The sequence below is a fragment of the Vitis vinifera genome, chromosome 16 (assembly GCF_030704535.1).
Source record: "Vitis vinifera cultivar Pinot Noir 40024 chromosome 16, ASM3070453v1".
NCBI lineage: Eukaryota > Viridiplantae > Streptophyta > Magnoliopsida > Vitales > Vitaceae > Vitis > Vitis vinifera.
Genome location: NC_081820.1, coordinates 2,084,672 through 2,661,387, shown reverse-complemented (window position 1 = coordinate 2,661,387; position 576,716 = coordinate 2,084,672). Strand labels below are relative to the sequence as shown.

At 34.1% G+C, this 576,716-nt stretch overlaps 28 protein-coding genes, 4 long non-coding RNA genes, 1 other non-coding gene and 1 pseudogene across 64 annotated transcripts in view; 18 read left to right on the top strand and 16 right to left on the bottom strand.

The window, feature by feature from the left end:
- Positions 1-37,693, top strand: part of LOC100249359 (DNA (cytosine-5)-methyltransferase CMT2) — a 42,413-nt gene extending 4,720 nt beyond the window's left edge. The window contains exons 4-21 of one of the 3 annotated variants that reach the window (XM_010663837.3): positions 1,128-1,235; positions 1,330-1,449; positions 1,600-1,693; positions 11,127-11,332; positions 11,439-11,504; positions 11,597-11,839; positions 20,867-20,925; positions 21,001-21,067; positions 26,619-26,948; positions 27,023-27,091; positions 27,170-27,256; positions 27,336-27,423; positions 34,087-34,208; positions 34,280-34,381; positions 35,963-36,006; positions 36,099-36,168; positions 36,247-36,350; positions 37,272-37,693. In XM_010663837.3, coding sequence (XP_010662139.1) covers positions 1,128-1,235; positions 1,330-1,449; positions 1,600-1,693; positions 11,127-11,332; positions 11,439-11,504; positions 11,597-11,839; positions 20,867-20,925; positions 21,001-21,067; positions 26,619-26,948; positions 27,023-27,091; positions 27,170-27,256; positions 27,336-27,423; positions 34,087-34,208; positions 34,280-34,381; positions 35,963-36,006; positions 36,099-36,168; positions 36,247-36,350; positions 37,272-37,443 — 2,151 coding nt within the window. In that variant the 3' untranslated portion in view covers positions 37,444-37,693. Of the gene's footprint in view, positions 1-1,127; positions 1,236-1,329; positions 1,450-1,599; positions 1,694-11,126; positions 11,333-11,438; positions 11,505-11,596; positions 11,840-20,866; positions 20,926-21,000; positions 21,068-26,618; positions 26,949-27,022; positions 27,092-27,169; positions 27,257-27,335; positions 27,424-34,086; positions 34,209-34,279; positions 34,382-34,840; positions 35,189-35,962; positions 36,007-36,098; positions 36,169-36,246; positions 36,351-37,271 lie in introns of those variants that run through there. The other 2 variants (XM_059733834.1, XM_059733833.1) reach the window with 2 other exon arrangements.
- A 1,036-nt stretch (positions 37,694-38,729) lies between these two features.
- On the bottom strand, positions 38,730-48,237 carry LOC100254467 (uncharacterized protein At1g51745). 2 transcript variants are annotated; one of them, XM_010663836.3, is made up of 4 exons: positions 47,578-48,189; positions 44,391-44,587; positions 43,563-43,823; positions 38,730-40,729 (listed from the first exon to the last, which is right to left on the bottom strand). In XM_010663836.3, exons 1-4 carry the CDS (start codon positions 47,757-47,759, stop codon positions 39,420-39,422), a joined length of 1,950 nt encoding a protein of 649 aa, XP_010662138.1. In that variant the 5' UTR covers positions 47,760-48,189; the 3' UTR covers positions 38,730-39,419. The 2 variants fall into 2 exon arrangements, with proteins under 2 accessions (XP_010662138.1, XP_002274927.1); XM_002274891.5 differs by having other exon boundaries at positions 43,563-44,587; positions 47,578-48,237.
- Positions 48,238-58,941: 10,704 nt separating this feature from the next.
- On the top strand, positions 58,942-63,166 carry LOC100259588 (uncharacterized). Of its 2 annotated transcripts, none has more exons than XM_010663834.3 (6): positions 58,942-59,222; positions 60,060-60,507; positions 60,806-61,006; positions 61,104-61,223; positions 61,328-62,508; positions 62,599-63,166. In XM_010663834.3, the coding sequence occupies exons 1-6, from the start codon at positions 59,109-59,111 to the stop codon at positions 62,674-62,676; spliced, it is 2,142 nt and encodes a 713-aa protein (XP_010662136.1). In that variant the 5' UTR covers positions 58,942-59,108; the 3' UTR covers positions 62,677-63,166. The 2 variants fall into 2 exon arrangements, with proteins under 2 accessions (XP_010662136.1, XP_010662137.1); XM_010663835.3 differs by having other exon boundaries at positions 58,998-59,222; positions 61,346-62,508.
- On the bottom strand, positions 61,171-81,114 carry LOC104881983 (uncharacterized). Of its 2 annotated transcripts, none has more exons than XR_002032163.2 (5): positions 80,959-81,114; positions 77,807-77,905; positions 77,561-77,700; positions 67,849-67,929; positions 61,171-64,892 (listed from the first exon to the last, which is right to left on the bottom strand). It is a non-coding gene; the product is annotated as an uncharacterized LOC104881983 (long non-coding RNA). The 2 variants fall into 2 exon arrangements; XR_009464506.1 differs by lacking the exon at positions 80,959-81,114 and adding an exon at positions 80,478-80,941.
- A 1,065-nt stretch (positions 81,115-82,179) lies between these two features.
- On the bottom strand, positions 82,180-95,074 carry LOC100251131 (protein TOPLESS-RELATED PROTEIN 2). Of its 4 annotated transcripts, none has more exons than XM_010663831.3 (25): positions 93,852-95,074; positions 93,329-93,508; positions 92,849-92,962; positions 92,514-92,672; positions 92,067-92,244; positions 91,849-91,987; positions 91,629-91,738; positions 91,241-91,379; positions 91,038-91,147; positions 90,648-90,717; positions 90,463-90,536; positions 90,287-90,382; positions 89,869-89,964; positions 88,835-88,962; positions 88,185-88,419; positions 87,906-88,073; positions 86,532-86,639; positions 86,309-86,455; positions 85,864-85,974; positions 85,593-85,775; positions 85,335-85,463; positions 84,731-84,826; positions 83,662-83,847; positions 82,797-82,969; positions 82,180-82,704 (listed from the first exon to the last, which is right to left on the bottom strand). In XM_010663831.3, the coding sequence occupies exons 1-25, from the start codon at positions 93,929-93,931 to the stop codon at positions 82,494-82,496; spliced, it is 3,420 nt and encodes a 1,139-aa protein (XP_010662133.1). In that variant the 5' UTR covers positions 93,932-95,074; the 3' UTR covers positions 82,180-82,493. The 4 variants fall into 4 exon arrangements, with proteins under 4 accessions (XP_010662133.1, XP_010662134.1, XP_002275116.1 ...); XM_010663832.3 differs by having other exon boundaries at positions 82,180-82,701; XM_002275080.5 differs by having other exon boundaries at positions 91,861-91,987.
- A 32,512-nt stretch (positions 95,075-127,586) lies between these two features.
- LOC100257868 (serine/threonine-protein kinase TIO) lies at positions 127,587-146,357 on the bottom strand. Its single transcript, XM_010663830.3, has 23 exons — positions 146,204-146,357; positions 145,012-145,110; positions 144,841-144,915; positions 142,976-143,068; positions 142,713-142,787; positions 142,465-142,557; positions 141,732-141,795; positions 141,514-141,598; positions 139,350-139,422; positions 139,186-139,254; positions 139,003-139,083; positions 138,711-138,816; positions 138,467-138,619; positions 137,269-137,407; positions 134,871-135,042; positions 134,255-134,353; positions 133,622-134,170; positions 131,604-132,764; positions 131,002-131,235; positions 129,708-129,851; positions 129,367-129,447; positions 129,003-129,191; positions 127,587-128,036 (listed from the first exon to the last, which is right to left on the bottom strand). Exons 1-23 carry the CDS (start codon positions 146,219-146,221, stop codon positions 127,791-127,793), a joined length of 4,098 nt encoding a protein of 1,365 aa, XP_010662132.1. The 5' UTR covers positions 146,222-146,357; the 3' UTR covers positions 127,587-127,790.
- A 9,563-nt stretch (positions 146,358-155,920) lies between these two features.
- LOC132252640 (uncharacterized) lies at positions 155,921-159,883 on the top strand. Its single transcript, XR_009464440.1, has 4 exons — positions 155,921-156,478; positions 158,445-158,510; positions 158,877-158,968; positions 159,320-159,883. It is a non-coding gene; the product is annotated as an uncharacterized LOC132252640 (long non-coding RNA).
- Positions 159,884-175,275: 15,392 nt separating this feature from the next.
- Positions 175,276-184,287, top strand: LOC100246060 (uncharacterized). 3 transcript variants are annotated; one of them, XM_010663828.3, is made up of 13 exons: positions 175,276-175,391; positions 178,480-178,552; positions 178,633-178,715; positions 178,956-179,146; positions 179,596-179,667; positions 179,787-179,837; positions 182,364-182,446; positions 182,687-182,733; positions 182,835-182,875; positions 183,325-183,410; positions 183,493-183,537; positions 183,618-183,784; positions 183,892-184,287. In XM_010663828.3, exons 4-12 carry the CDS (start codon positions 179,089-179,091, stop codon positions 183,633-183,635), a joined length of 501 nt encoding a protein of 166 aa, XP_010662130.1. In that variant the 5' UTR covers positions 175,276-175,391; positions 178,480-178,552; positions 178,633-178,715; positions 178,956-179,088; the 3' UTR covers positions 183,636-183,784; positions 183,892-184,287. The 3 variants fall into 3 exon arrangements, with proteins under 3 accessions (XP_010662130.1, XP_010662129.1, XP_010662131.1); XM_010663827.3 differs by lacking the exon at positions 175,276-175,391 and having other exon boundaries at positions 178,438-178,552; positions 183,493-183,543; XM_010663829.3 differs by lacking the exon at positions 175,276-175,391 and having other exon boundaries at positions 178,438-178,552; positions 179,596-179,681; positions 183,493-183,543.
- A 48,899-nt stretch (positions 184,288-233,186) lies between these two features.
- Positions 233,187-234,229, top strand: LOC132252684 (receptor-like protein EIX2). The gene is made up of 2 exons (XM_059733650.1): positions 233,187-233,481; positions 234,156-234,229. Exons 1-2 carry the CDS (start codon positions 233,220-233,222, stop codon positions 234,194-234,196), a joined length of 303 nt encoding a protein of 100 aa, XP_059589633.1. The 5' UTR covers positions 233,187-233,219; the 3' UTR covers positions 234,197-234,229.
- A 4,839-nt stretch (positions 234,230-239,068) lies between these two features.
- Positions 239,069-242,563, top strand: LOC100259687 (uncharacterized). The gene is made up of 5 exons (XR_009464439.1): positions 239,069-241,175; positions 241,256-241,319; positions 241,544-241,750; positions 241,820-241,930; positions 242,061-242,563. It is a non-coding gene; the product is annotated as an uncharacterized LOC100259687 (long non-coding RNA).
- Positions 242,564-251,063: 8,500 nt separating this feature from the next.
- Positions 251,064-251,819, top strand: LOC132252712 (receptor-like protein 49). The gene has a single exon (XM_059733783.1). The coding sequence runs from the start codon at positions 251,064-251,066 to the stop codon at positions 251,817-251,819; it is 756 nt and encodes a 251-aa protein (XP_059589766.1).
- Positions 251,820-252,068: 249 nt separating this feature from the next.
- On the top strand, positions 252,069-254,863 carry LOC132252566 (receptor-like protein EIX2). Its single transcript, XM_059733649.1, has 2 exons — positions 252,069-254,120; positions 254,604-254,863. The coding sequence occupies exon 1, from the start codon at positions 252,069-252,071 to the stop codon at positions 254,034-254,036; it is 1,968 nt and encodes a 655-aa protein (XP_059589632.1). The 3' UTR covers positions 254,037-254,120; positions 254,604-254,863.
- Positions 254,864-268,468: 13,605 nt separating this feature from the next.
- LOC100242589 (uncharacterized) lies at positions 268,469-281,076 on the top strand. Of its 5 annotated transcripts, none has more exons than XM_010663825.3 (9): positions 268,469-268,580; positions 270,045-270,156; positions 270,767-270,847; positions 276,796-276,844; positions 276,998-277,094; positions 278,515-278,567; positions 278,882-278,944; positions 280,336-280,630; positions 280,845-281,076. In XM_010663825.3, the coding sequence occupies exons 2-8, from the start codon at positions 270,059-270,061 to the stop codon at positions 280,621-280,623; spliced, it is 729 nt and encodes a 242-aa protein (XP_010662127.1). In that variant the 5' UTR covers positions 268,469-268,580; positions 270,045-270,058; the 3' UTR covers positions 280,624-280,630; positions 280,845-281,076. The 5 variants fall into 5 exon arrangements, with proteins under 5 accessions (XP_010662127.1, XP_010662126.1, XP_002277184.1 ...); XM_010663824.3 differs by having other exon boundaries at positions 280,839-281,076; XM_059743446.1 differs by having other exon boundaries at positions 268,578-268,812; positions 280,839-281,076.
- Positions 281,077-283,575: 2,499 nt separating this feature from the next.
- LOC100247726 (uncharacterized) lies at positions 283,576-311,233 on the bottom strand. 2 transcript variants are annotated; one of them, XM_010663821.3, is made up of 18 exons: positions 310,549-311,233; positions 309,657-309,715; positions 309,449-309,580; positions 307,877-308,017; positions 307,292-307,348; positions 306,585-306,679; positions 306,001-306,133; positions 304,435-304,614; positions 303,852-304,042; positions 303,655-303,721; positions 302,336-302,469; positions 291,866-291,932; positions 288,709-288,771; positions 288,291-288,535; positions 288,079-288,208; positions 286,842-286,934; positions 285,708-285,917; positions 283,576-284,035 (listed from the first exon to the last, which is right to left on the bottom strand). In XM_010663821.3, the coding sequence occupies exons 1-18, from the start codon at positions 310,880-310,882 to the stop codon at positions 283,736-283,738; spliced, it is 2,631 nt and encodes an 876-aa protein (XP_010662123.1). In that variant the 5' UTR covers positions 310,883-311,233; the 3' UTR covers positions 283,576-283,735. The 2 variants fall into 2 exon arrangements, with proteins under 2 accessions (XP_010662123.1, XP_010662124.1); XM_010663822.3 differs by having other exon boundaries at positions 309,449-309,584; positions 310,549-310,614.
- Positions 311,234-312,114: 881 nt separating this feature from the next.
- On the top strand, positions 312,115-323,840 carry LOC100242637 (cytochrome c oxidase assembly protein COX11, mitochondrial). Its single transcript, XM_002277442.4, has 7 exons — positions 312,115-312,382; positions 313,166-313,520; positions 313,627-313,679; positions 314,548-314,620; positions 314,745-314,849; positions 323,160-323,240; positions 323,316-323,840. Exons 1-7 carry the CDS (start codon positions 312,297-312,299, stop codon positions 323,418-323,420), a joined length of 858 nt encoding a protein of 285 aa, XP_002277478.1. The 5' UTR covers positions 312,115-312,296; the 3' UTR covers positions 323,421-323,840.
- Positions 323,841-326,184: 2,344 nt separating this feature from the next.
- Positions 326,185-347,662, bottom strand: LOC100254624 (ADP-ribosylation factor-like). Its single transcript, XM_002274890.5, has 7 exons — positions 346,841-347,662; positions 338,669-338,759; positions 329,558-329,673; positions 328,269-328,328; positions 328,117-328,182; positions 326,569-326,768; positions 326,185-326,489 (listed from the first exon to the last, which is right to left on the bottom strand). The coding sequence occupies exons 1-6, from the start codon at positions 346,895-346,897 to the stop codon at positions 326,577-326,579; spliced, it is 582 nt and encodes a 193-aa protein (XP_002274926.1). The 5' UTR covers positions 346,898-347,662; the 3' UTR covers positions 326,185-326,489; positions 326,569-326,576.
- A 7,917-nt stretch (positions 347,663-355,579) lies between these two features.
- Positions 355,580-357,133, top strand: UFGT (anthocyanidin 3-O-glucosyltransferase 2). Its single transcript, NM_001397857.1, has 2 exons — positions 355,580-356,090; positions 356,168-357,133. The coding sequence occupies exons 1-2, from the start codon at positions 355,601-355,603 to the stop codon at positions 357,046-357,048; spliced, it is 1,371 nt and encodes a 456-aa protein (NP_001384786.1). The 5' UTR covers positions 355,580-355,600; the 3' UTR covers positions 357,049-357,133.
- A 21-nt stretch (positions 357,134-357,154) lies between these two features.
- LOC100256288 (protein EXPORTIN 1A) lies at positions 357,155-375,942 on the bottom strand. Its single transcript, XM_002275594.5, has 32 exons — positions 375,338-375,942; positions 373,395-373,511; positions 371,945-372,037; positions 371,745-371,816; positions 371,319-371,426; positions 371,156-371,238; positions 370,089-370,227; positions 369,867-369,935; positions 369,695-369,772; positions 369,428-369,490; positions 369,296-369,340; positions 369,106-369,213; positions 368,917-369,015; positions 367,818-368,021; positions 367,111-367,170; positions 366,076-366,186; positions 364,860-364,957; positions 364,486-364,594; positions 364,031-364,096; positions 363,754-363,852; positions 363,588-363,668; positions 363,368-363,457; positions 362,015-362,100; positions 361,793-361,873; positions 360,942-361,124; positions 360,105-360,171; positions 359,352-359,462; positions 359,032-359,139; positions 358,814-358,951; positions 358,603-358,740; positions 358,426-358,530; positions 357,155-357,806 (listed from the first exon to the last, which is right to left on the bottom strand). The coding sequence occupies exons 1-32, from the start codon at positions 375,434-375,436 to the stop codon at positions 357,684-357,686; spliced, it is 3,231 nt and encodes a 1,076-aa protein (XP_002275630.1). The 5' UTR covers positions 375,437-375,942; the 3' UTR covers positions 357,155-357,683.
- Positions 375,943-386,764: 10,822 nt separating this feature from the next.
- Positions 386,765-396,665, top strand: LOC100259733 (ER lumen protein-retaining receptor B). Its single transcript, XM_002276954.4, has 6 exons — positions 386,765-387,120; positions 389,414-389,679; positions 395,063-395,178; positions 395,982-396,058; positions 396,167-396,230; positions 396,363-396,665. Exons 1-6 carry the CDS (start codon positions 387,030-387,032, stop codon positions 396,397-396,399), a joined length of 651 nt encoding a protein of 216 aa, XP_002276990.1. The 5' UTR covers positions 386,765-387,029; the 3' UTR covers positions 396,400-396,665.
- Positions 396,666-397,117: 452 nt separating this feature from the next.
- On the bottom strand, positions 397,118-406,685 carry LOC100252838 (ERAD-associated E3 ubiquitin-protein ligase HRD1B). Of its 3 annotated transcripts, none has more exons than XM_010663818.3 (9): positions 406,579-406,685; positions 403,828-404,373; positions 402,209-402,385; positions 400,844-400,993; positions 400,548-400,753; positions 399,599-399,740; positions 399,052-399,079; positions 398,759-398,863; positions 397,118-397,682 (listed from the first exon to the last, which is right to left on the bottom strand). In XM_010663818.3, the coding sequence occupies exons 2-9, from the start codon at positions 404,358-404,360 to the stop codon at positions 397,515-397,517; spliced, it is 1,509 nt and encodes a 502-aa protein (XP_010662120.1). In that variant the 5' UTR covers positions 404,361-404,373; positions 406,579-406,685; the 3' UTR covers positions 397,118-397,514. The 3 variants fall into 3 exon arrangements, with proteins under 3 accessions (XP_010662120.1, XP_010662121.1, XP_019081686.1); XM_010663819.3 differs by lacking the exon at positions 406,579-406,685 and adding an exon at positions 405,445-406,571; XM_019226141.2 differs by having other exon boundaries at positions 403,828-406,603.
- A 1,685-nt stretch (positions 406,686-408,370) lies between these two features.
- LOC100257981 (putative pentatricopeptide repeat-containing protein At4g17915) lies at positions 408,371-415,594 on the bottom strand. Of its 7 annotated transcripts, none has more exons than XM_019226167.2 (7): positions 415,444-415,594; positions 412,352-414,084; positions 411,751-411,848; positions 411,543-411,654; positions 410,381-410,605; positions 408,873-408,973; positions 408,371-408,806 (listed from the first exon to the last, which is right to left on the bottom strand). In XM_019226167.2, the coding sequence occupies exon 2, from the start codon at positions 413,828-413,830 to the stop codon at positions 412,457-412,459; it is 1,374 nt and encodes a 457-aa protein (XP_019081712.1). In that variant the 5' UTR covers positions 413,831-414,084; positions 415,444-415,594; the 3' UTR covers positions 408,371-408,806; positions 408,873-408,973; positions 410,381-410,605; positions 411,543-411,654; positions 411,751-411,848; positions 412,352-412,456. The 7 variants fall into 7 exon arrangements, with proteins under 7 accessions (XP_019081712.1, XP_019081713.1, XP_059589673.1 ...); XM_019226168.2 differs by having other exon boundaries at positions 410,381-410,566; XM_059733690.1 differs by lacking the exon at positions 410,381-410,605 and having other exon boundaries at positions 412,113-413,872; positions 413,966-414,084.
- A 7,877-nt stretch (positions 415,595-423,471) lies between these two features.
- LOC100266690 (probable NADH dehydrogenase [ubiquinone] 1 alpha subcomplex subunit 12) lies at positions 423,472-435,864 on the top strand. The gene is made up of 5 exons (XM_002276930.4): positions 423,472-423,659; positions 425,083-425,109; positions 433,649-433,740; positions 435,302-435,411; positions 435,501-435,864. The coding sequence occupies exons 1-5, from the start codon at positions 423,571-423,573 to the stop codon at positions 435,657-435,659; spliced, it is 477 nt and encodes a 158-aa protein (XP_002276966.1). The 5' UTR covers positions 423,472-423,570; the 3' UTR covers positions 435,660-435,864.
- Positions 435,865-444,579: 8,715 nt separating this feature from the next.
- LOC100258018 (D-xylose-proton symporter-like 2) lies at positions 444,580-469,604 on the top strand. Of its 2 annotated transcripts, none has more exons than XM_002277040.5 (15): positions 444,580-444,872; positions 446,210-446,307; positions 463,102-463,180; positions 464,283-464,342; positions 464,458-464,524; positions 464,612-464,736; positions 465,280-465,381; positions 465,592-465,960; positions 466,068-466,115; positions 466,210-466,272; positions 466,625-466,705; positions 466,930-467,028; positions 467,745-467,882; positions 468,832-468,964; positions 469,089-469,604. In XM_002277040.5, exons 1-14 carry the CDS (start codon positions 444,831-444,833, stop codon positions 468,961-468,963), a joined length of 1,503 nt encoding a protein of 500 aa, XP_002277076.1. In that variant the 5' UTR covers positions 444,580-444,830; the 3' UTR covers position 468,964; positions 469,089-469,604. The 2 variants fall into 2 exon arrangements, with proteins under 2 accessions (XP_002277076.1, XP_010662115.1); XM_010663813.3 differs by lacking the exon at positions 444,580-444,872 and adding an exon at positions 445,883-446,065.
- Positions 469,605-472,354: 2,750 nt separating this feature from the next.
- On the top strand, positions 472,355-475,826 carry LOC100854498 (uncharacterized). The gene is made up of 4 exons (XM_003633962.4): positions 472,355-472,663; positions 472,823-472,889; positions 475,345-475,434; positions 475,568-475,826. Exons 1-4 carry the CDS (start codon positions 472,502-472,504, stop codon positions 475,636-475,638), a joined length of 390 nt encoding a protein of 129 aa, XP_003634010.1. The 5' UTR covers positions 472,355-472,501; the 3' UTR covers positions 475,639-475,826.
- Positions 475,827-476,911: 1,085 nt separating this feature from the next.
- On the bottom strand, positions 476,912-489,886 carry LOC100245949 (uncharacterized). Of its 3 annotated transcripts, XR_009464418.1 has the most exons (10): positions 489,553-489,886; positions 488,849-488,957; positions 484,665-484,780; positions 482,668-482,787; positions 482,223-482,312; positions 480,305-480,456; positions 477,878-478,145; positions 477,641-477,789; positions 477,144-477,333; positions 476,912-477,015 (listed from the first exon to the last, which is right to left on the bottom strand). XR_009464418.1 is itself a non-coding variant. In XM_010663812.3 (9 exons), the coding sequence occupies exons 1-9, from the start codon at positions 489,802-489,804 to the stop codon at positions 477,294-477,296; spliced, it is 1,296 nt and encodes a 431-aa protein (XP_010662114.1). In that variant the 5' UTR covers positions 489,805-489,886; the 3' UTR covers positions 477,037-477,293. The 3 variants fall into 3 exon arrangements, 2 of the variants coding, with proteins under 2 accessions (XP_010662114.1, XP_002274201.1); XM_010663812.3 differs by lacking the exon at positions 476,912-477,015 and having other exon boundaries at positions 477,037-477,333; XM_002274165.5 differs by lacking the exon at positions 476,912-477,015 and having other exon boundaries at positions 477,037-477,789; positions 489,553-489,885.
- A 3,671-nt stretch (positions 489,887-493,557) lies between these two features.
- LOC100251088 (vesicle-associated membrane protein 722) lies at positions 493,558-494,121 on the bottom strand. Its single transcript, XM_002274129.4, has one exon. The coding sequence runs from the start codon at positions 494,083-494,085 to the stop codon at positions 493,747-493,749; it is 339 nt and encodes a 112-aa protein (XP_002274165.2). The 5' UTR covers positions 494,086-494,121; the 3' UTR covers positions 493,558-493,746.
- A 2,334-nt stretch (positions 494,122-496,455) lies between these two features.
- LOC100256246 (phosphoribulokinase, chloroplastic) lies at positions 496,456-499,590 on the bottom strand. Its single transcript, XM_002274097.4, has 5 exons — positions 498,595-499,590; positions 498,428-498,512; positions 498,239-498,323; positions 496,920-497,167; positions 496,456-496,839 (listed from the first exon to the last, which is right to left on the bottom strand). Exons 1-5 carry the CDS (start codon positions 499,134-499,136, stop codon positions 496,573-496,575), a joined length of 1,227 nt encoding a protein of 408 aa, XP_002274133.3. The 5' UTR covers positions 499,137-499,590; the 3' UTR covers positions 496,456-496,572.
- Positions 499,591-501,697: 2,107 nt separating this feature from the next.
- LOC100261338 (pentatricopeptide repeat-containing protein At5g27270) lies at positions 501,698-509,323 on the top strand. Its single transcript, XM_002274065.3, has 8 exons — positions 501,698-502,344; positions 503,676-505,083; positions 505,231-505,539; positions 506,203-506,307; positions 506,396-506,483; positions 506,618-506,745; positions 507,420-507,484; positions 507,924-509,323. Exons 1-8 carry the CDS (start codon positions 501,790-501,792, stop codon positions 508,479-508,481), a joined length of 3,216 nt encoding a protein of 1,071 aa, XP_002274101.1. The 5' UTR covers positions 501,698-501,789; the 3' UTR covers positions 508,482-509,323.
- A 1,771-nt stretch (positions 509,324-511,094) lies between these two features.
- Positions 511,095-515,401, top strand: LOC100244359 (NADH dehydrogenase [ubiquinone] iron-sulfur protein 6, mitochondrial). The gene is made up of 3 exons (XM_002276913.4): positions 511,095-511,331; positions 514,932-515,016; positions 515,134-515,401. Exons 1-3 carry the CDS (start codon positions 511,218-511,220, stop codon positions 515,241-515,243), a joined length of 309 nt encoding a protein of 102 aa, XP_002276949.1. The 5' UTR covers positions 511,095-511,217; the 3' UTR covers positions 515,244-515,401.
- A 750-nt stretch (positions 515,402-516,151) lies between these two features.
- LOC100266545 (uncharacterized) lies at positions 516,152-523,117 on the bottom strand. Its single transcript, XM_002274041.4, has 8 exons — positions 522,659-523,117; positions 520,558-520,653; positions 520,336-520,446; positions 519,929-520,238; positions 518,949-519,039; positions 518,198-518,531; positions 517,661-517,809; positions 516,152-516,874 (listed from the first exon to the last, which is right to left on the bottom strand). The coding sequence occupies exons 1-8, from the start codon at positions 522,947-522,949 to the stop codon at positions 516,361-516,363; spliced, it is 1,896 nt and encodes a 631-aa protein (XP_002274077.1). The 5' UTR covers positions 522,950-523,117; the 3' UTR covers positions 516,152-516,360.
- Positions 521,961-522,081, bottom strand: LOC132252748 (small nucleolar RNA snoR83). Its single transcript, XR_009464527.1, has one exon. It is a non-coding gene; the product is annotated as a small nucleolar RNA snoR83 (small nucleolar RNA).
- A 3,271-nt stretch (positions 523,118-526,388) lies between the features above and the next one.
- On the bottom strand, positions 526,389-532,325 carry LOC100249366 (F-box/kelch-repeat protein SKIP30-like; annotated as a pseudogene).
- Positions 532,326-546,636: 14,311 nt separating this feature from the next.
- LOC100264775 (uncharacterized) lies at positions 546,637-564,551 on the top strand. 6 transcript variants are annotated; one of them, XR_002032196.2, is made up of 9 exons: positions 546,637-546,753; positions 546,914-547,008; positions 547,382-547,508; positions 548,842-548,909; positions 555,297-555,694; positions 558,416-558,602; positions 558,713-558,803; positions 560,494-560,693; positions 562,500-564,551. It is a non-coding gene; the product is annotated as an uncharacterized LOC100264775 (long non-coding RNA). The 6 variants fall into 6 exon arrangements; XR_009464498.1 differs by lacking the exon at positions 555,297-555,694 and adding an exon at positions 554,615-554,686 and having other exon boundaries at positions 558,726-558,803; XR_002032191.2 differs by lacking the exon at positions 555,297-555,694 and adding an exon at positions 554,615-554,686.
- 4CL (4-coumarate:CoA ligase) lies at positions 561,675-566,848 on the bottom strand. Its single transcript, XM_002274958.5, has 6 exons — positions 565,565-566,848; positions 564,284-564,482; positions 564,032-564,177; positions 562,553-562,620; positions 562,358-562,460; positions 561,675-562,037 (listed from the first exon to the last, which is right to left on the bottom strand). Exons 1-6 carry the CDS (start codon positions 566,633-566,635, stop codon positions 561,912-561,914), a joined length of 1,713 nt encoding a protein of 570 aa, XP_002274994.1. The 5' UTR covers positions 566,636-566,848; the 3' UTR covers positions 561,675-561,911.
- Positions 566,849-576,716: the final 9,868 nt, after the last annotated feature.

Sequence of the window (576,716 nt, the reverse complement as noted above, 5' to 3'; positions counted from 1 at the left end):
CGTTATGGTTTGGTTGCCTACAAAGGATGGTGTTTTTTCTATTAGGCCTTTTTACTCCTCTTTGGAAAATAGGAGAGTGGAGCCACTCCCCCATGGCATAGTTTGGAATTCTTGGGTGTCCCCGAGAATTAGTTTTTTTGCTGGGAAGCAACTTAGGTTAGGATTTTGATTTTGGATTAGGTTGAAAGGAAGGGATGGAGGATTCCTAATAGATGCTACTTGTGTGAGGAAGAAGAAGAAACCAGTGATCATATCCTCATTTGTGGTAGTTGATCTTTGCGCTCTTTGGTATTCAATGGGTGATGTACTCTTTAGTTAGAGAGGTCCTTCTAAGCTGACACAAATCCTTTGTTGGTTAAAATAGGAAAAAGGCTTCAAAGTTTACTCTGTTGTGTTTGTTTTAGACTTTATGGTAGGAGAGGAATAGGAGGGCTTTGACAATTATGAAAACATGGAGCAAAAAATTAAAAATTCTTTCTTGTATCTTTTATGGGATAGGGTTAGATTGTATATTGAGGGTGGTTCTTTATTGTTGTTAGGCTTTATGGATTGGGTAGGCTCTTGGTAGGGCGCTGTAGTGGGTTTTTGTGTCTTCATGCCTTTTTTTTGTCTTTTGTCTATTTTGTATACAACGTGTATACTTTCTTTCTCTTAATACAAATCTTATTTACCTATAAAAAAAAGGTGAAAATTAAGACAACTAGAGATTCCCTCAATGATTCCATACCTAGCTAAAAGAATATTCCAAGATCGTTCATAATACCCCTTGTTTTTTTTTTTTTTTCCCTCTTTTTGCCTCCATCTAGTGAAACCATATAGGCTAAAACCGTGGGTACTTGATGAAATACACTGATGTTGAGTGAAAATGATCACATTTACTGAAATATGCCAAGCCTTGCTTGAATTGAGGTTGGTACCAACTAGTGAGGTTTATAGGATTGTTTTTTTTTTTTTTTTTGGATGGTATGCTTTAGGCTAATTTCAAATGAAAAATGAGGAGTTAATAACTTCAGCACTACCTTTTCCCCTTATTATTATTATTATTTTTTCTCCATTTTAATTATAACCAATCATTTGAATGTGTTATGGAGCATTATAAGCATGTTATGTTCATTTATGTCTTCTAGGGTAAGAAAGGAGGACGAAACTATATTGGCAGAATACTGGAGTTTTTCAAAACAATGGATGATGAAGATTATTTTAGGGTTCAATGGTTCTTTCGACCTGAAGATACAGTAAGATAGTAATACTATTCAAATTTATTAGACCATTTTTATGATTTCATCTTCGGTGCTTACTTTTTTATTTTTATTTTTTGTTTTCTCTTAGGTGATGGAAGAAGAAGGAGCATTTCATGAGAAGAAGCGTTTGTTCTATTCTAATTTAGTGAATGATAATTTATTAGATTGCATAGTTTCAAAAGTCAATATCATACAAATAACACCTAGTGTATGCTTCGATCTTAAGCTTTTAGTGTTGTAAATTCATTCATCTAGTTTTTATTTAGTCTGTTTTGAACAAGTCCAAGACTTATTCATTTTGGTTCATATTTCATTGTTTGTTTATGTTATTGTTCAGTTCCTCATTATTTTTTGGCAGGTCAACTTGAAGTCAAAATCTATTCTACCTTGCGACTTTTATTACGATATGAAATACTTAATCGACTATTCAACATTTTGTACAATGGAAGTTGGTAAGTTGTGATTGTGATTATTGATTAAGTGCTTTATCAATTTTTTTTTTCTTTTTATTATTAGAAACTAGAGATGTATTAATTATGAATAAAGAGTTCATGAGAAGGATGGGGAATCCTTCCCACAAATACAAAAAATTGATCAAGACATAATGAACTCCTCCACTATACAAGGACATCTATATAAAATGGGATACACCACAAAAGAATGTACAAGGATATCATCTCCTTAAACTCGAGCTAAGCTTCTTTTGTTACTGATTCAACCCTTTTGGTCCACACACTTAGTGTCGATTGAGCTGAATGACATTTAGAGGAATGTCTTTTAAAATCATCTATCCAAGAAGCTAAAAAAAGCAATAGAAGTGAAATAGATCCAACATCTTTTATGTCCTCCATTTATCATCAAAGATCCTAGTATTTCTCTATTGCCACACGATTCAAAGCAAAATGAGACAGACAATTTTCCAAAGGGTCTTACCTTTAATGGAGCTCCCTAAACCCATATACTAAATGATCATCATGTCGCATAAACTCTTAAGCTAGACCCAATCCATCTTGACTTGTTTGAATAGCATGTGCCATAAACCTGAAGCTATCGGACAATGTAGAAAGAGATAGTCAATTGTTTCTCCACTCCCCATGCATAAGATGCTCCAATAAAAAATAAGGGCTTTAAAAGGTCTTCTCAATTATAACATGTCATTGGTATTAGTCTTCTTGTGTGCCGCTAACCATGTTAAGGCCTTGACCTAGATAGGACCTGAGGTTTCCATAAAAGTCTGATTAAATGGAAAGGAATTGGATATGATATATTGGACAAAGCAAAGAAGAAAGATTTGACTGAGAATAGGCCTAAAGAGGATAGTGCCAAGGCTCACACGTATAGGCTTTATCAAGTCTCATGCAGATACATATAACTCTAGTTTATGTTTATAAATAGGTGGTTTTTGTTAATTGAATTGTTTAGCATGTTCACGAGTTTTCTAGTTCTTTATATGCATGTACCACCCCCTGTAGGTAGGCTGAGTGGACTCTCCTAGCCATGGGTAGCTTGAAACCCAATTTTAATGGATGTAACTTGCATAACTCAAGCCAAACGAGGATTCATTACCTCATTTGGAATCATTAAGATGGGATTATTTAAAGTTTTCAAAAGGTAGCTAGAAAGTGGTTAGAGAGTTAGGTACCTCCAATCTTATGGTGGATGAGGATTAAGTAATAGTTTTTCATAGATATCTCCCATCTAGAGAGATGGTCATGAAGATATTATGACTAGGTGTTGAAGATTGTGTTTTAGGTTGTGTGTGTGTGTGATTTTTTATTTTATTTTAAAAATTCAGTAATATGTGCTTTGGTGTATTGTTTCTTTGGCACTATCTATAGATTTATTTTGTTTGCCTATCAAATTTTCTTTTCCTCAAAATTTGAATAGTAGATTAAGAATTTTTTGAGGTAGCCAAGTGATCTCATGCCCTCTTGAGCTGGAGGTGGGTTTTTTAGGAGAGTATAGTCTCTTGTAAGAAAACAATAATGTTATTTTTGTAGAAAATAGGAACTTGAAGTAATGACCCTTTTTTTAGATTTTTTTTTTTTGATAAGTGATGACCCTTTTTTTAGAATTCATTTTCAATTTTTGCTTTCAAGAACAATTTTGGAATTTTTTTTTGAGAATCATGTTTTTTGTAATGTATTTGTTTAATTACCACTTGATTAAAAAACTTAAATTGTTAGGTAACAAACCAACAATAATATATAACCGATTAATAGCTGGGCTAATCAACTTCACTCTCTCACATGCAACTTACTCTTGCTCACATGAAACCTACTACTCACATGCAACCTATTCTTGCTAACATGTAAATTTAATAAATGGGGGAATAACAAGCAATAAGGTTAAAAGCCAAGACTTCTATAAGACCAAAGCTTTGATACTATGTTAAATTACCACATACCTAAGAGCTTAAGTTGTTAGGTAATGGGGCAACAATATATATCTCAGGCTAACACCATTATTTGATAGAAATTGTTGGCATATTATCTAACAACTTAAGCTTTTGAGTTTATTAGTAACTTAACAAAGTGTTAGAGTCTTGTTTTGTAGGGAGTCTTGTGTTCAAACTTATCCTTTGTTTATTCTCTCATTTATTTCTCTATATCTTTTTATAACTGTTTACCTTAGGAGCACATATACCTTAGGGTTCATTTTTTATATAATAAAAAATGAATTTAACATAGTTACTTTGGTAGAATACTTTCTACCATGGACTTAGGCTACTTGTGGATTGTGGGGAAGATAAGCATGGTTTTTTAGCATAATGCATTTTTTTGCCTATTATCTAGTTGAATAAGCCTTTAGGTTAAATGGTAGATTTAACATTTGTTATATTTAAAACTCAATTAAGTTTGTTATATTGTTGGCTTACTACCTAATAGCTTATGCTTTCAGGTCAATTGGTAGCTTAACATAGTACTAAGATATTGCTTTATGAAAGATAATGATTTGAACTTTATTAATTTTCATTTCCCCTAATTTATTGAGCCTATGTACAAGCTAAAAAAAAGTTGCCCTTGAGGTAGGGCGTTAGGTTTAAAATTCAAATAAGCTTGATATATATTGTTAGTTTACTACCTAATAGCTTAAGCTTTTAGGTGAATTGGTAGCTTAAAAGTATTGATACTAGTGGTAACATCATAGTTTTAAAAGGCACAAGATGCACCTAAGGCACAAGATGCACCTAAGGCGCAAGACGCATCTAAGGCCTAAAAGTCTCATACAACTTAGGTGCAAGGTGCAACACAAGACACACACTTGAGCAAAGTGAAATGCTACTTAAAATGCATATCAATTTGCCATCTTTAAACTTGAGATGAAACCTCCTTCTTCTGTGGCTCTGCCTTAACAAGAAACTAGCTTAGGGCCTTCATCACCATCACAAAAAGATAAGGTGAGAGGGGATCTTCTTAGCTCAAGCTTGTAGAACTCTAGAAGTAGTTAGGGGCCTATTCACTAACATAAAGGATCTCATTGTGCCAAACCTTATCCATCAAATCAATCTCTGACCAAAACCTATTATTTCTAATACAGACAAAAGAAACTTCCAATTTACATGACTATTGACTTTTTCAATATGCTCCACTTGTCTTTGATAAAAAAAAAAAAAAAAAGGCTCCACATGTCTATCATTACACATAGAACTATCATAACACATGACACATGACATACCTATAGAAGCCACTTTATTAGCGATCCTATTCCTTATAAAGTTGTTTATAGAGCATCATGTGACTTTTATATTCATGTGGCTGATGTTGTTATGAGCTTTTGTTTCAGTTCTTGTGCTTGGGCATGATGATAACTAAGTACAAATACTTTCTCATAGGTGGATGCTTGAACCTCTTAGATGCTTGCCTCTGGTAGACGTCAAGAGAAGTTTTCCTATGCGTTTTAGGATGGAAGCATTTATCTCTATAAAGTGAATAAGAGAAGGATGACTTTCAATATACTAAGATGATGAAAAGTCACATTCCTACCTTTATTGGTTGGCTTTACTAGTTTGTTATCATTCCATCTAAGAGGATTTCCGATAACTACCTTTATACCTCTCTATGAGGGGGGATCACCTAAATAAATTATTATTGCGCTAAAGAACGCTCCACTTGCTTTTGAGGTGCTCGGTAGCACATCTTGGCTCCTTATACTTGCTTCAATTGGGAACATCACTTGAGGAGCCTAAGAAGGGCTTGGTGCTTCTTGATGGTAGGCTCATCCTATCTAACCAATGAGTGTATGAGATAATTCAAGATTCTTAGTTTGAGGCTGAATGAGACAATCTTTTGTCTTTTTTGTAGAAGGGTCTTATTTTGTTTGATCTTGAGTATTAGATAGATGATTGATGTGATTGGTTTCAATTAAATTAGTAGTATTGAGTACTGTTAGCCTAATAATTCTTCATATCCGGCATGAAAGGGCTTTTCATGTACGTGAATTTTTTTTTGTTTCTTTGTTTGACAACCTTGTAGAGGGTTGGATTAGTTTTGATTCTCTGCCTGAAGATAGGAGATGGATTTACTGATGTATTGACTAAAGGAATAATAGTCATCCTACAAGATTCTACATAAGTTGGGCATGCGTCATTCTTCTTGGACATGGTGAGTGTTGCAAAGAATAATTTGATATTACAAGTTTCTAGATGAGGAAGACTTTGGCAAGCAAGTTGAGGAGCATTGGTTTTGGTCTAATGCACAATCATTTGAAGTTGCCTCTGGGGGATGTTTGCCAAAGGAGGGAGTGTGCAGCAGATTTTCCTCATAAAGGAACTTCTTTTGCAGATGCAGTTATCAAAGGCAAAGGGGAAATGGAAGAGGTTTTTTGGATTCAGTGTGGGCAGGAGGAATTAGAGGAAATCCTGAAGTGTTTCAATTGTTGTCTTGTGGGTAGGTGGGGAGACTTTGCAGGTAGGCACTAGTGTTGGATTCTTTGAAAGCTTGGGCTGGTAAAAGCTGGAATCTGGTTGGGAACTTTAGTCTTCTACTTTTGGGTGGTGCTTTGATTTTGTTTGAGTTCAAGAATATGATGGATGCCGAAAGGGTATGGCGTATGGGGTGTTGTTCTTTTGATGGAAAGAAGTTGCATCTGGATTGGTGGAGCCCTGAGGTGGATTGTTTCAAGGAAGGGGTTTTTGCTAATAAAATCTGGGTAAGAGTCATTGGGTTGCTTGTGCACTTGTGGGGAAAAGATTTCTTCAAAAGAGAGGGCGACGCTTGTGGGGGTTTTGTGGCTGTGGATGTGGACGCAAGAGAAATGTCATTTATAGTGAGCTAGAATTTTGGTCAGCTCTAATGGGAGGAAGGCGCTTGGGATTCTTCATGTGGTGGCAGGGTTAGTGACTTATGCTGGGTCACTCCACCATGGTTTTCGTTGGTCTTTGTGAAGGAAATTTGTAGGGGGTTGGAGGTCAGGGAAGAGAGCGAGGAGAGGCCATGCGTGACTAGATGCATGGGGGCAGAGATGGGGAAGCATATAAGTCAAACAACACACTCAGTACCTTTACATGTTAACCAAGTTGTGGTGAGCCCAAGGTCCTGTCCCTGCAGTAGTAAGTTGGTGGCGATGGGGTTAAAAGAGGCCTTTGAGCCTCTTGCTTTGGCCCATGATGGGTTCGTGGGTGAAGTCTCAAGCCCTCTTGGCTCTTTGCGCCTGGGTGGTAGTGGTCCTAGTAGTGCTATTAAGAGGCCGACTTCGTCGACTGATGAGGTTAGGGTTCCCCAAGGTCTCTTTCCAAACTTGTGTAGCTTGTCAAAGGCTCAAAGCCTTGAGGTAGGGTCACCTTCTACAGATACCACTCTTTTGGTGGAAGTGGATAGCTTTTCGGTTGGTTATGATGGTAAGTTTTCATCTCTTGAGTTGGGGGTGGGGAGAAAACCTTCCACTTAGGCTGTTTCTTCTTCTTTGATCAAAGAGGGGGGTGTTTTGCTGGATTTGGCTAATAGCCTTGGTCGACAGAGAGAGCAAATCAAAGGGTGTTCTGTTGAAGGTAAGGGTGATTGCGATGGGCTTGAGGGTTTGGTTCCTAACAAGGGTATAGGTTCAGTTTCCCTAAGGGCTCTTTCTCACGACGCCAAAGGAGCGGGCCATCCTTCATGCGGTGAAGGGGATTTTTCAAAGGAGGGCCGACCTAGTAAAGACTTGGAGGGTGTGAAGGTTGTTGGGTCTGACAATAGTCTCAACGATCTGTCATTCCAGAAGTTTGTCTCCTTCAGTGAGTTTTTGGGGTTGCTGGTGGAAGGTTTCGAGAAAGAAGTTGAGTCCCTTTTAAGAAAGCTAGAAGTTAGAAAGGGTCGCAAAGTGGTGGGATCGAGTGTCAAGAGAAAGCCTTCCTCTGCCTCTCATGCTAAAAGGGTACTTCAAAAGTTGGAGTGCTTCGCTAATTTTAATCAGTTAGGTGGAAAAGGGAGAAGATGTAGGAAGAATGGGTGGGAGTTAGCCTCAAGTGGCCTAGCTAGTGTTAAGACGAGGGGTTGAAAGGTGGAGAAGAAGAGTTTCTATCTATTGCTTGTAAGGTTTTTGTAGTTTGGTTTGTTTTGCAAGGGGCCTTGGTGAAGCAAGGTGTTGTGGATATTGGACTAGGTTATGTAGTTTGGGAGCCTTCTTCTTTGTCTCACAGGGCTTTGTCTTTGTCTAATGCCCCTTGTTGTGGGATGGTTGGATGTCTCTTGTCCTTCTTTTGCTTTTTGGTGTTCCTTGTATACTCCATATGTACCTAGTGCACCTTTTCTTACGCTTTTAATGTTTTTGCTTTTACCTATATAAAAAAAGATGTTCCTTGATGTAATTGAGAGTGTTCTATTCTACATGAGTTAGTATATAAGATGAGATCAAGGAGAACCTTGAGAACTATCCTTCCACCATAAGATGCTTTCTCCTCATTTCTTCTTTCTCTCATTTGGCCTATTGCTTTGTGGTTAGAGTTAAAAGAAACTTGGGATAAACAATGTTTTTTGGATGCATATGATGTACTTAAAGCCAAAGCAAAACCAAAGACATGTTAATTGAGTACCATACAAAGAAGGGATCTAGAAAGGCTGACATATCATAGAAAGGAGTTACCGAACCTAAAACTTACATTAGTGCAATAGTCCAATCAGTAACAGCACAAACATAATAAATAGAACCACCCTACTAGAAACCAAAGTGACTTGAACTGCTTTCAAATGAAGTCTTCCTATGTAGCATTGCCATCAAACATTAAACAAGTTCTTGTAGTGCTATTATTAGGACTTGATTGGGACTTATTTTCTTCAAGCCTAATTATGATATTTTGATTGTAATGCTTAGACACAGAGTTGGTTTTTGATTTAGAGACTTTGGGTGCAACTTGGCTTCCGTTTTGAGTCTAATTAGACTTTTGGAAATGAATAGAGAAGATTAGAGAGTTTGGTCATTATCTTCTTCAGACTTATTTACGGAAAAATCTTTCTTCTTAGCCTCGTCTAATCTATCAACTTTAGTTCATTTCTCTCCAACAAAATTCATATGGAAATCTAAAGCCCTATCAAAGGTCAAGGCCTTTGCTTAGCTAGTGGCTAATAAGGAGGTTAACACCTCTAATAATAATAAAAAAAAAAGGTTAACACCAATGATTTGGTACATATGAGAAGACTTTTCAAAGCCCTTAGTCTTGATCATTGCACTTTGTGCATGAGAGCAGAAAATCAATTGATCATTTGTTTGCACTATCCAGTGGCCTTAGGACTATGTCATTTGGGAAAATAACTGATATAATGACCTTTTCGTTTAGGTATTTGGGGAATACTATTAAAGACAAAGTTCTATGGCAAGTTACTTATCCTATACTGATTTGGATAGTATGGTGGAAAAGAAATATAAGGATTTTTAAAGACAAGTGTAGGACTTTAGAGACCTTATAGAACCCAATTTATTTCTCTTCCTCTTTTTGGGCCTTACAACTATATTTTTCAAGCATATTCCTCTCAATGTTATTCAACTCAATTGGAATTTGATATGTAGATCAAAAGGGCTAAAATAGCAAAGAGAGGAGCAATGGTTTGGTTTCTTTTTGTAGGAGATGTTTTAAACCCCATGGAGTGTTGAGTTCACTTTTCCTTGTACAGTTTCATGTTCTACTATATCAATGTATAGGTCCCCTTAATTTATTAGAGAAAGTTTATCCACCTTTTGTTTTGATTAGATTTTGTAAATTTAGGAAGTATTTGCCAATTTTTTTACCTATACTTAGAGTTTGACCATAGATACTCTTGATGACCTTATGTTTTGAAATAATTCTCTCCCCAAGAAGTCTCCATAGCCACTTCCCTAAAAAAGCTATATTCCTTAAGGAAATACTCCCTAATCATAAATTCCTTTCCCTATTTAACCTACATGCTTAGTCTGGTTTAATAAGGCGGTTTCTCTTGCCTTCCATCTATCACTAATAGAATCAATTTTGATCATAATCTAGAATACATACCAGAAAATAGGTAAGGATATGAGGCAAACAAGATTGCCTAAAGTTTATTTTAACACCTGGTGAGGGATCTAATTTTTTGAGATTCCTAATGTCTTTAGGATTTCCCACCCATACACCTTGTCCACATCTAACCCACCCACCTCCCCTCACACACACACGCACACAAGGGGAAGACCCAAATTCAAGAGGGGCTAATCCAATAATCTAAAGTGCTAGCCCTCCAAGAATTTTGCTCAACTTACATTGATGATTGGAAGTGTGCTTTTGTCTTGATTTATCATGAGAACTAATGTGTCCCCCAAAACAATCTGGATGAGCTAGAATGTCGTGGGAGCCACCCCTTTATGTCAAAATCTTGAGGAATGATAATGAGATACCCCTTGGGTCTTTTGTCAACACTAGAATTGGGAGACACCTCTATGCTTTATTCTTGCTTGTCTCTGCTCTGTAAAACCTATTGCAGACCCTCAGTTCTTCAAAGAAAGCCTCCTCCAATGTCCATTTCATTTCCAACATTCAGTCAACTTGCTGTTCCCTCTGTTCCAAATTTTAACCCACCTCATGTAGCTCCTTCCTCTGATGTAGGACAACCCTAGGATGGTTGCCTACACTCAAGGGTAGGTGGGCTAGGGTTTTATTTTTAGGGTGTAAGGAGAGGAACAAGGAATAAACTTTATGGTAGAGAAAATTATAAGATAAGAAATAGAGAGAAAGAAGAAACAATGAAGAAAAGATGGAAAACCTTAGAGTCTCACTAAGGCCTTCTAGGAGTCTCACCTAGAAGAAAATCAATGGAGTCTCACCATTGAGGGTTGCAACCTTACAATGAAAGAAAGTATAATATTATTCATCAAAATTCATTCCTTTGATTTACATTGATTAGCCTATTTATAGGCTTCTCTAAGAAATCCAAAGTCTACTAGGACTCTAATAACCTATCATGACTCAAATTCTAATTATATTATAACTCAACTAGCTAATCCTAATTAGACTCCAACAAATACCAATCCCTATTCAATTCTAATTAATATTAATCCTACTTAAAGTTTACTTAGGTCTTCCCTTTCTTCCTTGAATAAACTTTAAAAGGCTTTCCCCCATCATCCTCTTGTGACAATGTTGCTCTCAGCTTGGCCCTTCACCTTCTCCATGATTATGTCAAATATCTTAAGTTCACCTGGATAATGTGCAGCTTCATATCTTTAAACCCCACTGCTCTCGCTATCTTTTAAATGATTGATTTTGTTTATATAATGAATTCTTAGCAAAATTTTTATGTTTTTTTTCTTATTGTATAAATTCCTAAGCATCAGTTCCTTGTTTCATATAGATCACAATGTTTAGGGCCTTGGCTTTTCCTCGTTTGCATTGTCCAAAATATATACTGAAACCTCCTCTGGAAGCTGTTGATGTACTTAATCTAGTTCTCTTTGTTGTTTTAGATAATTCTGCAGATAGGACTAATTTATCCACATCTGCTTGCCTGAAGACTGTTCATATGAATGGTATTAAGCCTGAGTTCAACAGAATGTCTAGTCATAAACCATATAAACCAGAGCTAGCACTATTAGATATTTATTCTGGTTGTGGTGGGATGTCAACTGGACTGTGCCTTGGTGCTAAACTCTCTGGTGTAGATCTTGTGACGGTAAACCATCAAAAACAAAATGTTTAATTTTGTTGTGTTCTTTATGATTTTTACCTATGTCTTTTAAGTTGTGAATCTTGTGATGACATTTAACTTATTTTAATAGAGGTGGGCCCTTGACATTAATAAATCAGCATGCGAAAGCTTGAAGTTAAATCATCCGGAGACACAAGTTAGTATGCCTCCACATTTCTGGAATATTGACCAAGTTAATTGTAGCAATAACTTGTTGGAGAGACTATGCCTATTATTCTGTTTTTACAGATCAGAAATGAATCTGCTGAGGATTTCCTTGACCTATTAAAGGAATGGGACAAACTTTGCAAACGGTATGTGGTCAAGGATGTTCAAGAATCACTAAAAGTGAATTCTAGGGTCTTGAGAGCAGCTAAAGTAAATTCAAAGACTGGCAATAAGAGTCCATCGGGTGAATTTGAGGTTGCCAGCCTAATAGATATTTGCTATGGTGATCCTACCAATTCTGGCAAGCATGGGCTAAAGTTTCAAGTAAGTGTCCTAGACCATTGATCTAAGGATGATAACATATGACATAGGTGGCATTTGTTCTTTTATCTGAAGTTTGAATAAGCCTAAATCTGTCTGAAACCTGAAGAGAAATTGATGCAAAATTGTCAACTTCGTTAACTTTTCATATTATTCATGAACTTGGCCCTTGTGCATATTTACTTGGCTCATGATATGAATCTTAATTCAAGCCTCTTATTTTATCAGATGTGTCTCTATGGTAATAGATATCTTTAAAGGTTCCTAAACCTCCACCATTTTAGTAGACACATAGGAAGCAAATAGAAGATATGCCTGATGATGAGGTTATTGGATCTTTCCATGGTGGGTGTCAATGGATAGATGATCCAGTTTCAAATGCAACTTAGATTACAAATGTTGAGTTTTGGCGGCTTGATCCTGACCTTCTTAAGCAATATTTATTTATTTATTTTGATTGGAAACGACACAAAGATTTATTGATAGATAAAAATAAGTACAAAAGAAGGATGAGGAATCCTCCCGCCAAAGAAAGCTAAACTATAGAAAAATACACTGAAAAACAAGCAAACACTCTAAAAAGACCACTCCTTATGGAGTACACACTGCTATCCAATCAAGTTGTATCACATTAAGGGGAGTCCCCTTAAAAACCTTGGAACAATAAGCCCAAAGAGAAGCAAGGAAAACAATAGAGTCCCAAAGATACTCTGAATTCCTTGCTTTATCCTAAAAAATCCTCGCATTTCTTTCCCACCACACAATCCGAATAAGAGCGATGCTTGCAGCTTGCCACAAGGCAATCCCCCTCTTAGACGAACCAAATCCATTAAATTTGATGTACATCATGTCAAGGATGCTTCTCGGGGAGACCCAATCCATCTTAGCTAACTGAAATAATCTGTGCCACAACCCAATCGTCAAGGAGCAATGAAGAAAAATATGATCAGCTGATTCCCCATGCTTCATGCACAAAATACAAATATCAGGACTAAGGGCTTTGTAGGGTCTTCTCACTTGTAGCATGTCATTAGTATTCACCTTCTTGTGTGTCACTAACCAGACGAAGGACTGCACTTTGAAAGGAACTTGAGAATTCCAAACGAACTTAGAAGGAAAAACCTGAGGAGATCCAGAAAATTGGGATAAAGCTAGAAAGAAATATTTAACTGAAAAAAGCCCTGAAGAAGATAAGGGCCAAAATCTGGCATCTGGAACCGAAGGAGATAAATGCAATCCATCGAGAGATCGCATGAGGCCTTCTAAGTCCTCTATCTCATAATCTGACAGGTTACGACGGAAATTTAAATTCCAAGAGAAAGGACGAGTAGGACCGAGAACTGAAGAAATAGGTATGTTTTTATCCAAAACTTCTCTAAATAGTCTTGGATATTGGGTTCCCAAAGGTTGGTCCCCCCACCACAAATCTTCCCAGAACCGAATTCTTTCCCCATTTCCTACCACAAACCGAGTAAACAAGGAAAACTCTTGAAAGACTTGAGTAATAGCCTTCCAAGAACAGCGATGTGACCATCTGACTAATGTGTTAGCATCCCAACCATTGGAGTGTGAACCATAAATGCTTAGTATGACTTGATGTCATAGAGCTGAACCCTCTCTAGGGTACCTCCACAGCCATTTCCCTAAAAGAGCGAGATTCCTCAGAGAAATATTCCCAAAACCCAAACCCCCTATTTCCTTCGGTTTACACATGACATCCCACCTGACTAAATGATCTCTTTTGCCTTCCCCAATCCCTGACCATAAAAAATCTCTTTGCAACCTTTCGATTTTTGCAGCGACTGAAGCGGGTAACTTAAATAAAGAAAGAAAGTAACAGGGCATATGGGTAAGGCAAGATTGGATGAGAGTTATCCTCCCTCCGAAGGATAGGTATGCCTTTTGCCATCCATCTAATCTTCTTGAAATTCTCTCAATCACAGGATCCCAAAATCCACCTGCCCTGGGGTTCCCACCCAAAGGAAGACCCAGATAGAGTATAGGCCAGCCAGAAGCCTTGCATTCAAGCGTCTCAACCAATCTTGAAATATGAGCTTGATCCAAATTGATACCATAAATATTACTCTTGTCAAGACTGACCTTAAGCCCAGAAATATGCCCAAATGCTAACAAAAGACTCTTGAGAGTCTACAAGTCTTCCTCCTTAGTGTTAGAAAAGAAGATGGTGTCATCGGCAAATTGCAAATGAGATACTCTAGTTCTGTTTCTACCCACCCTGAAACCCTCCAACATATTTCTCTTCTCTGCTCTCAAAAGCATCCTACTCAATATATCTGCTACTAAAGTAAACAAAAAGGGGGATAAAGGGTCACCTTGTCTTAATCCTCTCGATGCCTTAACCCAACCTTTAGCTCTACCATTCACCAATACTGCATAAGATACCGAGGACAAACATCCACTCATCCATTTCCTCCATTTAGGACTGAACCCCTTTTTCTCCAACACTTGATCTAAAAAATCCCACCTTACGTGATCGTAAGCCTTTTCAAAGTCAATTTTGAAGACGACACCTTCCTCCCCTGATTGTCTTCTCTCATCCACTATCTCATTTGCTATGAGAACCGCATCCATTATTTGCCTCCCTTGAACAAAAGCGCCTTGAGTAGAGTGGATGGTTTCATGTAAAACCCCTCTTAGACGCCCTAAGAGCACTTTGGCTATTATCTCATAGAGACTAGTGATCAAACTAATGGGTCTAAAATCTGAGATTTTCTTTGTCGTACTCTTTTTGGGCAGAAGAACAATGAAAGAGGCATTAGTGCTTTGATTGATAACTCCGCTCCTATGAAATTCTGCGAACACTCTCACTATATCCTCCTTAATCACATCCCAACAGTCTTGGAATACTGCAATAGTAAACCCATCAGGCCCCGGAGCCTTGTCCCTATCCATCTGAAAAATGGCCTTAGAAATCTCTTCTTCAATGAAAGGGGCATCCAAACTTATCACACTCTCTTCCGAAATAGGGGACCGATCTAATCTTTCAATACTCCAAGACTCTCCTATAGGACTCGCGTAGAGTTTTTCAAAGTAAAGTAAGATCTCCTTTGTGATACTCTCGGCATTATTCAACACTAAGCCCCTTTCATTTTCCAATGCCTTGATATATTTCCTATTTCGCCTACCATTAGCCACTTTATAAAAAAACTTAGAGTTGCAATCCCCTTCCTTAACCCATTTCACCCTAGCTTTTTGTCTCCAATGGATTTCCTTCCTCAAAATTAATTCCTCTAGCTCCCCTTTTCTTAAGGCTCTTTGATCTAACAAGTCAGAGGTGAGACCCCCATCTTGCTCAATGGCGTCAAAGTTAGCTAATTCATTGAGGATACTTTTTTTCTTTTCATTAAGCTCTCCAAAAGAAAGCTTATTCCATTCCTTCAATTTGGCTTTAACAAATTGTAATCTCCTCATGAACTTGTGGCATTCCCATCCGTTTCCTTGAAAACCCCTCCACCAATTTCTAAAGTTCTCCTTGAAACTAGGATGTTGCAGCCACATGTTCTCAAATCTAAAAGGTGTTGGGCCCCACATGAACGGGTTGGTGTCCAAAGCAATTGGCCAATGATCCGAGGTCCTTCTGATAAGGGTTTCTTGAATGCCTTGGGGAAAGAGCTGCTCCCACTCATTTGAGTAAAGAAAACGGTCTAATCTCTTACACACGGGAGACTCTTGCATATTTGACCAAGTGAATGATGCGTTTCGAAGAGGTGGATCAAGCAATTCACATTCTCTAATAAAACTATCAAAGTCTCTCATGCTTGAAGTTAGCCTAGAGCCCCCCAATTTTTCTGAACTTCTCCTTATGACATTAAAATCACCGCCCACACACCACAACAGAAAAGTTAGACCATAAATGTCACAAAGTTCCACCCAAAAATCCTTCCTAAGTGAGGGACTATTTGGACCATAAATTGCAGAAATCCAAAGAGGTCCACAGCCCTCCAAGGCGAACTTGACCAATATCGAGAAAGAGCCTAATACCACCTCCTCCTTGCACAACTTTTTTGAGTCCCAAACGAACAAAATCCCTCCTGAAGCCCCACACGCCGGGAGAATAACCCAATCCTTATTTCTGACCGTCCAGACACTGCCCACTAACCTTCTATCACACTTCTCCTTTTTGTTTCCTAAATCATCACAACATCCGGATTCTCTAACCTAAGGAAATATTTAATCACCCTTCGCTTATTACTTGATCCCAAACCCCTGACATTCCAACTGATAATTTTCATGGAAAAACACTCAGGCCCTAACCCTCCAAACCAAATCCACCTGGATTCAATCGCCTATGGGCCTCTATTCTTCCTCTTAGAGTACACCTTAATGTCCAGAGAGCATAGAACCTCTCGCACTTTAGCCATTTTCCTAGGGGACAGGCCATCGATAAGAAAGTCTTCCGGTGGGGATGCCGCATTAACCCTCGGACTACCTGACATCAGGTTAGAAGACTTCCCAGGGGTAGATCTCTCGGACTCTTGGTTAGAAACAGCTCTCTGATTCTCCTCCTCAACATGGACAGGGATGCTAACAAAATTTAAGGGGCCAACATCGCTTATTTCAGGAAAAATTTTAAATTTACCTTGATTTACCGAAGGAGACTGGGAAAGAAATTTTGAATTTGGGAGATGAGGATCAGAGGGACTCGGCATATGCTTTTCCAGATTACAGAAAGGAGAAGAATAAGGCTCGGGTGGCTGAAAAGAAAAAGACTGACTTTCTTCCAAGTTTTCCACTCCCGGAATTTCACAATTTCCTTCCAAAATGATTTCTTTACCTCTAGTTCTTGGAATAGAAGGTGACTCCGTGACTGAAAAACCACAAGGATCGTACCCCGCTCGGCCCGTAAATCCTCTTTTGTCATCTTCGAGTTGGGATTTTCGCGAGTCCATCTCTCCTCTTGACGTCGAGGTCTCTTCCTTCGACTAGCTCTTGCATTTCCTTGGCAGAAGACAACAGAAGATGGGACTCTCTCTGATACCTCGTATTTGTTGAGATCCCATCCCGCCATTCACTTCGCTAAGTGGCGATGCGCTCCGTAGGGGAAGAGGCTAGCTGCTACTCCTTTGTCCATGACGGCGAGCCGCGCTTGGAAGGAAGAGGTTGGACCACTTCTTCCTTGAATCCATCGTCTTTTCCCCTTGCGTGAAGTCTTCCATTTGAACCATTGGAGCTTTCCCCTTTCTCGCTGCGCTTTCTTCCTCTCGAGACCTACCTTTCATGCCAGAGGACTTCGATCCTCCTAGAAATTGGCCCAACCCCGACGAGCCTTTTGACTTACAGCCCACAGTCCGACGCCCGCAACTAACATCTTCTATCTCTGAAGGTGGGCTAGGGTTGGATAAAGTCTGGGCTTGTAACTCATCGGCCCGACCATCCTCTCCATGTATAACCTTGATGTCGGCCCGACCATCTCCTGAATGAGGCTGCATGGTCGCTTTTGCAGAGGAACCCACTCGTTGGAGAGAAGAAGGGGATGCCGCTGCGTCATGGTCTTGAGGGGCGTCTGGGCCAGCGTGAAGCCCATGACTCCTTCTCCCTCTTTGGGCCCTTACTGGATGGGCTTTAGTAGAAGTCTCAGGCTCTATGAGCCCAAGAATGTTTTCTTCTACTAGGCCCAATCTACTCTCTTCCCATCCTTTCTCCCTTTTGGCCGCCATACTTGTACTTGAGCACCGATAACGTGCCCAGGGAAGAAGCTCCCTACTGTAGCACTCATTGCCCCTGATACTACCTCGTAGCCCCTCTGCAAATTTTGTCGTTTGAGAGACGCAACCCCCCTCTTTCAACCACTCGTACCTGCAGTGGGTTGTCTCGGACGTGACAGTGTCGTCTTCACCCTCTTCTCCGATGACTGAAACTACTACTGTATATTTCCAAGCCCCGTCTTCCACCTCAAGCAACGCTGGAAGCACGACATTAGGATGCATCTCCACCCACAGCTTCACGGCTTCCCTTGCTACCTCCGTCACCCTCCCCCACTTCTTCAAGATGAATTTCAGCTGGTCTTCCTCCCACAAGTGAAAAGGAAGGCCTTTCAACTCTAACCAACCCCTTCTGAATTTTCCGGGAATAATCATATTTTCTCTTGGCGACCATCTTCTTAGGAGAACAAGCCTTCCTTTCACTAAAAGTCTCTTCTGCTCTTGGAACCATTTTGCTCTTCCTGCTGAACTCACAAAGAAACACCCCTTGAAGGCGGAAATGGGATTTATAGACACCATACCTTTCACACCCATCATCCTCGCAATGGCCTTGCCTTCATGAGTCCAGTCTTGGACTTTTTCTTTGCATTCACATATTATGGCTCTGGCTCATTTTCCAGCTGATAATGGAACTCCACTCCTAAGTCCATCCTCTGCAACCATCTCTGCGTATGACCGACCACCTCTATATATGCTTTTACTCATCTGAGTATTGCCAAATGTCTTCTTCAACTCTTCTCCGACTTGATCAGAATAATCTTGCACTGAAAGAATCGCCCTCCTAAGGACTTCCCATCCATTACCTTTAACACCCTCGGGAATGACAAGAAGTAGAGGTTTCCTTCTTGTAGCAATCTCGGTGATTTTCATGAATCGCCCTCTATTGTTGAAGCAAATCTCCATCAAGTGAATCTTATTCTCGCCCCTGAACTTTCGTGTAAATCCCCTGGTATCCTCCAACTCCACAGCTTTCTTCAAATGCTCCGTTAACCAATCCAACTCCTCCTTTCCAAATCCTACTGATACAACAAAACCACGGCTCCTTTTTGTTACTGATACCCAAGTTCCACCATTCGATCCTTCAAACTTTACCTGAAAAGACTTTTTTTCCACTTCAAACTTTTCAACTTTGCACTTCATCATGCCTCAGTTCATCTTCAACAGTTTTCTTGAAGAACCTCTCGACATCATCCACATCATTATTCAGCCTAATTGGCATTCGATGTATAGATCAAAAGTGTTAGGACAACATTGAGAGGAGCTTAGTTAGGACTTGTGGAGATGATAATTTAATAATGAAAACAACTTCAACAAGGAAAATAAGTTCTGGTTACATCTGACCTTCTTAAGCAATATCACACTCACAACTCCTCATAGTTGAGACCTTTCGGCCTTAGGATACTTGATGGAGATCAAGACCACCAATTTCAAGTTTATTATAGGTGTAGAAGGTAAGAGGGATTTGTATTAATGTCAAATTAGGATTCATATTCTTATCAAAATAGGTGTTATATTATTATCAATTTAGTATATTTATTCTATTTATGATTCATTAATAGCTTATAAAAATAGGAGTGCATACATCAAAGGAAAGGCCATTATTATTGATATTTAGACTTGTTTAGAAAATTTGGAACTTTTTTTTTTCTTTCTTTCTTTACCTTTTTATATTCTTCATCTAATTTCTATTCCTTGCTTACTGATTTTATTTTATTTTTATTTTTATTTTTTTTTCTCATCTAAATTTTCTTCTTACTCATATTCATATCTTCCTAAAAATCTGCTTCCAATGTCCTAAATTAGTGCATCTTAGTAGTGGGCTCCACCTTCCTACCATTAGGTATTTGTCATTGGTTTAATGATATAGGTTTGATAAGACAAGAACACACAAAATCTCACCAATGTTTAAGGGCCACATGTTAATACTAGTGAATTAGTGCCTCATTAATAACAACTACTACACTTTGAGTCTTTATAAAATGAATTCCATTCTACATTTGGAAGGGCAGATCTAAGCATTTCTGCCCTGGAAGGTGTCACAAACATGAAATTCAGGCACCAAGTTTTTGCGTCTGTGGCACTTATATGCCTTCTAAGCCAACCCACCAAACTCACACGAGATTGCATGCAAGCACTAATCCCACGAAAGACAAGAGGTTTATAGGGCTCTCCCCAACTTGTATGTTACTGCTCCGACAAGGAACTCGTCTCGTAAGGACTCCCACATACAATGGGTAGTTCACTTGCCTTTCTGAAGGCATGCAGGCCCTCTATATATAGGGTGGATGCACCAGCTATCCAATCCTACTAGGGAACCAACACTTGAATCCTAGTCCAACTCTTAACTCTAGATTCAATTTGCCTCTATGTTACCACACCAAGTTGAACAGATCCTTCTTGGAGTAGGAGTCTGACTCCTACTTGAACTCGAAGTCTTGTGCATCAGCTAGCCATGGAGTGGGACTTTGACTCCTACTCTAACTCAAAGTCTTGCTCATATATATAATGCATCAACCAACCATGCTCCTGGTCCATGGAGCATCACATCTTGCTTGGGCTTGCCCCAATGCCAAGACATCTCTCTCATAGCCTACCTCAAGTCTGCCCATGCTTAACTTGAGTCAGTCCCACTTGTGCCATGCAGCCAACCTGCATATCTCAAGTCAGCCTGCACATGAGGAGTATGCTGCTGCTACATGTCTTTGGGTAAGTCTGTGCACGTGCTAGGCTAATGCTTCTCGCAAAGCCTTGTTGCCGAAGTTGTGGTTGTCCCATGCTGCAGCATGTTGCCTTTGGCCAAGGCACTCATCCTTGGTTCCCACATACTTTGTGTCATTGTGCCCACAGGTTACACCTCATGAAGGCATGATGCCTATGCATGTGCGCTGCTCATGCATGCTTGTGCGTTGTTGCTGTCTATACATGCCAACAGCTTGTGCATGCTTCTGAGGCATCCAACTCACTTATTGCACCTTGCTTTGTTCGTAGGCTGCACATGGGGTCAAGGTGCTGCCCCATGAGGCCTCTGGGCCGCATGCTTAGTTTGAGGGGCTGATAGAAGGGATCTCAAGGTTCTCCTGACCAAGGGGCTGACAGAAGGCCTCTGGGCTGCATGACCAAGGGGCCGCATGCTTACTATCCACAACTGATTTTATTTTAACAAAAAATCCTTCACCAATGCATTCATGATATGATCAATATATTAGATAGGCATGTGGGCAATTTTAGACAACTTCCAGATTTGGCATGAAATAAAACTTTGATAAGGATTTTGCAATTCTTATTCTATCATGTTCATTTTGTTTAGGCACGTTGGGCGGGTCATGGTCCAAGTGAGGATACATGGGAGCCAATTGAAGGGTTGAGGTATGCCATCTCCCATATGCTATGAATTTTTTGCTTTAAGTATGGCATATTACTTATTGTAAGTGTATTGATTAGTAAATGCCAGGATCTGATACAAGATTTTGTACTGAAGGGGTTTAAAGCAAAGATATTACCGCGTCCGGTAAGATTTATTTGTATGGATGTGTTGAAATATTCTACTGATATAATCTTGGGATTATGGTTGAGATTGTGTTTGAGAATATTTATTTTTCCTAAAATAGAATTGTATGGTTGTGTATTTGACTAAGAATTACTTTGTATCCCTAGGATTCTGCTGTAATTAGGATATGCTGTAAATAAGTAGTAGTGTTTCCTTTTTTTTCCTGGAAGGTTAACCTAGTTTGTAATATATTATGTACATTTCTCATAGGAATGAAAGAAGTGAAACCCATCTCAGTTTTCATGGTATCAGACATGGTTGAAGCCTGAAATTTTTATCCTTCATTTGTTCTTGGCATTCATCGTCATTTTTTCCTTTCCTAAATCTATGTTCATCATTACTATACTTGAAGATGTCAGAGACCTCTGGAAAAATCACTCCCAGGAAAGCCATTGTTGAACCAATTGTTCATCCCTCTAAGTTGAACCCCACTCTTCAAATCACCATGTTCCAATTGAATGGGAATTTCATGGAATGGTCCCAATTTGTCCGGATTGTCATGAAATCCAAAAGGAAAATGAAGTATATTTTAAGAACATCACCACCACCATCAATCAATGACCCTAAGTATGAACATTGGGAAGCTAAAAATTCAATGGTTATGTTTTGGCTTCTACACGTCATGTAGTTGGAGATTAGCTACACTTATCTTTTGTTGACAACTAGGAGATTTGGGAGGCCGTCATGTTGTCTTGCTCAAAGAGGGGAGTTGCTGATTAGTTATACGACTTGAAGAAGCAAATTGCTAACAACAAACAAGATAATTGATTTGACATAGATTATCTTAATCTTCTCAAAGGGTTTTAGCTTGAATTAGATTTGTATCATGATGTGGAAATGGAGTGTGCAAATGACACAAAAAATCTGGGAGATATGATTGAAAGAAAAAGGACTTTTTATTTCCTTGTTGGTCCTAATCTGGAGTTTGATGAAATAAGTGGTAGAGTCTTAGGCAAAAATCCTCTTCCTTCCATTAGTGATCTGTTTGCCTATGTTCAAGGGGAAGAAGAATGCAAAGGTATAATGCTTCAAAGGTATGATGCTTAGGAAGCCTGAAAACAAACTCCCAATCACAGAGAGCTCTGCAATTTCTACTTAAAAAACTATTGGGAAAAAGAATGTGGACAAGGATAAGATGTGGTGCAATTATTATAATAATTCTTTACACGAGAGAGATGTGTTGGATGCTTAATGGAAAGTCTTAGCTCGGGAACAAGGGGTTCAATTCTAGTGAAAACAAGGGAATCAAGCTGCACGATTTGCACAAGCCCATCAAACAACTATTGTGGAAGACTCATAGGAGAATTTTCTTAGTAAAGATGTGGAGAAGTTGAAATTTTTTTGCTAGAATTGGAAAATCTAACCATAAGTTCTTGTTTAGTGACTAGACATGTAATATTTTTGCCCTAAACTCCTAAAAAATAAATTGCTCTCACACCCAGATCATTGATTCATGTGCTTTAGACCATATGACCAATTTTTCAACACTATTTTCAACCTATTCTACATGTTCCAGAAAACAAAAAAAAATAAGGTTGTAGATGAATAATTTTCCCCCGTAGGTGGTAAAGGAAAAATAAAAACAACACTAAACCTAATCCTAAACTTTGTTCTCCATGTCCCCAACTTGACCTACAACCTCTTGTCTATGGTAAACTCACCCAAGATTTACACTATTTCATGATCTTTATGGCCACTGGCTGTGTCTTTCAGGACTCTGTGACAAGGAGGAGGATTAGACATGCTAAACTAAGAGACGAGTTGTATTACCTAGATAGTAGTTGGGAAGAGGATTATTCTACACCTCAAGGCTTAGTCATTACTTCACCTAAAATAAATAAAATTTGGCTTTGGCATAGACGCCTTGGCCACCCCTTTTTTCCTACTTTGAAAAAACTTTCCATCTTTATTTGAGAATATTTCTATTAATGGATTTCATTGTGAAAGTTGCACTCTTGCTGAACACCATCCATTTCAAATTTGTAGTTCTATGAATACTTCTCCATTTAGTTTGATTCACTCCGATGTGTGGGGTCCTTCCCATATTACAGAATAGTTCTAGTACCCGGTAGTTTGTTACATTTATGGATGATTGTACTCATTCTACATGGGTTTATCTTATGAAATCTAAATTAGAAGTCACATTTATATTTCCTATCATCCACAATCTTATTCAAAACTAATTTGGGACCAAAATGTATACTCTCCAAATTGATAATGGGAGTGAGTACTTCAATCAAAGTTTGATTATCTAAAAGATAAAGGGATAATCCATTGTTAAAGTGCATGATATACATTGTGGATCCGAATCTTATATACCTAAGCTATTAAGAAAATTATTTGTTCAACATGGTGTCATAACCTTGTTTTGTGGGAGGTCATTCAACCTCACTACAATATATTTATTTCTCTAATTTGTTAAGTAAGCCAAAAAGAGGTTGATTGTAGTTGTTTGCCTACACCTGTGTCTCTTTACATGCCTATATGGGGTTGCATGTGAGAGGGTATTAAATCGCATGATATACATTGTGGCCCTAAATCCTACAAGCTTAAGCTTTTGGGAAAATTGGTTTTTTCACATCCATCATTCCTCTTGTGTAGATATACGCTAACAAAATGAGGTTGTTGAAAGGAAAAACATGCACTTATTAGAATAGTTTGTGCATTTCTATTTGAAATGGATGTGCTAAAAACATTATACGAGGATGGCATTTGAGAACTACCTATTTAATAAATAGGATGCCTTCTAAGATTCTTGATTACAACACCCCAATAGAAAGACTTAATACTCTTTTTTCCAATTTTTCAAGTGATTGGGGAACTACCTCCAAAAAATTTCGAATTGTACCTTCTGTACATATCCACGGCTACTTGAGAGGGAAACTTGATCCTAGACCCTTTCACTGCTTTTTTCCAGGTATTCCTTTAAAAAAAAAAAGGGATACAAGTGTTATCATCCACCAACTTGAAAATAGTATGTTACAAGGGATGTGACCTTTGTGGAAGATCAACCATTCTATGGGAACACCCATCTTCAAGGAGACAAGAGTAATATGGAAGATAGATGGTGGGGTTCTTTAAATTATTCTGACCATTCTGGTTAGAATAACTCCTCAAGTTAGTGGCAAAACAATTCTGACCATGCTGAATTTAATACTCTTCCAAAAACAATCATCCTTGTTTCTATCCTTGCCCTTACTATTGTGTTGAATCATAATGGTGAAAAACTGTCTGGTATTTCTTTCAGCACTTTAATTCCTGTAGAAGCTGAGAGTTCTAAGCCACCTATTCTCAATGTGTATTCTAGAAAAAGACAGTCTGTTGTTACTTCAAATGAACCAATCCTTGACTCTGAAATAGGTATTGAAGGAGGTAATTAGTTTTCCAATAATACCAATGACTTGATTTGCCTATTGCACTCAACAAAGGGACTCAGTCCTGCACTATTCATTCTATTTCTTAGTTTATTTCTTTACAGAAACTCTCACAGCAATTCTGTGCCTTAACCACTAGATTAGCCAGCCATTAAATTCCAAAAAATGTTCAAGAGGCTATAAGTATGGAACCATGGAAGGAAGCTATGAAAGAAGAAATAAGGGCCTTGAAAAAAAGCAATACGTGGGAGATGGTGAGTCTATCAAAGGGGAAAAGAACAGTTGGGTGTCAAATATAGAGTTGATGGTACATTGGAAAGGTTCAAGGCAAGGTTTATAGCAAAGGGATACACTTAAATATACTAGGTTGACTGCTTAGATCGCTGAGCCCAATCTGGCCTTGCATTGCAGGGTGGACCCCTGTGGTTGCGAGTTGGAGCTGCCATAGCTTATGGCTATAGAAAATAGGAGGGGCCGCAGAAAAGTAAGGATAACGGTGGCTCTGCCAGCTTAATGAGCTGTTGGAGCAGCGGGTAAGTGTTTGGTAGGCTAAGCTCGACAAGGAACTGTCTTTCCATGTGCACTATTGTTTCCAGAAACCATTCAAAATATAGAAAAAACAAAAGATATAATACAAATAGAAATGATCCCATTTGCACCAATGGGAATTCTATAACTTGCAGCCAACTCAAACTGTCTCTATAACAATTTGATGTAAAAAATGCTTTCTTGCATGGAGACTTGGAAGAGGAGGTGTATATGGATGTTCCACCTGAGTTCGCACACAAGACAAGGGAAAATAAGGTGTGCCAACTCAAAAAGTTCCTATGCAGACTGAAACGATCTCTAGGGACATTGTTTGAAAGATTTGCCAAGTCAATAACCAAAAAGGGATATCGGTAAATCTAAGGAGACCACACTCTATCCATCAAACATTCTACTCAAGGCAAGATAACAACTCTAATTGTTTACATTGATGATATTGTTGTAATTGGAGATGATTTGAAAGAAATTGGTAAACTGAGCGCATATCTTGCAAACAAATTTGAAATTAAAGACCTTGGAAGTCTTTGATACTTTCTAGGAATTGAAGTTGCAAGGTCAAAACAGGGGATATTTATTTCTAACAAAAATATGTACTAGATCTACTTGAGGAGGCAAGTTTGTTGGGTTGTAAGCCTATTTGGACACCAATTAAAGTCAACCACAAGCTAGGGAAGAAAAAGGAAAGAGCAGTTGTAGATAGAGGGACATATCAAAGGATGGTAGAGAAACTAATTTATCTATCACACACTAGACCCAACGTTTCATACCTGGTTCGTGTTGTGAGTTAGTTCATGCACTCACCGTTATAGTTCCACTTGGAAGTTGTACATAGAATTCTCAAGTGCCTCAAAGCAGTTCCTGGCAAAGGAGTAATGTACCACAACCATGTTGATCTACAGCTAAAAGCCTACACAGATGCGGATTGGGCGCGTTCCCTCATTGATAAGAGGTCTACAATAGGATATTGTATGCTATTAGGGAAAAATTTAGTCACTTGGAGGAGCAAGAAGCAATTGGTAGTGGCACAGTCAAGTGTGGAAGCTGAATTGCTGGCCATGGCACACAAGGTTTGCGAGCTACTATGGTTAAAAGTAGTGCTTACAGATATGAAAGTCAAAGTTCAAGATCCTATGAGGCTTTACTATGATAATAAAGCAACCATAAGCATAGCTCAAAACCCCATTCACTACTATAAATCTAAACATGTGTAGATCAATGGACACTTTTTTAAGTAAAAATTAGACAATGGGAATTGTGTAACTGTGTATTTGACTAAGAATTACTTTGCATCCCTAGGATTCTGCTGTAATTAGGATATGTTGTAAAGAGGTAGCAGTGTTTCCTTTTTTTCCTAGAAGGTTAATTTAGATTGTAATATATTGTGTACATTTCTTAGAGGAATGGAAGAACTGAAATCCATCTCAGTTTTAGGATGTTTTAGCAAATATTAGCTTATCTTTTGCTAGGAAAAATGATTCCCGTATTACATATTATGTGTTGTCATTCATCACTGTCCATGTAATAAATTATTTCCTTTTGTGATGATGCTTGCTATGATAACTTATGTTTCTTAGTGAATCAATATATTGCAGGGAGATGCTGATGTTATTTGTGGGGGACCTCCATGCCAAGGCATTAGCGGCTATAACCGCCATAGAAATGCAGATTCCCCATTTGATGATGAAAGAAATCGTCAAATCATAGTCTTCATGGATATAGTGAATTTTTTAAAGCCCAAGTATGTTTTGATGGAAAATGTGGTTGACATTTTGCAATTTGCCAAGGGTTCTGTGGGGAGATATGCCTTAAGTCGTTTGGTTCGTATGAATTACCAAGCAAGACTTGGAATTATGGCTGCTGGTTGTTATGGTCTTCCACAATACCGGTTACGCGTTTTCTTTTGGGGGGCTCATCCAGATGAGGCAAGCTAGTACCCTTGTTTTATGTTTCAAAACGGTATGACAAACATCTTCATGATTGCTCCTTTGGTTTGCAGAGATTACCTCAGTTTGCACTTCCTACACATGATGTGATTTTAAAATATGGGGCTCCAACTGCATTTGAGGTGCTGATTTGTGTTCTTGTACATTGAAATTGAGACCAACTAAATAGCTGCCAAAGTTAATTCTTTTCCATATTGCAGCGTAACATTGTGGCTTATGATGAAGGTCAATCTCCAGATTTAGAAAAAGCTCTTGTTCTTGGTGATGCTATTGCTGATCTTCCCCCAGTAATCTCACTATCTCCTCCTTTTCTGGTGTCATGATCTTTTAAAAATTAAGTATTTCTAATAAAAGGTGTTACTTCAGGTCTCAAATAATGAAACTCGTGAACAAATGTCATATAGAAGGCCGCCTGAAACTGAGTTCCAAAAATATATCAGAGCAACTAAATGGGGTAAGCTGGTTTATCTTCCATACGATAAAACATGGAGCTAATTTTGAATTGTTATCAAACTTGAGTTTCATAGCTTCCTAAATATAGGAAATGTTCTTACATGGATCATTATTTCTCTTTCATGATGATTGCTTTGTTTTATTTTATTTTATTTTTTTCATTTGGACAATGTGCTGTTTATTAATTTATTTTATTTATCTTGGACAATAGGTACCAAGTGCAGGCACTTCAATTATCTTAGTTTCTGGCCACTTAAAGAAAAACTGAGAAGGCTATTTTTCTAGAATTAGGTATTCATTGTAGTGACTTGATAGTCTTGTAATATTGGAATATATACTTAGCAACTTGGATTGAGAAGTTAGAAGAAGGATAAATGACCTGCTCATATTGTAATACATGGCACATCTTGCTACACGGTAGTAAACATGCTCATTGATTGAGCAGATCTTGGTTTTGATGTCCAATTCTTGCAGATTACGGATGTCCCAATCTTTTTGCACCATGTGCCTAATTTATGAGTTGTGGATGTCATTGTGGCTTGGTCAATCACAGAATGTTGCTTGTCTAGGGATTTAGTGCCACATGGGATTTAGCCATTTCTTTACTAAGATGGCAGCTAGGTGCATCCTACCTCTAGGCTCCAATGCATAGCTATTTTAATGCCATCTTGCATGCTCACTATTTGCATTTTTCTCTCTATGCTACATCATCTCCAAGTAAATTCTAAGTACCTTCAAAGTCCATGAAATGTGGATATCAGCCGATGATATATGTTGAGCAGGGGGGCTTTCCTATTCTACCTCTTGGTGAAACTAAGCAGAAAAAGGAGAATGTTCATTGAAAATAGTTATGGCCTGATGATTTCCTATGCCCTCTAGAAGGTGTCACCTTTAACACGCAGGTTTGATGCTAATTCACCTGCCTGTGGCGACCATAAGCTTAGGGGTTCATACAGACTTTGGAAGAAGTAGATGCCTTTTTTGGGAGATTGCATGATCACTCCATCTCTTTGGGTACTGATGGTGTTAAGATTTGAATGGAGACAAAAAAAATGGTGTTTTTTCAGTTAAGTCCTTTTACTCCTCCTTGGGAAGTAGGAGAGCAGAGCCTTTCCCTCATAACATTGTTTGGATTTCTTTGGCTCCTATAAGAGCTAGCTTCTTTGCCTGGGAAGCAACTTGAGCTAAGATATTAACTCAAGATCAGCTCAGAAATAGGGGATGGAGGATGCCTAACAGATGCTATATGTGCGAAGTAGAAGAAGAGACTAGTGATCATATTGTCTTGCACTGTCCGAAAGCTCGCATGTTGTGGCAGCTGGTTTTTTATTTTTTTAATGTACAGTGGGTGATGCACTCTTTAGTGAGAGGGGTGCTCTTGAGCTGGGGCGACTCCTTAGTTGGCAAAAAAATAAAGGAAAAAGGCTTGGAAAGTTGTTCCTTTATGCCTTTTTTATTCCATTCGAAGGGAGAGGAATAGGAGAACCTTTGAGAATTGTGAAAGTTTGGACGAAGCAATTAAAAGTTTTGTTTTGTATTTATTTTGGGATTGCATTAGATTGTACATTGGGGATGGGTCCATATCATTGTTAGATTTTGTGGATTGACTAGGTTCCCTGTAGCGTGTGGTTGTTTTTGTGTATTCGCCCCTTATGGTTTTTGTTGCTTTATATACATTGTGTATACTTTTTTAATACAATTTCCATTTACCTATCAAAAAAAAAGGGGGTTCAACAGACTTTGGTACATCTCGATGATGACATTGGCTTTCCCACCACCAAGCACTTCTTATCACCTATGTTTCTGTTACTTGTATTTGTAGTCAACTTGTATGTCAATGACTTAGTAACTGTTGAAGATCTTGGGTTGATTCTTTCCTTATAGGAAAGTTGATAAATATCCTAGATCATGGGCTAATTCCCCATTGATGGGAAAGTTGATAAATATCTCATGAATTTGTATATTATTTAGTTTCCTATTCTTGTAAAGCTGACCCATAATTTAATGCATGATTTATTTATTTATTTTTTATAAGTTAAGCAATTGTATTAAAAGGGCCAAAGAGTGCCAAAAGTATATACAATGTATACAAGGCCAAAAAAAAGGAGGGATAGACAAAAAACCAACACCCTCGCTTTACTTACAGCCCAACCCTAGAATAGGTAATTTCCTGATTGTATGTTGTAGGAATAATTTTTTATTGTATTTTCTCTCTCTCTCTCTCTTTCTATACATACATACATACATATATATATATATAGATATTCACTGCATGGTATCAAAGCAGATTAGGTTAACCTAATCTTGTCTTGGTCCTCCATTGCAGCTCGCTTTCTGTGTTTGCATTCGTGGCAAACTTCTAGGGTTTTCAGCCTTCAATATCAATGCCTATCTTGGCCTATATAGTCTATCTTGGCCTAAATAGCCTGTCTTTAAATTGTTATCTACATTTTTTAACTAGTTTTACAAAGGATGTCTGAATCCTCCATTACTTCAACCACCCAAAACCCAAATCCCATCAACCAAGGTTCTATCTGTAGTGATAACCCCACTCTCCCAATTACTACCACAAAACTTAACAAAATGAATTTCATGGAGTGGTCCTAGTCTGCTAAACTGTTTTTGAAAAGCTAAGGAAAAATGAAATATGTGATAAGGACAGCAACAACACCAGCAGTTGCCTTACCACACCGACCACCTTAGTGCAGGAAGATCCTAAATATGAGACCTGAGAAGTAGAAAATTCAATGGTAATGTCATGTCTTCTTCACACAATGAAACCAGAAACAAGAAAAATCAATCTCCTTCTCACTATAACTAAGAAGGTCTATGAGGGAGTCACACAAACTTACTCCAAGGTAGGCATTGCTGCCTAACTTTATGAATTAAAGCCCTAAACTATTAATACTAAACAGGGGACTGCATCTGTGACTGAGTATTACAATAATCTCAAAGGTTTATGGCTTGAATTAGCTCTGTATGATGATATTGTAATAAAATCTGCAGCTGATACTAGAAAACTCAAAGATTGGCCAAAAAGAGAATGGATCTTTGAGTTTCTGATGTTATTCAATCAAGATTATGATCTGGCTTGTGGTCAAATCCTTGGGAAAGAGCCACTTCCATCTTTGAGTGATGTATTTGCCTTTGACTGTGGGGAAGAGATTCAGAAAAGTGTGATGCTTGGAAAGACAAGCAGCCTCCTGAAAATTCGGCAATTGCACCTTCAAAATCCTCTAGCAATGCTGGGAACTATAATCTAGATGACAGGAAGTAGACAAAGGCAAAGAGTGGTGTTATTATTGTCAAAAGTCGAGACACACTAGGGATACTTCTTCCTAGAAACTTTATAGGAAACCTTCCTTTGGACCACAAAGGGACAGGAAGACTTGGAGGAAAGGGTGGAAATTAGTCAACAAAACATGAAGGGACTCATCAAACCAACTCAGAGGATAACCAGGACTCATTTGAATTTAGCAAAGTTGATACCCAAAGGCTCAAGAAGTTGTTGAACCAACTTGAGGGCAAGCATGCAAACACATCTCCAATTTTCAGTTCTTGTTCCGTGGTTCACTTGGGTATAAAGGCCTTGTTGTCTTTCAAAATTATTCGACCATTTGGATCATAGATTGAGGTGCTTCAAACCATATTACAAGTCTTTGAACTTTTTTTCAAGATATTTACCATGTTCAAGAAGACAAACAAAAAAAGTGGTTGATGGGTCACTCTCCTCAATGGTTGGTTAAGGAATTGTGAAGATTACTCCTACTTTGTCCTTGAATTCTATTCTCCATGTCCCAAATTTGCCTTATGACCTATTGTCAATTGGAAAAATCCAAGAGATTTGAATTGTACTATTATGTTCACTTCTTCTGGTTGTTACTTTCAAGATGATATGACGAGGAGGATGATTGGGCATGTTTAGTTCAGAGATGGACTTTACTACTTAGGGGCTGATTGGAGGAATGGTATCTTAGGTCTTAAGGCTTGGTTTCAACTCTTAAAAAACAATTCTGATTATATTTTTCTTTGGCACAACCATTTGAGACAACCACCATTTTCTTTGTTGAAAGAGTTATTTCCTTCCTTGTTTGCAAACAATAATGCTTGTAAATTTCATTGAGTCATATGTTCTTACTAAAAAACGTTGTTTGAGTCTTACAATAAAAGACACATAAATTGTGTGTCCATTTAGTTTGATTCATTCATACATTTGGAGACTTTCTCGTATTACTAATATTTTGGGGACTCTAGTTTGTTACCTTCATAGATGATTATACTAGAACACTACTCATCATGTGTTGTTGACACCTCATAACAAAATGGGATGACTGAAAGGAAAAATCAGCCCCTACTACAGATAGCTTGCCCTCTCTTTTCTCAAATGAAAGTACTTAAAAGCTACAGGGGAGAAGCTATTCTAACTCAAGCTTATGTGATAAATAGAATGCCAACAAGAGTTCTTGAATTTCAGACACTAGTTAAGATTTTCACTCCCTGGTTCCCAAATTTCCCAAGAGTTGGCTCTTTACCACCAAAGGTTTTCAGGATGTGTCTCATATATGCATATCCAACAACATTTGCCAGGGAAGTTGGATCCTAGAGTTGTAAAGTGCAGCTTCTTGGGGTACTCTTCAACACAAAAAGGATACAAATGGAAGATTAGCCTTACTTAGAAAGCACCTCTCTTTAGGGGGGGATTAACTCAAAAATGGAAGATAGGTGGTGGGATTTTGGAGTTATTGATGTTGGAAGTTCAGATGGTCAGACTGTTGTTAAAAATAATCAAGTTGCTAAAGACATTCAAGTTGCAGCTGGTGAAATCACAATCAGATTGAAGACACTAATCCAAGTGCTGGTCCTGGTACCCTTCCCCCACATTGAACAAGTTGCTATTTCTTCAGATGCTCCTAAAAGTCCTAGTGAAATTCCTTCAGTCCTTTAAGAAATGAAGAAACTATAGATAAAAGGCGTAAGACTCCAACTTTCAACATGTAATGCAAGTGGAAAAAGTCCATCATCAGTTCATCTGTTCCAATTCGTGAACCTTGAAATGGGTAGTGAAATAATGATTAAAATTCTGGTTCCATTTCAGAAGATTACTCTAATAATGATATTGAATTGCCTATTGCTCTTAGAAAAGGGGTTCAAAGTTGCATTCAATACCCTATATCTGATTTTGTATCCATGCGGAATTTATCCCCTCAATATCAAACCTTTTTCTCTCAAGTATTTTCTCAGCAAGATCCCGCATCAGTTCAAGAAGCTTTGACCTCAGAAACTATGAATGAGGAGAGGAGATGAGGGTGTTGGAAAAAATTCACTTGGAAAATTTTAAATGTTCTGAAAGGAAAAGGAACAGCGGGCTGGCAAATGAATTTTTAGAATCCAGTACAAGGCTAATGATGGGGTTGACAATGGGTAGTGTCATGTTGAGGTAAGAAATAGTAAAAATTTACTTAACTTGAATACTTCCCGTTTAGAAATACGACCCATTTAATAAATGGGTTAAGTTGAACTATGTATAAATTAACATGGATAATCTGTTAACACGATTCTAACCTGATAAACTTATTGTCACAATTCTAACCTGTTTGACCTATTAAAATTTTTAAATTTATAGACGTATCATTTTAACATATTTTATAATTGCTTTAACTTTTAACTTTTATTTTTTAAAATCTTAATTAATTTAATTATTTAATTTTAATTATAATATGTTTATAATATAAAAAGTAAATTAAAAATTTAATTTTACGAGGAATGCCGGGCAAAGCTCTTTTATTTCAAAAAGATAATGGACTGAAATTTGTGTTTTATATAGATATTGATTGGACTATGTCCATTGTAAGAAGAAATTGGCAGTTGCTTGCTTTAGTGTAGAGGTGGAATTCAGGGCTATGACATGAGGGATACAAGAATTGCTTTGGCCGAAAATAATGTATGCAGATTTGAAAGTGGAAGTAAAGGAACCAATGATATTATAATATGGTAACAAAGCTACTATAAATATAATATATCATCCAGTTCCTTATGATCAAACCAAAGATGTGGAAGGTGATAGGCATTTCATCAAAGAGAAACTAGACTCAAGGCAAGCTTGCACTTGCTATGTATCATCTTCTAAGCAGCTTGCAGATGGACTCACAAAAGGATTACATAGCACAACTTTTCATCAGATTGTAGACAAGTTTGGGATGCAAAATATCTTTGCACCTGCTTGAGGGTGAGGGTTAGTGTTAAATATCTTGGCCTGGTTCTTTCTTAATAGGGAAGCTGAAAAATATCCTAGATCATGGGCTGATTCCCTCCTAAGGGGAAGGTTGACAAATATCCCATGAATTTGGCTGTATATCATTTAGTTTCCTATTCTTGTAAAGCTGACCCATGATTTACTGGCCTCGAACAGGCAAGTTCCTAATTGTTTGTTGTCAAGAGTATTTTTTATAGTGTTTTCTCTCTGTTGATACCTGGACACAGTTATTGAAAGGAATAAGGAGTTTTTTTGCTACCATAACTTTTGTTATCTTCTTGTTATCATGTGATTGTTAGTTTGTGACTTAAATAGTGGTGCTAGAGTTGGCTCCCAAACAGCAACATTGGGTCTTCTGTTTTTGTTCAAGGGGTGTGAATTTTGATACAATACTTTTATGTTTATCTGTAGAGATGATGGGTTCTGCTTGCAAAGGTACAAGAAAAGCAGAAAAATCTGTGTTATATGACCATCTGCCTCTTCCATTAAATGAGGATGATTATTTGCGAGTTTGTCGGATCCCAAAAAAAAAGGTTGGATAAATAATTAATCATGTTGATTAGTTCTCTTTGATCTTTACTCTGATACCAATTTCCTATTACAGGGAGCTAATTTTAGGGACCTCCCAGGTGTAGTTGTTGGAGCTAACAATGTTGCTCGGAGAGATCCAAAAACAGAGATGGAATTGCCATCTGGAAAGCAAATGGTAATAGTACTTTAATCTTATTTATATTTATAAATGCAAGTTAACATTTCTCAATGGAACTCACTCCCCACCCCGCCAATCCATGATTGCTATATTTTAATTGCTTGGCATATAATATTTTAAAAAGAGATATAAACAATATGTGATATACTTAGGAAGTTGAGAGGAGGTTGAGAAACTTTTACGATATATTTTCCATTGCTTTGAATTCTTCATCTCTAAATCCATTTCAAGTAGCCAAGCTACTATTCCACTCTTCTATTTGCTTTGCCTGTGTGTTGTGACATGATTGCCCATTGTTAGAGAATGAGGCTAGCTTCATAGCTTCACTTTTGTTTACTATCTTTTAACAACAAAAGCACACAGAGGTTGTAGTCCATGTATAGAATGAACTGTTTGTAAGTCCAATTACCGCATTCTTGTTTTAATCTTGTTTTTCCATTACTTTATTTCCTGCAGTGAGCTGAGAAACCGTGTGCAAAATTGTGTCAATGTGAGTTGTGGCTTTAGATTGAAGTACCAGTCATGGTATTGGTTGTGTTTGATGTTAATGAACTGAAGTGGAACTGAAAAAAGGGGTGAGGAAGGCAGCAAATCAAGTGAAGCTCTGAATCTCAATATACAAGATTGCTTTCCTTTGTTGAGATGTGCAGCATCAAGAGCTGCTTTTTACCAAATAATATCTAGGAGCATTGACAGTGAATAAAAGTATGCAACCTGATAGATGTTTTTCTCTTCAGGAACCAAGCCTGTGGCTTAATGAATAATACCATACATGGAGACCCCAGCCATACAGTATGCAGAATTTTGATTTTCAATGGGGACTATGGAAGAGAAGTAATTGTGGAAGGAGAGCATGTCACCTTTTTCCTTCAACAAATAGACCCACAGGTGCACATCCTTATATCAACATAGCCATAATCAATAAAAGACAGCCTGGTAGAGTCCCCCAAATATTAGGATGAATCAGAAGAAACTAATGCTTTTATTCTGACTAGGAGAGTAACTAATTCAACAGTGTTTAGCATCTTTGCACCCTTCACTATTCTCTGCTGGCTGACTATTTGATGGTGTCAGAGATTGAGATGATGAATAGCTTAATTGAGGAGCGTTGCCCATCTGTCACAAAGATGTAGTCATCCCACTCACTACGAGTACTATCATCTACTTCAGTACCAAATCCTAGGAGATGTATGGAACAGGGAAAAAAATTATACTGGAATTCAAGGCCTTGGTAATACCTGCTCAGAGATAAGAAATTTGTAAAAAAATTTGGACCATGTGAAACAAGATTAACCTGGAAACAAAGAAGTGAAACAACACTGTTGGGGCTCACCTTCCTAAATTCTGAATTGAAATAGAAACATGGTACACTATTTTCTGCTCATATTGTTCTTATTACTTTTAGAACTGTTTTAAGAAGAAAGTTTGTTAGTTTCCCTTTTATTTGCATGTCAGCTTGATTGATCCTTTTCAAAATTCATGGTTCTATCTGGGTATCTGGAGATTTTCATGTTCCTACCTAACATTCATACTCTTTGAAACTGGTTATCTTTGAACACTAAATTCTGGTTATGATAGGTACCTGATTATGCACTCAATTTCAGTGAGGGAAAGTCTACCAAGTGAGTGTACTTCCTAATGGCATTTTATCATCTTTATCCATTGATAATCTGTTACCTGATACTTTGTATTTAAACTTCAAAACAAAATGTAGACCATTTGCACGTCTATGGTGGGACGAGACAGTGCCAACTGTTTTAACTAAACCTGACCCTCACTGCCAGGTAAACATATGGTATACTTTCATCAATGATTGAATAATTTCATACTCTATTTGGTTCTGAGATGATCGATATATTTAGGCCTATTTACATCCTGAGCAAGATAGAGTTCTTACTGTTCGTGAAAGTGCAAGGTTGCAAGGGTTTCCTGATTACTATAAGTTCTGTGGGCAAGTTAAAGAAAGGTATCGATTCATACCGCTCCACATTGAATTGATATTCTGTTATCTATGCATGATCTCTTTTTCTCATGACTGAAATTTCTGGATTTTTTTTTGTCTTGTAGTTGTAACAAGTCATATAGAAAAAAAAAAAAAAAAAACATAGCCATTTCAATGTTTTAAGGCTGAAGTAATGGGTGGTTTAGTAACTTCAGGATAGGTGAAATGATGGAATGAATAGAGCAGGGTTGAGGGATGGAGTAATAACACAATCAAAAGATGAGTATAAACAGAAGTGAAGCTACTGATAGCAGATGATGGTTGAAGAGGATTAAGAGGAGGGGTGAAGAACATAAAAGAGATGGTGTCAAAAGAAAGTAACATAGCCAGAAATTATGTAGACATGCATAACAGGATCATAACTATTTCAACCCTCTGATCTCTAATCTATGCCTCAGGACAAACACATGGCTAAATGGACAGAACACCTGTCCGAGTATGGTTAGCAGAGGATGAATGCAACAATCAGAACATACGGGGTATCAGTAATAAAAAATGGCGTTTATAAGAGGCGGCTAAAGGAATTCTTATGGTTTCAGAAGGTTTATTCATATTTGCAGAAAAAATAGTTGCTTAGATGATCACTTTAGGATTTCATGCAGTAAAATCCATAGATGAATAATTTTTTGAAGGTCTTTGAAAAATCAAAGATAATCTCCATAAGCTGTTTGAAGTTCCTTATACTTTTTCATTTTAGACTAAAGTCAAATGAGTAAAGATTAAAGCTATTTTAGGGGATCTTCAGTTAAAATAAACCCTAGCATTTGTTGAATGATCCAAAGCTGTAGGGCAACTTAGAACATCTTGGAGTGGGTGGTATGCTGTAATTTTCTCTATAGTTCCCCATTCTTTCCTTTAGCCTCAAATTTGCTTGCATTCTTGCAGATACTGTCAAATTGGGAATGCTGTGGCTGTTCCTGTGGCAAGAGCTTTAGGGTACGCGATGGGTTTAGCGGTGCAGAAGCTAAGCAGAGCCGAACCTCTCCTAACTCTTCCCCCCAAGTTCTCCCATTCTACTACTGCCCAGTTGTTGCAGGCTTCGGTTTCTGATGCTTAGTGTCAATTCCATTCTCTTTCTGAGTACTACATGTACTACGCTAGGAACCTGGTCCATTGTGTGGGCATGCTTTTCCAGCCCAACCTCCCATAATCTCTGAAGAAGTTGGCATCAAACTGTAGAAGAATAAGTGAACTTCCTTTGAAATCTCCCTGTCATAATCCTTCACTTTGAATGCTACCACAATTTTTCATCCTGGTAAACAGATTTATAGGGCTTACCGATTTAATGCAGAGTTTCAGTTTCTTAAGGTCCCAGTACTGAACAACCCACTTGAATGTTCCTTTTGCCATGACTACCAATTCTCTTCAAACTAAACTTTCCCAGCCGGTCCTGATTTACACCTATTATAAGAGTGCTTGTTGGTGTGGAGGAATAAAAAGGGAAAAAAGGGATCGAAATCAAGGTGAATTACAATAACATGTATCAAAATCCTAATAAAAATGGGATTTGATTTTCATACTAATGGATTTTTTTATTTTTGTATTTTTACCTATACTCAGTTCTGAAAAATACTCCAAACACAAAGAATGGGAATGGAATTGATTTCCCATTCCAACATTCCAAGCATGACCTATATTCAGAATTTGCTTCAGCAGAATCTGAACTTCTGACTTAGAATTGCATTTCCAGATCTTTTTTCCTATTATTTTCTCATTGATATCATCTAAAAAACTAGAATATTAGATTATGTTGGAATCTTAAAAAGTATTAGGGAAAGAAAAAAAATTATTAAAAAAATGATTTTCTCATATTTAATTGTACTATTAAAAATGAGAAAGAAAAGCAAATACTTTCCTTCTATTTTTTCTCTCAATTTTCTTTCCCTTCATTTTCCCTCAAAATGTCCAGAATCAAACATAGCCTTCAAGTTTTGAAGAAAAGAACCTAAACCTACCTCATTTCAACTCTTACTATTGCTTTCAGAAATAGAACTACAAATTAGTAAACATAAACCACCAAACCTACCAAACAGAACACCACGACATACATACAAAACGAAAAGAAACACCATGACAGCTCTTGTGCACTCTTCACCTCACTAACCAGCAAGGGCAGATGAGACCAAATGCCATAGGGTAACTGGGGTCAAAATCCAAATGGTTCAACCTGGAGGCAGGGACCAGGTCAGACATTAAGGTCACACAGCCATCCCCTTCATGCCCAAACCGACACTGTCATTTTGGTTCTCATTTCTTTCATGTTCAAAGACCTGCCAAGCGGTAGCTAGCTTTGAGGACATACAAAAAGAATATAGAAATAGAGTACAAATATGAAACAGCAGAGAAAACAAAATATACAATACCTATATTTCCCATCCTCTCAACCTGTTGCATAAATGTTCTTAAGACTAGTATTTTGCTTCACATTTGGGTTACCGAGAACATTACAAGGTAAAGATTCGGAGTACCTACTTAACATGAGTAAAATAGTCAAGCAGCAGGCGATGTTTCAGCTCCAGGTTCATCTGATGATTATTGAAAACACCCCAAAATAGCATCTCTATAGCGATCCCTACTAACCCAGGTTCCTCTATATATTTAAATTAGAAAAGAGAGGAAACAGCTTGAAAATACATAAAGCTTATACGAAAATGAAACTGAATGTACAACCATCGATGTGAATTTCAAGGTACCTACTTTTCCATCGATGTAATCTGGCTAATGAACAACTTACTATCTTCATCTGCTCCACGTTCCTCAGAAACCCACTAACTGCAGCGTTATTGGGTCAGTGACTTGGCGAATCCTAAAGAGCTTCGTCTTGACCCAAGTTCGCTGCACAAATGGTTTCTCTTGTTACCTGCTAATCATCAGATTATTCAAGGCAGACAGAAATCTTCACCCTCAAGATGCTGGCTCGATTATAAGGGCTGGGGTGGGCATGCTTTAGTTGGGAAAAAAATAGCAACAATTGATGCATTGGCTGTATAACATTATTGATCCCATATAACACTTTACATGTAGTTTACTAGTCTATGATGGATTTTTCTCCGGATCACCATTCACCGAAACCACATTACTAGTTGCTCTTGATGGCGGTCTACAAACTGACTCATTTAACCTACTAAATACTAGTTTGATAGGTATGCAAGCAACTGCAGTGGGCCCAGACGACTCCTGTTTGATCAACCCATCCATTTTATAACTGTGGCTGTCATGTTTTGGCCTGTTACCATGTTTCTGTTCAATGGCAATTGAAGACAGAGTCCTTGTTTTTTGGCTAGAAGATAAACTTACCATCTTTGGCATCTTTCTAGGGAACTTTCGGTCTGTTGGAGGCCGGGGAATGTGAGGGAGGCTTTTCCTCATAATGCTTCCTTTGTGACCAGAATTCCCTGCATTTGATTTCTTATATGTTGACTTTCTTCCTTGATCCAAAAAAGGGAGATCTTCCACAGCTTCGTCACCATCCAGTGCTGATGATGGATGAGGGCGGGGAACACGGAAATTGGCTGTCCTTCGGGCAGTTCTCCAAACTGGTGGAATTGCTCTATTTCTGTCATTATCGAACACATCATTGCCGAAATCCTCATTTGAAGAAAGAAGCATTTCAGATGAACCATCTTCCAGTGCTTCGATTTGGATTGGATGCCCTACTATTGACTTATCATTTAACCGACTCATCAGCGAAATAATAGGGACATGCTCTCGTTGATAATTTGTTTGAACCCTCAAATCCACATCCACCAGTGTGGTTTTGATCCTACCAGCAGGGTTATGACGGCCAACAAATATGGGATCAAAGCACTCACCTGTGTCCTCCCAGTATCCTTTCAAAGCAGGCTGATCTTCCCAAGTCAATTCCTCCCAATCAATCATATTTCGAGCTCTAGGTGCAGTTTTTGATGTTAATGAGTATCCCCTGCCATCCAATCCAGCCATTTGGGTCCCAAAATCCTTCTCAATTAAATCAGCCTCATGAAGATCATTGTCAAAATCATTGCTGCTATGATGGAACATCATACTCTGCCCCAAAGTCCTTTGGCCCATCGTGTTTCCATTTTCCTCTAGATATGGTTTATGAATGGATCCATTTGAAACTTTTCCATCAACTACTTCTGCAGATCTTTTAGTGAGATTGCGCATGTTCCTTTTCCCTTTCAGTTGCCATTTGGAAACCCCCACACTAGCAGAAACAGGGTCATGAGGGTGCAGGTGAGACAAGTCACCAGTAAGTGCAGACTCATCAGGCTCCTCACTGCTCATGCTTCCATCTTCCCCAGGCACTACAGGTTTTCCAAGAGCTTTTGCTTCAGCTTCTGCTTCTGCTGGTGCAACAGTCTCTGAACAAAGAAGTAGAATTAAGCTGTTTAAACATAAATCAGAATGACAAGCCAAGACCAATGACAAAAGTTCAGAAGACTAGGAGACATTTTCAATAAAAAAGGCACAAAATCACTAAAATGTTGATTTCAGGACCTGCACATGTTAATCTTAACAAATATTTTCATAAAGCATTTAAGAAGATTTTCAATGAATTTATGTAAAATAACCCCATGTAGAACCACCATTTTTAGATGCAGAGAACTTGAACCCCCGAACAAGAAGCTGTCAGTCTCTGGAGTTGGGGTATCAAAGCATATGTAGAGACTGAATACAGAATATCAATCAACACCAACCATACCAGATGAATTCTTTGAAGACCTCAAGCACCATTTAGGATTGAAGCCCAAGGTGGCTCTGGTGCAACCATCCTTGTAGGACCAGACTATAAAGATCACGCCAATGTGTCCACAGCAAACTAATGAGTTTCACAGCATGTTGACACTAATCTTAATGCAAACACAGCGACTATGTAATACCCTTGTAGGACCAGAGACTATAAAGATCACACCAATGTGTCCACAGCAAACTAATGAGTTTCACTACATGCTAACACAATAATCTCAATGCAAACACAGCAACTATGTGATATCATATATATATAGATATAGATATAGATATAGATATAGATATAGATATAGATATATATATATATATATATATATATATATATATGTATGTATGTATATATATATATATATATGTATGTATGTATATGGATGCAATACACCAGAAGTAAAAGGGTGACGGCAGAATCTATCTTTTTGTGGACAAAACAAAAATTGATTTCTTACGCAATAATGGAAGGGTTGGTCATTTATAAAAATGTACAGGAATGAATTTTAAAAGTCACACAATCCAAGACGGATATTGTGGAATTCTTTACAAAAGAAGGCCATCCCATACCCAAAAAAGAAAAACTTTTAGAAAGCCAATCACAAATCTTTTTGGGCACAGCCTCTGTAAAGAAGAGATAAAAACAACATTGAGGCATGCTTCAATAAGAACTTAGGGAAAACAATGGTTTCAACTACTGATGTATGCATTTTCTTTTGGTGATGTGGGTGATACCAGCTGATGATAGTGCGCATAGCCAGTATCATACATAGTTTGAACCACACCGGTAGATACTTATATAATTATTGTATAGCATTGGATTGATCCAAATCAAGAGACACAGCCCATACTTCCAGCCATATTTGGAATGACAAGAAGGCCCCTATCTTTGTTGCATGACACCCATTGAAAGGAAAAGATACAACATGGTACAAGGCCACTGTAATAGCATCAAATTTATGAGCCATGCTATGAATTTCCAAAAAAAAAAATATTATGACAAGCAAACTAAAAAACAAAAAGAAAAAAGAAACATGATTACAAGGCAAAATCAGAAAACTAAGCCAAAAATAAAAAATAAAAAATCATAGCCCTAACACAATAAGACAAACTAAGTACCATATATTTGTCCTGCAAAACAAATAAAGCAAGTAACATATGTGCATCCTGTTACTCTAAAGTAAGAGCTTTCCTCTTAGTGATAATCAACTGCCACCATAATGCTATTGACTCTTACCCATATTCATCATAAGAATAACCTCAAGATGTTTCCAACTTTGATCTTCGGTCCTCAAAAAGAGAATGATATTATATTCATATACAAATTTAATATTAAAAATATGGGGTCTTTCCCTTCCACAAACTAGACCATGAATGACAATATTTTTCATGATGCAACAAAACTCTATAAAGGGCATTTTCTACCCTAAACAAGGGCACGGAAGATTCATCCTTTTGGTGAAACCCGTTAAAACATCTTCTCACAGCTCCATTGATTTACACTGGAAAATAAGATTAAGAAATTAGTGAAACTAGGACCATTATCCCCTTTCTCCATCTTGTTCCAAGGACATCCATTTACAGCAAGTAAGCAAGACAAATCCAATCAATATGGTAGCATGTTTTTTCTCAAAAACAATCATCATAATCACCTCTTTGGCATTAGATTTCATGCGTCCCTCTATGCTCTGTTTTGCAAGCAGAGTTGCACCTATTATTTGTCTACAAAAGGGGCCTGCAAATAAAGAGAAAAAACCTTCCTGCCTGCCCCACTGGTTTGGAACGCTTCAAACTAGGGATCTCTTTACATTGGGAATCAAGCTAACAGAGGCAGTGATAATACTTCTAATTATTATCCTCTATCATGGAAATCCTAGTTGTGATACAAATTCGTAACACTCCACAAAACCTTGGAGAAAATCGTCTCAACAATATCCCAAATTCCTAAAGACACCAAATGGTTTAATGGTAAAGACAACTGTATTTTCAACAATTTGAAGAGGTAAGATTCAACAAAAACTTGGAAAAAAAAAAAACACCACAAAAAGACACATAACCAAAGTTATCCTTAGTTCAATGTTCATATCTGAAGGCCAGTGGTCGGAAATTGTAGGGAGCTATATGAATTAAAGTTTGAAACTCTAATTGTCTTTTTCATCGCTGCTTATGGTAAAACATGTACCATCCACTTGCTAAAGATGCAAGCTGACATACAATTAATAGTATAGAAACATCATATATTATCTACTCTAATGATGTACCACCATATTACAAAATAATTCCTAGGAATAGGGCATGATAAGATAACTCAAGGGCAAGCCTTAAAAAAGAATATGTTCCAACAGAAGCCAAAGTTAAGTGATATGTGAATATAAAGATGAAACATACACACTAAGCACTAAAATTTGTAAAAGATATTGGTGGTATTGATAAGGAAAAGAATAGTCAAGTTTTAACCTGCAAGTTCGGTCATCTCTGCATCAGTATCTGCTTCAGTCTCAGAAGAATCTGATTCAGAACCTTCCATAAATTCAGAAGTGTTCTCTTCAGTCAAAGAACTAGGATGAGGATGATTATTACTGTCTCCAAACTGGGAAGGTGACAGCTCCATCTCACTTGGAGGAATTTCTTTATATTCCAAACGATCATCAGACTCAGATGGCAAGTACACACATCTGCTCCTCTTTGCCCGGAAAACACTTCCCATCTGCTCCGCTTCTGCAATAGAGGAAACAGTGCCACTTTCAGTTTGCAACAGGTGAGGGACTGGTAATTTTTCGGTATTCTGCAACACTTGAACAAGAGGACGGCGCCTATCACGCCTCTTGACAAGTGATTCCTCTGTCAATCCCTCATATAACCTTTTCCTTTTGTCTATAGAACTTTTGCTGCTTGCATGAGTTATACTTCCCATGCCAACACTGCTACTAGGAATAGCTTGAGCATTATCAACTGCCTGTTTTCGAGAACCATTTGAAACAGCAGAAGAAAGCTTTCTCTTTGAAGGGGCAGTCCTGAGTCCAAAGTCTTGCAAGCCTCTCATCCGAGGTATAACATCCAATGTATCATCTTCCCAGTTGATTTGACTTCCCTCTTTGGCTTTTTGTGAATACAAAGGATTTCCCATTATATCATCCTTATTAGTTGAATCTAGTCTCTTAGAAAGTTGTTGTGATTTGGAGATTCCAAGTTTTCCATTTTCATTACCCAAACTTTCTGAAGATGTAACTAACTCTTTTTTTACAGCATTACATGATTTACTACTTGTACAATCAGAAGCAATACCTAATTTCCCCTGTTTCTTTGCCAGCTGTTGCTTCTCAAGTTCAAGAGCGTGAAGAATAGCATCTTCTCGACGTGCATATTTCTCTCTTTTCTTTATCGGGATGCCCTGTGAGGATTCGGCCCTTTCGATACAATCATCAAATTCACCACATCGAAATGCCTTTACACGCTTAGATTTCTCCAAATTATACCAATCCCTGATAAAACACAACCAAAAAACCACTTTACCAAGGGAGCAGAGTGAAGAAAAATTACAAAAATGGCCACTTAAGCAGAAAAGGAAAACGTCATATTTAACAGAAAAACAGACAGACAGACTAAACAACTTACTTTATCCCTTCCCCAGCATGTTGCCTCACTTTTAAATTTGTCTATTTCACAAAAATTTTCAATGTAATGGAAACTTGCTTTCCTTGTACTACAATACCCAGCAGAAGTTTGGAAATTTAATGAGTCTCTGTTAAATACTTTTTCTACAGAAATATCAAATACTACATGGAAATACAATTTAAATAACTTTTCTGCAGAAATATCAAATAGTACATAGAAATAAATTAATACATGAAATGCATCTAGAATTCATGTAGAAACTTAACTAAGCTGTCTGATGGTGTAAGAGAGAAAAGGCCATATAATAAGTGAGTTACAAAAAGAAAGGTATTACAATATGACTACTCCACATCAATCTATAAACACAACCATCATCTGAGGCTAGTTGCATAATATATGCAAACATGTAAGTTAAACAAGTTTAATGCAGGTTTACACTTCACAGCTACATCTGAATCATTTTTATATTTTCTAAGCCTGAACAACTGGGTTTAGAAAGTTTCTAAGGAATGGGAAGGTTAAGAAACAGAGGCAAGTGCTGTTGTGTCTCTGCCAGATCTTATAAAAGTAGAGGCCTTGATAGGAAGACATGATTGCAAAGGTTCATTAAAGATACAATCTCTTCTTTCTTAAAAGAAAGGCATGAGTTTCTCCCGCCCAAATTGATCTCTATTGTTCCTAAAAATGCAGTCTACAATCATACTAAAACTGATTAATTTTTGAAGAGGGAGATTGATTTATTTCTAGAAAGCAGATGAAAATTGATTTCATGAAAACCAACACAATACATAGTCATTTACTTATCATATGGACTTCCCATAATTTACAACACATATGGATTAGGAGGCAGATCCAGGTGCAAGTACTAATCCCCAAATCTCTATCATCCTAAACGTAGAGTTTACAATAATAGGACACTTGATTAATTTTTGAAGGAGATCAATTTATTTCTAGAAAGTGGATGAAAATTGGTTTTGTAAAACTGGACATGTTACATGGGTCGATCATTTTCTTATCATATGCACTTTTCATAGCTTACAAAACCACATGGATTAGGAGGCAGAACCAGGAGCAAGTATCCATCTCCGAGTACAAATCAAACCTCAACCCTGTTACTCTAAGATTTCACTATGGAACGCTTGAGATACCTATGGAGTTTAAATCTAACCCAAATTTATTATTCTAGGACTTAGCTAGGAAGCATTTGAGACACCTACCAGGAATGGGCATACCAGGTACTTTGACATATAGTTCATTAACCTAGCACATAAAAGATATAAGGTGCCAAGAAGTCATATCCTTTCAGGGTCTAGAAGTTATAAAGCACTTGCTTAAGCAAAGCAATGCTCAGGCTCAAGTTTTTGTAAATAGCTAATACATATACAACTAAATGTCAGAGCATGTGAACAAAAAATATTTCAGGATAGCTCTTCTCCCTACTCAAACTGGAGAAAGAAAATATTCAACTGGTTCTTTTCCCCCCCTTGTTTGGGTGGTTTCAAACGTTAAACTCCCCATGACCAAAGCATCCAAAGAGAAAGGAAAACCCACAAAGAAAGAGGAGAGCATGAGGAGGTGCAGAAAAGACATTAGATTTTCAATTTCATTTCTTCTCACAACTTGCTTTGACACATTGGCAAATAAACATAACATGGAAATTACCCAAAATTAAACACCAAGGCATGGGTCTCTGTATAAAAGTAGACCCTTATGATGGACTTAGTCTCTCAAAAGAATAAGAGAGTGAAGACTATTTACTGCAAGATTCTATAACAAGAATATGATTCACCTGGTCTACCTCCAAATCCTTAAAGCACTTATGTCTAGACATTTTACAAGAGACAAGCGTCAAAAATAGGTAGATGAAGTTGTTGTGTTCGGATTAAACAACCAGCCAAGATGAAGTAGACTTTTGGGGACTTGTTACTTTTAGGTCTCTTTCTTCAGTTCTATGTAAGAGATCTCAATTCTCAAATGGATTTCTTTTTCTTTGTTTTCATAGTTGTCCTAGGAATCAATTAAGTTTCTAAAAGAATTTTAAAGGTTAAATGCAAGCACCACTCTCCCCCATTTCAAGCAGTTAATTAAATCCTAAACACACTTTTAATCGATCTGAAAAAGCATGATCATTCACCACAACCTAGTTTTCCAAGTAAAATTCAAATTTGATTAAAAATTAAACTAAAAAAAAAACCTTCATATCAGTGGGTCAAATCCTAAAACATCATGATCACTCAGCACAACCTAGTTTTCCAAGTAAAATTCATTTTCGAAAATAAATAAATCATGAACTTGTATTTGAATAAAAATTATATAGCACCAAATTTAACAAAAAATCAACTTCTATTGAGTAAGCAAAAGTTTTCTAAGTCAAGTTAAATAAGCAAAAAGAAAAAGAAACAGAAATCACCACTGCATGATCAAAGAAAAATTGAACCACACCAAGTTTAAGCAGAGAAAAACTTCTGAACACTAATCACTCCAAAAAAGCATGATCATTCACCACAACCTAGTTTTGAAAATAAAATTTCAATTAAAAATTAGAAAAACTGTAATCAAATAAAAATTAAACCGCATCAAGTCTAAGAAAAAAGCCAACTTCGACTCAGTTACTTCAATCGTAAACACACTTCTAATCGACCTGAAAAGCATGATCAGTCCCCCTATCCAAGTTTTCTAGGCAAAATTCAATTAGAAAATCACGAACCCATAACCAAATAATAGTTAGACTACACTAAATTTAAGCAAAAACGAAGAAATGATCGGCCTATAACCCAAACAGCGGATACGTACACCTAAATTAAATTTTTTTAAGAAAAAAACAGAAGGAAGATTAAGAAGGTTAGGAGAGACTTACACACTAGCATCCTCTCTTCCGAGAAGCTTGACCGGAGTGCCGGATCGCGGTGACATGAGATGAGAAGCCGAGAGCTCATCGGGTCCAAGTATTTTCCCGGGCCACCACGACCCGTTCCTCCTCCGCACCCACACGATTGTCCCCACGCTGGAATCGACCACACCCGATCCCGAACTCCCCATCTCCCTCTCTCTACACCCAACTTTCTCTGTGTAAAAAGAGCACGCTCCGTCTCTCTAAAAAACCAATTTTCCCTCTCTACAATAGCACAAAACCCTACCTAATCAACACAAAAACAATGCTAATCAACCAAGCGGCTCAGCCTCCGGCGAAGAAGATGGAAAACCAGAGGATCCCAAAGAAGCCATGCTGGGGCGATCCGGCTAGGTTTAGGGTTAGGGTTTCCATTCAGATTTGGAAGGGGAATTTATCCATGAATTTTCTAGGGTTAGGGTGTATTTCATGCGGATCCGAGTCCGAATTGCTCTCGATGTCGGTGCTGTTAGGGCTAGGATTAGGGTTTGCGCTTCTCTCTCTAGAAGTCTGTGTTTCTCTCTCTAGAAATCTCGCCCTTTCTCTCTCTAGGGCTCATTTTGTTGATTTGAGGGGGTTGGGCTTGAATCGACCGTACTCACTCACTGATTCGCACGCGCCATCGCACGACTCATTTCTAATTTCCATAAACTAAAAGAAATCTATTTGCAAAAAAATAAATAAATAAATTTCACACTAAAAAAATATGTTCAATTTTCAAGTAGTTTCCAAAAACAATTTTTATAAATATTAAAAATTTATCAATATTCAAATATTAATTTTTAATGTTTTTAAAATACAATCACTTTGAAATGTCTAAAATTTTTTTAAGAAAAATATTTTGATTTATAATATCAAACAACCCACTAATAAACTTTAAAAAAAGATCATCCATTATTTATAATAATCCTTGTTAAAACATCATTCAAAAGTTTCCGAATTAGAATTTTAATAACACTTTTTATTAGTTAGACATATTATTTTTTTTGTTTTCGTGATTTTACGGTCATATATAATCCATAGTGCATAGCTCTTTCAGGTTTGACAAAATTCAATAGGGTTGAAAAATAAATAAATAAATGTGTATTTAAAATTTTCTAAATTACAATTTTATTGACACTTTTTCATTAATTAAACAGATTATTTCTTCGTTTTCATGATTTTACGATCATATAACTTATAATACATAGCTCTTTAAGAGGTCGATTAAATTCAATTGGATTAAAAAATAGATAAAATATCGAATATCGCATATTCAAAAGTTTCCAAATTAAAATCTTACTAATATTTTTTTCATTAATTAAACAGACTGTTTCTTCATTTTCCTGATTTTACGATCATATAACTCAAAATATCTCTTTAAGAGTTCGATTAAATTCAATTGGATAGGAAAATTGATAAAACATCACCTGTTCAAATTAGAATTTTACTAATACTTTTTCATTAATTAAATGGTTTGTTTTTTCATTTTTGTGATTTCACCATCATAGGACTCATAATACCTCTTTAAGGGGAATAAATTCAATTGGATTAAAAAATAGATAAAATATCATGTATTCAAAAGTTTTCAAATTAGAATTTTACTAATATATTTTCATTAATTAAAACAGTTTATTTCTTCGTTTTCATGATTTTACAATCATATAACCCATAATACCTCTTTAAGTGTTCGATTAAATTCAATTGAATTGAAAAAATAGATAAAATATCACGTGTTCAAAAGTTTTTAAATTAGAATTTTAATAATATTTTCTCATTAATTAAACGTTTTGTTTCTTTGTTTTCGTGATTTTACAATCATATAACCCTAATACCTCTTTTCATGGTCGATTGAATTCAATTGGATTGAAAAATAGATAAAATATTGAATGTTCAAAAGTTTCCAAATTATAATTTTATTAATACTTTTTCACTAATTAAACAATTTGTTTGATTTTACGATCATATAACTTATAATACGTTTTTAATGGTTTGATTAAATTCAATTGGATTGAAAAATAAATAAAATATTACGTGTTCAAAAGCTTCCAAATTAGAATTTTACTAGTACCTTTTCATTAATTAAACAATTTGTTTCTTCGTATTTGTGATTTTACGATCATATAACCCATAATGGTTTTTTAAGGGTTCGAGAGAAAATATTACATTTTCAAAAGTTTCCAAATTATAATTTTACTAATACTTTTTCATAAATTAAACATGTTGTTTCTTTGTTTTCATGATTTTACTATCATATAACCCATAATTATGGTCCCGCGTCCATCTAGATAAAAACCCTTCTCCTATCTAGATATTAAACGGGAAAAGTGTTATCCAAGCATTGTCCATATTCATTACATAAGTGATAAATGTATCGAACCATTACGTTAGGAGTAATCATGAACATGAACGCCTAACTTTAAGTCCACAAACTATTATTTGTGAGACCAATATTTAAAATATCAAAGAGGCTCATGAAATGTTATAACTCTATCAAAATAAAAGACCACTAGACATTAAATTTAGGTATGAAAAAAAAAAAAAAAAAAAACTCCCTAAAAAAGCTATTGGGACATGCCTGAAAAAATCATCCGAACATACCTTGTTACAGTCACGCTCACCGCACACTTGGAGAAAGCTAGCTCGAAAGGACGTTGTTGGTCATGTACCAATAATAATACCTCTTTAAGGGTTAGCTTAAATTCAATTTGATTGAAAAATAGATAAAATATCATGTATTCAAATACTTCGTTTTAATCTTAATTTCATTCGACTTTGCATTTAGTTAGGGTTGATATTTGGATTACTTATAAAAGAAAAAAAAATGTGGCATTTTCGAGATGAATATACCATTTTAGTTTTAATTCCATAGGTAGAGTTGAGATTATTCCATACGTGTGAAGTTGAGATTATTCCACACGTGTGAATAGATAGTACATAATACATGTAAGCTAAGACATTGTTTGGATGGAGGATACAATAATCCTATCCTATAAATTGAATATTCCATTTGGTAATATCATCAATGACGGTGAACGTGCATCTTTCCCAAATCTTTTTGGCACGTGGGCATGATCTTAGCATATTTAAAACGTGTGAAAAAAAAAATAATTCTTTGCATATTTCTTGTTTTGTGAGTATGGCCAAATTAAATTGCTTCTAAAAATTTACTCAAAATAATTACCAAAGTTCAAACAACTCAAGGCACACCTAAATGTGATCTCATATTTTTATAAAAATTTATTATTCATATTATTTTTAAATAATATATATTTTTTATTTTTTATTTTTTGGAATTTTTAGGCCAGGTTTGGTTCTTGAAAAATTTGAGGGAACATGATAAGAAAAGAAAATAGCAAAAAAAGTAGAAGAAAAATAAAAAATATGTTTAAATTCAATAAATTATTTTTATATAATTCTTTAAACTCGTTTTACTTATTTTCTTCTATTATATAAAATATTAAATAAATTTAAAATATATAAATTTTGATAAATTTTAATTATATATATTTTTTTTATATTTTTTGAAAGCAAATATAAAAAACAATTTTCCTTAATATTTTTTTTTTCTTTAGTACTTTACAATAACCAAACATAACCTTAAGGAAAAATATCAAATTATAATTATATAAACATATTATTTCACTTTGCTAGAAATATAAATTTATTTATACATTTTTTATTGTCTTTAAATGTTATTTTATTTATCATTAAATATATAAAAAATAATTTTAAAAATGGAAATCATGTAAATATGATTTTCAAAACATCTTTACATAATTCCCTTTTAGAAACCGAAAATCATGTAAACATTTGTTTACAAAATATTCACGAATTCAAAACCCAAAAAAAGTCACTCATGAAAGTGGATTGAAAAATAAATCTTATTTGATGCACTAAAATAGTTATTTTATACATATTTCCAAGTTTACCCTCGAACCATAAAGGTGAGTTGCCACAAAAAAGTAAATCCATGTGTGGTCCCTCATTTCCTGTCTTTTTTTCCTTCTAGAAGTCAATCCTCCCTGTTCCACTTCTCTTCATGCAGTTTGGTGTAAAATGTTTTTTTTTTCTTTTTAATAATTCTAATATTTTTTCTCTATTTTTCAAAATCTATTTAATTAAAAATAAATTTATTTTTAAAAGTACAATTCATTTATTCATTATTTTTTTCATTTTCTTTATTAAAATTTTATTTTAACATCACATGTAATTAATGCATTAAAATAAATTAGCTTTTAACATAAAAATATATTCACCTATAATAATTAATAATCTAATAAATAAATACTAATTTTTTAAATAATATTAATTTCATATATATATATATATATATATATATATATATATATAATATTTTAAATTTTTTTTATAGAATATGAAACATAAATTAAAAAAAAAAACTATCAACATGTGTTTGAAACTATCAACATGTCTTTGAAAGAAGTGCATGTACTTTCCACTTGATTGAGGGCAAAACGGTTATTTCATTTCAAAATACCCAAAACCCAACCTAGCCCTCATCTTCCTCCCCAACTACTACTGTTGATCCCTAAATTGCAGCAAAAGCAAATTGTGGAGTGAAAATTGCAAGAAAATGGTAATGATATAACATTTTCTAAACTTTCATTTTCTTCTTCTTCTTTTCTATTTGCTCTTTCTCTCTCCTCCCATTTTCCATTGAAAATTCCACATTATAAAAGCATGGGTCAGTGTTTTTGGGTTTTTTCAAAAAGCTTGATTTTTTCCCCAAAATTCCCCCCAGTTTTCTAAAACATCAAAATGAAACCTTAATTCTAAAATGGAAGCATAATATAAAAATGAAACGCAACATGTGTCATGTGATCTAGATGTTGTATTAGATTTGTTTGATTGTTACTTTTTGTCGGTTTTTGCACTTTCTTTGGTAGGTGAGAAAATCAATTGATTTTTTTTCCTTTATAAATTCTGAATTTGAATTAGTTGTAGTGATTTTTTTAATAGTATTGTTATTTTTTTGTAGAATTTTTTGAGTTTGGTTCAAATCACCATAAGATTTGTAATCATGTTCGCCCAGAATTCTGGTTTCTCATGTTGAAATTCTAGAAAAATTCTAGTCATTTATTGAAAGAGGAAGAAGAGGGTTGGGTGTTTTTGAACTAAATGACCATTTTGCCCTTGATCACATGGAGAACACATACGCCTTCTGTCAAAAAATGTAACACCGTTACTCAAAAAATGTATATTGCATGTAATTATAAAACATAGAGGGTACATTGCTCGATTTTGAAGTCGAGAGAATAATGTGCAAAACATGATATAGGTTGGGGATAAAGGGTAATAAACCATAAATTTGTTTAATATAAATTCACAATTCTCATCATAATACATTGATATTTAAAAAGAACAAAAAAGAAAGACTAATGTTTTTATTAAATATGTTAAAAAGTATATTTTTGTCTAATTAAAAATTTAAATCATCAAAATGGTCTTTATTTTTAATGAATAATTTTTTTTAAAAAGTACATTATGTGTATTTTTTGGCATATTATTACTATTTTTTATTTTTTGCCAAAGTCATAGCAATGACAACAAAAAACTAAATAACTAATATATCCTTCTATTTATCATGGTATTTTTAGTTACTAATATTATTACTTTTAGATAAAAACAATATTATCGTCTTCAATGACATATTTAATGTAAAAATTAAAGTGGTGATGAGTGATAAATAAATTAGTACATCCTATTACCATGGTACTTTTGGTTACTGATATTGTTACTCCGAGGTAAAAACAATATTACCATCTCGAGTGACATATTTGATGTAGAGGTTGAAATGATGATGGCTGATGTGATATCTATGTACGTGGGGTCCAATCAAGTGTATCTATCAACTTGGCTTGGCTTGTATAGGTGGCAACCCATCTTCAACTAGTTGAAGGATAGTAATGATAGCATGCACAAATTATTATTCTAATGCATGATTTAGGAATTCTTTTCCCAAAATGTACTCTCCATGAAACTTACTTTTTCAAGTTCTCAATTCACCCATATTTTTCAAACACTACCCATGGTTCAACCCAACTCAACCTAATTTTAACAATGAAATTTGATCAACCAAATTACCGTGGGTTCAATCAAACTAATTTGAGTAAATTTAACATAAATTTTAAAATATAAGGTTAGTTAGGGTTTGGATTGAGTACTTTTAATTGAAGATCGGTTTAATTTAGGTTGCAATTGGAATGCCTACGAGCTCAAACCAACATGCGAAGTTGCAACCCTAATTTTACTTTCTAAAATTGGAAAAAATTATATTATGCATGCACTTTGAATCTATTATACATGCCATTTATATTAAAATTTGTTTTTATTTTATTTTTCAGGTTTTTGAGTTTGAATAAGTTAGGTTTCTTGTAGTCTTCCAACCAATTTTGATAAGTTTTCTTTTTGGGTATATTATTCATTATATGCACAATAGAGTTAAAAGATTAAAATTATTTGCATGATTGACATGAAATTCAATAAATTACAATGATGATAGAGATAGTAGCAATTGGAAAAATAAAAGAAAATAAATTTATTTAAATGATAATATTTCCCTTTTAATACAACAATGAAAGTTATCAATGGACAAAAAAATATTTTGCCCTCTAGAGTTAGGGATGGCATTGGGGCATGTCTAGGATAGATTGCCCCCATTCTAATTTGCCTCATTTATTCAAAATATTTCTCATTCTTATCCTATTAAAAAAATTAAATGGGGTGAGGCGAAGAGGTACCCATCATCGCCTGTCAATTTTAACTTTTTTTAAAAAAACTTTTTTAACTTTTTAAAAAAGATTATTTAAATTTTTGTAATTGCATTAAAATAAATATATTTTATAAATAATTAAAATAATATAATTTTTTATAACTTATTTTATTATATATATATATATATATATATATATATATATTAAAAATAAGAAAATAAAAATTAAATTAAATTAATTTTTGAAATTAAATTTTATATATAATTCGGAAGGGATGAGACATGACAAGACAATACTTGAACCTATATCGGTTTTTTTTTAAATTCCAAACCTGTCCCAAACTCGTTCCATTAAGGGCAAGGTGGATACAAAAAAAAAACTCGCCTTATTGTTATCCTTATTTAGAATTTTTTTTTTTTAATACAACTTTTTTAAAAAAAAAATCGGATTGGACTCACATTAAGTTTGAATAACTTCAGTTTAATATGAACTAAATTTTATAGTTTTATGATAATTATAATTTGTATTATTATTTTTATATATATAAATTATAAGATTTTTTTAATTATAATTATATTATATACTCTTTTCACTCTATCAATGAATATATATAATTTTTTGTAATTATGTTTAAATGTCATCTTATTTATTATTTTTATTTTTATTTTAAATCCTTAGAAAGAAGTTTTGCAAAATAGTGCTGATGAATTCAATTCAATCCCATATTGATTCATAGAACCTGATTGATCTAATTGACATGGGTCTAACTCAACCAACCTCAGCATAATGTGGATTTACTAGTAGTTTTGAAAATTCTAAACAAAAATCAAATTTTCAATTCAAAAGAATAAAATGCAAGTAATCATCCAACCAAATATCAAACATTAAGACTACAAGGAAAGTAATTTATTAAGGGATCGTGTGGGTTTTCTAATTTAGAAAACATGTTTGATAATTTTTTTTTTGATGTAAATCAATTTTTTTTGAGTTTTTGTTTAGAAATATTTTGTTTTTTTTAGAACAATTTTGAGATATTTTTTATTTTTTTTACAAAATGTTTTAATATTATAATTAAAAATATGATAATACTTCGAGAGAATAAATCGAAAAGTCAAATTTTGATATTTGGGATTTCAAGTAGAATTTTGTTCTTGTAAATGAGAATTGGTTTTAAAAATTGTTTTTAAAAACTGGTTTCGAAAACATTATGAGACAAACCTACTATCACATGAGCCCCTAGGATGTAAAAATAAAAATAAAAAACATAATAAAATCTAATACAACTAATTCTCGAATCCAACTACATGGCCTCAGAGTAATACAAATGTATGAAAGTAAGATGAGTATGATTTAATGTATTGAATAACAAGACATGAATAATTAGCCCCCTAAGTAAAGAAGTAAGGACATGTCCAAATTATGATGAGCATGTTGCACCAAAAACATGATATATCAAACACGATTAGTCTTAATTTACATTATTTTTAGCTAACACTTGTTCTTAAAAGAGACATCACAAGGAGGTCACATAAATGCTTTTGGACAATGCTTGTATGGATAGTCCATTTGTCAAAAATCACATTTAATGCGATAGGATGCACATTTAATATGGTTGAACTTTAGCTTTATAATTATGAATTGTTAACTACTTTTAACCCTAAATTGAGGAACTTATGGTTATTATTTGATGACACATAAATGAGGTATGGGCCAAAGTGGGTCATTTAACCATTTGCATGACCAATTCACCAAGTTGGCCAAGCCAAATTCCCTATAAAAATCAAGAATTTGAGCAAGAGATGTAAGTAACAATCCTTCAATCAATAATTTACTTTCGTGTGCTTTCATATTTGCTTATAAGTCAATTGGTTGTTGGAGAAAGGTAGAATTTATCTATATTTTATAGGAAAAGTGATTGTATAGGGCGGCCACTTCTTAAAGATCGACTAAGCATCATGATTCACATGCAACTCTTAAAGTCCATTGTCTATACTTTGAAGTCAATCTCTTCATAGAAAGGTTTTTTTTTTAAAAAAAATTATTATTATTATTAAATTATGTATAACAAGGTGAACAAAATTAAAATGAATAAAACCATGATGATGTGGTCTTAGGATGATCAAGTCCTAAAATTTATTTCCAAAACATAATACATTTTAACTGTATAAACATGACTTGTATCACAAAGACAACAAGATTTAAGCAAAGTCTCGTTACAAAATCTATCTTTTGCAATTTCTTTGAAAATAACGGTCTAGTTTTCAACATATTTGTATTGTTTAAGTAAAACTATGTAAAATTTAGTAGATTATGAAAGTGCATGTGACAATGGATAGTCTCGGGTGTTGAGGTAAGAAATAGTAAAAATTTACTTAACCTAAATATGACCCATTTAAAAATCGTGTTAAGATAACTTGACATGAATTCGACTTGTTGATTACATGAATAATACAACATGACCATCCAACTAGTTTAATAAATGAGTTAAGTTGAATGGTATATAAATTCATTCAAATAACCAATTAAACTCATCTCATTAAACATTTATTCGTGTTTTTCTAAAAGTTTATTTGAATTTAAAATGCTCTCCTAATGAACATAAATTTTTTTCAATAATTCAGACTTTCTTTTAATTTTCTTTATTTTCACATCAACTCTAGGGTTTGGAAATTTCATACCTAATAATTTATTTATTTTTTATTTGATAAAAATAGATATAAGAAGAGCTTACATGAATGTGTTTATTAATTCTGGTCGTTTTTTTTTCTTTTTCCTTTTTTTTTTATTATATTATGATTATTAAATAAATTTTAATTATATTAAACAAATATTTCAATATGGAACAAATTTGACATGACAAAACCTATTGTCACCCTATAATTCATCATGATTCTCACATGTTATCTTACATGTGACATGATATCTCATCTTCACGACCTATTTTCCTATTTATCATTTCCTCATTTTCTAAACATTTTTATTTTTTAATTTTTGTCATCTTTCTAGGCATTTTCTCTTGTCCTCATCTTCCCCACCATTACCAATCAAAACCTACATTTTAGTAATTATATAATTGAACCCTCATATATCAATTTTCCATGTTCTCTTGCCAACAATCCACCATACAAGAAGACCTAAAATTTACCAAAATTCCAAATGGCCTTAATGGGTCCACATCTTTCTTCACAAGGATGTGTCCTTTCGATGTGGGATCACATGTCTCCACATCTTTCCATGCACCAATATTTTAATTTCCTAGGCATGAATCATGGACTTTGTCTACCCATTTTCATATAGCAAATGACCCCATGCTTCATTACTTTAAATTAACATCATTTTCATATCATTTGTTGAAAACCACTCTCCATATATAAAAAGCAAACATTTGTCATACTATAAAATATTATAAGTCTCAATCATATGATCAATAGTGATAAGTACACTTGTACATAAAACTTGTTAAGTAATGAAATTTGGCCATTCATGTCCATGGATGTTTATTATGAGCTTCTTAGTAATGAATTACTTTTCTACCAAATCCTATTCAATGCGACATTCGATATTGCAAATAGATATTTTCATAATGGATTTCATCAATCGAGTGAGGCTACGAGAAAATGATGATGACAATGTTTTCTTAAAACTATTATCGAGAAATTGTTTTTTAAAACAATTTTTATAAATAATCTTCAAGTTTTTGAAAACAAAATTATGTGCAAAAATTTAAATATAAAAATTGTTTTTTCGACTTATTTTCTATAAATGTATAATGTAAAAATTTTGAAAATATTCCTCATATTATTAATTATTACTTAAAACACTATAAAAAATAACTGAAAATACCCCAAATCTATAATAAAAAACAATATGCTTTTATAGCAAATTGAAAACAAATATTTTTTGTCAAAAAATTTGTTAAAAAAGTTTCCTAAATTAAAAAATGGTTTTTTTTTTTAATTTTAAAGAATAAAAATTTATTTTATGAATAATTTTCAAACATACCCCTATGTTTTTTATTTTTTATTTTTAAGTTTTAGAATAGATGAATTTATTAAAGTGAAATTGGAGAGACGATTTTGTGTGAATCCCATATGGAAAAAATCCTATATTTTTAGAAATATTTTAGAAATTGTCCTTTTTTAAAAAAAATAATAAAATAATATATATATATATATATATATATATATATATATATATATATATATATATATATATATATATATATATATATATATATATATATAATAAATGTCATACATTTGTCAAAAATCCCATAAAAGATTATTAATGCCTAGGACTGAAGATTGAATTAGACTCTGGCAGGACTTTTTGTGGGCCAAGCCTCAAGCCCAGCCTAAAAGTTTTTAAGCCGAAATGGTATCAAGACTTGTTTGGTCTGGGCTTTTTGGCTATGGGCCTGGCCCATAGAAGAAGCCACCATAGGAAGAAGGAAATAGGCAAATAGAAACCACAAAAGCAGATTAAAGACATTACACGTGGCACCTTGCCATAGGTCCAAATACCCTCCTAGATAAGCAGTCGTATCACTTTATCACAGCCAATATATTATTTCATAAAAAAATAGGAAAAAAATTCAAATTTCAAATCACAGGCTCCCAACGGTCTGTTTTTTTCAAAAATCTTCAACGTCACCTTTCTCCCTATATATAAAGACCTCAATCTCCAAAGCCTCCGCAAAACCCTTCCGTCTTTCTCTCTCAGAAAGCTTTCCATAGAAACAAACAGCAAAAAGGCACCAACACCCATTTTCCTTCTACAGCCATGGATTTTCAGAGTCTCACAAGGAGAGAGCTCCAAACTCTGTGCAAGAAGAACAAGATCCCAGCCAACATGACCAATGTGGCCATGGCTGATGCTCTCAAGGCTCTGCAAAATGTAATCTTCTCTTTGAATCCCTCAAATCCCATATTTTATTTTTGGTGATTTTGTTTGGATGTTGATTTCTTTTGCCCCGCAATCTGTTTGGTTGCTTAGAGAAGAAAAGGGAAATTTTGGATTTTATGGTTTTTGTGGTGATATTTTCATTGAACCCTTCAAACCCCATTTTTTGATTTTTGGTTATCCTTCTGGAGCCTTGATTTTTTTTCCCTAGGACTGTTTGGCGGCTGGGAAAATGGAGCAAAGAGAAGAAAAAGAAATTTTCAGTTTTGTATTTTGCTGTTGTTTTTTCGGTGATTGCTTTGAATCCTTCAAAACCCCTTTTTCAATTATTGGCCACTATCGTTTGGATCTAGATATTGTTATCCTCTGGATTGTTTGGTTGCTGAGACAAGAGAGGAAAAGAATACAAAATTTTGAGTTTTGGATTTCTTCTTGTTTTTCTTTTTAGTGGTGGACTCAAATGGCTGCATCGGACCCAAATTTGATTTTCTCTAGAATCATAGAAAACCCAGTTTTTATTTCTCCCTGGTTGTGTCTTGAATCTTGATTTTACCCTTCCATACTGTTTGGCTGTTGAGAAAACGGAGGACAAGAAAAGAACAGTGTAACTTTGAGTTTTCATATTTTCTGCTGTTTCTGATTCTCAAACAATGAAGCCAAATAACTGTATTGGTGGATGCAATATTTTGCTTTCATGGTTTCTAAATCAAATCAAATTCATCATTTTCCTTTCTGTTCTTTTCCTGCAATTTCTCAGCAACCAAATGGGCATTCCCGTCTGCTTCCATTCTTAGGAATCTAATTTTCTCAAAAAACCATGTATTATTTCAGGTTGACGGACTTGAAGAGCTCCTCAACCCATCTGAATCCCAAAACCCCCAATCCCCAGAAAAGCCAGAAATTGGATCACCGGAGATTCCTCGAACAGTTTGCAGAACATCCACAAGAAGAAGGCCCATCAAGGCAGCAGAAGAGCCTGAAAGTTCACAGACTCTGACCCGGACTCACCGTGGAACCAGGAGGATCAAAGAAGAGGTAAATCAGGAGAAGAGTGAAGTACCCCAAACTCCAGCCTTGCCCAGCAGCCGGAAAAGGCCTCCAGCAGCCTCAGCTCGCCAGAAGACGGTGACCCGGGTGGAGCAAAGCTCGGTGCAGAGAGTGTATAGCACACGAAGGTCAGCCAGGTTATCAGAGAAGTTGGCCAGAACAGAGCCCATGGAGGTTGAATTCTCCAAGGTGATGACCAAAGATTTTGATGGAGATGAAGAGGAAAACAAGGGTATGTATGGCTTCCGTTCGTTTGATTGGTTAAGGCAACATTGCAGTCCTTTTTTTTTTCCAGGAAAATTGAAAAAAATGAGAGAATTTTGAGTGTTTTCAATTATGCTGTATGGTATTTGGGGATTCTAAGGAAAAGTGAGCTAAAACAGTTGAATTAGACCTCAGTTGAATGCAGTGTTTACATTTTCTTGCTTGCCAAACAATAAAATTCTAGCATTAACCACATTTTCTCAGGAGCTAAATAAACATGCTACGATTTAAGATTTCGTTGTCTTCTAACATTGATCACTATGCAGGAGCTGATTCGCAGACAATATCAGAAGATAATTCAAAGATAACCGATGATTCAGAGGTCATTTCAAAGTCTGTCCTGAGTGGAAATGATTCAAAAGCTGAAGTTGAAGAGAATACTGGGGAATCTGCCAAACCCGATAATTCAGATTTTCTTGAAGTTTCCGAGGAAAAAGATGAAGCTCATGATGAGCAGGAGAACACAGGCAAGTACTCAGTAATTTTTCTCAATTCAAAACCAATATTGAAAAGGTTTGATCTTAATTGATGATTAACAGTTGTGTTTCCATCTTCAATATGCAGAAGCTGAGCTGCAGAAAAATTCAGAAGTGGATTGTGAGAAAATGGATGAATCAAATAAACTTCTGAGTGAAATCCTGAAAACATCAGTGCATTTGAGTGATGAAAGCACAGTCAAAAAAGGTAAATAAACATTCAATCTTTTCCTTCTGGGCCTGTTGTACTTGGCTGTTTACAGTTTTGTGGTTTCTGATAATGAATAGTTTTGCTGGTGGATCACCCAACAGGAACTGATGTTTCTTCAGTTATAATGTCAAATACCAAAAATTTGAATGAGGGTTTGAAACTGGAGAATGAGCAGCAGCACGGGGAATCTGATCTGGAACTGGACCTTACTGCTCCACCACAAGCTTCTGTTGATGATCCAAGTTGTGATTCTGAGACACGAGAGTTGAATTTGTCAAACACCAAAAATCTGAATGAGGACTCAAAACTGGAAAATGAGCGCAGGGAATCTGATCTGGAACTGGATCTTACTGCTCCACTACAAGCTTCTGTTGATGATTCTGAGAAACCAGAGTTGAGTTTGAGTGCCTTTGCTGATGAAGTTGTATGCCAAAACCCAGTGAGCATGGACTCTGAAATGGATGTGGCCAGTGAAGGAGAGCCTGACTATGATGATGATGATGATGGCAAGGTAGCAAATCAAGGCCACTGTGAAGAATTTGATATGGATTTGAACCAGAAGGCTGGGGATGCATTTTCTGGTGAATCGGGTTCTGATTGCTCTGTTGTTGTTGATCAATCAGAAGCACAGGTTGAGCTTGAATTTGCCAAACTGGGAAGCATGGACTTTGAGGATGTTTCACCTCCCTCCAATGGTTATGATCCATTGTCGATGACTGGAGAGCCTCATTCTGAAGTTTGTGTTGATGTTGATGAGACCAACAACTCAGTTGAACCATTGCCCAAGGGAGACGAAATGTCGGTTGTTTTTCATGAACTGATCACTGCAGAAGAAAATGCCACAGCAGTCTACAAATTCTCTTCATTGTTGGACAATTTTCCAACTCCAGTAAAGATAACGAGTCCTCATTGTCCAGCATTCAACACTGCAGTTTCAGGCAGAACCCCATTGTCTCCTTTGGCAGCTTCCCCACTTCTAGGCCAGGCTCCTCTTCCAACCCTGTCAACTCCAACCAGGAAATCATCAAGCAAGAAGCCTTCAGCCACAAAAATGATGACACTCCTTTCTGACAACAAGGAGAACCTAGACAACAGTGGCAGGAAAATGGTGCTTAAAACTGAGACGGGAAAGAAGAAAAACAGCAGGGACACTGGTGAGGATATAATGCTGAAGAAGTTCAGTGACACCAGTTTAAGGCAGCTGAGGAAGATGTTCAAAGAGAAGCTGCAGATCAAGGAAAATACAAACAAAAACAATGAAGATATGAATGATGTTAAGGAGGTGAGGCCAACATTCAAATGTTGTCATGGTTGCTAGAGTAAATCAGAGTGTTCATACATACTAAAAATTTGTTGTTTCTTGACCTTGTAGGTGCCCAAGATGAGACCAGCCTTGCAGACACTGCCAGAGAACCGTATGGCTGAGGTTGAAACTGGAAAGGAAAACTGATAGAAGGGAAGCAATGAAACAACTTTTTCCATGCTAAATTGAATTTTCGCCCTGGGGTTTTTACAGACACTTGCATTGCCTCCTACTCGGGCAATATCAGAGTTTTGGTGATATTTTTCTGTGTTCTTTATTGGTTTTTCGAGCTTAAAAGATAGATACTGCTGCAATAATGGGTGGGGCTTCTCACCCATAACACCCAGAACTGTTTTTGCCTCCTACTCCGGCAATATCAGAGTTTTGATGATATTTTTCTGTGTTCTTTATTGGTTTTTCGAGCTTAAAAGATAGATACTGCAATAATGGGTAGCACCCATAACACCCAGAACTGTTTTTGGTCCTACTCGGGCAATATCAGAGTTCTGTCTCTTTTTCATTCATGTTTTTTTTTTTTTCAGTTTTTCAAGCTTAAAGATACTGTAATAACTGTGGTGGTGCTCACCCAGAATATTGATTTTCAATTAGTAAGAAAGAAATCCAACATTTAAGGCCATCCATATCCATCATGTTTCAAGAATGTGCAGGCCATCAAACTGCTATATGCTTTCATCCTTGAAGATTTTGATGATTGATAAGAATTATGGACATATATTAAAAAATTTGTTTTTGAATTCAATTAGTTAAGCATACACATATCATACATTTCAAACAAGTGGTCCTGTCCCCCATTTGAACTGTGGAAGGCATTATTAGACCCAAAAAAACTCTAGATATTTTGAATTTACAAGCAAAAACTTTCTCTGGCCATTGATGCTGCTCAAGTCTATGCCATAAACAGAAAACAATCAAATTACCATCTTGATACAGGTGTTTAGTTAGACATCAGTAAACTGATGATATCAGCCCTGTATCAGAATCGAAGGAACCTCACATTCCATGGAAAGTACAGAATGAAGGGCTCAAACAAATGAGATGGTGCAGGAAAGGCAATTGAGGTAGAGTTAGCCTATTCGTTATGGGGAGTCAACCATGCTGCTTGAAACCTAAATGGCCTTTGCAAAATCAAAATTGGAAGAGGAATGACAAAATCAATCAGTTAAAAAAGGGTCAATGCAATATCACTGGCAGGTTCTGTGATCTGGTTTTGGGTTGTCAAAAATAACTGATAGTTCAAGACAGTAGAAACACTTGTCCCTTGGTTTAGTTTCCTGGACCTTTCCTGACTTGCCTAATTAAAAACAGGGAAATACTATCTCAAGAATGGACTCCTGTCAATCAATCCACCCAAACTTCATCCCAACAGTTTAGCATCTAAGCTTTAACTGCATTCATGGAAGCCTCAACAAAGTTCCAAAAGACCTTTCACTGAATAATTTTAGTAATTTTGGACATACACTTGCCAGGTCACTTGCCAAATGTTCAATAAAATCAATCATCCAGCGAAGGAACCAAACTTACTAATCAACCTTATTCATTGAAAGTTCTCTTGCAGATATATCACACCAATGCTTCTATGAATGTCTTAGACACTAAAAACCATAGATTTGAGATAAAATTTGAGTGTTTGGACTGGCAGACAACCATAGCAAGACATTACATTTGTAAAATCACTAGTTATGCAATTTATGATAAGTATTTCCAATGGCTTTAATATACGAGTCGATTTCACACAAGTATCTAAAAAGAGCTCTTTCATATTTGGACCATTTACAGCAATTATTCACATATCATTTCCTAGCACATAATTATAGAGGTTTTTGGTGGCCTATTCTTCTTTACTTATATGCATTCCTCTACCCATGTTTGCACTAGAGTTTTACATACAAGGAAGAAAGAAGGTACACAAGAGTCATATGGTTGGAAAAAGATCCTAACCCAGGAAAATTATAACCAAAGATGCAACACAGAACAATATAAGAACTTTTTTTTTTATATTTTCTTTCAAAAGTGTGTTAAAAAAAACCATAAATATGGGAGCAAACAAAATATTATCCCATGTAAATCAGCAGGTTCAAGCCCAATTTGCAATAAAACTTTAGCTTAGGCCTCAACAAACTCACTAGAAATCTGCAGCAAAATGTCTTGCTATGATTACCTAAATTCCACAAAATTCTGGTAGGCATAATTGATCATTTACAAGTGTAAATACAGATTGGGGTAATCCAAGAGAACTAAGCATACAAGATATTGCATTTAGATGGTTTGCTCCTTCTGAAATTTTCTCTTTCATTTGCTCCACTTCCTTTTGAGTTGCCCCCCTTCCAAATGCCTTCTATTTCCTAAATGATAACAGTTTGGACTCCATGGTAGGAGCATGGAGATGAAACAAACACTCAGTAGTTGGGATAAGGCTTTATAGAATCATACATGATAATTGTCACTAGAAATGAAAATTAATGGCTATGAGTGCATTGAAATACCATGCACAAGGATTCTAAATGTGAAGGAGCTTGCATTGGCTACTTGCATCAAAAGGAACTGATATTTTTTGGAAGTCAATAGAAATAACTATTCTTTGTTTAGTTCCCTTAAGCCTTTTCTAACTTGCATAAATTAAAAATTAGGAAATACTATTTCCAGAATGGATTCCTGTCAATCAACCAACCCACCCAAACTTTAACCAAACAGTTTAACATCAAAGCTTTAAATGCATTCATGGGAACCTCTAGAGTTCTGAAAAGGGCTATTACTGAGTAGTTTTCATAATGCTGGACACAAACTTTCCTGGTCATTTTTACCAGCCTAACTAATTATTCATGGACTGTTCTTTTAAAGATACACCACCTTCAGGTTTCCTTGCCTGCAGCAGAAACAGGACACTAAAACCATATATTTGAGGTAATGCTTTAAGTGGTTGGACTAACAGGCAACCATTTTCAAGATATTGTACAGACACATTCATCAATTTATGCAAAGTATAGAAGTCAAAGTATAGAAGTTTACGGTACTAATAATGGCTTTTATACAAAGATAATGGTTGATTTCACACAATATCTGAAAAGAGCTCCTTCATATTTGGACCATTTGCAGTAGGTTCTTTCACAGATCAAGAACATACCACAAAATGTTCACAGGGATATTTATGCCTTTAGATGTGAGAAGGGAACAGAGGCTTAAATTTATAGACTGTTGCATGCAGAGACCCAAATGGGTGCATTAGTCTATTAATCAAAACGAATGTACAATATAAGGCCAAAACAGAACATGTTGAAAGAAGACATCCTAACTCAACTTTGAGAAAAGCTTTTTGACTAAAACAACATTTTAGAATCAACTTCAAAAAGTAATATCATACATATTTTAGGACACTCCAAAATAATCAAAACGAATTTTTTTCTGAAAGAGTTAGTCAACCTCAAATAAAAAGATTCACCAAGGCCAAGAACATTCTTATTAGTTTGGGGGCACAAGTTCAAACCTATGTGACAAAATTTTGGAAAACCAAAAAAGAGAATGCAACTTGGTTGAAATGAGTTGCATATTTTTAAAAGAAAGTGAGATCTTTGTCCTAAACCTTGAATGGATTTTTTTTCAAAGTCATTAGATGATTTAAATTCTTTTGAAAATGATTTTAGGGGAAGCAAAAGGAACCACGTGAATTAATAAATCCCAATTAATAAACACAAAAAGGATTTTTAAGTTTCTAACTTAAAAGGGATTAAAGAAAACATAAGAAATGCTAACTTGGATTCCCCTTTTGGAAGTCATATCTATGATGGAGAAAATTCATTTTTTGAAAAATAATAATAATAATAATAATAATTTTGACTCAACTCAAAATGTCTATTTCTAAAAAGATTTTTTTTCCCCTAAAAAAAGGTCTAGATTCAAGAATTAAATGAGGTCAATCAAAAGCAGAATTATCAACTTGAAAGCGTGACATGGATTTAATTAAAACTAAATGAAATCAATCAAACTAGAATTATCAACTAAGATATAGCATGGATTTAATTAAAATTAAAATTCTGAAAAAACTTAATAATTAACTAGAATCAATCAAACTAAAAGAAACATCAACTTGAAGACATGGCATGGATTTAACTAAAGCTAAAATTATAAAAACTAAATGAAACCAATCAAACTAAGATTATCATGTATATCATGGATTTAAATTGATTTGAATTACCGTGTATATCATGAATTATCCTTTCCTAAAATAGGAGAGGTTAGATATATATTCTAATGTTTCTCTTGACTTCTTGTGAAAGAGAATAAGTCAGAATTTCACAATCTTATTTAAATGAACATCATTCAAGCACACAAACTCGAGCAATATAACAACAAATCGTCAACCACAAAGAATGCACCAATATAGCTTCCTAATGGTGCTAAAATTCACTGTGTGCACAATATATATTTGATCATATAGCCCATCCTTCAATAATTTGCTCATCTTACCTACCATAGCTTTGGAAGTTCTATGTTATTTATCATATATTAGGCTAAATACACTCGTGTATGAGCTCGAATCACAATTTGTAATTTGGCTGTTAATATATTCTCAATTCTGTTACCAGCACACTCAGTGTCAACTTTTAGGATCATATATGAGACATTTTAATAAAAATAGATCATTGTAGGAAAGTAGATGTCATAATAGTCTTACTAGCTTTGAAAATGTTTAAATAGCATTTCAAAGTAATGCTAATCAATAGGAATGTTTCAAAATGTTTGTGACAATTTTTTCAGTGAAATCTTCACCATGTTCAAGTCCAAATATGAAAAAGCTCATTCTGGCTAATTGCGTCAAGACTAACTAATATTTCTAGAGAAGTCAATAGAAATACTTATTCCTAGTTTAAATTTCATAGACCTATCTTGAATTGCATAAATCAAAATTTTCATAAATACTACCTCAAGAACGGTTTCTTGTCAATCAACCTGTTCAAACGTCACCTTAAAGTTCAAGCATTTGGACTGATAGAAAACCTTTAGCAAGATATTGTATCAAGTTTATCAATGAATTTCTCAATTTATGCAATTAAAGAAAGTTGAATGGCTCTATATATGTAATAAGTATTTCCAATGGCAATCTTACAAATATATTAGTCAATTTCACATGAGTTTTCGAAAATGTATTGTTTCATATTTGGACCATTTGCAGTCAATATTTCACAAATCAAGAACTCATCACAAACATTTCTAATGCATGCTAATTGCATATACTTCAAAATATATAGTTAATCATAATTTTACAAGTAAAAATGAAAATGGGATTCATTCAGGAAACCTAACCTTACATGAGCTCACAAGTAGATGGTGGGTCCTTCTTGAATTTCCCCTTGGTTTGCTACCACTCATCTTTTTCTTTTTTATCTGCTCCACTTTCAAAGTAAGGGACATGAGGGTGAAATCAATGTGTATAAAAAAAAATTCAAGTATTGAGTGCAAGCACTTGATATAAACAAGTAGGAGTGAAACACTAAAACATTATAACGTGATAATATTGAGTCTATCTTATCTAAATAAGCATCCTTTAAGCACATAAAACTTCAAGCAATGCAACAGCCAGTCACTAACCATAAAGCACACATTAGTATAACTTCCTTGATGGTGCTGCTATTCAATCAATGTGGACAAAATACTTTTGGTCATATAGCTCGGCTTTTGATAGTTTGCTTACCCTTTTTTTAATCAAAAACAAACTTTTATTTATATGAATTAAAAGTACAATTGAAGGATGAGGGATTTTTCCCAAAATGTACAAACATGTATAAAAAGAAGAGGAGGAACTCTCCAACATATAGGAAGTGTATATCATTTAATTGCCACTCTGGAGTTCACCCAAACCCTAACAAAAATGGACCCAAAGCAATTTTTCGCCCTTTCTATCTTAACCCTTTGTACTAAATACCACTTCCTATCAAGTTGAATAAAATTGAGGGAAGTGTTTGTGGACCCACATTTTTAATGTGCATTCCCACTCAATGGAAAGACTCATTTTTATAGTGAAAATTTGAATTTTGAAAATTAGAGTTGTCACTTAGTTCCATTTATTTTTAAAGTAAAAAAAAAAAACCTAGTATGACTCCTTTTCGAAAGAAAGGCATATCTATGAAAAATCGAGTCTAAGAGTCAAGTTACTTATTGTGAATTACCATAAGATAACACCCTTCTAAGCCCTAAAGAGGTCTCTACTAAACAAGTGGAGCAAATGAAAACAATTAACTAGTTGATCATGGACACTAAGAAAAAAAGGAGCAAGTAAACATAGACAAGGCATAGTGACAAAAGAAAAGGAAGTGATAGTGAATATATAAGTTATGCACAATAGAAGATCAAGGTGTAACAAAGTAAGGAAAACAAAAGAGATAACAGTGATAAACAGGCTCAACAAAGTGGTTAACCCACAAAATATACAAGACTTACCTCAAGAGCGCTAAAGCGAGACAACAACTATGTGCAAGAAAACAATGAATTAATTGAGAAGGTTAGGAAAATATTTATCAACAAAACAAAGATTTTCTAATATGTATAAGATAACTACGTGTATTAAGACCCAAACATAGACTAAAACACACCAAATAATATAAACAAGAAGAAACATTTTATGACTCACAACCTAGTCAGCATACAAGCATATAAGAAATAAATTTATTCAATAAGGTTAGCAAGGGATCAATCACAAAGGGAATACTTATTCAACTTTTACAAGATGCATACAACATAGAACAAGAGTTGAGAGCAATCAAAAGCATACCAAATGAGACTGATTCAACTAGGCTCATAAGAGATACAAAGCGGGACAACATGAGCGTGTGAAAGATTGATTTATTTAACAAGGATGGAAGTGGAGTATACATCAAGACAAAAATTTTGTAGCATATTTAATATGTGTAGAAAACATTTCAAGAGTCAAAAATGCTCAAATATACACCAAATAGTCTAGATTTGAAAAAACATTTTATGGCACCAAAAATGGGACAACATGCAAAAGTTTAATTTATTCCAAAAGCTTAGAGATGAAGTTTTACAAAAGGCAAAAGTTCCCTAGAATATTTAAGACATATGGAACATAATCTTAGCCTAAAAAATAATTAAAATCAAATCATATGGGACCAATTCACAAAAACTTCTCATGATGCAAAAACAAGGCAGCAAACATGCACTTGGAAAAACAGAATTATTCAACAAGTTTAGAAGTGGATTTTTCAATAAGGAAAAAATTATCTACCATATTTAATATGTTTAGAACACATTACAAGCCTAAAAAATAATTAAAAACAAACCGAACAGTATAGATTTACAAAAACTTTACATGATACGAACAGGACAGCTAATGAACAAATGGAAGAACGAACCAATTTACAAGGTTACAAGGAGTTATACTATCAAAGCGTGAATTCTCTACATTATTTACATATATACAACCTAAAACAACATTTAAAAGTCTACCAAGAACCCCCCAGCAAATTAGATTAAATGGAACATTAGGAACATGCAAAACAAAGCATTATTTCAAGCATTCAAAGAGAAATTTTAAACATGCATAAGAAATTATTTAATCAATGACTAGAAACCCATATCATATATCAAATAATCTTCAAAGCAAGATATAGGATGTGATATAATTTACACAAATGAAGTTAATCAAACTAAGCATAAGGAGATAACATCAATCATAATAGGAGAAAACTTAGATAAGCATACATGTGAGCTAGTGTTAGTGAGTAAATTAGCAAACCAATATGCCAAGATCTTGGCCTAATTTTATTTGCAAGAAAATCCCAAGCCTCAAATGAGTATGGAAAAGAGCTCAAAAGGCTAAGCATGTGTCCCATGAAATACAGTTTTGAATAGAATTTCAAAGATTGTAAAATGAAGAGAAAAGAGTTAAATCAAAGGTTATGAGAAAAAGATGTAGGCTTAAACATTAGCCTAATTTAATTTTTTTTTTTTTTTTTTGATCAATAAGTATAAGGTTGTATTGCAAAGAGGCGCTAAAGAAGCGACCCACCAAATTACAGTATAAAGGGACTTACCCCCTTACATAAGGGCCCAAACATCAAAGGACAAGGCAAAACAAAAAAACCTCTCCCTTAACGCATACACACCCAGTCTATAAAATCTATTAAGGTCGAAGGACCATCTTTTATCCACAATTTGGATTCCGACCACAAAAAATACACAAAAGATGCTTTCAACTTTTGAGTGGACAGCTCACAATCCTCAAAAGCTATTGAATTTCTAGCCTTCCAAATAACCCAAAACAAGCATAACGGACCCAATTGCCATGCCACCTTCCTTTTCTTTCCCACAAAGGACCCCCTCCACCCTAAAAGGGTTTCCTTGACCGAACGGGGGAAAACCCACGAAACACCAAAAAAGGAAAGGAACACCATCCAAACTTCCCTCGTTTTTTCACAATGGATAAGAAGGTGATCAATTGTCTCCTCACTCTTATGGCAAAGAAAACATCTATTTGCCATAACCCAACCTCTCTTTTGCAAGCGATCCAAGGTTAGAACTCTCCCCCAAGAAGCCTCCCACGCAAAAAAGCTCAATTTGGGCTGCACACAAGAGTTCCATATAATTTTTGAAGGGAAAAAAGCAAGAGACCCCGGCTGCATAGTCCTATACAAAGATTTCACCGAGAAGTCCCCATCCTTTGAAGCCATCCACTTCACCTTATCCTCCTCATCCCCCCTAACCTTCTTCCCCTCCAAGCAAGAAAATAGCCTTTCCACTTCTTCCATCTCCCAATCGTTGAAAGGTCTATTGAAACAAGGGTTCCAACTTCCCCCCCATTCCCCCCCGGCTGTCCACACTTCATTTACCCAAGCCTCTTTGTTCGAAGCTAAAGCAAATAAAGTAGGAAAAACCTCGCTCAAAGGGATGGTTTCACACCATTTATCTTTCCAAAACTTCACTTTCTCACCATCACCCACCACAAAGCCAACCAAAGGGGTCACTTATTGTCCCATTTTACTTATTGCCTTCCACAACCCAAACCCGTAGGCCTCCCTAGGCTCACAAGATCTCCACCCTCCTCTTTCCTCCCCGTATTTCCTTCTGATCACTTGGTTCCACAGAGCCTTTCTTTCATTTGCAAAACGCCACACCCATTTGCCAAGGAGAGCCCTATTGAAGGCCCCAAGATTCTTAACCCCCAACCCTCCGTTTCTTTTGTCTGAACATACAATTGACCACTTAACTAAATGTGGTTTTTGCACTAGAGCCCCGCCACCCCACAAAAAGTCCCTTTGAATCTTCTCCAATCTGATTCTAACCACTCTAGGCATCTGGAAAATCGACATAAAATAAATCGGTAAATTTGCCAATGTACTACGCACTAGAGTAATCCTCCCCCCTTTTGAAATGTACTGACGCTTCCACATAGCCAATTTCTTTCTGAATCTTTCTTCTATTCCATCCCACGCTGCAACACTTTTAAACGGGGCACCTAACGGCATTCCTAAATAAGTGGAAGGCAGTTTTCCCACCCTGTAACCAAACTCATCAGCCAACTCATCCACATTCTCGACTCTACCAACCGGAATCAGCTCACTTTTCTCCAGATTTACTCTTAACCCTGAAATTGCCTCAAACCACATTAGCAACCAGCCCATATACAGTAACTGCTCCTCCTTTGTTTCACAAAATATCAGCGTATCATCAGCAAACAACAAGTGTGATATCTGGACCCCTTCGCCTCTTCTTCCCCGAATCAAACAAGGCGCCAAAAACCCCCCATCCACTGCCTTCTTTATCAAAACACTGAAAGCCTCCATCACTACTACAAAAAGATACGGCGACAAGGGGTCTCCTTGCCTTAACCCCCTTGAACTTTGGAAAAAACCCGTAGGACTTCCATTCACCATAACTGAGTACCTAACAGTGGATAGACACCACTTTATCCACCTGCACCATCTTTCCCCAAACCCCATCTTCTCCATCACTGCTAAAAGAAAATCCCAATCCACGTGATCATAGGCTTTCTCAATGTCTAATTTACAGAGAATCGCCCCTTTATTGCTTTTCACAATAGAGTCAATTGTCTCATTAGCGACCAGCACTGCGTCCATAATCTGCCGTTCCTCCACGAAAGCGTTTTGGGCCGTTGAGATGACCTTGGCTAAGACACCCTTCATTCTATTAGCCAACACCTTAGCTAGCCACTTATATAACCCTCCCACCAAGCTAATTGGCCTAAAATCCTTCAAGTCTTCTGCCCCCCATTTCTTAGGAATCAAGACTAGGAAAGTTGCATTCAAACTTCTTACAAAGCTCCCGGTCTCATGGAATTGCCTAAAGAAGTTCATGACCTCTTCTTTAACAAAATCCCACGAAAATTGCCAAAAAGCCATTGAAAAACCGTCAGGGCCTGGCGCTTTCTCACCACAACAGCCTGACAAAGCCCTAAAAACCTCCTCCTCCGTAAAAGGCTTCTCCAGCCCCTCCACATCCCCCTCTTCCAACCTATCAAACATCAAAGCATCTATCCTGGGCTTCCACCCCCCCGGGTCTGCTAGCAGCCCCTGGTACACCCTGCACACCACCTCTTTGATCTCCCTTTCCTCATTGTACCATCTTCCATTCACTTTGACTCTATTCATCTGATTCCTTCTTCTATGAGCATTAGTCATCTGATGAAAAAACCTTGTATTTCTATCCCCCTCTTTCAGCCAAATTTCCCTAGACTTCTGCCTCCATGACGTTTCTTCTAAAAGGACCCACTTCTTATACATCTCTCTTGCCTCCTTCCTAGTTTCTTCCTCTTCCGAGGACAATTCGCGGACCCTTTCTTCCTTGTCCCAGAAATCCAAAGAATTCCAAGCCTCTTGCTTCTTAACCTTAATCTGTCCGAAAACCTCTGTGTTCCATTTTTTCAGAATCGGCTTTAAAGCCTTTAATTTCTCGCTCAAAATGTAACTGGCTGTCCCACTAATCTGTAACCCCTCCCACCATTTCCTCAGCACCTCTTTGAAGACTTCCTCCTTCAGCCACATGTTCTCGAATCTGAAAGGTGTGAGCCCTCTCGTCATCCCCCCTCCATCAAGAATAATTGGAGAATGATCTGATACTGGTCTAGCCAAAACACCTTGAATACACTCCCGGAAATGAGCTTCCCAATCTTCAGAGATAAGAAACCGGTCAATTCTCGATTTTAAGAGATTATTAAGACCTCCACTCCACGTGAACATCCCCCCCTGAAGGGGTAAATCCCTTAACTCTAATTCCTCTATCACTTCTGTAAATCTCCTCATTAATGGGGATAGGCGACCTCCTCGGCTCCGCTCAGTAGGGAATCTTATCATGTTAAAGTCGCCAGCAACACACCACGGTTCGTTCCACCGCCCTTTGATGGCCCCCAACTCGCTCAGAAACTCCTCTTTCTCCACCTTCACGGAGGGCCCGTAAACTCCTGAAAAAACCCAGCAAAAACCATCCTCAACATTCTTGAACCGGCAGGAAACTGAATAACTGCCTACCTCCATTTCCTCCAACTGCAGCACCCTATTGTCCCAGAACACCACCCCCCCCCCCCCCCCCCCCCCCCCCCCCCCCCCCCCCCCCCCCGCCGCACCCCTTGAATTCAAAGCCCCCCATTCCAGACATCTTCCAACCCCTAAACTCCTCACAATTGCATTCGTCATCTCCTGCAATTTTGTTTCCTGGAGACACACTAAATCTGCTTTCTGGGTTTTAATCACATCTTTAATCAATTTCCTCTTCTCTCTGTCATTTGCTCCCCTTACGTTCCATGACACAATTCGAATCCTCATGTAACACACTCTTGATACCCCCTGTCCCCTCCTGACCCTCTATAATTCACCGACCATTCTAGTTTCTTCAATTCACGGTCAAATCTTGAGGTTCTCTGTCCTTTCCTCTTTTTTCCGCTTAGATTCTCACTTCTATCTCTTCTATCCCTCATTTTATGGAGAAGTTTCAGAATATCCCTCTCACAACCCTCTGTTGGCATTCCCAAACAATGGCAAAACTTTGCCAGACAACTGTAATTCCACGATTCCGTATCTTTATCCTCTTCCTCGCCTCATTCCTTCCTTCCATCTTTTAGCGGGAAAAACCTGCTCGTACTCTTATCTCCCATTCTCTCTTCTACCGGACGCATGCTTAGCGGGTTGATGCTTAACCCCTCTTCGGCTTCCTTCAGAATGACCTCACGGCCACATCTCTCCTCCATCTCAAGCAAAGAGCCCCCCAACCCAGAGAAAGGAGAAGAAGAAGAAGAGGCCCGACCCCCCCACACGCAAACAGTCGAAGGCTTTAAGAGGGAATACCTGGAAGCTTCCTCCAAGAAGCACTCGTCCGTTATTGAGCAACGCTCTGGTGTCCCTCTCGCCGCTGATGGCCCCATCCCTCCGACCAAACTGTCTTCAGCGAAAAATTCCTCAGCTGGCTCAAGGCATGACGAAGCCCTAGCATTTACGCCGGGCTCATCCCAGGGAGTCTTATAAGCAATCGGGGCCCAAACTGATGCTAGGATGGGCTGCCCCTCTCCTCCTGCCACTCTGGGTCTGTGTTCCAGCCGGCCCAGCCCTTCCTTTTGAAAAGAAGATGGGCCATCAACTTGCCCATCATTCTCTACCGCTTTGGGCCTATTGTCCAAAAGACCCAGCCCATCCTGTTGCAAGAAAGAGATATCCACCCTTGCAGCCCGCTTCTCACCTCTATTGTCCATCTGGCCCAAAAAATTTCTTTTAACACTTAAAGGGCATGGACATTCCGACATTTGAACCCTCAAGTGAGTATATTAAGAGGCTCATGAGGACCAAGAATAATCCCATTAGATTCAGATTTTTAGGACAATCCATGACTCCAAAAACAAGAAGAATTGAAAAGCAAAGATTTTGGAAAAATGAGTGATGTTGGCTAAGGGCACGGGTCACAGTTTAACTACAAGGCTCCCACACCCTCTTAACCCTCAAATGAGCATGAAATTAAACTCACAAAGGTTCAAACAATTTAATTTCCTTAACTCATAATTGTCATTACAATCTCCTTGAACCAACCCACAAGTAGTTGAGGTAAACTATGAAAAACTATGCACTACAATTGTCATTACAAATGAAATATCAAGATAAAAATGGAAATAATAGCAGGCTTCAATACCTGTATAAAAATGATGTGTCGTGACTATGAATGCAAGCACTTGCTCTAAACAAGTAGAAGTCAAACTCTAAAACATTAAGTTATCTTTTTTAAATGAGCATACTTCAAGCACTCATACTTCAAGCAAGAGAATAGCAAGTCATCTGCCATGAAAAATGCATCAACATAACTTCTTGATGTTTCCATGAACTCAAGCAGCGCAGGCAATACATACTACATCATATAGCTTGGCCTTTTACATAGCCTACCCTAGCTTTGGGACTTGCGTGTTATCTAACATAGATTAGGCTAAATGCATTCATTGCTACCAACAACACTTCATAGTTAGTACCAACTTTTGGGATCTTATATTTGCATAATCAAACAAAAATAGATGATTGCAGGAAAGTACATGCCAAAATGATCTCACCAGTATTGCTAACATTTCAAGGTAATGATAATCAGTTGGAATGTTTCAAAATGTTTATGATGATTTTTTTCTCTGAAATCCTTTACATGTACAAGGAGTACAAATATGAAAGAGCTTATTTTGGCTAATTATTGTCAAAAAATAATTGATATTTCTTGAGAAGTCAAAAGAAATACTTATTTTGAACTTTATGACTTGCACAAATTTAAAACCTGTAGAAATACTATCTCAACAATGATTTCCTGTCAATCAACCCGCCCAAACTTCATCCTAATAGGCTAGCATCAAAGCTTTAATTGTATTCATGTAAGCTACTATACAATATTGTTAGTAATGTTGGAAGTTCTCTACTTTGTCATTTGCAAAATATTTATGAAAAATGTAGGGCTTGGAAGTATCTAAGATCAAATATTCAACAAAATGGGCACTAGGACTGATTATGGACTGCTTTTTAATTTACATCATTGAAGGCCTATGCAACTGAGATAGAGATCTAAACCTTGAAACTTTGTTGAAGGTATGTGATAATACAGTGAAGATACATCAATCATATTTAGGCTTCCACAAATGCAGCAACAGTTTAAACACTAAGACCATAAATCCTAGGTAAAGTTTGAGTGGTTGGATTGACAAAGAGCCATTTATGGGATATCGTATTGAGTCTATTCATGAATTTCCAAATTTATGCAAATTAAAGAAAGTTTAGATATATAATATATATTTCCAATAGCTACCACACAAACATGCTTGTCAATTTCACACAATTTCCAATAAGAGTCTGTGCATATTTGGACCACTTGCAGTCATCATCTCACAAATCAAAACCATCAAAACAAACATTTTCAATGGCAGTAATCCAATTATAGCATCATGTTCTTGGGAATCATCTATAGACAAAATTCCTGACATAACTCCCAAAGAAATGGCTGTGGTTTGATGCTAATAGATGTGAGAAAGGAGCATTGTCCTGAAGTCTGTAGTCAACATATTCAACAAACAACACGAAACTCCCAAACATAGGTAACTGTAGGGTTTATAACTATTTGAAAACCGAGCTAAGGTGAACATGCTCATACTGCTACAAGGCAGGAAGAAGCTGCTCAATGGGCATATGTGATTGGACAAATGAAGCTAAACCATGGCAACCAAGGGTGCAAAACAGAACATTTAACAATTGATTTCACTTGGAAATTTTACAGAAACCTAATATTTATGGGAGCAGGCAAAACTTTACTACATGACAAGCAACATGATTAATATAAGCAACAGCTACAACTTTAACTTAGCACTTAACAAACTCATTCAAAGTCTAACAAGAAGCCTGCAAAGATTAACTAAATTCCATGAAATTTAGAGATAGTTGATCATAAATTTATGATCAAAAATGCATATGGGACTAGTGCAAGAAAACTGACCATACATGATCTTGCAAATAGGTGGTCAAACCAACTATCAGTTTACCTTAACTTTCACCTCAGCTTTCCCCTTCCACATGCCACTTGCGGGCATATATCAACAATTTGGATCCCAATGTAAGGGACAAGGAGGTGAAACCAATCCGAGTGATGAAGATAAGGCTTTTCAGAACTACACATGACAAACTGTTGTGACAAACAAAATATTGAGATAAAAATGGAGATTTGAACTAAACAAGTCCAAGTTGCACTTTACAGCATTATACATAAAAAAATATTGAGTTCATCTTACCTAGGTGATCACAACTTGAAGCACAAAACATCAGTAGCAAATCACCAAACATGTATCATGCATCAATATACTATCTTCTAATCCATAGAATCCACTTCCCTGAAAACAGCACAGTATATGCCAATATAGGATTTAATTCCTAACTGAAATATAATCCAATAACTTAGTACAATTGAAGCATCATTTAAGCTATGTAGCCTCATGAAACCTGAAGAAAAAAGAACCTAAAATGATAAATCATAGCTAAAAAGAGAGCAATTCCATCAAACAAAAGGAAAAAAAGGAATCTAACATGCATTGAAAAGTATAATTTAAGCAAACATATGCAGCCAAAAAAACCCAAACACAAGTAATAATTTTTTCATACTGGCCTCCTAGAACAGTTGGGTCCTTGTTTGGTTATTGAGAAAAAGGAAAATCAAATTTTTCAATGGTAAGTAGATACACTAATGCAAGATTTTATAAAGCATTAGAACTAATAAATCAATATAACATAATAAATATGATAAGAAGTACAAGAGGAGAAAGGATAGCATCCATCAAAATACATTTGGCATGACAACACATCCTTGCCCTTTTAAGACAAACTACTAGATCAAAACTAAAGTGGAGTCAAATGCTGCAATAATTTTATTAAATAATCTGAAAATTGGAACCAACTAAAAATGCAGAAGATTAATAGCAAGTATTTATATGCTAGTAAATAAATATGATAAATTCTATAAAAAGCAAAAGGGAACAAAGAACAAAATTTATCGATTGGAATTAGCATATGTTGAAATACATCTTAATGATGGATAATGTCTTTTAAGATAAAATAGAGGACAAAAATTGGAGACGAATTGAATGATTCACTATCCTCAAAGATATTAGAACTAAAACAATAATTTAATGTTATATAGTTTAAAAAGGCATATGATATGAGAGAACAAGGAATAAAATTTATTGATTACATGTAAAATGAAACATGTTCACCTTAATAACTGATGGCTCCCTTTCAAGATAAAACTAAAGAATGAAAATTGACAATGAATCAACAGGCATGCAAAATTCTAGAAAATATTAAAACCAATACAACAATCCAATATGAAATTATATAAAGAAGATAAAAAAAGGAGTATAATTTTTTTTTTTTGATAGATAAAAAGATGTATATAAAACGAAAAGAGGAAGCACTAAAAGCAGTGCCCTCAGAGTATACAGGGAGTATACAAAAGAAGCCCAAAGGCTCAAATCGAAGAGGAAGGGATAGAAACAAAAAACATCATTTGTCCTTACTTAGAGCCTAACCAATCAAAAAAAGTTACAAGAGAAGATGGGCTCAAAACTATAGACACCCTAACCCAGGACCAAAGATTACATACAAAAGAATTTTTCAAGAGTGAAAACTCCTCATTACCAAATGCTAACAAATTTCTTTCCTTCCAGACTAACCAAAATATACATAAGGGGACCATACATTCACCTCAATCACGCATCATACTCCATATTCAACTAGTTGATGAAAATTAGGGAGAAATTGAATGCTAATAAAATATTTTAGAAAATACATTTTATCACAAAGAATAAAATTATTAGTTGAAATGTACATAAAGATGCTTTCACCTTGGTAATAGATCGTGCTAAAAGCTCCCATGCCAAGCATATATCCATCAAAAACTAAATATCTCAACTCCTCTCAATTATTTCACAATCTAGAAAACAAAGAAAAATTTTTAAAATAAAATAAAAGAATTCTTCTAAGAATAAAAAGGAAAAACATTTATATATCACATTTTTCTTGTATGTTTCAACTAGTTAAGAGGGTATTTATAGGAGAAATGGGGTTGGCGGCATTTATTAATATATTGGCAAAAAATATAGGAAAATTATGTATTGCAGGATGGTTCTAATCTAAACATGATTGATATCTGCTAAAATAAATAGTCCAAATTTGAGAATTCAATGATTCAAAATTATTCTTAAATTTTTTTAGTTTTGATAAATAGATAATAAGATAAGTAATTCAAAACATGTTTTAGATTTTTTTTTCTTAATAAAGTATAATATAATGCATGTAAATATCATTAATATGGATGAATTTTTATTCAATCATTTAAGAAGTTAAATAATTCAAAATAATCCTTTAAAAATTTGTTCAATAATAGAATACAATGTAATATAGGTATATAGAGAATTGATTTGATCATTAAAACACCTCGATTTGATCATTAATAGATTGGATATTTCAAAATATTTCTATAAATTTTAGTGTCATTAGTAAAACTCAAACAATGCTTCCTTTTATCATCAACAACTCAAATTATACATCAAAAATCAATGGCTAATATTAAAACTCTGTCACAGTACCGATTCAGTACCAGAGCTTTTTCTTGTGCATAAACACGAGCAAACACAAACATGTGAACACCTGAATTTGTAAGGTACTCAATCATGACACATACTCGTTCAAATGTAGACGTTAATCCAAAGTTCATTCTACACTTGTCAACAAAGCGATCTTTCTAATCAGAACAGAGATTCATTAAGTTTGCAATAAGGAAAGAGTGACCCAACAAATTAGCAACTGAACTCCATTGGGAAAAATGTATAATGTGGAAAACATGAACTTACAGATGATAAATTTAATTCACATTTCATATTCTAAGCAGATGATAAAACATGAACTTACAGATCCACTTCATTGAATGTAGTCAAGAATTGTAAGAGTCCTTCAAATGTATTGCAACACGTTTCATTAATGTATGGAACCGGAAATTACAATGAGTTCCAAAATATTTCAGTACCATTGATAGCAACTAAAAGCTATAAATCTAGAAAACGACATACAGGAATTTAAAATTTTTAACCATATTGATAATGTCTCAACCCATCACAGCCCATTAATCAACATCAACTTCCAGCTTCCAACTTCTTTTTATATTTTCTCGGCAACCAAACAAAATTGAAAACAAATGAAAAATAATAATAAAAAAAAAAATCAATGATAATAAATTTTTAAAAAAATCCACTAAAACCCCAACAGAATCACAACAATAGAAGCAGCACCACAGCCAACTGATCAGAGGATTGAAAAATAATAAAGATTATATTCAAAAAATAAATAATAAAAATAAAAATAAAAATCAATAAATGAAAGCATAGACATGTACCCTTCAAATGCATTGCTCCACCGCCTGATAGACGAAAATCATCTTTCTTCCATAATCCCCCTCTCTAGGGTTTGTGAAATCAACTAAATTAGAGAAGGAAGAAAATGCCTATAAATTATTAGAAAATTTGTTCAAAATCAGAACAAAATAATTCCCGGGTAATATAAAATAATAAATTAAATATAATAGTATATAATATTATTTTATACAATATTATTTTTTAATTGCTTTTATTTGTTTTCTATAATAGTAAAAACATTTAAAAAAATAATTATACAAATATAAAAAATAATAGGTAAAAATTATTTTAATAAGTATTTAAAAACATGTTTAGGTTGAAAATATTTCAAATTTCAAATATATTTTCTAAAAACATCAAAAAAATTATAATTTTTTAAATTATTCTCAAAAATTATGTTTTTGAAAAGTGCTTTTAAAAACATCGTGAAATTAACTAATGACTTCAAATTTTTCACTAAGAATAAAATTTGTGAAGTTTGTAGAGTATTTATAATATTTAATCCAATACAATTCTAATAACGAAAATAATACAATCTTTAATCCTTTCCCAATATCAATCCTTTGTAGGGTCTTTGAAAAGTCAACCTCGAATGAATCTGTTTGTTTGTTTGATTTATAGGGAAAATATATATTGATTCATAGCCTTCAAAGAAGCATACTACACCCATCCTTTTCCTTTCTCAAATCTCTACCCACATCAGAGACATTTAACCCAGCTACCAACCCCATGAAGGGGTCGTTTCAATTCAGCTCTAACAATCCAACTGTGAAAAAGTCATAATCAATCCACTCCTACAAAGAGACATTTAGTCCCACTGCCAGTCTCTAAGGCCAACTGTCCATGAAGCAAGCTAGGCCATACCTCATTTTCTGAGGTCTCACCACTTCTCAGCCAAATAACCTGTCGCATACTCAGTTCAATCATTTTCCACTCTCCATGACCTCAACATCAGGGTATATTCACCAGTGCTTTCAAAACTACAATTTCAATCACCAATTCCAAATCAAACTGAACAATATTATGAAAGTTTTCGACTATAAAGCTCTAACCCCATCAATAGCCGTGTCCCAGAAGCTCATCTGCAGGATCACTGCATTCTTTCAGTTAAACATAAATTCTGGGCACATATCAGAAGGGATGGTGGTGGTGGTGGTGGTAGTAGTAGTAGTAGTAGTATTAGTTGTCAAACAATATCAATATACCCTCATAGAAAAGAGTACTTTCATATGTCTTTAAACATTTGCCGAAACTGCAGCAATATACAATTTTTCTTCCTTAAAAACTTTATACTTATATAGCAAAATGATTGAAGAAAAGGATGGTAAAAGGAAAAAAAAAACGATGTACAATGAATATAAATAACGGTAAAGGTAAGGGGCTGAGCTTTGAAGCAATGGATTAGTGCAAAAAACGAATTAAGGGTAATCGCTAAAACTCATAGAAGGAGGGTGCCACGGTTTCTCTCTATATATGCCTTAGTGCAGCGCCCTGTACCTCGCATCTAGTGCCACCATCACCTAGGTGGGAGTTCGGTTGGTTGACCACTGAGAGCTGGGTTTGATGAGTTAGAGGGGATGGACCCATTATCTTGAGGGGGTTGGCCACCCCATTTTGGTTCTGTATCAGTTGGCTCAACCACATGCACAGCTCCATCGCTCATGCCCAGGGCAATTTGGTTGGGCTCTGATGGATGAGCCGCTATAACTAGAGGATAGACCCCACTGCTGCAGAAGATCAGAACCATTAGTAGAGGTATCAAAACCAACCAATAAACGGGAGTTATGAAGTAGTTCTGGAAATAGTGAAGTTGGAGTACCTGAGTGCAGGAGAAGGTATGTAAGCAGAAGGTGCTATTCTGCAGCGAAGCCTTAAGCTGTCTGCATCAAAAACTCCAACAGCACCATCACCAAAACCAGCATAAACCAGCATACTGTCACAGGAGTATATTGCACTTGAAATGGGAGCTGGAAGTGAGTCTTTCGGAGACCACTGCAACATTGATTAGGAAATCAGTAAGATTGAAGTTCAAAAAAGGACTCCAATGAAAAGAGAAGAAACATTATCTATGTGTCATGTGTAGACCATATCTACCCATTGGCCAGTATCCAAAATTTGTTCAGAACTGCCACTTCACTTTGCACAACCTTTATCAGTAACCTGAACTTCTAATGTTGGCATACATTCTTTATTTCCCAGTAAATATCACACTCACAAGAGATGCAAGAAACTGAGTTTTGAAATTTGGATTTGATAATGTTATTTGTTGGAGACACATTGAACATAATACTCATTTAAAATTTCATGTTCCTAGTAGTATTTTTAGCTGGTTTACATCGTATCTTCATGTTATATACCTTCAATTACCAAATTAAACCTGTAATGCACTTTTTTTAATAGATCTTTCCCTCTTTTTGAAAATTGGACCCTCAGAATTATAATAATCATCTGATAACAATAAATCTAATAATGATTATCAATTAGCTATTTTGTAGACTTCTTAAAGTATATTTTAACTAGCTAGGGTTCCATTTTTACAAGGCTCTGTGGCCTATCCCTTTCATTCCACACGCTTTGTGGTTTCATTTATGTGGTGTGCAATTTATCTCACACACAAAAGTTGGTCATTAAACACACAAAAGTAAGTTAATGACATACCATGATTCTTGAGTTAAAAAGCTTACCGATCGCACGCATTCAAGCTTGCTATCATACACAGCAATCTGGCTTTCATGAACAACCAACAGATGAGCTTGATCATTATGAAACTGGACTTTAGTGTCTCCAACCAACGGGGACGAGCGACCTGCTGGAGCTTGTATAAACCTCGATTTCCTTTTTTCCCATCCATCAATGCTCCACACACACAACTGCAACCCAATTCATCAAATCAAAATAAGTATCATACAGCTAAAAATTAATTCCTGGAAATTGACTAATTGCTTAGGCAAATAATAAAAATGCCAGTGTCTCATCTCCACTATTTTTTATCAATGATCCAGATCCACTAACCACCACCATGTTTTAATTCAAGTGTGCAACACACTTCACCGATATCATACTAGGCCTTCAGCACCTTAACACACCTCTTGCTGCCAGTGTCATCACTTGTTTAGTTTTGTGAATGTCTACTCTCAATTACATTGTAAGCAAAAAACACAGGCACATTAGTATGAACCACTTTTTATGCCATAAAAGCATGTGTGACATGCAACCATGTTCAACAAGAGAAAACACGACAAAGTTAATCTTGAAACAAAGAGAAAACTAAACAGTGATCCATTTGATATCAGTGATCCATTTGATAGTTTAATTGAGCCTCCATGGCTCATCAATGATAGAATTAGATGGCTTTAAGGTTCAAATCAGGGCAAGGCTCAAGGCGGGGCACCTCAAGATACTGCAAGGGTTAGAACAAAATTCTTTAAATTTCCCAACCCTTGTTGATGCAGCACTTAAGGGTCCAGCCATAGGCTTGTGGGAAAAATAATCAGTCTTTCTCATAATTGTCCAGATACTACCTATGCATCTAGATTTCCATCTATAGACAAGCCAGGAGAGGTATAAATATGAAAGCAGTACATAAAATTTTTCAGATGCTTGATGCCCACACCAGGGGAAGGTATTCTCTCTAAGTAAACAGAGTCAGAGCATTAAGTTGTATATAATATTTACAGCACTTCCTTAAGGCTGATGGCAAGGGCGAGGACTTACAAAAATATAATCATATTCAAATATATATTAGCTACTGACCTGGGCATCAGCCCCAGAAGATACCAGGCAATTAAGAATTTGGGAAAACGCAAGTCCGGTTACTCGTTTCTGGTGACCCTTGAGTTTTGTTTTGACCTGCCAACATGATCCAAAGAAAGTTCAGTGCGTTTTCAGAACTGAGAAAATTATACAAAAACTTTAAAATCACTAACAGGTAGTGTAAAGTGCTTAAAGAACTTTAAGAGTTCTCATAGAGTGCCTGAAATGAGTGACAACCACCGGTGCAGCCCTATTCTTATTGACCGATATTTGTTCAAATGATCAAGATTTTCTCATATTCAAAAGAAAAAATAAATAAAAATAAAGATCAGATTGATCCAAATAGATAAATACTCTTGACATTCCAAAATAATTTATAGTCTGCAATGGCAATAGGAAAACACTATAATGTTAAACAATTCTAAATTAAAACTGATTATCTTCAAACTTCAGAAACTTCGCATAACCAATACATGATTATAAAGAATGAGCATGAGCTGATGCAAAAAGCATATGCAAGACATCATCATTCCACTTGAAGATAGAATTTGACTTTAACAATTAAAAACACAGGAAAAATTAATCAACAAAAACAATGCTTCACCTCATCAACTCTAACATTATATATTTGAATTGTAGAATCCTCCATTCCTATGGCAATGATATTATTATCTTGAGGATGGAAAGCCAAAAAAGTGGCTGCAGGAGGTGGTGACATGAATGTCGTCATGACCTGAGAAGCAGTGAGCATGCTAATTGAGTTATATGGAAAAGCTTAAATAATTATGCGCATACCAAATGGCTAGAGTGAACTCTGGTGAAGAAAAGAAATGAACTCCAGAGAAGCAGGAAGACAACAGACCTTAAATGTCATCATGTTGAACAAAGACACCTTCCCACCAGATGCAGACATGACATAGGAATCATTTTTTGATAAAGCAATGCATGCAGCTGACTCTTCAGGTGGGTTATTGTCGCCTGTGTCATTGGTCATGAGAGTTCCATTGGCAGGTTGCCACAATTGTGGCACAACATATGCAGTAGACTGAAAATTATGCAGTAGTAACCCGTTAAAAATAGAACAGCAAAAGTGAGAGGAGGAAGAGGAGCAAATGAAACAACAAAACGCAAACCTTTCCCAGCGGATTCCTTTCGGAACGCTGCCATTTCCAAAGTTTGTGAACAGCATTGGAGATAAGGGCTAATAGAGCTAGTCCTGAGTTAGTGTAGATCAGCCTCACAACCTGCAATTTATGATTCCCCCCCTCAATTTTAGGCAACAAGTTAAAGATGCATTCACATGCAAAGACACATGTCAAAACCATACTAGATATGAAAAGTCTCAAACTGATGTCATGAACTTCCTTTATCTTGGGAAATATCAGGGCAAGAATGGATTAAATTTTATTAAATCAAAATACATTCAAAAACAAAATTCATAGTATCTGTGATCTCAAAGGAAAAAATCTCTTTCAATATAAGAAAATTTTGTTCTTTTAAAATATATTACTTCTCTTTCCTGATCAAGCATTGTTGATAAGTTCAGAAACCCTTTGGATTACTTTGAGCACCACCTACCTTGCCTGTTGTCACTGGATCTGGTAACCGTAGAGCTTTCAATTGAGATTGATCCACAATATCAGGAATCTTCCAGCTCTTAATCTTTTCTAGATCATCTGAAATCTTCGGTTTAACATCAACAAGCCGACTGCTATCCATGGTAGCCTACAGAACATGCAACATAAACATCAGAACCTAGGTGGCAGTAACAACTACGTGCAACTTGAAAAACTGAACTTACAAGATTGTTAATTGACACGGCAGGTTGGATCCTATCAGAGCGTTCCAGACTAGGAGACATTGCAGCAGAAACATTGGCTGCTGGTCCCAGTGCATTAACAATCAGAGGCTACAAAGAAAAGTTGAAATAGTGCCAAACAAGATTGATGTTAAAAAAATCTATACATATATATATATATATATATAGCAAAATAAAAATAAAAAATGCATAAGATTAAGGGAAAAATCCGTCAACTCTAATTAATTGTAGGAGTCGCCAAATTTATCAACTAACAAAATTATTAATATTTTTGTTAAAGAAAAATAATTCCTTGGAAGCATAAAACTCCCTATGGCAAAAGATGACTCTGTCTTTATCAATGTACCTACTATTTCAATGTATATATTTCCAAGGGACACAGAAGCTTATGATGTCCATCACAACCAAAAGCTGAACTTGTTGAACTTTTAATGCTATAATTCTTCTCATAGTCTACATAAGGATAACTTAAGGTCAAAATCTGGGGCAACAATTTCTCCAAGTTAGTCTATCCTATTGGTTTTATGGCCCATTCTTGTATATCTTTAAGATAATTGGCTCACCCAATTGATTTGATTTGATTTTTTTATTTTTAACAAAAGCTCACCCAATTGATTCGACTGAACAAGTTTCATTGCTAGGATTGCTAAGTTTGAGAATTTTTTTTTTTTTTCACTACTAACTTTTCATGGTGAATAAATAAGCAAATATAAACACAGATATACATATACATACTTGTATCTCTATGCTAATAATTGATAAAAATAAAAAAATAAAAATAAAAAAATAAAAATAAAAATTCTTTTTTTGATAGGCCTCAATGCTTATAATTGATAATATAACAGGTTTGTTCAAAAGAAATCATTAACTATATAGTAATATTTGGGATGGATAACATAGTCTTGTTCCAATTTTTTTTTTTATCAGAAACAAAAAATAGTTTTATTCCAATAGTTGATAATTACTAATCATCTATCACAGAACCAAGTTAGTTTCTCAAATAATTACAAATCAACAGAGATAACAAATTTACAAAATAATAATAGTCAAAAGGGTCAACAGTAGATGCCCATCACAAATCTCTCAGCATATAATACATGTATTCTATTGATCATTTCACATACTTAAAATTTCTTTAGCTTACATTTTTTACCTTAAGTTCCTTTGAAAGTGTTATAAATTAGCACTATGAAATTTGAACTCACAATAGTTACAATCAGGTGTATGCAATGAGGATTTCCATAATTTTTCTTCAAGCAGGTTAAACTTAGATGTAAAAAGAGACTAAGTGATTTTCTTGTTATCATTACTTCTTGAGTCCCAACATATTACAAAAAAAAAACTATAAGATATTACCTTAGAATTGATGGGTTCAGAAGGACCCCGATGTCCCTCCATAGGCCTACTCTCTAACATCCTTGTCAAGCGCAGGCCATCATTGTTGGCCAAAATTTTAATTCCATTGTCATTTGTTGTGACTGCCAACAATGACCCTTCCTTATTGAATCGCAGTCTAGGGCTTGCCTGCAAGGAGTAAAATTGCATGAGAAGAAACCAATGGCTTCTCTAATCTTTGACAAGAAACCTACTTAAAATAGTAAAAAAATAAATAACTAGAGAGGAGCAAATACTAACAGGCAACCCGCCTTCTGCCTCCACAGCTGTCAATATGTTGGTATTATCCATATCCCAGAACTTAATCTGAAATTCATCACCAGCAGCTAAGAACCGGTTCCTAGTTGTGTCAAACTGGACCACACCTAAAGATCGTTTCCTAAAACCTAAATATGTCCGTTTAATAGCTCCTTCGCTCTCATTCCATTCAACTAGGTGAGATTCACCATCTTTACTTGTTCCACAAGAGAAAAGCCTGGAAGACAATACAAGATTCTAATAACTATATAAATTAAAACTAAAAAGAAGAAGAATACAAGACTAATAACAAAAAATTGCATGATAGACCATCTCATATGGCTAATGTCATATGCAAAAGCAATTAGGTAGATAACCCCCCAAAACACCATCAAATAAAATCATTAGTAACAAATAGTTTTCAGTGCCACATGATGCTTCAGGGCATTTCAGTATACAAAGAGTGAAACAGATAAAACCACAAATTATATACATCACTAGTAACAGAATAATTCTGATGCCACAACATGTAGGATATTTTCACATAATAAAGTACAAACATAGAAATACAATCAACTAATTCAAATGTCAAATTTCTTCATAAATCAATTCATTTAATATCCCTGGGGGCAGGAAGAGTTAAAAAGCTTCACCTTGTTCCATCCGCACTATAGGCCATCATGGTACACCAATGTCCAGGAGCATCATAGTCTACTCTAGATCCCAAGCAATCATATAGCCAAGCTTTAATCTTCCCATCTATGGCAGTAGAAAAAATAAACTGCAGACAAAGGAAAAGTGAGTTGGATAAATGAAATTGGGCATGATGAATACCATATAACCCTTGCAATATCCCATTTCCTAAGACCATATTATGCTACATTTTATGGCAGCCCATTTTCAACAGCTAAGATCAACATGATCAGATAGCCTCAGCCAAGAAACCAAAAAAACAAATGTTGTAATTCTAATAGGTGATATATCTTACAGGCCCCATAGTTCTTAAAACATATGAATCATTCAACCAACAGACTCAAAATAGTAAATTCCACACATCACAAGAAAGAGAAGGTAATATATATATATATACATATGAGCCCCGAGCAAAGGTTGTGCTAATCAAAACAATGTGACCAAAAGGAGTTGAGTTTATCAAGAAAGCCTCCCTTTGATCTGCAGCTTCTCTCTAAAAATAAAGAAGACACCCATCCTTTCCAATGCAATTAAGAAGATTAGATTTAAGCAGAAGATTAAGCGAAGATATCTATCAAACCAACCATGGACAGATATATTTGAGTCCACAGGTCATATTGCCTTTCTTTCATAATTTTGCAGTAATATGATGATGTTGACCTTTCACTTGGGCATGATGTAAAAAGCCCACCTCAGCAGCATTAATAAGATGATTTCCACCTCAAAATAAAATATTTCCCATTCACCTGTGACCTTTAATCAGAGAACTCTCACGTCAAAGGATGGGAACAATTACCAATTGGGTCCAACCCATTTGAAAATAGCACCATTTAAACTAGCAGAACACATTAACAAAATAACAGGGTATATGATGATATAAGTAGCTAATCAAACAGCTGAAAACTTGCACTATTAGCCCTTGTATCAAATGTTAACACATTGATGTGCTAAAAAACAAATATAAAGCTAATATTTACTTCTAAAGAGAAGTCACCTGAATATTTTCTTTATAATGAGGGCAGACTGAATATACAGGAGCTTCATGGCCTTCAAATGTATACAGCCTGCGTCCAGTTTGAGCATCCCATACCTAATGCACAAGGAAATACATTAAGAAAAACCAATTTTCCTTTTCACAAAATAATATCTAGTCCTCACAAGAATTAAAAAGCTTCAGCTGTTAAGGAATAGGCAAACAGTGCATATCAAACTAACAACCCCTAGAATGTGAGACCACCTCCCACATGTGGAGACAGTAAACTAACAACTGGCAAAGAAATGGATGTTTGCAAGGAGATTCAAACGGAACTTCTAGGCAAGCCTTCAATACCACATTGGACTGCCAATAGCCCCCAAAGCTTAACTATCAGAGAATGAGTCAACAGTGTACATCAAGATAAGAGAGTTTATACCTTTATTGTCTTGTCATCACCACATGTGACAATGCACAATTGCTTGTTGGGATGAGCAAAAGCAACATCATTAACACCACCAATATGAGCATCAATCTGAAGGATATAATCATGTCAGTAACTAAAACCGATCTCATTGCCAGGGAAGAAGACAAAATTCATGGCAAAGAACTCACTTCTAGATGCTGTCTTAGTTCTCCAGTTGGATTGTAAGTGTATATCTGAACAATATGTTTGGAAAATGCAACACCTAGAAGATGCAAAATGTAACTAAACAGTCAAAAAATATTGTCTAACAGAATAAGCATATAAGCTAATGAAATTAAGCTCAGTGATAATACAAGAAACTTTTCATAAGTACCAAGTATAAGTCCATCAGGCCCCCATACACATCGATTGACAGAGATTGTGGCATCTTTCAACAATGCTGTCTGATAATAAAATCAAGATCAGTTAAAGACAAGATCAGCTCACAGTAAGGTAGTAACCGATTTTCAATACTATTATCTATCCTTAATCTACATTCTTATATCAAGCAATGAGTCTCGGACAGAAGACCAAATGAATCAGGTGATGTAGCTAGAACCCACATAATTATAAGAGTTAACAGTGAGATGGGGGAGGATCATAAAGAGGGTGACCAGTAAGGACTAAGGGGACAATTAAAAAGAAATTTTAAATATTGAAGGCAAAATATGAGGTTTGTACAGTAGAATCTAATAGCATATCCAATGAATTTGTATGAAAATACCTGCAATGGCATCGAACAGGCTGAGATATCCCAGACCTTGAAAGGTTTATGTGCCAACCTTTCCCGGGATCCGACTTCCCAAAGGCTAATGTCACCAACATTTGTCCCAACTGCAGTTAAAGACCCACAAAATTTTTAACTATAAAAATTGAGGGAAAAAAAATCAAAAGCAATAATGAACAGAATATCATTCAAGCTTCAACCTAGAAGGACAGTTTGTTGTTGTGGATGAAAGTCCATGCTCATGACATTGGATCCCTGAGTAATGGTTCGCACAACAGATTTTGGAAGATCATCTTGCGAATAGACATTGGGTGCATGAGCCACACCAGAAAATGACACCTACAAAACCATAGTTATGTATTTTCTCAAGTTTTGTAAGTGCAATAAGAAAAAGATAAAGAAAATTAAATTTTTAGAGCTGCACTAGAGATGGGATACCAACAAAACAACAGAGTATCATTTAAATTTTGTCGAAAAAAGAAAAGAAGTGAGACAATAAAACAACCACCCAATATGAAAGCAAAACAATATTTATAACAGCTAGCCCATATAGATGTGCAGCTTGCAAAAAGAATCGGTCATTTCCACCTCATCAGATTGACCAGTGCGAATTCGCTTCATCAAGTGCTCAGAATCACCAGATTGATAATCCATCCCTGTAACACCTGTAGGGGTCCTTTGGTGTTTTAAGAATGCAGCTGTAAGAATCAAAAGTAATTAAAATTATAAAATCAATTAGTTTCACCAAGGTTCGTAACTCAGCAGAAATCTAAAGTATTACAAACCAGAGCCAGAAGTAGATAGTTACCAACATTCCCACCTGCAGTAGAAGGCTGCACAAGGCTTGGGGGACCTGCTGCCACTGCAGCATGAGGCAAGGACGGATTGGTGCTTGACATCCAACCAGCAATAGCACCAGGAGATGGGGAAACAACAGGCTGAAAGGGCTGCATAGCAAGGTGAGTTAAGTATTATTCCCAGGAACTGCAAGATCTGTTTGCAAATTTATAGATGTAAATTACTTACATTATGGGCACCAATAGGAGGAAATGCCCCAGCTTTGGGAATGGGTCCCACAAGGGGATTATTTGTGGGAGGAGGAGGACGAGCTCCATTAGTAGGAGTGCATGCATGATCAGTGAAGAGTGTTTTGATATCAGGGTTAGAACGAGGATTCTTGCAAAGCTGATGTTGCCAATTCAGACTGAAATATTGAAAGAGAGGGATCACATCGAAAGTAACAACTTTAATCAAAAAGGAACTAGTATTGGCTACACATGAAAATTCCATGGTATTAGTTGTATTTATAAGTTGACTACAAGAATCAGACTAAAGAGAGAATAAGAAAGAGGAAGTGAGCGAATGTGGGATGCAGAACTATATAACAAGTTACAATTGGCATCCAGAATTCTGTTAGATGGCAGTGTAACTGGTCTAAACAGACAAAATCTGAAGAATGTAAATAGGAATCACCTCTGGTTTATCAAGGTCCTAAGTCGTGAAGCTTTGAAAGCTGGAAAAGTAAGCTTGTCACGGAACAGTGGATTTGCCTCAATAAGCTTTTTAAGTTCTATAAGCATAATACCACGAGCTGATTTTGTGTCCCCATACTTTGAGAGCTGCTCGTTTTGCCTGATGGCACACACAATACAACCAAAGAAAAGGAAAACATTAAATGCAGATTATCACAATTCACAAAGGGCAATATGCAAATAGGTACCAAAAACTTTCAAGAGAAAGTGACTAAAGATATTAGGACCAATCATAATGCCACCCAAACGAATTCCTGGAGGACCAAGATTGCATACCTAAAGTTCTCAAGAGTAAGCAATTGGGTAATTTCCTTAAATAGCTCTTCATTGAAAGATGCAAAAACCTTAAGGTCTTTGACAAGAATCTCAACAGCCTTTGCTCGGTCCTGCCTGATAACAAGAATCAAAACAACAGATTATCAAATACCATACACATGAACAAATGCAAAAAAAAAATTAAATACTCAGATTTCTAAATCAAACAATGCATATACACCAATACACCAAAGCCTACAAGGCTATAACCAACCAACATGGCTCGACATCATTCCTTTCAATTCAAAGTACAATATCCAATGTAGTCCCATAGATTTCTCAAGTGCCTGAGCATTTAAGTTCAAACAAAATGGCCTCCATCCTCACCATAACAGTTGGAAGAGAGTTTTGGCACAAAGCAGGCAGCTAGAACACCACATTTGCTTATTACAACTGGAAGTTCATAAATGGAAAACCTATTGCGATGGAATAAAAACTCACCTATCAAGAGCTTCCAAATACTTCTGCTTTCTAATCTCAAAGAAAATCTTCATTGAATACCGATTGTCTTCGACCTTTGTGAATCCACATAAATACCGCTCTACTTCATCCCATTCACCTGCCTGAACTTGATCTTCAAAATGTTTCATATTGAAGAAAAACCCAGACTCCTGCTCTAACCTAAAAATTCAGAAATCATAAAATACAAACTTATCAAAAGCAGTTATTACTAATCCAAGCTCAATCTCTTAATTCTCCGTTTGGTCTCTGAGACAAGAGAGGAAAGGAAACATAATTGAAATTTCAAACCTTAGCCTTCAATTATTTAGGGGACTTCCACTCAACTGAACATAATGCAAATATTTGATTTGCAGAATTTTCCAAATCAAGCCCACCAAAATGCAGAAGATTATACACACACACACATATATATGCCTTTCTTTGTTATTTCTTTTCCTCAATTATCGCAGTAACCAATCGGACAATTAGATAAATCATCCAACCAACATCACAGCAAACTTACTTATGAACAGTTTCCTTGAACTTCTCCTCGTCCAAGAACTGTAATATTAAAAATACCAGTTCCCTACTCAGCGACGACATCGTCCCCGGTACCCCTAATCGCTCCAGCTCAAAGATCTGATATTAAACCCACAGCAATCTGGATTTGGCCCGAAAAACCTTTTCGGGTGGAACTACTTCACGAATGTGATGAAATGTAAAACACCCAAAACCTAGTTCTTCAGTTCTATATCGGAGGCATTAATACAGTGAAATTCTCAGGTGTATGCTCAAATCATTCGTCAAACACCGCATTCAATAAACCAACTTACACATAAATACGAATGGCCCTCAATAACTCGTTCAAATTTCAAATCAATACAAGGAAAGGTCTTCACTTCACCGAAATCATGCAAAACCCTAATTTGCCAAAATCAGGATAACAGAAAACCCTAACTAAAACCCTAAAAATTTTCAGCCTGGAGTACAACCATATAGCAAGTTCCAGGCTTCATTTCACAACATAAAATTTTACCATATAAATGTAGGTTTCATGTTCTTCCTCTTGAGCCAAACTAGATTATAACGTTGAGAGAACAAAAGCAGAAACACAAAACCTTACTGACGAAACTCCATTTCTAGGGTTAGGGTTTTTCAGCAGCCCCTCTTTCCCTTTCACCTCAGCAACCCTCTTTTTCTCTCCAAAGCCCCTGAATTTCAATCTGGGTCGCCTCCTTCTCTCTCCAAAAACCCTTTTTTTCTATCTGGGCCCCCTCCTCGTCGCTCACTAAAATCCCTCTTCTCAACCCGGGCTCCCTCCTCTTCCTAAAATCCCTTTTCCTGCCTGGTTCCCTCTCTCTAAAAACCCTTTTTCCCAACCGGGTTTTTGCTCTCTCCACCGCTTTCCTTTGCCCCTCTCTCTTTCTCTCTCTTTCACCTCTGCACCCAATCCTTCTCTCACTGTATCTTACGCATATATATATAAATGAATTCTCGCTTTTTCTCTCTTTATAGGACACCCTAGGACTAGGTTTTTGTGATGGTGGTTTTGGTAGCTTTCCCTTGCTTTTCTCCCCCTTTCTCTCTCTACAAATCCACCGCTTGGGTGCGCTGATGTTATTTGAAAACAAATGGGAAAAAACCCTACATCTCTGCACAGCGACTATTCTATATACTGTTGCTTTTTTACTATTGGCTCCGTCTCCCTCTCTCTCTTCTTTCTCTCTCTAGCTTTTGATGTGTCCATGAACAGTGGTTTCTTGGAATATGAGCCCATTAGGTCGGCAGTCAGTTCAGTGCTTCTGTTTTCATTCTTTTCCTTTTTTCCACTTTTACCCCTTCACTCTTTTCAACTACCCTATTCTCTCTCCCCTTTTCTTCCCATCTTGCCCTTTTTCCTTTTTTTTTTTTTCTTTTCTTAGAAAATGCTTAATTTTAAAAAATTATTTGGACCCGATTAGAAACTATACTTTAAAAAAACATAAAATAATTTTCTATTTTAAAAAACATGTGTGGGTGATTTTTAATCATAAAGTGTTTTTTAAAGAATTTATTTTGAAAACAATATTTTTTTAAAATATTTTACGTTGAAACAAAATTTTATTTTTGAAATCAATAATTTTTAAAATATGAATTGAAAATAATGATTTTAAAATCATTTACGATAAAACCTTGATTATTTTGGATGTTAAAAGATTATTAGGAGATAAAATTAGTCTCATTTATTTGTATCTTGATTTACATTTATTTTTTTGTATTTTTATTAACAAATTTAGTAATAATCTTAATAGATACAAGTCTCTTTCAAATTTGAATAAAAATAATATTTAGACTTTAAATTTTAAACAAAATATCTCAAATTTTAGTAGCCTTCGAAAAAATCAAACATTATCATCATGAAATTATATAAAATGTAAATTTATTTAGAATTAAGAAGGTTTTGCGGTATCTTTGAATGTGTTGTCTTCTTGTATAAAATTAAGAGCATTTTTTAATCGAATCTTTTTTAAAAAAAGAATAATAAGTAAATAGTGGGATACCTTTTTTTCTTCACTCTTTTTTATATTTGTTAAACTAATAGGGTCTTATTCTTATGTAAAATTAAGTACATTTTGTCATTATTTATTACCAATGAATACTATTTGTACCCATCTTTGTTCATTTACAATTTTACGTTTAATTGTAAATTATTTCCAAAACCGTTTTTAAGAATTATTATGGAATATAATATTTTTTTATAACATATTTTAACTATTTTAGTTGATTTTTATGACTTTATCTTAAAATATAATTGTGTAAACATGAAATATAATTGAAAATAATATTATATAGATAAAAGTTATTTATAAAAAAAATATTTAAAAATATGAAAAAATAAGTTAAAAACATTTAAGCTTTCAAAAAATTTCTATTTTAGACCGTTTAAAAAAAATTTTTAAGTTGATTTTTATGATTTTATCTTAAAAAATAATTAAAAATGATACTATATATATATATATATATATATATATATATATATATATATATATAATTTATTTATATAAAAATATCTTAAAATACAGAAAACAAGTTAAAAACATTTCAAATTTCAAAAGATTTCAGTTTTAAAAAATATCTTAAACTTCTTAAAAAAAATATTCTCAAACAAATCTTATATTTCTTATCGTCTTTTTTTACCTTCTTCTCATCTTCTTTCCATTTTAATAGGATTTAAATCACACAATCCCCATTTATTTGTTTTTCCAAATTTCTTTCTATAAATGATTACTAAAGAGACAATTGCCCTTGAAAAATAGAAAATCAAATTTAATTTTTTTTAAAATATTATTTTCCATTAATTAATTTTATGAGTCACTTCTTCATAAATTCAAATTTATAACATAATATCCAATCATGAAGATATTTTCTTTAATCAATTTCATAAGCTATAAAAATCATGGGTCTACATCAATTGAATCAATAATGACAAACTACATCAAAGAAAATATCATATGATTTAGACATAACCAAACTTTTTTAGACACATTTATTTTCTTGTTTTATGAAATAGTTAGCCACCACATATTCCAAACCCTAATGATTATGAAATAAAAATTAAAAAAATCATCCATATCAAACATCACATCATAGACAACCATGGTGTTGTTTTCACTCAATAAATAGCCAACTAACATTATATATATATATGGTTACTTTATATTTTTATTTCTAATTGATTGCTTACATATATGAAGGTTATTTGAGGCTTTCATTAAAAGAAAAAAAAAATAGGTTCATATTTTATTTATTCATTAGAAGTGATTTCAATAATCAATTCACCTCATTCGCCATTTTTCAAAAAATTAATATTATAGTCCATTTGATAACTATTTTAAACATAATTTTAAAAAATAGTTTTTAAGACCAGTTTTTAAAAATTGTTTTTTAATATTTTGTAAAACAAAAGTTAGTGATGGGTTGTTGTGGAGTGATCAACACTCTGAGGTTTCAATTTGTTGGGTCAACACATCTGAGGTTTGAGTTTGTTGCTCAACACCTATAGGTTGAGGTCCCCATGGAGAGTCCTATGACTTTAATCGAAAACATCATGTTTTCGACTTTTAACAATAGAAAAACAAAAAAATGTTTATTTTTTTTTATCAAATATATATTTTTTATTTTAGTTAATGGTTGAGGTCCCCATGGAGAGTCCTATGACTTTAATCGAAAACATCATGTTTTCGACTTTTAACAATAGAAAAACAAAAAAATGTTTATTTTTTTATCAAATAAATATTTTTTATTTTAGTTAATGGAAAGTTGTTTTTGGAAATTGTTGTCAAACAAACTGTAGACCCCCTCTTTTTGGCTTTGGTTTTTTATATATCTATATACATATATGTATTCATGGTTAGCCTGCCCGCCACTTGGGAAACACGTGGAGAAAGGCGTTTGAAGGAGAGATCGGGTTTCTTGGAGGAGCAGCTGCATGGAGCACGTGGCGAGGCAGGTGACTGGAGCCATGGTGGTGGTTGGGACTCCACAGATGCTGAGGTGGTGAATAGCACAACAGGTGCTGACTTTCCGGAGGGGTTTTTGGCCAGGCTGGTTGACTGGTGAGGGGAGAGAGCAAGTTGAGACTTGCTAAAGAAGACACGGGATCTTGCAGGGAAAGGGAGGAGGAAAGAGATGTTGGGCAGAGGATTTTTCCGGAGAGAGCGTGAAACAGAGCTTGAAGTCAGGAGAGCTTTCGCTTGAGAGGAAGCTTTCCAGGTACGACTTCTATAGTTTATTATCTTCTCATTGATTCTCATTTTTAGTAGTCTTTTTCGGGGCATTGATTTGTTGATTGGTGTGGACATCAAGGGCCACTCGTTTGTTTTGTTGGATCTACTCTTTATATGCATGCTCTGTTTTGGTTTTATTTTGGAGTTTTTGTCTTCTCTTGTGAACATCTGATGCTTTGCTCCTTCTCTTAACCTGATGTATCAAAAATCATTGCTCGTGTTCCCTTTTGATTCCACCTATATATAGCCCGTTAACCTTTATGAAATAGAGCTAGGTTTATTGGTATTATTTTTGCTTAAACATGCTCTGTTTTTTTTCTTCCCGTTCTCCTCTGTTTTGGGTATTTTTGGAGTGTTGGGTGTCACGTTTGAAGTTGGCCATCTTGGTTGAGGTGTTTCCGGGAGAGCACCATAAGATCCTTTTTTTTTTTTTCGTACTGTAAGAAATTTATGGATGTTTGAAAGCCATATGGGTTACATTGGAGTGCTCAGAGATGCTCTTGCTTAAGTTGAGAAAACCATGTAGATAACTCCTTATTCAAGTGGAGAAAACTCTGTTTTCTGGGGAGCCACCATGACGGCGCCTATTAGCAGATGAGGACGAAGAGGATGTGTGCCAAGACCGAGACTGATCGTTGAAGAAAGCAAAGCAGAAGGGTGCAGTGGGCAGCCCAGCTGTGTTGCTTCTTTTATATTTGGAATTCAGAGAAAGGTGACGCCCACATGCAACCATCCACCTGCACTTGAACCCCACCTGATCCTTTTGTCATCTCTCCTACCTCCATGCTTGCATGGCATGCAAGCCCGGCAGTCATGTGCCATCCACTTTAATTCATTTGTTTTTTTTAGTTAAAAATTTGATCTTTAAAAAAAAAAAAAAAACTCCGTTATCAAATAAATCCCCCAAAATACCAAAGTTATAAATTTACTTATCTATTCATTTACTTGTTTGTTTATTTATTTATTTATTTCAAATATATATATATATATATATATATATATATATATATATATATATATATATATGTATCATTTCCAGAATAATCTTCTCAAATTTAATTCTAAATTTAATCCACGCAACTCTAATTCTCGAAATTCAATTTCCCGAAATTCCATTCTTTTTTTTTATATAAATTTAATCATTGAAATATATATATATATTAAATTTAATTTTCCAATGTCGAAATATTTAAATTTAAATTTCCGAAAATCCCAACATTCCAAATTCAATTTTTTAAAACATGCCACCTTCAAATGAATTTTAGAAACTCCAATTTCTTTCAAATCTAATTTTTGAAAAATTACTTTTCCAAATAATTCTTCAAAATTCCTTTATTTATTTAATTTTCAAATTCCCATTCTCGAATATTTTTTCGAAATTCCGATCTTTAAATTTAATTTTTTTTTTTAAAAAGATTCAATCTTTAGATAATTTTTCGAAATTGTGAGTCCCGAATTTAATCTCCCTTAAAAAAATTCTAATATTCATGTTCTTTTCTTTAATTATTTATTTTCGTTATTATTATTCCATTCGTTTATTCATTTATTTATTTTAAAATTCCTTCCTTAAACAATTTTTCAAAATCCCAACTTCCAAATTTAATTTACCATTACAAAAAATTCTAATATTCACGTTATTTTCCTTAATTATTTATTTCGTTATTATTATTCTATTTATTCATTCACTTATTTATTTTAAAATTCTTATCTTTAAACAAATTTTCAAAATTCCGACCTCCGAATCTAATATTTACGTTCATTTCTTTAGTTATTTATTTTCGTTATTATTCTTCTATTTATTCATTTATTTATTTTAAAATTTCATCTTTGAACAATTTTTCAAAATCCCGACTTCCAAATTTAATTTTCAAATCTAAAAAATTCTACTATTCACTTTCGTTTGTTTAAATATTATTTTTGGTCATTATTATTGTAATTCCATTTATTTATTTATTCATTTCTTTTAAAAATTCCAATCATTAAAGTTCAACTCTTCAAAAATCTGACTTCCAAGTCTAATTTCCAATATAAAAAAATTCAACTGTTCGCATTTATTTGTTTAATGATTATTTTTGTTATTATTATTGTTTCATTCATTTATTCACTTGTTCATTTATTTAAAATTTCATTCCTAAATAAATCTTTAAATCTCCAATCCCTAAGTTCGGTTTTCGATTCCCAAGATCCTAACTTCTGCAATTAGTTACCCAATCATTATTACTTCATCATTATTATTATTTCATTCACTTATTCATTTACTTAAAATTCCGCCTTCAAATAATTCTTCAAAATTTCGATCTCCAAATTTAGTTCTCTTAAATTCCGATTCCTTTCAAATTTAATTTCTAAAATTCTCATTCTTATATTAATTTCTAAAAATCCAATTTTCAAATAATCTCTAAGACTCCAATTTTCAAATAAATTTCAAAAATTCAGTTTTCCCTCAAACAGTTTTTAATTTCTATTTGGTGACGCATGTGATATGTTTTGTGCTCTTTATTATACACTGATTCTATTTTTATGATAGCGCATTGCTCGTTCGTGGCCCAGGTACGCATCCCTCCCCATTCCGGTCATTCTCTATGCATGTTTTGATTCCCATGTGTGCATGGTCGATTTGAGTATCCGTTGATTTTCTTATTGATTGCTATGTCAACTTCATTTTATTAGTAGAGACCCGACTTTAGGGACTTAGAGGGGTGCTACGGTCTTTACCATACCTTCCCGATAAGTAACCTGACCCCCGAACCTGATCCGGTTTTTCGTAGACCGCCTTTTCCAAAATAAGGAGTCACACTTAGGGTTTTTCTTTCTTATTTTGTTTACCCTTTTAAAAATAAAACAAAAATAAGTGGCGACTCCAAGTCATTTTCTTAATCAAATAAAAATCAATTTTTCAAATTAAAATCGAGCTCGCCATTCGAGTGGGAAACGCATGAGCACGAAATGCGGGGTCCACAAAATGGCGACTCCACTGGGGATGTTTAGAGGGTCAAGCTTGAACTTAAGATGAAGCAAACATGACATTTGATGAGTCGATCAGTGAGTACCTGTCTCTTGATTGCACATTGGGAGTTTTTGATGCATGCTTGGATATTGCGTTATGACATTGATATGATTGATTATCTTGATTGGGGCTTCGGATGTCGCTTTTTCTATACTTCATTGCTAGATTAGTTTGGTACATTGACATGCCGATTATCATAGATTGCTCATCTTATTTGCTTGGTATAGTGATTCTGTCTCTTCCTGATTATTCTGCTCACTTCACATGCATAGACTCACTATTATACGTCGTTTGACTGGCTGTATTGTTTCCTCTGGCTTGCATATTGTCTTGATCGTCTTTTGAGCATGATGTTTGTATCGTTATTCGTCCTGATAGTCATAGCTTTTTTGCGCGGACATGAGTGATATATTCTGCTCTGCCTGACTGTATGATGCATGACTGCCCTCCCTCTACATGATTGCATGTCGCTTGTCTATGTGGGTCTCACTTCTATCCCCTTACTTCCAAATCTCTTGGTCTCGGTCATTCCTTTCATCTCGGTTCTCACTATTGCAAGTGTGAGACCTTCTGTGTGCTTGCTCTCTGACCGAGCCAGAGATTAGGAGTAGGGTCTAGCGACGGGCTATATCGATGCACGGGAGCATTCTGGAGGAGAGCGACACTTTGATGTCAATTGGAGTCCGATCATTGAAGACCTGTATAGCCCCGAGCTAGGTTTCATGGATAGTCGTGCGACCAGTGTGTTTCCTCTTTTGCTCTAGATTCTTAGGGTTTTCGGATGCACCCACACCATTCACTGTGCACTTTAGTTGACCATAAAGCGTTGAGAGTTTGAGAGGTTTCACCATAGGAAACCCCCTGGGATGTCGAGGTAGTGCATGTGTGGAGGTAATGACCACCTTGCATGGAAGCACCCCGTCTCTTTTTGAGGCGTGCAGATGGTTGCGTACCGCCGGAGGGTACGATCGCTTCTGCTAGGGATCTTTTAAAGTCCACCCATATCCATTTAGAGCCACCCTTCACCTTGTAGGTTGAGCCGTAGATCCTCCGATTAGGACTCCCTCCCTACACGTGGGTGCATCTGTGGGCCTTCAGAGCCGGTTCAGTAGTAACAGGTTTGGTTACCTTCGCAGTAGTCTCTTATATATCTGCTCAAGATTGGATATTAGTTTGTTTGCTTCCAGGCTACCTTTTGACGCATTTGATAGACATCCTTTGTGAAGTTTCCTTTACCCCGCACCTTATCTAGTATTTCCACTATTTCAGGAGTACCGATACGTTCAGTCTGGGTTCGACTTCTTGGATCAGAGTTGGGGGTAGATTGATCAAGGTATCGGACCAGTTAGACCAGAGATCAGATCAGAGGGATATGGATTCACAGATAGTTACCGTCGATCAGTTCGCTGAGGCCATGGCTTCAATTTAGGAGGCTATAGCTAGCCTTGGCCGGAGGATAGATGGGCAGCAGGCCCAGCAGGTCCCGCCCCTGGATGGTGCCCAGTATGACCATACAGTGCCACCACCCCCTCCACCCAGTCAATCAGCACCACAGGCCATGCCGTTCACCCTACATAGCCAGACCGAGGTTGCTCCGCCTCCCGTCACCGTGCCTACCCCGACCTCAGAGGACCCACATGCTCGTATGGATAGGCTTGAGCAGGGGTTGAGGCAGTTGAGGACTTCCGATAGAGCCATTACTTGGGAGGGTTTTGATGGAGTGCCGGTAGCCAGCTTGCCGGCTAAGTTCAGGATGCCTGACATTGAGAGGTATACTAGCATTGGTTGTCCACGCCTCCATCTCCGATTATACAGCACCGTGATGAGGGCTCATGGACTGGACGAGCCCCAGATGATTACTCTTTTCCCACTATCTTTGAGTGGGGCGGCCCAGCGTTGGTTTGCATCTCTGGAGGCCTCGAGGCGCCGCACATGGGACGACTTGGCCCAGGAGTTCCTACGACAGTTTTCGTTTAACACTGTCGTAGATGTATCGAGGAGGGAGCTCGAGGCTTTGAGACAGAGGGCGGAGGAGTCTGTTTCTTCTTTCATTTCCCGCTGGCGAGGGAAGATAGCTGAGATTATCGATAGACCATCAGAGAGGGACCAGATTCAGATGGTTTTGAGGAGCCTATAGCCGCGGATCGCCAGACATGTGGTAGGGGCCCCGTTCACAGATTTTGGGTCTCTGGTTATGGCTTTGTATGACGTCGAGGATGGCATCTCGAGAGGATTATGGACAGATTCTTCCCCTAGTGATATTAAGAGGAAGAAGCCCTTCGTAGGACCGAGGCCAGTAGATGTGAGCGCTATCGGTTTTTCCAGTCAGAGGCCTCCTAGGCGTCATCAGTCGGTCCCACAGGTCCTAGAGACTCATCCATCTTACACACCTCAGCAGTTCAGGCCACGGGCACCTTGCCCGGCTTTTGATCAGACATATCAGGCTCAGCCATTGGCTCTACCTTACTATGCCACTCAGGGCATTGAGAGGCCCTCCTGTTTCATACACGGCCACTGGACAGCCATGTTACGCTACACAGTTCACTCCGAGGCCCGCACCTTCATACCCTAGGCCTCGAGCTCAGCAGACCTCTGCACCTTTTGCTTTGAGGACGCAGAGACAGTTTTCACAGATAGGCATGCCGTTGAGCCAGGCTCTTCGGAAGCTTACAGAGGCTGGGTTATTGACTACTCTCACCCCTCGGCCACCGCCTCAGCCGATTCCACCTCAGTTCAGGATGGATCTACACTGTGCATACCATCAGGGGCCTGGACATGAGACCGATCGATGCACTGCTTTGAGGCACGCCATTCAGGATTTGATCGACCAAGGTTTGGTACACTTGGGTCAGCCGAGTGTGACCACGAACCCGTTACCTGCTCACACCACACATGCAGTCTCTTCACCAGCCGATGGCATTCATTTCTTAGAGTTTGATGTGATCGATGACCACATCCACATGCTGAGTGATGATGATTCAGACCCAGAGCCTATCATGCCAGATGTGATTTATGAGACGAGTGGAGTGACTCTGAGTCCTCGGATGCCTGCTCCATTCCGATTAGTTCCCGAGGCAGCGTCCGTGCAGGCTGCCACCGTTGAGCCATTGATTTTGCCGCATTACAGTGTCCGGACGCCTTTCATCTTGATCCCGGATGTTGCGGGGGTTCAGGCTCCGTACGTTGATGATTCTCAGATTCTGGACATTCAGTATGTTCTCCGAGGAGGTAGAGTGATGAGACAACCACCTTCAGCCGCTGCCGCTAGACCCTTAGGGGGTACGTCATCCCAGGAGGAGGTCAGAGCAGAGGATGACGAGATTTTGAGGCAGTTGCAGAGCACTCAGGCTCGTATTTCTATCTGGAGCCTTTTAGCGTCCTCCAGTACTCATCGGGATGCACTGACTCGAGCTCTGAGCCAGATCAGAGTTGATACCACGACCACTCCTGAGGGACTCATTCATATGATGACGGCTGGCAGAGCCACTTGTATCGTCTTTTCCGATGACGACTTGCCACCAGAGGGTTCTGGCCACACGCGTCCTCTCTATATATCTGTTGGCTGTTCAGGTCGCCGAGTTCCATCTGTCATTCTGGACAATGGCTCGGCCCTGAACGTATGTCCTCTGGCCACCGCCATCGCTCTTGGGTACGCACCATCCGACTTCGGTCCATCCACTCAGACCGTTCGAGCTTATGATAGCACTCGGAGGGAGGTCATGGGTACACTAGAGATTGAGCTACTGATTGGTCCAGCCACTTTTGTCGCCGTGTTTCAGGTTTTGAGGATTCCTACATCCTTTAACCTGCTTTTGGGCCGACCGTGGATTCACCGAGCTGGAGCCATTCCTTCTTCACTTCATCAGAAAGTGAAGTTCATCCATGATGGCCGGGTCGTCGTGGTACAGTCTGTAGGGGATATGTTCATTTCGGCCGAGCCCGTACTTGAGATCAGTCATGCTGATGATGATCTTTTTCTGACCGGATTCACCTTTGATGAGGTGCAGACTCTGGAGATGGAGGACTTCTGTCGAGACTTTGTAGCCCTGTCCTTCGACCAGCACAGCAGCACGGTGGTACTCGATATTATGAGGAGCATGTCTTATCTTCCTGGTATGGGTTTGGGACGGCATCAGCACGGGCCTAGTGAGTTCATGACCTTTCCGGACCGCGATGTACCATTCGGGCTCGGATTCATTCCCACTGAGGCCGACTATTGTCATATGGCGCGGCTGCGCAAGGAGAGGGTGAGGGCTCGCTTGACTCATATGCCCTTTTATTATCCTGTCCGCCCATACACCACGAGCCTAGTCGATTACTTTGTGAGGGCATCAGAGCCACATGCACCATCTGATGGGATCATCGGAGGACTCAGCACCACTCAGGAGGTCGAGCTTCAGCGCCTCGTCCAGCAGTTATAGTTGAGTGACGGAGCCCCTGGCCCTTCGGTTTCTGAGTTGATTGCTCCTCCCTCCCCAGATCGCACGAACCTTATGACGCTTTGCTTCCCGGATGAGATCGATGATCACGGGACTTTTGTCGAGATTGGAGACGTAGTGGATGGAGCCGTGCCGCATGACGAGTACGTTGATGAGATGCTCGCGATGAGCTTGAGCCAGACCGAGGAGATGGCCCCGCCAGAGCTCGCTTCACCTTTTGATCTCTTTGGGGTGTCCGTCCTCGAGATCGCCGAGGAGATCCAGGTTGCCCCCACTCCAGAGGTCGTCGAGGATGTTATAGTTGCTGTTGATTTGTTTGATGGCCCTGTTGGCCTAGTTGAGGGAGCGTCCGACCTTGTGGACCCACCTCTCACCTTTGATGTTTTATCGGGATTTGTCTCCCGTCATGACTATGTTTCTGACTTTTCATCTATGGATTTGAGCACCTTTGAGTATTTGTCTGTCTCTCATGTTATTGATTTATCTGCACCATCTTTACCCACATCACAGATTTTTGACATTGATGATGAGATTGCGCAGCACGACTCAGACGATGACTCGTCTTCTGCTTCCGATTCAGACCCCGTTGATCAGAGAGTTTCACCTGCTGTAGGGGACACCGAGATTATTGACTTTGGCACGGCAAATCAGCCTAGGGAGTTGAGGATCGGATCGGATTTGTCTACAGATGAGAGAGATAGCCTCATCCAGCTACTCAGATCCTACTTGGACGTTTTCGCATGGTCCTATGAGGACATGCCAGGCCTTGATCCATCTATCGTCCAGCATCGTTTGCCACTTCTGCCCCAGGCCAGACCGGTTAAGCAGAAGTTGAGACGATTGCACCCTCGTTGGAGTTTGCAGGTGAAAGAGGAGATCCAGAAGCAGCTCAGTGTAGGATTCTTATCAGTGGTTGAGTACCCGGAGTGGCTGGCCAATGTCGTCCCTGTTCCCAAGAAGGACGGCAAGGTGAGAGTCTGTGTTGATTTTCGAGATCTCAACAAGGCCAGTCCTAAGGATGATTTTCCTCTTCCACACATCGACATGCTGGTTGACAGTACGGCAGGTCATTCGATGTTGTCCTTTATGGACGAATTTTCCGGGTACAGTCAGATCTTGATGGCTCCAGAGGACATGGAGAAGACGTCCTTTATTACCGAGTGGGGCACTTATTGCTATAGAGTCATGTCATTCGGATTGAAGAACGCAGGAGCCACATATCAGAGAGCAGCGACCACACTCTTCCATGACATGATGCATCGGGATGTCGAGGTTTACGTAGACGACATGATAGTGAAATCCCGAGATAGATCAGATCATTTGGCAGCTCTTGAGAGGTTCTTTGAGAGGATCAGACAGTTCAGATTGAGACTGAATCCCAAGAAGTGCACTTTCGGAGTGACTTCTGGGAAACTCTTAGGATACATGGTCAGTGAGCGAGGCATAGAGGTAGATCCAGACAAGATTAGAGCCATTCTTGACATGCCTGTGCCGAGGACAGAGAGAGAGGTCAGAGGCTTCCTGGGCAGACTTCAGTACATCAGTAGATTCATAGCCAGATTGACAGACATCTGCGAGCCCATATTTCGACTCTTGAGGAAGAGTCAACCTACTGTTTGGGATGACCAGTGCCAGCGTGCCTTCGAGAGGATCAGAGAGTACTTGTTGTCACCTCCTGTTTTGGCGCCTCCTACACCAGGTCGTCCTCTACTCTTATACTTGTCCGTATCAGACGTGGCCTTGGGTTGCATGTTAGCTCAGCTCGATGATTCGGGCAAGGATCGGGCCATTTACTATTTGAGTAAGAGGATGTTAGACTACGAGACGAGGTATGTCATGATTGAGCGTTATTGTTTGGCATTGGTTTGGGCCACTCGTCGGTTGAGACATTACATGACCGAGTATTCCGTGCATTTGATATCTCGCTTGGATCCTCTGAGATATTTGTTTGATAGACCCGCTTTGGTTGGTCGCCTCATGAGATGGTTGGTGCTTCTGACTGAGTTTGACATCCATTATGTCACTCAGAAGTCCATCAGAGGGAGCATTGTAGCAGATCATCTAGCCTCATTACCAGTTTCTGATGCCAGAGCTATTGACGATGATTTTCCAGACGAGGATGTCGCTGCCGTGACTAGTCTGTCGGGTTGGCGCATGTACTTTGATGGTGCAGCTAACCATTCTGGATACGGGATAGGTGTTTTGTTGATATCCCCTCATGGTGATCACATTCCCAGATCTGCTCGTTTGGCATTCTCGGATCGACATCCTGCCACGAACAACATTGTTGAGTATGAGGCTTGTATTTTGGGATTAGAGACGGCCCTTGAGCTCGGGATTAGACAGATGGAGGTGTTTGGTGACTCCAATCTGGTATTGAGACAGATTCAGGGCGAGTGGAAGACTAGAGATGTGAAGCTTAAGCCTTATCATGCATATTTGGAGCTACTGGTTGGGAGATTTGATGATTTGAGATATACCCATTTGCCTAGAGCGCAGAACCAGTTTGCTGATGCTTTAGCTACTCTAGCTTCCATGATCGATATTCCCGTTGATGCCACTGTTCGACCTTTGTTGATCGAGTCGAGATCTGCTCCTGCTTACTGTTGCCTGATCGATGATGTAGAGCCAGATGATGGTTTGCCATGGTATCACGACATATATCACTTTTTGAGACTCGGCGTATATCCTGAGGCCGCCACGGCCAAGGATAAGAGAGCATTGAGACAGTTGGCCACTCGATTTGTGATTTGCGGCGAGACACTGTACAGACGATCACCTGACGGGATGCTATTATTGTGTTTGGACCGCGCCTCTGCCGATCGGGTGATGAGAGAGGTTCATGCGGGAGTCTGCGGACCACATATGGGAGGACATATGTTGGCTCATAAGATCATGAGGACCGGTTACTTCTGGTTGACCATGGAGACGGATTGCTGCCAGTTTGTTCAGAGATGTCCCGAGTGTCAGATACATGGGGACCTCATTCACGTGCCACCTTCAGAGTTGCACGCACTGACTTCACCTTGGCCGTTTTCAGTATGGGGTATCGACATCATTGGGAAGATTTCACCGAAATCTTCCAGTGGTCATGAGTTTATCCTGGTTGCCATCGATTACTTCACCAAGTGGGTGGAGGCCGCTTCGTATGCGAGATTGACATCGTCTGGAGTTGCTAGTTTCATCAGATCACACATTATATGTCGCTATGGAGTCCCTCATGAGTTGATTTCAGATAGAGGAGTACATTTCAGAGCAGAGGTTGACACCTTAGTACAGAGATACAGCATCCGGCATCATAGATCGTCTGCGTACAGGCCGCAGACGAATGGGGCAGTAGAGGCCGCGAATAAGAATATCAAGAGGATATTACGGAGAATGGTCGAGACTTCTCGGGATTGGTCAGAGAAGCTCCCATTTGCATTGTGGGCTTATCGGACTTCTTTTCGCACCTCTACAGGTGCCGCACCCTACTCTTTGGTATATGGCATGGAGGCGATGCTACCCGTTGAGATTGAGATGGGTTCGTTGAGAGTAGCACTAGAGCAGCAAATTCCCGAGGCAGATTGGGCTCAGGTTCGATTTGATCAGCTCAATCTCCTAGATGAGAGGAGATTGAGAGCAGCAGACCATGTTCGTGCATATCAGAGGAAGATGGCCCGCGCTTTCAAAAAGCGGGTCAAGCCTAGACCACTGCATGTAGGTGACTTAGTTTTGAAAGTCATAAGGGGATTGATCAGAGATCCTAGAGGGAAGTTCAGACCCAACTGGATCGGACCTTATTTCATCAGGGAGTTGACCCCAGAGGGCGCTGCATGGCTGATGGATTTAGACGGAAACCGATTCTCAGAGCCAACCAATGTGGATCAGCTAAAGAGGTACTATGTTTGAGACCATGGTCGTAGGATGGGTGGCCGTCATTTCGGTTAGCTATTACCTTGTTATTCCTTTGTGATACATAGTCCGTTGCTAGCCCATTGAGCCTCACATGCGTATTATAGCCTGTCTTTCTTATCGCCTTGCTCACATTTTCACACCGGGATAGGGGCCCTTTAATGTATGCATGCATTGTTTGGTAGTTTCATGAGCTTTGGACCTAGGGGCATGCTTTTCTCATTATCTTTTCCTATCACTACACCTCTGCATTTTCATCTCATCTTATTGGTTACGTTGTTCATCTCTTCTTCCTTATCCTATCTACTATTTGTTTGTCTCATATTCGCTCCACCCTGAGTGGTGAGCCTCCTCAGTTCATCACATGGAGGATAGTCACATCATTCCCATCATCTATCTCACGGACACTGGTTTAGAGATCCTTGGTTTGAGAAGGTCATCTCGTTAGAGAGAGTTTGTTTATTATCTTATCACTTGGGAGTGTGTCCATTTGTTATTCATATCATCTTTGGGGTTCATTCGTTCATGTTTAGGGTATGTGTATTTGTATATATGTAAAAAAAATAAAATAAATAAATAAATAAATAAAAAATCATCATCATTATTATTATTATTAGCGCATGTGTGTATGTGCATAGTGTTCTCGATCATTGAGTATGTATATTGATGTCTGGGGGTCATTTTTATCGAGTATGTTCGTTATTGGGAGTTCGTATGTGAGCTCTCTGAGATCCCATGTTGTTTGTATTGCTTCGTCATATCTATTTGTGAGAGGGATGAGTGACCTTCTCCTAAGGACTCCGAGTCATTGTCCTTTCCATCATTACGTTCATTATTGATGTGACTTCACTTCATGTTTGATCTAGGTCGATCACCACTTTTCTTCACGTATTCATTGTATCGCCATCGTTTTTATCGTTGCTTGTGATTCATCTCATTCCCTTCGCGTCTTATTCTTTCCTTACAGCGACCCATCTTAGGTTCGATGCCCATTTCGCATCATCATTACACATATCACTATCAATTCATCCTGTTTCATTTGTCTCCTTATCGATATCATATTCACATTAGGCATCCTCAGGTCCATGGCTCATGAGGTTCACTATACATGTTGCATTTCATATATGAGGGCACGAGTTTTGATCATTGGGTATTTGAGCCTAGTTTCCTTTCATTTCTATCACCCTATCACCTTGGCCTACGTTACGTCCCGTGTCTTAAGACCACCCTGAGGCCATGAGATCAGATGTCGTCTTCAGCAGCCTCTACTTGGGCAGGTGATTGAGATCTGGTTGATATTTAGATATTGTCATGCTTCTTCTTCTAGGAGTCGCCTCTTTGATGTGTAGGTCTGATTCTGTTGTGTTCGGATTACCAGGATCGTGAGTTTGATGATGATTGATTTGGTGTCACCTGATTTTTGACCTATCATACCTCTGGTGCCACATTGGGGCATACCCCATTTCATTTGGAGGTTTATGGATCCTCACAGATCTGCACGATCATTATCACTTATTGGATGCTCACTGAGACGAGGACATGGTCGTTACCTTACGGAGCCCCTGGGATCCATCTAGCTAGTTCCGCACTTCTCGACGCTTGGATGCCATCATGCCTCTCCATCTGGGAGGTACATCTTGGATATGTGTGCATGATTCAATTATGGATTCGGATGACCATGGTTACATGTTCGATGACAGATGATTTCGTATCGCTCGATTTCTGACCTGTCGTGCATCTGATGCCCATACTGGGGCATATTTTCCGTTTCGGATGAGATTTACGGACTTTCATGGAGGTCGCATGTGCGATGATGGATGATTTCATGACATTTGTTCTTCGGACCTGTCGCGCACCTGATGCCATACTGGGGCATATTTTCTGTTTCGGATGAGATTTACGGACTTTCATGGAGGTCGCATGTGCGATGATGGATGATTTCATGACATTTGTTCTTCGGACCTGTCGGGCACCTGATGCCATACTGGGGCATATTTCCGTTTTGGGTGAGATTTACGGATCTTCGCAGAGGTCACATGTTCGAGGATAGATGATCCCATGCTATCCGATCTCCGACTTATCATACATTTCGACGCCATACAGGGGCATATTTCGGTTCGAATGAGATTTACAGATCATGAGGGAGTCGCGTGCTTAGCCTTATTTGGCGAGATGTATGTAGAGATGATGATATATTTGCTATCCTCACGATGATTCCTTAGTGGAGCCTATCGAGAGCCGTCTAGCCAGGCATGGATGACCTGAGCTCCTCTGATTCTTCGACGTATTGCATTCTCGATGCCACATTGGGGCACATTCCCCATCTGGATCGAGATTTATAGATCCCCATTGGTTTACATGATCATCCACGGTTATGAGATACATGCCAGGTCGATGTTTGATCTCACTTTGTCCGGCTACTCCGAGGAGCCTCTCTTGAGTCATTCAGCCAGATTCATACCCTTTGATATAGTCGTATGGAGTTGTCTCTGGTGCCTGGATTTCCCGCGTCATCATTTCAGAGGGATACGATCTGTTACGCGTCCCATTGGTGTTATTCTCGGGTCATCAGGACAGATCGGGTACATCGGGTGTCATACTGGGGCATATTTCCGTTTCGGATGAGATTTACGGATCTTCGCGGAAATCACGTGCTCGACGATAGATGATTTCATGTCGCTTTTCTTCTGACCCGTCCCACGTTCGATGCCATACTGGGGCATATTTCCGTTTCGATTGAGATTTACAGATCTTCATGGAGTTGCATGCTCATCCCCACTTACGAGATACACGTTGGCACGATGTTTCCTCCGTGGAGCCTCTCAAGAGTTACCCAGTTAGGGCTGCATTTCGCGACGCCTCGATGTCATCATGCTTTCCTTCCGGGGGACGCCCTTTTGATCTATGGGTCTGATTCAGTTGTACACGTGGATGATTTGGATCGCGCATTCGATGACGGGTGATCTGAGTTCATTTGGTTCTTCTGACCTATCACACATCCGATGTCATATCGGGGCATCCCCCCCGCTGTCATTTACGTTTGGGGCATCCCCCACTGTCATTTTCGTTTGGGGCATCCCCCCACTGTCATTTTCGTTTGGGGCATCCCCCACTGTCATTTTCGTTTGGGGCATTCTCCCACTGTCATTTTCGTTTGGGGCATCCCCCACTGTCATTTTCGTTTAGGGCATCCCCCTACCGTCATCTTGTTTAGGGCGTTCCCCTGTTTTTAGTTTTTAGTTCGTTTAGAGCATCCCCCTTTGCTTCAGATTCATCACCATCATAGATTTTCATCTATGAGCATTTGTTTCAGTTTTCACCACCATGGATTTTCATCCTTGGGCTTCCCGAGCTATCCCTGTCTTCTCATTTAGGCTTCCAGAGCCATCACTATTGTCTCGTTCAGGCTTCCAGAGCCATCACTATCGTCTCATTCAGGCTTCCAGAGCCATCATTGTCGTCTCATTTAGGCTTCCAGAGCCATCACTATTGTCTCATTCAGGCTTCTAGAGCCATCACTGTCTTCTCATTTAGGCTTCCAGAGCCATCACTATTGTCTCGTTCAGGCTTCCAGAGCCATCACTATCGTCTCATTCAGGCTTCCAGAGCCATCATTGTCGTCTCATTTAGGCTTCCAGAGCCATCACTATTGTCTCGTTCAGGCTTCTAGAGCCATCATTGTCTTCTCATTTAGGCTTCCAGAGCCATCACTATTGTCTCGTTCAGGCTTCCAGAGCCATCACTGTCTTCTCATTTAGGCTTCCAGAGCCATCACTATTGTCTCATTCAGGCTTCCAGAACCATCACTGTCTTCTCATTTAGGCTTCCAGAGCCATCACTATTGTCTCGTTCAGGCTTCCAGGGCCATCACTATCGTCTCATTCAGGCTTCCCGAGCCATCACTGTCGTCTCGTTTAGGCTTTCAGAGCCATTACTGTCCTCTTGTTTAAGCTTCCAGAGCCATCACTGTCGTCTCGTTTAGGCTTCCAGAGCCATTACTATCCTATTGTTTAGGCTTCCAGAGCATCACCGTCATCTTGTTTAGGTTTCCAGAGCCATCACCGTCATCTTGTTTAGGCTTTCAGAGCCATCACTGTCGTCTCGTTTAGGCTTCCAGAGCCATCACCGTCATCTTATTTAGGCTTCCAGAGCCATCACCGTCATCTTGTTTAGGTTTCCAGAGCCATCACCGTCATCTTGTTTAGGTTTCCAGAGCCATCACCGTCATCTTGTTTAGGCTTCCAGAGCAATCATTGTCGTCTCGTTTAGGCTTCCAGAGCCGTCACTGTCGTCTTGTTTAGGCTTCCAGAGCCATCACTGTCGTCTCGTTTAGGCTTCCAGAGCCATTACTGTCCTCTTGTTTAGGCTTCCAGAGCCATCACTGTCCTCTTATTTAGGCTTCCAGAGTCATCACTGTCCTCTTGTTTAGGCTTCCAGAGCCATCACTGTCGTCTCGTTTAGGCTTCCAGAGCCATTACTATCCTATTGTTTAGGCTTCCAGAGCATCACCGTCATCTTGTTTAGGTTTCCAGAGCCATCACCGTCATCTTGTTTAGGCTTTCAGAGCCATCACTGTCGTCTCGTTTAGGCTTCCAGAGCCATCACCGTCATCTTATTTAGGCTTCCAGAGCCATCACCGTCATCTTGTTTAGGCTTCTAGAGCCATCACTGCCGTCTCGTTTAGGCTTCCAGAGCCATCACCGTCATCTTGTTTAGGCTTCCAGAGCAATCACTGTCGTCTCGTTTAGGCTTCCAGAGCCGTCACTGTCGTCTTGTTTAGGCTTCCAGAGTTGTTATTTTCTAGTTTAGCTTTTAGAGTTAGCTTTTTGGTTTGGCTGCTAGAGCTTTTATTTTCTTGGTTTCAGTGTTTAGAGTCGGCCTTGTCATCCAGAGTCACAACTCTTGGCGTTCATATCCGCTGGCTTTACGCATCTTGCCTTCATGGTTTTACATTCTCCCTCGGTTTTTCCTCACTTCGTTACCTTGTGCTTATTACATATTCATCTCGTAGTTCACATAGGGCAGTCTCCTTTAGACGCGTTCTTGTCTGTGCTCCAAGGTGGTTTGACCATTACTCACCTTTAGCATCGTTCTTCGAGTCACTTTTGGAGACGTTTTAGAGGGAGCCTAGGTCCTAGGCGTGGCTTCAGAGGCGTTTTGAGACGCCTTTCTCTTTTAGGATTAGAGCCTTTGTGTTCGTCTACTAGCCTGAGTAAGTTTGCATCTCGCTGGTGTCCCTATGGGGGTCTCCTTGGTTCTTCAATAGAGTCCACTTCATTCCACTCACTATTCACACTTCCTTTTCACTTCAGTGTTCATGTTCCTTGCACTCATGAACTCTACCGAAGAGGGGCATATTTGTAGACCCCCTCTTTTTGGCTTTGGTTTTTTATATATCTATATACATATATGTATTCATGGTTAGCCTGCCCGCCACTTGGGAAACACGTGGAGAAAGGCGTTTGAAGGAGGGATCGGGTTTCTTGGAGGAGCAGCTGCATGGAGCACGTGGCGAGGCAGGTGACTGGAGCCATGGTGGTGGTTGGGACTCCACAGATGCTGAGGTGGTGAATAGCACAACAGGTGCTGACTTTCCGGAGGGGTTTTGGCTAGGCTGGTTGACTGGTGAGGGGAGAGAGCAAGTTGAGACTTGCTAAAGAAGACACGGGATCTTGCAGGGAAAGGGAGGAGGAAAGAGATGTTGGGCAGAGGATTTTTCCGGAGAGAGCGTGAAACAGAGCTTGAAGTCAGGAGAGCTTTCGCTTGAGAGGAAGCTTTCCAGGTACGACTTCTATAGTTTATTATCTTCTCATTGATTCTCATTTTTAGTAGTCTTTTTCGGGGCATTGATTTGTTGATTGGTGTGGACATCAAGGGCCACTCGTTTGTTTTGTTGGATCTACTCTTTATATGCATGCTCTGTTTTGGTTTTATTTTGGAGTTTTTGTCTTCTCTTGTGAACATCTGATGCTTTGCTCCTTCTCTTAACCTGATGTATCAAAAATCATTGCTCGTGTTCCCTTTTGATTCCACCTATATATAGCCCGTTAACCTTTATGAAATAGAGCTAGGTTTATTGGTATTATTTTTGCTTAAACAGGCTCTGTTTTTTTTCTTCCCGTTCTCCTCTGTTTTGGGTATTTTTGGAGTGTTGGGTGTCACGTTTGAAGTTGGCCATCTTGGTTGAGGTGTTTCCGGGAGAGCACCATAAGATCCTTTTTTTTTTTTTCGTACTGTAAGAAATTTATGGATGTTTGAAAGCCATATGGGTTACATTGGAGTGCTCAAAGATGCTCTTGCTTAAGTTGAGAAAACCATGTAGATAACTCCTTATTCAAGTGGAGAAAACTCTGTTTTCTGGGGAGCCACCATGACGGCGCCTATTAGCAGATGAGGACGAAGAGGATGTGTGCCAAGACCGAGACTGATCGTTGAAGAAAGCAAAGCAGAAGGGTGCAGTGGGCAGCCCAGCTGTGTTGCTTCTTTTATATTTGGAATTCAGAGAAAGGTGACGCCCACATGCAACCATCCACCTGCACTTGAACCCCACCTGATCCTTTTGTCATCTCTCCTACCTCCATGCTTGCATGGCATGCAAGCCCGGCAGTCATGTGCCATCCACTTTAATTCATTTGTTTTTTTTAGTTAAAAATTTGATCTTTTTTAAAAAAAAAAAAAAAACTCCGTTATCAAATAAATCCCCCAAAATACCAAAGTTATAAATTTACTTATCTATTCATTTACTTGTTTGTTTATTTATTTATTTATTTCAAAAAAAAATATATATATATATATATATGTATCATTTCCAGAATAATCTTCTCAAATTTAATTCTAAATTTAATCCACGCAACTCTAATTCTCGAAATTCAATTTCCCGAAATTCCATTCTTTTTTTTTATATAAATTTAATCATTGAAATATATATATATATATATATATATATATATATATATTAAATTTAATTTTCCAAGGTCGAAATATTTAAATTTAAATTTCCGAAAATCCCAACATTCCAAATTCAATTTTTTAAAACATGCCACCTTCAAATGAATTTTAGAAACTCCAATTTCTTTCAAATCTAATTTTTGAAAAATTACTTTTCCAAATAATTCTTCAAAATTCCTTTATTTATTTAATTTTCAAATTCCCATTCTCGAATATTTTTTCGAAATTCCGATCTTTAAATTTAATTTTTTTTTTAAAAAGATTCAATCTTTAGATAATTTTTCAAAATTGTGAGTCCCGAATTTAATCTCCCTTAAAAAAATTCTAATATTCATGTTCTTTTCTTTAATTATTTATTTTCGTTATTATTATTCCATTCGTTTATTCATTTATTTATTTTAAAATTCCTTCCTTAAACAATTTTTCAAAATCCCAACTTCCAAATTTAATTTACCATTACAAAAAATTCTAATATTCACGTTATTTTCCTTAATTATTTATTTCGTTATTATTATTCTATTTATTCATTCACTTATTTATTTTAAAATTCTTATCTTTAAACAAATTTTCAAAATTCCGACCTCCGAATCTAATATTTACGTTCATTTCTTTAGTTATTTATTTTCGTTATTATTCTTCTATTTATTCATTTATTTATTTTAAAATTTCATCTTTGAACAATTTTTCAAAATCCCGACTTCCAAATTTAATTTTCAAATCTAAAAAATTCTACTATTCACTTTCGTTTGTTTAAATATTATTTTTGGTCATTATTATTGTAATTCCATTTATTTATTTATTCATTTCTTTTAAAAATTCCAATCATTAAAGTTCAACTCTTCAAAAATCTGACTTCCAAGTCTAATTTCCAATATAAAAAAATTCAACTGTTCGCATTTATTTGTTTAATGATTATTTTTGTTATTATTATTGTTTCATTCATTTATTCACTTGTTCATTTATTTAAAATTTCATTCCTAAATAAATCTTTAAATCTCCAATCCCTAAGTTCGGTTTTCGATTCCCGAGATCCTAACTTCTGCAATTAGTTACCCAATCATTATTACTTCATCATTATTATTATTTCATTCACTTATTCATTTACTTAAAATTCCGCCTTCAAATAATTCTTCAAAATTTCGATCTCCAAATTTAGTTCTCTTAAATTCCGATTCCTTTCAAATTTAATTTCTAAAATTCTCATTCTTATATTTAATTTCTAAAAATCCAATTTTCAAATAATCTCTAAGACTCCAATTTTCAAATAAATTTCAAAAATTCAGTTTTCCCTCAAACAGTTTTTAATTTCTATTTGGTGACGCATGTGATATGTTTTGTGCTCTTTATTATACACTGATTCTATTTTTATGATAGCGCATTGCTCATTCGTGGCCCAGGTACGCATCCCTCCCCATTCCGGTCATTCTCTATGCATGTTTTGATTCCCATGTGTGCATGGTCGATTTGAGTATCCGTTGATTTTCTTATTGATTGCTATGTCAACTTCATTTTATTAGTAGAGACCCGACTTTAGGGACTTAGAGGGGTGCTACGGTCTTTACCATACCTTCCCGATAAGTAACCTGACCCCTGAACCTGATCCGGTTTTTCGTAGACCGCCTTTTCCAAAATAAGGAGTCACACTTAGGGTTTTTCTTTCTTATTTTGTTTACCCTTTTAAAAATAAAACAAAAATAAGTGGTGACTCCAAGTCATTTTCTTAATCAAATAAAAATCAATTTTTCAAATTAAAATCGAGCTCGCCATTCGAGTGGGAAACGCATGAGCACGAAATGCGGGGTCCACACAAACACTTACATTTTTTAGATAATAAATACATGGATAATTATCTTTTAATGTTTCTAATAATGTGAGTCTAAAGAATATAAAAGATGTTAATTTTTAATAAATATTTTGTAAATTATTTTATATACCCACGTAGAGAAAAGAAAAAAAAAGAAACATATTTATATTTTGAGGGAATATTTATCATTTTTTAAGCATATTTACTTCAACTTTTTTTTTATAGCTACCTTATAATCATACAACATAATTATCCTTACATAAATTTAAAACATAATTATATAAATTTAAAATATAAAAAAAATTGGACATGGGATGCCAATTATGAAAAAAAAAATATTTTATTTATTTATTTTAATTTAAGAAATGTGTGGAAGATTGGTTCACATGTTGCTCTCAAGTCATTTTCACCAAACTGCAAATTTTGAAAAAAGAAACACAACAAATGGGTCCAAAAAGAAAATGTTTTGACACTCAATAAGAAAGGTGGAGTGGGACCATTTATCTATTCAGACTTGTCAATAAGTTATTGCAAGTTTACAAGGTCAAACAAATGACTTGTCCTCTACTTAAGAAAAAAATTAATAATTTAAAAAATATTTAGAAAAAAAAAAAAGAAGGAAAATTGGAAACACCCCATTCTTGAAATTTTGGATCCCCTTCCATGATTTGGTACTTTCAATGGGCATATGGTTGTGGAATGGCTCAAATGCCAATATCCATCAAATTCTTTAAGATTTTTTTTTTCTTTTTAATTTTCAAATGGAAAAAATAATAATAAAAGTGGGAATCAAATACATGAAAGTAGATAAATGATGAGGGGTTTTTTTTTTTTTTTTTTAGTTTTTAAAAATAATTTTAGGATTCTTAGTTTTCATCGACTTTATAAACTTTTTAGTGTCAAATGATGGGGTAAATTTAATCAAAAGTTCTTGTATGAATAAAAAATTTTTACAGATACTTTCAAGACAATTCTTCTTAAAAAATACATCATGAATAAATTGAGTATTTCTTAAAAGTAACATTTCTTTCGAGATTCATGAAGATATAGAAAAAAGAGAAATTCCTGAGAAAATAAATATTTATCTAAATACTATAGATTCATTACCGACATCATATAATCAATATGACAATATGATTTTGTTAATCAAAAGTAAGAGCAACCTTATCTTTTCCCCCATTATCTTTCAAGATAATTGGGTGTCAAATGATGGGACAAATTGAATCAAGAGTTTTAAAGTTTAGATATTCCTATGTTTGTTTGCCTAAGAGATGCTAAGGTGTCAGGTCAACTTGCTTATATATTTATGTGTTTGTTTGCCTAAGAGATATTAGGGTATCAGGGTCAACTTTTCCTTAAGAATTGAGTAATATTAACAAATTTTTTTTTTTGTTTTTAGTAAACTATTTTGAGAATTAAAAAAAAACTATTTTAAGAATATGTTTTACTATTTTTTTCATGTCATCTTATTATAAAATACAAAAAAAATGACCATCGAAAACCTAAATTTAAAAATCTAACTCTTCATCCTCTTTTCATCATATTTTAATTAAAATATCTTCATTTAAAAAAAAAATCATTTTTTTAAAATATAAATATAAATACTTGAAATAATTAAAGATATTTATGTAAAGTGATAAGATTATTCCATCATTTTAATCAATAAATTCAAAAAATAAGGTTGTTTTTTAAATTTATAGATATCTTATAACTAGAATGGCATATTACATAATTTTTTTTTATAAAATTAAATGTTTTTTTTATTATATATATATTTAAAGTAGTAAATAGGACATATACATAATGTGGTCCATGTTATACTTTTATGAGTGATGTGACATGACTTTATATAGGAATAATGATAGCCCCTTCACACCACTTTATTGAATGATTTTTTATTTTATTTTTCTTATATATAAAAAAGTAAAAGCCTTTTTAGTTTTTATTATATATTAATATAAAGCAAACCACTTTAATTTATCATAAGAAGATAAAATAAATAAAATTTATTTTATTTTTTTATCACTATTTTTTAATTATTTAGTAAAAATAAGGAAAAAATTCATTTAAAAAATATTCTTTACATAAAAAAGTATTTTAAAAGAAAAATCACATATTTAATAAAATTTTATAGTATTTTTTTTAATTCTTTTAAACATACTTTTATTGCATTCAAACTTATTATAAAAAAATCTCACGTTTAGGGTTTTACTACAAGGGCATTAATGTCTTTTCATCAACCCTAGGAAAGTGATAAAGGCATGTGTCGCCTAGAAGGGCAAAAGTGTCATAAAGAAAAAAAGTTTGATTCCCATTTAGCCACGTCACAGATCCTAGTACACATTTGCTTTATTTAAAATATACATATTTCTAAAAAGCACTAAAATAATTAAAAAAAAAAAAAGAGATCGTGATATTATCATATTATTATTATCATTATAATAATAATAGGAGTGCTTGGTAGCTGTCTGAGTCAGAGTGCTATGATAAGTAGAATGGCTTATCACTTCTCTTGGAATCTGTTTCCACTCCCTGACAATCTCTTTTCCTTTCCTTCTCTCCATTCCCTTGGCACTTCCATGGACTTTGTTCTCACTACATCTTAAAATGTTTGGATTCCCATTCCTATATTTTCTTTCTTAATATATGGAAAATTCTTAGAATAGACTCGTCCAACTTAGAAATATATAAACATTTTACATCACATACAAATAGAGCTGAAGAAGACTTAATATGAATAAATGAAGATATATACAATAAGATCGTATGTGGTATAAAATAATAGGACTTATGTTGATCCTACTTTTTCATTAGGTACTAATTTGATATTATGGTAAGACCCTTGATATATATATATATATATATATATAAGAAAGAAAAAAAAAACATGAGATTATTATGTATTTAATGAGAGTGCAAATACACGAGATTAAAAGTACAAATATATAAGATCAAGATCGAAAAAGAAAAAAAAGTTGAAATACAAAACAGGATAATATTGGTACAAAATAACCAATTATTTTCAAGGTATAAAAAGAAAAAAGATTGAGGTACAAAATAGGATAATATTGGTACAAAGTAACCAATCATTTTTAAGGTATAAAAATAAAAAAGATTTGAGGTAGCAAGATAATATTAGTACAAAGTAATGAATCATTTTCAAGGTACAAAATAACGAGATATTTTTGGAAACATGACACGATCGGTGACCACTTTTCAATATGAAATTGAGAAGTAATCTTTCGGAAAACTAGAAAACTCCTGTTTATTTTTTTTCTTTTTTTAATTATAAAGAATAAAAGAAACACTTACTTTCCATTTGTCAAGTATTAATTTAGTTTTTTTATTTTTTTTTAATGCAATATCAATTTTAGACATATTAAAAAAACACCTTTTTTATTACCATTTTTATAATGTTTTTTTTTGTTATTTATCCTTCTTTTTCTTTGTACATGAAAAAAATCGAGTAGGTTAATATTAAAATTACCTTCCCAAGAAAAAAGAATATATATATATATATATATATATATATATATATATATATATATATATATATATATATATATATATATATTGTAACGACCCGCTCCTAACAGTATAGATATTGTCCGTTTTGGGTCTAAGGGGGCCCTCACGGCTTTAAAATGTGTCTACATGGTTAAGAGGAGCCTAACATTCTCCCCTATCCGATGTGAGACATCATATATATATATATATATATAATGTTTGAAAAAATAGGAAAACTATTTAAAAAATAGAAACAAAAAATGAAAATTTTAAAATAATTTTCAAATAAAGTGAATTATTTTCTTTTTTTTTTCTTTAATATTTAGAAGGGCCTTATTTTTTCACACATTTCAAATTAAATGTCCCTTATTGGAAACTTTTTTAGAAATTACTTCAGTTGTAAGATTCCAAGATGATGATGATGATGATTGTGTATATCATTACATGCATGGGAATAGAATGGGAAATGCATAAACTTGACTTGTTCAACAAAGTGTAGGAGGGCATTAATTAAAAATCAAAGGTATGTTACGTTCTTTACTAGTGGAATCAGAATTGTTGGATGATGAATCTGACTATATCAATGAGGTAGATTTAAAGTCCAACCAACCAAAACTAAACATTTAAGTTAAAAGAATTAGTATTTAACCTAAGGGGAATGAGGCTTCTTAACGTCATAATGATGCTTTAATTGTAACTTTTGTTAGTGGCTAATTATGAGGTTCAATGATTGATTCTAGAAATTAAAATCATATACTATTCTTTCTACTTATTCATGAATTGACGTCTTGATAAGTTTGTTAATCATTAATAGTGGTTTATTAGTTGGTCGTAACCCTTCCAATCAGTGTTGGGCTAGTAAATCCAATGTTTATTTATTTATTTATTTATATTTTTTTTACGTGATAGATGTGATTTTCTTATAAAATGTTATATCAAGGGAGGACTTGGATTCATCACATGAAAGTTGTTCATTCCTTCAACTTATCACCAAAAGCTATTATTTCCCATATAACTCAAGGGCTATGGAGGTTATGGATGATCAAACTATATGCAAGAAGATGTTATTGTGATGCTTTAAAGGGCACTTTTAAGAGGCCTAACCTTGGCAAGGGTGAGTTATAATAATTACAATAGGCATCAAGGAAGTGGAGACTCTTTTTCGCTTATTGAGGAGTTAGAAATCGTAAACCTGATGGGATATCCGTTAATTAGAAATATTTGCAATGGCAAAATTTTTCCATAATTAGAGAAGTTGAAGGTTATCAAGTTGGTAAAAGAGTACTAAAACAATTAGGGAATGATCCATCTATTTCAATCCATCGATATAGTATTGATCTTTAATTTGATCTTATTCAATAAAAGATATGAAAGTTAGCATTAGAAAAAAGGAAGATAGTTAATCAAGAAGTCTCCTTGTTACTTGATTCCAAGTTTATAAAAGAAGTGCAATGCCCAACTTGACTTGCCAATACTATGGTTGTTCTAAAGAAGAACAAGAAGTGACATGTTTGTGTGGATTATACATACTTAAATAAGGATTGTCCTAAGTAATACTTCTTGTTCCGAATAATAGATTAGTTGGTGAATACAATAGTAGGTTGTTAGAAATTATTTGCTTTGGATGCAACTATTCTCCTAAAGACCAATTTAAACACCATTAGTGCATTACAAACTTTTATCAAATAAACACCCCCTTTTTCCATATAAAAAATGGATGGAAGTGCTTGCCGCTTTTTCCATATTACACCATACGTGGTATGATATATAATATATATTATAATGTTTATCTGTTATTTATTTATATGAGGTATGATGATATACATTATATGAATGGTTAGAACATTCGACTTTTTTATTATTTGAGTGATGAGTTGAACATTTAAGATGAAAATTTGAAATTTAATGGCTAGAGATAGGTTATGTAATGTCAATGCACTCACTTGGCTACAAATAAACTAAAGCTAATGATAGGTTAATTGAGAAGATGTAGCCAAGTACTAAAGCTAATGGTGGATTAGATAAGGGGTTGAAAGAAATGAGAAAGAAAGACAAGAATTTGAAAAGAAAGACTTAGAAATGGAAACAAAATCAAGAATTAGAAATGAAATTTGAATCAAGAATTTGATTGTTTTTTGCATAACTATAATAGAATGAGAATGAAAATGATTGATTTTGAGCCAAAAAGGACACATTTGCTAAGTTACGAAGAAAACTAGAGATGGGATAAATAAATAACATTAGGAGATAGGAAAATGAGATTGAATTTTGGGAAGGTTTCCATGATGAAGATATCTTGGTGAGGCAATTCCTTTTTATAGACACCATCCTTCTATAATGTTCTAAAACTATTTTAAGTCATCCCAACTTAAGATAGACTTTTTAAAAATTCATGATTGATTCTAAAGTAATTTTTAAGATAACTAAATTCGTAATAAAATTTAAATTTAACAAAAATTTTAAATTCTAAATGTGAATCAAAATGGATAATCTTATATGTTGCATCCTTTTCATGGTTTGTGTAAGTGGAAATAAGTGTTGAATGGACAAAGAAGTCAATTTGCATGAGATGAATAGGGATCGACTAAAATGGGATGGAGTCGAACAAAAAAGGTGCAACATATGTGAGATTGAAAGGGATAGATTAGCCTTTTATTTTTCTTCAGATTAGCCTTTTTTTTTCCTTCTACCTTTTTCGCTAATGCCTTTTAATAGGTATTTAAAGGAATGAAGATAGGTCAATTAGGAGAGATCACCATGTTGATGGCTAAACCGTCAAATAACGATTGTAAATTCTTTAATTAGTAGAAGAGAGATTGAAAGAGATAGATTAATCTTTTATTTCTTCTAACTTTTTTGCTAATGCCTTTTCGTAGGTATTTAAAAGGGCGAAGATAGGTCAATTAGGAGAGATCGCCATGTTGATGACTAAACCATCAAATAATGATTATAAATTCTTTGATTTGGAAATAAGCTCTTTGCACACATCATAATCACATTTAATGTCTATCACATTGCATTAAATGTTTTCGCGATCGACTTTGAGGCTTTTCTATTAAGATGACCCACAAAAAATTATCTTACCCATTCATTTATGGGATGTTCTTAATTGAACCCTTCTTAAGTACACTTATGTGTCACTCTTTTTTTCTTTTTTGTTGTCTCCACATTATATTTATTTTATATAATTCTCAAATGTAATTTAAAAATCCATACACACACACACACACACACGTGTGTGTGTGTGTGTGTGTGTGTGTGTGTGTGTGTGTGTGTGTGTGTGTGTGTGTGTGTGTGTGTGTGTGTGTGTGAGACATCACATTTTCATTTATTTTTAGGAAAGTATTTCTTCAAAATGAGTCATTCTTGGAAACAAAACATTATATTTATTTTGTGTTTGAAAAAAAATACAAAATAATTTTATTTTTAATGGGATTCTATTTGAATCTTAAGCTTATTCTTTCAATCATGAGCTTGAAATTAAGGGAGGAAAAACAATTTCATTTCTCTTCTACCTTCCACTCAAAACCCTAATCCATTTTTCCCCTTCCTCATTTTTTTTTTCCTTATGTTCATCCTTTGTTGAGATCCAAAAATAAAATCGACAAAAGAATATGAGTTAGGGTTAGAATTTAAGTGCAAGGAAAAAGATGATTTGTAAACAAAAATATTTTTTAAAATACAAAATTCTAATTAAATCACCCTAAAAGCACAACTTCATTAAAATTTAGGTGCTTGAAAATCAATCGCATTCTCACTCCGAATACAACTTTTCCATGGTCATTACTTTATTTTAATTGCCAAGTATAACTAATTACGTTGTTATGATGTTTAGTTGGAGGGAAGGTTCTTCTCCATTTTCTTGACAACCAAACATAAAAATAACAATGCACTTAAGGACTTAATATTGTTTTCATAATCAATAAAACTACTATAGATCACATTCATTTAAAGCTAAAAATGGCTTATGAATTTCTCTTTAAATTCCAAAGGAAAATTTCTTATTATCTTTTTTTTTTAGGTAATCACTCTACCTGATAATAATGAAAAACAAAAATTATGGGTAAATTTTTTGTATAAGCGATCATAATGTGAGACAATGGTAATGATTAAATATAAAGAATACACATGAAAAAAAAAAAAGATTTAATGAGAATGGATTCATTGTTATTGTTAGTTTATGCATATGGTATGACTTGTAGTGCTAATTAATTTTTTTTCCCTAAAGTCTTCCTCATAGTCTACATAGATTTAATAATAAAGAATTTGAAATTGTAGGATTTTGAAGTATTAAAACTTTCCTTCATAAAAAAAAGAAATTATGCTATATTTCTTTTATTTAGAAAAAATATTATGCTATATTTACTTTATTTATTCTTATATACCTTAACTTATTCATTTTCAATCATTGGGTTGGATATTATGAGGGCTTTTACCTTCAAATAATGATCATTTTATCTTTGCAAATCATGTGAAATGTCAGGATGTATTTCTTTTCTTCCCCTCTTCCAATAATGTCACACTTCTTATTTATATTTTCTTCTAAGAACTTGGCAATTCATCATATCTTCTTGTAGACATGATCATGTGTCTTACCTAATCAAGCCATCTTGTCCTAACTCTTTCTTTTTTAGATCATTAATTCTTGATTTAGTAAAGAAATTCTATAGTAGTGTATATTTAATCTTTGCATTAGTTTATATATTCAAAGTATTCCTTTCAAGATTTGAATGATCTTCTAAAAATAAAAGAAAAGGCCACATTTCCCATAATAGAAATCACCTCACAAGATTTTGAAGGCGCAACATCCTCTAAAGGTCACATACAATATTCCCTTGAAGCTTGATCTTCAACATCTTAAAATAGAGAAGTGATGACTTTCATTTGTAAAGTATTGCAATACAATATTATTTTCTTACCTTTGTAGAGATTTCTGAAGTCCTCTATTTGTTAGTTAAAAGGACAGCACATAGCATAAGATCTCTAGTGATTTCTCTCATTGGAAAAGTCAGAGATATGCTTATTCTTGATAGGAAACAATCAGTTCTAGAATTCAAAAGTCCATACATACATTAATCCTACAAATGCATTAACTTTCAAGATTCATTTATTCCTACTATAGGAATTAAATTCTTATTCCAAAGGCTATTAATAATTGAACAAATGGTATCAATTTACTTTTGACTATGCAATTGCAATCATGTCCATCACCAAACCACAAGTTTATCCAAAAAAGTAGAGAAATATTTAGTGAGTTCCCTTTCTATAGGCATATCACATATTAATTCTTCCATCAACTAAGATTCCATATAAGCTTACATGGTTGGACTACCCTTGGCATTGTCAATACCTTAAGATTATATGAAGGCCCCTTTGGAATAATAAAGCATTTTTCAAATTTGTACTGACTGCTTTCATGAGAGACATGAATCAAATATTCTCAACTACCACAAGAGTGAACAAACATACTTATGAGAGACATGAATCAAATATTCTCAAATATGTACCGATTGATCATACAGTATGTTGTCCAATTCATACTTATGGGTTGTGAACAAACACTCCAAGTAACAAGGAATTTGGACAATCATATCTCATTGTAAACAGATCACTACCATTTACATGATTTCTATATAATGTAACCTATGGACAAAAAATGTTATATTAACACATTATTAATAAATAATAATCATACTCATAAATTTGTATGAAAGAATAAAACATTTTTTAGAAATAATATGACTGATTGGCTTTGTAGGGTAATCATTTCTATTAGTTATTACTATCAATCTCAAAACCGGCTAAAAAAAAAAATCATTTATTACGAGCATAAGTATGAGGCTAAACAAAAGGTGATTATGCTATAGTTCAATAAAACAATAATGCGACCACATAAACAAATGGGCATGGAGAGTTGGATATGCTTCCTGATAAAAATTATATTCAACAACTAGAAATATTCGGTACTTTGAACTATGGATTGATATACATGAAAATTACATACAAAGAATTACTTACAGGACTCAACTGTGTTGCCATAGCTGATTAGAGGAAACCAAGCTAATAAGATCGAGGTTTGAGTATACATAGTTGGAATTCAAGCTTCTGAGACCTTGTTGATGATAAGAGATGCATAGTTAGCAATTGTTGATTCTGGGGATTGTCGAAGCCTTCCAATTACAGGGAACAGCTCAGATGATCGGATAAACTGCCTGCATGGCTGATGGGAGGACATCTTTGCCAAAGAAAAGAGAGCTATCTTTAGAGGCGACTCGTTAATGGCATCTTTTCTAGTTGGGTTCAGGGCCACTGCAGAACAGTCAGCTACCAGCTTAAGTAAAGCCTGCAATGGAAAAAAAAAGTCATTTAAATTGTAACCCATTGATTCTAGTAATGGCAAGTCCTTTAGATTCGCTGTATTGTACCTTTTTCTTTACTATCACAGAAAGTATAAAGCAAACTAGAAATGAAGACAAGGAAAACAAGGAAAGAAAAAACAAATGAAAATAATAATTAAGTTTATTTTTCTACCATGTTTCTCCAATGTTATTCCTCTTTTACATAAAAATAGAGATTTTAAAAAATGCATAATTTATTAATAATTGCCATCATATTTTATTTTTCTTCATATTTGCATGGCAAAGCAAATAAGAGAATTTGAGATTTCTTTTTATTTTTTATTAGTACTTCAAGATTAACTTGTTAAAGTGCCGTACATAAAGAGGCAAATCACAAACTACATATGAACAATAGTAAGAGAGCCTTGAGACTTCCAGTTAACCATAATAGCTTAAGCTGCTAACAATTGGATCCACAATGTATAACAGGCTAATGGTAACAAAGAAGTGGTGAGCTAATTATTCAGGATTGAGGGAATAGGTGCGTTTTGTGGAAATAAAAATGACAAATGAGGTACATTCAAAGAATATTAGCATCAAACACTCCTCTAGAAGAAACTATAAGATTATGATCATGGGGTGTGGGGCACCTAACAACTTTAAGTTCTTAGATTAATTTTGACAACTCAACAGTTACAAATATATATTAAAAAAAGCTTGAATTTAAGGGTATATACAACATTTTCAAGACATTAAGGATCTCATATTCTAATTTTGAAAAACACAACTTGCTTTGGGTTCTCACTTTACTATTTAAGTAGCCCTTGTACTCCTGGCATACCCTTCTTACCTCGGAAAGCAACTCGCATGCAAACCATAGCAGGACAAAACATTAAAATACACACACACAAGAAGAAGAAGAAGAAGAAACCAAAACAAAGCAAAATAAGTAATGCAGCATGTCCACAAACCTGCAAGGCTCCTTTGGACACGATATCTTCACAGAGCTTGTTAGAGTTGCGAATAAGATTACTTAATGCACCTGCTGCATTTGCTTTGGTCTTGTCTTCCTCAGCTGAAAGCAGAAGATTTGCTAGTTGAGGAATGGATCTCTTGAGCTCTTCATACAAATTGTCATTATGGTAGGCAGCATTGCCAATCTGGAAAGGGTGAAGAAGAGAGACAGTATAGGTAAGCAGCTATATTTTCACACATTTATTTTTTTCCCAGGGTCAATATAAAAATTTTTCTTATTGAAACACCAGGGAACAGATAGAAATATTCTAACAGATTAAGCATAAATGTAATATTATATGGAAAAGGAACATTTCTTACTGCAAAACAAGCGAATTTCCTTGTTCTTTTGTCTGGATCAGCACACCGATCAATTAGAAGACTGATGATATGATGCCTAGCCTGGAGAATCAGATAAAAATATAAGAAAACACACAATAAGTTCACCATTCCAAGGTATTTAATTAATAGAATAATTACATAATTATTAATCCTTGCCTATCAAAATAATAATAATTATTGATCCTCATTCAGGTTTTTAGCTCAAACTTCATCAAAATATTTTGGTCAGCCAGAAGCAGAATAATTTGCAGATGGTGATATTCTAAACAAACAGTTATAGGGTCCAGAATATAGTGAAGGAGCCTACTGTTATTACTTACCAGTGAACCATAGAAATAGGAACTGTGCCGACACATGTTGCCTATAGCACTACAAGCTTTTGCTCGTACATTGGGATCTTCATGAGTAAGAAACTCCCTCAAGAACTCTAATATGCAGGCCCCATTTATATATTCATAGAAAGCCTGCATCAGCAAATGATACAAAGTTAGACAACTTTTTAAGAGGGGCTTGAGCCCTTCCAAGAAATAACATTTTGTTCATTTCCCATAAGGATGAGAAGCCAGTTTCCCATTTCATAAGAAGCAAAGGAATTGAGTCAATTATTTTGCATTTGCAGTTAGGGTTTGTGCTGTACAATGTACAGCAGATCATACTTTGTATGATCATATGAGTCTCAGAGAAAAATTTAATAGAAAGTAAAAAACAAAAGAAGACGTAGGGAAAGATAATCTCTTGGAAGCATTTACAGAAAATGTCTTTTTGAGAGGCCTTAAATTTTGTAAATTTCCAGAAATGGTTATAGAAAAAGTTTGAAAGAAATTGAAAAAAAAGGGAAAGTGTTTTGGGAAAGGGCTATCTTTTTGGTTCTATGTCTAGTTTCTTTAGGATAAGGGGAAGTCTTTGGAGGCATTAAACGGTGTTCCCACCATCCCATGCCTCTATGGAGTCTGTTCTTAATGTCTTTCTGAGTATATTTTTAAGTCTGATTATGCTTGATTGTATACAGGTGTGGGAATTGATAGGAGCAAGCCTGGGCTTGTCACTAAGTGGACACTTTCCTCTGTATGTGTCTTAGACTCAATTTTGATGGCTGTTCATCAGGACGAACAGATAAGGATAGGTGGTGCTTCCAGAGATTATAGTGGTGGAACGGTCTGAGTTTCTTCAAGTCATGTGGCTTTGCTTTGGCTATTGAGGTGAGGATCCCAGCTTTATCAGAAGATCAAACTCAAGGGTTTTATTTAGGCACCCATATATAAGGGCATCCAGTAATCATCTCTGGGTGTTTCAGGGAAGAAAGGACCTTGGGAATTGGATGTTCTATTCCTAAGATTTTTAACATTTCAAAAACCTTGAGTTGTTCCTTCCCTTTGAGACTGTGTAGGCCAACCAAGTGTTAGATAATTTGGCCAAGCAAAGAGCCTCTAAAGCTGAAGGTTGTCTTGAGGATGCCTTTCTTCCCTGAGTTTTGTTTTTCTTTTATGGTCATAGTGCTTATTTTGGTTTCTTTTTGTTTATTGTTTCTTTAGTTTTCAAGAAAAAGGGGAACTTCAGTTGACCATTAGTATTTCCATATGCAGAAAGAAATATTTCAGGAATATAGAATCTGACCTTATCCATACGAGCTAGATCAGAAATTATCATCAGAACATCCAAAGTGACCTCTCTAGGGCATGAACAATCAAGCAAGCGTCTCATTCCTTTTGGGTCCAACAAGCCTTTGCCCACAAGTTGAACCGCAAGAAGACGATGGCTTGCCATTTTTGCAAGAAAAGCAACAGGCCTTCCCATATCTTTTAGCTCCATATACTCCAAGCACCGGAGAATAATTCCAGGCACTCCCACCTGTAAAATTCAGAAGAAACAGAGTGAAAAAGACAAATAGATTTCTCATTATTAAGATGCAGCATTTTAGCATGCTGAACTATGACACACTCTTACATATGCACTTTACATGACATTTTTTTTAGCCCAAAGTGCTAAAAGTGTTATTTCTTTTTTTTAAAAATATCTCTTTTAGAGGACAGAAATCACTTGAAGTGGTTTTTTTCTTAAGCCATAAGAACAGCATCTTGTCAACCCAAAACTTTTATAAGACACACCCTTTTGCACATATTTTAACAAAAGCACACCTTGCCTGATAACACCCAAAGAAGAAGCAGGCATCAAAATAACCCCCAATCCCCAGCCCAATGAAGAACAGAAGAACTAACCTCCATAAGAATTTTAATATACTTTCCCATGTCATCCTCAATTGCTTTCACCATGTCCTTGTCTTCCACGCACACTCTCCCACCAGGTGAACCCATGTTTAAAAGAAAACCACTGTTTACAGAAGCAGTGGCAGATGGCAAACCTGGAGCATTCTGTACTGCGACAAAAGGAAATGCTAAGAGATCAATCACTGCATTTATTACATCTCTGACCCCATCCTTCCCTCCACCAGGACCACCCCAGACCCTTACAAGCTTGAGATGTACATCAGATATCAAGCAAGAGATGAGCTTGATGTGTTCATTCCGAACCAAAGTCTGACGAAAAGTTAAAGCTCCACCTGAAAGGCAATGACATATTGAAGAAACTGTCCACACAACTCCTACAGATGAGAGCCCTACTCGATCTATTGTGCTGTCAATTCCTTGAGGACAAGCCTTTGAATGGTTGTTATACAACAAATTAATAAGAAGCTGAGGGATGCCACTTGCACAAAGCTGTTGAACAGCTAATGCTCCTCCCCACTTCAACCTCGATTCTAATAAACCAACACATCCATCCCTAAGGCCATGCCAATAAGATAGCATGCCATTTGGGATGGTGGAACCCAGTTCATTTTCATCCCCTGATATAATCTTGAGGTGGTTGCAAAGTGTGGCAGTACGAGGGATCAGTGGCACTGCAATTTCAGAGATGGAGGACTCAATAGAAACTCCAGTTTCAAGGGAAAGAATAGATGCAAGAGCCAGCATGGCTGATGCACAATGAGGTTGAAGTGAAGTTTTCATCCTCTCATCAGAAGAAAAATGGTGGGCAAGGAGTGAAAGTCTGGAACTCTGCTTTTTTGAATTAGTTGTGAGCATAAATAAAGCAGAATTTCTCCCGGATGACTTTAAACACTGGGCAACAGTCGCAATGATAAGGCATGAATGTAGAACCAGGCCACAAGGATTGGTTATCTTGCCCTTCAAGTTATTTGTTTCGCCAGTTTGTGCATCTTTGTTTGAACATGAAGCACAAAAAGATAATATGGAGAATATCTCTGAAAGAATAGTACCATCTCCTCCACCACTAACAATAGTAGTAACAGGTAGAGAACTTCGAAGGCCACAAAGAACACTTGGAACAATTCCACTATGCAGGCAGCATCTCAACATTAGCTGAAACAATAAAAAGAAATACATTATCCCCTAAAAATGGCAAAGTAGAAATATACCATCAAAGCATAATAAACAAAAAAGCCTAGAGAGCATTGCAAAAGTGCTAGTGAATGCTGACTTCTTTCCAAAATAATGAAATTAGTTTGTTTTTAACTGAGAAGAACAGCTTAACGCTTATAATAAACCTAGTTAATTGGAACTTCATCAAGTAAAATATTTGGGAGATGTAGAATAAGAATTTGGATTATTTAAAAAAAATTCAGTTTCTTTGGTCCTTTTCCCCAGGTTTTTCTCTAAGCAGAAAACTCTTAATATCATTATCTTCTATTTCTTTGGGATATCTACACCTATTTTATAACAAAAAAACACATTTATTAGGCTCCATTTTTTCATAGCAAAAATCATGGAATTGTTCCTATGCCAATGTGATTACAGGCAAGTTTGAATCACAAATTTACACAATTTCTGTCTAACTCCTTAAGAAAATGAACTTTAACTATAGTATGATTACCAATTTGAAGATATTATGAACAATGTTACCAACAAAAAAATTATTCTGCAAAAGCTTAACCCTCTAAAATAGAAATCCTAATCAAGAATTGATTTTCATAGCAATAAATACGGCCTAAGAGGTAAAAAACAAAATTAAATCAAAACCATTATGTTATGCCTCTAAACCTGCTCAACCAAACTGCAAAGGTTTTAAATTTTGAGACAAACAAATCAAGACTTGCATATAGAACAGGAACCCAATTAGCAAGTCACCTAGTTAAGTCAACCTAGATTCAGTTGGTAAAAGATGTTTCGCATGTATAAAATGTGTAAAAGATGCCAAGATAATGGGATGAGAGATGTACCTGGATACCAGCAGAAAGTGGGGCTTCAAGTCGTTGATGAAGACAATAGTAGATAGCAACCTGTATGTCTTTGGACCGGAGGAATGCTCTTGTCACCACATCAACAATTTTTGCTGATTCTATCCCAACCAATGAACCTCGGTCTTGTTCCCTATTGTCAATTTGGAGTGACGAGTGGCTCCACAAAGTGTTTAGTGGAAATGAATATACATTTTCTTTCACAAAGAGAATTTCCAATGCATCTATTAGAGACCAAATAGCCCTGCATGCTTCACAAGCAGCACGCAATAAATGTGAAGAACCAGATAAGAGACTTAAGCCTGCATTTTCCAAACATAGACACAAATGATCCACTAAACCAGAAGTTTTGGCATGGTCCAAAATCCGATTTAGGATTTCGTTCACCCTGGAAGGAGAAGAAGCTGCATCAGGAACCAACGTTGGAGCACATGCTTTAAGACCCTGAGCTACATGAGATAACATGGTTGCAATGCAAGCATTACACTCATACAGAATTCTTCCTGAAGCATCTTCATTGCAGCCAACAACCTACAGATTTTATACAATAAGAGAGCTGAAAGCAGGTGCACAAATTGTTGAAGACATCAACAATCAACATGGAAAGAGAATGACCTGGGAAAAGATTTCAACCGAGGAAACCCAGTGCCGGAAATATGAACTCCCAATGCCACTTCCACTATTATCTACCAACATTTTGATAATTGAGAAGCTCTGCAAAAATAAACTTAAACTTTAATAACCATTATTAATCATCAAATGGAAGAAGGATGGTAGCAAAGTAAAACAATTGGCAATTGCAGACCAACTCAACTCTGGAATAAGTTTTGGAGCAATTATTGCTAAGGTCAGGAAGCCAAAAGAAAAAATATAAAAAATAGGTTCAGCAATTATGCCAGCAGAGAAACAAAATGAAAAAACCTATCCAAGTGGTATGTTTATTAGGAAGGGGGAAGCAAAGTTGTGGGTGAAGCATGTTGCGAACATGAAATTTTTAGAAAGTCTGCAATGAGATTAGTACGTACAGAAGTATTCACAAACTTCCCCAAGTATTGCTTAATTAGTGACAAGATAACACTATAAAATCCTGAAATTTTGCTTAAAAGTTCAGGACTCCAAATCTGGAGAATTTCATCACAATTTGTGTCACACAACTCTATATACTGAAACTCCAATCCAAGAATCATGAGTGCAGCCAGAAATTCCTTCATGAAAATCAGCAGTATTATACCTTTGCTATTAAGTCATTAGCTTCAGCTGATTTCACATTAACTGCAGCAGCAGTAAATCCAAGAACTTCAAAGATTATTTCATCAAGTAGTCCACTAGAATGGATAGCACCTGCTGCAACTAGGTTTGAAAGAATTTTAAGTGACTGGCTTGAACTAAACATGTCTTGATCCCTGTACAAGTTTGACAAGCAATTAAAACTTGCAAATAGAACATCAATTGCTATCTATTTATGTCTGAGCTTATATAGTAATGATCCGAGGGAAAACATTCCTACAGCATTGCAATGAAGTGGAATATAATAGCATAAAGTAGTGGCAGGAGATAACCAAGGACAAAAAATTCCCCAGTACATACAACTTTTTTTGTAAAAATAATTTCTCTGGCAAAGGTAAAAGGATCAGCATTTAGAACATCCTCCAGTTAGCAAGTAAATAATAACTCATTGTTTTTCCCTTAAATATTAAGCAATTATAAATTCAATAATTATAAAATACCTCCAGTGAGCATCTGGATAAGACATGTAAAAAATCATTATATTGCCATGTATCATTGTATTCGAAGACACAACTCCACTCATTTTTTTCGGACTTATATCTTGTATTCAGTCTTTTACTGAGGGTTGGGCAGTATACTAACACCCTAGATTCAGCCATGGGATTAGAAACAGAAGTTTTCAAATGTGTTATTTGGATGAGACATGTAATTAATCATTCTTTTGCCATATATCATCACATTTAAAAACACCAGTCCACTCCACTCATTTTTCTCTGGCTTATCTCCTGTATTCAGTCTTTTACTGAGGGTTGAGCAGTAGACTTACACCCTAGCTTCAGCCTTGGGATTAGACACAGAAGCTTTCAAATGTGCCTGGGAATGTATTTTCAGTATTTCACATTGCTTTTTCTTTTATATCATATGATTGAGGCAATTTAGCCTCATGGGAAACTGATGAGGATAGGCATTAGTTTTAGTAGGAATTAGATCGGGATTAGTATTTATTGGAGTAAAATTAGGAGTAGTTAATTAAGTTATAGGGGAATTAGAATTAAAGTTATAATGGGTTATTAAAATCCTAATTGATTTTGGATTTCTTAGAGAAGCCTATAAATAAGGCTAATTAATGTAAACCAAAGTAATTGATTGATTGGTAATTAAATAATATTAGTTTTTTTGCATGCAATTCTCAATGGTGAGTCTCCTAGAAGGTTTCTATTTCTTCTTCTTCATCTTTGTATCTTCTTTTTCTATATTTTTTTATTTTATTTTTCTCTACCATAAACTTTATCCCTTGTTCCTCTCCTTAAACCTTAAAAAATAAAAACCTTAGCCCAACTATTTAATTGTAGGCAGCCATCCTAGGGTTATCCTACATCATAAACATTTTATTTTGAGTTTGAGTGTGAGGGCATGAGAAATTATTGGTATTCTCCATTACCTTGTTCCTATGATTTATGACAGAGGCCTTTAGTTGGTCAGCATCTTCAGGGTGACCCCTAAGAATACTGGTTCCATGAAAACTTCTTCATCTAAGGTGTCAAAAGGCGATAACAAGTAAAGTTTTTGGAAGGTGTGCTATGCTTGCAATTTGGGTATATGGTTAAAGTGCAAGGATTTTAAGTCCCTTTTCTAACTCTCTTGGGTGTTTGACACCGAGTTCTATAATCTCCTGGGATAAAAAAACTGCTTGCTTCAGTGATCAAAGAAAATAGGAAATTATTAGTCTTTGGTCTCCTCCCTTTGTTAGTTTGAAGTGGAATTTTGATGGCTACACCTCATTGGAGTCCAAGATAGTTGGGCATTAGGATGATTGTTGCTCTTTTCCAAACCAACTGGCATTGGGATGTTACTCTTTTCCTCGTTGTATCTCGTCTTCCCTCAGTCTAGTACCTTTATCAGCAAAATTTCACTTCTTAAGGAAAGAAATTATTTGAACTTTAATTTTCTAACAGTGTATACTCATATTTCACATTAAAAATTAGACATATAGTCAAACCATGTTCATTAGTTTCTTTTTAATTTGACTGTTCTTCATAGAATGTGATCTAGTTTTCAAGATAGAAAGGGACCATTAAAGAAAACAGGAACCATGATAAAAAAACCTGACCTCATTTAATGAAATCTAAAAAGGGATCCTGACTCAACTCAAAGACAAACTGATAAGATTTAAATTTGATGCTAACAACAACAACAACAACAACAAAATGATTTATTATCAATGCAACAAACAAATGAATAATTTAGATAGCTCGTCTAATTATGTGTGTATTATGGTCATGTGTGCTTGTGTGCGTGCATTTATCGCATTGAAAGTTCACCACGATTCCTAACCTGTGGTAGAATTTAATATCCACAATAAATAAGGACCCCTTAGACCATTATTTAGGATGCAACTTTACCTGCCAGAGTTTTGGGACTCCTTAGACCATTTTTTTAGTGGAAGCAATATAAATGCTAATGCTTCATTGTCTTGACCAATAATTTTTGCACCTTTGACCGTGCGAGAGTTATTTTCTAATTTGTCTAATGTCTGGCAACCTGAACAAAGGAAAACTTAGATAAGTTTACGAGCACTACAAAGTAATAAATGAAATTATCTATTAAATTTTTCAAAGAATTTAAAAAGAAAAAAATAACCTAAAGTAAACATGGAAATTGCTTATTAAATTTCCTTTTCATAAAACCCTCTCTTTTCTATTATTAGGTGATACTATTCACAAAATTTATTTTCTTTGCCTGGACAATTCATATAACATGCAACATGATAAAATCATCAAACATAACAATGAAGTCAAGATACAAAATGTAATGAAAAATATTTATACAAATCTAAAAACCAGATAAAAGGAAAAATGGAAAAAAAGAAAAAAATATATATCAATAAAACAAGAGGCAAGCAAGGCATAGGAGGGGAAACAAATCCATTTATTTATTTTCAAGATATCAAAAGGTTGTAAGATTGGAAATAACCTAGTCCTTCCATATGAAAAGAAAATTACAAACTTAAACAACATTTGAAGATTAAGCAAATAGATGTAGAGGCCATAAGCACTCCATTAGCGACTAAATGCATTAATCAGGGAGCCATGATTTCTAGGACCTTTAGGATTTAATTTTTTTCATAAATAATTTATAAGAAAATAAAAAAAGACATGAGCAAGTATTCAAGTACATATTGAAAAAAAGCCCATAATCATATTATTGAAGAAAGAGAACATCAAAAGAAACAAATCGGGGTTCCCTAGGAAGACAAAAACCCCATTTGTTTTAAAGTGGGAAGCTCTGTATGGTGAAAAGATCTCCTATCATGCCCCTTCCAAATACTGCACTAGTCTTCATAGAGCTTAAAACTGTTCAAGACTACTTCATGAATTTTAATAAAAAAGTGTAACAAATAGGAAGGGATCTATAGTAAAATCATCCATCAGCATTCCTTTTTGTGACATAAGAGGTTATTGAAAAAATTAATATGATTGCACAACTACTGACAATCCTATCCTCACACCTTCAACAATCAAGCCTCATGTATTCAGTTGCAAGTCTAACAAATACAAATTTGGTAACAAGAGGATTTGTTAAAGTTATAACATAATTGACCTGACTGATTAACATCATTAGGACTGCCAAATCCCGGGAACTCCTCATGTGGTGAAGAATTGACTGTAGCAGAGTTAGGACTACATGATTGAGCACCAGATTGAATTTTTGAAGCATTATTGCTCTCAAAAGCAGCAGGAGAATGGCTTCTATCTACAACAACATAATATATGATAGTCACATAATATATGATAGTCAAAGCCACTAGAATCTACATGTCTGAAGCATAAAGTGGAGGCCTTACTCTCAGGACTTGGAACAGTAGAACCAGTTGAAGCCTGGATGATGTTTCCTTCACCCCTCCATGCTGCATCACAGCCCCTGGCTGCAGCAGTTGCAGCACGCATTTCCTGGTAATTGTTTACCATGTGCAAAAACCTCAACAATTACTATTATTAAGAATTTAACAAACACATGTGAAAATATGTCCTTATGTGAAATATAGGAACCAAAATTGTGTATGCCAGATGGTAGAGCATGGATGGGCTCAATCTAACTTCTACAGGGAAACAATGTAAAACATAAAATAATATTACCCTGGCCTCCAGTTCATCTGACGTTTCTTGAACAAATGGGTGTTCCAAAAGTGCAGGCCAGGTTAATCTATTTTGAGGTACCTGATTCCCATGTACTTAAGAACCAAGTTAGCAATCAATCACAGAAAATGAAGGTTAAAAATAAGCATCAAAATGGAGTATTAAATATTTGCAAAAGACAACCTTATTGAGCAATCCTTTTAGAAAGCTTCTGAAATTTGCACTCATGTTGTCAGGATATTTAACTGGATCCTGGAAAATCAAATGTGACATCAACTTGTATTTTCTGCAGTATATTTTAATGCACAAACCTACAGAACTAAAATATGGAGTTTGAGAAAATGTACCTTAATGATGTGCCGGATGAGTGCATATACTGAATTTGTATAAAAGGGAGGCTGACCAACAAACAATTCATACCTGTTATGTACATGGTCAACTAGTTTCAGTTCAAGAAGATCAAGAAAAAAAAGCAATAAGATGCAAATGAAGGAGGAAAAGGGATAATACTCAGTAAGAATGAATTCTGAATTGAATAGATAATGGTCAGTGGTGATTAATATAATTTTCTTATTCTAATTTTGTTCTCTTGGGAAATGAAAAATGTCGCAGCAAAAAATGTTTCAAAAAATATTTAACCTGACTGTCCCAACTAATATCCACTAGATGCTCTCCTAATAATATAAAAACTTCCCCAAGTTCTGAGCACATCTCCAAGTGCCACCCATCTTATCTATGACCCAACTAAGCACCAAAGACTCATCCCCTTCAATTTGGAAACACCTTGAACCTAAAGCCTTTTCCTCATGCATATCTCAAGAAGAGCACAAATAAGAATATCAGTGGTAACAACAAGCCTACTGGCTTAGGGAAAGCAATATTAGTGTCTCCACTTTTCACAAGGTTGCTCCAATCCCATTTTTTTTCCAAATTTACTGGCAAACAACCATCAAAGTGTAATTGAAAAAAAAAAAAATACAAAAGAAGAAAGTTTACAGGTGACCTCAATGCCAGCATCCCTCTTACTATCATAAACTGCAAGTCGATCTATTAACATACTCCTGAGACACCTTTGAATGCTTTGGGGACAGAAGCAACAGGAGGCTAAGATGCATATCTATCCAGAATGCATCTAGTGAATCTATGAGAGGAAAATTCTTGCATTTCTTTTTGTTCAAATTGCCCAAACAACAAGTAAAATGGCAGTAATGGCACTATACCACAAAATCCTGCATCTCTCTTCTACCCAAATTTTCAAAGGAAATCTTCGTCATACTACAGATCTTAGAAAGATAAATAATCTGCAGAAGAACAAGAAGAGAGGGCATATAGAATTAACTAGTCAGCTGTCTCAGCATTATCCTTACTACTAATAATTTAAACGCCTGGTCTAAATGCTTTGTAAGACTATCTTGAAGACTTTCATTAGTATTCACCTTATGATCCACTAAGTTGGGACCTTAACTTTAGGGGAAACTTCCACTCTTAACCAATTTAGTTTAGAGCATTGTGCTCAAAACATGAAGAAAAAAATCTGAATAACAAAAATCAACTGGATTTCTTTATATGTTATGCAATTGACAGCATATTCAGCTGAATCAGGCAGCAATGGAAATTGAATAGTGAAAACAACTGAAGTTCAAACATATATTATGCCACCACATCATATATTCAGATTCAACCATTCAAATAAAGGTAGAAAATAGTAAAGAATTTGTTTTGTACATTGTCTATAAAAGAATAATCATATGTTGACAAAACACATGCTTCACAAAGTAATCCAAGAGATCTTTAACACTATAGTAGCTTGAAGCCATTGTGGAAAACTGGAAAGGAAGGCCTTTTCATCATCCTATGCCTTCATACAGTCACTTGCTTAAGCGCAAAAGATCATGCGTGGTTGTATGCCTCTAATCTTGGTCAATGGGACAGAGTATGGATCCAGAAGTTTTACCCTCCTAGGAACACTTCTTAGAGCTCTAACAGAAACTAAGCACTCTGAGATACCATTACATGTAGAAGCTAAGTACTCCCAGATACTGTTAAATGCTACAATTGGTTACTGAAAAATTAATTAAGCATTGAAATCATTACAGTATAGAATTTCAACTATTAGCCTGATGAACATTGTTGGCCTGTAACCTAACAATTTAAGCATTTAGGTCACTAGGAGCTTAACATGGCCTTGGAGCTCAGGTTTTCTAGAGGTCTCAAGTTCAAGACTCTCTGATTATTTATGGTCCTATTATTTTTCTGTGATTTGTGATCCCTTGTTTACTTCTCCATCTGCAGCTAATGGGCCATAAATGATGGAAGGTTTTAGCCTCAGAAACATCAAACAGAAAGAAATAAACCAGAAACTCAAAACTTTGAAATAATTGATTGGTTTAAAAACTTTTTGGACTTTAGTAATTCAACTGAAAAAGATTCAAATGCAAACACAACATGAGATGAAAATCTGTTTTTTAAGAAATAAATCAATCCAAATTCAAATCTGGGACATTTACATACAAGATAACTCCAAGAGACCACAAATCAGCAGTGTGGTTGTAGGGTTGCTCCCGTACCAGCTCTGGGGCCATATACAAAGGAGTACCTGAAAATATTGATCAAAGCATGATTGAGTGATAGGCAGAGTCAGAAATTTGTAACTAATTTTCTATGGCTCAGTGATAACGGTTTCAAACTAAAAAGGCAAACTATACTGATAGCATTGAGATGAGCCAAACCTTTTATGGATCGTAAAACAACCGTATTTGTGGACATTGCACGTGCAAATCCAAAGTCACAAAGCTGTGACAAATAGAAATGAACATGCATGTTACAGGTAGATATTGTGTTTCTTGACAAAAAAACAGAAATATAGATAATCTTCAGCAATAAATATAACAGGTTACAAATTTTCTTAACATGGAAATTTTCAATGTTCGGAACAAAATCATGCTATCAAACAACCCCTTAGCCAAGGATCACCTTAAACCTCAGAGAACCGAACTTCGTAAAGAAAACATTTTGTACAAGTTTTACATTGGGCCCTTTAGCGCAATGACCCCAGTGCAAACAGGGAGTTTAACCACTGAGTGCATTAAGGGTGCAATGTTAGGTGTATGTTCTTGTACTAAATTCTTAACAATATCAAAAAAGTAGATTCTGCAGAAGTTTAAAATGTTTCTTTCACAAAATTAACCTGTCACTAAACCTGCATAAAAGATCATTATGCTAAATATTTAAAGGATTAAAGTAGGTGTCAATAACTTCAATGAGGAAAAGAAAACTAAGCCTTGCTCATCAGTTCATCATATTCATACAAACTGTAAGTAGTCAGCATGAAGTGCATGGAATCAGGAGTGATAATCATAAACAGGAAAACCTTTTATCTAACAAGGGAAAAGTTAAGGAAATAAAGCTACTTGGATTGCATATACAACAATGAAACATGCGCATGTTATCTAACCATTCAACCTTAACAATAGAACCAGCACCAATGAGAATATTTTGTGGCTTCATATCTCGATGTATGATACGGTTGGAGTGCAAGTAGTGCAATGCTCTCACCTGAAATATTCAACATCAGGAAATTCTAATAAAACGATATAAGAACATAATGTATGAAATAGAAATTATAACCCTGCACATTGCAACATTAAACATTGAATATGATTAGTATTTGAAATGAGAGCAATATTCCAGGAGGAAACTTAGGAAAGTACCAACTGCTTTGCAATTGCTTGAACTTGTTCTTCAGGAAGGCACTTGTCATCCTCAAGAATCTCAAAGAGTTCTCCCTGCATATGGAAAATTTTCATTAACTACTCATGCATCTAAACTATGGTCAAAATAACCAAGCATATTTTGTGTTAGGGTGCATCTCTGAAACATTCTTTCTGCTGCATAGATGCGCATGGAATGAATTTGCATGTGTAAGTACAAAACAGAGAAGAGAGAGAGAGAGAGAGAGAGAAGAGCTAATTACTTGTGCAAATTCTGTGACAACGCAGAACTCTTGAGGGGTCTCAAAGGAGTCGAGCATTTCAATGATATTTTCATGTTTCAGCTTCCTCAAAATCTGCAACATTTAGATAAACCATTCATCAAATCATCTGAAAAACAATTAAAAAATTCATTAGAAGTGTTGGAATTTCAAATAAAACTGATTACACTTTATCATTCAGAAAGATGATATGTAAACATTAAAACTGTACATATCTTTACAATCTAGTGACAAGACAGGAGCGATGTTCATATTTAGTATGCACAGGCAATATCACCCCTTCCAAATACCCTTTGTATTAATTGTAGTAAAGTTCCAAAATTCAAGGGTAAAATAGGAATTTTATAAACAAATGAAACCATGTGTCTCACAAATCTTCCAAAAAGTTCGCTCAAACTTATTCCCCCCAACCTCTAATATTGCTAAGTTTAAAAAGCAGGACATAGAATGATGTTTCATAAAATTTTACTTAACCCCTCCATAAAAAACGAAATACAAAACAACCAAAGTTGAATTTATTTTCATTGTAGCAGGGTCTTTACATTTGGCAAGACATCTGCTAATAGATAAAAAGGCGATTCATGTCAGTAGCTTGGAACTAATACTGGTGAAGAACAAATAATGGAAGTATTAGAATATGTCATGACATGATCAGCTCATAACTCTTATTTAAAATTCAGCCATGTAAATCTAAACAAATAGGTTACAAGAACAGACAAAATCCAGAACAAGGAGCCACATACTCATTAATATACCAATGATGAGAACAAAGGAAAGTCAACATGACACAAAGATAAAAAACATTCCAAAATGCAGAGCAAAAAGTGTTCAATCATATTCAGATTCATTTTCAACTGCCTGAATTAAATGCCTAATAAATATCATCAAACAGTATCATTAAGATTGGGAATAGTTAAATGTTTTCGCAAGGTTCAACAGGCCTAATTTCCATAGCTTTCTTGAAAATATAAAATATGTACCAGCAAGCAAGCTATGCCTATAATGTTGTTAAGAAATCGAGGAATACAAAAGAAAACATAAACCAAGAGATTTAAACAACTTCAATTTGTTGTTAAACATTGTGGTTGAAACAACATTGTAATACTGGAAACACCCAGAAGAAGGCTAAATTGATACTTTGATGAATTAAGTAGCCAAGTTGAGCGGGCCAACAAGCTGCTGACGAGAAAAATCGGAGTATGATTTAGTAAATTGCTTTTCAATCCCAAAATAGCAAATACCAACTCCAATCTGAAGCAAATTTTATAAATCCTAGAAAATTCCAAATTCAAATATGATTGGACATTTCCCTGGCAGTGCCAAATAATCAATTAGACTGCAATCTGAATTGGATACCCAAGCAACCAATAGTGTAGCATAACTTTAAAAAACTATATTGAAAAAAATTATGGGCTTATTTGGAAACTGTTCTTGAAAACAGTTTTTTGTTTCTTAGAAACTTAAAAAAAAAAAAAAAAAAAGCCATGTTTAACAAACTTTTTACTGAGAACAGTTTTATTGAAAAATTGTTCTGAAAAAACTGTTGTTTTGGAGACAAATTTGAGATGTTTTGAAGTGTTTTTTCTAGAGTGTTCTAAAAAGGAACTGAAAATATGAAGAATATTTTAGGAGCTTTTATAAAGTAGATAAGTGCATAGTACCTCCATAAAGATGTAGGCCAAAAAACCTATGTTCCATATTTTTGTTCCCACACATAATTTTGTTCCTGAGAACAATTAAGAATTGTTCTCCAAAACATTGTCAAACAAGCCCTATGTTCCTTTTTGTAAAATAAATAAGAAAAATCTTTCAGTAGCCCATTATCCATATCAACTGCTGATAATTACCTCAATTTCCTGTCTTAGATTCTGAATGTCCTTCTCACTTTTCCCATGCTTGAGAATAAATTTCATTGCAACAGTCTGAGATCAATTAAAACAGCACTAAGATAAGGATGAAGCAAGTCAAACCACCTCCAATTCACTCAAAAGGCAAGAGAAGGGAATTGCAACAAGTACCTGCCCTGTAAACTTCCGCCTTCCTTTGTATACCTTCCCAAAAGAACCTTCACCTACCAGCTCAATTACATGATAATTTTCGACACCCATCTTTTCAATCTATAAAAAGTAATTTTCTGACACATACTTAGTGGTGAAAGATCAAGCAACTATGACATTCAAATAATGTCTACAACTACATTTAAAAAAATATGAAAAGAACAATGACTTATACGTAAAATATCAACATCTGATATGAACTAAGAGCAAATCACAGGGTAAACAGATGTTTTATATGACAAAATGCTTTGCTGCTGAGAACATGACAAAATAAATAAATAAATGGAACTCCATCTCTTTGGATTTTTTTATCATTTATGACCCGAGAAATAAGACCAATAAAAATGCAGTAGCCTTAATACATCTAGATAGAGCAGCTCAGTTAAATAAAAGGAAACTAGTGACCACACTCAAATTTAGCAGTTTATAAGACCAACAATCAGAGGATATAATCTACAACTTGAAGCTATCATTATCATTCTACCACTTCAGACATTAGCATTAAAGCAATTGTCCATGAAAATCAAACTCAATAATAATATCTTTCAGTCTATGTTGCCTGGGTTCCTCTCCTATAAACAATACCCAAATCAGTTTGAGATGATGAAATCACTACAATCAGAAATTCATCCAAATCGGCATATCATCAACTAAAATCCACATGCGAAAATCACCGTAGAATCACTTGTTTTCCGTTTGATGATAAGGAAATGGAAATAAAAATGCTAAACATAGCTCAAAGAAGGAACCCATTAAGCAGATTGTTAAACAAAACCCACCTAGAGAGAAATAACATAGAATTGTTAGGTGGGAAACAAAATGACAGGTAAATGCTGAAGATTCCTGGAAGAGCGAATCCATAGCTAAGCAATTGTAAACTTTTCCCGATTTGGTAGCAAAGAAAACAACGAGAGAAACATTAGAACCCATGTGGTGGCAAAGAAAAGAAAGAGGAAATTGCTTCAAACAGGTACGAAAAAGGCACCCATTCTTTAGCAACCATTTTCCTTCACTGTCCCCCGTTTTTTTCCCGAGATCCAAACAGATCTAAAACCCCACTTGCCAAAATTTCCCCCCAATTTCACGACAAACCCAGAAAAAACTTATAGCTCCGTGAGTACAAACAAGTGAAAAGATCAAGCCAATTCCTCACCTGAGAAAATCCGCACATAGATCAGCGTGGAAACCCTAAACCCTAATTCAGAGAACGAGATCTTTCCCCCTTGTTGAGAGAGAGAGATGAAGTATACAGCATGCAAATGCTATTGTGTTTTAAAAATTTTCCCGCTCACATGATTTCAAAGCTTATCATCAAACTCTTAATTCTATTTTCTTCGGGCCCCAAAATTTAAAATTATAAACAATCGGGGGGTCGGGTCGGGTCACACCAATTTTGTTTTAATGTGTTTGAAGTTGGGATTTTAAGGTTGGCAAATTATATTAAGGTCACCAAATTATTTTTCTCGTCTATTGATGTTTTTATTTTATTTTAATGACCCGCACCCAATTATGGCTCTAATGACTTTAAAAATCATTTATATGGTTAAGAAGAGTTTATACTTATATAACGTTATAAACTTTTTCTTATATCCAATGTAGGATATCATAATTACCCTTATGTATGTATAATGATTCGCATCAAACCATGTCGATATTATCTATTCTAAATTTAAATGGGTTCTTATGATTTTAAAACGCATTTACATAATTAAGAAGAGTTCATATTTATATAGTGATAAAAACTTTTTCCTCTATTCGATGTGAGATATCACATAATGTATTCAACCAATGTCGGTTCTAAGGTTAGGTTATGAATTCGCAATCCAATGCCAAGCCCATAGGAGGGTTTCCGTGAATTTTCAAACCAAAAACAAAATATTCCATTTAAATATTATAATTGTTTAAAATCCATAAAACAAAACAACATGTAAATAAAATCGCAAAATGTATAATTAGTTCTTATTCAACATAAATAACAATTGTAAATTCAAGTTTCAAATACTTTAATAATTCAAAATTTTATGACAATACTAAACTTATTAGATGAGATGAGGGCAATAGTTTTGTCATGTAACATTGATTCATTAGCATCAAGACTTCATAAACTTAAACATATGGAAGGATCTTTGAACAAGAGAAGATGATTTGTGTTTGTGTCTTAGTGATGGTTTGAAACTAGGCTTATAATGGAAGGCTAGGATTTGTCTTTAGATTTCGATGGAAAGAGCATAATGAATGAGTGAAAAAAAAATAGGTTTTTTTTTTCATTATTCCTTTTATATTTTTATATTTTTATATTTCAAACAAAAGGATAAATAATATAATTAAAAATAATCTTGTGTAAGTTCGGGTTTCAATGATAAATATAAATACAAATGTATTAATATATCAAATTTTATTAAATAGAATATATATAATATTTAAATATGAAAAAAAATATAATATTTAATTTTATCTATGTATCTATACATTTTATTATTTTTAAATTAAAAATTATTATATTAATTAATTCATATTATTTTTATATTTATTGTTAATAATTATTATAAAAATAAACATGAATATAAATATTTATATTTGTTTCATTGTATTATATTATAAAAATTTGGAAAGAGCATTAATATAATATGTAACAATGAATTTATCAAAGGAATGTGTAGCATGGTTGCCTCTTCATTTTGAGAACCTCATAACAATGAATCCTCTCCATGCGACATGCACTTATAGTGTTGGGCAGTGGGTTGGTAAGGAGGAGAGTTTGGGCCGGGCGAGGAAAAAAGCCCATGTTGGTTTTGGTTAAAATCACATGTTGACTGGTTTAGGAAAATTGAACGGCTCATCCGGTTCGACGGTTTGATTGTCGGGTCTGACCAATTGGACCGATCGTTCCGATCCGATTTTCAAAACCAAGAAATAAATAGATAAAAATTTTAAATGCATAGACATAATCTCTCTACATATCCATTTATTAATTTATTTTTTAAAAATAATTTTTATATGTGACACGACTAAAATGCCATCTCTTTTGGTTTCAAACTAAAAAAAGAAAAAAAAATGAACAGTTAAAATTATAATTTAGGTGGAAAAGGTGTGTGAAAACTGAATTCTTTTTAATACAAAAAAAAAAAAAATGTGGGTGATTTTTTTTTTTTTTTTTTTTTTTTGTGGACTTGAATTAATCACTCTTTAAAATCAAATCATTGATCAAAATACCCTTGATTTTTATGTAATGCATATCACAAATAAACTGAAATTTGACTATTGTTGATTATATTGAAAAAACTTGAGACATGGGTTACTAGGTAAAATCTTTTTAATTTTTCATATAGTTATACCAAAGGCTATGTTTGATTATCGAAAAGTAATAAGGAAAAAAAAAGATAAAGAAAATGGTTTTCTCATATTTAGTTTCATAATGAAAAAAAAAATCAAATATAATTAAAATTAGTTAGAATTTTATACATTTTAAAATTATTTAATCTTTATATAATGAAATAAAATAAGTGAAATAAATTTGAAGAAACATATAAAAATAATTTATTGATTTTCAATGTACATTTTTTTTTATTTTCCTTTATTTTTTATTTTCTTCAACTTTTCCTCTCTATTTTTTTCCTCAAATTTTACGAGAACCAAACATAGCCAAAATAATTTAATATTATGGTTTAATTTTTAAAAAATCATATAGAAAAACTGTTATTTATACTAGAAAAGCATAAGAAATGAGCACTTTGGCCAAAATGCTACTCATCTTATTTAAAATTGCAATCGATACTATTGAGTGTCATGCCCTAACATTTTGGCAAATCATTTTCACAATAATAAAGATTTGAGTATATACTCGAGTTAGATTTAATCATATTATCATTATTATTATTTTCAACTTACGAGGTATTAGATTAACCAAATTCATTAGCTAAATGGGTCAATCGGGTAAAATATAGAATGAGTTATGCCAATTATCATTTTTCAGATGTTTATAGTTCGAATTTCTTAAATATTATTGCATAATGTTTTAATAATAATTTAGCATAAAAATAAGTGAAATAATTCTATTATCGTGATTGTGATAAACGAGAATTTAACGAGCCGAAAGTAGAATCTCACTTTAAAATCAAGGGGAAGTAAATAGATCAAGATGAAGTGATTACAATGTGACCACAAATATCAAATAATTATGAGTGGAAATAGGAATGGATGTTAAGATTTGAGATTGAGAGAATAAGACTATAAGAAGGATTGGAGTTGAAGTGTGAAAATTGCATTTTGAGACAGGGAGAAAATGGCTTAGAAGAAGCGATGAGAGATGTTGCAAATCCATGCATGAAAAAAAATTTCAATACTACCAAGTTGTTATACCTTCGACAATTTACACCGTTGGATGGTTAAAATCAATCTCAATCATGGAGTATTAATTGAAAAACGAAGATATCACACCGTTGGATTGTTATAACTTTGTTACATATGTATGACAAATCACTAAATCCAAATGATTAGTATGAAATTTATGTGCATTAATACGAATGAAATGAAAATTTATATCATTTTTGACAACTTGCTCTAACAAAAGGAGTATGAAATTTGTGTCCTTTAATATGATGATCCTTTTTGTAATGTTGTATTCCCAATGAAACATTTAAAAATGAATTTTTAATGATAAAAAAATGAAATGAATTAATTTTTATTTTTTATATTGTTTTTATTGGAAATAATTAAAATGGAAGTATTTAGCTTTCCTTGTTAGTTTTTACCATTTTAAAATATGAAAATTGATTTTATTTATTTATTTTTTATAGCATACCCTCTTTATCCTCTTCGCATCAAAACACTCTATGAAAGAAAAGAAAAACATGAGATAAATTCTATCAATGTTACTATATATTTTCCAATATATTTTATCATATTTTACAAATGTAAAAAGGTTAGAATTAATGAACTTTTGGAGGCAAGTTTGATTGAATGTCACATATTGATTGAATTTACATTATTGATTATATTTCAATTGAAAATAACTAAACTTAGTGATGGTGAAATCGAACCAAATCGAGTTTATTGACATCAATTTCATTTTATTGATATTGATAAATTTAATCTAAATTAATTTCATGTCTTTTAAGTCAAATTGACTTTTAAAGGGTGTTTAAATTTATTTAGACTATGTTTTGATTCTTAGAAGTGTAAAAAAATACAAAAAAAAGTCAAGAAAAATGGGTTTTTCATGTTTTGTTTTACAATAGAAAATATATAAGAAAACCAAACATTTTAATAAGGTGCTTAGTTTTACTATGAAAAATATGAAAGAAAATCAAATATGTTAAGAAAAATAATTTTTTCATATTTGATTTTATTATGAAAAATATAAAAAAAATCAAATATAATTAAAATTACTTAAAAACTTGTGCATTTTTAAATTATTTAATCTTTGTATAGAAAAGTTGAAACATGTGGAATGAATTTGAAATAACATACAAAAATAATTTAGTGACTTTACATTTATTTTTATTTTATTTTATTTTATTTTCTCTCTCTCTATATTTATTTAAATAATTAAAATTGGCATGGTAGAATATTTTCAAAACATGGTTGCTGGAGGTTGTAGAATCTGCGTTTTTAATATAAAATTTAGAGCCAATTTTGACAGTGATTCTAAAAAGTGTTTTTAGCCTTTTTAACATTTGAAAGATTAAATTTTATAAGTGTTAGAAATGATAGAAACGCTTCCTATAATTACTATCAAACGTACTTTTAAAAGGTTCATTGCATAAGATATCAATTGAGTTCTTCCAATAAAAGGCTATTGGATCTTCTCATCCTTTGGATCCCAATTGTGTTGGTATATGGAAACACTTGGTATTTTGTAGACAAGGTGCCAATGAGTAGAACACCTTAAAGAGTGAGATTTAGTATTACCAAAATATTAAATCTTGTAAGAATAACTTCTATGTTATAGTAGACTTATAATTAGAGTTGTGCAACATGACTTTGGTTGTAATTGAGAGGTCGTACCATTTGTACCGCCCATTAATCTTGGAGGAGCACAAATATTTAGGGGAATTTGTGGGGATCTTTTATGGGTCGTAAGACATATAGACTATGATTACTACTACTAGATTGTGGTTAGTGGTTACTACAAAAATTAAGGTTTTAATGATGGTTATTGATCATTACTAAAATAATACAATTTATCACTGAAACCTTCAATGAAGGTTGATAATGGGCACCACTAGAGTGTTGTAAAAAATAACATCAATAAAGAGTGTTAGTAATGACAAAGATGATATTTACTAAAGAGTTTTAATGATAATCAATTTTCAATCCTAGGATGATTTGGAAGAAGTCGAAGAATAAAGTTTTTTTAGTGAAATCCTTTTATCATGCCCTAGAACTAGGGAGGTCAATCCCATTCCCATTGTGCATCATCTAGAATTCATGGGTTGAGTTCTTTCTAGGGTTGCCACTTATTCTAGGAGCTTCAGAATTTGTTCTTATAAGGCGAATGATACAAATACTTGGAAGCGCCTTATATATTTTGTTTTGGTACTTGAGATGTAACTCATTCCATTACATTAGGCATTGGGATGCTATGCATGATATATAGATAACTCATTCCTAATGGATTGGATTAATTATTGTTTTTTTGTCACTATCCTAAAAAGTTGATTGTTTGTCCTTTGTGTCCCAAAGTAATTTCAAAAGCGAAGCAATTTTTGTCATGAAAATATAGAAGCAATTGCTTAACAGTTGACCATTTCCATCGCCAATATCAAATAACAATCAAAGTGACATGATTGCATACAATGAAGAGCTAAATGTTGAATCTTTTAATTTTCCATGCTCACTTGATTGTTATGGAAGGCTTGGCCTAACCACACACTCCCCTTCTCTTTTTGTTGATGTTAACATTCTATATTTGTAGATAGACAAAGTGAAAGGAATTCCTAAGGACAACCTCAAGGGGTATTAGAAGGCAAAACAAAAAGTGATAAAGAAAAGTTTTGTAAATAATTAATTTCATTTTTATTTTATTTTTTAGGAAAGAAAAAACATTTAATTGAAGGTGGGCTTAAAAATAGAGAGTTTGGCCAAAAAATAAAAATAAAAATGATAAAGCGAGATGAAATAAAAGATCAGATATCATATCCTATTGCATGTTCAACCAACATGGGATAAGAAACATCATGGGATACATTAGACATCTTATTTTTATATCCCTCTACATGAGATATTATACTTCAAAGTTGAGATGTAAAATATACTTATCCCATAGATCATAAATTTATTATTCTTTATATTACTTATTCTATAGAAAAATTGATAAAAATATTAAAGTTGTAGTTAAAAAAAAGAATTAAAAAAAGTATAAATACAACATAATATATATATTATTCCTTACACAAACCAAGTATGAACATTGTATAACATATCTCATTAGATATAATATCCTAGATATTCAATGAAAATAAAATCCTAGACTTATAGGATATGTATGTCCAACTTGAGTTATCAACTAAACATGACCTTAAAAAATATTAAGATGAATTTAATTGTAAAGGGTACTATAACATGACCTATACAACAAGTTGGGCTTGAACCTTGTCCATTGAGTGGCCCAAAAGTTTTGGGCCTCAATGAATTCATGATATTGGAAACTTGTTTTATCATTTTTTTTCTTTCAATATCATAAAGAATATTTTTGTTTTATAAATTCTTTAGTATCACCACTGGTGCAATTATTGACCCCATGGACCAAGACTTGTAGGTGTTCTCTTTTTCTATTAATACATTTTGACCAATGCATTTACTTTCACATTGAACAACTTATTCAATAATTTAATGATTAATTTACCTACCACATTTGAATTGAGTTTCGACTTCCAAGCTTCACATTTTTTGAAAGTGGTTTTGGTTGGTATATATGGGACATGGGTTCAATGGACAAAAAATTCCACAACCACAAAGTCCTCATGGAATGAAAAATTCCGCATGGTGGGCACTTGAGTGGCCCAAAATTTTTGAACCTTGCCCATTGGGTGGCCCAAAAGTCCTAATAGGATGAAGAATTTGACATGGTGAGCCATCTGAGTAGCCCAAAAGTTTTGAACTTTGCCCATTAAGTGACCCAAAAGTCCTCATGGGATGAAGAATTCCACATGGTGGGCCCTTGAGTGGCCCAAAAGTTTTGAACCTTGCTCATTGCGTGGCCTAAAAGTTTTGAGGCTCAACAAATTCATCATATTGGAAGCTTGCTTTATCATTTTTTTTTCTTTCAATATTATAAAGAATATTTTTGTTTACTAGTAGGCTTAGATGGTGTACATCCCTATTAGGGAAATCACCTTACCAATAACAACAAGAGCAATCACTTGCCCAACTCTATTTTGGGTAATAGACAAACTGTCTCTTTACCATTATTGTGAGATGACCTTGAATCCATGATATATGGGTAACCCAATCTTTCTCCAATCATAACATAAAGCTATGTTTGGTTTTCGGAAAATGCTAAGGAAAGGAAAAAAAATCATGTGAAAAATGATTTTCTTTAGTTTGGGTGACATGAAAAATATGATGGAAAAAAAAATATAAAGGAAAATATTAATATTTTCCCTACTATTTTCCTTAAAAAATAATGAGGAAAATAAGAGAAAGAGAGGGGAAAAGTTGGGGGAAATTTTATCGGGCTCGTGGTGCCAGAAGTGAAGGCTTTGCGAACGAAGGGACTGAGATCTTCATTGTTGCAGATGGCGGAGTAGAGGAGAAGTTGATCTTCATTGAGTCACCGCCGGCGGTCGCATTTTCGACGGGGCAGCGCATTTTCGACGACTCCATCATTGTTTAACCATAGGAGATGGCGAAAGAGCAGTGGCTATATCGCTCTAGGTTTCATCAAGAAACTCATTTTCTCGCTCTTTCACTTTCTGGGTCTCTCCGATTTCTTAGAACTAACGTTTCGTGGTCCGAAACGTAGACGTAAGTGCTGGAATACCAGTCGGTATCGACAATTCTGATCCGTGAAATCCTGTCGGTGATGAAGTTCGGGGAGACGGTTTGCGGAGGCGACACGCCGTATGTCTGTACGACTTCGAGGTAGGAGAAGAGATCAAGCGGTTGACCAATTGTAAACACAATTTCCACCGGAGCTGTTTGGGTCGTTGGATGGATCACGATCAAAAGACCTATCTGCTTTGTAGGACCCCATTTGTGCCTGATGAGATGCAAGATGAGTTTAATCAACGACTCTGGGTTGTCTTTGGGATCACTGAATTTTACCGTGAATACGATACCGTTTTTGGGTTGTAGGTTGGAGATTTTTCATGGGTTTTATTTTATTTTTAAAATTTTGGTATGGTGAGGGTAGGGTTGAACTGTATATACATGAAGAAAAAAAAATAAAAATCTACCAGGTACCCATTAAAAAAGGGTAAGTTTTCAATAGTTATTGAACAATGGGCTCCCACAAAATGCGTTCTTCTATAATTATTTTCTAAAAAATAAGAGCATAAAATTTATTTTATTATTTAACAAATTGATAATCATTTAAGACAAATTATTGATTTTGTTTTCCTTCTATTTTTCCTTAACTTTTTTTCATGGTTAACCAAACAAAAGAAAATGATTTTTTTTTCTCTTGAATTTTTCATGGATAACCAAATAAGTGAAAAAATTTATATTTTTTCCTTTAGTTTTTTCTTTCTTTCCATTTTTCCTCCAAATTTTCTTTCTTTTGCATTTTTTGGAACCAAACATAACCTAAAAGTTCCTAACAAATTAAGGAACCTATGTGATATGAGGGACTAGGTAAATAAGGGAGAGCTTAAGCCCTCATTCATCTCCACAAAGGTGTATAAATGTTTGTAAAGCACATTCTAATTGCATGCGTTATTATTTATACAACTTGAGAAAAATTTCAAAATAGATGGAAAACATGGTAGAGTAAAGCTAGGAATATGATGCTTCTTATAAAAGCTCTTTTTTCACTTGTGCAAAAAATTCTTTTATGTTTAATAAAATTTTATAATACAAAAATATTAACTTCTAAAAATTGTAACTTTGACTTTAACTTCAACTTTTAGTTAAATCAAAAGACAGAAACCTACGCAAATGAAACCTTAATATAAATCCATTAATAATATCATTATAGTTACTATACTTTTGAAATAACTAATAATAAGTAATTTAGTCATAAAATTTTAAGCACTAGAAAGACTTAGGATATTAGTAAGATTTCCTTCGGCTACATGGATTTTAGAATCCAAGAAGCTTGGTTTTGTAAAACTAATAGAAGATAATTTAGAATCTTTCCAAATTTAGGGAATTAAGGTGAATCAAATCAAATTAATATATTATTAGTGTTTTACAAACACTAAGATTTCATTTGGTAGTGTTTCTATTCAAATTATATTAACCTGTTTGGTAATGATTATAGGAAGCGCTTTTAATATTTTTAATATTAGAAAATTTTCATCATTTAAGTGTTAGAAATGTTAAAAGCGTTTTCTAGAATCACTCCATAACGCACTTTTACTGGATGTGTTTTTGGAAGAATTAATAACTATCAAGTGTTTCTTTAGGAAGCCTTACAAGTGATTTTTCAACTTTTTAAAAGTATTTTTAGAAATTTTTTAATACTACAACAAAAAATTTCACATTTTGCTAACATAATTTTAAGCACAAATAAAATTTTATGAGAAAAAGAAGATTTTTGCAACAAATTTTATTTTTATGACAAAATGAATTTTTTTTAAAGATGAACTTATACTCATGAAAAAATATTATATATTTGTGGCAGCAAATAATTTTCCATAAGATTTTAATATGAATTTCATATTCAATTTAAGAAAAATGGTTTATGAGTTTGAGTTGAACTTAGAAAATTGAAGAAGGTAATGAAAAATAATTTTTTTTTCTCTCTCTATGTGTATATATAAATTGAATAAAAAAATACAAACAAAAAAAGGGAGAGAAATGTAGTGTTCGAGTTCTCTTAGTTGATTTTAGGGCTCAGTTAGCTTCTTAACTGTTCCATCAATTTTTCATTTTGATTTTTCAGCAATCAAATAGATTCTGTAGAAGAAAATCTCAGTTTCATGCATGTACTAGATTTTTTTTTTCTCTGTGCTTGTTCTTCTCTGGTATTATTAATTCGTCTACGGAGTAAAATTAGGGTTTTCGTGCTCTTTGTTTGGTTGCTGAGAAATTGTATGAAACAGAAATGAAAATTTTGAGATGCTTTGTCGGGGTTTGTGCCGCGAGAGCTGCAATTAAGGAGTGTTTGTGCCATGAGAGCTAGAGAAACAGGAATTGGAGGAGGTTAGGTTCATGATCGATGTGAATCTGATGAGCATATTTCATTTGATTAAGGCAAAGGATGAAGAATTAGAAGAACGGTAGACTGGCGTCGATCACCATTATATCATTGCTGATAGGTCAGGTATCGTGTACTTGAATAAGTGTGATGTGTTTACTTGAAAGTTCTATAACTGTTAGGAACTCTTGTGTTTTCAAAAATACTTTTTCCTACATTTTATGCTTCAAAAAAGCAAGAAAGTTCAACGTATTGCCTTTTGCTTTGATCTTTTGTTCTATCACTCTACACTAGTAAAGCAAGATGTTAAATTTAAGTGGTTATTAGGATTCCAAAACAACTCTCTGTTTATTGGTTTTTTATTTGGAGTCATGATTTTTCTGTAAGAGGTCATCACATACGACATTTATGTTTCACTTATATTTCCTCCAGAAACAGAAACTCTAGGGTTGGAGCAAGGTTTTTGAATCTTTACTTTCCTTGCTTTACAATGAATTTTCTCCTCTCCTAATGATAGAGGAGAAACTAGGGAGTTGTTGTGATAAAACATTGATATTATTGCCCTATTGCCTTTTATTTTGAAGTTTTTAATGTTCTGTGTTTATCTAAACAAAAATCTAATACTAGTGTCTGAAGAACTAATAAAATTTTATAGGAAAATATGTAATTTCTATGAATATGTGACACTGTAAGACCATGTTACTCTAACCATTTGTTTAGTTGGTAATAGGTCGATTATTGGTGTTACATGCTTCACCATTATTTAGAATTGGACAAAATTGCTTTCTTATTCCCCTAATTAGTTGCGAAATTGAGGAAAAGAAAAGGAAAAATATTATGGCTATGCAATATACTGTTGTGTTGGAGAGAAAAATTAAAAATCTCAAGTATGCTCCACCAAATGACCTTAGCAAAATGCAATAGATTTTTTTATTTCTTTGCTTGGGACCAAACTATGGACTTATAAAGTTTCAATTTTCCTGTTACCTTTTTATTGTTCCTTTGGTTTCCCTGCTACAAATCAATACGAATTCCAATTTTAAACTTTTAGTTTTAGTTAATTGTATAGAGTAGTTTGTTTGCTTTTAGTTTTAGTGAATTGTATAGAGTAGTTGTTTTAAGAAATTTAAATGTTATCGTTGCAAATTTGACTTTACAGGAAATGAAATTTGGCTGGCAAATGTTGTTGGTAGTATAATTGGATTCTTTGGAGCAGAATTTGGGAGTGTAGGTGGTGGTGCCATTTTTGTTACTATGTTTAGCCTAGTTATTGGGTTTGATCCAAAATCAGCAACAACTATATCGAAATGTAAGAAACAAACATATCCATGTGGTAGGAGTTCTGTAGAAGATCTATAATTCATTCTAACCAAATTCAGAAACCCCATTGGGATAGGGATAAGGGAGTGATAAAAGGAAAGGAAAATCTAGCCTGCTGTTTGAGTTGACTTAGTACTTGATTTTGCATATTTCAAGCAGTGGTTTGAGACCATTGTCAGAGATTTTCTAGTATTTACTAACCTTTTTAGAATAAAAAGAGAACTGGTTTACTACACTGACATGCCAACAACTTTCTGAGCTGAGTTCATGGCTTTTCAAGGACCTCAATTCTTTGAACCTTGAACTTGAAGCTTAGCAACCATTAGTGCTCTAATTAACAAATAGCTAGTGGAAGACAAGGGAAAACCCTTTGCAAATCTCATTTATGTGGTTACAGGAAACTGCTCTCTCATAATTGAGGAAGTCATAAATTCTATTTGTTGGTCAAGTATGAATATGGGTGCAGCAAGCTCAACTATTTACTGTAATCTTAAGCTAAAGCATCCTACACTTGATATGCCTATCATTGAGTATGATTTGGCACTGCTCTTCCAACCAATGCTCATGATGGGCATTAGCATCGAGGTTGCTTTTAATGTTGTATTTGTTGACTCGATGGTTACAATTCTGCTAATTGTTCTCTTCTTAGGTAACTAGTCGAATTTCAATTCTTCTATATATATATATATATATATATATATATCTTGGACCCCAAGAGTGCCATTGACTCATTATCCCAAGAGTGCCCTTGACTCATTATGACGATTTGCAGGCACATCAACAAAGACATTCTTAAAAGGGTGTTGAAACATGGAAGAAGGAAACCATAATGAAAAAGGTAATTATAAAATTCGCATGGTGTATGCATAGAATTGAGAGTTTGTTTGTGCACCACATGGAAATTAAATCATTCTTTTACTTTGGTTTTATTTGTATTTTTGAAATGAGTACCAAAAACCAGAATAAATAAACTCAATTTCATGTGCTTTCCAAGTGCTTCTCTACTATATTCTAGCGCAATTAATTTTAATAATTTCCATAACCTTACTTGTTTCTGGTTACTGGAGGTTGTTAAGCATTTGGGAATAAATGGTAAGTTGGCCTACATTCCTCCACATTGTTAAACATCAAAAGACCAAAGAAGATTATTTTTCCTTTATTTATTCTCTCTGAAAGCATTGCTAAATCTTTTTCATCCTACCAGGTAATGGTACAAAGGAAGTAGAGTACAAGCCTCTTCCTGGAGGCCCAAGTAATTATGGCACTCAAAATGCCACCAAGAAATCTGAACTAGAGGTAAGCATACTACGAAAATCTAGTTTTAATCTCATAGAGGGTCCAAGAACTGATTTATGTAACCATCCCAGGTCAGTATGATTGAAAATGTTTAAACTAGAAGGAACTTGGGCTTTTTTTTTTTGCTTGGGTTGCTTTCCTTACACTGCAGATTGCAAAGGTTTCCCCACTCATGACCTTATTTTGTTAATGAGTTAATACTTTAAAATCTCTACTCACATGAAGTTATTGATCCTGATTGGAAATCTTAAGATGTTTTTCATTATGTTTTTCATTGTAGAACTCATAGAGCATGAACATTTTAGAACTTGTATGTGTTGCTGATATCATGTCCTTTTCCTAATCTTGAAGATTGTACAAGAAGGATCTTAATCAACAAAACAACTATATTCTTATCATGAAGGACCTCATTTTCCAGACCAGCAAATGCAGCCAGAATCAATTAGTTTATAAGGAAGATTGAACTCACAAGCAAAAGAAAAAACTTCAATCTACTATCTCGGATTCTACAACACACAAGTACCTTAATAAACCAGGAACCACCCATCATTTTCGGAAGTCATTGACCATGCCATCTCCCTCAGCATCAACAATAATAGGGACGCAGAGAACAATGGACAGAAAATTGCCAAGAAGACAATGCAACTTCTTGACTTCATGGCACAGAAACTGTTCTAGAGGTTGGCACTTCTAGAAGTAGAGGAAAGAGGTTCACGTCAGAGTTGAAGTTTGCAATTACTAGAGATTTCAACCCTGAAATGGTGATAGGAGAAGGTGGGCGTAGTAAAGTGTACCTAAGATGATCATGCTTTTGCTTTTACCCGAGTTTCCAATAAGTTTTTCAATTCTCACCTTTTAGATTTTGTTTCAACAATGGTATATAATGAAGCACAAGAAGTTATAGTTTTCCTTTTACCTTCAAATTATTCATATGGATTAATTGGTCTATTAGTTTGAGTGAGTGATATAGTATTCCTTTAGGCTATGTTTGGTACTCAGAAAAATTGAGGGGAAATATAAGGGAAAGAAAACAGGAAGGATAAGCCTATTGAGTGTCATTTTGCAAAGGTTGTCTTTTGCAAAGGATAAGGCTGTTTGTCTTTTGGAGGGGGAGGGAATATGACTGTCTTCTGAAGTTTGTTTCGAATATTATTATTATATAGTAATCTCCTTGAATTTGAGGATTTAATTAATATTGTATAAACCCCAAAGATAGGGATGTTAACTGATGGGGTTTGGGATGGATTATGATTAAGTGCGTAAGCAAAATCGAAAAAATTAATAAATTATTTCAAATCAATCAAAACCGATCATATTGATTCAGTTTTCAATGATAAAAAAGGTTGTTTCAATTTCAAAATTTTGAAAATGACTTGGTAGGTTTGGTTTTCGATTTTTGATTTTCTTGTCTCATAATTGATCTAAATCAAACCAATATTCTAAAACTTGTATATACTTGTTTGATATTTAATTTATTTTTAACATCAAATTCAAGTTTCTTTGAATTGATTTTAAAAACAAATTCGACTTAAGGCCTAATATAAGTTCAAATTAATGAGTTTTGGGTTAAAAATAAAAAATAAAAATTTATAATTGAGTCAAAGACTAAAAAAGGTTGTTAAGTTGAATCAAAACTGGTTTACGAAAACTAAACCAAACCAACCTTAAAAGGTTTGATTTGGTTTGGTTTTTTATTTCAAATCTAGTCAATTTTTATTACATATAAGTTGATTATATCGATTCAGTTCACTTTTTAATTAAAAAATAATTGAATTGATCATATTTACACCCCTAATTATGATGTTTTGATTATTTGAACTCATTTTCATCTTAATCCAAAATAAATAAATGGGCATGGCGGAGAATTTCCAATATCGTTGGTAACAGTTTAATTTTTTTTATATGATTTCTAAATTTAAAATACATATAATATATGAATGTAAAAAATATTATGCAAAACTTTTTATTTTTTATATATGGTTAAAAAGGAGAAAATAAATAAATAAATAAATTATTTTATTCAATTATATATAAATAATTTTAAAACCATAGGAGAAGTGTGTTATGAGATGATTAAGGTGGTGCTTGTTTTTTTTACTTTTTACTGAAAGTAATTTGTTTTTAGAATTTAGGTAGTTTGTTTTTCTACTTTTTCATAACTTATTATAAACTTTTTACTAAATAAAAAAAGCTAAAATATGTAGTTTTTTCTAAATAGACAAAATAACATATTGATTTTTCTTTACTTTTTAATACTTAATAAAAATAAAATACTACAAAAACAAACAACCTAATATTTAACACTATTAAGCATTAGGGTTTTATTTAGAATTAAGTAAAAAAAACAAATACCACCTAAGCCTCCCTGTAAACTTAAGATTTATCAACATAATTTGAATTGGCTGATGCTTTGATCTTTTATCTGAGATTTACCCACATAATTTTAATTGACTTAGACCTCCTTTTCTCCTATATAAGCTCAAAGGAGTATCATTTGAACAGGTTGTGACACAAGGTTATATAGGAAAAGCCCAAACAGAACATGGCCCAAGCCCGCACTAAATTCACCAAATATGAATATGTCCGGCCCAAAACTAGGGTGAGAAGTCACTGCCAGATGACACGTGGCAACCAATCCCAATCATGAAGCAGATAAAAGGAGTGATGTATCCACTAACCAAAGAATTGAAGGCAACGAAGGAGTGATATATCCACTAAGAAGCTATATTTCCTGCCTGTGCATAATTGAGGCTTGGATTGGTCTCCGACTGGCCCCATGGGCTGGAGGCTTCATGCTTCGACTGGGCCTTAAGGTGCCAGCACCAATTGTGTTGTTAATTTCATGGGTTGTCCAACAAAATAATATAAAATAAAGTCTCTAACCCAATAAAACAATTATTTTAAAATCATAATAAGAAGTTAGGTTTGAACCTTAACTATTGAGTGGTATAGGATATTTATATCTAACCCAAATTATCAACCAAACATGACTTGAAAAAGTATAAAAATGAATTTAATCGTAAAGGGTACTACAATGTGACCTATACTACAAGTTGAGTTTGAACCTTGACTATTGAGTAAGCCCAAAAGCTTTATCATCTTCTTTCTTTCAAAACTATAATCAAGAAAAACAGCTAAGAAATTACTTTTGTTTCATAAATTCTTCTATTCCATGGTTGATGTAATTGTTAACCCCTATAGACTAAACACTTATTTTTTTAAATACATTTTGAGAAATGCATTTACTTCGACATACAACAACTCATTCAATAGACATCTATAAATACAACATAAAATATTTTTTAATATATATGTATTATTTAATATAATTTTATATATATATATATATATATATATATATATATATATATATATATATATATATATATATATATATATATATATATTAAAATATAATATAATATTTTGTATTTATACATTTTCAATATTTTATTTATTAATATTATTAACAAAGAATAAAAAATTACTTATTGAATGATAAATTGTACAAAAAACTCCAAGTACTATTTATGAGTGAGATTTCATACATTTCTAATAAAAAATATTGAGATATAATATAATTTTTATTTTAAACAAATATCAAACATTTAAGTATAATGTAGTTTTTATTACATTTGTTATTCTTTACACAAACCAAACTTTTGATCATAATATAATATATTTCATTAAATATAATATCCTAAATCTTATATCCTAATGAAAATAAAATCCTAAGCCTCTAGAATATGTATATCTTACTAGAATTATCAACCTAACATGGCCTTAAAAAAATATAAAGACAAATTTAATTCTAAAGGATACAACATGACCTACATTACAATTGTTGGGATTTGAAGCTTGCCTATTGAGTGGACCCAAAACATTACAAACACTACAAGTTGAGGTTTGAACCTTGCCTATTGAGTGGACCTAAAACGTTACCTATACTACAAGTTGAGATTTGAACCTTACCTATTGAGTGGACCCAAAAGTTTTAAGATTCATTATTTCCGAAGGTCGCTTTATAATTTTATTTCTTTCAAGACTATAAGAAAGAAAAATAGCCATAGAATTATTTTTGTTTCATAGATTCTTCTATCCCATAGACCCCATAGACAAAGACTTGGGGTATTCTCTCTTTTTATTAATAAATTTTGACCAATGCATTTACTTCGATATACAACAACTCATCCAATAATTTAATGATCTTACCTGTCATGTTTGAATTGAGCTTCTATTTCCAAGGTTCACATTTGAAAGTGGTTTTGATTGATATAGATGAGACATGGATGCATTGAACCAAAAATTCCACAAGCACAAAGTCTTCATGAGAAGAAAAATTCCACATGGTGGGACCTTTTAATAAAAAAAATTTCCATTAAATCTATTTTGAAGATTTTTGAAAGTAATTTTAGAAAGTAATTTTAAAGACATAATTTTGATAAGTGTTGAAAACATTTGTATATACAAAGTAGAGTGTTACTAAATCACTCTATAAAAAAGAATTGGGATGAAAAAGTTTAAATTTTAAGAAGAGTATGAAGGTAATATGAAAATTGTCATAAATAGGAATTAGAATTATTTTGTGTTTTTAAAAGAAGAAAAAAAAAAAGAGTACTCAAATGACCAAAAGCTTTATCATCTTCTTTCTTTCAAAACTATAATTAAGAAAAACAACCACAAAATTATTTTTGTTTCATAAATTCTTCTATTCCATGGTTGGTGCAATTGATAACACCCATAGACCAAAGACTTAGGGTCTTCTCTCTTTCCATTAATACATTTTGGGAAATGCTTTTACTTCGACATACAACAACCCATTCAATAATTTAAAAACATCTATAAATACAACATAAAATATTTTTTAATATATATATATATATATATTATTTATGCATTTTCAATATTTTTTATTAATCTTATTAACAAAGAATAAAAAATTACTTACTGAATGATAAATTGTACAAAAAACTCCAAGTAATACTATTTATGAGTGAGATTTCATACTTTTTTAATAAAAAATATTGAGATATAATATAATTTTTATTTTAAACAAATATCAAACATTTAAGTATAATATAGTTTTTATTACATTTGTTATTCTTTACACAAACCAAACTTTTGATCATAATATAAAATATCTCATTAGATATAATATCCTAAATCTTATATCCTAATGAAAATAAAATCCTAAGCCTCTAGAATATGTATATCTTACTAGAATTATCAACCTAACATGACCTTAAAAAAATATAAAGACAAATTTAATTCTAAAAGATACAACATGACTTGCATTACAATTGTTGGGATTTGAAGCTTGCCTATTGAGTGGACCCAAAACATTACCTACAATACAAGTTGAGGTTTAACCTTGCCTATTGAGTGGACCTAAAACGTTACCTATACTACAAGTTGGGATTTGAACCTTACCTATTGAGTGGACCCAAAAGTTTTAAGATTCATTATTTCCGAAGGTCGCTTTATAATTTTATTTCTTTCAAGACTATAAGAAAGAAAAATAGCCATAGAATTATTTTTGTTTCATAGATTCTTCTATCCCATAGACCCCATAGACAAAGACTTGGGGTATTCTCTCTTTTTATTAATAAATTTTGATCAATGCATTTACTTCGATATACAACAACTCATCCAATAATTTAATGATTTTACTTGTCATGTTTGAATTGAGCTTTTATTTCCAAGGTTCACATTTGAAAGTTGTTTTGATTGATATAGATGAGACATGGATGCATTGAACCAAAAATTCCACAAGCACAAAGTCTTCATGAGAAGAAGAATTCCACATGGTGAGACCTTTTAATAAAAAAAAATTCCATTAAATCTATTTTGAAGAATTTTGAAAGTAATTTTAAAGACATAATTTTGATAATTGTTGAAAACTTTTGTATATACAAAGTAGAGTGTTACTAAATCACTCTATAAAAAAGAATTGGGATGAAAAAGTTTAAATTTTAAGAAGAGTATGAAGGTAATATGAAAATTTTCATAAATAGGAATTATAATTATTTTGTGTTTTTAAAAGAAGAAAAAAAAAGAGTACTCAAATGACCAAAAGCTTTATCATCTTCTTTCTTTCAAAACTATAATTAAGAAAAACAACCACAAAATTATTTTTGTTTCATAAATTCTTCTATTCCATGGTTGGTGCAATTGTTAACCCCCATAGACCAAAGACTTAGGGTCTTCTCTATTTCCATTAATACATTTTGGGAAATGCATTTACTTCGACATACAACAACCCATTCAATAATTTAAAAATATCTATAAATACAACATAAAATATTTTTTAATATATATGTATTATTTAATATAATTTTAATATATATATATATATATATATATATATATATATTAAAATATAATATAATATTTTTTATTTATACATTTTAAATTATTTATTTATTAATATTATTAACAAAGAATAAAAAATTACTTACTGAATGATAAATTGTACAAAAAACTCCAAGTAATACTATTTATGAGTGAGGTTTCATACATTTCTAATAAAAAATATTGAGATATAATATAATTTTTATTTTAAACATATATCAAACATTTAAGTATAATATAGTTTTTATTACATTTGTTATTCTTTACACAAACCAAACTTTTGATCATAATATAATATATCTCATTAGATATAATATCCTAAATCTTATATCCTAATGAAAATAAAATCCTAAGCCTCTAGAATATGTATATCTTACTAGAATTATCAACCTAACATGGCCTTAAAAAAATATAAAGACAAATTTAATTCTAAAGGATACAACATGACCTACATTACAATTGTTGGGATTTGAAGCTTGCCTATTGAGTGGACCCAAAACATTACCTACACTACAAGTTGAGGTTTGAACTTTGCCTATTGAGTGGACCTGAAACATTACTCATACTACAAGTTGGGATTTGAACCTTACCTATTGAGTGGACCCAAAAGTTTTAAGATTCATTATTTCCGAAGGTCGCTTTATTATTTTATTTCTTTCAAGACTATAAGAAAGAAAAATAGTCATAGCATTATTTTGTTTCACAGATTCTTCTATCCCATAGACAAAGACTTGGGGTCTTCTCTCTTTTTATTAATAAATTTTGACTAATGCATTTACTTCGATATACAACAACTCATCCAATAATTTAATGATTTTACATGTCATGTTTGTATTGAGCTTCTATTTCCAAGGTTCACATTTGAAAGTGGTTTTGATTGATATAGATGAGACATGGATGCATTGAACCAAAAATTCCACAAGCACAAAGTCTTCATGAGAAGAAGAATTCCACATGGTGGGACCTTTTAATAAAAAAAAATTCCATTAAATCTTAAAGGGTACTACAATGTGACCAATACTACAAGTTATGTTTGAACCTTGACTATTGAGTGGTATAAGATATTGATATTCAACCCAAATTATCAACCCCATGACTTGAAAAAGTATAAAGATGAATTTAATTGTAAAAGTTACTACAACGTGACTTATACTACAAGTTGGGTTTGATCCTTAACTATTAAGTGGTATAAGATATTTATATCCAACCCAAATTATCAACTAAACATGATTTGAAAAAGTATAAAGATGAATTTAATTGCAAATGGTAGTACAACGTGACCTATACTACAAGTTGGGTTTGAACCTTGACCATTGAATAGCATAGATTATTTATATCCTAAACCAAATTATCAATCAAACATGACTTGAAAAAGTATAAAGATGAATTTAATCGTAAAAGGAATTACAACGTGACCTATACTACAAGTTGAGTTTGAACCTTAATTATTGAGTGGTATAGGATATTTATAACCAACCCAAATTATTAACCAAACATGACTTGAAAAAGTATAAAGATCAATTTAATCGTAAAGAGTACTACAAGTTGGGTTTGAAGCTTAATTATTAAGTAGACCCAAAAACTTTATCATCTTCTTTCTTTCAAAACTATAATTAAGAAAAACAACCACAAAATTATTTTTGTTTCATAAATTCTTCTATTCCATTGTTGGTGCAATTGTTGATCTCGATAGATCAAGACTCGTAATCTACAATTCATCCAATAATTTAATATGAATTCACTTTTTGTTTTTTTATTTTTAAATGTTAGAAAATAATAATAACTCCCACATAAATTTAATGTAAAAAAATTTTACTATCTTAAATTTTTATTTTTTTTAAATGTGATTTTTAAGATGGTAAGATAAATCTATACTTACCATTAGTTTCTATATTTTATATATAGGTTACTATTATTTTTTGTTTTTAAAAACAAAAACTAGGAAGCATATCTAAATAAGCTTTAAGTTTCTAATTTCTTTTAATTTTTAGATAATCTAATAGTTTTAAGAAAGAAATAAAAATCCTAATCAGTTACTACATTAGTTAGATTTACTTTTTCATAGTTTTATTCATGTTCTAGGATTTTCTAAAAACTCTAAATAGAGCTTATTGATATAAAACATGATTAACAAAGTATCGATGATCAATAATATCAAGTTTTTCTTTGCATACCTTGCAATTCTCAATAATAAGACTTCATTAATTTTCCAAACATAATGAAAATAAATAAATATAAATATGAGACAAATATTAATTTTAATTCACTTTGATTTTTTATTTTTGGTATTTTTAATAAAAATAACGAAAATAAAAAATAGCTAAAATTTTTTTTTCTCTTTAAAAATCCAAAAATATGTTGTGAATCTTCTTTTTTGTTTTCAAAATAAAACGAAATATTTATTTTCTTTTTAATTTTTTTTATTCATCAATTGATTTGTAGTGCTTTTTCTAAGGGAAAAACATTAAATATGGAAATATAAATTATTTGTTTTTTTAAATAACCAATATGAAAAGGAATTTTTTTCATTATTATTTCAAGATAAAATTTAAAACTAAGATAAAAATACATTTCTTTTTACGGCTTATTCAATTTATTATAAAAATAATATTTATTTCTACAATAAAATTCACCTTTTATTTCTTAACTAAGCAATAAATAATGAAACCATATTATTTTTAAAGGAAAAAAAATATGTGGTGTCATGTCAAACTATAGCTTTGAAAATTGGACACATGTGAAAGGGATAGAAGATGTTCTACCTTTTTTTTTAGAAGATTATCACAAATTTATTAAAATTATCTTAAGAAGTATTACAAGATGAATTGAATGAGTTTGGAATGTCACAAGGTAGTGTGCATATTTCTTAGAGGAAGTAAATTTTGATTATATGAGGTTGGATTGTGCATCATAGGCCTTGTGTCATGATCTTTGAATATAACTTCATTACTTTCCCTTTCAATAAATAAAGGTTATAAACACTACTTTTAATTTTCAACTGCTAATACTTGTGAGAAAGTGTAACATTTTAATTATTCTAGAGGGGCTTATTTTTTAAAAGTGTACATGATTCATATTTCCATCCATCAAATTTGTCCAAGACCTTGACCTAAAGGCTCTAAAGATAGCTACAAACGAAAAGCAAAGCATGTGGAAAAAGTTTTTTGATGAAGACAAGCACTTCCATGGGGCATTTCTTTTCCCCTTTATGAGACCCACCAAAGTCCACAGTCCACTTTTTAAGGAAGATAAAACCCTAGATATCCGAATAATCAAGCAAACATGGCCTTAAAAAAATAAAGATAAATTTATTCGTAAAGGGTACTATAACGTGACCTATACTACAAGTTGAGTTTGAACCTTGCCCATTGAGTGGGTCCAAAAGTTTTGAGGTTCATGGCATAGGAAGCTAGCTTTATCATCTTCTTTTTTTTTTTAAAACCATAATTAAAAAAAAAAAAAACAACCATGGAATTACTTTTTGTTTTATAAATTCTTTTATTTCATAGTTGGTGCAATTGTTGACCCCCATAGACCAAGACTTATAGTTTATAACTCATCCAATAATTTAATGATTTTTACCTACCATATGTTAATTGATCAACTTCACTTTCAACCTTCACATTTGAAAGCAATTTTGGCTAGTATAGATGGGACATGGTATAATGGGCAAAAAATTCCACAAACATAAAAAAAGAATTCCACATGGTAGGACCTTCTGATAAAAAAATTTCCATTGAATCTATTTCAAAGATTTTCGAAACATAATTTGAAGAATTGTTGAAAACAAGTATACATACAATGTAGAGTGTTATAAAAAAGAATTTTAATAATTAAATATAATTAAAATTCATTGTTCAAATATAATTAAAAATATATATAAAATAATTAATGAGAAGTGAGTGGACCTTCAATATATATGCTAATCTAAACAGTAAATTTCCATTTAGGGTATGATTGTCTTTCTTCTAATCATTGGTGCAAGATAGACCAAATGCGAATTAGTAACTGTACACAATAAAGTAATGGGCCCTGAAAACTTGTTATTGGAGATATCCAACCATGCCAAATAATTTAATCTCATATCTATGTAAAGAGGATAATCAAATTTTGATGATAAATCGGCTATGGTCCCTATAATCTGATTGTTGGAAATATTAAAGCTACTCATATAAGAAGTTAAATTCCAAATCCAACCTGGGAAGACATCTGAAATGTTAGAATTAGAGATTTCCAATGCCTTTGAGTATGTTTGAGCTTGAAGCCAAACATGAGATGGGATAGGTGATAGGATACATTATCCACCTTGTTTTTTATATCCCATTACATGAGATATAATAACTTGAAGTTGAGATGTAAAACATACATATCTCATGGATAATAAATTTAGTATTCTCATCCATTTTCTTTATTTTTTAAATTTTTTATATTATTTATACACTTTAGATCCTATATTCATGAATATTATTAACAAAGAAAAAAAATTACTTACTAAATAATAAATTGTTTAGAAAAACTTTCAGATAATACTAAATATGAGACATAATATTCTAAATATTATATCCCAATGAAAATAAAATCCTAGATTTATAGAATATGTATATCCAATCTAAATTATCAACCAAATATGAGCTTAAAAAATATAAAGATGAATTTAATTATAAATGGTATTTTAGCGTGACCTATATTACAAGTTGGGTTTGAACCTTGTCTATTGAGTGGACTCAAAAGTTTTGACGTTCATCATATAAAAAGTTGGCTTTATCATATAGGAATTATTTTTGTTTTATAAATTATATTATTCCATAATTGGTGCAATTGTTGACCCTCACAGACCAAAATTTATAGTCTACACTTCATTCAATAATTTAATAATTTTACTTGCCACTCATGAATTGAGCTTTCATTTTCAAGCTTATATTAAATAATTAAAAAACATCTATAAATACAACCTAAAATATTTTTTAATATATATGTATTATTTAATATAGTTTATATATATATATATATATATACATATATAATATTTGTTTATTTTTAATAAATATAATACAATATGTTTTTATTTATACATTTTAAATCTTTTATTCATTAATATTACTAAATGATAAATTATACAAAAAAATTCCAAGTACCATATATGAATGAGATTTCATAAATTTCTAATAAAAAATATTAAGATATAATATAATTTTCATTTTAAACAAATATCAAACATTAAAGTATAATATAATTTTTATTGCATTTTTTATTCTTTACACAAACCAAACTTGAACATAATATAATTATATCACATTAGAATGATAAAATAAATAAGAATATACATGTTAAAGTTATTTTGTAAGTATAATTGAGATAGATATGGTCAACAATAATATTTATAAAATATTTTTAGAAAAAATTATCTCCAATAAATATATTTATATTTATTTATTTTAAAAATTAAAAACTACTTTTATGAAAATATTTTTTATTATATTTTAAATAAATAATTAAATAATTTCTAAGATTTATATAAAATATTTTATTTGAGATTTAATTTCTAAAATTTAATACAAATATTGAGAAAACTCTAAAAAATGATTAAAAAAATAATAATAATACATATATTGAAGTTATTTTAATAAAAAAAAATTGATATATATTGAAGGATATAATGTATTAAATTTAGATATATTAAAGGATATAAAATAAATGTTTTCATATATATATAAGTATTTTTATTTAAAAATAGAAATCTATATTTTTCTTGTATTTAATTACTATAACTAAATTTAACTCACTTACAAAAATTTTATTTTAATTAATTTATAATATATATACTAATAAATTTTATTTTGTTAGTGATATGTATTCTATTAAACTAAAAGCAACGTAGGTCCCTTGGCAATCCTGACATTGGGAGTTTTCATATGTGTGTGAAAATGAATCCTACAAAATAAATTTTATTTTTTTAGTAATATTTGAATTCCTTACCTGTTACCACGCCAATTTTACCAATTTTGTTTTTTTTCATAGGCTGTCCAACAAAATAATCTAAAATAAAGTCTCTAAACCAATAAAACAATTATTTTTAAATCATAATAAGAAGTTAAATTAATCTTAAATAATCTAAAAATATATGTAAGATATATTATTAATTACTAATTTAAAATAAATATTATTCATGCCAAACTTAAATTTTAATATTTAAAAATATTTTAATAATTTAAAAATGATAGATTTATTAGTCAAATATAATTTAAAAAATTATAGTTAAAAATAATAAATAAACAATAAGATATGAGTGCAACTTCAATATATACTCTTTAGATTAGTATCCAACATATTTGGATAATATACTATGAATCTTCATTTTTTTTTTCAAAATAAAACAAAATGTTCATTTTCTATTTTAAAATTTAATTTTTTATTCACCAGTTAATTTGTAGCGCTTTTCTTAAGAGAAAGAATATTAAATATGGAAATATAAATTATTAATTTTCTTTTTTTTTAAAAATAATCAATATGGAAAGGAATTTTTAAAATTATCTAAATTTAAAACTGAGAGAAAAATATATTTCCTTTTCTTGGAAATTTGACATGTGAAGGGGATAGGTGACGTCCAATTTTTTTTTTTTAGTGGATTATCACAAATTTATTAATTTTATCTTAAGAAGTGTTACATTTGAATTTTGTTTATATAAGAATGGATTGTACGCCATAAGTCTTGTGTCATGATCTTTGAACACAACTTCATTACTTTCTCTTTCAATAAATCAAGAATTATTACAAATAATTCCAACCATAATTATCAACCAAACATGACCTTGAAAAATATAAAGATGAATTTAATTGTAAACGGTACTTTAGCGTGACCTATACTACAAGTTGGTTTGAACCTTACCTTTTGAGTGGGCCCAAAAGTTTTGATGTTCATCGTAAGGGAAGTTGGCTTTATCACATGAGAATCATTTTTATTTTATAAATTCTAATATTCAACGGTTGGTGCAATTGTTGACCCTCATAGACCAAAACTTATAGTCTATACTTCATTCAATAATTGAGCTTTCATTTTCATGCTTGTATTAAATAATTAAAAAACATCTATAAATACAACGTAAAGTAATTTTTTAATATATATGTATTATTTAATATAATTTTAATACATATATTTAAAAAATATAATACAATATTTTTATTTTTACATTTTAAATCTTTTATTCATTAATATTATTAACAAAGAATAAAAAATTGCTTACTAAATGATAAATTGTACAAAAAATTCCAAGTAGTACTATGAGTGAGATTTCATACATTTCTAATAAAAAATATTAAGATATAATATAATTTTTATTTTAAACAAATATCAAGCATTGAAGTATAATATAATTTTTATTCCATTTGTTATTCTTAACACAAACCAAACTTGATCATAATATAATATATTTCATTAGATATAATATCCTAAATCTTATATCCTAATGAAAATAAAAACCTAACCCTCTAGAATATGTATATCTGACTAGAATTATCAAATTAACATGACCTTAAAAAAAATATAAGAACAAATTTAATTCTAAAGGATACAACATGACCTACACTACAAGTTGGGATTTGAACCTTGCCTATTGAGTGGACCAAAAAGTTTTAAGATTCATCATATTTAAAAGTCGCTTTATTATTTTTTTTCTTTCAAGACTATAAGAAAAAGAATAACCATAGAATTATTTTTGTTTCATAAATTCTTCTATTCCATGTTGGTGCAATTGTTACACCCCATAGACCAAGACTTGAGGTCTTCTCTCTTTCCATTAATACATTTTGAGAAATGCATTTATTCGACATACAACAACTCATAATTTAATGATTTTGCCTATCGTATTTGAATTGAACTTTTGTTTTCAAGATTCACATTTGAAAGTGGTTTTGATAGGTATAGATGAGACATGGATGCAATGAATAAAAAATTCCACAAGCACAAAGTCTTCATAAGAAAAACAATTCCACATGGTGGGACCTTTTGATAAAAAAAAAATTTCCATTAAATCTATTTTGAAGATTGTCGAAAATAATTTTAAAAACATAATTTTGATAATTCTTGAAAACATAGAATGTAGAGTGTTACTAAAAACACTTTGTAAAAAAGAATTGAAATGAAAAAGTTTAAATATGATATTATTTAATTTAACTACAAAATGATTTAAATGACTTTCTTATAATTTAAGAAATCATGTTAATTCATTAAAATTTTAACATCATGGAGGAATTATTATTATTTTGTGTTTTTTAAAGCACAAAAAAAATAAGAGTATTCAAATATCATCCATTCATTTTTCCAAAAATATATTAGAAAACAATAAATTAAGGAGACCCTTTGTGCCTTAAGGAAAAATTGGTAACAACATGGAGGAAGCCACGGGAAAACAACTCCCAACAACTCTTTTCCGGGGATAAGAAGAATACAAATACCATACCATCAAAAATGAATACTTCAATTTTTTGAATATTCAATTTATAAATATATTTAAAAAAAATAATAATACCTCATGTTATTTTTAGATAATATAATTAGCAAAAAGGAAAAATAGAAACAAGGCAGATGGATAATATAATATCTATATATATATATACGAGTGCTTGGTGCTGTGTGAATCCACAAAAAAAACCCAGTGTTACTTGCAAACCATCATGGTTGTGTATGCCTTTGAATGCCTCCTTTTTAGCTTTCTTGTGCTTGTGGTGGCATGTGCCAAAGTTGGGCTTGGAACCACTGTGGGGTGCGTAGAGAGGGAGAGACAAGCTCTGCTTCGCTTCAAACATGGGCTTGTGGATGACTACGGCATTTTGTCTTCTTGGAACACAAGAGATTGTTGCCAATGGAGAGGAGTCCAGTGTAGCAACCAGTAAGGTCACATCGTCATGCTTCATCTTCCTGCACCGCCAATTGAATTTGAGGATGAGTACAAGTCTCTAAGAGGTGAGATAAGTCCTTCACTGCTTGAGTTGGAGCACTTGACTCATTTGGATCTCAACTGTAATGATTTTGAAAGGAGTCCCATACCTTCATTTGTTGCTTCTCTCTCCAAAATCCAATACCTCAATCTCTCTTATGCCAATTTCATTGGACGTCTTCCCAGCCAACTCGGAAATCTTTCCAACTTGCTTTCCCTTGATCTCAGTGGTAATGATTTTGAAGGGAGGCCCATACCTCCATTCCTTGCTTCTCTCACCAAAATCCAACACCTCAGTCTCTCTTATGCCAATTTCACTGGACATCTTCCCAGCCAACTCGGAAATCTTTCCAACTTGCTTTCCCTTGATCTCAGTGATAATGATTTTGAAGGGAGACCCATACCTCCATTCCTTGTTTCTCTCCCCAAAATCCAACACCTCATTCTCTCTGATGCCAATTTTACTAGACGTCCTCCCAGCCATTTCGGAAATCTTTCCAACTTGCTTTCCCTTGATCTCAGCTATAATTATGATTTGAATTGTGGAAATCTTGAGTGGCTTTCTCATCTTTCGTCTTTAAGACACCTTGACCTTGAGAGTCTTGATCTTAGTAAAGCCATCCACTGGTTACAAGCAATTAATAAACTCCTTTCTCTCATTCACTTAAATTTACGATACTGTAGCCTCCCACCCCTCACTACTCCGTCTCTTTCCCCTGTTTATTCATCTGCCCCTCTTGTTTTCCTTGATCTTTCTTACAATGATTTTGATTCTTCAATATACCCATGGTTGTTCAACTTTACCACCACCCTTGTTCATCTTGATCTCTCTTGGAATGCTCATTTAAATGGTTCGATTCCAGACGTAATTGGGACCATGGTTTCTCTTACATATCTGGATATGCATGAGAATCAACTACAGGGTTCAATTCCAGAGGCATTTGGGAACATGACTTCCCTTGAATATCTTGATATGTCTGGGAATAAGCTAAAAGGTTCAATTCCAGAGGCATTTGGGAACATGGTTTCTCTTACATATCTGGATATGTGTGAGAATCAACTACAGGGTTCAATTCCAGAGGCATTTGGGAACATGACTTCCCTTGAACAACTCTATCTCGATGCGAATAAACTTGAAGGTGAGATTCCAAAATCCTTGAGCAATTTATGTCGTTTACAAAAATTAGACTTGCAAAGCAACAATCTTAGTGGACAACTTCCACAAGTCTTAGACTTGCTGTCTTGCGCAAATGACACATTAGATACTTTGTCTTTATCTGATAACCAGTTGAGAGGATCGATTCCTGATCTCACTGGATTTTCATCCTTGGGAGTGTTATATCTTGGTTATAATCAGCTAAATGGAACATTGCCTACAAGTATTGGACACCGTACCAAACTTGAAGCGTTGGATATTAATTCAAATTCATTGCAAGGCAACATCTCTGAGGCTCATCTCCTTCATCTATCCCAGTTGTCCTATTTAGACTTATCTTCCAACTCTCTCACTTTCAACATGAGCTCTAAGTGGGTTCCTCCTTTTCAGTTGAGGTCTCTACTATTAGTCTCCTGCCAATTGGGACCTCGTTTTCCTAGTTGGCTTCGAACTCAAAACCAGTTGGGTTACCTTGATATCTCCAATTCTAACATTTCAAATGTCATCCCAGACTGGTTTTGGAATTTAACTTCCAGTATCTATGCCTTTAATATTTCCAACAATCAGATCACAGGGACCCTACCTAATATATCATCGGAATTTGATTATTCTCTTTACATAGATATGAGCTCAAATTATTTGGAGGGTTCAATACCACAACTTCCTTCTGACTTGGCATGGTTGGATCTCTCCAATAACAAGTTTTTAGGCTCCATTAATTTATTGTGTACAGTTGCTAATTCATATCTAGTCTATCTTGATCTCTCAAACAACTTATTATCGGAAGAGCTGCCCAATTGTTAGTCCCGGTGGAAAAGCTTAACAATTCTAAATTTGGAGAATAATCAATTTTTTGGGAAAATTCCAAAATCATTTGGCTCTTTACAATTGATTCAAACACTGCATTTACGCAACAACAATTTGATCGGAGAATTACCTTCATCTTTAAAGAAATGCAAAAGTTTGAGCTTTATTGATTTGGCAAAAAATAGGTTATCCGGGAAAATACCCCCATGGATAGAAGGAAACCTTCCAAATCTAACGGTTCTAAACCTACGATCTAATAAATTTAGTGGAAGTATAAGTCCAGAGATATGTCAATTGAAAAAAATTCAAATATTAGACCTCTCTGGTAACAATATGTCGGGTACTATACCAAGATGTCTTAGCAATCTCACTGCCATGACTAAGAAAAGGAGTTTGAGCATTACTTATAATTATTCACTTGATAATCCAATTGTTAGTTTGGGAGATTGGTCCTATGTTGATAGGGAATTGGTTAAATGGAAAGGAAGAGAATTTGAGTATAAGAATACTCTTGGACTAGTAAAGAGTATTGATTTTTCAAGCAACAAGCTAACGAGGGAGATTCCAAAAGAAGTAACTGATCTTCTAGAATTGGTTTCGTTGAACTTTTCAAGAAACAATTTGACTAGATTGATCCCTACAACAATTGGTCAACTGAAATCATTAGATGTTCTTGATTTGTCTCAAAATCAGCTTATTGGTGAAATTCCATCTAGCCTTTCAGAAATAGATCGTCTGAGTACCTTAGACCTCTCTAACAACAACTTATCTGGTAAGATTCCACAAGGTACTCAACTTCAAAGCTTCAATGCTTCTGCTTATGAGGGAAATCCTAGACTTTGTGGATTGCCTCTTTTGAAAAAGTGCCCAGAAGATAGAGCAACAGGAGCTCCCAATGCTTCTAGCTATGAAGACAAAATTCAACAAGATGGAAATGACATGTGGTTTTATGTTAGCATTGCTCTTGGATTCATTGTTGGATTCTGGGGAGTGTGTGGAGCTCTACTGCTCAACAATACATGGAGGCATTCTTATTTCCAGTTTTTGAATAAAATAAAAGATTGGCTCTATGTGACTACAACAATAAATATGGCTAGACTATGGAGGAGTCTTCAAAGTTAAATGGTATAACTTTCCCTCCCTCTCTCTCTCTCTCTCTCTCTCTCTCACACACACACACACACATACTCTTTCTACCTTGGTATTGTTTATAAGAAAACATTGTTAACTTATTCTTGAAGTAAAGGCAATGGTTGTAAAAGAAAAACAGCTCTTTACTATAAATTTTCAAATTACTTTATTTTGATAAGCTAAAATTTATGAATGGAAAAATCACCTAATGTTGGATTAGAGACGATCATCACTGAATGGAAAATCTAATAGATTTTAACATTCTAATTAGTTATAACATTAACCTTTTGTATTATTTTACATTTTCTCACAAAATTGTCCTTTTTATAATGTTGAGTGGAATTTCTTTAGTTTTTTATTTTTATTTATTTATTTATTATTATTATTATTTCCTAGCAGTTGCCTTATCGTTCATCGCTACAAAGAGAAAATCCTAATCAATTTCTTCGAATCAACTTTATCTTTTTTTCTATGGTTTCATTCTTCCTCTCTTCGAGTACTATTAAATTTTTGTATTGAATATTGATTTCTAGGGCTATTTTTGTTCAGATGAAAATTTTGCTATATTTTCTTTTGATGCACTTTCTGATTTCTAGGCTCTTGTATTTTTGCCTGCCATTCAATACGATAACTTCCTTTCATGCTCAAATATTCTAATCGAGATAGACTTGATATAACATTTCGTGGAATTAATTTGAGGTCGGTGCAATTCCGCAAATCCAACACCCTTGAATCACTCAACTGCATCATTTCTTTTGGCAACCGAATAATCCTGGAATTTGCCAAACTAAGAACTTGTAGTCTCTTCAAGTCTCCAATTACTGCAATGTCTTGGGCCATGAATCCATTTAGACACAATGTGCGAAGATTTGAAAGAAAGCAAAGTGATGAAGGAGATGGTGTAAGAGACGCTTCAGACAAATCTAAAACTCTGAGTTGTGTGGTCTCTTGGAAAAAGGCGTCTGGAATTTCCTAGTAATAACTTGACTTGAGTGAAAAGAATTCAAGTTGGGGACAAACTAATCCTTGAGGAAGCTCATCGATGTTTTTGCATTTCAAAGAGATGCGAGTGCAATTTCTGCACTCATCCATCCATTGCCAATCTTGTAATTCAACATGTTGTAATCCAACAGCTTCTTTCACCACAAATCGATGAGGATCTTTGGACGCAATTGCTCTTGATTGGATGTCTCTTCTCCATTAAAGGTATGGTAGTTATGCTTCTTCCCAATGCACCAAATAAACAAAATAAGACTTATACATCCCTTTTCTTGCCATATCTTCAGGGATTCAACAGAGCATTTCCTTTTGTTCAAGCAGTGAGGCTGATGATGTTGTTGAGGTCCAAACACCAATGCTCTTTCAATTGGTAAGTAGCAAAGCCTGATGTGAATTTTTTCTATATGATAAAAGGCTTGATGCAATATCAATGTGTTGATGCTTCTCCAAAATTCTAACACTTTTGAGCAACAGAGGACATTGAGTGATCAATTATTAACCTATTTGACTAAATAGCTTGTGTTAGATTGAAAATAATGATCCTATTATCATTTTGCAACATTAAGTTTCTTTTCATGCTAATAAGCTTATTTCCTTTTTTGAGTTGCAGGTGTTGCATCTCAAAAGCCCACTTACCCATCCTCTAAGACTAAGTTGGTAGATTAGGATAAGCTGGAAGCTCAAGTTCACTGTGCCATGAATTGTTGATGGTACATGTATGCTAATGATCAAACAATTACTCTATGGCATGTAAACAGTGTGTGAAGTACAGCTTGTTTGTGGATTTCTTCAAATGGATATGTAAGTTTCAATTCCTATAAATTTTCTTATATATATAATTTGGTAAATTTGGAGTTGATATGATCTTAGTGATTCAACTTTTTATATATAGATAAATTATAAAATTAATGTTTGATTAGAAGTGTCTTGAGATGATTAGTAAGTTTAAAAAAAAACTAGAATATCAGTTATAAGAGATTGGGACATTGATATCACCTTTACAGCATGATCCAATGTCATTTTGTTGAGTAAATAGCAATTTCGAAGGATCTTGAGGTGGCTCAATAGATAGTAAGTTAGATGTTCACCTTTCTTCAAATTTCACTAAGAAATGAATTGTTGGGTTTCAGATTACAAGGTTGTCAAAATAAGCTATATGTAGGTGTAATCATGTATAGATTGTCTATTATAATCTCAATTGAAATTTTTAGTTGTAAAGACTTATTTTGGCATGTTTGTTGGGCTTATAGTGTTAGTGCTCGGAGGGAAGGATCATGGAAAGATGAAGACGTGGTTTCCAGACTACACGGAAACAACACCAGGTATTCAATACAAGGTCACCTATTAAATAACATTTGTCAAACCTTTTTGTATGTCAACTTGCACAATATGCTTGTGTTTTAGTTAATTTATTTTAATTTCACATTTAAAAAAAATGTAGGACTTATGAGTGGGAAGCGGCCCTGCACCGAAGGTGGGAGAGCCGGTAGGGGTAAGCTCTTAAGTTTTGTTTACATGGATTTACAACTTTGCTCATTGGTCTTCTTCATTTTTTTTCTTTCAGTTGTGCTGGACCTTTTGATTGATATGATAGTTCTGAAATGCTCACATTTACATGTATGAGCATCCTAAAGTAGAGGGACACTACATTTGCTCTTCTCATAATGCCACCATTTACGATCTAGTTGATTTAACCAGGGGGAAATGCCTGAAGTACCATGTCCCTACTGAGTAAGAAATATCTTTTCCTTCCACTAAATTCATTTATGTATTAGAAATTATAAGGCTGATTTTGATTTACTTGGTCTTAGCTTCTAAAAGTATTTTATGGAATTCAAATGGGGGTATTCTTTTATTTACATTGTAAACTTAGAATAAATTGAGGTATAAATGAGGACATTTACTTAAATGTTTACAATATAAATAGAATGTTGAGTTGAGGTGCTAGAATTAAGGTAGCGGGATAAAGTGAGGTAGTTGAGTTGAGAGATGTGCAAGTTAAGATGAAAGTGTATTGTTTTGAGCTACCGAAGTTAGGATAGCTAAACTAAGGTCGTTGAGTTGAGAGGTGTGCCACTTAAGATTCACACCATTTGTATTAAAACGAATTCCGTGTGCCACTACTTAAGTTGTGCACCTTACCTTTTAAACAAATTAAACACACCACCGCCAAGTTGTGCACCTTTCCTTTAAGTAAATCCTATGCACCACCACTTAATTTGCACACCTAAACATTGAAACAAATACTATCCACCCCTATTTCTCCTTTAAATTATTTTCACACACCTCATAGCAATCCTTCTACGTACCTTTGGTTTAAAAAGTTTTGTGTGCCTTAACAAGGCACACCCAACACCTTTGCCAGTCCCTGAAATTTTCTTGTTTTTCATATTTCCTTTATTTTTTCACACCTAGAACTTTTGAAAATCACTTTTAAACTTTTTATTGAATAATTTTAAACCTTAAAAGTTTATTTATAACTAAAAACTTAGATTTCTATAATCAAAATCAAATTTGTACATCTCCAAAAAGATGAACCTTCATTAAGTTCCTATAAAACAATAGTTATTTTTACACAGTCATTAGTACAATCTTCTATTCCTTTCATTTACAATATCCTACTAGTATGTATATATATATATATATATCACTACAAAAAAATATAGATTATAGTTGTATAGTTTTAATAGGGGTTATCAAAATTTGTGACTAAAAATTACTTCATAGAGGGAGAATTTAGGGATGGCATTCCCGATAAATTCTAGTCTTGCGACCACTATATGAACTGCGTTTGTAGGGGGTTTGCATTCTACCTATAACAGGGGACTATTTCTCACCGCAACCAATATGCTCTTATGGTTGGGGACTTCTGTTCTCTGCAGATAAAAACAATATGACTTTACTGCTACCATAGCTGCCCATATATAAACCACACCCCTCAGTTTGAAACCATCTAAGAGAAAACCCTCAATGACCCTGCTCTGGCTTCGAACAATGTTTTTTTAAATGTATCTTCAGTTCTAAAATAAAAAAAATAATGCGTAGATGAATATGGCTCAGACCTTGTGAAAGCATCCATTTGTTTCCTCTATGATGAAGAGGGAAAATGGCTAAGAAATATCTTGCTGATTAATTCATTTAAATTCAAGCAATAGCATAATCTTTTTACTGTATTTGGATCTCTATTGCAAAGAACTCTGAATGATTGTCCTGATTAAACATGCAAAGATGCAAAGAAGTAGAAAGTGAAAGGAATCTCTTTTTAGAGCTACCTAGTTGGATATGGGTCTAAAGTAAAAAAAATCAACTCTTATACCCAATGGAAACCATATAGGTTGTTCAGATAAGACCCCTAGTAACAATGTTAATTATCCTAGGAGGTTGGAGGTAAACAGAAATTCGAAATATGAGATGATAGCCATGTTTCTTTGAAAATTTGGCCTTCCAAATTTTATTGGTTCTAAGATTAAGGTTTGGTGCCCAGACAACCTCTATCATTTAAATATTGTGATTTATGATAGAGGTTATTTGCCTCGTAATGGCAGAATTTATTTGGGATTTCCTAATATTGTCTTTCTCAATTATTGTTGTTTTTCCTTTGATTTCATTGTTTATCTCTATATTGGTTCTTTGTATACTCTTCTTACTCTTCTCAGTTGTTATGATAGAGAAGATGTCTAGTTTTAGGCTTCTAGATCTTTCTTCTCTATTTTTATTTATTTTTATTTTTTACCTTTTAATAGGCTAACAGAGGTTCAAACTTGGCTATTTTCACAAAAAAGACATTAAAGCTATAACCTTTTATCCACAATGAAGACTATCTATTAAGTCTTAACAATATACAATTAGTCATCCCTAGACAGGGCCTGGATTACTCCAGAATGAATATAATGAGGGTTTCCTTCAGCTTTTGATTGGATGTCTCTTCTCCATTAAAGGTTTGGTAGTTATGCTTCTTCCAAATGCACCAAATAAACAAAATAAGACTTATACATCCCTTTTCTTGCCATATCCTCAGGGAGTCAACAAAGCATTTCCTTTTGTTCAAGCAGTGAGGCTGATGACGTTGTTGAGGTCCAAACACCAACGCTCTTTCAACTGGTAAGTAGCAAAGCCTGATGTGAATTTTTTTTATACGATAAAAGGCTTGATGCAATATCAATGTGTTGATGCTTCTCCAAAATTCTAACAATTTAGAAGAACAGAGGACATTGAGTGATCGATTATTAACCTGTTTGACTAAATAGCTTGTGTTTGATTGAAAATAATGATCCTATTATCATTTTGCAACAAAAAGTTTCTTTTCATGCTAACAAGCTTATTTCCTTTTTTGAGTTGCAGGTGCTCCATCTCAAAGGCCCACTTACCCATCCTTTGAGACTAAGTTGGTAGGTTACGATAAGCTGGAAGCTCAAGTTCACTATGCCATGAATTGTTGATGGTACATGTATGCTAATGATCAAACTGTTACCCTATGGCATGTAAACAGTGTGAAGTACAGCTTGTTTGTGGATTTCTTCAAATGGATATGTAAGTTTCAATTCCTATGAATTTTCTTATATATATAATTTGGTAAACTTGGAGTTGATATGATCTTAGTGATTCAACTTTGATATATAGATAAATTATAAAATTAATGTTTGATTAAAAGTGTCTTGGGATGATTAGTAAGTTCTAAAAACAAACTAGAATATCGGTTATATGAGATTGGGACATTGATATCACCTTTACAGCATGATCCAATGTCATTTTGTTGAGTAAATAGCAATTTCAAAGGATCTTGAGGTGGCTCAATAGATAGTAAGTTAGATGTTCACCTTTCTTCCAATTTCACTAAGAAATGAATTGTTGGGTTTCAGATTACAGGGTTGTCAAAATAAGCTATATGCAGGTGTAATCGTGTATAGATTGTCTATTATAATCTCAATTGCAATTTTTAGTTGTAAAGACTTATTTTGGCATGTTTGTTGGGCTTATAGTGTCAGTGCTCAGAGGGAAGAATTATGGAAAGATGAAGACGTGGCTTCCAGACTACACGGAAACAACACCGGGTCTTCAGTACAAGGTCGTCTTTTTGTATGTCAACTTGCACAATATGCTTGTGTTTTAGTTAATTTATTTTAATTTCACATTTAAAACAAATGTAGGACTTACGAGTGGGAAGCGGCCCTGTAGTGGAAATGAGAGAGCTGGTAATGGTAAGCTCTTGAGTTTTGTTTACATGGATTTACAACTTTGGTCATTGGTCTTCTTCATTTTTTTTTTCTTTCAGTTTTGCTGGACCTTTTGATTGATATGATAGTTCTGCAATGCTCACATTTACCTGTATGAGCATCCTAAAGTAGAGGAACGCTACATTTGCTCTTCTCATGATGCCACCATTTACGATCTAGCTGATTTAACCAGGGGGAAATACCTGAATTACCATGTCCCTACTGAGTAAGAAATATCTTTTCCTTCCAATAAATTCATTTATGTATTAGAAATTATAAGGCTGTAAAATGTGTATTTAGATTGAGTAATGGTATGCTCAACACAATGAACAGGTTCAACGACATTGGTAGGAACCTGAAGGTTGTCTCTTTCTCATCAAAGAAGTTGACAGACTTGGGGTTCCAATTCAAGTATGGAGACATGCAAAAAGGAGCCATTGAGACTTGCCGTGAGAAAGAATTGATTCCTCTTTTTAGTGAGAAGGAGAAACATGCATGCCAGTGGAGAGAACTAGAGGAAGAAATAAATGGATTGTCTATCTTAATTTCTATTTATTTTTGGAAATAGTTGTATGGTGTGAAAGTTGCAATGGGTCACCTGCAGGATGAAAGTATGCAACTATAAGAGTATATTTTGTTTCAAACCTGTAGTCCTGACTTTGTTTATAGCTAGTGAAACTATACAACCAACAAGTCTTCAATTTCTATAAAATTTTCTAGTGTTCCTCATTTCCTGTATGCCTCCAGCTTAGCCTAGAAAATCATTTTTAGAAAAATAAAGTATGAGCTAAAGCTCAGTGGAGAAGAGTGCAACAACTAAAAAAAACTTGTAAAATAGTCTTTCAATATTCTTCAATAGCAAATGGCTCCTACAACAACCATGTAAGATAGAAAAGCTTAACTGAATTTTCAACCACACAAAATTAAACAAATAGGTGACTAAGCCACAAAGACAATGTTATAGAGAAAGTTCACTATTGTTAACTATGTTTAAACTACTTTTCCGTTAGTTCAACATGTTAATTACCCTATTGATTACTACTCAAAAAGTGCTATTTGATAGCCTATAATTAATCCTTTTAAACACTTTTGAGTAGTAGTTTTGGCCTTTTAACTCAATTGGCATGTTAATGACCCTTGAAAGCAATTTTGATCACTTTGTGTAAGTTTTGGTGTTTTTGTTAGTATTTTGATCACCAAAGCAAGTCAAGTCTGAGGAGACCTATGAGGAATCTTGGGCAAAGCTTAGAAGTCATTTTCCAAGAGTAAATCCGGATTGCAAGGAGAAAAAGCAAAGAGAATCTGCCATAAAGCATATTCTTGATGACAGTCATAGCAGCCACTTTTGGAGAACTTTCTGAAGTCCAAATGATGCATGCTATATACCATTTCAAAGCTCAGGAAGTCAACAATCCAATGCTTTAAACGGTGTGCAATTCGGAGTTGAAACGAACAAGTTGCAGCCATTACAAGCCAATCACTCCGAGCTGAAGGCAGCATTTTGCAAAGTGCTGCGAAATCACCCTTTTGTTGCGAAGTGATTCCGCAACCTTTTTGTATAGTAGGGTGTGTTTCCTTCTGAAGTTGCCCGACATATACCGCGAGAAGGAAGCTTGGAACCTCAAGGTGGAAGCAAACTTCGCAGCCCTGTGAAAATAGCTTGGTGTTGCGAAATTATTTCGTAGCCCTCTTGAGTGTCTGCGAAATCTCGCAGACACCATTTTTCTCCTGCGAAATGGTTCCTGAAGCCTCCCGATATTTGCTACCGACATTGGGAGATATTTTCCATTAGATTTTTGTTGTCTAAATCCCAAAATATTCCTTGTAAACCACCAATTACATGATTCCTTAGTTTTTAAGTTAGTAAAAAGACTAAATATCTATGTAATAATTAGTTTTATATTATGTTCATATATATACCTCTCGGGAGCCTGTTCTCAGAGAGGAGTTCTTTCTGTAAAAGTTTGGGTAAGCAAGTAAAGTCTATTTTCTTTCTACTGCCTTACCTTCTCACTTTGTATTTTTATTTTATTTCTAAGTTATGAATTCTCTGAGGAGTTTTCCCCAGAGAATGAGTAACTAAACCTCTAATTCCTTGGAGCTAAGGTTGCCGGGGAAGGTTCCAAGTGCAAGAATGAAGAGCTTTGTGGTTTTAGCTAGTAATGAAGAGGAAGTGAAATCCTTTAGTGATTTCTATGTTTTTAGTTAACTTAAAACACCTTAGAGTCACCTGGGCCAACACTTGGTAAGGTAAGTGATTTCCAACCATGGAAAGGCACTAGTTTACCCCTTGCGAGCCTCTGGGAGGTGACTTCAAGGTAGGATTTTCTAGAATAGCCAACACTTGGTAAGCTTTTGGACTCCTAGGAGACATCCATTAGTTATCTCTTGCGAGCTTTTGACGGGTAATCCAAGGTTAAAGATCACCTTGAATGGTTAAGGCTTAGTGAGAGGCTTAAACCATTGCAAGTTGCATCAGTGAGAGAATTAAAGTGAAATCTAATTGAAGGAGTCTCTGTACAACACCGGTTAGAGAATTAACTATATGTTGAATCTCTAACGCGAGGAAATGAACCATCTGACCAGAGCTGTGTCTTTTGCATGAGGAACCACCCCAGTGAACCTAAATCTCCAAGGAATGCTTTTCTTCCTAAATTATTCCAAACTTCTGTTGTGTTAGTTAGTTTAAGTCTAAACCTTTACCAATCAAAGTTTGTGTTTTACTTCTTAAGCTAACCATGAAATGAAACAAAACCAATTCACTTGGAATTGGTATCATTGAGAGCTTGTTAATCTTTCCCAGTGGACGATCCTAGAGCCACTATACTATAGTAGCTTTTTCTTTGCTACCCTAGTATATGGTGTTATAGGTTATAAATTTTGTTGATTACTCCCTCAATCAAGGAGCACCAGCTGGACACAAATCAGCTGAGACACCAATTGGGCACGAATCAAATGGCGCCGCTGCCGGGGATTGAGTGTCAAGTTTATAGTGATACCATTTTTTGAGCACTTGTGATTTTCATCACAAGTTGGTAAAGTTTCTTTCACTTTACTAATTTTCATTCTTTCTTTGTTTATTCATAATCTAAGTTTATCTTTTTAAATTTAGCCTAGTTTAATTTTATTGTTGTAGCCCTGTTTCTTTTGTTGTCTTTTGTTTTCATTTTTAGTTGCAGATAGATACTAGTTGTGTATGCCAAAGTGGATACGAGACAGTGGAGGAAGGCTTGTTAAGTGTGATACACCTCAGAGAAAAGAATTCGAAGTGATCTTGAATATCATGGAAGCTACACCTGAAGATCAGCATAGTCACCAAGGTCGTCAAGATAATCTCAATGAATTCAAATCAATGAGGGACCGTATGCATCCACCTCGTATGAGTGCACCATCATGTATAGTGCCCCCTACAGAGCAGCTAGTGATCAGACCGTATCTTGTTCCACTCCTACCAACTTTCCATGGGATGGAGAGTGAGAATCCGTATGCACACATCAAGGAATTTGAAGATGTTTGTAATACATTCCAAGAGGGAGGAGCTTCAATTGATTTGATGAGGCTTAAGTTATTTCCTTTTACTTTAAAGGATAAGGCCAAAATTTGGCTTAATTCTTTAAGGCCAAGGAGTATCCGCTCTTGGACTGATTTACAAGCTGAATTCCTCAAGAAATTTTTTCCTACTCATAGAACAAATGGCTTGAAAAGGCAAATTTCAAACTTCTCAGCTAAAGAGAATGAGAAATTCTATGAGTGTTGGGAGAGATACATGGAAGCTATAAATGCTTGCCCTCACCATGGCTTTGATACATGGCTATTGGTGAGTTATTTTTATGATGGTATGTCCTTCTCAATGAAGCAACTCCTCGAGACAATGTGTGGAGGAGATTTCATGAGCAAAAATCCAGAGGAAGCTATGGATTTCTTGAGCTATGTAGCTGATGTTTCAAGGGGATGGGATGAACCAACTAAAGGAGAAGTGGGAAAGATGAAGTCTCAGTTGAATGCTTACAATGCAAAGGCTGGGATGTATACCTTGAAAGAAGATGATGACATGAAGGCAAAGTTGGCAGCTATGACAAGAAGATTGGAGGAGTTGGAGCTGAAAAGAATACATGAAGTGCAAGTTGTTGCTGAAGCACCAGTGCAAGTGAAGCTGTGTCCCAATTGTCAATCATATGAACATTTGGTGGAGGAATGCCCTGCAATTTCAGCTGAAAGGGAAATGTATAGAGATCAAGCAAATGTTGTTGGACAATTCAGGCCCAATAACAATGCTCCTTATGGAAATACCTACAACTCAAGTTGGAGGAATCATCCAAATTTCTCATGGAAGGCCAGAGCAACTCAGTACCAACAACCGGATCCACCATCTCAGCAATCTTCAAGTATTGAACAAGCAATGGCTAATCTCAACAAGGTAATGGGAGATTTTATTGAAAAGCAAGAAGCCACCAATGCTCGAGTCGATCAAAGAATTGATAGAGTGGAGAGTATGTTGAATAAAAGGATGGATGGAATGCAAAATGATATGAACCAAAAATTTGATAACATCCAATATTCAATTTCAAGGCTTACAAATTTGAATACACTGCAAGAAAAGGGAAGATTTCCTTCTCAACCTCACCAAAATCCCAAAGGTGTCCATGAAGTGGAAAGCCAGGAGGGAGAATCATCACAGGTGAAAGATGTCAAAGCCTTGATCACTCTAAGGAGTGGTAAAAAAATTGAGCAGCCAACACCCAAGCCACATGTTGAGAAAGAAGAAGAGATAAAGAAAGGGAAGGAAATGGAAGATAAAGAGAGTGAGATCAGTGAAGAAAAGAAGGACTCTGATTCAACAATGAAAGTAATTCCAGAGAACGAGCTTCTGAAGGAAGAAATGCTGAAGAAATCAACTTCTCCACCTTTTCCTCAAGCATTACATGGGAAAAAGGGGGTTAGAAATGCAGCTGAAATTCTTGAAGTCTTGAGGCAAGTGAAAGTTAATATTCCACTGTTGGATATGATTAAACAAGTTCTAACGTATGCAAAATTCCTAAAGGACTTATGTACTATCAAAAGAGGGTTGACTGTAAACAAGAAAGCCTTCTTGGCTGAGCAAGTAAGTGCAATCTTACAATGTAAGTCTCCTTTGAAGTACAAAGACCCTGGAAGTCCTACCATTTCAGTCATGATTGGAGGAAAGGTAGTGGAGAAAGCCTTGCTAGATTTGGGAGCAAGTGTGAATTTGCTTCCTTATTCTGTCTACAAGCAATTAGGCCTTAGAGAGTTGAAGCCAACAGCAATCACTTTATCTCTGGCAGATAGATCAGTGAAAATTCCAAGAGGGGTAATTGAGGATGTATTGGTTCAAGTAGATAATTTCTACTATCCAGTAGATTTTATTGTTCTTGATACAGATCCTACTGTAAAGGAAGCTAATTTAGTTCCTATCATCCTTGGAAGGCCATTTCTTGCTACTTCAAATGCAATCATCAACTGCAGGAATGGGCTTATGCAACTCACTTTTGGTAACATGACACTGGATCTCAATATTTTCTATATGTCTAAAAAGCAAATCACTCCAGAAGAAGAAGAAGGACCAGAAGAGCTATGCATTATTGATACTTTGGTGGAGGAGCACTGTAATCAAAATATGCAAGACAAGTTGAATGAAAGTCTTGTGGATTTTGAGGAAGTTTTGTCTGAATCTCCAACTGTGCTAGCTACTCTACAAAGTTGGAGAAAGATAGAAGAAATTCTACCTTTGTTCAATAAAGAAGAGGAGACAGCTGTTGAAAAAGAAATTCCAAAACTCAATCTGAAGCCTTTACCTATGGAGCTGAAATATACATATCTTGAAGAAAATAATCAATGTCCTGTTGTGATATCTTCATCTCTGACCAATCATCAAGAGAATTGTTTAATAGAAGTTCTCAAGAGGTGTAAGAAAGCAATAGGATGGCAAATATCTGATTTGAAAGGCATTAGTCCTTTAGTTTGTACTCATCATATATATATATGGAGGAGGAAGCAAAGCCAATTCGTCAATTTCAAAGAAGGTTGAATCCTCATCTACAAGAGGTGGTGCGAGCTGAAGTGCTGAAGCTACTTCAAGCAGGAATCATTTACCCTATATCTGATAGCCCTTGGGTGAGTCCTACTCAAGTGGTACCAAAGAAGTCAGGGATCACAGTGGTTTAGAATGAAAAAGGAGAAGAAATTACTACACGTCTCACTTCAGGTTGGAGAGTCTGTATTGATTATAGAAAGCTGAATGCTGTAACCAGGAAATATCATTTTCCATTGCCATTTATTGACCAAGTGCTGGAGAGAGTCTCTGGACATCCATTCTATTGTTTCTTGGATGGGTATTCAGGGTATTTTCATATTGAAATTGACTTGGCAGATCAGGAAAAGACCACTTTTACATGTCCATTTGGAACATATGCTTACAGGAGAATGCCTTTTGGTTTATGCAATGCACCTGCTACATTTCAAAGATGTATGTTGAGTATTTTCAGTGATATGGTGGAGCGAATTATGGAGGTTTTCATGGATGACATCACCGTATATGGAGGTACATTTGAGGAATGCTTGGTTAATTTGGAAGCAGTTCTTCATAGATGCATTGAAAAAGACCTGGTCCTTAATTGGGAAAAATGTCATTTTATGGTACATCAAGGAATTGTCCTTGGCCATATCATCTCTGAAAAAGGCATTGAAGTTGATAAAGCAAAGGTGGAGCTTATTGTCAAATTACCATCTCCAACAACTGTAAAAGGAGTAAGGCAGTTCCTTGGCCATGCAGGGTTCTATAGGAGGTTTATAAAAGGTTTTTCAAGTCTTTCAAAACCTCTTTATGAGCTGTTAGCTAAGGATGCTAAGTTTATATGGGATGAAAGGTGTCAAAATAGCTTTGATCAACTGAAGAAATTTTTAACAACAACTCCAATAGTAAGAGCCCCTAACTGGCAATTACCTTTTGAACTGATGTGTGATGCCAGTGACTTTGCTATAGGAGCTGTGCTTGGCCAAAGAGAAGATGGGAAGCCCTATGTGATTTACTATGCAAGTAAAACACTGAATGAAGCTCAAAGGAACTACACAACTACAGAGAAAGAATTGTTAGCTGTGGTATTTGCTTTGGACAAATTTCGAGCTTATTTAGTGGGGTCTTTCATCATAGTCTTTACTGACCATTCAGCCTTGAAGTATTTATTGACAAAGCAAGATGCAAAAGCAAGGTTGATTAGATGGATTCTTTTGTTACAAGAATTCGATCTTCAAATCAAAGATAAGAAAGGAGTGGAGAATGTAGTAGTTGACCACTTGTCAAGGTTAGTTATAGCACATAACTCCCATCCCTTGCCTATTAATGATAATTTTCCTGAAGAATCACTCATGTTTCTAGTGAAAACTCCTTGGTTTGCTCATATTGCCAATTATTTAGTAACTGGTGAAATTCCAAGTTAGTGGAATGCACAGGACAAGAAGCACTTCTTTGCCAAAATTCATTCTTATTATTGGGAAGAGCCCTTTCTCTTTAAGTATTGTGCAGATCAGATCATAAGGAAGTGTGTCCCTGAAGATGAGCAGCAAGGGATTCTATCTCATTGTCATGAGAATGCATGTGGAGGCCACTTTGCCTCTCAGAAAACAGCCATGAAGGTATTGCAATCAGGGTTTACTTGGCCATCTCTTTTTAAGGATGCCCACATCATGTGTAGGAGTTGTGATAGATGCCAAAGGCTTGGAAAGCTAACAAAAAGAAATCAAATGCCTATGAACCCCATTCTGATAGTTGAGTTATTTGATGTATGGGGCATTGACTTCATAGGACCTTTCCCAATGTCTTTTGGTAATTCTTACATCTTGGTGGGGGTGGATTATGTTTCTAAGTGGGTTGAGGCAATCCCCTGTAAACAAAATGATCACAGGGTGGTTCTCAAGTTTCTTAAAGAGAACATTTTCTCAAGATTTGGGGTGCCCAAAGCCATAATCAGTGATGGAGGTGCTCATTTTTGTAACAAACCTTTTGAAGCTCTGTTATCCAAGTATGGAGTGAAGCATAAGGTGGCTACACCTTATCATCCTCAGACTTCCGGGCAAGTTGAGCTAGCTAACAGGGAAATAAAGAACATCTTGATGAAAGTGGTGAATTCCAACAGAAAAGATTGGTCTATTAGGCTTCATGATTCATTGTGGGCATATAGAACAGCTTATAAGACTATTCTTGGGATGTCTCCCTATCGTCTTGTCTATGGCAAAGCATGCCATCTCCCTGTGGAAGTTGAATACAAAGCTTGGTGGCAATAAAGAAGCTGAACATGGACTTGATCAAGGCAGGAGAAAAGAGATTTCTAGACCTTAATGAGATGAAGGAATTAAGAAATAATGCTTATATCAATTCCAAAGTTGCAAAACAGAGGATGAAGAAGTGGCATGACCAACTCATCTCTAACAAGGAATTTCAAGAAGGGCAAAGAGTTTTGCTGTACGACACAAGACTCCATATCTTTCCTGGGAAGCTCAAGTCAAGGTGGATAGGCCCGTTCATTATTCACCGAGTATATTCCAATGGAGTGGTGGAATTATTGAATTCCAATGGCAAGGACAGCTTTAAAGTCAATGGATATCGTCTCAAGCCATTTATGGAGCCATTCAAACCAGAAAAGGAGGAGATCAACCTCCTTGAGCCTCAAAAAGCCTAAGGAAAAAAGGGTTTGCTGGACGTGGTTTTACCACAGTCCAAAATTTTTGTAAATTTTGTAAATTTCCAAGTTGTTTCCATACTTTTGATCTTAGTTTTTGATCTTAAATCATGTTTTTAGGTGTGTTTTAATCGTTTTAAATGATCCCAGGTGGAAGAAATTTCAAGGAGATTGAAAGAAAAAAATCGGGTCGAAATCGGAGCCAAAACAGAGCAAAAATAGGGGAAAAAACAGAGTTCTGCGAAATTTCGCAGAGTGAAGGAAACTTCTGCGAAATCAGCATTATGCTGCAAAACCATTCCGCAACACTGTAGAAGTCTCTGCGAGGGTATTTCGCAGCTGCGAAAGCAAATTTGGCACACGAGTGCCACTTCGCAGTACAGTAGCATCCATTTGGCAGCTGCGAAACGCATTGCGAAGTGAAAAAGCGTGATTTCGCACCAAAAGTTCCATTCCGCAGGGTATTTCGCAATTGCGAAAGTGGTTTTGGCACACGAGTGCCACTTCGCAGCACAGGAACTCTCATTTCGCAGCTGCGAAACGCACTGCGAAGTTGCTGCGAAAATGGCATTTTGCTGCGAAATTGGCGTTTTGTTGCGAAACTTAAACTGACCCTTAGGCTTCCGTTTTTCCTATTTATACCGGTCATTTGAGCTGCGAAAAGGGTTTCAAAAATCAGAGCGCCATTTTCACAGACCTTTCATTTTCTTCCTTGAGCCTCGCCATCCAAGCCTCCGGTCATCTTCTCCGTTCAGCAACGTCGGCCAAATTTCGGTATCCCTAAATGGCACGAACACGAGGGGCTAAATCTTCATCTCCTTCGAATCGCAAGAAGAGTCTGCGAAAGGAGCCAGTTCCAGATTCTGCTCCAGAGCCTTCGCAGCCGAAAGTAATTCCTCCCCCGATGAAGCCCGCACCGCCAAAGCCTCCGGCAAGACGATACCTTACCAGGTCAGGGGGTCGGCCATTGCAGAAGAAACCCAGGGTGGAGAGCTCAGAACCCATCGATTTGACTGAGCAATCTCCAGAGCCTTCACCAATTCCAACTCCAATGCCGTCTCCAGTTCCGTCGCCGAGTCCCGTGCCAGTTCCGTCGCCGGTACCATCTCCGACGTTGTAAGAAAAATCTCAGGAGCCTCCAACGCCACTTCCTGAGCCTCAAATTCCATCCGAAACAGCTCTGGAAGAAGTAATCTGGAGGCCAATGCTACCTCAGCCCCCAATTGAGGGAAACTTGGATTGTAGAGCTCGGCCATTCCATTCCGAGCTATGCTTCAACTTACCGGCATTCAGAGTGAGGCCGGAGCTTGCCCAATCATTCCAGCTGCTGAGAAGGTACCATATGGAGCATCTTCTAGCTCCAAGAGATTTTTTCTACCCCCGGATAGCCACGGATTTCTATCAATCCATGACAACCAAAAAGGTTAGGAATCCAACTCTAATTCATTTCACTATCGATGGGAGACATGGCATATTGGGAGCACGACATATTGCTGAAGCCCTGCAAATTCCCTTTGAGCCAACCCAATTCGATAATTTTAGAGCTTGGGCAAATCCTACTGAGCTGGAGATGGTGCGCACCCTTTCTAGAGGAGCTGTAAATCAATCACATCTGCTGAGGGGGGAGCTTCCTCCAGTTATGTTTTTGATTGATGCCTTTTTGCGTCATAATATATATCCATTGCAGCATTGGACCCAAAGAAGGGGAGTCCTCCTGGAAGCTCTTTACAAGATGTCAGAAGGATTTTTCTTTGGGCCTCATCATCTGATCCTAGCAGCCCTTCTCTATTTTGAAGAGAAAGTTCACAAAAAGAAGCTTTAAAGAGCTGATTGCATTCCCCTCCTCTTTCCAAGGCTGCTATGCCAAATTTTGGAGCATTTGGGATATCCTTCTGAGCCTCAGCTGGAGAGAAAGCGAATTTGCCGTGAGCCATTTACTCTTGATAAATGGAACAACATGACGGCCTACAAAGTTGATCAGCCTGAGCAGCCTCAACCAGCTGCAAGGAGAGCTTCCCCAAGACATATAACTGAAGGTATAACAGTTGCAGCTCCTGCCATTCCTAGAGCTCCACCAGCTGCATCAGCTTCATCTCAGCCATCCACATCAGCTGAGCCGAGGATGGCCATTCCTATATCTGAATATAGAGAGTTGTGCCGTGCATTGGAGACTCTTACAGCTTCTTAGAGCAGTCTTGCTCAAGAGATGGCAGCCATCAGAGCATGCCAAGAGCAGATGTTGGCCACTCAGGCTCAACAAGCTGCCATCTTAAGGCAGCTCCAAGTTCATTTCGATCTGCCATAAGCTGTAGAGCCCTCCACTTCTACTCCAGCAGAGCCACACTCTCATCCCTCAGAGTCTCATCCTCCAGAGCCCCAAGCCCCAGCTGATGCACCTACTGAAGAGGCAGACCCATCTGCCTAGCCCCACCACCCCACTCATCAGACTATTATATATATCTAATATTTTTATGTATTTGTTTTTTTTAGTTGAAAAGAAGTCCCAGTATTTTGGTACTATATTTGGGATTCCTTGTGTTACTTGTCTTTTGCATTGTACTCGAATGAATTGAAAGTAATACAAGTTGAATATTTCTTGTTAACAGTTAGCATTAAGTTATTCTTATTTCCTTTTCTCACATATTCTATTCTTTTTGAAACATGTGGTTTTCCCCAATCAATATTCGAATTTGATATCAGCCAGGAGGTACCACTTCCTCCCTTTAATTACAATCACTCATATCACATTGAGGACAATGCTCAATTCGGTTGGGGGGAATGAGGAAGGAAGTATGTTAAATCTTTTTGGTAATGCAATTATATTGGTTAATTAGTTGTAGTTTTTACTTTTTACTCTTTTTACTCTATTCTCCATGAATTTTGAGGAAAAATTTTCAAATTAAACCAAGAGAAATTGAACTGTTGTTTTTTCACTTGACTTAGAGTATGGATTATGCTTACTAAAGTGGTTCAATTGTTGAAATTTCTATTGAAATTGAATTTAGTTCTTCCACTTTAAGCTATCCACACACTGTGCACATTAGATTCCGATTATAAGATGAAAAGCTATTTCCCTCTTGACTTAATATAATTTTGGGACTTGGTATATTTGACCTCATTTGATAAAAATTGAAACACCCTGCAAAAGGCCAATGAGCCTTTGAAATAAAGAAAGTTGTTTGCTTGCCTTGAAACCTGAGCAAGGTCTGAGGGGTATATGGTGAAAATCTTTTAAGCCTGGTGCCCTAAGCCTTAATTGGTTGGGAGTCACCGACCTCAATGCTCGTTACAAGGGTGAATAGGTAGAGTTAGCATATGATAGATGCTTGGGTATTAGAAACTCATTCTTAAAAGTCCGGGGAAAAATCCGAGAAGTTAGTGGTTGAAAGATCCTTAAAGCTTGGTGCCCTAACCTTAATTGGTTGGGAGTCATCGATGGACCCCCATTACATGGACAATTCAGAAAGAGTACCCCATAAAAAAAAAAAAAAAAAAAAAAAAAAATAAAAAAGGTGTGTTCTTTTCTTATTGATTTTGGTCAAATTGCTAAGTGTTGAAAAGAGATAGGTTGGGGGGTGAGACTAGTTTAGCATATTTGATTACTACCAAAAAGTGCTATTTTGTAGACCTAATTATAATGATTTTAAGCACCTTTGAGTAGTAATCATATTCATTTAACCCAATTAATTCATTAAGGTCCTTAGTAATTGGTTTTAACCATTTTGTGGCAAGTTTACATGTTTTTATCAGCTTATGAATCAATTCAAGCATGCCAAATGATGGAGGAGCTACTTGGACAAGTTATGGCAAAGCTTTTGGAAGCTCAAATTCATGAAGAACCAAGCTTTGGAGCTTCATAGCCCTTTTCCAAAGTCGTTCAAAGTATGCAAGGAAAGAACAATGGAGAAGAGGAAAACAGAGGACAGCAGCTGCAGTCTTCTTTCGCACTTTTGGAGAACTTCCCAAAGTCCATTTTTTACATACTATATACCATTTCAAAGCTCTGGAAGTCAAGAATCCAACGCTTCAAACCGTTCACGATTTGGAGTTGAAATGAGGAAGATATGGCCTTTGGAAGCCAACTGCTCCAGGTTATGCGAAATTCGCATAACACCTTCAAAATTCGCATAACCCATGCGTGTTGCGAATTTTCCTCTGCTTTTGCCGACTCCACTTTAGATATTTTCCTTTGTATTTTGTGATGTAATTTCCTTTCTTATCCTTGTAACTAACCAATCACAAGCTTTTGCTTTTGTAAAGACTATATAAGGGGTGGAAATCACCTCTTGGATGATATATAGAATATAGAATAGATATTACGTTTAACACTTAGAGAATAGATACAGAGCTCTCTCGTTTCTCTTTTCTCTTTACTATTTCTATTTTCTTAGTAGCCAAACAGCCTCTGAGGGCTTTTCCTTAGAGGATGATTGGCTAAAACTTTTAGTTTCTCAAAGTATGGATGTTATGTGATGGCTTGGATGAAATCCCATGGAAATTTCTTGCACCCGGAAGGTAAGGTAGACGTTTTTCATTAAAGGTTCATTAATGCAAAGTTTGGTTTTTTATTTCCTTTGGACAACTTCCAACGGCCAATACTTGATAAGCTTTTGGATTTCTATCCATTAGTTATCTCCTACGAGCTATTGGAAGGTGAGGTTTTCAATTCCAAGTTTTGCATTAATCCGTTAGAACCAATTTCAATGGCCATTGAAAGGTGAGTTTATCACCTGGAATGACTTTGAGTTGCCAATATTTGGTAAGCTTTTGGCTTTAGACCATTAGTTATCTCTTACGAGCCATTCAAAGGAAGTCTAAGGTGAATAACCATTGATGAAATTCACTACCATCTGTTTTGTCATTTTAAAGGATTAAAACTTGATTTGCTAAATCCATACCGGTTCGGGAAGCAAGCATCACCATAGTTGCAACCCCAACGCAAGGAGCCTATCCTGAGATTTCCAATTTGCATAAGAGCCAGAGCATAACTATCCTATCTTTGAGAAACTTGTTTTTACACCCTTTCATTTTAGTCTTTAATGTTAGCTTAGATTAGTTTAAATCTTTCTAAAACATTTACATATTCTTTTTAAGTTAACATCCATAAGAAAATCACCTATTTTCCTAATTTGAATATCACTTGTGTTTGCGAAAACCCTTCCCAGTGAACGATCCTAGAACCACTATGCTATAGTAGCTTGGCTACTTTAGTAATAGTATTCAAGGTATAAATTTTGTTGATACGCCTTTAAAGCTAAGCTACCATGAGTCGCATCAATATTATTCTCGGAACCTAAGGAACCAATACACATAGATTTTTGTGGAAGATTAAAGTTTGGTTCTTAGATAGTGGAAATGATTTTAAAACTTCAGTTTGCATAATGCATTCCCTTGATTGACAGTGTTTAGCATAGTTGTTATGACTCTTGTTGAGATTTGGGTTTGTATTTCTTTAATGCTTCATGTGAGAATTAGATCATCATGCCACTTGAGAATTATTTTCTTTCAGCATGATGTTGTAAATTTTAGTATAATTTGCTATTTATTTTCATTTTTCTCTCCTATATTGCTAAGGGACTAGCAATATGTCGGTTGAGGGGAGTGATTACTACTCAAAAAGTGCTATTTGATAGCCTATAATTAATCCTTTTAAACACTTTTGAGTAGTAATTTTGGCCTTTTAACTCAATTGACATGTTAATGACCCTTGAAAGCAATTTTGATCACTTTTGTGTAAGTTTTGGTGTTTTTGTTAGTATTTTGATCACCAAAGCAAGTCAAGTCTGAGGAGACCTATGAGGAATCTTGGGCAAAGCTTAGAAGTCATTTTCTAAGAGTAAATCCGGATTGCAAGGAGAAAAAGCAAAGAGAATCTGCCATAAAGCATATTCTTGATGACAGTCGTAGCAGCCACTTTTGGAGCACTTTCTGAAGTCCAAATGATGCATGCTATATACCATTTCAAAGCTTAGGAAGTCAACAATCCAATGCTTCAAACGGTGTGCAATTCGGAGTTGAAACGAACAAGTTGCAGCCATTACAAGCCAATCACTCCGAGCTGAAGGCAGCATTTTGCAAAGTGCTGCGAAATCACCCTTTTGTTGCGAAGTGATTCCGCAACCTTTTTGTATAGTAGGGTGTGTTTCCTTCTGAAGTTGCCCGACATATACCTCGAGAAGGAAGCTTGGAACCTCAAGGTGGAAGCAAACTTCGCAGCCCTGTGAAGATAGCTTGGTGTTGCGAAATTATTTCGCAGCCCTCTTGAGTGTCTGCGAAATCTCGCAGACACCATTTTTCTCCTGCGAAATGGTTCCTGAAGCCTCCCGATATTTGCTACCGACATTGGGAGATATTTTCCATTAGATTTTTGTTGTCTAAATCCCAAAATACTCCTTGTAAACCACCAATTACATGATTCCTTAGTTTTTAAGTTAGTAAAAAGACTAAATATCTATGTAATAATTAGTTTTATATTATGTTCATATATATACCTCTCGGGAGCCTGTTCTCAGAGAGGAGTTCCTTCTGTAAAAGTTTGGGTAAGCAAGTAAAGTCTATTTTCTTTCTACTGCCTTACCTTCTCACTTTGTATTTTTATTTTATTTCTAAGTTATGAATTCTCTGAGGAGTTTTCCCCAGAGAATGAGTAACTAAACCTCTAATTCCTTGGAGCTAAGGTTGCCGGGGAAGGTTCCAAGTGCAAGAATGAAGAGCTTTGTGGTTTTAGCTAGTAATGAAGAGGAAGTGAAATCCTTTAGTGATTTCTATGTTTTTAGTTAACTTAAAACACCTTAAAGTCACCTGGGCCAACACTTGGTAAGGCAAGTGATTTCCAACCATGGAAAGGCACTAGTTTACCCCTTGCGAGCCTCTGAGAGGTGACTTCAAGGTAGGATTTTCTAGAATAGCCAACACTTGGTAAGCTTTTGGACTCCTAGGAGACATCCATTAGTTATCTCTTGCGAGCTTTTGACGGGTAATCCAAGGTTAAAGATCACCTTGAATGGTTAAGGCTTAGTGAGAGGCTTAAACCATTGCAAGTTGCATCAGTGAGAGAATTAAAGTGAAATCTAATTGAAGGAGTCTCTGTACAACACCGGTTAGAGAATTAACTATATGTTGAATCTCTAACACGAGGAAATGAACCATCTGACCAGAGCCGTGTCTTTTGCATGAGGAACCACCCCAGTGAACCTAAATCTCCAAGGAATGCTTTTCTTCCTAAATTATTCCAAACTTCTGTTGTGTTAGTTAGTTTAAGTCTAAACCTTTACCAATCAAAGTTTGTGTTTTACTTCTTAAGCTAACCATGAAATGAAACAAAACCAATTCACTTGGAATTGGTATCATTGAGAGCTTGTTAATCTTTCCCAGTGGACGATCCTAGAGCCACTATACTATAGTAGCTTTTTCTTTGCTACCCTAGTATATGGTGTTATAGGTTATAAATTTTGTTGATTACTCCCTCAATCAAGGAGCACCAACTGGACACAAATCAGCTGAGACACCAATTGGGCACGAATCACCTATTAACCATCTCCCATCTTTTTAGTAATTAAAAAATTTATTAATTAATTCATTAATCTTTATTAGTAGACTAAACACATCGATATTAACTTTTTTTTAATATTTGGGACATTACAATGTATACCATAATTAGGCTCCACACAACTCAACATGCTAGTTAAGTGATAACTGTTATGATTTTTTTTATTATTTAAAATTTTATTCTAATAGTACCAACTAATATCCATTAACATCGGAAGATTACTATTTTGATATTCTTACCTTATTTTTTATATATTGGTATAAATAAAGCTAGTGACCTCCATGGATGTAGAAGATGCATACCTTTCGAGGTATGTGGTATTATAGACCTAAATCTGCGTGTGGGTTAACTAAACCCAAAAAATTACAAAAAAAAATGTCTAATAAGCTTATGGAAATCTTTTTTTCTTTTTATTTATTTATTTGTGTTTTCTAAGTTATTCACAATAATCATCAGTCCTTGATAAGGAAAAATTTATTTTCAAATCGTTTTTTTATAGTATTTGTGTTTAAAATAAACAAACAAACATATTCTTTTAAAATCATTTTTTTTTTGTTAAAGTTCATGCATTTCTAAAAGAAAAATAATAATATCTTAATATTTTGTAAATAAATTACCCAATTTTAGAACATATTTGAAAATAATTTCAAAAAAATGTAATCATAAACATGTTTTTTGTCATGAACTTTTGCGTTTCTCTTTTCCCTTCTTTTTGAGAAAAATCAAAAGCTTTATTTTTACTATTAATGCCAAAAAAAAAAAATGACAGAGCTTACATAGCCAAAAAAATTTTAAAGACATAATGAAAACGAAAGAATAATATTCTCTTATTAGAAGCCTAGACAACTCAAATTAGGAAATTTCTTTCTTAGTTAATAGTTTTCCAGAAAATAATTAAAAATATTGGTACAAAAATCTCCCAAAACATTAGTCTTGTGATTACCTCATTTGAATTTTTAGTGTGAAAAAGATAATTTAGTCATAAAATGCCAATTCTTAATTTTATATTAGATTAGATAAAATTAAATTTAAAATTATGTTTACAAATGGATTTTATCTAGTTTTTTTTATTGAATATTAAATCATAAAAAATTTACATAAATACATGAATATATTTCTTTTTTCTTTTTTTTTTTTTTTGAAAAAATATACTTTGTGAGATTGATATGAGTCATATGTCAAGTAATTTCATTTCAAACTAAATTCATTTTATATCAATACTTTGGAAAACGGGTTATAGGAGATGAATTATTTTGTAGATTTTGGAAGATGGTTTACAAGAGAAGAGTAGATTATAAATTTGTGGAGGACAGCAAAATTGCCCCTATTACTTTTTAGTTTAATTTGCTATATGGTTTAGGTTTACACAAATTATTTGGCCAAAGCTACCTAAATATTCTTATCAATTTGGAAAATTGGATATGAATTTAAACTATTTTTTTATTTTCATTAGTTGTTTTTTCTCTTACTTTTCTCTACCACACAATTTGTGTGTTGCTTCATCATTGCATAACAATACACTTATTACTAACAAAACAACTTGACCATTATAACACAACAATTTGTGTCTTTTTTTAATTTGTTAATCCTTCACCCGTGGTTGACTTGATCATTGGAGGGCGGTTGGCCTGACCGGCCTCTCTACTTTGAATTTATATCTATGCTTGTAGAAGAAGGTTTATTAGAGGAACATTTCAAAAGTTGAATCATCATAAATTCAAATGGCAAAACAGACCACTACCTTCTATGGAAAGGCAAAAAAAAACATCCAATAGCTATGGTGTGAACACGCACTAATAGCATGCAATTGTAGGAAGATCTTCCACACACTTCATGAGTCTAAGAACAACTAGAATCTATGCAAAGGAGACTCAATCTTAAAAGAGAAAGACAATTTGAAGGCCGGAAAAGTGAATTGTCGATAAAGGGTAAACTCTTGGACTAGTAAAGAGTGTTGATCTTTAAAACAACAAGGTAACTAAGGAGATTCCAAAAGAAGTAACTGGTCTTGTAAAATTGGTTTATTGAACTTTTCAAGAAACAATTTAACCGGATTGATCCTTACAACTATTGGTCAATTGAAATCATTAGACGCTCTTGATTTGTTTCAAAATTAGCTCATTGGTAAAATTGCAGCTAGCCTTTATGAAATAGATCGTTTGAGTACCTTAGACGTCTCTAACAACTTATCTGGTAAGATTCCATGAGTTACTCAACTTTAAAGCTTCAATGCTTCTACTTATAAGGGAAATCCTACACTTTGTGGACCACATTTTTTGAAAAAAATGCCCAAGAGATAGATTAGAAAGAGCTCCCAACGCTTATAGCTATGAAGACAACATTCAACAAGATGGAAATGACATGTGGTTTTATGTTAGCATTGCTCTTGGATTTATTGTTGAATTTAGGGGAGTGTGTGGAACTCTACTCCTCAACAATTCATGGAGATATGCTTATTTGCCATTTTTGAATAAAATAAAAGATTGGTTCTATATGACTAGATTATGGAGGAGTCTTCAAAGTTAAATGGTACAACTCTTTCTCTCTCTCTCTCTCTCTACTTTTCTCTCATTTGTAAGAAAACAATCTTAACTTATTCTTAAAGAGCAATGGTTGTAAAAGAAAAGTAGGTCTTAACTAGAAATTTTCATATTACTTCTTTTATTTAATTAATTGTTAACCTTCTATAATATATTCCGATAAGCTAAGATTTATGAATGGAAAAATCTAGGAGATTTTAATATACTAATTAGTTGTAAAATTGACCTTTTGTATTATTTTACATTTTCTCACAAATTTGTCCCTTTTGTAATGTTGAATGCAATTTTTTTAATTCTCTTCAAATACACAACAATATTTAAGGTATCATTCTAAGTAACAAACCAAAGAGTACTTGTCTAGTTTTTAAAACAAGAATACTAATGTAAATTTTCTTTTCATACAACTAATTAAAGATATTATTTCAAATTGATTAATATTATCTTTTACTCTGTGTTTTAGGAATTCGACACCCTTTCATCTCATATTTTAGCATGTTGTGGAGTATTATCAAACGTAGAACAAATGGAAGCTTAAATCCCAATAACTTCGTCCTCTCAACTTGTCATCCTATGATTGACATGTGAGTGTAATATGTTTCTTACTTTATTTTGATGATTATATGCTTAATATACTTCTTTTATCTCTTATTTAGAGATTGTGGGCATATCAACTTATTCTTCCATATATATAATGTTTTTTTTTATGTTTTAGGACTCATTCATTATCTTGATTTTCTTTCATAGAATAATATTATAGAAAGATATAAAGGAATATTGGTTTAAAGTATTTCTCTCCAAAACCAATTGATTTTATTCATGAAAATTAAAACAAAAATTAAAGACAACACTATTTTGTGTGTGTTTATATATATATATATATATATATATATATTCTCTTTCTCTCTAAAAAGATAAAGAACTCTTATAAATATGAAACTCATTCTTCTTGGTTTCCAAAGCTTTCTCATAAGAAATTGTCTCTTATATACTCAAATGAATCTATTATTCTCATCAATTTTGTTGATTCTAGGTTAGCTCATACTTCTTCTTGCCCATTGGTTATATAGGATTATATATATATATATATATATATATATATATATCAAACAAATCTTACACACCACCTCAACTTAATTTGCACGCCTTGCCCTTTAAACAAATCCTACAAACCTCACTCTCATTTAAATTATTTCCACCCACCTCACAATAAGCCTTTTATGCACCTTTGGTTTAAACATTCTTACACACCTCAACTTGGCGCACCTACCACTTGTTTAGTAGAGACCTCTTTAGGGCTTAGAGGGGTGTTACCCTGTAGTACCTGTAGACCCACACTTTTCATGTGCATCCCCACTTATTAACCAGACTCGCTCTTTATTTATATAAAAAAAATGATTTTAGAAAAGGTTTTGGAGTCGTCACTTATTTTTGTTTTATTTTTTAAAAGAAAAAAAAACAAGAAAAAAAACTCTAAATGTGACTCCTAAAAAAGGGAAAGACAAATCTGTGAAAACCAAGTTTGGGTCCTCCAATGGTTAGTTTACCTATCAGAAAGGTATGATAATAAGTCATAACACCCCTTTTAAGCCCCTAAATTTGGTCTTTACTAATCAAGTTAAGGTAGATATGATAATTGATAGGGAAATCCTATGGATGATAAGCAATAAGCATAATCTACATTGATCAAGATATTGATAGACATATAATCAAACAAATGAGAAAGGATAAAAGGTACACCAGAGCAACTAATTGAGCATTTCCTGGAAAATATGGTTAGTACACAGGTATAGAAATAATCATATGTATGTCACAGTATAAAAAAAATATCAATCATTAGACAATCAAGCATAGCAATCAATAATCGAGAGAGAAAAAGGCCCACCAATGCCCAGTTTATTTAGCATAAATTAATTCTCTCAATTCCATTTTTCTAATGATTATGGACAAAGGATCATAGGAATTTAGATAAAATTCCATTATTTTGGAATTATAGAATTTAATCACATTATTATTAAAATTGAGAAGATCAAGCAATTTAGTAAAAAAAGAGGAAAAAAATATTAAAGTTGCTTGCCGAAGGAAAAATGGCAGCAAAAGTTTACTAAGATTGAAATTTATTATAATTACTAAAGAGAAGTCTAAAGAAATCTTGGAACAATTTTAAAGACATGCAAAAAAAATCATTGGATTATTTTCTGTTAAAGTAAAATGGTCAAAACATGGAATGAATAAATGAATTCAAAACAAACAGAGGATTGTGCCACCAAAATGAAAACTCTACACTGGGGTCAATAAGGATGGCCATGCATGGTCAAAAATTGCATGCACGTGGGAAGATGGAAGAGAAGCTGGTAAAAAATGAGTGATGGAGTCCAATTATCCTGTCATTGGTGAGGCAAAGCCAACAGATCAGAAGCTGGCAGGACCCTTTTTGGCTTGCTAGAATTTCTGAATCTTGATTTGTTTCAACACTTCCACATATCTCCCATGCAGTGGCCCATCTGCGTTGATGTGTTGTAAATTATGCTGCCCAGGAGAATGAACTGATGAATACCTACATCTTCAGCAGGAATGTCCAGTCCAAATTGCCCCATGAAGTGCGGTTTCCACCAGTATCGTCTCGGACTCCATCCAGCGTGTCGAGCATTGTCTGGTAAGTTGGAAATGCTTCCTCCATGGGGGCGTAAACTGAGATCACTGAGGTCCAAGAAATTGCATCCCTGACTTCAAACTTGTTATTCTGACCAACACGTCCAGAATCCATGCCATATTACCTACTTACATCTACAAACCCCTTATCTGTTGTTCTCCTTTTGCATAGTTTTCCTTTGCTTCAGGGACCCTACACCTAAAATGATCAACATATCTCACATGGATAGGCCCTGTTGTTCTCTCTCCTCTCACGACCAATCCCATCGAGAGCTGCGTGGGCTACAACAACTGCTTCAGTATGGGTTGGACGGAGAGTCTTGATCATGGATTCAAGCGTCTGGGTACACCTTGAGCTACTCAGACCACATGTGAAAGAGCCTGATTTGCAAAAACTACCATAATGCAGTTCTGACTGCTCGTTGGCTGGCATTGCATTGACTTCCCAATCTGAATTGTCAACCCAATGGAGTTTATGCATGGGTCCGGTTGAGTCCATGAGGTGGCAGATGATGTTCATGCTGCTTTTGTAGGAGTATGGGTGTGAGAGGTGCTGACTCCATAAAAAATGTCGTGTAAGAGCATCCAGCAAAAGAATACCGCATGGTTCACCACAATAGTTTTCAGTAGCTCCATAAAATATGTACTCTTGATTTTTTTTTCAGGGCTTGAGCTCTCATCCACAGAAAAATTCAGTATTTTCTTTGGTCGGTCCGGAGTGACAGGTGGACATGGGAAGGAATTTGTAATGTTGGAGGTGACATAGGCTTCTACATCTGATTGGTCAGCAGGCGGCTTCTCCATATTCTAATTCTAAATCCATAGAACTTTCAGAAAACGCTCCGAAATGGCATTTGTGAGTGCATGACAGCACGAAGAAGCATCACACGTACGTGTCACCTTTCGCCCTACTTGTTCATCAACAGTTTGCTCCATGACCTGAGTATGTCTTCTTTTCCTCAAGTATTCCATCATCTTTCAATATGGTTGGCTCATGATCAAGAAAATCTGGATTGCTTATTCTTTAGGATGATTCAAAACATCGTCATTGGCCATGACATTGGGAATAAGTTCCTTTGGAAGTGAGTTTACAACAAGGGAATGATGTCCAACCACCTTAAATGTGTTTGGTTTTTTTTCTCATGTGGAAGACCCAAATTAAGAGCCCAAAATTTAAGGTCTTTTAGGCCTTTATATAAAAGGGTTAGAAGAAGAATCCTTCTTCTTCTTCTTCTTCTTCCAATTTTATTTTTTTTGCAGCCACCGGAGGTAGAAAAAAAAGAGAGTAGAAGGAGAAAAGAGAGATAAGGGGAGAACCACCATTTTTGAAGTTAGAGAAAAAAACTCAGTTTTTCTTCACTATCCAAATTTCATCAAAGGTCCAATCCTATTTCGTTGTGGACCGATTGACCTGAAATTTGAAGAAGAGGTTCATGACTCATTGATCTTCAATCTGAATGGTGGAGATCGGATTTAGAGTTCCGGACGATCTTCTTTCAGTCCAAGAACAGAGCCTCTGTTTTGGTGAGTTTTCTATCTGGACAGTTTTGATCATAAGCTCCGATCAAGGTTAATCTGTGGTTCGATTGAGCTGATTTTTGGTGAGCACATTCAGAACTCATTGAACTTCATTTTGAATGTTGGAGATCGGATTTGGAGTTCGGAATAGTTATATTTCAGTCCGAGAACAATGGTTGTGTTTAGTAAGATTTTTCCATTGTCTTTATGCAAAGTTGTTGAAATTGCCAAGATTAATTTTTCTTGAGATATGGTTGATGTATGCCTCTAGTTTTATCAAAAGAAAATTGTGAAACCCATTGATTATATTAGTGGAGTTTTTAAGTGGCCTAAGGGTCTCGTTGTTTTTACTTCTCACATTGAAAAATGTTTTTTACGTTAAAAATTGTTGGTGTTCATATACTTGTTGATTTGGTGAATTCTTATTACTTTATTTAATTGATTCATATTAGATTCTCACAAAAGGGAATAAAACCTGATTGTGCATTGTTTATGTTTATCCCAGTAGAATGTTCATGCCCCTTGGAGTTAAAAACAATAATTTCCTTCCTCATTCGATCTACGATACCAGGAAACATGGTTGATCCACCAGTGACCATAACACTGCCATAGTGGTTCTTATCCCAAAACGGTTGTCGTGGTCATGATCGCAAATTTAATTACAAATGGAGACTGTGATGGATGTACGGCTTTGAATGATTGTGCCATGATTCGAGATTACAGGGATATTACTAAAACACTCTGAAGATGGACCATTCTTCACCTACTCATTGCACGTAGCAACGGTCTGATTGGATGCACGAGCAATAAAGGCAGATTATCTATATCCCAACTTTAAACTATCAACATCCCAACTTTCCATATTGCAAAACCAAGATTATCTATATCCCGCCACCTTGTGAAGAGAGAAACCCGGGTCCACAAACTTGAAGGAGAAAGAGGGCTTAAAAGTCACTTTCCACTGAAACTCCTTCTAACAGTATTGTTGATTTCTGAATCTCTTCTCTTAAGTATGATCTACCACTACACTTTTGCTGATAAATGCCAATAATAACTGAGATCCAATTATCTGAGCTTTTACATCACGAGCATCCTTCAGAAACCAAATCAGTGGTGCAACAAAATTCTTAGATGACAGTGAATGCCAAGCTTGATCATCGCCCTTCATGTCTTTTTCTATATCTTCGACCACCTGGTGTTGAGACTTCCATGGACGTGTAGCAAGTTCAGATAAAAACTTCAAATTTGTCTCAGGTTTATCCGCATAACCATGACATCTGTGAGATTTGTTACTAGTCTTCACAGAAATCAAATTTAAGCCATCTCTGATATTATTATGTGAGGAGCCTGAACTGCAACTGTTATCTAAAGATCCAAGTGATGTACTGCTGATATCCATTGGCAGGTGTAGATCATTCATAGAAATGCAGCCCCTTTCAAATAAGTCTGGATGGTGCGGCTCATGTGGAGATTCCTTCCCAAATCTGTGCTTAATATGCCGCCGTGAGGCTCGTCTTTCTTTTGGAAAAGTGCTGGCCCTAATCTCTAGAAATTCTCCAATGATATACAGCTCGGTCTTCTACCTTTTTTTTTATGGTAAGTCGTAATTCCACCTTGGTTTTCCATATTCTGTAAATTATCTTCCATGGGAAAAGAAAGTCATGAATGATCTCCTGGCGGCTCGGATACCTCATGCAGAAATAGAATAAATATACGTTAGAAACCATGTAATTGAAAAATAAAAATAAAAATAAAATAAATAAAATAAACAAACTATGTAATTATAAAATTAGTAAATCACTAACATGCATCTATAAGGGAATTTGAATATCAATTCATATAATTTTAGGAAAAATTTAATTCAACCTCATATAATTTTCTAATAAATAAATAAATAATAAGAAAATAAAACAAAGAAATATATATATAACACATGCTATTAAAATTCAAATATTAATCTAATCTAATGCAATTGTTAATAAGTAAAATTGAAATGTCGTATCCACACAACTAAATATAAAAAATTCACCCCATGCAATCAAAATCAAACCAAACACTCACTTAAAACTAAATTTAGGCAATCAAACTCAAAACCTAACCTAAATGAACCAAGCCCAAAAACCTCTAAGTGAACCTATCATAAAAAAAATGATGCCTAAGTGACCTAAGTTTACTCCCTAGGTGAACTAAGTGGAATCTAATTTAAGGTGCACCTAAGTGACCTAAGTGAAAATAGGACTAAGTGAAACCTAACCTATGCTTGAAAGACAACTAAGGTCACAATGAGGGTCCAACTAAGCTTCTCAACGAAGAGTCTCCAAATGGCTCAAAAAAGTTAAGTTGTATCGAGTAGCAATGAGTCACCAAGGAATTGTTGTAGGGTACTAAAAGAAGACCTAATAGGGCATGTGCCAATGGGCCAAAATGGAGGGTCTATAGTACCATCCCAATAAGTAACCCAATCTCCAAAATTAGACTCGATTTTTCTAAGACATGATTTTCCTTCAAAAGGAAGTCAATTTAGGGTTTTATTTTTTATTTTGTTTTCCCTTAAAAAAAAAAAAAGTGGTGACTATAGCTTTTCAAAAATTATTTTTTTCATAATAAAAAGTGAGTTTTGTTATTGAGTGGGAAAGCATATGAAAAATGAGGGTCCATAGAGAAAGATTGATCTCTCATCTTGAAATTATTCAATAAAGTTTTTAGTATTATTTCATTTTCTATTATTTTCCATTCTATTTTTATTGAAAACCAAACATGGGTGGTAAGGAGAAATTCTCCACCATGTTTGGTTAATCTTATGAGTTCCATATATGCTAACATGAAAGTGAAAAATCCAAAGGAGTGGCAAGAAACATTCTATTTTTATTGAAAACCAAACATGGGTGGTAAGGAGAAATTCTCCACCATGTTTGGTTAATTTTATGAGTTCCAAATATGCTAACATGAAAGTGAAAAATCCAAAGGAGTGGCAAGAAACAACAATGTATTGAATGGTTTGATTATTCTTTCAAGTTTGAATTGGTAGCAATAAATATTCTGTGTTAGTTCACTCTAAATAAGGTATAGAGGATTCTTATCAAGATATTAGTGATTCTTGAAAAGACCTTGATCGCTAGTTACTATACTTTGTTCATACAATTAACAATCTAAGGATTGAATCTACAAGATGGATATAAGCTTTTGATTGAACAAAATTGAAACCAAAATTAACCATCATATTTAATTAGTTTAAGAGATATGTGTTTTAAAAATAAAAATCTAAATTTCAAATGCAATATTGGTTGTAGGATTTAATTAGATTACATATTGACTTTGATCCTAAACCATAAGTTTTATAATAGTCTTTCTCTAAGGATTCAACACTGGATTGTGGAACTCTCAAGGGCATTTTACTTTATTTGATTTATTTCTTTGAATATGTTAAGAAATTTTTATCCTTATTCATTTAAATTAGGGTTTCATTAACTATGAAAAATAATTAATCTTTCTAACATAAAAACAATTGAACACATTAGAGGAAATGCTAGAAGATGATAACTCAGAATACCACACAATCATGGTAACACTATCTCTAGTTTTTATTGGCTAGAGTTACCATGTATTTAGACGTTAGTATTTTACTTATAAAAAAGATTTACGATTAGAAAGCCTCCCTTAACCTACTTACATACCACTAAAGATGTCTTACTTATGCATTGATTTCTACCTGTCAATATTGTTAGCTCAAGGTTTAGTTAATCTAATATTTTAATATTAACAAAAATTGGTTTCGATTGAATATTATTAAGTTTAATAGCTAAGAATATTTCCTTGGAGCAATCAAGAAAAACCTATATGGAGCTAAGGAGGAAATCAAGGAGAAGGTTTATCAAGAATATCTTAAGGTTATTTTTATGTGGGGCATACTAAGGAATGCATATCATTTTGTTTAAAGTACCAAAACTCATCCAATTAAATTTAAGCTTGTCTTAAATCTTTTCAAAATTGGGTGAAGAATCATTTCAAATGAAAATCACCCTTTGATTAGCTATTCTTGATTAGAAAGTTTTCTTAAATCTAAAGATAAATATGTCTTAGTATTGATTTTTCAAAACCAAGCCTTTTTAAACTCAAAATAATATTCTTATCTTTATAATGCTTTTTTGAAGAACTCATTTATTTTATAAAAAAAAATGATATTGATTTTTTCAAGGATAAAAACTAATGGTTTGACATATATTTTATGATATTAAAAATTGTTTTTTAATCCTAAGTTTTCAAATCTAAATAGTTTGAGCAGTTAAAGGTCACTTATGCATTAATTTCTTATATTTTCATATGGTTGACTAACCAATTCAGAAGGATTTTCATAAAAAGATTTGTAAAAGGTATCAATTGAGCCAATAATAAACTAGTCAATCAGTATCTTTACTAGTTGAGGTGAATAGCCTCAATGGTTGTTACACTTGCCCACCACTAATGGCTAGTGCAACAATTGATTGCCTAGGTCAATTGATAGATGTAAATTATGCCTAATCACTAGTTTAGTTATGCAATTCTTATATAAAGGATTACAACTTCATTTATTGTAGAGAGAATAGTCCAAACCTTTGTTGAAAAATCCTTTGAGCCTTTGAAAGTAGTTTTGAGTGCAATTTGTTCTTAAACATGATTTTTTTATTTATTTCACCTTTAATCCTATTTTAACGTATATTCTTAGAGCTAAATATTATAACTAGAAGGTTTATCTTTGAAAGTTCGATATCTTGTGATGGTTTTTTCAAGTACGAGGTATTACTTAGAGATTATCAAATATAGAATATCATTTGAGGGTGGAATTCAAGCATAAGGAATCATGAATTGGCTAAGTATGAGGTATCACTTGGGTAATTGTTTCAAGTGTGAGGATCACTTGAGCAACATTATAAGGACCTATTGGAGTTAGTTAATCCAAGTATTGTAAGGATTAAAGGATTCCTTGGTTTAAAGGATCCTTGGTATAATGGAACCTCGAGCTTGGGATTGAAGCAAGAGGAGAGTAGATAAAGATTAAGTTGTATCAAACCACTATAAACCATTATTTACATTTCTCTCATTTATTTACTTGTAATTGTACTTTTAATATATGTAAACGATTAATGTTCTAGATTATTTTTTATAATGATTTTATTTTCCTTCCACTTTATCTCTAAGAACTAAACAAGGTAAAATAAATTCTATAATAAAGCATTGATTTTTTTTTTCCCTTAACTTTTCCATGCATAATCAAACATGAGAAAAAATTTATGTTTCTCAACTTAGTTTTTTTTTTTTTTTTTTTTTTTCTGCTTTTCCTCCTTGTTTTCTTTTCTTAGCATTTTCCATGAACCAAACATGGTCAAAGCAAAATAAACAAATATAATGAAGAGAATGAGCATAATTTCCATTCGTTTCATTAATTGGTAACCATGTAAACGCGTCCAAAAAAAAAAAAGAGTAAAATAGTAGCATGTAAAAAGTGATGAAACATGAACTTATAACTTTTATTCATAATAAAGAAAGATAATGGTGGTTTGGTAAATTTTATATTATCAAAATTTGTTGAACTATAGTTTGTTATCCTATTTAGAATTTTTTTTAAATTACTGTTTTGGTAGGATTGATAAATTGTTTTGTTAACTTTTTATTTATTTTAATTTTTAGATTAAATTCTTTTCTACTTTTATTTCCATAATAACAATAATAGCACAAAAACATACATCAGTGTCAATACCAAACCAAATCTAACAACTAGCAAGCTTAAATATTCTAAATTAGTATGACCCTCATTTAATATTTTTAGCTTTAAATCAAAAGGGTCCACCTTAATATTCACTCCTATGCATGCATAGATTTACATGTAACATATAAATTATTCTTTCATTAGTGATTTGCAATAAAAAAACACAAATAATAGGATATTGAACCAAATTGGTAATGAAAAAAATTTATGTATCAAACTATGAATATTTTCAAACATCATACATACAATTTTTCCACCATGAAAACTTGTCACTTTTTGGTATATCAACCCACTTCTACATGTCAAACAATGCATAATTTCTAACAATAGTTCATATCTCTTATTCATTCTACTACTATTAATATTAGTTAGAGAATTAATTTTTTGTTTGATATCAACCCCATCACATGGCTGTCTTTCATTTGCTTGAATAAGTTAATTTGTCCCAACACCTCAACTATCACCTTGAGCTTTCCTACATGCTATGCATTGACAATTAACAATAAGTAATTCACAAAAATGTTGTCAAACAAATTGTTTTATCATGTTCTCCATAAGATGATCCAACTTATATAGAAATACATACAAGGAGATCACAGTTACAAATGTTGGTGGTCATGAGATATGTTTTTCTATGGGGAAGTTTTTTAAAAGTAGATTATGAAGGGGAAGTATGGGAAGGAAGGTGTGAGTTGGCACCCTTGTGAAGTTAGAGGTAGTTATGGGGTTGGTATTTGGAAAGCTATTGGGAAGGGTTGAGATCATTTCTTTAATAGAACCTCCATTCAAGTGAGTAATGGCAAAAGGGTTAAGTTTTGGACAAATAGATTGTGTGTAGAGGATCCCTTGTATAACTACTTTCCCTATTTGTATGCATTGGCTATGTCAAAGAGGCTTAGGTGACGGATTTGTGGGAAGACTTAAAGAGGGGCGGCACCTTGGATTTCATGCTTTAATAGGCACTTTCGAATCGGGAGTTAGTCATTGTTGAGACCTTTTCCTCCATGATACAAGGAAAGGTGATTAAAAGGGAAGATATCAACAAGAGGATTTGGAAATAAGTAAAAAAAGGATTGTTTTAAGTCAAACCTTTCTATGTGGCCTTGGAAGTGGGAACAATGGTCCATTTTCCAATAAACATTGCCTGTAACTGATGGTTCCCATCCAAAGTGAGGTTTTTACATGGGCAGCCAATTGGGGAAAAGTTATGACTTTAAATCCTCTCTAGAAAATAGGATAGCCACTAGTGAATAAATGTTATCCTTACAAATTAACTAAAAGGGAATCTATTGATCACTTACTTTTTCATTGCTTCAAAGCAAGGATTCTATGAGAACTTTTGCTTTTCTTATTTAGTGTATATTGGGTGTTCCCTTCTTCGATAAAGATATCCTTTTAAGTTGGCATAGCTCCTTGTAGGGAAGAACAGGAAAAAATTCTACCCCCTTTACAATTTTTAGACAATTTGATGGAAACATAAGAAAAAAAAAATTCGAAAATAAGGAGTAGAATAATCAAAAGTTAAAACAATCATTCCTTTTTAATCATTCGGCTTGAGTTAGCATATACATAAGTGAAGATCAATGCCTTTGTTCGATTTTTAAGACTAAGTGGAGTCTTATTGAGTGTCAAGGTATTTTTTGGGTGCTACCTTTAGAGACCTTCCTTTAGGTGTTTGTTGTATAAGTTCTGTGTACTATAGTGTATTTTTTTATATTACTAATTATGATATCTATCAAAAAATTAAATATTTTAAATTCATAATATATGTTACTTTCTTAAGACTTGATCTACTAGTCCCTTCTAATTTCTTAGCAACATAACATGGTTTAGAAGAAAATTTGTATTTCCATACATGTTTTAATCTTCATTACATTGTTTTTGGTATGGAATTTTTAATTCTTCTACAAAGTAAATTAAGGTTTACCATGCTCCATTTGGTTGTTGAAAAGACATAAGGTACTTAGTGGTCTTTGCAGTTGATTCTTCTTTTATCTTTTGCCCTTTTCTCCACTCATACTGTGGTCCTAATGCTGGAGTACCATAAAATACCATATTCATGGGTATTTGGGTGATTTCTTTGTCTTTTTGTATGTACAAAGTTGTGTTGTACATGATATATTAAAGGCATGGAATCTGAACAGGACATCCCTGAAGAAGAAGGGGCGGGTGTTGTTGGGATGGTGCACCAATGTCGCTCCCATAAAGTTTCTTTGTCATAGAAAATAAAGAATATAATTAACAAAAATCCACTGACTCAAGGAGGAATGATATATCATTAGCCAAAGAGGGGATAAGGGATCTATCTCCCTTCATCGCCAAAGAAACTAGATTTTGGTCCGTGGATATACGTCTCCACCAAAAATCCTTCTTAGTTATCATCGGGCTACCACATTTGTTGTAGAAAACTTGAAAAATAACCACCCACTGAATTCCTTTCCCCTACTACAAGTTGGGTTTGAAACTTGACTATTAAGTACACCCAAAAGCTTTATCTTATTTCTTTCAAAACTATAATTAAGAAAAACAACCATGAAATTATTTTTGTTTCATAAATTCTTCCATTCCATGGTTGGTGTAATTGTTGATCCCTATAGATCAATACTCATAATCTACAACTCATCCAATAATTTAATATGGATACACTTTTTGTTTTTTATTTTTAAAAGTTAGAAAATAATAATAACTCCCACATAAATTTAATGGAAAAAAGATCATGGGGACATATTAAAAAGAAAATGGTTTTAAAAATAGTTCAAAAAACTTAAGGTATTAAAAAATTTTACTATCTTAAATTTTGATTTTTTTAAACTGTGGTTTTTAAGATCATAAGATAAATCTATACTTTCTATTTAAGAGTTGCTATATTTTATATATAGGTTACTATTATTTTTTGTTTTTAAAAACAAAAACTAGGAAGCATATCTAAATAAGCTTTAAGCTTCTAATTTCTTTTAATTATTAGATAATCTAATAGTTTTAAGAAAGAAATAAAAATCCTAATTAGTTACTACATTAGTGAGATTTACTTTTTCATAATTTTATTCATGTTCTAGGATTTCCTAAAGCCTCTAGATAGGGCTTATTGATATAAAACGTGATTAACAAAGTATCGATGATCAATAATATCAAGTTTTTCTTTACATACCTTGAAAGACTCCATTGATTTTCCAAACATAATGAAAATAAATAAATATAAATAAGAGACAAATATTAATTTTAATGTACTTTGATTTTTGATTTTTGATTTTTGGTATGTTTAATAAAAATGAAAATAAAAAATAGGTAAATGTTTTTTTTTAATTTCTTTAAAAATCCAAAAATATGTTGTCAATCTTCTTTTTTTGTTTTCAAAATAAAACAAAATATTTATTTTCTTTTTTAAATTTTATTTCTTTATTCATCAATTGTTTTGTAGTGCTTTTTCTAAGGGAAAAAACGTTAAATATGGAAATATAATTTATTATTATTATTTTTTAAATAATCAATATGGAAAAGAATTTGTTTTTAGTTATTATTTCAAGATAAAATTTAAGACTAAGATAAAAATATATTTCTTTTTACGGCTTATTCAATTTATTATAAAAATAATATTTATTTCTACAATAAAATTCACCTTTTATTTCTTAACTAAGCAATAATTAAATAATGAAACCATGTTATTTTTTAAGGGAAAAAAATATGTGGTGTCATGTGAAACTATAGATTTGGAAATTTGACACATGTGAAAGGGATAGAAGATGTTTACTTTTTTTTATAAGATTATCACAAATTTATTAATATTATCTTAAGAAGTGTTACAAGATGAACTAAATGAGTTTGGAATGTCACAAGGTAGTGTGTATAAACACTACTTCTAATTTTCAAAGGCTAATACTTATGTGAAAGTGTAACATTTTAATTATTCTAGAGGGGCTTCTTTTTTAAAAGTGTACATGATTCATATTTCTACCCATCAAATTTGTCCAAGACCTTGACCTAAAGTCTCTAAAGATAGCTACAAATGGAAAAGCAAAGCATGTGGAAAAAGTTTTTTGACGAAGACAAGAACTTCCATGGGGCATTTCTTTTCTCCTTTATGAGACCCACCAAAGTCCACAATCCACTTTTTGAGGAAGATAAAATCCTAGATATCCCAATAATCAAGCAAACATGGCCTTAAAAAAAAAAAAAAAGAAGATAAATTTATTCGTAAAGGGTACTATAATGTGACCTATACTACAAGTTGAGTTTGAACCTTGCCTATTGAGTGGGCTCAAAAGTTTTGAGGTTCATTGCATAGGAAGCTAGCTTTATCATCTTCCTTTTTTCAAAACCATACCTAAAAAAAATAAAAATCATGGAATTACTTTTTGTTTTATAAATTCTTACATTTCATGGTTGGTACAATTGTTGACCCCCATAGACCAAGACTCAGTTTACAACTCATCCAATAATTTAATGGATTTTACCTACCACATGTTAATTGATCAGCTTCTACTTTCAACCTTCACATTTGAAAACAGTTTTGGTTGGTATAGATGGGACGTGGTATAATGGATAAAAAATTTCACAAGCATAAAGTTCCTATGGGAAAAAGAATTCCATATAGTAGGACCTTTTGATAAAAAAATTTCCATTGAATCTATTTGGAAGATTTTCGAAAATAATTTTCAAAACATAATTCGAAGAATTATTGAAAACAAGTATACATATGATGTAGAGTGGACCTTCAATATTCAAATATAATTAAAAAATACAAAATAGTTAAATATTGTAAATAAAAAATGAGAAGTGAGTGGACCTTCAATATATATGCTAATCTAAATAGTAAATTTCCATTTAGGGATTAATAAAAAAAATTAAAATTCATTATTCAAATATAATTAAAAAAATATAAAATAGTTAAATATTGTAAATAAATAATGAGAAGTGAGTGGACCTTCAATATATATGCTAATCTAAATAGTAAATTTCCATTTAGGGTGTGATTGTCTTTCTTCTAATCATTGGTGCAAGATAAACCAAATGCGAATTAGGAACTATACACAATAGAGTAATGGGCCCTAATAACTTGTTATTAGAGAGATCCAACCATACTAGGTTAGAATGAACCTGTGGTATTGAACCCTCCAAATAATTTAAGCTCATATACATGTAAAGAGGATAATCAAATCTTAGATGATTAATTGGGTATGGTCCCTACGATCTAATTGTTGGAAATATTAAAGCTACTCATATAAGAAGTTAAATTCCAAAACCACTCCGGGATGACATTTGAAATGTTAGAATTAGAGATTTTTTAGCGCCTTCGAGTACGTTTGAGCTCAAAGCCAAACATGGGATAGGATACATTTTCCACCTTATATTTTTTATATCCTTTTACATGAGATATAATGACTTGAAGTTGAGATGTGAAATATACGTATCTCATGGATAATAAATTTGGCCTTCTCATCTATTTTCTTTTTCTTTTTTCTTTTTTTTAATTTTTTATATTATTTATAAAATAAAATGATAAAAAAATTAAAATTGTAGTTCAATAAAAGAAGAAAATAATTAAAAAAAAGCTGCAAATACAACGTAAAATAAATTTTAAATATAAATGTATTATTTAATATAATTTTAATATATATAAAATATTTCTTATTTATACACTTTAGATCCTATATTCATGAATATTCTTAACAAAGAAAAAAATTACTTACTAAATAATATTAAATTGTTTGAATTTTTTTTTTTCAAATAATACTAAATATGAGACATAAATCCTAATGATAATAAAATCCTAGACTTATAGAATGTGTATATCCAACCTAAATTACCAATCAAATATGATCTTAAAAAAATATAAAGATAAATTTAATTGTAAAGGGTACTTTAGGATTTATTGAGTGGACTCAAAAGTTTTGAAGTTCATCATATGAGAAGTTGGCTTTATCATATAGGAATTATTTTTTATTTATAAATCCTGTTATTCCATAGTTGGTGCAATTGTTGACCCTCACAGACCAAAATTTATAGTCTACACTTCATTTAATAATTTGATGATTTTACTTACCACTCTTGAATTGAGCTTCCATTTTCAAGCTTATATTAAATAATTAAAAAACATCTATAAATACAACCTAAAATATTTTTTAATATATATGTATTTGTGGACCCCGCATTTCAGCTCATGTGTTTTCCACTCGATGACGAGCTCGATTTTTATTTGAAAAATGATTTATTGATTATTTGAAAATGACTTGGAGTCGCCACTTATTTTTGTTTTATTTTTAAAGGGTAAACAAAATAAGAAAGAAAAACCCTAAGTGTGACTTCTTATTTTAGAAAAGGTGGTCTGCGAAAAATCAGATCGGGTTCGGGGGTCAGGTTACTTATCGGGAAGGTACGGTAGAGACCGTAGCACCCCTCTAAGTCCCTAAAGTCGGGTCTCTACTAATAAAATGAAGTTAATATGACAATCAATGAGAAATTCGATGAATACTCAAATCGATCATGCATATATGAGTATCAAAATATGCATAGAGAATAACCAAAGTGGAAGTGGATGCGTACCTGATCAGCAAACGGCAATGCACTATCACAAAATGGGGTTTATGCATAGTAATGAACATAAAGTATATCACGCATATCATCCAACCAGATAAAGAAGCACCAATATCATGCATGATATTATTTCAAATTCACTTTTATTTTGATGAAAATTTATTTGATGTGGGGCCCCCACCAAAGCCCGTTTATTTTTGTATAAATTAATCCCATGAATTTCCATCATTCGGAATTACGGGAATAAATTCATACTTATTTTAAAACATTTTTAAAAAGTTAAAGAAAATTCGAAAGTGGCTTGCCGGAAAGAAAATGGCGCTAAATTTGATTGAAAATGGGATTTTGATACCTAAAACTCTAAGAATGAAAATTTTGGAGTTGGGATTATTTCTAAAAAATGAGGATCTGGAAAATTATTTAAAAAAATGAGGTCTGAAAAATTATTGTCAAAGTCGAAGAGGATAAAAAGGGAGATGTCACGTGACCCAAAAGTGGTCATGCAACTAGATACGTGCATGCATGGGACCGGGGTGGAATAAGGGGATTGGATTCTTCAAGATTGGAGACTGCTTGGAAGCAGTCTGTAGCATCAGCTATTCGTCCATCATCTTTGTGAGCCATTCCCAGGTAGTACCAAGCCATTTGGTTGGTAGGCTCCATCCTCAATGCATCTGAAAGTAGGTTTCTCGCAGCAGGAAATGCCTTCGAGCCCATCTTCAACAACAGAGCACCAATCAAGATCTTGCAAGGCACATAACCCGGATCTAGTAAAAGGGCATTGATATAAGCAGCCAAAGCTTCTTGGATTTGCCCATGACCTTCAAATTTAACACCTTCTGCATGCAGTAAGTCCACTGAGTATTCTTTCAACTCTCCAGCTTTTCCACTGAGTATTCTTTCGACTCCCCAACTTTTCCACTGACCACCAGCATAGTTACTACCCGTGAAAAGAGCATAAGCAAGGGAATAGTCCTTTGCCTTGTAATGCTCAAAGCCATGTACAGGCAAGGCATCTGTCGCAAGCTCATCATTATTCCATATGACTATGTGTACTTCAGGTCTTTGCGCATTTCCCTGGCGTGATGGAATGGTGCTGCTAAATTCTTTCTCTCCATCTTCTTCTCCAAGAATATAGGCTAGAACAACCAAAGAATCACCAAAAGGAGCAACTTCTGAAGTGAAATAGTTGGTTTGAAATGATGCCACAATATCCACCTGGTTCATGCTGGACTTGGAAACATTCCTGTGAGTCCCACTGGTTCCATTGGACTGGTTTGCTCTTCTTGAAGCAATCTTCACAGGTGTTCCCCAACCAATGACCAAGAGAGTATCATCCTGCCACACTAAGTGGGGAACCAAAATCTCAGGACGTGGGCTTCTCGGTCTCTGAAACTTCCTCTTTCTGCAATTCAGCCATGGCTAAATCTTCGGTTTCTGCTTCTGTTGAGTGCTCTTCTAATTGGTTCAAATCTGGAGCTTCATCATCTCATAACGTGATGTCAATTGCCTCATCAAATTCAGCTTGACTACCCTCTGAAATTTTAGCTTCTTCTGCTTCTATCTTTTCATTATTCTTGGACTCAGAAGCAGCACGTATGGAGGGCTCCCCTTCTGTTGCATGTTGAAGTAGTGCTAGCTTACCAGTAGCCTTTGTATTGCAAAGACTACAAAACCATGGAGGACGTCCAGATAACCCAACAGTTATATCATTTTCAAGCCTTTGCTTTGAATCACTTTTGACCTTTTCTGAGGTACCATTTGGAGTGCCCTCTCATTTTGATGAATATACTCCACTGCTTGTTCAAAAATCTGGTCATGGCAAGTGGTGATATCTTGAATAAATTCATTAACTGCTTCTATAACGTCATGCTTCAGATTCCGACTCCTTAAACTTCTATCAGCAGGTTTACTTTTTCCTTTAGAATCACCACCAGAAGAAGAACTTTGAGGACGCAGAATGCTTCGGGCAGCAGTAGCAGCAGCGACAGCTGATAAAACGGGGTGGTCCTCTCGCTCGCCACTTTGTTTCAAGCGAATTAGTACAATTGGCAAAGCAAGAGTTGCATTCCAACAGCTCATCAACTGCATCTGTGCATAGCCCGAAGGTGAGTCTTCTTCAAAGCCATATGTATCGAAAACTTCATGATGGTTACTAGCATTCTCCACATCTTTTGTACTCCAACTGTTACAGAAATAGTGATGAGAAAGCCACTAACAGCGCAGTGTAGATCGCCATTGACAGCACTCTACAGAATTATCTCCAAGACAAGCAGTCCCCGCAGCACCAATAATTCCTTCCTCTTCTCCTTCAAGATCGCTAGCATGCTTTCCTCTGAATTAAGATGGTGGAGCTCATTGAAGAGGGTGATGGGGTACCATTGCCATCTCAAACTATAGCTAATATTGGGAATGATAATTGGTGGCAAGAGGGAGTAAAGAAGTGGATCTCCTGATTTCCCTTCAACATTAACAGGTAAATTTGCCAAAGATCCAGAAACTTTCTTCTCTGACAATATATCTGCCGATGCTGAAGAAGAATGCGGCACCTTACCAGGTCCTTCGTTTCTTGGTATGACATAACCAAAAGGTTGGTGGTCTGCCTCCAATGTATCAAACGGAGAGCCAAAAAGAAACGACAATAGGCGAAGCCAAACCATTTGTACTGTAGGATGAAGAGAAAGCAACCATGTCATCAACAAACCTATTCATGTCTGGAACAATGTATTTATATCCCATGGAGTTACTTAAAATCATTCGGCATTTTCAAGTTGACTATTATCATTGACAGAAAAAGTTGGCGTATGCTGGATGTCTTCATTTTCTGATCACTTGAGGGGGTGGAGAAACTGAGAGGAACAACTTGCAGAGGTAATGGCAACCGAAATGTCGTACCTGATACCACCAATTTATTTACAGTATATAAAAAAGAGGTTGGGATCACTGGCAACCAAAAGGAGGCAGGATGACCTATCCCACTTGAAGGTCTTGAAGGTTTCAAGGCCAAACTAGAAGGGGAGCCTAGGAAGCTCATGAATATCACCATCCGGGACTGATGGAGGCACCAGGTCAGCGGATGGAAGACTTCAGGATGGACTCGAATTAGATGGAAACCCCTTAAACGCATCCTCAGGGCCAACTGTGTCTCTTGAGATGGAATTGCTTTGGCTGTCACTAAGCAAGTCATGTGACGACTTCCCAGGTCTGGAATACATCGGTGGCGGTGGATAAGGCTTCCATGCACCCAAACTGGAGGTGTAGTTCTCAAGCCTTATCACTGCTTCTGGTGCCTCCCCACACACTTACTGAATAGCATCCTGGACACCTAACCAGTCCCTTCCCTTGACAGTATCATGCGTGTACTATCCACAGTCATCTTCAGTCATGCATCCCAATGCAGCCTTCATACCATCCTGAGCTTTAACCATGTGTGACCGAGTTAGGAAAATCCTTATAATACAAACAGAGTTGAAACCATGCCCAGATAGTCCTATGGCGGCTTTAATCTCTGCCTCGCCAGTGCCTGAGGACCCTTCATTAGTCGATGCAGTAGAGAAGAATGGCCACACCTCTATTGTCTGCGTATCTCTCTCTCTCGCTGGTCATGGCTTAGACCCGAGGAACAGAGACTCTGAGTGAGAGGATGAGAGGTTACAGAAGAGCTTTTGAGTTCCGTAAACCATTAATACCTCTCATGGCATCTCTAACTCTTGAATTCTGGTTCTTTGGATTATTCCATGGTCAAATCTCCTTCATTATGATCTCTTTCACTTGCTATTATGACAAGGAATAAAACAGGCTTAAAGCAACACCTGGAAATTGTGAGGAGCATAATATAAACTTGTGAGAACATCCACACATGGCATGTCCTAATGGAGCCCCACCCCTTTTTACTCTCGCTGCCACCAAAGGAGAATATAGCTTTCTGTATCAATGGCAAACCCAACAGCTAGAGTAGCGGCTGATGTAAACCAGGCATATGTCTTGTCCACTAAGGTCACAGATTTGGGGTAGTAAGCTAACGCGCAGCCCTCTCATTCTCAAGCACAGGTCAGAACAGGCAAACGATCATCCAGAGCAGATCCAAAAATATGAACCAGAGAGCAGAGATATGGGTTGAGGTACCGGAAATAGAGGTGAGAGAGCAAGACAAAACACAACTTACTTAAAACCCAATAGATAAGGTGAGCAGAGCCATAGTGGGATCCCCTTTCATGTTGAAATCAAGGGTTGCCCAACCAGTGGTGCAACAAGACAAGTCATAACAAATATCAAGTTGAAAGCATCAACAAAATTCCATCATAGGAGTGAGCCATATTCAGATAAACAATGTAAGAGAAAAGTAATACGTCATCACATGCTCGAACAATCACCCAATGCCCAGAAAATCAGAGATAACCATAGAAAAAAGATAGAAGATCAAAGAAAACAGAGTCATGAGTGGAAATGATAAAAAAAACTACATCAAACGTACCTGGAACTGCCCTCTCAGATTTCCTTTTCTTCCTTGTTACCCTAGACTCGTCTTCCAAATGCCTGAGTTCCTTCTTCTCTCAAGCTAAACTCTCCTCCCTTAAAGCTCTAATGTCTCCCTCCATTCCTACCAGCCAGCCCTCCTGAAAATGATACCATCCTCCAAAAAAATATCTCCCCCCTCCTCAGCAGAATCGCCCCCTCTGAAAAAGCACCCCCCTCCTGCAGATACGCTCCTCCTGCAACAGAAAAAAGGCACTCCTCTCTCCTGCAGCTCTCATGAAAAAAACCCCTTCAAAAATATATCCCTCAGCCCAGCATGGAAAGCCCCCCTATAACAGAAACGCTCCCCTCCTCAACCGTCTGCAGCTTTCTCAAATTCCCTTTACAGGTGTCGAATTCTGATAGCTCCTCAAAGCACTAACCTGATTCTCCATCAGCCTCCCCAAAGATGCCACGTGGTCTCCCGGGATTGTGCCACCTGGCCAAATAACCTGCATGAAAGGTGAGAAAGAAAGTGCCCCAAAATGGGGGTCTACAATATTATTTAATATAGTTCATATATATATATATATATATATATATATATAATTTGTATATATTTAAAAAAATATAATACAATATTTTTTATTTATATATTTTAAATCTTTTAATCATGAATATTACTAAATGATAAATTATACAAAAAAATTCCAAGTAATACTATATATGAATGAAATTTCATAAATTTCTAATAAAAAATATTAAGATATAACACAATTTTCATTTTAAACAAATATCAAACATTACAGTATAATATAATTTTTATTCCATTTTTTATTCTTTACACAAACCAAACTTGAACATAATATAATATATCCCATTAGATATAATATCCTAAATTTTATATCCCAATGAAAATAAAATCCTAAATATCTAGAATATGTAGAATTTTATATCTCAATGAAAATAAAATCCTAAATATCTAGAATATGTATGTCTGACTAGAATTATCAACCTAACATGGCCTTAAAAAAATATAAAGATAAATTTAATTCTAAAGGATACAACATGACCTACACTACTAGTTGGGGTTTGAACCTTGCCGAGTGGACCCAAAACATTATCTACACTATAAGTTGGGGTTTGAACCTTATCTATTGAGTGAACCCAATACATTTCCTACACTACAAATTGGGATTTGAACCATGCCTATTGAGCGGACCCAAAAATTTTAAGATTCATCATATCTGAAAGTCGCTTTATTATTTTCTTTCTTTCAAGACTATAAGAAAAAAACAACCATAGAATTATTTTTGTTTTATAGATTTTTCTATCCCACAAACAAAGACTTGAGGTCTTTTCTCTTTCCATTAATACATTTTGACCAATGCATTTACTTTGATGTACAAAAACTCATCCAATAATTTAATGATTTTACCTACCATATTCGAATTGAGTTTTTATTTTCAAGTTTCACATTTGAAAGTGAATTTGATTGGTAAAGATGAGACATAAATACAATGAACAAAAAATTCCCCAAGCACAAAGTCTTCATGAGAAGAAGAATTCCACATGGTGGGACATTTTTATATATATACATATAAAAAAAATCCATTGAATCTATTTTGAAGATTTTCAAAAATAATTTTAAAAACATAATTTTGATAATTGTTGAAAACATTTGTATATACAATGTAGAATGTTACTAAAAACGCTCTACAAAAAAAAATGAAAAAGTTTAAATATGATATTATTTAATTTAACTACAAAATGATTGAAAATTTTAAATGACTTTCTTATAATTTAATTAAAAAATGATAGAAAAAAAATCATTGTATATCTTCATTAACACTTAACAAGGTTTAGTATAGTTTAATAAGAAAATATAGTACCTTAAAGTTATAGGTAATTTTCTGTCTACAAGGATATTAACCTAAATTATTTTTTTCTCCAATAATCTAACTTTTGGATTAAATTTATTTTTATATTTGAAATTACTTATTGATTTTGAATAATAAGTATTTGATTTAAGAACATCATTATTTTGGTCACTAATATAAAGGTAAAACGAAATTTTTCATAAATGGGAATTATTATTATTTTATGTTTTTAAAAGCATAAAAAAGAAAGAGTATTTGACCCACAATTTTATGAAAGAAAGACTTCATGCTCCGAGAATCTGACGTGTCCTTAAAACCCGGGAATTACAACATGAGTGCACCTTCAATATATGCTATTTAGATTAGTATTCAATATATTTCAACAATATATTATGAATCTTCATTTTTTTTTTCAAAATAAAACAAAATGTTCATTTTCTATTTTAAAATTTGATTTTTATTCATCAATTAATTTCTAATGCTTTTCTTAAGAGAAAAAAAAACATTAAAAATGGAAATATAAATGATTAATTTTTTTTTTTAAATTATCAATATGAAAAGGATTTTTTTAAATGATCTAAATTTAAAATTGAGAGAAAATACATTCTTTTTATGATATATTCAACTTATTATAAAAGTAATATTTAGTTGTGTAATAAAATTTAACTTTTATTTCTTAATTAACTAATAAATAATGAAAACATGTTTTTCAAGGAAAGAAAAATGATGCAGTGTCATGATCTTTGAATATAATGTCATTACTTTTCCTTTCAATGAATGAAACATATCAGGAGAAAAAAATGTACATGATTCATATTTCCACCCATCAAATTTGACCAAGACCGAAAAGCAAAGCATGTTGAAACTAATGATCGAAAGATTAAAAGTGGTAAAAGGATTAATTTGATGAAGACAAGCACACCAGGCTGTGTTCAAAGTCCTTCCATGGAGCGTTTCTTTTTTACTTTCGTGAGGCCCACCATAGTCCACTTTTTAAGGAAAATAAAATCCTACACTTGATATGTATATCCAACTTGAATTATCAATCAAATATGGTTTGAAAAAAATATAAAAATGAATTTAATTGTAAAGAGTACTCAACGATATCCATATTACCAGTTAGGTTTGAACCTTGCCTATTGAGTGGATAAAAAATTTTAAGGTTCAATGAATACATCATATTAGAAGCTCACTTTACAATCTTCTTTCTTTCAAGACTAAGAAAAAACAATGTGGAGTTATTCTTGTTTTATAATTTCTTCCATTTTCTCATTGGTACAATTGTTGACCCCTGTAGACCAAGACTTGTAGTCTTCTCTCTTTCCATTATTACATCTTCACTTTTGTTTACTTTGACATCCTATAATTTAATGATTTTGCCTACCACATTTGAATTGGGCTTCTATTTCCAATCTCCACACATTTGAAGGTGGCTTCAGTATAGATGGGATATGAATGCAATGGACAAAAATTTCCACAAGCACAAAGTCCTCATATGAAGAAGAATTCCTTATGGTGGGGCCTTTTCATTAAAAAAAAAAAAAATCAATGAATCCATTTATTTTTGTCAAAATCTCTATCTACCAATATATCCTAAAATTTAACTACTGATACATCCATTCAAATTGAAATTTTCCTCCTTCCAACCAAAGCAATCACACAAGCAATTAAAAAAAATGGAATTAGAAAGTTATCCTTAAAAGATTCACTTCTTATAAAACAATCCATTTCTATCATTGGATTTTATTTTCTTTTTTAATCTCAAAATCCTAGACTTATATATATATCCAACTCCAATTATCAACCAAACACAGCCTTAAAAAAATATAAATATGAATTTAATTGTAATGGGTACTAGAACATGACCTATACTACAAATTGGATTTGAACCTTACCGATTAAGTGGACCCAAAAGTTTTGAGGTTCATTGTATGAGAAGTTGGTTTTATTATCTTCTTTATTTAAAAAAAAAACAACCATGTAATTATTTTTGTTTTATAAATTCTTCTATTTCATAGTTGATGCAATTGTTGACCCCCCATGACCAAGACTCCTAGTCTACAAATCATTCAATAATTTAATGATTTTAACTTATCATTTGTGAATTGATAAACTTCTACTTTCAAGTTTCATATTTGAAAGTGGTTTTGGTTGATATGGATGAAACATGAGTGCAATGAACAAAATATTCCACGAGCACAAAGTCCTAATGAGAAGAAGAATTCCATATGGTGTGACATTTTGATAAAAAAAAAAAAATCCATTGAATCTATTTGAAAGATTTTCAAAAATATTTTTCACAACATAATTTTGAGAATTGTTGAAAACAATTATACATATAATGTAGAATGTTACTAAAAACACTATAAAAATGAATTGGGATGAAAAAATTTAAATATTATATTATTTAATTTAACTACAAAATGATTTAAATGAAACTTTCCTCTTTAGAATGAAAAATTTAAAGATGCCTTTCATATAATTTAACACTTGACAAGGTTTAGTATAGTTTAACAAGAAAATATAGTACTTTAAAATTACAGGTAATTTTCCCTCTAGAAGAATATTAACATAAATTATTTTTTTGCTCCAATAATCTAACTTTTGAATTAAATTAATTTTTTTATATTTGAAATTACTTGTTGATTTTCAATAATAAACAATCGATTTAAGAAATGATGTTAATTCATTAGAATTTTAAGATTATTATTTTGGTCACTAATACAAAGGTAAAATAGAAATTTTCATAAATAGGAATTATTATTACTCTGTGTTTTTTAAAAAAGAAAAGAAAAAGAGTATTCAAATGACACCTACACTTTTAATCCAAAAACTAAACCTCATATGTTAAATATAATTTTAACATATTTTAAATCATTTCCTGTGCCAAAAGAATCAAAGTACTTTCAAATCTCAGTTATAAATAAAATTATTTTTTATTTTTACTTGAGAGTTGGCCACCAATCATTTCTGTATCCTCAGCATATGGAATCCATGTCATAGCAATCCACCAAATCATATGCATATTTAATAAGCAACTCTAATGATATTTTTGTTCAAATGCTACTCAAGATATGCAGGTAAAAAAGGACAGTCCCCAATGCATGTATAAAACAAAATGAGAAATCTTTACAGTAAAGCAGCAAGTTGAAGGAAGGAATCTGCCAGTGTAAAGAAGTCTAAATAAATGAGTGCTTGGTGTCAATTCTGCTGTCTGTTGGTGCTGCTACATTGTCTTCTAATTAATTCATCTGTACCTCAAATATATATATATATATATATATATATGAGTGCTTAGTGCTGTGTGAATCCATAGAAAAACTAGCAAAGCTGGTCTTGAGTTACTTGTAGACCATCGTAGTTGTATGGTCATTCAACGAGTACTTAAATATATTCATCATTCATAAAGTGCTTATCTTAAGTGAAAAAACGTTAAATATGGAAATATAAAGGATTAATTTTTTTAAAAAAATAATCAATATGAAAAGGAATTTTTTAAATGATCTAAATTTAAAATTGAGAGAATAATACATTCTTTATGACATATTCAATTTATTATAAAAGTAATATTTAATTGTACAATAAAATCTAACTTTTATTTCTTAATTAACTAATAAATAATGAAAACATGTTATTTTTTAAGGAAAAAAAAATGATCCAGTATCATGATCTTTGAATATAACGTCATTATTTTCCCTTTCAATGAATGAATCATATCAAGAGAAAAAATGTACGTGATTCATATTTCCACCCATCAAATTCAACTGAGACTGAAAAAGCAAAGCATGTGGAAACTAATGACCCAATGGAAGATTAAAAGTGGAAAAAGGGTTAATTTGATGAAGACAAACACACTAGGTTGTGTTCAAAGTCCTTCCATGGGGCGTTTTCTTTTTTTACTTTTGTGAGACTCACGACACTCTACCAATCCACTTTTTAAGGAAAATAAAATCCTACACTTGCAAGATTTGTATATCCAACCCGAATTATCAACCAAACACAACTAAGAAAAGATAAAGATGAATTTAATTGTATAGGGTACTACAACGAGACTTATATTATTGGTTGGGTTTGAACCTTGCCTATTGAGTGGGTAAAAAATTTCAAGGTTCAATGAATTCATCATATTAAAAGCTTGTTTTACAATCTTCTTTCTTTTCAGACTAAACAATCGTGGAGTTATTTTTGTTTTATAATTTCTTTCATTTTTCAATTGGTACAATTGTTGACCCTAGTAGATCAAGACTTGTAGTCTTCTCTCTTTGCACTAAAACATCTTCACTTTCGTTTACTTTGACATATCGTAATTTATGATTTTGCCTACCACATATGAAGTGGGCTTCTATTTTCCACACATTTGAAAGTGGTTTTAGTATAGAGGGGACATAAGTGCAATGGACATAAATTTCCACAAGCACAAAGTCCTCATGTGAAGAAAAATTCCTTGTGGTGGGGCCTTTTGATTATAAAAAAAAAATCCAATGAATCTATTTGAGATGTGTTTTAAAATAGTCCTCAAAACGTAATTTCAAGAATTGTTAAAAACTACATACAATGTAAAAAAGAATTCAAAATTATTCTTTATCTTTTCAAGTGCTACTCAGAACACCCTACAAAAATTTTCATAAGTAGGAATTATTATCAAGTTTCGTTTTAAAATAGGAATGCAAGCTATAAATGTAAGGTTAAAATTATTATTTGTTTCTATTTCAATGTTTGAAAACAATGAGAATTAGGATAGAAAAAGAAATAAATTGACAATACTAACCTTACATATGGTTTAAAATAATGTTTTATTTCATTTCCATGAATATCTTTTGAGAGTTTTTTTTTTCACTAAATAATAAAACTAAGAAAAATAATATTTACTTGATAAATATAAAACTTATTCATAAAAAATCATATAAACCTTATGGAAATGAATGATCAAAATACTTTCTATTAGAGATCAATTGAAATCTCACTTATGAATGAGATTTCATTCCTACTAGAATAATTTTTTATTCAATTCTCATTGTCATTGAGTTATCCGCAACATGTGAATTATTGAGAAAATGAATGAGATGTTCATTTCCTTCTCATTCCTTGATACTAAACATAGCCTTAGTGTATTTGATTTCTCAAGCTAAATTTTTCTTTATGCTAAATCATTTACTTTGAAGGCTCTAACAATCATGGGATTTGATTTCTTTATACCAATCATAACCTTTATTTACTCTAAATGCTCTAACAATCATGGACTATGATTTCGTTATAATAAACATAGTCTTAGCGTACACCTTTCATTGTAACATTGAAAAGCCAAGAAATGGGCAACCAATTGGATACCATGTTTTCTACATTACACTTTGACGTCACTGCTTACAACATAGATATCATTCTACCCTTGTTAATATCTAACTTTAATTCTCTCAATTACCTTAGGGACAAGAATAAATAAAAAGGAGAAAGTACAAGTAAAATAATAATCCCCAAGTTACAAAGTTGGTCTTGTGTTGCTTGTGGACCATGGCTTGATGGTCCTTTGAACACCTCCGCTTCCTTGTTAGTTTTCTTGTAGTTTTGGTGACATGTGCCAAAGTTAGGCTTGGAACCACCGTGGGAAAGTTGGTCATTATGGGGAAAGTTAGTGGGTGCATAGAGAGAGACACACACTTTCCTTCTCTTGAAACATGGCCTTGTCAATGATTATACATAAAAAGAATTTTTGTTTTATAAATTCTTTTTCCCACCGTTGGTGCAATTGTCAACCTTATGAACCAAGACTTGCAATCTCTTTCCACTAATACATTTTCACCGTGTATTTTACTTTGACATATAACAACTCATCTCATAATTTAATGATTTTGTCTACCACATTTGAATTTAGCTTCTACTTTTAATCTTTATATTTGAAAGTGGTTTTGGTTAATATAGATGGGACATGGGTGCAAGGGACAAAAATTTCAACAAACACAAAGTTTTCATGGGAAGAAAAATTCCACATGGTAGGATCTTTTGACCTTAAAAAAAAAACAAGTTGTTGTATATCTTTATTAATCACTTAACAAGGTGCAATATAGTCTAATAACAAAATACATTAGTTTAACATTACAGCTAATTTTCCCCTAGAATAATATAATTACCTTAAATTATATTTTTTTCTCCTATGAATAAATTTTTGGATTAAATTAACTTTTTATATTTGTAAGTAATCAATTTAAGAAATAATGTTAATTCCTTAAAATTTTAACATTGGTATTTTGGTCAATATATATGCACAACAATCTAACAGTTTAGTTTACCAAATACTTAGATTTCATTTGGTCACTATATATTAATTTTGAAATCATTATTTACGAAACATATTACAATTTTTATTTTTATTTTTTATTGTAAAGTTACTATAATATGAAGGTAAAACAAAACTTTTCGTAAATAGGAATTATTATCATGTTCGTTTTTAAATATAGAAAATAGGAAGGGTATTCCTTAAGATTAAAAGACTATACTAATATGGCCTTAAAATAATATAAAGACAAATTTAATTCTAAAGGATACAACATGACCTGCACTACAAGTTGGAATTTGAACCTTACCTATTGAGTGGACCCAAAAGTTTTAAGATTCATTATATTTGAAAGTCACTTTATTATTTTCTTTCTTTCAAGACTATAAGAAAAAAAAATAGCCATAGAATTATTTTTGTTTCGTAGATTCTTCTATCCCACGACAAAGACTTGGGGTCTTCTTTCTTTCCATTAATACATTTGGACCAATGTATTTACTTTGACATACAATAACTCATCCAATAATTTAATGATTTTACCTGTCGTATTTGAATTGAGCTTCTATTTTCAATATTCACATTTAAAAGTGGGTTTGATTGGCATAGATGAAACATGAATGCAATGAACAAAAAATTCCACAAGCACAAAGTCTTTATAAGAAGAACAATTCCATATGGTGGGACCTTTTGATAAAAAAAATTTCCATTGAATCTATTTTGAAAATTTTCGAAAATAATTTTAAAAACATAATTTTGATAATTCTTGAAACATTTGTATGTACAATGTAGAGTGTTACTAAAAACACTTTACAAAAAAGAATTGGGATGAAAAAGTTTAAATATGAAATTATTTAATTTAACTACAAAATGGTTTAAATGAAAATTTAAATGACTTTCTTATAATTTAATTAAAAAAATGTCATTGTATATCTTCATTAACACTTAACAAGGTTTAGTATAGTTTAATAAGAAAAATAAATTACCTTAAAATTATAGGTAATTTTCCCTCTAGAAGAATATTAGTCCAAATTAATTTTTTTCTCCAATAATCTAACTTTTGGATTAAATTTATTTTTATATTTGAAATTACTTATTGATTTCCACTAATAAGTATTCGATTTAAGAAATCATGTTAATTCATTAAAATTTCAACATCATTATTTTGGTCACTAATATGCAGGTAAAATGAAAATTTTCATAAATAGGAATTATTATTATTTTGTGTTTTTAAAAGTAGGGAAAAAAAAAAGAGTACTCAAATGGCACCTACACTTTTAATCAAAAACTATACTTCATATTTTTTAAAATTTTATCTATTGGAAAATTTGCTTTCTAATATGCAGGTAAAATGAAAATTTTCATAAATAGGAATTATTATTATTTTGTGTTTTTAAAAGTAGGAAAAAAAAAAGAGTATTCAAATGGCACCTACACTTTTAATCAAAAACTATACTTCATATTTTTAAAAATTTTATCTATTGGAAAATTTGCTTTATGTGTTGACTTAATGTTAAAACTCCGTCATCCATTCATTTTTTCCAAAAATATATTGGAAAACAATAAATTAATGGGACCCTTACCCTAAGGAAAAGTCGGTAACAGCGTGGAGGAAGCCACATGGGAAAACAATCCCAGCAACTGTTTCCCAAAGATAAGAAGAATAAAAATACCACAACTTCAAAAATGAATACTTCAATTTTTGGAATATTCAATTTATAAATATTTTTTTGAAAAATAATACCACATGTTATTTTTGGATAATATATATATATATATACAAGTGCTTGGTGCTGTGTGAATCCACAAAAAAAACCCAGTGTTACTTGCAGACCATCATGGCTGTATGCTTCTTTGAACGCCTCCTTTTTAGCTGTCTTGTGCTTGTGGTGGTATGTGCCAAAGCTGAGCTTGGAAACACTGTGGGGTGCATAGAAAGGGAGAGAGAAGCTCTGCTTCGCTTCAAACACGGCCTTGTGGATGACTATGGCATTTTGTCTTCTTGGGACACAAGAGATTGTTGCCAATGGAAAGGAGTCCAGTGTAGCAACCATACTGGTCAGGTGGTTGGGCTTTATCTTCAGGAAGGTAGTCTGAGAGGTGAGATAAGTCCTTCACTGCTTGAATTGGAGCTCTTGACCCATTTGGATCTCAGCTTTAATGATTTTGAAGGGAGTTCCATACCTCCATTCCTTGCTTCTCTCCCCAAAATCCAATACCTCATTCTCTCTGATGCCAATTTCACTGGACGTCTTCCCAGCCAATTCGGAAATCTTTCCAACTTGCTTTCCCTTGATCTCAGTGGTAATTATCATTTGCATTCTGGAAATCTTGAGTGGCTTTCTCATCTTTCGTCTTTAAGACACCTTGACCTGAATTCTGTTAACCTTAGTAAAGCCATCCACTGGTCACAAGCAATTAATAAACTCCCTTCTCTTATTCACTTAAACTTACGACACTGTAGCCTCCCTCCCCTCACCACTCCGTCTCTTTCCCCTGTTAATTTCTCTGCCCCTCTTGCTTTCCTTGATCTCTCTTGGAATGATCTCACTTCTTCAATATACTCATGGCTATTCAACTTTCCTACCACCCTTATTCATTTTGATCTCTCTTTGAATGCTGATTTAAATGGTTCTATTCCAGAGGCATTTGGGAACATGAGTTCCCTTGAATATCTTGATATTTCTCAGAATCAGCTGCAGGGTTCAATTCCAGACGCATTTGGAAACATGAGTTCACTTACATATTTTGATCTCTCCTCCAATCAACTTCAGGGTTCAATTCCAGATACAGTTGGGAACATGGCTTCTCTTGAAGAACTCTATCTCCATGACAATAAACTTGAAGGTGAGATTCCAAAATCCTTGAGCAATTTATGCCATTTACAAAAGTTAGCTTTGCAAAGCAACAATCTCAGTGGACAGCTTCCACAAGACTTGCTGGCTTGTGCAAATGACACATTAGAGATTTTGTATTTATCATATAACCAATTCACAGGATCAGTTCCTGATCTCATTGGATTTTCATCCTTGAGAGTGTTATATCTTGGTTATAATCAGCTAAATGGAACATTGCCTACAAGTATTGGACACCTTACCAAACTTCAATGGTTGGATATTGGTTCAAATTCATTGCAAGGTGTCATCTCTGAGGCTCATCTCTTTCATCTATCTGACTTGCACACTTTAGACTTATCCTCCAACTCTCTCACTTTCAACATGAGCTTGGAGTGGGTTCCTCCTTTTCAGCTATTTTCTCTAGCATTAACCTCCTGCCAATTGGGACCTCATTTTCCTAGTTGGCTTCGAACTCAAAAGCAGTTGAAAGACCTTGATATCTCCAATTCTAACATTTCAGATGTCATCCCAAACTGGTTTTGGAATTTAACTTCCCCTATTTATACCTTTAATATTTCCAACAATCAGATCATAGGGAACTTACCCAATTTAACATCAAAATTTGATCAGCCCCTTTACATAGATATGAGCTCAAATTATTTGGAGGGTTCAATACCACAACTTCCTTCTGACCTGGCATTGTTGGATCTCTCCAATAACAAGTTTTCGGGGTCCATTTCCTTATTGTGTACAGTTTCTAAGTCATATCTGGTGTATCTTGACCTCTCAAACAACTTGTTATCAGGAGTGCTGCCTCATTGTCAGAAACAATGGAAAAGCTTGACAGTTCTAAATTTGGAAAATAATCAATTTTATGGGAAAATTCCAAAATCATTTGGCTCCATGCAATCGATTCAAACACTACATTTACGCAACAACAATTTGATAGGAGAATTGCCTTCATCTTTAAAGAAATGCAAATGTTTGAGCTTTATTGATTTGGCAAAAAATGGGTTATCCGGAAAAATACCCCCATGGATAGGAGGAAACCTTCCAAATTTGATGGTTCTAAACCTACGATCTAATAATTTTAGTGGAAGTATAAGTTTAGAGCTATGTCAATTGAAAAAAATTCAAATATTGGACCTCTCTAGTAACAATATCTTGGGTAGTATACCAAGATGTCTTAGCAATTTCACTGCCATGACTAAGAAAGGGAATTTGACCATTGCATATAATTATGATTCACTTCATAATTCATTTCTGAGTGATGCACCTTGGTCCTATGTTGATAGCGAATTGGTTAAATGGAAAGGGAGAGAATTTGAGTATAAGAATACTCTTGGATTAGTAAAGAGTATTGATCTTTCAAGCAACAAAATAACTGGGGAGATTCCAAAAGAAGTAACAGATCTTCTAGAATTGGTTTCATTGAACTTTTCAAGAAACAATTTGACTGGATTGATCCCTACAACAATTGGTCAATTGAAATCATTAGACGTTCTTGATTTGTCTCAAAATCAACTTATTGGTGAAATTCCAAGTGGCCTTTCAGAAATAGATCGTTTGAGTACCTTAGACCTCTCTTACAACAACTTGTCTGGTAAGATTCCATGAGGTACTCAACTTCAAAGTTTCAATACTTCTTCTTATGAGGGAAATCCTACACTTTGTGGACCGCCTCTTTTGAAAAAGTGCCCAGGAGATAAAGTAGAAGGAACTCCCAATGCTTATAGCTATGAAGACGACATTCAACAAGATGGAAATGACATGTGGTTTTATGTTAGCATTGCTCTTGGATTCATAGTTGGATTTTGGGGAGTGTGTGGAACTCTACTACTCAACAATTCATGGCGATATGCCTATTTCCAATTTTTGAACAAAATAAAAGATTGGCTCTATGTGACTACAACAATAAATATGGCTCGACTATGGAGGAGTCTTCAAAGTTAAATGGTACAACTCTTTCTCTCTCTCTCTCTCTCTCTCCACCTTTTTCTTGTTTATAAAAAACATTACTAGCTTATTCTTGAATGGTAATGATTATAAAAGAAAAGTAGGTTTTTACTAGAATTTTTCATATTACTTCTTTTAGTTAATTAATTATTAACCTTCTATATTATTTTGATAAGCTAAAATTTATGAATGAAAAAATCACCTAATGTTAGATCCGAGGTGATTGTCTTTATTCCTAAGTGGAAAATCTTGGATATTTTAATATACTAATTAGCCATAACATTGACCTTTTGTATTATTTTACATTTTCTTACAAAACCGTCCCTCTTATAATGTTGAATGCAATTTCTTTAATTTTATTCAAATACATAACAATATTTAAGGTACCATTTTAAGCATAAACCAAAGAGTACTTGTCTAGTTCTTAAAACAAGAATGCTAATGAAAATTTCCTTTCGTGCAACTATTTAAAAAGATTTTTTTTCAAATTGGTAAATATTATCGTTTACTTTGTGTTTTAGGAATTCAACACCGCTTCATCTCATATTTTAGCATGTTGTGGAGTATTATCAAACGTGGAAGAAATGGATGCTTGGATATCAGTAACTCTATCCTCTCAACTCCTCATTCTATGATTATCGTTGGAGTGTAATAAGTTTCTTACTTTATTTTGATGATTATATATATTCTTCATATACTTATTTTATCTTTTGTTTAGATATTTGTGGGCATATCAACTTATTCTTCCTTATATATAATGCATTTTCATGTTTTAGGACTCATTCATTATCTTGATTTTATTCCCCATAACAATATTCTAAAAAGATATCAAAGAATATTAGTGTAAAATATTTTTACTTAAAATATTTCTCTCAAAAACCAATTGGTTTTCTTCATGAAGGTTAAAACAAAATAAAAGACAACACTATATTTATCATTAACTTGTTGATAATCTAATTATAATTCTCCCTATTTTTTCTCTCTAAAAAGACAAAGAACTCTTATAAATGTGAAACTCATTCTTCATGGTCTCCAAATCTTTCTCATAGGAAGTTGTTTCACTGATGCTTGGATAAATATCTCATTCTCATCAATTTTGTTGATTCCTAATTAGCTCACATTTCTTCTTGCTATGCCCTCCCTTTTGTCCACTAGTAGGCTTAGATGGTGTACGTCCCTATTAGGAAAATCACCTTACCAATAACAACAAGACCAACCACTTGCCTAACTCTATTTTGGGTAATAGACAAACTATCCCTTTACAATTATTATAGGATGGCCTTGGATCCATGATATAGGGGTGACCCCATCTTTATCCCATCAGAACATGAAGTTCCTAACAAATTCAGGAACCTATGTGATATGAGGGACTAGGTAAAGATGGGAGCATATTGTGACAGCTACCAGAGGAACAAGAGAAAGAAAAAGGTGAAGGTGGGAGAGCTTAAGCCCCATTCATCTCCACAAAGGTCTATAAATGTTTGTAAAGCACATTTTAATCACACATAGCCATAGGGTCTCTCCCATAGCAATGCTATTATTTATACATCTTGAGAACAATTTCAGAATAGATGGAAAACATGGTAGAGTAAAACTAGGAATATGATGCTTCTTATAAAAGCTCTATTTTCACTTGTGCAAAAAATTCTTTTATGTTTAATAAAATTTTACAATACAAATATTACCTTTTAAAAATTGTAACTTTGACTTTAAAATCAAAAGGCAGAAACCTACGCAAATGAAACCTTAATATAAATCCATTAATAATATCATTATAGTTATTATACTTTTGAAATAACTAATAATAAGTAATTTAGATATAAAATTTTAAGCACTAGAAAGACTTAGGATATTAGTAAGATTTCCTTCGGCTACATGGATTTTAGAATCCAAGAAGCCTGGTTTTGTAAAACTAAATTACTACATTTTTAGTGTTCTACAAACACTAAGAGTGCTTTTGATGGTGCTTCTATTCAAATTGTATTTAGTGGATGTGTTTTTTTTAAAAAGGTTTTTGGAAAAATCACCTATTAAGTGTTTCTCTAGGAAGCATTACAAGTTATTTTTCAACATTTTAAAAGTTTTTTTAGAATTTTTCCAACACCATAACAAATTTCACATTTTGCTACCATAATTTTCGTTGGCACAAATAAATTTTTATGGAAAAAAAGAAGATTTTTGCAACGAAATTTATTTTTATTGCAAAAAGGATTTTTTTTTTCTATTTTGTATTCTTCTCTCTCTCTATATATATATTTTCCATAAGAAATACATTATATTTTCCATAAGAATTTAATATGAATTTTGTATTCATTTAATCATAATGGTTTTTTTCTATTTTGTTTTCTTCTCTCTCTCTATATATATACGCATAAAAGAGGGAGAGATATGAAGTGCTCACGTTCTCTTAGCTTATTCTGGGGCTTAGCTACCTTCTTAATTGTTCCATCGATCGATTTTCCGTTTTGATTTTTCAATAACCAAATAGATTTTGTAGAAGAAAATTTCAACTGTATACATGTACTAGTTTTCTTTCATTTATGTGTTTGTTCTTGTCTGGTATTATTAATTCATCTACGGGATAAAATTTGGGTTTCGTGCTCTTTGTTTGGTTGTTAAGAAATTGTAAGAAACATGAATGAAAATTTTGAGATGCTTTGCTGGGGTTTGTGCCGCGAGAGCTGCAATCAAGGAGTGTTTATGTTGCAAGAGTTGGAAAAACAGGAATTGAAGGAGGTTAGGTTCACGATTGATGTGAATCTAATGGGGACATTTCATTTTATTAAGGCTCCTTTGTCGAGGATGAGGCATTGGAAAGAAGCGTGGACCAACGTCGATCGACATTATATCATCGTAGGCCAGTCAGGTACCATGTACTTGAATAAGTGTGATGTGTTTTCAGAAATACTTTTTCAAAAGTTCAACGTATTGCCTTCTGCTCTGAACTTTCGTTTTGTCATTCTGTGAATTTTTTCAGCACTAGAAATGAATATTACCTCCTAAATTTAAAATGGAATGCCTCAAAATTGACTTATTTGACATTCAAAGCACATTAATTTTTTGCTCTTAGATGTTAAATTTCAATGGTTATTAGGATTCCAAAACAACTCTCTATCTATTGGTTTTTCATTTGGAGTCATGATTTTTTTGTGGGTGGGCATTTATGGTTACACAGCTTACACGACTAGCAAGTTTAGCCTCATAGGATTGACAAAAGCTTTGCAATAGGAGGCCATTGTAGACAACATTTATATCTCACTTATATTTCCTCTAGCAACAGAAACCCCAGGGGTTAAAGCAAGGTTTTTGAATCTTTACTTTCTCTGCTTTGCTATGAATTTTATAATCTCAATTTTCGAGTCTGCTATTGACCTCTCCTAATGATAGCGGAGAAACTAGGGAGTTATTGTGCTAAAACACTGATATTATTGGCCCTTTTGCCTTTTATTTTGAAGATTTTAATGTTGTCTGTTTATCTAAACAAAAGTCTAATAACAGTGATCGAAGAATTAATAAAATTTAGCATGAAAATATGTAATTTCTATGAATGTGTGACATGGTAAGACCATGTTATTTTGAAGATTTGAATGTTCTTTGTTTATCTAAACAAAACTCTTATAACAATGATTGAAGAATTAATAAAATTTGGCATGAAAATATGTAATTTATATGAATGTGTGACATGGTAAGACCATGTTATCTAAATATTTGTTTTGCTGATATTAGGTGGATTATTGGTGTTACACACTTCGCCATTATTTAGAATGGGACAATATTGTTTTCTTATTCCCCTGATTGGTTGCTAAATTGAGGAAAAGAAAAGGAAAAATATTAGAGCTATGCAGTATACTGTTGTGTTGGAGAGAAAAATTAAAAATCTCAAGTATGCTTAACCTGATGACCTTAGCAATACTCAATAGATTTTATTATTTCTTTGCTTGGGACCAAACCTATGGACATATAAAGTTTCAATTTTCCTATTACCTTTTTATTGTTTCTCTTGTTTTCCTGCCATAGATTAATATGAATTCTAGTTTTAAACTTTTAGTTTTTGTTAATTGTATAGAATAGTTTGTTGGCTTTTGTGATTGACTTTCATAAATAATTGTGTTCTAAACTCAAAAGCTATTTTGGAAAATTTAAATGTTGTCATTGCAAATTTGACTTTAAGGGAAATGAAATTTGGCTGGCAAATTGATGATTGTAGCATAATTGGATTCTTTGGAGCAACATTTGGTGTTGGTGGTGGTGGCAGTTTTGTTACATGTGGTGGCAGTTTTGTTACATGTGGTAGGAGTTCTGTTAAAGATCTATAATTCATTCTAACCAAATTCAGAAACCTCATTGGGACAGGGGTTAGGAAGTGGTAAAAATAAAGGAAATGATAAAAAGAAATATTTTTAAAATACCACCAATCTAGCCTGCTGTTTTAGTTGACTCAGTACTTGATTTTGCATATTTCAAGCACTGGGTTTGAGATCATTGTCATAGATTTTCTAGTATCAACCGATTTTTTTAGAATAAAAAGAGAATTGATTTACTACACTGACATGCCAGCAGCTTTGTGAGTTGAGTTCATGACTTTTAAGGGACCTCAATTCTTTGAACCTTGAACATGAAGCTTAGCAACCATTGCTTCTCTGAGACAATTGTCCTTGATTTAGCTTTAAGAACTGTTTTATCTAATTAATAAATAGCTAGCTGAAGACAAGGGATATCTCTTTGCAAATCTCATTTACATGGTTATATGAAACTGCTCTCTTATAATTGAGGAAGTCATAAATTCTATTTGTTGGTCATGCATGGTTATGGGTGCAGTAGGCTCAACTGTTTACTATAATCTTAAGCTAAGGCATCCTACACTTGATATGCCTATCATTTGCTATGATTTGGCGCTGCTCTTCCAACCAATGCTCATGATGGGCATTAGCATCGGGGTTGTTTTTAATGTTGCAGTTGCTGACTGGATGGTTACAATTTTGCTAATTGTTCTCTTCTTAGGTAATTAGCTGAATTTCAATTCTTCTATATATATATCTGAGACTCCAAGAGTGCCCTTGACTCATTATGATAGTTTGCAGGCACACCAACAAAGGCATTCATAAAGGGTGTCGAAACATGGAAGAAAGAAACCATAATGAAAAGGTAATTATAAAATTCGCATGTTGTATGCATAGAATTGAGAGTTTGTTTGTGCACCTCATGGAAATTAAATCATTCTTTTGCTTTGGGTTTATTGTATTTTTAAAATGAGTACCAAAAACCAGAATAAATAAGCTCAATTTCATGTGCTTTCCAAGTGTTTCTCTAATATATTCTAACACAATTGATTTAATAATTTCCATAATCTTACTTGTTTCTGGTTACAGGAGGTTGCTAAGCGTTTAGGAACAAATGGTGAGTTGGCCTATCAGGCAAAAGAGGATTCTTTTTCCATTATTTATTCTCCCCAAAATCATTGCTAAATCTTTTTCATCCTGTCAAGCAATGGTACGAAGGAAGTAGAGTACAAGCCTCTTCCTAGTGGCCTAAGTAATGGCACTCAAAATGCCACCAGGAAATTTGAAGAACTAGAGGTGAGTATACTATGAAAATCTGGTTTTCATTTCAAAGTTTTCAAGAACTGATTTATGTAACCATCTTAGGTCAGTATTAAAATGTTTAAACTGGATGGAACTTGGGCTTCTTGTTCTCGATTGGGTTGCTTTCCTTACATTGCAGATTGCAAAGGTTTCCTCATTCCTGACCTTATTTGGGTAAGAAGCTAATACTTTAAAATTTCTACTCACTCAAAGTTATTGATCCTGATTGGAAATCTTAACATGTTGTTCATTATGTTTGTGCTGCTGATATCATGTCCTTTTCCTGATCTTGAAGATTGTACAGGAAGGATCTCAATCAACAAAATAACTACATTCTTATCCTAAAGGACATCATTTTCCAAAACAACAAATGCAGCCAGAATCCATTAGTTTCTAAGGAAGATTGAACTCACAAGCAAAAGAAAAAGCTTCAATCTACTGTCTCGTCTTCTACAACACACAAGTACCTTAATAAACCAGGAACCACCCATCATTTTCAGAAGTCATTGACCATGTCATCTTCCTCAACATCAACAACAACAGGGAAGCAGAGAACAATGGACGGGAAATTGCAAAGACAATGTAGCTTCTCAACTTCATGGCATAGAAACTATTCTAGAGGTTGATACTTCTAAAAGCAAAAGGTTCACATCATCAGAGTTGAAGTTTGCAATTACTAGAGATTTCAGCCTTGAAATGGTGATAGGAGAAGGTGGGCATAGTAAAGTGTACCTTAGATGATCCTGCTTGTGGTTTTACACAAGTTTCCAATATAATGGAGCACAAGAAGTTATAGTTTTCCTTTTACCTTCAAATTTTTCGTATAGATTAATTGGTCTACTAGTTTGAGTGAGTGATATAGTATTCCTTTAGGCTATGTTTGATTTTTAGAAAATTTGAGGGAAAATATGAGGGAAAGAAAACAGGGAGGATAAACATAAGAAAAAAAAAAGTAGAGGAAAAAAAAAAGATTAAAAATCAATGAATTATTTTTATTTGTTCATTCAAACTCATTTTACTTATTTTAACTCACTAATATAAAGATTAAATTATTTGAAAATGTATAAGTTTCTAAGTTATTTTAACTATATTTGATTTTTTTCACAGGATAACCAAACATAAGAAAATCATTTTTCATAATTTTAATTTTTTTCTTTCTTTAATATTTTCCAAGAACCAAAAGTAACCTTAAATTTATGAGTTAAAAGATTATACAATACGGTTAAATTTCTCTTAAAGCTTGTTATATTTAATCTCATTTTGAATTTGAAAGCTTATAAAACACATTTCACGAGAAATTTTATTTCATGGTGGAAGGGTGATTTTTCACCATAATTTTTGTATGGCAAAAAAGTGACTTTGTACCATGATTATTTTCATAGAAAAAATGACATGGTGCTATAAACTTGTTTTATGGCGAAAAATGATATGTTACAACAAATTTTATTTTGTGGTGAAAAGTGACATGTTGACACAAACTTTATTTTGTGGAAAAATTATTTGGTTTTTCTATAAAATTAAATTTTATGGTTAAAAATAACTACTCACGAACTTGTAGCAATAAACTCACCACAAATAAATTTTTTTTGGAAAAAAAATCTTTTACCACAAAATACTATTTTTTAATCACAAATTAATTTATCATAAAACATTATATTTATTGTAGTGCAAATACCTAAATACTTTTTATAATAATAGAAGTGTTTTAAAAAATCAGGCTAAGCATGCTCTAAGTGTTATACCCTCAAATGATCAAGGAGATTTATCAAACACTATACATGGATGGTTGATAGGGTAAGTCCGAAAATTAAGAAAACAATTTCATAAGGTTACTCTATGTGGAAACATTAACAAAACTGGATATGAATATATGAAATTTTTATTTATATAAATTGCTTTTAGAATCCACACAAAAGTAATTGAAGAAGTAAAAAAAAAAATTATATTTATCTAACTAAATAATACGGACCTATACATATATGTCCAACGATGCATGCTATTCTATCAAGTAGAATCTATGTAGCTGATCATAGCAGTCCACTAGTTAGAAGTTGTACATATATGGATGCATGTTAGCAAGACATTGCTCGGTGTCGATGGCTTAGGATTGTTGACATCCTTATAGACCCAACTCAATATTTTGATTCCTAAGCCAAAATAAACAAATGTAATGAAGAAAATGAGCATTGAGGGTGAATATCAATGATGGATTACATTTAGAGGGGGGAGTGGAGGAGACTTTATATTGCTCTATTCAAAATCTTTTCAATAATGAATAAAAATCACATGAAAGCATGAATACAACAACACTCTCCCAACAATTTGTAAATGCAAGTTACATGAAAATACTTTAACACTCCCCAACACAAATTCATAACATCCTTAACACATTTCCAATTACTACTAGATATCTTTATCAAATTGAACAAAATTATTCAAGAGATTCAAAGATAATTACATAAATTTCAACTTATTTTTTGTTTTTCATCCATCTAACATATATGCTCAAGTAACAAATGATATCAATAACTGCAAATAAATCAAAAAGTAGATGAGAGAAAGAGACAATGACACCCAATTTGAATGTGAAAAATATTCAAAGAAATAAAAAAAAAAAACCGTAAAACTACAACCAATTGAAGACATCCATTATAAAGAATAAAAACTTAATACACGGTTTTACCTAACTCAAGTCTACCAATCCTTCCCGAACCACTTAACTAGCATATTTCTACTTTTAGCTTCACACATAGCACACTTGGAGTCCATACCAAGCTCGATCTTAGTCTCTTCTTGAATCCACATAAGAAGAAAATAGGTTTTCATCCAAACCAAAATAAATTAAAAAAAAATGAGAGATGAAAGAATGATATGGAATTAACCCATTTTTAAGAAAATCCAATTGAAAATGTTTTTGATATCAAGGTGAATGAGGATTTTCTTAGCAACCAAACACTCTCTAAATGGATTAAGAGAGAGAGCTTAAGAGAGTGAAAATGGTTGCTAGTCTCCTTAACCCTAAATTGAAGGCATTTTGGTTTTAAAAGGAAAGAAGCCCTTGATCCAATGGCTAAGAAAAGATCAAGCAAAACCTAGATCGATCCTAGAACAAGGCACATGAACACTTAGTTGAAAAAACTTGTTGTCTTTGCCTCCTTGACACTTTAAAAATATATTTCAAGAAAAATAGCAATTTGAAAAACTTGGTTGATTCAATTTCATCAATCTACAACCTCAACTACATACCTTGGCCTTTAAGAAATTTCTACACTTGATCTTCATTGGGCAAGTAGTTCAAGGAAGGATTCAGAAAATCGAGTTATGAGACACTTAGAAATTTTGTCTGAAATTGTCAACCTAGCTAAACACTCACAAGCATAATTCTCATTCATTTCATTATTTGGGAAACATGCAAACATGTCCGGAAAGAAAAGAGTAAAATAGTAGCATATAACATTTATAAGCCAAAGTGATGAAACATGAACTCATAACATTTGTTGATGATAAAGAAAGGCAATGGTAGTTTGGTAATATTTAGATTGATGAAATTGGTTTAAATAGAAGTTTGTTGTCCTATTTAGAGTTTTTTTAATTATTTTTTTGGTATGATTAATGAGTAGTTTAGTTAAGTTTTTATTTTGTTTTAATTTTAAATTAAATTCTTTTCTATTTCTATAATATTAATAATAGTATAAAAGCATACACCAGTATCAATACCAAACCAAATCTAACAACTAGCAATCTCAAACATTCTAAATTAGTATGACACTCATTTAACATTTCGAGCCTTAATAAAAAAATGACAACCTTAAATCAAAAGGGTCCCCCTTAATTTTCATTCCTATACATGCATAGATTTACATATAACATATAAATGATGTTTTCAATAGTGATTTGCAATTCGCCACACTAATAACATGATATTGAACCTAATTGGTAATGGAAAAAAAAACTATGCCTTAAACTATGAATATTTTCAAACATCGTACTAGCTTGCAATTTTTCCATCATGAAAACTTTATATCTTATATCTCTCGATTATATATGTAAATTTTATCAGAGGGACTAACATATGACGTGTAGATGCACAACATCTTAGAGGTAGAGGGAATATGATGAGAATTGAAATGATGAAACATCAATGAAGCAATTGTTGTTGATGAGATCCTTATCCTTCTTCGATCCTTTTTGCCAAATCTAAGAGCGGACAACTAATATGTTTCACTTACGAAACATGGTTCTATGATCGTGAATAACTTATATATATATATTTTCAGCATCAAAGGAAAGGGGTCTACCAGTACTTATTTATTTTAATAAGGTTATGCAGGAAAAGCCCAAACAGAACATGGCCCAGGCCCGCACTAAATTCACCATATATGAATATGTCCGACCCAAAACTGGGATGAAAAGCACTGCCAGATGACACGTGGCAACCAATCTCAATCATGAAGCATATAAAAGGAGTGATATATCCACTAAGAAGCTATATTTCCTGCCTGTGCATAATTGAGGCTTGGATTGGGCTCCGACTGGGCCCATGGGCTAGAGGCTTCATGCTTCGACTGGGCCTTAAGGCGCCTGCACCAAATTTTTAAATCAAAGCGAGTGCTGACGTGTAAAACAACTAGTTCCAAATTTCCAAATTTTTATTATTTTAAAATCATAATAAAAAGTTAAATTAATCTTAAATAATAAAAAAATATGAAATATATATTATTAATTAATAATTTAAAATAAATATTAACCATGCCAAACTTAAATTTTCATATTTAAAAATATTTTAATAATTTAAAAGGGAATAATTTATTATTCAAATATAATTAAAAATATAAAAAAAAATATTATAGTTAAAAATAATAAATAAACAATAAGACATGAGTGAACCTTCAATATATACTATTTAGATTACTATTCAATATATTTCAACAATATACTATGAATCTTCATTTTTTTTTTCAAAATAAAACAAACTGTTTATTTTCTATTTTAAATTTAGCTTTTTATTCATCAATTAATTTATAGTGATTTTCCTAAGAGAAAGAGCGTTAAATATGGAAATATAAATGATTAATTCTTTTTTTTTTTAAATAATCAACATGAAAAAGAATTTTTTATATTATCTAAATTCAAAATTGAGAGAAAAATACATTTATTTTTTGGTTTACTCAATTTAGTGTGTGTTTGGTAGTGATTCTAAGAAATATTTTTGACATTTCTAATACTTGAAAAATAAAAAATTTCAAATGTTAAAAAGGCTAAAAACACTTCATAGATTCACTGTCTTATTGTAAAAGTAATATTTATTTCTATAATAAAATTCACCTTTTATTTCTTAACTAAGTAATAAATAATGAAAACATGTTTTTTAAGCAAAAAAAAATGACGCTCTCTCATGTCAAATCATAGATTTGGAAATTTGACATATGTGAAAAAGGATAGAAGATGAACAATCCTTGTTTGAGTAAATTATTATAAATTTGTTAATATTATATTAAGAAGTAGAAGTATTATAAGATGGATTAAATTAGTTTAGAGTGTCACAGGGTAGTGTGTATATTTCTTAGAGGAAGTAAATTTTGATTATATGAGATTGGATTGTACATCATAAGGGTTGTATTTTGGAATGATAATTTGGGGCCCCATGTCATGATCTTTGAATGGAACTTCATTACTTTCCCTTTCAATGAATGAAGAAAAAATGGTATGAACACTACCTTTCATTTTCAAAGGCTAATACTAATGTGAAAGTGTGACATTTTAATTATTCTACAAGGGCTTCTTTTTTAAAAGTGCACATGATTCATATTTCCACCCATCAAATTTGACCGAGACCTTACCCTAAAGTCTCTAAAGATAGCAAGAAACGGAAAAGCAAAGCATGTGGAGAAAGTGTTTTGATGAAGAGGGCATTTTCTTTTTCCTTAATGTGACCCACCAAAGTCAACAATCCACTTTTTAAGTAAGATAAAATCCTAAACTCATAGGATATCTATATCCAATCGAAATAATCAAGCAGACATAGACTTAAAAAATATAAAGATAAATTTAGTCGTAAAAGATACTATAATGTGACTTATACTACAAGTTAGGTTTGAACCTTGCCCATTGAGTGGACCCAAAAGTTTTGAAATTCATCATATGGGAAGTTGGCTTTATCATATTCTTTCTTTCAAGACCATACTTAAAATAAAAAAAAAAAAAAAAAAAGACAATCATGGAATTACTTTTTGTTTTATTAATTCTTCTATTTCATAGTTGGTGCAATTGTTGACCCCAATAGACCAAGACTCATAGTCAATAACTTATTCAATAATTTAACGATTTTTACCTACCACATGTTAATTGATCAACTTCTACTTTCAACCTTCACATTAGAAAGCAGTTTTAGTTGGTATAGATGGAACGTAGATACAATTGACAAAAAATTCCACAAGCATAATTATCATAATTAGTATTTGAATGTTTGTTCATAGCATTCTCTTGCTTTACTCATAAATAATAATAATTATAATTATAATATTTGATTTTTATTTGAAATTTAGGAAGTTTTAGAATTATCCTTAAAAGATGTTATAAAGTCTCTATATTCTAAAATAGTTCTTTTGTCCTTGAAATCCAAAAGACTTCTTTATTAGAAATTTAATTATAATTCATTTTTATAAATTAAGTTTTTAATTATTAAAAGTAAGATGTCATATCAACACACTTCTTGTTTTTAATTTTTAAAAGTAAAATAATAATAACTCCCACATAAATTTAATGCCAAAAAAAAAAATCTTGGAGAAGGTATTAAAAATATTTTACTATCTTAAATTTTTAAATTTTTAGATGTGATTTCTAAGACTATAAGATAAATCCATACTTTTATTTAAGAGCTTCTACATTTTATATATAGGTTACCATTATTTTTTGTTTTCGAACTCTAAGTTTCTAATTTCTTTTCATTTTTAGGTAATCTAATAGTTTTAAGAAAGAAATAAAAATCCTAATTAGTTACCATATTAGTTAGGTTTACCTTTTCATAATTTTATTCATGTTTTAGGGTTTTCTAGAGCCTCTAAATAGGGCTTATTGATATAAAGCGTGATTAGCAAAGTGTTGATAATTAATAATATTAAGTTTTTTGTTGCATGCAATTCACAATAATAAGACACCATCGATTTTCCAAACATAATGAAAATAAATAAATATAAATATAAGACAAATATTAATTTTAATTTACTCTAATTTTTTTTAGTATTTTTAATGAAAATAATGGAAATAAAAATAGCTAAATGTTATTTTTTTTTTCTTTAAAAATCCAAAAATATGTTTTGAATCTTTTTTTTTCGAATTAAAACAAAATGTTTATTTTCATTTAAAAATTTTTAATTTTTTATTTATCAATTAATTTGTAGTGCTTTTCCTAAAAGAAAAAAACGTTAAATATGGAAACATAAATGATTATTTCTTTTTTTAAAAATAAATAAATAATCAATATGAAAATGAATTTTTTAAATTATTGTTTCAAGAAAAAATTTAAAACTAAGAGAAAAGTACATTTCTTTTTATAACATATTCAATTTATAATAAAAGCAATATTTATTTCTACATTAAAATTCACTTTTTATTTCTTAACTAAGTAATAAATAAGAAAACATGTTATTTTTTAAGGAAAAAAATATGTCGTATCATGTCAAAGCATCGATTTGGAAATTTGGTACATGTGAAAAGGATAGAAGATATCCCAACTTTTTTTGAGTAGATTATCATAAATTTGTTAACTTTATATTAAGAAGTGTTATAAGATGAATGGAATTAATTTAGAGTGTAGTGAAAGTAAATTTTGATTATATGAGATTGGATTGTACATCATAAGGTTCTATTTTGGAATGATAATTTGGGGCCTCATGTCATGATCTTTGAATATAACCTCATTACTTTCCCTTTCAATGAATGAAGAAAAAATGGTATGAACACTACCTTTAATTTTCAAAGGCTAATACTTGTGTGAAAGTGTGACATTTTAATTATTCTACAAGGGTTTCTTTTTTAAAAGTGCACATGATTCATATTCCCACCCATCAAATTTGACTGAGCCCTTAGCCTATGAAGTCTATAAAGATGACTAGAAACTGAAAAGCAATACATGTGGAAAAAGTGTCAAGACAGGTACTTTCATATGCCATTTCTTTTTTCATTTGTGAGACCCACCATAGTCCACTATCCACTCTTTAAGGAAAATAAAACCCTAAACTTATAGGATATTTATATCCAACCCGAATAATCATCTAATAATTTAATGATTTTACCTATCGTATTTGAATTAAGCTTCACATTTGAAAGTGGTTTTGATTAGTATAGATGAGACATGGATGCAATGAAAAAAATTCCACAACCACAAAGTCTTCATAAGAAGAACAATTCCACATGGTGGGACCTTTTGATAGAAAAAATTTCCATTGAATCTATTTTGAAGATTTTTGAAAATAATTTTAAAAACATAATTTTGATAATTGTTGAAACATTTGTATATACAATGTAGAGTGAACACTAAACAAAAAAGAATTGGGATGAAAAAGTTTAAATATGATATTATTTAATTTAACTACAAAATGATTTAAATGAAAGTTTCCTTTTTTTGGATGGAAAATTTAAATGAATTTCTTATAATTTAATTAAAAAATAATAGAAAAAAATGTCATTGTATATCTTATTAACACTTAACAAGGTTTAGTATAGTCTAATAAGAAAAAAAATTGTAGGTAATTTTCCCTCTAGAAGAATATTAGCCTAAATTATTTTTTTACTCCAATAATCTAACTTTTGGATTAAATTTATTTATATATTTCAAATTACTTATTGATTTTCAATAATAAGAATTCAATTTAAGAAATCATGTTAATTCATTAAAATTTTAACATCATTATTTTGGTCACTAATATGAAGGTAAAATGAAAATTTTCATAAATAGGAATTATTATTATTCTGTGTTTTTTAAAGCACAAAAAAAGAAGAGTATTCAAATGACACCTACACTTGTGTTGAATTAATATTAAAATTAGATCATCCATTCATTTTTCCAAAAATATATTAGAAGTGCCCTATGGAAAAATTGGTAACAACATGGAGGAAGCCATGTGTGAAAATTCTGTACCATACCATAAAAAATGAATACTTCAATTTATTTTTGGATAATATAATTAGCAAAAAGGAAAAATAAAAACAAGGCAGATGGATAATATTATATATATGAGTGCTTGGTGTTGTGTGAATCCACAAAAAAGCCCAGTGTTACTTGCAGGACTGCCTCCTTTGAATGACTATGGCTATGCGTTCCTTTGAATGCCTCCTTTTTAGCTTTCTTGTGCTTGTTGTGGTATGTGCCAAAGCTGGGCTTGGAACCACTGTGGGGTGCGTAGAGAGGGAGAGACAAGCTCTGCTTCGCTTCAAACATGGCCTTGTGGATGACTATGGCATTTTGTCTTCTTGGGACACAAGAGATTGTTGCCAATGGAGAGGAGTCCGGTGTAGCAACCAGTCAGGTCACATCGTCATGCTTCATCTTCCTGCACCGCCAACTGAATTTGAGGATGAATATGTGCATAAGTTCCAGTCTCTAAGAGGTGAGATAAGCCCTTCACTGCTTGAGTTGGAGCACTTGACTCATTTGGATCTCAGCTGTAATGATTTTGAAAGGAGTCACATACCTCCATTCGTTGCTTCTCTCTCCAAAATCCAATACCTCAATCTTTCTTATGCCAATTTCACTGGACGTCTTCCCAGCCAACTCGGAAATCTTTCCAACTTGCTTTCCCTTGATCTGAGCTCTAATGATTTTGAAGGGAGACCCATACCTCCATTCCTTGCTTCTCTCACCAAAATCCAACACCTCAGTCTCTCTTATGCCAATTTCACTGGACGTCTTCCCAGCCATTTCGGAAATCTTTCCAACTTGCTTTCCCTTGATCTCAGCTATAATTATGATTTGAATTGTGGAAATCTTGAGTGGCTTTCTCATCTTTCGTCTTTAAGACACCTTGACTTGAAGTATGTTAACCTTAGTAAAGCCATCCACTAGTCACAAGCAATTAATAAACTCCCTTCTCTCATTCACTTAAACTTACCATGTTGTAGCCTCCCACCCCTCACTACTCCGTCTTTTTCCCCTGTTAATTCCTCTGCCCCTCTTGCTTTCCTTGATCTCTCTGACAACGATTATGATTCTTCAATATACCCATGGCTGTTCAACTTTACTACCACCCTCGTTCATCTTGATCTCTCTTGGAATGATCATTTAAATGGTTCCATTCCCGATGCTTTTGGGAACATGATTTCTCTAGCATACCTTGATATCTCTCATAGTCAACTACACGGTTCAATTCCAGACATATTTGGGAATATGGCTTCTCTTGAACGGCTCGATCTCAGTGCTAATAAACTTGAAGGTGAGATTCCAAAATCCTTGAGCAATTTGTGTCGTTTACAAGGATTATCCTTGGGATACAACAATCTCAGTGGGCAGCTTCCACAAGTCTTAGACTTGCTGGCTTGCGCAAATGACACATTAGATACTTTGTTTTTAACTGATAACCAGTTTGCAGGATCATTTCCTGATTTCATTGGATTTTCATCATTGAAAGAGTTGGAACTTGATCATAATCAGATAAATGGAACTTTGCCTAAAAGTATTGGACAGCTTACCAAACTTGAAGCGTTGATTATTGGTTCAAATTCATTGCAAGGGGTCATCTCTGAAGCTCATCTCCTTCATCTATCCCGGTTGTCCTATTTAGACTTATCTTCCAACTCTTTCAATTTCAACATGAGCTCTGAGTGGGTTCCTCCTTTTCAGCTGATTTTTCTACAATTAACCTCCTGCCAATTGGGACCTCGTTTTCCTAGTTGGCTTCGAACTCAAAAGCAGTTGCAAAGCCTTGATATCTCCACTTCTGACATTTCAGATGTCATCCCACACTGGTTTTGGAATCTAACTTCCCTTATTTATTTCTTTAATATTTCCAACAATCAGATCACAGGGACCTTACCCAATTTATCATCCAAATTTGATCAGCCTCTTTACATAGATATGAGCTCAAATCATTTGGAGGGTTCAATACCACAACTTCCTTCTGGCTTGTCATGGTTGGATCTCTCCAATAACAAGTTTTCAGGCTCCATTACTTTATTGTGTACAGTTGCTAATTCATATCTGGCCTATCTTGACCTCTCAAACAACTTATTATCGGGAGAGCTGCCCAATTGTTGGCCACAATGGAAGAGCTTGACAGTTCTGAATTTGGAAAATAATCAATTTTCTAGGAAAATTCCAGAATCATTTGGCTCCTTGCAATTGATTCAAACACTGCATTTACGCAACAAAAATTTGATCGGAGAATTGCCTTCATCTTTAAAAAAGTGCAAAAGTTTGAGCTTTATTGATTTGGCAAAAAATAGGTTATCTGGAGAAATACCCCCATGGATAGGAGGAAACCTTCCAAATCTGATGGTTCTAAACCTACAATCTAATAAATTCAGTGGAAGTATAAGTCCAGAGGTATGTCAATTGAAAAAAATTCAAATATTGGACCTCTCTGATAACAATATGTCGGGTACTATACCAAGATGTCTTAGCAATTTCACTGCCATGACTAAGAAAGAGAGTTTGACCATTACTTATAATTTTTCAATGAGTTATCAACATTGGTCCTATGTTGATAAGGAATTCGTTAAATGGAAAGGAAGAGAATTTGAGTTTAAGAATACTCTTGGACTAGTAAAGAGTATTGATCTTTCAAGCAACAAGCTAACGGGGGAGATTCCAAAAGAAGTAACTGATCTTCTAGAATTGGTTTCATTGAACTTTTCAAGAAACAATTTGACTGGATTAATCCCTATAACAATAGGTCAATTGAAATCATTAGACATTCTTGATTTGTCTCAAAATCAGCTTATTGGTGAAATTCCATCTAGCCTTTCAGAAATAGATCGTTTGAGTACCTTAGACCTCTCTAACAACAACTTGTCTGGTATGATTCCACAAGGTACTCAACTTCAAAGCTTCAATACTTTTTCTTATGAGGGAAATCCTACACTTTGTGGACCGCCTCTTTTGAAAAAGTGCCCAAGAGATAAAGCAGAAGGAGCTCCCAATGTTTATAGCGATGAAGACGACATTCAACAAGATGGAAATGACATGTGGTTTTATGTTAGCATTGCTCTTGGATTCATTGTTGGATTTTGGGGAGTGTGTGGAACTCTACTACTCAACAATTCATGGAGACATGCATATTTCTGATTTTTGAATAAAATAAAAGATTGGCTCTATGTGACTACAACAATAAATATGGCTAGATTACGGAGGAGTCTTCAAAGTTAAATGGTACAACTCTCTCTCTCTCTCTCTCTCCCTCCTTACCTACCTACATTTCTCTCATTTGTAGGAAAACAATGTTAACTTATTCTTAAAGGGCAATGGTTGTAAAAGAATAATAGGTCTTTACTAGAATTTTTCGTATTACTTCTTTTATTTAATTAATTATTAACCTTTTATAATATATTTCGATAAGCTAGGATTTTTTAATGAAAAAATCTATGAGATTTTAATATACTAATTAGTTCTGAAATTGACCTTTTGTATTGTTTTAAATTTTCTCACAAAAATTGTCCATTTGTAATGTTGAATGTAATTTCTTTAATTCTCTTCAAAGACATAGCAATATTTAAGGTACCATTCTAAGCAACAAACCAAAGAGTACTTGTCTAGTTTTTAAAACAAGAATACTAATGTAAATTTTCTTTTCATGCAACTAATTAAAGAGATTATTTCAAATTGATGAATATTGTCTTTTACTTTGTGTTTTAGGGATTCGACAGCCTTTCATCTCATATTTTAGCATGTTGTGGAGTATTATCAAACGTGGAATAAATGGATGCTTGAATCCCAGTAACTATGTCCTCTTAACTTGTCATCCTATGATTGACATTGGAGTGTAATAAGTTTCTTACTTTATTTTGATGATTGCATATATGCTTAATATGCTTCTTTTATCTTTTGTTTAGAGATTGTGAGAATATCAACTTATTCTTCCTTACATATAATGTTTTTTTATGTTTTAGAACTCATTCACTATCTTGATTTTCTTCCATAGAACAATATTATAGAAAGATCTTAAGGAATATTGGTTTAAAATATTTTAATTTAAAACATTTCTCTCCAAAACTATTTGATTTTATTCATGAAAATTAAAACAAAATAAAAGACAACACTATTTTGTGTGTGTGTATATATATAATCATAATTCTCTCTATTTCTCTTTCTTTCTTTAAAAAGATAATGAACTCTTATAAATGTGAAACTCATTCTTCTTGCTCTCCAAAGTTTTCTCATAGGAAGCTATTTCTCATATATATGATCGAATATGAATCTCTTGTTCTTATCAATTTTGTTGATTCTAGGTTAGCTCACACTTCTTCTTGCTCATTGGTTTTATAGGATCTCAATATATATAATATAAAGTAGGTGAAGAATATATTATATTTATAATTTATAAATAATATCAAATGTTTAATTTACATATTAGATAATACACTAAACATTTAAAATAGTGTGATTCCCCATCAATCAAATATTACTTTCCTAATTCACTTGTTTTATTTTTTAAAAATTCTTATCTATCAAGGTATGTATTAAATACATTCTATACAAGAAACTAAAATAAATAGAGAACACCCAGGATTTATAGTGGTTCACTTTCAATATGAGAGCTATGTCTAATAAACAAAGAAACTTTGCCACGAAATATTTTTCCACAATAAAAGAAAAATTACAAGGTGTATCCCCCTCATAATCCTTTATAGAATGTGAAAAATAACCAAAGCATATTGATTTGTGAATGCGGGGAAGAGTGTATGTCACACCTTAAGCTCTAAAATTATGATTTAATATAAAAATCTAAGTTCAATCCACAATTTCAGCACCGAAGGTGTGAATTATAAGGCAAATAATATGATAAGTGTATTATTGTTATCCTAATAATTTATTTCAAATTCAAGAATTTTGGTCCTGAGGTATAGGTACTAATCAATTTTTTTTTAATATGTCATTATTTGTTTGTATCCAAATAGTTATCATATTAATCTTTATTTTACAAGTTTCCAAATAAAATTTTCTTTCATTTAAGTGTTTAGATTGCATGGTCTAGTGAAGTGTTTTCATATATTGCATATATGTTGCCTTAACTACACAAAAGAAATAGAAGTTTAAGATAAAAAGTGGTGAATTTTGTTGATTTCATGTTGATGGTACTCAAAATATTTTTTCAAGATTTTTATCCTTGATAATTTAACTTCAATGAACTTTCCATCAAAGAAAATTTAGAAAAATTGTCAATTTATAACTAAAATTGAAAAATTAGATTTAGATTGGGGGGGAGAGGGGAGAGGGGAGAAAGATGTATTCTTTTATTTACGCAGTAAACTTAGAATAAATGAAGATATAAATGAGGACATTTACTTAAATGTTTATAATATAAATAAAATGTTGAGTTGTGCTAGAGTTAGGGTAGCTAGCTAAATTGAGGTAGATAAGCCGAGAGGTGCACAAGTTGGGATAAAGGTGTTAAGGGTACAATTATACTGAGGTTTCGAAGTTAAAGCAGCTAAATTGATATAGCAAAGTTGAGTAGCACGCCACTTAAGTTGTGCACCATTTAAGTTGTACACCTATGGTTTTAAAACAAATTTTCATACCACTACTTAAGTTGTGCACTTTACCTTTTAAACAAATGTTACATACCACTACTTAAGTTGCACATCTTACCTTTTAACTTAATCCTATGCACCTTCACTTAATTTGCACACCTCGCCCTTTAAACAAATCCTACACACCTTTCTCCTTTAAAGTATTTCCACACATCTCATAGCAAGCTTTTTACGCACCTTTGGTTTAAAAATTCTTGCACACCTCAATTTGGTGCACCTACTACTTGTTTAGTAAAGACCTCTTTAGGGCTTAGAGAGGTGTTAAAGTACCTTTCCAATAAATAACCTAACCCTCATACTTGACTCCATTTTTCTCAAAAATGTTTTCCTTTGAAATGAGTCACTTTAGGGTTTTATTTTTTATTTTCTTTTCCATTAAAAAAATGGTGACTCTTGCTTTTCTAAAATCAATTTTTTACAATAAAAAGTGAGTCTCGTCGTTGAATAGGGATGTATATGAAAAATGAGGGTCCACAAAGAAAGATTGATCCCTCATCTTGAAATTCTTCAATAAAGTTTTAGTGTTCTTTCATTTACTATTATTTTCCATTCTATTTTCTTGGAAACCAAACATGGGTTGCAAGGAGAAATCCTCCACTACATTTGGTTGATTTTATGAGTTCATATGTTAACATGAAAGTGAAAAATCCGAAGGAGTGGCAAGAAAAAACAATGCATTGAATGGTTTGATTATTCTTTCAAGTTTGAATTGGTAACAATAAATCTTCTATGTTAGTCCAATTTAGATAAGGTATAGAGGATTCATATCAAGATATTAGTGATTCTTGAGAAGACCTTGATTACTAATTATTATACTTTGTTCATACTGTTAACAAATCTAAGAATTGAATCCACAAGATGGATATAGGCTTTCTATTGAATAAAATTGAAACCAACATTAACCATCATATTTAATTGACTTAAGAGATATGTGTTTCAAAAATAAAAATCTAAATTTTAGATGTAATATTGGTTGTAGGATTTAATTTGATAACAGATTGACTTTGATCCTAAACTGTAGGTTTTATAATGCTATTTCTCTAAGGATTCAACACTGGATTGTGAAACTTTCAAGGACATTTTACTTTATTTGATTTATTTCTTCGAATATATTAAGAAATTTTTATCCATATTTTATCCTTATTCATTTAAATTAGGGTTTCATTAACTATGGAAAATAATTAATCCTTTTAACATAAAAACAATTGAACACATTAGAGTCTACCCTAGAGGATGACAACTCAAAATACTACACAATCATAATAACACTATCTCTGGTTTTTCTTGGCTAGAGTTACCACATATTTAGACTTTAGTATTTTAATTATAAAAGAAATTTATGGTTAGAAAGCTACCCTTAACCTACTTACACACCACTAAAGAAGTCTTACTTATGCATTGGTTTCTACCAACCAATACTATTAGCTCAAGGTTTAGTTAATCTAATATTTCAATATTAACTAAAATAGGTTTCGATTTAACATTATTAAGTGTAATAGCTAAGAATATTTCCTTGGAGCAATCAAGAAAAACCTATATGGAGCTAAGGAGGAAATCATGGAGAAGGTTTATCAAGAATATCTTAAGGTTATTTTTATGTGGGGTATACTAAGGAATGCATATTATTTTGTTTAAAGTACCAAAACTCATCCAATTAAATTTAAACTTATCTTAAATTTTTTCAAAATTGGGTGAAGAATCCTTCTAAATAAAAATCACCCTTTGATTAGCTATTCTTGATTAGAAAGTTTTCTTACATTAAAAGATAAATATGTCTTACTATTGATTTTTAAAAACCAAGCCTTTTTTAACTTAAAATAATATTCTCTTTACAATGTTTTTTCAAAGAACTCATTATTTTATAATAAAAAATTGAGATTGATTTTTTCAAGGATAAAAACTAATGTTTTGACATACATTTCATGATTAAAAATTATTTTTTAATCCTAAGTCTTCAAATCTAACTAGTTTTAGCCATTAAAGGTCACTTGTGCCTTAATTTCTTATATTTTTATATGGATGACTAACCAATTTAGAAGGATTTCCATAAAATAATTTGCAGAAGGCACCATTGAACCTATAGCTCAACTAGTCAATCAATGCCTTTGCTGGTTGAGGTGAATAGCCTCAACGGTCACCTGTTACACTTGCCCACCACTAATGGCAACAGTCAACCACCTAGGTCAATTGATAGATGTAAATTGGACCTACTCGCTAGTTTACCTGTGCAACTCCTATATAAAGGCTTACAACTTCATTTATTGTAGAGAGAATAGTCCAAACATTTGTTGAAAAATCCTTTGGGCCTCTAAAAGTAGTTTTGAGTGCAATTTGTTCTTGAACCAACTTTTTCATTTACTTCACCTCTAATCCTAATTTAACTTATATTCTTTGAGCTAAAAATTATAACTAGGACGTTTATCTTTAAAAAATTGATATCTTGTGATCGTTTTCTCAAATGTGAGGTATTACTTAAGGATTATCAAGTATAGAACATCATTTGAGGGAAGAATTCAAGCATAAGCAATCACGAATTGGCCAAGTATGAGATATCACTTGGGTAGTTATTTCAAGTGTGAGGATCACTTGAGCAACATTGTAGGGACCTATTGGAGCTAGTTAGTCCAAGTATTGTAAAGATTAAAGGATTATTTGGTTTAAAGGATCCTTGGTATATTGGAACTTCAACCTTGGGATTAAAGTAAGAGGAGAGTAGACAAAGATTAAGTCATGTCAAACCACTTTAAACCATTATTTACATTTCTCTATCATTTTCTTTCCATTATTTACTTGCAATTGTACTTTGAATATATGTAAAGTGTCAATGTTCTAGATTATTTTTTATATTGATTTTATTTTCCTTCCATTTTATCTCTAAGAATTAAATAAGGGAAAATAAATTCTTTGATAAAACATTGTTTTTTTTCCCACAACTTTTCCATGCACAGTCAAACATGAGAAAAAATTTATGTTTCTCAACTTAGTTTTTTCTTTCCTTCTATTTTTCCTCCTTGTTTTCTTTTCTTAGTATTTTCCACGAACCAAACATAGTCAAAGCAAAATAAACAAATGTAATGAAGAGAATGAGCATAATTTCCATTTGTTTCATCAATTGGTAATCATGTAAACGCGTCCACAAAGGAAATAGTAAAACAGTAGCATATAAAAGTGATGAAACATGAGCTTATAATGTTTATTCATATTAAATAAAGACAATGGTAGTTTGATAATTTTTATTTTGTTGAAATTTGTTGAATTGTAAGTTTGTTATCCTATTTAGAGTTTTGTTAAGTTTTCATTTCTTTTAATTTTTAAATTAAATTCTTTTCTACTTTATTTATATAGCAACAATAATAGCACAAAAGCGTATATCAGTATCAATACCAAACCAAATCTAACAACTAGCAAGCTCACAAATTCTAAATTAGTATGACCCTCTTTTAACATTTCTAGCCTTAAATCAAAAGGGTCCACCTTAATTTTTACTCACATGCATGCATAAATTTACATGTAAGATAAAAATTATGCTTTCATTAGTGATTTGCAATAAGAAACACAAACAATAGGATATATAACCTAATTAGAAATGAAAACAAAAAAAATTATGCATTAAACTATGAATATTTTCAAACATCATACCTATACTTTTTTCCATCATGAAAACTTGTCACTTTTTGGTATATCAAGCCACTTCTACATGTCAAACGATGCACAATTTCTAACAAGAGTTCATATCTCTTATTCAATCTACTACTATAAACATTAGTTAGAGAATTAATTTTTTGTCTAATGTCAACCCCACCACATGGTTGTCTTCAATTTGCTTGAATAAGTTTATCTGTCCCAACAACTCAACTATCACCTTGAGTTTTCCTACATGCTTTGCATTGACAATTAATAATGATTGATTCATATAAATGTTGTCAAACAAATTGTTTTATCATGTTCTCCATAAGATAATCCAACATATATAGAAATACATATAAGGAGTTTACAATTGTAATTGTTCTTTCTCATGAGATATGTTTCTAATGGGGAAGTATGGGAAGGAAGGTGCTAGTTGGCACCCTTGTGAAGTTAGAGGTAGTTATGGGGTTGGTGTTTGGAAAGCTATTAAGAAGTGTTGAGATCGTTCTTTAATAGAACCTCCATTGAAGTGAGTAATGACAAAAGGGTTAAGTTTTGGACAAATAGATGGTGTGCAAATGAACCCTTGTGTAACTGCTTTCCCTATTTATATGCATTGGCTATGTTAAAGAGGCTTAGGTGATAGATTTTTGGGAAACTTAAAAAATGGTGGGACATTGGATTTCATGTTTCACTAGGCACTTTCTGATTAAGAGTTAGTCGTTGTTGAGACATTTTCCTCCACATTGCAAGGAAAGGCAATTGTAAGGGAAGATATCGACAAGGAGATTTGGAAAGAAGCCAAAAAAGGACTATTTTAAGTCAAACTTTCTATACGGCCTTGGAAGTAAGAACGATGGTCCATTTTCCAACAAACATTGTTTGCAATTGGTGGGTCCTATCCAAAGTGAGCTTTTTTGCATGGGAAGCCAATTGGGGAAAAGTTATGACTTTAGATCCTCTCTAGAAAAAAAGACAACCACTAGTGAATAGATGTTACCCTTACAAACTAAAAGAGGAATCTATTGATCACTTACTTCTTCATTGCTCCAAAAAAGGATTCTATGGGAACTTTTGCTTTCTTTATTCAATGTATATTGGGCGATCCATTCTTCAATGAAAGATACCCTTTTAAGTTGGTATAACTCCTTGTAGGGAAGAATTGGGAAAAAATTCTACCCACTTTTACAATTTTTGGACAATTTGGCGGAAACATAATAAAAAAAACTTTCGAAAATAAAGAGTAGAATAATCAAAACCTAAAACTATCATTCCTTTGTAATCCTTCGGCTTGACTTAGCATGTACGTAAGTGAAGATCAATGCCTTTGATTTCTAAGACTAGGTGAAATCTTAGTAAGTGCCAAGGTATTTTTTCTATACTATCTTTCAAGACCTTCCTTTAGGTGTTTGTTATATATGTCATGTGTACTATGGTGTGCCTTTTTATATTACTAATTATGTATACCTATCGTTATTGTTAGAAAAAACAGGCTAATCCAACCTATGGTAATCACCCTAGAGGGGGTGTGAATAGGGTGATGGTCTCTTTTTGAAAATTTAAACTATGTGAATGTAAGAGACAATTATATGCAAATATATAATAAACAATATAAAGACAATTGCATATAAATTAAAAGAATAGGGAAGAGAGAATACAAACACAAGATTTTATAGTGGTTCGGCGCAACCCGACCTACATCCACTCTCCTTTAGCTTCAATCCCAAGCTTGAGGTTCCACTAATTTAAGGCTTCCAAACCAAGCCTTCAAGCAATACAATTGGATTATGGTTCCAATCCACCCTCTTGGACTTTTGGCTCCAAGCACCCTTTAAAATTCTCAAGAGATATCCCACTCTTAAACAACCCCTCAAGTGATGCCCCACACTTGAGAAACTTCCTCTCAAAGATTTACAAATAAATGATCTCACAAAATCCTAGTACAAAAACTTTAAGCTCAAATGATACAAGAAAACTAAGATTGAATGGTGTACTAAAGATATGCAAGTTTTAGAACAATGGTGCACTCAAAAACACACTTTCAAGGCTTAAATATATTCAAGAAAGGTTTTGTAAGGTTAAGCTTATGAAACAATGAAGATTGGAGCCTTTTTATAGAAGAAAAAAGCCAAACTAGCTGTTGAGGGTTCGATCGGTCGAGCTAGGGGTAGACCGGTTGACTAACCGTTAGCATTTAATGCTTGGCAGGTGACCGTTGGATCTCGACCGAACCTCAACCGGACCTCAACCAGTTGAGGTTCAACCTTGACCGGTTGAACAATCATTTTGGAAGAAAGAGAAAGTTTTTTGCACCCTCGACAAGTTGAGTTGGGGGTCGACCTAGACCTAGACCGATTGAGCTGACAGTCGATCGGTTCCTCATCCAGTTCAACCAGTTGAGTCATTTTTGGCTCAACAACCAACTTTTTCAACTTAAAACCTTTTAAAACAAGTTTAAAAAACATTTAACACAAAGTTTTAGTTGAAAACATGAAATCATCCAAAACAAAATAACTCTTGGATGATTTTGGTGCATAAGTAAAGAATGTAATGCATGAAAATCCTAGTGCACCAACAACCTTACAAAGAGATCTTAAAAGCTTAGGTCTTGAAAAACACTTCTCTTTGAGGTGGTCTTCTTCTTCATGATTTCTCTTCAGCTTGATTTGTCTTTGTGATTGCCACTTTGGAAATCGTCTTGCCTAATCACACTTGAAATATAATCATTAGTTCTAAACCTTGTTTTGTTATCACCAAAATCAATATTAACCAAACCTTGTTTTCACGGTTATCTATCAAAAAATATTAATAATATATGTTACTTTCTAAGACTTCTAAGTTTTAACTTCTTATTTGATAATATGATCTATTATAAGTAAGAGTGAAACATTTGTTGATAACTAGTTCTACATGTAGCATCTAAATATTCAATTATCTTTTCTTTTTTTTTCTCATTTTCTTCTAAAATTTATCCTTGTTGTGCTTAAGAAGTTAACCAACTATAAACATGTACCAAATCCACTTATTAATATATCACATCCGGGTTAAACCCAACTTGAGATAGGGTCAAGAATTCCTAACCCACATCAATTTTGTTGTTAACTTGCAACCTACATTTTTTTCCATGGATTATCAAGCAAAATAATTGAAAATAAAGTCTCCAAACCAATAAAACAATTATTTTAAAATCATAAAAAAAATCAAATTATCAAATAAGAAGTTAAATGTTAAATAATCTAACAATATGTAAGATATCTTATTAATTGTTGATTTAAATTAAATATTAGCAATGTCAAATAAGCACTAAGTTTATAATTTTATTTTATTTTTAGAAAATTTAATAGTTTTAAGAAAGAAATAAAAATCCTAATTAGTTACTACATTAGTTAGGTTTACTTTTTCATAGTTTTATTCATATTCTAGGGTTTTCTAAAGCTTATAAATAGGGCTTATTGATATAAAACATGATTAACAAAGTATCAATGATCAATAGTATTAAGTTTTTCATTGCATATCTTGCAATTCTCAATGGTAAGACTTCATTAATTTTCTCCTATGTGAAATTCCTAGAAGACCTTAGTAAGATTTTAAGGTTCTATCTCTTCTTTTTTATGTTTGACTTATTATATTTTATTTTACTTTTCTCCATTGTCATAATTTTTTATTCTTCGTTCCTTTCCTTAAACCCTAACCCACATATTTGATTATATAGGTTCATTCTAGGCATGCCTTAGTCCACATAAGTCGAAGAGAAAGAAACCATAATGTTGCTTAGCTTTGTTTCTCTTCAGACTTATTTTTCAAACTTATTGCTACAAATAAGAGAAGATGTATGGAACCTATGATTATCAAATGCATAATTTAAGAATCAATACATGATAACCATCACAATCAAATTGAGTTAATAGTCACAACTATGTATTGAAAATAAGTTATAAATCACATTTGACAACTATAAAACCCTTTTGAGATGTCATCTTATATAGCATCACATTAAAAATTAAAATGTAAACAATATAAGCACAATTTCAGCATAGTTTCATTATGATGATACACAACAAATTTTTTAATTTTTTTTTTCAATTTTACATTATGTAGGGATATTGAAAGTTAATGATAAAATAATATAATAAATTTTAAAAAATAGATAGTTGTACAATAAAACATTTTTCAATAATAAGCCTTAGTTTCTCACGAATAGGTTAAAATAAACGAGCATTTTGAACATAATACAATTTTAGTTTTGTAAAAAATATGATAATTTAAAATATTATTTAATTTTATAAAATCCATAAATATTTCTGCTATGTTTGGTTCCCATAAAATTTGAAGGAAAATGCAAGGGAAAGAAAATACAAAGGAAAAGCAGAGGGAAAGAAAAAGTGAAAGAAAATAAAAAAATAGATTAAAAGTTGATAAATTATTTTTTTTGTTACTTCAAACTCATTTTATTTATTTTAACTCATCAATATAAAGATTAAATAATTTAAAAATACATAAGTTTTTAATTAGTTTTAATCATATTTGATTTTCTTTGATATTTTTCATATGACAACCAAACATAAAAAAATCATTTTCTTTTGCATTTTTTTTCTTTCCTTAGTATTTTCCGGGAACCAAACATAACCTTCATTTTTGTAAACATGTCAACAAGTTTGATTCATGAACTATATATATATATATATATATATTCCATAGCCAAGCCGTTAGAACTCTCCATAGAAACTCAAAATTTCAGGTGTTGACCATGCTTGGAACAACCTACATTGGGTTAATCAAAATATTTAACCAACGATAGGATTCAACAAAGAAGTGACTAAAACCAATACATAATATATAATTTATCGAAAAAGGAAATTAGTAAATTAACCTAATCAAATTTTATAATTCTCTTATGGGAAGACATTATTCCAATTACTAGTTAATTCTATCTAGATTAAAGACACACTTGCATGCTCAGATTATCCAACAAATTAAAAAATCCTATGTCTTGAATATCTCATCAACAAAATAAAATATTACAATTTTATGAATAAATTACAAGTATTCTTTCTTCTTCATTCCGCATCTTCCATCCAACCTAGTTGAACTTATATAACTGAGCTACATCAAAATAAATAAATCAATCAATTGTTTAAACTTACTGATTATCATTAAAACCCAAATTGCATTACTTTTAAACCTCTTGACCAAATGTCTTGCCTTGTGTTTGGTTTAATTTTGAGCCTCGACTTTAAATTTTAAATTTTTAAAAACAATTTTTAAAATTTTATTGAACACTTAATATTCAGTTGCATAAATTTACTGTTTATTTTTTTCAAAAATAAAAAATAATAGAGCCTATTTAGTTACTATTTTTAAAAATAATTTTGAAAATTAGTTTTTTAGAATAGTTTTTAAAAACTATTATATGATTTTTGTAGAACAAAAATCTATTTGAAAGCCTAAAATATTTTTAACCTATTTTTTTTATATTTTTAAACATATTTTAAAAATAATTTTTATATCTAATGTTTTATTTTTAATCATTCTACATGTTTGTGAAATTATTTCTTAAAACATCCCTCATAAAACAAGTGAAAATAATATAAAACAACTAAAAGATGTTCTCTAAAAATAACATATTTTATGTATTTTTTGTTCTACAAAACCAAAAACTATTTTTAAAAACAATTTCCAAACAGACCCATAGAACCCTTTATATAAGACATACATGGGAATATAATGTTACAACCGGGCTAAAAAAATTGTGGTATAATTTTTTTTTTTTATTACCTCAAATTTTAAAATTTTTTAAAGTAATTTTTAAAAACATAATATAAATCTATAGTCTTTGAATAAGAATTTCTACCTTTTATATAAAAGTTTACATATATCCAAACGAAACCTTAATATTTTTCTTAGTAGAAAACACCTTCAAGTATTAAAAAGCATTTCTAAGCGGATTTTAAGACCTTACATTGGCCTTGAAGAAGCCAAAACCTTTTTCCAAGTTTAATAAGATATTTTAAATGCCTTTGGATGCTTTTAATAAAACAAAATTTTGGTTTCAAAAAGATAATAAGTTAAAAGTTGTTTTATGAAAGCTATATGTCCTTGTATGCCTTAGAAAATTTAATTATCATCACATAAGATTATCAACACACAATTTTCAAAAAAGTTAAAGAATTATGATTATTAATTTTCACCTTAAAATAACAAATAGTTAGAGCCCGTTTGACAATAATTTTAGGAAATGCTTTTAATATTTTTAACACTTGAAAATTTTTATCATTCAAGTGTTAGAAAGATTATAAATGTTTTCTAAAATTACTATCAAACGCACTATTAAAATCATTGTTGTTACATCAAAATATCAAGTGAAGAAAATAAAGAAAAAAGACGAAGAAACAACTTAATTGTGTTTTTCAAAAACATAAAAAACAAAAGCAAAACACCACAACAATACTTCTCTTATTCCTCCAAAAAGGGATGATGTTGATGAACTAATTCATTCAAATCCATTTCACAATGACTATTTTCTGAAAATAAGACCAAACGAACATGCCCAAAATTTCTCCATTCCAATTCAACTTAAAAGGAAGAAATAAGCATAAACTTTAGAATATCCAAATTTGTTTAAGAGAAAAACCAATTTGGAGACCACAATAGCCATTGAAGTGTTGTTTCTTCATGCTACATTTGGTTCCTAAAAAGTATTAAGGAAAAAATATGTTAAGGAAAATGATTTTCTCATATTTGGTTATAACTTGAAAAATATGAAAGAAAGTTAATTATAATTAAAATTAGTAAGAAAATTATATATTTGTAAATTATATATTTGTAAATTATTTAATCTTATATCAAATGGTAAAATAGGTCAAATGAATTTGAAGTGATATATAAAAATAATTTATTGATTTTAAATATATTTTTTATTTTTCTTCATTTTTTTCTTTCCCTCAACTTTTCTTCTCTATTTTTTTTTTCCCTTCTATTTTTTTTAAAACTCTCTGAGAACCAAAACATAGCCTTAGAGTCTTCTATCAGACATACACAACGTGGGAGATCCAGAGCTTTAGGATTGGATATCATTTATGCCTTTTTTTTTTTCCTTTCTTTTTTTTCTTTTCTTGCTTGCTAATTACTCCTTGAATGATGGTGTTTAGATCAACTTACCCTCCTAACCACCCAATTTATAACTACCCTACCTTGTCCTTCTTTGACCCTTTTTGCCAAATCTAAGAGGGGACAACTAATATGTTCCATTTATGGAAGAAGGTTCTATGAACTTATATAACTTGTATATTTTTTTTGTTCAATTAATCAAAATTTTAAAGTTGTTTTTGCCGTCATTCATAATTTTAAGAGTATTTTTGTAATAGCTCATAATTTCATGAAAATGGTAATTTATGACAATAGGGGTAATCGTGTAATTACTCATACTAGAGCACCAACTTATTTTCTCACGAAACTTGTATTTGCAACCCTCTAATATAATACTAGGATTGCAACTTCGATGAATTGGTTCGATCCAACCTGAACCCAACCCGAAGTTTGGGCAGGTTTGGGCAATTATTTTCAAAATTCATGTTGGACTTGGGTTAGGTTTTTGCAACCTGAACTTAATTTGGGTTGGGCTCAAGCTAAGGTTTGAATAACCCAAGCTTAACCCCAACCTAATTTAATGTTTTTATAATATTTATGATAAGATATATAATAATATTCATTTTCTTTTTCTATTTCTAAGAAAAAAATATTAAATAATAATATATCATATGTTTTTCATTATTTTTAGAAAATATATAAATTTATATTTATTCTTTCATTGTTATATTGAAATTTTGTCCTATTTGTTATTTAAAATTTCATACAAATACATTAAAATAATATCATAAATAAATTTTGAATTATGCAACCTAACAAACCCAAGTCTAACTTGAACAACCTGAACTCGATCCGAATTTAGAAAAATGAGGTTGAGTTGGGCTTAGGTTGAGTACATTAGGTTAGAGTTCCGGTTGTATTGCGTTTGGATTAATTATTTCTTAATTTAGGTTGGGATTAAATTAGTCATCAATCCGACCAAGTTGCACACCTATATATTACACATGTCTTAAATTTGAGGCTTCTATTTCTTATACTATGTTTAATTTTTATAAAGTTTAAGAAAAAAATGCAAGAGAAATAAAATAAATGGTAAAAATAAAAGGAAAGAATATTGGAAGGAAAATAAAAAATAAATTTGAAATTAATAAATTAATTTTATTTTTTTCTATCTATATGTGTATATATAGTTAAATCATTATGGCTGAATGTTGACATGGCAGCATAATTTCACTAGTGGGTCCCGTAACGCTGACGTGGATGGCACGTGGACATGGTTAAATCAGGAACCACATATGGATCGGGAGCTTGACTATTTCGTTCTGTTTCCCTCAACAATCGATCTCGCCTTTGCTTTCACTCTCTGGTAACTCTTGCTCTCTCTCTAGGGTTTCGAGTTAAACCTCTGTTTGTTTGCTGAGAAAATCGAAACCTAACAAAAAAAAAAAAAAGACCAATAAGGGGAGAAAAATGAAGTATTCTAGTTCTCTTAGCCGTTGCTAGGGCTCAGCTAGCTTCCTAACTGTTCCATCAATTTTCCGTTTTGATTTTTCAGCAACCAAACAGATTCTGCACAAGAAAATCTCAATTGCATACATGTGCTGGTTTTTTCTTCTGCGTTTGTTCTTATCTGTTATTATTAATTCGTCTACAGAGTAAAACTAGGGTTTCGTGCTCTTTGTTTGGTTTCTGAGAAATTGTAAGAAACGGAAATGAAAATTTTGAGAGTCGGATTTTTGGTCCGGGACTTGAGAAATGGCCAGCTTAATTTTTCTTCGACCTTCTTCAGTTTTTTTCAGCATCAAAGGAAAGGGGTCTACCAGTATTTATTTATTTTAATAGAGATAGATTAAGGCGGTTGCATTTGGTTGCTGAGAAAATTCAAAGTTAATAAAAATGGATTATTGGAGTTCTTATAGCTGAGATAAGGTTTGAGTTAGCTTCTGAAAAACTGAGCTTAGGGCTGACTTAGCTTCCAAGATTTAATCTACTGGCCCCTTTTGATTTCTCAGCAACATAAAGTAGGTTTAGAAGAAAATTTGAATTTCTATACATGTGTTGATCTTCATTACATGTTTGTTTGGTAAGGAATTGTTAATTCTTCTACAAAGTAAATTAAGGTTTACCATGCTCCTTTTGGTTGCTGAAAAGATAGAAGGAATGAGAGTGAAAAACCAAGGCCTGAGGTTTTCTGCATTTGGGACAAAGAGAAAATGCTGGCTAGATCTTTCCTTGAGCTTCTTCAATTTTCTCCAGTTCAAAAGAAGTGGTTTGGTTGCATTTTTTTTGTTGTTAAATTTAGGTTATATTGACCATGCTTCTAGCCAATTTGGTGCTGGTTAATGGTCTGTTTCGTTGCAGAGAAAATTGAAAGCTGATAGAAATAAAGTATTGGAGTTCTATAACTAATGTCAGGGCTGAGTCATTTGTTTTTCCCTTTTGCTTTCTCAGCATGCAAAAGACTATGTAGAAGAAAATCTCAATCCTATGGTTACACATGTAGTGATCGATATTGTGTGCTTGTTTTGACTGGTATTACTAATTCATCTAAAAGTAGATTTGGGTCTCTTAAAACTCTCTTTGATTGTTGAGAAAATAAAAGAAAAGAAAGTACAATTTTGGCTTGAAGGACTTCTCATTTTTCATACTTACCTTTTGCAATTCTTTTTTGTTTTACCAATCTTAATATGGTTTGCTTTTTGTCATCAAATTATTTAACCTTATTAATCATCTCATGTTTTGTGGTGGGATTTTTTATTAAATGTTATTCTTTGTTAAACAAAGTAGTGATATCTCTTATCTCTAATGTGTTTTCTAACATCCGATGCAGTTGGAGGCCTTCTGATGGAGATATCAAGTGAAAATCCACAGGATTCAACCATTTCTTCCAGTGATGCTGATCAAAACCATGATAGTGTGGTTCCTGTTCTCTTAAATCATGGGTACATACTACTTTTACTAGATTGTTGATCACTTCATTCTGTAAATGGAAAACAGGAAGGTGAAACAAATTTACTTGGGTATTTTATACATCCCATAAAATTTATTATCATTCGTTTGTTGCAATTTCTTTGTGTAGAAGCGATTTGAATGGTCCCTATTAAATTACCCTTTCATCATATTGAGTAAATGGTCTCTATGTAGTGTAGGCAATTAATTAAGATTGAGGGGTGGTGAGGGGTGGAGTTTTGGGTTTTTTGTTTGGTTCAAAAATAAACTTTCCTTTTCTTTTTATTCTTTTTTCATTCCTTTATTTATTTTTTATTTTTAAATAAGATTAATTGAAAATGCAAGTTAATATTGCTTACCTCTTTTGGCATTGCAGTTGTATGTGACTATACATAGAACTATAAAATGTTATGTTTTGTGACTTCTGATGGTCTTAATGGTCATTACAGTTGATTCTTCTTTTACATTTTGCCTTTTTCTCCTCTCATGTTGTGGTCCTAATGCTTGACTACTATCCATAAAAAAAATACCATATTCACGAGTCTTTAGGGAATTTCTTCATCTTTTTTAATGCATAAAGCTGTGTTGTACTTGATATTTCAGAAGCACAGAATCTGACCAGGACATCCCTGAAGAAGAAGGTAGAGGCATATTGGAAGTCATGGCATCCACCGGAAAGTTTTGGTATGCTTTTATCTTAACATCAAAGTTCCATTAGTTGAGTTGTTTTATAACTTTTTCTTATAAGAAACTGGAGTTTTGTTATAATTAGATGTATTGTTGAGTGGCCATGGCTTAAAAAATGGAAGCAGCACCCATTTCGTCTCTGGATTTTGGTCTATGAATTTACAAAATGTATGGATGTGATGGTAGCACATACACATATCTATCTTCTTTGTTGGTGTTTCTAACCATTTTTATAATCACCATCACCCCAAGAGGAGGAGGAAGGGGATGGTGTTAGGGCCTCTTGTGATGGGGTGGGTGTTGTTGGGATGGCGCACAAATGTTGCTCCCAAAATGTTTCTTTGTAATAGAAAATAAAGAATATAATTAATAAAAATCAACTCACTCAAGGAGGGATGATATATCATTAGCCAAAGAATCCCTTTCAAAAAGGGGATAAGGGATCTAGCTCCCCTCTTCCCCAAAGAATCTAGATTTTGGTCAGTGGATATAGGTCTCCGCCAAAAATCATTCTTAGTTATCATCAGGCAACTACATTTGTTGTAGAAAACTTGGAAAACAACCACTCACTGAATTCCTTTCCCCTACCATGTTCTGAGTTCCTAAACAATGGGCCTCTTTGACCCTTTCAACAAGGTCGAGGATATTGGCTTCAACAACCATCCCAATCCCAATTGATTTGGAGTTTAAATAATTCTCCCCTATGATCTTTGATAAGACCAATAATGCCCATCTAGCTTGGGACGCCTAATGAGTAATATCCTTGAGCTGTTATAAATGTTTTGCTCTTCTTTTTAGGTTGTTCTTTCTTCTTTTTCTTTTTGAAGAAATTTTTTATATTTTGGGACAAAAATTCTCATCCTTTATTGGCACTTAAAACTTCATCAGTAAAATAGTTGGATTTTTAAGTTATATATGTATATATATATTTATATATATATGTATGTATGTATATATATAGATATATCGATGCATGTATGTGCAGTTGGTGCAAGCCTATGAATTGCCCAACAAACAGCTAATCAATCATGCAAAGAACATCCATGGAATGTCTTGATGATCCTTGGTCTCCACAAGTTTAAAAAGAAACAAAAATGCCCTCATAAGATTATGGGAATCCATTTGTACTTATATTTATTATGCATTTTATAAAAGTGTGTGACTTTTTACTTGATCATACCCAAAGGTCAGAGTCCGTCAGACAGTAGAACTCTCATAAAAAACCAGTTTCATGAAACATAGTTTGACCTGTTTATTTTTATAGTTTGTTTGGATATTTTCAAAGTATTCTATGCTCATACTTTACTTGATTGAATTGAGCACATAAATGGTACTGATTTGTTATAAATATATTTCAAAATAGAGGAACCAAAATTCTTTTAAAAGAAATATAAGAGTTACTTGTTACTATTTTTATTTAGTTAGAGTATCACTTGTTGAATATAATGTATGTTTCAACCATATTTTCAAATGATAATTCTTTGCTTCACAAACCTTGTATTATTGTGAAAATATATCTTTATGATTTATATGATTCAGTCATTAAAAGAAACTTACTGCAAAAGCTCTTTAAGCTGCAAGTGCAAAAATAACAATATAAAAGAATGTTTAATGCAATCAGAAGTGAAAATTTAGTATCATTCCATCCATAAATGTACAAGAATGACATGCACACACACACACTCATATATATGTGTGTGTGTGTGTGTGTGTGTGTGTGCACGTGTGTGCATACGTACGTATGCATGAATTATGCATATTTATGGAGTGAAACCATATTAAAAGATGTAGAGTCTAAGGAGGACTAAGTATCCTTTGAGAGAAAAGCAAAAGAAAAAAAGAAAAGAAGAAAAGATGAGTAAGAAGCCACAAAAATCAATATGCAACCTCCGTAGGAGGGCTAAAACTAGCCACGGAATAACTGATCGAAGGATCTATCCATGCTTTGTACTTGAAAAAGTGGTTCAATATTTCATGAAATGATCATAATGTTAAGATCTGCCACTAGTGGGAGAGCTGAGAGAAGTTAGTCGTGTCCTCATCCACAGCCACCAGCCCTCCACAGCTGTCCCCCAATTTTCTGAACACTTCCTGATTCCAGAAATTGAGAGGGAGCCCCACCGCCCTCACCCAACAAAGGTTTTTATGAACTCCATGACGAAAACAACCTGCTTCTGGACCCCATCTTTCTAACTGAAAATGTTTGTCATGAACACGTCGGTTTCCTCTTCGCAACACTCTTTCTGCTTCTTCTGCTAACTCAAATTCTGCAAGAAAATAAGTGCCTCCCAAATATGAAAACCTCACTCCCCCTTTCAAGTTCCATAAGCTCCTTCCCCATAACTTTAAACAATCTAGATTGGGACATTGCTTATCCTCTGTTTCCCATCTTCCCACAAGACAACGCCCTAATTGCTCGTCTCTACCTTTTAATGCTCTGCCCCCTAGCTGAATCCACACTGCATCCCCTATTCTTCCCGCCTTTGCCTTTGCTACTTCAACAAATGAACGCGTATTCTCCTCCCCCTTCTTCTTTTCTTCGACTCTCCTTCCTTCCTTTGCTCCTACCAGACCAACACCCGCCTTATTTTCAGCTAGCAGATGAATACCTAAAGAACGAAGCTTTTCAGCTATCAAAACCCATCCCCCAATAAGCCCTCTGCCTTCTGGAAACACCAAACTGAATCTTTTCGCTTCCAGATCACGAACAGAACAGAGGATGAACCTTCCCGCCCCATTAGCACGCAATTCTAATCTGAATTTCCTCCCCTCCTCTTCCCAAGTTTTGATAACTTTCCCGAACTTATCCTCCCTGCAGCAAGCCTCCACTCCCCCAAGTAAACACCTTAACCCAAACTCTCCGAACCTAATCCAATTGGAGAAACCTTTACTTCTCTCCATTATGATCCCACGAAGCTTCCCCCCTGAAGGATTAATCAAAATCTCAAAGGATTTTGATTCCACCACAAAACAGCATCTACCTCCTCCAACACCTCCAACACCTCCATCACCTACTCTCTCCATTTTTTCTAATATTCGATAGATCAAGGAAGGATGAGATGTCCTCTAACCTACACAATACAAATAGGCACACCCAATGGTCATTAACACTGAATTACCTATCAAAAAAAAAAAAAAAAATGGTCACTAACACTGAATAAAAGCCTTAAAGACCGTTTCAATCCTATGGACAAGAAAGTAGGATGGAATTCTAAGCAAACAATGCCAACATAGTGGCTTATTGCTTTACCAAACTATTCTCCATCTAGTTAGCCAACTTGGTTTCCAAGTAAAGGAATAACCAAGACCTTTGTAGAGATCCAAAATCATATCTTCATGGTCCTCTTCTACCTCAGGAGATCCAACAGTACATAGTAGCTGAGCCCTCCTCCCCAAAAAGGCAATTAACGCCTAATAATGTTTCTTTCTTTTTGCCTAGCTTCTTGGGCATTGTTTGTATGCTTCGTGTGTACTTTTTTCGTCGCTTCTAAGCATTTCTGATACAAGCTCTTATTTACCTATTAAAAAAAAAAAAAAACACACCCAATAAAGTTTCTTCTTCGATCTCTCCAATAAAGCAAGGAGCTCAAGCCTACCGCAATTGGCTTAAAGTCGGCTTTAACCAGACAACTTTTATGGTCTTTGAGTGGTACACCAATCCCCATTTGCCTTTGATTATCTAAGGAACATCCATCAAAATTAAGCTCAAGTTCCTAATAGAAAGGGCACCTAAGCAGTTTTGATCACCTCAATCCTATAATACTGCTAGTCCCTTTCCAATATAGTAAGATCATACTAACAAGGACACTTGAGAACTTTTTTGTTATTGCTACCCAAATTGATGTGTGATAAGGCATCCTATGAAATTTCTGGTCTTAGACTAAGCTGTTTATAGATGATGGGTCATTATCTTTAATCAATTTCTTTGATTGATCGGGCTCTGGGTGAAGGCTATATATCAATTAACCTCATGCTTAGTCCTAAGATGGCTTCAAACCATATGAGCAACCAACATAAGTTGCTCATTTGATCTTGAAGCAGTTTGGGGTGGAGTGGAAGAGCAGTTTCGAAAAAAGCTTTCAATGTGGAAAATAGAATTTATCTCAAAAGGGGGGAAGTTAACTTTGACACGAAGCACATTATCCAATTTGCCTATCTATTTTATGTCCTTTTTCAGCATCTCGAATAAAGTTAGATTGAGGCTGAAGAAGATTCAAAGAGATTTCCTATGGGGAGGTAAGGCTTTAAAGAAAAAACCACATCTAGTGAAGAGCTTGATTGTTTGCATAGATGAGAGGAAAAGGGTGGGTTTTGGGTGTTAGATGCCTCACTTTGCTTAGTAAACCCCTACTTTGCAAGTGGAGGTCGCGTTATGCTTCTTAAAGGGAAGCGCTCTAGGAAGTTTTAAGTGGTAAATATAGAGAGCTAGAAAGGGGTTGGACCTTTTGTGAAGTGAGAGATACATAAGGAGGTTGCGTTACAAAAAGAATAGAGCTTTTGTGGGTAATGGGAGGAGGGTGAAGTTTTTGGAAGGACAAGTAGTGTGGTGAGGCGAGGAGCCTTTGTGTGTTTCATTCCTATCATCATATGCCTTAGACGTTTAGAAAGAGGCATGGATGGTAGACTTATGGGACCAAACTTGTGAAGGGGGCCATTGGAATCCCTGTTTGTCCAACCATTTGAATGATTATTAAGGGAAGTCAGCAAATAAGAAAAGTGAGGATAGGATGGTTTAGATGGATTCCTGTAATGGAGGATTCTTCCTCAAAGCCTTTTATGTTGTCTTAGAGCCAAGTTGTTCAATTCCTTTTACATTGGGAATAATTTGGAGTTCCTAGTTCCATCTTACGCTCTTTTTTGCTTAGGAGGCTAGTTAGTTAAGGTGTTGACCTTAGATCAGGTTTAAAGAAGAGGATAGTGGATGGTTTGCAGATGCTTTCTTTGCATATGCAAGGAAGAATCCATGATCACATCCTCTTTCATTGTGTCAAGCCAAGGGTTTTATGGTAGTTGTTCTCTTTGTTGGGTGTTTCCTAGGTTAATTCTTGTATGGTCAAAGAGAAGACCCTCTTAGGTTGGCATGACTAGTGGAGATTGTCCCCTTATGTAGGTTTTGGACAACATGGGAAAAAAAAGAAAAAGAAAAAAGGGAATTGAAGGTCATTTAAAAATGAGAAGTGATCAAAGCCTCAGAGGCACTTTTCTTGGCAATATCTTCTTGTGGATTAAATTTTTTTTTTTTTTGATAAGTCAATATCTTCTTGTGGATTAAACTGTGTATAGTAAAAAAGTTGTCTTTAATTGATTTTGTTGATTGATTGAGTTTTTTGCTAGGGGAGTAATTTTTTGTGTTCCCTATTTTTTGGCCACATCTTTGACATCCATTGCATACATCCTTGGCACTTTCTATATAATATTCTTACTTTGTTTGCCTATCAAAAAAAAAAAAAAAGAAAAAAAAAAGAAAAAAGAAAAAAAAGAGGGACTCGTAATAAAGAAAAGAAAGGATCTAACAAACTACAAGGGTACTCTTTTGATGCTAAACTTCTTAATTCTCATGAGCCTCACTGCTCTAGTTTAGGTTTCCAAAGAAATAATTTTTCCTCTGACCAATTAGGAACTATGCCTTTTCTTCTATTTTGATAATAACAAATATATGACATAGAAGTGTTAAAGCTTTGTTAGTTCTGTTACATTTATCTCAAGCTGATAACTGGTTATAATACCAGTTTATATTCATACATAGCCCAGTGGATGACTGCATGATATATGTAGGTTATCCCTGACCCTCTGTGTGTGTGTGTGTGTGTGTGTGTGGGTATGGTGGTGGTGTTCAACTTTTGTGTACTGATGTGAAAATGTGAAAGTCAATTTACTAATACTAGTCAGAGATGTAATTACTTGCTGTGCATCAAGGTTGTCATGTTGCATCTGTTGTATTTCAGGCATGATTGGGACAAACTGAAGAATTTGCTATCCTTCCAGTTGAAGCAGGTATGGGGAGGTATGCCAATGTGCAGGTCTTTGATTACTTAATAATAGTCATTTCTGCTTTTCTCCTTTTCTGAAAGTGGTGCATGGTTGCATCTCATGTCTATATGTCCTACTTATTATCCTTACATTGCTCTCCTAAATTTTATCTTGAAGGTCCTGTCAGAGTATCCAGAGGCAAAAATGACTACTGATGAACAAAATTCATCATTAGGAGAGACCTACCTGGATTTGGTGAAAAGGTTGGATGAAGGTATCCCCAGATCATGTTCTTTGCTTGATTCTTTTAGCTTTGTCTAACACAATATCCATTATTGCTGGATGAAAGACTATATATATGAACTTAAAAATTTAATGCAAGCCATTAGTCAAAACTGAGAATCTCAAAGTAGATAAGCAGAATTTCATCCGAGTAATCCATCTTTGACCAAAACCCATATTTTCCAATTGATTCCTTTGCCTCAAACATATAGAACACTAGGAGAAACAAGAAATTGTGCCATTAATCAAAACTGAGAATCTCAAATTAGATGTGCAGAATTTGCTCCAGGTAATCCAATTAAAACCCATGTTTTCCAACAAAGAAACAATAAGTGTCAATAAACATGCCCATAGGCGTTTTATAGCCAATTTGAGAGGCAATCCCCGCCTGGAACATTTTTAATCTAGAATCAATAGCCCCATTTGCGATTAAGAGCTGCATCAAGAATTTGCCCATCCTTAACGAGTATAGTATGGAAATTTGAAACAAGTTCTGAGGTTTAGCCCCTCAATGCCAGGTCTTCCCCCTCAATGCCAGTCTTCAAACCCTTTGGTATTCATTGGAAAAAGAAGTCATCCCCTTCTTTATGTTCTTGGCCTCAGAAAACCAAATACCTTAGATCATGATCCTGCTGAGATGATCTGTTTTCCTATGGGCAGTTGCAACTTTATGAAAAAAATTTGTTGTTCCTATTGCCAGCCTTAAGGCCTTGTGGCCTTAGATTTCTGCCTCTAATGAAGACCCTTGAAGTCTGCAACTTTTTGATGTTCCTATAAAGCTAACTCTTAAAACCTGCCTCTATATCAGAGAGTGTCCCATCTTATTTCTTCAAATCACCACTTCATCAGCTCTATGTTTCATGCTCAACAGACCACCACATTACTAGCCACATCTGCATTCCGTTTTTTCAGGTTTATCTCCAAGACCTTCAAGTTATCAGCTAAAAATGAAACTTGGCCCCTTTAAAATGATAGTTATTCCACCAGCATCTGATCAAAGCGCTGAAACCTTCCTCCTTGAGGCACATGTTTTCAAACCTAAAGGAAGATATTCCAAATCTCAACCCATCATTAACCTCAACCCATCATTAACAATAAAAATATGAAAATGATCTGGCATTGGTCTAGAGGTGCCCAAGTTGGTGATATGAAGGCCACGTGGCCAAGTATTTCCAGTAGTTCTAGCTGATTGGTTACAAAGAGTTGCATTTGATGGAGCCCAAATAATTCCTTTAGTTAGAATGGTGGTCATTATGGGAGTGTCACACAGGTCTAATATGAAGGTTTGTGGTGTGAACCCAAGTAATTCACCAGTTGTAGAGTTTTGCTGATTTTGAGAACTTATGAAGATGTCTCCTTTCATCCAGTTCTTTTTTGTGAAAGTCCTCACATTAAATTATTCTGCTTTGCAGTTCTTCTTAGCTTTATTGAAGGACCTCCATTTACCTTGCAGAGGCTTTGTGAGGTGACTACAAACTTTGTTCTCTTTTTTTGGGGCCACTACGCCTTGGGTTGTCCTAGCATTACTCTTCAGGACAATGGCATTTATCTCACAGTTGATTCTTAGCACTTCTGAATTTTCTCTAATTTGGATTTCTTCTTTTGAATCCCTTTCCCGAATGTTCTCCTCTTGGAAGAGGGCATAATGGGTCACTCAATTTATGCATCTCTTGTAACTTCAGATTTACATAGCATGATAGCATCATCCCATACAATATATACATTGAATGCATGCATGTAAAATTGCTGCCTGTCTTATTTAAAATTTATATCATGCAGATCATATTGGATGCACAAAGCATTTATCCGTATCTTTCAAAGCTTGCTCTAGCACTAGAAAAGGTATGCCGGCGACCATCTACAGTGGCATAGTATTTATATATTTCCTTTTGAATTGTTGGATCATTGTCCTTGTAGAATTTGAGCTTTAAATTATCTGAGGCAGAGATTAGATGAGTCTCTCAAAAATAATTCCATCATCTTCAATGCTGAGGAATCAAATAAACTGTTTTGTGCCATTGCTCTTGCACTGGCTCTTATTTCATCATCTTTAAATTATCCGAGCAATCTTCTTATTCCAAAAAATTTAATATTTGCTCAAGCCCCAAACCAGACTACAGAGAGTCAAAATAGTACACTTCTTGGTTCACGGGAACCAATGTTTCTAAATTATTAACTCTCTTAATTAACTGACCCCCCATCTTTTGCTGCCTATTTCTTGATAGGAAAAGTATGTTATACAACAAGATTTCTGCTCTTTGAAATCCCTCCCATTAAAAATCATAAATTATTAACTCTCTTATGTAACTGACCCCCATCTTTTGCTGCCCATTTCTTTGATAGGAAAGGTATATTCTACAATGGGATTTATGCTCTTTGAAATCCCTGCCATAAAAAATCAACGATCATAACATAAACCAACCCATACATGCCATACTCATGAACCTTTAGCATTCAGAGGAAAAGATGGCTCTATAGCAAAATTTTCTTCATTCTTGAGCTTGGTGGTTAACTTGGAAGTTTCATGTCTTGGATCCAGGAGAGCTCTTTATTAAGAATGATTCTGTAGGTTGTTGAATATTATATTTTGGTTTTTCTAAACCTTTTTATGGATTCTTCAATTAAAAAGAATAATTTATTTGTGAAAAAGCTCAATAAATTTTTATTTACTATGGTTTCATGGATATGTTGGTCCATCATCATGTTTGGGATTTGGTTTTCAGCTTGCTTTTTTACTCCAAATGGTATCCACTCTGAGGCCACCTTCTCAGTGATGGGAATTGTTCCTATTTCCTATTGACTTTTCACATGGGCATCTAGGATTATTAATTTCCATTTTTTTACATGTTACAAGATATCCATCAAAGTTTCTTGATGAGTTTCTCTTCGTTTTGAAAAACTTTGATATTTATTTCTTGTCTGAATCAAACCTTATTATATTAGAAGGAACAATCATATAGGAGGAATTGGGTTCATCCTGAGGATAAAACTGAATGGCAAAGGCAGGGAGGAGGATTCCATGTTAATGAATTCCAAAACATCAAACACATTGGAGAAATTTGAAAATGGTGGAATTATGAGTGGCTCCACATTTTACTACTACTAGGTTTAATGACTTAAAAATCGTCTACTTACGAAGTGCAACTCCTAATGAAAGTTTATTTGCTCTTTTATTTTAAATTCAGTTATGACACTCGACTCTGACATAAGTTTTACTTTTTTACTTTTTCTAGAATTTGTTGGTGACATCGACTTTGGCCATCTGCACCGACCCATATCCAACAACACTGGTGCAAAAACCAGATGAACCACCAGAGAAAGGAAGCGAAGAACCAGTGCAGCACCATGATTCGGTTCAAAATGGGGTTGAAGCTGAACCAACGCAAGGAGACAAAGATGAAATAATGACTGAGGTGGAGGAGGCAGACATTGAAGAAGACATGACCATCGACATGGAAGCCCTTGAAGAAATAGTTGTTGGATCATCAGAAACAAATTCCACACCCCCCACCAATTCTTAACCTTCCGGTGAGTCCTTTCTCCATCACTTCACTTCTACAACACACTTAAAGCCCATACAATTTCCTCTTATAGTGAGAAATACACAGCCTCCTTATGTTGTCAGTTTCTGATCATGGAAACCACAGATCGTTTCCATAGATAAGTCCTATTTATATTGCTTGGATACTCTTATCTATAACACTGCCAATGGTGAGGTATCTTAAGTTGAAATCAGTGTTAGGTCTTGACGACTCGACTTCGTCTGCTGAGAAGATGGGGAAGAAGAAGATGAAGAAGAAGAAGAAGGAAGAGGAAATTCTGAATAAGGTAAGGGAATTTAAAATCCAGTGGATGATGGGATTGTTGTTCTTGTATTGTATTTTAATACCAGTACATGGGTGCATGTTTCCTTACATACCGTGAAGAACTTGTTGGCTTCTGGTTTGAGAATATAGTTTGTGGAGGGGTTCTTAGATTGTTTCCAAATTATATATATATATATATATATATATATATATATATATATAATATTTTAATCTAAAAATAGTTTGCTATAATTAAGTGGTGTTTTGGATATATTTCTTATTTTTCATTTTTACAAATAAAGATAATAGTAACTTCTATAGTATATTTTATACAAAAAAAGTATGGATTTATTTTATATTTTTTAAATTTGAGATAGTAATATTTTTAATATCATAATTTTTTACCAGGTTTTCAAAGTTATTATTTTTTTTAAAGGTAAATTTTAAAGAGCTTTGGTATTTTATATAGAAATTATTTTTATTTTCTATTTTTTATTATGATAATAAATTATGATATTTTAGGATATTTGAAGAAATGTAAATTATTTTTTTTCAAATTAAAATTAAAAGAAATATAATAATTAATTTTATAATTATTTTTAATATTTAGAAGTAAATATATTTAACACTTTTAAGTATTCAGATATTAAAAAAAAAATCAAATTTAATACTTAGGAATATTCTAATATGAATAAGAAATAAATGTCCTATACACAAGTGACATTTGACTCTAGTAATATTATAGCCAATTTCAGATTTATTCAAGTTTCAAGCAAAAAAAAAAAAAAAAAGGCTCTTTGGGTTTGGAAAATGAAATATAAAGAAAATTACTTAAGTATTATTCGGTTACGCTTCGAGTTTTTAAATTCTTATATAAGAAGTATGACACAGATTGTTTTAGACGGTTTCTTGGTTCCATTTTCAAAGAAAATAGAAATCATAGACGAAATTCTTGAGTTCAAAAAATATTCAAAATATTAATTTAATATTTTCAAAATTTTTTGAAGAAATGAAAAAAGGAATAAAATACTATGTTATAGAAAAGCCCTCGTGGAACCATGATACAATAGGAATGCGGAAATTATAAATAAGAAAGGAATATTAATATGAATAAAATATTATTTTAAAAGTATGATATAAATATTATTTTCGTTTATTAGACTATGAATTATTATAATTATACATATTTTTGTATTATAATAACTTGTTTGATTAATTATATGAATATATATATATATATATATATGGGGAAATCATATAACAATACATTAACTAACAAAAATATGAGATTTTAAAACTTTACTTTTTGTTTTTTAATTTTAGTGTAAAATGGGAAAAAATATTGTCTATTCATGCACTCTAATACTTTTGAGGGTAATTGTGAATGAATTTAAAAACACTATAAGAGTGCATGAATAGATATTTTTTTATTTTTTTATTTTGCACTAAAATTAAAAAACAAAAAACAAAGTTCTAAAATCTCTTTCTACTTTTCTAGTTGATGTATGATTACATGATTTTTCCAAAAAAAAAAAGTGGGGAATGTGGCAAATGGTAAGTGAGATATATTAATGTGAGAGAAATAATAAAAATAAATTACACATGTATTTGTTAATAAGTGGTATTAAATTGGTATATATTTTGTCTTTTACTTTTAAGGGTAATTGTGGAACGAATTTGAAAGCACTATTAGAGTGTATGAATAGATAATATTTTTTTTCTCATTTTACACTAAAATTAAAAAATCAAAATCAAAATTTTAAAATCTCATATATTTTTTTTAATTAATGTATGATTGCATGATTTTCCCAATATATATACTCTTTTTATTTTAGTGAAAACTCAAAACTAAATAAGATTCTACAAATTTAATTTTTAAAAAAATAGATTTTAAGAAAAAAAAAATGAAACCTGTTAGAAAATAAAAATTATATTTTATTTGTACGTTGTGCTTACAAACTACTTTCAAAATTTATCAAAATCATACTTTTTTCTATTGCTTTGTGCTTTTCCAAATGGATACCTAGATTATGATTTTAAAATTTTTATTTTTCATACAAAAGGTACAGTGGAAATATATGATAAAAAGGTATATTGAACTTTAGGGTATGCTTGACGACGTTTTCTATAACAGTTTTTTGTTTCTCAAAACAAAAAATAAGGAAATCATATTTAATAACCAAAACTTGTTTTTTGTTTTCTATTCTTAGAAACAAAAAACAAGTTGTTTTCAAAAAATATCTTTTAATTATTTTCAATTGTTTTCACTTATTTTCAAAAAATTGTTTTAAAAAATAATTATAGAAACATATAAAATAACTAAAAATAAAACAATACGTATAAAAATCATTTATAAAACATATTTAAAAATATTAAAAATATTTCAAGAAAATTTAACGGATTTTAAAAACTATTCTTAAATAATGTTTTTCTGCTTTCCAAATCAGTTACCAAATAAGCCTAGTTTTTTTTTATTCTCTTTCTTTTCTTTTCTTTATTAATTAAGTGAAATGTATATTTTTTAAAAAATTTAATTCATTTCCTTACTAATTTGAAAATGTTTGAATATTGAAGTTACATTCAGTTTCCCAGAAGAATCAACCAAGATCCTTTTCAATTGTGTGCCAATGGTTTTCAGGATCCAAATACTTGGATAGAATTCAGGAATTGGAAGAGCAAAAATTTTCTTCCATTAAAATCAGAGTCTTATATACACAATCCATATACATAAATTGAATGCTGTCATACTCAAACCCAGATCATCAGTTCCTATCTCCCCACAACTATTTACCACTTCTGTTGAATAATAAAAACATCTTATCCGTATTCACATCCTGACTTCAACTACATCTCCATCTTTGAGCTGGGTATTGGGTAACACATATTGGCCGTTTACCAGAACCAACTTCCCGTCCAGTCCTACCCTCTGAGCAGCATCTGCAGCTGTGCTCCCTGTCCTCAGCCTCATTATCTCGCCGTGAGGCCAGCACACTATCACCACTTCCCCAAGAACCACAGACTTAGGGGTGCTGTAAGGATCTGCTCCAACCTTGGTTTTGGTTTGCCTCATACCTGCTTCAGACCGAAGCTGCTCCTCCCACTGGAGCATTGTCCTCAGTAGGTGCACCTATGATTTCACGAGTAAATTTTTTAGTTTCTTGGAGCATTTTGTTGAACTATTAAATTGAACTACATTACAAAATGTTAAAGAATATGATATATATATATATATATATATATATATACCTAATCCTACAAGCTTAAGTTATTAGGAAAATTGGTAGTTCAACATGATATCAAAGTCCAACATAGTATCAAAGTCTCGTTTGGCAGGAGGTCATATGTTTGAGCCTCACCACATATTTATTTTCCTAATTTATTGTATTATGAACCTAAATCATATAAGCTTTAAGTTTTAGGAAAATTAGTAGTTCAACATAGTATTAGAGTCTCATTTGGCAGGAGGTCATGTGTTCAAGCCTCACCACAAAAGAGACTAATTGTGTAAACCTAAAAGAGACTAATTGTGGTTATTAGCCTATAGGCCTACATATCACCCCACCTGCAGTGCATGTGAGAGAGGGTGGTATTTGTTAAAAAGCACAATATATATATCGTGAACCCACATCCTACAAGCTTAATAGTCTAGGAAAATTGACAGTTCAAAACAAAATCAGGTAACCACAAAAGAGCAGCACATATTAAGGTTTGGAAATTTAATGATATTAAAAACTCCATTTGGATCATGGAAAGAATAAGCTTAAGTGGAAACACAAAATAAATAAGAAAAAGCGAACGGAAGACAAATTTAGACATAATAACTCTTCTCTTCCATATTTTCAATGTTATTCTTCTTTATATAAGAATAAAGAATTTGAACAGTAGATTACAAAAATCACTTGCATCACAATTTTAACCAATAAAGGGTAATTTTTAAAAAATATCTTTTATACATTAATATTACCTTTTAACTATATTCATAGTCATTTTATTGAGACTTTCCATCAAAAAATGGATGCAGAAACTATGTGACATGCATATCGATATTGTCATAAGTTCTTATATAATATGTTTGAATATATCTAATTGTCCATGTGATTGTCATAGAGGTTTCTGGATCTATGTTTGACAGAAAATCTTAATTGAATGGGTATAGTTTAAGATTGACATTGCTAAAAGGAAAAATAAATAAAAAATTAGAAACTAAATTGAGACAAAAGTGAAAACATAAGGGTGGTTTTTATAATTAATCCAAATTTAAAAAGTACACAAATTTTTAAATAATCCTCGTTACATTTCATTTTCCTCTATATTTTTCATTATAAACCAAATAAGTGAATTCAAATTTGAGATTTTTTCCCAAGTACTTTCATGATCCAAATGGAAATGAAAAGATGCTGATCTTAGTAATAAAATACAGTTCTACTGTCAGTATTCTTTTTTGTTGCCATGCATTACAGACTGTTTTGGCATCAAGACACCATCTAGGTACTAAACTTGCGCTAAAAGATTAGTGACATCAAATATGTCAATGATTTCAGCTTATTGGATATTGTTGACTTTGTTCTGAACCCCCCAAGCTAGTTAGATGCATTGAATGGTGATTCCCATCCATGCATAACGACGTCCCCACCAAACCATTAGAGCTCAGTTCCTACTTGCATTATAAGGTTATAAGGTTGTTAAACAGGCAACACAAGGGAACAAGCATGGAGCAAATGTGATCAAGAAATAAAGAATCTAGACATTGCTCACTGCTATTAAGTAAATGCAAAATGAATTTGGGATTGTCCACAAACCTTATTATTGATGTTGGCTTCCAGGGAAGTTGAACTGATAGGGTTAGAGCTTGGTCTCTTGTAGAAGCTAGAGTTAGAGTGGGATTCAATAGAAGCAATTTGTTTACCCTCAAAAATGGCAGACACAACAGCCCAGTATTCAGATTCCTCCTGTTCTGTCAGATCAATCACCTGGATGAACGTGGGCAGCAGCCGCTGAAATTGGTCTTCCTGTGTATATATGAGATTCATGAGAATGATAATTTCTTAATGTGAAGCCGATGTAACAAACAGATGCTTAACTAGTTGATACAATATAATTCAATTATGTATTGATGATTTTAAGATTTTGTATCATATGCTAAATACTATTAAAAGAAAAAGCAGGCTGACACTCCTGAAGATTTTTTAAAGTTGGCATGCTAAGTTACTGCTGAAAAGTTTACAAACTCATTCTTTATCACAAAAGGAGAAAAAAAAAAAAAAACAAGCATAATGTCATTTTTGGGTCTCTAACCATTTACTTCTGGATTTGGTATCGCATTTATTTTGTAACCAAATACACAGTGGATGCATGATATAGTGTAGGGTAAATTTATTGAACTTAAAATTATACTTGAGGTAAATGAGGGCATAAAAAAGAATAAACTTTTAAGTAAAAAAGCCAAAAACACAGGGACATGCATATACAGACGCATACAAATTATGGCTTCCTCTTCCGGACTGTTTGGGTTCAGAGCAGTCACTCCTGCTCCACCATTCTGACCATTCAAAAAGATGTTCATATACACAACCTTTTGACCTGAGTGCATACCTTCACTTTTTCACCAGTAAAGTTTTTTCTCACCCTCAAATACTTTTCACCAATGAAGTTGTTTCTTGCAATCAAGTAATAACTTGATTGGTAGTGGTGGCAGTGGTGATAATGGTAGCAACAGTTTCTGGGTTTAGGCTACAAATTAGTTTTTAAATTTTCATAAAAAAATTAATTGATGATGTCTGTACAGTTCAGTGACAGTCAAAAATGACCCTTAGACTGTTTCTTGGATGGGTTGGGCCAACTGTTTGAATTTGAGAACTTGCCAGTATGTTCTTTTCAAAGTCTGAACAGCGAAACCATGTCTTCTCATAGAAAGATGTGAATGCATGACGTACCTTGTGATACATTCCATCACGACAAAGAGTATACTTTTCTAGGCAAGTACACCAATCCCCATGTCCTGGTTCAAACCACCACTCATCAGACACCTGCAAAGCCAAATTAATAGTCAATAAAAGAACATCTTCAACCCTAAGTTAAAACTATACACGCTTTATTCAGCTACCATTCAAACACAAGTTAGAGAATCCATCCCACATTTCTATTCAAATATAATTAAATTGTCAAATAGTAATGTGATTTTGTTGCTTTGTTTAGTTAAGATTTAGCTTAGAAATCTTTTCTCGAATGATCATCATTAACCATTTCATTGGCACAGAGAACTGATGTTAGATAATGGAGTATGCCCACTTAAATTAACTCCTGGACATCAATTTTAACTGCCAATTCAGCCTTATGCATCTTTGCAAATATGCTCTTAACTCCACAAAACTTGTTAATCCCAACTAACAGTGTCAGCCACAAGTCCTTTCTGACCGTCCATAGACAACTCTCTCTTATCATTCTTAATAGGTGTTAAACATTTATGTTGAATAATCATCCTTAACCATATCATCGGCATAGAGAATTGATGTGAGATAATGGAATATGCCCACTTAAATTAATTCCTGGACATCATTTATAACTGCCAATTCAACCTTATACATCTTTGCAAATATGCTCTGAACTCTACAAAACTTGTTAATCCTAGATAACAGTGCCAGCCACAAGTCCTTTCTGACCATCCATAGACAACTCTCTCTTATCATTCTCAATAGGTGTTAAACCTGTATACCCTATTTTATTCCTCAAGAACATTTGGGTCTTAAAATACCCCTTGAACTTTGTGGTCTTAAAGCGTTCTACTGCAGTATTAAGTTTGTGTTCATTTCCACTCTAACTTTGTCATTCAACCACACAATCTGCATATAGCTATGCCATATTCTAAGTTCTTACATGAATGAATTAGCATTGAAAAAAATTAAAGCAAACCCTATAAATGGAAAACAATGTTTACAAAAAATACACTAATAATGAAGAATTCATCCCCAAAATCATTTCAATTTATTGTCCATGAAGAAATTTCTTTTATAGTTTACTAATTACTGGGGAAAAACATTAATTACCCAGCATATATTAAGGATATGAATATTTAAAAACTCCAAATTTCTTTCACTGACAAAGCTTCATCTGACAAGACCAAGCAACTAGGATCACAGTATAAAAATAGGGAAGAGAAAAAAAAAAGTCAACCTTTTTGTATAATCTTGCATAAGCTTCCCATCGTTTAATTTGGAAAGAAGATCTTCTATCAGCTACTGCTTCAGAAGCAACTAGTCCAAAGCTTACAGCGACAAGCAGTTCTCTTCCATCCTTATCTACTCTGAAAATAGAAGTTTTATGCAATAATTAGTGAAAAAGGCTTCCAACTGATTGTGACAATTGGAAGTGAAGAAATAAAATACCTGACAACAACAGCAGCAAGCAAGTGACTGCCTTCCACTCTAAGCACTGGATGTCCTGCTTTCAGGGAACCATACTTCTGAAACACATCATCTCCAACAGAATTTTGATTCTCCATATCTTCGGAGAAATAGGAGGATGCTTTTATTTCAGAGTCATCTAAGATGCTCGTGGAAGGCAATTTGTTTTCGGTCTCTTTATAAAGCCAATGTGCAGCAAGTCCATGTTCCGCATACTCATGCATCCTCTGAAAAAATAAAGCAACTATTATTGTTAGCTAAATCAAAAGCATTTACAAATAAGCTTGACACGCGATTATTCTTTCCCTCTGAAAAGATAAAGCAACTATTATTGTTAGCTGAATCAAAACCATTTAGAAATAAGCTTGACATGAGATTATGGAATCTGTAGGTGTGGTACCTGTGTCCTTATTTGAACCTCCAAAGGTGAGTTGTCAGGGCCCTGTACTGCAGTGTGGAGAGACTGCAAAAGAACAGGAAAGTTTGGCTGTGAAGAAAATGGAGGTAGGAAAAGTGCATCATCTACTAGACATTCTAGGGAAATTTTCCTAGGAGACTTGTCCCTGCTTCGTAGGCAGATCTTTTACTTTTATTCTTTTGATTGATGTTCATCACATCAGTGCAGTTGCTCTTTCTGGAGAAGGATTTTATCCTCCCCCTCTGTAAACACAATGATTCCAGAAGAATTTTGCATGTAGATTATCCAGCATTTTTGAGGTGCTTACTTTCCTCAAATTGAATAATCTCCTACTCCTTGGAAGGAATTCATCATTTATCAAGTTTATTGAAAAATCCTTACATTTAACATTGATACTAGAAACACAGGAGAGGATTTTAGGACTGAAAAAATAACTACATTTAGACTTGAGGCAAAAAATGAGCTGTTCTGACTTTGATTGTCTGACCATCGATCTGGTCTATGACAAAGAAATGTTTTTAAAATAAAAATATCATCTAAAGCAAATGCTAAAAACTAAGCACTAAAGAATATCTTTGTGGGACTTCAAAATTATGAACTATAGAGCCCTGTTTATATCAATATTGGAGGCATACAGCATGTTCAGCCAGTTAAGATAAAATGCAGATTAAAGTAAGGTTCATTTTAATATTGGGGGAGTATTGTTTAAGAATGATTTTGATATCAATATTGGAGGGATATGGCACATTGGAAGTAGTGTTTAAGATCGATTGTGAAAAGGCCTAGGAGCATGTGGAGTGGAACTTTATGGATCAAGCACCAAGAAGGAAGGGTTTTAGTATTAGATGGAGGTTGTGGATGAGAGGCTATTTATCTTCAACAAATTTTGCAGTCTTAGAGAAAGGTAGTGCCAAAGGATAGATTAAAGCAATCAGGGGTATTAGGAAAGGAGTCCTCTTTCTCTTTTCCTTTTCACAATAGTAGTTGATGTCTTAAGTAGGATGATGTTGAGGGTGGAGGAGAGCGGTCTCTTGAAAGGTTTCCTAGTTGGGCAGAGTAGAATTAGGGTGACCCTTTTATAGTTTGTAGATGATACCATCTTTTTCTCAAGAGCTAGCATGGAAGATTTACAAAACCTTGAGTTGATCTTGTTGGTATTTGGGCACATTTCAGGACTTAAGATTTAGACAAGAGCACTTTATCTATTATCAGCATGAGTTAAGATCAAATTGCTATGTTAGCTTCAATGATCAATGTAAAGTTTTTGAGTGACCTGTAACATATTTGGGTCTCCCTTTTTTTTTGTATAAAGAAGATTTCTTTGAGAAACAGAGCTCTCCTAGGAAGATGGATGCAAAGGTATCCTAGGGAGAGTGATGCTCTTTGGTATAAGATAATACTAAGCATCCACAAGACTCATCCCAATGGCTGGGATGCCTAAATTATAGTCAAATGGTCACATTGATGTCCTTGAAAGGCCATTGCACGAGCTCTCTAGGATTTCTTATGTCATACATGTTTTGTAGTGAGGGATGGGGTATGAATTCGCTTTTAGGAATACTTGTGATAGGGAAATTAACCTCTTTACTCTCAATTTTTAAATCTTTTTGGAATTATGACAATTAGAAATGACTCGATTTCACCCATTCTTGGCCCCTACCTTGGAATTTCGCAGTATCCTTACTGGCATGGAGATAAAAGACTTGGGAAGACACATGTCCTCTCTCTCTGACCTGTGTACTTCTAATACCATCTATCCTTGATATAAGAGTTTGGTTTTTGACTTCTTCAGCTAAATTTACTGTAAAATCTTTTCTTTTCTCAAGTAAAACTCATTTGGCTATCTATAGCCTCATCAAAGGTCAAGGTTTTTGCATGACTAGTGGCCAACAGGAAGTTCAACACCAATGACATGCTACAAGTGAAAAGACATCACAAAGCTCATAGTCTTGACTTTTGAGTTATGTGTATGAGGAACGGTAAATCAATTGATCATCTCTTTCCACATTGTCCGACTACTTTAGTACTTTTTCACTTTGGCCTAAATTATTCAGCCTAGGGGGGCAAGATTGGGTCCCTCTAAGGGGCATTTATGACATGATGACTATAGAGGCAAAACTCTTTGGCAAGTTGCATGCCTCACATTGATTTGGATAATATGGTGGGAAAGAAATAGAAGGATTTTTTCAGACAAGTGAAGAAGTTTAGAGACAATAAGAGACTTAATTTAACGTGTGGTTTCCTATCAAAAATTAAAAAAAAATAAAAAATAAGAGACTTAATTTATTCCTCTTTTCAGGATTCAACAAATTCAGCTTCCGAGGATACTCCTTTCATTGTTATTCAACTCAATTGGAATTTGGTATGTAATTAAAGGGTTAAAAGAGAAAATCTTTGAGCAAATTTTCTGCCTTTTTAGTAGATGTATTGTTCCCTAAAGTAGTAGAAAAAAATTTCTTTTGTATAGTTTTGGTTGGTACATAGGAGGTATCTTATTTATCATTCTTTTGATTAGAGTATGTATATCTAGGAAGGATTTCTGATCTTTCAAATGTACTTCAAATCCCTAATCAATAAACTTCTTGTTCTGATAAAAATTAAAATTAAAAATTAAAAATTAAAAATAAAAGATAAAATGAAGATTGGTTCAAAAAAATTTATACAGTAATATTCTACAAACTCTACCTCCAAAACTTATTGACAAATCAAACTCAAAAGACAATTGCACAGTTTAAGTAGTAGTCATTTGTTGGCCCTAGTTTCTGTTTTAAAGTTTGAGGAATTCCTACCCTCCTATTTGTTTTTCGGTTTTTTTTTTCTTGAGATAAGTTTGAGTGATTGAAATTTTATTTTATCTCACTTGCTATCCAATCATTTATTGGAAAAGCAGGTCACGTGCCAATCCCCCACCTTTCCTGGGTGAACCATCCACCACTAGAAGAGAACAAGGATTGAAAATTAGACATCATAGTATTTTCTTTAACTTCTCAAGATTTACTTGGGAAGATACTTTAAGAAAATAGTTTATATTATATACATGTGCTATATATGTATGTATGCTCCAATGCATGCATGCACCTGTTCATATGGTTAAATGGAATTCATTAAATATCTAGAGATTGAAAGCAGAATTTTTAACCTGATAGCCACTAGGCTTTGGATTGACAATGTAATCATCAAATTCACCATCAATGGGGGTCCAAAGCCTGCATCAAGAGAAAGGAGACATGAGCCATTATTTTCACAGAAGTGCAGCAGGTACGGATGCAATGCATTTGGACTGATTATAGTAATCATATCATGCCATTTCAAACTAATCTCAGACCTAATGAGCCTATGAACAATGCAATATCCACAGAGCTGAAATTGGAATAAACTGTCATGTTGCCTTTTATAAGAAACAAATTTTTTAATGACAAAGACCAGGTGGACAAGGAAGGGGGAGAATTCCTTCTCAAATGGAAAAGCAACAAACAAAACCACACCAAGCAACATCAAACCATACCTTTTGATAAGCAGATATCTACAACATTACTCCTCTGATTCTCAAAACAAACAGCTCCACAAATAAAAGCTATAAGAGAGAAGATGTAGAAAAACTCCTTCGAAGACTGACACTCACAGGAACATCAAGAACTGCAATCCTCCATAGAATTCAATTTTCTTTCCTTTCCTCCAAAGGTCCTCAAATTTTTCTCTCCAAAATCTCCAACTAATGCAGGCTTATGGAGGCAAAGAACACTGCAGAACCAATTTTTCTCCCTCCTATCAAAGTAAAGTCATCCTTAGACCATCCCTCTTCAGATGAGATTAGACCTCATGTTTGCATTCATATTTTGATGCATATGTATATAGGTTGGCCTTCACCTTTTCTAGAGTTTCAGAGGAAGAATTCCTCGAAAATTGCATGTAGTCAACTCAATTTGTTGGAACAGCTTCCATTGAGTTTCTGCACCTATCACATTTTTGTTCTACCTTGTTTGTTTATCCTTGAAAGACATGTCCTCAACACCACAATCACCCTGTCCTCGATACCACAATCATATCCTGTCCTCAAGACCTACAGGCACTACCAGAGGAATACCAGCTACAAAACAAAGCTAGTTTAAAACGGACCATGGAGGGATAAGTGATCGATAAATTTTCAACTAGTCATGCCACATGCCTCATCTATCTAGGTTGATACTTCAGAAGGCCTCCTATTTAGAAACAACTGCTCAGAATTGACCATCTTTTGGGCAAATAAAAGTCAAAAGTGTTAACTATGGGGGGATTTTTTTAATTCCAAAGTAATTTGGCCAGAGGGAACTAGAACAGACACGTGGGAGTGAAAGAAAAAAAAAATAATGATTTAGGTGTGAAAAGTCCACTTGTATCAGAGGGGCAACATAATTTTTAGGATCAGATCCAATAAATTAGTGTTTAATGAGGCCACAACAAAAGAAGAAAAATCATAGATTTCTCAATCAAAAAGGCTTCTGAAAAGATCAAAGATCCAATATGGGTAGTCAATAACTTGAACAAAGTGGCAGTAAAGGGAAGTCTTCAAGACCTGAAAAATCTGTAGAGGTGAGCAAAGGATAAGCAAGGGAGTCAGTCTCCACTAAACATTTTCCTAGAATAGTTCGCTGTATCCATCTCCAACAATCAGTGTTGTCAAACACAAAAGGCAATGTTAAGGCAATAAGACTCCTTTTAGCCTAAGGCGAAAGGCGAAAAACAAGGTGATAGCATGACTATAGTAAGGTGATAAAAAATATACATATATTTACCTATTCGATACTTCAATGCTATTAATTTTTCATCCCTCATGATGTCTTACAAAATTGACAAAATAGTAATAACTATTCAAAGTGTTAAATATTATACCCCACACCATAAGAAACACCATATTGTTTAAAGATATTTGTCCTATGTAAATGCATATTCTAATTTTTCATACATTTAAAAATCATAATAAAAGACAAAATAAGATAATGAACATCCTAAAGAAGCTTTGGGCATCATCATCATAGTCATCATTGAAATTAAAATTGTCATCACTTCCATTAAGACTATATTGATAGCCCTCCATCTCATTATCTCTGTGATTAATAATATAATATTCCATCTTATACTTTGTTTAATCCAATGTTAAATTGAATGAAATTATAATGTAAGTATGTTTAATCTTAATTCATGGTCAAAGGCAATGATCGCCTCTATGCCTTGTGCCTTATCCCAAGGCAATTGCCTAGGTGTTGCCTCTTTGAAGCCACCTTGACTAGGTCTTCAAGAGGCGACTTTTATCTGCCTCACCTAGCTTGATGGCCTAGGCAACCCAAGCGATCGCCTTTGATAACACTGCCAACGATGAATCCCTTTCTTTTCCTAGGATAGAGGGTTTAGTTTTGTCGTACCTTAAGAAATCTCCACAGCCATTTACCAATAACCAACTTTACAACAAAACCAAACCCAACCCCCCACCCAAAACACACGTACATTCAAGGAAAACACACCTAACAAAGTGTTCCCTGCCAACCTCCTCATGGTCAGATGAGGGGAAAAAAACAATAATTATGCAAGTACTTCAAAATTACGGATGTAGAAGTAGCTAATATTTTGAAAATGGCTAAAGCTTTGTCTACATGTAGGATGTGATCGAAGCCAAGATGAATCCGCCCTTAACAACTACCTGTGGGTGTTTTTTCTTTTTTGAGCTCATCAAAGCATTTGGAGAATTTTTATTCAATAGGTCCCAAAATCATAGGGTCCTAAAATTGCCTCAAACCAGGAGGCTATGGTATTTCAAAGGCCACTCACAATCTCACATCCTTTGTAAATGCTAATCTAGTGAACTAATCTTTATGGACACTAACCCTAATCAAAACACACTAGCAACAATTGTTGTTGTTTTTTAAAAAAAATAAAAATAAGAATTTACAAAAATCACTTTTCAGGCAAAACATCATCCCAAATTTTTTGTTTCTGCAATGGAGGGAAAGAAGAAGGAAACAATGTCATCCGTGAATTAAAGGTGGAAAACAGAAATCTGCTTTTTCAAACTTATAATTCTTCCACAAGGCCAAGATCTTCAGCCTTATTAATCATCCAGCCCAGAACATAGGAGAAAAGAAAGAGTGTTCCCTTACCTAAGTCTCCAGTATGCTAAAATCCAACCTCTAGCCTCCTTATTGATAAAAGTCACATAGCTAATGGAACAGTGACAAGCCTTCATCCACCCAAGCCATCTACCCATGAGAGCTTCTCGATCCACTGTATGATCAAGAAATTCTAAACTCATGTAACAAGCTTTCTTAAAATCCACTCATGCACTATAGATTTTTCCCTGCTTTAATCCTCTCTAGAAATATTAATTTGGTAAACAAAACTGTATATAGGATTAACAATAGCTCTACAAGAGGGGAAAAGGGCATCTTGAAGAACCTTTGTGCCTCAAGTAAACCTTAGTGAGGATCTTACATAAGCTAGTCACCAATCTAATCTTTCTAACATTATTTTAGGGATTCCCTCTTTCTTTGGGATCTGGTCAATAGAAGTAAAACAAGTGCCTCAATAAGTCACCCAACTGGCCTGCAATACTTCAAGATTGATAGTCACCCCAAGGTATCTCTTCATAGTTCTAGTCAAAAACCGTGGCAAAAGCACTCAGACCCATCGGCCTTTTCTCTATCCACAACAACAATAGCCTCTCTTTTTTTCACTCTTCATACTAACTTATCGTCCACCTGGACCCAATGGCCTTTTCCCTATCCACAACAACAATAGCCTCTCTATTTTCACTCTTCATATTAACTTATGGTGACATAATTAGGGTTGCAACTTGACCATCCAACCCAAGCCCAACCTAACCTATCCTGACCTCTAACCAAAAGTATTCAACCTAAAACCAACCCAACCTTATTTTTCCAAGCTCAGGTAGAACTCAAGTTGTATGGTTTAGAATTGGGTTGGGTAAGGTTAGGTTAGGTTAGGTTGAACTCACCCACAATATTCTTTTAAAAAAATTTTCTGTATATTTATATCAAAATCTAAATAGTAAATGGGATAATATTTTAAGATGAAAATAAAGTCTATGCATTAAAAACAAAAAATGGGAGAGAGTGAGAGAGAGGGCGAGAGAGAGAGAGAGGGCGTGAGGGAGAGTGAGAGCGCGTGCGACGGCGACGACGACGAGACCGGCGAGGCGAGTCGAAAGCGAAGCTTCACGGTGGAATCCAAGACTTTCGAGCTTGCCCTAGATGAAAGGAAAGGGAAACGTCAGTTTCTCATTGTGGAGAAGAAGCGTGGGGTCTCGACATGGGTTCAATTAGGGCTGGAAAGCTTAGGGCTTTTCAAGGAGGGGCTAATCCATTGTATACGAGACGAAAAAGAAGGGAAATGGGAAAAGGAGTGGAAAGACAGAGGCAAGTTGTATTCATTGGCTCGGGGTTTCAACAGAGCGGGAGGTTTTTTAAGGCTGGGGGTTATGGATCTGGAACGAAAACGGTTCTGTATTTTCTTACCGAGAGGTAGAAGGGACAAAAGTGGATGGACGGCTATGGCGGAGATGATACATCAAATGGAAGAGTTGGTTGGTAGAAGAACAGATTTGCAGGAAGTAAGGGCCGCCGAAAAAGCTACACCAGCGAAATCATATGCAGAAGCAGTCATGAGAACAAGTCAGAAAGGTTCAAATGCAATCAAGATGAAGGTCACAAGGGAGGAGACTGTTGGAAATTTACAGAAGCTGGAGCACTACCTCGTCGCGAGCTGGAAGCCCAACACAAAGGAAGAAGAAGACTTGGAGAGGCTGGGAAGTCTTTGGGCGAATTCTTGGGGCCTAAAAGGCAAGTTAGGGCTGGCCAAATTGGAGAGAGGTAGGGTATTGTTGGAGTTTGAAGATCTAAGAGAGGCACATCATGTGGTTTCCTCGGGGAGCAGAGTGATGGGAGGAGTCCACTTAGGGCTGGAAGTCTAGAATCCTAAGACGGGTTGTTGGGTAGAGGAGGAGATAGAAAAGGAAGTTTGGGTTAAAATTTTAGGCCTTCCAATTTCGCTATGGAGCCCGATGATTCTGAAGAAAATAGGGGAGGAATGCGGGGGTTTTGTTGAAATTGACGAGCGGACAAGGTCGATGGGGGAGATTCAATGGGCTAGGATACTGGTCAAAATAAGAGGTGATTTTAGACCGAGTGTGTTAGAAATTGAGGTAGAGGAGGAGGTATACACTCTGGCGCTGTAGTGGGAGATTAGGCCGGTGGTGAGACGGATTTTCTCTGAGGTGGAAAACAGAAGGAGAAACGAGGTTAGGGGTGACATGTATTCACGTGCGGAGAAGCGCGTTGGGAAGGAACTGGTAGGCGCGGGAACCGAGGAACTGCACCTGCCAAACGATGAGAGGTTTCTGCAGGAGAATGGGCCGGGTCTAGAGCCCAGGAACCAGATCCATGGCCCGGTGCCCCGGGATTGGGTTTACTCAGATGGAAGAGTGGCTGGGTCGTCCTCACTTGGCCCAAACATGGGTCCTAAAGAGTTGGAGAAGGATGTTGGACTGGCTAAGATCAATGGGCCTTTGGGCCGAAATTTAAAAGACAAGGCAAAGGTGGCCGGTGATTCAGAGGCAAGCCCATCGTCTAGAAGTTGGGCTGCTGAACTGGGCTGCCAGCCTTCAGTTGAGGTGGAAGGCTTGGAAAGGGCTGGCCCAACTGCTCCCCAAGAGAAGGCTGGATTTTTGGGCCGTTTCATCTCCAGAAAAGGATCCAGTTCAGAGGATCCTTTGATGAGCTGGGTACCAAAGGAGCTTAGAAGGGAACAGAGGGATGCTGGCTTCTCAATGACGGACCGAGCGCTTGAAGAGGAAGCTCAGAGGTATGATTTGATTTCCCATCCTAAAGGAAAAAGGGTTATGGGGATACCTCTTCTTCTATCTTCTAATTCTGATCGGGCTCCGGAGGGGGAGTCTTTCGATCGTCCAGGGGAAATAGAGGAGGAATTATGGGGGGACAAGTCAACATGGTTAACATTTTATGAGGGGAATGTTGAGAATGAGAATGGATCCTGGAAGTTGGGAGAGGCCAACAAAAACAGAGACAAGGTTAGGGGCAAGGAGGGGAATACTGGTGCCTCTAGATCTCAAGATACCGAAAATGAGAAAGAGGAACTATGGGAGGATTGTAGTTTAGCAAAATTTAGCCAATTTCTGGGATTTTCCACGGAGGGGCTGGAAAAGGAGAGATTGAATTTTCTGATTAAAATCAGAAAGAGGCGGGAAAAGATTCACAACAAAGAACTCTTGGAGAAGTCCAAGTTTGAAAGGGAATTAAAGAGGCTGGAATGTTCTGTCAATTATGAGGGGGGGAACAAGCAGAAAGGTCCTTCACAGGGCAAAGGGAATCAGTTGATAGTTGCCCAATGAAGCTGAAGATTATAAGTTGGAATGTGAGGGGAGCAAATGACAGCTCTAAGAGGAAAATTATTAAGAACTATATAAGGAATCAGAGGGTGGACCTAATGTGTATTCAGGAAACCAAGATTCAGGAGATGTCGGAGGGTATTGTGAAAAGCCTAGGCACGGGGAGATTTATAGATTGGAGAGCCTTAAATGCGGAGGGGGCTGCGAGTGGTATTTTGATCTGCTGGGACAAGAGGGTCTTGGATATTTTGGACTGGGAGGAGGGTCATTTCACATTGTCTTGTAGATTCAAGACTATAGAAAATGGGGTTATTTGGGTGTTTACAGGAGTGTATGGTCCATTTACCAAAGTGGAAAGGGAGGGTATGTGGGAAGAATTTGGGGCGATAAGAGGCCTTTGGGATGACCCCTGGTGTCTTGGTGGGGATTTCAATATCACTCTGTTTCAACCAGAAAGGAGCAGCCAGAGAAGAATCAGCTCAGCCATGAGGAGATTTGCAGAGACTGTGGATGACCTAGAGCTGGTGGACCTGCCTTTTCAAGGGGGAGAGTTCACCTGGAATGGGGGCCTTAATAATCAGGTGTGGGCGAGACTAGACAGATTTTTAGTTTCCCCTAGCTGGTTAGATCAGTTTAGTGGAGTCTCTCAGAGTCGGTTGTCTCGGCCAATTTCTGATCATTTCCCAATCGTGTTAGAGGGGGGTGGAATAAGAAGAGGCCCAACTCCGTTTAGATTCGAAAACATGTGGCTTAAGGTTGAGGGGTTTAAAGACATTGTTAGAACCTGGTGGCAGGGAATTGAAGTCAGGGGCAGCGCCAGCTATAGATTGGCTGTTAAAATGAAGGAAATTAAAAAAAAACTGAAAGTTTGGAACAAAGAGGTTTTTGGGAGGCTAGAAATTAATAAAGCTTCAGCCTTACAACAAGTAGACTTTTGGGATCGGGTGGAAAGTGAGAGAAACTTGACTGTGGAGGAAGCTGAATTAAAAAAAGATGCAAAAGTTTCCTTTAAAAAATGGGTCCTGTTGGAGGAAGCCCATTGGAGACAGCACTCAAGGGAGATTTGGTTAAGGGAGGGGGATAGAAACACAGGGTTCTTTCATAGAATGGCAAGTGCTCATAAAAGAAACAACGCTTTGGACAGAATTAAGGTTAATGGGGAGTGGATAGTAGAGGAGCAGGAGGTGAGGGAAGAAGTTGTGAATTCGTTTCAGCAAATGCTTTCTGAAGATATGGATTGGAAAGCGGATATTGGTAGAATTTAGATGGGTTGCATCAGCCGGCAAGAAGCAGAGAGTCTGGAAATCCCATTTGCAGAGATTGAGATTTATTCGGCGTTGATGGAGATGAGTGGGGATAAAGCCCCTGGTCCGGATGGTTTTACTGTAGCCTTCTGGCAAAACGCATGGGATTTTACCAAAGAGGAGATCATGGAGATGTTTAAAGAATTTCATGAGCATAATTCCTTTGTTAGGAGCTTCAATAATACTTTTCTGGTGTTGATACCTAAGAAAAGCGGGGCTGAGGACCTTGGAGACTTTAGACCTATCAGCCTGTTGGGGGGGCTCTATAAACTTTTGGCTAAAGTCTTAGCTAATAGGCTCAAAAAAGTGATTGGTAAGGTGGTCTCTATTGCTCAGAATGCCTTTGTAATGGGAAGACAAATTCTGAATGCGTCCTTAATTGCTAATGAGGTGATAGATTCGTGGCAGAAGAGAAAAGAAAAGGGTCTTATTTGCAAATTGGATATAGAAAAAGCTTATGATAGCATCAATTAGAATTTTTTAATGAAGGTCCTTCAAAAAATGGGCTTTGGGACAAAGTGGGTGGGATGGATGTGGAGCTGCGTGTCTTCTGCTAAATTCTCAATTCTTGTTAATGGAGTGTCAGCTGGGTTTTTCCCTAGCACTAGAGGGCTTCGTCAAGGGGATCCTCTATCCCCTAACCTCTTTGTTATGGGAATGGAAGTTCTGGACGTCCTCATCAGGAGAGCGATGGAGGGGGGATATCTATCAGGATGCACCATTCGGGGTGGTAGTAGAACTTCCTTGAATATATCCCACCTATTTTTTGCTGATGACACAATCATGTTCTGTGAGGCAAGTAAAGAGCAAGTTTCTCATCTAAGCTGGATTCTCTTTTGGTTTGAAGCGACTTCAGGTCTTCGAATTAATCTAGCCAAAAGCGAAATCATTCCAGTTGGAGAAGTGGAGGAGATCCTTGAGCTGGCAGCTGAGCTAGGGTGCAGGGTGGGGTCCTTGCCCTCTCACTATTTGGGACTCCCCTTAGGGGTCCCCAATAGGGCTACTTCTATGTGGGATGGAGTGGAAGAGAGGGTCAGGAGGAGACTTGCGCTTTGGAAAAGACAGTACATCTCCAAAGGGGGGAGGATCACGCTTATAAAAGGCACCTTGGCTAGCATGCCAATATACCAAATGTCTATTTTCCGAATGCCCAAGTCCGTTGCTAGAAGAGTGGAGAAAACCCAAAGAGATTTCCTATGGGGGGGAGGAAACTTGGAGGGGAAAGTTCATCTAGTTAAATGGGATGTGGTCTGTACAGAAAAACACAAGGGAGGGCTAGGCTTAAGGAAAATAGCCACTCTGAATAGAGCCTTGCTGGGCAAGTGGATTTGGACTTGTGAAAAGGATAACCTTTGGAAACAAGTGATCACTACGAAATATGGGCAAGAGGATCATGGATGGAGGTCAAAGAAGGCTAGTGGGGCGGCTGGAGTAGGGGTCTGGAAGGAGATTATGAAAGAAGCTGAATGGTGCTGGGAAAATTTGGCTTTTCTAGTTGGGAAGGGTTCCAAAATCAAATTTTGGAAAGATAGTTGGTGCACTGACACTCCGTTGTCCCATTGCTTCAATCACCTTTTTGTCCTCGCTGCGCATAGGGACGCTACGATTGAGGAGATGTGGGACCAAGATTCGGGCCAAGGAGATTGGAATCTTGTTTTTGTGAGGGACTTCAATGATTAGGAGCTGGATATGGTTGGGGATTTGCTCCATACCTTGAGGGGTCATAGGCCTTCCTTGGAGGATGATTCAGTTATGTGGAGGCAGGGAAGAAATGGTATTTTCAAGGTCAAGGAAGCTTACAGGCTGTTGGATAAGCCTAATGCCACAGTGTTTCCCTCAAGGAGCATATGGGTGGATAGGGTGCCAACTAAAGTTTGTTTTTTTGCTTGGGAGGCTACGTGGGGGAAGGTGCTCACTCTGGACAGACTCCAGATAAGAGAGGTGCATCTCCCAAATTGTTGCTTTTTGTGTGGTTGTGAAGAAGAGAATGTAAATCATATTCTTTTACACTGTATAGTGACTAGAGCTCTATGGGATATTATTTTTGGGTTAATAGATGTTAAATGGGTCCTCCCAGAAACTGTAAAGGAGGCTTTAATCTCCTGGAGGGGTTCATTTGTAGGGAAGAAAAGGAAAAAGATTTGGAAATCCATTCCGTTGTGTATTTTTTGGACGGTTTGGAAGGAGAGGAATAGGTTAGCTTTTAGGAGGGGTGCGTTGAATATTCAAAAATTAAAGAATTCATTTGTCTGTAACTTATGGAATTGGGCCAAAGTGTATTTAGGTGAGGAGTCTTTCTCCCTTATAGGATTTTTGGAGTGGATAGCTTCCACTTAAGGGGAGGTAGTTCTTTTTGGTCCTTTTCTTCTTTTTGAGGTTGTAGTCGTCTTGTATACTCTCTGTATGCTTTGTGGCGTTTAGCCTTTTCTAATGCATATCTTGTTTACTTATCAAAAAAAATATATATATATATTTTAAGATGATAACAAAAAAGTAAAAACAAATTTATATATTGTTATAATAAGATGAAAATACAATCAAAATTTGACATTTTCTCTAAAATTAAAAAAATAAAATGAATATTATTATATAGGATAATATAAATTATGAATATTATAAAAATATCAAATTGGGTTTGGGTTAAGCTCAAGTTATCCAAACCTTGGTTCAAGGCCAAATTAAATTGACTTTAGGTTGAAAAACTTAACCCAAGCCCCAGCTAGATTATTCAAAATGATTGTCTAAACTCATCCAAAGGTTGGGTTGGGTTGGGCTAAACTGTCCAAGTTGCATCCCTAAAAATAATTCAATAAAAGATAATGATACAGAGCAGTTTCATACCACCAGTATTATGTTAATTCCACGGCATATTTAAGAAGGATAAAGTATCAGGAGTTTCAGATCCATTCACCTGTGTATTATGCTAAGAAGATTGTAGCAACACTGAACTGCAGGTCCACATAGAGTTCCATTTTTGTCTCCAACAACTACTCTCAGTGCACGTGCATCATAAATTTTATTGATGCCTACATCTTTCCGTTTCATCTATAAGTAAAGATAGAAACAGATATTTCACACAACATTAGGATGTCCTTCAACATTTGATGATATGGATATAAGATGACTCATGCAAATATATGTTGAACAGCACAAGCATGAAACTTGAGCAAGATTCAAATTAACAATTGAAGATCAACATAAGTCTACTAATGCATAAATCACAGTAATACAGATGTTTGTATCCCATAGGACAAGCCAATCATTCAAATTTTGAACTTTTACTAGATTGTTGTTTTTATTTTAATTTATATGATACATAATGAAGAACTCAATTGAATAAACAGAAGTCTAAAATGGGTTGCATGAAGGTGGCTGAAGATAATTGAATAGTTGATACATTTGGTGAATCGCATCATTTCTAGAAATGGAGAGATTCCTCATAGATGTGTGCTTTGTAAATCATTGTTGGAACCATTCAATAATTTCTTTATTCATTATGTAATTCTATTATTATTATTATTATTATTATTATTATTATTTGTCGATTTTCTTGGATTTTTGGCATTTCTAAGGGTCATGTCTATTTCCACATGCCCTAATGGGGGCTGGTTAGCAAGGATTGAGTCACAATGGTCAAAGTTTAGTCTTACAATATTACATTTTAATCATGATAAAGGCAAAATATTTAAATATTAATAGCTTTTCACTTGAAAGTACATTGAGCAAATGACGGATTGATTCTAGGCCACTTAGAATCACCGTCATTATAATTTTTATAACCGATCTATTTGGTCAAGGGGGGGAAAAAGTGATTATTAGAGTCACACCTTTTTGACAATTATTTTGAGAAATGCATAAGAAGTAACTTCTTTAATAGTATTTCACAATTGCCCAATAAGCCCTCAAAAAATTGATGGAATACCAGCTTTTATCCTTTTATTTGAGTTAATTTGTTTTCATGTTCTTCTTCAGATGTCTTTCCTCTACCATCCTCTAGTACTCCGATGCCCTCCTTCACATGATTCTTTTCTCTACCTCAATATTTACACATTCTGTAAGTATGTCTCGTTGGACCTATTTTTCTTTTAGCATAGCTAAAAGTAGTTTTCCTAAAAACTACAGTAAAAAACTAAGGTAATACTTTTTTTGATAGGAAAAAAACTAAGGTAATACTAGGCTAGCCCTTACTGTTTTTGCTCAAATGAACCAAATTGGGAACTATATTAATACCTTGCTATAGATACTATACAAGCTTTTTAAGCGGCTAGATAGAGTTACTTCCATTCCTGGAACATAACTGCAAGCAGAAAACAGAAAACAAAGTCAACAGCAAGATAGATCAGAGTTGCTCCTGTACACACTGCAAGAGATAAAAAGGTAAACATTCACTTTCAGAAACCACAAGCAACAATGATAACACAACATACGAAGTTGATATTAATAACTCCCGTTCAAGTGCTTCCTCACAAAGTACCAGCGAGGCTAATGCAAGTCCAGCATCCCTCACGACCTGTGGTTTTTTCTGAGTCTTTGAGCATTTTCCTAGATTATTAAGAAAGTTAATCCGCTTTCTCCGATCTAACAAGATATCAAAAGGTAGTACAGCTTCCAAAAGATCCTGAAGATAAAGAACAATGGCAAAAATAAAAAGAAAAAAATGAGTTCCCCATCCAGTTGTGTATAGGACTTTGATGATGCAAAAGCATCACTGATAATAAAGCATATAAAATGGGGTGTTTAATAAATCCATCGTATCAGCACTTCAATATCTGTAAGAAGGTGAGCAATAGCTAGAATATAGAAGGAATACTAAAATAATAAGGTTTTTCTTTTCTTTTCTGTTTTTGACAGTAAATGTTATAACTTCCTCTATACAACATCATTAGGCTCTTAGTTATCAGTAGATATTTCTAAGAATGTATGTCAATATTTCAAATCAGGCTTGCACTCATTCCCAAAGAAAGGCCCAAGCACAGAACTAAGAAAAAAAAAATTGACCAATGTCCTGACCTTCATGCTTGTGACATCTGCATCAACTGCAAGAGATCCTTCATAGTCAAAAGCAATTTCTTTTTCATTTAAGGGTACAGGAGAACTATCTTTTGCAGCTGTTCTTCTAGGATTTCCACTCCGGTTGCTGGGACTCCACATGGAAGCAAGGTCAGCTCGCATCTGGAGAAATGTTTGAGGCTGCATATAGTGTAGTTGAAACATAGAATATTAATTAATTACTCATTGCATAGGCCCAAAAACAAAGGTTAAAGATAAAAAGGGACAAATCTCATACTATATAAGGAAATACAGTTTCATGCCAGAAATATGACGCAAAAATTTTCCAGACAGATGTTGTTTCATTGTTCTGCTCTATCTAGGTTCTCTGATTGCATCCTTCACAACATGCCAATCCTAAAGGGGATTTAGTTTTTGTGATATATATATTCCGTATTCTTTCTTTTATCATTTTAACATTGAATACTGATTTTATCATTCCTATTTCCTGTAGACCTTGCAATCTTTGATATTGACACGTCTCCTTTCTCATTAGAGGAAAAAGATTACCATAGTCCCATATGATTAACTACTAGTGATCACTAAACATTCACATGTGTTTGCTATTGACTTGCAGGTTCAAAATCCAACCAACAGATTATAGTTTCATTAATTAAATTCAGGAATTTGACACATGGATCCAAAATTCAAACTGTGCAGACAAAACTCTCATTAAGTTGATTTTTCTTTCTTTTGAGTAAACAAGTTTAGGGAATATAGAAAACTTAAAATGAAAAAAACATTAAGAATTCACATATGAAACTAATGAAGACTGAAAATAACTAATAGTTCTGAACATCCGACTGTAAATCTAGGCACTCAGGTTTTTTTTCTAATAAATATTTTTAAATCCAATTTAGATGTGTAATTTGCAAGCTTATGTTCCTCAGAACCTTTCTTTAATATGCAAAAAAATAGTGTATATATAAAGACCCCTGAAAAGAGGTGTACCACAGTACACACGATGTATACAATAGCTGCCTAGGCTTAAACAAGGAGAGAAAAAGCAAAAAAGAATCCCTCTCTTACTTGACACTAAACCACTCTACAAAATCAAGCATAGCCAAAGAATGGTCCTGATCCTCTATATACATCTTAACCCAACCCAAAAATACGGACATAAAATCAGAATACAATTCGATAAAAATCATTCAATAAATAATAAATTCAAATTCATCAGTGTCTCTATAGATTATTTTTGTGGCATTGCTACTACTTAGTGACTAAATAACTATAGTGAGAAAGAGACCTATGTTCCAAAAACCAAGTAAAAGCGAGCAAGCAGAATAATGAACACAAAAGATTTAAAAAATATGGAAAACAGAAACTTTATTTGCCATCTAAGATTTTCAACAAGTTTAATCAGAAAATTAAGAATAAAAAAATACATGCTTTACTGCTTTCTTCTCATTGTGTTAGAAACCATTATTTAAAGAAGTACATGTTATACATCAATCTTCAAAATGCATTTAGCTTCTACATGGACAAACATTTACTCAAAGACACCAAATGAACTTATGAGCAGACCTGAAGAACAGCAAAGCACAGATCTTCCAGTTCAGCTTTTAAAGCCCACAGACCCAATCTGGAAGCAAGCGAGCACCAAATCAATAAGGTCTCCTGTGCAACAGCTTGAGCCTTGGGTAATGGCAGAGCATAGCTGTAAGAGAAGATCATCAGCTAGGAGTGTGACCCATATGATACTCTTATAAGAAATTATACCATACTTTTATAACTTCCTCAGAAGATTTGTTTCGATTTCTATTCAAAGGAGCTGTGTTAATACTCATGGAGGGATCAGAGGTTTTATGTTGTATATTCTCACGGTTCTATATGGATGTATAGGTCATTTTAGTTTCTTTGGAGAGGGTTTAATCTTCCATTTTTTTATCAGTTTTTGGTAAATTTGGGAAGGATTCCTCATCCTTCTCATGTAGTTGCTTTACCCAATTTTAATACGCTTTGTTTCTGATAAAAAAGAATTATAACTTCACCAGGGACCTCTTATGAAAAACAGAAAATTGGAGAAAACAAAGAGTCAAACATGAAGAAAGCATTCTATAACAGGCATAAAACTGATAAAAATAAAAAAAGATTCAGAAGGTCATTACATTGTTCTCATGTTATGAAGACGATCTGCAAGCTTGATGAGTACAACACGCGGATCATCAACCATGCCCAAAAGCATGACTCGCAAATTGTTTGCCTGAAATATCACATTGAAATTGTGACATAATAAAACTAATGCAGCTGAAAACTGGTTCTCATATGCTTGTCTTCAGAGGCAAAAACTCATGAAATCATACTTCTTCATATGCTTAAGAACAAAAACTTGGGAAATCATACTTCTTTTATTGCCTTATCATAGTCAATAGAATCGGATACAGCTAGAACTTGCTTGCATTTTTTCTTTTTTTGCCCTCGATGAATTAAATCATTTGCAAATAATTGAACATAGCAAGTAACAAATCGATTGTACAAATATTTGAATCAAATATCAAAAACTAAGAAGAAACACTAAGTTCGTTCAATATCTGAAGAAAAGAATTCCAATCAGTGCAGAAAACTAGACAAGCTATATATATTACATGCATTATCAGATGAATTCTTTGTTTAATACATATTTAATATAATGCATATGCAATGCAATACCGAATAACTAATGAAATTATATTTGGCTGCGAATTTAACTCTGTGATCTTTACCACAAGAATTATATTTATGGCCATTTGGCATTCAAGTTTATTAATACAATCTGTAAATCTACTGTCCACTATATTGCTGATTTTTACAGCCATGTGGTAGTGAACTCACATACCTCTTCATGACCAAGGATACCCTGATTCACATTTATCCTGCGGTGTCTCCGTAACAACTGCATAAAAAAATATTAAATAGATATATAAAATGAACAGAGAAAAGAAAGAAGGGGAAAATATTATATTCTCACAGGACCAGAAATTTGGGCATGGAACTCTAAGAATTACAAGCATGTGATTTAACTACATATGAGGATTAAACATCAGATAACATAAACATCATTTCAATACTACCTTAGGAAATGTCACTAAACAATGACCTTGAGGCAGCCGGGCAACTGAAAGAGCAGAAGGAATCATAATTCACAACTATACAACATTCTACTTCAAATGTGATCTATATTTTTCCTAGCTATGCCAATATACAGGTAAAATTTTATTCAACATCATAACTAATGAGTTCAAACTTCTGAAACTTATCCAAATTCATAGACAGAAAGATATACTTCTCTATATTTGATTATTATTGCAATTAAAAGTCAGAAGGTAAATTTTTAACCATCTGAAACAGTTATTTTAATTTTTTTAATTTCAAACCAAAAGATCGAGAGTTTGAACTATCTATTATTACTGGTTCACCATACCTGATTGATGTAACTTAACCTGGAAACACCAGCTACCAATTTTGCAACATCATCCCCAAACTCTTCTTCTACGCTGTGCAAACTTTCACATGTATCATCAACCACATCATGTAGAATCCCAGCAACAACTGTATCAATAGCCTGTGATAGACTTTCTAACCTCAGTGAAGGAACTGTTGGAAAGGGATGTAACTTCGTGCAATGCAAGTGTTCATCAAATATCGAAATTGAGTGATCAAATTCAATGTACACATACAAAAATCAGAAAGAAATACTTTTTTTTTTTTTGATAGATAAATAGCAATAGTATTAAAAAGTGCCAAAAGGGGGCGCACCAATGTGCACATGATGAAAAATCAGAAAGAAAGCCTTCCTTGCAATATGCTGTCATTCAAATCCAGGAACCATTTACTAAATGTTGAAATGAAAAATATCATCAAACTTTTGAAACATTGTGTCTAATTGATATAATTTTGTTCTTGATTTCTTTTTCTTTTTCTTTTTTTTTTAAAGAAAAACTTGAAGATCTTTTTCCTTTTCCACTATAGCCATGTTCTGAAGACTATCATACTATCCAGATAGCAGAGACAAACTTTTAAATGCAAAAAGATAATATTAATAGGTATGACTTTTGGTACTACTAAGCATACTTTTAAAATAAATTCATAACCAAAGTTCCAATGGAGGTGGATAAAGATATAGCTTATACAAGCTAGAAGACAATAATTGACATCCCTTCACTACTGCTCATCCAACACAAAAAATAAAGGGAAAAGGAAGTGGTTGTGAGTCCATACATTTTTAAATGCCACATATTAAATTTGTCGTTTATTTTCTTAGAAGAATTCCTTATTAAATTTATTATCATTCAATTATACAGATTGATATCCTTGAAAAAGTCTTTGAAGAAGGCGTAGAAACCAAGACTATTTTGAACTCAACCAAAGTATATAGGTTGAAAATTATAGCAATTAAACCAACAACCAAATGAAGAAAAGGGACCCATCCAATGTGGTGCATTTTAAGTAAACTTGCTAAATGGAGTTCAAAGCAAAATGATATTTTACCATTGAAACTTTTACTTGGGAATTGTAATCCGAGCATTGTAGGAAATACATTTTTTTTATATACTTGGGCATCGTAGGAAATATAAACTGCTGGTTTAGGATAATAACAGTCAATAATTAACTCATCTTGATGTCTATGGATGTGCAACTACACTGCATGTCTTGTCCACTTAACAATTAATTTGGAAATTATTTGGATAAACAATTTGGGTTGCTAGTTGCTACCACAAAACTAGCAATTAAAATGAAGGCAGAAGCAAAATTTCAACATGTAGAGAATACTTGCCTAAAATCCATTGCATTGTATTCAATGAGTGTACATAGGGAAATCAGAATAACTAAAAGAATAAAATGTCCATCACAATATATATATATATATATATATATATTGTGTATGTGTATGCATGTATATGTATATACATCATCCTGATCAATTACAAAAATGAACTGAACAAGCTCAATGCCACAAACTCTGACAAAAATAATTATAAAGATGATTGCATACTCGTTTTCCACTTGATGGGACTAAGACCGCCAAGATTCTTCCTGTGTGTATACAGTGTGTCAAATAAGGGTCTCCTGTCTTCCTTAACTGTCCATGGTGAGCTTTCCTAGCAAATGCAATGGCCTTCTGCACCTGCCTTCACGGATTCAGTATCTTAGTCACAGCAAATGACTACATGCAATTTATAATGTGAGCAGAGATGATAAACCTTTGCATCATTAAATATATGATATCCAGTCACATCTACTCCATCCAGTATGAGAGAACCTGCACGCATTTATGAAGGCCATCAATTTGTAAGTACAAGGTATATGAGTCTAAAGAAAAAAAATAAAATCATTACGACCCATTTAATCCACTTATGTTGCCTCCTAGAATGATGGGTAGCTACATCTGTTCACAGGATGGCATTTAAATCTACAAGATTTGTAATCATGCCATGTAGAATGGGCTTCAAACTCGTGGCATTCCTAGAATTAACTCATGTGTTGTTTTCATTTCAAGCTTCTATTATGTTTGGTTCGAAGAATGCATTAAGTTAAAGGGAAAAAAAAATTAAGAAAAATGATTTTACTATGGAAAATTCAAAAGAAAATCAAATATATTCAAAATTAGTTACAAACTTAAGTATTTTCAAATTATTTAATCTTGATATATAATAGTTCAAATAAGCCAAATCAGTTTGATATAACATATAAAGATATTTTATTAAATTTAAATTTATTTTTTATTGTACTTCATTTTTTTCTTTCCTTCGATTTTCGGTTTTATTTAGTTTCCCTCCTATTTCCCTCCAATTTTCCAGAACCAGAATTTTTTTTTTTTTTTTTTTGATGAGTTCCGGGAACCAAACATAGTCATCTAGTTCTAATCATTTTGTGGCTTTGTGCCAATTTGGAACACCCTTCCATTGTTCACATCACTTTAACCGTTCCAAAAATTAAACTGCACCTCAGCCCTAATTTTGGGTTTTAAACCATTTATCCGAAATTCCCGAGAAACAAACAATATTTATGTGCTGACGTGAGAATACCATGAATAAAGAATGGGAATGAACCTAAAAAATCCGAAAACAATTCAAGAACTGCACCACCACATACCAGGCAGCTCCTCCGCCTTAGGCCACAAAAAATCCACCTTCGTCGACAAACACGCCCCGGACGCAATCGCCACAGCCGTCACCGCCACCTGCGTGATGGCGGACGCCACCGCTGCATGCGACCCAGACCCCGCCGCCGCTGCCGCAGCCGCAATCACGTTCCCGGAGCCGAAAATCGCGCCCAACGACGACACTACCTTCAATTTCGATACAGTTGGGCCGAAAACACACCGAAACTTGGCCGAATTTCGAACGCTTCTCCGGAATGGGTGGGATGAGAGGAAAATTGAAGGGGTTTTGTAGGCAAACATTGGTGGGGTCTGAGTTGGGGACATAGTGGTATACGATTAGGGTTAGGGTTAGAGTTATGGATTTTTTTTCTTCTCCTTTCCCAGATTTTCGGGGAATCAGATGATGTTTGGGGGTGAATTAGTGTGCATATGGGTGGGAGAAAAGATGGGAAAATCATGGGTTGTGGTGGGAAGAGGAGGATCTCTGGTTTCCATGGCTAGGAATTGTTGAGTGGAGTGTTGGTTGAGAGAGATTGGAGAGTGACAGTTGAAGTTTTGGAGTGTTTGGCAACTGGGATGTCGTACCATTATGACAAATCTCCACGCCCTGTTCTAAGTTTCCAACATAAAACATTTTTCATACTCTCAAATACAACATAATTCATGATAATTTGTTATAAAAACGATCATTTGAGATGTGTTTTTTTCTTAATATGTAGAATATTTCCATTAATAATTGAAAATATGGAAATATTATAAAAAATTGTATTATGATGATATTACCGATAATAAAATTCAAACAAAATTACTTTTTATAGTTGAGTTTTAAAATCGAGTCAATTTCCTCATGTCTTACGAGATTTATAAAGTTCAAAATTGATAATATTTACATATTTAGGAGAAGTTGTTACAGAAGGTATTAAAGTTAACTTCCATATAATATAAGAATTTATTTAATACGATAAGGGATGTAAGAATTTGCTTGGTAATATAAAGAGACACGGGAGTTTGTTTGGAACATAAATGAATGTTTTGTTCTTTTAATCCAACATGGAACACAATGAGGACTCAGTATCCACACGAAAAACTTTTATCTGTTTGGTAATGATTTTAAAAAAAGTTTTTAATCTTTTTTACACTTTATAAAACTTTTTACTTTCAAGTATAAAAAAAACTATACACGTTTTTAAAAATCATCGATAAACACGCTCTTAAATTTTTTGTATTATTTATTTACGAGTTTTTTTTAACTAAATAAATGTGTTTTAAAGTTATAAGTGATGTTTTAATTTAAAGTAGATAATATTTATACAATTGAGCAAACTATTATTATATTAGACAATTTATTTTGTATCTTAATATTTGTTCATATTACTCGAATGTTCTAATATGCCTTACCAAGAAAAAGAAGTAAATTATTGTTATTATTATTTTGAATATTTAAATACACCATTTTTTTTCTTTAAAAAAGAAAGGTTTTTTAATAAAATATATAAATTTATTAATAACTTAATAATAATAATAATTATTTTTATTATTCTTATTTAAATTTTTTTATTTTAATAAAATTTGACGGGGCTGGGCCTGGATTGTGATTTTTCCTGAGGTTTCTCGCAAACCAAACAGCAGGGGAAATGAGAATGCCAAGTTTAAATAGAAACCCGTCTTGACAATTTCGGTGGGTTCGCTTTTCTCTGCAAATTCGCTTGATCTTTGGTGATTTTCTGGGAATTCAAACATGTCATGGTTCAGGGTTTCTAGAAAAACCCTTCTCCTGCCTTGCCTGAAGAATTCACAGAGTCCCCATTTTGGTTCTGTTTCAAGGTAATAATTGTACTTCTACATTTAGTTTAGTTGTCGTACAGTATATAATTTTTATTGGGAAACAAGCACAATTGTCATTCTTGGACTAGCTTGTTTGTTGGGTGCTCAGCCCATGTAGATGAAAACTTTTGATCTTGATGATAAATTAATTGGAGCTAATGCTGATTATTGGAAAAAGTTGTGCAATGGTAACGGGGTTTTGATGTCCAAGTGGGAATCCCTCTTGGGACTGTTTCATAAGGGTAGACGGTTTTCTAAAATCTGTTTTTTCTTGGGAAACAAGCAGAGTTGTCGTTGTTACACTAACCTGTTTGGTTGGTTCTTAGTCCATATGAATGAGAATTGTTGACCCCAATGATAAATTGATTGGAGCTACTGGCTGACTAGGGGCAAAAATTATGTAACTGGGTTTTGATGCCAAAGTGTGAAGCGTAGGGAGTCTTTTAGAATCTATTTTTCTTGTGAAACAAACAGATTTGTGGCTGGTGATGATTATGGTTGAAAATTGCATATGATAAGTGGGTTTGATGCCAAAGGGTGAATTTCATTTGGAATTATGTGATAAAAACACATGGTTTTCTTGAACCTATATTTCTCAAGAAATAGACAGAATTGCTATTGTCGCAGCTTATTTGATTGGTGTTCAATCCATCTAAGTGATTTATTTATTTATTTTTTGTAGCTGATGCTAATCATAGGAGACAAACAAAATTATAATTGTTAAGACTTGCTTGCTTGTTTGGTTCTTAGTCCGTGTAGATGAAAATTTTGATATTGATCCAGGCATATACCTGATAAATCAATTGGAGCTAACGCTAATTATGGGCAAAACTTGGGTTGTACTAACCGGCTTCTGATGCAAAAGTGTGAATTCCATTCGGGATTGTTCGATAAGAGGAGACAATTTTCGCCTGTTGATTTGCGGTACTCTGGGAGACCCTCTTATTGTTCTGTGCTGGATTTTCGACGCCATTATGTTGTAGATGCTTCAGCAGAACAAGCCCGGAAATCAAAGAAAATGCTTATGTACCTTACAGCAGTAGTTTTTGCAATGGTGGCAGGTAGTTATGCTGCGGTGCCATTGTACCAAAGGTTCTGCCAAGCTACTGGGTATGGGGGGACAGTTCACCGCCGGGAGGTGAGGCTGAAAGTCTCCAGTTTTTAGTACTTTTAGATCTGTCATATTTAATTTCCTTTCAGTATGTTGTTTGTTAATCATCAAAAGACTTGTTTTTGTGATTTAGACTGTTGAAGAAAAGATTGCACGGCATGATGAAGATGGAACAGCCAGCTTAAGGTTTGATTTCCACCTTTGAAGCGATGGAGCTTCTTTTCACTTTCTAGGCTAATAGTACTTTTCACTTTGCCTTGATATTAGTAAATGTTTATCAGCTAGAACTATTCACCTTCTTTTGTCATATTTTTAATGTTCTAGTTTAGATATCATTTTCATTATATTCCTTTAATGCTGGGTGCATGTTGTGCAAGCAAATAATAGTGCAATAAAGAATGGAGATTGGAGAAGAAAAAGAACTATTATTATTTTCCTGCCAAGGCTCCATTCTGTGCTTGGTAGATCCTGGAGATTTTCTTGGAAAACCCCCTATTGCTGATGTTTCAACACAACTGTATAGATAATTTATTGATAAAGATTAAAAATGAGTGCACATATCAGCTTCATTTGGTCCATGTTTCTTCAGTTCTGTGTTTTTCTTTTCCTTTTGGATGAAAGAATTCCAGAAAGAAAAACAAGGAAAAAGAGAAATATGGTTTACACAACAGAGCTAAATAATTTTACAATCTCAGTCATGGGCAGCTCCATCTTTCATTACAAACAAATTTCCTTTCTTAGTTTTATTTTTCATTGAAGCAAACAATGGGCTATATGAAATTCTATTGAAATGAGTGTTGTAACTTATTGACACCAGTCCCCAGAGCCCACGTCTGACCTGTCTCGCTAAGCACGCATCTCTTCTTACTAATATGTGAAACTTCCTGCATCCAAACAACCGGTGCATTCACTAATCGCTCATTGATCTTCTTAGACATCTCTTCCAACCCAACAAATGGGAGATGGATTAATTATATTTTGTACTATGTATTTTTTTTTCTGTTTGTTTTAGTTTGTACATTTAGGGTTGCTGGCTGAAATGTTGTTTTTGCAGAGAGATTGTGGTGCAGTTCAATGCTGATGTGGCTGATGGGATGCAATGGAAGTTTATTCCCACACAAAGAGAGGTTTGTTTTTATCTATAAAAAACAAGAGAGGCTATCTCTATCATAATAGACATATTTTTCTATCTACTCAAGTGCCTTCCATGCACTACAGGTGCTGTACAGTAATGTCCTTTGTTTTCTGTAGATTAGGGTCAAGCCAGGAGAAAGTGCCCTTGCATTTTACACAGCTGAAAACCAAAGTTCAACTCCTATAACTGGTGTATCTACATACAATGTCACTCCCATGAGGGTACTTTCCACATTCCCCAAATTTTACTAAATTCTCTGTCTCTGCATTTTACAAATTTTCCCCAATTTTCAATTTCTTTATTGAAGTGTTTAGAGATGCAGGTGAGACATAGATTTTCTGATCCATTATGGCATTACTTTTTAAAGATCTATTGGAAATCACCAATGACTCCTTCACAAAGCTATGTGTGCCTTGTGAATTTTTGTTATAGTCACCTCAATCATCATTAGAAACAAATTCTCATAAAAGATTCTAATCTGTCCCTAAGTTCATCGGAACATTCAAGCCTCCAATATGGTTTACACCAAAGGAGTGTTTTGCAATAAATGATAGAGGAAGAAATTTCATCTTGTGAAATTGTCAAATGCCTGGTTAATTGTGCTCCTGATTCCTGCGAGGTTGCCTTGCTTGATAGTAATGTTTATTCGTTCGAATCAGGAAGGAAAGCCATAGCCCGTTGTTTGTCCAAGCAACGCCCATTTTTTGGATTCGTAATTGTCTAACATTATATATTGTAAAGCAGAGTTGCCTTTGTAATCATCTAGGAAAATCATCCCTTTTATTTGATGATGGGGTATCCCTTTAACTCTGTGCCTCTAGCTTTCTTTATTTCTTCAATTAGTTCTTAAAGGGCGAGAGAGATGGGAGAGAGCGAGAGAGAGGGCGAGGGAGAGAGTGAGAGAGCGTGCGATGGAGAAGACGGAGAGAATAGTGAGGCGACTCGAAAAAGGAGGAAGGAGAGTAGCTTCACGGTGGAGTCCAAGACGTTCGAGATCGTCCTTGATGAAAGAAGAGGAAAGCCCCAGTTTCTCGTCGTGGAGAAGAAGACAGGGGTCTCGCCATGGGTCTGATTAGGATCGGAAAGTTTAGGGCTTTTCAAGGAGGGCCTAATCCACTGCATAAAAGACCAAAAAGAAGGGAAATGGGAAAAGGAGTGGAAAGACAAGGGGAAATCGTATTTCCTAACTCGTGGGTTTAACAGAGCGGGAGGGTTTCTACGGTTGGGGGTTGTTGATTTGGAAAGAAAGAGATTCTGTATATTCATACCGAGAGGCAGAGGGGACAAAAGAGGATGGACGACTATGGCGGAGAAAATTCATCAAATGGAAGGATCGATTGGTAGAAGAGCAAACATGCAGGAAGCAAGGGTCGCGGGAAAATCTGCACCGGAGAATTCGTATGCGGCAGCAGTCAAAAGAACAAGTTGGAATGATTCAAACTCAATCAATGTGAAGGTTAAAAGGGAGGAAACTATAGGAAATTTGCAGAAGTTGGAGCATTGCATTGTTGCGAGCTGGAAATCCAGAATAGAGGGAGAAGAGGACCTGGAGAGATTGGGAAGATTATGGGCAAATTCTTGGGGCCTAAAAGGCAATTTAGGGCTGGCTAAATTGGAGAAGGGCAGGCCTTGCTGGAATTTGAAGACCTGAAAAAAGCAAGACGCGTCGTTTCCTCAGGGAGCAGAGTGTTGGGAGGGCTTCAATTAGGGCTAGAACATTGGAACCCTAGGACGGGTTGTTGGGCAGAGGAGGAGACAAAAAACGAAGTCTGGGTCAAAATCTTAGGGCTTCCAATCTCGCTGTGGAGTCTGATGATTTTAAAAAGAATAAGGGAAGAATGCGGGGGTTTTGTAGCAGTCGATGATCAGACAAAGACGATGAGGGAGATTCAATGGGCTAGGCTTCTGGTCAAAATGAGAGGAGACTTTAGGCCGAGTGTGCTGGAAATTGAAGTAGAGGAGGATGTCTATGTCCTGTCGCTATGGTGGGAGATCAAACCCGTGGTGAGGATGAAATACAGTGAAGCGTCTGATCGAAGGAGTGACGAGGTTAGGGGTGATGTGAGTTCACGCGCGGAGAAGCGCGTGGGGAATGAGCTGGTAAGCGCGAGGCTCGAGACGCTGAACCTGCTAGATGATGTGAGGTATACGTAGGAGAATGGGTCGGGTCGAGAACTGGGAAACCGGATTCATGGCCCGGTGATCCGGGAATGGGCCCTCACAGATGGGCGAGCGTCTGGGTTGTCCCCATTAGGCCCAATCATGGGTCTTAAAGAGGTGAAGAGGGCTAATGGGCCTGCTGTGGTTAATGGATTTTTGGGCTCAAAATCAAAAGAAGCGGCAAAAGAGGATGATGGATTAGAAGCAAGCCCATCGTCAAGGAGATGGGCTATAGAATTGGGCTGCCACAAGATGAGTGATTTTAAAGGTATGGAAAGGGCCGACCCAATCACGCTAGTTCCCAAGCCCCAACTAAGGGCCCTCAAGAGAAGGCCAGCCTCTTGGACTGCTTCATCTCCAGAAGTGGGCCCAATTCAAAGGAGCCTCTTGTGGTCTGGGAATCAGAGGAGCTCAGAAGGAAGCAAATGAGTGCTTGCTTCTCAGTGACGGACTGGGCGCTTGAAGAGGAAACTTTGAGGTATGAGTCGATTTTCCATTCTAGGAGAAAAAGGGTTTTGGGGATATCTCATCTTCTTTCTCTTCATTCTGATCGGGCTCCGGAGGGGGAGTCTTTCGATCGCTTAGGGGGTATAGAGGAGGAATCATGGGGTGATAAAACAACATGGTTAACAGTGTATGAGGGGCCTACTAAGAATGATAATGGGTGCTGGGAATTGGGAGAGGCCAATAGAAACAAAAATATAGTCAAGGGTACGGAGGGGGATTTTGGCACGCCTGAAAACCAAGCTGCGGGAAAGGAGAAAGAGGAAAAATGGGAGGAAAGCAGTTTGGCAAAATTCAGCCAATTTTTGGGATTTTCAACGGAGGGGTTGGAAAAGGAAATCCTGAGCTTCCTGATTAAAATCAGAAAGAGAAGGGAGAAGATTCATAGCAAAGAGCTTGGAGAAGTCAAAGTTCGAAAGGGAATTAAAGAGGTTGGAATGCTCTGTCAATTATGAGGGGGGGAATAAGCAGAAAGGTCCTTCACAGGGCAAAGGGAATTAGATTGTAGTTGTCCAATGAAGCTAAAGGTTCTAAGTTGGAATGTGAGGGGAGCAAACGAAAGCTCTAAAAGGAAAATTATTAAGTCTTTTATAAGGAATCAGAGGGTGGATTTAATTTGTATTCAGGAGACAAAAATCCAGGCTATGTCGGAGGGTCTTGTGAGAAGTTTAGGCTCTGGAAGATTTTTAGATTGGAGAGCTTTGAATGCGGAGGGGGCTGCGGGCGGTATTCTGATTTGCTAGGACAAGAGGGCTCTGGATATTCTGGATTGGGAGGAGGGCCAATTCACGCTGTCTTGCAGATTCAAGATTGTAGAAAATGGGGCTTTTTGGGTGTTCACGGGAGTTTATGGTCCGTTTACCAAAGTGGAAAGGGATGGCATGTGGGAGGAATTTGGGGCGATTAGAGGCCTTTGGGAAGATCCCTGGTGCCTAGGGGGGGATTTCAACATCACCCTGTTCCAAAGGAAAAGGAGCAATCAAAGGAGAATTAATTCAGCAATGAGGAGATTTGCTGAGATTGCAGATGATCTAGGGCTGGTGGACCTTCCTCTTCAAGGGGGAGAATTCACCTGGAATGGGGGCCTTAATAACCAGGCATGGGCGAGATTGGACAAGTTTCTAGTGTCCCCTAGTTGGTTAGATCAATTTAGTGGGGTTACTCAGAGCAGACTATCTCGGCCAATTTCTGATCATTTCCCAATTGTTCTAGAGGGGGGTGGAATAAGAAGAGGCCCTACTCCGTTTAGGTTCGAAAACATGTGGCTTAAGGTTGAGGGATTCAAAGACCTTGTTCGAACTTGGTGGCAGGGGATCGAAGTCAAGGGCAGTGCTAGTTATAGATTGGCTACTAAAATGAAGGAAATAAAAAAGAAGTTGAAAGTATGGAACAAAGAGGTTTTTGGGAGACTAGAATGCAACAAATCTTTAGCCCTGCAACAAGTAGATTTCTGGGATCGGGTGGAAAGCGAGAGAAGCTTGACTGTGGAGGAAACATAATTAAAAAAAAAAGCAAAAGAAAGCTATAAAAAGTGGGTGCTTTTGGAGGAAGTCCATTGGAGACAACTTTCAAAGGAGATTTGGCTAAGGGAGGGGGACAGAAACACGGGTTTCTTCCATCGAATGGCAAGTGCTCATCATAGAAACAACGCTTTGGACAGAGTTAAGGTTAATGGGGAGTGGCTGTCAGAGGAGCAGGAGGTGAGGGAAGGAATTGTTAACACGTTTCAGCAGATGCTCCCTGAAGATATGGAATGGAAGGCGGATATTGGAAGACTTCAGATTGATCACATCAGCCAACAAGAAGCGGAGATTTTGGAGGTCCCCTTCACAGAGACTGAGATTCATACAGCATTGATGGAGATGAATGGGGATAAAGCCTCTAGTCCGGATGGCTTTACTGTAGTTTTTTGGCAAAACGCTTAAGATTTTACTAAAGAGGAGATTTTGGATATGTTTAAAGAGTTTCATGAGCATAACTCTTTTGTTAAAAGTCTCAATAATACATTTCTGGTCTTGATTCCTAAGAAAAGTGGGGCTGAGGATCTTGGAGATTTTAGACCTATCAGCCTCTTGGGGGGGCTTTATAAACTTCTTGCTAAAGTTCTAGCTAACAGACTTAAAAAAGTGATTGGTAAGGTGGTCTCCACTACCCAGAATGCCTTTGTAACGGGAAGACAAATTCTTGATGCGTCCTTAATTGCTAATGAGGTGATAGATTCGTGGCAGAAAAGAAAAGAGAAGGGCCTTATATGCAAATTGGATATAGAAAAAGCTTATGACAGCATCAATTGGAAATTTTTAATGGAGGTCTTACAAAAAACGGGCTTTGGGGCTAAGTAGTTGGGGTGGATGTGGAGTTGCTTGTCCTCAGCCAAATTCTCAGTTCTGGTTAATGGAGTGCCAACTGGTTTTTCCCTAGTACTAAGGGGCTTAGACAAGGAGATCCTCTATCTCCCTATCTCTTTGTTATGGGAATGGAAGTGTTGGATGTCCTCATTAGGAGAGCTGTGGAGGGGGGATACTTATCAGGATGCATCATTCGGGTTGGTAGTAGACCCACTTTGAACATCTCCCACTTATTTTTTGCTGATGACACAATAGTGTTCTGTGAGGCAAGCAAGGAGCAATTAACTCATTTAAGTTAGATTCTTCTTTGGTTTGAAGCGGCTTCAGGCCTAAGGATTAATCTAGCCAAAAGCAAAATCATCCCAGTTGGAGAAGTGGAGGAGATTCAAGAGCTGGCAGTTGAGTTAGGTTGCAGGGTGGGATCCTTGCCCTCTCAATATTTGGGACTCCCTCTAAGGGCTCCTAATAGGGCTACTTCTATGTGGGATGGAGTGGAAAAGAGAGTTAGGAGGAGACTTGCGCTTTGGAAAAGGCAGTACATTTCCAAAGGGGGGAGGATCACTCTCATAAAAAGCACCTTGGCTAGCATGCCAATATACCAAATGTCTATTTTCCGAATGCCCAAGACTGCTAAAAGAATAGAGAAAGTTCAAAGAGACTTTCTATGGGGGGGAGGAAACTTGGAGGGGAAAATTCATCTAGTTAAATGGGATGTGGTTTGCACAGACAAGAACAAGGGTGGGCTAAGCTTAAGGAAAATAGCCATGCTGAACAGAGCCTTGCTTGGTAAGTGGATTTGGAGGTTTGCTTGCGAAAAAGATAATCTTTGGAAGCAAGTGATCGCAACGAAGTATGGGCAAGAGGATCATGGTTGGAGGTCAAAGAAGGCTAATGGGGCGGTTGGAGTAGGGGTTTGGAAGGAGATTTTGAAAGAATCTGATTGGTGCTGGGATAATCTAGTGTTTCTAGTTGGGAAGGGCACCAAAATCAGATTTTGGAAAGATATTTGGTGCACTGATACACCGTTGGCCCATTGCTTCACTCACCTCTTTGTTATGGCTACGCATAGGGATGCAACGATTGAGGAGATGTGGGATCAAAATTCTGGTCAAGGAGGCTAGAATGTAAACTTTTTTAGAGACTTTAATGATTGGGAGTTGGATATGGTTGGGGATTTGCTTTATATCTTGAGGGGTCATAGGCCTTCTTTGGAGGAAGATTCAGTTATGTGGAGGCGAGAAAGAAATGGTCACTTCAGGGTCAAGGACGCTTATAGGTTGTTGGCCAATCCTAATGACACAGTTTTTCCTTCAAGGTGCATCTGGATGGATAGGGTGCCAACTAAAGTTGCTTTTTTCGCTTGGGAGGCGACGTGGGGGAAGGTGCTCACTCTGGACAGGCTTTAAATAAAAGGGGTGCAACTTTCTAATCGTTGTTTTTTGTGTGGTTGTGAAGAAGAAAATATAAATCATATTCTTATACACTGTATAGTGGCTAGAGCTTTGTGAGATATTATTCATGGATTAGTAGATGTTAAATGGGTTTTTCCAGAAACTGTAAAGGAGGTCTTAACTACCTGGAGGGGCCCATTTGTGGGGAAGAAAAGGAAAAAGGTGTGGAAATCCATACCGTTGTGTATTTTTTGGACGGTTTGGAAGGAGAGGAATAGACTAGCTTTTAGGGGGGGTGTGTTGAATATAGGCGAGGAGTCTCTCTCCCTTATAGGCTTTTTGGAGTGGGTAGCATCCACTTAAGGGGAGGTGATTCTTTTCTGGTCTTGTTGCTCCTTTTTGAGGCCTTAGCCGCTTTGTATACTCCTTGTATGCTTTGTGGCTTTTAGCCTCTTTTTAATGCATATCTTGTTTACTTATCAAAAAAATAAAATAAAATAATTTACACAAGCACTTGTCAACTTTATCTACTGTTATTTATTTGGCTAATTTCATCTTCACTCTTCCATTTCTCATGGATGATGATCTAAGATGACAAAATGGTCTCTTGGCGTTTCTAGATTGTTGATTTGCACCATTTTTATTATCTGGCTCCTCAGTTTTACTCCAATTAACTCTACATATTCTGGCTTTATTATCTTATCATAAAATATTTTTGGCCTCTGATATTTCAATCCATAGTTTAGCTTAAAGATAATGTATACTCCAGCTTCAGTTACCTCTAAACTGTTAAGCTACCAGTTACACCCCAAAGCTTCTTGTAGTGAATGGGTGACGGGTTACCAATGTGCATTGAACTAACATCCTTCCTCATGCTGCATAACATGTAAATGAAGGGACATATAACCAATCAGAAACAGATAAAGTGGTAAGGGAACGGATAGACATAGATGTTTGCATCGAAGGCCTCTAGAAATCTTGTCTCTGATGCCATGTTAAACTATCACCTAGCCAAAAGCTCAAAGCTTGTTGGAAATGGGCCATCAATGTATCTCAACCTAATTTGCACTAAATACATTTTTTTTGGAGGATAGATTTTTTTGTTTTTAATTTTGTTTTGTTTTGTTTTTATTTTTGTTTTTTCTTTCCTTTGCCATTTGTAGACTGTATTATTATAGACCAGGGTGCACCATGAAAAGTCTTCTCAAATATGTTTAACGAGTTAATCTCTAAGCAAATGTCAAACAGTAGCGTAAGGATGTAAGGTACTGAAAATGAAGGTTCTGATGGAACAAACCCAATGTAATCTAATGATAAGTTTTGATTGAACTTCAGCCCCACAATTTCCAAGTCCTAGAGGGAGGCCTTCAGTAGGAGAGTGAGTGTTTAGAAGCCTGCCTCACTTTAATTCATAAATCTCTCGGAGAGAAGCAGGGAAAATGGAGAGAAGAGTTCAGGTTGGAGTGCGAGAGAAGTGTTGCAGACTGGTGGTGGAATTGAGAATCAAAATGTGGTTGTAAAGTTCATTTCACCATCTGAGTACCACAATAGAGAACTTATCTTCCTCGATATTGGTCCCAAAAGACCAGGATGCATAGGGTGGAATACAAAGGATAAAGATATGGCTAGATGAGGTGGAGACATAGGGGTGGGGGCTGGAATAATAGTTTCCAATGGAGAGGTTGCCAATATGTAGAGTTTCATTTCCAACATAGAGTTGCAAACTCAGAAACCCCATTTGGATATTATTAGACCAGAGCTTTGGTAACCTTCTACTGGATATCCTTGGGGAGGAAAGCTTGGCCATTGATTTCAAATGCTGGTTTAAGCTCAGTTCACGTGAATATGGTTGATTACCGTCATCAATTATCCACAGTATGTGGAATCTGTTGAATAGTGGATGCTAAGAATCTTGTGTGTGTGGGAGTTTGGTTTATCCTTGAATTAAAACAGATTATAATTATTATTTTTCTTTTATTGATTGCATCATTGATATTTAATCTATAGCCTGTTTTTTGTTCTTTTTCGTAGTTATTTAATGGTACATTATAAGGGTTATGATGCCCAAGATTGTCGATATTCTTAGTTTTAAACCATGGAAGATGAAGTAGTGAAGTTGTCATTGCAGGCTGCCCTTTACTTCAATAAAATACAGTGCTTTTGTTTTGAGGAGCAGAGACTTCTTCCCGGGGAGCAGATTGACATGCCTGTAAGTAGTGTTTCTATTTGAAGTATCTAAAATCAAGATCATTCCTGACTAGTGTTACACTACTCATATTGGCAGGTGTTCTTTTACATTGATCCGGAGATTGAAAATGACCCTAAAATGGATAATGTCTACAACCTTGTCTTGTCTTATACATTTTTCAAGTCTTCTGAGGAAAAATAAAGATGGCCCTCCCTCTTATAGAAATCTAGAGGGCTCAGCTCAGTCAGCATACACAACTTCACAGTACTCTCTTATTAAAGCTGTAGAATTTGGCTGCTGTAAAATTTTTTCATTGGAACTATTTTGTTATAGACCTCTTGGGATTATTGAAGGTGGACTAATGGAGCCTTTCTGAGACACTCGTGTTTTTCAGACAACAGAGGAGATGAGGATGCAAATAGCTGCAATTTTCAAGCAGACGGACAACATAACTTAGGCCTTGCTCTGAAATTATGTATTTTCAGGCAAGCTCGGCAAAGTCAATCTTGAATTATCGAGTAAGTTACAAGCAAATGACTATTTTTTGAAACTATGGATATCAATTACTGGAGATGTTTGGCTTCCTATCAAAAATAAAACTCCTCCCCCTTTTCTGAATTATATTTTTAGTTATTGGAATTCATGTATGTTGTGAGATAATGCCCATGCAGGGGCACACCAAAGGTGTAAGTAACCCTAGAAAGGTTTTCTATGGAAGTAGTGTATTTTTTAAAAACCTGTATCATAAAAAGTAATTCTAAAATTACGAAAATTTTGAATTTCGAGTAGAACTTGTCGTTTGAAAAGACAAGTTCAGTATAAAAAGTTTTAAAAGGGAACTTGTCTTTTCAAAAGACGAATACAGTATAAAAAATAGTCATATTGGGACACACCAAGGGCGATACCGGGTTTATAACCCTAGAACCACCCTGTCTTGATTGAAGCCCTGATTTGATCTCAAGTCTCTAATATGAATCCTACATTCTTGCAGCTTCATTTTTTCTGGTTTTGTCTGTAAATGAGGTATCTTATGGTTGAATAAAGCATGAAATCAGAGTTTTAGGCCCTTTGTCCCCTTGGAACTGGGCACTTTATGAGGTCCCATGCTTTGCATGCAAAGCATGGCCTTCATTATCCAGGTTTTCTTTTGCTTTTTCTTTTTCATTTTTATGCAACTTCTGTGAAAAGTTTTCCATCTTCCTAGGACTAGGGATGGAATCGGGATGGGGCAGGGTCGAGGAGGGCTTCCCATCTTCGTCGCTGCTTGAAAATTTACTTAAGCTCTATTCCATCTTGGACTAGCCGAGGATGGGAAATCCTGTTAATATTTATAATTATATTATTTTTATTATGTACAAAATTATTTTGAATAATGTATAAGTTTTCAAATAATTTTGATTATATTTAATTTTTTTATATTTTTTATATAACAATCAAACATAAAAAAATTATTTTTCATATTATTTTTGTTCTAATATTTTCCGAAAACCAAACATAACTTCAAAAAATAAAAATAATACAAGAGCTATATATTTACCTGTAGATATAGATTTGAAAAGTAGATATAGGTTTGAAAAGTGCATGACATGGGGACTTTTGAGACTTAGGTGGTGTTTGTTTTTTTTACTTTTTGCTGAAAACAATTTGTTTTTAGAATTTAAGTTGTTTGTTTTTCTACTTTTTCATAACTTATTATAAACTTTTTAATAATTAGAAAAATTCAAAATATATAACTTTTTATAAATAAAAAAAATAACATATTGATTTTTCTTTACTTTTTAATACTTAATAGAAATAAAATACTACAAAAACAAACAACCTAATATTTAACACTATTAAGTATTAAAGTTTTATTTAGAATTAAATAAAATAACAAATATCACCTTAATCTTTTTAGACATCTGAATGAGATTATTTTAGGTTTTGAGTTTATGGACAGGAGTGCTTAAAATTAGAGGTTCCAAATTTTTATTTTTATTGTTTTCAAAATTGAGACTATGTACAAAAATTTCCCATTTATTTCTAGTCGATTCTTCGTAAAATTTGAAGGAAAATGCTTCAAAAAAAAAAAAAGACAAAAAATTGAAAAGTTTTTATATGATTCCTCGAGCTCATTTGATTTATTTTTCTTCTATATAAAAATTAAATAAATTTATAACTAATTTTAATTTTATTTATTTATTTTATATTTTTAATTATAAAATCAAATATGAGAAAATTATTTTCTTTAAACATTTTCTTTTGCCATTTCTAGAAACCAAACATAGTATGGGGAACTGATCACTTTCCTGTTTAGCTAAGTACCGGGTACTCTGACCATCTTCAAACATGCGGGCAAATGGAATTAGCAAATGAGAAAATTAAGGAAACTTTGATGAAAGTTGTGAATGTAAATCAAGGGAACTATTTTACTGTCTCATCACCAAATCGCTTGATTTGAGTTCTTTGGGTTCATGAAAGCAAACCCAAGAAAACCCATATGATTCTGGAACTGATCTTTGTAGGGGTAAATGGAAGCTCCATGAATGGCCAAATTCCACTCAGTAGAGATGGTAAAATCCAGCAAGATGTAGGGTCTGTTCTGAGGGAATTTGTTATGATCCATGATGGCTTCTGAGAAAGCAGACAGCATAACAAGTTCTTTTGAACACAAATTCAGGGAGAGGATTGCTGCTAATAAACCTGAAAAATGGAAGAAGACCAAAACCGTAACAATCAAAACACCAACCTTAGGTGGTGTCTGGGTGGTGACTCACTGATATTAAGCAACTTGCCCAGCTCACCTACTGGCCATAACAGAATAAAGTGAATGAAAACTACTGGGATAAGATCATCCTACTCAACATAGAGCAAAGCCGATGGATCGGTAAAAGCTACACAAACAGCAACATCAATACCAAGCAAAGCTGTTTCAATGGGCAAATATCAGCAAGAGACTGGTCCAGATGAGTGTGTGAGAGGGAGAGAGTCCAAACTAACCACTCGAGGACCTTCATATGATATATATGTAAAGAGTATTATTCTAGGGGAAACCAAAATCATAGAGAGCTCCCTGTTGTTGTCTGGTTAAACCCCAGAGAGGCAAGGCCTGTATCTAAATATACATTGAAGAAAATCACAGAGGTAAGTGCCAAGTATTGGCCAGGAGTAAGTAGACTTCATCAGCTTTTAAACAGAACCTGAAAATAATCAATTAATATTCATGACTTTGATGTCTAAGTGCCCAATTCTGCAGCTTCATCCATCAGCCAACTTAAAGCCTCGAAAGTCCTGCAGGAGGAAAATCATTAAGAACAGAAGAAACTGAAAAAATGGTTGCTTTCCCAACTGAAGTTGGAGGAGTTTTGACCTGGTTGGTTAGAAGGATGAAGTGCCCACTGAGGAGTATCCAGCGGCTCTTAATTCCTTGAGAGTTCCGGCTAACCAGTCCAAGCCCTCATAAAGGCCATCTCCCTTCAGAGCGCAAGTTCCTTGTATATGCCATTTTCGGTTCTTGAGATCATAGAGACCTAATCCTTCACATACTTCCATTGGCGTCATTGCACCTTTCTGAACAGGAGAAAGACAAAGGATTAACTATCAAATTGTATCAAGGACATACTAATCAAATCAAAGCAAATCAACAATTATCACAATGTCATGGCTGTGTGGTCAAATCTAGCAATAGTCGGCGCAAACCAACTGCCCAAAGGATATTCATAGTAGTTGTCACAATATAGTCATATAATTATATGCAAAAGCTATAACCCATCTTCAGTAACCTCCCAATAGGGAAAAAAATAAATGAAACAACTAGTCAACAGTGTATGTTATAAACTGAGGGAAAAAAGAAAGAATATGTTGTTTGAGTCACCAAAAAGTTTAACAACTCACTTAAGTTAACCTAATTAATTGTATGCTTGTATTTGGACCAATGCGTGAAGGTTTTTGCTTTCTTGGGTGCCAAATAAAGAAAGGCTGAAGATTCAGATTTCATTTTCTTTCTTGATGTTATCGACTAAGAGTGCTTGTCAGCCCATAGAAACAATGAAGATCAACTAATCCCAGTGGTTTCAGTACCACAAAATTGGACTCGTGTTCGCTACAGCAAGAGTAAAATATGTAATGGCCCAGAAATCACATGGGTACACTCAACAAAATTCTTCCAGACCTGCATATGGATTTTTTAATACCATTGTTTTGAGCCAATGCATCTTGGTTTGACTATTTTAAAGGAAACTCTATACATTTATTTCCACGCTCTAAAAATGGAATTGCTCCAATTACGCAACATGACTCTGTCAAAATATGTGAATTGCTCAGATATGTTACTAATAAGAATGGGTACAGGAATTGCACATACAATCAGACCCAAATCCAACAAAGCAGGGGAAGGAGTTCCTAATTCACCACAAGTTGTCTGAATTAGTTTCTTAATCTGTTGTTTGAAAATCCTTTTGCCCTGAAACACTTCAGACATCATCCAAGAATAGGATTCCCATAGCAGAGCTTCCTTAAGACATTTTCTTTTTTACTTTTTAATTGATTTTAAAATTTGTTTACCAGCAATTTGCTTGTAATGGTTGATGAATTTGCCATGTTTGTTAATTCATTTCAAGGCTCCATTTCACACTGAGGTTTTTTCTTGTAAAGTGGTTTGGAGGCACTGATATTGTAGTTTTTTTTAGTTCTAGGCCACCTGTCATGATACTTCTTTAGTTTTAAAGGAATCCTCCTAATTTATATAAATTTTTTGCTACAAAAATACTGACACACTGGTTTAGTAGCATTACAGGCTGTAACGTCAGACACTCCATTTCTGTGTTAGACCAGAATCCGTGTTTTCCTTCATGTGCTTTTATATCTTTCATGAGCAAGATTAAAAAAAAACAATCAAGAATCCACTAATGCAACATACCATGTCCTGTTTGTTTGCAAAAATCAAGATGACGCTGTTCAGCATAAATGGATCTCGAATGATGGCCTGAAAGAAGAAATAAGTAAACTAACTGAGAAACTAATCAACCAATTAAGACGTTTGACATAAATGCATTATCTAGGACACCCAACCTGAAACTCTGCCTTTGCTTTTCCAATCCTCTCTCGATCCAAGGAATCAACAACATAGATCTGCATATATAGACCATTTTCAACATAGGTTGAGGGCTTCATTGTTACAAAAACCAAATAGAAGAAAAAAATGAACAAGATACTTCTAAGAAAGTATGTTTGGTGATGTGATTCACCCTTGAATGTCTCCTTCCCTTCTTTCGTTTTCCATTGCTACTTCTAAGGAAGCTTGGGTTGTGGATGTGTGGGTGGTATCTAGGTGGGGTAAGGCATTGGAAACCTTGTTTCTCAAGATAACTCCGGATTGGGAGTTTGAAGTAGTGTCTTTTCTTAAAAGGATTCAAGAAAGACAATTGAGGAATGGTGAGGACAAGCTTGTATGGAGGGAATCCAAGGATGGAAAATTTACAGTCGAAGCTTTCTATTCTTTAGATGGAACCAGGAGGATAGGTCTTTTAGGTGCAGGTGGTTTAATATTCTTAGTTTCCAGTACTTGGGAAGCGGAGTGTGGGAAGATTTTGACACTGGATCGATTAAAAAGAGGAGGATCACAGGATGAACCTTAGTGAATTGGTGCTATCTTTGCAAAAGTGCCAAAATCAATATCCTGTGAATTGGTGGTTTAACATTCTCTAAATTGTGATAAAACACGGATCCTGTGGCATCTTTATTCTCTTTATTTAGAGTTGAATGGATGATGCCTCTTCTGTAAGAGAGATATTACTGGACTGGCATGGGGATTTTGTGGGGAAGACGTACAAAAGAGCTTGGAGTATAACTACAGTATGCTTATCTAGGACAATATGGAAGGAGCGAAACCATGGATCGTTTGAAAATGAGCAAATCAAGTGCTGAAAAATTCTTTCCTTTGTGCTCATTGTCTTTGATCTAAGAGGCATAGTGATGTGGCTTCTATCTTGTTGTTGACTCCATGATTGGCTGGGCTAGGGGAGGGTGGGTTTTTTTCCCTCCCCTTTATCCTTTTTTATGTTATGTGGCACCCTTTATATACTTCCTTTATACTTTGGTTGCGCCTTTTTCTTTTCCGGTGCTTTTAGCAAAATTATCTTTGCCTACATTTAAAAAGAAAAAAAAAAACCCTTAGATACTCGTGAAATGCTATGGTGATTTAACAAATTATGGGCCACTAAGACATACCAGATGGCAACCAGCACAGAACCAGTAAAAAACATTTAGAATTATACAAAGAGAACGGTAACTTAAAATAAAATGAAACTGACCCTAATAACAATTACCGAACAAATATGGCTATAAAAAGTAATGATTACCAGTCCATCAGTATTATTAAAGTAATGCCTCCAGAGTGGCCTGAGTTTCTCTTGTCCACCTACATCCCACACTGTGAACATCACGTTCTTATACTGAACTTTCTCCACATTGAAACCTATATATTACCAGAAAATGATCAATTAAAATCAATCTGAAGCTCCATTCGACACATCAACATCCATAGTATAATACATGTACAATATGATCAACTGTTAACAATGCACAAAATAATGAAAGATTTGGAAGTTAATGAAACAAATGAAATATAATATATCAACTGAGCAACCCATTGATGAAGATAACACTCCCAAGAACTCACGGAATGAATGTTGGTTCCACCAACATGCAATATAAGATGACTGTTTTGGTAATTTTACTTGACCAGCATTTTTTTTTTCTTTTTGGTAGGAAACAATGATTTTATTGCATTGAAATATTAAGTACAGTGAAGGATGAACAATCCTCCCAAGAAACACCCAATCCTCCATACAAAGAAGGATAAAAAAGATAGATGAGTGCATACTAGTCCAAAAAGTCAAATTTAACTCAATTCACCAAGGTATAAAACCTTCTACAAAAGAAACCTCTAGCTGCATGTTTTGCAAATGCATCTGCATCATTGCCCAAGTGAGGAGTCCAATGGTCAAAATCTTCTACTTGACCAGCATTCTAGTTATTTAATGAGACATGAAGATGTTTTTTGCTACTTTGATTTCATATTTCTATAATGTCTAGTAAGCATAGTTTTTAAGTACTTCATCACTCAGTAACATCCTTTGTCAAATTAACCTTTCAAGTGAATTCCTTAGTAAAGCTATATATAGCCTTGTAACTTTTCATTCCAAGACATTGAATAGAAGAAGATTATATCCTCAAGTGCTTTGCATGGTGAGATACCATGCCATTATGAGATTCCACAAGCCCAAGATTGAGTGTAATTTTCTAGTTATAATGAAGTGATGCCAATTGAGGTGAACTTCCACAGTTTGTGATATTGTGTGGTGAGAGATACCACACGCCCCGGTTTGGTGAGATTAAGAAAGGGTGCTGCTCTTGTTCCAGTAAGTTGAGATGCTTCCACCTTCCCACAGCCTATCTCTCTTCCTTGATTCTTTATCTTTCTATCCTTTCTTACAAACTTAATATCATAGGAGATCCTACATGGCTAAATTGATGGATGTGTGATATTGTATCTATTTGATGGATATATAATGGATTGAATTGTTTATCCAGATTAGGCATCAACCAAATGACCTAACTAGTAACTCTGTTAAGGATGAACAAGCCAAAATTAAATCTCAGCAGCCAAGTGTTCATCTAGCTAATTCTTTGACAAGTCTATCATAGCAACCACATCAAGTTTACAGTGAGATTTTTGTGATAGCCAACTATAAATAAATATATCTGAAAAGAGCACTAACAAAAGGAGGTGCAATCTAAGTTACACAGGATGCATAAAAAGCATCCCAAGGCCAAAAGAAGAAAAATACAAATGAGATTGACTGGCAGAAGCCGATCACAAGCAATCCAATAAAGTAAAAAAAGAAAGATTAACATCCCCCAATATACACTTGGTCCATGAGAACAGAGATTTAAGAAACTGCTTTTCCACTACAAATCCTGACCATTCTCTCCTTCAAAGATTCCTCTACTGTGCTTTTTCTAGTTAGCCCAAAACAAACAAAAATGAGTCAAACTACAAATTGAACTTAATTTTTTTCCCCACAAAGCTATCATGCCATTCATAGAGCACCTTCTTAACTAGATGAGGGGGGAACTAAAACACCCCAAGAGGCAGAACACCTAACTCCGCAAACTGTAAGTCAGAGGTTTTTCAGTATAGTGGATTTTCAGAAGGTTGCTCCAGAGACCATTTCTGCTATAATGGTTTTATCTCCTACACAGTTTTCATGGACAAGTGCACAGTGGCATGATGTGGCTTTGCATTCCTACCAATTGTTCGAATGAGGGATGGAACAAAACATCAGAAACTTTCATAATTGAAAATGTTGCTCTATAGTTTTAGGTTGGTAATTTTGTTCCATTTCCTACAAGCTTGAATGCACTTATCTCCTTGGGTCTTAAAGAGTGACACCTTCAGACTTCATAAAAAATTGAGTTTGGAAATGTTCAGAATTGTCAAGGTTTAGATAAGTGTGCATCATTTTTTTTTTGAAAGGAAGGTAAGTGTGCATCATTGGACTGGTAAAAAGCTTAGAATTGCAATTACACGTTTTGAATTGAATATAGAATTAAAAAGGGGCTCGGAAAAAAACAGAATTGGGAGAGGAGTGAAGTGGACATTCAAACACCCACCCTTAGGCATTCAAGCAGCCATTAATTTATTTTGGTTTCTAAATAGTTTTTAATTAGAAAAATATGTTTTTGGGATTTTAAAAATGTTAAAAACCCTCCTAATTTGTTGCTAGGGTTTTTAGAATATATGGACTTATTTTTTATAGAAAAAACCAAATCTTTGAAAAATTAAAGTTTCACCAATCTATAGGGTCTCAACTCATCCCTCTCAAAGCATCCTTGGTTGGAAGAGGCCTGAACTCACATTGTGAAATCTTCAAAAAGGGTGTCGAGAGATCCACTAAGGAGCACAAGAGGTGTGTTGAGTCGAGGGCATGGAAGATAAGTAGAGGTGTTATCGATGTAAGACCCTTGGGACAAGTACATTTGATCAGGTCAATTTGCGTACGATTTTCTCATAATTAGTGGATTTGTAAGTGTCGAAAGACCTGTGGTTTTTCTTATAACTTAATGGTTGCTAGGTGGTTTTTCCACATAAATATGGTGTCACTTGGATTGTTGATTTTATTTCTTACACTGGATTTTTGATCTCTTGATTAATCAATTGAAATCTACAATTGAAGTTGATAATTATAATAAACTAGGGATTAAATCAAAGACTATCAATTCACTCTCCTTTAGGTAGTTCCATGCTTATAAGGGGAAAAAATTTCTTTCAAGTGGTATTGGAGAAGGAAGATCTTCAAAAATCAAATCTTTTTTATTCTTGCAAATATACGGAACCACAAAGAGTAGAGACTTCTATTAACTATCCCCCATTTTTTTATGGGAATAATTATACCCACTAAAAATTTAGGATGAAGTTCTTCCTGAAGATGCAAGCAGAATGTATACAAAATATAGTGGAATTTGGGTGCTTACCTCTAATGAAAATTGGTAGTCCTTAAGGTGAATTGAAATCCAAATAAGAATGGGATAGGACTGATAATGGAGTGAGGCAAATTCTAAAATCCTGTATTGCATATTTAAGGGAGTTAGTCCTAATGAATTTCATAGGTTGCGACCTGCAAGAATGCAAAGAAGCTCAAGATATTCTTGTTGTGACCCATGAAGGCACTTCAACTATGAAGTTGTCTCAACTTTAAATGCTTAGTACTAAATTGGAAAATATTAAAACGAAAGAGGATGAGACCTTCACTAAGTTCTACACTAAACTCAATGATAGTGAATCCTTTCTTGAATTTGGGAAAAAGAATTCCTGGGTCTAAGGTGGTCAGGAAAATCCTAAGATCTCTCCCACGGAGATTTAGACCAAAAGTGACTGCAATTGAAGAAGGTAAAAACGTGGACTTAGTGAGTAGTGGAACTTGTAAGCTCACTCCAAAACCTACAAGATGACTCTACCTTCACCTAGGAGACCTAACAGTGCATCCCTGAAGGCCTCAAAGGAAATTGAAGACTCAAAAGATGAGAGTAAACAATTTCTCACTCCTAAACTATTCATGTTTGCCAAAAAGTTTAAAACCTTCATGAAACTACGAGAGAAGGCAAATTCCAAGGATGACTCAAAAAAAGGGAAGAAAATTGTCTCTAAGAAAAATAGAGACGAACGTCCATCCAAAGCATCTCAAGTTAAGTGCTTTAATTGTGGAGAGAAAGGGCATTTTGCTACTGATTGTCCTACTTCTAAAAGGAACAAGAAAGTCATGCAAGTGACTTGGAATGACTCCAAGTCTAATGACAATAGCTCCACAAGATCAATTGACAGTGAAAATGACAATATTCTTATTGCCTTCTCAGCCTCAATTCTTTATTTCCAAAAAATTGAGAATATTGTTGAATTAGATGAAGAGGAAGAAGAACATGAATTTGAGGATTTATAGGAAGCACACAATGCCTTATATCAAGAAAGCTCTAAGATAAAATGTGAGAATGTAAAATTAAAGAGAACATTGAATAAAAAGAATTTTCACATAGAATCCCTAGAATATGAGAAACATGAATTTAATGAAAAATTAAGTTCCTGTGAATCTCAAAAAACTTGTTTGGATTAAAAGATTAAGGGACTAAGAGACAAACATCAAAACTTGATTGGAAGAATTAAGTTCCTTGAATCTGAATTCTAAAATGTGAATAAGAAAAACTAATCTTTGAACTCTAAACTTTTAATAGAGGTAATCTCTAAAGGCAAAACCACTAGTGACAAAAGAGGCATAGGCTTCCTAAGTCAAAAACTCCTATGGGTGGAAAGACTGTCTTTTTAAAGCCTAAATCATCCTCTAAGCAAACCCCTAAATGCACTAATTGTAATAGATTAGAACATGAAGCTAGTAAGTGCTATAGTAGGCTCTTTAAAAAAAATTAGATTTGTGTTAATAACTAGTTAGTGAGTCCAACCACCTTGGAAGTCATATTTTGAATCTTAGGAAGGGTGTAGATCACACACTAAGTCTTAGAAAGGTAAGAGTCTTGTATTAGGTGTAGTGTAGCCTTCACTATCTTTAGGGCTAGAGCACCATCTAATTAGTATTTTGATAATGGGTGCTTTAGACATATGACTAGAGAAAGTCATTTTTCACTACTTCTGAGGAGTTCAATAGTGGTTTAGTGGTTTTTGGGGATGGTATAGAGGATAGCCCATGTTAGGGGTAGAGGTTATGTTAGTCTATCAGGTTGTCCTAGACTTAATCAAGTCCTTTATGTAGAAGGATTGAAAGTCGCCTTAATTAGTATTAATCAAATTTGTAATTCAAAGGGAGTGACTAACAATAAGAGGAATTGAGTCTGGTCTTGAGGAGATTTGTGTATAGCTCTCCTTGTATAGTGCAGGTGCATAGTCTTATTTTGATTAGTATTTTGTATTTTGTGGGGAGGAATTTTCATCCTTCTCTTGTACTTTCTATCATAATTAATATATCTTTTGTTTTTTATAAAAAACATATTAACCAAATTTGTGACAAAAAGTTTGGTGTTAAGCTTTCTTAGGATCAAATTGAAGTCATTGATGACATGAGAAAATGTATCTTTACAAAATATAGGGCGTAAGATAACTGCTATGCAATGCATTCGAGTCTTAGTCCAGTGCTTATCTATGGTATTGCTAAGTTTAACATTGTTGAACTTTGGCACAGAAGGTTAGGACACATGAATCATACAGAGTTAAGCGTAGTTAATGGTGACCTGGTTAGAGGTGTTCCTAAGTTTAAATAACCTAAAAAGGCCTTATTTGTAGGGATTGTCAAAAAGGAAAACAAATTAAAGGATCCCACAAGAAACTAAACAAAAACTAGACTAATAGGTCTCTAGGCTTACTTCACATGGATCTCATGGGTCCTATGAGAACTGAAAGTATTGGTGGCAAGAGATATGCCCTTGTCATGGTTGATGACTTCTCTAGGTTTGCCTTTGTTGCATTTCTTATGCTTGTCATGGTTAATTTTTTGGGTCCTTAATGTGTTCAACTTGTTTAACCCATCTGCTGTGCATAAAAGAAAAATCTTAAAATATTCCAAAAGTGAAAAAGGCTACCTGGAGAAAATAGAAATCAATATCTTTAATCCAAGAATGAATGCATCACTTGTAGAAGTGGAAAACCCATTAATGGAATGTGCAACTTAGATAAAAGTAAAGTATCAATCTATGAAATGTTGCCCCACTACATGAATAACAGAAATAAAATAAAAATAAATCTAGGGGAATCATAAAGTCACATAATACTAATGAATATCTATATGAACTAAGTTTAGTCATGTTATACGGAAATGCAACTGAATAAAGGTTAAATCGACTACGTTTTGTGCTAGGACCTTGAATTAATTAGTTGAAATAGCTAGTAGAGATTAAATAAGAATCTCAAGGAGTGATAGTTCCATGTCTTTAGAATTTAAAAGTCTCATTTATGTCACTTAAGCTTTATTATTTTAAATCTTGATATTTCGGTAAGCTCTTGTAGTAATATTATTTTGATTCTCCTCTTGGGTTGTGAATAATTTTTTCAAGCCTATCAAACACTATTTAACAGTCTCTAGTTAATTTTATGCAAATTATAAGCTTGTAAGTACTAGGACTTTCATGGGATGACAATATTTAATCCTGTTCAAGTTAGAATTTTCTAGCTTTCTATTTGAACTTCTATGTGAGTACAAGAACTAGTTTTAGGAATGTTCTTAAAGGTCTTTGGAGCTATTGGGCAGATAAAATCAACTTTTTTCCTTCCTCGGTGCACGTGCAGCAATAGGAGCATTTAAACAATTGTTTTTAGGGAGACGTGCTTAAGGCTCTTTAAAAGCCCCATTTGACTCCTCATTTTCCCATTTCCTCCCTTCAAACACTCCCTATTTGTCCTTAAGGTACTGCCATCACATTTTGGACGGTTAATCTCAAGATCTAAGTTTGTAGGGCTTTTCAAAGCAGAGTTCAGGACTTTTTTGTTGAATCATTTTTTCAAGGTAGTTCTTATTTCTCTAGTGTCTCTTCATTTTCCTCTATGGCTAAAGGTAAGGGTGGTTCTCATAGACCTCATAGATCTCTTACACCCCCATCACATTCTCCTACTCTTGTTCATGGGAGATGCAATGCAGAAGATTTTCCTAAGGAGTTTTCTTGCTCATTGGACTCGGAGTTACTCTAAGTCACTCGCATGACTTTCTTCTTCCTTTTAGGCGTAGGGACAATCAGCAGCAAACGACCCCCTCCCTCTATAGTTAAAGCACTCAACTTGAGATACTTTAGATGGACCTTTGTCTCTATTTTTCTTAGAGACAACTTTCTTTCCCTTTTTAGTCATCCTTTGAATTTACCTTCTATTGAAGTTTCATGAAGGGTTTAAATTTTTTAGCAAACATGAGTATTTCCGAAGGAGTGAGAACTGATTCACTCTCATCTTCAAACTCTTTATTTTCCTTTAAGGAGGCCTTTAGGGTTGGCCTTTTAGTTCTCCTAGGTCAAGGTAGAGTTATTTCATAGGTTTAGAACTTTAGAGTGAACCTACAAGTTCCACTAATCTCATTGAGTCCACATTCTGACTTTCTACAATTACGGCTACTTTAGGTCTAAATCTCTTTGGGAGCGATCTCAGAATAATTTTCTTGATCACCATGGACTCTAGAATTCTTTCTCCCAAATTGTAACAAGAATTCACTATGTTACTGAGTTTGGTGTAGAACTCAGTGAAGGCCTCATCCTCTTTCTTTTTAATATTTTTGAATTTAGTAGTAAGCATTTGAAGCTTAGAGAACTTCACAGTTGAAGGGTCATAACAAGAATATCCCAAGCTTCTTTTGCATACTTGCAGGTAACAATCCTGAGAAATTCATTAGGACTGACTCCAGTAAATATCCAATATAAAGTTACTAATTAAAATAAATAAATATAGAATATAGAGCTTTGGCATTTGCCTCGGTTCCTTTATTATCAATCTTATTCCATTTTTGTTTGGTTTTCAATTCACCTGATGGACTATCAATTTTCATTAGGAGTAACCACCTAAATTCCATTGGCTTCCAACATGTTCTCCTTGCATCTTCATGAAGAACTCCATCTTAACTTTCCAGTGAAATGGTGGACAGTTAATAGATATCCTTACACTTAGTGGTTGCATAGATTATGGCTTGCAGGAATCTAAAAAATTTGATTTTTGAAAATCTTCCTGCTTTTAACACCACTTGAAAGAAAATTTTCAGGCCCCTACATGTATGGAACTACCTAGATGGGGGGATAGGTAGTCTTTAATTTAATCTCTAGTTTTTATAATTAACAACTTCAATTACATATTCCAATTGACTAATCAAGATATCAAAAACTCAGTGCAAGAAATAACATTTAACAATCCAAGTAACACCAGATTTACAATGAAAAACCATCCAGCAACCACCAGGTAATAAAAAACCATGAGTCTCTCTGCCACTGACAAATTCATTATTTATGAGAAAATAGTATAAGATGTACTTCACCTAAGTTATCGCACTCTTCAAGACCTAAGGAAAGAAGTACATTCAAGTCTGTAAGAAATGGAACAAAATTACCAACCTAAAACTATACAGTAACAAAAGTTGTTCATTATAAAAACTAAGAATTAAATCAAAGACTTATCTATTTGCCCCCTCTCTGGGTATTTTCATACATATGAGGGCTTCAAAAATTTTCTTTCAGAAAGCATGGGAAAGAATTTGATTCATGGTCCCTCTTAAGCCTTGGTCACTACAAAGTTCAAAAAAAATCTTCCCAATTAAATCACCAGGGAACTCTCTCTCTCTTTCCCCCCTAGGCTCAAAACTCAATCTAAATAGATGCTCTTTAGGTAACCCCAGTCACATGGGTATAATTGGAGGGGTCACTAGACTGCAGAGGCAGTGGGCTGACTGGTCACAGGCTGGAGATAAAAGTACAGATTCTGGCAAACTGAAAGGCACTTGTGACGTAGGGAGTTTGTTTCCAAGCAATGCACATGCAAAGGGAGATTCTATTTTTATCTATATTCATAAATATTTCAGTTTTCTATCCCAAGGATGAATACTAGAATCAAGTTCAGCACTGAACTTCTGTCCTCCTGTAATAAACTTCTATCTTTTCCTAACAGTCCCTGGTTACCAGTGACCATGAAAAAGTAATTGTTTTTATGGCAATAGTCCAAAATTTTAATTCCTTGAAATTAACATGGTTTTTTTGGAGAGGAAAACAAAGAAAGAGGTAAAATAACATGCACTTTCAATATCAAATACGAGACATGACAAGAGAGTAACATTCAAAACCAGCAGAAGATATGGCTAGTTATATTGGCCACTAGATGGAGGAAAAGCATAAATTTATTAGCTGAAACACAAAAATCACAGGGAAAAAACAACAGCCTAACGTACCAATTGTGGGAACAGTGGACAAAACTTCTCCAATGTGCAATTTGTACAGTATGGTTGTTTTACCAGCTGCATCCAGGCCAAGCATCACAACCTAATCCAACTCAATTAATAATTTAAATAAGAAAATAAGCTCGAAGGACATAGAGAAATCATGAATAAATATTAAGAATACAGGCATAAACTCAAGAATATCATAAAGAAAGATGCATTAATATTTTTATGTTAATAAGAAATGATACCCATGTAGCAAAACATGAGAACTAAAAAGTAACCAAAGAGAACAAACTGTTGATTCTTTTTATAGGAAATATTTTTTTCATTGAAAATGAATGCCATGAATTGCTAAAATTAAGAGAAACGTATTCTCAATATGAAAGGATAATGGCACATTCTCTTCCTTTTTTTCCTTGACACCTTTTTACCCATTTAGAATCCAGGTATCACAGAAGAAACCAAAAACATTGCATTAGGCACATATTAATTGGATGTCCGGATAACAGATGGCTAGTTGCTATTACAACTATGATTTTCCCAACATGATAAATTGACATGATTACACAATGCATTATTGGAATACATTTTGAAGTGCATAATAAATGAGAAATTGGTGTTTCACATCTGCATTATGGGCTTATGCCAAATGATTTTATCAAGTTTTCCACTGCTTCTTTAGAAGAGAGTCATTTTCACTGCTCAATCACAAAATGATAGCTGTAAACAATGAATTTTACATAGAACTTAATTTTGACATATCATGTTCTTCACTCGTATTCTACACAGCATCCAAATTATGCAGATGGTTCTCAGAAAATTCTCTCATTTTTATCAGCAATTAATCATGTAGATGGTACCTTTTTAAAAAAATAAAAAATAAATCTTGTATCAATTGTGTGAAACCGAGGTTTGGTTAATCTTGATTTTGATGATAACAAAACAAGGTTTAGAACTAATGATCATATTTCAAAGTGTGATTAGGCAAGACGATTTCCAAAGTGGCAATCACAAAAACAAATCAAGCAAAGGAGAAATCATGAAGAAGAAGACCACCTCAAAGAGAAGAGTTTTTCAAGACCAAAGCTTCATAAGATCTCTTTGAAAGGTTGTTGGTGCACTAGGACTTTCATGCATTTCATTCTTTATTTATGCACCAAAATCATCCAAGAGTAATATTGTTTTAAATATCTTAAGAATTGGATGATTTCATGTTTTCAACTAAAACCTTGTGTTAAATGATTTTCAAACTTGTGTTAGAAGGTTTTTAAGTTGAAAAAGGTTGGGTGTTGAGCCAAAAAATGGCTCAACCGGTTCAACCAGTCGACCGATTATGCTCGTCCGGTTGAGGGAGGCCAAAAAGTTTCTCTCTCTCCCAGTGGCCTTCTCTTCCCGGTCAAGGTTGAACCTCAACCGGTTAAGGTCTGGTCGAGGTCCGGTTGAAACCCAACGGTCACCTGCCAAACATTAAATGCTAACAGCTAGTCAATCGGTCGACCCCTAGCTCGACCGATCGAACCCCTAGCTCGACCGGTCGAACCCCCAACGGCTAGTTTGACATTTTTCTTCTATAAAAAGGTTCCAATCTTCATTGTTTCAAAAGTTTAACCTTCCTAAATCTTACTTGATTATATTTGAGCCTTGGAAGAGTATTCTTGAGTGCACCATTATTTCAAAACTTGCATATCTTTAGTGCACCATTCAATCCTAATTTTTCTTGTATCATTTGAGCTTAAAGTTCTTGTGCTAGGATTTTTGAGAGATCATTCATTTGTAAATCTTTGAGAGGAAGTTTCTCAAGTGTGAGGTATCACTTGATAGGTTGTTCAAGAGTGGGATATCTCTTGAGAAGTGTAAAGGGTGCTTGGAACCATAATCCAATTGTATTGCTTGAAGGCTTGGTTTGGAAGCCTTGGATTAATGGAACCTCAAGCTCGGGATTGAAGCTAGAGGAGAGTGGATGTAGGCCGGGTTGCGCCGAACCACTATAAACTCTTGTGTTTGCATTCTCTCTTCCCTACTCTTTAATTTATATGCAATTGTCTATATATTGATTATTATATACTTGCATATAATTGTCTCTTGCATTCACTTGTTTAAATTTGCGAAAAGAGACCATCACCTTATTTACCCCCCCTCTAGGGTGATTACCATAGGTTGGATTAGCCTCAAATTCCTAACAAATTGTAGTAACTCCTATATAAAAAAAATATAGACTTACTTTATGTCCTGAAAAATTATTTAAAATTTTTAAAATTTGAGGTATTAAAATTTTTTTAATATCTCAATTTTTTAAAGTAGTTTTTATAAGTCGTTATCTTCTTAAGATAAGTCTCAAATATTTCTTAAATTTTATACAAAAGTTACTATCATTTTTTATTTTTAAAAATAGAAAACAAGAAGTGTATCCAAATGACACCTTAGTTATCATGCTGATATACATTCAAACTACTCATTTGAAGCAAACAAACGTAGTTCATCCTTCAAAACTTCTCTTTGAGATTGAATGCATTTGGAAAAATGGGATTGCATGTTCTAGAATTCTGGTATTTGAGTTTCCAAAAAATAGAGGGTTAAGTTATGACTGATAAGGCTTAATGCATGTTAGGACATGAAAAGAAAATCAAAGTATAAAAGCAAAATGGGATTTTATCCTCTATCTATGATACTCCTTTTACCATATATATAGATAGATAGATAGATAAATAGGGGGAGAGAGAGAGAGAGAGAGAGAGAGAGAGAGATGGTTTGGAAAACTAGAAATATGGCTAGTGAAGTGGTGAAAAAAATGTAAGAGAATAAAGTTAAAGAGTGAGATTAACATAACATAAAACTTTTGCATAACATCTTCAACCTTGAAACTTATGGGCATTGTTTCGGTTAGAGGCTTTGTATAGGGTGGTCTTGTTGTTATCTCTAGTCTTACAATGTTGGCACTTATCTTCTTTTCTCTTCTTATATAGCCTTAGTTTTAACATAGAAGGATGTGAGTTACCAAAGGACTGAGGAACGATCTACTACAATAAAGCCTATGATGAGGCTTTAGGCCAAACCACTCATGTGAATTGAAATTGACTACTATAGTTTTGCAACCAAAGTTGGGGAGAAATGTCAACTCCACCAACCTATCATGATTCCTTTTTTAGTGTTCTATTGCCCTACTTCACGAACAAAAACTAATGAAATATCCACCCTTAGATTCCTAATGATTTTTTATCAGAAACAATGATTTCATTGCATTGAAATATCAAGTACAAAGAAGGATGAGAAATCCTTTGCAAAAGTACACAATCCTCTATACGAAGTCTGATAAAAAAGGTAGATAGGTGTATGCTAGCTCAAAAAGTTAAATCTAACTATAATTCACAAAGGTATAAAATCTTATACAAAAGAAACCATATGTCTAGTTCCACGTTTTGCCAATGCATTTATTGCATGATTACCTAAGGGAGGAGCCTAAGAGGAAGAAATATTAAATATTTGGTGCAACCACCCATCAAACTTCCAGGATCTTAGTTGCCCATGATATGACAATAGCATTATCACCTTCTATTAGAAAAGTAGACCCCTAAAGGTTTTGCTTGTAACAACCTTTCCAAAAGGGTTAGAATTTTTGCCTCAATGGTTAAACTTTGACCTGAAGGTTTAGAAAATACTCTTAGCACTATGCCAAAGTGATCCCAAAGCAACCCTCCAGTCCCCAACTACCCCAGGTTGCCCAAAGAACATCCATCAAAATTTAGCTTAAAAAATCCCCTCTGAGGTATCAGCCATTCAAAAGGTGTCTTCTTAGTCAACCTCATGGTTCTACAATTTAGGTTTCATTCTAGAAAAATGAGGCTCAAAGGGATACTTGCAAAAGCTTCATTGATAGAAGCCCACAAGGAACAAGAGAAGTAAAGCAAGTCCTAAATTGCTTCTAGAGACTTTCACCTGTCTTAAAAGTTTTTTGCATTCCTTTCCCACCAAATAACCAAATCAAAGTGAGACTAGCAATAAACCAAAGAGTTCTACATCAAGGAAGTTCCCCAAGAGCTCAGAGGATATAATCAACATAAGGATGGAATCCAATCAATTTCTGCAAGTTGAAACAATCTGCACTATAAAGGAAGGTCCCAAAAACCTCCAAAGTAAATAATCAATATCTCCTTCACCCTTATGTGTGGAACCTAATCAATCCTTGCAAGTTGAAACAATATACACTATAATGTCAATGGTGTGAGACAATGTAAAAAACACGATTTACAGATTGCCCACTTCCCTTGCACATAACATAACGTTCCAGACTAAGCGTTTTGTATGGTCTTCTCTATTGGAGCAAGTCATTAGTATCGGCCTTTTTATTTGTTGGAAGTCATGCAAAGGCCTTCACTTTTGGTGGGGCTTTGGATTTCCAAATTAAATTACAAGAATAAAAGGAATCGAATTGGAAAAAGCAAAGATAGCATTAAAGGAGTTAATTGAGAACAAGCCTAAGGATTTCAAGGACCAAACTCTCACGTAAGGAAAAAACCGGTGACAAGTACACATGAGCTAAAGCAAACTCCTCAATATCCTATAGTAAGAGGTTATGACAAAAACTATAGTTCCAAGATCTAGACAAGGAGGAAACTGGCAATGAGGAAATAACAGAGTTTCTCAACCTGACTACTCTTTTTTTTTTTTTTAAATAAAAAACCAAAGATGTATTAATTATGAATGAAAAATACATGAGAGGGATGAAGAATCCTATGAAGAATCCCACAATTACAAAACCTTTATAAAGAAAAGACTAAACTCCATCACTATACAAGGAGACCTATACAACATGGTTTAGTCCATATAAGAAAACCAAAATTTACATCTCCTCAAACCCAGAGAAAGCTCCTCTCATTGTTGTTCAAACCCTTTTAAATTACAAAACCAAATGTCAACCAAGTCGAATAACATCGAGAGGAATGCCTTTGAAAGCAACAAGACAAGAGGCCTAAAACGAAGAATAGAAGTGAAGTAGATCCCACAACACATCTACCATCCTCCGCTCATCCTCAAAGATTCTAGCATTTCCCTCTCATCACGCAATCCAAAGCAAAGTGAGACAAGCAATATGCCAAAGGGTCTTGCCTCTAATGGAGCTCCTCAAATCCTTATATAAAATGATCATCATATCGCATATGCTCCTAAGTGAGACCCAAACCATCTTGGCCTGTCTAAATAGCATGTGCCAAAGCCTCAAAGTAAGTGCACAATGTAGAAGGAAATGGTCAATCATATCTCCACACCCCACATATAAGATGCACTAATCTAGACTAGGGGATTTAAAAGGCTTTCTCAATAGTAGCATGTTGTTGGTATTAGTCTTCTTATGCTCCACTAGTCAAGCAAAGGTCTTGATCTTAGATGGGACTTTAGATTTCCATAAAAATTTAGGTAGACAGAAAGAAACTAGATCCAATGTATTAGATAAAGCCATAAAGAATTATTTAATTGAGAATAAGTGTACAGAAGATAAAGACCAAGTTACTGCATCTAAGACGGGTGGAGACAAGTGCACACAAGTGAGTGAAGACATGAATCTTTCATGGTCCTCAATCTCCAAGTTAGTAAGGTTAGGACAGAAATTAAATTCTCAAAACAAAAAGAAGAGGAGTTATTTAAGTATAGTTAATATGGTGAAATTTTTAATTATGACAACTTGGTAAAAACTTGAAAATTGTAAACACAAAAATTGATGCTCCAACCACAAGTCTTCCCAATTGAATTCTCCCCCTATCACCCATCGTGAAATGAATACGTGTGGATAAATCCTGAAATTTTTTAGGATCATCTGACTAGAATGTTTGCTTCCTATTCATTAGGATGTGTCCCATAAATACTCAAAATAACCTTATACCAAAGAACAAAACTTTCCTTAGGAAAGCTCCACAATCACTTTCCTAGGAGAGCATGATTCATCAAAGAAATCTTCGCATACCCCAGTCCTCTAGGTACCTTAGGCCTACACACTAGGTCTCAATTGATAAGATTTTTTTTTTGCGCACACCCCTCCCTAACCAAGGAAAATCTCTTTGCAATTTCTTAATCTTTAGAGCTATTGATTTTGGAGTCTTGAAAAGAGTTAAGAAATAACTTAGGTTAGTTGTTTAAGCTCATAAAGAGATTTATCACCCAACAAAAGATCTTCTCTAAAACGAATTTTTGTACCATCACGCATAGAATAACAAGTGAAACGAAAAAAGCCTTAAGGAAATTTGTGCAATAGCCTTTCAAGGGCAATATGTGACCACCTAACAATGTAGTTGGCATCTCATCCTTTAGATTTAACCTGTAAATGCCCAAGATGACCTTATGCCATAAAACATCACTTTCCTTATGGAACTTCACAACCATTTCCCAAGAAGGGCTTAATTCCTCAAGGATATCCTCCTAATGCCTAACCCCCCTTCCCTCTTGGGCTTACATACCTAGTTCCAAACCACAAGGTGATCTTTCTTCCCTTTCCTAATCGAATCTCTCAATCATAAAGGTTATTTTAACCGAAGCTTTGAACAAAAAAAAATGCAGGGGGATAATGGATAAACATGATCACATAAGAGTGATGCCTTGGTTGTGGCTAACTGCTTCTTGGCTTCTTAACAAGGGCCCTTTCCATGCCACAATAGCCACTCTTCCTTTTTGAACTGTAGCCAATGCATTATTATGTAGCAGCCATTCTTTTGGAGTGTGGTAGCCCCATTAGTATGTATTTGCAGTCTGCTTTGCATGCATGTATTATAGGCCACCAAGCACCAAACAGAAGCCAAAATCCTTCTTATTTTCTCTTTTATTGCCACAGACACCACTTACTCCCTCTCTTTTTCCCCCATTCTTTTATCTAGAACAACTACACTAAAGCATCCACACCAGACAGCCCCACCCGTAACTGTAAAGTGCTGACCTAGTCCCTTCATGGTTATACACTCTGGCATCTATTATCTATGAAGCTGCAGGACCTAACATGCCTTTGATGACATAATATATGGTATGATCTATGCCTGACCTTTGTACCAAATTTTTCTTCCCTTTAGTTTTTCATGACATATGATTCTAATTCAATACAATCCCACCAAGAGAGACGCTATATATCAAATGTACTAGTACTACTGTAATTCAAAAAATTAAAATTGACAAAATGGATCATCAAGTTTAGAGTTTCCTGATAAAGTGAGTTTGAGGAGTACCGGACCCATTAGACTTGCAAAAAAAATCCTATCATGCAGCATTTATTTGCCAAGGAAGCAAGGGAAAAGAAATTAACAGAAAATTTGAAACTGATTTTTTTTTTTTCACCATTAAAATTTGTTTTCACAAGATTAAAACGAATTCCTATTTTCCTAAAAACCAAACAGTGCAAAATGCAGCACCTTAAATTTCTTTTTCCATCATCTTTCCTCACTTCCTCAGCTACCAAACAGAAGGCAACCCACTACTACCCTCAAAATCACTTACAATCATTATCAGAACAATAACATCAGCGCAACCCACAATCTGAAAAACCCCAAAGTCTCATTCAAATAGCCAACCAACTAAGGTTATTAAAACCCAAAATTGGCAGGAAAAAAAAAAAACAAAGAAAAGAAAGAAAGAAAGAAGCTCATGGAAAGAAATAATTAATTACAAAAAAAAAACCCCCACAAACAAGAAAACATAATACATACGAACCAAAATTTTTCAGTCTCAAAAAGAAGGAAAAAAAAACTCATTCAAAGGAATAATTAAACAAAAATAACAACAAATAAACCCATTATGTGAAACCCCAAACCAGCTAAGATTACCAAACCAAAAATTCCCACAAAAAAATCAATTTTCAATCTCAGTAGAAAACAGAAAAACTAATGTGCAAAAAATAAAATAAAAATAATAAATAAATAAATAACCTGAAAAAAAATTAAAACCTATGCAAGGAAACAATCAAAAGAAATTAAAAAGAAAAAAAAAACATACATACACACAAATAGAAAATCTCAAATTGCAATAAAAAAAAAAACAAAAAAACAAAATTCAATCTCTACAAACAAAACCCATACAAAGAAAAAGCGCCCCCCACCCACCAAAAAATAAAAATAAAAAGAAATGAATTGAAACGAAACAAAAAGAAACCCATATACAGAAACACATAATACAAATGGGTATGTAAAGAAAAAGATAGAGAAAAAAGGGTACCCTCATCTCAGAGTTGCCGAAGAAGGTATCGAAGAGCTTGCGAAAGGCTTGACCCATGCCTGCTTTTTTCCTCTGTTCTTTTCTCTCTCAATATTTGTGTATTTGTGTCAGCCAAGGAAGCTATAACAAGTGAAGAGAGGGGTTCTAGCCACCAGAATTGTCAATTTCCTGAATTTGATTGAGGATTTCTAACCCTCTGCTGATTGATTCCGGAGGGGTTGCTTTGCCTTTTCCTTCTTTCTATAAAGTTCTTTCTCTTTCAGTAATGTGGATCTAAAATAAATAGATCATTTAAAGTATATATTTTAATACATTTGTTTTTTTTTTTTGGTTGATGAGAAATAGAAAGGAAAAGTAAAACTAATGAGGATGTTGTCTTTCTATGCTGATTATTAAAAACATAGCTTTAAGAATTGAAAAAAAAAAATCGAGTTTTTATTTATTTTGGGATAATGATTTTAGATTTTTTTTACAACTTGAAAAATAGTTGAAAAAACATGTAGAATATTTTCAGAGTTTTTAAAAAACTTGTATGGAAAACTTTAAAACATTAATTTAAAAAATGTGTTTTCTTTTTCAAGTTTTGTTCGTATCCTATTTTGTAAACTCCATGTGGATCAATCATAGCTTAATATACATCTAATATAAAAATATAAAAAAATACAAATTTTATCATAATACAAAGATGTCGAATGTCACATGTTTTGGTGTATAGTAGTACATACTTAAGACTATTCTTTATTAACATGACACGCAACACATTTCACCCTTAATCTTTAATGCATAAGCAAATGTATGTGCTCCCTATATAACTCCTACATCATACTTCAAACAAATTCCCGAGCCATCCAAATGCTCATGACACATGGACGTCTGCCTATAATGGATGCCAAGGGGAAAATGAATGTCCACTTTTGACATAGATGTTAATAGGGTTTCTCCTACTATTACCTTTGGTGAGGGTGGTACCATGTGCACCAAAGCAAGTTGATTTCACTCCCATTAGAAGAAGATGTTTCCTTTATAGTACTTGCGGCTAGATTATATCTTAGAGTGTTGTCAAAGGTGTTACCCTTAACATTATATTTTGATGCTAATACGTCTACCAAAGTGGAGAGGAGGGATCGGGGGATCCAAAATGGATATGGATGTATTTTGATGGTGAAATTGGTCTTCCCATCATCAAACATTTTGATATTGGTTTAAAGATCTTGGTTTGGTGGCTAGAGTTGAAAGTTTGTCTAAGGTGAAATTAAATGTATTGAATTTGTCCTTCTCAGAATGAAAAGGAGGGTAAGGGGAGGGATCACCGTATTTTTATGACACGTGTCATCTCCAAGAACTTCCACATCATCATTGCTTTATGTGGAGAGTTACAATTTTAAAGCAATAAAGAGACTCTATTTCCCATCAAATTAAAAATAATTGATATTAACTCTCCTTGGTGCTCTTAATAATTCCATTGTCACACTCTAAATGGTTCCATTGTCACTAATAAATATGTGAGAGAAGGGTGAAGTAAATGAAGAGAGTGATAGAGAGAATGAGAGAGAGATGAGAGTATGAGTTTTTTTTTTTTTTTTTTAACAACCGAAAAGTAAAATCCTTTACCTCAACCTCGACTCCATCGTTAAGTCCTGAGCTCAAACATGAGTGATAGGAGGATGTTGTGCCAATTATCAGACTTAACTAACTTGAAAGTGCAATTGTCCCATAATTTATTCCTATCAATTTGAACTCAAAAACATATAGAAACTCATTCAAAATTTTAACATGTTCTTACAACTCTTCCATTAGATTCTTCACCTTTATGTTAGAAAATTTGAAGCACACCAAGTTAGCTAAACATGTTGAAGGATTTTTTCTTACAACATATGTTTGGTTGCCAAGAAAATAAAAATAATAATAATAATGGAAAAGAAAAGGAAAGAAAAGCTAAGGATGTATTTATTATATGTTCTGAAAAACAATTTTTTTGTTTATGAGAACAAAAAAAAAAAACAACAACCAAAAAACATGTTTGATAATCAAAAAATAGAAAAAAAATTTATATAATTAAAAATATAAAACAAAGGGCTTTTCTAAGAGCATATTTTAGTTGTTCTCAGTTGTTTACACTTGCTTCTTGAGGATTGTTTTAGAAAATAATTAGACAAATATGAAGAATAATTGAAAATAAAGCACTATATATAAAATTTGTTTTCAAATATTTGGAAACATAAAAACAAGTTGAAATGTTCCAAGTTCCCAAATGATAGCCCAACCCTAAAAAAACATGTGGCACCTTCTAACTAGTCACTTGTTCCAATATTACATCATTAATGCCTAAGAAAAGGTGAAAAATTAGGAGTTCTAAATGTTTAGGATCTATTTGAAACTCATTTTGAAGTGATTTAAAAGCCAAAACAAAAAGTCTAGACTTGAGTTCAAAATTTGAGTTAGTTCAAAATCCATTACAAACTCATAAGTGGCTGAAAATGCTAGAAAGTTGACGAGTTCAAAATTTTCATGTTGAGTTCAAAATTGATTGGGAATTTTGAACTTAGCTTCTATCCATTTTACACAACTACCTTTAAATGACCATATCTCTCTCACTTCAACTTTGATTGTTAACTATTTGTGTGAAATTTAGATAAGAAAGTAGAATAATAAATTAAAAGCATAGAAGAGAAAGAAGAAAACAATACAAAGATATAATATGGTCAACAATTGCCTACATCCACGGAGAGGAGAAGAGAGAATCTTTCACTATTGTAGAGCTTTGTAAAAGAATGGCTCCAAAATAAAAATGTAAGATATTATTACTCTTTTGGGTAAGTTAATAATCAACATAAATTTTGAATAGAAATAATTTGAGCAAATTAAGGTAAATCCCTCTAAATCAACCATTAAATGAGAAACTAATATTCAACTCTAGATTCTACTCATTTGGAAACATGATTTTGTTATTCTCTTTACCTCAATTTTACTCCCCGTCAAGTTGGAGCATGGATATCCAGAATGCCCAATTTGCAATGACAAAAATGAAATAGAGTTTTCTCCAAAGGTTTGGTGAATATATTTGCAACTTGAAGATTAGAAGGGATGAAGATGGCTTGCACGGCTTCGAATTGAATTTTATCTTTGACCAAATGACAATTTAACTCAATGAGTTTTGTTTACTCATGAAAGACTAGATTTGTCTATGTGCATGGCTGCCTGATTGTCACAATACATCTTTACAACTCCCAAGTCAGTAACTTGTAAATCTTGACCAAGCGAACTCGTAAGTAATGGGAACCATGACTGTATACTCTACTTCTGTCAAGGAACGAGACATATTGGTTTACTTCTTGGTTTTCTAAGAAATGAGTGACTTTCCAAGAAAAACAAGATATCTTGTGACATATTTTCTTGTGGAAGGACAACTAGCCCAATCTGTGTCATAAAATCTAATAAGTTTCAAATCATTTTAGGTTAGGACAATAAGCCTTGGCTAGGTGTTCCTTTCAAGTATCGCAAAATGCGAAGAGCAACATCAAGATGTGGATTTCATGGCTCTTTCATAAACTAGCTAAGAACTTGAATAGAGTAACAAATTTAATAATATATACATACAAATTATATATATATATATGATATAATGACCATTAATACTATTTGGATAAAGTCCTTAAAAGTATGACATGATGTAACAGATTTAAAATTTATTATTTATTTAATGATATTTCAGTATTACTTTTATCCATTCTTATCCCATACATTATACTTATGAGCATTCTCACCTAGTATATCTTACATTGTAAATTATTTGAGCATTTAGGAGTTGCATGGAAGATCCAAGTCATAAGTTTTTTACAAGTAAATAATTTGTTCACTACCAATCTGGTGTACTTAGGCAATCCATTTGAGGTTGTAGTGTACTACTTCTTAATTAGAGGGATGACTAATCTTAACTATCGAGATAGAGTTCTCATAATGAGTGTACTAGTGTATATGGTTACACTTTAGACAAGATCTATGATGAGTCATGATATAAGATTATCATGTAGTTATGACTTCACCAAAGTGCTAAACTATAATGTTTGTCAACCTTGAGAGAATATTGATCTTGTGTCCTAAGTTTGTAATGGTTTTGACCTACAAGTGAGATACTAAAGTGATCAGATATTTCCTATGAATTGATTCACTATTGATGAAAGCCTATAAAAACATATATTTTTAATAGAGACACTATAATATCTTATGAACTTTGAGATAGTGTATCCTTTTGAATGAGCCTAACAACGTGTGATCATGAAATTTGTATTATCATAGTAATTTCTTTAATGAAATTTGACATATACTTTTCCTAAGTTAGGGTATGTCATTTAATCATGCAAAATGAGGATCTATGATTGAAGAATGGTAGAGATAACTTTGAGAGATTGATAGTTTTCACATTTTTAGATTATGGACATTAATTCATGAGGAGACTGTATACAATATATAGCAGGTCATGGATCTAATCACTTAATGTCTCATTATAATATACATAGAGCACTAGGGTGTAGTTAACTTTTTGTAATAGGATGTTGAATCAACTTCAAAATTGGATTAAAAGGCAACCAATACTATTATACAGGTTTCAATGGTCCCCACTCAAACTCATATACCTTGATAGCAAAATTTATGAGAGTTAGATTGGTTCTTGATTCACTTATGTGCATAAGTACATTTTAGTAAATATACAATGTTGCACAAAAGTTAATGAACAGTGTCTCTAAACTAAGCTAATTGATTAATTGAAACATTGCTAAGTTAATTAATTAATTAATTAAGACCTTTTTTTGGACTATATTAAATGACATAAACCCAAGATGTGTTCAAGTCACTTAAGCCTAGTAATAATCCTATAAATACCCCCTTAAGGGTTAAGGTTTTAGACTTTTGTCATTCTCTCCCTTAAGTTCAAAGAGAGAACCCTAACCTCCACCTTAGAGATTTCTACCATCTAAATGCCTAGACCTAAGGAGGAGTTATCAAGTGAAAGATCAATGGTTTATGAGATCTCCAATAACTAATGGGACATTCGATTATACTCTTCACCTTAAACAATCAATTTGAGAGCATTCAGATCTAAGATATGTAACTTTAACCTCTAAATCTAGAACATGTTATGGTTTTTATTGTCACATTATTTCATTATGCTAGATCTAAAGAGCTTAGGATGAGATTATATGCATTCTAAAAAATTTAGAGTTAGGGAATGGAATAATTTAGTGTGCCTCTAAAGTAATACCAATGAACCATGACCCAATTACTTTTTCATCTCAATAGTTTGCCTTTGAAGACATTATTATTTTCAATTGGCTTAACTTTTATGTTTCAATTTTTCTTATTCATGCAATGAATTTACTATGACTACTTGGAATTTAGCAGGGAATTTAGGGTAGGTTTTATTTTCTCTACCAATGACCTTTTACATTTATTATTATTATTTTCTTAACTACTAATTTAATTGACCTTTTTACACATGTACAAATGCTACTCATCAGGTGAGGTGTTCTATTTATTTTTTTAAATAACTATTGATATTTTTTTTCTTTTTATTTCCCTTTGAGTTTTTCTCAAAGTCCATTGGGGATTTTTCAAATTTACTATGAGTACGTTTGACAATAATTTTATGAAGTGCTTTTGGTCTTTTTAATATTTAAATTTTTTATCTTTCAAGTATAAAAAAGACTAGAAACGCTTCCTAAAATCACTACCAAACGCACTCTAAATAACATCATGTTTCTATTTTCATTTCATTTTATAATTTACATTTATTTTCTTAATTAATTCTTAAAATTCTATTCACTATCTTTCCTCAAATGATTTTTAGATTTATTTCACTAAAAAAATTATCTTTTAATAATTATGCTTAGATATTTTATTGACATACCTTTTTACCAAAAACACCCGATCATTAATAGCTATTCATCTACACCACAGAGATTCGTTCACAGCCTCGTTCAGCTAGCCGGATGGATGTTCTCACCAGACTTGAACGATCCTGTATTAAGAGCTAAATTAGCTAAAGGGATGGGTCATAATGCAACATTTCTAATACTTGAAAAATAAAAATTTTCAATTGTTAGAAAGACTAAAAACGCTTATCACAATCACTATCAAACACACTCTTAATATGTTAATTTCATTAATATCAAAGATAAATTTCTTGGATCTTTACTCTTACACATACTTGTTCTTGTTTCATAACTCAAATGAAGCTCACTATTCCTTTAAAAAGTTGGAATTTTAAAACAATTCTATACTCATTATTCCAATAAACAAACAAAATACAAATAACATTCTCTACACTTACAAATTGAGAAAAATGAATATACGATAAGGTTTGAATACAATGTCTCATCTACTATGTTGGAGGATAAATTTACTTAAATATTTAAGCTCATAAGATTAGGGATGACAATAAGACAAGTTTTTTCGGGTATTTATCTTGTCACATCCCTAATAGGATAAGTTTGAAATGTAAATAAACGTGTAGATTTGGGATTTTTTATTTTTTATTTTTTTAACCTAGGACAGATTCGTGGTGGGTTCGAGTATTGTCTTGTCACACCCAACCCTACCCCGATTATATATAAAATTAATTTAATTTAATTTTTATTTCTCTATTTTTAATATAATAATAATAAAAAATATTTTTTAATAAAATAAGTTATAAAAAATTATAATATTTTAATTATTTATAAAGTATAATTATAATTTTTTTTTAAAAAATCAAAATAAAAGTTAAACAAGGTGAGACGAGATGGCTATAGGAAATTCTCATACTTGGTTTACTTCGTCCCACCACATCTTGTTTAATTTTTTTAATGGGACGAGATAAAAATTATTTTGAACAAAAAAGGATGGGATTGGGACAGAAGCCACCCATCCCAAACCCGCTCTGTTACCATCCCTACATAATATCTAGGCATATAATATAAATCATGCACTCCAACACTATATATTGTATTTTTTTTAAAATCTAAACAACATAAAGCAAGAGCTCATGGAAGACATCATTAAAATATATTATTAAATTTAGGGTTAAATTATGGCATCCAAAATCAACTTTTCGGTATCATGCGTCCACCTATTATCAAATAGGATATTGACATGTGTAAAAAAATAAATAAATAAATAAAAATCAAGATCTCATCTTGCACATCCAATGGTTGGTATGAATTCAACAATACCTACTAGCACAGTACTATAGAATTCTCCCTAAATTTATGAAAAAATTACATTTTTGTAAGATCTATCTAACCTCTGATTCAGCACACTCTAGGGCAACATTGAGACAACTGCAGGCTGCAGCTTTTCAACATTCTCATTCTGCCCAAATATACAAAGCATGGAAACCAGAAAATATTGTGACTTGTTAAGGGCTTTTTCGTCATTTCATCTTGGTTTTGTTTGACATCATTTTTTTTTAAATTGTCTTTAAGAACAAAATTTATCTAGGAACATAAATATGAAAAACGATATTTTGGTCTTATTCCACATGAGGGTGTTGTATAATTATACGCAATAAAAAAATTGTTGAAATATTTTTCATATTTCAATTGTTATCTAAAATACTTTACAAAAACACGATTGAGAGCATATTAGACTTGATCTTAAAAATAACTTGTTTTTAGAACACATTCTCAAAAAAATATTTTCTGTAAAAAATTTAAGGTCTGTTTGATAACTGTTTTATAAAACAGTTATAAAAAATAGTTTTTTAAAACCATTATCTAATGTTTTGTAAAACAAAAATTTGTTTATAAATTTAAAATCTTTTAACATATTTTTAATATTTTTTAGTTTATTTTAAAAATAAGTTTGATATCTAGTATTTTATTTTTAATCATTCTACATATTTGTATAATTATTTTTCAAAACATTCATAAAAAATAATTAAAATATATTTTCTGAAAATACTTTGTTTTCTATTATAAATAATTTTTTATTGTTAAATGTATTATCTTAATTTTTTGTTTTAAAGAATAGAAAACCGTTCTAAAAAATAATTATCAAATAGACCCTTACCTTTTAAGTTAAAATACAGTTTTTGGATCTTTTCAAAAAAGTTTTCAAACAACTCCTTTAATTTCTTTAATTAATTGCTTTTTCAAAATCAATTCTTAAAAAGTATTTTTTGAAAATAATTCTTTAAAATATTTTTCAATTGTTTTTGGTAACAAAATTCTATCTAATAACCAAAATATAAAAAATAATTTTTTTAGTTCTCTTCATAAAAATAATATATATCATGTGGAATACAAAAACTTTTAAAACGTTCTCCACCTTTTCAACATTCCTAAAAAAAAAAATTTTAAATTATTCTTAAAAACAATGGGGTTTTAATCAAATTAATTTTGAAAACATTAATTTATTTCAAAAAATTTATTGAATCATATTTTTCAAATTAGAAAACAATTTTATTTTCTTTAGAATGGAAAATAATTTTTTAAGTAAAATTAAAAAACATGCTCTTGCTACTACTCACCACGTATATCCCACCAATGGCAAAGTAAAAGCTCACACAGAGCTTTCACTTGCCCCTGGTTTTGTTTTGTTTTTTTTCCCATTTTTTCTTTCTTTGGCCGCCATGCAGACTGGTGGTTTGGTTTTGGGTTGGTTTGTTAGGAGGGTGGGATGACAACCCCCATGCAGTTGCCACTCTCACAACCCCCATGCACTTGCTCTCATTTATAATCTTCAACAGCCAAAACCCAAATTGTAACATCCCCCATTCCAACCATGTCTCAAACCACCACCAACCCCCATGTGGCCGTCCTGGCCTTCCCCTTCTCCACCCATGCAGCCCCCCTCCTTGCCGTCGTTCGCCGCCTTGCTGCCGCTGCCCCTCATGCAGTCTTCTCCTTCTTCAGCACCAGCCAATCCAACGCCTCCATCTTCCACGACTCCATGCATACCATGCAATGTAATATCAAGTCCTATGATGTGTCCGACGGTGTGGCTGAGGGGTATGTGTTCGCCGGGCGGCCCCAGGAGGATATTGAGCTGTTCATGAGGGCTGCGCCGGAGAGCTTTAGGCAGGGGATGGTGATGGCTGTGGCCGAGACAGGGCGGCCAGTGAGCTGCCTGGTGGCTGACGCATTCATTTGGTTTGCTGCAGATATGGCAGCAGAGATGGGGGTGGCTTGGCTGCCGTTTTGGACTGCAGGGCCTAACTCACTCTCCACCCATGTTTACACTGATGAAATCAGAGAAAAGATTGGAGTTTCAGGTGGTTTTACCTGCTAATTTGTTTTCTAAGATTATTGATGCTTTAAAAGATTGATTGTTCAATACCTTACGTTACAGGCATTCAAGGCCGTGAAGACGAGCTGCTCAATTTCATTCCCGGAATGTCTAAAGTACGTTTTCGCGACCTGCAGGAAGGCATCGTGTTCGGAAACCTAAACTCGCTCTTCTCACGCATGCTCCATCGGATGGGCCAAGTGCTACCTAAGGCGACTGCAGTTTTCATAAACTCCTTCGAGGAGCTCGACGATTCCCTAACCAATGATCTCAAATCCAAGCTCAAGACGTACCTCAATATCGGTCCATTTAACCTAATAACCCCACCGCCGGTTATACCCAACACAACCGGCTGCCTCCAATGGCTCAAAGAAAGAAAACCCACCTCGGTCGTGTACATTAGCTTTGGCACCGTCACGACACCACCCCCAGCCGAGCTTGTAGCCCTAGCTGAGGCACTGGAGGCAAGCCGGGTACCGTTTATATGGTCCCTAAGGGACAAGGCAAGGGTGCATTTGCCAGAAGGTTTCTTGGAGAAGACCAGAGGGTACGGAATGGTGGTTCCATGGGCTCCTCAGGCGGAGGTCCTAGCACATGAGGCAGTTGGGGCTTTTGTAACACATTGTGGATGGAACTCATTGTGGGAAAGCGTGGCCGGTGGGGTACCCTTGATTTGCAGGCCCTTTTATGGGGACCAAAGGCTCAATGGGAGGATGGTGGAGGATGCTTTGGAGATTGGAGTGAGAATTGAAGGTGGGGTTTTCACAGAGAGTGGGCTAATGAGTTGCTTTGATCAAATTCTCTCACAAGAAAAAGGGAAGAAACTGAGGGAAAATCTGGGAGCCCTAAGAGAGACTGCAGACAGGGCAGTTGGTCCTAAAGGGAGTTCTACTGAGAATTTCAAAACCCTGGTGGATTTAGTGTCAAAACCAAAGGATGTCTAGAACTGTTGCTTGTACCACCTGTTTGGATGCAATGAAAATAAAGGTTTCCCGGAAAAAATACAAATGAATTATCAAGTTTCAAGAACAATCACACTTGCATTATCACTGAAAGCAAAAGAACACAAAAGTAGAAAGCTCTTACCAGACAGCAAAATACATTATATGTATCCTACAAACCAATAACAAAAAATTAAATTTCTGCACAAACCGCCAAAGTTAGTATACATTACACCTAAAAGGATGAAACATCAAATCCTGAAGAAAGAGTGATTTCAACATTTTTGCATTCCATCCTTAATGAAATACATTATCTATCAAGGTCCATTCAAGAAACCGGATAATGACTCGCTATATCCCTACATTAGCACCTAAAATACTCTACACCATGCCAATAGAGGTAGGAGGTATTTTTCGAGCAGCCAAAGCCTACGAACGAGGGCGCCTTCATGGATTCACTGGTTCAAACTAAAAGAAAATCTTTCAAAGGTAACGGGAGAAAAAAATAAGGGGGAAAAAATTGATCTGTCTGGTGTCATGTGCATAGAATGTGATAACTGAGATTCAACGCGCCCAAATTGTAACTCCAGAGTCAAAAACCAGGAAATTAGATTTGACAGCAACGACAGACCGACAACCTATGAGTCCAACATCTCGTCTTGAATCTCATTTGGGGCGATGAGCCCTGGGATACTAAGCATCCGCTGTCGCTCTCTTTCTCTCTGAGCAGCAGCTTCTTCTGCATAGAGATCTTTGTTATCCTGCACCAAATGGGCGAGTATTAAAATAAGACCCTACTTGCCTTATTTGTACAGCAATAGCATAACTGTTGTTGCTCAACACAAATGTTCTTGGTGCTGACGCAATGTCGGTGAACATAACATCCATGACACCCAGATGATACCACATTTTCTCATTGAAGGTTTGCAAGCCAAATGATGCAGGGACAGCAAGTAGATCGTTTCATGCTTTGTCCTAAGTAGACCGACAAAAAGGCCCACTAATAGCTGAACAATGTCGAGACAAATAAGTGGACAATAAGCACACTATTGACCTTACTGCAAACAGCATAAAAGTTTTGCTGCCAGTAGAAGCTAGATTCATCAAAAAGGAGATGAAATGTGGGATTTTCCTGTGTGTTCAAAGCCTAGAACAGATAAACTTGACCATTCGCTTTTAAGCATCAATTTTCCTAAAATCAGCCTGCCTAGTTGCAGCTTTAAAGTGAGGTACGTTTAACCCTAAATGCAACGTAAAGTTAACTAGAATGAAAATGCTTGTGCTGACAAGATATGACAGTTCCAGGCTTTTATAAGTTATATCTATCTTGGGTACTCCAACCTAATGAAGTAGTCAATATTTACTAATTTGCAGCGTTACCTGAGCAGAGAATTCTTTTGATTGAACGAGGAAGTCTCGTATGTGATTTTTAAATGTTGAGAGGTCATTTCTCGACTCAAATAGTCCAGTCACAAATTGGGTCACCTGAAAATTTTCTTCCAGTTAGAGATCTCCAAAGAAGACAGAAGGTGTTGAACAAATGCTTATCTTCCATACCTCAGATGTCGTCATGTTGGGGAACGAGGTACTCAAGAGTTTTATGGTATACTCACGAACAAACATTGTGTTATTAGGATATGGATAAGCAACTGTAGATACATCCCATAAAGGCTCTGTTAATGCACCAGACTCAACCTGAAATCACATTACTAGCTGTAATTTAACTGTCTCCTGGCTACAGCTGAGAAGTCATATAGAGATATATTACCAGGCAAAATAGGTGCTGCAGTACTAAGACATGCAACTTGAATCCAGGTTTGTGAAAGGTATCTGTCAGAACAGCAAAAATTTCTTGCTCGATTGTCAAGAAGTACGTTCGGTAGAACTGGTTACAGAACTCAGAAGCCTGTCAAGTGACCCAAAACCCAGTAAGCATCCAGCATGTCACATGGAATAGACGATGCAAGAATACATACAAAACCACACCTGAAAGTTCTTCAACATCTCCAATAAAAGGTTTAAACCTGTTTCTGCAATATTCCTCTCAGTGTGCCGGAAAGCCCATATGATTGAGTCCATTACAAGCTTCAATTGCTAATGCAGACCAAAAACAAGACAAACAAGAATAAGCTCATTGCAATCAGAAAGGGGAAAATAAGATGAACAATAATAATGATGCACATAAGAAAACCCAATTGTTTACATCCACATTCAAACAGATGAACTAACACAACTATAAACAGAATTTAGACACAAATCAAGCTAAAATGAGACTTAATGAAGGGGAATAAAATTTCAACACCAACCTGGCTTGACAACCGAATCAAAGCAGGAAAGCAATGTGTAGCAATTGCACGAAGTAAGGAGAAGAATTTTAGGCGATGCTCTGGATAATCTTCAAAATTTTTAGTAATCATCTGCAGTACACAGCAGCAGAAAATTAAGGAAAGATCAATATTGCTCAGGCAAAACATATGCATCCACTGCTAAATAACCTGTGTGGAAGGTGACCAACTATACACAATGATGTCATGACTTATCGTATCTAGCAGCATATAATTATATTGCCTCCAAACAATAAAGAAAAAAAATCGACAACGGAAATTGCTGAAAAAAATACAGTTACATTTCAAAATAATCCGCATCATCTTGCAACATTATGGAAGTTCATTGAATCCATAATTGAGACAAGGGAGTGTTCCTGGTGCAGGATATGATGGTGCTTAGATTTTATATCACATTTTTAATATGGAACTGCATGTTATAAAACAAAACATGTCTAGTATGATAGACCAGGGCAGTAGCACATTCAGCAGAACTTCTTTTCCACCCTACTATGCATGTACAAACCATATGTCGTACCTGCTTCATTCTCCTCGAACATGCGTTTAATTCTTTATGCTTTTTCAGGATCTTCTATTTTTCATAAATTATTTTCTATGAATTAAAAGCAATCTTGAGTAACATTGGAAATTCCGAGACAGATATCAAGTATAGGCACATAAAACCATACACACATAGATTAACAACACAAATCAAGTAGCAGCCCACATCCTCACCTCCAGCGTGCATTGAAAACTGGCTTCAAATATGCGAGGCACATCCTCTATCATTGCACCCTTGTACCTACATTATTGAAACCGATTAAAAAAAGGTGAAACATTAGAAAAGAAAATTGAAGTAAAAGGATTAACAAATTCTTCAAGAGAGAAGTCTGCTGATTGTGGTAGAAACATCAGTCTCCAGCAGCACAGAATGAGCAAATTAAACTTTGCAAAAAAAAGCAGCTCAGCAAAGATAGAAGAAAACCCAGCATCAGAACTTGCAAGCTCACAAGGAAAACTAATGAAAGAAAAATAGAGGACCGCCTAAGAAATACACGCAAGAAAATAGTAATATATGGCAAAGTAGCATCAGAATTGGATTGTTCTCCAGTATGCTAAGCACTAAATCATTAAAATATTTATTTTACAGTAGGAATATGGACCGCAAATATAATATTTAAATCTTGTGAACATGGATAAATAGCTGAATTCAAGCCAATCTTAATATTTTAGATAATATTGGTCGGACTGCTGAGGATGACATGACAGGAGTTGCTGCTTCCAGATGCACTATCTAGCACTTCTATATACAAATGTTTCTATACAAAAAAGGGGAATGTGTGTAACCGATAAGTGTTATAGAAAACCTACACCATATTGGAACTGCTACCCAGGTAAGCCTACAAGAGGGACTTTCACAAAGTTAAAAAGAAAGAAACACTAAAAAAAAAAACTAGGGACTGTATAATATCTAGTTTTCTCATAGTTGGTCATTTGTAATTGGAGCCATCTCCCACTAACTAATTCACAGAAATACATTATAATGAACACAATGAGAAAAAGATATAGTACTTGTTTATTATTGTTGCAAAAAGTGACAAAACTTCTGATTCCCTAGCATCAGGTACATTCCTTGCGTAGTCACCAAGAACAGGATCCATCATTGGAGGAACAAATTGCTTTCCAATTTGTGGCTGATCTTCAGCCTTGTCCAAAAATGTCTCAATGAGCTTGAGAGTCTCCCTCTTAACTGACCTGTTCCAAGCAGCACAGAGGGGGGAAAAAAGAAACTTGTAGGTTATACAAACAGTTATCAATAACTCATAAACATGCTATCATGATTGACATGTGTCTCCCACATATACAAAGAATTTCTTTCAGTTTTTTTTTAAAAAAATATTAGTCCTAAACCTATATTTCTTGAAATAAATTCTTACACTTATCTTAAAGATATTGTAATGGTAAAAGAAAGTAAACAAACCTTTTATGCCCACTACATCAAATGGGGCCTAAGTATTAAACTTTTTCTTCAATATTTAAAAAACACAAGGATAAACATTAAAACTAGGAGCCTAAATTATCTGCTATGGGCATCACACATAATACAATTTATAATAAAAGAAGACAAGTGCATAATTTGACTTTTGCATGTTCCATTGAATTTAAATTTTTATCTAAATATGAAACCTCACACTCGGTTGTTTCTTTGATAGGCAAGAAAAATCTATTAGATGGTACCACCTAGCAAGAAAAAGGGTGCTGCACAAGAACTCATAATGCTTATAACAGTATACAGATTAATCTTCACTATATTAATCAATGCATTGTCCAGAAAGCGTATAAACTGATACTGAATATGATATGCTATGTCACATCTATATTATATGGCAAAATTGAGACAATATCTTGATAATTGGTCTTACCGCAAAAGCTTTACATAGGACGTTTTAGAGGCAAAGGGCCCTCCTTCAGCAATGCTATTCGATATAAGCTCACTGTACATTCTGTTGCAAGCATTGGGAAGTCATGAAAACGAAACATTAGTTCACGTGCCAGTGGCCCTTCTTAAGGCTGGTATGCTCAATATATCAAAGTTGATATAGCTGACAATCTTTTAAGTTTAAATTTTACTTGAAAATATATACCTGTACACGTTAAGCATGTCCAAAAATATCAGCGTAATTTGTGATAAGAAATATGTTCCAAGTGATGTGGCAACACTTGTATTTGTCTGCAAAAGAATTGTCTCAAAGGTTACACTTTAATCTTCATGAGGCAGTGAATCGAAAAATAAAAAATACAAATCACCAACCCAGAACAAAGAATTCATCATTAAAGATACCATAATGGTCTGATCTACAAGCTAACAAACCATAAACAATGCACTGGGAGGACTATATAAAGGAACAATCTATCAAGAAAGGGCCATCATCAGGATGATAAAAAAGATTATTTGTGAAAAACTATGTTCTTTTTTCCTTTTCTGCAACAAATTCAGGGAATTTTAAGTCCAGAAAACTGTGTGTGACTATAAACAAGCACTATATGGAGGAGGAGACCCTTATCATTCTGACATAATTTCATTTATCTTCCACATGTGAGATTCTGGATAAATGCACCACAACCAAGCACTCCTCACTGTAACACAATTTAAAAATAACATCATAGTCTATAGTTCCAGCAAATCTGCAAATAATCACAAAATGGTTTTCTACTCCTTGCTAGGAGATGAAGCCAAAGAACCAAAAATGTCAAATCAATGATACAGATCAAGTTCGCTTTGTGGAAATACACAGTGCATTAATACATTATAAAACTGCATGTACACTAGACAAGAAATTATCCACTAAGTTCACCCAAAATTCCTAACTTTTTAATTCATTTGATAAGAAAATAAACTGAAAAGACAGCATGAAATTTGAGAGAAAAAAGAGCAAGGCCAATTATTAATATGTGTATATGTGGGGGGGAGGGGGGTTTTGTATTGGAAATTTCAATAAGGGCATTTGGATGTCAAACAGGGATGGAATAATTTGTATCACATACAATCTGAAATGAAGCATACTGTTCTTCTCCCTCATAGCACTTGCAAATGAGTACCATACTATAACCATACTAATAATTTTCAGGATTTCAACAAATGACCTATATATATATATATATATATATATATATAAATGGTTTTATTGTCACCATTTTGGATGCCTACCACAATACTTAGCAATAACTGAAATTTATTTATTTTCATCTCTTCATTTCATTGTCAAACATATTTATGTCTTCAGATCTATATAAAACTTCTTATTAGACAGGATCTATGTAAAACAAAATGGACTGTTTACTAAGAAAACAAATAGTCCAGAGGCACCAATGCACCCCTTCCCCATGTTATCAATAAAATAAAATAAAAAATAAAAAAACATATAGCTGTACTCATTCTATCAAATAATCAGGTTGCAAATCCTGCTTCCACTTCTCATGTGTCACAGATATTATACCTGCAATATATTAAGCACAGTCCGGATCACATCTTGATCCTTCAGGAAATCAACACTTTGGCGTGCCTGTCCAATAATTTCAGCCCATTTCTGCATAATAAAACAAGTCCCTAAGCACAAGACTAAAGCCACAAAGTTCCAGCATCACTTCACACATGTGCGCTCTTGAGAGACACAGAAATGGTGAGATCAAACTCTAATAATGCAATTTAAAACATACCTGATTTGGGAGTTCCATCAACCTCTGCAGATACTCATCCCTCTTCTGGGGATCAGATTCTGCTTGGATCATATGACCAACCTACAAATAAAATAAATAAAAAATAAGGGAATAATCTTACAACAAAGCAACTTTGCAAATAAAATCAAGATTATGATCTACATACAGATTCATAAAAGGTATGGATTTGGTGAGGCTCAAGATCTGCAATAGTTGATGGAAGGCCTGATAGTAATTCAGATACAAATGGTTCATTTTCACCAACCTGAAAATAACATAAGTTTCTCATCAAATTAATAATAAGAGAAGCAAATCACCATTGGGCTAAAACAATTCCCCTAGTGATGTGTTACCTCAAATAATTAAGACAAGGACTATTTTTAACCAGAGAAACATAATATCAGCCACACAATCTAAAAGAGGAGAAATAAAAGTAAATTCACCTGTATAATAACAAATTTACGTTTGCACTTCTGGACAATTTTCAAGAATGTATCGCAGGCCATGTCCTGAAAGAGATGCATGGAAGTTATAATTAAGCATCATATGCAAATACTAATTCAGGCAACAGCCTCAGATGCTTTCGTAAACATTTCTGCAACTAGATAAAAGTTTTTAATATAAGTAGCCATTCCAAGCAATATAAATCAGAAAGTCCTATTTCAGGAAAGGAGGGCAAACTGACAAGGGAAGAAAGGATGGAACTCAAAGCATTCCGAAAAGAAAGATCTCTGTGATCCAGAGCCATGGGATTTTTTCTATCAGATATAAAGGTCTATTACATGAAAAATACTACTAATATATAGAGCATGAAAGTAAAGTTCTAACAACATGAAACCTGCAAATGACTATCAGATGTGCAATATCTTGGAGGAAAATAATGGGATAGTAATAATACCTGAACTCCAGGATGTGTCTCATGCATGAACTCAAATAACTTATTCACAACAGTTTTCAAGAACTTCCAATGGGCCCTCAGAAATTTTGGGTATTGTCCAACAACATACCTGCCAATCCAACCAAAAAGAATTAAAATATAAACTGGAAATTTTGAGCAGACCTATAATTTAGTTTTACAGGAGAGATACCAAAGATCTGATTATTTATAGTTGTCCAATTGCCAACAAGAGGCATAACTGAGACAATCACTTGTACTAATTTTTCAACTACATAAAGGTCCAGAGCACCTATACCCTGATCAAGAATTGAAAAGGACCACATAGAACCCTAATGGAGATTGTCATGACCAACTTTAACATCATAAATTCTTACATGATGTTGCTTGCAATGACGGCCTTGTTATCTTTTCCTTTTGTGATTTCACATAAATTCAGTAAATCACGGATGACCATCACCAGAAATCTGTTTTCCTGCCAAAATTCAAGATAGTGAAAAATGGTCCATATAAATCCCAGAATCAAAGTAAATGCTTAAACAGAAGGATAAAAAAAGAAAAAAAAAATACCACCTATTTGTTTGGAATGGATGAAGATTCCATCTCAAACAGTTAAGCAAATTTGCAGAAACCACGTAATATTAAGAATCTTTTTCTTTCAAACACAAGAAATTTTCTTAAGATAGAGAAAAGAAATACAAAGAAAGATGAGATAGCCATCAAATAAAGCAAAAGTATGATTAATCCTACAGATGTAAAGACCACAATGAGGAAAAGCCAAAGCTAGAGAAAGGACCAGAGAAAAAAAAGTTTAGGGTATGCCAAAAGTTCTTCCAAATTTTTTATTCTTTTTATTAGAAACAAGAGGTGTATATTAAGGTTAAAGAGAACATGAGAAGGAAAAAATGTTTTTATAAATTAGCCATCTCAGTATGGACAATTCTGGCATTGCATCAAATAAAAAATATTTTACATGTCTATCAGCTTCTATAAAAATTCCATTTCATTACATCTAGACGCACAATACCAGGACATTGAATCCTATAATAAAGCACAAGTAATCCTCAGAGTTTAGTTAAAAATACAGGTAGAAAATGTGTCTACCTTCAATCCAATTCTTAGAGAATAGTCTCAATAAGGTGCTTCATTTCTCTACACGTAGAACATGTGAATAATCTCTAAAAGGTGCTTCATTTCTAAACATCCATATGACATTGGATCCATGAAGAGTCAACTACAGACCTGAACCTGCTGTTTAAAAGGTGATATTGGACCCTATCAAACTTTGCTCACTGGAAAGTTCTCCAGTTTGGTAAAATTTGTGAGGATATTCTAAAATGAAGCATGAAGCCAGAATAAAATCAGAACAATTATCTAAAGGCACAAATATTATTTACCAAAAATGAACTAGTAGACATTGTTAAAAGTATAATTCAATTGACATCACAAGACAATCCTCACTTATCTAAAAATGAAACAAGGAGCGAATCACAGTAACAGCACAGAAAAGAATAAAATGGTGTGAACTAAGCAAAGGTAGTCTCATCATCTTGTTTATACAGGATCTCAAGCTAAACATGGAAAGAATTATACCTGTTCTTCCATCATGGAACCGGATATGGATCCTATTGCCCAGCATAATGTATTTAAGTTATTCCATGTCCAATCCTCACCTTTCAGCTGCTTACTTAATTTTTTCAGCATCTATATACACCAAAGAGAAAGAAAAAAAATATATTCATGTTCAGAAATTATATGAAGACCAAGGCAATTAATTGTTAGTGGTACATATACAGGATACCACTTACACATGTTGAGCAAGATCAAAGGGATTTAGAGAAAATGCAAAGGGAACCTGTATCTGTTCCTGTTGATTATAGTTATGGAGGTCATTATTATAGTTATGGAGGTCATTAGCAGGCTTGTGAACAGGCCTGTGAATGAGGCTTGTGACAAATGAGAAAGTTAAGAAATCTCCCAGCTGCTTTATGCAGTTGAGACGATCGTATTTTACAGAGCAGAAATTGTTTGATATAAAAAACCATATTCATATTAGATAGAACTAACAATTTGTACAAAACAATAAAGAACAAGAAAACCTACCAAAAAAGGAAAACGTACAGGAGCATACAAAAGAGCAAATAAAAATCCACCAAGTAGAACATCTTTAGCTTCCTAGCCCCAAGGAAATCATGCCTTAAAGTCAAGGGAACATGAAATCCCCAACAAAATCAACTAGGGAAGAGGCTTCCCTCATTGACCAGTTTGCCGGCTTCCTAATAAGCAGATCTAGGCTTCCATTAGGTTTGTGGTATAGATAGAGAGGCTGTGGCGACCAGAAAACATAAGAGATGGATTACAGGTGGCACTTGGGGGAAGTGAGTGGTAATCATGGCAGAGAATCGTGGAAACATATTAGGAGGATTAGATCGGGTTCACAAAATTGCATCTATTTCAAATTTGTGGAAGGTCATCAATTGAAAAAAAAAAAAACAGATTCTTATATAATTGGAATCATAGTAGATAGATAGGAGTGAAAGTATATCTAAGGAAGAGAAATAAAAGCACATAATGTGTTAGTTTTCCTTACAAGCAAATATAAAAACAAATTAGATCATAACTCCATACCTGCTTTTCAGTATCCTCATGATCAAGGTGTGACAAATAGATCAGAGTTTCTCTCATAATCTGCAGGAAGAAAGGTAAATAAGGTAAAATATAAATAAGGTAAAAATTTAGAAATAGATACACAAGATGAAGTAAAATGTAAAACAATTCCCATATATAACATCTTATGTATTACAAGAACAATCCAAATTCTAAAAGATGATTCAGGATGCTGTCCACCTACTCATCCACCTTAGCTTACTCACACAGCAACCATTATTCTGTTAATTTCTATAACAATAGCCAAGTCATTTAATTTGAACTTTTCCTGTAGGAACTTCTAAAACCCTGACAGACAAACAAACAAGAACCAATTCAAAGAAACATAACTGAATTCACACGTCTTGTGAAAAAATCATTGAGCTCCATCTAAAGAACAAAAATAACAATGTTCTTGACAACATTCCCATTCTCCTTTTCTTTTTTTTCCAAAAATCAGTCTTGTGTTCATAAAAATAACTGCTAAATTCTTTTTTCTTTTTTTTTTTTGATAAGCAACCAGAAAAGTAACTGCTAAATTGAGTAATTTTGTTTTTTAAGGACCACAATGCCCTAACCAACTGATGAACAATGGGTAAATCGATATGGAAGAATTATACTATCCCCACACTCTAACAAATATATATGTATAGATTTGATGCTTTATTTTTCAGATATAAATTGAATACCTTATACTGAACAAGGACATCATTGTCTTTCATAGTTTCACGAACAATATTCCCATTTTCATCTTCAACAATCAGAACTTCTTCAGGCTTAGCCATACGACAGATCATAAGCAATCTCAACTTTGACATAGGACCAGAATAAAGCTGCCGCCGCTGCAGAAGTTGAGAACCAAGGCCATCAACCATACCAGGGATCAATGGTATCTGTCGATTCAGCACACAAACGGAAGTTGGCATGAGTATAAATTTTTCCATAGAAAAAAGACAAGTACAAACATTCCACAGACCATATGAAGACTCAGACAAGCAGCAGGAGCCAATGTAATATTTATTGACAAATATACCAACATGCATGAAACCAGGCAATGGGTATTATAATGCAGAAATAAGAAGGCCTACAGAAAATGTTATGACAAATTATCATAAGAAGGTAAAATAATCCTTGTCACCTAATTAGTAAACATGGTGATGAAATGGTACCTGAACCCAAAAATGAGAAATTGAACAAAAATTCTCTTCCTAACACAAAGAATCCATTCCAAAAGGTTTAAGCTTACATTGTTAGACATGCCTCAAGGTGGGAGATACCTCTCTGGTTTGATGACAAGATCCTAATGAGGCCATAACTGATAAGTGGCATCGGATTAAGCAGGCCCAAAGAGTAGTACCTTGTCCAAGTCATTGAGGAATACTCCATGGATTCCCACACTTTCAGGTAACTCGGTTCCCAAGTCTAGCTAGCTAACTTCCTCCTATTGAGGAGATGATGGCATTGGCTTTGAACTCAGTTTCAAGTGCAGAGAAGTCACTGAAGGACCTTTCTATTAAATTTTTCTTTGTGATAGGAATTTTCCTAACAAAATTCATTAGACATTCTCTCTTTTACCAGCTGTGGGAAACAACAGTTGTGCAGGTGAAAACAAAATAAAGGGACAAGGGTGCGCTATGTCTCCATATATGTAATCTCAAATCCAAAATACAGGAGCAAAGAACTACAACACAAGTTCAAGAAAGAAATCCTTGAAATCTTAAAGCAAATCTACCTTGTCCTAAAATATTACAGGATCATGATCTACCAATAAAAAAAAAATTACTTTACCTGCAGTCCCATCATATTTGCAGCCACTGCAGGATTATCTAAATTATGGTGTGCCTCGAACAGCTCCAAAACTAAGGAGTTCCAATAGTCCAGACAAACCTGTTCAATGATGCCAGGTCCAACTATAAACTTGAGAGCTTAATTACAAAGAGAAAAAGGTGAACAGATATATAACAACAACAATCATACCTTGAAAACTTCAGTGTCATCCACATATGAGATGCCAATGAGATACTCAAGACCCAGTAGGAGTGCAGATATGTTCTCTTGACTAGATTCCAGCACTCGAATATGAGACTGAATAGGAAAAGAGGGGTATCAGCATGTTTTTTCCTATTGCCTGGCTAACAAACCCCTAAAAGCAAGAAATGAAACCAACCTTATAAAATGAGGTGAAAAATAGAGCAAGGTTCTGAATAAATGCCTGAAGAAACAAAGAAAATATACAAATTGGTTAGAGACATACGAAAAAACAAAAACAAAACAAATACCCACATATTGGAAACATTACCTGCTCCTCACTAGAGCCATGTGCATAAGCCTCAGGTATGTTTGTAGTAGTTGGAAGAATAGACTGAAGAAAATCAAAGGTGCACGCAAAAGGCAACAAAGATAAAACAATAAATTCAAATAAATAAAATGCAGATAAAATGAATGACAAACAAGAGAAAAAATAAGGAACAAACTCCAATAAATCTAAGCAACCCAGGAAATAAACTTAGAAAGTTCAAATGTAGCTCTAAACCACATTTAGGTGAAATCCTTGTTTTTGGCTTACCTGTAACTGGACCATGAATATGTTATACATTTTCACATACTGAAGGTTATAGAAGTCCCCAAAATTAAGGGCTGCAACCTGTGAACATCAAGAACAAAAAATGTTATATACCCTGAAGATAACAAGCAAAGGCATTGTACAGATTTATCTGAAAAATGGAATGTTAATATACCTCTGTCAAACACTGGAGGGTGAGATTCCGATATGATGGGACAGGAAAAAATTTTAGGAGCGTTTCCAGCTGACACATACAACGAAGTACATATTCAGGCAGTTATTTAACTCTTAACTGAAAGATTCCAAAATTTTAACACCAAATACAAGTACTGCAAGGTTACAGATAAATTGATTCTCATCAAATTCAACATGAACCATGGAAGAGCATTGCACAAACCAGCGGTGATTCAAAAATATAGCCCAAAGGAATCCATGAGAGAAAAGCATGCAATGTAGCCAGCGTTGCCCGTATAAGTTCAGTTCTTTGAGATGCTGATAGTACATATAAGCATAACTCATGAATGAGCTGAAACTCACTGCAAATAAATCCAAAAATATCCTTAGTAAGATAAATGATAAAAATAAATAGCAAATTGAATATTAAAGGATCTTACCAAAAAATTGAATACTAAAAGGTGACAAGCTGATAGCTAAGGCTGTCCACAAAACTACAATCTTATACAGAAGCTAAAACTGCTATACATGCAAAAAAAAAGTAGCCACAACAGCTCATGATAATCAGACTAGTCCAAGAACTTCAGGAAAATTTGTATTAAAAGGTATTAGAGCATCCAAAACAACTTTTGACTTTAAATTGGATTACAAACAAAGAACAGACAGTAAACTGTTCCTGCTATTGCTTAGCCAATTCACAACATAGTATTTAGGGATCCTAAAAATCTCAAGAGTCCTCACTGCCAAAGAATATTTTTGCTTCCTTATTTATCCAGCAAGAGTATTTTCTCAGTTAAATTTCTGATAGAGTGTTTTCCAATGTAAAGAGTTAAATTGAACATCAAGTTCTCAAGCCAGTGAAGCTGGGAGGAAATAACATTAAGAAATTGCTAGGAGTAATAGCAAAGGTTGGTTACTTGCCTGAATCACTATAAATGGTTTAAAAATAATAAAAATAAAATAAAAAAAGAGTTGCCATCACACAATAAATACTACAGATCTCATAAGCACGAGCCCAAATCAAATAAATAAGTTGAGTAGGCACAATTAAACAAACTCTATTTCTTGAACAAATTCAATGGTTTAAGCGTATCTTACAACATTGCCAAATATGTAAAACATTACAAATTGCATGTCTTGGCTTGCTCATTACATACAAACAGTTGCAAGCCTACAAGTCAAAAATCTTAAAGCAGTAAACAAGGCACAGACAAAACTCATGGATGCAACAGCCAGGAGCACTTCACCCGACATAATCCTGAGGGGTTCCAAGGGCCCTAGACAAATTACCTGTTTAGAGATTGTTTAAGCTCTTTGATCTTCTGTTGAGTCATTTCTCCCCTTGAGAAATCAAAAACCTCCTCACTTAGAAGCTGAAAAGCAAGAATTTATGTCATCCATATATGCCCAGCCAAATTTTATCAGGAAGAGATGAAAATCTCCATGGACTTACTTTCAAAATAGCCATGCAATTTTCACAAATTGTTTCACTAGTTTTTGCTGCCGAAACAAGATCAGGAATGAAGCTTCGCCATCTTGCTGGCCACTCATGCTTCAAAACCTGTATTTTCATAGGCCACATGATAATTGGGTTATAGAATAAACTCAACTAATTAGATCCAAAATATCTCAAAGAAAACCACAAGCACCAAGCTTTCAAAGGGCAGAAATACATCTACAAACTAGAAAGGCAAAAAGAACAACCATAAAAACCAGAAGCTTAACTGCCTAATCATCACTAGGCAACATTGGCTTGCTTAAACAATGATTATAAAAAATTTATACCAAAATTAAAAGAGAAATCCAAGTTGTTGTGTTCTCAATAACCAAAATCACTCTTCTAAGAAACCATTATTTTATGAAAGAGAGACAGGCTTACCTGAACCAAGATGATATTGAGCTTGTTGACATACAGCCTCTCTCGCCGAAATGAGGCCTCATTGCTTGAAAGCTATGCAAGTGCGATCAAAGGCAAAAACAAATAAGGAAATGAAGCAAATGCCACAAGAGGGGAGAAAAAAGAAGAAGAAAAGCATGTCAAAACCTTTATAGGAAAGAAGCATGCTATGTGAATTATACCTGGACAATGACTTCAGAAATGTAATTCTTCATCCCATCCCGTTGTTCAACAGGCAATGCGTTCCACCTATACTTAATAACACCCTCAAGGACCTGATGTAAAAGCACATAAATGCCCCCTCAGATCACCACAACAAATATGGGAAACAACAGAAGAAAATGGTATTTTCAAGTTTTACATCCATAGCTAGAATATTCTGATTTTCCCAGAGGCAGCGAGCATCAGCCTCTGAAATGCACTTGCAACAAGTCAAAGCCATATACCTGATTGTACATAGCTATCAAATGATAACCTTTATTTAAAACACAGAATATTCTCTCAAAATTAACACCTCAGATATGGGAGGGAATGACTCGGGTGTATCACATCCTGTTCAGTGGCTACAATGCCTTAGTTTCACTGATGACCATTGTTGCCACATATGCAGCGGAAGAAAATAAGCAAAAAAAAAAATGAAATGATTAACACCCAGTTCGTCAGCTAGAATCTACTCATTTCCTCTCATGGCACTACACTTGGCAAGTAAAATCCATATGCAACAGATCAAAGCTATCTATCTCCGATGGAAGCCCAAGAGGGCAAATGTGAACTCTTGTCATCCAAAATAAAACTAAAGGCAAGCCCTTCTCAAACTGCAAGACCATTTTGAGCCAAAGTTGGATAGCATTGTTTTTATAGGCAATATAAAAAGTGTTAACAGAAACCCCAAATCAAAATTTATGTATAATTACAGGAAATGTAAATTAATAAAAATGGTGACCATAAGGTCCATGACCCAATCTTTCCCTAAGAATTCTATGCATGTTTATACCTCCTCTGCCAACTTTTAAATTGTTAACTGAAACCTTGAATTCGAAACTCGTGAGCTCATATTTAAGTTACAGGGACTGAAAGGAAACACAATACTCACCAAATATGCACAAAAAAAAAAAGGTCCCATTTTCAAAGCCAGATAAAACTGTACAGAAAACCATAAGATAAAAAATTTGACTGAGTCACTGTGGTTTTCAACCGTAAAAGCTAATGTTTTCATGCTTTTGGGTGTAAAGCACTGAAAGAACCATACAGTGCATATAGGCATAAGTTAACCATTCACAAACCCAGTGACAAATGTAGTTTGCTGATTCTGAAGTGCATCTAATCATTCTGCTCAAAGAACTTCATATGTCAAGCTAAAAAATATTCCATTACTCTGATACAACCTATTGACCGACCATATGACTCACTCAGAAGCACCCAGAAGTAAACCTAAAATAAGGACTTCTGAGCTATGCAAGTTAACCCAAACCAGTACCTGATTACAAAATTTCTGTTTGTTGAGGGGTCAATGATAAATTTAAGACTCATCCCCCCCTAACCTCCAAATGCATTTTAGCACCACGCTAGAATGGTTTTGACCTATCTAGAAATGGAATAATTAGGTACTTATGCAGAAGGACACAAACTGACCTGCAAGGCAAAGAACTTGGTGTTTAGATTCTGAGTGCTTTGTAGAATATGAACTACTTGAAGCCACATATCTGGATTGTTTTGCAGCTCCCTCAAAATCTGGTCTGCAGCTGTCCTCTGCATCACCATTATCCAGCATGAAAAAGGGATATCAAGAAAAAAATTAGTTATTTTTTATTGACAACTCCAAATGAATCAACTATTAATTGACAACTAAGCAAATAGCAAATGATTTCAAACCCTCTTTTTTATTGAGACAATCCAATTATTACAATCATATATACCCCATTTCTATTCTATGCAAATCCTAGTTTTAGAAAAGGAGCATTCCAAATCATAGGCTAAAAACAGAAGTCCTCCGACCAGATTCAGTTAAAAATTATCCACTTATTCTTGATAATTACAGTTCAAAAGGAAACTTTTACTTAGTACTAAAGAAACACACATTCCACGTGCATGGAAAATAAGGCGTGAATTATAAGGAAATAAAGAGTTAAGAATAAAGAGTAAGGGGGGAGAGAAGATTTTAAAAAGCCGGTATATACAAGAGAAGTTAAAAGAGTAAATCCGGTTATCATGGGGCCCACTCGCATAAAATTTCCGTTTTATTTTTTATCTTTACGCTAAAAGTAATTAGATGGGTTATGTCATATGTTTTACCCCTTGAAAAATGGGTGGATGCTACTTGACATAGATTCAAAAGAACTTGATGGCATGAATAAAAATACAACTGCAACCATTGATATTTCTAGGAGAATTGAGACAAAACCGTGAATTTTCTGAGTAATTTCACTATGATATAAAACAAAGTATGAATACATAAAACCAAAAAAAAAATGATTTCTAAAATACAATTTCAGGACCATATACAGTTTACTCCATTGGAAAAAAGAGATTGAACTTCAAATTTTCTACTGTGTGGTTCCCATGGAAGCCAAATGATTGTTAATACATAATTCAGCTTGCTTTCACAGATATCAAAATCATTGTGTTTCATTTCCATTTATTCCTTCCAAGCAAAGCATCATTGAATTCAATCAAGTTTAAGCACCAGAATAGAGAAAAAAATTTGGGAAAAAAATGGCATAGAAATAGCATGCACCCAAAAAAGGAGCGACTACCAAACAGTGGATAAGAAAATTTTAAGTGCTAGAAACACATCAGAATTAATAAGAGAACTCATATAAAAAAACAAAGTTAACCCAAAAAAGTGCTTTTCCCGCCTAAAGCAAAATTAATGCACAATACTAATGGTATGTTTGGTTACTGAGAAACCAATGAAAATAACTAAAAGAAAGTAAAACAAAACGAATCATAAGCTCTTTATTTTCAGTTTCCATACAAACAGAGTCAACTCGATTAAGTTGAGTTCCCCATTTTATCAACAACCAGCAAGGAAAAATCTCAAATTTGCACCTTCCCCCCTCCACAACTTTCTCAGCAGCCAATCAGATGGTTTAAGGACAAACCTGAGCAACAATAACACTCCGCTGCTTACCGATAAAGTGAAATCAAAGTAACAATAATGATAAACTCTGATTTTTCAGTTCCTACAAAAACAAGTAGTCGACTCAACTATCTTCAATCCCCCATTTTACAAACAACCCAACGACCGCAAATGCAAACCTCAAATTTCCCACCTTTTCCCTTGCCCGCGACTTTCTTGGCAACCAAACAGAGGGTTTTGGAGCAAAGGCAAAACAGCGAGAAAATCAAGACAAATCCAACAAAATACAGATCGCAAAATTCACCAAACACTAAACCCCCCGTTTGGCTCGCAAGAAAATCAACACCAAACCCACTCCCAAAGCGGCATGATTTAATCAAGTTCGGAAAAACTACAATTCCCTCTCCCCTCCCACATTTCCATGGGAACTAAACACACTCCAAAGAGAGACGAAAACAAACCAAAACCAAAACCAAAAACCCAAAAGCAACCCCACCTCCTCCTTAGATCCAGTGCCGTAGAAGGCCGCGACGGTAGCGTCGAGCAGCGCCACATCAATCGGCTGGCTCAAATCCCTAAGCTTCTCGGCCGCCATGATTAAAAAAAAAACAGAAATCGGATAAACCCTAGAGCAGGGCTGAGTGTACGGACACGAGCGTTTTGAAAACCCTAGCTTTTAGAAGGTTCGAGAGAAACAAAGCGAACCCAGAAGTGGATTCTAGAGAGAGACGATGGGTCTAGAGAGAGAAACTCAAGACAGCTTCAAAATGAAGCAGACTGATGAGAGAGAAAGAGAGAGGGAGGCTTTGAATATGGATTTTCCCTTCCTCCTTTTTTTTTCTCTCTCCTCTTTTCCCTCTCCTTTTATAGTGATTGAGAAGAGTATTGTTGTTGTGCGTATGTACTCCTAGTCTCTCTATGTGACCTACAATCACCCCCAGCGAATTCAATCAATTTCTAGAGAGAGAAATTAGCAGAAAAAAAAAATTTCTTAGACAGACAAAACAGATTCCGGGGGCCTAGAGAATGTGGATGGCTGGTGAATGGAAAATTTGGGAAAATGGGGTTTTGTGGGTGCTATTTTGTGTCCACCTCCTCGCAAAATCTTTGTCATTGTCAATAAACCAAGTCTTTATATTATCACTATGAATCATCAATTTTTTTTGTCGAAAGAATCAAATCAATATCGATATTTATGTATTGTATTTTATCATGGTCTTATTCATTTCATTGAAGTAGTTTATGAAAGCATTTTCTTCAAAGATGTAGTTTTATGCAATATTACGGAACGTAAATTTTTTTTTAAAGTTAAACGGTATTTATGCAATATGTTTTGTCAAACATTATATTAAAAACTTCTAAATAAAAGTAAAAATTTATAAATTTAGTTATTTTGATATATAACTTTTCAAAACCTAAATGAGATGAATATTTTTATAAACTTGATTATTGATGATATTTATACATTGTATTTAATTGGATGGCTTGTTGTGGAACTTTGTGGAAAGACAAATCCCTAGACGAGGAAGGAGAAGTGAGAGTTCAAGTTTTATTTTAAAATTTTGATTAAAAAAGAAAAAAAATCACATTAAGGTGAGGAATGACTTTTTTAATTTTGTCTATATGGATTTAATGTTTTGTAAGATCGATGAGATGTTTTACATGATCAATCGTGCGAATATTTCTATAGGTGAGAGTTATTTAATATCTGCATGATAACTCTCTCTATAAAATGTAAAACAAAAGAGAGTTTTTAATTTTTTTCAAATAAAAATAAAATGTAACAGTGCAAAAATGTCCTCATCCTCATCCCATCTACTTGAAACCCTAGTCGGACATTGCTACTAGTCACCCCAAACTATCACGACCACCACCATTATTATTTTTTTGTTCTTGAGTTTCGAAGAAAACTCGAGGAAGAAAATGAAAGAAAAAAAAAAAAGAGGTATATAGGCAACGCGGGTTTAAGGTTTTGGGTTGACAGATAAAAAGTGATGTTTAAGTTTTTCTTTTATATTTTTTAATGAAAAAAAAAACAATCATGTTAAAGAGATTACATGATCAATCTTCCAAATATTTTATATTTTTATCAATAAAAGTTATTCAATGCCCTCGTAATAACTCTTTATAAAATTTAAAACAAAAAAAAAGTTTTAAATTTGTTATAAATAGAAACTAAATGTAAAAGCGCAAAAATGCCCTCGTCCTCATCTCATTCACTTGAAACCCTAGCTAAGCATTGACACTAGTCACAACTAACTGTCATGACTATCGTGGTTGTTATTTTTTTGTTATTGAGTTTAGGGGAAAACATTGAGGAAGGTGATGAAAGGAAAGAAAGAAAAAAAGAAAGTTAGATTAAAGTTTCAAGTTAATGAGGTAAGGATGATAAAAATGAAGGCATTTTTTGCCCAATCACATTTAATTTTTATGTTTATAAAAGAAAAGATAGGATTAAAAACATTTTTATTCAAACATTCAATAGCTCTCTTTATTAGTAAAACATGTATAAAGGAATATTATTATCTAACTAGTATATATATATATATATAGATAGAGGGAGGGAGAGAAATACTTTTTATTAAAGATATAAATGATTGTAACATTTCAAAATTTTTAATTAATAAAAATCTACATCCACATAACATTTTAAGAAACATAGGCCTTACTTATTGCTTCTCCAAAACACGTATAAATGAGTAAATTATATTGAGAAGTGTTTAATTATGGGTGTCAAAATGACATGCTCGAGACGTGTCATCACCATCTAAAGACGAATGTCAAAAGGGTAAATTTGAGAGGAGTCACAACTGTCTCAATTATTTAAATTCATCCTTACCTTCTTTCCCAAAAAAAATTTACTAGGATGGGTTGGATGGGATGAGTAAAGAAATGGTGATGTGAAACAAAACAATACCTAAACATGACCCATGCTTATAAAAAAAATTTACAAACTTATCACCAATCCAATTATATTTCTCTGATACTCATCCTACTACGAGTATCCAAGTAAACTTACTCTATTGTGATCCTTATGCGAGGGTCATGTTAAATTTAGACTTTTTTATCAAAATAATTGTCAAAATAGTTATTTCTCAACATGTCAATATTTGTTTTTTCTTTTTTTTTTTTTTTTGCGCCAAAATTATAATAAATGATGGTGGTTTTTAGAAAATAGGTATTAACTATTTGCTTAAAATCATAGTTATCAACTATAGTTCTGACATTTTTATATATACGGTTCTAGCTTTTTGCTTAACATTGTATAGTAGTTGTGGTTGTAAGTAGCAATAACTCATTAATTTTTTATTTATTTTTTCATGTTGTTATATATAAAGCAAAAGAGAAAATACCTTTTTTCATAAATTTGTATCTAATATTTGGTACAAATTTTCTTTTAAATATACTAGCAACTAAAAATTTTTATATTTCAATATTAAATTTCACTTGTTACAATTGTTAATTATCAATAATCATGGTTTCAAATTGATAGAAAAATGATTGTAAAATTGAGCAATTAGTTGTATGATAAATGAAAAAAAATAAAAAATAAAGATGACCTAAACATAAAATGGCGTAAACAAAATATTCTTATTTTATTTACATATAATTAGATCTGCAAAATAAATAAACATTTTATTTAACATCATCAATGTACAAAATCCCCGATTAATGTGAACCCTATTACATAAACCTCTGAACGATAAAAATAATTCTTAAATCTAAACCTAAATTATCAAAGATATTATTATGAACATTTAAAATTATCAAATGTATTGTTATTAGTATTTAAAATCATAAGTGTATCATATCATATAGGATAATATTTTTATTTCTTACCTATTGTACATAATTTTTATACTCAATCTATTGTTATTGATTGTCCAATGTATTATTATTTCATGTCATGCTAACAAATAGGATTGTCAAATAGTAATTATATGCATCAACCAAATGTTTAACAAACTATTTTTGGATGATTGTTTTTGTCACCAAGAAATTATAATACCTTTCCATCATTTTAAATATTATTAGCTACTATACTTTCATTATCACATTCTCTTTTTTCATTTACTTATTTTAATAACTTAAAAAGTATGCTTAAGGTGCACCTAAGTACGAGATAGTCGGGCTGGAGACTTGTATTTTTTATTTGCATTTCCATTGGAGAGCAAAACTTGCTTTTTATATGAAAAATGGTTTTTAAAAAAGTTGAAGTGGTCGTTTTTTTTTTTATATTTAAAAGGGAAAACAAAATAATAAATAAACTCTAACCTTTTTTTTAATAAAAAAAAAAAACAAAAATCAGTTATGGGTCAAGTTAATTATTAGTAAGGAACCATAAGGGTAACACCCCTATAATCCAAATATATAATAAGACGAGAGGGAAAATAAATCATAATAATGTATAACAATGGTAAAGGAATTCCGCAAGTTAATCTATAAGATTAATTAGGAAAAAAAGTTTTTATTAATTCAAATGTTACAACGCAATATTAAGAAATTTCAGAAGAATTTATTGCATTAAAAACAATTTTGAATTAATGAATTCAATTTACTCATTTACAAAAAAAGTTTGGATTGAATTTTTTTTAGATAAATCTGTAAGAAATTTTCTTTTATTGTAAAATCCCCTTTTTAAAAACAAATTTGGATTGAAATATTTTTGGTAAATGGATATATATTAAAAAAAAAGAAAAAGATTTCGATGTTTTATCCAAAAACGAATTTTGTGTAACTTTATTAAAAAAAAGACTTTTACATTTTATTTACAAAAAAAATTATTTTAATCCTTATTTTATTTAACGAAAATGATCTTTAAAATTTTATTTATAAAAAAAATAAATCTTTACAAATGTTATGAAAAAAGGATTTTTACAAATTTATTCTAAGAAAAATCCCAAATCAATTTTCATCTCACCCGAACTTGATTTTATTTTATTTTATTTTATTTTATTTATAGAAAAATATCTTACTTTTACTTTATTTTTATTAGGAAAGATTTGTTTAAAAGGATTTATTTTTATTTTGTTTAAGAGAAATAAAGTTTTTTCAATTTTATTTGTAAAGATCTTTGCAATTTTATTTATTTTAAAAAAAAAGTGATTTCAATTTTATTAAAAAAATAAAATCTTGTTATCAAGTTTATTTAAGAAAACATTAGAAATATTTTATCCTTATTTTATTTAAATTTTCTCAAGTTTATTTTAAAGATGATTTCCCTATTTTATTTGGAAAAATATTTTCAATTTTATTTTGAAGAAAGGAGAGAAAAGAAGGAAGAGTTTTGTTTATAAAAAATATTTCAAGTAATTAAAGAAATAAAAATCTCAATTTTATACACCAAAAACAAAATTCCAATTTTATTCATTTTTTTTTCATTTTTTTAAAGAAATTTTTACCATTCTAAAAAAAAGAGATTTACAATTTTATTTTTTAAAATACTTTTTTACTATTTTTTAAAAATTAACAATTTTATATTTTATAAAAAATTTACAATTTTATTTTTTAAAATATTTTTTACCATTTTATATTTTTTAATTAGCAATTTTATTATTTATTTATTTTAAATCAACTTCTTTAAAAAAGATTCAGATTCCATTTTATTTAAATAAAAAATAAAAAGAATAAATGAAATAAAACTATGCAATATATACCTACTTAAACAAAAATATACACAACGAATAAATATTACTAAACAACAAATAATTACAATGAATAGATATGAAAGAATAAAATTAACTAAAGCTAAGCAAAATATACACAACCAAACATAATATACAACCAAACTATGCAAATTCATCGAGTTTTCATAGAAATTTGGAACTCAAAATCTAATAGCAACATGTATTTTGATTTTAAGGCGAAATGTGGAGCACTTTCCAAAATCCATTTTGGGCAAGCTATATATTTTTTTGAAGTTCTGGAAGTCAAGAATCCAATGTTTCAAATGGTGTACAAATTGAACCTAAAACGACGAAGTTGTGTGTGTTTGAAGCAAGCTGGTCAAAAAAGAATGTTGAGTTCGAAATTCATTCTACATTTCGAACTCAACCCCCTTGATTTCAAATTGGATCTCCTTATTCCACTAATGAGTTCGAAATTGATTTGGAATTCACCCAAATCTCGAACTTAGCCACTGATGATCAAGTTTGAGCTCTGAAACACGTCAAAACGAGTTTCAAATGCCTCAATCCAATTTGAAATGCATTGTAGTTATTTATAACTCGTAATTTTTGAAGTTTTTTCGGTTGTTTATGACTTTTCATTGTAATGAGTGGCCAATGAGAGTGTGCCACATCAAATTTTTTTTATCTCATTTTTTAAATTTTGAAACAAAAGACTTGTGATTTATTTTTATTTTATTTATTATTACAATCCATTTATTGTGATAATTACACAATGATACTAGCATAGTTTACTTAAAACTACTCTTTTTTTTTTAATCATAAACAATCGAGGTCAAGTTCAATTAGATGCAAATGAAAGTAAAATGAAAGATCCTAAATGAAAATATGTTCATTTACAAAACGAGGAATGAGTTCACACTCTTATATGCATATTTTGTAATAAAATAGCAAAATGAGACATATATAGACACAAACAACATCTTAATGGTGAATATAAAAATGCTAAAAAATCCTTGAGATATTTAGAACATGTTCAAGAATCATGGATCCTTAGTTTATATGTTTGGAGTGTTTTTATTTACTTTTTGTTGATTAGATTGAGATTTTCCATAATATTTGAAGACACATGTGCTTAGGACAAATGTTTGCATATTAAAATTTCTTGTATTATATAAAATTATACATGTGACTTTTGGTGCAACTCACTTCACTAAAGCCTATGCCTTGTGCTATGCCTTGCGTTTCATACTTCGATTCTTTCCTTAGGAAGCATGGATTGCATCCTAGTTAAATACACCCAATAGTCCATAGTAAAATGGAGTTGTATAAATAAAAAAATAAATTGTGATGGACATAGTAAGATCAACGATGAGTTGCTCAACTTTATCCACACCCTTTTTAGGATGTGCCTTAAGAACTACAATGTATTTTCTTAACTTAGTTCTTTCTAAGTTGATACCTATATCACCTATGAAAATGTAGACATGTTGTAAACCTAATTTACAACATATTCACATATGGGGAATCGAGGCCAAAGGTTTGTTTGTTTGTTGGATATCCAAAATGAACTAGGAGATATCACTTTTATACTAAAGTTAACTGGAAAGGTATTTAATAGCACAAATGTCATGTTTTTAACAAAAATACCATATAATAAGTAACAGGGAGATGAATGATATTGATTAAAGAATTTGTATGATAGTGTCATATTAGCACAAGATACTATGGTTCTAGTGGTACATACACACTATTTATGATATTTCTAGTACACAAGTTTCTGGTTGCATAGGAGAATAGTTAGTCAATTGGATCAGTTCATGTATCTAAGAAAGTCTTTTGAGGACATGATATTGATCACACAAATTATGATGAAGCAATGAGCAATGTAGATGCTCATTTACGATAAGAGGTTATAAATCATAGTTAGAAACCATATATTTTAAAATGAGTGGTTCATGGTTATTACTTAGGCTATTTAATAAATTGAGATCTCTCTAAAGGGTTAATTAACAAAATAAGACCTAATGTATTGGAGTAAGAGACTTAAGCCCATATGATGAGTTCTAGTCACTTATGCCTACTAGTATTTTATATATACCTTCTTAAGGTTTAAGGTATTAATATAACGCTCTTAAAAGTAGTGACATTACGTGACATTTGATTTCATTATATATGACACAAGCTTTCATGTTCTATCACAATTTGCATTATTATGGTATTTTGGGCAGTCATGAGTTTCTAACAAATTAAAAAGTTAGTGCGTTTGGGAGGTGTCTTCTAAATTTTGTCAAATATCTAATGTTTTTTTAAAAACACTTCTTAGGCTAAAAACACATCCAATAAGCACTACCAAATGGACTTTTAATTCATGACTAGATCATAGACTTATGCAATCTACTAAAAGTTGTAGTGCATTACTTCCTAAACAATGAGATAACATGTCATGGTCATTAGGATGGTGATGCGAACCTCAATCGACACGATTTGAGACCCAACAAACAGTATTTGAATAATTGCCCAAGAAAGCTAAAATACAGATTTTTGATAGAACTCTGACCCAACGTTTTTAAGTGAAATGCGAACCAAAAATATAAGTAACAGACCTTGACCCAATGATTATAATGAAATCACGAACCAAAGATATAAGGTTTGAACGCCACAAGGAAGAATCCTTGATAAGTTCACAGTTTTTGAAGAACCAAAAGAATAGCAAAACCTCACATTTTCAGATTTTTTATTCAATCAAAATTCCCCCCTGTTACAATGAGTGTGTGCTATTTATATGTCATTAAAAAATCTTACTAAATATTAAAACCCTAAACTAAAAAAGGTACTAAATATTAAAACCCTAATAAAGGTTGATTTGGTTTGAAATTAGCATATCCAAAATAGGAAAATAACTAAAAAACGTTCTAAATAATAAAAGCCTAAAATTAAAGTAGATTTGGCCTGAATTTAGAAGCTTTAGAATAGGAAATAACTGATATGAAGCTGGAAAGTCAATCAGTCATTAATCCATGCCATAAATCACGCCCAATCAAGCCAAATTAGCCATCAATAGTTTGGATTAAATTTATTACACCTTCATCTTCCTTTGGGCCAAACTTGGAATGTCCTGTGTTAGAATCAGCCCAAATCTCTTGAATTAGCCCATTAAGTGCTTCTTTGATCTTCTTAGATCTTGTTTTAGTAATGGGCCTAACTGGAACATGCAATGGATCCTTGAATGCTTGTTGATTTTCATAAGATGGTTTTCTTATGATAAGTGTGTCAGTTTGTATTAGGTTAGCATGAATACTCTAGGCTACCATATTGCATGAGTTTTCAAATTTGAGAAAATATTGCACTAATGTTAATATCATACATGACTTTGACCTATGTATGAGATCCTATAATGATCATATATTCCTTATGAATTGAGCGACTGGTAGTTTAGGTAGACGACAACAATTTTTCTTAATAAAGGTACCATGATATTTCATGAGTTCGAAACAAAATGTCTCATTGGGTGGACCTAAACATTTGTAGTTAGAAAACCTATGGCTATAGTAATTTTTTAAGTAAGATTTGACATATGTCATTTGTTGACAAGAGTATGTTAGTTAAACATGATAGTGGTGAATCTAAGACTTAATGATTGGAAAAGTAAACCTTAATGGTTGATAACTACTACCATGTTGGATTATGAAAATCATTCATGGACCAAAGAAATCTACATACAATGAATAGTATGTTATAAACCCAAAAAAATAGTTAAATGATAATTAATTAATTAATTTATATATTGATTTTAATGTCATAAGATACTATGTTGCAATCGACTATGTTAAGTGGAGTGTTAAGTCAACTTTAAAATTTAATTACGAGGGAACCCATATTTTTCTGATCTTAGTAGTTCTCACTTGAGCTCACATTCTTTGGTTGTACATGGTTTAAAGGAAATTTGTTTTTAATTATAAATATGTATAAGGGTGCATAAGTATAAACACTTGATTGCTTTTACATAAGTTTCACAAATGCTTATATTCAAGCAGTCTATGGTTTTTATTTGGGCTATTTAATTAATTAGAACTCATCAATTGGGTCAATTAATTAAATAGGAATAAGTGGACTAGATTATGTGACTTAAACCCATATGTTGGACCATAATCACTTAAACCCACTTGGTGGTCCGTATAAACCCTCTTTGGCTTAGGGTTAAACAGTCTTGTGATCTTCCATCTTTGAGAAAGAAATCATAACCTTAATTCCCTCAAGGAAGAGAACCTTGTACTTATGCCTATATACGGAGATAGAACCATTAAGTGGAAGGCGACTCTAGAATATCGAGGTCACTTTACATCAACTTGAAAAATATTTGAGAACATCCAAATTCATGTGTGTTCACTATTGTCATTCTATAAAGTCTATTTTTGAAAAATAGTCATATTTTGTTGTGCCTATCTTAGATTTGTAGTCCTTTTTGAATCACGATTCCCAATATAGGTTAAGTAATTTTTCATCTTTCATTTTTCGAAAAGAAAACCCTAGTCATCATACTTCAAAGGTGAAAGAGAAACCCACATATCTCTTTGTGCCAGGACCAATGACCCAATTTTGTTTCTTATATAAGAGTTTATATTTTTAAAAATGAAAAATAAAGTGTATTAAAACAGCGCACATTTGTAAGTGTCCTCTTTACATACATTTCCTATTTCTTATTTTTAAAATTATTAAATTATAGTCACTTTTATATAAGATATAAGAACTCTTAAGATTATGTTTGATTCTCATAAAGTACTACAAAAAGAAAAAAATAGTAAAGAAAATGATTTTATCATATTTAATTATATTATGGAAAATAGTAAAGAAAATAAAAGTTGAAAATTTATGTATTTTAAAATTATTTAATTTTTATAAAAATAATTTATTAATTTTATTTTTTTTTCTTTCACTTTTTTTTCCCTCATGCTTTCCCTTATATTTATTGACAACCAAACATAATCTAAAGATTTGCACTGAAAAATAATGGTTTTAGAAAATTGTTTAAAAAAATAAGGAATTTTTTTTTTCATTTTTAAATTTAAAATTTCTAAAAATGATTTTTAAGTACATACTATCTATACTTTTTTACAAGATGTTGTGATTTTATATTAATTTAAAAAAACAAAAAAATAATAAATGTATTTAAAAAAATAAAATATATATAATATAAGAACCCTCATATTTTAATAGTATCAATAAATTATTTTTCTCTATAATTTACAATTGAAACAAATTATACCTTTTCAATGTTTCAACAATTGTTTGAGAATCATGATTTAAAATAATACTTTAATTATTTTTTATTTATTTTAGAAGCAAAAATTAGCATTAAATTTTATCAACTTTCCTTGATTCTTAAAAATTACTTCTAAAAAATTTAAAATATCAAAAAATAAATTTTTTTAATAACTCAAAAAATTTAAATATTTTTTGATAGGCCGTTATACTTTCCACGATTGCATTTGGACTTTAAATTATTTAATATTTGAAAATCAAATTTTATATAAAAAAATAAAATTAATGCTATCATTGCATTAGCACAATGAGAAGAAAAGAGAGGAAAAAAAAATAGCATAACTGATATATCTCTTTTTATTAATTCATAAATCATTATTTATAGGTCTAGTGATAATACCACATAGTAAAAGTACAAACATGGTAAGAGAGATATTCACAAACTACCATAAAAATTAAATCCCATTTACCATGAAATGATTAATTTTTTAAATATTTATAAAATAAAATTCAATGGAAAAGTTTGAGATAAATAAATGAGTTTTAACTTTTAAGTGAGTTTAAGATGTTTTTAAAAACTCATATATGACTTGTCCTATCTTGTCTTGCCACACTTGCATATAATTTTAAATAAAAATTTATTTTAGTTAATTTTATTTATTTGTAAACTTTTTATACATAAATAAAATATCAATTTTCATAAAAACAAATTATAAATATTTATAATATTTTTTATTTATAAATTATATTTATTTTTAATAAAATTTTAAATTTTAAAAATAAAAAATAAAAAAATGTTGAAAAAATATAAATGACCTAGATGGGAATATAAATAAATAAATGAGATAGGGTTAAGTTAAGAGTAACGTCTTCATCGTTATTGTCATTTTTATATAAAATAATAATAACTTTTATAAAACTTGCATTAAAAAAAATTGATTTATGGAGAAATTTTTACTATCTAAAATTTTTAAAATTTCAAAATAATTTTAAAAAAACTAAGTTTATATATTCTATATAAAATACATTTTTTTGAAAACAAGGTCGTAGAAAACGAAGGCAAATTATGGAAAGCAAGGAAAGAAGCAAGAAGAGACGAGGGTGGGAGTCTTAGACGGGTCATGGAGTCAACTCTCACGCGCCAACAAGGAGAGTGAAGAACCCTCGGTCCCAAACCCAAATCTCAGTGTGTATATAATGCGTATACGAAGAGAAAGCAAAACTGCAGTGATTCTTCCCTACAAAAGAAGGGGGTGTTGTAATAGAAAGAAGAGAATCTAATCCAAGGTTGAAGCAATCATGAATATCTTCAGATTGGCTGGGGACATGACCCACCTCCTCAGCATAGTTGTGCTCCTCCTCAAGATTCGCACCATGAAATCTTGTGCTGGTATATTCAATTTCAATTTTTATATCATCATTTTCTGTCTCTGCTTTCCCTATTTGTTTAGTTCCATTTGTAGCTTTCATTTTTGTGTTTTGGTTTTTGGGTATTTAATGTTTTTGTATTTTGGTTGGGTGGGTATTTAAGAATTGGTGTTTGGTTGAGGAATAGAAGTGATTGTTGGTACTTTTGGGGGTTTGGTTGAAAAACCATATCTCAAAATCTGTAAATGCCCTTTTAAAAAGGGGGAGTGATTGCTGTTTGTTTGTTTCTTTTGTGGGTGTTTAAGAGTTGGTGCTTGTTTGAAGAATGTAAGTGGTTGAAATCCCATTTCTTTGAATCTGTAAACACCCTTTTGACAAATGGTTCTTTCTTTTTTTCCTTTTGCAATTTCCTCTTTGGTTGTAGTTGTGGATTTTGCTGTTTTGCTATTTTTGTTGTTTTATTGTTATTGCAATTTGCTTTTTTCTATTGGGTGTTTAAGAATTAATGCTTCTTTGAAGAATGAAAGTTCTTTCAAAAAATTGTTCCTCTTCTTTTACAATTATTGCTTAGATTTTGTCCTTTTGTTTTGGTTACTTTTTTTTTTTTTTTGCTTGTATTTGTAGAGCCTTACTTTTGTTGTTTGGTGTTGGTTAATTAATTCTTGGTTGAAGAATTGAAGTAATTCTTAGTCTGGTTGGAAATCCGAAACCATATCTCAAAATCTGCAAATACCCTTTGAAAACATGAACATTTTCTTTCCCTAGATCGTTGTTGATTTGATTTTGTTTTCCTTCTGGTTCTTTTGGGTGTGTAACCTTTGCTGTTGTTGTTTGCCTCTTTTTGCATGTATCTAAGAATTGGTGCTTCATTGAAGAATGGAAGGGATTTCATGTTCTTCTGGAACTTTGAAAAGAGAGCCTATTTTCTCAAAATCTGTAACAACATTCTCAAGAAATGGCCACTTCTCTTTGTTTATATTATTGCTGCTTTAATTTCATTTCATTTTTCTTCTGAGTGTTCAGTTTTAGTTATTTCAATCCCCACCTCTTTTTGTGGGCAAAATTTTGTTGTTTTTCTGTTTGTTGTTTTCCTTTTTTATTGCTATCAGGTATTGAAGAATTAGCGCATAGGGAAATAATCTTTACTAGTTTGGGTCTTTGGTTGAAAACCCATTATCTCAAAATCAGACACCCTTTTAAAAGTGGCTGTTTCTCTTTCATTTTCCATTTCTTCTCTAATATTTTTTGGGTATTAGTGTTCCTTTCTGTTTTTCTTTCTTCTTCTTTTTGGTATTTTTTGTAGATTTTATGGTTAATTCTATTGTTGTTGTTTTTTCCTTTTTGGATTTTGCCTTAAAAGAATGGAATTGGTCATCAGTTAGGAAGATGAGTACTTTTGGAACTTTCATTGAAAACCTATTTTCAAAAATCCTAATTACCCTTATGAAAAAAGTGGCCAATGCTCTTTTGTTAGGTCATTTCTTTTGTTGTTTTACCTTTGTTGTTTGCTCTTTCTTGTGGGTATTGAAGAATTAGTGAGTGCTTGCTAGAAGAATGAAATAATTGCTAGTACTTTTGGAACTTCGCAAACTCATTTTTTCCCAAAATTTGTTTGTTTGGAAGATTTAAATTTGGAAAATTTTATTGAAAACCCATGTTGCAAAGATCTTTTAATAGCCACTATTTCATTGGGCTAACTGCCCAAGAAGTTGTGGTTGAAACCGGAACAATATATGGAAGATTCATAATTGGAAAGTTTGATTGGAAGCCCATTTCCCTGAAATGTTTAAACAATCATCATCCTTAGAAAGTTTTGGTGATTTAGCCATCTCTTTTCATTCCAATAGTAAATATTTCTTGCTCATGAACCAAGAAAAATTGGTGTTCTGCGAATCTTTGATTCCATTGTTTGGTAGTGCTTGGGAAGTGAATAACCTGGTTCAGTTGTGCCCAAAAATGGTCAGATTCCTAATAGGCCTCCCAACATAGATTTTCTGCAAATGTGAAATCAGAGCGAGATATGTTTTACAAACAAGTCTTGGAACTTCCTTTTCCTGCAAAATGTGACTTGGAATTTTCCTTGTACTCACAACTTGAATATTTCAAAATAGCTCACAATCAGGGGATTCACATAAAAAATATTAATTATGTTCCATAAGACCTAGGATTTCTATCAGAACCTTGTTGAGAATAATTATTTTTCCTTTTTCTTTTTTGGATTAATTTTCAGTTATGATAGGGTGCAACATCTCCACCCTATTTTTGTGACTATTCTTCCTTTTCTTAGGTTTTAAATTTCCCTTTACTTGCCCCAGGAATCTCACTCAAAACCCAAGAACTGTATGTTATAGTGTTTGTTACTCGATACCTTGATCTATTCACAAGGTACATCTCCCTCTACAACTCTGTAATGAAGCTGGTGTTTCTTGGAACTTCAATTGCTATAGTATGGTACATGAGATACCATAAAGTAGTGAAGCAAACTTACAGTAAACAGGAAGATACTTTCCGCCATTACTTTTTGGTTCTCCCCTGCTTTGTGTTGGCTCTCCTGATTCACCGCAGTTCCAGTGTAACTGAGGTATGGAGTATTCCTTCCCTTCTTTTATCATTTTAACAGCATTTTTCATGTTCAAGATAATCCTAACCTATCTATGTTTGATGGGTTTCAGAATTCTTTAGTCCTGTAATGGTATCAGTTAATATCTTTCTGTTCAGTTTTCCTTCTGTGTAAACTTTGCTATTTGCAGTTAAAGTGTGTTACTTGTTTGGAGATAAAACAAATTTAGAACCACTTGTATTCATGAGAAGAATTGGGCATATAGTAACAACAAAAATAAAAAATTGTTCTCCTAAAATGTTTTTGATTTAAAAAAACCAAGACAACATACATGCTTGTTTTGAGATTTCTTTCTATTTTTAAAGTGCTTGTATTTTTGGGAATGCAAAAAACAGTAACATCACATGAAGAAATGCTCAAAGAAACACATGAACTGAAGTAGGAATGTAGAGAGAAAACTTCCCGTGAAAAGATAATACTTCTGAGTCTGCAAGAGTGTTACTTTATAACTTTTATTCAGTATTTGTAGAATTATAAAGTTGACCACATTTTACAATGATTATACAGTTAAAAAGTTGGACAGAAAGCAACCAATTTGGTCAAAGATCAAAATTGTGTCATGCGTGACAACATGTTCCAGTAATCACTGAGATTCCATATTCACTGAAAATATGGCTGAAGAAGGTGTCTGCTGATTTATTTCTGAACAATGAATATATTTTTCCATGTTTAACATGAATCATCAAGTAAAAAATTGCCTACTCACTTGTTACCTCCTTAAACCTCTTCAATATTTTACTGCTGCAACTTCAATATTAATGATTTTCATTACTAAATTATGATTTTTCTTGGACCTGCTGGTTAAAAATGTCTTTCAAGAAGAAAATTTTATCCCAGTATGTTGTGTGGAGTAGTGTCTTGCTGACTGAAAATTGAGGCCCTTAATGAATTTTGTTTGAGTGCTGACCAACTGTGTGTTAATACATATTGGTGGATCAGCAGAAGTTTCATATTTTCAACACTTGATGTGTTTGTTGACCTTGTTCCAAGTAAAATATAATTTGCTTTTTCATGTCACTGACCCACACTTGAAGCAGAAAAGATTACATATACATTGAAATTTGCAGGTGCTCTCAAAATTCTACAAAACTATAAATACTAGAAGTACCTTGACACTTAGATTGTTTGTTAGTAGTTTGGACATGTTGCTTCAGTTGGGCATCTCTTGGAGGCATATGGCTGATCTGCATCAGGACCTACCCAAATTGTTTATGCTTTATAGTGTAATAAACTGAAAAGATAACTGGCTTATGATTTTTTAATGGACTATTTTCTTGAAAGAGTCCCAACCAGTAAAAGAATTAAAAGGTTGCTATCACTTAACAAAGTTCAATCTGGTTCTTCCTTTTTCAAGAAAATCCAATCTAGATAACATTTAGTGTGGAAACTTGTAGATCACATAATTAGATGCATTCTTAGTGTTTTCTTGAGGAGATTTATGTGATGGTCTGTCAGAGTGGCATTGGGAATTTTGCACTCAACAATGCATCCTTGCTAAGTATGAGAGTTTTGGTGCTGGAGTGTTAATGAGGTACTCCATTCTTATGGCCAGAGACTTGGAGGGGGATCCTCTTTGTGCTGTGAGTTCGCTTTGTGGAGAGACTTTAAGAATTTGATAGCTGTTATCTGTGCTGTTGGATTGGTTGGTGATCTGGCTCCTAGTAACCATTCATTTCTATTGCATACAACATGGAGGTGACTTCTATACCTTAGTCCCACAGATTCAAAAGAGATCTCAGAATTTAGAAATTGTGAATGTTTCTGATCTTCTGGATTGGCTCTCTTTTTTCTACCTTCTGGAGAGGGAGGTGGGTAGAGATTGGTGGTTTTTGGACTCCATTAGGTTGATAATTTTGTTTTCTTTTGATAACCAAAACATATCAGAAGCACCAACTGAGGGGAAACCTAATACAACAGAAGCATACAAGGAAACCCGAAGGGTAGTAAAAGAAAAGAAAACCAAGGAAAGGAATGAGTAGCCGCTGAAGATCAGGGAGAAGACAGAAAAAAAACTAGCCTAATCTGTCTCTTCATAGCACAAGCCAACAATAAAATCCATAAAGGCATGTTTGGACTCCCAATGAGGTTAAGGTCAGAGGAGCCAGGATTTAATCAGGACATTGTTCATTTCAAAACCCTCCTCAAAGACTCTTTTATTGTGGTTCTTCCACAGGCACCAAAAGAAGTGCAAGGGCTGCTCCCCACTCTTTCCTCTTGTTATTTTTCACAAACTTCTATGCCAACTAGCAACAGCTTCCTTGATCAACATGGATAGGACCACACCACTCATAGAGTACAAAAATTAAAGACCAAAGCTTTCTAGCTGTTGGACAATGGACAAGGATCTGATTGTTCCTTACTTCTCTTTACACAAGTTACACAAAATTAACCAAGTGCAAACTACTCATGTGGATCTTATCCCAAACTGCCTTTCACCCAAAACTACTTTGGAGGTGACAACCGCCACTTGATTGGATGTGTTCTATTAAATAGTTCCTCTCTTTCATCATTCTGCAGATATTCCTCCCAGGTGGATATCGTTCCCTCAGGCACCCTTCAAAATTGTTTGGGTTGTTTGGACAGCCACGTTGGATATGATTCTTCCACTGGATTAGCTTAATAGAAGAGATTTCAGTCTCCCTGATCCATTTTGTCTTTGCTTAGAAGAAATAATTTTCTAACTTCTAATCTTCTGTCAGTTAACAGCTTCGTCCTGGTCCCATTCACTTGCAGTTTGGAGTCTGTTAAGCATTCTGAGGTATGTTGGGTGATATTTTTCGGGGTTTGCACCTTTTGGCCTTAAAAGACTAAAGAGTCCTTATAACTTGACAGCTCACTCCTTTTGCTCTGGTTTGGGGAATATGGAAGGGGAGAAATGAAAACTGTTACTAGGAAGAAGCATTTGATTTGTGTCTTACTAATTGAGGTCTTGGTTTGATTCTTTTTTGGAATGTTCTAGATCCTGCCTTTTATGCTGTCATGGTTGGGGGGATTGGTTGCCCCTTTTTATTGTTGTTTCTTGTTTTCTGAATAAAATCTTGTATATATAAAGAATATGAACTGTGATATATGTGCAGAGATCCTTGATTTCATAATCCATGCACTCATTGTGTGGCAGTTCTTGTGGAGAACTGCTGAAAAGATCATTTTTTTTAGTTTTGTTCCTTTTCATAATTAAGAATACTGTGGGCTTTCCGAGATTAAATTTGTATTGAATTTTTCCAATCTGCGTTGGACTTTGGAAGCTAGAGACTATAATCAGTATAAATGAAGGTAGAATCATAATGGAATTAAGCCTTGTGGAAGGAATCCTTGAGGCCTAACTCAAGTGGTAGGGGATTAGGGTGGAGTCATGGGAGGTTTTTATCTAAAAAAGTTTATCACTCTCTCTCTCTCTCTCACACACACAGAAAAGAAAAGAAAAGAAAAGAAAAGGGAAAAAGGTCTTGTGTAAGGAAGATTTCGAAGCAAGGGAAGCTCGTTCAAATTTGTCACACCATTTTTCTTATGACAAAATAATTTACTCTACTGAAGAAAATAAGGTGTTCAATATTAAGCTTATTTTTCAGGCATTCAGAATGGTTTCAGGCCACAAAATTAACACCTGTAATAGTTCCTTGATAAGGATCAATGTGCAATATGAAGAACCTTCTAGGTAGCCGTGGGAGTAGGTTATGAACTAATGAGTTGCCACTCTAATATCTTGGTCTTCTTCTTGGGGGTTATCATTGAGCTCTAAACTTTTGGAATCCAGTTGTTGTGAAGGTGGCCAAGTGGCTTGATGGTCAAGAAAGCTTTCTGTTACCAGGCAGTTGGAATTACTTGGATCTAGTCTTGTCTTACCAATATTCCCACCTACTTCATGTCCCTTTCTGAAATCCAGTCAATGCAGCTGCTTTTTGTGAAAATCTAAATATATTTTCTTTTCTATGGGTATGGAGAATCTGTCAGAAACCATTTAATTAGATGGATGTAGTTTGTTGGTCTGGGGAGTTGAGTTTGGGTCGTATGAGCCTTGATGAATAGAACCCTTATTGATAAATGGTTATGGAGATTCTTGAGGGAGCAGAACCTATTCTGTTATTATGTGATAAAAATAAGCACAAGTTGTGAGATGTGGATGAAATACTAATATAGTTACTCCATTACATTAGAAAGCTATTTTTCATGTTGGTCAACTTCCTTTGTCTGCATTAATCTTGACTTCAATATCCGCCCACTGAACATCCTGGGTCTGATGGGTCAAAGATGAACTACTGGCAACTGCAAACCCATAGAAGTGAATCCAGTCCTTTTAAGATCAGTTGAAGTGGAGATTTTATTGTACTGGGAGGCTTTAGGAAAGCCCATGTTGAGGCATTTTACCAGTCTCTTTGATCATGACTTGGTCATTTTAAATTGAGCAGCTTTGAGCAGACACCCTTGGCCTTGCTTATCATTGGAGGAGAGAGATTTGGGATATTTGGTAGCATGGATGCATCTTTGAGTTGGAGACCAGAATCAGCTAATCAGGAAGTTGATGGGCTTGCATAGAGGCATTTTCTTTTCTACAAGTTCTTATAGGGAATTATTATGGGTCTGCTTGGTGTCTCATCCTTTTTTTTTTCTTTTGATGCAGTTTCTTTCTCTCCTTTTTTCCTTTTTTTTTCTTTGAAGGATCTTTGATCCTCTCTTTGCATGGCTCTTTTTTCCTCTCATTTACATAATGGAATTGAGAATTTTGAATACATATAGTAAAATTAAGCACACAACAAATATTCTTTGACCACGGGGTTAATTCCTGTATGGATAGATAAGAAAAGAGGTGAGACCTTGTGGGGCTGAATTTATCAAAAAGAAGCACTTCCTCTTTTATTTCTCTTGCTCTTTATTTTCCTTGCAAAAAGCAAAAGCATGACTATGATCATGAAAACAGAGAAGGTATTTTGTCAGTTGATGAAATTGGATTAAAATCCCTGATACCATCATGAATTTGGGTAGTCAATTACATTGAGAGGGCCTAGGGCCATTAAGCTCCATGAACTAGGGACACTTTTGGGGTATAGACCTTTGGATATGACCTTGTAAGGAAAGAAACTCTAGACCTTTCTAGAAGATGGTTTTAATGTCTCAAAGGAAAGTTCCTTTATGCTAAGAAATATGCAAGTCAATTTGATTGGCAGTCAACCCAAGCAAAATCTTCTCAAGCACTTTCCACATCCTCACCAATTGCTAACAATATTTCCTTTGTTTGCTTGTGCTTCCATTTATTGATGTCTGACAATAGAATTATATTTGAAGTGTACATTTCCTTTCTCTCAATAATTTGATCTGATTCTACTGGAAACTTTACCTCTTGTGTTAGATTCTGTGGACATTTTCGATATATCTTGAAGCTGTAGCTATCGTCCCTCAATTGGTGTTACTGCAAAGGTCAAGAATTATTGACAACTTAACCGGGAACTATGTTTTTCTCCTTGGGTATGTCATGCTTAACCTGGTTGGTTTTATTGCTTTTAGGTATACCAAGTTACTTTTCCCTCTGGAATATCTTCTATTTGATGTATTTGCATATAATGTTCTCTCTTGATCTTTAGTGTGCATTTTCTTCTCACATTATATAAGCCATTGGCAGTTTGTATCGGGCTTTACTTGACCCCAAATAAGAAATTAACTGCGAGGCAGTCCTTTAGATAGTAGATATTGTTTGCAACGGCCTCCCACTTTACCACATCTAGAAAGGGGAGAGTGATCAGCATGACGGTCTTTCAGGTTGACAGTTCTTGTTCTATTTGGTATCAAAAATGAAAATGGTTTTGTCAAAATATTTGAAACTGCAAGAACTGAATATCTGAAGTTAAAGCATATTGCTATATTCTTGTGAGAGGGTTTCTGCACAGGATTCTATTGGTCAAAAGGATTAATGCTGACTCACTGAATCTTCCCCTCGAATACAAAAGGCATTTGGGTCAACTTGTGATAAGATTTCTCTTTTTGATATTGGTTGGAAATATAAGTTACATTCTGTAGCATTACTGGATGGGGGAGATAAGGACTCAACATCTGAATCTTTTAACTCTTACCTCTGATGAGAGCCACTTGTGTTTCTTCTAGTCCTAGATCCTTCCGAATTCTTATGAACCTAACATGTCAAGCAAGATGGTCTTTACCGATTTAATTTTCACAGATGTATACTTGCCTCTTGAACAATTCTTTTTTATGTGGTTAGTTATATTCTATTCAATTGTTTGTGCTGTAACATCTTTTCATGGTTTCCCATATAGGGCATACCGTGCTTTATATATCCTCAACTGGGCTTATCGTTTCCTTGTGGAGGATAATCACCATTATCATTGGATACGTAAGTTCTGGGTCTTGCTTCACATTGATTCATCTTATTCTCAATTTTTAAATTTTATATCTTGCATGAAAACATCATTAACATGTTACTATCAAATGCCAAACACAGCCTGGATTTCGGGCCTGGTTCAGACTGCTCTATATGCTGATTTTTTCTACTACTACTTCAAGAGGTACATTTTCCATGTTATATATCAACGGTTAGATTGTTTAGAGGCAACCAATTGTTCCATGGATCTCTTTTCTGGGAGCCAACATTCTGAATATTTGCATATTCGCTAACATTACTTTTGATTTTGTCTCAGCTGGAAGAATCGGGAGAAGCTTCAGCTCCCTGCTTGAAACTGGACATTCTTCATTTAAATTTTCACTAACGAAAGGACAGAGGTTACTGCACCCACATGTCATTGGATTTCATAGATACCAAATTTTCTTTTTGTTACCAGAATGTGTGAGGGATGGCCATTGTTTTCTACTGTTCATCTCTCCAACAGTTATATTTGCTGTAGTTGAAATCCTTACATACCCTTATGGCATTACGATTAGACAATGCTATCTTGGATAAAAATGGTGAAATGATAATACTGATCTTCAGGGTTTGGGGCGGCTATGCGTGTTCTTGCTGTTTTAACATGTGAAGAACCCAGATATTTGAAAAGTTGTGCTTGGATGCCTATCAAGGTTGTAATCTTTGCTCAAACTGATAATGGGTTTGGACCTAGGATCAAACTGATGCCAAATGTATCGGGCTTGCTTTGGGTTGATCTTTGCCAAATCCAGCATTATCAATTGGAATTCTACCAAAATCGTACATAGTTTTTTGTTGACAAGACCTGGATACAAAATCTAGTCAGGATTTGGATGCATTGACTGCACCGTTACGTGCCCTAGGGCTAAGCAAATAAGCTCTCAACTGCTACCGTATGCTCAAAAGCTTTGGTCATGGCAAACCAGGCAAAGTGAGCAACAAGGCACAAGTTTCAAGAGCCCTAAAGCCATTCATAGAGTGGCATTGCCATGCCAAAGGGAAACCCCACTTTCTCACAATCCAACCAGAATATAAACTGGAGAAGCAATGCACAAATTTGGCAAAATTCGATCCTGTCAACTAACAAAACTAAAGAACCTTAAGTAAGGTTGGGGAAAGTGAAAGGAAAGAAAAGATCAAAGAAAAACATAATGTATGGCCCAGCGCTGCATATGAACATCTTACACTGAGCCCTGTCTGCTAGAAAATTTGACACAAGCTGGTATTGTAATTGGGGCAATGTTCTTTGCAAGACTCAATAAGGGAAAGTTGATTCATACAATGCCTCTTGAGAGATATTACCAGACCTCAAGTATAAGGGTGACTAACACAGCTTTCAGAGAAAAACACTATGCCTGTTTCGGTGTTTCTTCTATATCCACCGCCTCTAGTCTCCTTGCGATACACATCTCTAAATGAGAGTTGAGGCCTATGTATCAGTTTCTTCAATTTCTCCATGATGACCCGAGTCTGGAACAGAAGAAGATGAAGAAGCAACGTCCTTTCCCTTGCCAGCTGATGATGCAGTGGGGGCCATGCCCATGCCTTCCTCTGGTTTCGATAGTTTCTGTAGAAGTTGGAGCTGGTTTTGCAAGACCTGTTGAATAAATTTAACGGAAAATAATAACCTAGAACCAAAGAAGGAAATCCTCTTCTCTAAAGCATCAATGTTTGGACTTTTTTTATTTTTTATTTTTGAAAATGGTGGTTCACATTGTTAGAAAAACATAAATAACCAAATACGTATCATGGTAAGCATATTCAATCATGTTTCAAATCCAAGGCAGTGCGATGGTTGCTTGAATGCAGATATTTCAACATTTTCATTTCCAATGGAAATAAATATCAGCCCAAGAATCTAACCCAGAATCCACATTTAATACCAAGACTAACCAGTAGACTGAGTCTTCAACAAAGCCGCAAGCAAACACGACATACACAATGAAAAATCATTCATCTTATCTAAAAACGTATCAAAAACTCACACACACCTAAAGAAAGAGCATTTGAACAATACCCAACACTGTCCTCAGAGCAATGACTAAATTGGCCTTGATCAACCATAACCACCTACTCTCCCGCAAAAATAGAAAGAGCAAATAAAAATTGGAAAACAAAATTCCAAGTAATCTCCTTACAGTAGAGTGCTTTGTGACTTGACAGTTGATTTTTTTTATTTTTTTTTCAGTTTCTTCCTTTCAACTAACTGACCTAGAAGCTTTTCCACAGCAATTCACATAACTTAACTACCAGAAATTATAGATCATTTCTCACATCCATACATATTTCTGAACCTGGTTTCCAAAACTCAAGACATGGGAGCAACATGAGGGAATTGTATCTAAGACAGGAGAAATAGTGTGTGCAAAGAATATAGTAAAGAATGCAGAGCTAAAAAAGTATCCAATCTACGATATATGTAGCAGTACAGAGTAATACACATCTGCACATGTGAGTGAGTACATAATAACTACATATTGACCTAATAAATATTAATAATGGTGGGATCATGCAGGTACATTCATAATGTTCTACGATGCAGAGTGATGATGATAGTAATAAAAGTAATGGTACTTTTATTTATTTATTTATTTGTTTATCAGAAAAGTAATGGTACTTATGGTTTGAAAATAAATCAATAATACCAGATGGTGGCACATGAAATCCTTATACCTCAATATGGTATTCAAGAAATTTCTTCTGAGCTTCCATCTGAGAGCCCGGTATGTTTAGATCACCACTGAGTCTATCTCCATAGTTCATGGTGGCACCAGATGCCTGAAAAGGGACAAAAGCACAGTTCTGAAGCTGAAGAAAAAGGCAAAGCAAGCTCACAAGGAAATGAAAATTATTCTTTTTTTTGATAGATAACAAGGAAATGAAAGTTATAGATATTGTGGTAGTCCACTAGAAGCTCGTTCCCCCTAGAATTTGTATTATAAATACAGCAAAAGGTACATATATACCTGGGGGAGTGATACATATCCAGGGGACCTGCAAATAAGAGGAATACTTTGTTAAACTCTTGCTTTATTGCAATCTTATACAATGACTCACAGTATTGACAGTTCAACACTATTGCATGTCAGAGACACTGTCAAAGTCGTATTTACATGGCATTTCAAATTTCTTTCAATTGCCACTTTGCTCAGTTCATCTCTCTAAACCACCAGCATTCCTGCCGGCATTTATCCAAGAGGTTATCTAAATATGGGTAGATGATTTAGCATAAGAAGGCAATCGAACTAACAATGTGCCAGTGGGACACAAAGATATTCTTTTCTATGAGTAGGCAATTCAACTAACAACGTGAAAATGGGGCACCCCCAAGTGGCAAACAAAGATATTTGCAAGTCACCACCCTTGCCAAAAAGGCAAATATCTACACACTCAGAACTAGGCCTGCACTGATCAAATCTCACCTTTAACTAAAGTTATAATAATTGAATAGACAACATGACCATGCTATTAACAGAGAAATATATATTTTAACTGCCAAAAAAAAGTGCATACCACACTAGTGTATTTGGAGAAGGGTACACAAAAGATTTTTCATATATTGCGGCAGCTGAAGCAGCAGCTTGGAGTCTGGCCCGATGCCAATTCAAATTATCATCTGCTACATCACCAGTCAAACCCTGTGTGGATGTACTTGCTGTGCAAGTCCATGTGGCCAATCAAAATGGTTAGCCAATATTATTAAGTGTGTCAAGTCAACCTAGAAATGCAAATTCTCACCTTTTGTTTAATTGCATTTTAAAAAAAGGAAATTCTGTTAGAAACAAGTTGAATATACATCCTCATTCATGTCAAATTAGGAATCTCTTCATATTAGCGTAAGAAAAATGGGAAACTCATTTCCTAAAACTAATTTCCCAAGTCCTAAACTCAGCATAACTTCACACGATCTTCTGTTATTAAATTCAGATGGAAGCAAAGAAAAAGATTTCTATCAACTCAATTTCCAAAAACACATGCACATATGATTCAAAGGTAAATAACTGATATTATGTCTAATGCAGGTGTCCTACTAACAGGTTAACATTTTGGCACTCCACAACTGGTAGAAAAAATGAATAACCATGAGTTTGAATGCTCACCAAAATGATATATAAGGTGCATCAATATTTTAGTGAAAGTTACTACTTCAGGGAACAAAGCCAATCCCTCTTGGGGCCTTTTGTGGTTTCCTTTGTCTTTTAAAAGGGGAGTATGAAACTGCCCTGGCATGTTACAATTTTATTGCTTCTGAACTTCACACTTACAAGTAATTCACAATAGATAATATGCAGAAGAGACTGATGTTTAAATTTCAAATTGGAGGAAGTAAATATATTTGAAATATAATCTCAAGGCTAAATACCAAAGCCCACAGTTTTCAACAATGATCTGAAATCCAATACAAATAACAAACACCAAGAACAGCTAGCTATCATAATGGAAAATAAAGGATCACCATTACCTTGATGAAAATCAGACCGTGGCCCATGTTGCCCTCCAGCAGTAGTTGTCCCATTTTCAGGGGGTACAACTAGGGCTCTGCAAGTAGGACAAGTATGCTGTCGCTCTAACCATGAACGGAGACAATGCATATGAAAAAGATGTCCACAAATTAGTTTCTTGGCTGTAACCATCTCCTCACGACAAATGATGCAGGTTGCATCACTTCTGCACACCAAACAGAAACAATTAAACATGACATTACAACCAAATATTTAGAAATAAAACAACATAGCAACAGATGGATCAAGTACTCACGCATCAAGTTCTTCAGGCGTTGCATCTGGAAAACGATCATTCATATTTGAAGTCATCTTCCTATAACGAATGTAATCAGCAATACGGACCCTGAAGTTACGGAATGTTTCATAGAGCTCCCGAATCAAGTGCAAAGGCACACCATAATTCCTAAGGATACCAAACAAAAGTTGATATAAGATAATAATGTTAAACCAAAAAAATTGGCAAATGAAATGATATAAGACAACAAGAATCAGTAGAAGTGACTAATGATAGAAAACAGGACAACAATTCATTCTCAGAACAGATAAAAATCACCAATCAACTCCAAGACAATGAAAAGCACAAGAATGGAAAGCAATAAGCTTTCCCTGCCACATAGAATCTGTTTTAACCTTTTCCATATAGACACATACAGCATGAACACTAAATCAGCACTAAGAGTTAAAACACACTATATATTTTAAGAACACCTTTTAGTCATGATCAAGAGTGGCAATCATGTCAAAATCCTCACTATATAGAAGAAAGTGATCCTTTTTTAAATAAACAAGAGGGTGGTATTTAGCTACCAGGAACAACACAAAAGGTTACCAACCCAGACTCATCTTCCATCCTCATTGTGATAAATAGTATCATTTTATGGAATGCAAAATGACTATGGTATGGACCATCAGCCAGCAGATAATTGGTAGGCACCATGAAAGAAATAAAAATCAAATTTCATCCAATCAAAACTTCATATAAACACCACATTTTGTACTTTTACTTTTGTGCTTCCCATCAACCTCTCAGTTGCTCATGAAAGAGCCATACAAGCATCCACTAACTCCAAATTAGATTGGGATATTCTAGTTTGGCTCCAGGGTGTAGTTTGTTTGAATATTAAGGATTATACATGCTTAAGCAATCAGGAAACATTATTGGATCTGAATACTGAGTAGATGTATACGTTAGCAGTTCAGCGTATTTAGTTGCTGAAGTACCTGTTTAAACTTATTTTCAGACCTTAGAAGACCCATACCATATAACTAGTACCTGTTTAAACTTATTCTCAGACCTCAGAAGATCCAGATCCAGACCATATAACTGGAAATAGATAATACATTAGTTCATTATAAATATACACATGTGTATGTGTTAGAGAGCACGTTAGACATACATACATATATACATAAATACATCCATACATACATACACACACACACACACACACACACATATATATATATAGACATAGACACTTACATGCATATAGACACAGAAACATATCTGCAAATATAACAAAGCACATGCCATGTGCATTTCTTAACATCCATATCTATGCATGTGAATGTGCATGACACATCTCCAGTAGAAAACTGAGGTGAATAAATTACTCACATGAAAATCACAAGAAAGAAGCACAGATACAAAGACAAGTGAAGCAAGTCTCGTATAAGTTCCAAGTAAAAGGTGTAGACAGCCTTTTTCTCCCATTGTCCTTCCATAAGCATGTCACTGACATAGAAAACATATTTTACGAATGTTGACACAGTTGTTGTTGCGAGTATCATGTACCTGAGATACAAAATTGTAAAAATTATTGCAAAATGAAACACCCTGCATGACTAGAGAAACTACATCAAGCTATACCTTTGGTGTAACATAAAAATAGGAGAGAAATATGTAACTTTGCTAATGCATACATCAAAATAAAGACATTTTTGTCTTTTTCACTGAACAGTAAAACATCCATGGTCAAACTGCAGTAGTATCACAATGCTATAGGCATTTGAGAAGTGAGAATCAAGGGGGTGATTATCTACAACTTTCAGTACTTAATACTATTTAGAAAATGAAGCATTAAGTTATCATTAAAATTAAAGTCTTTGTACTCTTTGTGGCTCATAAGAGGGTTAAAATCAATAATTTTCTCCAAAGCAGGAGATTTCACAATGTCCTTAGCCATGCTGTGCAGGGAAAGTGGATAGATGGAAGATCACTTGTTACTTCATCCCCCTCGTCTATCATTTGCAGCAGAAACTACTAAAAAATTAGGCAGCATGGGTTTGCTCCAAAGTAGATTTTTGATATGCTGGTAATTTCCTTTGATGAATTTGATAGAACAACCAGGGGGCAGGGGCTCCTATCACATGTGGGGCAGAGACCGCTTTTTGACTCCTCTACGGCTTTGATTACTGACATTCTGTTTTGGACTGTCATAATAGTTGAGAACCCAATTTTCCAGGCAGTTGGAGAAAAGTGAAGCTTATTCTTTGGCACAACCCTCCTCTAAAGCCTCAGTATAAATTTTGATAAACATCCCCTAGGTAACCTAGGTTAGATGAGCATTGAGTGGAGGCAGACAGGAGGTGGGGGGAGGGGTGGCTATTAATAACCGTAGGGGCATCCTTTTCAAGCCTATTCTAACCTGGATTTTTCTGCTACATACACATGGTTTAGCCCTTTAGATGGCTTATAGAGGCATATTCAATGGGGAATTAAAACTAATTGTCATCACATTGAGGCACTGGAGACTAATTTTCCTGCAAGAACAAATCCTTAATAATTCTTTTGTCTATCAGATCTCCAAATTATACCAAACCTATAAGGTTTCTCTCCTCACTCTAAACTTTTGTTCTTCTGCTTTTTCTACTCCATTTATTATTTTCTTTCTTTTGATTCAACCCAACATGTTATCCTCACAACCACTTTATGATACAAGAAATAAGTATTATTACTATAATTTCTTGAGTCATAACCATAAAAAGGAAGGAACTTTTCTCTCTCCATACCTATCATAAGAAAATAAAAATGTTCAGTTCACAATTCAGATGAATCCTCTATGCCATTCCATTCTACTGAAAATGTTATACCAATTTGCATATATAAGCACCCCAAAGATAAGAACCACACACAATGAGGTAATAATATAAATACAGTTGTGAGCAGTAATGTAGCATATCATCAACCCAACTGAAAAGATTCAATTAGAAAAGGGATAAGCATAAATAACTTACTCAAAAGAAAAGAGGAGGGAAACTGAAGCCTGCCGTGTTTGTATCAAATACTTTAAAGAACTGTACAGAAAGAGACTATCCAGGATAAGAAGGAAGCCCATAAATGATACAATACGGATATGAGACAACATAGGAACCGAAGGGGTTGTCTCAATGTACTCAACTCTCTTCTGGGCCAACCAATGTAAAGCTTTGATTAACAGAAGAGCAGTAACCATAGCAAGAAAAGTAACTGAAAAGTCCTGTCGGAAAATAGTTATTGCAAAAAGTATTTCCATGACTTCCCGCCATGATTGCTCATTCAGTCTCTCAACCTCAGCTTCTCGTAGGGACCCAAGAAAAACACGCTTAGTTAGTTGCCACAGAATGCACATGATGACTAGACCCATGTTGAGGAGGAGCACCAAACTGATTTTGGACGTTGATAGATAAACTGTAGCTGGGTAGAACTGGCCTCTACTGTTAAACGCATGATAGATAACAGCCAGAGTAGCAACTAAACTAAGCCCCGCATATGTTTGCAGCTTAATCATTTTCCTCAGCTTGCTATTATGCACCAGAAAACACCAAATCCTAATCAGCTTGAGTTCTCAAATTTGTTAATCTTCTTTGTTTTCTTTTTGTGATTTCATAAACAGGAACCAAAAAATACAAATAATAGTTTGATTATTGAGGAAAAAAAGTAGGAAAATAGTGAAGAAAGTAGAGTTGTGAACTATATTTATTGTTTTCTTCATTTATTTGAGACATCAAAAAACAAAAGCCTCCCCTGACTTAAAATTATCACAAGTTTACAACTACTTGGCTTACTTCAGGTGAGAATTTCACTGCTTAAAAACCAATAGAGTGCACACACAGAATATTGAATTCATACTCTTTACTCTTCCCCAGTTTTCTCAGAATACGATACAAAGTAGCAAAATTCCAGCTTTCAAAATGAGAGAACAATGAAAAAAAAAGTAATTAATGCTCCTATATAATTCCAATATTTTAAGTCTAGTTTGATCATGTTATTACACAATTCTAAATCCTAATTTCAAACTGAAAGAAACAAATTCTGCTTACTCCACTTCATTTTTTTCCCAAAACCCAAAATTGTCTTTTCTTTCCTTTCCTTTCCCTCTATTTCTGAACAACCATCCAAAGGTATTACATTCAGAAAAACAGGTCACACAAACCAACTGCTCCAAAACCCTAAACAATAGCCCAAAGTTTATGATACCATAAATCACAAATTCACAGGTCAAGTTTAATTATAACATATTTCGTTGCTGAGAAAAATGAAAGAAGGTAATAGAAAAAATACACAATGCCAAAACATAATTAAGCAATAAATAAAACAAAAGACCCTTTCATTTTTTCCTCTTAAGTCTTAACAGATTTTAGATGTTTCAGTAATTTCTATTTCTTAAGTTATATACATTTTTTTTAGATATTTTGGTTGAATACAGAAAGTAATAATTTTTTTAACTTTTATCCAGAATCTTAAGTCCAAATAACACTTTATGGAGTTCTATTCAGAATTTAGATAAATTCAGACCCATTTAGACTTTTGATAGAAATACAGAGAAACAAACATCTTTCAGTCAATTGAGCTAACAAGGCCAATTGGATTACTTGAGTTCAATTTTTCCTCAAATCCAAAATTGTCTCTCCTTTCCTTTGAGCTCCCTCCATTTCTCAGAAAAAAACACAAAGGTTCAGCATTCATAAAAACGGGTCACACAAATCAACCATTCCAAAACCCTGAAAAAATAGCCTATGTTAGGTACACTGTAAAATACAAATTCTGGAGTCCAGTTTGATTAAACTACATTTAGTCACTGAGAAAACTGAAGAGAAATTCCAAACCATAATTAAACAACCAAGGAACCAAAAAAGTGCACTCAATTAAGCACAAACTAATTGGTTCACCGAGTTTAATTGTTCCCTGAAACCCAAAATTTTTCTCTTCTTTCCTTTCTTTTCCCTTCTTTTCGCAGCAGCCAAATTAAGGCATAACATTCATGAAAATAGATTATACAAATCAGCCCTCCAAGACCCTAAAAAATGCTCTAATTCTGTGTACCATAAAATTCAAATTTTCCCATTCAAGTTTCATTGCACTTCTTATGGTTTGCTAGAAAATCCAGGAAAATATATAAAATATAATACCATTTCAAACCATAATTCAAACCCCAAAAAAACAAATTCGGCCTCGTTCGCTACTACATTTTTTCTCCAAAACCCAAAAGTGCTTCGCCTTACCTTCCTTTTCCCTCGGGTTTTCACCAAACAAGCCATAACATTCACAAACTCGATTAGATTTTGTTTAGTTGCTGAGAAATTCAAAGAAAATATAAAATATCATACAATTTCAAACCATAATTCAAGCCCAAGAAAACAAAATTCTGCCAAGTTTTTTGCTTAATTTTTCTCCAAGACCTAAAACTGTCTTTCCTCTCATTTCCTTCACTTTCCTTCCGTTTCTCAGCAACACAACAAAGGCATAACATTCATAAAAACAAGTCACATAAATTAAATCCCTCCAAAACCCTAACAAAGCCCGAATTTCCGACAAAACACACTGCAAATCTAGACCCACATGATCGCAACAACACCCACCACCCACCAAATTCGACTTCAAACAACTCCAAAATGGATCAACCAAAAAAAAAAAACAAGAAAAACCCAGAACCCTTGAACCCTTTTCCTGTTGGGAACCTAAGAACCCATTTTCTTTTTCCGGAAAATTTGAGAGAAAATTCATACCTTTTTTCCGCGTTCTGTTGCAGAGATTTTGAGTTCCAAAGGCTTCTCCTTTTGTTCCAATATTTCTATGGTGCGTCATTTGGGCCAATCATAAATTGCCACGTGGCATCTAAAATACATCTCTGCTAACTTATTTATAAAAAATATTTCACATATATTTATCATAAAATAAAAATAAAAACAAAGAGGGATCAAGTTTATATTTTAAATTTATTAAGAGTTGTTTGGCCCTTTTTTGTTTTAAAAACAAAAAATTATTTTAAAATTTTTTTAACATTGTTTGGTCATTATTATCTTAAAATAATTTTTTAAAATAAAGTGAAATATAAAATAAATTTTAGAGAACAATTAAGAATTATTTTCATGATTTTTAAAAACAAAAGAAAAATATAAGTCCGTTTAATCATATTTTTTAAAAGGTTTTTTAAAAATCTATTTTTAACTTAAAAAATAAAAAATAAATTTTAAAAACAAGTTTCAAAAAATATTTAGATCAATGAACCTTAAATTTCTTTAATTTGTTTGATATAAAGAAATTTAATAAACTAAAAAAGTAATTTTTGGTATAAAATTGATGTACTTGTTTTATAAAACAATTTTATTTAATCCATATTTTATATGTAAATGAGGTGGTATTGTTTTTATTTTTCTTGAATATTTAAGATTTTGATTTATTTTTATACTTTCCCTCATTTTCTTTTCTTAGTAAACAATTACCACCCCTCCCTTTAAAAAAAAAATTTTTATTTATTTAAAAAACCAAGGAAAATGAAAAAAAAAAAAATAGGATATGTTTAGTTATATTTTTTTAAACTTGTTTTTAAAAACTTTTTTAAAAAAATTAAAAAACAAATAATAATTTTTTAGTATTTAATAAAAATAAAAGTGTTTGATAAGTTGTTTTTAAAAACAGTTTAAAAAAAAACAAAAAACTTGTTTAGATAAATTATTTTTAAAAATAATTTTTTTATTTTAGTTTTGTAAAATCATTGAAAATTCAATTTGTATAATATAAATTAAATTAAATTCAAATCTTATTAAAAATGAAAATAGATTTATAATTACAAATAAATTAAAAAAATAAATAGTTTTTAGTAAAACATGAATGATAATATTATAACAAAATCATAAATTTATATACAAAAAGGATATCAACATTTCTTCTTTTTTATTTTGTTAAAAATAAATAATAATAATTTTTAACATATAAATGAGTCAAGTTTTTCATTTTATATACACATTTTAGTACTAAATTACCAACATAGTATTTTAGAATGTTTTGATTTAATATGCAATTAATTAGATAGATTTTTTGAATTCAAAATTATTCTTAAAAATTTTTAAATTTATTAAAGAATTTAAACAATTAATTATGTCTTATTTAATTTATAATTTATTTACTTAAATTCAAAAAATATATTTGTGTATTAGAAGAAACATTAATGTCATGACTCATGATATATCTATTTTGATGGATTATCTTTTTTTTTTAATGATTAAATCTATTTTTTTGAATTCTAAATTATTTTTAAAAATTATTAAACCCATTAATAGACTCAATAAAAAGTATCACTTGATATATACTATTTCTAATTTAACGTTTATACATGTTCATTCTTCTAGAGAAATCCTTCAATTTTATTTTATTTTTAAAGAAATTATATGATTATTTTTAAAATTTACTATTAAATTTTAAAAACAAATTATGAAACATTATTTTCAAATTCTTAATGGTAAAACAAAAATTAAAAACAAAAATACAACCAAATATAGATCAAGTTATTTGGATGAATTTATGGAAAATTGCTCCCAAAAAGGAGTTGAATAAGAGAATAAGCTGAAAATCCATACATGTTCCAAGTCTATCAGATATAAGCAGCCACATTCTGTTTGGCTGCTGGGAAAATTTGTTGATGAGCAAAAGCTCACCTTCGTTTTTCTCTACAATAAACAGTCATCTTCCCTAGATTCAATACATGCAAAGATTACTTCAACAACTCACAGAGACATGTTCCAAATATGCGTCTGTTTGGTTGCTGGAAAAATTAGTTGATGAGCAAAAGCTCACTTTCTTCTGTTAATATTTCAGCTTTCTAAAATAAACAGTCACCTTCCCTGGGTTCAATACATGCAAAGCTTTAATTCTGAGAGGAACTCACTACTGCTCATAAACCTCCAACTGTATAATAATCTGCAATGCTTATTCTCCTTCTGCGGCAAACCTAAACCTGAAATTAATAGACAAGGTAAGAAAGAATGAGATTGATGGGAAATACAAGTCGAGTTGTTGTTACCTATGGCGAACAGACAACTGATATCAGCATGCTCCATGATCCATCTTCGTTTAGTCCATCCAGAAGGGAGCGTATTTTCAAAAATTCATGGTCAAATAATCCTAAAACAGTTGAAAAATTCATGGTCAAAATAAGTGAAATGAGTTTGAAGTAGTACATCAAAATAATTTATGAACATCAAATCCATTTTTTATTTTCTTCTCATTTTTTTCCTTCTACTTCTCTACTATATTTTATTTCCCTCAAATTTTACAAGAACCAAATATAGCCTCATGCATTTTCAAATTATTTTATCTTTATATAGAAGAAGAAAATAAGTAAAATAAGTTTGAAGAAGTATGAACAAATAATTTATTAAATTTAATTATATTTTTCATTTACCTTCTATTTTCTTTTTATCACATTTTCCCTCAAAATTTCCAAGAACCAAACATAGCATTAAAGCATACCATTTCTAACCCAAAAAATATAACTCTCCCATTTAGACAGCAATTTTGCCTCAGATGCAGCCTCCTGTGAGCAAAGCAACCGAGCCTTTTCTAAGGAACGATGTTGTCAGCATCATCCTTTATTTTTCATCCAATTGCTTCAACACCCTAATTGAAGTAATTGAATTTTGTCTAGAAAACGAACTGGTGACAACAACATTCTAACAACAGAAGATTGAACCTAGAGGTTGAGCATGGCCCTAAGGAAAAGGAGGGAGGAGACTTTGAGGCCCTCCAGGTCTTCCATGACCTATAGCCCAAGCTAAGAAAAATTGAGACGAAAGCAACAGCAGGTCCCCCCCCACAAAAAGGGAACCTTGAATAGAAGCAAGGACTGACCACAATGGCTGAATTAACTCAAATTCCTCAGAGGAAAACCCCAGCCCAATCACCCCACTGCAAGTCAAACCTAATAAAAGAAGCTATGGTGTAATATTGCCTTAGGACAAAGTCCCTTTTGGAGGGAAAGAGGGACAGCAGTAATCAGATGAATGCCTAATTTATCTAAAATTCCATAAATTGATCATATTTTTTAATGTTAATTTCAAAATTTTAATAATAATTTCCTTTGCATTTTTTGCTTCTTTTTTTTTTTTTTCCAATTCAAAATATAGGGCTAGGTCTGGATTATATGATAAATTTTATCAATTTATAGTTTGATATACTAAATATTCTCATATTTATTTGCATTTCATAACACTAACAATCACATCTATAACAGAACACTTTTTCTTTCTTTATCAGAAACAACATAAATTCAAATTAAGCAAATCGGAACTATACTGTTATACACATCTAGTTAGATCTATTTGTTTCCCATAATCATATCACGACCTAATGGCAAGTAACCAAGTATGAGATCTTCTCATTTGTTTTGATGTTTCTTCTTGGCATGCCTCAACTAATTAGCCAAAGAGAAGATACTTCCAGGATAGTACCCTGGGTGGTACTTTATGACTTCAATGAGCTGAAATAGAAAAGATGTCAACCCACCATGTTCTGTTATGAGGAGAAGCTCACCTGGTGCAAAAGTTGCAGTCGATCTTATGTTCTGCTTTGAGTCCAAACTTGGAAGAATTAAAAAGGAATTAGAGAAGCTGAACCTCAATGCTTTCTCTGATTTCAGAAAGAGAATGGATAAGGCCAAGAAGAATCTGGAGAACATTCAGAAACTCCTGATGGTAGATCCTTAGAATCTGGTCTTGGCTAGAAAGGAGAATGAACATATTTACCAGCCTGGTAGATCTTTTCAGGGCAAAGAAAGGTTACTTAATCAGAAAAAGTGGGATTATTTTGTATTGTGCAATAAAAGCAAGATGAGCTAGAAACAAAGCCCTTGGTTTATGTCTAGAGAAAAGATTTCAAAGAACAAGGATCAAAAGAGAGAATTATTTTCAAAGAATGCTAGGATTTAGCCACAGGTAAAAGGATTTCACTATTTTTTTTAACTTGGCTAATAGGAAGAAAATAAACCTGGAATGTAAAGATGGTTTCTCATGGAGAAACCAAATCAGCAACGCTTTCAATGAAAGATGATAAATCCCCAGGTCCTGATGGTTATACCTCTTTAGAATTCAAAAGGGATTGGGAGATTGTGGGAAATTATGTTGTAGAAGCAATTTTTGAATTCTTTAGAACGTCTAAGATCCTAATAAAGATGAAATCTATGGCCATACCTTGTCCAAAAGGGCCTTCACTCATCTTCATTATATAATTATTTATCAATCTAATGTTTAATATGCTTTAAAGATGCATTTCCAAGATCTTAGCCAAAAGATTGAAATACTGATTTATGAGTTTGCGGCCAAAGCAAATCCACTCCTTTTCAGGAGGAAGATATTACATTATATCCTACCAGCACAAAAGCTCATGAGGAACTACCACAAGAGAACTAACCATAGATGTCTTACAAAGACGAACCCCAAAGGGTAATGACTCGATAAGTTGAGGATTTCTAAGAAAAATGATGCTCTGCTCGGGGTTTCTAGTAAACTTGTAAGATGTGTATGCTTTGTGTGTCAACTACAAAGTAATCAAAGTTGTCAATGGGAGTTGGAGGCTGATTTTTTCTTCTGGCTGTTAAGGGCTGTTAAGAAATGCATGTGAAGGTTCCTCAACAAAGTTGGCTACAGTTTTATTTATAAACACTACCCAAAATATTATATAACTTGACATCACTCACCTTAGCTCTATTTATGGATTCTTGCTGCCTAGAAGTGGATGTTTGGATTCTGTGAGATCCTTGATGATGTATCTTGAATCTTTCTTCCAAGCCTCTGGGTTTTCAGTTAATACTGCTATCAGCAATGAATGCAAATTCTGATCAGTTTTTTCTAAGTAAGATAATATTGTTCACTAACTTAAAATTTATCATTCAAAGCAGTACTCACATGAAGATATGTTCTTATTTAGAAAATTTCCATCTGAGAAGCAGAGAGGAACCCCAAGATGACATCTGAGCTGGTTTCAAGAATATCAACCAAGTGACCTGCCAAATGTGGAAACAAAGGCTTCAAGTATCAAATTGAATAATCATAGAAAAAGATACATCTGTTCAACAATGAGATAAATACATGCAAACAAACAGTGGTCAGGTGAAGACACATGTGCCATCATGTGAGTTTTACAAGAGATCTATTCATATGACAATTCATAAGAACTAAATAGACTATGATTTGATAAGGGCAAAGACCCACTTGTTAGTCAATCAAGCTTAAAGTAAGTGGCATCATGGAAGGTTGCAACATCTAACCTCCATAAAAGCTTATCAAATCCGTTGAATTTTCCATAAATATGCCCAAAAGTTTGTCCAATATGTGCAGAGTCTTCCAAGAATATGCACCAGGGCACTCAATTATTTAAATCACCCATCAATATAAAGTAGCAGTTCCTTTCCACTAACCCATATCCAAGATTTCTAAATTTTTATCATTGTACAAAGAGGGATATTAGCACATAACAACCGATGTTTACAACAATTGTGAAACTTACAAGTGTTCAACAAGACTGAATCCAAAGAATGCCCATAAAAGATGAGTTGATTTCAACATTTAGCTATTTCCGCTTCCAGCACCTAGTGAAAGCACAAAAAGCGTATCAATAATGTAATATCCTAGCCAATCGGATTTTTGACTTGAGCCTCCTCGCTTCGCTTGTATATCCTGAATAACACAGACCATCAATAACAGATCGTTGGTTAGCCCTTAGTATTTTCATGCCACCTCTTAAACAAGCGAGTAGGAGCCTGGATGCATGGCGGTATCTTCTTGCCTTGCAAAGATTATGCACCATGGAGGAGTAGGTAAAAGAATCCTTTACCTCCATTGATGCAAACATCTTGATTGCGTGATCAAGCTGACCAACTTTACACAATCCATCAATCACACAGTTCTGAGCAACCAAGGTTGAATCAAAGCCCATTTTGGTCATATTCTTCAGATGACGCAGAGCCCCTTCGACATTACCTGCCTTGCACAACCCGTCAATCAGAATTGTGTGTGTATACTCATCACATTCCAACCCATGTTCCTCTATCTCATCCAGTAATTTATAAGTGGCTTCCAACTTACCATTCCTACAATACAGGTTCATAACAGTGTTGTATGACACTATATCAAGATCAATGTCACTCCTTGCCATCTGCTCCATGATGTCATTTGCCTCTTCTAACCTACCCGTCTTAGTTAATGCTGCAATGACTGCACAGTATGAAAAGGCATCAAAAGCATACCCTTTACTCTTCATCTCTGAGAAGATCTCAAACCCTTGTTCAAACTGCCTAGATCTAAAGCAGCATTTCATAACTGTAGTGTAGGTAATGGCATCTGGCACATTCCCTGATTCCCCAAGCTCCCTGAGTATCCTTCTTGCTGCATTCAACTTACGAGACTTGCAAAGCCCATTAATAAGAATGTTATATGTTACTAATTCAGGAACAAATCCCTGACGCTGTAAATATCTGTATAAACTAAGGGCATAACCAGTGTAGCCATTGTTGCATAGGCCATTAATCATGATGTTAAATGTGCTTGAAGAAGGTAAAAGGTTGGTCAAGATAATGTCTTGAAAAACTCTATTGGCTTCATCTGGTTTTCCTAATTTAAAGAAACAATGCATCAAAGAATTGTAACTCCACACATCTGGCCGGATACCCGTTCGAAGCATTTCTTCAAACAGATCCAGGGATCGTGATAGTAGGCAACGCTTGGTGGCAGCAGCTATCAAAGAATTATAAGTAATCACGTCCGGACTTATTCCAGCTTCTTTCATTCTATGAATAACAGAATAAGCGGCATCAATGCCAACAAACCGACTATATGCAGAAAGCAATGTATTATAAGTCACCACATCTGGTAGCAATCCTAACCTTATACCATCAATTACAACTGCTTCTGCTTTCTCCAATTGCCCAACTTTACAAAGAGAAGCTATGCATATATTTAACAACTTAGTTGAAAATCTACAAACCATTCTTTATATTAATCAAGTGAATTACAAAGAAAAGTCCTGATCCTGCAAAATGAATAACAAAACCAAAAATATCAGAAATAGGTAAATAAACTACATAAACCATCAAAAACACAGAGAAGGAAGCTGCAAGAGCACCTCAAATTCTTAGCTTTTTTCCTCTTAAAACTTGCATCATTGAAGCTAAAACCAAATACCAAGCACACCATTCCCAAAAATGAATGAAAAGAACGTCGGTCTCCTCTTTCATTTCAAACCTGAATAATCACGAATTTTCTCATTTTTACAATACCGCATCAAATTGCAAATTCAATGATTTTTTTGTGAATAAAGCATATTTTCCATTCATAGATTTCTTACTGAACTTTAGATGTGGAATAGACCACCACTAAAATTGGAGCACAAACAAAATCATTCAAACTAAATACCCAGAATCTATGCAACATTCTAGGCACAAATTATGATATACAGAACAAACCCAATTAGATAAGTGGTACGGAACAAGGGTTTACTTGCTCATACTAGGGGAAAAAATGTAGTATTCGAGAAAAACCCATCTGGGGTTTTTCCCTCATATTCTACATCTCTATTATTTAACTGTAACAATCATAATAAATTTACCTTAAAGATCATAATGAATTCGCTTTTTTTATTTATTATTTATTGGTTATAATTGATAAAATTAAATCCATTTACTTATTTTGCACTTCAAAGTTCTTCCTTTTGCTTTCATTGGCAACATTGCAGGTACCAGTTATGTTTCCATGGTCAAATTAATTCAAGCCAAATCTTTTTAATATATAACTGAACAAGATGATGTTCTCAGATAGTTAATTTTATAAAAATTATAGCTTCGGTTGTGGTCTAAAGTAAAATCCTACAATTCAAAATTTTCAGCTATAGCATTGACAAGTTAAGAGAAATCCTAGCCCATTTCCAAGAAAATAAAGTAATAAAAGAAAACAACATTTTCATTCCTATGTCATCTCTCATCTTTAGCTTTCCCTAAAAAGTTCGAAAAACCTCAGGTCAACTAAGCCTAACAGTCGGAGTGATTTCTAAGTGAAATGGCGTTTTTCCATATTCCCTGGAAATTTTACAATTCAAAATTTTAAAATCCTGTCTCATATCTTCTCTGCATCTGACAAAATTTTCATTGTGAGCAATAATCCAAACCGGGCAATAATTCCATTTCAAACAGAAACCTGGAATTCAAAACTTCTAGCAATAGCATTCCCAAGTTACAAAGCGTTCTAGGTGAAATCCGACCCTCTGTTTGGTCACCAAGAAAATGAAGAAAAATAAATAAATAAATAACCACATTTTAATTCCAATCTTATCTCAGTCACTCTCCTTTCTGCCAAAAATCCAAATCAAACAAATAAAAATTTTAAAAAATTAAAAGAACAAATCCGATCAACTAAGCCAAAGAGTCATATGAGGTTTAGTTAAAGTACAAATTTCCCTATTCTCAAGCCCTGGATGGAAAAATACAATTCAAAATTTTCTTTTAGTTTTCCACTATTTTCTCAGCATCCAAACAATTGTGTCTAACCGATAAGTCGATTGATTGATTGATTGATTGAATTGGGAATGAATGGAGATTAGAGCAGTACCTTGAACTCAAATATAGATCGAAATGCAGCGTTAGGAGAAGAAAGGATTGAATGCTATTTATTAATCAGATTTGTGCTGCAGCCTGCAAGCAAAACCCTAAACCAGTGTACAGCCAATGTTCAGTAAAGTGATGAACGATGATAAGCTGGGCCCGGGCCCGGCCTAGCCTCCGGTTTAAACCGGTTTCGGATTTCACAAATTTGATAAATCATTTTTTTTTTTCCAAAATTTAATCGGGTTTAATTCGGTTTCGATTTTACAAATTTGATACATAATTAAGAAAAGTATTACGTCATTTTGAAGGGCGTTTAATAGTATTTTTATTATATATATATATATATATATATATATATATATATATATATATTCGTTAGAAGCATTTTTAGGAGTATCACCAAGGGAAAACTATCTTAATAAAAAAAAATTTAATAAAAAAATCCAAAAAATTATTTTAATAGAAGTCTAGAGAATATTTTTTTTTTTAAATTGTCCAAATAATTAATTTTTTATAAAACAAGGTAGAACTTTTTTTTTTTAAATAAAATTGTTAGAAAAAATTATTTTCAAATAAATTAACTGGAAATATGATTTTTAAATAATTCACCCAAATTATTGTTGTTTAATAAACTAACCAAAATGCCCTTTTAATAATAAAAATTATCAATTTTTTTTAAATAAAATATTTGGGTTATTATGGGATACTTATCATTGTCTAGTGTGATTCCTATTTTGTGCATTCGCAACGTACTATTATTCATCTACCCTAGAGTACGAACAGATACAAACTATCGGGGCATTATGCATTCATGCGGATCAAGTATTAAATATGATAGATATTAAGTATATTGAATGTCACAATCGTTACTAAGCATAAAACGTTAAACTTCAAGCTTCATCAAAGCTCAAAAGGCATTACAAGTCGACAATCATTAATGTTAAAAATTTTAAAAATGTAATAAACAACACAATAAAAGTATTGAGAACATGTTATTTTTTAGCAGGGATAAATAATCATTATTGACCAAAAGGAAGGTACATTATCGTTTTTTTCATGATCTCTTACTAAAGTCTTTATCTCCTAACTTAAGCTTAGAGGGGTGTGCCTGGAAAATCTATCTAGACATTCCTTTGTGCAGGTGCGATCGTCCTCTACGTCGAATGGAGGCTAGTCGGATATTTCATTGTTGCTCGTGCACCAACAATTATGCTTATTTATTGAAAAGTATTAAGAAAAATAAAAAAAAATGTTTATAAAATTTATTTTTTAATATGTTAAAGGAAATTATAAGAAACTTATATATTTTAAAATTATTTAATCTTGGTATAGAAAAGTTAAATAAGTCGAATGATTTTCATGTAAAATATGAAAATAATTTATTGATTTTAAATGTATTTTTTATTTTCCTTTAATTCTTATTTTGTTATACTTTTCCTTCTTATTTTATTTCCTCTACGTTTTTTCTCTAACTTTCGGAGAACTAAACATAGTCTACATGATTTTTTAATTTTTTAAAAGTGTTTTCTAAATTTTATCGAAGCATATTTTTTTTTAAAATAGTTTTTTAGGTCATAAGCGTTTTTTAGTTTTTAGGTTAGAACTTAGAAGTACTTTAAAAAATGTTTTTTTTTTAATTATGCATTTGATAAAATTTAAATTTTTAAAAAGTTAAAAAATTACTTGTAGTTTATTTGATGATGTTTTTAGAAAATACTTTTAGCCTTTTCTTTTTTTAAAAAAAAATTATATTTTGATAAAATTTATAAAATACTTTTAAAAAGTTGAAAAAAAAAAGTCACAGTATTTCTTGAAAAGACACCTGAAAGATGATTCTCCAAAAAATAGTTTTAAAAGAAAAAATTCACTAAAAGCACTTCGAAAAGAAATACTATTAAACACATTGATGAAATAAAATTTAACTAGTCAATTATTAATTTAATTGGGATTTCATTTTGATAAATTAAATTTATATAACTTATATTCATTAATATATTAATTTTATAATTAATTGATACAATATCCATCTTTTTAGTTTTAACTCAAGTTCCAATTAATCTCACTTTGAAGATTTTCAATTCACAATCAATTTAATTAGGTTTTAATTAATTTTAGGTTTCACATATTTAAATAAATAATTTAATTTTTATTTACTTTTATAAGGACAGCTTTTTTCATCTTTATTTTTGTTTTCTATATAAATTTCTAAAATGCATTGTTATCATGTGTAGGAGGGAACAAAGCATATGCACAAAAAGATGGTTAATTTTGAAGGAGAAAAAAAAACATATTTGAATCATCTTTGATAAAAATCACATTAAGATTATTCATCTAAATTATGTCTTTTAAGAAAAAAAAAATGATTTAGTCAATTTAAAGTTTTAATTTAATTATAAAGACGAGTTATAAAACAATTGTTATAGATGTTACAACCTGTGTGGGGATTGTTTTTTAGATCAACTTTTTGTTATCCAAAATAAAAAATACAAAAAATATGTTTGAAAACCAAAAATTGTTTTTTATTTTTTGTTTTTAAAAAACATAAAACAAGATATTTTAAGATAACAACTTTTAGTTGTTTTATATTATTTTCACCTGTTTTTTATCACCGTTTTAATAAATAATTATAAAAATATATAAAGTGATTAAAAATAAAGTACTAGACATAAAAATGATTTTTAAAACATATTTAAAAAAATAAAAAATAGACTAAAAACTATTTTTCATAATTGTTTTTTAAAACAGTTACCAAACAAGTTTGATAAATCATCTAAGAATTATTCACTCTATATTACTTATAATTCTTATGGTCAATTAATTTTTTTGGTCATCAACTCCATCTACATCAATATCTAAATTAATAGGTGAACCTCTTTTTATCCCTATAAATGCCACTAAAAAATAAAAGTACAACTTTCAACAACAACATAGATGATGTTACAAGAAATATAACTTAAATTAGATAAACTTAGGTGGTGTTTATTTTTTTGACTTTTTGCTGAGAACCATTTAGTTTTAGAATTTAGGTTGTTTGTTTTTTTACTTTTTCATGACTTATTATAAACATTTTACTAAATAGAAAAAACTAAAATATGTGGTTTTTTCTAAATAGAAAAAATAACACAATGGTTTTTTTTACTTTTTAATATTTAATAGAAATAAAATACTATAAAAACAAACAACCTAATATTTAATACTATTAAGTATTAAGATTCTATTTAGAATTAAGTAAAAAAACAAACACCACCTTAGTCTAAATGACCATAACAAAAGATGATACAGAAATAGACGAATTGGAAAACCAATTCAAAATGACTCCTACCACGATAATTAATAGCAGGACTAATAATTATCCAAATAATAAGGAAAAGTAGTGATCAAAGAAGGAAATGACTACTCAAACTTTCGAATAAGATGTTGTCAATACTTTACTACTTATAGTAACCAAATATTTTTATAGGATATTTGGTATATTTTTAGGAAAGAACTTCAAAAATATTAAGATCCTATTTGGTAACTATTTTTTTTTTTAATTTAAAAATAGTTTTTGAAAATTATGTTTTTTATGTTTTATAGAACAAAAGTTTGTTTGAAAACTTGAAATGTTTTTAACATATTTTAAAATGTGTTTTAATTTTTTATTTATTTATAGTACTTTATTTTTAATCACTCTACATGTTTGTATAATTAATTTTTAAAAGTAACCCTTAAAAAAAGTGAAAACAACTTAAAACAATTAAAATTATCATATGAAAACACCTTATTTAAAAAATAAAAAAATAAAAAATAGACAATGCGTTTTAATATTTTTTTTATTTTGAATAACAGAAAACTGTTCTCTTGAAAACAATTGCTAAATATGACCTAAATAACCTTAGTGTCCAAATCCTCAAGATTATAAAGGTAGGATTTTAGTCAAAGTAGTGAGAAGATCAAATTATGGAGATTCCTAGCATTACTTTTAGAAAAATGTTGAACAAAGAATTAGAAATCTACATAGTCTAAGGGTTCTTATAATTTATTAACATACCGAGAATTAGTTACTTTTACCTTTATCAATAATAAGAATTAGCCTTATGCATAGATTTTAAACTTAGAAGTCAACTGAAAACGGATGGCAATATTGTAAAAAAAAATTAGAAAAATGTTGTTCATATTAAGGATATGATCCACTAGTAGCCCTCCCAAAAAGAAAAGAAAAACTATAAACAAATTTAATAAAAAGAAAATTATAAACCAATAAATGAAACAAAAAATCCAAAAAAAAATGCACAAAATAAAAAACCAAACTTTCATGTAAACCAAATCCACGGACGAAAATAACAATGTATTATAAATGCGGAAAAGTAGGGCATTATTACAAAATTATTAATTAAAAATAAAAATAAAATTATTTAGAAATAAGTGACAAAGTAAAAGAAAAAATGAATGGTTTAATGATTAATAGCAAATAAAAAAAAATGCAACAAAATATTTTGAATAAGAAGATGATGAACAAATATTAATAACTCAAGAAACATCATGTTGATATTCTAATCAAGAAGACCCTAATAATAAAAAATTTATGTGCATGTGTTTGTTTGTTTATTTTATTTTATTTTTATAAAATAAAAATATTTTGTAATTATTAAAACTTGATTAAGAGAACTTTCAGGCCAACAAATACTAACCAAGGGTGTGTTTGGCAATCGTTTTTTAAAATAGTTTTTTTTTTTCAAAATAAAAAATTTGGAAAACATGTTTGACAATCATAATTTTTTTTTTTAGGACAAAAAATAAAGTGTTTTTAGATAATATCTTTTAATCGTTTTCACTTATTTTTTTTAAAAATACTTAAAAAAAAATAATTGTGCAACCATGTACAATGATTAAAAATAAAACTTTAAACATAAAATTTATTCTTAAAACATATTTAAAAATATTAAAAATATTTAAAGTTTTGAAGTAGATTTTTGTTTTATAAAATATTATAAAACAATTTTAAAAAACTGTTTTTAAAAATTATTTTTTGGAATTGTTTTAAAAAACAATTACTAAACATAGTGTAAGACTTTGTTTAAAAAGTATTTGTGGACCCCGCATTTTCGATCGCTCGAATGCATTTCCCACTCAAATGGCGAGCTCAATTTTTATTTGAAAAATTGATTTTATCAGTTAAAAATGACTTGGAGTCGCCACTTATTTTTGTTTTATTTTTAAAGGGTAAACAAAATAAGAAAGAAAAACCCTAAGTGTGACTCCTTAATTTGGAAAAGACAGTCTGCGAAAAACCGGATCGGGTTCGGGGGTCAGATTACTTGTCGGGAAGGTACGGTAAAGACCGTAGCACCCCTCTAAGCCCCTAAAATGAGTCTCTACTAATAAAATGAAGCTGACGTGGCAATTAATTAGGAAATCAATGGATACCCGGAACTATCATGCACACATGAGAATCAGAATATGCATAGAGGATAACCAAAGTGGAAGTGGATGCGTACCTATCCGGCAAACAGCAATGCGTTATCATGGAATGGGGTTAGCGAATAAACACAGATATATATATATATATATATATATATATATATATATATATATATCATGGAATATAGCAAAACAATCATACATGGCAAATAAATAAATCAATCAATCAATTAGTCATGAATTCACATATGTGGGGCCCCCACCAAAGCCCATTTTATCTTGCCTGAATCAATTCCGATAACTCCATTGTTTAGAATTATGGAAATGGATTCCTTGCTTGTTTCAAAACATTTTAAAAACAGAGGAAGTATGAAGATTGCTTGTTAGAAATGAAAGTGGCAGCAAAGCTTTGTTAAAACGTGATTACAGAACTTAACGAAACTCTAAGGATGAGGTATGAGACAATCGGGGCCATTTGAATACCAAGATTTAAAAGAAGTTGCAAAATGGGATTCCGAGTGCGAGATACCCGGGGAAGATGGAATGTCAACTAGGTGGAATTCCGGATGCGATGGGCATTCGGATGCACTGGCGGCGAAAAGGAATTCAAGGAGCGAGGCACCCAGATGAAAATGGCGGCGCAGAAGGATTCTAGGAGCGAAGCACCCGGATGAAAATGGCGGCGGGGAGGGGTTCCGAGAGCGAGGCACTCGGGGAAGATGGAACGTCAACTGGGTGGAATTCCGGATGCGATGGGCATCCGGATGACTTGGCGGCGAAAAGGAGTTCCGGGAGCGAGGCGCCCGGATGAAAATGGCGGCTGGGAGGGGTTCCGGGAGCGAGGCACCCGGGGAAGATGGAACGTCAACTGGGTGGAATTTCGGATGCGATGGGCATCTGGATGACCTGACGGCGAAAAGGAGTTCCGGGAATGAGGCGCCTGGATGAAAATGGCGCGGAAGGAAGGCTCCGGAACGTGGGCGTCCGGGTGCAAATGGTGGCGGAAGGAAGGCTCCGGAACGTGAGCGTCCGGGTGCAATGGGCGTAACCTTAAGGGCGAGAACGCGAGGGAAACTGAAGGAAAACAGAGGAGCAAGGAAGTAGAAATAGGAACAGAGCCAGGAGCATTTTTAACGAATATGCTAAACCCATTTCATTGTTTTATCCATGAGTTTAACAATCCATGGGTTAAGATGGAAGATGTTGGATGGAGTAACATATTAAACGCAGCAAGTTGTGCAGATACCAAACTAACAAACATCAAAATGCAGCATCCCAACAAGTAAACAAGTGGCCTTTAACATCCACCCTAAACGGATCACTGAGCATTCAAATGTCAATAAAAGATATAGAGGATTGATAACCGTACCTGGAAATCCCTTTCTCTGCTGAATATTTGAAGCTTCCGACTCACTGTTTCATATTTCGTGGGTGCTCTACTCAAAAATCCTTCTCAAACGACCATGGAAAAACCTCTCACTCTCTCTACAACTTCTCCAATATCTCTCATTTTCTAGAATCACCTTCCTTACCAAGACACCCTCTCTAACCCTCAAAACTATCAGAGAAAACTCCTAGCTAAACCTCAAAACCCTCAGAGAAACTCCTCTCTAACCCTTAAAACTATCAGCGAAAACTCTTCTCTAACAACCAAAAACTCCTCTTTAGTTTTCTCCCTGAAAAACTTCCCCTCCGTTCCTCTTTTTCTTCTTCTCCCCCTCTCAAGTTTTTCTTTTCTTTCTTTTCTCTTTTTTCCTCCTGACAAAAAAAGCTCCTCCCTAACGACCCCAAAAAAAATCCTCTCTCCCTCCCGTCCTCTCTCTCTGAAAAAAACTCCTCCTTAAAATATCTCGGCTTTGCCTTTTTTAGCAAGTCACCACTAGACTCCTGCAGCACTACAATGCTGTCCTCTCAAACAATCTCTGCAGCAGTCACTTTTTCCTGCAACACTCCTTTTGTAGCCACCTTTTCTCTCCAATCTGTCCCCTCTTAACGGCCTGCGGGACCTCCTTCCAGAAAGCTCCTCCAAGCGTCAAAGCCTTACTATAGCTTCAAAAAGTGAGGTTGATTCTTTATGGCCATTAAGGATGCGACACGTGGCCCGTTGGGATAGTGACACATAGCTAAAGATGTGATCTGCAAAAACAAATAGAGAAAAAAAACGACCCACGCCCAAATGGGGGTCTACAGTATTATTAAAAATAATTTTTTTTTTTAGAATAGAAAATAAATTGCTACCTTAAAAATATATATTTGGTAAATTTTTAACTAAAAATAAATTTTCAAAAATTTGGTTCAAAAATAGTTGTTTCTAAGAACAAATTTGAAAAATTTTAATTTTTTTTGTCAAATATTTTAAGAAATAATTAAAAATATGGAATTTTAACCTTCCATATAAATATACATTTCCTCCTTTGAAAATATGTGAAAAAACTTCTTTATTTATTTATTTATTTGAGTTCCCAATAGAATTTCTTGTGAAATATTTTTAACTACTGTTCTTAAAAACTATTGTGTAAGATATTTCTAAATAATTTATTTATTTATTTATTTTACCTTAGAAAATGCAAAATATAATAAAAATAAAACAACAAAAAAAATGGTTATCGTATTTATCCAGAAAAAACGGCGTCGTTCTAGTTTCGACACATCTCAAGAAACGACACCGTTTCAAACGTGAGTTTAAAGGAGAAGGTCCAGAAACCCCTGAGACCGAGAAGAAGAGCGAGGAATGGCGTCGGTGCTGAAGAGCGCGTTGCAGGTGATCAGAGAGAGAGGCCTCGGAGGCTTCCGAAGAATGCTCCAGGAGGAAGGCTACTTGTAATTCCTCGAAGCCCTGTGCTTGCTTAACAAGAACATCACGGAAAAGCTGAGAAAATTACTTTAATTTTTGGATGTTTTGCTTTCTATGGTTTAGGGGTTCTTATGAATGAGATATTTAAATAAAAACTGTTATATGTTCGGTTTACATTCAGAAAATTTTGTTATTTTCTCCCATTTTCTTGGTAACCAAACAAGGCAGAACGTGGAAGTAGTGTTCATTTTCGGAGAAGACCATGGGAAATTCAACAAATGAAATCTGAAAAATTTGGATCTCATGTTTATTTTCGTAGGTTCTCTCGTTTTTTTCTGTTGCTCTCCGTTTGGTTCCTGGGAAAACCGAGGAAATCTGAAACATCACCCTATTTATTTTTTTATCAGGTTTTGGATCTTAGGTTTAATAAAGTTTTGGTTTATTAAAAATGGAGAACTCTAGTAAGATTATTATTCGCGGATGACATTCTGATTTTGAATAAGGGAAAACACAAAAAGGAATGAAATAGATTTTGAATATCATGTTTTATTTTCATATTTTCTCTCAATTTTTGTATTAGTTTCCGTTTGATTGCTAAGGAAAATGAATTGTTTTTTGAATCTCTAGTTTTATGATAATTTGGTTTCTTGAAAATGGCGAACTCAGTCAAGTTTTTTTGTGGCGCAGTTGAGATTCCAATTTTAGTTTTTTTGTAGTTTTTGTTATATAGTGTTTGTTAGTTCAGAAAAGCATGGAAAATGCACAAGGATGAATGAAGAATTTGGATCTTGTATTTTGTCTCAGCAGGTTCTCTCATTTTTTTCCTATTGCTCTCTGCTTGGTTGCTGAGGAAACTCAGAATAGGAGAAAATTTATTATTATTATTTTTCCTGTTTGGATCTTCTGTTTCACATGGTTTCTGGTTCTTGAATGCAACGCTCCGCAAATTTGTTATATGCGCTTGACATTAAAAAATTATGTTTCCCACTTTTTCTTAGCGTCCAATGTAGCTCATGAAATGTCAGCATGGTTATTGTATCTGAGTCTGACTATGCTAGGATGAACTGTAACCTCTTTTGATTTTTGTGTTATGGGTAGCTATCATGTTTTTCTGTCTGTTTTTGGTCTTCCTTCTCTTTGGCTACTGAAAAGACTGGGGGAAAAATGGAAAAAGAGAATATTTGCCTCATATGAGCTAAACTAGAGGTTGTATTAGATTAGGTTGGATGGAGGCCTCCTTTTTTAAATAATAATAATAATAATAATAATAATTATTATTATTATTATTTAAAATCCCAAATCATGTAAAATCTGAGGTGCAAAATTTTGTTTTCCCACGTTTCCTCAGATCCCAGAGAGTTTGCATTTGAATTGTAGTTTTTTGTCATCATTTCTAACATTTGGATTGTACATATTGTTTATTTGATTGTTTTGCTTTTAATGTTACAGGAGGTGCCTTGCAGATGGAAACCTTCTGTAAGTAAATTCTTTACTCATACTCAGAAATGGTTTTTGTTAATTAATCTTTAAGCCAAGATACATGCTCATATGTAAAGAAACTACTGATTTGGTGTGTTTTTGTTAATAAAATGGTGGTTTGGTGTGCTTTTTGAAAGAAATTAAAGAAGATAGACTTGTAGTCAATTAGAAAAACCCTCTTAGTGAATGAGAAACATGGTATCATGCATCCTTGAGTATGGTCACAATGGGACTTTTTCACCATATGGGCTGGGAGTATTTGGGAATTATATTACACAAAAGGTTAGGTCTCTCTTGCCATGCAACTTGTATGAGATAACCTTAATCTTGTGTTTGTGAGATACGATTATGTATGATAATGCTGTTTCTTGTCACCAGTATTTTTTACAATTATTATCTGTCGTTATAAATTATCTTCCATTGGGTGGGAAGGGAGAAACTCCATTGGTGTTCATCTTTGCTTTGAGGCAATACCAGGAACAAAAGTTAAATATGGCCAATGCTGATGATTTTGGTTGAAGGTTGACAGTTCATTTTTTTTTTTTGGATAGATAAAGAAGATGTATTAATGATAAAAGAAGGTATGTATGATGTATGCAGAGCAACCAAAAGGCCCAAAAAGGTAGCCGGAGACACAAAAACGAGCATATGTGCCCTATATGGGGCATAAAAATGTATTAATGATAATAGAAAGTATATACAATGTATACAAAGCAATCAAAAGACCCAAAAAAAGTAGCGTGGAGACATAAAAACCAGCATACGCGTCCTATATAGAGTCTAACCAATTCACAAAATCTAACATTGACAAAAAACTGTCCCCGATATACAATTTAACCCAATCCCAATTCCCAAGAAAGGTTCAAAAAAGAATTTTTAATTGTTTGATCTAAGCTTTCACAATTATCGAAGATTCCTATTTCTCTCCCTCCATATGGTCCAAAACACACATAATGGAACAACATTCCAAGCCTTTTTTTTTTCCTAACAGAAGAACCACCCCAGCTTAAGAGATATCCCCTAACTGAAGAATGCATCACCCATTGTACACCAAACAAAGAAAAACCAACTGCCACAAATTGCATGCTTTCGTGCAGTGAAGGAGAAAATGATCACTTGTTTATTCATCTTCTTTACACATGCAACATCTATTAGAAATCCTCCAATCCTTCCTTTTGAGCTGCTTCAGAGTTAAAATCCTAGCTTGTGTAGCTTCCCAAGCAAAAAACTCTAACTGGGACCAAAGAATTTCAAAACTATATCATGAGGGAAAGACTCCACTCTCATACTAGCCAAAGAGGAGTAGAAAGACTTAATTGAGAAATTACCATTCTTTGACCCCAACCACACCATAGTATACTTAGAGCCCGCCTTAATGCAGTGGTCATACAATCTCTCAAGAAATACATCCTTCTCCTCAAGCTCCCAGTCATGTAACTGTGTAACAAACATAGGGCCTTAGCTACCACCATCCTAGACTTCAATCACCCATGCATCTTTTAAAGATGATATAGAATAGAAATCCGAAAATGATTCCCTCAAAGGTGTGTCCTTGCACCACTTATTACCCTATTGTAGGATCCAACCTTGAACCCTATTCTATCCTTGAGCGCCTCCCATCCACCTTTGATTATTTTCCATACATGCACACCATACCCCTCTGTCACTTCTTTAGTGCACCACACCTTTTTCGCCTGCCTGTACTTTCCTACAATTACCTGTTTCTAAAGGGGGTTCCTTTCACTCACAAATCCAGGACCATTTTCCCAAATAGAGTCTTATTAAGGATGGATAAGTTTTTGATGCCCAAACCCTTTTTTTTGTTTTTCCATGCAACAAACAGACCAGTTCAGCAAATGAAGCTTGTAAGTCAAAGCCTTCCCTCCCCAAAGAAAATCCCTTTGAGTCTTTTTTGGTCTCACAACTACCCTCTTTGGGATTGGAAAGGAGGAACATAAAATAAATTGGTAAACTAGATAAAATGTTCTTTATCAAAGTCTGTCTTCCATTTTTTGAAAGATTTTGTCTCTTCCACAAAGCAAGCCTTTTCTGAAAATGTTCTTCCACTCCTTCCCAAACCCTATAGGACTTGTGAGGGGCTCCCAAAAGTAGGCCTAAATAGGTGGTAGGAAGAGAACCCACCTCACAACCTAAAATCTCAGCAAGCTCCTCTAAGTTAGAGACATCTTCAACAAGGATCAACTCACTTTTCTCTAGGTTGATCTTTAGCCCTGATATCGCTTCAAACCACGTAAAGATCCAGCTCATGTACTCTAAATCCTCCTTGCTAGCATCGCAAAGAATGAGTGTGTCATCTGCAAATAACAAGTGGGAGACCTCTACCCCCAAACCATTTCTACCCCTTTCTAAAAAGCCATTAATAAAACTCCCTTCTTTTGCCTTGAGCATAATGCGAGAGAGAGTCTCTTTGTCCTAACCCCTTGGAGCTTTGGAAGAAACCTAATGGGGATCCATTTACCAAGACTGAGAAGCGTGTTGTAGAGATACACCATTTAATCCAATTAATATACTTGGATCCATATCCCATTTTCTCCAACTGAGAAGGACAAAACTCCAATCAACATGGTTTCTAACTTTGTGATGTAAAATTGGTATCCTGGATTGCTGCTGGTTTCTTCTTTAAGGTGAGGATGGATTGGGATTCAGGACTCTGAAAGATAGAGAGGATGTTAAGTGACTTGAAAAGGTTGACATTGATTTGAAGTACCCTGGATAATTTTCCAACTTCTTCTTCTTCTTCTTTTTCTTAACTTTTTTTTTTTTGACATTTGTTTTACAATACCAGCTTTAGTTGCTTTAGAGTTTGAACCTACAACTGCTGTTTCTCTAGGCAGGGACTAGGAAGCTGAAAAGCATCATTTTTATTATTACGAGTTTAGGAGCTATATTTGTTCTCACAAAGAAGTTGAGTGTCTCTGGACCTTGCTCTTATGATTTACCAATCAGGCCATTGTGAGTAAATGGTGTTGAAGCTTTTCAACAAATGGAGATGGTTTGCTGAAAGAGTTGGTGGCTGAGGAGTATATTGGTGGTTCAATGAGGTTTGGGGTAGTTATGGTGTTGTACTATGGATGGCTATTATTTAAGAGCCAAGCTTTCAAAAAGGATTGGTTTTTTAGTGTGGGATGCTAGGCTGATTTTTGGTAGGATGCTTCGTTCAGGAGCATCCCTCTTACAGTAGAATATCTAGAGTTGTTTGATATTATGGTAATCAAGGGGCTGGGATCTGGGTTTATATAGTTGGTTAGAGAGGTCATGTTCTGAAATCCCACATTTATTTTGACTTCTAATGACTGGGAGTTGACAATAATGACGGGGATGCAATAATGTTGAAGAAAGGCCAACTGGTTTATTTTTCTAGGTGAGCCCTTCTTTCAGCTTTATGTCATCTAAAGTTGAATACAATTTATGCTGAAGAATGTTGTGTTGTTTTGATCCTTCAAAGGTACTAATTTTGTTTGGAAGCTGTGGGGGAAAGTTTTTGTGAGGCTGTTTCTAAAAGCTGTGGGGGTTCGGGACTGTTATTTATTTATTTATGTTTCCCTTACGGTTTTGGAATGCTTTTTCTGTCTCCATTCATGAAGGATGCCTTATTCTTTGGCTTTATTCATATTTTAATTCTGTTAGGGCCTATGATACAAAAAAGACATATTTTTGTTATTAGATTTTCTGTTTCTGGAGAGAAGGAAAACGGTTATGACAATAAATAAGAATTGGGTGATATCAGTTCCATGTGGCACCAGTACTTTCGTTGTTGGAGTTTTAACTTTTCCCTTTCTGGGTTTGTTTGATTATGCTGAGATTAGTGAAGGCGCTTTGTCAATGGTGGATTTATGTGGTCCTCCCTCCTCTTTTGATCTCATTAGATTCATTTCAAGTGATACCTGATGCCCAATGGAATACACAATTTCCTTGCGGCACAAAAGGACTCTAATCTAATAGAGTAAGTATATTGGCAATAAAGTGCAAATCTGTATATCACAGAAAAATGGAAAAATGCAAAAAGTTGCTACCAGAATCATAGAGACTGCAGAAACCTCTACTATCACTGGATTGTTGGAGTCGATGGTTTTATTGATTTGTTGATTCAGATGTGACAATTTTTAGGTATAATTTGTATTTGGACCTTTTTGGTTTGGTTTTGATTTGGGTTGAAGAGCCTATGGGCAGTTAGGCTTTTGTAGATGAGGGATCGGGCTTGGCTTAATAAGATAAGCTTTAAGTTTACCATTTAGGCTGTGCTACGCCAACTGAGATGAGAACCTGAATTAAAGGGCTAGGAGATGGTGAAGTGCATTTGACTCTAAATTTGGATTTCCATAAATGCCACTAATTAGGTTTAATTACTTTAATAAAATCCTGAACTCACTAAATTACCCATTAAAGAAATATGAAAAGAATGTTTATATTTCCTTCATTCAGAAATTGGAGAAAGCAAACATTCTTCTAGAAATTATATCTCTATTAACAAGAAAGTTGTAACATGATTTCAAGCAAGCAATTTATCAAATAACCAGGAAAAGGACGTATGACTATATATGCTACTGAATGTCCTGGGACATACTAGAGACTCTCCAAATAGTTGGTTGTCTCCTAAAGTGGAAACCCACAGTTATAGTTTCCAATTTGTATTTAATGAACTAAAAGGGACAATCCCCGTTTAGGTTCGAAAATATGTGGCTCAAAGTTGATGGGTTTAAGGAGCTTCTTCGGGGTTGGTGGCAGGAGGCGGGGGGGAGAGGGAGGGTCAGCTTTAGATTGGCTACAAAGATGAAGGTCTTGAAGGATAAAATCAAAGGATGGAACAGGGACGTGTTTGGAAGGTTGGAAGTCAATAAAAATTTAGCACTTCAACAAGTAGAATTTTGGGATGGGGTGGAGAGTGAAAGGAGCCTAACTGAAGGAGAGACGGAGCTGAAAAAAGAAGCTAAGGATGTCTTTAAAAAATGGGTGCTTTTGGAAGAAACGCATTGGAGACAATTGTCTAGGGAGCTGTGGCTTAAGGAAGGGGATAAGAACATTGGGTTCTTTCACCGGATGGCTAATGCCCATAGAAGAAATAATTCCAGGGAAAAGATTAAAATCAATGGGAGGTGGCTGGAGGAGGAGCAGGAGGTGAGAGAGGGGGTTGTGAATGCTTTTCAGCAACTGTTGTCAGAGGAGCCAGCTTGGAAAGCTGATATTGAGGGGCTGAATCTTCAAAGGTTAAACCATTTTGAAACTGAAGGCTTGGAACAACCATTCACTGAGGAAGAGATTCATGTAGCTCTGATGGGAATGAATGGAGATAAGGCTCCAGGCCCGGAAGGATTCACAGTGGCCTTTTGGCAATCTTGTTGGGACTTCGTGAAGGAGGAGATTGTGGATATGTTCAAGGAGTTTTTTGATGAGAAGTCCTTTGCTAAGAGTCTCAATTCTACTTTCCTAGTCCTCATCCCTAAGAAAGGGGGGGCTGATGACTTTGGGGATTTTAGGCCCATTAGTCTGCTAGGGTGATTGTATAAGCTCTTGGCTAAAGTGTTAGCCAATAGGCTTAAGAAGGTTTTAGATAAGGTGGTTTCTGTGGACCAAAATGCTTTTGTGAAGGGAAGACAGATTTTGGATGCCTCGCTCATAGCCAATGAGGTGATTGACTTTTGGCATAAACGTAAAGAGAAAGGGCTGATTTGTAAATTGGATATTGAAAAAGCCTATGATAGCATTAATAGAAATTCCTCATGAAGGTCATGCACAAGATGGGTTTTGGGGCTCGGTGGATGGAGTGGATATGGTGGTGTATTTCAATTGCAAATTTTTCTATTCTGGTTAATGGGGTGCCAGCAGGTTATTTTTCCAATTCCAGGGGGTTACGCCAAGGAGATCCACTCTCTCCCTACCTCTTTGTGTTGGGTATGGAAGTGCTAAGTGCGCTTTTAAGAAGGGCTGTTGATGGGGGATTCATTTCCGGCTGTAGTCTTCGAGGGAGGGAGGGAATGGAGATGAATGTATCCCACTTATTATTTGCTGATGACACTATTATCTTTTGTGAAGCAAGGCAAGATCACCTTACCTATCTAAGCTGGATTTTGGCGTGGTTTGAGGCAGCCTCTGGTCTTTAAATAAACCTAGCTAAGAGTGAAGTAATTCCGGTTGGGGAGGTTGAAGACATTGACGATTTGACTGTGGAGATAGGGTGTAAAGTGGGTGCCCTTCCTTCTGTTTATTTGGGGCTGCCCTTGGGAGCCAATCACAAGACCACGACTATGTGGGACGGGGTGGAAGTAAGAATGAGAAGAAGGCTAGCCCTTTGGAAAAGACAATATTTGTCAAAGGGCGGGAGAATTACCCTCATTAAGAGCACTTTGGCCAGTATACCTATTTACCAATTGTCTCTCTTTCGTATACCCAAGCTAGTTGCAAAAAGGCTCGAAAAATTACAAAGGGATTTTCTTTGGGGAGGGGGAAGTTTGGAAAGAAAAATCCATTTAATCAATTGGGAGGTGGTGTGCACCCAAAAAGAGAGAGGGGGGTGATAGGGGTGAAGTATAGCTATGAGGGTTTTGGTTGGAGAACTAATGAGGCTCGCGGAACGTTTGGGGTGGGGGTTTGGAAGGATATCTTGAAGGAGTTGTATTGGTGTTGGGATAATATAGAGTTCAAAGTGGGAAAGGGGACCAAGGTTAATTTCTGGACTGATCAGTGGTGCGGCAATGAGGCGCTGTCCCAAACTTTTCCCCAGTTGTTTGTCTTGGCGACCCAAAGGAACGCCTCGATAAATGAGATGTGGGATTCTAGCCTTGGCCAAGGAGGTTGGAACATAAGACTCTCTAGAAACTCTAATGATTGGGAGCTGGACCCCTTAGGAGAGCTGTTTCATATGCTGAGGGATTTGAGGATTTCTCCTAAAGAGGACTCAGTGATATGGAAAGGAGGGGAACACGGTCTTTTTCGGATTAGAGATGCTTACAAGTTGTTGACAGGCCCTAATGTCATTACCTTCCCGAAAAAAGAGCATTTGGGTGGACAAGGTCCCAACCAAAGTTGCTTTTTTTGCTTGGGAGGCTACTTGGGAGAAGGTCCTAACTTTGGATAGGCTTCAAAGATGGGGCTGACATCTTCCAAATCGGTGTTTTTTGTGTGGTTGTGAAGAGGAAAATGTAAATCATATTCTTTTACACTGTATAGTTGTAAGGGTTCTTTGGGAGATTGTCTTGGCCTTGTTTGGGGCTAATTGGGTGTTCCCAGAGACAGTCAAAGAGATGTTATTTAGTTGGAGGGGCCCTTTTGTGGGGAAAAAGAGGAAAAAGATTTGGACTTCCATTCCGTTGTGTATTTTTTAGACGGTCTGGAAGGAGAGAAATAGATTAGCTTTCAGGGGGGGCTTTCTAGCTATTCAGAAGTTGAAAAATTCTTTTGTTTGTAACTTGTGGAGTTGGGCTAGGGTGTATATGGGAGAGGAGTCCTCTTCACTTTTAGGTTTTTTGGAATGGCTTGCCGTTCCTTAAGGGGTGGTGAGTGTGTTGTTCTTTTGTTTTTGCTTAGGCTGCTATGTATACTCCCTGTATGCTTTGTGGCTTTTTGCCACTTAATATATTTGCGCTCACTTATCTAAAAAAAAATACTACAGAGCCGTGTTCTTTCCAGCCCTAAGAGGGACCAGAAGAACTCTCATTTGGCATTTCTGGCTTGTCATGGTGCCTGCTTTCTTCAACACATAATAGTAGGCTGTCTGAGCTTTTCATAATCCCTGAATTTGTTGATGCATTTGATATCTTCTTTGTTTTCTTTGCATTGTTTGAGAAGAAGCTTTCATTTGTTTTCTTATTCTCATTCTTCTTTTTCACATGCTCCACAAAGTTAGGCTGGTTAGAATGAAAATCCAGAATGCTCCACATAAAGGTGGAGCTCAGGTAATGATGGAGGATACCGTTTAAGGGTATTACTTAATAAACTGTGTAGTCATCTACATTACCAAGCTCTTCCCATCAGTACATAGGGATAAAAGTAATTTGAGACACCTGTAATTAAATATATGGCTAAATACAATCACTTAAACTTAGATAAACTAGCAAAGGAAAGCAAGCTGGTGCCTGCAAGTTAAGCATGCCCAACAGAGGAAATTGATGCATCAGTTCTGGGTTGAATGTTCCATCTTCATATGTATGCAGGGCTGGCTCTGCTCTCTTCTCACTATTTGTATGAAAAAGAAGACATACATACACCATATGATTGCTGTCTGAGCTGGAAAGTAGGGGTCTTATTATTCATACAATGCATTAAACGTGACAAATGTTTTAGTGTCCAAATTGGTGTTTTGATGCATATGTCACCATGTTTTGCATGTCCTCTCTCTCTCTTTTCATATGAAGAATGAGCCTCGATATGAAGAATGTGAAGGGAATTTATAAGTCTCTCTTTGTTTCTTTACATGGTTGTATTTTTCTTCCTTTTTGTGCTCCATTTCAAAGCATTTTTTATTATTATTATTTGACATGAATGGTTATCTTTGCATCTCTGAGTATCTTTCATGGTTCAGGCAAACCAAAATCCATAATATAGGAGCTACATTGGTGGGTGTAGATAAATTTGGTAACAAATATTATCAGAAACTCGGAGACACTCAAAATGGTTAGTTTTTATCTCTCTTTTCATCTTATGTACTTTCATATAATTGAATATCAATATCAAATGGAAATGGCAAAAACTAGGATGTTCCTCTATTGACTTGCAATTTCCTCTCTTTTCTTCATCCAGCCATGTGGAACTGCTTTATTGGATGCTAATCTTTTTGATGGCCAACCATATCTATTGGGTTGTTGCTTCGTATGTGAAATATTTTCATTTTCTTGCCTCCAAATCTTTATTGAGGAACTTATGTTTCCAGTCACCCTTGCTTGAATATTTTAATGAATTTAAGAAGAAAATCTCTTTTTATGATCTGACAATTTATTATGGTGCATTTGGTTGTGTTATGAATATGGAATTCTTCCATCCTATTTTTCTGTAGTATATGAAAACACTAATTCATACTCTTGAATAATGCATGACGTGATATGACAGTATCCTGGAATTGACTTTTGATGCATGTGACCAAATAGACAGAGTTTAACTGAGTTTAATTGCTACGAGGAACACAGTGGATTATTTCATTTTTATTGGCTGTCTAAATGCCCTAACTCAATATCTTTGTCTGAAGAAATGAAGTGCATGCTTAATTTTTGTGGAAGCCACTATCACTTCTCTGGTGTGAAGGGAGGGGCATGTGGGGCGGTATTCTTTTCTAGGAAGAGCATTTAGATTCTGAAAATGCAAGTTAACCTAACTTGGTGGGCTTGTTATTTCAATAAAATAGGCAAAAGATACCGATCTAGGGAATTCTGTTGCTCTGATTTTAGGATCACAAGCAAATTGAAGTAATTGATGCTTCTGAATTAAATTGATTCAAGAAAATCACTAATTTCTCGCATTAGGGAATGAGTCATACATTAATCTTTTGTCTTGACGGGTAGGGGTTTCATACTATTCATCACTTAATTATATTTTCTTTCCATAACAACCTTATGATAATTTGCACCTTACCAAGCTACCATACTGTTCAGGTACACTTCTTTTGTTCATTTTTGTGTGTGTGAGACAAAGCAAATGAAAACCATTGCTTCAGTTAGTTGAAACAATACAACCATCCATCATATCCTTACCCATTCAATTTCCAACTCTAACATTGGTTTTCTGCCATATCTGCTTATGCTCGCACTTCTAGGAAGAGTTGTTGCAATCTTTAAGACCTAAAAAGTAAATAGAATCAATGGTAAGGAAATTCTAGCTGCTTAGATTAATTGCGAGGATTGTGAATGGCTTGTTTACAATACTCAGCAGCTTGATTGAGTCAAGTTTCCACAATTTCAGAATCTCCCTGGTGAATGGCCTGTTCTCCCCAGTCAGAATAGGTGGGTCAATTCCTTCCCTTAGATCTGTACTTGAGAGCCCTAGCTCATTCGGCTCAGCAGTCAATTATTTTGGTGTCCCCTTTTAATCTACCATATCTAATTGAACGAGATTTCTCATAGACATATCCATTTACTTTCTTGGGTTAACCAAAAGAGGTTAATTACATGAGTTTCAAACTTGAATTTTGATTCTATTGCATCACGTAGTTACACAGGTAATGTCTTGTTGTTGGATTTTGTAGGAAGACATAGGTGGGTTGAATATGCACAAAAGAGTCGCTACAACGCTTCCCAGGTGCCAGCAGAATGGCATGGTTGGCTCCATTTCATAACCGATCACACAGGAGATGAGGTGAGAATCCATTTTCCCCAATTTATGCAAAAGCTATAATTTGATGAGAAATGTTGATCTGAAAAAGTGGAAAATGTATCTATTGCCAGCTTCTGATGCTGAAGCCGAAGAGATATGGTGTCGAACACCGGGAAAATTTCTCTGGTGAAGGTGAAGATTTAATCTATCATTCCAAGGGACACGCTCTCAATCGCGGGCAGAGAGACTGGACCAGGTACCAGCCCTGGCAACCCACCACCAAGACCTAATTTTTTTCCTTAAAACACAAACTCGCCAAAAAAACTTGCATGTCTTTTGGATATTGTTGTCCTTTTGCTTGAATAAATTGTCTTGCATTCAGCTTGAACCTTGTCTGATCTTTGCATATGTTCACTCTGGAAAACAATGAACCATCAACCTTGTATCCTGATCAATGGAACCTTTTTTGGGAAACTCAGAAATATTTGTGCTTCATGTTTTTTGTTCTCTTTCATTTGTCTTGTTTGAGTTCAAGCCTCTCTACATATTTAAGGGCTTCTTTGGCAACATTTTTTAAAAACAGTTATCAAAAAGGAGTTTCTGATAATAGTGTTTGAAAACAATTGTAATTCGTTCTTAGAAACAAAATTATGTCGGGGAAATCCAAATGTAAAAAATGGTCTTTTGACTTATTATTCATGAAGATAATGTAAGTGGTTCTCAATTCATTTAGGCTACATTCGAAAAATTTGAGGAAAAATGTAAGAGAAAGAAAATAAAGAGAAAAATTAAAAGGAAAAAAAAAGTGAAGAAAAATAAAAAAACAGAATTAAATTCGATAAATTATTTTTATTTACTATTAGAAACTCATTTTATTTATTTTAGCTCATCAGTCTAAAGATTAAATAATTTAAAAATATTTTAACTAATTTTAATTATATTTAATTTTATTTGGGATTTTTTATAGGACAATCAAACACTATAAAATTATATTTTTTAATACTTTTTTTCCTTTCCTTATTACAAGAATCAAATATAATTTTAAGGAAATAATTATTTTTAAAATATATAGTTTTATATAGAAAAAGTGTTTCCATACACTCATGGAGATAAAATAGGAATCAAAGTTTATAAAATATAAAATTTTAAACAATTATTTAAAAATAATTAGTATTTCATGCATTTTTAAGTCAAGTATTATATTTGATAATTCAAGTACTATGTTTCAATAGTAATACTATCTTTGACCATCTTAAGTATTATATTTGATTGATGAATACATGAAATTTGAATTGTTTTTAGAGTTTTTATCCTTTTGTAATTATTTTTACGGGAATGCATGCAAACACACTTTTTCCATTATATATTATAAACGCTACAATGCAAAACCTAGGCCTAAAGAATATACTTTTATCGATACAATGATAATATAAATTTTATATTATGGTTGTGTTTGATTGATCCCTAGAAAGTACTAGAGAAATAAAAAAAAAATGTTAAGGAAAATGATTTTCTTATATTTAGTTTTGTTATGAAAAATAAGAAAGAAAATTAAATATAATTAAAATAATTAAAAGAAATTTATATTTTAAAATTAGTTAATCTTTATATAAAAAAGGTAAATAAATTTGAAGTTATATAATTTAAATAATTTATGGAATTAAAATTTATTTTTTTATTTCTTTCTATTTTCTTTTCCTTAGATTTTCCTTTAAACTTTTTGAGAATCAAATATAGCTTGTATAAAATAATACTTTACAATTTGGATTTAATATGTTGGTATTTATCATACTTGCTCATGGACCTCAATAAAGGATATGACATTTTTTAACCCAATTTCTTTGTGAGGTATGTTCCCACCCGAAGAGAATTGTTGTAGTACACGAATCTTTGACTGGGACCTATCAATATCACATAGCAATAATTGAGGACAATGTTGAATCTTTCCTTATGAGAAGACTTACCATATAGTACAACACCTAACCATCCCTAAATTTCTAGTTGTAAGCTATACTTCAAAGCAATTTTCTAAGAATTTTGTTGTATTTTTTTTTTCTTAAAAGTTTATTTTCCAGTTAATTTTCATGTTTATAATATAATTCTTAAATAATTTTTATAAAAAAAAAACATGATAAAATAAATGGGTGGTTTCTTTATAGAGCAAAAAATTTAATAATTGTGTATATTTCATGCTCTTTTATCACGTCTCTAAATTTATTTAAAAGCCAAGTAACATAAAATCACTTAGGGTATATTTTCTTTAATATTTTTATTACATTCATACTTAAAAAAAACAAACAAAATGTAACAAAAAAAAAAAAACAAAAATAGTCATTAAAAGAAGACATAACAAAACAACCTTTTGCTATCACACCCAGAAAGCATAGACTATGTAGGTTTTATTTTTCACCTTTTATATCGGTTTGAATACACTTCGAATAGTATATGAAAATAATTTTTTGACTTTAAATTTATTTTTTATTTCTTTTATTTTTTATTTTTATTTATTTTTATTTTTATAATTTTCCTTAAATTTTTTAGGAACCAAACATGGCTTAAGTAATCTTTTCAAAAATATCTTTAATGAAAGTGTTATTGACAAAAATAGTAATACTAAATACAATTCTATCAAAACCACTCAAATAGGCTTTAAATTAAAAAGGTGCTTTGAATGTATTTTTATAATAAGATACATAGTTTTTTAAAAAAAGAAGTGATGTTTAGAAAAAATCATTTATGGACTACTAGTTCAACTAATTTTTTGAAAACTTTTCTTATACATAAATCCATATTTGGAAACTGTTTTAAAAAATAGTTTTATGCTCTCCAGAAAAAAGAAAAAAGAAAAAGAAAAAAAACACATTGGACAACCAAACAACTGTTTTTCATTTTTTATTTTAAAAAATAGAAAACATTATATATTTTTTTTAATAGGCAAATAAGAGATTGTATTAGAAAAGGCTAGCATAGACGAAAAGAGTACACATGAAGTATACATGCAACACCCAAGAAACTAGGCTAAACGAAAGAAAAACCTTTCTCCTATCTAGATAAAAGCCACTCTATAAAATCAAACAAGGACAAAGAAGGATCCTCTAAATACACCATACCCCAATTCACAAAAGTGTACAAAAAAGAAAGTTTTAAAACTTGGTCTGATCGTTCAGTGTCATTGAACACTCTTTCATTTCTTTCCTTCTATAAGGTCCACATTAAACAAAAGGGCAACCCTCCAATCCTTTTCCTTTCTCTTACTCACAAAAGCACCATACCAAGCTATCGAATTTCTTTTGATTGAGGAATGCAGGACCCACTGCACATCAAAGAGGGAGAAAAACAAGCTCCATGGTTTTTAAAATAGTTTTTTATTCTCCAAAAAAAAAAAAAGAATATGTTTGACTATTTTCTCTTTTCTATTATTGAGAATAAAAAATAAAGTGTTTTTACTTATTTTTCTTAGGATGGTTTTAAAAAATAATTATACAAACATATAAAATGATTAAAAATAAAGCATAGATATAAAAATTATTTACAATATATTTTTAAAAAAGGAGTAAAATTAGGTTAGAAAACATTTTAGATTCCCAATTAGAATTTTGTTCTATAAAACATTATATTTCAAAATTGTTTTCGAAAACAGTTACTAAATAGGACATGATTTTCTCGTCTTTTAATTATTTTCAATTGTTTTCTAAAAGATATTTAAAAAAATAATTATATAAACATGAAGAATAATTAAAAATAAAACATCACATATAAAAAATATTGTTAAAACATATTTCAAACTATTAAAAATGGGTTAAAAATGTTAACTAAACCATATACACATAAGTAGAAAATAAAGAAAAACACAAAAAATTTAATATGGTTTGACTATCAATATGATCCCTACGTCCATAGAACACATTAATACTTAATAATACAATAATCAAAAGAAAAGAATGATTATAATGATAAGCTTTAAAAAAAAAAAACATTTTCTTAATTACGACCACAAAATTGATTTAGGTTTTATAATCTGATAAAAAATATTTCATATTTTTAAACAAATTTATGTTCTACAAAATATTAGAGAATGAATTTTAAAAAATTATTTTCGAAAACAGTTAACAAATTTACCCTTCTAAGTTTTTCCCTTTTTTTTTATTTATAAGAAAAGCGCTTCTAATAGGTGCTGTTTTCAAAAGTGTGATTTTGAGCAGGAAAGGGTGATCCATAAACCAATAATTTTTTACAAGTTGAGAAATACGTAAATTGAATGGTTAAAACTTAAAACTTAAAAAAACTAATGGCAGGAAATGGGACCACTTAATCGATAAGCCAAAAGCTAACAGCAGTGCTTCCCACTTTTGGAAAGCACTTTTCTGTCATTCAATTATCCAATTTTGTTTGGTTCTATGGCCTACCGACAGGTCACAGGATCAGCAAAGGATGAAACAAAGTGAAGTCAAAAGGTGAAATCATAAATAAAATCACATACTTTCATAATTTTTCAAATCACAATGTCTCCACCCATACATTTTTGTTATTTTTTTTTCATTAAAAAATAAATTATCTTCTCAAAATAACCCCAATCTATCATATATTTGTCTTTTTTATTTTTATTTTGAAAAAATAAATAAATTTGAAATCACATATGGATAAATCGATTTTATCTTTATCCATTTAAAAATATTTTAACATAAGCAAATTTTTTCATAAGTCAAATAATTATTTTGTGAAATACCATTTTCACTTGATTATATTAAATAAAATTATAATAATAATGATTTATTACTTTAATTTGATAAAAATATATTACAAATAAATATATTATAAATTTTTTATTATATAATATGAGATACAAATTATTTTAGAAAACTTCTTTGAGATCCACAAGTAATAAATAAAATCTTTCTAATTCCCCAATTAATAATGATTTTATATCATGTCTTCTCATATATATAGTATAAAATTGGATAAAAATTTTGATAGTTGACATTAACAATAAAATAAGAAATTTTAAACATTAAAAATACAATTAAAAATACAATTAAAAATAAAATACTTAAAAATTAAATAAAATTAAAACCAAAAAACTTAAAAATTTAGAAAAATAAAATATTGGCTCCCATTATATTTCCAACTCTTTCCTAATATCTATATTTTCTACTAAAGTGCTTTAACGAAGTGAAAGTTAATATTTTATTTTTATATTTTTAGCCTTCAAGTTTTCTTAGTTTTAATTGTATTTTTAATTTTTAAATATTTATTATTTTATTGATCTCAAATTAATTCTCACCCTAAAAAAAAAATGTCAATTGATGTTATTAACCTGACAAGTAAGGGTTATTTAAGGAAATAATTGTTTTGACTTATAATTTATGAAAAAATACATATATTTTAAAATATTTTAAATAGATGATATAAAAATATTTTCTTTACTTGAAAAATGAATATCCAAATAGGATATTTATTCATTTATTTTTATCCATGTTATAAAAGAAGATGATTCAACCACTTTAGCAATTACCTGAAGTTTTTGGCTCAACAAACCCTAATTAGGTAAAGTTTTAATTTTAAGATTGCTTTTAACTTTTAGGTCAACAAATTTATCTTAATTAAATTCAACATAAGGGCCCACTAATCTAAAATCTAAGACATATTAAAGAATCCTAGTTGGGTCAAATTTTGTAGGTTGGTGTGTTTTTTTTTTTCTCTTTCTTCTTTTGTGATTTTCATGGGAACCAAACAACATGATGGAGATTGGGTATTGGTAGAATGGCAGGTAACAAATGACAACCCCCATGTGGTGCCACTATTTCACATGAGTTAGATACAACATACAAGTCATTGAAGGATTCTTATTCAACAATTATTATAGAATAGACCTTTAGTATTGTGTACATCCACATGTGAAGTGGACATTGGTTGAATTGCAACCATACCTACATTGGGAATGATTGAATTTTATTTTTATTTTTTTAACATATACACACATCCGCTATATTTGATTTTTGAAAAATTTAAGGAAAAATATAACAAAAAGAAAAAAGAAAAAAAGAAAGAAAAAAAAAATTTTAAAGTCAATAAATTATTTTTATATATCATTTCATACTTTTTTTCACATATTTAAATATTTTACATAAAAATTAAATAATTTTAATTAGATGTGACTTTATTTTTATATTTTTTTTATATTATGATCGTACTTTTATATATATATATATATATATATATATATATATATATATATATATATATATATATATATATATATATATATACACGTCAGAATATCATTATCACATTACAATATTTTTTATTTATTTTCTATGTTTTTGTTTATTTTTTCAAAAACACCATATTAGTTTTCAAAGTTCACTCTTTTTTTACGCTACCATTACAACTTGCTTGCCTCCAATGTCTTCTCTTCTCATGGTACAAGTACACTCCATCCTTTGTAGAACGTCATTTCTAATAATCACTTATCTAATAGTCATAAAGTTTCATGTATCTATTGACTCTAAAGGAGCCCGAAATTTTCTATCAAGCTATTAAAATTCTATAATAAAAAGAAGCAATAACCATAGAAATGGAGGCTCTTGAGAACCCAAGATTTCTAATTACCAAATTTTTGTTCGAAGTAGTAGAATAAAAATTTTAAAATATTCAAATTTCAACGTTTAAACCAACATATCAATTGAAGTATTATTGGCCAAACGATTTTAAACTTAAACAATAACTAATAATAATCAAATTCTAATATTTAAACAAATGTCCTAATAAAGCCAAATTTTCATTCTAATCGTCACTTATCGCCTGAATTGAGGGTATGTAAAAAATTATCAATAAAGGGATGAACTCAAAGTGTAATAAGGAACATTAATACGATTTTGTGGATCAATAGTCTTAATCATGCTTGTAATATGAGATATATTGTATAATCATTTTCATAAAAAACGTTTGAGTTCAAATATGTTAATACATTTTAGTCAGTTCAACCAAATATTTTTATATATATATCAAAATCATTTCACATCAAATTCAAATCGAATACATTTCAAATATTTTCACTATATTGATCAAACAACAGATGATACCCCGTTAAGTTAAGTGGGACTTTACAAATGGGTAGTTAACCTTAAATTTATTCTTTTTAAGGTGGACAAAACAAAAAATTATTAATATTAGTAAGTAGTAACCTCTAACCAAACCCTTAGAGGTTGGGATCCAAATCAATTACATTTCCTACCACAAAAATATTAAGGTTAACTATTATATCCTGGTAATAAGAACTAAAAGATCAACTATTATATCCCGCTGACAATAGCCAAATAAATCAAAGTCAAATTTTTTATTTTATTTATTCAAACTTACAAAAGTATAATATTCCTATATGTTCTGTTCTAAACAAAATAAAAGTTCTAATTTATTTTTTATGCAAAAATATATTTGATTCATATGTAAAAACAAAAATAACATTTACACTTTTCAAATAATATATATAAAAAAATTATTTTATTTTATAAAGTTAATATTAATTTTCCTTTATCTCAAAAGAGGTTTTTGAAAACCTTAGATAAAAATAATAATGAAGAATCAACTTTTCACCTAATATAACATTAAAAAAAATATCTCTAATTATCTTAACTAATTTAATTAGTCAGTTCCTTATTTAAATAAAATTAATAAATTTCTTATGTATATAAAAACTCTTTTTTTTTTCGATTTGTTTATATATATATATATATATATATTATTAACTTAACATCTGTCACTGACTCACTATCATTATGGAATCCCAACAACTACTTCATATTATATATCCGGAGGCACTCTAGAATTTTCCATTATATATATATTATCCTTTTTCTCATTCCAACAAACCAAGATTCCCTCAATTATTTTTTTTATAACTTATTAATTATAAAATGACCTTTCTACCCTTATCCAAAGAAATTTAATTTTTTTTACTACTTTACCTCCAAAATTAATTTGAGTGTTATACCGTGTTTCTTAAAAAAAAAAAAAATTACAAGTGGTTTTCCTTTTTAAAAACACTTTATAGGTTAAAAGTATTTTCTAAAAATCATCGTAAAACGAACTCATAATTATTTCATCTAAAATTATCATAATAACGAAAACAAAAATCGATATAAGGTTGGACATATCCGTTTTCATTTTAATTAAATTGGAAACTTTCATTCAATTGATTGATTTGATTTATGACAAAGTTAGGCTTGTAACTATGCATTTCTCTACAAAAATCCAAATGTTTAATTTTATAACTATTCATTACTTCTTAAATATGTACATAATCCATAAATTGAATTGAAATTGATGTGATATTTTTGGGTTTGTAGGTTTGCTTGTCTTTTTGCAGGGTTTTGATTAAAATAAAATAAAAAATATGAAACTTCCGAAAAATATTTTTAAACTATTTCTAAACCTATCTCATATTAATAGAAATTTATCTTTTGAAAAGATAACTTTAATTTAATAATTGAATTTTGAAATTGTGTTTGGAGAAAACAATTTTAAATTTACTTTAAAGTCATTTTTTTTTGTAAACAATTTCAATATTTAAAATTTAAGTGTTATTTATTTTTTGATTAAATAAAAAAAATTAAAATATCTATTGATATTAACCTGATATAAATAAATTAAACTTATTGATAATAAATTTATTTTAGTTATAATGATTGATATAATAAGTTATTTTTAACTAAACCAAAAAAGTCAAATAAATTATTTACTTTTAACTAAATAACTATATTAACTTTTTCTATTCACCCTAAAAAACAAATAAAGATTTAAAAATATTTTTTAAACCATCATATCGTCAAAAGTAGGATCCAGTACCATCCAAATGTATTTTTTTTCCATAAAATTTGAAAAAGGTAATACCAATCAGATGGTGGCACAGGTTCATACTTTGGTCTAAATTTCATGAAGGACTTTAGAAATCATTCTGATTCCTCAATTGTCAATTCTAACTACTGAACCAATTCAGAAACCGTTTTGATATCCCAATCCCAATCCGGATCCATTTCCTCATTTGGTAGAGCAATTTTCTGACATATAGCTGCAAATGATCAACCTCCATCAGTACAACAAACCCCCAAAAGGGAAAAGGCTAGGAAAAAAAAAAAGAAAATTCAAAAAATGAAGAGATGATAATATGACGGTCAAAATCACTGCAATTTATAGGTCCCAAGTTTCTGTCTTATCTTTTTTACTCACCTCTCCTGTATGAAAAAATCAGAGCCTGAGACAATTTTTCCAGATAGATTTTCCGGGTCCCCAATCCTCATCACTATACATACACGCAATCGCCATTCAAAATCCTCACCCTCCCTTCAACCTTTTTCTACTTAAAATATTGAATGTGAACTGACACTTATCTCAAACTTCACTACAATCACATGTACGCTTCGACGGCTTTTATTCTTTTGCTTCTCTCTGCTTGAGGCGTGAACATGGCAGATCTTGAGCAGCCCAGCCTCACCTCTCTTGGAAAGGTTTTCTTGTGATTTCTTTGATGATTAAATATGAACTGGAGTGCTGGGTGTTTTCCTGTCCGGTTTCTCGGGAACCGAATAGGTTTGAGGAAAATTTGAAGTTGTGTATTTTGTTGATTTTGCTATTGGGGTTTACTGCCTAGTTTGATTTTAGAGTGGAAACTTTTTAAGTAAATGATCATGGGGTTGGAATTGAAGTACTGGGTGTTTGGGAAAGGTTCGGGGTTGTGTGTTTTGTTGATTTTCTTCCGTGGTTTCTCGGGAACCAAACGGGGGATGAGCTGGGGTTGTGGAGAGGAATGAGTGATTGAGGATAATGCAACTGTTGGGGTTTTCTGCGTGTTGTTTTGGGTGCTTGAAAAAACTTCAAAGTTATGTGCTTGGTTGATTTTCCTGTCCGATTTATTGGGAACCAAATAGGGGTGTAGGTTAGGTTCTGGGTATGGGTGTTTTTTTGTTTTTTTTCATTTAAAAAGAAAAGAATAGAAAAAAAGATGTTTGACAAAGATTCGAAGTTGCGTGTTTTGTTGATTTTCCTGTCTAGTCTCTTGCGAACCAAACAGAGCGTATGGGTTGGGTTGGTGGGGAAGAGAGAATAGTTGAGGATCCTACAAGTATTTTGGGTTCTGGGGTGGTTATATTGTGGTCTTATTTTGTAATTTTTGCTTATTTTCTCGAGAATCAAACACAGAATTGTTTCTTGTTGGTGATGGGAAAAAAATCACTTGAGAATAATAAAACCATGTGACTTCTGGAGTGGGTTTGGTTTTCTATTTCCTTTCATCTCCCTCCTTTTTCTGGGCATCAACTGATAAACGACTGTTTGGCTTCTGTATGGATGTGACTTTCTATTTTCTATTACCTCTGTTTCTCAGCAATCAGACAGAGCTATTTTTTTTTGGTTTTGCTCAGCGAAAGAACAATAATGGATACAAGACAACTGTTTGGCTTTTGGGATGGACTGAAATTTCTAATTTCTACCATTTTCCATTGGTCTTCTTGGAAACCAAACAGAGGTCATTGTTTGTTTTGTGGGTGAAAGAAAAAGAACTGAGAATAATAAAGTTGTTTGGCCTCTGGGGTGGGGTGGATATTCTATCTTCTACCATTTTGTTTGTTTTCTGAGCAACCAAACAGGGATCCAGTGTCTAGTTTTACTGAGGAAAGGTCTGATGATTTTCATTATCTCTGAGGTGAGAAAACAAGAGTTGCCACTCAAATGAGCCTAAGCAGAGCAAGAAATTCTCTTGGCTGCCAAACATAGTATTAACGTTTGTGGTTAGTGCTTTGAGTTTCCTTGTGGAAATACTAATTTATTTTTTATTTTTATTGAACAGGTGGGAAAATCATCTGGGGAAATAGATGGAATGCAGGAGCCTCTCATCGATGGGGTTGGCTCATCGGAGAACTATTCTGTTGCTGCTGCTATCCTTCCGTTAGTTTCTCTATTGAGATTGCTTCTGTTTCACCATTTTTTTGGTGCTTCTTAATGTTTCTTTGTGCTGGATATTGGGATAAAATCCTTGGATAAATGTGCTGTTTGGGTGCTGAGAAAATGTGGGAAAAGAAAAGAAAAATGATCAAATCTTAAAATTATACAAAAGCTGTCACTGAGCCCCTACTCTAGTACAACTAACTATATGGCTTAGTTGAGTTCAATTTTTCCCATTCTTGGAAATGAAAACAAAGTAAAACATGAGACTGGAGTTATGCTTTCTTTTGTCCTTTTCCATTGTTTTCTCAGCAAACAAATGGAGAATTAAGTGAATGATACTTTCATTTATCCTGTGGAATTCTACAATTACCATATTTTCACAAGTATCTTAAACATGGGTTTTAATTCATTTTTTAATGCATTTTTTGATGGGTTAACTCATTTTTTATGCATAAAACATTGGCATGACAAAAAGGATGCTATGAGTAATGAAATGGACTATAATTATTCAGTGTAATAGACAGTTCAAGTAGCTGCCACCGAGCTCGATTTACTAGAAAGGGAATGGGGTAAAAGGTCCTCCAACTTCTTACATATGAAGTCAAAACCATATGGATAGGGGTTCCTGAGTCTGGTAATTGGTATGAAGTGCTGGATCATAGGTGTTCAACGTGATGAGGACTCACAGTTAGTTTGAAATAGTCAAATAAAGCTTAAGGGTGCATTTAAATTATAGAAAGGCTGGATTAGATACTTTACGCTTTATTAATTCCATCTATATTATTGAGGAAACACTTAACTATGCTTAATGTGCATTTGGTAATTTAGTCATGGTCTTGGTGTAATTGGCAATGTAGTTTGGTTCTTGTGATAACTCTTAATTAGTTGATGTGCTGATAATGAGAAGTATCTGTAGACATTCCATTCCATTCGTACCAGAGTGCTGGAGTCTGATGCATGTCTAACCGGAACAAGGAAAAAAATTGACCCCGTCCCCCTTACTGCATGTATTTCCTAAATTTGTTGACAGAATTTGAATCGGCAACATATTAATTGTGGTTGAGGAAAGAAGAGGAAGTATGCATGTGCCAATTCCCATGTGGAGTAAAGAGTTTCATTTAAGAAGTGTTAAAGTCCCACTGTTTATTGTATACATGTTTCTTTAAGATATCTTGTTACTGATGTCAATTTGGCTTTTGAGGTAATCTCCAAATCCATTTCACGGTAGGAGCTTTGTTCTTCAAAATCAAATGCCCATTCTTGAGGTGTTTTTTTTTTTTTTTTTTTTCCTTCTTTTCTTTATTTGCTTCTTGAAACATTCAACTACACAACCAGGTGATTATTCCTCTCATCCCCAACACAATTGTTGATAGTCCCTTTGAAGTTGCTTGATCTTGTTTGCAACCTTGACTAGAATTTCAAACCTTCGAAGTAACAATGTTTTAAAAGGCTAAAGGTGGTCTTTAGGCATTTTGCCTAAATGAAGTGAGGCATAAGCTTGAAGGCAAAATGAGGCGTAAGCCTCAACTTAAACAAGTAAATAATAATAAGTTACCAAAAAATAAGAAAAATACTCATAGAGTTACAAGAAAATTAAATTATAAAAAAGACATAAACTTAACAGAGTGATGCTCTTTGACCAGGTGTTTATCATAGGTTCATGAACTGCAATGAGAGGGGGAAAGTGTTGGTTTGTGATTGAGTCGAAGTCGTTTGAAGTTTCGGTAGAGGAAGTCTGAGGGAAGTTAAAAGGTACTATTGTGGAGAGGAGTAGAGGTCTCTCCTCTTGGATTTGGTTTGGAGATTTGAGTTTAAGAAACCTATTGGAAGGATTTGAAGAATGTTGTAGGGAGGAGAAGGAAGGAAGGTTGGTAAAAGTCTGGGAGGAAGAGAGGAGAAAGTTCAGGTTGGATAGGCATGTAAACGGGGTGGGGAGATTCGTCTTATTTTTTGTCGTCGATTTGGAGACGAAAAGATTTTGCTTAGTTTACCCTGAAGGAAAGGGAATGCTAGGGGGTTTGGCCATTCTCGTTGAGAAACTACGGGCTATGGGGGTGGTTACTCGAGTTGAAGCAAAGACTTAAGCGGTGGCTACCTAATTTGAAACAAAGATGAAAATGGTGACAAAAGTCGGCAAGGTCGAGAAGAGCCTTGGAAATTCGGTGGAGGGTGAGAAGAAGGAGTTCGTGGATGTTGCTAGGGAGCCGACTGGAAGGATAGGAGATGCGTCGTGGTTACAGTTTAGAGGTAGAGAGTTGAGGGGTAGGGAGGACATGCTGGGTCGTTGCTTAGTTGGTAGGTGGGGTAATGGGTTGGTGGTGGAGTCGGAGCTGGCCTCGTTTAGGAAATGGGGGGAGCGCTTTTGGAATCTTAAGAAAGGCGTGAAAGTTATGAAGCTGGGAGGGGCTTTCCTTCTGTTGGAGTTTGAAGATGAAGAGGAGGCAGAGAGAGTGTTAAAGAAGGGGGTGCGTTGCTACAAGGATAAATTGTTGCATTTGGAGAGATGGAGTGAGGAGGTGGGATGCTTGCACTTAGGAAGTTCAACAAAAGAAGTGTGGGTGAGGGTGGTGGGTCTCCTGCCTCATTGTTGGAGTGGGGAGGTGTTCAAAAAATTTGGTGACTGCTGTGGAGGTTTCATTGAGGTGGATGAAGAAACAAAAAGGTTTTCTTAGCTCCAATAGGCTAGAATTTTGGTGAAGCTGGGGGTCGGGGGTGGGGGGGAAGATTTTCCGGGGACGATGCATTTGGTGGTGAATTCTTATTGTTATGCAGTCTAGTTGTGATGGGAGGTACCGCCATGGGTTTCTGCAGTGGTGTCGATGAATAAATTGAAAGGGAGTGAGGGGGAAAAGGTTAGGGAAGATAGGGAAGTGGGTTCACACGCGGGGAGTAGTGGGGTATGGGGAAGGATATTTGGTGTGCAGCAGGGGATGATGGGGCATGTTCAGTCAGAAAGGCCAGGGGTGAAGAGAAAGGTGATGGAGATGGGACTGCAAAAATCGTCGATGGCTTTTCAGGCTTTGGGAAGGGGAATGGAGAGAAGGGGGGTGTAGGGGTGGGCTTAAGAGAAGACGGGGGGTCAGCAATGTTTAATGGATGTAGGCTTGTTTGTTCGGATGCTCGGGCCCAAGGGAATGCAGGCTTGTTATTTGAAGGCCCCGCAAACCTTTTAAGTTTTGGGCTGGGCTGTGCTTTAAGGGAAGATGAGAGGTGCGGGCCCAAGTCGTTTTGGGAGGCGGGGTAGTCCAGTAAGGTAGCGGAGCAGGATTCGGATCCAGATCGGGTTTTCTTGGGCGAGCTTTTAAAAAGGGGTAGGGCACTAGGATTTCAAATGCTCTCTAAGGGGTGGATTGCAGAAGAAGATTTGGTCGGCGGAAAGGGTTCTGAAGAGGTAGAAGGGGCTCCAGGTAGGGTTTCTCTAGCTGACTGCCTTATGGAGGAAGCTTCTAAGTACTCCATCTTTTGGCCTTCTTTTGTTTGTAGTTGGGGTGGGGGGGAGGGGGAAGGGGGAACGAGACTTTTCTTATTTTCCTTTCTCTGGGGTGGAGGGCTTTGATCGAGGTAGAAAAGGGCCATGATGCAGTTGTCAATTTGAAGGAAAACGAAAGGGAGCTATCTGTAAATCCTCTGAAGGTGCTGTTGGCGGAAGAAAGGGATTTTGAGAAGGGCGATGGTGGGTCTTCCCCAATAAGGGATGGGAGGATTGAGGAAGAGGGAGGGGATGTGGAGTCGTGGAGATACAATTGCTTAGCAAAATTTTGTCATTGTTTGGGAATGCCCACTGAGGGATTTGAAGGAGAGATTCTGAAGGTTCTTAATAGAATGAAGGAAAGAAGAGAACGATTTGAGAGGGTAAGCGGAAAAAAGAGGAAAGGATAGAGATCCTCTAGATTTGACCGAGAGCTAAAGAAACTTGAATGTTCGATAAATTACGGTGGGTCAATAGGGGATCGAGGTCAATCGGAGTGTGTTAGATGAAGCTTCGAATCCTTTCGTGGAATGTAAGGGAGGCAAATGATAGAGACGAGAAAATTGATAAAGGATGTTATTAAAACTCAGAAGGTGGATTTAGTGTGCCTCCAAGAAACAAAAATTTAGGAGAAGACTAGTGGGATTGTGAGAAGTATAGGGGTAGGAAGATGTTTAGAGTGGGGGGCTATGAATTCAAGGGAGGGGGGGTGTTACAGTTGGTGGAGATGGAGGTGGGCAAATTTTCAGTCTCTTGTCGTTTCAAAAATTGTGGGGATGGTTTTTGCTGGATTTTCACAGGAGTGTATGGACCCACTCTTAAGTTGGCTAGAGAAGATTTTTTGAGTGAGTTGGGGGCCATTAGAGGATTATGGAGTGAGCCTTGGTGCGTAGCAGGAGATTTTAACATGATAAAATTCCCCTCTGAGCATAGTAGAGGAGGCCGTCTGTCCTCGGCAATGAGGAGATTCTCAGAGGTGATTGAGGACTTAGAGTTAAGGGACTTGCCTCTTCAGGGGGGGCTGTTCACTTGGAGTGGAGGCTCTAATGATCAGTTAAGGTAAAAAATTGATCAGTTTCTCATTTCTGAAGATTGGGAAGTTCATTTTTAGGGGGCCATTCAAGTTGTTTTGGCTAGGCTGGTTTCTGATCACTCTTTGATTCTTCTTGATGGGGGAGGGATGAGGAGAGGGCCCACGCCATTTAGATTTGAAAACACGTGGCTTTAAGGAGGTGTTGAGAAAGTGGTGGGAGGGGATTCGGGTTAGCAAGTCAGCCAACTTCATTATGGCTGAAAAGATGAAGGCCTTGAAACTGATTTTGAGAAGTTGGAATAAAGAGGTATTTGGTAAGGTTGAAACTAAGAAGCAGAGTGCTTGGAATTTGGTGGATTTTTGGGACAAGGAAGAAAATGCTCATTCACTGACTATGGAAGAAGAGGAAGCTAGGAAGGAGGCAAGAGAGACTTATAAAAAGTGGGTCCTTTTAGAAGAAGCGTCATGGAGACAAAAGTCTAGAGAAATTTGGCTGAAAGAGGAGGATAAAAATACAAGGTTCTTTCATCAGATGGCTAATGCTCATAGAATGAGGAATTAGTTGACCAAAGTAAAAGTCAATGGGAGGTGGTTTACTGAGGAAATTGAAATTAAAGAGGAAGTGAGCCGAGCTTTCCAGGGTTTGTTGTCAGATCCTGATGGTTGGAAGCCCAATATAGATGGTTTGAATTTTGAGAGGCTGGATGTGGAAGGGTTGGAGAAGCCTTTCTCTAAGGAAGAGGTCTTTGGTGTGTTGTCAAGTTTTTGCGGGGAGAAAGCGCCAGACCCTGACAGTTTCTCAATGGCTTTCTAGTAGTATTCTTGGGACTTTGTAAAGGTGGAGGTGATGAACTTCTTCAGACAGTTCCATGAGTCTGGGAGCTTTGTAAGGAGTTTGAATGCAACCTTTCTAGTGTCGATTCCTAAGAAAGGGGAGGCTGAGGACTTGAAGGATTTTAGGCTAATTAGCTTGGTGGGAGGGCTGTACAAGTGGTTAACCAAGGTGTTGGCTAATAGGCTGAAGGTGGTGTTAGCTAAGCTCATCTCAACGTCTCAAAATGCGTTTGTGGAGGGGTGGCAAATTATGGATGCAGTGTTGATTGCTAATGAAGCAATAGACTCGATTTTGAAAAGCAATAAAGGGGCGATTCTCTGCAAAGTGGACATTGAGAAAGCCTATGATCATGTGGACTGGTCTTTTCTTTTAGTGGTGTTGGAGAAGATGGGGTTTGGGGAAAAGCGGCGTAGATGGATAAAGTGGGGTTTATCCACTACTAGATTCTTTGTTTTGGTGAATGGAACCCCTACGGGATATTTTCAGAGCTCAAGGGGTTTAAGGCAAAGAGACCCCTTTCGCCCTACTTGTTCATAATTGTGATGGAGGCATTCAGTTGTCTGCTGAAAAGAGCAATTTATGGAGGCTTTTTATTGTCTTGCTCGGTTCGGGGAAGAAGGGGTGAAGGGGTCTAGGTCTTTCACTTGCTGTTTGCTGACGATACTTTAATTTTTTGTGAGGCGAAAGAGGAGCAATTGACGTGTTTGTGTTGGATGTTAATGTGGTTTGAGGCAATTTTAGGGTTAAGAGTGAATTTGGAAAAAAGTGAGTTGATTCCGTTTGGCAGAGTTGAGAATGTGGAAGAGCTAGTTGAAGAGTTCGATAATAAGGTGGGAAGATTGCCTTCCACTTACTTAGGAATGCCGTTGGGTGCTCCTTTTAAATCTGCTGCTGCTTGGGATGGAATAGAAGAAAGATTCCTCAAAAGATTGGCTATATGGAAATGTCAATACTTTTCTAAGGGGAGGAGGATTACCTTAATTCGAAGTACTTTGTCTAATCTGCCGATCTATTTCATGTTTATTTTCCAGCTACCTAGGATGGTTAGAATGAGACTGGAGCAAATTCAAAGGGATTTTTTGTGGGGTGGTGGGGCTCTTGAGCAAAACCCTCACTTAGTAAGGTGGCCAATTGTTTATTTAGAAAAAAAAAAAGGAGGGCTGGAGGTTAAGAGTCTTGGGACTTGGTGCTTTGCAATTGAAAGAAAGGCCCTTTGGAACCAAGTGATTAGAAGGAAATATGGGGAGGAAAGAGGAGGGTGGAGCTCTTGTGAGGCTAGGGAGGCCTATGGAGTTGGGTTGTGGAAAACAATAAGAAAGTTGGGACACCTAGTGACCCATTCTATTGACTTTGTGGTGGGTGATTGAAAGAAGGTGAGGTTTTGGAAAGACAAGTGGTGTGGAACCACCCCTTTGTGCGAGTCTTTCCCTTGTTTATTTGCGCTAGCAACTTCCAAAGAGGCTTGCGTAAATGGAGTTTGGACAACTGCGGGGGAAAGGGGGGGAAGTTGGAGCCCTTGTTTCACTTGACCTTTCAATGATTGGGAGATGAAAGAGGTGGAAAGGTTGTTTTGTTGCTTGGATAGAAAGAAGGTTAATGTGGGTGAGGTGGATGGATTCGAAGGATGGCGTGTTGTCGGTGAAGTCTTTGTATAAAGCCTTGTAGCCGGTTTCTCTTGTTTCTTTCCCTTCGAAGATTATATGGAACTCTTGTGTGCAACCTAAATTAAGTTTCTTTGTGTGGGAGGCTTCATGGAGAAGAGTTCTAACCTTGGACCGTTTGCAAAAGAGGGGATGGGCTTTGGCTAATAGATGCTTTCTGTGCCAAATGGTTGAGGAGTCGATTGATCACCTCCTTCTTCATTGTGAAAAAACAAGGGAAGTGTGGATGTTGTTCCTTTCTCTATTTGGAGTGTCTTGGGTGTTTCTTTATTCGGTAAAGGAAACCCTTTTAGGGTGGAGGGGTTCTTTTGTGGGTAAAAAGAGGAAGGCGGTGTGGCAAGTGGGATCGTCATGCGTGTTTTGGGTCATTTGGAAGGCAAGGAATAAAATTGCCTTTGAAGATAGTGTATTGTCCATCCAAAGGCTGAAAGCTTCTTTTGTGTATTTACTTTGGTCGGAGACCAAATTGTGGATAAAAGGTGGTTCTTTGACCTTAATAGATTTTATAGATTGGGTGGGTTTGCGATGAGGGAGAAGGTTTTTTGTTTTTCCTTGTTTTGGGTCCAACTGTAAGGGGGTGAGTGTCTCTATACTGTACTTCTCTGGGTCGCTATTTTAGCGCCTCTTTGTAATACAATTCTTTTGTTTATTGATAAAAAAAAAAAAAAAAAAAAAAACAAACTTCACAATGAAAAAATTAATTATTTTTCATTGTTAACGATTATAATTTAGTTTTTTTTTTCCTCATAATATTTAACTCTCATGTTTTTATCTAGTAGTTTTCAACCTTACTATTACCATCACAAATTAGATCCTTAAAGGTATAATCATATCCAATTGCTATATTATCCTCCCCATTGGTGTTAATATCCACCCCTTCTTCTTTGTTCAAAAATTGTAGTGGGATCATTTTCCATCGATCAATAATTAGATTATAGATGAGATCAACCACTAGGAGAATCATCAATACCCTTATTCACTTAATCTCTCTTTTTCCTCTCCATTTGAACGGTTATTTGGAAGTCAACTAAGCCCTTATTTTGTAAAAGGTTTAACAAAGTAGGGACCCAATACAAAACTCATGAAATCTAATATCAAAAGCCCACTAAAGCATAGATGATAGAACCCATTAAACCTAATTTAAAATTGAGACTTAAAGCCTCTTATAAAATATATACCAAAAGCCTATAAAGGCCAAAAACCCTTTGAGTATTTGAGGCTTAGGCCTCAACAGCCTTGAGGCTGTAGTGTCAAAGCTATAAACCTCGATAAGGTGAGGCTTAAGCCTCCATTACCTTAAGGCTATAACCACAAGGCTAATTTGTAGAGTCTCACCTTAAGGTGAGCCTCGAGGTGTAAGCCTTAATAGCCTTTTAAAACACTGCACACAAGGAAGGTGGATTTCTCTTTGAAGGGGATGGAGGTTAGGGTTCCTCTTTCTGGAAGACTGAATAACAAAACTATCAAGCTCTAAAACCCTTAGGGGTTTTATGCAGGCTTCCTTGTGGGTTTAAGTGACTTGAACCTATCTTGGGCTTGAGTCACTTAATTAGCCTCCTAGGTCTTAATTAATTAATTAGCTCAGTCTAAAAAAATTGTTCATAAACTCTTATGTAACTTTGCATATTTATTTATTTTTGATAGGAAACCACGCATGAATATATTGATAGAAAAAAATAGTACATAAGGAGGATGAGAAATCCTCCCGCCAAAGGTAAAACTAAACAACACAAAAAAATAACATGACATTATACCGTACCATTGGAACTACACACTGCTAGCCAATCTAGTTGTAAAACGTTAAGGGGAATGCCCTTAAAACCCGTTGAGCAAAAAGCCTAAAACGAAGTGAGGAAATGAATGGAGTCCCAAAGATTTTCTGAATTCCTAGCTTTATCCTCAAATATCTTAGCATTTCTTTCCCGCCACACAACCCAAATTAAAGCTATGCACGCGTTTTGCCACAAAACCAACCCTCTCTTGGACTTGCCAAAACCTTTATAATTAATGAACATCATGTCTAAAATGCTTTTCGGAGGAACCCAATCCATCTTGGCTAACTGAAATAGTCTGTGCCACAACCCCAACGTCACAGAACAATGAAGGAAGAGATGATCTGTTGATTCTCCTTGCTCCATACACAATTTACAAATGTCAGGGCTAAGAGCTTTGTGGGGTCTCCTCAATTGTAGCAAGTCATTGGTATTTACCTTCTTGTGTGCCACAAGCCAGACAAAGGCCTTAACTTTGAAGGGGACTTAGATTTCCATACAAACTTAGTGGGGAAAAAAAGAGATGAATTAGGCATTTGGGACAAGGCTGTAAAGAAAGACTTGACTGTAAACAATCCTGAAGACAATAAGGACCAAGATCTCGCATCTGAAGTGGAAGTGGATAGATTCATACAATCAAGAGAGCGCATGAGGCGTTCTAGATCTTCTATCTCAGAATCAGTTAGATTACGACGGAAATTAAAATTCCATGAGAAAGGGCGAGCTGAACCAAGAATTGAAGATATATGAATATTTTTATCCGTTACTACTCTAAATAGTTTTGGATATTGGTCTTTGAAGATTTGGTCCCCCCGCCACAAATCTTCCCAAAAGCGAATTCTTTTCCCATCTCCTACGACAAACCGAGTATACTTGGAAAAATCCTGAAAGACTTATGCAATGGCCTTCCAAGGATAATGATGTGACCACCTGACTAGAGTGTTGGCATCCCAACCATTTGAGTGTGTCCCGTAGATGTTAATAATGACCTGATGCCATAGAGCTGTACTCTCCCTAGGAAACCTCTACAACCATTTCCCTAAAAGAGCGCGATTCCTTAAAGGAATCTTCCCAATCCCCAAACCCTCTTTTACGCTCGGCTTACACACTGCATCCCAACTAACAAGATGGTCTCTTTTACCTTCCCCAACCCTTGACCAAAGAAAGTCCCTTTGCATCCTCTCAATTTTTGCAGCCACTGAAGCAGGAATCTTAAACAGAGAAAGAAAGTAGCTAGGGATATGGGATAGGCATGAGTGTAGGAGAGTTATCCTACCACCGAAAGATAAGTAAGCTTTTTGCCACCCATCTAATCTCCTAGAGATTCTCTCAATCACTGGATCCCAGAATCCATAAGCAATTGGATTCCCTCACAAAGGAAGACCTAGATAAAGTATAAGCCAATCTGAAGTCTTGCAGTCAAGCAACAAGGCTAACCTAGAGAGATGATTCTGATCAAGGTTGATGCCAAAAAGATTACTCTTGTCAAGATTGACCTTAAGCCCTAAAACTTGACCAAACACTAATAATAAACTCTTAAGAGTTTGTAGTTCTTCCTCACTAGAGCTAACAAAGAGGATGGTATCGTTTGCGAATTGCAGATGGGACACCCTACACCTATTTCTACCTACCCTGAAGCCCTCTAGCAAACTTCTTTCCTCGGCTTTCAACAACATTCTACTCAACACATCTGCAACAATAGTGAACAGGAAAGGGGATATAGGGTCACCTTGCCTTAAACCTCTAGATGCCTTGACCCACCCTTTAGCATTACCATTCACTAGAATAGCATAAGAGACCGACAATAGACAACCTCTCATCCATTTCCTCCATTTAGAACTAAATCCCTTCTTCTCCAACACATGATCCAAAAAATCCCATTTAACATGGTCATAAGCCTTTTCAAAGTCTATCTTGAATACAACTCCTTCCTCCCCTGATCGCCTTTGCTCCTCCACAATCTCATTGGCTATAAGAATTGCATCTAGAATTTGTCTCCTTTTAACAAAAGCACCTTGAGTGGAATGGATGGTCTCCTGTAGTACTCCTCTTAGTCGCCCTGATAAGACTTTTGCTATTACCTTATAGAGACAAGTAATAAGGCTGATAGGTCTAAAATCCGAAATCTTCTTTCACTGACTCTTTTTGGGCAACAGAACTATGAAGGAGGCATTGGTGTTTTGATTAATAATCCCGCTATTGTGAAACTCTGCAAACACCCTCACTAAGTGATCCTTGATCACATCCCAACAATCTTGAAACACTGCTATTGTGAAACCATTAGGCCCCGGCGCCTTATATCCCTATTTAACTGAAAGATGGCATTATAGACTCTAATTCGAAGAAAGGGGAATCCAGCCTAGAAGCACTCTCTTCTGATATAGGGGACCAATCAATACCTTCTACTCTCCAAGACTCACCAGGAGGACTCGAGTAGAGTTTTTTGAAATAAAGTAATATCTCCTCTGTGATGCTCTCGGAATTGTCCAACACCAAACCACTTTCATTCTCCAAGAATTTGATGAAATTCCTGTTTCGTCTCCCGTTAGCCACTTTGTGAAACAGTTTTGAGTTGCAATCCCCGTCTTTAACCCATTTTACCTTAGCTTTTTGTCTTCAATGAATTTCTTCCCTCATAATTATTTCCTCTAGCTCCCCTTTTCTTACAGCTCTTTGAACAGCGAGATCAAAAGAGAGAGCCCCTTCTTGTTCATTGGCATCAATGTTAGCTATTTCATCCAAGAACCTTTTTTTCCTTTCCTTAAGCATTCCAAAAGTATTCTTATTCCAATCTTTTAATTTTGCCTTAACAAATTGTAACTTCCTCATGAACTTGTGACCTTCCCAACCATTTCCTTCAAATTCTCTCCACCAATTGCTAAAGCACTCTTTGAAACTATGATGTTGCAACCACATATTCTCAAACCTAAAAGGTGTTGGACCCCACTTGAAAGGATTGGTATCCAATACAATCGGCCAATGATCCGATGTCCATCTAGGAAGAACTTCTTGAAGGCTTTGAGGGAAGGAAAGCTCCCACTCATTTGAATAGAGAAACCAATCCAATCTCTTACACACCGGTGACTCTTGCATATTTGACCAAGTAAAAGAGGCATTTCGTAATGGGGGATCATGTAACTCACATTCTTTTATAAAGCCATCAAAATCCCTAGTGAATCTAGAGCCACCCAGTTTTTCTGATCTTCTCCTTATAACATTGAAGTCACCTCCCACACACCATGAAGGAAAAGTAAGGCCAAAAAAATCTAACAGTTCCACCCATAAATCCTTCCTAGTTAAGGGGTTGTTTGGACCATAAACTGCGGACAACCACAAAGGTCCACATCCATCCAACAAGAACTTGACTGAGACAGAAAAAAATCCAATTACCACGTCCTCGTTGCTCATTTTCTGTGAGTCCCAAGTGATTAAAATCCCTCCTGAAGCCCTACAAGCCGGGAAAGCAGCCCACTCCTTATTCTTAACCGACCAGACACTTCCTACAAACCTTCTGTCGCACACCTCTCTTTTTGTTTCTTGAAACATCACTACATCCGGATTCTGAAGTCGCAAAAAATCCTTAACCACCCTTCTTTTTTTCCTAGATCCCAACCCCCTGATATTCCAACTTATGATCTTCATAAAACACCTCACTGACCCTACACCTCCTAACCAACGCCAACAGAACTCAAATGTCTGTGGCGATTCTGTTCTTTCGCCTTGAATACACCTTAATATCCAAGGAGCTGAAGACCTCACAAACTTTAGCCATTTTGCTAGGGGAAAGACCTTCAATTTGGAACCCACCCATCTGGGAGAACTGAGTGTCTCCTTGGCTAACTGTACCCAAAATAGGGGCCCCATGAGGCAAGTTGGGTTTGGTCTTATCATAATTAAAGCTTTCAGACAAAAGATTCAATCTAGCCAGCTGGGGCACTGCATCATCACGGTTAGGAATGCCAACAAACCCTAGACGATCAGCCCCAACGTCATCTTTTTTTGAAAAAAATTCAGATAACACTCAATTTTTCGTAGGAAACTGGGATTGAAAGGCTGGAATGGAGAGATTGATAGCAGAAGAACTCGGGTGTGGAGAAGCCACTCCAGAGAAAGGAGAATGAAAAGGCAGAGAAGGCTGAGAAAAATGATGAGAAGATACCTCGAAAATTTCCACTTCCGTCATTCCACATTACCCCTCAAAGTTGAGCCCTTTTTCTCTGGTTGCGGGATAAGAAAGATGATCCGTGACTGAAGATCCACTATGAGAACAACCCACAAAACCCTTAAAACCTGCTCCGTCTCCTCCTTTAGCAGTATTGCACATTTTCTCCTTACCTTTTGATTGAAAAGGAGCCCTAAGAAGATTCCTTTGCTCCGCATTTTCCTTCGTCGACGTCGTTCCTTCCTCGGAACACCCTTGAACCAACTATGTTCCCGCTTCGGCGACGTCTTCTGATGGAAGATTATCACTAACTGGCATTGATCTCTCAATCGTGATTGGCTCGCTTTGGCTTCGATCCCCTTGTCGGCATACAGAGCTTGATGGAAACAAAGCATTCCACAGCTTCCTTGAACCGCACTTCATCAAGGAGCCCATCTGTTGATTTTCAGGATCCTCGTGGCCTATCTTCGCCTTCCCCTTTGCAGAAAGAATAGCTCTGTGTAAAGGGCCCTTCGAATATCTGTCTTGATTGTCTCCCATCTCTTGGCCCAACAACTGAATCGGGCCTTTCCCATGGACTTCCCTCTTCCAGCCCACGACAATTTCAGACCGTGGGCTGGGCTTACTAAAAGGATGGGCTCTTGTCATATATTTGGAGGCCCGAAACCCATCCTGGAGAGTTTACTAGGCTTTGACCCCTCCAGCCTGTTTTGGCCCAGCAGATCCAACTCTTTGCCTTTTTGAATTCGAATTCAGTGGAGGTTGGGACCAGCTGTTTCCCACTGACGTCCTGTTCTTTCACGTGTCCTCCCAGGAGCGTTCTCCGCCTTTTGACCACCTCTCCACTCCATTGTTCTGCTAACTGCCCCAACCGAAGACCCCTTTCCAGCCGTTGATCTATCTTCCTCTTTCCTCTTTCTGCCAAATGTCCCCGTGTGAGCCTCAGCCAATTGCCGAGTTGACTCACCCATCTCTCTAACCCACCTACCATCTTCCTTCCCGGCCACTGCGACTGAAACTGTGAAGTCCCAACCCCCATCTAACACCTCAATCAAAGCCGGGAGAACCAATCGTTCTTTCATTACCACTTTCACCCTCGCTTTGCTTAGATAAAAAAGTTTCAATGTTCACCAATTGATCTCTGTCACCGTCCCCCACTGCTCCATAATTTTCTTCAAGTGAACCTCAGACCATAAATGAAATGGCAAACCCCTTAAATCTATCCAACCTTCCTTGAATTTTCCCTCCTTTTGAATTTTCCTTTGGCGACCATCTTCTCAACAAGACTGTAATTCCGCCTTTAATCCTGATGAATCTTGAATCGTGTAGTGATAAAGCTTCCTCTAAGGTTTCTACGAAAAACAATCCTTTTCCTTCGGCGAATGGGACGATTGTCACCACGCCTTTGTGCCCTAGCCTTCTCGCCATGGCCCGACCGACCTCAGCCTAGTTAACAGCACCATCTTGACATTCGCTAGCACAACCCTCGCCCATCTCCCAACTGGAACAAGGCCGGCTTTCCTCGGACCTTCGTTTCTGACTACATTCGCAAAGGACTATTGCAGGGGACCCGCATTTTTGTGCAAAATCCTTCATTCCCTGCTCTGCCTTCCCTTTTCATAAAAACTCGAGGAGGGGACCACCAACATTGAATACAATGCAAACTTTAAAAGTTCCCATCCCTTGCCATTCTCTCCCTCAGGTATTACCAGAAAAGTCGACTTCCTATTGGAGCCGAACTTTGATAATCTTATAAACTTGCCATGAACATTGAAGCAAACCTCTAGTAGATGTACTCTGGTCTTTCCTCTAAATTTTCTGTTGAAACCCATAAAAATCTTCATCTCAATGGCCTTTGTCAACTGTTTTATCAACCAACTAACATCCTCCTTCTCAAAGCCTAAGACGAAAACAGAGCCTTTACTGTGCTCTGTTATCGAACACCATTTTCCTCCGACCTCACCCTCGAACCTAACCCAGAAGGTCTTCCTCTCCACAGAGACCTTCAAGGTCCTTACCATTCTCTCTTGCCTTTAAATGTATTCCTGTCCTTTCTACAACTTTGCATATTTATCAAAACACCCTTATACATACATATGAATAAAGAATCTAAATATCCTTCAAATAATGTGTTACCAAGGAATATGAGCTTGAGTAAGGACCACTAGGATCCATAGGAAAATATTGGCTTTCTTACAATCCAATTATGAAGTTGACTCAACATCTTATTATAGAGAGTCACTTGCATTTTAATATCTTATGATATTAAAATGATATACCAAATTCGAGTTCATGACCTACTTCATGGTATGCAAGCTTCCCATAAATTGGTGTCCATAGTTTAACGAGATGAATGCTATCAATTTCTTAAGATTATCTTTATAATCCCTTTTTTTTTATAGGTAAATAAGGATTTTATTTATAAGAAACAAGGCATACATGACATATATAAAGTAAATAACTAACAAAAAAAAAGGATTATCTTTATAATCCTTGAGTCTCAAATCTGCTATTTTGTGATCAATTAACATACTCTAACTCTCTAAGAGCATATGTCATTCCACTTAAGGAATTACTACAATCATAGATTTCTTGATCATAAGTCTTTAGGATCATCCAAGGGGACACACTGTCTCAAACCTATGAGATATCATGATCCCTATCTTGAAAATACCTATCGTTGCTTACCTTAATCAATAGTAACCTGATCTATAGGAAATATATGACAACTTCAAGGTTTCACTTGTAGGTCAAAGTCCCTGAAGACCTTAGCACTAGTTGAGTATTCTCTCAAGCTCAATACTCCATACAACATAATAGTTTGGTGAAATCATGACTATCCAATAACAATATCATAACTTATTATTGGTTTTATCTAATGTGTAACCATACACACTTGTGCGCTTACCAAGTGAACCTCATCTAGATGAAAAAGGCAAGTTATCCTTCCAATTTGGAGGTAGTATACTACAACCTCAAATGAATTTCCTAAGTCCATTAGCTAGTTGTGAACAACTCATTCACTTGTAAGTAACTCATGACTTGAATCTTCTATGCAACTCTAATGCATCTAAGTTATGTAAATGCAAGTAATGTTAGGCCTGAATGCTCGGAAAATATAATGCATGAATAAAATAGATAAGTGATAAACTGAACTTATATTATAAATATAAAAAACCATTTCTTGTTACATCATGTTAGCTTTTAAGGACTATATTCTAACAATTAGTTATCTTGATTGGACCATAAGAGGTGATCTTTGTAATTGAGTGCTTATCAAATTACTCATTGGACTTATTAAATTGAACGGCCCCCAAAAAAGGAAAAAAAAAAAGTCGTGTTATTTGCAACATGGTGATCTTTCAATATAAGCATTTCATCATAATTGCAATGCCTCTTTAAAGAACTTTTATAGCTATGTGTTACTACACTTTCTAGTTTATATTAACATAAGGGAGATGCTGATAATTTGGTTTTCAAGCATTTAACATTGAAGATCCTAGTTTATCTATCAAAAAAAAAAAAAAAAAAACATTGAAGAACCTAGTGCCCCTGCCTAAAGCCTGCTTGGATTGTCTTTTAAGATGTAGATAGTAGACAGTTTGATTGGATTCTAAGTTTTTTGCTGTCTTGTGAACTAAAATTCTGTCTTATGGGTCTCTTTGTTATCCTTTTGTCATTTCGATTTTTCATTTGATTCCCACATACTAAAAATGGTTGAAATCATCTATATTATAAGCTGCTTGTGGGTTTTTTGTGATGAAATGATCAGAGATTCATAATAGCTGTTATTAAAATAGAAACATTTTCCCACAGTTTTGCATTTGTACCGATAGAGTAAAGTGTTATTGGGTGGTTTCAGATTTCTATTCCCAGCCCTTGGAGGACTACTATACGGCTATGACATTGGTGCCACATCTTGTGCTCTAATTTCTATAGAGGTATCTTTTTACTGGAAGTCTGAACTATAGTAGGCTAATTCTATTTTCTATTGTATAGCTCCATGCTCATCCTTTGTATTTTCTATTTCACTGTTGATTTTTAGATCTGTTTCGTCACTATGAAGATGACAATTGATAATCAACTATGATCAATTGGATTTCTTATGATCCATCAATAGGCTATATGCAACATTTTAAACCTCCTAAAAGAGTTTTAAGGTTTCCATCTACATCTCTCTTAACGACAGGTCTCATTTTGTCGTTCTGTCGATGGATATTGCAATGATAATTTTGATCATAGGGATTCCATGATATACTATTCTGATTGTATTAAACTTGTACTATGTAATTAGGTTGGATTTGAACATGATATCATACTTAGAAGATTATATTTGGTAGTGTAACAAAAACACATGCTGAATGGCATCTACTTCTTTGCACTTGACATACAATTTATTTATCCTGCATGCATTTAATTCATAATGTTTTCAATTTAATTGAAAATTCCTGTCTATATTAACCTCTCCCAGATTGTGCTACTAATTTCAGTTATTTTTCCAAGTCAATATTTATCAAAATTGTTGGACAACCAATTTTCTTAAAAGCTTAACCTTGTAGGAGTTGGGGCCCATAATGTATATCATACACTCTAACAACCTCCCTCACATGTAGCATCCATTTTTGGGCTTACATGAACTTAATAAAGTAGGTAAATAAAACATATGGTGTTGAGATTCGAACTCTTGACCTCCCAACAATTAAGGCTATGATACCATGTTGAACAACTAATTTTCCTAAAAGCTTACGCTTGTAGGATTTGGGCCCGCAATGTATGTCATGCACTCTAACAAAAATGTTGTTGATATCTTCAAGTTTCTTGAGCATCTGTTTGTAAATTGATAACGAGATTCAAGAACTTGTTTATTTACTGAAACAACCCTCTTCCCAATTTATTTTTCAAATTCACCAATGGTCTTATTAGCAAATCAACAAAATAAAACATATCTTGCTTCGCAGTATGATCTAACTTTAACTCTTGTCTCATGGGTGTTCATTTGGTCTTTGGCTCTACTAACTTTAACTGTCGTGTTTCTTTCTACAGTCATCTTCATTAAGTGGAATCTCATGGTACGACTTGTCTTCTGTGCAAATTGGTCTCACAGTAAGTATTATAAATTGCTTGTTGTGATTGCTTAATCATGTTTTTAGATTTGTTTCTTTTATATTTTATATACTTGCTTTTTTTCCCCTCATTTAGTGGATATTGCTTTTTGCAGACTAGTGGCTCATTATATGGTGCCTTGATTGGCTCTGTCTTGGCTTTTAATATTGCCGACTTCTTTGGTCAGTTCTTCTAAATGTGGCATTGAAGTTGAAATAATAATATTATGATTTTCTCTATGAAGTCTAAATCATGTATTTGAATTAAAGGAAGAAGGAGGGAGTTGATTCTTGCTGCTTTACTGTATCTTGTTGGAGCTCTAGTAACAGCAGTGGCACCTAGCTTCATTGTTATGGTGATTGGGCGTTTTGTATTTGGTATAGGAATTGGACTGGTAACTAATTATGCTATTTTCACTTTTATATGACATTTGAGCTCTTCCTGAATTTTCTTATGTATTTTTATGTCCATGTAAACATGTGTTCACCCATGTGATATTGGCATGCATATCTTTGTATAAAATTCAGACACCAAGTACATACATTGGTAGACATCCAAACCCACATGTGCGGAATCACATATAGAAGTCCATTTGAACAAATGAAATGTCCATTATAGGATTTTTTTTTTCATGATGTACTTGATTTTGAAAGGATTCATGTTTCATGTCTGTTTTGTTTTTTTATCTGTTATCCTTTTCTCATTTCCAAATGCATTTTTGTTTTTCTTATTCAGGAAGCAACCAAAATAGTATGTAGAGTTCAAGTAAAAGATGCTAAATTCAAATTCACTTAACCATCCTGATATTTTTAAATTTTCTTGGATGAACGTTTAGTTGTCCATCCATGGTTTTTTGTTTGCCTGCAAAATTTGACATTTAAAAAAAGGTGCCTTATTTACATGAAAGACATATAATTTTCAGTTCTTTGCTTTATAGTCAATGCATGCGGCCCCGATGTACATTGCTGAGACTGCTCCAACTCAAATACGAGGTCGACTAATCTCTCTCAAAGAGTTTTTTATAGTTTTGGGGATGGTTGTAAGTGCTTCAATCTTGCTCTGAGGACTTTGATTTTGTTTTACTGTGTTTAGTATATAATTTGGACCAACAAGAACTGAATACACACACACACACACACTCTGTGGTCACAGATACCTGCTCATCGGTGGTTATTTTTTGTTCATATCTATAGTGCTCCATAATCCATTATCGTGGCTCGCCTATAGTGATTACTTTGCTCTCTTGCAGGTAGGCTATACAGTTGGTAGCCTTTTAGTTGACATGGTTTCCGGTTGGCGCTATATGTATGGAGTTAGTAGTCCTTTATCAGTGATTATGGGAATCGGAATGTGGTGGCTTCCAGCATCGCCTAGATGGTTACTTTTACGTGCTATACAGGGAAAAGGCAATATGCAGGATTTAAAAGAGAATGCCATATTTTGCTTGTGTCGGTTGAGGGGTCCAGCTATTGGGGATTCAGCTCCTGCTCAAGTAGATGGGATTCTAGATGAGCTTTCATCCAGCGAGGAAACAAAAGAAGCTTCACTTGGGGAAATGTTCCATGGAAAATGCTTGAAAGCCCTTACCATTGGTGGAGGATTAGTCTTATTTCAGCAGGTTTGTTTTCATGTGTAGAGGTTATATAACATGAAAAAAAAAAAAAAGAAGATGATATAAGTTCCCAACAATTTGACTTATATATGTACCATCAATTTGTATGGCAGATCACAGGGCAACCAAGTGTGCTATATTATGCGGCATCAATCCTTGAGGTACATGAAGATTTAGATCCAGATTTCTAGTTATCATCAATGAATATATCAAGACAAAAGTTTGCTTCCATTTAAACCCTACACAATCTGATAGAGTGCAGGATTCTCAGGAGCATCTGATGCAACACGTGTATCGATATTAGTTGGTTTATTGAAGGTAGATTTTTTCCCTGCTGCTCAAATTCAACACTTGGGTGCTTTTAAAAGAAAATCTTATAAAGTTACTTTTTATACCTTAATATTTGGTCTCTATAAATGATTAGAAATTAGTGGAAGTTGTTTCTTACATCCATTTGTTGTCACACTCGTGTCACTATCTACAATGTGCTATAACTGGAACATGACACAAGTTCTAGCAGTGAAGGGAATGTGTGAGCTGATTTTCCCCACAAATATAACAGAAGCTGCACTTCAAGACTCCTTTTTTCCAAAATGTCTGACGACTCTGACCTTTGCCTTTTCTTTTATTTTTCCCTTTTTTCATTTTTTTTTCTTTTTTTGGTTTTTAGTTGATTATGACTGCAGTGGCCGTCCTTGTTGTTGATAAAGTTGGAAGAAGACCTTTACTACTTGGAGGTGTTTCTGGCATCGTAAGTCTCCATCCTCTTTCAAGGGCATCTGCTTTCTGTTTTAACACTGAAATCTTGAGACTTAAAAATATCGAAATTGTCAGGCCATCTTTAAAATTAATTCTTGATTTAGTTTTCTTGCTAAAACTTGTGATTACTCAAAGAATAAGGGATTTAAGTTCCAAGTATATGAATCAAAGGACTTCAACTGTTTCTAAGCATTGTATATTTTATTTGTTTGACAGGTAATCTCATTATTCCTTCTGGGATCATATTACATTTACTTAGGTGATGCGCCTGCTGTGGCGGTGATTGCTCTGCTGTTGTATGTTGGGTGCTATCAGGTATTTGGATTTTGTTTTATTGTTATATAGATTCTCATCTTGGAATTTTATGCTTTGAAATGATGATTTTTATATGAACCATTGCTTACATTATGAGTTTGAGTTCTATAGCAGGATAAGGGTCAGAAATATTATTGATTATTAGGGACTGCATATGCTACCCTGTAGAAAGTAGTGGAAAGCCCCTAAAGTCGCTGCATTTGCTGCATGAGAATAATATAGAAAATCTTATAATATTTTTCACTTCCATTGAATTTGATAATGTGCAGATTTATTTTTATTTTTCATCTCAATTTTGCAAGTTGACAAAAGTAGAGTGCAAAGATAAGCAGCTTTGAATTTTTTTTTTTTTCCTGATTTTGTCTTAGATTCAAATAGACGAATCTGTATTGGTGGACTCTAAAAATTCAAGTATGCTAAAAATACATGGAAACTTATCAACACCTAAATCAATACTTGAGCAATAGCAGCTAAAAATAAAAGGAAGCTTAGAAATTTTGAAAAATTCAATTGGCAATTTTCTTTTAATAAAATCTTAGCCAAAAGGTCAAGAAAGGCATATGGTTGGGATGATTATAACTAGTTTAAAGAATTTTGAAAAATTAGACTTAAGAAATTTTTTCAGGGTATATGAACTTCATTGGCCCAAACGTCGTGCTTCATGCATGTCTTATTTTTGTATTACATGGCAATAAAATTCATGAATGGTTTTACAGTTATCCTTCGGTCCTATTGGTTGGTTGATGATTTCCGAAATTTTCCCCTTACGTGTGAGAGGGCGAGGACTAAGCATTGCAGTGCTCGTGAACTTTGGTGCAAATGCAATAGTAACATTTTCGTTTTCCCCTCTGAAGGTGCCTAACTTCAACCATTTTTTTTCTGCAATCAACTTTTCTTTATAACTGTGGAGCTATTATCATCTGTTATGTACATGTTATGTTCACTAAGACAGTAACTTAACTTTCCCAGAACAGGTAATCATCACTCTGTTTGTGGCATTGTTGTTGAGATTATATTTAGGTTGGAGATTTTTTTGGCTAATCGGCATACGATAACAAATATGATTTTGTTTCTAGTCCACATACTTTCCATGTTTTATTAGGGATATCATGTAATTGTAGCAACTGGATGTTCTCACATATCAAGAGAGGAATACCCATATTACATTGAGACTGACATGAGAGACAATGCCTATGATAATTTTTGTAGTATCCTTATTCCAGAGTACTTAGAATCATATGCTTCCCATTGAAAGAAAACTGTGTTTCAATGTGCCCATGATGTATCATCTATTAGTTGGCCCATTTGGAACTAATTCCAACCATTCATGATTGGCTCCATGAATGACCACATGCCTTCAGCTCTGTCTATGGCTATGTCCTTTGTTTACGGAAGACTATCTTGTGTTTCTCACTACATCAATCAGGTTCTTTTTGTTCCTTTTGTCATCCTTTAAACACCTTCAACTCAAATCAAATCACTTCTTTGTGGAGTATCTACTTCACCATCTTCAATAATCAGATAGAGAAAAATAGAAAAAAACGATGTCATAGTGTAGCCAACATGAGGTAGCGAGTGAAGGCTTTGATTAGTTGAATTGTACTGTTAGTTTACTTCTTTATAATTACATCCAACTATGATATTTTTCTCCGGAATATGTTGATTCAACATCTGGTTTTCTTTTGTATCAATTACTTAACTGTCATGACTCATGACCCGTATATTACACTTCAATTACAATGATAAATCCCCGTGGTAGTTACCAAATAGATTCAGTTACCATGTTTTCACTTTTGGTTGCAGGCACTGCTGGGAGCTGGAGTTTTGTTTTATGGATTTGGAGTCATAGCTGTGTTGTCTCTTCTTTTCATATTCTTCTTTATACCTGAAACAAAGGGACTCAGTCTTGAAGAAATCGAAGCCAAACTCCTCTAAGGTATCATCCCTCCAACAATTTCCCATACCAACACAACAATATTCACCTACTTCTCCTTTTCCAATTAGCAGGACAGCGAACTTGGTATCGTGTATTTAGCTTTGTATTTATCTATATCTTTCAGGTAGTAGGCTACCAAATGGAGAAAAATAAGCATGAGTTGAACTGGTAGTTTTGGTTATATTCACAACATGGTAGAAACACACATGCCTCCATAGATATCATTGTTTCCCTTCTGGGTAATCGATGTATATGCTTCTTCTCCAACTGGAAAAATCTTTTTCTTTTTCTGGGGTTTTTGGGATGTTGAGTTGAGGAGAGAAATTTGGGGTAATCAATGTACGACGATGGTTTGAAGCAGTGGTAGATGCAGCTCCTGTGGAGTCAGAGCTGTGGCATGGCATCTTCAGATGGAGAGGTATGATAAGAGTCCTTAGGATGAATAATGAGTTGATGTCCAGATTACCATTACCATTCTGGGATTCTCTTCTTCTTCTTCTTCTTCTTCTTCTTCTTGTTTTTATTTTATAGCTGCAGATGAGATGAATGGCAGCTTAAGAATAATTTGTACGGACACTCTTGAATTCTTCATTTGGGTTAATCTCATTGTTCTAAGGTGGACTTCAGAATTGTGGTAGAATAGTGTGTTTTGACTTTTACCAATCTCCTCTTTCTTTCTTTCTTTTTTTAATAATAAAAATCATTGTTAGATCTTTTACTCATGTCTCAATTTACTCTCTAATATATAATAATTTTTTGATATTTTAGGAATTTTTTTTTTTTTGGTCAAAAAATAGATTAAAAAAAATGTACTAAACTATTTCTTCATGTATATTGATATTGTCTGTTTTTATAAATTATCTACACAGTTAAAAGAAGTCCACTAATTGATATAATGTTGGGTTATATGATCACCTTCTTTCATACAAGCATGTCCTTAGCACGACTCTTATGAGGACACAAATACTCTCACATCAGGTTTGAGGATCAATTTTGATACTATTTATAATGACTCGTTTCATCTCATGTATATGTTGTTTGCTCTAAATTAAAAGTTCACATAACTTTAAAAAAATGTATCTACACAATTAAAAAAATTCACTATATTAGGAACTTTTTCGAAAATGAGTGATCTCATAGTAATTGTGATATCCCACCTCTAATTAAGGGGAGAAGATTTTAGCATTGTATCTTTTGAGTAGGGAAGATGGTATTAAAATGGAGAGAATAGTTTTAATAGAGTGGTTTTTTCTGTTCACCCAAATATCCCTTTGCCTATTGTTTTCAACCTACTTCCAAATGACTATCTATTTCTTCTCCCAAATCCTATATGATTTGACATGAACTTTACATTTTTATGGAATGTAGTGGATATGTTGATCCAAGAATTCAAGACATCCAAGTTTTTTTTTTTTTTTTCCTTTTTTTGGTCCATTTTTAGGGGTATAGGAGCAGGGAATGTTGGATCTCCTATCATGAATGCTTTAAAGGGTGATATTATTATTGTGAAAATTTTTATTAAATACAAATAAAATAAAGTTTTTTTACAAACAAAATTTTCTAACTTTCAAATTAAGTTCTTTTAAGGTGTTCGATAAATCGATTTAATGACTTTGATATAACTTAATTGAAGAAGGGGTTTGAAATGAAAATTTTTGGTGAAATAAAATTTTGTCCCTTTACTCTCTCAATTTGGAGATAAAATAATTTTTAAATGGAATATTAGTTCACCAATCCACATATATAAAGAAAGTCTTAAAATGCTTTCATATGAACATTTTCTATAGTTGCACATTTACTTGAAGTGACAAAAAGACTTGTATCTGTTTAAATGAGATTATTATAAATTAGTTTGCATAGAAGGACCATATCTTAGTATAATTAGTGCTTTAATATAGCTTGCAAATTGTATATGACCGAATACAACTATTCTTGTCAATCTGCTAAGCAAGATATGGTTTTATATTAACACAAAAACATTATAGTGGAATCGAACACGCATTATGGTATCTTTACGAGATAACTAATGTGGATTTGTTTTATTTAAAAAGATCAATATCATTGTTGTTTGAATATAGAAAGGTTGGTTATCTTTCATATCCTCATTATGCTCATTCTCAAACAAGATGTGTTCACATGCTATTGTACTATAGTAGCATGACAATTAACAAAGCAAAAAAGGATTGTCGAAAATGCATATAGTCGAGGCCAATGATTCCATATATCCAAGAATCATGTGGGTTAAACCCTAACAAAGACAAATGAACAATATTACAAACCAAACGAGAATATCTTAAAGGTAATAGAGTTAAGTATATTTCTCTTAAGTTTTTTAAAGAGTGGTGAAATCAATGTTAGTAGATACGATTAAGTGATATCAATGTACAATATTGGAATGTTTCATATCAAAGATCTCTCATGCAACAAAAGTGAAGAAAACGTAATCATGCCATCATAATGGGGAGATGTGAAGAAACGTCATTCTATTGTACTCCATTTTCCCATGCCTAGATTTTATTCCATTGGATTTTACTAGTTAGGTTTTTATAAAGACGATTTAGCAATCTAAGATTATTTCGTAAAATATTGAACTTTTTTTGTTATTTTTTTAAAAAAAAATTCTTGTTAGGTTTTATTTGGAATGTTTTAATTATGCATATTTTTTTAACTAATATAATCATCCAAGGGGAAATCTTGTAAGTTCGTGGCTTGAATGATTGTATTTTCGCGAATTTGATGCTCATTTCTTGAAGTTCATAAATAAAACATATAAGGTAATGAAAATGACAATCATTAAAAAAGTAATTTATAATTAAAAAAAAAACAAAAAAAAAAATGGTCAAAGGGGAATGGGTTGATTTGGCTCATAAAATGTTCCACCATTTTCAGCACAAAATTCTCTCATTCATAATTATATTTTTGTCAAATAATATACAAAAATATCTAAAATAGAATTATTTTGATTCTATTAATAATCCAAATTAATTTTTAAAATATTAATAAATATCAATTAGTTATAATATATTTTATAAAAATAAAAATAAAAATAGTTTGGTTTTCGTTAATTTTGAGTTGATTTGGCAAATAAAATACCAATTTAATGTTTATAAATTTAATAGGTGATTTATTATTTTAAGTTACATTAAAAATATTATTTATTTATCATTTTTTAATATAAAATTATATTTCAATCCCTTTCATTTATTTTCATTAAAATGAATTTTTTTATATAAATAATAATAATAATAATTATTATTATTATTATTATTATTTATTTTTAAATATTTTATAATATTGTTGTTGTTGTTATTATTATTATTATTATTATTATTATTATTATTATTATTTATAGAGTCTTTTCCACATTAATAAATATATAAATTTTTAAAAAAAATATTCAAATTAAAACCCGCAAAATAAATGATAGTTGATTTTTTTAATCAAAATTTTATTAAGTTAATAAATAAATAAAATGAGAGAGCTAGGGTTTTGAACAAAAGCTAGGGTTAGGGTTTTGAGGTAGACAGTGAGAGAGAGATGGCGAAGTTCAACGTGGTACAGAAGAGGAGGAGAGCCGAGAAGGCACAGAGAAAGAGAGCGATTCACGGCGATCCGGTCAGTGCCAAGCTCAAGAACAAGCCGCAGCCGCTCTCCCTCTCCGGCAAGCGCAAGCGCAAGCTCTTCAAGAGATGGCGCCGAGTCTGTACTCGCTTTAATTCAGTTTTTTTTTGTTATGTTTTGTTTTGGTTTTTTTTTTTTTTCAATATATATGAAATTGAGCTCGGATTGAAGAAGATTTTCGATATCGTAGGATCTTTAGTGTTTGAAATGGCTCTTTTTGGTTGGTGATGATTGCAGGAGCAGAAGGAGGCTTTGGAGAAGGGTATTGTGAGTATGGAGGATGTGGAGATGGCTGTTTCCCAAGGTTCCTCTCTCTCCTTTTTTTTTTGTTAATTGATCTATGTTGATTTCTTTGTGAGTAATGTTAGGGGTTTTTTTTTTTTCCTGAAAAGAAAAAGAAGTTAGGAACCGTTGATAAAAAAAAGTTCTCTAATTTTAAAAACATGCTGAAACGGTGTTTGGAGAATCTGTTCTGAAAGCAGGTTCTTTGGAACAAATTTGAGGTGTTTTCAGGTGGTTTTTCTTAGAGAATTCTATGAAACAATTGAAAATATAAAAGGAAAAAGGAGGGGTTGAATTAGTGTGATTGTTATGGAGGAAGAAAGAATTGCAAGAGATGATACCTTTGGGATGCCCTTTCATCCAACTTAGAGAGAAATAAATTTAGGGTCTGATTGGGAGTGATTATAGCAAAAGCACTTTTAGCATGTAGCGCATTTGTTAGTAGCACTTCTAATAGAAATTCTTTTATGGAGAAAGTTGGTGTTTGGATATAAACCAAAAAAATGCTCTTGATAGTGTTTTTAATAACATGTTATATATCCAAAAAGTAATTTTTGGAAAAAGCATCTACCTAATGATAGTCCAAGAACATTGATTCTCTAAATTTTGAAAAATGATTTTTAAAATTCTGTCAAACCCTCAATTTTTATAAGTGCTTTTAAGCATTAGAAATGCTTCTAACTTCTTAGAATCTCTTCCAAATAGGTTCTTAGTGAGTCAAGATTCTTGAGATTGCACCTCAAATTAAAACCCAAAGCTCAATTGGTAAGGAAATTAGAAGGTGGAAGTTAGAAGAGAACTCCTGCCTTTGCTGGGTACCTTTGCTGGGTAGGTTGAGGAAGATGATGAAATCCTAGGAATAGGGGAAATAACACGATTCCCAAACAAAATCCTCATTTTAAGTGGTGGGATTTAATTTTGACAATGAAATCCAAGCTAATGGCTCACTCTAGATATACATGAGGAAAAGAAAATTAGATGACAAACTCACATAGGCAGTTGTTGTTCTCTCCTGATCATGTTGAGTTCTACCCATTAAGATGCCTATTTTATTTTCTCCAATAATTCATGCCACTGGAAACTCAGATCTCTGGTGGTCTCCAGGGCCACTTTGCAACAATCATATTGCCAATCCCAAGATAACAGACATAATGTTCTTTCTTCTTCTATCAGAAGCCAGAGAAGGAGGAAATCTCTCTGATACATCTCAATACAATTAGAAATCTTAAGGAAACAGGATTATTCCCTGTGAAGAAACATTAAAAAGTTAACTGTTCATTTAGATGGACAAGTTGTGAACCTAACAGCTTCCCTAATTCAGAAGATTACCTTATTGCTTGAATTTCTGTGAGAATTTGTTTGTACTTTCTTGGAACCTAACATAGCATAAATATGCCATAAAGGAAATGGCTTCCATTAAATTTTTTAGCACACAAGTTAACTATGTAGCCTATTTCAATTAATTAAACTTGGGTCAAGGTTACTCTTTGGGAGGTTTCAGAGTTTGGTGATGGGGGTGGCAAATTCATGACATTCTCTCAGTGATTGGATTGGGCTTTCGGTAGAATCAGATGGTGGCCTCATTTGGTGGCAAAATTCAGTAAAACGCAATGTAGCATTCTTACATGGCCAATAATTTCAAAGGGCTGTATGATTCATGTTATTGAAATCTAATATGATCACAGCTATTAGATCGAAGGCGGCCAGCCCTGCTGCTCATTTTGGTATTAGGTCTGTTGTCCTTTTTTTCCCCCTGTTTATAGTTAAGCTCAATACTTCTTGATATTTATCAGTCCCCAGTACCATGATTGTTTTGCTTATTTTTAATAGGTAAAAGCAGCTATATTAAAAGCACCTAACAAATGGCGCACAAAAGTATACATGATGTATACAACGCACCTAAAGCCTTAAAAGAAAAGAGATACACAAAAAACACCACCTTCATCTCACTTAGAACCCAATCAAACTATACAATCAAATAATAATGAGGTAATTCCTAAATGCACACTAACCTTTTCCAAGAACATGTACATAAAGGACTGTATAATTGCTTGGTCCACCATTTTGGAATTTTTAAAGGCTTTCCGCTTTCTCTACTTGTCTTCTTCCTTTTCTTTCCTACAAAAGCTCCATGCCAACTAAGAAGGACATCATTGACTGAAGGTAGCATCACCCACTGGACCACGAACATAACAAAAATTAGCTGCCAAACCATGGTTCCTTGGGGCAGTAACGGTGGGTATGATTTGTGAACTCTTCGTCGCCTTTACACAAATAATACTTGCTCAGTAAATGCAAACCCCTTCTTTTGAATTGATTCAGGATTAGAATTCTTCCCCACAAATAAGCTACCATGATTGTTTTGTTGGTTGAATGATTTTGATTTTATCAGTGAAATTGAGAATTTAGTTTATTTCATGCCCACCCACACCTGAGGAAACTTGAGTAAACATGAAGAACGAACTTTGTTTTTGTAGGAACATCTGAAGAAACCAACAAAAACTCAACAAAATTTAACTTGAAGAAGAGTGTGAAGCTCAAACATTTGAAACGCAAAGGCAGCAGAGGCAAGTTCTTCCTTCTCATATGATGCTGCAACCTTCCCACCCATGTCAAGCTCTTCCTTTTCTTATTATCTTCACCTTCTTTTCTGCAATTTCCGGGTCAGATTAATGTGTATACATGCTTCTCAATTTACAGGTAAGAACAAAATCAAACCTTCCAAACAAGCTGCAGCTGAAGTTCCAGTGGAGGACGCCATGGTAGAGTAAATGGTTGGAAGATGGACAGTGTTTTGTTCTGTAAAATTTGATCTAGGTAAGTAGGAAATCACTTGAAAGATACTCCTTTCTCATTTTGCTTGTCCAATGTAATGTTTTTCTTTTGTCTCTCTTCTCAATGATGATGCACCCTTCAATCTATGGGAAAGTTAATGAATTCCACTGGTCGAGTCCAGCTATATCTTTGCATATTTTTAATAGACTAACCAAAAAACCAATTTATGTTCTTGAATATAAAAAAAAATACCCTTAAATTTTTCATGTCTTTAGAAATCATTGTAAAAAATTTTAAATTTGAGTAAGAAATTTTTTTAAGCAGTTTTTAAAATTATTATCTTTTTAATGTAAGTTTTCGAGAGGGAGGTTATTACTATTTTTAAGGCCTATTAGTATTTTTGTCATGTGCCATATTATAAAAAATAAAAAATAAAAATCATCATTTTTTTTTTTAAGTTCAAAGATGAATTATTATTTATTTATTTATTTATTTATTTTGTGTGTGAGAAGCTATTAGCTTTGAGATTTTGATGAGTTGAAGATGGGTTTGAGAGTTAACAAATCTTTACAAAAATTTTATCGTTGAAAAAGAAAATTTGTACAAGTCTGCGTAGACTTGCAGTTTAAGATATTCCTTCAAATGTGAAAAATGTACCAAAAAAATAAAGAATATGACCAAAAAACAAAAAAGACTTGTAGTTTAAGATTGCCTTCAAATGGGAAAAATATGCACTAAATAATGTGACAAAAAAAATATTGTTTATTGTATATTTATAGATTTGTATGTACACAACTCTCAATTCAACTTAATTTATCATCAATTTTTTTAATAGGAAATCATGGGCCCAACCAATCTAAATCAGTTTTACATTTAAAAAGTAAAAATTGTTAAAAATTAAAAAATAATAATAATTAATTAATAAATAAATAAAACTCCAAAAACTGACAATTTGACTATGGCTAGATCAATTTTGTTGATTCAATCAGTTTTTTGCACACTTCTATCTTAGTCTTATATAAAATCTTGATCGATTCCTCTTGACAATTTCGGGCTAAAGCCCAACCTAAGCCCAATCTAATTTTTAAATTTGAACCATTGAAGCTTATAAAAAAAAATTAAAAAAAAAATCCCTCAGCCCAAACCCGGCCCGTTGACTAGCCTAAGTCCTTCCTTCCATTTAAGGCCAAAAAAAAAAAAAACATCCTTGAAAAGTAGAATAAAAAATAAAATTATTCTGGAAGACAGAATCATGTTTAGAAACTCGAATTTGAAAAATAGTTGTGTCGATTTATTCTCCAGGAAACTACAGTTAGTAGGACTCAGAATCCAGATAGAGAGAGAGAGAGAGAAGAAGAAGAAGAAGCAGCAGCCTGCACATACAAACCAAAGAATGAAAAAACACAGCCATGCAGGCACATGTATGCAAGAAGACATTACTATCATCATTCACCTACACTGGGAAAAAACTAAATCCGAAAAAAATACAAGAAATATTTACCAGCCGATCAGCCTTGAAATCTGAAGTTCTAGCAGTGAATGATATGCCAAAAGAAACAAAGATGACGAACAAGTAATTCAAATGAACCTCTTCTTTACCCTTTTTTTCCTCCCAACCCGAAAAACGAAAAAAAGAGGATCTTTTAAACATTCATGCCTTCCTTGCATTCCTTCCTAGTTCTCTCTTGTTTCTGGAAAAAGAAGGGCAGCACATTTGAGATTATTACAAAAACCATCTCTCTTAATGAGGTGTCATTCCAACAACAAAATAGAAATAGAGAATAGTTAATTATCCATCATATATTACAACAATCATTTTCTTCAATAAGAAAAAGGGATTAGCCCGATAAAAAAGACTAAAAGGAAAGAAATGATACATGACACTAATGTGAATAATTTACAGAATCGAGCTAACTTATCATAGATAGAACAGTCGTCGAGATCATCTTTTGTTTCCTTTTGGCATAAGCAAATGGGGAAAGAAGCAAGGGTTTTTACCTTCTGAACATACCAGAACTCTGAAGTGTTTTGCAGTACTCAGCAATGATCGGAGAGTTCTTCACTAGTTCCCATATCTTGGCAGAGTTCCTCAGCCAGTCACGTTCTGATATGGTCCTTGCAAAGGATGGGCAGTTCATGGACAGAACCTGATGAGGTAACACGAATAAGAGTAACAGAAGATTGAAAAAAGGTGTGTATTATGCATTTATGTATGTATGGATATTAGAGAGAGACCTGATCCCGTAATTTCCACAACATAGAGGTATAGCTTTCATACTGAGCTCTTGGGGAATCGACTTTACTCTTACATGGGACTAAAAATAAATTTGGCAGTGTTGAATCCAAATCAGTACTCGGCATATTAGGGGGTACAGAAGAAACGAGATGCTCCTTGGTTGTGTTTCCACATTTTTCTTTCACAAATGTAGAGGAGCTGAAAAATTGTGCGAGTGCCTTCCTCAGATGAACAAAATTACGCGGAGTGATATCTTGATCTCGCAGTCTACAAACAGTAACAATGTGTAGATGAGTTGCCTTTGTTCAGCTATGATGCATAACAAAATAGAAGTGAAGAGGCTACAAACTTTTATACTAACAAATCAATCTAGACAACAAAATAACCATCCTTCAACTGGTTATGAATCAAGCCTTGGGCAAGCCAATCAATGAACTGTTGAATTTAAAATATTACAAGAGAACCATTTGCCACAGGCCATTTGTTACCTAGTGGTAACTTCCCCCTCCCTATCAGAGGACTTCAAGGAAACACTAAGCTCCTAATATTACTATGTAGACAGTAATAGTAACTAGAATTGCAAATGAAAATTATGCAAGTTGATAAGAGTACATTAATTAAGATAATGATGTGAAAATGACTATTGTGTCCCATCGGTAAGCAAACTTAGAAACATACTTTATCCACTACTTTTAGAAAGAAGCAGTGACAGTAACTACGTACAATTTAAGGAAACTATCAATGCAAAAGACTATCTCTTACAAAATAAGGACAGAAAATTAGCCAGGCATATCAAATTATGAATTTGAGGTTATAAACCATATAATATCTTTAACACCTAAACCCCCAAGAGGTCAGTTGGTAAATCAGACAGAATACAGATCTTTAGTGCGCATGTATATACACAGTTTTATAACAAGGAGAAAAACATTAATTTTTTTTTTTGATAGATAACAAGGAGAAAAACATTAATGAGACTAGGGCTGTTGCCTTCATTGATGCTATAGATCCACGAGTGTTTCATGCCTCCCAAAAGGAAAGTGGCTTGGAGAGAAAAGGATAGGGGGTCAGAAAGCTTACTATCTTAAATCAGGTTCTTCTAGGCATAAGGTAGAGAGTGTTAAAGAGGGTGATAGTTTGTTTAGGAGGGTGGTTGAAGACAAATATAGGACTGAAAGAGGCAATGGGGTTCTGAGTTAGAGAAGGGCACCAATACGGAAGGCTTGAGGAAGTATAACAGGAGGGGATGAGTTTTTGAGTTCATTTCCTTCTCTTGGGTAATGTGTAAAAAAATGAGGTTTTAGCATGATGTGAAGTGTGGGTGAGGTTTGGACATGCTGTAGAGTCATTGCTACATTTGGGATTCCCAAAGCTAATTTCTTATGGGTTAAGGGCAGAGTTGCTATCACTCATTACCAGGGTTTTCAGGGGGTTGTGCATTTTGGAGGTGAGAGATGTCAAGAAGTGGGACTAGATTTGGTGAAGTTCTTAGAAGCGATTAACAGAGTGCATTCCAGATGGCAAGACTAAAGAGGGAGATGCCTTATTATGGGAGGCTGCAATAAAAGGGGAGTTCCCAATGGAATCATACTACCACATTTCAATACATCAAGCAAGAACAGCTTTCCCAGCTAGAGGATTATGGATGTCAGCAATGCCACCAAGATGACTTTCCTTTTGTAGGCGGCAGTGTGGCAAAGAAAACTGACTCTGGACCATCTCAAGGTGAGAGAGTGGATCAAGGTTAGCCAGTACTGTCTATGTAGGAGGGACAAGGAAATAGATAATCATCGCTTGATCCACTGCCTAGTTGCTTGTAAGTTGTAGTCTTTGGTATTTTCTTTTACAGGTGCTTCCTTGGACTTCAAAAAAGGTGCTCATGAGCATGGTTGACCTAACATGAACAATACGATAATAGTATGCAGGACTATAGCTTTTTGTGTGGTCTAGTGCATTTGGAAGGAGGACCTTTGAGGGGAGTGGGCCTATTCTTGTAAAAGCTCAAAGAAGTTTTGCTGCACTTATTGCATGGGTACCCCAAGGGAAGGAGGCTCCCTCTTCAATAGTAGTTTGGGTTGCCCACCCCAAATAAAGGAGTGGAATCTTTTGTTGTCTTTTTTCTGTATCCTGCATACTCCAATTATATTGAACATGGATTGCCCCCTTTTGGTACTTTTTAATTTAGTTTCTTTACTTATGAAATAACTTTGAAAATGTTACAATGAGTAAATTGATGATAGATATAGAAATAATATAAGTTCTATGATATATGCACAAATCACCGATTGATCATTTTGTTTCCTCTTGGTCTTTCATGTTGTTGTTAATACTTCATTTCCTGAAGTTATCAATGATTATTTTTAGTTTTTTCCATTTATACAGCAATGGTTTTTTTTCTAATGGAATATTGATATCAGATTACTCACTTTGTATGGACAAAAATGGGAGCTGCCAAGTATTCTTCTCCACCTTCCAGAACTTTGTCTTTGCCTTCTTTGTCAGACCCCAAATTAGAGTTTTGTGAATGGGAAGGAGTTAATGATGATAGGTCAGGTATACCATGTTTTAACAAGTCAACCTGCAGGAATATAAAGATGGCATTGTAAAATTATTTACATACATCAACATTTTGAATTCCAAAACAAGAAACAGGAAGAGAGGGGTAAACACATGACAAAAGCCATAAAGTCCCCCAAAAGATTTCCTTAATTTGAAGAAAATCCAACAGAAATAAAAAGAGCTTTTTTAGTGGCACGGATAACAAAGATTATTTTACCCAGCAGTATATGATACCAATGCACACTATCCTACAACCTTGAATCACAGTCAAGAAACATAATAAAACTGATGGATAAGAAGCCATTCTTCCTTCCAAATCGATTACCACATGGACAAAACAGGAGCTCTTGCTGCTCAGGAAGATTTACAGTTTAAAGTGATTCAGCTTGACTACTCAAATTTTAAAAAATAGAAGAAGAAGAAATACACTAACTATCAAGTAAATTACAAAATAACCCTTATACTTTTATCCCACATCTCAATTTAGCCCTAAACCTTTTTTTTTTTTAAGTAATATCAATCCTATGCTATGCACAAATGTCAAATAAGTTTTTTTATTAAAATATTTTCCATCAAAAATGGATGGAGAAACCCCTATGATACGTACAAGAACAAATTGGACATATTCAAACATATCATATAAAAACCCATGTCAATGTCTATGCGCTTGCCACAAAGGTTTGTTCATCCATCTTTTGATGGAAAATTTCAATAGTAGAGCTTATTTGAAATTTGGACATGGTTTAGGGTTGACATTGCTTCAAAAACAAGTTTAGGGGCGAAATTAAGCCATGAGTTGAAGTACAAAGGTTGTTTTTGTATTTACCCCTAAATCTCTAGCTAAATTTCATTGCTCTATTCTTTTTTTTTTATATAGGTAAGTAAAATTTGTACAAGTTTAGGGGCGAAATTAAGCCATGAGTTGAAGTACAAAGGTTGTTTTTGTATTTACCCCTAAATCTCTAGCTAAATTTCATTGCTCTATTCTTTTTTTTTTATATAGGTAAGTAAAATTTGTATTTGCGAAAGAAAAAGCAGGAATGTCTACATGATGCATACAAAGAAGCCAATAGACCAAAAAAAAGGCGCAAAAACACAAAAACCAACAACCATGCCCTAGCTAGAGCCTAGCCAATCCACAATATCCAACATAAATAAGGAACAATCCCCTATAGACACTCAACCCAATCTAAAAATATATACAAGAAGAAATGTTTAATTGCTTGGTCCATATTTTCACAATTTTCAAAAGCTCACCTACTTCTCACCCTCCAAATGGTCTAAAACAAACACAGCAGAGCAACCTTCCATTAGATGTATAAAACATCTGGCAAAATATATGAAAGTAAACTATGACCAAGTATAGAAAGTTCAAAACTCACAAGACAAGAAAAAGAATCCAGGGCCATATTCTCTATTGAATCATAGGCTATCAGGAATTTTTCTAATACACCACTCTACATCCATTGCCTGATTTCAATCGTCTCTGTAACACCTTCAACTTAATACATATCTCTATGAAAAAACCCTATTTTTAAGCTATAATATTGTACACGTATTTCTAGTCCATGAATTAAACCCAAATGACATGGACTTAACTCATAGGAGGCAGAAGTAGATAATCTCCTTAAACAGATGAAAATTTTGAAATCCTGTAGTGGTTTATAATAAAGAAGCTGTAAGTTACAGGATTGAAAGCCATAACAGCTCATAGCTTACATCGTAATCAATAAAGTTCTTATATGAGGAATGAACAATATGCAGTAATCAAGAAGAAAGAAATACCGTCAACATCAAGCGCCACATGTTAATATCATGTACTCCATCTGATATCACCAGCAAAATATGGCAAATGGATGCTAGGAGAACACCAAGCTAGAAGAATTCCTTGCAGCAACCCAGAAAGGATAAATCATTAGGTGTTCCACTTAAAAGAAATTATGAGATTGTGGTTGCTGCACCCCAGAAAATAAAAATCTATACTACTATAAAAAGCCTGGACAGTCGTAAAACATTTGATTGACCAAAATAGACCCCATAAAAAAAATGACAATTGAAGAAAATGAAAATAAACCTAATATGCATGCCCTGCTTTATGAAGAACCATTCAAAATAAAGTTGTTAAATGTCACAATAAATGGCTAACATCAAGAACTGCAAAACTTGTTCAAAGTTTTGGCATTTTTCTTGACAAGAATGAAATTATCCCACATCTTAATCTTTGAATTACCTGTATACCCATAAGTTCATGAGCCAACTCGGACGATAGAGATTCTCCGCCTAAAACAGAAATTGTAGATGAGCCATCAGGCCTCATCATCTCAGCTAAAACAGAAGGACTAAACACAGGCTGCAAGACAACATAAAAATTGTTAAAATATATCACAAATGCAAACAGCATCAAGGCTTCTATATGCAAGGAAGGGGAGAGGGAACACACACTTAAAATGGTGACATAATTGAGAAAAACTAATACTTGAAAAGGGAAGGAGGGATTACACTTACGTCCTCTCTGGTTTTTTGACAATCACAGAGAACCCTTCCTGATATTTTCAAAATTACATTAACCTTTAAGCTGTATTGCATATTGTTAAAAACCTTTCTCAGTTTCAAATTCAGCAACAACAAATGCTAAGATCAATAATTTTAGGAAACCAGGGGGGTGGTATAACTTTAGAAACATCATAAAAAAAGGTACTACATTATGTAAACATTTTTTTTTTGTTTATAGGATACATTATGCAAACATTAACAACCTTAAATTTCACATTATGACCTCTGACACAAAATTGATACAGTTCCTAACATTTAAGAGTATCCAGGTCCATTTTTCCACCACAACAGATGCCAACATTACTGAGAAAAAAGAACTAACCCCCAGCAGGACCTAAAAACCCAGTCAATGAAAGGGGAAAAAAAAAAGAAGAAGAAAATAATAGAATGTACTTGTGTTGCACCCTATTTCGCATCTTTAATAAATTTTGGTTATCTAAAAGAACAGGAAAAGAAAAAGGTCATCAACTCACACCACTCTGGTTAAGTGCATCTAACCTAGGTGCTGGAGCTACCTCTCTGAGGTTGGCAATTGGGTAACAATAGTTTATTAGGCGAAGGCCACAATATAGTATCTTTTTTTATAGGCAAGGCCATAATATGGTATCTTGCGTGTGCAATTGTGCTTAAATCTTTCTTTTTTCTTGGACAATGACCCTGACACAAACTATACTCACCTAGTACTGAGTATTATTCAGTTAACAAACTTATATTTAACTTTAGAAAAAACAAAAGAAGGCCTAACAAAAATTAAAAAAACAAAAAAAAATTATAAGGGAGAAAAAAAAAAATCATAAATTTCAATAACTCTCTCTGCATTTGATGTCATTTTGCAATGTCTGCAATCATGTAACCACCTGGTAATAATTTCCCCTGAATGAAACACTCATGGTCAATTGTGGTTGTTTCAGGATTGGTAAAGTTCATAAAGGTTACCTTGTTCTTGCAGAATTCTACATATACTTGGTTCAATGTTGAAAATCTTGCCATCATTTATTCTTTCAACCTTTAAAAAATCAGGGTTCCTTTTATGGTGTTTGTCTTTTATTTTTGCCCATTCATTAAAAAAAATAAAAAATTCCCATGGAAACATCTTCTTTAGTATATACCCCATAAAGAATTGCTTAAACTAAAAATATGGTGATAAATTTCACGTAATATAAAACTATATATGTAAGATATGCTTCATGTGAAACATACATTGAGGCAATACCATGGGATAGGTTTTTTAACAACTTTTTTACAGAACGAAAACTCAAAAACAAGCCTGTTTCCCCCAGTCATGAATGATGTTTCATATAAAAAATATAACGAGAATGGAATTCTTATGTGAATCACAAAGAAAAACCTTGGATCAAACATTTTGAGTCCCTTGTAATCATGCCTTGGTACCTTTCCATTCTAGTGGTTACTTTGTTACAAGACCTCTCTTTTATTCCTCTCTAATTCTGGTTTCCAGGCTGTATATTAACTTCAGAAGATCTCTCTAATTCTCACTTCCTGACCTTATTAGGACTTTGGAAGATTCAATAAGTACTATTGAGTAATAAATCTTACAATCAATCATTTCAGAAGAACGTCTGACCAGAAAATGGCAGTACACAACATGATCTAATGCAAAAAAATTCTCTGCAAAAAGATCAAGAATAAATTTGAAAAAAAAAATTATTGGACCTGGGTATCAAGAAGTATAAGCCGTTCAGCAGAAATTCTTGGTTCAATGCCAACTGTACAGTGCCTTGCCATTGCTCTAATATCCTCCGACTGGATTGCAAAAGGTGGTAGCATTCCTGCAAGCTAGTACAGCTAAAGTTATCCTTTGGGTGGTATCAATTTTTGACTGGAAAGGAAAGATAGCTTAAAACATAAATTAAGGAAATAATCAGAAAAAGAAACCTTGAGGGATTTAGGGTATAGGAGGGAAAAGGGCAACTAAACAAGAATGATAGCAATTGCAAACCGTATGATAGCAGATCTCCACCTAATTAGTTTGCTCATGAAATACAAGTGTACAGGTGATATGCCCCACAGGACCATGAAAATAATTGGGGAACGTTATTTTTCCATTTGTTTGAAGCATAAGGTTTTTGAGAAGAAATGTTGTTGGACTGATATTGGATACAGCATAAATAAGTATTTGGTATGTTACTTCCATGCTACACACTCTATGATCGCTGGTGATAAAACATATTAAAGTTTATAGTATTTTCATTAACCATAGAACAGTCATGGCATGAACAATGTTCACTGGCCTCTCTGGTTTTGTTAGTGGTATTGTTTAGTAGGGTCATGATACTAAGATGTATACCATGTTAATATTTTCTGACTATTGAAGACAATCCAATCCAGAAAATATTTTCATTTTCAAAGTTTTTTTTTCACCTTGAATATTACTTAAGTGGGAGATTGTAAAACGTTTTTCTAAAATTCATCAACTATGAATGAGTGGATATTCCAAAAGTAAGAGTTAGGTTGGCATGGCTCCTTTGAAGGAAAAGTATGAAAGAAAGTGTAGAGACCCACACTCCTTTGTGCATCTTTTGGACAACTTAAAGGAATGAAAATAGAAGATTGTTTGAAAATGAGGAGCAGTTTGACCAAAGGCTGAAAGGCACTTTTCTTAGTAATCTTTTCTTATGGGTTCAGTCGTACATAGATGAAAGTTCAATGTTTTTAATTTATTTTGTTGATTGGTTTGGTTCTCATTGAGGCAAGGAGTAGTTTTTTGTGTTCTCTCCTTTTTTTGGCTATGCCTTCCGAAACCCATTGCATATGTACCATGCACTTGGTGCACTATTTCTTTTGGCACTTCTTATATTATATGCTCACTTTATTTGCCTATCAATATATATGCCAAAAGTAGGAGTTCGACTTTAATGTATGTTTTTTTTCATTGGGGTATGTGATGGAAGAAAAATAAACATCTTGCTAATTGACCCATAAATGAATAACAAAAGTCAAACACACAATTGTTCCATTAATCCATGTCTTGCCACTTAAATTATGGGACCATGGTTGCCTGTATTTTTCCATGTGCTAGAAAAACACACATGAAAAGTACATAAGTTATGCAGAAGATAATATAAAAGTACATAAACAAATAAGAAAATAAAATAAAAATAATGAAACCATTGATTTTTCTGCAAGAGACTCTCTTGCTTGTCTATATTCTCTAATTTCCTTTTCTAGCATGCTTTCCTCGATGTACTTGATCTTCTCTTGATTTACTTCGACATTCTCTTAATTCCACTCATTACTAGCTTTAGATTGATTTATAACCTTGATTTGCCCCTAACCTTGTAAATATGTTGTAATAAAAAAACTCGTTATTTGATGCCAACTGATGACTCAGCAACCACCATTAGTTAGAATCTCATTAATTACCAAAATCACCAAGCAAAGGATGAGTCTATGTTAAGAAGGGGGGGAATCCTTGAAAGGCAAATAAGAGTTGCATACGTCAAAATTGTTGATGGTACCACTATCCAAAGTCTTGTCTAAGCCCCTTAGGGGCTCTTTTTCACTTGGTGATTAGGTGATTGCCAAGGAACTTTGCTCAAGGCTTGTATACTCCTTTTGCACGAAGGTTTACCCTCAAAGAGAGAGAGAGAGGCTCTTTCCAAGCCCCTTAGAGATAGGTCCTTTTCAAGCCCATTTGGGGCTCTTTTACTTGATGATTGTCAAGGAACTTCACTCAAGACTTGTATACTCCTCGTGCACTGAGGTTCACCCATTTTTATTAATAATATCTTATCGGGAAAGGAGGGAGGGAGGGAGGGAGAGAGAGAGTTCAGTTAATGGTGGCAGCTGGATCATCCATTGACATCAAATTGAAATATGATTCAAATCATCATAATTCTGAAGGGACTATTGAGTGTACAAATCAATGAACAAGTGTAAAGAAAAAAAATTAAGAGAATTTGAAAATAAACCAAGAGTAGATCAAATGCATCAAGAGAAGCAGTCTTGAGTATGTAGATATAAAATGAGGAGATAATGTTTCAAGGGGAAACAAAGAATATCAATTTTTCTGTATTCTATTATTATTTTCTGTGTAACATCCCATCAAGGCAGGTTTTATTCAAATTCCTTTTTTCTATAAGTTACATGGGTTTTTCTAACACAATGGAATGGATGGTAAGCAATAGCATCCATCCACTTGAATTCTACCAACACAAGGGCATAACATGATTACCAATACTCTTGAAAATCTAAACAAAAACCAAACCCAAAATTGAGATACAATAAGAAATCACTGCATGAGTAAATCATTCACATGTTCCAGCCCATTCTTACATATATTCTGTATCTTCCGCATATTAAAAGATAAAGGTTGTTAGTGTATTTTAAATTTTAGACAATTGAACAAAACGACAGCCACCTTTAGCAACCAAGAAACCCTGTCTAAAAACAAAGTAGTTTTTTTTTTTTTTTTTTTTTTTGATAAGTAAACAAGATATGCATTAAAAAGAGGCTAAGAGCCACAAAACATACAGGGGGTATACAAGGCGGCTAAGGCCTCAAAAAAGAGCAACAAGACCAGAAAAGATTCACCTCCCCTTAAGTGGATGCTACCCACTCCAAAAAGCCTATAAGGGAGAGAGACTCATCTCCTAAATACAATTTGGCCCAGCTCCATAAATTACAAACAAACAAATTCTTTAATTTCTGGATAGTCAACACACACCCCCTAAAAGCTACTCTATTCCTCTCCTTCCAAACCGTCCAAAAAATACACAACGGTATGGATTTCCAAACCTTTTTCCTTTTCTTCCCCACAAAGGGGCCCCTCTAGGTAGTTAAGACCTCCTTTACAGTTTCTGAAAAGACCCATTTAACATCTACTAACCCAAGAATAATATCCCACAAAGCTCTAACCACTATACAGTGTATAAGAATATGATTTACATTTTCTTCTTCACAACCACACAAAAAGCAACAATTAGGAAGTTGCACCCCTCTTATTTGGAGCCTGTCCAGAGTGAGCACCTTCCCCCACGTCGCCTCCCAAGCGAAAAAAGCAATCTTAGTTGGCACCCTATCCACCCAAATGCACCTTGAAGGAAAAACTGTCATTAGGATTGGCCAGCAAACTATAAGCTTCCTTGACCCTGAACTGACCATTTTTTCCTCGCCTCCACATAACTGAATCTTCCTTCAAAGAAGGCCTATGACCCCTCAAGATATATAGCAAATCCCCAACCATATCCAACTCCCAATCATTAAAGTCTCTCAAAAAGTTTAGGTTCCAGCCTCCTTGACCAGAAAACAAAGTAAAATTTTTTGAGCATCAGATATTGTGAAGTACATCATCATATAATGTCTTCTATTTGTGTGTGTGTGTGTGTAATAATAAAAATCCAAATAGGCACCAATGCTGCCGTTTCATGAGAATCCCAACTTAAAACTTCACTCAAGTTTCTCATCCTGTTGATAATCATAAATTCTATTATAGTTTTCCCATATCCATTTAATCCCAAATTATATGTGCACTAAAAGAAAAGGCTAGATCTTCCATCTGTTTGCTTAGAAAATGGAGGAAATAAAAGGCCAAAAAAAAAAACCCTATAAATCCTAAAAAACTCAAATAAATTAAGCTAACATGTTCCATTATACGACAAATGAAACCTTTTTTTCTAGTTGGTGTAAAACAATAAAAAATCTACAACACAAGCTTTCTTTTCTTTCCCTACATTTCTTATTGTTCCATGAGAGCAAAAGAAACTATGAGTCAGTGTGCTTCTCTATTGCATTTAAATGAATTTCAATGGAAAATATGAGAGGTGGTATGATCCAGGCAATCACCATTTTCTTCACTCAAGGAAAACAAAATACAGTAACATACTCGGATTACTCACCAGGTGAGCTTCCATCAAAGCCATAAAGCTCGTTCATAATGGTTGATTTCCCCACCCCCGGTGGACCAATCACCCCAACGACTGTAAAATCTGTATTATCAGTCAAAAACTGCAAAGAAGATGTTCCATATGTGTCAGGATTCATTTCATTTCTTTTCTGATTTCCACTCTGTTTGGCTGCTGAGAATGTTTATGTAGAAAATAGCTTATAGCTTCATATCTTACATTATGGATTGCAGCACAAGAAAACTAGCTATGTTTGTTTTTTTTTTTTTTTTCTGTTTCAATTTTCAGAAACCTAAACAAAGAGAACATGATTTTACAGCTTTGGTTGATGAGGAATGCTAGAAAAGGAGTCTTCCTACATTTTCTAGGGAAAATGGAGCTTCTTGCTTTCACGAAACTTTTAAAGAGCATGTGAAATAAGAAAATTTCGGCCAACTTCTACATAGAAATAACATCAAACTCAGCTTCAAAACCTGAACAATTACCTATATATAATTTACAAATTAAAACCCACGTTTGGTTGCTGAGAAAATTATAGCAAACAAAAGGATTTCTCCAGCATTATCCCAAAAAACTGGAGCTTTGTGCAATGAAAAGTTCAACATTCCTAACTTTAAATTTCTTTTTCCTCTATTTTCTCAGCATCCAAACAGACCAAAACAACAAAAACAGAAGAGAATATATACAGAAAAAATTACAGGGAGAAACCGATCAGTGTGAAACTCCCAAGAATCGGAGAGGAGATTGAGAGAACCAATCGGCGGAAGCCGCGATCGGAGCGAAACCGACTCGTCCTCTGCGCCGCCACCGCCGCCACCGGCAGCGCCGCTGCGGATGAGTTTACTAGAGACAGAACCGGTAGTGACCAAACCGGGCTTGGCTAGAAGGATTTTTGGCGCAGGCGCCGGTGAGGGATTGGAAGAACCGGCGCCGCCGGTAGCACCAGCCATCGACGGCTCCTTTCAGCTGTCAATAAGAGTTGCTCTGACTTCTTAGTGTGTTCATCACTTTAAGGGTGTGTTTGGTTGGGCTTTCAACTTTGCATTCTCACTAAAATTAAAGTCATAAATTCGCGTTTTTTTTTCCCCTTTTTACTTGTTGATTCTAATCAAATGGATGTCATTGATTTGAATGCATTAATAACTACCAAACTCACCAAAATCTAAACAAAACTTAGAGTGAATTTGATAGTGATGGTAGAAAATGTTTATAATATTTTTAATATTTGAATAATAAAAAATTTTAAATATTAAAAATATTATAAGTATTTTTTAAAATCACTATTAAATAGATTGCTGTTCAATTTACATCATTCTAATAAATAAAAAATATTAATTTAGGTAGTATTTAGATCGACGTTGTTAAACTAAAATTTATATTATCTACATCATATCTATATGATTAGGTGCTGACTCGTTCTATTTTTTATGTCTAATGATTTATTTTATTTATAAAAAAAATTATTTATTTTCAAATTTTTAATTTAATATTTAATTATATTGAACATTACTTAAAATATAGATATATTAAATCTTTTTGTTTAATAATTTTATTTATTAATATATAATAAAAAAATTAGATAGAAATTGACAGCTATTGAAGTTCAAAATATAATAGATAGATTTAAAAATTAATTTGACCATATATAACCTAATAACAATTAATTATTTTAATAGAGTCTATGTAATGTAGATATAGTAATGAATGAAGAACTCATTCAATAATTATTAATTATAAAAAAACACAAATATTAAGGGCTTGTTTGGAAATTGAAAACAATTTTCTATTCTAAAAAAAAACCAAAACAAAAACACAGAAAACATGTTTGACAAATAAATTTTATTTTTTTAATTCTTAAGAATATAACTAAAGTGTTTTTAGAGAACATTTTTTAATTATTTTATATTATTTATTTCTTTTCTGAGGGTTGTTTTAAAAAATAATATATAAATATGTAAAATGATTAAAAATAAAATACTAGATATAAAATTTATTTTTTAAACATATTTAAAAATATTAAAAACATATTTAAAACATTTTAGGCTTCAAAAATACTTTTATTTTACAAAAATTATAAAACAATTTTCAAAAATTATTTTTCATAATTGTTTTTTAAAACAATTACCAAACAAATCCTAAAATATCAATTTTGTTCTTATTATTTAAGAAATAAGAAAACTGACTTTATAGTATTAAGCTTATAGTATTTGATAAAATTTAGAAAATATTTTTTTTAAATGTGAAAGATCATTTATAATATCGAAAAATCGTATATTATGTTTTGTAGGAAAACGTATGATATGTGATTCTCTAAAAAATGCTTTTAAAAAAAAACTGTAATGCCCTAAACCCAATTTAGGGGTAAAATTGTAATTTATAAATCAATAATTAATTAAAGTAATTTAATAAGGGTAAAAAGGTCTTTTCATATTTAAAACACTTGGATATAAATTAGATTTTTTCTTATCTCCTTTATTTAGAAAACCCTTTTACACAGAGATCATAAATATCAAAAAGCATAGGACTAAAGATTTGGAGTTTTGGGGTTTGAATATCAATTTTTCAAGTAAGATTTTTAATCCTTAAATTAATATTTTATATTTGTTAATTAGTTTTAAACATTTTAGATATTCTTCAGAATATCTCAATTTTGATTAGAGTTCCTTTAATTAATTTATAAGTCAAAAAGATTAAAAATTTATGAACATAGTTTGATTTATTAATGGAGATCGACAGATTTTGATTACTAGATCTAGAAATAATAATAATAAATAAATAAAATAAGAATTGCATGATTTTTTGGAACGGTGAAGAAAAGAAAATAATAATAATTAATAATATAGATCTATGTCGTGTAGTAGAGGGTTTACAAAAAAAAGAAAAAAAACCAAGGATGTGTGTGGACATCCAAGGAAGGAAGAAACAAAAGAAGAAGAAGGGAAAAAAAAGGTGTTATAATTACAATAATAATAATGGATGTAATTGGTGGCTTGGAGTAACGGTGTTGCAGGGTCTTTGAAAGTAATAATAATAATAATAATAATATATAATAGGGTGTGGGGATGGAATTGTGGTTAAGTGACAGTTGAATTATGGGAACAATAATAATAGTTTATTGTGTAGGTTTTAATTTAATTTAAGTATATAAATAAATAAATAGTGAGGGTAAGATTAGGAAAGAAAAATGAATTTTATAATAATTTGAAAACTCACTGAATTAATTTATTATTATTTGGTAAGTTGAAAATAATATTGGGTAGTAATAATATTAACATGTGAAATCAAGTACGATCCCTAATACTAAATAAAATATTTTTACTATTGTCAAATTTTTACCTTTAGATAATTGTGTATGATATTATGTTAGGTGATGAGTAAATTTGTCAAACCAAATACTTCAAGTTTTTTAGCGTTTCTTCAAGGTAAGGGAAATTTTATGTTATAATATTTATAATATTTATAATAAAAATATGTTATAATATTTATTTTGTTTATATCGAAACACTTGGGGATTTTATGCTTTTATAAGTTGAAATAAATAAAATAAAGAATTTGACTCTGGTTTATTTGGCCTTTGTTAACGGGATATAATAGTTGACTTTTTGGCCCTTGTCAACGGGATATCATAGTTGATATTTATATTTTCGTGGTAGGAAATATAATTGATTTGAACTCCAGTCTCTAGAGGTTTGGTTAGAGGTTACTAGTACTAGTAGTATTTGGTTCTATCAACCTTAAAAGGAACATTAATTTGAGGCTAATCACCTATTTGTAAAGTCTCACTTAAATGGACACTATTCCAGAGTTAAAACAATTGAAATGTATTTGATTTGAAATGGATATGAATTATTTTTATATATATGAAAATGTTTGTTGAAACTGTTTAAATGTATTAGCATGCTTAATTCAAAAGTTTTATAAATAGAGTATATATTATATCTCCCATCTGTAAGTATAATTGAAAATATTTGATCCATGAAACTGTGTTAATATTCTTTATCGGGCTTTGAGCTCATCTCATTTGTTGATAACTTTCTAGGTATCATCAGTTCGGAGTGACGGTTAGGAGGGGAAATTGGTTTGTTAGGACATTTGTCAAAACTCTCTTTATTTTTTTTTAGTATTGTTTAGATGTTAAAATTTATTTTTTCATTAGAATTATTTGAGTTTGGAGTTACTTGGACAATAACACTTGGTTTGATGCATTAAGTTTCAAAAATTGTTATATGGGGATTATAGAATTTTTGTTCTACTACTTTAAACAGGATTTCGGTAATTGGTAAATGGTAAATTTCCGATTAATACAAATGTTTATATTGTTTTCACTTTAAGCCTTTGGATTTAAGGTATGAAATGACCATCATGCCTTTGAAATGGGTTTTGGGACATGAAAAAAACATTTTGAGGATATACATAGTCAAACACACTTTAAATTAGATATTTGAGTATTGAAAGTCAAAAAACATATTAAGTATAAATATCATCAAACACACTTTAAATTAGATATTGGAGTATCACCAAGTCTAAATAATTAATTAATATATAATCCAATTTGATTGAATTTGATCGAGTCAATGGAGACCAAGTCTCCATGTATAATTTCAAAAGACATTTTTATTATTCGAAGAAAAATGTTGATGGAATAAACTGCTTTCACATTGATTTTCTCATGTATGGTTTAATTTACTTTAAAAACCGAATAATAAAATAAAATATAATTAAAATTGATAAATTACAGAAGTATTTATTTTAAATTTAATTGAATAAAAAAAAAGAAAAAAAAAAAGGAACACAAAGATTCGGTATCATTCGGTAATCCATATATCACAAAACAAAGGAAACAACAGAGAGAGAGAGGAAGGAGGGAAGGCAGAATTAACAGTAACAAAAAACTAGTTGCTGCAGTTGAATCCACCGCAGATAGAACTCCAGATGATCAAAACCAGAATTAATATCAAAACCGTAATAACAATCAGCTTGATCTTCATGTTCTTACACCACATTTTCCTCTTAATCGCCCTCCCATTGTCTCGGTAATATCCAGCTTCCTTCTGCAAATCCTGAGCCTTGTCAACCAAAATATCTATCTTCTCCCCTCTATCCATAACCATCTCTATGTTCTCCCTCATCACTCCTTGAACTTGCGCTACCTTTGCCTTCATCTCTTCTACTTTTTCTGTACCCCTCTTCGGTTCCATCTCCATCTCCATCTCCTTCTCCTTCTTCTTCATGGTCTCTCTCTCTATCAATCTCTCTCTCTCTCTCTCTCTCCCTCTCTCCATGTATATATAATTATATATACATACAGACACAGAGAGAGAGAAAGGGTCATTGGTCAAGGCATGAGAGCTGAAAACGACGTCGTTTTACCGGGTTTTCTTAGGGCGGAGGTTGTAGAATGGTAAGAGAACACGGCATGGGAAGTTTCGGAGAAAAATGGTGTGAAGATTGATTCTACCTTCTTCTAGAACCCCAGGGATTGTTTATTGATTAATTTAACATTAATTTCTTTGATTATTCTCCTTGGACTAGTTGTAACTTGTAAGAATGTTCATATTGCCAGGAAATTTTCGTTACTTATTTTATATGGTTTTCTAACTTCTAAATAATGAATGCCATATGGAGGCTCAAAGAAATAAAAAAGGCTTCTTTGGTTGGTGTGTTTGAAAATATTTTTTGTTTTTTAATTAAAAAAATACAAAAAAACTCTTTTGGGAAGTAGGTGTGTCATTCTTCTCGTTGTTCTCCGTGTTTCCAAAGTCCTTTTTAGAGTTCTTTAGAGAAATTAGTTGAGAAAAAAGTTATGGCTTGTTTGGTTCATATTTTTAAAAACTGTTTTCTATTTTTTAAAACAAAAAACACAAAAAACTTGTTTGTGAAAGGTGGTGTGTTTTTGTTTTTTATGTTTTTTGTGTTCTCAAAAACCTTTTTTTTTTTATAATAATAAAAAATGTTTTCATTATTTTTTCACTATTCAAATAATAAATTGTTTTTCGTGTTTTTTTTTTTTTTTGTGTTTTCTTATATGTTTTTTATATTTCCATAAATGTGAGATCCACCTAATCACTACACCCCCACCCGTAAACTCTTTCTTTTTCCTTAAATTATTTAAATTAATGTACTTACAAATGGTTACAAAGTCATCATTTGTTTAAAAAAATTTATAATTAGTGTAAAAATTTCAAAATTGAATATTTTTTTTAATTTAAATGAATTATGCATATGAAAATTATTTATATATTTATAATATCAAATTAATGGAAGAAAACACTTTATTAATTAAAAATATAACTTTCAAACATGTTTTTTTTTATTTTATTTATTCTAAAAAACTTTTTTATTAACTCAACCAAACATGTTTTTTTTTTTTAGAACAAAAACTATTTTCCAAAATTTAGTTCCCAAACACAATTTATTTATTTATTTATTTTTTTTGAAAACACAAAAAACCATTCTTAAAAATTGTTCTTAAAAACTGTTTTTCATAACAGTTTTAAAAAACAGCAACCAAACAGACTTATATCTCGACAAAGAGAAAACATGTTAGTGGTTTTTTTAATAAATTTATGTATTTTCATCTCATTCTACTAATTACTTTTTTTGGATTTTTTAGCTATTATTTACAACAAAAAAAATAAATAACAATAAAAAAATATTTTTTATTTTTGTTCATAAATATAGAAAACATGATGTTTTCAAAGAATATTTTTTAATTGTTTTTAGTTGATTTCACTTGTTTTCTAAAAAGTTATTTTAAAAAATAATTATATAAATACGAAAAATAATTAAAACTACACCACCACATATAAAAATTGTTTTTAAAACACATTTCAAACCATTAAAAACATGTTAAAAACATTTAAAATTGTTTTTAAAACACATTTCAAACTATTAAAAACATGTTAAAAATATTTCAGGTTTTCAAATAAACTTTTATTTTACAAAACATTATAAAATAGTTTTCAAAACATTATAAAATAGTTTTCAAAAACTTATTTTTAGAATCATTTTTTAGAACAATTTTTTGTTTTCTAGAATAAAAAATTGGAAAATACATTTGACAACTAGAAAATAAGGTGTTTTAAAATAACATTTTTTTAATTATTTTCAGTTATTTTATAATGGAACGTATTAAGAAATAATTATACAAACATATATATATATATATATATATATATATATATATATAATAATTAAAAATAAAGTATTAGATATAAAAATTATTTTTAAAACACATTTAAAAATATTAAAAACAAGTTAAAATCATTTCAAGTTTTCAAATAAACTTTTGTTTTATAAAACATTAGAAAACAGTTTTCAAAATTATTCTCAAAAACAGTTTTTACAATTGTTTTCGAAAACAATTACTAAAGGAAGCCTAAAATTTTTTAAAATAAAAATATGTTTGAAAACTTAAAACATTTTAAACATGGTTTTTTTTTTTTTTAAATATATCTATTTTTTAAAAAACCTTTTATATATAATACTTTATTTTTAATTATTTTTCATATGATTATTTTTTAAAATAACTCTAAGAATACAAGTAAAAACAATTCTTCTACTTTCTTCTCCTGCGTTTTTCCTATTTCTCCCATTTTCCCCCGAGAATCAAACATAGGCTACGATTGATTTTATTACTTAGAATTACAGTCACAGAAGCAGGCAATTATAAACATGGAATGCTCTTATTCGAATACACAGTAGACTGAGAGACTCCATTACTTAGTCGATGCCAGTGAGCCAACTCCAACACCATCGCCAACACCATTACTCATGGCGACCTGCTCGTAAAGATCTCGAATCTTTAAAGCGATCAACGTCTGGAAGAAACCAGTGCCATTGTTACTTCCTTCAAAATCACAGTTCTTCAACATCTGTTGCGTAACTTCTCCATAGAACTTTGTCGAGACGTTGCACAGATGCCCTTCAACATACACCAGTTCCTCCAGCTTGTCGAATTCCCCATCCATCTCCAACACCGTCACCTAATTAAAACCAGCCGTTTGGTTACCTAGAAAAACTAGTGGAAAGAAAAAGAAAATTTGGGATATTGACTTAAAATTACCTCGTTTTCAAAGTAAGCTTCGGGGCCACAGAAGAACTTGATGCCAGGATACGAGCAGGTGAGTTTTCTTCCGCATGGCACCCAAGAAATGGTCGAGCCCTCGTCGAAAATGTAGATTGGTTGGAAGTTCTTGACTCCGGATTCTTTCATTATCAGTCGAACCCTCAAGACCTTCCTCTCGGTGTCGTCGGGAATAAGCTGCGTGGGAAGGACTTCCATGACTACCGATGCATATTGCTTTTGGGGTTCTGCATTCATAGAACGGAAAACAATGGAAAACAGTTTTCGAGTAAGATGGTGCAGAATAATTGTATTTTTCAAATAATTTTTATTTACAGTAATTTATATTTTTAATAATTATTGTATCTATATAATTATTTTTTAAAATAATTCAAAACATTTGAAATAATTAAAATACATTCTATGATATTAGGCTTGGTCGGGAAAGTATTGTTAAAAACAATTATTAAAAAACAAGTTTTAGAAACAATTTTTGAAAACCATCATTGATATTTCACTGAATAAAAATCTATATGAAAATGGAATGATATTATTTGACAACTATTTTTTAAAATAGTTTTTTATCGTCCAAAATAAAAAAATTGAATAACATATTTGACAACTAAAAACAATTTTTTGTTTTTTATTCTTAAGATTAGAAAAGAGAGTGTTTTCATAAAACATCTTTTAATTGTTTTTTTGTTCTTTTCACGTGTTGTTTTAAAAAATAATTATATAAACACAAAAAATGATTAAAAATAAAACATTGGACATAAAAATTGTTTTAAAACATATTTAAAAATATTAAAAACATGTTAAAAATATTTTAGGTTTTTGAACAAATTTTTGTTTTACAAAACATCAAAAAACAGTTTTAAAAAATAATTCTTAAAAATTATTTTTCAGAAGTGTAAAATGGTTACCAAACATCACTAAAATGTTTTTAACCTATTTTTTATGTTTTTAAAAATAAATTTTATAAGTAATACTTTAATTTTAATCATTTTTTATATTTATATAATTGGTTTTTTTAAATAGCCTAGAAAACAAGTAAAAACAATAAAAATATCATTTTTTTTATTTTTAAGAGCAAAAAACTATTTTATGCTATTAAAAATAAATAAATAAATCGTTTTCTTTTTAAAAATAAAAAATAAAAAAATAAAAAATTTGTTCTTAAAAACCGTTACAAATAGGATCTTATGTTTTATTTTGAAAATCAGTTGATAAACATGCCTTAGTTTTCCAAGTAAATTTTCCAATGGGTGAACTAAACTCGAAGGATGATATCCCACAAATTAAGGACAATACAAACTTACCAATGTAAGCATCAAAATCGGATTTACGGGCTTTAATACTAGCTCTAACACTTTCTAGGCTGTGCCCACGTTCTGCCATGTCTCTCTGTGACTCTTCAAAGGTTATGAAAGCAAAGAAAATGGACAAGAGCCAGCTGATGATCAGATGAAGAAATCAAACAGTACTTTTCTAGCTGGTACATTTATTACCTGAATTTTCCAGGAAAATTTGACTTCATTGCTGATGTCCAAGTATATGCTGAAGTCCAAAAGGTCTCTCACTCGAGAATCGTACCTACGAGTTCCCCAAATTTTCATCAAATCATGCAAATCAAGAACAAAAACCGAAATTATTTTGTAGAATTAACTACACTTACAGTGGGTGCAATCCCTCAAGTACTAGGATCTTAGGAGGATGAATGAGTTCAGGAGGATCTAAGAGGCCAGTGGCATGGTTGTAGATGGGCTTCTCAATAGGGAAACCATGTTTGAGAGCTTCGATCTGTTCAAACATGAGATCAAAGTTGTTGGCTCTTGGGTGAAGTGCAGTCACACCCTTCTCTTTCCTCTCCTTTCTGTCAAGCAAATGGTAATCATCCAAGCAGATCACGGTTGTGGTGTCGGTGATGAGAGTGTTGGAGTCTGGGTTTTGATGATTATGATCAGCTTTTGGTGCTCCTCCAAAGACACTTGTGAGTCTCTTCATGAAGGTGGTCTTCCCACACCCAGAGTCTGCTGCCAACCCCACCACTACTGGGCCTGGTGATGAGCATGAGAACTCTCCAATGTGGTTTTTGAGTGGGGTTTTCTTGTAGAAATGTAGGAGGTTTTGGGGAGAGAGGAAGTGGGTTTTTGTTGGATTGGGGAAGGAAGGGGTGTGATTGATGGAATTAGCTCTGAAAACCATGGATATCGTCATCCCTCTCCCTCTCTCTGCAGTCTCTGATGAGGTGGGCTTCTGTGAATCTCTCTCTCCCTGGTTTTTCTGTGGTGGAATTTGTGACTCTCTCCCTCTCTCTCTCTCTCTCTCCTTCTCTCTGAGGTGGGTTTTGGTCAGATTTTTAGCTGGAATTTTGGAAAGCGATGAAGTGGGGTCTCTCTCTCTCTGAGGTGGGTTTGGGTTCAAAACTGTAAAGAAGTGCCAGGAAACAAAATCAGATAAAGAAGATGAAGATGGCTCTCTCTCTCTCTCTCTCCCTCTCCCTCTCCCTGTCTCTGAATTGGACTTATGCGAAACTTCAGCTGGTACTTAATTTGGAGAGAAAAGGAGTAAGATTTTCCTTCTTTTTCTTTCAAGACAATGAGGAAATCAATGAGAGATCAGGCCAGAGAGAGATAGAGATGGAGTGTGGGAAGAGGTTGAGGAACTCATGTTGAACTTGGGGGAGAAAATTGCTTGGGGGTTGGTGTAAAGGAGCCATGCAGTTTGTGTCCTTACATGGGCTTACGTTACACTTACTGCCCACAGATTTATACAACTTTTTGAGATAGGGACATTCCGGAAGAACAAACTTGGGGCGCTTGTTAATTGTTGTGAAGAAGATTTGTCCTCTTCCTATTTCACTGGAATTTTCATTAGAAAATTGTTTTCTACTTCAATTTGAGCTTCATGCAACTCTCACTCGGTGGCAATGAGGGTCCATTTTCTCAATATTTATAAAATTAGAAATGACTATTAATTCTACTTGTCTTTCATTAGGTTTTTCGATTACCAAAACCGACAAGTTCTTATTTGTTCGTATCTTGATAATAATTTTAATTTTTCTTCTATAAATTTCATATTTTTTGTACAATTATTATGTATAATACTAAGGGATCTCATAGAAATTTTCATTTACTATGAATTATTTGGTCTATTTATTCAATATGTGTTTAATTATCACAATTCTATAAGTAAGATTGAAACTCATCAAATATTTTGACCAAATAACATTAACAAATTCCTTATTATATAATTTTTTTCTTGAATATATTCAAGATAACGAATTTGACAAATTTTATAAGCAATAAATTGGAACGATTTTTCCTATTAAAATTGCATTTTCATCTTGATCGTTACAGTAGGCTTGCTTGCCTTTTATACAATGATAGTGTGTATTAACTTTTTGAGTCGGTCATGACAGTGTTTGTAGATTTTTCGACTAATTTTCAAATTAGAAAACACGGTTTTATCAGTGTAGCCATATTGACGATCATATGGTGATTCAATGAGTTACGCTTTAATAGATGGCACCTGAGGGATGCCTTCTTTCTTAGTGTAGGGTTGAAATGAGCTGCATCGATCCTTCAATGGGTAACCGAGTGTCATGTACCTATTTTTGGTATCACCATAAATCATTCTCTATAACGATTTCAGAATTAATATATTAGTGTTTAATTTGGATCCTTGAAATCTTGACTAAGCTCAACTTATTGAAACTTTAAATCACTATTAACTTAGGTGAACCCACTTCTCTTAATTTTTGTCAAATAAGAATAATTATTGACATAATAAGTTTATCCTAACTTAAGTGGGTGTTTGGTAAATCAACTTAATAACTTAAAGTGATTTAATAACTTAATTTAATTTATTAAATAAATTAAGTTTGTTTGGTAAAATAAATTAATAGTATGACTTAAAGTAAAAAACAACTTTAAATAATAAGTAAAAACAAATAATTCATTTTTAAATCTATATTTTTGTTTTACATTTTTATCTACATTTGTTCTAATTACCTCCATTATTTCTTTTGTTATTCTACGATTTTCATTGTTACTTGACCTCATTTGTTCTAGTTATAATTTATAGGCTTAAATATGTTAATTTGATAATTTAAAATAAATTTTAAGTTAATTTTATCAAATAACCTTAATACTTAAAGTAAAAAATTAAGTAATAATTTTTAAATCAACAACTTAAATATAATTTAACTTAAAGTCGACTTAAGTCATTAAATAATAAGTACTAAGTTTTACCAAATATCTGTTAACTCTAAATGAGCATTTGGTAAAACTTAATATTTATTATTTAATGATTTAAGTTGAATTGTGTGTGTTTGATAAATTAACATAATAACTTAATAAATAAACTAAGTATATTTAGTAAAAAAAAATTTAATGGTATGACTTAAATTCAAAAATAACTTTAAATAATAAGTAAAAATAATTAACTTATTTTTATTAAATATGCACAAATAAGATATAAAAAAATTTTAAGATTAAAAGTAAATTAATTATTTTGACTTAATACTTAAAAGTTATTTTTAAATTTAAGTTATGAAATTAAATTATTTTATCAAATATAATTATTTCATTAAATTGATTTATCAAACACCATCTAAATTTAAAAATAGATACATATACAAAGAATATCACCACGTGAACAAATGAATAAGAAAATTTAGCCAGAATTTTCGTTAACCTAAAAAGGAGGCAACCCGACCCAATCTAACCCGATTCGGCCCACCCGATTATTACTTCCATTTTTTCTTTTTCTTTTTTATTTTTTTATTTTGAAAAAATAGTAAAAAATCCACCAAACTCTCCAACAAGCTAGTGTGGAATGCTATCCTCCATTTTCGCCTCTACCCTCAATGGCGCTTGCCATTGAACCCCTCAAAACCTCCTTCATCTGCACCACTCCGCCACTTCCCCTTAAACCCTCCAAAAACCTCAAGAGCTGCCAAAATCCCAAGAAACCCAGAAATCTCATTATCCACTGCTCAGTCCACCCAGACCCATGGTCGCTTAGCACAGGGAACCGCCCAAAACCCATCTCCAAAAACCCAAAAAACCCCCTCTCGGACGACAATGCTCGCCGTATAATCAAGGGCAAAGCCCGGTACCTGAGTGTTCTTAGGCGAAATCAGGGCCCTCAAGCCCAGACCCCCAAGTGGATCAAGAGGACGCCGGAGCAGATGGTGCAGTACCTTCAGGATGACCGCAATGGGCACCTCTATGGAAAGCATGTGGTGGCGGCCATCAGGATTGTGCGGAGCCTTGCGGCGAGGCCTGATGGGTCGTATAATATGAGGGAGGTGATGGGGTCGTTTGTGGCGAAGCTCTCGTTTAGAGAGATGTGTGTGGTTTTGAAGGAGCAGAGGGGGTGGAGGCAGGCAAGGGACTTCTTTGGATGGATGAAACTGCAGGTATTTCTGATTTCCTTTTAGTGAATTTATTCGGTATTGTTTGTGATTTTCTGCCTGAGATATGAATTTTACCGGGCTTGTTTGTGCTTTTATGTTTTAGCTTTCAATTCCATCTGGCGCTCTGTTTTTAGCTCTGAATTTCGTCTGGGTTGTTTACACTTCTCTGTTATAGCTCTGAATTTCATCCGGTTCTATATTTTTAGCTCGAAATTTTATATGGGTTGTTTAAAATTCTCAGTTTCTAGCTCTGGATTTCAACTGGGTAACTATTTTTTTGGTATGAAATTTATCTAGGTTGTTATTCTCTGTTAGTCTGTTTTAGTTCTGAATTTCCTTCGGTTCTGTATTTGGCTTTGAATTTCATTTGGATTCTGTATAATTGTCAGTTTTTGGCTCTAAATTCTATCCGTGTCACTACTTATCAAAAAAAAAAAAAAAATTCTATCCGTGTCACTGTTTTCAGCTATGAATTTCATCTGGGCTGTTTAGAATTCTCCATTTTATCTCTGAATTTCATAAGTTTTAATATTTTCAGCCCGAAATTTTATCTGTGATTTTTATGATTCTATAGTTTTAGCTCTGAATTTCATTTGGTTCGGTGTTTTTAACTCCCATTTTTACCTCAGTTGTTTATAATTCTTGGTTGTTTAGATTTAAATTTTTCATCTGGTTCCTGTTCTTATTTATGAATTTTTTGTTTTAGTTTGTCGATATGGCTACAGTCTTGGTCAATATTGACATATTTTCTCTGGATTTTTGTTTTGAATGTTACATTTTTAGTTGGAAATCAATTAATGGTGACAACACTGTTAATTAATCTTCAGTCAAATGCAATTCTGTACTGTTCTTTTGTTAGGTAGACACATGTGACAAAAACCAATTGATAGGTGTGGCTATTGGTTTGGTTGACTTATTTATGTTGCCTATTCTTTCTTCATTATCAGCATTGCTGAATATTGAGCAGAAATTGAATTCTGGGGTTCCTATCAATCCTGGTTCTCCAAGAACAGTGGGAATGGAATCTTAATTGGCAATCAATTCTATTTAGTTATGCTTTATTTGATTTTTATGGAATTTAACCAGTATTTGCTTAAAAGGGAACAAATAATTATTACTATCAATACCATTTTACATTTTGTAACTGCTAATGTATTGCATCTGTATCCATTTTGGCTGAGTTAGATGTTAGAAAGACTTATTAATACGTTAGATGTTCAAAAGACTTACCGACATTATTGTTGTGTTCTACTTACCGAAACTGAGTGATTTATAGTTTCTTCTCAAAACATGAGCAACATAAAAGATGTAACACTAGATTTGTGCTTGAACAGCTAAGCTACCAACCCAGTGTTATAGTCTACACAATTCTTTTGCGTGTGTATGGACAAGTTGGAAAGATCAAGCTTGCTGAACAGGCTTTCTTGGAGATGCTTGAAGCAGGGTGTGAACCAGATGAAGTTGCTTGTGGTACCATGTTGTGTACATATGCTAGATGGGGTCGCCATAAGGCTATGCTGTCATTTTATTCTGCTGTCCAGGAAAGGGGAATTATACCATCTATTGCAGTTTTCAATTTTATGCTGTCATCTTTGCAGAAAAAATCACTCCATGGAAAGGTCATAGATTTGTGGAGGGAAATGGTGGACAAAGGGGTGGTGCCCAACAGTTTTACTTATACTGTAGTCATTAGCTCACTTGTCAAAGACGGTCTTGTTGAGGAGTCTTTCAAGACTTTCTATGAGATGAAGAATTTAGGTTTTGTGCCTGAGGAGGTAACTTATAGCCTTCTTATTAGTTTAAGTTCCAAAACCGGTAACCGAGATGAAGCAATAAAGCTTTATGAGGACATGAGATACCGCAGAATTGTTCCAAGTAACTACACATGTGCTTCCCTTCTAACCCTTTATTACAAAAATGGGGATTATTCAAGGGCTGTTTCCCTCTTTTCAGAAATGGAAAAAAATAAAATTGTAGCTGATGAAGTCATTTATGGTTTGCTTATTAGGATATACGGAAAACTTGGTCTTTATGAGGATGCTGAGAAAACTTTCAAAGAGACTGAACAGTTGGGCCTCCTTACCAACGAGAAAACGTATATAGCAATGGCACAAGTTCATCTCAATTCAGGGAACTTTGAGAAAGCTTTAACCATTATGGAGCTGATGAGGTCTAGGAACATTTGGTTCTCCAGATTCTCTTATATAGTTTTGTTGCAGTGTTACGTTATGAAGGAAGATTTGGCATCTGCTGAAGCTACATTTCAGGCTCTCTCCAAGACTGGACTTCCTGATGCTGGTTCTTGTAATGACATGCTTAATTTGTACATCAAACTGGATTTACTTGAGAAGGCCAAGGATTTTATTTTCCAGATAAGGAAAGATCCAGTGGAGTTTGACATGGAGCTTTGCAAGACAGTTATGAAGGTATATTGCAAGAAGGGAATGTTAAGAGATGCCAAGCAGTTGATTCAAGAAATGGGTACAAATGGATTGTTCAAGGATAGTGAATTTATCCAAACCCTTTCTCTGGTTATGCATGAAGAATCTGAGAGACCTGATTATGTGGATGATACTGTTGAGGCCTTGAACCAAAACAATACTTTGGCCCTTGAGCTGATGCTTGGTCTGTATTCGGAAGTTGGCAACGCTTGTAAGGTGGAAGAGATTTTGAAAATGTTGCTCAAGACTGCTGGTGGTTTATCAGTGGCAAGTCACCTAATTAGCAAATTTACTAGAGAAGGCAAGAAACTTACTTACATGTTTCAATTTATGGTAAATAATCACTTATCTATAAGGTCATATTTTAACTACTCTTTTTGTATGAATATGTGTTTCATATTTGATTGGTATTTCTTGAGGGTTGACAATGATTTTTTTCTTTTTAAAGGTGATATATCTAAAGCACAAAATCTTAATGATCAATTGGTCAAGCTAGGCCGTGGAGCAGAGGATGCTTCAATTGCTTCTTTGATTACTTTATATGGGAAGCAACACAAGCTGAAGAAAGCCATAGAAGTTTTTTCTGCAATAGAAGGCTGTACATCTGGGAAACTCATATATATCTCAATGATTGATGCATATGCCAAATGTGGTAAAGCTGAAGAGGCATACCACCTTTATGAAGAAGTGACTGGGAAAGGGATTGAACTCGGTGTTGTTTCCATCAGCAAAGTTGTGCATGCTTTGGCTAATTATGGTAATGAGAGCATAAAACTTCACTGGATTGAGAAATGATATGTTCCTTGTTTGATATATCTGTGCGTGCAGGTGGGAGAGGGGGTGGGGGGTTTGGTTTTTTGGTGATATTCTAGGAGAGAGGGTGGGGGGTTTGGTTTCTTGGTGTATTCTAGGAGTTACTGCTGACATGCAAACCTCTTGAGATAATACCCAAATGATCTGCCCAAATAAATGAGTCCCAGTTCTGTGGCATATGATGAATTGAAAAGTCATAGCTTTTATGTCATGGGTTCTTATCTTTGATATGCCTTCTTATACAAATAATGCATAACTTCTTTATCTCACAATTTCCGTGGATCTAGAACTATGTAGTCTCTTTGGGACTGTTAGAAAGCCATGAGTTCTGCTTGCAGAGCTCCACTTAGAAATCCAAGAAAACCAAATAGTTCTTAGGAGGTTTAAGACCTCCTACATACTGACCCTTTATTACACATTTGTTGAGACAATGCTGATGTTACTTCTTATCATACATTTGTGGTCTGTCTCACATCTCATAGTGGTTTCAGACTCATACACCTTTTATGTAGATGCTTAGGAAACATTAAATTTGTGGTGCAATGCTTCTTGGTTTCCTATGTGGGTTTCCTTGCCTCTCTTTTGATCATCCTCTAATCCATCCCAGGCAAACATCAAGAGGCTGAGAATGTAATTCGTAGGAGTTTTGAAGATGGCTTGGAGCTTGATACTGTGGCATACAATACCTTCATCAATGCAATGCTAGGAGCAGGTTGATGTGGACTACTCTCTTATTTATTGAAGAAGTTTGTAGGGAGAAGAGAGCTTGGCTTGATGTATGTGGCACTTTAACATTTCAGGTAGATTGCATTTTGCTAACAGCATCTATGACCGCATGGTTTCCCTCGGAGTTGCTCCATCAATTCAGACATATAACACCATGATCAGGTAAAAGCACGATTTACTTTACACATGTAATAGAAATCTCTCAACGTTCAAAAAAAATGTATAAGCAAATAAATTAAAGGGTTTTTATTTATGCATTATGGTGAGATATTTTTATGGGTTGACAATTGGTGCAGTGTGTATGGACGAGGTCGAAAACTGGATAAGGCTGTAGAGATGTTCAACAAGGCTCGCTGCTCAGGTGTAGGTGTGTCCCTGGATGAGAAGACATACACGAATCTGATTAGCTATTATGGGAAGGCTGGTAATAATTTCCTCCCATTTTAATTGAAGTATGATCTATTGACTGATGAGAGGTAACAAACATACCTGAAAATTTTGAAACTTATAGCTACTGTTTTTCACAAAGTTATGAATTTTAAATATTTGTTTCTTCCCTCTATAACCTTGGCAACCAAGCAAAACACAGTTGTAATGTATTTGGGTGTTTTCCATCAGCTTAATAGTTTTATTAAAATCCTGTATTTCTTTAGACATCATATTTTTAAACAATTACAAGAAACACTACTGCACCTGAAATAGGATTGGTAGCTCTTGCTACACTGAGCTTAGTTACCAGAAGGAAAAAATATATTTTGTTTTCCCTCCATTTAGTTTTTCCCCAAATGGATTTCGCCCATCATGGTGATCAGTAGTCTATAATATGTCCTCTGTGTCAAAGAACTCAGTTGAAGCATCAATATCTTGAGCACATACCAAACAGGTTATAGAATGCACATATAGTGAACAGGCTAACTGAATCTAATTGTATATAATATCGACTGGAAAACAAAAATTGAACTTCCAACTTGCCAATCGTGATATAAGATTTATTTCTTTTCAGTTTTGTGGGTATCTGAAACGAGGTTCGAGTATAGCATTTCTTCATTGCTTGAGTTATCCCCTTGATCTAATTATATTCTTGTTACTGCAATATAGGTAAGAGCCATGAAGCATCCCTTCTTTTTAGAGAAATGCAGGAAGAAGGAATAAAACCTGGCAAGGTATGCTCACATGTATTGTCAAAAACTGAAAGTTGATGTGAAAGATCCGGTATGATATGGCTGGTAATATTTAATCAATATTTGGATGGCACATCAAAGTGAAATGATAATCATTCTTACTGGGTGTATGTTGCCATAGCTATAGGATCATTTTTTAGGATTTCAAGAAATGGCATCTTTTCAGAGTTCATTATCAATTTTGGCATTGATTCCATTAAACTATAGAACTTCTGTGCTAATGGATAGATTTTTCAAATGCCTGTAAAAAGATTACTTGGTTTTCCAACGGCCCGTCTCTTTTAGAATAGTTGTGACTCATAACCTTGAATTGTATGAAATGGTCGATTGCTCAATCTCTATCATCCAACAAAATTTGTGTTCGTCAATTATGGAACTATTAGCATGGTGCCAATCCCTTGTCTTTGTTGATGAAATGCAGGTCAGCTACAATATTATGATCAACGTATATGCTACTGCAGGACTTCATCATGAAGCACAAGAACTTTTCCAAGCCATGCTAAGAGATGGCTGCTCACCCGACTCCCTCACTTACCTTGCCCTTATTCGAGCTTATACACAGAGTTTTAAATTCTTGGAAGCTGAGGAAACCATCATGTCTATGCAAAATGAAGGGGTTCTACCTTCCTGTGTTCATTTCAACCAATTACTCTCTGCTTTTGCTAAAGCAGGTTTCACAGAGGAAGCTGAAAGGGTTTATCATACACTACTATCTGCTGGTTTAAGTCCAGATGTAGCATGCTATCGGACTATGCTAAGGGGTTACTTGGACTATGGATGTGTGGAGAAAGGCATCACTTTCTTTGAACAAATAAGAGAGTCTGTGGAGCCAGACCGGTTTATTATGAGTTCAGCTGTGCATTTTTACAAGCTTGCAGGCAAGGAATTGGAAGCTGAAGGCATTTTGGATTCCATGAAAAGTTTGGGGATCCCATTCCTGAAAAACCTTGAAGTTGGATCAAAGACAAAAGCACCCTAGAAGCACATCAGAGCCAGTTTTGCAGCTGTCAAATACTTGGCTTAGAAAGGACTAAAGATAATACAAATACCATTTTTCTTGTACAGTAACAATGACATGAACGTCTGTTTGGATCATTGTACTACTCATATTCCTCTAATATTTGAAGACCAACGGCACTGAAGGGCATAGCAGTGAAGAAGTTTCCCTTGTTCAATGATTCACAGTGGCTTGGCAATCAAGGTGGAGTGTTATCATGTCCAGGATGAGGAGTTCTCATTTTTGCCTCATTTCTTGGTGATGGGTACAGGAATCTGCACTTCATCGCATGAGAAAACCAGTCCAAATATAACCTACATGTCCAACTGAGCTATGAGCTAGAGGTTGCTGAAGATGAAAAGACAATCCCACCGAACCATCCATCTTGATTGATCTGGTTTTCTATTCATTTGTGTCACTGGCAGATTGAAACCAGAGATACACTTGCCATGGTAGAGTGCAGTTGCATGAGCAGCAACTCATACCTTTACTGAATTACTGCTACAGAAGTCATGTCTGGTACGATATTTCAGTAAGTGTAGAGACCAAAATGAATGCGTCAAGCTTAAATCAAGCTATCAAATATGAGATTATTCAGTGGAAAACCAAAGCTAGCATCTTTCTACTATGATTTTCTTGCAGAGAAAACTATGCGGAAGCCCCTGATTTTCATTACCAATGTATTTATCCAAGACCAGCAAACCTCTTCATTTGTAGCTTCAACTTATATAGTAAGGTTCATAGCATGTAATCTAGAATCTACACTCCCAGGATTAATGTACTCTTCTTTGTGCTCATGAATAAAATTTGTGGTTTCTGCAGTCTGTAAGAAAGCTTGTTTCCCAATTTTTCAGCTTCAATTCGCTGCTCATTCCATCCTTTTGTGGACCAACGAGCTTGTCTGGGATTACGTTTAACTCCTTTGTTTAGTAATAAAATACGTAGAAGCAATAGTAATTACTAGCATGGTGCACTTAAGAGTCCATTCAACACTGGTTTTAGAAAATGTTTTTAAACTTTGTAATACTTGAATGATAAAAATTTTCACTTGTTAGAGAAGTTAGAAAGGCTTCTTGAAATCACTATCAAACGGGTTCTAAATTTAATAATCAAGAACTCTACTTTAAAATTACTTTTCATCGTGATAAGGAGCGGAAATAGACATTTTCATTCATTTTTTTTTCTTCGTTATCATATTTGAATAACTTAAAATGATGATGAGAATGAAATCAAAAGTGATTCAAATGAAAATAAAATATCAGTTATAAGTGCAATTGAAAATAAGTTGTTTTTAAAAATAATTTTTTTTTATTTTATAAAAAACATAAATTTAAATTTAATTTATATAATATAAACTAAATTTAATTTGCACTTTATTAAAATAAAAAATATTAATTATAAATAAATTAAAATATAAATAGTTTTTAATAAAATATAAATATTAATAACATTGATAAAATCATAAATTAATTTTTTATAAATATTATAAAAATAACAATACCAACATTAATTGATTTATTTTGTTAAAAATAAATAATAATAATTCAAAATTAATAATTTCTAATATTATTTATATGATTTTAGAAATACTATAAAAATATGGATATTAACATCTTATAAAAGCATAATTAATTAATTTTGTTAAAAATAGAGAATAATTATTTCAAATTAATAAAATTTTAAATAATACTATTTTATTTTAAATAAATATAATAGTATTTATTATTTAATTTTTTAAAGTATAAATGAGCCAAAATTTTAATTATATGTATACATTTGTTACTCAATTAGGAATATGATATTGCAAATTATTTAATTTAATTTATAATTAATTAATTAGTTTTTAGAATTTCAAATTATTCTTAAAAATTATACTATCTATTAAAGAATTTAAAGCATCAATTATGTTTATTATTTTTTAAAGCCATTATATATATTTTTAAGTTTTATATTATTTTTTAAAATTATTAAACTTATTAATAAATTCAATGCAAAGTCTCACTTCATTTAAAATTCATTTTTTCTAATAAAAAAATAAAATTGAAGAATAGCTCTCTATTTTACTTTGTTTTTAAAAATTATTTCTAAAGAACAATAATCAAATAGTCATATAAATTTTTAAAAACAATTTTGTTTTCAAATCACATGCTCAAATAGATTTTTATTATTTAGTGAAACAAAACTCTCAAGGATTTGTTTAAATAAAAAAAAATTAAACTATGTAAAATATGATATAAAAAAAAATCAATATTTCAAATTATATATCCAAATATTATTCACAATTTATTTCTTTTTTATTTTTATTTCCATTTTTACTTAATATTGAAATGGAAATAAATTATCATTCCGACCTTACATTCATACATGCATCAAAACATAAGAATTAGAACCACCAAATTCATTCCTATTCAAAAAAGAATAAAAATAAAAACAAAATATTCATTTCTATTACTCATTTAATTATGCCTTAAAAGAAGGTTTAAAATGATTTTCTACGGTCCAAAACGACCTTGGTCTAATTTTCCTCCGTTTGATGAAACGACAATTTTGAATTGTCTCCTTTTCCCCAGTTAGCCCGTTTTAGTTTCCTCCGTTTCTACCTTCTTAAACGACGCCGTTTTACACTTCTATGTCAAAACGACACGTTCGAATCGGCGTTCTCTGTTTGTCATCCGATTCCTTGTTACTATCATTTTCTGCGATCTCCTAGGGTTTGCAATGGCGTCGAATCTGTTCAAAGCCCTTACGACATCGCTTAATCGGCCTTCAAACTCTCGCAGTCTATGCCTCGTTAGCGGCCAAATCAGCAACCACACTGCCAAATGGATGCAGGTACTCAGTCTCCAGCTGGTTTTATCATTATCTTTTCTGATAGCAATGATCATAAATAATAGTATTTTTTGAATAAATTTATTGTTTATTTTGATTAATTAGTGTTTGTTATGGTCAGTTTCTGTTTTTTCAGTTTGAAATTTCCCAGTTTAAGGGGTTCTAGGCCGAGAGTTTGAGATTTTGTGATTTTGTAGAATTTGCGCTTTGTTTGGTTGGAAAATGGGGTAATCAAAACAGTGAAACATAAAATTGAATCTAAAAAATGGCCAAGATGCGAAGTTCAATGTGTTTTGGCGAAATTTCCCATTTATTGGGTTTTCAGTCAGAGAGTTGAAATTGGATGATTTTCTAGAATCTACTATCAGTGTGGTTTCCGAGGAAATGGAGGAGTCGAGAAAAGAAAATTCGAATCTGAAAGATGATCCCAGAAGAATCAGCAACCATGCTGCCTAACGGATGCAATCACTCATTCTCCAAATATTTTTCTCTGATCTTTTATAATAATGATAATATCACGACTAAATTTGTGATTTATTTGATTAATGAGCGTTTTTGTTCAGATTCGGGTGGTTTTTATTGTCTATTGTTTATCTTTTTTTCAGTTTGGAGCTTCCTGGTTTTAGGGTTTCTAGGCTCGGATTTGAGATTGGGTTATTTTCTAGAATTTGTACTATTTTTTAGTGATGAGAAAGTGGGGGAATGGAAAAGAAAAAAAAATGAAAACTTGAATCAGAAAACTGGACCAGAAACTACATTGAATATTCTTAGAGTTTGAGTTTTGGCTGAATCTTCCCCCTTTTTTTTAGATATTTTAGTCACAGATTTCAAATTTGGTTGTTTTTCTTGAATTTACCCTCTGGTTGGTTGCTGAGAAAATGGGGAAAAGAAGAGACAAAGGGCTGAAATTTCCCCAGTGCTAATGTTGTTGGGCAGAGGGTTGACATTGGGTGATTTTCTGGAATCTATCCTCTGTTTGCTAGCTGAGGAAATGGAGGTGAAGAAAATGAAAATGAAAATTAGAATCTGAAAAATGACTGGAAAATGAAGTTAAATGGTTATATTTAGGATTTCTATACTGAAAAACTGAAGATTTGCACAATAGAAAATTACCAGCAGGGATCTTTTATAGTTAATTTGTATTGTCAGTTTGTACTAGAACTTCCCAGTTTATTGGAATTGGGTGATTTTATAGAATTTACCCTCTGGTTGTTTTGTACGCATCGTTTATACTTTTTTAATCTAATCCAATATCCTTTTACCTATCAAAAAAATAAAAAATAGAATTTACCCACTGTTTGGTTGCTGAGAAAAAATGGAAGACAAGACAATAAAATTTTGAATCTGAACAATGATTCAGATGTTGTATTTAGGGTCCAAATATTGAGAATTTTAAGACCCAAACGTAATGAGGAAAAATCTACAAAGAATACAAGTGAAAGTTGTTTTGCCTTTTGGCAAGTGCTTTTAATATATCTTGCTTATTTACCTATAGAAAAAAAAAAAAAAATACAAGTGAAAGTTATTTTGCAGATTTTTTTTTTCTTTGGTGATTTTTATTTGCATACATTATGTGTAAAGTGAAAGCTTATTGAGTAATCCTCTTGTATTACGTGCTTTATATGGTCCAAATGCATAAGTATGTAATAAAGTTATTTTTCCCTATTTTCTAAAATCAAAGTGTACCTCAGCATGTTTGTTTGTGATATTTGGTGTTCAAAATCATTTTAGGAGCTTAGTTTGGTTGCATAAGTCAAGCGCCTGTGAGGGAAGAATGCCTTTTTTAAAGCACTAGCAAGGCTAAAACATTATATGACTTAGCGTTTTAAAGTGTGAAGCACTTGACAGGTGCTTACCATGAGGATCACCTTATGGCTTATGCAATATTCATACAAAAATAATGCCTAAAATGAATTTTCTTTCTTATAGTAATCTTTTTAGAATTAATTGACTAAAGAAAATGTTTAATACAACTACAATAGTCATTTTACCCCTCCTTTTTGTGCCTTCTTATTAGGCGCTTTTAATATATTTTGCCTTTGCCTATCAGAAAAAAACCTGTTGAAGTGGCATACTGGAAAAAAAAAAAAATTCTTTTTTAAGCCCAATAAGAGCTTCTTTTTTGTGTTTGATTAATTTTTAAAAAGGTACTTCTGGCTTTAAAAGAAGTTTAATAAGGAAGTAAGGACAATGATGCTTCTCATAGAAGGCTTTTTTAGCTTCTAAGAAGTTATGTTTTGTGTTAATAGAACTTTTTTAATACCAAATTTGCCATTTGAAATTGTATGGTTTCTACTTAAGCCCAAAAGTAAAGAAGCTATCTCAAACAATGCCGATATTTGAAATTTATGTTGTTCTTTGGGGCTTTAGATGACATTTGAAAAAAATCAAAGGAAGCAGAGCAGGTATGGTGGGGTGGGATCAGGGAAGTGTCAAGTATAGGAGGTTCGACAGTAGGAAGTATCCTGGAAATAATCTATATTATCAGAAAAACAAGATTTAACATCTCGTTGGTGAGTTGTGCATATCTCTTTTTTTTATAGAGGTGGCATTTTGGTATCTGGGGCCAAATAAGGTAGAGCTCCCTGTGAAAGAAGGGACTATTATGCATAAGCATTTAAAAGGACACATCTGTATCCTTAGCCAGTCTACAGGGTCTGGTTTTTGGCCTTTTTCATTGCTTGTATGCTAATTTCAATTTCCTTGCTCAAAGATGCCTCATCTGTAAGGAGGGAGGATTGTATCTAGCTTGGATGATTACGTGCTTGGTTATTTGGCTTTCTTATTTGAATTTGAGTTACATTATCTGTATCATCTCCTATTCTTTACGAAGTTTAAAGAGTATAAGCGATGTCACAATCCACAGATTTTTTCCCCTTTTCATGAGAGGTTATTAACATTTTCCCTAGCTTCAGACTTTTCAATCCAATCTCCTAGGTAGCAATGGGAGAAAATGAATACTAAGGTTGACAAGGGACATTGACCATGGTGTCAGACTAAAGCATTCAACCACCGTGTTTATAAGGCCAAATCATGTCTGTTAATGAATTACTTATTTAAGAGGATAAAGATTTCCTTGGACAGTACCTAGCATTCTCTTTCTAATTGAAGTTTCTCTTGGATGAGTTAGGAGGTAAGGTGGGAAAGGTAACTTTCTATGCATCATTTTTTTCCATTGGTTTGATTAAGTTTGATTCTCTAGAATTATCATACCTTAATTCCTGAGGAAAATTATTAACATGGTAAAGTAGTTTTTCCTCTTTAAGTTCTTTTTAGAGTCTAGGTGCTTTTAGCCCTTCCAAGTATGCATACTGGTTCTAGATTTTTTTAGTTGTTAGTATTTTCCCAACTGGTTTTTATTGAAACTTTCTTGTATTGTGAGTTTCGCTCAATATCCCAACCCGGGTGTAACGATAAGCCAAGAAGTAAGTGCAAAGTTATGGGGACCTTGTCTACCTGATGTTATGAATGTACAAGAAAATAGTGTTCAAGAGCTTAAACCATGTCAATATGCAAATCAACTGGGATTAAAATTACCCTTCATGGCTTTTCTCATTCATATGGATACCACCTGATATGGACATTGCCTGCTTGCATTGATAGGATACAAGTAAGAAGTCTCCAATGGAGCTGATCAATGAAGTCCCACCGATTAAGGTAGAAGCAAGGATTGTTGCCTGTGAAGGAGGTTAGTTTTCATAGAACCATTTCCCTTTTTTCTTTTCGGAAAAGACAGGATACTTCTCAAACTTCCTGCTTGTATTCTCACTCCTATGTTCTTGTGGTATCTGCTCTTTGGTTGCAGACACCAATCCTGCCCTCGGTCACCCGATTGAATTCATATGCTTGGACCTGAAGGAGCCAGCCGTCTGCAAGTACTGTGGCCTACGGTATGTTCAGGACCATCATCACTAGGAGTTTGGTTTTGGGTATGATCCTCCCGCAAATCCAAATTGGGAATGTCCGTTAATGGTTTGAACCCATGCATTTCCAAACACATTCTGTGGTTTACTGGTGATACTTTTATGCGTTTACTATCAGGTGAATAAGATTTGGAACACATTTCTTCATAATTTCCGGGTTTATGGAATGCAGTGATTGTGTATTATCAGGCGAAGCATTATGATACCTTTAGGCTTTTAGCCTCTGAGAAACAACACATTTTGCCTCCCCTTAAGAGATGATTTGGGCTTGAAAACCATCACAAAACCCTTCGTGAACCAGAAATGAACCAAAGTTCGATAATTATTATTATTATTATTTTTATAACCGTGGATGTCCGGGTCAGGCGCACCTCGACTAATCCCATGGGGCCCTGAAGTTAACGACCGGGTAAACCTCCAATGGCCCTAAGGGGACTCGAACTGGTGACCATTGGAGAGCAAACCCAAGGTCGGACCAATTGAGCTACCCCTTAAGGTTAAGTTCAATAATTATATATCGACAAACAAAATGTTTCATACATGAACTTATCAAAATTAGAAGTAATCTTTTATTTTTTATTATTTATATTTAATCAAGAGAAATTAAAAATAAGTATAAGTAATAAATGGAAACTTTAAAATACCAGCATTTGCCCTTTTTTTTTCCTTGCACTGTTGAAGAAAACACATAAGTGGCCAAATTGCCTGTCCACTTTGGAGACTGGTTGGAGCCCCCCTGTTACAATGTGAATTTTCACCCATCCCACATCGGAAAACAGAAGCACAGGATGGGGTCTTTCAAGTACATTTTCACCATGCTAAGCTAATATGGACAGTATGTTGAATGTTCACATCCGTCATAATCTGAATCAGCATCAAATTTAAACTGGAACTAAGTGCTGAAAAATTCCCCCAATTTCCCAGGGGGTAAAATAATGATAACATGATGAAACCCAGTAAACAAAAAATATGTGGGTTATGGTAAAACAGATAAGCAGACACTCTCACCTGCTTATTTTTAGGCACTTTGGTTGGGAAAAAAAAAAATTCGCCTCAATAACAAATATCGAAAGCTAAAAATGCAAAAACAACAGGGGAGAAAAACACTATCAAATGCTACCTCCATCAGAAGCTGCCAGTTTCTTCCTCTGTTGGTGCTCAGCTACTTTGTAATCTACCACTTCTCTAAAAAGGTTTGAATCAAGTACACAGTTTTCGCTCCCGTATACCGCCGCTTGAACGCTTGCCATCAGTTTTGCTATCTCCCTCCCTGAGAATCCCTCGGTTTTAGCTGCTGCTTCTCTTATAACCTCATCTGTCAATCCCTTGATCTCTATCTTCTGCTGTTGTCTCTGGAACAATTGCTTGAACCAGCTGGATTTTTTCTCTCCAGCATGGGCTATGTACTTGTCCAGATAGAGCTTCAGCAGCTTGAATCGTTCGTCTTCTCCGGGCAAAGGGAATTCCAGGACTTCGTCAATGCGATCTGCCATGGCCGAATCAAGATCACCAGGTCGGTTGGTGGCAAGAGCAAGGACTATGTCCTTGGACTGGTCGCCTGTGCGGAAAAGAAGGGCGTTGAGGGCGCTCCTTTGAGCTTCACTCATGTAGGTTTTGTTCCGCCTGAAAATTTTCATCAGCAAATCTCAACGTTCTAATCTAGGAATTCCCGTGAATCAACAAATACTCAAACAGAAGGCATTTCCACCCAGAATCAATTGACATGCCACAATTATGATGGTTCGTATACATCCCCAGCGAAATCATAATTAATTGAAATGGGAGAGTGAGGGGAAAGAGAGGAGACATGTATTGACTGGGGCTTACTGATAAAGTAGATTTTTTTTCCCCACTTTTCTTTTCTATGGTACAAACTATCCCAGTGAATCAGACAAGTTTAAGAATGATTTATTTTTGGTCACATATTCAAACTGACGTGCTAAGTAATACTCCAAACAACTTGCTTATTGTCATTCAATATCCTGGCCGCCTTCAAAACATGTCCGATACTTGGTATTTGGCAAGATATTATAATGCTAGAGGATCCGTATAGGTATTAGTATCCATATTCGACTTCTACAGCTATTCCAAGTAGATGAATAATTTGGTCAACAAGATGCCATATACAACCTAGACCCATGAATATATACTACGGAGGAGTAATTTAATCCAAGATGAAGCCAAAGGGTAAAAAGAATACAGTTAAGAGGCTGTGAGACACCATATGATTGCAAAGTATTTAACAAAGCATGCTCCTCTTCATATAGGTTGGAAGATGAAAAAGAATTCTCATAACCCTTAGTTGAGGTTAGGGCATAGCTAGAGTTGAAGCATCATGGATCTAGATGAATTGTATACCACCATGAATTACCTTCAGGCCATCAAATTAAAGGGGAAATTATCACTTACTCGCACAAAAATGCATCTGCTTCATCAATAAAAAGCAACAAACCCTTCCGAGACTTTTTAGCCCAATCGAACAACTGGTGTATCTTGGTCACAGCCTGTGATCCCAGCGGTGCTACATCTCCACCAGTCATCAATGCATAATCTAACCCCTGAGAGCATAATGGAATATTATCAGATACATACAAAGAAAGGGAACTGATACATCCTCTGTAGCTGGATATTAAGTTGTGAAAACACATAGAACCCACAAGATAGGAACATGGTTCCAAAAACCTTTCTTTCTTTCTTTCTTTTTTCTTTATGAAAGGATAAATCAACTAATTGTAAATTTGTTCATATTTAATACCAAAAACCTTAAAAGATTGTTCACAGTATGAGAAAATGAACAGAGCAACTTGGCCTTCTACTGCTCAATGAAAGACTAAACCTAAAATACCAAGCAACCAACTAGATAACAAAAGTGGATTTCAACACAACTGAGAATATTTTAAATTTAAGGGAAAAAAATGGGCATGATAAGGGGTTAAGATTTCTCACAGATTTTTTAGCCAGCTCTCTAGCAGCCATTGTCTTTCCTGTTCCAGGAGGGCCATAGAAGAGCATGTTCCGAAATGGAGCCTGATGGGATTTTGTATTGGCAGTTGCACTAGCCAGCTGTTCTATTCTCTTCTGAAGTGAAGGATGTAAAATCACATCCCCAAACCCTTTTCCATTTGTTAAAGAAGACCCTTTTTCAGTACCACGTAATAGAGTGCTCATCCTATGAGAAAACAAGCCTGACCAAGGATATTTTCCTCTGGAGGACTCTCTGATCAATGATGGTTGTCCCAATATTCTATCCACATAGCTCCAAATCACCTTTGCACCTTCTCTGCATTCAAAAAAGAAGATATGCATAAACAAAATCCTTACAAAGCCACTTATACAATAACAGAAGTTGCAACCACAAGACTAGCAGTTGAAATAAAAATTGGGGCACACTAAAATACATTCTCAAGCATGTAAACATTTTCTTAAAGAACAAATCCTGTCACCATTAATTTTGGTCAACACAATCACCCAAATATGCATAGAGATGGCAAATATATACTTCCTGGAAATTAAAACCTTTACTTTGATGCACATTCACTTCCAAAGCAACAAGTATCGTCCAGAGAAAGACCTCATCACAAGATGAGAAAAAACAGGTTTGTGGCATAGATATTAACTCCAGACTGCCATGAGAGCACTGAACATACACATACAACAGAAGCAAAATATTCAGTTTCTAAATGTTTCCGATCTATACCTTGTTGTGTAGATCCCGGCAGCAAGAGCTGTTACTCCCCCAACTGCTACAACCAGCTTATTTTGATCTGTTAGTATGGCCCGCAAACCCCCTAGAAAAAATGGATGGGTTCCCATTAAGCCAAGCTTTTAAGCAAAAGTTGTACATAAATAAATCCAAAACAGCACGATGATAATAACGATATTCAATAAAGATAAAGAAATCCATATTCAGCCTTGGGTATCCCACATACATTTGGTATGAAGCAGTATACAGGATGCATTGGGGAAAAAAGGGAGTCGTTTAGGTTGCCTAATTAAGAAAGCACTTATCTTCAGCCCCTGGAGGCACTCAAATTGGACCTTACAACTTATCAGAAGCAGATTACTCCCGGCTTGACAAATGACATTATGTAAGCATTAAAAAAGGGCAATTCATGCCAGAAAATTAAACCAGTTATTATGAATAACAACATGTTAATTTTTTTTTTTTTTTTAAAAAAAGGAGAAAAAGAGAAAGAAAGCACTATTTTGATCAGACATAGAAGACAAAGGACATAAAACAATTACTTTCTCTCAATGCAAACTTCACTTTCTCAACCATGTAGAACAAGCACATCCACACATGCATGCAAGAGAGTTTATATAATAATGAATATTGATAAAAAAATATATATATAATAATGAAACATTAACATGCTAACACGTTTGACATCATTTATCAAAATCCCAAACACAGGCAAAAGAGCTTCATCTTATAAAAAATCCTCAAAACTAAACCCTATAGCCAAGGAAACATCGATGCATTACACAAAAATGTTCAAATATGAGGTATAAAAAGGTAGACATCCATATATCATGATAAACACATAGGCCGCAAACAGCAAGATAACAAAAGAAGTGGCCATCATAGGGATGAACCTTGCCACAAAATGGCCAGTAGATATACTGATAGGGACACATATAAGATTGGACCTAAGCGTAAATGTTAAATTGAAATACCTCCAATGTGATCAAAAGTTGTATTTATGGCAGCAACCCATTTTTCCCTCTCTGCACTTGCACGTTCTACAAGCATTCGTCTATTAACGTCTTCAGCTAGCTTTGCTTCATGGGCTCTCCCTTCTGCTTCTGCCATAGCCCTCACTCGGATTGTTTCCCGTTCTATCTCCGCTTTTTCCCTTTCAGTCTGCCGACGCTGTGCTTGAATCTGTTCTTCTGTTGCTCGTCGAGCTTGCTCCTGCCTAATCGATGATTCTTCTTGCATTTTTACAAGTTCCTGATTCCTTGCTCTTTGATGTTCATTCTCAGCCTGCATCACAATCAAGCATTAAAAAGCAATTACATCCCTCTTCATGAATGTCAAAAACAATATTCAATTTGAAATAGAAGAACTTAAGACCACATGCCTGCATCCTTTTCCTCGCCAATTCATCCTCATAACGTGCCATCTGGGATTTTATTTGTGCCTGTTGCTGAGCTAACTTTTTTTGTTCTTCATATATCACCTTCTGTCTCTCCTGCCAAACAAGAAAACAAATAATTAAAGAAACAAAAAGACATGTGTTCAAAGATGAAATATGTTCCAAGCTGTAACATCTGGAAGCTAGTGCAAAATCACATAATCTTACGGTTTCAGCATGTGCTTGCATAGCCTTAAACTCTGCTGACTTAGCAGTGAACTCTGCCTGCCTTGTTTCCTCTTGTTTCTTTGTAACCTCAAACACCTATGGCAACACAGACCACCATCAGCACAAATCATCAAATCAAATCAAATCAAACCAAACCAAACCATTACAAGTCCATTTCAAAGCACATATCGAAACATAAAAAATGAAAATTTTAAAATAAATAAAAACTCTGAGAAAAAGAACAGAAAGAGAAATATGAGAGCTTAAAAAGTGCCAAAAAAAGGAATCACAAAACAAAAAGTAGAGACTGCTCAATTGCTAAGAGAGACCATAGGAAAGTTGAATCATATTTCACCTGAAACCTTTCACACAAAAACCTCCATTCAACTGAGCCAACATGATTACCTGGGTTCCCTTACAGCAACTATTTATTTTTCAGAAACAAAATCAGCATAGAACATCAAACTCGCTATTTTTCACCTATTTGTTTCTTCTGAACTTTCTGAGCAACCAAGAAGATGATAATGCTTGGGGTGGCCAGAGCAAGGAAAAAAAATTTGAACCTTGAACCGACCCACTACAATTATTTGGCTTAGTCTTTCATAAATTAACACAACTACAAACTTTTAACAACATTAATTGGTTTATCTCTTCTTGCCTTTTAGTGACCTTAAATTGTCCATAAATCCACCATTAATTCCCTCCAAAGAACACTGAATTAAACACAATTAATTAACAACACATTTTTGGTACACTTTGTAAAACATAGAAAAGCATGCTTTCTGTTAGAAGTCAGAAAACAGAATTGCCAGGAACAAAGCAAAGTGAGAGGAAAAGAGCATCAAAAAACATGAAACAGAAAACCCTAGTTCTATTTTGTTCTGCATAAAATGTAAGGAAAGAAAATAAAGCAAAGTTTTGAATCAGAATAAACTAACAAAAACAAAAACCTCCACCAAACTGATCCCAATGCAACCATTGGCTGGTTCAACATTATTTTTTTGTTTTTTGAAACAAAAACTTAAAATTGTCTTCACTCATTTCCATCGGCTTTTTCAACATCTAGATGGAGGAGGGCACAAGGCAGAAAAAAGATTTAAATCTTAGATTTTGAAATGCTTCACAACTAGGGGGGAAACCCTCCATTCAACTAAGCTAATTCCACTATTTACCCAATTTGCCCTAGAAGACATGAGCACTCCATTTTTTCCCCGAAAAAACCAGGACAACATAAAACAGAACAATAAAATTTTCTTCTTAGATTTCTACTCAAATTAGAGAATTAATCTTTTTTTCATTGCACATCCATATATATGACTTGGTTGTTTTATTTTATTTTTTATTTTTCTATTTTTCAAAGGAAAGCAACAGACCTCTAAAGAATATCTCTCCCTTTATTGTTTATATGTCTGGTGAGGTACTATTAAAACACCTTCTGGAAAACAAAAGGTGCTATCAGCGAACTCCCATTCTTGATGTCTGCCTCCCATGAATCAAATAAACACATAATCATTTATTTGGGATTATGAAGGCATAACCTGACTCCAAATTTTACCTATTCCTTTTTCTCCTATTTTCCCATCAACCAAATGGAGGAGAATCCACTGTTTCGTTGATGTGGAAAAAGAACAGAAACATACACAGAAAAAACATTTGGGTTTAGTTTAGCTGCTGAGACTTTTCTTTCCTTCTCTTATTCTAAAATCAAAACAACATAAAATATTCAATTCAAAACTTTCTTAGTAAGGACCTGTTTGGTTCCCCGGAAAATGAAAAAATAAATACTAATTTTTTAGAGTTTTTTTTTTCATTATTTAGGCCTCCAGAAAACAGAAACCTCCACTTAAATGGGCCTAATGGAACCACTCAATTCAACTGATGCAAGTTCTGATCTTCTAAAGAAAAAAAATAGCAAATCAAAACAACAAATATAAAGCTAAACACATTATTTTCTTTCATTTTTCCCTCAGCAAGAATGTGACTTGTTACTTAGTTTAAGTTGAGCCTTTCATTTCAAGAACCAAAACAACACATTAAACCCCAAAGTTTGCTTCCCTTTCCTCAACTTTCCCAACAACCAAACACCCCAAAAAACCAATACCTTTTTGGCGTGCGAAGAAGACGTAATCTCCCTCAACGCCTTGGCGCCTCGCTCCAACGCCTCTGGATCGAACCCCGCCGACGTCGTCCGCGGATTGTCATTTCGGACCCGCTTAGAAGTCTCCACATCGGACGGCGGAGGAGCTTCAGGAGCAGCCTTCGGTGGTGAGGGCGCTGGGGAAGATGAAGAAAATGGGGGGAAATTGAATGGTCCATCTGCGTAAGCATGGTCGACTGACAAGGCCGCAGAAGCGAGGGCTGAAATCAGCCCTGCAACAGTTGCTTTGGCCATAATCCCTAGCCCTGGAGTCTAAGAGTGATTTAGAGGGGTTTTGTAGGGCTTTAGAACCCTTGGAGGGGAAGAAAAGGTGGGCTGTTTTCTCAGGGTTTTTGTAGGGTTTTCGGAAGTGGTGGCGGTTTTCATTGGATGGGATTTGGACCGGAACGGCGGTTGAACCGGTGAGAGACCGGTTCACGACTTCTCAAAGAGCAAAAAAAGGTTATATAAGAGGTAAAAAACATGACATATAATTATGTAGACAAAAATATCTTCATAACTTTTTTTAATCCTCGTGTCATATTCAAACACTTTTTGAAAAAATATTATAATAAATAAAATTTATTTTTTAAATGGGAAAATTATTTTGTCCTATTTACAAATATTATAATAAATAATTATGATGCATGTTTAAAAAAAATAGTGAGGAAGCTATTTTTTAAAAAATTCAATCAAAACTTTTTAATTAAATTTATTTTAAAATAATTTATTATGTGAAATATAATAATTTTACTTTTCATAACAACTATTTTTTAACCGATATAAACCACTATTATATATTTAATAAAATTTTTATAATATTAGTATTAGGAATTTAAAATAACAACTTTAGTTCGAATTCTAATTTTTAGTGTATGTTAAAAACAAAAAATTACATGAAATTTCATTTTTTTAAATAAAAATGATTTTTGAACTAAAAAACACATTTAATAAACTTTTAATAAAAAATAATTTTTAATAATTAGTTTGAGAAGAAAAAATATTTTTTTAGAGTAAACTTGAGATACTTTCAATTGTTTTTTTTTAGAGTTTTATAAGCAATAATTGAAATAATAAATAATATTTTGAAAACTTTTGCTTTATCCATGAGTATAAACTACATTCACAAAAATATATATATATATGTTAAAAAAACTGTTTTTTATGTTTAAGTTTATGGACATAATTTTGTTCATAAAAAATCATTTTCAAGAAGTATTTTCAAAATTATTTCTAATTATTACTTTTAGTAATTATTTTTAAAAACTATTTCCAAAAACCCCTTAATCCCTTTGAATTATCCACTTGCCCTTTTTTTTTTCTAATAAAAATGGGATGTATACTTTTGTTGAACCCAATTCTTCCTTTAAAAATCTAACTCCAATCCAATCAGGGGACTTCACTCCCAAGTACTAGTAGCCGGTTGATAGATTAAACCCAAATTGCATTTAATGACTAATTTGAGTTTTCAGCTCTTATTTAATGCTCTTAATTTTTTTATCATTTGTCCTTAGTTTCCTTGCATTATATTGTGTTAATTTGTAAACTCAGAGTTATATTTTTGACAAATATTTATATTGTATATAAAAGTCAAAATGTGGACAATTTTGTTGTGACTATTTTTTAGCCCTATTTCCATCACATATTTACTCATTTGTCATTCATTCACACCATCGATTTCTTCTTATTCCGTGTTAGAAGACTCAATTTAGGTTTCTTCTTATTTTGTTCAACACCACCACTGAACCCAAAACCCCGAAAAACGCTCCACCCGAATCCACCATTGGTCATCTCTCACTAACAAAAACAAACAACATACACACCGCTTCATCACCATTTCTAAAATACTTTCCAGGTCTCCAAAATGAAAAAAAAAAAACTACCAATAGCAAACCAAGTTTATTCCCATAAAAAAGCTTGATTACTGCACAACAACAATAAGACAATTGCAAAACGAGGGATTTCGAACCAATCCAGAGTCGATCTTTGTTGAATGCGTCACGACTGGAGAGTGGTAAAGCTAGAAACCCTAAGAGAGAGAAAATGCTTAGTATGTGCTTCTACAAAATTCGTTGTCTCCTCTATCTTTTTCTATCTTCCCCACTACGTTTAGTAGATAAAAGATTTACGATTTCTTTATTTATATCATTATATGCATTTTGTACACTTTTTTCACCTTTTGTTTTTCTTTATTTATATGAAATAAAAACCATTCCCAGATAATTATTTTTAATGATTGTAAATGATTATAAAATTTATATTAAAAATTCATTTTTTTCTCAAAATTAGAATGTTCTCACATTGGAAAATAATATATTTTTACAAAAAGAAAATCCCAATCACATCATCTTTTTCATTTTTATTTTTAATTAAAATAAAAATTTTAAAATATTCATCACACACAAATAATAATGATGGTAAATTTGATACCTACCAAATTTAATTTTTTAATTTAAAACATACTAATTTTCTAATTATAATAGGTGTCACATCATTAAACTTATTTTTTTTCCAATATTTACAAATGTCCCCATGTGGACCCCGTATTTTTGCTCATGCGCTTCCACTCGATGGTTTTTTATTTGAAAAATAATTTATTTTTTTAGAAAATGACTTAAAAACTTCAAGTGTGACTCCTTATTTTAGAAAATGTGGTCTGTGAAAAACCAAATCAGGGCTTGGGGATCGGGTTACTTATCAGGAAGGTACAGTAAAGACCATAGCACCCTTCTAAGTCCCTAAAAACAGGTCTCTACTAATAAAATGAAGCAATCATGATAATTGGTAAGGAAATCAATGGATACCCAAAACGATCATGCACATGTGATAATCAAAACACTCAATAAAGAATGGACAAAGTGAGAGCGGGTGCGTACCTTGGCAACGAGCCATAATGAGCTATCAAGAAATGGAGTTAGTGCACAATTAATGAACATAAAATATGACTCACATGTCATTAAATCGAATATGAAATCACCAATAACACACCTGACACTTCACTCAAGTTCATTTTTATTTTAAATAAAACTTCTTTGATGTTGGGCCCCCACCAAAGCACATTTTATTTTGCATGAATCAATTCCAATAACTTCATTATTCGGAATTACGGGATTAAATTCACGTTTATTTCAAAACATTTTAAAATCATGAAAGTTGTGAAAATTGCATGTCGAATAAAATGGCAACAAATTTTATTGGAAAATGGATTTTTGGAATCTAAGAAAAATGCTAAGGATGAAAAGGTGAAGAGTTGAAATTATTTGAGAATTGAAATTTTGAAAATTATTTGGAAACTGAAATTTGGGAAAGTTATTTTTTAAAATCAAAGATGAAGCAATGGCAAAAGGACATGTGGCCCAAAGGTGGCCATGCAAACCATGCAGAGTGGAATCTTGAACATGGGGCACCTTGAACACTAGTTGCATGTCGTTTCTGAAACCCCAATGGAGTTAGAATGATGAATACTGCAATGTGATGAGTGTACTAAAATTGTAGGTGGGTGAGAACTGATCAAAAGTACCCCAAAGTGACCATGCGAATGAGTAGCCTTGTGGACCAGGCATCAATTCTTCTTTGGGGGTACGATACCCAGGCCATGAAAAGTTCAGAATGTTGGATTGACACAAGGTAGAGACGAGAATGATACTTGGACAAGTAACATTGTACCATGAAGGAATGCTTCAGTCTTGCTTGCTCAGGTGCTCTTGATCTTTGAAAAGGTTCCTATTTCAGAAAAGTAGATACTTTGGGTTCCACTTCCAAGCTGATTTGCATGAGCCTGGGGATTTGATAGCTTAATCCCCTGCACTGGTGGAAAGACCGAACTTGAAGTCAATCCTGAGGTAACACCACTGCTTCCATATTGCTTTTCCTTGAACTTTTTAGCAACTTTGGCAACAAGTTTACTCTGACCAACTGATACACACAACTTCTCATTCCCAACCTGACTGAGCATTCCATATCCTCCCCCCAGCCCATCCCCTAAAGAACTCTCTTCAGGAAATATCAAATTGCATCCTATTGGCCAACTTCCTCATGTTCGTTATGGCATACCTATCCTTCATCTTCCTTAGTCAACGACCACATCTCTTCTCTTTAGGCTCAGAATCAGGAACTGGAAAAGGTTTAGGTTGTTTTGCAGGCGGTGGCTTTTTCCATTTCTCAGTCTTCTTAAGGTTCTCTTATCGCATGATTCTTCCAGTTTTCCCTGTAGGTTCTCCCCTTGTAGAATCTACTTGTGCAGAAAATGTTGATTTTACAGCTAAAAACCGACAGGCTCACATCCTTAAGGAAAGAGTTGTGCTCTAAAATATCTGTGTTTGCTCGATATAACCTTCACGAAACTGGGATGTTTCAGTAGAAAACCCTTGTGCAAGACATGCACATTTTCATCAATCACGACTCCTGAGCGGGTTGACTTGTGAGTGCAGTGGAAATCAAGCATTGAAACCCAAGCATCCTTTTCAAGATCATAGATTTCTACTTGAGAAATTGATTGTTGGCAACTGGTAAAACTACCTGCAACAACGATTTTTCCATCTAACTCACAACATGCAAACATGGCTCGAGGTACAAGCATAGGAGCTCCTGGGGTCTACTGCTGAATTATGGGGTCACAAGACCATATTTCATTGGTTGTAAAACTCCCATCTTGATCACCCATCAATGGATAAATAGCATTACTGCTATCACCAAGTACAAATAGCTTTCCTGTAGTGGAGATTGCACCAAAGTGGGCAAGGTGCCTGATTCTTGAGGGGAGAACATGAAGGCTAATCCAAAGATCCTTACGAGGGTCATAGAGTTGCCATAAATTTTCAGGGTTAAAAGCGCATACACATAATAGATCCTCTGATGAACCAATCCTCCTGTTGAGCTTTAAATAATCCAGGGCCATGAATGGCATTTCGCCAAGAGCAGGAAACAAACTCCAACCTAGGATGGAGGTAGAAGGTAAGAATATTTGTCAAACCACCACACTTGAGAAGGTGGTGAGAGTTTTCTATTTATAATCATTTACAGAATATTACAAATCAAATAATATCAAACTGATTACAAAAGAAATGGAAAGTAGGAAATAATATCAAACTAATTACAAAGGAATAGCATGTAATCAAGGGTCAAATATGATACATATGGTAAATTGTAATGGAAAGACTAAGTATCCTTAACACCCCCCCCCCCCGCAAGCTGAGCGTCGGATTGGAACGAATGTGAAGCTTGGATCGGAAAAATTCAAAGAGAGGTCGAGAAACACTTTTGGTGAAGATGTCAGCAACCTGGAGGTGGGAGGGCACATACTGGGTGCGAAGTTTGCCAGCGACAACAAGTTCCCGAAGGAAGTGGTAATCTAATTCAACATGCTTGGCCCGCTTGTGAGAAACGGGATTGGAACTAAAAAAGATAGCACTTTTGTTGTCACATAAGAGTAGGGGTTGCTGTGGAATGGGGACCTTAAGGTCATGCAAAAGATGCGTAAGCCAAAGAAGTTCAGCAGCAGTCATAGCAAGGGCACGATACTCAGATTCACAACTAGAGCGTGAGACAGTAGGTTGCTTCTTTGCACTCCAAGATACTAGATTGTTACCAAGATAAATAGAGTAGCCGGATGTAGAACGACGAGTATCGGGACAGCCAGCCCAATCAGCATCCGAATAAGCTACTAGCGCACTAGGAATAGTGGATGGACGAAAGGTAAGGCCAAAGTGGAGTGTGCCCTTAACATAGCGAAGAATACGCTTGACAGCAAGAAAATGATCTATAGTAGGGGCGTGTAAAAATTGACTGACAGAATTGACAGCATGGGCAATATCGGGACGCGTAATGGTCAAGTACTGAAGGGCGCCAACAAGAGATCGATAGAGAGTAGGATTAGAGAAAGGAGAACCAGCAACAGTCAGGTGTTGGGAAACAACCATGGGGGTGTGAACAGGTTTGCTGTCGAGCAACTGAGCACGAGTAAGAATATCTCGAGCATATTTTAACTGACTGATAAAGAGACCATCAGGAGTGGGCGAAGCTTCAAGACCAAGAAAGTAATTGAGGGAGCCCAAATCCTTGGTAGCAAACTCAGAATGAAGCTTGCGAGTAAAACTGTCAAGAAGTGATGGGTTGTTGCCAGTAACAATAATGTCATCAACATAAAGAAGCAAATAAATAAGGCTAGACTGCTGATGAAAGACAAAAAGAGAGGTGTCAGCGCGGCTACAAGAAAAACCAAGTGTAAGAAGAAATGAGCTGAAACGTTGAAACCAGGCACGAGGAGCTTGCTTTAAACCATAGAGGGCTTTCTTTAACAGGCAAACATGAGTGGGAAAACGATGATCAATATACCCAGGAGGTTGTTCCATATAAACATGTTCAGTAAGGGTGCCATTGAGGAAAGCATTCTTGACATCAAGTTGCCGAAGAGGCCATTTATTTGTGACAGCAAGAGAAAGCACAACACGGACAGTAGTAGCTTTGACAACCGGACTGAAAATGTCAGTGTAGTCGAGACCAGGTACGTGGGTATAACCTTTAGCAACAAGGCGAGCCTTGAGACGCTCGACGGATCCATCCGGAAGATATTTAGTGCGAAACACCCATTTAGAGCCCACGATGTTGGTGTTGACAGGCCGAGGGACCAAAATCCAAGTACCATTTTGTTGTAAAGCTTGAACTTCTTCATCCATGGCAGCAAGCCAAGCAGGATTCTTAGCAGCAGATTTGAATCCTTTGGGCTCAGTGGATGCAAGAAGAGCAAAAAGAAGTCCAGAGGAGCCCAAGACACCAAGATTCGCTGGATGACGAGTCTTGAAAATACCAGCTTTGGCTCGTGTGATCATAGGATGAGAGCCCAAAGAAGAAGAGGAATCAGCAGCATGCTCAATAGAATGTGGACTGGAAGCCAAGGGTGGCAAAGAGCAACCTGCAAGAGAAGTATCAACCTGCACAGACTCATCCACAAGATCAGAACAAATATTACATGGAGAGGAGTTGGATCGAGGAATGTGCGAGGAAGGAGAGGGAGGGGAAGGGGGAGATGGATCAATATGGTGAAGACGTGGTTCCAAGAAATTTGAAATATGAAGAGAGGAAAGAGGTTGGGCCTGGGAGCTTGGGACAGTAGGAAAGTGAGTTTCATCAAATTGAGCGTGGCGGGTGATGTATAGCCTAGAGGTGGTGGGATCAAGACAACGAAACCCTTTATGAGAGGGACTATAACCCAAGAAAATGCAAGGAATGCTGCGGGGAGAAAGTTTGTTAGACATATAATCACGCAAGCAAGGATAAACACGACAACCAAAAGGATGAAAATTCTCATAATGTGGAGAGTAGTCGTATAAAAGTTCAAAGGGTGACTTACCACCAAGAAGTGGAGTGGGCAACCAGTTGATGATATAAGTTGCAGTGCTGAAAGCGTCAACCCAGAAACGAGGAGAAAGGTGGGAGTGGAAGAGAAGGGCCAAGCCAGTCTCAGTCACATGACGATGTTTTCTCTCAGCACGACCATTTTGAGCAGGTGTATATGGACAAGAGAGTTGATGATGTATGCCAGAAGTACGTAAGTGAGCTTTGAAGCAAGTATTAGTAAATTCAGCACCTCCATCACTTTGAAAAACCTTGATACGAGCGGAATGTTGGTTTTCCACAAATTTTTGAAATTGAAGAAAAATATCAAAGAAATCAGATTTAAATTTCAAAGGATAAAGCCAAGTAAATCGGGAATAATCATCAATAAAAATAACATAGTAAAGAAAACCGGAATTTGATTTGATGGGGGAAGGACCTCAAAGATCACAATGAATAAGATCTAACACATGAGACGACCTATGTTCATTTCGGGAATAAGGTAATCGATGATTTTTCGCAAGTTGACAAGTACTACATAGTGAGGGAGAAGACAATAAAGACGTAAGAGAAAGATGTCCTTTTTTATTTAAAAAGGAAATTACAGAATAATTCACATGACCTAGGCGAGCATGCCATAAATCATATGAAGCACGTAGAGATTTATTTTTAAGGACATAAATAAAGGCAGAGTTGCTGCGCTCCAACACATATAACCCTCCATCTCTTTTACCGGTCGCCACCACCCTTCCTGTTTGACGATTCTGGACAGTAAAAAGATTATTAGTAAATGTAACGGAGAGAGGAAAATCAGACGTTAATTTACTAATGGAAAGAAGATTTTTTGTGAGATGAGGGACAACCAATACATCTAATAAGTGAATATTTGGAACAGGAGAAAGAGTACCAGTGTGGGTAATGGGTAGAGAGGCACCGTTTCCTACGATCACAGAGTCCTTACCCATGTAATTTTTGGACTGATCCAAAATAGATGGATCGGTGGTCATATGAGCCGAAGCTCTGGTGTCCAAAAACCAGTCAGCAGCCTCGGGTCCAGAAAGAGAACAAGATGTGTTGAAGGCCTCGGCAAGATGAGCAGAGGAATCAGTCCGAGCATACCGTTGGTTGCAGCGGTCAGCATAATGGCCCTCTATGCAACAAATTTGGCAGCGAGGTGGTCGACGACCATGACCAGAGTAGGTTCGTCCTCGGTTGGAAGAGTTGTTGTTGTGGGAATGAGAACGACCTCGCTGGTTGTTACGGAAAGCAAATGGAGTTCCATGGGAAGTGGTGCGACTGCGATTAGTGGCTGTGAATGCCGCAGTGGTGGGTTCAGAAGACTCAAGGGATCGCTGGAACAACTCAAAACTTTCAGCTTTAGAAACTAGATCTGCAAAATAGGGGAGAGGGGTGAGAGACATTTGAGCTGTAGAAAAACTGGAAAAATCGGGGCCGAGTCCACGAAGGAACCAATGCACTTTGTCAGTGTCCTCGACGGGTCTTCCAATGGCATGAAGCTGGTCACAAAGTGTTTTGAAGGTACGGGCATACTCAGCAACGGGTTTGGTGCCGCGTTTCATCAGCTGCAAGTCATCCTTGAGTCGTAGTTCACGGGCTTTCGAATGATGGCTAAATGTATTCTCCAATGCGAGCCAAACTTCACGGGCAGTGGAGAGACCAACAACGACAGCAATGGCTTCCTCGGTGAGAGAGGAGAGCAAGAGACAGAGAAGCCGTTGATTAGCTGCTTTCCATGCCAGATATTTGGTGCTGAGTGTGGTAGAAGTTTCTGGTTCAAAACGGGGTGGTGGAACAAGAGTTCCATCAACGTAGGCCAACAGGTCTTGACTCTCAAGGAAAGGAAGAAGTTGGCTTTTCCAGAGAAGATAATTGGAGGAAGAAAGCTTGATGGTGATCATGTGGATTAGAGTGTTGAAAGGAAGAAGATGAGAGGATTCAGAAGCCATGGAGAAAAATGGATTGGGGTTGCTAAACCAGATTGGCTCTGATACCATAAGAATATTTGTCAAACCACCACACTTGAGAAGGTGGTGAGAGTTTTCTATTTATAATCATTTACAGAATATTACAAATCAAATAATATCAAACTGATTACAAAAGAAATGGAAAGTAGGAAATAATATCAAACTAATTACAAAGGAATAGCATGTAATCAAGGGTCAAATATGATACATATGGTAAATTGTAATGGAAAGGCTAAGTATCCTTAACAGAAGGGAACCCATGCAAGGCACCTTAGGGCAACAGCGTCAGGAAGACCTTCAATCTGCCCGAACATGATACTTTACATCCACTTTCGATGATTATCAAAGACAACAGTAATTTGCTGGCTATAGTGGACACTATAGGATGCACAATCAGTTTCTAAAATATGCACAACAAAATAGTCCTTCTCCTTCCTTATAACTCCTTAGGATCCAGTACCGAGGAGAATAGGATATGTATTGCGCCGCTCAGATTCCAGAGAAATGACAGAGTAGCATTGGATTGGATGTGAAGAAATGAGGAGAGACTTTTGAGAGCTACAGAAATGTCTTAAGAGTCTCTATATATGCACTAACATAGCCACCATAAATACTCTTTCGGTGAACCTTGGCATCAAGCTGCTTGTTGTCCTTTGAGGACCCAACAAATCTCCTGTCATTGTGGGGAATGTTCAAGCTACCATCCAATGCTTCCTTCAGAACACCAAACACACAATTGCCAATTGATGTTTTCACAAGTCCGACATTAAGAAAGGCGTAGAATGGCCTCTTGCCATTTGTGGATTCTACAGAGTAATCCTCACCAGTTGTTTCCATATCACCTTTATTCATTTCTATCAATACTGGAAAATATCATGCGTGCCATGCAAATAGGGGAGTGGGAAAGATGACAGAGAAATCGGGTTGTGGGTCAGGTACAAAGGAATGATTGTGTAGGGTCCATTGAAGGTGGCTACATGCATGAGATTAAAAAAAAAATGGGTCCGAATATTGATTATATTTATTGTGGTGGGTATGGTATGGAATATGAAGTTAGAGGTTAGTGGAATGGGTAGTGGGAAATGAAGAATGAGTTAGCATAGGTGGAATGAGAGATGAAAGGTAGTGAGATTGATGAGTTTAGTGGATTTAGGAAGGTGAGAAAAGTGGTAAGAGAGGTGGGTAGTGAGAGAAAAGATGAGTAATGGGCATGAAAGATGGAAACGTGGCAGTGAAGGAAAATGGGTGTGATGGGTATGATTATATGTAGGGTTATGGGTATGGTGATATTGTTATATTTATATAAATATATATATATATATTGTTGGTTAAAAAATAAAGTGTAAGAAGAGTTACACTTTTGAAAATAACTTTTGGAAAATAAAGTGTAAGAAAGGTTACACTTTTAATGTGTGAATTAAACACATGATTAAGTTTTGAAATGTTACAAAACTTGAAAGGTTGAGGAAGACAATGAGTCTTCTCATCTTTGTAACTTTATAAACTTAAGAGGTTAAGTGTAAGAGAGTTACACATTTGAGATTAAATCATGTTTCATGTGTGAATTAAACATATGATTTAATTTTGAATGTTACAAAGATGAAGAGGTTGAGGAAGACAATGAGTCTTCTCATCTTTGTAACTTTATAAACTTAAGAGGTTAAGTGTAAGAGAGTTACACATTTGAGATTAAATCATGTTTAATGTGTGAATTAAACATATGATTTAATTTTGAATGTTACAAAGATAAAGAGATTGAGGAAGACAATGAGTTTTTTCTCATCCTTGTAACCTTTTTTCAACCCTAAGAGTGCTATATATATGACTTTTCTTCTTTTTGAAATCTCATGCAGAAAAATGAAAAGGCTTGATCAATCCCAAGACTATTTCCATTTAGTTCCCAAAATATTTCTAGAGGTGGGAGGAAATAGAGTCTTTGGACAAAGTTCCAAGAACTTGTTTGAGCCTTTCTTGTGTTCTCTTCTTCTTGTTCTTATTTTGTATCTAAGAGAGTTTTATTGTATCAAAGTGAGTGTATGAGAGTGTTTCCTTTCTCCATTGTATCCAAATTTTTTCAACAATCAAAGACTCTACCCTCAATGGAGGGAGAGACTATCAAGATTATGAACCAAGACCTTGTGAGGTTGGATCGTTTTGATGGTTCCAACTTCACTAGGTGGCAAGACAAGGTGAGATTCCTTCTCACAGCACTCAAGATTTTCTACATCCTTGATCCTACCTTGGCACCATTACCGGAACCAAAGGAAAATGACACACCTCAAGTGGTGGCGGCAAGGAAGAAGAGGGAGGAGGATGAGCTCATATGTAGGGGTTATCCGATAGGCTATATGATCTCTACACCAACACCAATTCCGCGAGGGAGATTTGGGAGGCTCTTGAAAACAAGTACAAAGCCGAGGAAGAAGGTACTAAAAAGTTTCTTATTTCTCAATACATAGATTTCAAATTTTTTGATGAAAAGCCTCTCTTACCACAAATTCATGAGTTGCAAGTAATTGTGAATAAGTTGAAAGTTCTCAAAATTGAATTTCCGGAGGCCTTCCAAGTTGGTGCTATTGTGGCTAAATTACCATCAAGTTGGAAAGGTTACCGGAAGAGGATTCTCCACAAGAGTGAAGATTACTCCTTGGAAGAGATTCAAAAACATCTTCGCATTGAGGAAGAATCTAGATCAAGAGACAAAATGGTGGAAGAGTCCAATGATGGGACTAACAAAGCCAATGCGATTTCAAAGGCCAATCATCCTAGAGGTAAAAATAACAACAACAAAAAGAATTCCGGAAATTATATGAGCCCCAAGAAAAATCAAGAGCAATTTAAGGGCAAGAAAGGTCTTTGTTTTGTGTGTGGAAAACCCGGGCATTATGCTAGGGAGTGTAGGTTCCGAAATGACCAAAAAGGGGGTGTGGTGAATGCAATTGATGAGGAGATCATTGCAACACTAAGCGATGTGTGCGTTGTCCAAGGAAAGGTGCAAGGATGGTGGTATGATACTTGTGCCACAGTTTATGTTACCTATAACAAATCTCTTTTCAAGACCTTTGAAGATGCAAAGGGAGATCAAGAGGTTCAAATGGGCAATGAAGGAAAATCCAAGGTGCTTGGCAAGGGCACTATTGAAGTTGTTTTTACCTCCGGCAAAAAGGTTACCCTTAAAAATGTATTGTATGTCCCCGATATGAATAAAAATTTGGTTAGTGGGGATTTGCTTGGCAAACCGGGTATCAAAGCGGTGTTTGAATCCGGTAAGCTAATTTTAACCAAATCGGGGAACTTTGTGGGAAAGGGGTATTCTTGTGATGGGATGATCAAACTTAGTACCAATGACAATATCAATAAAATGACGTCTACTTCAGCTTATATGTGTGATTCAAATTCTTTAATTTTGTGGCATAATAGGCTTGCACATGTTGGTTTAAGCACTATTAAAAGGATTGTGAAATGTGGTTTGATTGCTTGTGATACCAAGAAATTTGAAAAGTGTGAAATATGTGTTAAATCAAAGATGATTAAAAAGCCTTTTCATAGTGTTGAGAGATCATCTAATTTGCTTGATTTAATACATAGTGATCTTTGTGAACTTAATGGCATGTTAACAAGAGGTGGAAATAGGTATTTTCTTACATTCATAGATGATTGTTCTAGATTTACCTATGTGTTTTTGTTGAAAAACAAAAGTGAAACTTTCAATGCCTTTAAAGTTTACAAAGCCGAAGTTGAAAATCAACTAGGAAAAAATATTAAGGTGCTTAGAAGTGATAGAGGTGGTGAATATTTCTCTAGTGAATTCAATTCTTTTTGTGAAGAATATGGCATAATACATGAGTGCACCGCACCCTATACACCTCAACACAATGGCATAGCGGAGAGAAAGAATAGAACATTTTTGGAAATGGTGAATGCTATGTTATTGCATGCTAAATTGAATTTCAATTTGTGGGGTGAAGCTTTGTTGACTGCTTGCTATATTTTGAATAGAATTCCTATGAAGAAAAATGAGATATCTCCATATCAGTTATGGAAAGGAAGGAAGCCTAATATAGGTTACTTCAAAGTGTGGGGGTGTCTTGCTTATTGCAAGAAAACGGATCCAAATAAAACAAAATTGGGTCCAAGAGCCATTAAGTGTGCATTTGTAGGCTATGCCTCAAATAGCAAAGCTTATAGGCTATTAGACTTGGAGTCTAATGTGATAATTGAATCAAAAGAGGTAGAGTTCTTTGAGAATTTGTTGAGTGATAGCAATTCTCAAGTACCTACTAGTGTTGGAGAGTCTCAAGAGGAGACACCTTCAAAGGTTGTTGAGCAACCCATTGTGCCTCGAAAAAGCCAAAGAGCTAGAAAAGAGAAAGTGTTGGGATCGGATGAGATTGACTCTCAAAGAATTTCCTTTTACTTAGTAGAAGGAAATAGAGAAGATATTATAAGAAAAATTCCTATAGTACTTCAAATAGAGGAGGATCCCAAAACATACAAAGAAGCTATGGCTTCTAGAGATGTTGCTTTTTGGAAAGAGGCTATCAATGATGAAATGGATTCAATTATGTCCAACCAAACATGGGAATTGGTAGACCTTCCACCAGGATCTAAACCAATAGGGTGCAAGTGGGTATTTCGAAGAAAATATCACACTGATGGCATGATTCAAACCTTTAAGGCTAGATTAGTAGCTAAGGGGTTTAAACAAAGAGAAGGTATTGATTATTTTGATACCTATGCGCCGGTGGCTAGAACAACATCGATTAGGATATTGTTTGCTTTGGCATCAATTCATAATCTATTTGTTCATCAAATGGATGTCAAAACGGCATTCTTGAATAGGGATCTCAATGAAGAGGTCTACATGGAACAACCGGAAGGTTTTGTTCTACTGGGGAATGAAAACAAAGTGTGTAAGCTTGTCAGATCATTATATGGTTTAAAACAAGCTCCCAAACAATGGCACGAAAAATTTGATCATGCTATTTTTTCGGATGGATTTAGACACAACAATGTGGACAAGTGCTTATATTCTAAGACTTGTGATGACTATATGGTCATAATGTGTCTATATGTGGATGACATGTTAATCTTGAGTGATGACATGAGAGGAATAATAGAAACGAAAAGGTTTCTATCCTCAACCTTCAAGATGAAAGATCTTGGAGAAGTTGATACTATATTGGGTATCAAAGTGAAAAGAAATAGTGGGGGTTATGCTTTGAACCAAACCCACTATATTGAGAAAGTAGTTAGCAAATTTAGTCATCTCAAGATTAAAGATACTAATACTCCATTTGATTCAAGTATAAAACTTGAAAAGAATGATGGTAGATCGGTGGCTCAACTTGAGTATGCAAGTGCAATTGGAAGTCTTATGTATGCTGCTCAGTGTACTAGGGCTGACATTTCATTTGCAGTTAGTAAACTAAGTAGGTTTACTAGCAATCCAAGCGTGGAACATTGGAAAACTATTGGTAGAGTTCTTGGTTACCTAAAGAATACCAAAGAACTAAGCCTCCAATATTCAAAGTTTCCTGCTATAATTGAAGGGTATTCAGATGCAAGCTGGATATCGAGTGTGGGAGATAATTTATCTACCACAGGTTGGGTGTTTACACTTGGTGGTGGGGCTGTCTCTTGGGGATCCAAGAAACAGACTTGTATATCACACTCAACCATGGAGGCAGAGTTTATAGCTCTAGCTGCAACTGGAAAAGAAGCTGAGTGGCTTAAGGATCTCATGATGGACATCCCTTTTACTACAAATAATGTGTCAACAGTGTCGATACATTGTGATAGTCAAGCCACTTTAGCTCGTGCGTACAGTGGAGTGTACAATGGGAAGTCTAGACATATAAGCATTAGACATGAGTATGTAAGACAATTGATTCAAAATGGAATCATCTCAATCTCATTTGTGAGGTCAAGTGGAAACTTGGCGGATCCTTTTACTAAACCTCTTACAAGAGATTTAGTAAGGATAACATCTAGAGGGATGAGACTAAAACTCCTTAAATAAAACTCACCAATGATGGTAACCCAACTTAATACTACGAAATGACTAGTCTTAAGTTCAATGGGTAAAAACAAGTCATTGATAAGTGGGTTGTGGTAGCATTAGAACATGTGAGTTCCATCTGTGATGATTAATGCTGGTTGTTACCGTTGGAGGGTTAAGCTTAAAGCTTTTAATGAAATTCAGTCTATGTGTGACAAGCATCTTAAAGGTAACAAGGATGCTGGAAGAATTTCACCTATGTGAACTTAGGGGTGGTGCCGCCTCTCATGAGAGTTGGAGTTTTTTTCAAGAAAGTTCATGAATGGATTGAGCACATGGCCATAAAAGTGCTAAGCAAGAAAATAATGGGCACTCGTGTGGTTAGTGGAAGTGTGTGTGTTGTTACCGGTTTCGTTACAAGGAATAACTGGTTCAATGCTACAAGCAACCTGGGATTTCAACGGAGCTTTGTGACAATTACACTAAGGTAAAATTCAAATCGAAAGATATTTTATTTTATGCATTTTCACTGTTAAGGTTATAAGAGTTTATGTTTATTTTTAACCAAGTGGGGGATTGTTATATTTATATAAATATATATATATTGTTGGTTAAAAAATAAAGTGTAAGAAGAGTTACACTTTTGAAAATAACTTTTGGAAAATAAAGTGTAAGAAATGTTACACTTTTAATGTGTGAATTAAACACATGATTAAGTTTTGAAATGTTACAAAACTTGAAAGGTTGAGGAAGACAATGAGTCTTCTCATCTTTGTAACTTTATAAACTTAAGAGGTTAAGTGTAAGAGAGTTACACATTTGAGATTAAATCATGTTTCATGTGTGAATTAAACATATGATTTAATTTTGAATGTTACAAAGATGAAGAGGTTGAGGAAGACAATGAGTCTTCTCATCTTTGTAACTTTATAAACTTAAGAGGTTAAGTGTAAGAAAGTTACACATTTGAGATTAAATCATGTTTAATGTGTGAATTAAACATATGATTTAATTTTGAATGTTACAAAGATAAAGAGATTGAGGAAGACAATGAGTTTTTTCTCATCCTTGTAACCTTTTTTCAACCCTAAGAGTGCTATATATATGACTTTTCTTCTTTTTGAAATCTCATGCAGAAAAGTGAAAAGGCTTAATCAATCCCAAGACTATTTCCATTTAGTTCCCAAAAGATTTCTAGAGGTGGGAGGAAATAGAGTCTTTGGACAAAGTTCCAAGAACTTGTTTGAGCCTTTCTTGTGTTCTTCTTCTTCTTGTTCTTATTTTGTATCTAAGAGAGTTTTATTGTATCAAAGTGAGTGTGTGAGAGTGTTTCCTTTCTCCGTTGTATCCAAATTTTTTCAACAGATATGGGGTTAAGTGAACATTGAAAGATGGCCATAGGTGCATGCGTGATAGGGATGAATAGGAGAGGTGGTGAAATGAAGGTGGCCATGCGCATGGGATTGGTATTAAGCATAGCCACGGGTAGTGAGAGAAAATGAAAAAAAAATGGGTTGGTGATCTTGTTCATGGATGACATGGATGATGGGGGTGTAATGTGAGAAATGGGTTAGCGAGGTGGTTGGAGAAGATGAAGATATGGGTGGTGAGCATGGAAGACGATGGGTACAGTAAGCATGAGGTGTGAGAATAGAGAAAATGGATATGAGAGGAATATAGGCTGGTCATGCACGTATGAGGAGTGAACCCATCAATATAATTTGTGATCTTATCAATATCAAAAGCATTTAGCTTGTCAAAAGAAGTCAAAACTTGCACTGCATTGAGGGTATGCACTATCTGTGGATCATGTCTGATGTTACCCCCGAACCCACCAGATTCATGTTGACACTCCATGACGCATGAAACAACTTCATCTTGATCCACTATTTCCAGTTTTCCAAGAAGATCTAAAGTAGTCAATCCCTAGTATGCTCCATTCATTCTTAAATGCTTTGTCACCACTAATTCAAAATCATCCTTCCTATTTTCAACTAATAAAATGTGTCAAACGTGTTTCTCAGCTTCCAACTTTCCTATTTTTGCCAGTTCCTTCTTTTGGAACTCATATTCTTTTTGGCAACTTTTGAAATTCTCCTTCCTTCTTTCCATCTTAACCTTCTCTTTGGGACTATTTCCATGCCAACTGCCACTTACCTTCAGCACATACTCACTGAGATATTAAAGACTTTACCACCAACACTAAAGGAAGCATTAGACATGGAAGAAAGCTACAAACAGTCCACGGTTGATCCTCCCATTGGGCTTAGCAATAAATCACAAAGCTCATTCACATACTCCAACATACGTCTTCGTGTTTGATTTCGCCAAAGCTGATTTTGCATCCAAACAACTGACATTTCACCAGCATAGCATCCAACATCATGTACACCAGATAACCTGTCACTGTTCTCCTCATCCACAACACTCTCAATGCTCATGCCAATACCAAGAGTCTCATCAAAGGCACACAACTCAATTTACGAGCAGATCTTTTGTGGTGATGCCTCTAATAAAAGTAAATCAATGATCGTTTGCCCATACTGTGCAACTACAACCTTGCATTCAAGCACTGTACTCCGGAAGCACTGGGAGTACCCTTCACACTAAGTAATGGTGCCAACAGAATCAACCTTAAGCTTGGAAGACACTCTCAACAACTAGACTTCTTTCACAAATAAATCTATTGAATCAATTCGACACCAATGATCATCATCTTTTTTACCTGAGCTCTCTTAGAAACATTTTGATCAAGACGACCAACCCAAACATGATGCCCAACTTTCCAAAAAATACCAGAAACGGAGGAGAGGGTGAAGAAAAACAGAGCATGTATAAAATGAAGAAAAAAACCATTAAGTCTAACTCCATTTTATGAAGATCAATGAGCTAAACATAGGTGGGATCAAATGGGAATGAACATGATTTTGATACACTAAGTTTAGGGAAGGAACAGAGCATCGGATATTTTCAAGAGAAGTAAAAAACACCCAAAATAAATCTAAAAACAGAGCATGCATACCCAGAGTCCCACAAAACAAACAAGTGACCTATAATATCCACACCAATCAATAAACCAAATACTCAGAAGAAATACTGAAAGTGAGAGTTAATCAAGATGGAAATGAGAAATAAGGAGCTCACTAATAATCATACCTGAAATGTTTATTTCAAGCCAAAAGTAGGTTAGCCCCCAGCTGTGCCATTACTCCTCTTGTCATTCTCCATTTTGTTCTTTCCTCTCACAATTCTCTCTTTCTCCTCTCAGCTCAGGCTCTTTTTCTTCTCCTAGCTCTCCTTTGTAACCGAAAAAAAAAAAACGTTCCCCAGCCTCCTGTAACCAGCTCAAGCAACCAAAATATTTCCTCCCAGTCAACAGAATACTCTCATTCCCAAGCTCCCTCGCTTTCTTTCAAGCTCTTCTCCCAAAACCTCCTTCCAGACTTTCTCTCCAAGCTACTGAACCTCTCAAAAAATCTCCCCCTTGTGTCTTATTCCTCAAGCCAAAGAACCCACCTCAAAATATCTCATATTCAGCAACCAAATACGCTTCTCCAGCTTGCTCCAACGGCCTGCAGCTTTTCTCCAGAATATTCCATGACACGTGTCACTCTCCCATTGCGTCTTCAAACCACTAACATGATTCTCCACCAGCCAATCAGGAGGCAACACATGGGCTACTAAAAGCCCTCTACCTGGCAAAAAAAACCTGCAAAAAACACACCACAAAATGGGGATCTACACCCCACTTTCCTACAAATATCAAACCATGAACAAAAACTGCATGAGAAAACAACATAATTTTTTTTAGTTTGATAAGAGTTATATACGTTATTTGAATAAGATTATTATTTTAGTTTTTAAATTTCAATAAATAATAAAATATATTTTTATTAAATAATAAAAATAAATTAAATTAATTACATTTTATTCATTCTAATTAATTAATTTAATAAAAATTAATTAATTATTTTTATTTAATATTGAAATTTTCTATTAAAAAATAATAAAAAAACATAGAAAATAACTAAAGATTTTATTAATTTATTATAAAACTTATTTTCAACTTTAATATAAATGGTACATCATTGAATTACAATTTGAAATATTGTTTTTTAAAAAACAATTAAATTTAATCTTATCTACTCTACAAAAAAAAATAAAAAATTGACCTATTAATATAATTATTTAATAAATATAAATATTTTAAAATAAAATATATTCAGATAAAATTATAAAATAGATGAACATGAAATTTTTTTAAATAATTAAATAATTAACTTTAAATTTAAATATAAAAAAAATACATTATTAGCTAGCAGTTCACGTGCTTTGCACGTGCAACAAGCGTAATATTCTTATATACCTTGTTAGGTGGGCTTAGGTATGAGATAACATTTGAGGGGTTCTAAATGTGGTGTAACATTTAGGCTATGTTTAGTTCTCGGAAAATGCTAAGGAAAGGAAAAAAAATGTAGAGGAAAATGGTTTTCTTTAGTTTGGATGACATGGAAAATATGATGGATAAAAAATATAAAGGAAAATATTAAAGAAAATATTGTAATATTTTCCCTATTATTTTCCTTAAAAAATAATGAGGAAAATAAGAGAAAAAGATAAGGAAAATGGGGGGAAAATTTTATCGGGCTCTTGTTTACCGATGCTTCACCTCTAACTTCCTCTTCATCAATGGTTATGGCTTCTCACCATCGTCGACCCTTTCAACGGCCACCACTATCACTTCGACCACCTTCCAATGCCGAAAACCTACCATTTTCAGGCACCCGAGTTCCCATGGATGAAGTGCGTTCTTCAAATCCAGTAAATGTATTCAGATCCATGTCTTCAGATCAAGTATGAATTGAACTCCAATCCACCTTATCCTGTGAAAACCCAGAGCCCAAGGTAATTGCTCTCTCTTGGGTTCTCTGTTTGGGTTTCTAGGTTGGTTTCGCCTTTCCCGTTTCTTAAATTTCACCAGAATTTTTCTAAACTTTCCTAGCTTGTTGCTTTTTGGATTTGATATGATTTTTACCCTTGATGTTCTACTATTGTTTACTGGCTGATGTTCTGCAGTTGTGTATTGCATCTATCTTTTCAGCATGTTATTCAATTATTCCTTTGTTTGGTTAACTGAAAAATGGAGGAAATTATGATTTTTTTCGGTTTAGACCAGCTTGTTGTTTCTTGAATTTTCGATAATTTACAAATTGAATTTCAAATGCTGGACTTCTTCTTTCATTGAATTCTCTGATTATCTACATTTTTTGCGGCTACAGAACAAAGTACAGAGTTTAGTTTGATTGCCTCAAGTGCTTAAGGTGATATGTTTTGTATAGATAACATCATGAGGTTGTGGAGTGGCACTCTGTATAGTTAGCTAATTTTAGTGGTTGGCTGCTGTTAGAAGTTGTGTAAACTAACTTAAGGATAATCAAATCTACAACTACTTTTACCTTAGTTTTGATACACGTTTTTACATTTTTATCTAGTCCTTTTTGTTCATGTATCTCTACATTAATCATAGGATATATGTATGAATTTTGCAGGTTTCATTTCAAATAATGAGTGGTTATTCAGAGGGCAGTGCACTATAATGGCAGCCTCCATATCATCTTATCTCATTCAAAACATTGAGCAGTTTATTATAACATCCTTTCTAGTGCAGGATTACTAGCTAGAGAGAAGAATTCTTGATACTGATATATGTAGTACAACTCTGATAGGAGTTGTTCTAAAGAGACCCTATTATTGTTTTTGGAGAAGGAGAATATGGTGTCATTGATATACTTTATGCTGCTGCCAGGAGAAAGAATTGTGAGGTTTTTAGGATTGTTTTTTATTTTGTAGTCTCCCCAAGGTTCTCTACTGACAAAGGTGGAAAAATGGAGGAGTAAATTGGGGAGATCCCTTCTGTTATTAAGTGGGAGATGATAAATAGAGCTGTTCATGCTACTGCCAGAGGGGGAAATTTGGAGATTTTGAAGGAGCTCCTTAGTGAGTTTTGGCCGAATGTAAAATCGAAATATGTAAAAATAAAAAGTTACTATTTTTTATTTTTACAAATAAAAAATATTTTATATTGTATCTTTTTATTTTTACAAATTTAATTTTGAATTTTATATTTTATATAGTAGTTTTTTATTTTTACATTATATGAACATATTTTATTTCTAAATTTTGATTCCGAAAATCCTTCTAAATTTTTTTAAGAGATTTTTATTAGCTATAAATGTTCCCTTGAAAATAAAAAATAGTTATTACTCGTATATTTATTTGTATTGCATGAGGAAAATTTTATACATGAATATTATAATTATTAATAAAAAAAAATAGTAGAGACTTTTTATGAGCAATGTTTTATGTCGAAAAATACACGCTTTTTAACAGTTTTTTTATCAGATTAATTTATTTTATTATTCAACAAATTGATAACTATTTAAGACAAATTGTTGATTTTATTTTCCTTTCATTTTTTCTTGATTTTTTTTTTGTGGTTAACCAAACAAAAGAAAATGAATTCTTTTTTTTTTTCCCTTGAATTTTCCATAGATAACCAAACAAGTGAAAAAAAAATTATATTCCTTTCCTTTAACTTTTTCTTTTCTTCCATTTTTCCTCCTAATTTTCTTTCTCTCGCATTTTTCGGGAACCAAACATAACCTTAGGGAATTCAATAGTTGTGTATACCCCAAAATTTGTCCAAATTTTATTTTTACATTCCAATTTTGAGGGAGTCAGTGTTTTCCTACAGGTCATAGTGGTTTCTACTTGAGCTCAAAATCTTTGTTGACGCAAAAATTTAAGGAAAATTGAATTGAATTAATAGTATATGGGCATAAGGGAATTTTTATTAAAACATAAGATTTTATAGTAACTCATGATTATTTATTTAGATTTTCTAAAATAAACTATAATTAACTAGAGCACATCAGGTCTAATTATTTAATTAAGATCAACTAAGCCAGATTTAGTGAGCCATGGCTATCATGGGACTACGTCACCAATTGAATATATTTTCCATCTTTCTACCTAGAAACCCTAACCCTATTTTTTCTCTCTCTCCATTTTTATCAAGAAGTTCACATTTAGAACTTTCTTAACTAAGAAAAGCAAAAAGACAAGTTTTTTGTGCTACCATTTTATCACCACTAAGGGTGTTTGGTATGTGGGAATGAGAAGTGAAAATGAATATCTCATTCATTTTTTCCTTCATTCTCTAGATAATTTTTATGAAGGTAAAAATTGAATAAAAAATGATTTGACAGAAATCAAATCCCACTTATATTCTAATTCATTCATTCCATGAGATAATATAAAATAGTTTAAAATTATTATTTTACCATTGAATTATTACATATCATATTTTTTGAAAATTATAATGAAGTTTAAATATTTTATTTCTTCATTTGCAAATAGGAAAAGAATTTACTAGTTTTGAGGATTTAAATATGATAGTAAAAATATTTCTTCTATCTTTTTAGTAAAATAAAATTTGATAGCTTTTTAGGCATGACAAATTATTCAAATTTTAATAACAAAATAATTGAATATTTGCATTTAGGATTGTTGGATTTTTTTATGGTTAATTTTTTTATTTATTGAGTATATATTATTTTTTGAATCTTATCATTTAGCAAAAAAAAGGTTATCAAAACTTATTTTTTAAAATGAAAATAAAAAATTATTTTAAATTACATATAAGGGTATTATTGTCATTTTATTTTATTTATTTATTTTCCTATTGTCACCAAAAATTAAAATGAAAACAAATAATCATTTTAACCTTAAATTTCTAAGTTTATCCAAATACTATAATTGAAATCATTAAATTCATTTATATTTCCTAATAAATGGGAATAAAAATAAAATATTCATTCTTATTCCTCGTTCCGGACCGTCAAGCACGCCCTCATCAGGGAGCCATTTTTTTTTTATGTTTTGGAAACCCAAGTTGGGTTAAGGTGGATTTTGATAATGCATTTCTTTGTCACTTCCCCATTCTATAAATAATTAAATAAAAAATAATTTAATTTTTCATTTTCCTTTTTAAATACATATAAATAAATTTTAATTTTTCTTGAAAATAAATAATAAAATATATAATATATATTTATTTATAATATGATACAATTTTCTAAAAAAATAAAAATAGATTATAAACATAATTAATAAATAAAAAATGATTGAATTTTTTATATTTCCTTTTTAAATAGATGTAAAATAAAAAATTACTTTCCATAAAAATAAATAATAAAAATATATAACATTTATTTATTTATAAATGATATAAAGTCAAAAAATTATTTTAATATTTTAATTTAAACTCATTTTCACTTATTTAACTTTATAATGTAAAATTTATATAATTTTTTTTATTAATTATAATTATATTTAATTTTTAATATTAAGATCAAATATGAATTTTTATTTATTTATTTTTAGCATTGTTTTCCTTTTTCTTGTTACTTTTAAGACCTAAATATAACCTTAATGATGTGTCGCTCATCCAACGTGGTATAATATTATCTATTATAATATTATCTGTTCAAAAGTCCATCCGACGTGGATACATCATACATGTAGTGACTTGTCACTCTTTGGAACGTCATTATATCCGACACTAATATATTCCACTCCCGATAAGTCTCTACTTTGAGGGAACCCCTAAGCTTTCAGTGCTGAGTGCCAGCAATCACCGGTGACTACTTCCTCTGATCGGCGACAACTGTCGGCCACTGGTGTGCTCTCTCTCTTATCTGTTTAAATATCTCTTTCTCACCGTCTTCCACACTCACTCTCTGTGGCAGACTCCAGAAATGTTGATTTTCCTTTTGATTTTCTCTTCCAAACTCCAAGTAGTTGTGGGTTTCCTCATTTCTTTTTTTCCTTCGCCTACAGATTGCCCAGGTCCTCAATCAGAGTCTGCATGAAAATTTATGCCCTAATCAAGAAGCTTGTGCCTTGTGCTACTGCACCTAAAAGCCTTGGCCCAGGTATCCTCTCCCTCTTGCTTCTTCAATTCAATTCGACTTGCTTGATCCTTTTTCCAGTTCTGAGAACATTATTCATGGTTCTTAGGTTAACATGTTTCTATTCATGAATCACTTAAATTAGTGATGAGACGAGGTTGTTGGCCATTTGAGCTTTTGTCTTGAAATAGACATGTTTCATCTATTCCGATCTTCTTGTAATTGAAGTGCTAAACCTTTTCCTAGTTAAAAATAATTGTCATTATCCTTGCTTCTGTCCTTCTTGTGGAGATTCCGATACTATTGACCAAGCTTTCTTTCCTGATTGTGGGATTTTGGTAACTTTATACATGAGTATTTGTATTTGAAACTAATGAGAATCTGGTGCTCTATGCAGTCCAAGAAAGCAAAGCACAGACTTAGACAGCCTGCTCTTGTTCCTGCAGCTTATGCCAAGGTGATGAAGAAGCTCTACTTCTGTGCTTAAAACATTGGGAGCCCTCTCCAAATTCTGACAATTCCTGGTATAACAAAGTAACATATCACCTCTGTTTTGTGTGTCCGTTTGGGTTGGTGTTGGGTTTCTACTCTCTCTCAATTGTGTAATTTTCAGAATCCCGGACCGGTTATAGAGCAGTGTCTGGATGGTTACAACCACTGATAAGTTTCATTTGGAACTGGATAATCATAAGGAGATTAAAACTCACTTAAAAATTTTTAAATCAAGGGATGTTGCTATGAACAAGTAATGGTTCACATTGCCTTTTTGTTTTGTTTTATGGGTTTATTTGAATATTGTTCTCTAGTCAGTTGCTATTTAATTAACAAAGACATGATTGATCTAGATATGGAGATGGACAAGGGTTTTGGTGCCTGCAGTGGACACATTAGTCTTCATCTCCAACCAAAAAATACAGCAAATTAGGCGTGCCCTTGTTGCATAAACTACAATTGGCTCTTTTTAATGAGTGGACCTTGTTTTTCTTTTTCATTTTTGGATTTCTAATTTTGGTTGAGCTTGAGCATGTCTCCTGTTAAATCAAATTAAATCCTTCAGTTGTGCTGATGCACTTTATAATGAATGGGAGCATGATTAGAAAACTATTGGGAGAAAAAAAATTAAGAGGTAAAACAAGTTTTGTCCTTTTAAGCCTCACCATGTGTTAAGATGATTTGCCCATAGAGCATATGAGATTGTGATTTACCCAATACAGATTGTTTGTGTCAACAGATGATATTTCACTTGTACAAATACAGCCTATTCACGTTTGCCTAGGAAAACTTGTTTATGCCATTTCTTTCTCTTTTGTTTGTGTTTCATTTGTGATATGTGGGATATGGGTTTATGAAATATGAACATAGTGACTTATAAAATATTCAATGTATGTGGGATGGTGTTTATTTTATATTTTCTTTAACAAAACAGATGATGTTGTTGCTTGTTGACAATCTAACATAAGGGTACCTCTTTTATGAACAAATAGGATATATGAATATGTATAAAAAAAAAATTAAAGTTGAAAACTACTACAATATGATTACTTTTTCACACATTTCAATTAGAAAAACAGTTAGGCAGACCAAGATCATTTCTTTAAAGGAAAAAAATATTTTTAAAAAATAAAATTTTGGGATATGGGTCTTTACTCTAACAGTATTAACAAATATTTTCTGATAACTCATTTTGGTTAATAACAATCAATTTTCTTTTGATGCCTATAGCATTAGAACTTAAACTAGTAGTCACTGTTTTCCTAGGCAACTATTTGTAGTGATTTTGTCAACTAGACTTGCAATGAATATTCTTATGATATTTTCTTTTCTTTTCTTTTTCTTTTTATTTACTTTCTATGATAGGTTGAAGCTATTGCACAATTTTGTGTTTCCTTCTTTTTGCTTTAAGGTTGGGGTTTTCTTTGGCCAAGGTATGTTACATTCAACTTATGGAAATTTGATTTTCAAGTTGACATACAATGGTCTTATGATGAAATATCTTATGGTTATTATATTTATATTTTTTACCCTTCTTTTAGAAAAGTCCTTCTCACTTGTCATTCATGCAATTGATGTAGAGATGTAGTTCTATATTATATTGTCTATTGTTTTGGATTTGTTTTTATAATGAAAATACTAATGTGCAAATGGTGAGGGATTTTATTTATTTATCTACCCTAAGGACAACCATCCATATTTACTTACAAGGATGTAAACTAACCAAAAGAAATGTTTGAGACCCATTGAATAAGACACTTCTGTTTTCACTATATTTATTTTTGAGGTTTCCACATCATACAATACTTGTGCCATTCCTAAGTGCATTTGATCAAATATTTTCATAAATGAAATGGCATTTCTGACATTCCATAATTTCTCTGTTCTTCTGCTGAATTTAAAAAATGAATTGTTCTTGGATGTCCAAGGATAGAAGATCGAAGGACTATGAGGAAGGGGTTGAAAGCTTCATTGAGTTTGCGTTATCAAATTGTACAAATAAGAATGCCATTAGATGTCCATGTCTACGGTGTGGGGATTTAGTAGTTCATACTCCTCAAGTGGTTAGAGAACATTTGTTTTTCAATGGAATTGATCAAAGCTATCACATATAGTATTGGCATGGAGAAGGACCCCCTAATGGTGGATCACCAAGTGAAAGGGCACAATGTTATGACCAACTTCATCACGATGATCTAGACAGTTCCGTAGAACAGGTTCATGCTGCAAATTATGATTGTATAAATGAATCTTAGTCATTTGAAACATTACTCAAAGATGCTGAGAAGCCTTTATATCCTATTGCCAAAATTATATAAAATTGTTTGCTTTGGTGAAATTGTACAACTTGAAAGCACGATATGGTCTGATGAAAGCTTCTCAAAGTAAATGAAGATGTTAGGAGACATGTTACTGGTTAATAATGAGTTACCCTTGTCTATGTATGAGGCAAAAAAGACATTGAATGCTTAGGAAATGGAATATGAGAAAATACATGCATGTCCTAATGATTGCATACTTTATAGGAAAAAGTATAAAGATGCAACTTCATGTCCTACCTGTGGAATGTCTAGATGGAAGGTGAACAAAATAGGAAATAGGGAGACTAAGGGGGTTACTACAAAAGTATTATGGTATTGTCCACCTATCCCGAGGTTCAAAAGAATGTTTCATTATGTAGAAATAGCGAAAGACCTCATATGGCATGCCCAGGAAAGAGAATTTGATGGGAAAATATGTCACCCGTTTGATTCCCCAGCATGGAGGGTTGTTGATCACATGTGGCCTAAATTTGCTTCTGAATCTAGAAATCTTACACTTGTAATCTCAGCGGATGATATAAATCCTCATAGTTCCCTCAACAACAAGGATAATTATTGGCTTGTTATAATGGTTATTTATAACCTTCCACCTTGGTTGTGCATGACAAGGAAATTTATGATGTTATCATTGTTGATATCATATCCACGACAACCTGGGAATGACATGGATATTTACTTAGCACCACTAGTTGATGATTTCGCAAGGAAATTTCTATGTGCAAGACCAACTAGATCCTGGATGGTCAATTGTCTTGTCAACTCCTTTGAAAGACTTCTTAGACAAGAAAGGTATCGATGACCTAGTTGATGATATTTTACAATGTCCTTTTATGAGTGTACTACCAAAAGTTGAATCAATTGATGAAATGGATGATACTGATGCCATTTACTTGCGAAATCACTGTGAGGGGATTTGGATCGCTAATATGACATCAATTTGAACAAATTGTAACCTTGTTTCAATGTTGCCATTTATGTTCTAGCTAGTTTCTTGTATGTTAAGTTGAATTCATTTCAATGGCATATGGAAGTGATGGGAATGGAAATTTTATGCAATATATTTCTTCCTTAGGTTTGAATTGTAGCATTTTTCTTTGTGTTCATCCTTTGACTTTAACCTTCTTAAGACTTGTACGTTTATTTACTGCCAATTTAGACATTCAACTAAATCTTATGTTGATTACCTACTAAAAAAATACAAAAATCTTTCATGTAATTTAAGTTTAGCTAACTAAAAATATAAGAATCTTTCATGAATTTTGGATTAGTTAATTATACATACACACACACACACACACACACACACTCACACTTTAGAAAAGTATTTTGAAAAAATAAACAAACTCTCTCTTTGACCATACTATTCAATTTTGTAGCTATCATAAACTTGACAAGTAGAGAGGGCGCTTTTTGGAATGTCAATTTAAGAAAACATTGATGCGTAAAAAGTGTCAAGGATATGATTTTTTTCTACTAATGCTTCTTGCTTCTTAGGATAAGCTAAAATGATGTCTGTATTTTTTTTTTTCTCTTTTTTCCCTTGCTATTTAGGGTTATTTAATTATAAGGGATAAAACAGCAACACATACACAATAATGACCATCATCTTTTAAAAACATGAAATATAAACTTTTTTGGACAAAACTACTCTTTATCAATTTTTTTTTATCCTTATCCACATCCAAACACCTTTTCAAAAGAAAGTGCATGGATAAAAATGTTAAACTGAGGTTATATTAACAATTTTCAATAAGTGAAGATGATTTTTCTTAATGTAGGGGATATCTTAGCCCTTTGCCACAAACATTTCTCCTATTTATAATCATCGAAGGATAATACCAAAACATATTTACATGAAGACAAATACTATGAATTATTATGAATCTTGATATTATTGCAAATCTTGTAGGCTTTTGAGACTGAAGATTACTTATAATTCAAAGTTTTCATTGATGATGTATCTTTCAATTTCGGTGTCATGAATATAATCTTGAGCCCATTTTTTTTTTTTTGATGGATAAAGAATCAAATTGTATTAAAAAGAGTTGCCAAAAGAGTGATCCAAGGTATACAAGAAACAAACCTTCCTTCACCACCAAGGCTCAAATAGGAAAAAAATACCAAAAGAATTAGAGCCTCAACAAGTGCCCAACCAATCAAAGAGACTCACTAAAGTCAAAGAACAATCATCTATATAAACAACTTAGTCTCTAACCAAAGAAAGCATCCTAAATCACTTTTTAGCCTTTAGAATGATGACACCTTGTCATCGAATACAATTTTGTTCCTTGTTTTCCAAATCGTCCTGAACAAACATAGAGGGTTTGCACTCCAAACCTTCTTGCGCTTTTTTCCTACAAAAGAACCATGCCACCCCAACAATGTCTCTTTAATCAACGAGGGAAGCACCTAAGACACCTCAAAAAGCACAAAAAGCAGCTCCAATAAAACCCTTGTCTTTTCACAATGGAGAAGCAAGTGATCTATAGATTCTTCGTGCAAATGGCAAAAGTAACACCCATTTGCTAAAGACCATCCTCATCTTTGAACTTGATCCAAGGTTAGAATCTTTAGTCCATAAGGTAATGATTGTGATATGTCTCATTATTTATGTCTATATCTACATTATGTTATGCTCAAAATTAGAAAAAACTTCTTCTATCAGAAGATAGATTTCTGAATTTTTTGAGGCTATTATGGTTGGTTTAGGGATCTGCTTGTTTCATGAATCTTCCATAAAAATTATGAAGTGAATGCTAATAATAATATATTTGAATCGTATTTGCACATAAAGCCTCATAATAATGTTTTTGAATTGTATTAGCATAAAATAAAAATCTGAAAACTGATTATAGCATCTAGGCAACAAAATATGTGTTTGAAAATGTATTTGCATAAAAAATATAAAAAAGAGCTGAGAACTAGGATAAAGCACTTTTTTTTTAATAGGTAAAAACTAGCATAAAGCATTTGGGTAGCAATAAGAGAAGACTTAAATTTTTTCCTAAATTTCATATATTGACAAGGGTGTAAATTTGAGCTTGTGAATTTGAAGGAAAAAAATCTTTTAAAATATAAGAAATGCTTAAGACATTATCAATAACAATCTATTTTTAAGTGAGTCTTAGTGCCTAAGAAGCATTCCTTAGTGTTTGTAAGTCATGTCTTTATAAAATTTAGGGTTTTGACAAAATTCTAAAAATCACGTTTAAAAATTTAGAGAATCACTTAAAATGATTTTTGGACTAAAGCCTATTTAGGAGTGATTTTGGTTTGTAGCGTTTTTGTTAGTAACACTTCCATTATAAACGCTATTAAAAAGAATTTTTTAGTGTCTGTTTGGATACACTTCCTAATTCTTGTATTTATAGACAAAAAATAGTAGTAGCTTCTATATAAAATATAAGAACTTTTAAAGGTTTATATTGAAAACATAATGGTTTCTAAAAACTAATTAAAAAATTGAAGTATTAAAATATTTTTATTGCCTCGAATTTTAAAAGTTTTGAAAGTAATTTTTAAGGAAATTAGGTAAGCTTATATTTTTTTTGTATTAGAGTTTCTACTTTTTATATGGAAGTTTTCAATTTTTAAAAATAAAAAGAGGAAGTGTATCCAAACAAAGCCTCAGTGTTTGGATAAAAATTAAAAAGGTATGTGATAGTGTTTTTGTAAGGTATTTATATAACAAAAAAGTGATCTTTGGTAGAATCAATGATTGTCTAGGAATTACTTTCAAGTGAAAAGTATTTAATAGTGTTTTTGTAATGTATTATATAATAAAAAAGTGATTTTTGGGAGAATCACCTGCTAAATGATTGTTTGGGAATTACTTCAAGTGATTCTTTAGATTTTTAAAAGTGAGTTTCAAAAATTGGCTAGACACCCTTTCAAATAGGTTTTTAACCCTTGTTAGGGCGATTTTTTGAAAGGCAAAAAGCTATCTTTCGAAAGACATTTAAAAGTGATTTTCAAATGGGCTTCTAAAAGACCAACTAAACAGACTTCTAAAAATGATTTTTGAGGTTGATTTAGAGCCTGTTTGAGAGTAATTCATACCGAGGTGTTTTTTGAAGTGATTTTCAAAAATCACTTTTAGAAACCCATTCAAGTGATTTTAATTTTTTTTTTGTAAGAAGAAGCTTTTAAATATTAGGAAGCCTTTGAACCCTTGTTAAAATCATTCCCAAACCAGCTCTAGGACTCCATAGATGTTCCTTTAAAAAATCATTGTAACTTGTTATAAAAAATACTTTAAAAACGTTTTTTTTTTTTTTTTTTTGTTTATATTTGAATGTTAACTGATTTATAATAAAAATGTTTTCAATAAAAGTATGTTACTTATAAAAACACTATAAATTAAATGCATAAATTTGGTTTGTATGGAAGAAAGGTGTGGCACCAACTCATGCCCAACCTCCAAAAAATTTGGTTGGTTTGACTGTTTTCTTTGTTTGGATGCCGAGAAAATAATGGAAAATCAAAGAAATTAAGGTTTTTGAATCTATTACTTGTGGCTTTGCCTAGAGACAGAAATTAAGGAAAAAGAAAGACAGAGTAGACTCTTTTACTAAATTTTGGGTTCTTTTTTTTCATAACCCTTTGTTTGATTGCAGAGAAAATTATGGAAAATAAAAGAAATTTAGGTGTTTGATTGTTATTTTTTGTGGCTTTGCCTAGAAAGAGAAATTAAGCACAAGAAATAAAACAGGATTGTTTTACTACATTTCAGGGATTTCTTTTTCTCAACCTTTGTTTGGTTCCAGAGAAAATTATGGATAATGAAGAAAGTTTGGATTTTTCTTGTACATTTTCAGGCAACCAAATGGATGATGTATGCTTAAGTTTCATTGTGAAAAATGGCTCTCAGGTCTGCTGAGTTAGAAAAGGTATCAAGGGTTTTACTGTATAACCGCTTTGTGCTGAGAAAATTGATGGCTCACTGCTTGAAATTTCATTTTAGGGACGGCAATTGTATCAATTTTTGTGTATGGTAAAGTTCAAAAATGGTAATTACCTATGTTAAAGGTGTTCGATTTTAGACATTTCCATATATAACAAAATTGATCGAAGATTCATGCTACATTGGAGTAGTTGTTAGGTTATCCATGAATGATAGATTATCTAACTTGATAGACATTGGTTTTAGTCATAATCAATGGTTTTTATTTTCTTTCTGTTTATCTCCACTATGATTGGTAATCGAACCTGGTTCAGTATGGTCTGCTCTTACTTTCTATATGGTCAAGTAACATACAATCTTCTTCTGTAATGGTCTTTGCTAGAACAATTGGTTAACTCATTCAGAAGTGGGGTTAGGCTTTTGAGCATTCCTCCCTTATCATTGTGTTTTATCTGTCTGTGTGCAGCTTCATGTTATCTGCTTTTTATATTTGTTTCTTGGTATGCTTAACTTGGAAGAATGTTTTTGCATTCATGCTTGACTGCTTTTGTGTTAACGAGTTATGTGTGCTTATACTTTTTTTCTTTGTTTCCCAGTCTGGTGATGCTTTAATATGATCTTATCACATACTTTGATGCCAAGATCAATCTTCTCAAGCTAGTGCTGTTTCATGATTTCTCAGAAGTATGCATATAAAGAAACTGTGGTGTTTTTTTTTTAAGTGGTGATTGAAAAACTCAAAGCTATTAGAGAGATTGTGTATCGAGTGGCCAATCCTATATATCAAGATGCAAAAGAGGACCAGAAAGAGTGAAAGGAACTTTTGGAAATGGGGAAGACTACTCTTTACACCATGACTGATATCGATCTGTCAATATATGCTTGCTACCATTGGTTCTTATTCCAATGCCATAAATATCATCAGGAATTTGAAGTCCTATAGAAGTGGTGGCTTACACTTTAGTGGAGTTCTTCTCAGAGAATGTTTAAACTGGTTTGTTCCCACTTGTTTTGAAAGTGTGTAAATTAGAGCTAAGGACATGCATACTTTAGCTGGTTCTACATTGATAGTTCCTGGTACATTGAAGATGACAGAATTTGAAAATATAGCTTTTAGGACGAATCCCTGAATTCTGCCATATCTTTTCAAGCTATACTACGTTTTTTGTTTATCAAAAAGTTTTCTACACGTTTCAATATATTTTTGATTTCCTTGCTGACACCAACTACTCATTTCTAAATATCTCATTGCCCCTTGAAGAAATTACTTAACCTTTAGTGATTGAGTTGAACCTTTAGTGATAAAAATAGAAACTAGTGTCTCAACTGAAGAGGATGAAATAAGGATACTTTACTGACTGGAACCCTCTGTTTTGATATTTTCTTCACTTAACCCTTGAAGGGAATTTCGATGACTTCCAAAACTTCTGTTTTCTGGTGGCAAATTTTTAACCCTAGGGGAGGGAAGTGATATTGCCAAATCTATGGGCATTGATGCAAGAACCTGTTTTTGTTTGCACAGTAATACTATCCCACATTCTCAAAACCTGAACAATTTCTGCTCAGATTGTTGGTTCAAGTAGAAGCTAGGGTGTCATTCAGGACATTTGTGCATTCAGTTAATTTGAAGTACAAGCACAATGCATTCCAATGCTGATTTGCTAGGATTGACATTTTAGCTAGCACTGTATGTGTGCAAGGGGATGCTAGGATTGACATTTCTTCTCGGATTGTTGGTTCAAGTAGAAGCTAGGGTGTCATTCAGGACATTTGTGCATTCAGTTAATTTGAAGTACAAGCACAATGCATTCCAATGCTGATTTGCTAGGATTGACATTTTAGCTAGGACTGTATGTGTGCAAAGGGGTTGCATATGGAGTCAAGTACACATAGTATTTAAGATTTTAAACCAATACCTTTAAGTTAATAGCATATGGACAATTATCTTATATATTGACAGTTAAACTTGAGTTCTTATTTGTATTCTTTCTATTGAATCATATTTATGTTGTTATCATATTTCGGGATTTAGCATTTGATTTGTCTCATCCTTCATTGCTTGGGGATGATAACATCCGCAACTTTGGTGAACTGCTTGCACATGCAATTGTAAACCCATAAATTCCTACTCTTCCTATTCAAATTATATTTGCCTTTGTCATTATATTGCTGATTGTGATGATTTTCTTCTCTTGCTCCTGGATTCTCCTTATTTGTCAGGGGGAAGCAAATTCTAGATGGCACTACTGATGGTAAATATGGTGGAAAAAGATTGTAGGAAGGAAAAATGAGATGGATCACAATAGAGCTCAATTTTGAAAGCGTGTGACAATATGGACTGAAGAAGTTTAGGTTCTGTGCTTGAATGAACAGAAAAGTCTTGGCTGTAGGCAATTGAGTTCTTTCTCCTTTTTAATGAAAAAGCTAATTTTGTTGTGAGAAAAGAATAAAGGGTCAAGCCCATGTGCATGGTTGTTCACAAATAAAAACAAATCAACTGGAATGAGAGATCCTAAAAATTTGCAAATGACAAGCCAACTACAGAAGTATTTACCATGCTCCAAGAAGAACAAGTTAAAGGCACAATATCAGCAAATGCCCCTCCACCTCCTCAAACCACCTCCTCAAAAGTTCTCCAAATATTGCAGAGGATGAAATGAGAGCCACCCTACAAAAATGACTTCCTTATTCTGGGTTTCTATACTCCACCCTAGAAGTTACTCTTTGGATGATCTAGGCATTGGTGACCTGAAGAGGGAAAAAATAATAAAAATCCAAAGCAAATTGACAATGTAAGGAAAGTTGATCCACCAACTGTGCTTCATTCTTGCATTTACCACCATTAAGCAAAGAATGCCACTTTTGGCAGAAAGGTTTGACTCCACAGCCTTTTGGCTGGAAAATGAGCTACACATTGCTAATTAACTTCTCATAATTTGATCTAATGATGAGAGCTTTTGATGAAGTCCATTTCTGATTTGGCACTCGCACCACATTTTGACCTGAACTTCTATTTTTTCTTTGATAAGTAACCCAGGGTTCTCTATCTATCAAAATTTCAGAAAGCTGTGGCCTCCTCTATCTATCAAGGTTCTTTGATAAGTCCATTTAAAGCATGTTTCCAAAAATTCAAAATTTTATGGGGGAAACTCCTTAAGTTGTTCCAACTCTTCCATTAGGCAATCGGTTTTGTCTTTAACTAATTGTAAAGAATAAGCCAAATGAGGCATTCAGATGTAGCCTGAGAGGAGATACGCTGTCTTCAACTATTTACTAAAAATCATTAGGCATGTCTGTTGCTTCTGTGCTGATATTGGATAATCACCTTAAATGGCATCTGCTCTGTGTTTATCATAACTTTTTTCTTTTCCACACATGGTATTCCATTTTTATTTCTGTAATTTAAGGTGTTTTCTTGGTGCATAGATATTGGTAATTAGCTAGAACTCCTGATATTTTATTAATAAATGGTTATCTGTTGTGGCATCATGGGGTAGGATTATTTTCCTTTTGTTCGAAAGTATTTTTCTGTTGATGAATGTTGATGTGTTTATATGGGCACCTTTTAGGATCACATTCTCTTGTCATTTCAGTGCAAGGCAATGGCCTATGCCTATATTTTAGACCTATGCTTATTTGATTACTATAGTGGATTTTTACTGCTCGCTTTGTAAGTAGTTCTTGTTACTGAGTATCTACTCTTTGACATCTGTAGGTCAAGAGTTTACTGGGGACAAGGGCAGAGTGACTCTACCATATTCTCAAAGCATTCAATATTAGTTTGCTATTGAACCTTGCAAAATTCATAAAGATGCTCTCAGTGTTCAGCTAGCATTAATAGAGAATGATAAGAAGCTATCAGAGAAGATCAACATTCTGTGCTTGATGGAACTTATCTTCAGGTATGGAGATATTAATAGTATCATATGTGCTTCCATTCTCTCTGCAATAAACTTAAATAATTTAGCGTGTTTGATATCATTGTTGTGTTCTAATGTTTGGTTCCTTGCAGCCATCCATTGAAGATTGCTCTACATATCATTGCTGAGAGCATGAAACTTTCCATAGCAAATGTGGAGTATTTTCTTATGAAGAGCCTTTTGGTAAGTTCCTAAGCAGTGCTCTTCTTTAAATGTAGTTGACACTTATCATGAACTTTCTTTTGCTTGCTCGCACATTATCTCCATCTTTCATAGTAAATTGAGAAGTGGGTTGGGCTTTTGGTCAACAAAGCTTCCTTTGCCAGGCACCTTGTCTTATTGTCTATTCAAAACCAAATTTCTCTTTTTGTCAGATTGTATTTGATTTATGAAGGATCATCAATCTAAAAATGAAATTCAGCAATGGACCGTCTTATATAATTCCTGACCCTTCAAGTCATAAGAAGTGGCATGAAACTCTTCATTTGAAACCAAACTTCTGTTTTTCTCAGATTGTCACACTTTTACAGGTAGTCTTCTATTTCTGACTAGTGGTGAATAATGTGATGAGTGAATAATCTAGGTCGTCTGCTGTAAATGTCTCATATAAAAAGAGGGTTGGGTCAGGAACTTTTGTCGAATATTATACCTGACATAATTCTGTTTCTGTATACCCTTGAACCCACTCGACTGGTTGTCTGGAGTGGCCTCTTCATGAGGCCATGGTAACTTCATTTTATTTTATTTTTCCCTTTTATATTTTGTGAAATGCAAATAGAAGTTTATTTTCACTTCAATTTAAATGTTTGGAGAATGGTTTCAGGTTCATCTAATTGAGGGAATAGTTGATCAAACTGATGGTATGATTCATGTTTACTGGGGGGCAACCTAGAGCCATGGGATACCATGGTCAAATCTTTGCAAGGGCGCCCCAACAGTTTGTTAGAAAAAGCACATACTGCTTTCTTATATGCTGAGGCCGAAAAGCACTCGATTTCATGGCATTTTGATTCTAACATTTCTTTCATTCCATTGGACTACTTCTGGTAGATCTAGTGGCTTACACTACCAACCCTTTTTTTTTCACTTGGACAAACTGTTCTTGGATTTTTTTTCCCCTTAAATTTCTATTTGTTATTTTTTTTAATTGTAGGTCTAGACAATGATGTTAAGTTTGCAAAACTTCCTGTCAGTGATTGTGGATGAAGTGCATGGACAGTCATGACAACTTGCAAAATGTTTCTTAAAACAAGTGACCAAAACTTGTAACTGTACATTTGGCACTGCAATTTTCTTGAATTGCCTTCTACTGAAGGAAAATAGTTACTGAATCTTAGGGCTGGAGAAAGAAAGATATGTGTAAACTATTTCTTGAGTTACTTGCTTTAAGATAAATTTAGTTTGATATACGTTGTTGGTTCATTTATTTTATGAGATTGGTTGTTGGCCTTTTCCTATGTGGATTGGAACTGCATGTGAGGAAGAATGTTAGTTTGATATATTAGCACATTCCCTGCGTTGATTCCCTAATAATAATTTATGTTTTTGAGGTTACTGGTCATTTATAGATCATTTATTTCTGCTTCTGGTCATTTTCAAAGTTGGAAATGCTTCTGGGACATTGGATCATTATACATTTATTCTGAAGATCATTGATGGAGTCTTCAACCTTTAGATTTCATTTGACAACATCCCAGGTGGTTGTGCTTACAATAATTTGAAATCCTTGTTCGACGATAGCCCAAGTTGTGCTTAGAATAATTTGAAAGCCTAGTGGTTGTGAGACTAATTTGAATGCCTTATTTGACAATACCACAAATTGTTGTGCTTAGAATAATTTGAAAGTGTTGTTGAAATGACCTTTTTTCTGCAGGTATCCTCTGTTGATTCTTTGAATTAGGAGGCCATAAAATGCAAGTAAGCATTCATGGGTGGTACGAAAGGACAATACACCAATGAAGTGGCCACCAAGTTGTTGATGTATCCGTGAAGGTAGTCTAGAAAACACAACATCAAAGGAGTGGCTACAAAACTTTGAATGAAATTTGGAGTACCCCCTTTAGTTTCAGAAAGGTACACTATGGTAACGCCTCTATATTTAAAGGCTCCACAGTTTTAGTTGAATGTCACTTTCTGGTATTAATGTCACGATTTTGTCTATTGGCATATCAACCCCCCCACTACTTGAGATCTGGTGAAGGCATCAGGTTGATTGTGACAGATGGCAAAATTTCATCTTCAAACTTAAAGACTCTTCATCAAGAAATACTGATTTGGATCTAAAAGTAAATGCTTGTATTACTTGTAAATTTGAAGTATGGTTTGGCATGGGCACAATCTTTTTTTAAAAGAAAAAACCGAAGGTGATGGCAAATCTAATTGAATCATGAACTTATCTATAAAAGCCTTTGACAACGATTCCTTGAAAATTTATGAGCATGTTTAGTTGACATTGTTAAGGTAGATGCAAGTTATTGTCTCAGCTTGACATGAGGGAAAATCTAGTTGAATTGTGACTGTCAGCCCATCAGTGGGTGGACCCCCACTCCAAGTAACTACACTGGATGACTTGAACCAGCAAGCAAGACTCTGATAACTTTTGTTGGTCCCATTTATAGGATCCAATGTAAAACTTGATTAGTGTCACGGAAAAGTAGACGTAATCTACTTGGAGTTGCAGCCATTACTCCTCTTGTGCCATCGAACTTTATGATAGCATCATATTGAAAAGGGAGTTGCGACCATTACTCCTCCTGTGCCATCAAACTAAATGATTGCACAATATTGGAGTCCTTTTCGCCAATGCTAGATAGGTTAGATTGGCGGCCCTGTATCCAAATAGTATGGATAGAGAGCATTTTCTAAAGTATGTAGGAATTTGTTTTCATGTATTTTGGAAATTAATTCTCCTTATTTGTTTGTGGCATTTGAGCTTTGGCCATTATTCTGTTTTCTTTTCATATTTTCCTTTCAGTCAACACCTTAAATTCAACCCTGCTCTGTTTTCTTTGGCATTTGAGCATTTTCTGATCCATTGATGCTAGTTGTTGCACGTCGGGAGCAACTACTCTCTCTCTTTATTATAAGAAACAAATGTTATTGCAACTACACAACAAATGGAAGGTAGAAATGAGGAAACATGAATCACATTTTTATACCAAGTCATGACTTTCTCCCACTGCCTTTCTTTGTTTTTCCCCTCCTCTGTTTTTGATTGATGCCATAAAACCATCCTGAAAAGCTCTCTTTGATGCAAAGAATACTATAGCACAAGCGCGGCAGTGGCAGTGGCTAGTTTGGCTCTGGGGTCTTTTCTGCTAGTTTAGCTCTGAGGTCTTTTCTTAAAATTTTCCCTGATGGTGACTTTGGAATGGCATGAACAAAGTACACCTTGTGCAGTCTTTTGTAGAACACAACCTGTTTGATACAAACAACACATTTCACATAAGAAGTTCATGGCTTCTAGTACTTCATGGTCTCATTTGATATCAAAGTCGATTTTTTGATTTTATTTACATTGAATTTGAAAGGAGCATATTCATTGTAGGGTAGAGAAGATACCATTTCAGGAGATAATATATTTTTAATTTTTTGCTTTCATTTTTGATTGTGTATGCCTCCATTTTCTATAGTGGCTTAGTTTTAATATATTGATGTGACTTAGAACTGTAATGTGCTTTTGTTTGAAATATGTTTCTTGCTGTTTAAATTAGAGCATGGGTTTAGTTTTTTGTTACCTGTTTCGATATGAACTCTTTCACAGCCTCTTCAGTGAGTTCAAACCCGTTTGATCTAACCACAAATGCAACAGGAACTTCACCTGCAACATCATCTTTTTGCCTGTCATGAAAGATAATTTAGATTCATTTTTCAATGTAGGAAACATTTGGACTATGGATTGTGGAGAAATGCGAGTTTTAAACTGCACTTACGGGACAACAGCTGCATCAGCAATTGATGGGTGACTCACCAGAAGGGCCTCAAGCTCAGCAGGCGGTACCTGAATGAAAAATAGGTACGTTATAATCCAGCGCTACTTCAATGGCAATGTAGCATACAAGTGTATTATACAAAAGGAGTTTGCAATAAAAATAACCCTCTTTTAAAAAAAATTCTCAATCTACATTGCTTTAGAAAATATTCACCAAACTAGTGCATCTTTGCTACATCAACATCTATATATTTTTATTTTTTATTTTTTTCATGTCAAAACCAGAGTCATTGACAGTGGTTTTAACATGAAAAATAAAAAAATAAAGTGAACGATGATGTACTAGAAGACTAATTTGGTGAATATTTTCAAAAACATTCTAGATTTAGAATTTTTTTTTTAAAATTTTTTTGGAAAAGGATTAGTTTTAAGGTAACCTCCTTCAAAAGTAAAGGACCTGACTACTCTACAAAATCGTTCAACAATGTTGATGACCCTAAAAATTAAGGTAACGTTTTAGTGTTAGCATGTAATTATACTAGTATAGGGAAGGTAAGCGATCCTTGTACTTTTTGTTGCATTTCAATGTCAATGACCCTAAAACTTAAGGTAACCATAACTACATGTTATAGGAACCCAAATGATGTCGATGACCCTAATCAATAAGGTAAACTTCTAGTGTTAATGTGTAGAGGGAGGGAAGATAAGGTATCGTTTTGGAGTTAATATGTAATATTGTAACTATACTATTGATGAAATGCAGTCTACCTTCATACTTCTCATTGCGATTCGATATTGATCGGTAATCCTAAGAAGGCAATCTTTTAGTGTTAGTATTTAACTACATTATTGTAGAGATGGTAGCTAACTTACTACCTTTTAGGCACTTCAACATTAATCGATGACCCTAATGAGGTAACTTTTATGGCATGTTTGGAACATTGGAATATGGAATGAAAAGGAGAGTGGGACATCCATTCCATTTCTCATTTATTACTGAATTTGGATTACTTGTTAGAATGACAATAGGGGAAAAAAATTTACTATCACGGAAACCAAAACCTACTCGTATTAGGATTTTGATTCGTCTCTTTTCACATGGTATTTTGATTCACCTTTATTCTTATTTATATTATCATTTCTATTCTTGTATGTGAAACATACTTTTCAGAAATGTTTGACATATGGGTATAAAAGTGGAAATAGGATATGAATAAAGGTAAATTACGATACCATGTGGAAAAGAGGAATCAGAATCCTAATAAGAGTAAAATTTGATTTCCGCAACAATTAATTTTTTGTTCTTATTCCCATTTAGAAGAACAATTCGAACATGTTAATGAATAGGAATTGAATTGATTTCCCATTTCCATTATCTATTCCACCGTTCCAAACTTCCTCTTGGTGTCAACATATGATGTTCTTCTACGAAATAGTAGGATAGTAATTGAAGGGGAAAATGGAGCATAAGAATACATGCCTGGAAGCCTTTGAATTTGATGAGTTCTTTCACTCTATCTACGATGAACACCTCTTCATCATCGTCAACATAGCCAATGTCACCGGTGTGTAGCCAACCGTCAACATCGATGGTAGAGGCCGTGGCCTCGGGATCGTTCAAGTATCCTATAATACAGGTATTATAGTTAAAATGATGAATGAGCATGCATGGAGTTGCTTCAATTGTTCATTTTCTATCATAGTAGCTGAACGCTTTTCTCAGTAGTCAAACCTTTCATAATCTGTTGTCCTCGAATGCAGATCTCGCCCGGTTGGTTGCGGCCGAGGGAGCAACCGGTCTCAGGGTCGACGACCTTGAGCTCAGCATTGCGGACAACGGTGCCGCACGAGCCGGACTTAGTAGGAAAGGGCTGCTTGGCGAAGGCTAGGCACATCGATAACACCGGTCCGGCCTCTGTCATTCCATAACCCTACACATAAAAGCTTATTATTTTATTAATTTTATTTTAATAAAATAATATTTTTAAAATTTTGTTTAATTTTGATTCATATTTAAAAAAAAAAAAGGGTCCAACACACGTGCAAGTTCAAATGATGAAGTCAGACTAGAAAGGGTCAAAGTATACTATTTTCGACTTCGACTCAACATAAATCCAATATACACAACTTCCCAAAAATAAAAAAATAAAAATAAAAATCCAAATTTAAACTTGCAAAGTCAAATTGATGAAGTCAAACTTGAAAGGGTCAAATTAGACCATTTTTTACTTGAATTTTTTAATTATTTGGGAATTTAATTTCTCACTTTATTTGGTTGGTGGGTTTGAGAAAAATTGAATTCAAAGCCGGTTGGCTTGAATGTGACCCATGGGATGAGATTAGTGGCGGCCTTCGATATTTCCAAACCACCTGCCAGCCCTACTTTGTCCCATTAAAAATAATAATTTTTTTTTTAATTTTACATTATGTGATTTTCTTTTAAATTGCATAAATATATAATTTTATTATTATTATTATTGACCATTTCTCTATTTTTTATTAATATTTTTTTAATTAGTTTATGAGTAATGCTTATTTTTTATATTTCCCAAAATGGCCTCTTCAATGTAAGGTAAGATGTAATTTAACTACTTTCAATATTTTTTAAAAAAATTAATTGAATATCTATCATTTAAGTTAAATCATCAAGAGAATATTATATTTATTAATTTTATTTTTGTTAAAATCTAGCTGTAAAATAGACTATATATTGTAGATATATTTTTCCAAAATTTTGATAATTCAAATACCAAAATACCCTCTCTTTTTTCGTAAATAACAAATATGCTCTGTGGTTGGTTAAGGGCACCCCAAAAGAGGCATTCAGGTAGTCATGCAATTGTCACCCATTATCCCTATTTGGATAAAATATTTTCAAAGGTTGTTTTGGGGTCATGATTATGGTTTTTTTTTTCAAGTCAAAGGACAAAAATGCCCTCACGATTTTGATAAAATAACGAAAATAACCTTCCATGCATGGATTGTTTGACGCGCAGTGAATTAGTAATCATACCTGGCCAAGCACCGCCTGAGGCACCCTGCTCCGGAGAGCCGCCTCCAGCTCCTTCCCCAGCGGGGCTGCCCCGGACAGCACCACCCGGATTGAGCTCAGGTCGAAGCTCTCCACCATCGGGTTCTTCGCCAGCGCCAGCACCAGCGGGGGCACCACCGCCGCCACCGACACCCGGTAGCGCTGGATCAGCTCCAGCAGAGTTCCAATCTCGAACTTCTGCATCAGCAGCACCGCCGCGCCGGCCCTCAGCGAGCAGAGAAGCACGCTGTTCAGAGAGTATATGTGGAACAGCGGCAGCACACACAAAACGACGTCGTCCGGCGTCAGGTGGAGGTTAGGGTTCTCGCCGTCCACCTGCTGAGCCACGCTTGTGATCAAGCTCTTGTGCGTCAGGACCACCCCCTTCGGAAGCCCGGTAGTGCCAGAGGAGAACGGCAGCGCCACTGGGTCGTCGGAGTTGATCGAAACCTCCGGAAGTTCGCTCTCGTTCGCCTCCGACACCACCGAGAAATGCATGCAGTTCTCCGGCGGATCGTCGATGGTAATGACGGTGAAACCTTCTCCGATCTTTGCCACCTGTCCGTCGGGGTAGTCCCGGAGCTTGTCGACGTACTGCGCCTGCGTGACGACGATTTTCGCCTTGGAAGCATTCAACTGCTTGAAAATTTCGGCCGAAGTGTAGAAGGGGTTGGCGGTGGTGGTGACGGCTCCGACCATGGAAGCTCCGAGAAAGGAGAACGCGAATTCGGCGCAGTTCTGGAGGAGGATCATGACGACGTCTCCCTGTTTGAGGCCGAGGTGGGCGAACCCAGCTCCGACTTTGCGAGAAATGAGGTGGGTTTCTGCAAAGGAGTAGGTTTTGTTGGTGGATCCGACGATCAAGCATGGACGATCGGCGAATTGGGAGTAGTTTTCAAAGCAGTAGGTGTGGAGAGGGAGGTGGTTGGAGATGGGAATTTCAGGGAGTTTTGATCTGAAAACATGGTCGTCAATTCGATTGGCCATTTTGGGGATAGAGTGACTAGTGTCAAGGTTGGAAACATCCGGGTTTTGGGTTTCAATGGAGATCATGGTGGCACAGAGAGAGAGAGAGAGAGAGAGAGAGAGAGAGAGAGAGAGAGAAGGGTGTGGAACTTAAAGAGAGGAGAGAGAGGGAGAGAGATAAATAAGAGAGGGGGAGGGAGGGAGGTAGGTGGAGGTAATGGTGGGAGAAGGGTGGTAGCTCAGAAGTGTGGGCTCGCGGATGTGTGGGTGAGAGGAAGCTGCATGCCCAACTCACCTTCAAAACCTTAGCAATTATTTCCCTCCCCTCGTCAACAAGACAACAACCCCCCACAACTCCACCTACCTCCCTCTCTTTCTCTCTCTAAATCTCTCTCTAATCTTAACGTGGTTATAAGTATAACCATAACGATGTCACCACAATATCTTTTTTGAATCATTTCTAAAAATTGAGACAATTTCTTGATTCCCATGTTTGATTATGTTACTATATCTCTAAGATATTCTATTTTGTACCCTCCATCATCACATCATGAAAATGAAATTTATCCAACGGTCAAAAGCTGAGCTGGTGATTGAGATTGAATATTACTCTATATTTGGGACCCTACGATGGAATTTGATTTTTTTTTTTTTTTAAATATCATAAGATGGAGAATAGTCCACGTGATGCCACCTTTTATCATAATTATTTCCCCATTATTAAAATATTTATAAAATAAGTAACATTTGTTTTTTACTTCCAAGAGACTTTTTTTCTTTAAAAAAAAATTATAAATGACAAAAATTCATGACATTTTCACTCATATTTTAAGATAATATAGAAAAGAATTAATATTTAAGCTCAAATCTTTGAGGGAAAGAATTTGTTAAAGTATATATTTATGTTTTTTTTTTTGTTGAAAAAAAAATGTTTTCCCAAAATTTTGTTTACAAATATTTGTACCATTCTCACTCATTGCGCGTGGAGTACACGTATGGTGGAGAAAGCAAAGTTGGGTTTAGAAGAGTGTGATGGCGAGATATAAGTGGAAGTATGAATGGAAGGGCGCGTGGAAAGAAATAGTACTCGAGCCTATTAATTTTTCTCCAAATTAACAGGCTAACCAAAAACTTTTTCCATTCCAAGAATAAAGTCCTTTTATTTAATGATACATTTAATTTATATTTTGTGAATTGACTTTTCATTTATCATCTTACTATTTTTTTAAAAAAAAAATTAAATTTATTATTCATTATTCCATTTAATTTCATTTTAAGTGTGAAAAATTATATATATATATATATATATATCATCAATTATAAATTAAGAACTATTTATCATCTTATCAAAGTCATCCTTTTAATTTTAATTTTGGAAAAAGGAATATATTTAATAATATATTCCCTAAGTTTATATAAAATCAAAAACATTTATTCATGGTATTCATCCCAGTATAAGTTGGACAGGTTGGGTTCAATATTTGAACAAGTTTGTATAAACATTTTTAATACTTGATTAAGTTTAGATTAAATTGTTACATATTAAACTTAAAATGATAATATATAATAAATAATTAATATAAAAAATTAAATAAAAAATATATATATAATGGACAAAAATGAAAATATTAGAGGTTATTCCCCACCCTAAAACGGACATTGGAACCCAATGTACATCCTAAAGACAATTTGGTACATCATGTACAAAAATTGGTACATATTTCATAAAATTTGGCATATCCTTAAAGCAATATTGTACATCCAATCCATGAGCTACCAGGACCTCTATATTATTACCTATGGTTCGTTTATTTCTTTAGGGATCTTTAGGATTGTAATTAGAGGTTGTTCCCTACTTCGAAACAAACTTTGGAACCCTAGGTATATCTTTAAGGAAATTTGGTACATCGTTAAGAAATTTTGGTACATCCAATCCTTGGGCTATCAAGACCTCTGTCTATCTTCCCCTGGTCTATATTATCCTTTGAGGACCCTTAAGTAGTGATTGAAGGTCATTTCCCACATCAGAACGAACTTTGGCATTCTTGGTACATCCTTAAAAATATTTGGTACATATAATCCTTGAGCTATTGAAACCTTTATCTTATTACCCATAGTCCGTTTATTCCTTTAGGAATCTTTGGGAAGTGATTGGAGATCGTTCCTTACTCCGAAATGGACTTTGGAACCCTAGGTACATCATTGAGAAAATTTGATACATCCAATCTTTGAGCTAACGAGACACTTATCTCCATTTCCATAGTCAATTTCTTCATTTGGAGACCGTCGGGAAGTTATTGAAGGTTGTTCCCCACCTCATAATGGACTTTGGCAACATTGGTACATCATTTACAAAATTTGGACATCATTTACAAAATTTTGTGAATGATGTACCAAGGGTTCCAAAGTGCGTTCCGAGGTGGGGATCAACCCCCAATCATTTCCTCATGGGTTCCAAAATGAAATTATGTACCATCCATGTTCAGATAGGAGACCCGAAAACAATAGGATCAGATGTACCAAATTTAATGAAAGATGTACCAAATTTTGTGAAGGATGCACCAAGGGTTCCAAACTGCATTCCGAGGTGGGGATCAACCCTCAATTACTTCCTTATGGGTTGCTAAATGAAATTATGGACCATCCATGTTCAGATGGGGGTCTTGGAAGTAATAAGATTGGATGTACCAAATTTAATGAAGGATGTACCAAGCATTCCAAAGTGCGTTCCAAGGTGGGGATCGACCCCCAATCACTTCCTTATGAGTTCCAAAATGAAATCATGGACCATCCATGTTCAGATGGGCATCCCGGAAACAATAGGATCAAATGTACCAAATTTAATGAAGGATGTACCAAATTTTGTGAAGGATGTACGAAGGGTTCCAAAGTGCGTTTCGAGGTGGGGATCAGCCCCCAATCACGTCCTTATGGGTTCCAAAATGAAATCATGAACCATCCATGTTCAGATGGGGGACCCAAAAACAATAGGATCAGATGTACCAAATTTAATGAAGGATGTACCAAATTTAATGAAGGATGTACCAAATTTTGTGAAGAATGTACCAAGCATTCCAAAGTGCATTCTGAGGTGGGGATCAGCCCCCAATCACTTCCTTATGAGTTCCAAAATGAAATCATGGACCATCCATGTTCAGATGGGGGTCTCGGAAACAATAGGATTAGATGTACCAAATTTTGTGAATGATGTACCAAGGGTTCCAAAGTGCATTTCGAGGTGAGTATCGACCCCCAATCACTTCCTTATGGGTTCCAAAATGAAATCATAGACCATCCATGTTCAGATAGGGGTCTCGGAAACAATAGGATTAGATATACCAAATTTTGTGAATGATGTACCAAGGGTTCCAAAGTGCATTTCGAGGTGAGTATCGACCCCCAATCACTTCCTTATGGGTTCCAAAATGAAATCATGTACCATCCATGTTCAGATAGGGGACTCAGAAACAATAGGATCAGATGTACCAAATTTTGTGAATGATGTACCAAGAGTTCCAAAGTGAGTTCTGAGGTGGGGATCGACCCCCAATCACTTCCTTATAGGTTCCAAAATGAAATCATGAACCATCCAAATTCAGATGGGGGTCCTGGAAACAATGGGATTAGATGGACCAAATTTTGTGAAAGATGTACCAGGCGTTCCAAAGTGCATTCTAAGGTAGGGATCGACTGCCAATCACTTTCTTATGGGTTCCAAAATGAAATCATGGACCATCCATGTTCAGATAGGGGTCCCGGAAGCAATAGGATTAGATGTACCAAATTTAATGAAGGATGTACCAAATTTTTTGAAGGATGTACCAAATTTTGTGAATGATGTACCAAATCCTTAAGGTGGGGATTGACTTCGTGTTATGTGAGGAGTTGGTAAAAGGGAGGTTGACCCATTAACACCATGGGAAGGCATTCGAACATTTACACTGTATCCTTCGAATCAATGGAATTTCTTTTATACAATAACATTAGTTTGGTATGTTATGTGTAAAAGTCAATCTAGGGGCACACTTTCCATTAGAAAGGCATGCTTATACGTGAATGACATTATATTACTATGCTACATGCAGAAGGCAAAGTAGGGGTACACACTTCGTTGCATAGGCATGCCCATGGGTATGATAACATTATTTTGGTATACTATATACAGTATGCAAACTAGGGGCACACCCTTGATTTTAGAGGTATGTCTATTGCTGAAACCATTATATTAGTAGACTATGTGCACTAGTCAACCTAAGAGCACAACCTTCATGGAAGACACATGAATGTGGGTGAAAAACTTATTTTTGTTAAGCTACGTGCAGTAGGAAAAAGATAAGCATGACTCTTTGTTAGAGACATGCCTTTAGGATGACTAGATTTGAGGTGTGGGTTGGGCAGTAAGGCAAATGGAAGCATGCTAATATCTTGAAAGGTTGGCCCTTGACTTTTATATGAAATAAGCGATGGAAATGATTTCTTATTGATTTAAAATCATAGATTTTTTTGAAAGAATTTTTTTTAAAAAATATTTATCATTTTTAAAATTTTTAATTGTTCATTTTTAATTTATTTTTATTTTAAATCTATATTATCATTTTATTTTATATTATCTTTTTATTTTTAACTACTTTTTTTATTTAGCTCGTTATAGGAAACTAGCTAGTATATTTTGTTTCATTTACATAAATTTCAATTTGCATTATAAAATGGTACTAGTTGAATCTCTATACAAAAAAATTGGTACATTTAATCTTTCAGCTACCAGGACCCCTATCTTATTACACATGGTTCGTTTATTCCTTTAAGGATCTTTGGAAAGTGATTGGAGGTCGTTCCTTACTCCGATATGGACTTTGAAACTCTAGGTGCATCATTGAGAAAATTTGATACATCCAATCCCTAAGCTAACGAGACACCTATATCCCTTCTCATGGTCCATTTCTTCCTTGGGAGACCTTCGAGAAGTGATTGGAGGTCATTTCCCACCTCAGAATGGAATTTGGCACCCTTGGTACATCCTTTACAAAATTTGGTGCATTCAATCCTTAAGCTACCGAGACCTCTATCTTATTACCCATGGTCCATTTATTCCTTTAGGGATCTCTAGAACCTTAGGTACATCATTAAGAAAATTTGATACATCCAATCCTTGAGCTAACAGGACACTTATCTTCCTTCCCATGGTTCATTTACATTTTTGGACAACATTAGGAAGTGATTGGAGGTCATTCCCTACTTCGGAACGAGCTTTGGCCCCTTTGGTACATCCTTTACAAATTTTGGTACATCCTTAAAAAAATTTGGTATATCCAATATTTGAGCAACTAGGACACCTATCTTATTACCCATGGTCTGTTTAGAGATATTTGGAAAGTGATTGGAGGTCGTTCCTTATTTCGAAATGAGGTTCAGAACCCTAGGTACATTCTTAAGAAAATTTGGTACATCTAATCATTTCCCAAATATCCCTATAGGAATAAACAGACCATGGGTAATAAAATAGGGGTCTCGATAGCTCAAGGATTGGATATACCAAATTTTTTTAAGGATGTACCAAGGGGGCCAAAGTCCATTCCGAAGTGGAGAACGACCTCTAATCACTTCTCAAGGGTCTCCAAATGAAGAAATAGACCATGAGAATGGAGATAGGTGTCCCGTTAGCTCAAGGATTGGATGTATCAAATTTTCTCAAGGATGTACCTAGAGTTCCAAAGTCTGTTTTGAAGTAGGGAACGACCTCCAATCACTTCTCAAAGATTCCTAAAAGAATAAATGGACTATGGGTAAAAAAAATAGAGGTTTTGATAGCTCAAGCATTGGATGTATGAATTTTTTTTAAGGATGTACCAAATTTTATAAAAGATGTACCAAATTTTGTAAACGATATACCAAATGGTCCAAAGTTCGTTTCGAAGTGGGAAACCACCTCCAATCACTTCTTAAGGTTGTCCAAAGGAATAAATGGACCATGGGAAGGAAGATAGGTGTTCTGTTAGCTCAAGGATTTGAGGTATCAAATTTTCTTAAGGATATACTTAGGGTTCCAAAGTCTATTTCAAAGTAGGGAACAACCTCCAATCACTTTCCGAAGATCCTTAAAAGAATGAACGGACCATGGTTAATAAGATAGGGGTCCCGGTAGCTCAAGGATTGGATGTACCAAATTTTGTAAATGACATACCAAGGTTGCCAAAGTCCATTCCGAGTTGGGGAACAACCTCCAATCACTTCCCAAGGGTTTCCAAAGGAAGAAATGGACCATGCAAAGAGAGATAGGTGTCCCGTTAGCTCAAGGATCGGATGTATCAAATTTTCTCAAAGATGTACCTAGGGTTCCAAAGTTCATTTCGGAGTAGGGAACAACCTCCAATCACTTCTCAAAGATCCCTAAAGAAATAAATGGACCATGGGGAATAAGATAGAGGTTTTGATAGTTCAAGGATTATATGTACCAAATATTTTTAAGGATGTACCAAATTTGTTGAATGATATACCAAATTTTGTGAAGGATGTACCAAATTTTGTAAATGATGTATCAAAGTTTGTAAAGGATGTGCCAAGAGTGCCAAAGTTTGTTTCAAGGTGGAAAACAACCTTCAATCACTACCTGAGGGTCCTCAAATGATAATATGGACCATGAGAAGATAGATAGGGATCTCGATAACCCGAGGATTGGATGTACCAAAATTTCTTAACAATGTACCAAATTTCCTTAAGGATGTACCTATGGTTCCAAAGTTCGTTTCAGAGTAGGGAACAACCTCTAATTACTTCCTAAAATCCCTAAAGAAATAAACAAACCATGGGTAATAATATAGAGGTCTTGGTAGCTCATGGATTGGATGTACTAAATTGTTTTAAGAATGTGCCAAATTTTATGAAATATATACCAAATTTTGTAAAGGATGTACCAAATTGTCTTTAGGATGTACCTTGGGTTCCAATGTCCATTCCAAGGTGGGGAACAACCTCCAATTCCTTCTCGAGGGTCCCCAAAGGAATACATGAACCATGAGAATGGAGATAGGGGTCTTGGTTCCTCTAAGAATGGATATACTTAGGGTTCCAAAGTTCCTTTTGAGTGGGCGAGGACCTCTAATTTCTTATCGAGTGTCCTAAAGAATATATACACCATGATAAGTATAATAGTGTTTCCGGTTCCCCTAAGCATGAATTTACCTATTTCTTTTAAAGATTTACCTAGTTTTTATGAAATTAATATAAAAGGTTACATACATTTTGTGAAACCAAGGTTTGGTTAATCTTGATTTTGATGATAACAAAACAAGGTTTAAAACTAATGATTATATTTCAAGTGTGATTAGGTAAGACGATTTCCAAAGTGGCAATCACAAAGACAAATCAAGTCAAGGAGAAATCATGAAAAAGAAGATCACCTCAAAGAGAAGTGTTTTTCAAGACCCAAGCTTTATAAGATCTCTTTGTAAGGTTGTTAGTGCACTAGGATTTTCATGCATTACATTTTTTACTTATGCGCCAAAATCATTCAAGAGTTATTTTGTTTTAAATATTTTAAGAACTGGATGATTTCATGTTTTCAACTAAAACCTTGTGTTAAATGTCTTTCAAACTTGTTTTAAAAGGTTTTAAGTTGAAAAAATTGGTTGTTGAGCCAAAAAAACGGCTGAACCAGTTGAATCGGGTGAGGAACCGGTCGACCGCAAGCTCAATCGGTCGAGGTCCGGGTCGACCCACAGCTCAACCGATCGAGGCCCGGGTAGACCCCCAACTCAACCGGTCGAGGGTGTAAAAAACTTTCTCTTTCTTTCAGAACGGTTGAGGTCCGGTCGAGGTCTGGTTGAGGTCTTGTCGAGGTCTGGTTGAGGTCCGATCGAGGTCTAACGGTCACCTGCCAAGCATTAAATGCTAATGGCTAGTCAACCGGTCGAACCCCCAAACGGTTAGTTTGGCTTTTCTCTTCTATAAAAAAGCTTTAATCTTCATTGTTTAAAAAGTTTAACCTTTCCAAACCTTTATTTAATATATTTGAGCCTTGAAAGAGTGTTTTTTAGTGCACCATTATTCTAAAACTTGCATATTCTTAGTGCACCTTTCAATCCTAGTTTTCTTGTATCATTTGAGCTTAAAATCTTTGTACTAGGATTTTGTGAGATAATTTATTTGTAAACCTTTGAGAGGAAGTTTCTCAAGAGTGTGGTATCTCTTGAGAAGTGTAAAGGGTGCTTGGAGCCACAAGTCCAAGAGGGTGAATTGGAACCATAATCCAATTGTATTGCTTGAAGGCTTGATTTAGAAACCTTGAATTAGTGGAACCTCAAGCTTGGGATTGAAGCTAAAGGAGAGTGGATGTAGGTCGAGTTGCGCCGAACCACTATAAACTCTTGTGTTTGCATTATCTATTCCATACTCTTTAATTTATATGCAATTGTCTTTATATTGCTTATTATATACTTGCATATAATTGTCTCTTACATTCACATAGTTTAAATTTGCAAAGAGACCATCACCCTATTCACACCCCCTCCCCCCCTCCTAGGGTGATTACCATAGGTTAGATTAGCCTCATATTTTCTAACACATTTTTTTATTATGAAAAATATGTTTTCTTTAATATTTTATTTTAATTAAAAATTAAAGATTTTAACCAAAAAAAAAAAAGTTAGATCCACAATCAAGTTAAAATCATAAGAAAAATGATAAAAGCACCACCACTTATTGTGATTTTGATATGATAAATTTAAAATAAAAATTAAAAGAAAAATAATGTAAATAATAAAATAACATTACAAAGATATTTTTATTTTTACATGTGATATAATTTACAAAATAAATAAATATTTTGTTTAGTATTAATATAAAAAAATCTTGTATCATAAACTTCTAAATGATAAAATAGAATTTTTAAATTTAAACCTTAATTTATAAAATGTATTATTATAATTAATATTTAAAATCATAGAATATATTATTTGTGGGATAATATTTTCATTTTTTTCCATTATATATTTTGTTTTTATTTAATTTGTTATATTAACTATTTATTATATATTATCATTTTAAGTTTAATATGTCAAAAAAATAATTACAATCAATAAATATGGAGAAATTAGAGAGTAAAAAAAATTAAAATTAAAGAAGTTTTATGAGAAAATGCACTGACATATTAAAAAGAATATAAAGGAAAAAAATAATAATAATAATAATAATAATTATAATAGGTGACAATGGATTATGGTGGTAGAAGAGGGAAAAAAATGAAGAAAAAAAAAAGTAGAAACGTGGCAAGTGGTAAGGGAGATATATTGTTATGAGAGAAATAATAAAAATAAATGAAACATATACTTGTTAAGTAATATTAAATTGGTGTGTACTCTGTCTTTTACTTTTGAGGGTAATTATGGAACAAATTTAAAAGTATTATTGGAGTGCATGAATAGACAATATTTTTTTCCCATTTTACACTAAAATTAAAAAGGAAAAAAGTAAAGTTTTAAAATTTCATATTTTTTGTAATTGGTGTATGGTTACATGATTTCCCCTTAAATTTTCTCAATCAATTTGGGTTGGGCATGACCAAACAACATGAGCTTAAATATTGAATTATGATTATATCATATACTTTTCATTTAAAAAAAAAGATATATAAGTTTATTTTTACCTTTGTACCATTATTTTATTTACTATTTAAATTTTGGTATAATTATATAATTTTTTATTAATCAACTTGACTATCTAAATTGAATTTAACTCGATCAACTCAAGTTTAAAAAAATAAAGTTGGATTGAGCTTGGGTTAAATATTTATGGTTAGAGGTTGGGTTGGATTGAGATTCAACTGATTATTTCTTAATTCAAGTTGGATTTCGATTAGTTATCAACTTAATTAAATCATCCAAATTGCAACCTTACAAAAAGGTAAATGTAACAAGTTTATAGAAAATATATTAACAAAATCATGTTGTAAGAGGGAAAAAAATTTAAATGGGGTAAGAATTTCCTATTATTTTATTATATTTTATTTGATTTTACTCATATTATTATGAATATGTAGAATTAAATTTTCATTTTTTTACCAATTAACTTATTACCTATAATAAGAATCCTATGTCTCTTTCATTTTCTTCCATTTTTCCATTTTTTAAATTTTCATCCTAATTTTGATGATTTAATCAAAATACAAATAAGT

Excerpts from the sequence above, each read along its gene's own strand:
- LOC100854498 (XM_003633962.4), top strand. The coding sequence starts at position 472,502 with ATGGCGAAGTTCAACGTGGTACAGAAGAGGAGGAGAGCCGAGAAGGCA. Across the intron at positions 472,664-472,822 it reads TCTTCAAGAGATGGCGCCGA|GAGCAGAAGGAGGCTTTGGA; the intron begins GTCTGTACTCGC and ends TGATGATTGCAG. Across the intron at positions 472,890-475,344 it reads GGAGATGGCTGTTTCCCAAG|GAACATCTGAAGAAACCAAC; the intron begins GTTCCTCTCTCT and ends TTGTTTTTGTAG.
- LOC100251131 (XM_010663831.3), bottom strand. The coding sequence starts at position 93,931 with ATGTCGTCGCTGAGTAGGGAACTGGTATTTTTAATATTACAGTTCTTG. Across the intron at positions 93,509-93,851 it reads TTCAAGGAAACTGTTCATAA|GTTAGAGCAGGAGTCTGGGT; the intron begins GTAAGTTTGCTG and ends CTGAATTTTTAG. Across the intron at positions 91,380-91,628 it reads GCACTGGTCAATCTGATGAG|GTGTCATTTTCTGGTGTGGC; the intron begins GTGGAAATGACC and ends ATGGTTTTGTAG.
- LOC100266690 (XM_002276930.4), top strand. The coding sequence starts at position 423,571 with ATGGCGTCGGTGCTGAAGAGCGCGTTGCAGGTGATCAGAGAGAGAGGC. Across the intron at positions 425,110-433,648 it reads CTTGCAGATGGAAACCTTCT|GCAAACCAAAATCCATAATA; the intron begins GTAAGTAAATTC and ends TTCATGGTTCAG. Across the intron at positions 435,412-435,500 it reads CCGATCACACAGGAGATGAG|CTTCTGATGCTGAAGCCGAA; the intron begins GTGAGAATCCAT and ends ATCTATTGCCAG.
- LOC100251088 (XM_002274129.4), bottom strand. The coding sequence starts at position 494,085 with ATGAAGAAGAAGGAGAAGGAGATGGAGATGGAGATGGAACCGAAGAGG.
- LOC132252566 (XM_059733649.1), top strand. The coding sequence starts at position 252,069 with ATGATTTCTCTAGCATACCTTGATATCTCTCATAGTCAACTACACGGT.
- 4CL (XM_002274958.5), bottom strand. The coding sequence starts at position 566,635 with ATGATCTCCATTGAAACCCAAAACCCGGATGTTTCCAACCTTGACACT. Across the intron at positions 564,178-564,283 it reads AGGACAACAGATTATGAAAG|GATACTTGAACGATCCCGAG; the intron begins GTTTGACTACTG and ends CCTGTATTATAG. Across the intron at positions 562,038-562,357 it reads AAGAGTTCATATCGAAACAG|GTTGTGTTCTACAAAAGACT; the intron begins GTAACAAAAAAC and ends TGTATCAAACAG.
- LOC100257868 (XM_010663830.3), bottom strand. Across the intron at positions 139,255-139,349 it reads TCATCCGGCACATCATTAAG|GATCCAGTTAAATATCCTGA; the intron begins GTACATTTTCTC and ends TTGATTTTCCAG. Across the intron at positions 139,084-139,185 it reads TAAAAGGATTGCTCAATAAG|GTACCTCAAAATAGATTAAC; the intron begins GTTGTCTTTTGC and ends CATGGGAATCAG.
- LOC100254467 (XM_002274891.5), bottom strand. The coding sequence starts at position 47,759 with ATGGGGAGTTCGGGATCGGGTGTGGTCGATTCCAGCGTGGGGACAATC. Across the intron at positions 44,588-47,577 it reads GGAAGAGAGGATGCTAGTGT|GGATTGGTATAATTTGGAGA; the intron begins GTAAGTCTCTCC and ends GTGTTTTATCAG. Across the intron at positions 40,730-43,562 it reads AGAGATGACCGAACTTGCAG|AGACTGTTGCACCAGCAGAA; the intron begins GTTAAAACTTGA and ends TTCTTTGTTCAG.
- LOC100259588 (XM_010663834.3), top strand. The coding sequence starts at position 59,109 with ATGGATTTTCAGAGTCTCACAAGGAGAGAGCTCCAAACTCTGTGCAAG. Across the intron at positions 60,508-60,805 it reads AGATGAAGAGGAAAACAAGG|GAGCTGATTCGCAGACAATA; the intron begins GTATGTATGGCT and ends ATCACTATGCAG. Across the intron at positions 61,224-61,327 it reads TGAAAGCACAGTCAAAAAAG|GAACTGATGTTTCTTCAGTT; the intron begins GTAAATAAACAT and ends ATCACCCAACAG.
- UFGT (NM_001397857.1), top strand. The coding sequence starts at position 355,601 with ATGTCTCAAACCACCACCAACCCCCATGTGGCCGTCCTGGCCTTCCCC. Across the intron at positions 356,091-356,167 it reads AGAAAAGATTGGAGTTTCAG|GCATTCAAGGCCGTGAAGAC; the intron begins GTGGTTTTACCT and ends CTTACGTTACAG.
- LOC100244359 (XM_002276913.4), top strand. The coding sequence starts at position 511,218 with ATGGCGTCGAATCTGTTCAAAGCCCTTACGACATCGCTTAATCGGCCT. Across the intron at positions 511,332-514,931 it reads ACACTGCCAAATGGATGCAG|GATACAAGTAAGAAGTCTCC; the intron begins GTACTCAGTCTC and ends TTGCATTGATAG. Across the intron at positions 515,017-515,133 it reads GATTGTTGCCTGTGAAGGAG|ACACCAATCCTGCCCTCGGT; the intron begins GTTAGTTTTCAT and ends CTTTGGTTGCAG.
- LOC100246060 (XM_010663827.3), top strand. The coding sequence starts at position 179,089 with ATGGCATGTAAACAGTGTGTGAAGTACAGCTTGTTTGTGGATTTCTTC. Across the intron at positions 179,838-182,363 it reads AGGTGGGAGAGCCGGTAGGG|GGAGTCAACAAAGCATTTCC; the intron begins GTAAGCTCTTAA and ends CCATATCCTCAG. Across the intron at positions 183,411-183,492 it reads CACCGGGTCTTCAGTACAAG|GACTTACGAGTGGGAAGCGG; the intron begins GTCGTCTTTTTG and ends AAACAAATGTAG.
- LOC100245949 (XM_010663812.3), bottom strand. The coding sequence starts at position 489,804 with ATGGCTGGTGCTACCGGCGGCGCCGGTTCTTCCAATCCCTCACCGGCG. Across the intron at positions 482,313-482,667 it reads ATGAACTTATGGGTATACAG|CTTGGTGTTCTCCTAGCATC; the intron begins GTAATTCAAAGA and ends GAATTCTTCTAG. Across the intron at positions 477,334-477,640 it reads AGTTCTGGTATGTTCAGAAG|AAACAAGAGAGAACTAGGAA; the intron begins GTAAAAACCCTT and ends TTCTTTTTCCAG.
- LOC100254624 (XM_002274890.5), bottom strand. The coding sequence starts at position 346,897 with ATGGGTCAAGCCTTTCGCAAGCTCTTCGATACCTTCTTCGGCAACTCT. Across the intron at positions 338,760-346,840 it reads TCGGCAACTCTGAGATGAGG|GTTGTGATGCTTGGCCTGGA; the intron begins GTACCCTTTTTT and ends GAGTTGGATTAG. Across the intron at positions 328,329-329,557 it reads TTAATAATACTGATGGACTG|ATCTATGTTGTTGATTCCTT; the intron begins GTAATCATTACT and ends CTATATATGCAG.
- LOC100242589 (XM_010663825.3), top strand. The coding sequence starts at position 270,059 with ATGGAGATATCAAGTGAAAATCCACAGGATTCAACCATTTCTTCCAGT. Across the intron at positions 276,845-276,997 it reads TATCCTTCCAGTTGAAGCAG|GTCCTGTCAGAGTATCCAGA; the intron begins GTATGGGGAGGT and ends TTTATCTTGAAG. Across the intron at positions 277,095-278,514 it reads GGTGAAAAGGTTGGATGAAG|TTCTTCTTAGCTTTATTGAA; the intron begins GTATCCCCAGAT and ends TCTGCTTTGCAG.
- LOC100242637 (XM_002277442.4), top strand. The coding sequence starts at position 312,297 with ATGTCATGGTTCAGGGTTTCTAGAAAAACCCTTCTCCTGCCTTGCCTG. Across the intron at positions 313,521-313,626 it reads GGACAGTTCACCGCCGGGAG|ACTGTTGAAGAAAAGATTGC; the intron begins GTGAGGCTGAAA and ends TTTGTGATTTAG. Across the intron at positions 323,241-323,315 it reads GGGAGCAGATTGACATGCCT|GTGTTCTTTTACATTGATCC; the intron begins GTAAGTAGTGTT and ends TCATATTGGCAG.
- LOC100247726 (XM_010663821.3), bottom strand. The coding sequence starts at position 310,882 with ATGTCCCCAACTCAGACCCCACCAATGTTTGCCTACAAAACCCCTTCA. Across the intron at positions 308,018-309,448 it reads TCCCATCAAGTGGAAAACGA|GCTATTGATACAGTTGTTGC; the intron begins GTATGCAATCAT and ends AGTCTATCACAG. Across the intron at positions 286,935-288,078 it reads ATGCAAGATTATACAAAAAG|GTGTCTGATGAGTGGTGGTT; the intron begins GTTGACTTTTTT and ends TTGGCTTTGCAG.
- LOC132252712 (XM_059733783.1), top strand. The coding sequence starts at position 251,064 with ATGGCTATGCGTTCCTTTGAATGCCTCCTTTTTAGCTTTCTTGTGCTT.
- LOC132252684 (XM_059733650.1), top strand. The coding sequence starts at position 233,220 with ATGGCTGTATGCTTCTTTGAACGCCTCCTTTTTAGCTGTCTTGTGCTT. Across the intron at positions 233,482-234,155 it reads TCAGGAAGGTAGTCTGAGAG|GGTTCAATTCCAGATACAGT; the intron begins GTGAGATAAGTC and ends AATCAACTTCAG.
- LOC100258018 (XM_002277040.5), top strand. The coding sequence starts at position 444,831 with ATGGCAGATCTTGAGCAGCCCAGCCTCACCTCTCTTGGAAAG. Across the intron at positions 446,308-463,101 it reads GTTGCTGCTGCTATCCTTCC|ATTTCTATTCCCAGCCCTTG; the intron begins GTTAGTTTCTCT and ends GGGTGGTTTCAG. Across the intron at positions 464,343-464,457 it reads CTGTGCAAATTGGTCTCACA|ACTAGTGGCTCATTATATGG; the intron begins GTAAGTATTATA and ends TGCTTTTTGCAG.
- LOC100256288 (XM_002275594.5), bottom strand. The coding sequence starts at position 375,436 with ATGGCGGCCGAGAAGCTTAGGGATTTGAGCCAGCCGATTGATGTGGCG. Across the intron at positions 371,239-371,318 it reads ATTGCATGGCTATTTTGAAA|CTTCTAAGTGAGGAGGTTTT; the intron begins GTAAGTCCATGG and ends CTTGCTTTTCAG. Across the intron at positions 369,773-369,866 it reads CCCTCCAGTGTTTGACAGAG|GTTGCAGCCCTTAATTTTGG; the intron begins GTATATTAACAT and ends TGATGTTCACAG.
- LOC100256246 (XM_002274097.4), bottom strand. The coding sequence starts at position 499,136 with ATGACGATATCCATGGTTTTCAGAGCTAATTCCATCAATCACACCCCT. Across the intron at positions 498,513-498,594 it reads CTTGAGGGATTGCACCCACT|GTACGATTCTCGAGTGAGAG; the intron begins GTAAGTGTAGTT and ends GGGAACTCGTAG. Across the intron at positions 497,168-498,238 it reads CGATTTTGATGCTTACATTG|AACCCCAAAAGCAATATGCA; the intron begins GTAAGTTTGTAT and ends CTATGAATGCAG.
- LOC100259733 (XM_002276954.4), top strand. The coding sequence starts at position 387,030 with ATGAATATCTTCAGATTGGCTGGGGACATGACCCACCTCCTCAGCATA. Across the intron at positions 387,121-389,413 it reads CACCATGAAATCTTGTGCTG|GAATCTCACTCAAAACCCAA; the intron begins GTATATTCAATT and ends TACTTGCCCCAG. Across the intron at positions 396,059-396,166 it reads TCACCATTATCATTGGATAC|CCTGGATTTCGGGCCTGGTT; the intron begins GTAAGTTCTGGG and ends TGCCAAACACAG.
- LOC100266545 (XM_002274041.4), bottom strand. The coding sequence starts at position 522,949 with ATGGCCAAAGCAACTGTTGCAGGGCTGATTTCAGCCCTCGCTTCTGCG. Across the intron at positions 517,810-518,197 it reads GAGAGCTGGCTAAAAAATCT|GGGTTAGATTATGCATTGAT; the intron begins GTGAGAAATCTT and ends TTATGCTCTCAG. Across the intron at positions 516,875-517,660 it reads GCAGATGCATTTTTGTGCGA|GCGGAACAAAACCTACATGA; the intron begins GTAAGTGATAAT and ends GAAAATTTTCAG.
- LOC100257981 (XM_019226169.2), bottom strand. The coding sequence starts at position 413,830 with ATGGTTTGTAGATTTTCAACTAAGTTGTTAAATATATGCATAGCTTCT.
- LOC100261338 (XM_002274065.3), top strand. The coding sequence starts at position 501,790 with ATGGCGCTTGCCATTGAACCCCTCAAAACCTCCTTCATCTGCACCACT. Across the intron at positions 505,084-505,230 it reads TAGCAAATTTACTAGAGAAG|GTGATATATCTAAAGCACAA; the intron begins GCAAGAAACTTA and ends TTCTTTTTAAAG. Across the intron at positions 506,308-506,395 it reads CAATGCAATGCTAGGAGCAG|GTAGATTGCATTTTGCTAAC; the intron begins GTTGATGTGGAC and ends TTAACATTTCAG.
- LOC100252838 (XM_010663818.3), bottom strand. The coding sequence starts at position 404,360 with ATGATTAAGCTGCAAACATATGCGGGGCTTAGTTTAGTTGCTACTCTG. Across the intron at positions 402,386-403,827 it reads TCCCTCCTCTTTTCTTTTGA|GTACATGATACTCGCAACAA; the intron begins GTAAGTTATTTA and ends TTTGTATCTCAG. Across the intron at positions 397,683-398,758 it reads TTCTTGAATACCATATTGAG|GTCTTGCAAAACCAGCTCCA; the intron begins GTATAAGGATTT and ends TTTATTCAACAG.